The sequence below is a fragment of the Budorcas taxicolor genome, chromosome 5 (genome assembly GCF_023091745.1).
Source record: "Budorcas taxicolor isolate Tak-1 chromosome 5, Takin1.1, whole genome shotgun sequence".
NCBI lineage: Eukaryota > Metazoa > Chordata > Mammalia > Artiodactyla > Bovidae > Budorcas > Budorcas taxicolor.
Window position 1 is genome coordinate 41,854,897 of NC_068914.1, and position 576,716 is coordinate 42,431,612.

Sequence of the window (576,716 nt, forward strand, 5' to 3'; positions counted from 1 at the left end):
AATTCTTGGAAAAGGAGTAGGGGCAATACTTTTTCTTAGTTTAAAGAATTTCACAATATATTTCATGAAGAGCAGTGTTAGTTGCAAACCTGTTTTTGCAACTGGAGAGTTATTTCTATGGACTTAACTTATTTATTTTTCTAAAGCATACTGCATATCTTCAAAAGAATCACAGACATTATGGCTGATAGATTATACAAGGACATATGTATATTTCAGAAACTTTATATAAATTCTAGAATATCTATAGTAGTAACATTTATCCATACTGTATAATCTGAGAAGACTTATCACTCCTTTAACAATGCTTCCCATGTAATTCTATATGCCAAACAATACTGGCTAGATATTCCTTTCTGAGATGCCTCAGGAGTCTTCTAAAGCATCTCCAAATTAGCTGGAGGTCAAAAGAACTTTAATTAATATTCAGTGTTTGGGAAGTTTGTCAGAAAGTTTATAAACACTTGGTCAAACAACATCACAGGTCACTTTGAGACCTATTTCTTAGGCAAAGTGAGAAGAGATCTCAAAGCAAATATAGATCACTTAAAGGCAAGGAAGTTCATATAATCTGTTACCAAAAGCAGCATTTTAAGTAAACTTGTTCTGTTAACAAAGAGGAATCAAATCTAGCCTTGCGTCAGTCCACTTTTAATAACAAAATCCATTCACCCAAATTGAATTTAATCTCATCCAGACTCTGCATAAAACTCCTTTTTTTACTCAATATATATATATCCTACTTTCCTACTGTACTCTGAAATGCTTTTTAAAAATTATTTTTGTAGCTTTAATTAGCTTTGATTATTTATTAGACTCCTCAGCTCTTACACACCTTAATTTTTTCGTGAAAAGCAAGAGGCAAGTGATTGTGAACTGTTTGCCATACAAGCGCTTTCTGATTGAAAACTTATGCTTTAGTTAAAAATTTTCCACTTCTAAGAAAGCAAAGGTAGTAAACTTAGATCTGCCCAGCGGTCAGTGTTTTATCCTATTTGAAATGAACCAGGTAGTCAATGAGTTCTTGCCATTTAACTTAGTTCAATTTCAAGTTACCAAAATCTGGACAGGCTATTTTAGACAGGCAAAGTTTCATTATATCAAGTTATTTTCCTTGCTGACATATTTGCAACCGTCATAAGCTCTTATTTGACCTCTAATAAATGCAGTACAATGGAAGTGTTAAAGTTAACAAACCAGAAAGTTTAAACTATACCACACATCAGTTCAGTATTGACTATTTCTCAGATCATGAGGATCAGAAATTCATTTGGCTGATTTCCTAAATATTAGGAAGTATTTAATTCGTAAGCACTTACTTTTGAATCAGTTGAATAGAATTCATTTACAAGTCAACTCAGCAGTATTATAACTGAAAATGATCCAGTTCTGGAGAATGAAACTCAAGGAGCTGCATTCAAGAAACAAATTTGAGTTTCCCACAGCTGGCACACTTACACCCAAGATAAATGCCATCATACACACAAAGAACAACATCTAATTCCTGCAGGACAAAACCAAAAGGGTGAAATTCAACAATTTCTTCAAATGTTTCAAGCAAACACTCTTATTTTTAAGAACAAACAATATGCAAATAGAAAAATAAGTAATCATGACAGCATGTGTTGTGGAATTCACCTGGCAAACACAAAACTAAACAAAAAAAATGGAATCTGAAAAATGATACAAATGAACATATGTACAAAACAGAAATAGACTCACAGACATAGAAAATAAACTCATGGGGCTTCCCTGGTGGTCCAGTGGTTAAGAATCTGCCTTCTGATGCAGGGGACAGGGGTTCAATCCCTAGTCAGGGAACGAAAATCCCATATGCTGTGGGGTAACTGAGCCCATGAGCCACAATGAGGATGCATCACAGCCAAAATAAACAGCAACAACAATAAGAAAAACTTACGGTTACCAAAGGGGAACGGGGGATAGGGATAAAGTAGGAGTTTGGGATTAAAATATACACACTGCTATATATAAAATAGGTAATTAATATAATATGAATAATGAATATAATAGTTATATTCAATATCTTGTAATAATCTTGTAATAATATACATATCTGATATATATATGATACTTATAAATATATAATATCTACAAATACATAAATATATATAACTGAATCACTGTGCTGGTGGTCACCTGAAGCTAACACAATATTGTAAATTAACTACATTTATTACAATAAAAATTTTTTTAAAATAAATAAATAAAAATGAAAGTTGAACTCGAGATTCCAGAAATACAAGCCTCTCTGCTCTGAGAAGGGCCATGACAGTGACATGGATGCATGTGCTGTCCCTGCAGGCATTCAAACTGCAAACTGGGAAATTTGTTGGATTGCCAGTGCTGTCTTCATTCTACCACCTCAAGATTATTTATTCAGCTCTTTGAGTTCTTGCTGGATGTCAGCAAAGATTTGGCCCCCTCAGTAACCAAGGGCTATGTAATCAACTGAGGGAGCTATATAATCAACCCATTTCACAGATGAAGAAAGTAAGTCCAGAGAGGTAGTCACTTGGTCAGGGTTTCTGAGACAGAAAGAGTTTAGATACAGGATATATTAATCTACAACCTGTACTTTCAGAATCTTGCACCAACCACCATGCCCTCTGGCCTTGCGAATAACCAGAAAATAGTCTTATAATCATCTGAATGGATTTTCAAGTTGAGCATAGCTTATATACCAAAAAGACTGGAACTCACATGTGCATTGTGTCATGAACCAGCACACATAGGAAATAGAACATTACCAACAGTCTGGGCACTCCCTGATGCACTGATTTCAGCTTACGGTTCTCTCTTAGCCAAGGGAAGCCAATTTTCTAACTTTGGAATTAATTTTGCTTGTTGTTGAAATTGATTTAAGTGGGACAATACATAATGCTCTCCTTTAGGTCTGTCTTCTTTCTTTATGCTTATTAAAATCATACCTACTCTTCAAAGTGGCTGTAGCTCAGTTTAGTTATGAATAATATTCTATTTAAAAATGCACACCATAGAAAAAAATTAAGTCAAAATGGATTAAAGAGCTAAACGTGACACATAGAGGTATAAAACTCCTAGAAGGAAACACAGCAGGAAATTTTCATGACATTGCATTTGGCAAGGACTTCCTAGATATGAAAACATAAACACAAGAAACAGAAATAAAAATAGGCAACATGGACTGTTTCAAAGCTAAAACTTCTGAGCATCAGAGCACACAATAGACAGAGTGAAAAAGCAACAACATATGGAATCAGAGAAGATACTTGCCCATCATATATCTTGTTAAGAACTGAAAGACATGAAGAGCTGCTACCAGGGATCCTGCTCCTGAACATGCAGCCAGCTGACCTGGGACCCACAGGGCCCTGCTGTCAATTGTCCCAGACCTGTCCACCAGTGGTCAGCAGGCTGGAGGCTGGGTCCATGATGTCCCTGGAGGACTCGGCTGGGGAAGGAGGGGAAGAAGGTGTCAAACATTTTTAATTTTTTTGCAAAATGTGACTTGTACAGGCAGGTTGTGTGCAGATTTCGATAAAGAGCATCCTGCACGTGAGTTAATGTGGGGTGGGGCCTGCATCCCTTCCCAGTCCTGGAGGACTGAAAACATGTTTCATGCTCTCCTTCAGGAGGTGGTTGCCCGAAGTCTCCTCCCAGAAGCCTCTCTCATTGCCTCCCCCGGCCCCAGATCCTTTGTCCCCACCTTCCCCCTTCCGTCTGAGAACCTGGAGCCCACCAGCCCTGAGCAGGTGGCTCCCTACTGAGCTTTGTCAACATCCACCCAGGACCAGACACTGAGCTGGGTTTTGCAGATGCTTCCTGTGAAGTGACAGGTACTGACAGAAGCACATGTGAGGATATGGAGCTATTTTACCTACAAAACACATTCCACTCTCAACTGACTGGCACTGCCTGGCCAGGACGTGGGGCTGCTCTTATGGGTCACTAGGTGGATGGCTAGGGAGTTTCTTAAGGGCTTCTCCCCTTCAGCCAGCTGGGCAGAGGCCCCAGGAGAAGGATGAGGGTTTGGTTTTATTTTTATTTATTTTTAAATTCCACCAGATAAGAGTTTATGATAAAAAATCCAAAATCACATAAGGATATAAAATATCATAAGCAAGTCAACTGAAGTAACAAACAGCATAATCAGACCAACAAAGATTTTAGAGTAATTATCAGCATTAAAATATAAAATGATATGTAGTATGTTTTTACACAGAAGGAAATAATAGCAAAAGAGAGAAATATGATTCATAAAAAATGATCATGAAACAAAAGGGGGAAATAGAATTAATCAGAGTTTAGAACTTAATAAACATGTTAAGAGCAGTGTAGACATATAAAGCAGAAGACCTTGAAAGAGGCATGTATGCATCTTGCAGAATGAGTCTCTATACATGTTATTTGCATAACATGTGTCTAAATTATCAAAAATAGGGAAGAAACTGCATGGGAGGACAAGCAGGGATACCCTAGAAACAAAGACTTTTCAGAACTTATTTTAAGTTTGTGACAACACCCTTGAGTTTGAATTCTTTTTTTTTTTCTTTTATTAAATTTTTATTTTTACTTTATTTTACTTTACAATACTGTATTGGTTTTGCCATACATTGACATGAATTCTTGAAAGGTGATAGAGAAGGAAGTGGGAAACAGCCTGGGGTCGATAGGGGTTTGAGGCTGAGTCACAATTTATGGGACCTAAAGCATAGACTTATATAGTTTGGGGTGGTGCTTTTTAAGAAAAAGTACCCAGTTCTCTGTGGGATCTAAGAAGGGGCTGAACAAGTGAGGGTCTTGTGGTTTCAGCCTCTGTAGCTTCCCAAGAAACATGCCTTTAGTGAAAAAAACCTTTGCCTGAGTATCTCCTCTGTCCTGGTAGACTGTTTGTACCTCGACCTGGTCACCTCTCCCCTAAATGGTACACTGGCCCCAATGGCCTGTGTGACCTTCACCCAGTCACCTCTCCTCTCTGGATTACCATCCTCCCCACAATGGTGCATTTAAAAGCCCTGTTCATGTGCAATAAAAAGATGGTCACAGCACTGAGGACTTCCTTTCCAAGGCAAGATGAAAGGTGAGAGGTTGTTTGGAGGTTGTACCATATTTCCATGCTGTTGTGACTCATGCTCCCATTAAGCTTTATGCTTGTTACCTGACCAATGTGTCTCTTATTTTTGTTTCAAAGCTCACTCAGTATCATGCAAAGATGCCAGGACCATGAGAAAACCTCTCATTTGATGGGAGCATCCTCCTGCCTATTGGCTGCAGTCTCCCCCACCCCAACCTGATCCTCACTATTCTGGGCTTTACTGTGTGTGCCCGTGCACCCATAGGCACACATGGGGGAGCAAACAAACTCTTAGGGCTTCTCTTTCTGTGGACCTCTTCCCTCCTGAATTAGCACTGAGCACACAGACATACAAAAGTCTCAGTGCCCAAGTGCCCAGGAAAAGCAGTCACAGATGTCCACTACTTCATCCAGGGCAGTGGAGCATCCTGGGATCTAAAGTGCCTTGCTTTGGTGGCATGGTGCTAGCTCCATTGTGACCCACCCCCATCAAAATCAGGTCAGTTTCAGGTCCAGCTTGACCCAGGGCCTCAAATTGTGACATCAGGAGTTCCCTTAGCTCTGCTTCCCATGCTGGCCTTGCTCTTTGGTCAGTTAGCTGAGGTAGTGGCCCTGAAAGCCTCCCAGCGGGGAGAGAACATCTCATTCACAATAGCTCTGTTGCACAGCCACAAAAGCTCTCTGGCACAGCTTTCTTGGGACCAGGTCCCATGTCTACCCTCAAACAGGTTACTGAAATCAAAGGAGATAAAATCTGTTCATTGCCCAGATCTAGGTTATATGCTCAATTTTTGATCCTGATATTATAGAGTTAACTTTCCCCAAACTACATGAGTAGGAAAGGCTGATGGTGGTGGTTCTTCACAGAAAAAAAAGATGGAGAGACAGAGATCAGGCAAGAGAAGTAGCTGCAGATGACCACTACCTCACCCAGGGCAGTGGAGCATTCTAGAATCTAAAGGGATAAGTTCACCCCACACCAAGCGGCAAGCCCAATCAAAACCCTAAGTGCCACACATAAGTCAAGGGCCTTGGAGTCTGGAGTTGAGAGCCAAATGGAGACAAAGCCCGAGGCAAGAAGAGCAGAAACAAGCACAGGATGTGCTGCCAGGGCTGCTGGCCTGGGAGGCTGAGGTCTGGCCAGAGACATAGCTGCCCAGGGGCTGTGTTAGCATGGAGTCGAGACTCTCACATGAAAGAGCAGGGAGGATGAGGGCCTCTGGGGGAGTCTTCCATGGAGCTTGTTAGATAGAAATGAAGCATCTTAGGCCTCACTCCAGAATATCCTGCACTGGAGCCTGAATTTTCATCAGATTCCCAGATGATTCATATGCAATGCTCATCTTAAAGACATGTCTCTTGTTTCATGGCCTTCACGTTCAGGGGTTGTGGGACTTATGATGTCAGGTTTCTAGTCAAACTTTCTTGAGTGTAGTGTGTCCATTTTAATGGAGGAGCCTTAAGCATATTCATGCTCCATCATGGAGCCAATATTTCTACTTCTGAGATATCACTGAAAAAAATCACCAGAGTCGGGAACAAGGAATGTTATGCATGGAGATGCTCATCGCAGTATTTTATAATCAGAAACTATTGCCTATCCACAAATAGGAAAGAATGAAGTAAGTTATGGCACCATATATAAGACTAATATGCTACTGTTTGAAATATTGTTTTAGAAGAAATCTATAGTGAATACACAGGGAATGTAGCGATAAACAAGATAGACCCAGTGCCTGCACTCTTGAACCTGACATTCAGTAGGGGAAGGACAGACAGTAAGCTAGTGGACAAATGAGATATTTCAGATTGTGACAGGTGCATAGAAGGAAGGAGGGGGTAATGTGGTAGAGAAACATGAGTGGATTATGGAGGGTTACTTAGACAGGGAAACAGTGAAAGCCTGTTTCAGGAACTAGAATTTAAAATTAAGTCCAAAAGTTGAGAGGGAGTCAGCCAAATGAACCACCAGGCAAGATTTTCGAGGTAAAAGGAGCAAGAATTAGCAAGATGCTAGGATTAAGAAGCTTGGCTAGTAGAGGGAAATAATGGAAGGTGTGTGGCTGGAGTGGGATAAGCCAGAGGAAGCTTGAAGCTGAGGAGGGCGGAGCAGTGAGTGAGACCAGACCCCTCAGGCCCCTGGACTGTGAGTAAAGTTCGATTTTGTACTAAGGGCTGAGTGTTATAAGAGTACATGTAGAGGGGGAGAGATACCAATAAGATGGCAAAATAGGAGGTCCCAGCCCTTATTCTTCCACAGAAACACTGATTTGACAACCATCCAGAGACAAAAATATCTTTGTGAGAGCTCTGGAGTCCAGTGGAAAGGTTCCAGCACTCCATGAACCACAAAATGCAAGGCCAGCCACACTGAAAGGGTAGAAAGAGCAATGTCAATTTGCTTGTATTACCCCTCCCTGAGGCTGACAAAATTCGGAGCCCAAGAGATTCCCAAGCCCACAACTTCTCCCACAGGATAAAGACAGAAAAGATGAGTTTGACTCCCCCGGTTTTTTAGGGCAATGTCTAAAATCTCTACTTATCTTGATGCACCCAGAACACTGAAGAAGCCACCATTGCTGGATTATCTGGGAGCAACGAAGAACAAAGAAAAGGGTAGAGGTTCATAACAACCAACATATACACCCCAGAGCCACAAATCCCCAGTGATGGTGCCTGAAACATCCCCACTGATGGCATATGGACCTCAGCAGCCACTGAAGACCTCAACAACCAACTTGACTCTGCAGGACTTGGAGAAGGTGCACAACTCTGAGTCTGCTCTTCAGAAGGGTGGGGGTAGAGTGAGATTGAGCTCATTGTCCTTGCAACTCAGTGTACTGCCCTGTGAAGAAGGGGCATGTGACTCCTGGCAATCAACATGGTTCTGTGGGTAGGAAAAGGCACAAAATTCTAAAACATGTCTTCAGAAGGGAGGGATGAAAGTAGTGCTTGCACCCAGTGCCATGACTCAGCAGGGCATGGCCTAGAAAAAGGATTAGGCAGCTCTCAGCACCTTACACAGCTCTGTGTGTTCAGGAGAAGGCACACAATCCAAAGACTAGCCCCCTAAGGAGGGATAAGAAGAATCCAGTGGGCACATCCATACAAAAAGTTTGATAGATTCCCATGATCTCTATCCAGGTGAAAGCCTTTCCATTCCCAAGCCAGAATGTAAGGACTAAAAGAGGTGACTACTACTTCAAGTGTGCAGGCATCAGTATAGGATAAAATAACCACAAAGAATTAGGAAAACATATCATCAAAGGAACAAAACCAAGTTCCAGTTACTTACCCCAAAGAAATGGTGATCTATGAATTGTCTGACAACGAATTCAAAATAATCACCTTAAAGAAGCTCAGTGAGCTATAAAAGAATGCAGACAGACAACTAGTAAATCTGAAAAAGCAATACTGATCACAATAAGAAGTTCAACAAAGACATATAAACCATAAAAAAGAACCAAAGTATAAATTCTGGAGCAAAGAATACAATCATTGCTCTGAAAAATTCAATAGAGAACTTCAAGAGGAGACTTCAGCAGGTAGGCAGAAGAAAGAATAAATGAACCAAAGACAGGTTATATGAAATACTGTACTTGGAGATGCAAAGGTTAAAAGGAATGAAAAAGTGCATAAAGCCTACAGAACTCACAGGACCCGGTCAAGAACACAATATAACACAATGGGAGCTCTGGGAGGAGAATAAAAAGAAAAAAAGTTTATAAAGAAATAACAGCTAAGACTTCCTCAGTGGTTCAGTGGTTAAAATACACCTGCCAATGCAGTGAACATGGTTTGACCCTTGGTCCAGGGAGATTCCACGTGCCACAGGGCAACTAAGCCCATGTGCCACAGCTACTGAGCCTGCGCTCTAGAGCCTGAGAGCTGCAGTCACTGAAGCCTGCTCATCCTGGAGCCTGTGCTCCACAAGAAGAGAAGCCACCACAGTGAGAAACCTGCACACCACAACCAGAGGGTAGCCCCCCCTCTTCACAGCTAGAGAAAGCCCACATGCAGCAATGAAGATCCAGCACAGCAAAAAAAAGTTAAATAAAGAAATAACAGCTAATATTTTCCCTAATCTGGGGAAGAAGAATATCTAAATTCATAAAACCCAAAAGACCCCAAAAAAGTTGAACCTAAAAGAGGTCTATGCTGAGACACATTAAAAATAAATTATCAAAAGTTAAAGAGAGAATCTTGAAAATTCAGCAAAGAAAAAAAAAAAAGACTCCACATAAATGAAACTCCATTAAGATCACCCACAGAATTTTTAGCAGAAATCTTGAAGGCTAAGAGAGACTACAGTGATCTTTTCAAAACGCTGAAAGAAAAAGATATGCCAACCAAGAATACTATGCCTGGCAAAACTGCCCTTTAAAAAATGAAGGCAAGGTAGACCTTCCAAGAAAAACAAAAACTGAGAGGGAGTTTGTTACCACTATACCTGCCTCACAAGAAGTGCTAAAGGGAGTTTGCCATGTTGAAACCAGATGACACTAAACAACCACATAAAAGCATACTAAAGTATCAATTTTACTCACGCATAAACATAAATAAATAAAGAAAAATACAATACTGTCATGCTGGTGCACAAATCACTTTTAACCCTACTTGAAAAATTAAGACAAAAGTATTAGGAATAACTATACATACAATAATCAGTCCATAACTGCTTTAAATTTAAATGGATTGAACTCATTAATCAAAAGACACTGAGTGACTGAAAGAATATAACAACAAACTACCAATATAGCCTCTGTACAAAAGCTGTGCTATAGCTTTAAGAACACTCAAAGTTTGGAAGTTAAGGAATAGAAAAAATTATTCCGTACAAATGTTAACCAAAAGAAAGCAGGGGTGGCTATACCTATGAGACAAAATCGAGTTTGAATCAAAGACTGCTACACAAGAGAAAGAAGATCACTATGTGCATGCCAAGTCACTTCAGTTTTATCTGACTCTGTGACCCTATGAGCTGCAGCTCATCAGGCTCCTCTGTCCATGGAATTTTCCAGGCAAGAATACTGGAGTAGGTTGCCACACCCTCCTCCAGGAGATCTTCCCAAACCAGGGATCGAACCCCTGCTTCTTGCATCTCCTGCATTGGCAGGTGGGTTCTTTACCTCTAATGCCACCTGGGAAGCCCAAAGAAGATGATTATACAATGGTAAAAGGATTTATTCAACAGGATGATGAAACACTTATCTATGTACCCATTCCATTCTTGGGTGTGTATCTAAAAAATGCAAAAACATTACTTCAGAGAGATACATGCACTTCAATGTTCACAACAGCATTATTTTTTTTTTTGAAGTTTAATCTTTTTAAAAATTAATTCATTTTTTAAATGAAAGATAATTGCTTTACAGAATTTTGTTGTTTTCTGTCAAACCTCAACACGAGTCAGCCATAAGTATACGTATATCCCTTCCCTGTTGAACCTCCCTCCCAGCTCCCTCCCCATCCCACCCCTCTAGGTCGATACAGAGCCCCTGTTTGAGCTTCCTGAGCCATATAGCAAATTGCCATTGGCTATCTATTTTACATATGCTAGTGTAAGCTTCCATGTTACTCTTTCCATATATCTCACCCTCTCTTCCCCTCTCCCCTTGCCCGTAAGTCTATTCTCTATGTCTGTTTCTCTACTGCTGCCTTGTAAATAAATTCTTTAGTTCCATTTTTCTAGATTCCAAATATATGTGTTAAGTAATTGTGAAGTTGCTCAGTCGTGTCCGACTCTTTGCAACCCCATGGACTGTAGCCTACCAGGCTCCTCCATCCATGGGATTCTTTAGGCAAGAATACTGGAGCGGGCTTAAAGCTCAACATTCAGAAAACGAAGATCATGGCATCCGGTCCCATCACTTCATGGGAAATAGATGGGAAAACAGTGGAAACAGTGTCAGACTTTATTTTTTGGGGCTCCGAAATCACTGCAGATGGTGATTGCAGCCATGAAATTAAAAGACGCTTACTCCTTGGAAGGAAAGTTATGACCAACCTAGATAGTATATTCAAAAGCAGAGACATTACTTTGCCAACAAAGGTCCGTCTAGTCAAGGCTATGGTTTTTCCTGTGGTCATGTATGGATGCGAGAGTTGGACTGTGAAGAAGGTTGAGCACCAAAGAATTGATGCTTTTGAACTGTGGTGTTGGAGAAGACTGTTGAGAGTCTCTTGGACTGCAAGGAGATCCAACCAGTCCATTCTGAAGGAGATCAGCCCTGGGATTTCTTTTGGAGGAATGATGCTAAAGCTGAAACTCCAGTACTTTGGCCACCTCATGCGAAGAGTTGACTCATTGGAAAAGACTCTGATGCTGGGAGGGACTGGGGGCAGGAGGAGAAGGGGACGACCGAGGATGAGATGGCTGGATGGCATCACAGACTCAATGGACATGAGTCAGAGTGAACTCTGGGAGATGGTGATGGACAGGAGAGGCCTGGCGTCCTGCGATTCATGGGGTCGCAAAGAGTCGGACACAACTGAGCGACTGAAATGAACTGAACTGAACTGAACTGGAGTGGGCTGCCATTTCCTTCTCCAGGGGATCTTCCCTACCCAGGGAATCGAACCCAGGTCTCCTGCATTGAAGGCAGACATTTTACCCTCTGAGCCACCAGGGAAGCCCATTATGTGTTAGAATATGATATTTATCTTTCTCTTTCTGACTTACTTCACTCTGTATAATAGGTTCTAGGTTCATCCACCTCATTAGAACTGACCCAAATGTGTTCCTTTTTATGGCTGAGTAATATTCTATTGTGTGTATGTACCACAACTTCTTTATCCATTTATCTACCAGTGGACATCTAGGTTGCTTCCATGTTCTAGCTATTGTAAATAGTGCGGCAAACAACAATGGGATACATGCGTCTCTTTCAATTTTGGTTTTCCATGGGGTATATGCCTAGCAGTGGGATTGCTGGGTCATAGGATGGTTTTATTCCTAGTTTTTAAAGGAATCTCCATGCCGTCTTCCATAGTGGCTGTATCAATTTACATTCCCACCAACAGTGCAAGAGCACACCCTTTTCTCCACATCTTCTCCAGCATTTATTGTCTGTAGACTTTTTGCTGATGGCCACTTTGACCAGTGTGACGTGATATCTCACTGTAGTTTTGATCTGCATTTCTCCAATAATGAGCCTTGCTGAGCATCTTTTCATGTGTTTTATAGCCATTTGTATATCTTCTTTGGAGAAATGTTTGTTTAGGACTTTTCCCTATTTTTGATTGGGTTGTTTGTTTTTCTGGTATTGAGTTGTATGAGCTGCTTATATATTTTGGAAATTACTCCTTTGTCAGTTGTTTCAGTTGCTATTGTTCTCTCCCATTCTGAGAGTTGTCTTTTCACCTTGCTTATAGTTTCCTTTGCTGTGCAAAAGATTTTAAGTTTATTTATTTTTTTCTTTTTTAAAATATAAATTTATTTGTTTTAATTGGAAGCTAATTACTTTACAATATTGTATTGGTTTTGCCATACATTGACATGAATTCGCCATGGGTATACATGTGTTCCCCATCCTGAACCCCCCTACCACCTCCCTCCCCATACCATCCCTCTGGGTCATCCCAGTGCACCAGCTCTGAGAACCTTGTATCATGCATCAAACATGGACTGGCAGTTCATTTCACATATGATAATATACACGTGTCAATGCCATTTTCCCAATCATCCCACCCTAGCCCTCTCTGACAGGGTCCAAAAGAATTCTATACATCTGTGTCTCTTTTGCTGTCTCAGGTTATTGTTACTATCTTTCTAAATTCCATATATATGTGTTAGTACACTGTATTGGTGTTTTTCTTTCTGGCTTATTTCACTCTGTGTAATAGGCTCCAGTTTCATTCACCTTATTAGAACAGATTCAGATGTATTCCTTTTAATGGCTGAGTAATATTCCATTGTGTATATGTACCACAGCTTTCTTATCCATTCGTCTGCTGATGGACATCTAGGTTGATTCCATGTCCTGGCTATTATAAACAGTGCTGTGATGAACATTGGGGTACATGTGTCTCTTTCAATTCTGGTTTCCTTGGTGTGTATGCCCAGCAGTGGGATTGCTGGGTCATAAGGCAGTTCAATTTCCAGTTTTTTAAGGAATTGCCACACTATTCTCCATAGTAACTGTACTACTTTGCATTCCCACCAACAGTGTAAGAGGGTTCCCTTTTCTCCACACCTTCTCCAGCATTTATTGCTTGTAGACTTTTGGATAGCAGCCATTCTGACTGGCGTGAAAAGGTACCTCATTGTGGTTTTGATTTGCATTTCTCTTATCATGAGTGATGTTGAGCATCTTTTCATGTGTGTGTTAGCCATCTGTATGTCTTCTTTAGACAAATGTCTGTTTAGATCTTTGGCCCATTTTTTGATTGGGTCGTTTATTTTTCTGGAATTGAGCTGCATAGGTTGCCTGTATATTTTTGAGATTAATTCTTTGTCCGTTGCTTCATTTGCTAGTATTTTTCTCCCATTCCAAAGGCTATCTTTCCACCTTGCTTAGAGTTTCCTTTGTGTTGCAGATGCTTTTAATTTTAATTAAATTTAATTTTGTTTATTTTTAAATTTAATTTTGTTTATTTTTGCTTTTATTTCCAATATTCTGGGAGGTGGGTCATAGAGGATCCTGCTGTGATTTTTGTCGGAGAGTGTTTTGCCTATGTTCTCCTCTAGGAGTTTTATAGTTTCCGGTCTTATGTTTAGATCTTTAATCCATTTTGAGTTTGTTTTTGTGTATGGTGTTAGAAAGTGTTCTAGTTTCATTCTTTTACAAGCAGTTGACAAGTTTTCCCAGCACCACTTGTTAAAGAGATTGTCTTTAATCCATTGTGTACTCTTGCCTCCTTTGTTAAAGATAAGGTGTCCATAGGTGTGTGGATTTATTTCTGGGCTTTCTATTTTGTTCCATTGATCTATATTTCTGTCTTTGTGCCAGTACCATACTGTCTTGATGACTGTGGTTTGTAGTAGAGCCTGAAGTCAGGCAGGTTGATTCCTCCAGATCCATTCTTCTTTCTCAAGATTGCTTTGGCTATTCGAGGTTTTTTATATTTCCATACAAATTATGAAATTATTTGTTCTAGCTCTGTGAAAAATACCATTGGTAGCTTGATAGGAATTGCATTGAATCTATAGATTGCTTTGGGTAGTATACTCATTTTCACTATACTGATTCTTCCGATCCATGAACACGGTATTTTTCTCCATCTATTTGTGTCCTCTATGATTTCTTTCACCAGTGTTTTATAGTTTTCTATATATAAGTCTTTAGTTTCTTTAGGTAGATATATTCCTAAGTATTTTATTCTTTTCGTTGCAATGGTGAATGGAATTGTTTCCTTAATTTCTTTTTCTGTTTTCTCATTATTAGCATATAGGAAATGCAAGGGATTTCTGTGTAGGGATTTTATATCCTGCAACTTTACTATATTCATTGATTAGCTCTAGTAATTTTCTGGTGAAGTCTTTAGGGTTTTCTATGTAGAGGATCATGTCATCTGCAAACAGTGAGAGTTTTACTTCTGCTTTTCCAGTTTGGATTCCTTTTATTTCTTTTTCTGCTCTGATTGCTGCAGCCAAAGCTTCCAAAACTATGTTGAATAGTAGTGGTGAAAGTGGGCACACTTTTCTTGTTCCTGACTTTAGGGGAAATGCTTTCAATTTTTCACCATTGAGGATAATGTTTGCTGAGGGTTTGTCATATATAGCTTTTATTATGTTGAGGTATGTTCCCTCAATTCCTGCTTTCTGGAGAGTTTTTATCATAAATGGATGTTGAATTTTGTCAAAGGCTTTCTCTGCATCTATTGAGATAATCATGTGGCTTTTATTTTTCAATTTGTTAATGTAGTGAATTACATTGATTTATTTGCAGATATTGAAGAATTCTTGGATCCCTGGAATAAAGCCCACTTGGTCATGATGTCTGATCTTTTTAATGTGTTGTTGGATTCTGATTGCTAGAATTTTGTTAAGGATTTTTGCATGTGTGTTCATCAGTGATATTGGCCTGTAGTTTTCTTTTTTTGTGGCATCTTTGTCAGGTTTTGGTATTAGGGTGATGGTGGCCTCATAGAATGAGTTTGAAAGTTTACCTTCCTTTGCAATTTTCTAGAAGAGTTTGAGGAGGATAGGTGTTAGCTCTTCTCGAAATTTTTGGTAGAATTCAGCTGTGAAGCCATCTGGACCTGGTCTTTTGTTTGCTGGAAGATATCTGGTTACAGTTTCAATTTCCGTGCTTGTGATGGGTCTGTTAAGATTTTCTATTTCTTCCTGGTTTAGTTTTGGAAAGTTGTACTTTTCTAAGAATTTGTCCATTTCTTCCAAGTTGTCCATTTTGTTGGCATATAATTGCTGATAGTAGTCTCTTATGATCCTTTGTATTTCTGTGTTGTCTGTTATCTCTCCATTTTCATTTCTAATTTTGTTGATCTGATTTTTCTCTTTTTGTTTCTTGATGAATCTGGCTAATGGCTTGTTCATTTTATTTATCCTCTCAAAGAACCAGCTTTTGGCTTTGTTGATTTTTGCTATGGTCTCTTTTGTTTCTTTTGCATTCAGTTCAGTTCAGTTCAGTTCAGTCATTCAGTCGTGTCCGACTCTTTGTGACCCCAGGAATCGCAGGATGCCAGGCCTCCCTATCCACCACCAACTCCCGGAGTTCACTCAGACTCACGTGCATCAAGTCAGTGATGCCATCCAGCCATCTCATCCTCTGTTGTCCCCTTCTCCTCCTGCCCTCAATCCCTCCCAGCATCAGAGTCTTTTCCAATGAGTCAACTCTTTGCATGAGGTGGCCAAAGTACTGGAGTTTCAGCTTTAGCATCATTCCTTCCAAAGAAATCCCAGAGCTGATCTTCAGAATGGACTGGTTGGATCTCCTTGCAGTCCAAGGGACTCTCAAGAGTCTTCTCCAACACCACAGTTCAAAAGCATCAATTCTTTGGTGCTCAGCCTTCTTCACAGTCCATCTCTCACATCCATACATGCTACTGGGAAAACCATAGCTTTGACTAGACGGACCTTAGTCAGCAAAGTAATGCCTCTGCTTTTAAATATACTATCTAGGTTGGTCATAACTTTTCTTCCAAGGAGTAAGTGTCTTTTAATTTCATGGCTGCAATCACAATCTGCAGTGATTTTGGAGTCCCCAAAAATAAAGTCTGACACTGTTTCCACTGTTTTCCCATCTATTTCCCATGAAGTGATGGGACCGGATTCCATGATCTTCATTTCTTGAATGTTGAGCTGTAAGCCAACTTTTTCACTCTCCACTTTCACTTTCATCAAGAGGCGTTTTACTGCCCTAATTTTTAAGAGTTCTTTCCTTCTACCAACCCTGAGGTTCTTCATTTCTTCCTTTTCTAGTTGCTTTAGGTGTAGAATTAGGTTATTTATTTGACTTTTTTCTTGTTTCTTTAGGTATGCCTGTATTGCTATGAACCTTCCCCTTAGCATTGGTTTTACAGTGTCCCACAGGTTTTGGGTTGTTGTGTTTTCATTTTCATTCGTTTCTATGCATATTTTCTTTTTTGATTTCTTCTGTGATTTTTTGGTTATTCAGCAGCGTGTTGTTCAGCCTCCATATGTTTGTATTTTTAATAGATTTTCTCCTCTAATTGAGATCTAATCTTACTGCATTGTGGTCAGAAAAGATGCTTGGAATGATTTCAATTTGTTGTTGTTGTTTTTTAATTTACCAAAGCTAGATTTATGGCCCAGGATGTGATCTACCCTAGAGAAGGTTCCATGTGAGCTTGAGAAACAGGTGAAATTATTGTTTTGGGGTGAAATGTCCTACAGATATCAATTAGGTCTAACTGGTCTTTTGTATCATTTAAAGTTTGTGTTTCCTGGTTAATTTTCTGTTTAGTTGATCTATCCATAGGTGTGAGTGGGATATTAAAGTCTCTCACTATTATTGTGTTATTGTTAACTTCCCCTTTCATACTTGTTAGCACTTGTCTTACATATTGCAGTGTTCCTATGTTGGGTGCATATATATTTATAATTATTATATCTTCTTCTTGGATTAATTATTTGATCATTATGTAGTGTCCTTCTTTGTCTCTTTTCACAGCCTTTGTATTAAAGTCTATTTTATCTGATATGAGTATTGCTTCTCCTGCTTTCTTTTGGTCTTTGTTTGTGTGGAATATCTTTTTCCAGCCCTTTACTTTCAGTCTGTATGTGTCCCTTGCTTTGAGGTGGGTCTTTTGTAGAAAATATATATAGGGGTGTTGTTTTTGTAACCATTCAACCAGTCTTTGTCTTTTGGTTGGGGCGTTCAACCCATTTACATTTAAGGTAATTATTGATAAGTATGATCCCATTGCCATTTACTTTATTGTTTTGGGTTCGAGTTTATACACCCTTTTTGTGTTTCCTGTTTAGAGAAGATCCTTTCGCATTTGTTGGAGAGCTGGTTTGGTGGTGCTGAATTCTCTCAGCTTGTGCTTGTCTGGAAAGCTTTGATTTCTCCTTCATATTTGAATGAGATCCTTGCTGGGTACAGTAATCTGGGCTGTATTTATTTTCTTTCATCACTTTAAGTATGTTCTGCCATTCCCTCCTGGCCTGAAGAGTTTCTATTGAAAGATCAGCTGTTATCCTTATGGGAATCCCCCTGTGTGTTATTTGTTGTTTTTCCCTTGCTGCTTTTAATATTTATTCTTTCTGTTTGATCTTTGTTAATTTGATTAACATGTGTCATGGGGTGTTTCGCCTTGGGGTTATCTTATTTGGACCTCTCTGGCTTTCTTGGACTTGGGTGATTATTTCCTTCCCCATTTTAGGGAAGTTTTCAACTATTATCACCTCAAGTATTATCTCATGGTCTTTCTTTTTGTCTTCTTCTTCTGGGACTCCTATGATTTGAATGTTGGGGCATTTAACATTGTCCCAAATGTCTCTGGGATTGTCTTCATTTCTCTTAATTTGCTTTTCTATTTTCCTCTTTGATTCATTTATTTCTACCATTCTATCTTCAACCTCATAATCCTATCTTCTACCTCTGTTATTCTACTATTTGTTCCCTCCAGAGTGTTTTTGATCTCATTTATTGCCTTATTCATTATATACTGACTCTTTTTTATTTTTTCTAGGTCCTTGTTAAACCTTTCTTGCATCTTCTCAATCCTTGTCTCCAGGGTCTTTATCTGTGATTCCATTTGATTTCAAGATTTTGGATCATTTTCACTATCATTATTCAGAATTCTTTATCAGGTAGATTCCCTATCTCTTCCTCTTTTGTTTGGTTTCATGGGTATTTATCCTGTTCCTTTACTTGCTGGGTATTCCTCTGTCTCTTCATCTTGTTTATATTGCTGAGTTTGGGGTGTCCTTTCTGTATTCTGGCAGTTTGTGGAGTTCTCTTTATTGTGTGGTTTCCTCACTGATGGTGCAGTTGTACTGGTGGCTTGTGAAGGTTTCTTGGTTAGGGAAGCTTGTGTCAGTGTTCTGGTGGGTGGAGCTGGATTTCTTCTCTCTGGAGTGCAATGAAGTGTCCAGTAATGAGTTATGAGATGTCAATGGGTTTGGAGTGACTTTGGGCAGCCTGCATATTGAAGCTCAGAGCTGGGTTCCTGTGTTGCTGGAGAATTTGTATGGTATGTCTTTCTCTGGAACTTGTTGGCCCTTGGGTGGTGCTTGGTTTCAGTGTTAGTATGGAGGCGTTTGATGAGCTCCTGTCGATTAATGTTCCCTGGAGTCAGGAGTTGGCTGATGTTCTCAGGATTTGGACTTAAGCCTCCTGCTTCTGGTTTTCAGTCTTATTTTTACAGTAGCTTCAAGACTTCTCCATCTATACAGCACCAGTGATAAAACATCTAGGTTAAAGATGAAAATTTTCTCTACAGTGAGGGACACCCAGAGAGGTTCATAGAGTTACATGGAGAAGAGAAGAGGGAGGAGGGTGTTAGAGGTGACCCAAATGAGATGAGGTGGAATCGAAAGAGGAGAGCAAGCTAGCCAGTAATCACTTCCTTATGTGTGCTCCACAGTCTGGAACACTCAGAGATGTTCACAGAGTTATACAGAGAAAAGAGGAAGAAAGGAGACAGAGGTGGCCAGGAGAATAAAGGGGGGAATCAAAAGAAGAGAGACAGATCCAGCCAGTAATCAGTTCCCTAAGTGTTCTCCACTGTCCAGAACACACAGAGATTCACAGAGTTGGGTAGAGAAGAGAAGGGGGAGGGACCTGGTGTATGAAAAGGAGAGTCCAAAGGGGGAGGGAGCAATCAAGCCAGTAATCTCACTCCCAAGTAAAAATGGGTACTGAAGATTGGGTTCTTAAAGGTACAAAATTGATAACAAATACCAAAAAGCAAAGATTAAAAGTCTAGAGTAGAAGTTGGATTTTCAAAAATACAATATTAATGAAAAAAAAAAACCCAGAGTCACAAAAATTATAAAATATATATGAAGTTTGCTTTAAAAAATAGGATCTTTTTTTGCAAAGTAATTGTATGTTATAAAAATGAAAATTAAAGGAGTAATAGAGGACTTAAAAATTAAAAATAATTTTTTAAATTAAATGATAGTAAAAATAGTAAAAATATATCTAGCACTTTATCTGGTGTTCTTGTGGGCAGTGTGGGGTCAGTTCATTTTCAGATAGTTCCTTGATCCGGCTTATATTTCTCAAGATCTATAGGCCCCTTCCTAGGTAGTCGGTACTAACGACAGGTTTTTAATCTATTGCACCTGTCACTTCCAAAGAGGTTCCCTCTGTTTTAGCGTCTTCTGTTTGCTGGTCTCTTCAGTGTCTGATTTCCACCCTGACACAAGGGGGCAGTGGTGGACACTTTAGGCTCACTTGTTCATTTGTGCTGTGGGGAGGCAGGGACGCTGCAAACAAATAACACTGGTGTGTGTTCTCAGTGTCTCGGCCACACTGGGTTTGCCCCTGATCACGGCGTGTGTGCTTTCTCTGTCTACACTGCTTAGGCTCTAGGTTGCTCTACTGGGGTCTGAGGTCAGCCCTGGGTTGTATGCACTTCCCAGGTCTAACCGCTCAGGTTCAGGTACTCAGGTAGTCCTCAGAGGTGCAGACTCCACCGGGCCCGCGTTTTGTGCCCTTCTCAGATCCGAGCAGCTCAGGTGACCAGGTGTTTGGAGAGCGCGGTTGCTATGACTTATCACCTCCCCCATCCCTGCCGCTCAGTTTTCTGGGTGTACAACTGGTGCACCTTCTCAGGCAGCCAACAGTCCAGAAACCCAAGAAGTCTTGGTTAGCAGTGAAGCCTGTTTGCAGTTTGGTAGATAATGTCTCTCTGGGGCTGTGATTGCCCCCTTCTGGCTCTGGCTGCCCTCGCCTGCCTGTCTCCAGTGGGGATGGACCTGTCCGCAGCTGGTTAGCTCTGCTTAGTCCTTTGTTCTGTGAGCAGGCCTGACAGTGTCTTAGGTTAGGGCTTTTCGTGTGGTAGCTATCCCACAGTCTGGTTTACTAGCCCAAGTTAGTTCCCGCAGATTGCCCTCAGGGCATTCAGGCCCGGCCCTTATACTAAGCAATGCAGCCGGAGCCTCCCTGCCCAGCCCCTGCTTGCTAGTGGCGGATGCGGGCATCTGTGCTGCTTCTCCACTGGGGGAGTTACCGCTGGGCACGTCATCTATGGGTTTTAATTATTTATTTTTCCCCCCGATTATGTTGCCCTCTGTGATTCCAAGGCTCACCACAGACTCGGCAGTGAGAATGTTTCCTGGTGTTTGGAAACTTTTCTCTTTTTTAAGACTCTCTTCTTGGGACAGAGCTCCGTCCCTACCTCTTTTGTCTCTCTTTTTGTCTTTTATATTTTTTCCTACCTCCTTTTGAAGAATAGGGGCTGCTTTTCTGGGTGCCTGATGTCCTTGACCAGCATTCAGAAGTTGTTTTGTGGAATTTACTCAGCGTTCAAATGTTCTTTTGATGAATTTGTGGGGGGAGAAAGTGGTCTCCCCGTCCTATTCCTCCACCATCTTAGGACTGCCCTAGTTTGTTCTTTTTCTAGTTCCCTTAATTGCATGAAATTACTGAGATTTTTATGTGTTTAAAGCTATACATTTCCCCTTAGCACTGCTTTCCTGTTTCTCACGAGTTAGTGTTTCCCTTCCCTTCATCTCTAGGTATTTTCTGATTTCCCTTGTGCTTTCTTCTTTGCCACAATGGTTCTTTTAAATTTTTACAAATTTGTGAATTTTCCACTTTTCCTTCTGTTACTGATTTCTAACTTTATGCCACTATGGTTAGAGAAGATACTTTTTATGAGATTTACCTTGTGAAATCTACTGAGACTTAATTGTGGCCTATTCTATGGTCTGTCCTGGAGAAGGTCCCACATGCCCTTGAGAAGTGTTTGTTAGACCTAATTGGCTGATTGTGCTATTTACATTCTCTACCTACGCATTCATCTTGTCTGGTTGTTTATCCATCGCTGAGAGTAGGGTATTGGAGGTTCCAACTATTGTATAGAACTATGTCTCCCCTCAGTTCTATCCATTTCTAATTCACGTATTTTGATGGTGTCACTGGGTGTGTAAATGGTTGCTGAAGAAGATAAAATCCTTGTCTCTTGTAACTTTTCTGATTTAAAGACCATGTTGTCTGCTATTAGTACAGCACAGCTGCTCTCTTTTGGTTACTGTTTTCATGGACTATCCCTTCCCAGGTGGCGTTAGTACTAAAGAACCCACCTGCCAAAGCAGGAAACATAAGCGATGTAGGTTCAATCCCTGGGTCAGTAAGATCTCCTGGAGGCAGGCACGGCAAGCCTCTCCAGTAGTCTTGCCTGGAAAATCCCACGGACAGAGGAGCCTGGCAGTCTACACTCCATAGGATCGCAGAGTCATGACTGAAGTGACAGAGCAGAGCACACCTTTTTCTATCCTTTCATATTCAACTTTTTTACTGTCTTTGGATCTAAAGTTAGTCTCTTATGGATAGCAAATAGTTGCATCATATATTTTTACCCTTTCTGCCTATCTTTTAAGTGGAGAGTTTAATCTATTTACATATAATTACTGATACTGAAGGAGTAACTGTCTGAAGGAATAATCAGTAATTGTCATCCGGCTCTTTTTCTGTATGCCTTACGACTTTTTTGTCCCTCGTGTCCTTCAAGATCACCTTCTTTTGCATTGTTATTTTTTTGTAGTGAAGCAATTCCCTTCTCGTTTCCTTTTGTGGATATTCTGTAACTATTTTCTTTGTGATTACTGTGATTACAAATAACATCCTAAAATTACAACACTCTAATTCAATTTAAGCCAGTTTAATTTCAGTAACATAAAATACCTGTTCCTGTACAGCTCTGACTCCTGCCCCTTTCAGTTACTTATGTTACAAAATTAAATCTTTTTAGATCATGTCCAAAAGCAGACAAAATTTTAAGCTATTAATCTCATCAAAGAGAAAACAAAAAGTGGAGCTACAAACCAAAGTTAAAATAGGACTAGCTTTATTTGTTTTAGTTTGACAGCACTGGGTCTTAGTTGTGGCATGTGGGATCTAGTTCCCTGATCAGGGATTGGACCAGTTTAAACCTAGTCCTCCTGCATTAGCAGCAGAGATTCTTAATCACTGGATCACCAAGGAAGTCCCAAGGCTAGCTTTTCTAACTGCCTGCCTATCTACTTTTACCAAATATGAATTCATAACAGTTTGTCCAGGGTTTTTCATTACAACCTGGAGGACTCCCTGCTGCGGGAGTATAGTTAGCATAGTTAGTACAGTTAGCATTGCTAGTTAGTGCTGGCAGTCAGTGTAATCAGCAGATCACCATGATGCTGGGGCTCACAGCCATCTCAGGGGACAAGGCTTCTATTGAGAACTGCGATTCTTTACATTATTGGTAAAGGTTGATTTGCCGAAGTGGGCTCAGTACGTTCTGACTGGGACAGAGTTGGCCATAAAGGTCATTAGGAAGAGTCAGCAGAGCTCCTCCAGCCTCCAGGACTCTTCCAGGAAGTGAATAGTATGAAAGCTCTGAACCATGAAAATATTGTTAAGCTACTGGAAGTGATTGACACAGAGACCACCTGGTTCCTGGAGATGGAGGGCCTCAGTGAGGGGGACACGTGCAGCCATTTGGAGGACCATGAGACACGGACCAAATGACCAGAGGCTGACACCCGAGGCCCGCTCGGACAGCTGGTCTCTGCCCTGCAGCACTGCCACCAGAGGTGCGTCCTGCACTGGGACCTGAAACCAGGCAATATCCTCCTTGACTCCAAGTAGTATGTGAAAATTACAGGCTTTGGCCTCAGCAATGAGTGTAATGAGAATGGGAAGCTCAAGGGGGACACGGGCAGCCATTTCGAGGACCATGAGACATGGACCAAATGACCAGAGGCTGACACCTGAGGCCCGCTCGGACAGCTGGTCTCTGCCCTGCAGCACTGCCACCAGAGGCACGTCCTGCACTGGGACCTGAAACCAGGCAATATCCTCTTTGACTCCAAGTAGTATGTGAAAATTACAGGCTTTGGCCTCAGCAATGAGTGTGATGAGAGTGGGAAGCTCAACATTTTCTATGGCAGCTGCACTTACGCTGCCTGAGAATTCTTGCTGGGACAGGGCTCTGACTGCCCTGTGGTGGATGTGTGGAGTCTGGGAGTAGATCTCTACTCCATGGTGACTGGGACCCTGCCCTTTAGGGGGCAGGACTTCTCAGAGCTGTGGCTGTGAATCCTCATAGGGCAACACCCCATTCCCCTGTGTCGGTCATCAGAGAAGGAATTTGCTAAAAAATATGGTCCTCAACCCCAGTGACAAAAGCACCTTAAATGACTGATGAGGCATCCATGGGTGAACTTGGGCCAGGAGGAGCCACTCAGGCCATTCTGTGTGCCACCCTGTGACAAGGACTGAGGGGTGACAGTGGTAAGGACTCTGGTGTCGAGGTGGGACCTGATCCATGACTCAGGCAACAGGCAGCAGGCACTGCACTGTGAGCTCAGGGGAACACAAGGTGGAGGGCTGCTCCATCACTGCGAGGCTCTCCCCCCTTCCACTGACCTCAGCAGCCATAACTTGAGCCTTCTCCAAGGCCTGAGGTGTCCACACTCATACCACGTGGCTCAAGCAGGGAGAAAAGGTACAACTGCAGGAGGCCCAGGAGTCAGGGCAGAAGACCAGGGAGCCTGCCGGTCTCCACCCAGCCTGGAGCAGAAGCCTGCCATCCCCAGTCCAGTGCCCCGTGTGGCCCTGAGGCCTTCCCTCCATCAGCAGCACCAGCAGCAGGACTGAAGTCCCAGAGGGAAGCACCTGCCCCTAGGTGTGTCCAACACCAGGAGCTCCTCCAATGCTGGCCAGCCTGAGAGTCTGACCCCAGACACTTTCCTCTGGCCACAGCCAGAAAGAGCAGGGTTAGCCTGAAAATATGCAGATGTATAATAGTCTGCCCAGCAAGAGGCGGCGTAACAAACGGAGCCCAGGTAAAGTCCATGGATGACCCAAGATGAAACGTCAGGATGCACTTCCTGGCAGTGGTCGGGGGGTCGAATCCTCTGACAAGACTCGAATCAGGAGGGTATCCCACACCACCATGGCCTTCAGAAGCATCGTATCCAAAACCCTGGCCAGGTCAGAGGATGGTCTGCAGTGGCCTGCATGACCAGAAGAGGGCCCGCCGGGCTGCAGGCCCACCCCTCGGCTCTCACCTGAAACCGCAGAGACTGGACTGCCTCTCCTGGGCGTGTCTCCCTACCCGACTCTTCTGTCCTCCACGTGAGAGGGGGAGGGGGAGAGTTCTTGTCAACTCATTGGTTCTTCCAATTCCTGTTGATAAACTTGATGCTCCACTTTTGCATCCTCCCTGCACAGAATTCAGGCTGTGTATTTTCCAGTCTAAGAAGCGTGCAGTCATGTGGTACTAGAAGTAAATCAGAACAACTAAATGCAAAGACAATTGAGAGAATTTGGATGATGACTCCCAACAGCAATTGCTGCGCTGCCGGGCCGAGATGCAGAAAGTGTGTATAACCTCCCTGCACTAACATTACCCAGCATCTTCAGAAGCACTGAGGGGCCTGTGTTAATCATGACCGAGATGCCCATAAATAGGATAAAGTCCTGTGAAAGCCTGTGTGTAGTGTGATCAGGTCCCTGTGCCGCTGAGTTTCCTGACTCGCCCCTTCCACATGGTGGGGGAGTTGTCCTGATGTGGGGGTGTGACCACAGGGACTGGACAGCAGGCAATCTGGCAGGAAGAAGCGGGAGTGTCAGGCGCACACAGGACAGAGGTCAGGAGCCAGGCTGGGAAGAAGGGGCTGGGCTGGCCCCCTTGCTTCCAGGACCATCTACACTGGTGCTCTGTGCTCTGTGTCTCCAAACTGAAACATCCCCACCTCAGGGCTGGAAAGTAGTTGACTCTGATGACAGAACATTGTGCTCACAGACTGTCTCCTCTTCTGTGAGGTGTGGGCTGCGGCTGGCTGGGCCACAGCTGCCTCTGGTCGCTCTATTTGTCCATCACGGTCCCACAGGGAGGGTGTGGATTTTGTACTAAAGAGCAGGGCATCCATGAGCAGGATGGGACACAGTCTCCTTCCGCTGGACAAGATGTCACGGGCTGCCTCCCAGAGGGCTCTGCAGGAAGAGGGTGGGGAGAAAGCCTCAGTGTCAGTGATGGAACCCCGCCAGCGATTTGTCAGCAAAACTCAGGAAAAGCACCTCCTTGCCCATGATTTTCAACTGATTTCTGAATTATTTCCTTCATGCACTTTGTCTAATGGACAATCTCATAAAATGTGAGCTCAGGGTAGAGATGGGTCGGGTGGTGGGAGGAAGCCGTAGAGGCGGTGGGCTGAGGCATCCAAGGGCTCCCAGTACCTTGTCCACTCCCAGATCATCGGAAACCCTCCTTTATTTGGACACTGGCTGCCCAGGACTACAGAGTTACAGCCTCCTCTGCAGCAAGGGTGCTTGTGTGACCAGGCTCTCTTCCAGAGGGGATGGGAGTGATTTGCACGAACTCTAGAATGTGTCCTAGGAGAGTGAAGCAGGCCCTTTCTGCTTCTCCCTCTGTCCTGATCTGGAAACGTCAGCTCTGAGGTTGGAGCTCATTCTGCCCTGAGGACAAAGCAACTTCTCTGGATTGAAGGGCATCAGGGACAGGAGGCTCCGGACCAGCCCTGGACTGTCCGCCTCCTGACCCAGCGTGAGGGGGGGCAGCTTCCCTTTGCCCCTTAGCTGTGGGCCCTGAGTTACAGCTGCTGAGCCTTATCCTAAGCTGGACAGCAGGCTTGGAGGGGATCTTTCCTGTGGCTCCCAGGGTCAGGCTGCTCCCAGGACCAGAGCTGTCTGATGTTTCCCCCCTCACGTCTGTGGGGGACAGCCTAGCTCAGCTCCGGCCCACTCTCCCCTCTGGGGGCTTCTCTGGAAATCTAATGACTAAAGGATTCAGGAGCGATACATTCCAGGGGCACCACCCCCACTCTCTCCCAGAGACGCAGCTTGTTTTGAAACAGTGACATTTCCCTGCTACCATTTGTGGATTCTAACCAAATAACTTGGGGAACAGGCCATCTCATGTGTGATTGATTATCGCCAGAAACATGAGTTTGGAACTGAGAACTTTCCTGCTAAGCTGACAACTGTAAAAGCTTAATTTGAAAAACCAACCAACTTCCACTCAAAGGCAGAGACTGGTTTTCAGTCATGCCTGGGCCTGAGCCCTCAGTTTAGGGAGATGGGTAGTTAGGACCTTGTAGGAGTCTGGTCCTGACTATGTGATTTTTATATGGGAAAAGGAATTCAAATACATCTTAATATTTTGTACTTGATTTTGTAAAAAAAAAGGTGTACAGTTCATTTGTTCTTCATTTGTTTACTATGTCTGTAAAGTGTCTCATAGGCTGGTGTAAAATAGAATATTTAGTAGAAACTTTGAGGGTCAGTAAGGCTAACTGATCAGGAAACAACCACCATTGAAATGAAAGTTTCTCCTCACAGTCCTGGAAGAGGGGTTTCCCCATGCAGGGAGCGTGGGGAGAGCAGGAGGCAGAGGAGCTGGAGCTGTGGACGGAGGGAGCCTTCATCGTGTCGCTGAAGAGGGAATGGCAGGCAGGGTGAGCAAGCTGAAGGCTGGCTGGGCTGAGCAACTTCATTGGCTCTGGGGTTAGGGGACCCCAGGTATCCTACAACCTGACCCTGGGTCACAGGGTAGGTGGACAGTGGTTCAGAGTGTGAGCCCACTTAAAGAGGAGGTTGATTTGTATGTGAAAAGTGGGCCCTGGGGGAATTCCCTGGCATCCAGGGGTTAGGACTAGGCATTTTCTTTGTCAGGGGCCAGGGTTCAATCCCTGGTCCAGGAACTAAGATCCCACAAGCCCTGTGATGCTGTAACACACACACACACACACACACAATAGTGGGCCCTGGAAGGACCCCTGTGGGGGCAGGGGTGACAAGAGGTGCAGGAGGCTGAGTTGAGGTGATGCAGAACACGGAGCGCTTTTGCTTCCAAAAGCAAAGCATCAAGCTGACAGAAGGTAGAAATGGTCTGTAGAAGGTACAGCTATAATGTCATCTCCTCAGAGGAGCCTTCCCTGCCAGCACCCTCCACAGGGAGACCCTACACCAGCCGTGCCTCCCCCAGCCCAGTGGAAAGGTCCTCACAGGGACCACAGGGCCTGCTGGATTTGACCTCTCTCCCACCACTTCCGCCTTGGTCCTCTCTTCCACACCCTGCACTCCTGACTTCCCTGGCCTGCGTGTCTCCATAGCACTTGTCCTCCTAACAGGCTCTGTGCTCCCTGTGTGCCTCATTCAACACCAGGCCTGTCCCCAATGTCCTGGGTCAGTGCCGGGCACACAAGAGACTCAGCAAGTAGTGAGTCAACAACTCACCATCACCGCCTAGAACGTTCTTGTCCATGGCCTCAATGTCCACACATGCGGTGCAGGTTCACTGGGGCCCTACTGTATACTGGGTGGACTCCAGACCCAGCGCACAGATGGAGTGAAGCAGCGAGTCTCTATTCTCAGCAGCACACAGCCTGGAGGGAGTCTGAGGAAAATAATTAATGTATAGGCAAAGTCAGATGGTAAGATGCTCCAAGGAGCAAAAGGGAGTCAGGAAGGACATTTGAAGGCAAACTCTTGGAGGTGTTCAGAGAGCAAGTGACACAGGGGGAGAGAGTGCCAGGCTGAGAGAATGGCAGTGGAAAGGCCCCAGGGGCCACAGTGGGCTGCATGTCGAGAGTCTCTCTGCGGCTTCTTAACTTTCTCCCCAGTCTGTATGTTGCGTTTATTTATAATCTTAATCTGGGCCACCAATCTGTAGGGTTTAGCAGATTCTAGTCCAGTCATTTGAAGTGGAAATGCGTGAATTGGGCCATGTGTTTACTGAGTGGCCTCCCTGAGCCCAGCTGTGTTTGGCCCCAGCAGGCTGTGAAGTGAGGACCATCTCCACCCCGAGGGACCCCAGTTAGTGGACATCCAGACACCCTCAGGCCCCTTCTGTTGCACCCCTGGGCCCTGCCTCTGGGTCTCAAGCTCCCACCCTGACTTCAGGTGCACCTTTGTGCCCTACTTCCAGCTCCTCCTGGACATTTCTGTCCCAGTGGCCCCTGAACTTCCCTGGGTTAGCATGTCCCAGACAGAGCTCAGCCCAGGCCCCATGACAGCTGTTTCACCATGAAGCACCTCTTTTGGGGGAGCCACTCCCAACTGGATGCTTGAATCCCAAGGCACAGCCCCTTCCCCACTGTCACATGCCTCCCAGTCATGGTCCCACCTCTCGGGGTTCCCCATCATTCTCCCCCTCCTTCAGCTTTGCTTTGGACACCAATCCATCCCTCCTCTTCACAACTCCCGACGAGGCAGGAACAGGTACATACGGGCACAAGGAGGTGACAGGATATTCTGCTTGGAAGGAAGAATCGGATCCCAGAACAGGACAGACAAGGTCTCCACAGTCGGCCAGAGCACAGACCACAGTGGCAGCAAGATGCCCATAAAGGGTGAGGCAGCCTTCTACTGCAGCCCCTGCCATCTGTCCCCCAAGGCGTCTTGTGCTTCATGCCTTGGCCTGGGCTACTCCCTACCTCAGTCTGTTAGGGGGATGCATGTTTGTTTATTCATTCACTCATTGTTTTATTGTGTATCTGGTTCCTGTTCTGTGCCAGGCTCCAGGTGAATGAGGCCTCATCCTTGGAGACCCAGCTCAGACATCACCACCTCCATGAAGCCCTTCTTGATTCCCCACCCTGTCTACAGCTCCTCTGGCCTCATCTGGAGCCCCGAGGACTGTGATCACATTATGATTACCTCTCCAGCCTGTGAGCTCTGCGAGGGTCTGGGCCTGATGCAAAAAGGGGCTCAGAAAACTGATGAGGATAAAACACCAAATAGATGAAAGGACCAAACACAGGCCACATGTCCATCAAGTGCCCCTTCTCCATCCCTCTAGGACCAGGCTCCATCATCAATAGGAAGCAAAGGGACCCACTCTCACCTCATGCTCATTCAGACCACTAACAGTCTGGTTTTTCTTCCCCATTTTCATTTTTTTTTAAACTTGGGAGCCATGTCACGATGGTGCCCCTGAGTAGTGAGAGACGTAGTCGCCACTCCAGGAGTGGAATCTACCTGTCCTGTCTCAGCTGAGGCTGGACAGGAAGCAAGTGCAGGAGGAGATGGCTCAGGGTCTCCCCAGAAGGGTCTCTTCCGTCTCACTGGAAGAGGCGAGGTGGAGAGAGAGGAGGCGCAGCTGCCAGGGCTGGGTCACGGCAGGAGGAGTGGAGACCAGGGGCTCCCCGGTTCCCCTGCTGCTCCTGCCTCCACGTGGAGCCTGCTTCTCATGCTGCAGCCCACCTCCAGGCCCTCACAGGGCTGAGCCTCCACCAGGAACCCTCTCCTCTCCTCACCAGCACCAACGCCCTGGCCCTTTCAAGACTCTGCTCTTCTGGGGACTTGTCCCTGAGCCTGCTTGCCCCGTGCACCTGCCCCATTGTGACTCCCTCCTCCACTCTGTACTCAGCCCTCCTGTTGTAATGGCCTGAGGACAACACGTCTCCCTGGGACATAGTCTGTGCTCTGGGGCCAGCTGAGACCCAGCAGACTTTGGCCATAAGCTCTAAGTCTCTGTGACCCTGGGTGAGCCCCTTGTCCCCTTGGAGGCTCTGTTTTTCCTATAAACGGTCTGGCAGTGGCCAACTCACAGCAACGCTGAGCCATTGGAGCTGCTGGAGGTGGAGCTGGGCCAGAGACTGTGGTCCTCAAGGCTGGCCCAGGGACCAGGCCCCTCATGGCCAGTGTTTGTGGAAAGACCGGGAGCAGCGATGCACGCGTGGTGGGAGAAGGGCAGGGTTTAGGGGCAGCTTTGGAGCCTGAAGACACACCACCAGGGGACACTATGGAGCTCCTGGCCCTGGCTTCTCCCACCCCTCCCCTTCCTGCCTGCCTTCGGAGGATATGTGACGACGAACCCCTCCTTTGAGGGCTGCACTCAGCCCCTTTATCCCGCCCACCAGGGGGTCAGGACAAACTCCACACAGCTGTGGCCCTCATGTCAGCAAAGCTCCATGGACTAGGGGGAGGACTGCAAACCCAGACACCTCCAGGGGCAGGCAAGAACAGGGCAGGGAGAGCCTGGGCCTGGGGACTGCGCAGGGGGAGGTGGGAACTATGGCGAGCTGGGGACACAAGCCCCTTCCAGAGGGGCCCCCACTCAGCCTCAGAATAGCCTCATCCGTTCACCCCCTGGGAATGTCCCCCAGGAGGCCAGGACTTCTCATTTCATGTCAAAACTCACAAATCTGGGGCTTTGTCTGAAATCTCCTAGTTTTTAAATGCTGGAATTACTTTTAAAAATCCAGATTTGCTCCTGGGCCCTTGTTCAAGGCCCTTGGTTTAAGACCAAATGTGGGCTGAGCAGCTGCCCCAAGGCGGGGTCCAGACTGGATGCTCTGCCACTGCACAGCACGGCCCTCGTCCTCCAGTGCCTCCTTGTGGATGCTCACGGGACAGCTTCATCCCCAGAAGCCAGGCCCCAGGCAGGGTACAGTGAGGGGTCAGGGTCTCCCAGGGCTGCCCTTTCCTTCAGCAGATCCGCGGCAGTGGAGCCATTTATGCCCCACACCAGACTTGCCCTGTGTGTGGAGGAGCTGGAGTTGCCTCCACGAGAAGCGTCCTTGTGCAGGAGAGCAATGAGCCTTCCCCAAAGCCCTAAACCTGTATTGAGCACCTGCTGCATACACAGTTCTAGGATGGGAGCTTGGTGGGTGGAGGAGCCCGGGCATCTGACCACAGGGGACCAAATAAGCCAGATGAGAAGGCAATGGTGTTCAGGGCATCAAGGAGGAGGGAAGATACATCTGACGGGGTAGGGGGCATGTGACTGGGGTACCTTTGAAGCATCATTGCCAAGTGATCTGGGGGTACAGAGGACACGTGTACTTGGTTCTCAGAAGGTGTAGGGAGCAGAGGGAGGGACTGTGTCCCTGTAGAAGCCTCCCTCCCCTTCCTCCGTCCTGACGGGGCTGCTGCTGAGGCCACTCTCAGTCTGCCCTCCTGGCCCTGTTACTAGTTCTCCATATAGATGAGGACGCCATGGTGCAGAGAAGGCAGCGGCCACCTGCACTCACACAGCAGGGTCTCAGTGACCCCTCCTGGGGCCCTGTTATGAGTTCTCTATGGCAGATGTAGACCCTTTCTCTGCTTCAAACTTTAGGTTTCAGTTTGTTTGGGTTCACTGTGCACTGGGAACAAAACGTGTGTTCCATAACACGGACACAAACTACACTTCCACTGTCAGACAACGGCGAAGAAATGTGATATACACCATATGTACACGTATACAATGGATCTTACCCAGATATATACCATATGTACACATATAATGATCTTACTCAGATATATATCACATATACACATATATAATGGATCTTACTCAGCTATATATCACATATACACATATATAATGGATCATACTCAGCTATATATCACATATACACATATATAATGGATCATACTCAGTTATATATCACATATACACATATATAATGGATCGTACTCAGCTATCTATCACATATACACATCTACAATGGATCGTACTCAGCTATAAAAAAGCATTTGCAACAACATGGATGGACCCAGAGGGCATTATGCTCAGTGAAATATGTCAGACAGAGAAAGACAAGTACAGTCTCACTTGTATGTGGAACTGAAAAAAGAAATCAAACTCCAAAACAGAACAGGGTGTGGGAAACCAGAGGCGGGTGTTGAGGGGGCAGGTGAAGTGGGTGAAGATGGTCAACAGGCACACACTTCCAGCTGTAAGACACACAATCCCTGGGGTTGTGTCTACAGCAAGGTGACTGTGGTTAACAACACTGTGTTGTGTATGTGAAAGTTGCTAAGAGAGCAGTTCTTAAGAGATCTCATCACAAGAAAATAATGTGTAGCTGTGAGTGGTTGTGGATGGCAACTGAACTTGTGATCATTTCACAGCATGTACACATAGCACACCATGATACTGGGCGCCTAAAACTAACACTGGTCTGAACCAATTATATGTGACAACCTGCATCTCAGTGATCAGGGGTGAAAGCCTGGAAGATCTATTGCTGAAGCAGACCCCGGGTCCCTCAAAGCCTAAGAGGCCCCGTTATGGGAACAGCTTGCTGACCCTGCCCCAGAAGACAGCGGTCATTGCAGTCACAGCAGCAAGTCTGGGAGCACTCCCAGCCCACCCAGCCCCTGTGCTGTACTCGTCGCCTCATTTACTCCCCTACCCACCCCAAGAGGGACAATATTCCCATTTTACAGATGAGAAAATGGAGGCTTGTTTTGCTTTGAATAACTAACCAAGTGGTGGAAAGCAGCTTTGAACACCAGTGTTCTGAGTTCAAAGCCACATCTCAACCCTAATCTCTAGAAGGTGGGAGTCCAGGCATTGGAGACCCTCTGTCTTCCACACTTGCAGCCCTGCTCCAGGGCCCACCATCCAGAGGCAGAATCAACACATTTAACTCACTTATTCTCACCTGCTTGGCCCTTGGTTGCTGCTTGCCTGCCGCTGACACTTCAGCTGGCTGAGGTGCTACAGGCATCTCATCTCCACCTGCTGGCCCTCGCTACCCTGAGAGGCAGCCCCTCCTCACCTCCTTATTCTAAAACCTTAGCTTGATAAGGGGAGGGAGGGGGAGTTTGGGGTGGCCCCTGATACGGAAGGGATATGAAAAAGACAGTACTTATGTTCATAATGGGGCTCAGTTTGAAGCTAAGAACTTGGTCCCAAAGAGAAATAAAGGCTGAGGAGGGGCTGAAGGTTACAAGGATGCTGAGAAAAGGGCTTGACTATGGGATTGCAAGTGGGTAGTGCTAGTGGTAAAGAATCCGCCTGCCACTGCAGGAGACATGAGATGTGGGCTCCATCCCTGGGTCGGGAAGATGTAGGAGTAGGAAGTGGCAACCCACTCCAGTACTCTTGCCTGAGAAATTCTACAGACAGAGGAACCTGGCAGGCGATAGTCCATGGGGCCAAACACAACTGAGTGACTGAGAGCACAATTTAATAAAAAATAATCAGGCCCCTGGATGATAACAATTTGCACATTAAGGTTGGAATTGCCTACTTGACCTCAGTTCCCAGATGTGACTCTCTGGGAATTGGGGGCCCTTAACTAGGGGTGCTGTCCTCTCAACCATAGCCACACCTGTGCACGTGTGCACCTGGGGCCTGTGGTCCCATGGGTCAGGGCACTCCTGTCAGGCCCAGGAGGGCCAGGTCATAAGGAATGACACTTCTGTGGGGTCACCTGTGTGCCCCCTGCAAGGGTGAGCATCACGTGGAGAAGAGCCCTCCTTCCCCTCCATTCCCCAAACCCCAGGTCCAGTGCTGGGTGAGCATGCATCAGAGCCCGTCTGTTTAGCAAACATCCTGGCTGGTATCAGGAGGCTGCCCACTCTGACATCATAAAGGGGATGATGGATTGGGATCCAACCCCTCAACTCACCAGTGAGTCCCTCACCCACATCCAGCCCCTGTTCTCTCCTCTGTAAACTGGAACCCATTCTGGGCCCCCCGTGTAAATTACGACACAAAGTGCTGGGCTGTTTCAGGAACCCTGGGGTGTGCTGACCCTGAGGCCCGGAAGGTGGGAGAGGAGAGGTGTGGGTGTAGCAGGTGTGACAGCAGAGCAGTGTAAGAACCAGCTGAGTGTGTGCTTTCTAATATCCAGAAACAGAAAGCTGCCACTAGCAAATGCATTCGTTAGGGTCACGTTTACTGTCATCAGTTACAATCATCTGCTTGAAAAGAGCTCTCGGGAGGCTATCGGTGACATTTCTGACCATCACACAACAGTGATGCTTAGCTCCTCAGCACAGGGGTCCTTGTGCCCTGGGATTTGCGTCTGCTTCTGTCCTCACTGTCTTGCTCAGCTCCTCTCAGCAGCTCCCCGTGGCCCAAGGCCTGCCCATCTCCAGGCAGAAAACACCATATAAAGTCCTGCCACCTTCCCCACCCAGGCTGTGTTTCTGCAGCAATTAGCCACCAGTGATCCCAGCCCCCTGCTCATCCCGGCATCTCTGCATGTTCTGCTCTCCCGCTCTCTGCTCCCATGCCTTTGATCCCTCAGCTCCCGTGTTATTTCCCCTTTGGCTGCTCACCCAGAGGATTTGCCCAGTTCAATTCACTTTCTTCCAGTGGATGCTCAATGTGGATGAATAAAAGTTGGTCCAAATCTCTCATGACAGCTGCTTCCACCACTAGCGATTGGTTAGGACAAGGATTCATGACCCAGTTCTAGCCAGTGATATACTAGAGGAAGTCTAAAGGGGCTTCTATGAGAGATTTTCCTTCCTGAAAAGAGATATGAAGGGGAAAAGGTGACCCTTGCTTTCAATGGAGGGTTATATTTGCAGAAGTGATGGCTGGAGTGGAGGCAGCCACCTTGCATCCATGAGGCAATGCCACCCACATTCTGGTGATGGTGGAATAGAGAGGCGGGTGTATTCTGATGAAACCTTTGGGCCACCAGACCCGCTCTGACTCTCTCACCTCTCACAGTTCCTTGAAACATTAAATATTAGTTGCCTAGGTGGTTGAAGCCACTCTCAATATGGATTTCTATCCTTTCAGTCAAACACATAACTAAATGATACAGCCTTCAAATCCTAGTTGAAAATTCTCTGTCCTGAAGCAGTTCTCCAGCAGACTTGGGTCTCTGCCTCTGCCTCACACCCTTCACCTATGAAAGCAACTTAGGTGCTATGGCCTGACAGCCTGGTTGGCTTATCTGTATGTGGTCTGTGAACACCTCCGGGCAGGCCTCTGCCTTCTCTTCTCTGTGCATCTTGAGCCTACAAACAGTGGGCCTTCAGAACCTTAGGGACCTTGCCCCACCCCCACCATGGCCAGAATCCTCCAGCTATCAAAAGGCCCATGGATGTTCTTTGGCCCAAGTGCTTCTTCCAGACTGTGGGGTTTTCTAAAGCCTCTGCAGCATCAAGGTCAAGGGCCATTGTAAACAGAGCTTCCCAGCTGTTAGATCTCACCGCTCACCTGCCTTCCTGTGCTGAGCTGTCAATTCATTATCCACTGGGTCCCTCCTGTGGCACCACGGGAGGCTGCAATGTGGAGAAAGGAGTACTGGAGCTGAGTTTCAAGGGAGACATGGAAAAGGCAGTGTTGGATGCATCCTGTTCAAACTGAGTGAGGTTCCCTGTATATTTTGGAAAAGGCCTCTGGTGTGCAAGAGGGAAGCAGGGCCCCCCAAGGCCCAAAGGAAGAAGATGTCCACAGGTATGAGGGGGGAGCCTCCCCTGTAGCAGCTCCAGATGGGAGCCAGTGACCCAGGAACTGTCCATGTGGTCACATGAGCTTGACTACATAATTGACAAGCAAAGCAGGAGAAAGGTGGGCAGAACTTGGGGAAACCAGAGGGTTGGGTGTGGTCTGGTGAAGAAAGGTGCCCTTCCTTCAGTGTGAATTGCTTTTGTGACTGTCAAAACAGCCACTTGGCAGTTACCAATTCTCAGACCCCTGGGAAGCCAGTGTGGGGCTGGGTGCCTTAGCCTCTTCACATGGACAAGCCACACCATGTGGCTTCCCAGATTTCAAGCAGCAGGATCTGGGGCTTCTTTCTGACTGCACACCTCCTGGCTGTAGCCCACTTACCTTCTTTCTCTGAGCCTCCATCTTGTCCTCTAAAAAGGGACATGGGTTACTACCTTAACAGGACTAACCCTGTGAGGACTAATTTGGGGAATCCTAGAGTTAATAGCTGGCCCCAACAGATACCACTTGTATCCATTCAAATCTCCAAATTAAACTGGAGTCTTATAGTGTTATGTGGAATTTCTTCCCTGAGGCCAGATGAAACCCACACCATGGCAGTCCCAGGGTCTCCACTTAGCCAGCTGGACATCAAACCCCAAAGGGCTCAAACAAGCTAACAAACAAGCAGGAGAGAATGATCATAACTAAGTCTACGGGCACAGCTTCTGGCTGGACTGTACCTGGATCTCAGGGAAGTCAGTAGGAATTGTCTTTCCCCATCTCTCAGCTCTGCTTACTGATGTCATCCTCACCCAAGCAGCTCTGCCTTTATGGAACAAGGCCACCAACTGCCACAAGCTGATGTCACATCCCTCCAACTGCCGCAGGCTGACCTCACTTCCCTCCAACTGCTACAGGCTGACCTCACTTCCCTCCAACCGCCACAGGCTTACCTCACTTCCCTCCAACTGCCACAGGCTAACCTTAAGTATCCCCTGCTCCTAATGGAAATAAACCTCCATTCCCCAGGATTCCAGCATATGCCCTGAGTAGTCACTTGTCCAGCCCTGAGTCAATCACAGGTGTCCAGGGAGGATGGAACATGCTGATTGGTCAGGTGGAGGTTATGTGACCACCCCTCTGGGAAACCTGTGAGCTGTTCAGCATGTTTCAGGGAGGAGACAGTGTGATGCCCCAAGAGCAGGGGTGAGGGCACAACTGAAGGACTTGCTGTGATGTGTTTCTGGGCTGTACCTGCTTACATCCTCCTCACATACCCAGTTTCCCCTACTTACAAAATGCTTTGTGATGGGTCTCTTCCCTTCCCAAGCCCCATTTCACCCACCCACACCAAACATCCTCCTGTTTGGAGACAGGAATGGGGACCCCCTCCCAGCCTCAAGGCTTGTTTTCAGTGTGTGATTGCAGTCATTTATTCAGTCAACAAACATCCACTGAGAATCACCACCTGCTGCTGTGGGTTTACAGGACTGTTGGTTGCTTTGAGTAGTGGGAATTACTTAGGGGCCTCCCAAAGGGATTGAATTTTGTCTGAGGAAGCTGTTCAGATGAAGTCACTGAATTACTGAATTGCTTGCTGTATCCCTGAAACTAACACAGCCTTGTAAATCAACTATACTTCTATATATAAAAAAGATACTCCCTTCTTGAAAATTGTCCTTAAACTTGTAAAGTTTTCCCTTTCAAATGTAGGTTCTTAATGTGTCTCTAAGTGATTTGGTGGTGTTTCTCTGAGTTAGGGATCCAGTTTTGTTTTCCAGTTGCATGTCAAATTGCCCCAGCACCATTTACTCAATGGGCCTCCTTCCTCCATTTACATATTGAGAAGCCTTTTTTCAAACTCCTGAGTATCAAGAACCTCAGGTCTTCGGTAGTTTGTAGAGCAGCCCACGGTCATGCAGACTGCCTCTACAGTCTGTACCTTCACTCCTCTTGCTATCATTGCAGTTTCTAGTATGCACAAGTGCTCCAGAAAGCCCCGTGTAGTGACCGTGGATGTTTCTGTGAGGACAGGGGCCGTGAGCATGGAGGAGGGGCCGAGTCCTTAATGACCACGTGACCAAGCTGAGTGACCCCCAACAGGGGGTCTGGCTTCCTCAGACGGGGCTTGTATGTCCTGGTGTCTGGTTGTGCACAGTAGGGCTGGTAGATAGGGACCTGGGGCTCTGGGGCCAACAGAAGAGAGATTAGGCCTCTCAGCTTGCTTTTGCATTCATTTGCCTCCTATGGGTTCCACATAGCTGGTGTGGAGACATTTCTGACACCTTTTCCTAAAAGCCAGAGAGGTGCTCATTGCTTGTGCTTCTCGTCCCCTGTCTTATCCTTCCGTGTGTCACACTGACTGTAAAGTACCTGTGGTTTAATAGACCACGCCCCCACCCCCACCCCCATGCCCCTTACTCCTACCAGCTCCTTTCCTGGTAGGGAGATAAAGAACTCTGGGAGCAGTACTCCATCATGCTTGAGCCTGGCCAGAGAGACACATTCTGGCCAGGAAGGCTGCACCGTGGCTTCTGATCCTGCACCCCTGGGCCCTTGGCATAGGCCCCCCTGAGGCCTCCCCTCCCTGATCCACACCAGTAGACTGCTTGCTGCAGCCCCTTGGTTTTCCTGCCCTGGTCCTCATCCAGCCCCGTCTGCCTCCCAGGCTTCACCCTTGACACCCACCCACAGGATCAGGAGGGCCTAGTTCTGGACAGTTTCACACAAGGAGAGACTGTTGGAGACCCTCCAACCCCTGGTCTAAATAAACATTTCTTTAGAGCCTCATGATCCTGGGAGGAGATACTGGTTTTGTGCCCATTTTACAGTTGAGAAAGACAAGGCTCAGAGCCATTTGTGACTTACCCAGGGTCACCCAGCAGGTCAGTAAGTGAGTTAGGATTTGAACTCAGACTGTGGCCCCAGTCTCCACGTCTCAGACTCCATGACTTTATACAGGTTTTTCAGCTCCTCGGTTAAATTTATTTCAAGGTTTTTTCTTCTTTTTGGTGCAGTTGTAAATGGGACTGTCTTCTTCATTTCTCTTTCTAATAGTTTATTATTAGTGTGGAGAAATGCAACAGATTTTTGTCCTGCAACCTTGCTGAATTTGTTAGTTCTAATACCTATCATTTGGTGGAGTTTTTATGGTTTCATAAAATATTGTATCATATGCAAATAGTGACAGTTTTACTTCTTTTGTTCCAATTTAATTTGGATGGCTTTTATTTTCTTTTCTTGTTTCATTCTTGGGTAGAACTTCCAATACTTTGTTGGATAAAAATGTGAGTGGGCATCCTTGTATTTTTCCTAATCTTTCAGGACAAATTTTCACCTTTTCCCCACTGAGTATGATGTTATCTGTGGGCTCGTATTTTATGGCCTGTAATATATTCCATGTATAACCACTTTGTTGAGAGTTGATATAAATAGATCCTGTATTTTATTAAAAGCTTTTTCTGCATCTATTGAGATGATCATATGATTTTTATCTTTTGTTTTTTTGTGTGTGTGTGTGTGTATGTATTACATTGATTTGTACATATCAGCCTTGCATCCCTAGAATAAATTCCACTGGACATGGCATTTGATTCTTTTAATGTATTCTTGAATTTGATTTGCTAATATTCTGTTGAGGATTTTTGCATCTATGTACATCAGGGTCCTTCTTGACATTCTTGAATTCTGAATTTAAAATGTTATCTCAGACTTCCCTGGTGATCCAGGGTTAATAATCTGCCTATTAATGCAGGGAACACGGATTAAATTCCTGGTCTGGGAAGATCCCACATGCTGAGTGCAACTAAGCCTGTGAACCACAACTAGTGAAGCCTGAGAACCCTAGAGCCTCAAGCAACAAGAGAAGCCACTGCAATGAGAGGTCTGTAAAGCACAGCTAGAGAGTAGCCCCCACTCGCCACCACTGGAGAAAGCCTTTGCATAGCAATGAAGACCAGGCACAGCCAAAAATAAAACGTCATCTCCGTGAAAAAAATGCATTTACATGCAAAGATATCAAGAAAGTGAAAGAGTCCTTAGAAGTAACTGATATTAACAATAAGGCATACAGATGAAAGAAACAAGTTTTCCAAATACCTTACTTTTCATGATAATTTTAGCTCTTCAGAGGACTTCTCATTAAAATAAATTTAAGAGGCAAGTTCCAAGTTAAAATTTAAAAATTTTCTTGGCACTATATTTCTATGATAACCTGAAACTTAAGTGATTTGTGTATATGATATTAAGAATATTATTCAGATATTAAAATCATATTTTCAAAAACTTAATGACATAGAAAAGTATTAATATTAAGTGAAAATGTAACTAGGAATATAGGATGATCCCATCCCTGGAGAAGGAAATAACAACCCACTCCAGTATTCTTACCTGGGAAATCTCATGGGCAGAGGAGCCTGGTGGATTGTACTCCTTGGGTTCACAAGAGTTGGACAACACTTACGGACTACACCACCACCACCACCAAGTTTAGATGAAAGTACAGATATGTTGAGTGATAATTTTCAAGTTAAAAAAAAATAGTTTAGTGTTAATATAATCAGAAGGATTCCATAAATATGCTTTGGTTTGAAATTCTGTTTCTTTCAATTAGATACTCAGAGCTGTGATGCAGATCAGATATTACCAACACTTTCCCACGCCACCCCCTGCATGTTCTGGGAGGCACTGACTTACTGTCCTGGAGCTCAGTGCCTAACTCAGGGGCTCCATAAATATTTCCAGATATGCTGCACTTGGGAAGAAACCTACTTTTCCACAGTGTGAAATCACAAGGCAAAGATTATTTCCATTGGAAGATACCTCCTAAACACTGACTCCTACAAATTTGGTTTTATCTGCCTGCAATCCAGTGAAAATATGTGAGTTACAGATGCAGCTTCTTTTGCCACAGAGCCAGGGAGCCCTGAGCACTCCTGCCATTCCTTATGTGACCGCAAGAGGGCCGTGCATGACCGCTCATGACAATCGCACTGCCCACATCAAACGTTTCACCAGTTATTCTTCCTCAGAACTTGTTTCATTTCCTTGCAGAATTTCCTTCAGGACTATTATATTCTCTTTTATTCATCAATCTTTTGGAATCTAATGAAAACCTACAAACAACAACTAAAGGTAATGCATTGGATGGGAGATGCCCCTCCTTACATAGGCAGGCACATAAAATTATGTGTGTCTGAATTGAGAGGGTCCATATTCAACAGTATGTGAACCAAGAAATTCCAGATGCTCAAGCTGGATTTAGAAAAGGCAGAGGAATCAGAGATCAAATTGCAAACATCCGTTGTATCCTAGAAAAAGCAAAAGAGTTCCAGAAAAACATCTATTTCTGCTTTATTGACTACACCAAAGCCTTTGACCGTGTGGATCACAACAAACTGGAAAATTCTTAAAGAGACAAGAATATCAGGCCACCTCACCTGACTCCTGAGAAATGTATATGCAGGTCAAGAAACAACAGTTAGAACTGGACATGGAACAATGGACTGGTTTCAAACTGGGAAAGGAGTAGGACAAGGCTGTATATTGTCACCCTGCTTATTTAATTTCTAAGCAGACTATATCATGTAAAATGCTGAGCTGGATGAAGCACAAGCTGGAATCAAGGTTGCAGGGAGAAATACCAATAACCTCAGATTTGTAGATGATGTCACCCTTATAGCAGAAAGTGAAGAGTAACTAAAGAGCCTCTTGATGAAAGTGAAAGAGGAGAGTGAAAAAGCTGGCTTAAAAGTCAACATTCAACTTAAAATGATGAAAGAGAAAAACCTACAACCAAGATTACTATGCCCAGCAAGAATCTCATTCAGATAAGGAGAAATCAAAAGCTTTACAAACAAAAACTGGGAGAACTCAGCACCACCAAACCAGATCTTCAACAAATGGATATTCTCTAGACAGGAAACACAGAAAAGGTTTATAAAATAGAATGCAAAACAGCAAAGTAAATGGCAATGGGATCATGCTTATCAATAATTATGTTACATGTAAATGGGTTGAATGCCCCAACCAAAAGACAAGGACTGGCTGAATGGATATAAAAACAAGACCTCTATATATGCTGTCTGCAAGAGACCCACCTCAAACCAAGGGACATGTACAGACTGAAAGTGAAGAGCTGAAAAAAGATATTTCATGCAAGTGGAGACCAAAAGAGGGGAGGAGTAGCAGACTCATATCAGATAAAATAGACTTTGAAATAAAGACTGTGAAAAGAGACAAAGAGGACACTATGTAATGATCAAAGGATCAATCCAAGAAGAAGATATAATGATTATAAAGATATATGCACCCAACATAGGAGCACATCAATGCATAAGGCAAATGCTAACAAATATGAAGTGAAATTAACAGTAACAATATAACATTACAATAATAGTGGGAAACTTTAATACCCCACTCACACCTACAGATAGATCCACCAAACAGAAAATTAGCAAGGAAACACAAGCTTTAAATGATACAATGGACCAGTTAGACCTAATTGATATCTATAGGACATTTCATCCCAAAACAATGAATTTCACATTTTCCTCAAGTGCACATGGTACATTCTCCAAGACAGATCACATCCTGAGCCATAAATCTAGTCTTGGTAAATTCAAAATATAATTGAAATCATTTCAAGCATCTTTTCTGATCACAATGTGGTAAGATTAGATGTCAACTACAGGGAAAAAAAACTATCAAAAATTCAAACATATGGAGACTAAACACACTTCTGAATAACAAACAGATCACAGAAGAAATAAAAAAGGAAATCAAAATATGCATGCTTCTGCTGCTGCTAAGTTGCTTCAGTTGTGTCCGACTCTATGTGACCCCATAGATGGCAGCCCACCAGGCTCCCCTGTCTCTGGGATTCTCCAGGCAAGAACACTGGAGTGGGTTGCCATTTCCGTCTCCAATGCATGAAAGTGAAAAGTGAAAGTGAAGTTGCTCAGTCGTGTCAGACTCTTCCTGATCCCATGGACTGCCTACCAGTCTCCTCCATCCATGAGATTTTCCAGGAAGAGCACTGGAGTAGGTAGCCATACCTTCTCCAGGGGATCTTCCCAACCCAGGGATTGAATCCAGGTCTCCTGCATTGCAGGCAGATACTTTTTTACCATCTGAGCCACCAGAGAAGCCCCAAATATCCTGAATATTACCCCAACATCATCCTACAATCAGGGAAAGAGCTGTAACTTATCTAGATATATACATATGTCACTCAACCAAGCCGAAGCTTCTATTATTAAAAATTTAAAAATTAATAGATAGGCCTATTTAGATGTGATCAATCTCAGCTCCAAATGTGTCTTATTGAACTGATCATCACTACCCTAAATGGGATTTCTTGTCCCATAAAAGATGAATGAAAACAACAGTTATTCTTGAAGCTAAGAAAAAACAGAAACATGTATTATCATTTTGACTCACTTAACAAAGACCAGTGGCTGAGCCAGACATTAATTCAATATTATTTGCTTACTTAAATAATACAAAAGATCATAAGAGTCTACTATCAGCAACTATATGCCAATAAAATGAACAACTTGGAAGAAATGGACAAATTCTTAGAAAAGAATAACCTTCCAAAACTGAACCAGGAAGAAATAGAAAATCTTTACAGACCCATCACAAGCACAGAGATAGAAACTATAATAAAAAATCTTCCAACAAACAAAAGCCCAGGACCAGTTGAGTTCACAGGTGAATTCTACCAAAAATTTAGAGAAGAGCTAACCCTTATTCTACTCAAACTCTTCCAGAAAATTGCAGAGGAATGTAAACTGCCAAACTCATTCTATGAGGCCACAGGTAAACTTCCAAACTCATTCTATGAGGCCACCATCACCCTAATAACAAAACCTGACAAAGATGCCACAAAAAAAGAAAACTACTGGCCAATATCACTGATGAACATACATGCAAAAATACTCAACAAAATTCTAGCAAACAGAATCCAACAACATATTAAAAAGACATACATACATCATACATACATCATGACCAAGTGGGCTTTATCCTGGGGATGCAAGGATTCTTCAATATCCACAAATCAATCAATGTGATACACCACAGTAACAAATTGAAAAATAAAAACCATATGATTATCTCAATAGATGAAGACAAAATTCAACATCCATTTATGGTTAAAAAAAAAAAAAAACAACTCCAGAAAGCAGGAATAGAAGGAACATACCTAGCATAATAAAAGCTGCATTTGATAAACCCACAGCAAATATCCTCAATGATGAAAAATTGAAACCATTTCCCCTAAACTCAGGAACAAGACAAGGGTGCCCACTCTCACCACTACTATTAAACATAGTTTTGGAAGTTTTAGCCATAGCAATCAGAGAAGAGAAAGAAATAAGAAGGATCCAGATTGGAAAAGAAGAAGTAAAACTCTCACTGTTGGCAGATGACAAGATCCTCTACATAGAAAACCCTAAGGACACCACCAGAAAATTACTAGAGCCAATCAATGAATATAGTAAAGTTGCAGGATATAAAATTAACACAGAGTGATCCCTTGCATTCCTATACACTAACAATGAGAAAACAGAAAGAGAAATTAAAGAAACAATCCCATACACCAATGCAATGAAAAGAATAAAATACATAGGAATAAATCTACCTAAAGTACAAAATACACATATATAGAAAACTATAAAACACTGATGAAAGAAATCAAAGATGACGCAAATAGATGGAGAAATATAGGATGAATAGTGAAAATGAGTATACTACCCAAAGCAATCTATAGATTCAATGCAATCCCTATCAACCTACCAATGGTATTTTTCACAGAACTGGAACAAATAATTTCACAATTTGTATGGAAACATAAAAAACCTTGAATAGACAAGGCAATCTTGAGAAAGAAGAATGGAACTGCAGGAATCAATCTACCTGACTTCAGACTATACTACAAAGCTACAGTCATCAAGACAGTATGGTACTGGCACAAAGACAGAAATATAGATCAATGGAACAAAATAGAAAGCCCAGAGATAAATCCACACACCTATGGACACCTTATCTTTGACAAAGGAGACAAAAATATACAATGGAGAAAAGATAATCTCTTCAACAAGTGGTTTTGGGAAAACTGGTCAACTGCCTGTAAAAGAATGAAACTAGAACACTGTCTAACACCATACACAAAAATAAACGCAAAATGGATTAAAGATCTAAACGTAAGACCAGAAGCTATAAAACTCCTAGAGGAAAACATAGGCAGGACACTCTCTGACATAAATACAGCAAGATCCTCTATGACCTACCTCCCAGAATAATGGAAATAAAAGCAAAAATTAACAAATAGGACCTAATCAAACTTCAAAGCTTTTGCACAGCAAAGAAAACTCTAAGCAAGGTGAAAAGACAGTCTTCATAATGGGAGAAAATAATAGCAAATGAAGCAACTGACAAAAATTAATCTTAGAAATATACAAGCAGCTCAATATCAGAAAAGTAAACGACCCAATCAAAAATGGGCTAAAGAACTAAACAGACATTTTTCCAAAGAAAACATACAGCTGGTTAACAAGCACATGAAAAGATGCTCACCATCACTCATTATCAGAGAAATGCAAATCAAAACCACAATGAGGTACCATCTCACGCTGGTTAGAATGACTGCTATCAAAATGTCTACAAACAATAAACGCTGGAGAGGGTGTGGAGAAAAGAGGACCCTCTTAAACTGTTGATGGGAATACAAACTAGTAAGCCACTATGGAGAACAGTGTGGAGATTCCTTAAAAAACTGGAAATAGAACTGCCATATGACCCAGCAATCCCACTGCTGTACATACACACTGAGGAAACCAGAACTGAAAGAAACACATGTACCCCAATATTCACTGAAGCATTGTTTACAATAGCTAGGACATGGAAGCAACCTAGATGTCCATTGGCAGACGAATGGATAAGAAAGTTGTGATACCTATACACAATGGACTATTACTCAGCTATTAAAAAAGAATACATTTAAGTCAGTTCTAATGAGCTGGATGAAATTCGAGCCTATTATACAAAGTGAAATAAGTCAGAAAGAAAAACACCAATGCAGTATACTAACGCATATATATGGAATTTAGAAAGATGGTAATGATGACCCTATATGCAAGAAAGCAATAGAGACACAGACATGAAGAACAGCCTTTTGGACTCTGTGGGAGAAGGCAAGGGTGGTATGATTTGAAAGAATAGCACTGAAACATATATTATTGTATGTGAAATAGATCACCAATTCAAGTTTGATGCATGAAACAGGGCACTCAAAGCCAATGCATTGGGACAACCTAGGCAGATGGGGAAGGGAGATGGGAGGAGTTTTGGGATGGGAGGACACATGTACACCTGTGGCTGATTCATGTCAATGTATGCCAAAAACCACCACAATATTTAAAGTAATTCAGTTCAGTTCAGTTCAGTTCAGTCGCTCAGTCGCGTCCAACTCTTTGCAACCCCATGTATCACAGCACGCCAAGCCTCCCTGTCCATCACCAACTCCTGGAGTTCACTCAAACTTATGTCCATTGAGTTGGTGATGCCATCCAGCCATCTCATCCTCTGTCATCCCCTTCTCCTCCTGCCCCCAATCCCTCCCAGCATCAGGGTCTTTTCCAATGAGTCAACTCTTCACATGAGATGGCCAGAGTACTGGAGTTTCAGCTTCAGCATCATTCCTTACAAAGAAATCCCAGGGCTGATGTCCTTCAGAATGGACTGGTTGGATCTCCTTGCAGTCCACGGGACTCTCAAGAGTCTTCTCCAAGACCACAGTTCAAAAGCATCAATTCTTCAGCGCTCAGCCTTCTTCACAGTCCAACTCTCACATCCATACATGACCACTGGAAAAACCATAGCCTTGACTAGATGGACCTTTGTTGGCAAAGTAATGTCTCTGCTTTTGAATATGTTGTCTAGGTTGGTCATAACTTTCCTTCCAAGGAGCCTCCAATTAAAATAAATAAATTAATTAAAATTTTTAAAAGAAGATATTAAGGAAAACTTATAAAACAAATAACATATGAAAAGGAAAAGGAAATCACTCATAACATTCTTAAAAAAGAAAAACACCTCAACATTCAAAAACTGAAGATCATGGCATCCGGTCCTATCACTTCACTGCAAATAGATGGAGAAACAATGGAAACAGTGACAGACTTTATTTTTTTGGACTCCAAAATCACTGCAGATGGTGACTGTAACCATGAAATTAAAAAACACTTGCTCCTTGGAAGAAAAGCTATGACAAACCTAGACAGCATATTAAAGAGCAGAGACATTACTTTGCTGACAAAGGTCTGTCTAGTCTAAGCTATGGTTTTTCCAGTGGTCATGTATGGATGTGAGAGTTGGACCATAAAGAAAAATGAGCACTGAAGAATTGATGTTTTTGAGCTGAGGTGTTGGAGAAACCTATGGAAAGTCCCTTGGACAGCAAGTAGATCCAACCAGTTCATCCTAAAGGAAATCAGTCCTAAATATTCATTGGAAGAACTGATGCTGAAGCTGAAGCTCCAATACTTTGGCCACCCAATGCAAAGAACTGACTCACTGGAAAAGGCTTGGATGCTGGGAAAGACTGAAGGCAGGAGGAGAAGGGGCTGACAGAGGATGAGACGGTTGGATGGCATCACTGACTCAATGGACATGAGTTTGAGCAAGCTCTGGGAGCTGGTGATGGACAGGGAAGCCTGGTGTGCTGCAGCCCACGGGGTCACAAAGAGTCAGACATGACTGACAACCGAACTGAACTAACTTTGCCTAATGTGAAATTTTAAAACTCGTTCAAAGTGGACAAAAGACCTAAATTTAGGAGCTAAACCTATAAACTTATTGGAGACTACATAGGAGCAAATTTCTTGACTTTGGATTTGGCGTCAGTTTCTTAAAGGTGACACCAACTACACAAAAGTTACAATATATATTGGTTGAAGTGTCACCAACATGACTGCAAAAATTACACAGGGCGTTTCTCCAGTAATTCTCCCAAAACCCATTGTGTGTATGTGTGTTAATTGCTCAGTTGTGTCCAACTCTTGGTGACCCTGTGGACTGTAGCCTGCCAGGCTCCTCTGCCCATGAATTTCTCCAGATAAGAATACTGGAGTGTGTAGCCATTCCCTTCTGCAGGGGATCTTCTTGACCCAGAGATCGAACCTAGGTTTCCTGCATTGCAGGCAGATTCTCTACCATCTGAGCCACCAGGAAACCCCCCACCCCGCCTCTGCAAATCCATTAGGCAATGCCAATTATTATCTCCATTCTAGAGATGGGGCCACTTAGGCACACAGCCCTGCTGGGATCACCCAGCTAAGAAGAGGCTGAGTAGGCCTCAGACTACAGTTTCTCCATCTTTGAACTCTGTGCCCCTTCCATACTGCTTCTCCCTGGATTTCTCCAGAGATTGGATGCCTGGTCCTCAAGAACTCCCTGAGCTCTGGGGCAGGGTCACCACCTATGACTGCGGCTGGGCTCACTGGCCAGGAGTAGCCCACCCTGGCCACTGGGGTCCCTCCCAGTCCCAGGATAAGCTTCTACTTGGGCAGGAGGTTGTTTCTCTATAGACACTGGAAGTTAAAGCCTCCTGTATCCTCAGAGCTGAGAGACCCCCTACATCATCCGGTTGCAGCTTGCTTGTCAGGTGGGTCCTGCAGATGTCTACTAAACACTGGGTTCAAATCCCTCCTCTGCAGTCTCTAGGACAGAAATGGGGACAGTTTCTTTAAGCTCCATTTCTTCATCAGTCAAACAGGGACAGTGTTTCTACCTTCTGCCTGGAATTGTTAAGAGAGTCCATGAGCTGATTCATGTCTGGAAAAAAGACCCAGGTAAGGGGTGAATCTTTAGCTGCACCTGTTGATTCAATGAGGTCTTCCCTGATGGCTTAGTGGTGAAGAATCCACCTGCCAATGCAGGAGACCCAGATTCTATCCCTGGGTCAGGAAGATCCTCTGGAGGAGAAAATGGCAACCCATTCCAGTATTCTTGCCTGGGAAATCCCATGGACAGAGGAGCCTGGTGGGCTACAGTCAATGTCCTTGCAAGCCTGCTGCTGCCCTGGGCTCCCCAGCTCTGACCACTTAATTCCCTCTGCTGAGTGCTCAACTCCTTCAGACTCATATCATTCTCCAGAAAGCCTTTTTCACACTCCCACTGGGTGGGGTGTCCCTTGGCTGGATGTGGGGAACAGCATAGAGGCTCACGCCATCAGACCCAGGGCATCCCTGAAATGACACGACCCTGTGCCTGTGGATGATGAAATGCTAAGTGCTGAGAGCTGACCCTGGAGCTCCCTACATAATGCTGTCTCCTCTTTGGACCACATGTTGGGGTGACTGGGAAATGAGCTTCTTCCTTCCAAGGCAGCCAGAGTGAGCTGCCCTGATCTCCCTGGGGTGCCTCCCACCTCCTCTGTGTGCTCACCCTGAGACAGCATGTCAGGGTCCACAGCCACCGAAGGGCCAGTGTCTTTTTGGTGGTCTATCAGTTCAGTTCAGTTCAGTCATGTCTGACTCTTTGCAACCCCATGGACTGCAGCACGCTTTATACTGAAAGTCAGTTTCTGGAGAAGAGTTTAGGTTTAATGGAAACAACATTGGGAAGAAGATTTTGGGCCATTTCTTACAAACCAGCACTAGCCTGAGCCCCTAACGTGTGGCACTGCCTTCGGCTGGCATCCCTGGCCCGTGGTCCTCACTGTTCTCCCCACTGGCAGTGCCCTGTTCCATCAGGGGCATCTCTCTCTCTCACCCTGGAACCCGGAGTGCCCTCCCTGTTAAGATCTACATTCTGTGAGTTGGGATCCAGGTCCTGGAAGACAAAGGAGAGGTTGCTGACCCAAAGCTACAGGCAGAGTGCCACTCTTACTTTAATCTGAGGGTGCGAAGGGCTTTTCTCCTTTCCCCTCACTTGGGGTCTGGGGTGGGAAGCAGAGCCCCTCCCCCACGAAGAATCTGAATCAGGACTGGGGCAGGGGCTGAGCCAGGGGTCACTGCTGGAGGAGCCGGAGGGGTGCTTAGGGGCTGTGCTGCCTTCAGAGCCCCAAGCCTGAGGCTCTGACCTTCCTGCAGCCCCCAGTGGCCCCAGCGTGCTGTGTTGAGGCCTCTCCTGCTCACAGGAGCTATAGTGGTTCTTGTTGTCATAGCTCAGAACTTCCTCTGAACTGAGAACACAAAAAGTCATGTCTAAAACTCACAGATGTGCCCTTGCAGATGCTCTCTTGAGAAGAAAGAGTCCAGGCTTGGAGGAGGAGGGTGTGGCTAGGCCTGGGCACTCCACTAACTGGGAGGCAGGGCCTGGTCTCTCTGCTCAGAAGCTGAGTTATGAGATGGAGGGGCTGGAGTGTTTCTTGGGTGGGGCTGGGGGCAAGGCTGGATGTACCCCCAGGGAGGATGTGGGTGAGCTGTGCTCCAGGGAATGGAGCAGGGGGGCCGTGGCAGGAAACCTGGGGAAAGGAGACTGGGGTGGCCCCTCGCTGCTCCAAGGGTTGCTCTTAGATACCTCAATGGCCACCGCCCTGCCTCAGGTGTCAGCTGCCGGCTCCCAGGAGCCCCTGCTTTCCCAAAACACAACCTTGATAAACACATCACAGATATTGGAAACTGTGGCAAACACCTTAAAACAGTATGAACTGTGTTCACAAAAATTCCACCTGTAGGGACCAGTCCTAAAAAAATAGAGACTGATGAATGCAGATTGATGAATTCAGCGTTAGGAGAGTGAAAAACTGGAAATGGCCCAATTGTGTACAGCTGGAGCTGCTGAGTAAACTGTGATATGTGGCCACCGACATAGGACAGGGCACACAGGACCAACCTGTGTGTCCACCCATGGGGACATCAGGTTACATTCCTGGGGCCTCCCCACCCACCCCCTCATGTGTACATGCACACACACACACTACTGCAACTTCCAACAGGAAAGAGTGGGAAAAAAGAAATCACTTGTTGAAGACAAGTTTTTTTTTTTCTTTCAGGATTTTATTTTATTTCAGTTTTATTGAGATATAGACACACAATACTGTACAAATGTAAGGAGTACAGCATAATGATTTGATTTGACTTAGAATCATCATGGAGTGATTATAACAATCAGTTTAGTGACTATCCATCATCTTACATAGATACAAAAAAAAAAAAGTAAAAGGTGTTTTTCCTTGTGAGGAGAACTTGCAGGCTTTATTCTAACAACTTTCATATATAACATATAACAATGTTAATTACAGTTATCATGTTATATAGTACATCCCTGTACTATGGAAAATTCTTAAAGGGATGGGAATACCAGACCACTGTACCTGTTTCCTGAGATATCTGTATGCAGGTCAAGAAACAATAGTTAGACTGGGACACTGGGACACTGAATTGGGAAAGGAGTAGGAGAAGGCTGTATATTGTCACCCTGTTTCTTTTTAAAAATATTATTTATTTATTTATTTTAATTGGAGGCTAATTACTTTAAACATTGTGGTGATTTTTGCCATACGTTGACATGGATCAGCCATGGGTGTACATGTGTCCCCCATCCTGAAACCCCTCTCACCTCCCTCCCCATCCCATCCCTCTGGATTGTCCCAGCGCACCGGTTTTGAGTGCCCTGTTTCATGCATCGAATTTGGACTGGTCATCTATTTCACATATGGGAATATACATGTTTCAATGTTATTCTCTCAAATCACCCCACCCTCACCTTCTCCCACAGAGTCTAAAAGTCTGTTCTTTACATCTGTGTCTTTTTTTGCCATCTTGCACATAGGGTCACCGTTGCCATCTTTCTAAATTTCATATATATGCTTTAATATACTGGATTAGTGTCTTTCTTTCTGACTTACTTGACTTTGTATAATAGGCTCCAGTTTCATACAGCTCATTAGAACTGACTCAAATACATTCTTTTAATAGCTCAATAATATTCCATTGTGTATATGAACCACAACTTTCTTATTCATTTGTTTGCCAACGGACATCTAGGTTACTTCCACGTCCTAGCTATTGTAAACAGTGCTGCAATGAATGTCGGTCACCCTGTTTCTTTAACTTACATGCAGAGTTCAGTTCAGTTCAGTTCAGTTCAGTCACTCAGTTGTGTCCAACTCTTTGTGACCCCATGAATTGCAGCATGCCAGGCCTCCCTGTCCATCACCAACTCCCGGAGTTCACTCAAACTCGCGTTCATCGAGTCAGTGATGCCATCCAGCCATCTCATCCTCTGTCGTCCCCTTCTCCTCCTGCCCCCAATCCCTCCTAGCATCAGGGTCTTTTTCAATGAGTCAGCTCTTTGCATGAGGTGGCCAAAGTATTGGAGTTTCAGCTTTCTCATCAGTCCTTCCAAAGAACACCGAGTACATCATGCAAAATGCTGGGCTAGTAGAGTTATAAGCTGGAATCAAGATTGCTGGAGAAATATTAACAACCTTAGATATGCGGATGATATCACTCTAATGGCAGAAAGCGAAGAGGAACTAAAGGCTTCTTAAAGGGGAAACAGAAGAGTGAAAAGGCTGGTTTAACATTCAAAGTTCAAAAACTAAGATCATTGCATCTGGTCCCATCTCTTCATAGCAAATTAGGGGGGTGGAGTGGAAGCAGTGACAGATTTCCTCTTCTTAGGCTCCAAAATCACTACAGATGGTGACTGCAGCCATGAAATTAGATGTTTGCTTCTTGCAAGGAAGACTTGGCAAAACTAGACAGTGTATTAAAAAGCAAGACATCACTTTGCCGACGAAGGTACATATAGGCAAGGCTATTGTCTTTCCAGTGGTCACGTACGGTTGTGAGAATTGGACCATAAATATGGCTGAAATCCAAAGAGTTGATGCTTTTGAATTGTGGTGCTGGAGCAGACTCTTGAGAGTCCCTAGGACAGCAAGGAGATCAAACCAGTCAATCCTAAAGGAAATCAGCCCTGAATATTCATTGGAAGGACTGATGCTGAAGCTGAAGCTCCAATACTTTGGCTATCTGATGCTGGGAAAGATTGAGGGGAGAGGGCAGCAGAGGATAACACCAACGATTCAGTGGACTTGGGTGAACTCTGGAGATGGTGAGGGACAGAGAGGCCTGCTGTGCTGCAGTCCGTGGGGTTGCAAAGAGTTGGACATGCCTTAGCGACTGAACAACAGTGCATCCATAGTACTTATTTGTTTGTAGGTGGAAGTTTTTACTTTTTTGACCACCTTCATCAAATCCCCCCTCCTACCAACCCCTGCCTCTTGTAACCACAAATCTGGTTCTTTTTCTATGTATTTGCTTTTTAAAATTATATTTGACCTCTAATACTATTTTAGTCCTAGTACACAACATAATGATATATCTATGCATTTCAAAATGATCATCAGGCTAAGTCTATTTACCACTTGTTTCTGGACAGAGATATTGAATTATTATTGACCATATTCCCCACTCTGTACATTTCACTCTCATGATCCAGTTATTTGTAACTGGAAGTCTGTACCTCTTAATCTCCCTCATATATTTCTGGCACCCCCATATACCCTGCCTTCTGAAGACTGCCTGTTTGTTCTCTACATCTAGGAGTCTGTTGCTGTTTTGTTGCTAGTTCTTTCATTTGTTCTGTTTTATAGATTTCACACAAATAAAATATTTGTCTTTCTCCGTGTGACTTATTTCACTCAGGGTCGTGAAAGTTGGACATGACTGAGCGACTGAGCTGAACTGAACTGAACTGAAGGTACATTCATGTTGTTGCAAATGGCAAGGTTTCATTCTTTTTAAATAGCAGAGTAATAGTCCATTGTGTGTGTGTGTGTGTGTGTGTGTGTGTGTGTGTGTGTATGAATGACATCTTTTTAACCTACTCATCTGTCAGTGGGCTTTTACATTGCTTCCATATCTTGGCTATTGTAAATAAATAAAGCTGCTATGAACATTGGGGAGGAGGCAATGGCTAAGAGTTGGAAATGACTGAGTGACTTCACTTTCACTTTTCACTTTCATGCACTGGAGAAGGAAATGGCAACCCACTCCAGTATTCTTGCCTGGAGAATCCCAGGGACAGGGGAGCCTGGTGGGCTGCCATCTATGGGGTCACACAGAGTTGGACACGACTGAAGTGACTTAGCAGCAGCAGCAGCATGAACATTGGGGTGCAAACACCTTTTGGAGTTAGTGTTTTTGTTTTCTTTAGATAAATACACAAGAGTGGAACTGCAGGGTCACATGGTAGCTCTATTTTTAGTTTCTCTGAGGAAACTGAGTACTGTTTTCCACAGTGGCTGCACCAGTTTACATTCCCAACAACAGTATAAGGGTTCAAATTTTCTCCACATCCTTACATTTGTTTTCTTTTTTGTGATAGCCATTCTAACAAGTATGAGGTGATATCTCACTGTGGTTTTGATTTGAATTACTCTGATGATGAGTGGTGTTGAGCATCTTTTCATGTGTCTGTTGGCCATCGGTATGTCTTTGGGAAAATGTTGGGAAAGACTGAGGGCAGGAGGAGAAAGGGATTACAGGATGAGATGGTTGGATGACATCACCAACTCAATGGGCGTGAGTTTGAGCAAACTCTGGGAGATAGTGAAGGACAGGAAACCCTGGTGTACTGTAGCCCACGGGGTCACAAAGAGTTGGATATGACCCAGGGACTGAATAACAACATAGCCTCGCCTCCCCAAATATGGGGCCAAAACGTGCATATGCGGATATGCATAGGATAAGTAAAAAGCTGGCATTATTATGACTTGAAAAAGGATATAAAGAATTAAAGAACCTGCTCTAGACAGTGAACACTTAGCATTTTCCATTGTGTTGTAAAGGAGATTAAAACTACTAGAGGAGCAATTTAAGCTCTGAAGCTTGGGGCTGCAAGTGTAGCTATCCAGTGGCACTCACCCAGGGAAATTGTTGGAAAGTTTCTGGGAGGCAACTGAGAACCTTATGAAATATCTGCAGCAATAACATGTTCACTTTATACACCGAAGATAATATTATCTGTTGTTGTTGTAGAAACTCCTCACTGAAGTTAGATTACTATGCTGTTCATGCACAAAAACTATTAACAGGTTGAAACATTTATTTTCATCCAAGGAAAAATGTTTTTCTGACTTTTATTGAAGTGATATTTTTCCTGATACATCATACACCAAAAACTTCCAGTGTTCAGAGTTTGTTAACATGCCACAAACTAAGCACTTAATGGATCACATTTCTGTGATAATGATGTAAGATCACTGATTTAATCTAGGAATTGAGGATTAATTTAAGGATTATTTTTTTATCCTGGAAATCACATCAGTAAGGACCAAAAAAATCTATGGGGCAACAGTGTGTTCAATATTGCTCAAGACAGATGGTATTCATTCTACTCACTCAAATGACCACAGACCTGGGTGTAAACACTGAAGGGCAGAAATGTCACTATAGCAACAGAGTTCTGGAAAAGTCTCAGACCTTCTTTTGTAACATTCCAGGATTGACTGTCTGGTAAAGTGGGTTTTGAGACTGCAATCACATCATTAAAATTCAGTGAATGACTGTTTAAAAAAATCTCATATAAATACTTGGGAAAACCGCTTTCCTATATATAATTTATGTATTATATAATTCACCTATTTAAAGTGTACAATTCAATAAGTATATTTGCAGAACCGTGCAACTATCATCACAATCAATTTCAGAACATTTTATCACATCCCCACAAATCCATGCCCATTAGCTGTCACTCCTTACTCCCCCAGTCTCTTCCAGCCCCTGGCAACCACTCATCTGCTTTGTGACTCTATGGATTTGCCTGCTCTGTGCATTTTATATCAATGGGATCATACAGCATGTGGAAAATTTTTGTTTTGAGGGAAGGGGTAGGGAAAGCTCCATGGTCTGCTTTTATTGTAAATTTCTTGTCTTATTTATAATCCTTCTGTCCCTGAGTAGAATCTTCCTAGTTTCCATCACAGCTGGTAATGGAAGGGAGGACGGCTCCTGGTTGGTTACAGTATGATATCCTGCTGCACAAAGTGCTTGCTCCATGCGGACACTGTGGGGTTGGGGGAAAAGTGTGGCAAATGCTTTTGTTCTTGACAGGCAGCCCTGGATGGTTCCCCAGCTGCCTACATCACCTAACAAGGTGATAGGATAAGCCAGGTGTGTAAGGATAATCTGCAAGTCAGTGAAAGAGTCTTGAGAGTCAAATACCAGAGAAATCAGCTCAAACATCAAGGAGGAGACAACAACAAGATTGGAGACACGGTGTGGTGTCTAGTGTATAGATAGATCAGACTAAGAGCAGATAGGAAATGATCAGTCCATGTCCACGGGGTGAGCCCAGGGGCTCTGAGTCTTACTCTAGAACGTAGCTGTTCTTTGGGAGACACTGAGGGGCCAGTGATCCTTTGCCATTGACCCAAGACTTTGTGTTCTTATAGAATGCGTAGACATCAATGGTCTCCTTCAAAACAGTCACCACCTCTCCCACAGCCCACACCCCACCTCCCCCCTCCATTCTGGCTACATACAAGTCTGAAAATACCAGATACTATATTCCCATTTCTTCTACCAGCAACAGTTAAGCATGAGATCCATACAAGGTCAAGTGACCTGGTGGGAGACCACTGGGAGATTTCTTGGAATAGATGTCTTTCCTAATAAAAAAAGAGAGTCATGAAAAAAATTAAGTGTTTTGACAAGACACTGTCTTCACTTGCTCCCTAGAAGTGTAATGACCCCTTTGAAACCATGAAGGAGGAGTCAGAAGCTGGCCGCCTGGGAACACAGGACCCATGGAAGCCCTTGACCACAACACTGTGCTTCTCACATAACCAACCCCAGGATGCCCTTCTCAGCTTTTTGTTACATGAGTTTATCAACACTTAATTGTGCTTTCTCATAATTTTTAATAGGAAGTATCCCAGAATGATACACTGGAATGAATATACTACTTTCAGAGGATCATTGGTTATAAATCTTGGTTATAAGGCAAGTAGGCAGTTGTACTTCCTTTGTGATTTTAATTTCTCCTTGGAAAAATGCTCCCAGTAGACACTGTAGTTGGTCAGTATCCAAGAACTGGAGTGTTGTCATGGACTAAAAGATTCTAAGAACCAAGGGCAGCACTTGCAGTGTGCTGTGGCAATGAATGCTTCCTCAGAAATAGTGGGGTCATGCAAATGCCAAGTTCAGTGCCATAAATCAGCACTGTGTGCTCGAATCCACCCACCCCTTAAAGCTGGCGTGAGTGTGAGAGCAGCAGGGGAGGCCGATTTTCTTTGCGATGTGGGTCCTAAATACCAGGTTTCTTTGGGTTGAATGACAGCTGGGCATGCTGACCAGGGCCTTGTCAATACAAAATTACAATTTTCCATCATCCACCTCTGTAAAGATTTTAAGGCAAGCTTTAGCTGGAAACCAGGACATATCACATTTTTTCCTTCTTAAAATTAATTTGTATTAAAGTTGATTTACCATGTTGTTTGCTTCTGCTGTACAGCAAAGCAAACTAGTTATACAAATACATATACCCACCATTTTTCAGATTCTTTTCCCATATAGGTCATTACATGGTATTGAGTAGAGTTCCCTGTTCTACACAGTATATATACAATGGAATATTATTCAGTCATAAAAACAATACAATAATGCCACTTCTAGAACATGCCATTTTCATCAAGGTTTAAGATTTAGCAAAGATCAAAATCAGGGCCCCAGGCTTCCCTGGTGGCTCAGTGGTAAAGAATCCACCTCCCAATGCAGGAGATGCAGGTTCTATCCCTGGTTTGGGAAGATCCCACATGCTTCAGAGCAACTAAGCCTGTGCTCTAGATCCCAGGAGCCCCAACTACAGAGCCTATATGTAGCAACTACTAAAGCCCACACACGCGATAGCCTTTGCTCAATGACAAGAGAAGCCACTGCAAGGAGAAGACTGTACACCACGATGAAGACCCCCGTTCACTGCAACTAGAGAAAAACCCAGTGCATCAGCAAAGACCCATTACAGCTTTAAATAAATAAAGCCATTAAAAAAATCAGAGCCCCAAACTCCTCAACACCCTGTGACGCTGCCCAGAAGCAGTTCTGATAGCCCTGGAACCAGAAATTTATGATCCTCTTTAAGTTAAATTGATTCAGTTCTGCCTGGTGGTGGTACCCCTTTTGAAAAGTGACAGAGTCATGCCAGGAAACTCTGCTCTCCCTGCCTTAAGCCCCCCTCCCAACATTAGGGAAAAATCAAGAACCAGAAAGGCTGTGCTCACTCCCTTCAAACACCTACTTCATCTTCAAGCAAGAATTTGCTCTGCAAAAGCCTCTCTGGACCTGCCCAGCTCAACACAGAGCTCCCTTGTCTGTGCCCAGGACGAACTACTGTGCTGTCAATGGTCTGGATACAGCTCTGCCTTTCCAAAACTGTGACTCAACAGAAACATCATGCTTTTAGTGAAAGTGAGAGTGTTAGCCAATCAGTTGTGTCCAATTCTTTTTTCGACCCCATGGACTGTAGCTCATCAGGTGCCTTGGGTTCATGGAATTCTCCAGGCAAAAATACTGACGTGGGTAGCCATTCTCTTCTCCAGGGTTCTTCCCAATCCAGGGATCAAACCCAGGTCTCCTGCATCTCAGGCAGATTTTTTACCATCTGAGCCACCTGGGAAATTGCATGCTTCTAGGCTTCCACATAAATCATGGGCCCTGTGTGTTTATTTTTCAAAACAAATACAAATAAAACAAATCAAAAAAGCTAAACATGGGTGGTTTGTTGTATTTCATGTGAACTTTTGGTTTTGGGGAATAGGAATGAAATTGGGATCTTACAGCATCTATAAACAGCAGATCACACTGCACATGCTGGATTTCTGGGGTTAACCTACTGGAGCCTTAATCTTGGATATTTGAGGTTTTCAGACATGGAGAAGACTCTTGAGAGCCCCTTGGACAGCAAGGAGATCAAAGCAACAAATCAACCCTGAATATTCATTGGAAGGACTGATGCTGAAGCTGAAGCTCCAATACTTTGGCCACCTGATGCAAAGAGCTGACTCATTAGAAGAGACCTTGATGCTGGGAAAGATTGAAGGCAGGAGGAGAAGAGGAGGACAGAAGATGAGATAGTTAGATGGCATCACTGACAAAATGGACATGAGTTTGAGAAAACTCCGGAAGACAGTGAAGGACAGCTTGACATGCTGCAGCCTATAGGGTCACAGAGTGGGCACCACAACAGACATGGAAACTGCACTGTGGAGCCCCCCAGCCCAGCATAGCCCCCGCGGGGGGTGGGGGTGGAGAGGGGATCGGGTCTGCCTGACTCCCGTATCCACAAGCAGAGCTCTAGCATCAGCCAAAGTCAAGGACAGCAGACCCCTGGTTGTTTCTGATCTCATTTTTACTCTCAGATCTCTGTTTTTCCAAGGATCGAATCACTGTGAAGTCCTGATGTCACATACCCCAGCAAGTCTCTCAGCACAGAACTAACTCACCCCACGCAGGGATCCATCTCCCCAGGAAAATCCCACTTGCCCACGACACTCAGGGCCTTCAGGATGACTAGATTGCTGGCTGTTGATTTTCCCAATCAATATTATGGAGAAAAACTGTATTTATTGTCATCCCTTGGACTGCAAGGAGATCCAACTAGTCCATTCTATAGGAGATCAACCCTGGGTGTTCTTTGGAAAGAATGATGCTAAAGCTGAAACTCCAGTACTTTGGCCACCTCATGCGAGGAGTTGACTCATTGGAAAAGACTCTGATGTTGGGAGGGATTTTGGGGGCAGGAGGAAAAGGGGACGATAGAGGATGAGATGGCTGGATGGCATCACCGACTTGATGGATGTGAGTTTGAGTGAACTCCGGGAGATGGTGATGGACAGGGAGGCCTGGTGTGCTGCGATTCATGGGGTCACAAAGAGTCGGACACGACTGAGCAACTGAACTAAACTGAAGATTTGGATCTGTGGTATTTTTTTTTTCCTCAAGGGGACAAAAAATGGTTAAACTTGTGGCTCAAGTCACATATTAGGGTTTCACTTTTGTGGCTTAGACAGTAAAGAATCCTGCAGTGCTGGAGACCTGTGTTCGATCCCTGGGTCGGAAGATCCCCTGGAGGAGGGCATGGCAATCTACTCCAGTATTCTTGCTTGGAGAATCCCCATGGATAGTGAATCCTGGCAGGCTACAGTCCATGGGGTCACAAAGAGTCGGACACGACTGCGGGACTAAGCACCCCGCACACACTCCATCCTGCAGTTCCCCTCACCCTCAGCCCAAGCGAGTGACTGAGGAAGAAGGAACAGCAATGGGATTGGGGTGGCCATCCTGCACCCTGCTGAGGTCTCCAGAGCTGCGGGCTCTGACTAGAGTTGAGTGCTGTGACCAGGGCTGGCATCTCTCTGCAGAAGAACCAGTCCACACAGGTAAATGCAGAGTGAGGCTGTCCGGGTTCAAGTCAAAACTACACTTTACTTCACGGCCCTGCTGCCTCACAAGTGTGGGGGCGCAACCTTCTTCCTCCCAGACAAGAAGTGGAAGCCACCTTGTTCGGAGCAGCCTGCACCCCGAGCCCACTGTTCCAGGCAGGTCTCTGTCCAGCATGCCATCTTCTCCATACTCCATATTGCTCAGTTCTTCTGTGTAGTGCCCCACCAGAAACACTGAAGGCAGAGGACTGGAGCTTCTCTTTCATGGGACCCCTGTTCTCGAAAAAGACCTTGTTGGCTGGGCCATTAAGGTGCTTCCCTACTGCTGTCCCATGATCCTGTCACTGGAGGGGTTCTGGGAGCCCCACGCTGTCCTAGCCTTGTGGACTGGTGCTTCTGCACAAAGGAGCCACACACCAGCCCTTAGCAGATAGCTCAACCACCAGCAACTGGGTCAGACTCCAGCAGGGGTGTTGGACAGCCACCCCCACCCCATCGGCTGCTGTTTCTTCTCTCAGTCACTCTCTTGGGCTAAGGGTGGGTGGGTGGGACTGCAGGATGGAGCCCAAAGCCCAAGTCTGTATTTGACCTTGTTTACTGAGGAGCGCCTCTTCCCTCATCCTTCCTGAGACAGTCCCTGAACTCAGTGTACACCAAGGGGCACTTGAAGGATGAAGCTGCTGGGCCCCTGGCAACTCTTCTGAAAAGAAGAGTTGTCCTGCCACCTCAAGGACACTCCTGTGACAGGCACTGCAAAGGCCCAACTTCCAAAATGTACAATTAGGCTTGAGGAGCGCATCTTCATGGGAATTTCTATACAGATGTTAGAATGACCGATACAGTAACTCAAGTCTGCCGGTTTATGTAGTGAGAATTTGTCATTCACCAAACCCATCTGTAACTTTCCTTTTTAGTGTATAACAACATTTTTAATCACATCAAGAGCTGCCTCTGTGTGGTACTCAAGTGAAGCCAGTATTTAAGGCATTAAACTTCAACCTGAACTGTTACCCCCTAGAACCAGCCCACACACCTGTGTCTAAGGGCCTGGGCCCCCTCCCTCCACACCTGGGAGGTGCTGTGGACTTAAACATGCACCATGTGGCTTTCTGATCTCACTGTGTAGTCACTTGTCATGAATCTGTTTGCAGAAAGTAATGTGCTTGTGCTTTGAGTAAAATTTGGTTTGGAAACAATGAAGTCAATAAATGACAAGGCCTACTGTGCAGCCCAGGGAACTATATTTAATACCTTGTCGTAACCTACAATGGAAAAGAATATTAAAAAGAATATAGATGTTTGTGTATATATGACTTAAATATATAAAACCTGAAACACTTTGCTGCACACCTGAAACACTATAAATCAACTATGTTGTTGCCAGCAACTTAGTCACTAAGCCACATCCGACTCTTTGCAGCCCCATGGACTATAGCCATGGAATTTCTCAGGCAGAGCGCTAGAGTGGGTTTCCATTTCCTGCTCCAGGAGATCTTCCTGACCCTGGGATCAAACCCGCATCTTCTGCACCTTCTGCATTGGCAGGCAGATACTTTACCAGTGAGCCACCTGGGAAGCCCACTGTGTAAATTTAAGGTGGACAACGTGTCAGTTTGATACATCTTACACTGTTGTGTGACTGTCATTGTAGCGATAATTAGACCTCTATCTCCTTACATAACTATCATTTCCTCTTAGTGGTTGGAATAAAGTTCTAATCTCTTAGCAACTTTGATGATTATAATACAATGCCATTGCTTAATTGCTCAGTTATGTCTGACTCTTTGTGACCCCATGAACTGTAGCCCAACAGGTTCCTCTGTCCATGGGATTTCCCAGGCAGAAGACTGAAGTGGGTTGCCATTCCTTCTCCAGGGGCTCTTCCTGACCCAGAGATGGAACCCACATCTCCTGAATTGCAGGCAAATTCTTTACCATTGAGCCACTTGAGAACACCTTATAATAAAATACCGTTGTCTGTATTCATATACTATAAATTACATCAGATATTTAAAATTTTAAAAAGAAGCTGGAAAGCTAGCTACACAAAATTTTTCTAATTCTTCTAATTTTTCAATGCTGGCAACTAACTGAAAACCAAAGTTTTCAACAGTTTGTTGGCCAAAGTGTTTTTAAAGCTAGATTTGTCTGGATCCGATGCATCTCCCTTTTTACTCAGCACTAAACAATGCTCCCACTTGGAGAAGGAAATGGCAATCCACTCCAGTACTATTGCCTGGAAAATCCCACGGGCAGAGGAGCCTGCATGGCTACAGTCCATGGGATTGCAAGGAGTCAGACATGACTGAGCGACTTCATTTCACTTCACTTCACAAACAATGCTTCAAAGTATATAAATTCCATGTGCTACCTGTTTTCACAGTTTAATCACATTGAATTTTTAAACCAGATTTGAAAGTCAGAATATCTAATGAGTCTGTTAATGGCAACTTAGCTCAGGCAACAGGCTACACACAGGAATCTGAAGTTAGAAGTCCAGCCCCAAGGCTGAAACTGATTTATTCAGTGACTTTGAACAAGGTCATTCACCAGGAGTTTACCTGGGTCTGCATCTGGTCTGCTGTTAGAAGAGCTAACCAACGGGATTTAAAACATTTAGCTCCCTCCCAAAAGTCTTCAAGAATTCACGCTACTCTCTATTTGTAACTTTAAAGTTTGTCTCATTTGGAAACATTTCCAGTAAATTTTGCAGATAAAGGCCCATATAACAAAGTGATGGTTTTTCCAGTAGTCATGTGAGAGTTGGACCATAAAGAAAGCTCAGCACCAAATAACTGATGCTTGCAAACTGTGGTGTGGGAGAAGACTCTTAAAAGTCCCTTGGACAGCAAGGAGATCAAACCAGTCAATCCTAAGGGAAATCAACCCTGAATACTCATTGAAAGGACTGATGCTGAAGCTGAAACTGCAATACTTTGGCCACCTGATGCAAAGAAATGATTCATTTGAAAAGACCCTGATGCTGGGAAAGATTGAGAGCAGGAGGAAAACGGGTCAACAAAGGATAAGATGGTTGGATGGCATCACTGACTCAATGGACATGAGTTTGAGCAAACTCTGGGAGATAGTGAAGGACTGGGAAGCTTGGCATGGTGCAGTCCATGGGATTACAAAGAGTTGTCCTAGCAGCTGAACAACAACAGCGTGAAACCTAAAAATGACAGTTAAGTACTGTCAACTGAATACAAGCTTTTGCAACATTGTTAAAAAAAAAAAAAAATATATATATATATACACACATATATATATTCCTTTTATAAATTAAACGATTTTTCCAGGAAAGACTAGCTCTAAGTCAATTTTTTCAATACTTAAGGCTCTGAAACTAACCTCCTTAAAAAGCATGGTATAAAAATGAAAACATTAAATATTTTAAGCCTCAGAAACAAACAAATTGGTGGAAGAAGCTAATATTCATTTCTCTGCTAATCCTCTCATATCTGTGTATGACCCTTGAGTTGAGGCTGTGAAAACTGCTCCTTTACATGTTTTCTTATTAGGAAAATGCTTTCAGTTAAGTATAATGGGCTCTATTTGCACTTTGTTTCCAAGGTATATTTAATATTCTTAGGCTATATTTTATAAGCCTAGATATGTATTGCACAGATATTCACACTTTTCATCATTTTAACAAGATCAGTCCAATTAATAAATTTTACATACTCCCAAGTTATTGTTTGGTATACAAAACCACACTTCCCCTATACATCATTATGAAAATTCTCTTTCCCTTTGCTATGGCTTGATGTGGGTCTTTAGTAACACCCTCAGTTTCATTCAATCTATCAATGGTGTTCAAAACTCATCCTTGAGTTTCTCATTTGTGAATTTTGTGGTTTGCCTTCAGCATTAAAAATGAGTTGATTGCCCTTCTTGAATCCCTATAACTACTTCCCTAAAAAGAATACATAATTGATCTTACAAACTCAACGTGTACGCTTCATTTCTGTGCATCGTAAGTATCATGACAAGTTCTCTAGCTCATCCTCACTGTTTGCCTTTGCCCCCTCCTCTCCAGCCACAAATTACCTGCTCCAACACTTCTGCCCTGGTTTGTTACATTCTTATCGTCTCCCTTTTCTCAGCCTTCCTATCTTCACACAGGCCCAACTCACTTGGCATCTGTGTGCATTTCTGACCCCCCAGCCTCCTACATGCAGCTCATGCACTACTCTGCCCAAGCCTATCTTCTGACTGTAGGCTTTGTTTCCCTCGCCCACTTCACAAAATTCGCTGCTTGTTTTTTATTGCTCTTTATGTTCAGAACTGCCTCCCACGAACATTCATAAACCTTTCCACACTCCCTAAGATCATTTCTCCAGAAGGGCTTCCTAGTCTGCAAGCATCCTTGCTCCTGTGTTTGCATGTCACACAGTTGTTCCTGGCCTGTTCGTAGCAATTCACTTTTCTCCCTGAAAGATTTTCTTCGGAGCCTTAATTTTTTTTTATGGGTACTTTATAGAATTAACCAGGGAACCTTCAACAATATATGTTAAACATATGTAATATTTATTTGTAAGATATGCAAACACAAGGGCAGGAGTAATTCTATTCCCTGATGGTCAGATGGACCAGTCAAATCAGCACCAAAATTGCTTATCACACAGGTGGAACTTACATCTTTACTGCATGCTATTTTAATAACCATTACTATCAGAAAATTTGAATTTAATAAAAATGCCCACTCAACATTTAGAACATTTGTTAAAATGTTTATTGCTTGTTAAAATTTAATGTTTATTTAAAAGGATTTTTAAAATTGCCTTTATCATAGGATGTAGGATTCTTTGAATCTGAGTAGTTTCACTCTGTATAGTATATAAGACTTGAATTGAGTGAAAACCCATGCCTTTAAATATCTTGGAAAGAAAACACTATTATTATGTCTTTTTCAACCAGAGCAATTTACTAAACTAGCTTTAGTAATTATTTATCACCTCCTTGCTGCAATAAAACTGCAAAACTGGCAGTTGGTATCTGTCTACATTCCCTGGGATGAGATATGAACTGATGCCAAAATAAAAATAATCAACAGAAATTATACACTTTGAATTCACTGCAGTAAGTTCACAGGGCAAGTTGCCAAGCCTCTCTTCATATGGTAGCTGCCAGTCTTGGCAAAGATCGATTCTAAATAAATAGCTCACTGCCATGCTCAAAGGCTCACAAAATGCCCTTTGTCCTTAATTAGAAAAGTCATGAAGAGAAAATGTGGAGATTCAAGGTCTTCATTTGGTCTCCTCCAAACAATCCATCAAGCACAATCACCCTTCTCTCTAAACTTCCGTTGCACTTACTCTCACAGTTAACCAAACAATATTCTCTTTCCCTGTATGTTTGTCTTCCTGCCATAGTCTTCTCTGGAATTGCTAGAGGCAGAGACCATCAACTATATTCTCTCTGCTTGTCATTTCAGCATTGGTGCCACATGGATAGGAGGAACATGAATTCATTCAACAAACATCTTCCAGACACCTATGGTGCTCCAGGCATTGTAACTAGAGATACAATGGTAAACAAGGCAAGGTCCTGCCCTGAGAGAACTGAAATCTGGAGGGAGAGAGGTTAGCAAACAGGCAAGTAGCATCATATGTGATGGGCGACCCTTGAAGCCAGAGTGAGTCATGAGGGCACATTTGGTGGGGTTTGAGTTGTTTTTAAAGAGTTCAGGATGAGCCCTGGATGAAGCGATTTCTAACAAGTAATCTGGAGGTGAGTAGGACTCAGCACAGTGAAGAAGGGTTGGCGGAAGCAGAAGAGTTTAAGTTGCATATCCCAGAGGTGAGACAAAGCAGAGCACATTAAAGGAACAGGAAATACTTCAGAAGACTCGGAGTTTACAGTGGTGGTGAGGATTGGAGATGGGAGATGAAGCTCTAAAAACGAGCTAAGACCAAGAGACAAAGGAGGAAATTTGGTCTTGCACCTTCAGGGTAACGGAGCGTAGGGGGAGGTTCTGAGCAAGCGGGTGACTGTGGCCAGGAAGGTCCTTCTGGCTATGCCGCGGAGAGATGGTGGGAGGGATGCAGGTGGGGGCGGGGCTGTGCTGGGCTGGGCGGGGATGAGGAGGGGTGGTGGAGATCTCGGAGGCTGTGGGAGAAGGACGAGTCGGAGGATGTTCCCAGTTCCATCAATTGCATATAGGCTAGTAAGTATTCTAGAGCAGGACTGCAGTTCTCAGGGTGGGTCCAGCACAGTCCGCACCACCTGGGAACTGATGAAAGACGCAAATGTCCCACATCCAAGCTGCTCCAGACTGACTGGGTGAAGTGGAGGAGACCAGCAACGTGCGCGCGTTTTAACCACCTTCTAGGTGGTTCTGATGTGTGCTTAAGTTTGAAAATCAGTGTTTTAGCTCATGAGTCTTCAAACTGTTTTGCTCAGTTACCCTAAAACGTGTTTGAAAATATGTGTGTTATTCACACGTTTTAAATTTGACATCCAAATGTTTTCTTTTAAAGTATAAATAGCTACAAAGGATGTAATTTTTAGCATGTTAAAAATACACTGTATCTTTTAAATATAGTCAACAAAATCAAAATACCTTAACAATGTAATACTCGCCATAGCACAGTGAGAAGGTAAACAGGATGAAAAAAAAATGAACAATTTCTCTTTTTAATAGTTTAGCAGTTTCAAGAAGAAGGCAATGGCACTCCACTCCAGTACTCTTGCCTGGAAAATCCTATGGACGGAGGAGCCTGGTAGGCTGCAGTCCATGGGGTCGCTAAGAGTCCGATACGACTGAGCGACTTCACTTTCACTTTTCACTTTTCACTTTCTTGCATTGGAGATGGAAATGGCAACCCACTCCAGTGTTCTTGCCTGGAGAATCCCAGGGACCGGGGAGCCTGGTGGGCTGCCGTCTATGGGGTCGCACAGAGTCGGACACGACTGAAGTGACTAGCAGCAGCAGCAGCAGTTTCAAAATGTAAGCCCATTCCTTGAACACTCATATCCTTTTTATTTCCATGACTGAATGTTATACTCTATTCTATTAATCAACATACCATACTTAGCTGCAACAAAAATATGAATGTGATAAAATGTGTGCCTGCTAAGTTGCTTTATTTGTGTCTGACTCTGTGCGACCCTATGGACTGCAGCCCACCAGGCTCCTCTGTCTGTGGGATTCTCCAGGCAAGAATAATGGAGTGAGTTGCCATGCCCTCCTCCAGGGGATCTGCCCGACCTGGGGACTGAACCAGCTTCTCTTACCTCTCCTCATTGACAGGCAGGTTCTTTACCACCAGCACCACCTGGGGAGCCCTGTGATAAAATATTCCTCCTCAATTTAGGTATAATTATTTAGCACATAGTTGATAAAATAGCATAATGTTTTATAATTTTGATAATAACTATTAACATGAAAAGTAGCATATTGTTGAAATATATCTCCTAGTGTGATGAGTAGAGCTTCTAAAATTTAATTCATATATCTGTGGATAAATATTACATATTAATAAAATAAGAAGCTTTAGTGTCAATTCTACCCATATTTTATTTTTATAATGCAAAGTAAAAACAATTAACCAAACACCCTGTTCATATAATAAGGAAAAGGGATGAAAGAAGTTTTATTATAGCAATTCTACCTAATTCTCTGCACTCCTTGTAAGATATATACTAAATTATCATAGAATCATCTATTATCAAAAATGTCTGCTAGACTATCATTTCTCTGTGAAATAGGAGGCCAAGTCGTTTGTTCAGAGTAAAGATGGAGTGGTAGGTGGGCACATGGAAGAGAATGGAGTTTAGGGGGTAGGAGTGGAAGAGAGTGAGAACAAAGAACATACATGAATTTCTGGGCAGAGTTTAAGCCCTGAAATACTAAGAATACAAATGATTGGATTAACAAACTGAGGGCATGTTATTCAGTTGCCACTCTTTGAAATTGATTGCCGATTAAATGAGCAAAGCTTAATCACGTGGTATCTGTTACAGACAGAATAGGGGCCCCTCAGAGATGGCGATGTCCTAATCCCCCCCTGTGAATGTGTGAGTTTATATGACAAGAAGTGCTTTTGCATAAGTGATTAAAGTTTGAAGACAAGATGGGATGGGTGTCCTGGATTCTCCAGGTGGTCTACTGTCACCACAAATTGAAAGGCAGGGGAGTCAGGGTCAGAGAAGAAGACTGAAGCCAGAAGAAGTGGTCAGAGTGACGCAGGGAGAGGCCAGGAAGGAGCTAAGGATGCAGGTGCCTCCAGAAACTGAAAAGTCAAGGAGACAGACCTCCCCTGGAGCCTGAGAAGGAATCAGAGCTGACCGCACCTTGAGTCTAGGACTTCTGCCTCCAGGAGTGGAAGATTACACACTTTTGTTGTTTCAGGCACTCAATTAGTGGTGATTTATTACAGCAGCAATAAGAAATGAGCGCACGTGTCCCTTCAGTTCTGTGTGGACAATGTTGCTCACATTGTAACATGCAGTCATCTGGGACTTTATTTCCATGCAGCTTCTGATTCAGGAGGTCCTAGGGGGTGAGATTGCGATTCTGCTCAGCCAACAAGTTCCCAGGTACTGGGCCACAGACACACTTTGAGTAGGAAGGATCTGGAAAGCAATGTCTAGACAGAGAGAGAAGTGGTTTCTGTGACCATGTGTCATTTGTATAGTTGCCCCAAATGTATACCTTATGATGGCATTCTATAAGCACAGAATCTCTGTGAGGCAAATACCGATGGCGTTTTCTTTTACTGACAAGGAAAGTGATACTCAGAGAGGGTAAGCAACACCCCAGGCTGCACAGCTGCTCTGTTGTTTTTGGCCTGTGGCAGGATCAATACTTGAGCATGGGTTCCTTCGTTCCAAGTTCTTTTCACTATGGCAAAGTCAGTGTTTAGATTGAGATCCTGACATAGCCAACAAATTCTGAAGCCTCAGAGCTACTCAAGGATAAGAAGCAAAGTTAAAGAATCCACAGCAATTCCTGTGGAATTTAACTGACACAGGAATGGATGGGAAGAGAGATGAACTGTTACACAGTTTTTTTCACTCTGAGATTTGCCCAAAATGTTAATCATGTTCCAAGTCACCTGGGAGACACTTGTATTGCTTGGTACTAGTATCTTGGCAATTAATAAATGTACGTTGGAGATATTAAGTCATGCTCTGCAGTCTTCACCAGAACCTTTGCATTATGTTCAGTATTTATTGAGCACGTACTGTGTGCCAAAAACTTATGCCAGATATTACAGAACTGGATATAAATGAGACATTGTCCTTGTGTTCTGGAGTTTCACTGCATGATAGCAAAGAGAGAAATCCAGGGGAAAATGTATATTTTTATACAATTATAGAAGTTTCAAAGATTAAAGGAAGGGTTGATTTGCTCTGGAAAAGTTAGATATTAAAGGTTATTTTTGTTTTCCTCAGAGGAAACTGCATCTATTCCAAAAAAGTCTATTGAGATTTTTAAATAAGTCACAGATATAAAGCCCTAGTTTTTCCCAAAGTTTTAAAGCCCATATTTTTGAGCAATTATTAACTGTCACTTGCAGGGGGGCTCTTATTACTGCTAAGTCTGGACTGTTTACACATTTTATATCTTTAAACTGCATTGCAAATTTAATACATCCCAGTTCCTTTGTAAGTATAAATAAAACCTACCTAGAATCCCAGGGACTGGGGAGCCTGGTGGGCTGCTGTCTATGCGGTCACACAGAGTCGGACACGACTGAAGTGACTTAGCAGCAGCAGCAGCAAGTATTGTATAACTTATAAATGTAATAAATTGAATGTGTAAATACAGTAAAGTTTAATAAAAGTCACATAAATGTTCCAATTCAGGAAGATTTCAACTTTAAATCACAAATCTAAATCAACTGCTTGATCTGACATTTTAGTTATAAAGCTGAAGTTCCGATAGGCCAAATATTTTGTACATTAAAAATATATAAGAAGTTCATACATGTTCTTTAAACAATAGTATTATTGTTATGATTTCAGTTTTCCTCAACATTTAGAACCTTTCTGAAACTAGGAAGATGTTTACCCTCTAGGAAAGACAGCCATACCTTGCCGTGCAGGGCAGTGCCCTCCACTCTAATGGGGAGCAGGATGCCCACTGTAGGGGAAGAGGCCCGTATGCAGACAAGGAGTACATGAGGAAACTCTGTACTGCTGCCCAATTTTGCTGTGAATCTGAACAGCTCTAAATTGCATAATCTATTAATTCATTAGAAAAATAAATGAAAGTTAACCATCTTTGTTAATGGAGGATTTGCTGGGGATGCTACATTCTGGTCCACAGTCTTCACACCCACATCCCTGAATCCAAATCCACTCATCATCTAACTCCTGAGTCTCTCCCAGAAGTCTGTAGCCTATCGGTGTTGATCATTTAATTGCATTCTGCGTGGTTTTGACTTTAAAGATACACTAATGTTTCTTCTTTCTGTGTAAAGATATCTGAACCTTACTAAAAACTTGCATTGTTTTTATTTTATATGTTTTATGGGCCCACACAAAATAGTTATTAAAAGTATATTTCTTTGAACAGTGAGTGTTCAAGGTTTGCACCGACTGGTGGTTACAATTTATAAAGTCATTTAAATAACAATGCTCCCCACCTTTAAGAGCTTATAGAAGAGATGTAGTCCAATACTGGTCCATATGGTGAAGCATTCGAGTATAGAAGAAGCTCACATGAGACAGACAAGAGGATGAACTAACTCCAGGTGGGGAGAGGCACTGTGTATGTATTTTCAGAGCACTTCATAACTGGGGCGAGCTTAGAATGTTAAACAGGCAAATACTAGGCAACTAATGGAGAAAGAAATTCCAGTAAGGGATGCAATAAGTACAAATACACACAGAATATTTTGACCCAGAACATACTATATGTATTAAATCATGCTTGATAATCACTTCTTGAGGAAATGATGAACGAATTATGAATGAACACAGTATAAAGTGCTCATAGATGACACTAGTCCTAGAATATAAAGTACAGGTAGGTTATGGGTTTTGACTTATAGTGAGAAAAAACCCATTTGCCCCCTGAAACCCCCCTGTTCCCCTCCTATTTCTTTACTTCTCCCTTCCCAGAATGCCTGACAACCACTGATCATTTTATTGTTCATAGTTTTGTATTTTCCAGAAGGGCCTATATTTGGACTAAGCAATATAGCTTTTCCACACTGGCTTCTTTTGCCCAGTAATAAATAGTCACTTGCAAAAGAGACACAGATGTATAGAACAGTCTTTTAGACTCTGTGGGAGAGAGAGAGGGTGGGATGATTTGGGAGAATGGCATTGAAACATGTATAATAGCATATATGAAACGAATCGCCAGTCCAGGTTCGATGCATGATACTGGATGCTTGGGGCTGGTGCACTGAGATGACCCAGAGGGATGGTACAGGGAGGGAGGAGGGAGGGGGGTTCAGGATGGGGAACACATGTATACCTGTGGTGGATTCATGTTGATGTATGGCAAAACCAATACAATATTGTAAAGTAATTAGCCTCCAATTAAAATTAATAAATTAATATTAAAAAAAGAGTCCTTCATCCATGTCTTTTTAAATTTTATTTTATTTTTGGCTGTGCTGAGTCTTCATTGCTCCTCACGGGCCTGCTTCAGCTGCAGTGAGCAGAGGCTGCTCTTTAGTTTTGGTACAGTCTTCTCATCATAGTGGTCTCTCTCGTCAGGGCTCGCGGGCTCCAGAACCCTGGCTCAGTAGCTGTGGCACATGGGCTTGGTCATCCTGTGATATGTGGAATCTTCCCAGACCAAGGATCAAACCCATGTCCCTGCATTGGCAGGGAGATTCTTTACCACTGAGCCACCATGGAAGCTCCCACTGTATCTTCTTGCAGCTTCTTTTTTACGCTGAACGGCATTCTGGTGTCTGGATGCTTCCCAGTCTGTTTATCCCTGCACCTGTGGAAGGACTTCTTGGTTGCTTCCAGTTTCAGACAGTTATACATTGGTATAGACAGTTGTTTGCAGGATTTTTGTTTGTTTTTTCTTGTTTGCAGGGTTTTAAGTGAATATACGTTTTCAAATAAACTGGATAAATAAGATTGCTGCAGCTTATGGAGAGGTTTGCAAACTTATGGTTTCCCTCTCAAATCCACTGCAGCAGTTTCAAATGGTTGTGTGGATATTGGATGTTTAAACTTTACCAATTGGTTTATGTTGACACAGTTTTTTTCATTTTTTTGTGTTGATTCAGGAACTGTTTATTTAAGTAATAAAGCAAATCCAGACTTCATTCAGTGATGAAACTAGCAGTATGATAGGAAATTTTGCTGAGTGTGCTTTGAATGACTAATTGTTATATATTTTTTAGTATTTTATAGCTTTTGCATGACATGTCTATTCCTAATTGTGCATTCTTTGGTTTCCAAGTCTTAACCTAAGACACTCTATGTTAACCTGAGAAAGGGCTTTTTCTGCCTATTTTCCTACCCCCACCTTTTTTTTCTTTAATGACAGGAAAATCAATGCTTTTTCTCATTTCTCTGGATGTAGCACAGCTCTTTTGGAGAGCACATCCTAACTTTATACCTAGACAGAATAGCTATTAAGGATGTTTTTAAAATCCAAATTTATCAGATGATGAGAAATCATAAATGTAGTTCATTAATAATACATGCTTAATTTTGAATTTATTTTGGAACATTGTTCAAATTGGGTTTTTTAAAGCTTATTTTAATCAACTTAGAGGCAGGAAGCTACTTAGCTAATGAAAGCTGAGACATCCTTTTATAAACTCAGAATATTCTTGAGAGCATTTAAAAATGGGAGAATGTTATGTCAAGATTCATACTCTCAGATAATCTGTAAGAATAAAAATTTGAAATTCCTGACTTTTATAGAATTCCCACTTGTCTAGTTCTTGCTGACTTGTGAATGTATAAAAAACGATCTTTTGCTTAAATTTTGGTGGAAGAGTTTAACTTCTTTCAAAGGATATAAAAAATTTTGTTGGAAAGTGTAATATGTATACATTTCAAAGACTTTCAATTATCTGGACTGAAGGCTCTGTTCTCACTGTGACTAGATGAATGGAAGTGTCCTGTACATGAATCAAGCTGTATTTTAAATCAAGACATCACTTACGTATTAATGCTGTGTGTACAGATTTTTTGTTTTGGGGATTTTTTTTTTTTTTTTGCCTAAATAAATGTTACAGATTTAAAAAAGATAAGATTGCTGAATTGTATGGTATGGTAAGACTATGTTTAGCTTTGGGAGAGATAGCCAAGAGTTTTGCTAAAGAGCCTGTGCCATTTGCACCCCCAGCCAGCACGAGTGATGGTGCCTGTTGTGTTGCATGTTCACCAGCATTTGGTGTGCCAGTGTTCTGGATTCTAGCCATCCTGAGAGATGTGTGTGGTATCTCACTGTTGTGTCATGAACTTCCCCTATGACAAATGAAGATGAGCATCTTTGCAAATGCTTATTTGCCATCTTCCTTGGTGAGGCATCTGTTCAGATCTTTTGCCCTTTTTTTTTTTTTCTTTTCTGGTGGGTTGTCTGTTTTCTTATTGCCGAGTTTTCAGTGTTCTTTGTATTTTTAAATGAAAATCCTTTAACAAATTTGCAAATATTTTTCAGTTGTGGCATGTCTTTTGAGTCTTTTAACGGTCTTCACAGAGTAGAATTTTAGAAATGTTTTAATTCAATGTATTTAAACTCAGGGAAAAAACCATAAAAACAGCTTACTCATTTCTCCCATCCTCCACACCTCTGGCAACCACCAATCTATTCCCTCTATCTATGACCCTTTTCGTTTTTAGATTTCACATGTAAGTGAGGTCATATGGTATTTGTCTTTCTCTGACTTATTTTACTTAGTATAATGCCCCTGAGGTCCATTCATGTTTCATTACTTTTTATGAGTGAGTAATATTCCATTGTATATATACTGCAGTTTCTTTATCCATTTATCCACTTATGGATACTTAAGTTGTTTCCATATTTTGACTATCATAAATAATGCTGCAGTAAACACACACACACACACACACACACACACACACCCAATTTCTGGCACAGAATTCCTGAGACTTTTGTAATTTCAGGAATCGAACTGGAATTCTCCTGCATTGCAAGAGAATTCTTTACTGGCGGAGCTACCAGGAAGCCCTCTTGGATGGTAAGAACATCTTTTATTCTAATGAGAGAACTCTTGGTGGACTACTGGGTGGGGAGGCTGGTCACCAAAAAGAATAAGCTGAGATTAGAAGCTTGAACTTGCAGCCCCACTCCCCAGTTCTTGGAGACAAGAGGGGAGGGGTTAGAAATGAAGTGGATGTATCATGCCTACATGATAAGGTCTCCAAAGAATGAATCTTGAAGAGCTCCCAGGTCAGTGAATACATCCAGATGCCTGGAGGGTGGTGCAACCTGACTCCAGCGGGAAAAAAGCTCCTTTGCTCAAGACCCTTCTGGACCTTGCCCCACATATATCTTCCTCTGGCTATTCACCTGGGTCTTTTACTATGTAATAAACCTGTAAACCCATCACTTCATGGGAAATAGATGGGGAAACAGTGGAAACAGTGTCAGACTTTATTTTTTTGGGCTCCAAAATCACTGCAGATGGTGACTGTAGCCATGAAATTAAAAGACGCTTACTCCTTGGAAGAAAAGTTGTGACCAACCTAGATGGTATATTCAAAAGCAGAGACATTACTTTGCTGACTAAGGTCCGTCTAGTCAAGGCTATGGTTTTTCCTGTGGTCGTGTAAGGATGTGAGAGTTGGACTGTGAAGAAGGCTGAGCGCCGAAGAATTGATGCTTTTGAAGTGTGGTGTTGGAGAAGACTCTTGAGAGTCCCTTGGACTGCAAGGAGATCCAACCAGTCCATTCTGAAGGAGATAAGCCCCTGGGATTTCTTTGGAAGGAATGATGCTAAAGCTGAAACTCCAGTACTTTGGCCACCTCATGCGAAGCGTTGACTCATTGGAAAAGACTCTGATGCTGGGAGGGATTGGGGGCAGGAGGAGAAGGGGACGACAGATGGCTGGATGGCATCACTGACTCGATGGACCAGTCTGAGTGAACTCCAGGAGTTGGTGATGGACAGGGAGGTCTGGTGTGCTGCGATTCATGGGGTCGCAAAGAGTCGGACACGACTGAGTGACTGAACTGAACTGAACTGAAACCTGTAAACATAAGTGTTTCCTCTAGTTCTCTGAGCTGTTCTAGAAAATTATTATACCTCAGGAGTGGGTCATGGAAACTCAAATGATTGAAACCTTAGGAGGGGGTTTTGGAAACTCTGGTTTACAGCCAGTTGGTCAGAAGCACAGGTGACATCTTGGACTTGAAGCCAGCATCTGGAGTGGGTGCCAGCCACCTCATGTGCTGAATCTGGCTAATGTCAGTATTAATTGAATTGTGGGCCACCCAGCAGGTGTTGGAGAATTGCTTGGTGTGGGAAACCCATCTGCCTGATGAAGTGTTCTGAGTGTGAGTAGAGGAAAATTATTTTTCTTTACAATAATTTTACAAAATTTAATTTTTGTGACCAGTGTAACGTCTGTGTCTAGACTTTTTTTTTTTTTTTTTTGCATATGGAAGTTCAATTGTTCCAGCATGGTTTGTGGAAAAGATTATTTTTTTTCTCCTTGGAATTGATTTTTTTTCCCTTCATCTAAGGTAAGTTGTCTATATTGGGTAGACCTGTTTCTGGATTCTTCTGTTCCATTAATCTGTATATCTTTTTTTGTTCTTATCCTATACCACACTGTCTTGATTGTCATAGTTTATAAAAAGTCTTGCAATCTGGTGTGTCAGTCTTCCAGCTTCCTTCTTTTTCAGTATTTTGTTGATTATTTTTAGTTTTTGCCTTTTTTGCACAAACTTTGGAATTAGTTTGTTGATGTCCACAAAATAGCTTGCTGGGATTGGGAAGAATTGACATCTTAAGAATATTTAGTCTTCCAGTTCATGAACACAGGGTGTCTACCCATTTATATAAATCTCAATTTAAATACTTTAAATAATGAAAGAAATTTATTTACCCATAAAATGGAAACATTTTCAAGGTAACATAGCCCTCAGGCATAATATCATGCAGAAGCTCATGGTTTTATCCCAGGACAAATATGTGCCGCTGCTGCTGCTGCTGCAGAGGCCATATTTGCCCTCAGTGGGTTTCCTTCTTCATGACACTACACTGGCATCTAGCATCCCAGCCCTCTGGTGCATCTACCCTATTGTCCAGAGACTCTGTGCAAGAAATTCCGACTCCAGTCCTAGATCCACTCTGAATGGACCAGCAGAGGTCATGTGCACATTCTGAGATAGCATATCTGTATGAAGGCACATATTCCATTCCAGATACTAGATACCAGGAAGGGCAGAAGCCAGGTTCTCCAGAAGCCCATAGATTTCGAAGTGGAAACTGGGAACTATTCTAAGGTGTTGCAGGGGGTATCGGGGGGAAGCTCTCACATGTATAACTCTAGCAGGAAACTGAAGAGGTGGCCTTCAGTTAAAGCTGGTGAGGCAGAATAAGGATGGGTTTCACATAGCAGTGGTAAATGATTGGACTTTCCTGGCGGCTCAGATGGTAAAGAATTTCTGTGCAATGCAGGAAACCCAGGTTTGGATCAGTAAGATCCCTTGTAAAAGGAAATGGCTACCCACTCCAGTATTCTTGCCTGGAGAATCCCATGGACAGTGGAGCCTGGCGGGCTACAGTCCATAGGGGTCACAGAGAGTGATTAGATGTGTATGTTAGAATATTTTTTCTGTAGTCTGTTTGGAATGAATTGACCTTTACATACCTAGAGGTAGATGAACGAGGGAGCTGTGAGAGTGATCTTGGAGACAGAGGGTGAGGTCTTAGAGCTGGACCATGGTTGTAGCAGGGAGGAGAGGGCAGATGTAAGGAATATTTAGGAATTAAAAAAATTAACAAGCATATAAAATGGTATTCTGGTTTCCCTGACAGCCCCATAAATCAGGGAATAAAGGATGACAGAGCATGAGGTGGGAAGTGGGGTGGGGTAGAGCTGATTGATTATTTTGCCCATGTGGGATCTGGAACATCTGAGCCAACCTAGAGGAAATGTGAAGTAGGTGAGTGAATCTGCAGATGCATTATAGTCAGGCTGAGGGCAGAGAGAATGTTATCATCCTGTAGGGGGAAACTGAAACCAAAGACAGCAGGATTAAAGTATACTAGACTTCTAATAAAGAGTGGGGAGCTAACTGGAACAAAGCCGATATATTATTTGTAAGTTAATTTTTTTGTTATTTTTACTGGAATATAGTTTTTACAATGCCATGTTAGTTTCAGGTATACAGTACAATGAGTCAGACATACACATACATATATCCACTCTTCTTAGATTCTTCATTGCGGAGGATTGAGTAGCATTCCCTGTGCTCTACAGTGGGTCATCTATTTTACATATAGTAGTGTATATTTGTCAACCTCAATCTCCCCATTTATCCCTCCCCTCTTTAAGTTAATTGTGAAGTAAACTGATTGGGGTTCTGATTCTTTAGTGTAACTAAATCAGTCTTAATCCTTGTTATCATTTTAATGTCACAAATTGAAGGACCACTTTATGTAGGACTTTGTATAGTGTCTGAATCAGCTGTACTCCAAATTGACAACCACAGTCAAGATTCTGGCACCCAGCATGGGAAGACAATAGAAGCATCTTGTGTGCGTGCTACATCGCCTCAGTAATGTCCGACTCTTTGTGACCCTATGGACTGTAACCCACCTCTGTCCTCTGTGCATAGGATTCTCCAGGCAATAATACTGGAGTGGGTTGCTGTGCCCTCCTCCAGTGGATCTTCCTGACCTTGGGATTGAAACTGAGCCGGCTATGTCTTCTGCACTGGCAGGCAGGTTCTTTATCACTAGCACCACCTGGGAATCTCCAACAGAAGTGCCTTTTCCTAACAGTCTTTTTCCTTTTTAAAGATTTTTTAAAATGCGGACCATTTTTAAAGTCTTTATTGAATTGGTTACAACATTGCTTCTCATTTCTGTTTTGGTTTTTTGGCCGCAAGGTATGTGGGATCTTAGTTCTCTGACCAGGGATCAAACCTGCGCCTCCTGCCTTGCAAGGCTAAGTCTTAACTGCTGGACTTCCAGGGAAGTCTCCCTAACAGTTTTTAATAAGGCTTTTCTCTGTATTTATAGAAATAAAATTTGCTGATGAGTAAGGCCTAAAGGCTAAATTTTAAATCTTTCTGAAGATACTTCTTGCATTGTAAGAATTCATTTTTTAAACACTACATTAGTTTTCTAATGCTACCATAACAAATTACCACAAATTTAGTGGCTTAAAACAGCACCAATATATTATCTTACAGTTCTAGAGATCAGAAGTCCTAAAATCAATGTGTCAGCAAGGCTGTATTCCTCCTAGAGGCTCTTGGAGAGAATTCATTCCTTTGCCTCTCCCCACTTCAGGACTTCAGAACAGTCATCTCTGGAGCCCACTGTTCCTTTTTAGGCTAAGAGGTGAGACAAATTTGGGTAACCTGGCCAAGGCTGCAGAGCAACGGGACACAGGCCATTATTTTTCTGGAAATTACAGCCTCTAAGCTGAGGCCCAAAGTGAGAACTATTTATTTTTCAAATTAATTTTTTATTAATAACTTTGTAACAGTGTAATTTATATACCATAAAGTCAGCTATTTTAATCCAGCAAGTTCTTAGTTTATTCACAGAATTGTGTAACCATCCATAACTTCATTTTATTTTTTGTTTTGTTGTTTTTTAATTATTTATTTTAATTGGAGGCTAATTACTTTACAATATTGTGGTGGTTTTTGCCATACATTGACATGAATCAGCCATGGGTGTACATGTGTTTCCCATCCTCAACCCCCTTCCCACCTCCCTCCCCATCCCGTCCCTCAGGGTCATCCCAGTGCACCAGCCCTGAGCACTCTGTCTCATGCATCGAACCTGGACTGGCGATCTGTTTCACATATGATAATATATATGTTTCAATGCTATTCTCTCAAATCATCCCACCCTTGCCTTCTCCCACAGAGTCCAAAATACTGTTCTATATATCTGTCTCTTTTTTGCTGTCTCACATATAGGGTCATCGTTACCATCTTTCTAAGTTCCATATATATGTGTTAGCATACTGTATTGGTGCTTTTCTTTCTGACTAGTTTCACTCTATATAATAGGCTCCAGCATAACCTCATTTTAAAACATTTTCATCTCCCTCAAACTCATATCCGTTTAGACACTCCCCATTCCTACCCATAGCCCAAAGCAACCACTAATCTACTTTCTGTCTCTATAAATTTAACTTTTCTGGACATTTCATATAAATGTATTGTAAAAGATGTGGCCTTTCTGACTGGCTCTTTCACTTGGTATAATGTTTTTGTGGTTCCTTCTTATGCTAACATGTAACAATACTTCCTTACTTTTTTTAAATTTATTTTTTAACTGAAGATAATTGCTTAACAGAATTTTATTGTTTTCTGTCAAACCTCAACATGAATCATTCATAGGTATACATATATCCCCTCCCTTTTAAACCTCCCTCCCATCTTCCTCCCCATCCCACCCCTCTAGTTGATACAGAGCCCCTGTTTGAGATTCCTGAGCCATACAGCAAATTCCTGTTGCCTATCTATTTTGCATATGGTAATGTAAGTTTCCATTTTACTCTGTCCATACATCTCGCCCTCTTCTCCCCTTGCCCTGTGTCCATAAGTCAATTCTCCATGTCTGTTTCTCTACTGCTGCCCTGTAAATAAATTCTTCAGTACCACTTTTCTAGAGTCTGTATATATGTGTTAGAATATGATATTTATCTCTTTCTCTGACTTACTTCACTCCATATAATAGATTCTAGATTCATCCACCTCATTAGAATGGACTCAAATCCATTCCTTTTTATGGCTCAGTAATATTCCATGGTGTATATACAACTTCCTTATCCATTCATCTAGCAATGGACATCTAGGTTGCTTCCATGCTCTAGCTATTGTAAATAGTGCTGCAATGAACAATGGGATACATGTGACTTTTTCAATTTAGGTTTCCTCAGGGTATACTCCTTGGCATGGGATTGCTGGGTCATAGGGTGGTTTTATTCCTAGTTTTTTAAGGAATCTCCATACTGTCTCCCATAGTGGCTGGATCAATTTGCATTCCCACCAATAGTGCAAGAACATTCCCTTTTCTCCACACCCTCTCCAGCATTTATTGTTTGTCGACTTTTTGATGATGGCCATTCTGACTGGTGTGAGGTGATATCTCATTGTGCTTTTTGATTTGCATTTCTTTAATAATGAGCAATGTTGAGCATCTTTTTATGTGTTTGTTAGCCATCTGTTTGTCTTCTTTGGAGAAATGTCTGTTTAGGTTAGGTCTTTTCTCCACATTTTGATTGGGTTGTTGTTTTTTTTCTGGTATTAAGTTGTATGAACTGTTTATATATTTTGGAAATCAATCCTTTGTTAGTTTCATTTGCTATTATTTTTCCCATTCTGAGAGTTGTCTTTTCACCTTGCTTGTAGTTTCCTTTGCTGCACAAAATATTTTAAGTTTAATCAGGTCCCACTTCTTTACTTCTGTTTTTATGTCCATTACTCTAGGAGGTGGGTCATAGAGGATCTTGCTTTGATTTATGTCATTGAGTGTTCTGCCTATGTTTTCCTTTAAGAGTTTTATGGTTCCTAGTCTTAAATTTAGGTATTTAATTCATTTTGAGTTTATCTTTGTGTATAGTATTAGGAAGTGTTCTAATTTCATTCTTTTACATGTAGCTGTCCAGTTTTCCCAGCACGATTTATTGAAGAGGCTGTTCTTTCCCCATTGTATATTCTTCCCTCCTTTGTCAAAAATAAGGTTACTTTAGGTGCATGGATTTATTTCTGGGCTTTCTATCTTGTTCCATTGGTCTATATTTCTGTTTTTGTGCCAATACCATACTGTCTTGATGACTGTAGCTTTGTGGTATAATTTGAAGTCAAGAGGTTGATTCCTCCAGTCCCTTTCTTCTTTCTCAAGACTGCTTTGGTTATTTGGGGTCTTTGTATTTCCATATGAATTGTGAATTTTTTTTGTTCTAGTTCTATGAAAAATGCCATTGGTAATTTGATAGGGATTACATTGAATCTGTAGATTGTGTTTGGTAGTATAGTCATTTTCACAATATTGACTCTTCTTACCCAGGAACATGGAATATCTCTCCATCTGTTTATGTCATCTTTGATTTCTTTCATCAGTGTCTTATAATTTTCTATGTATAGTTCTTTTCTCTCCTTAGGTGAGTTTATTCCTAGATATTTAATTCTTTTTGTTGCAATGGTGAATGGGATCAATTCCTTAATTTCTTTTTTTGATTTGATTTCTCTGTATTGATTTTGTATCCTGCAGCTTTGCTAAATTCACTGATTAGCTCTAGTAATTTTCTGATACCATCTTTAGAGTTTTCTATGTACAGTATCATGCCACCTGCAAACAGTGAGAACTTTACTTCTTTTCTTATCTGGATTCCTTTTACTTCTTTTTCTTCTCTGATTGCTGTAGCTAGGACTTCCAGAATTATGTTGAATAATACTGGTGAAATTGGACACCCTTGTTTTGTTCCTGATCTTAGGGGGAATGCTTTCAGTTTTTCAACATTGAGAATAATGTTTGCTGTAAGCTTATCATATATGACCTTTGCTATGTTGAGGTAGGTTCCTTCTTCGCCCATTTTTTGAAGAGTTTTAATCATAAATGGGTGCTGAATTTTGTCAAAGGCTTTTTCTCCATCTATTGAGATAATCATATGGTTTTTATCTTTCAATTGGTTAATATGGTGTATCATACTGATTGATTTGCATATATTGAAGAATTCTTGCATCCCTGGAATAAACCCAACTTGATTGTGGTGTATGAACTTTTTGATGTGTTGCTGAATTCTGTCTGGTAAAATTTTGTTGAGGATTTTTGCATCTATGTTCATCTGTGATATTGGCCTGTAGTTTTCTTTTTGTGTGTTGTCTTTGTCTGGTTTCGGTATCAGGGTGATGGTGGCCTTGTAGAGTGAGTTTGGATGTGTTCCTTCCTCTGCAATTTTTTAAAAGAGTTTTAGAAGGATAGGCATTAGCTCTTCTCTAAATGTTTGATAGAATTCTCCTGTGAAGCCGTCTGGTCCTGGGCTTTTGTTTTTTGGGAGATTTTTGATTGCAGCTTCAATTTCAGTGCTTGTAATTGGGTTGTTCATAATTTCTATTTCTTCCTGGTTCAGTCTTGGAAGATTGAACTTTTCAAATCTGTCCATTTCTTCCAAGCTATCCATTTTATTGCCATATAGTTGTTCATAATAGTCTCTTATAATCCCTTATATTTCTGCATCATCCATTGTAACCTCTCCTTTTTCATTTCTAATTTTTTAAATTTGATTCTTCTCTCTTTTTTTCTTGAGAGTCTGGCTAAAGATTTGTCAATTTTGCTTATCTTCTCAAAAACCCAACTTTTAGTTTTATTCATCTTTACTTTTATTTCTTTCATTTCTTTTTCATTTATTTCTGCTTGGATCTTTATGATTTCTTTGCTAATACTAATTTTGGGTTCCCCCAACCCCTTTTCCAGTTGTTTTGGATGTAAAGTTAGGTTGTCTAGTCGATGCTTTTCTTGTTTCTTGGGGCACGATTGTATTGCTATAAACTTCTCTCTTAGAACTGCTTTTCCTGCATCCCATAGGTTTTGAGTTGTTGTGTTTTCATTGTCATTTGTTTATAGAAACTTTTTGATTTCCCTTTTGATTTCTTCAGTAACCTGTTGCTTATTTAGAAGTGTATAATTTAATCTCCATGTGTTTGTGTTTTTTACACTTTTTTCTTATAATTGGTATCTAGTCTCATAGTGTTATGGTTAGAAATGTTGCTTGATATAATTTCAATTTTTTTTAACTTCTTTTTTTTTTAATTTTAAAATCTTTAATTCTTACATCATGTGTTCCCAAACATGAACCCCCCTCCCACCTCCCTCCCCATAACATCTCTGTGGGTCATCCTCATGCACCAGCCCCAAGCATGCTGAGGTTTGATTCGTGATCCAAGATGTGGTCTATCCTGGAGAATGTATCATATGCACTTGAGAAGAAGGTATATTCTGCATTTGGATGGAATGTTCTACAGATATCAATGAGATCCATCTCATCTAATGTACCATTTAAGGCTTATGTTTCCCTATTAATTTTCTGTTTTGATGATCTGTCCATTGGTGTGAATGGGGTGTTAAAGTCTCCTACTATTATTGTGTTATTGTCAATTTCTCCTTTTATTGTCTGTTAGTGTTTGTCTTATGTACTGAGGTGCTCCTATGTTGGGTGCATAAATATTTACAATTGTCATTGTCTTCCTCTTGGATTGATCCTTTGGTCATTATGTAGTGTCCTTCCTTATCTCTTGTAATCTTCTTTATTTTAAGGTCTCTTTTATCTGATATGAGGATAGCTACTCCAGCTTTCTTTTTCTTCCCATTTGCATGGAATATATTTTTCCATCCTCTCACTTTCAGTCTATAGGTGTCTTGTGGTCTGAAATGGGCTTTTTGTAGACAGAATATATATGGGTCTTGGTTTTGTATCCATTCAGCCAGTCTGTGACTTTTGGTTGGAGCATTTAATCCATTTACATTTAAAGCAATTTTTTATATATATGTTCCTATTGCCATTTTCTTAATTGTTTGCAGTTGGTTTTGTAGATCTTTTTTCTTCTCTTGTGTTTCTTGACTATATAAGTCTGTTTAACATGTGTTGTAAAGCTGATTTGGTGGTACTGAATTCTCTTAACATTTGTTTGTCTGAAAAGCTTTTGATTTCTCTACCAATTTTGAATGAGATCCTTGCTGGGTACATTAATCTTGGTTGTAGATTTTTTCCCTTTCAGTACTTTAAATACATCCTGCCATTCCCTTCTGGCCAGCAGAGTTTCTGCTGAAAGACCAACTGTTATACGTATGGGTTTTCCCTTGTATGTTACTTGTTGCTTTTCCCTTGCCACTTTTAATATTCTTTCTTTGTGTTTAGCTTTGACTATTTCCTTTTCCATGTTGGGGAAATTTTCAACTATAATCTCTTCAAAAACTTTCTCATACCCTTTATTTTTTATTCTTTTTCTGGGACCCATATAATTTGAATGTTGGTGTGTTTGATGTTGTCCCAGAAGTCTCTAAGACTATCCTCAGTTCTTTTCACTTTTTTTACTTTATTCTGCTCTTCAAAAGTTGTTTCCGCTATTTTATCTTCCAGGTCACTTATTTGTTCTTCTGCTTCAGATATTCTGTTATTGATTCCTTCTAGAGTATTTTTAATTTCAGTAATTGTGTTGTTTTTTCTGTATGTTTATTCTTTAATTCTTTTACGTCTTTGTTAATTGATTCTTGCATTTCCTGCATTCTGTTTTAAAGGTTTTTGATCATCTCTACTATCATTATTCTGAATTCTTTTTCAGGTAGTTTGCCTATTTCCTCTTCATTTATTTGAACTTCTGTGTTTCTAGTTTGTTTCTTTATATGTGTAGTATTTCTCTGCCTTTTAATTATTGTTTTTAAAACTTATTGTGTTTGAGGTCCCCTTTTCCCAGGCTTCAAGGTTGAATTCTTTCTTCCTTTTGGTTTCTGCCCTCCTAAGGTTGATTGAGTGGTTTGTGTAAGCTTCCTATATGGTGAGATTTGTGCTGAGTTTTGTTTGTTTGTTTTTCCTCTGATAGGCAAGGATGAATGAGGTGCTAATCCTGTCTTCTGATGATTGGGTTTGTATTTTTGTTTTGTTTGTTGCTTGGATGAGGTGTCCTCCACAGGGTGCTACTGGTGGTTGGGTGATGCTGGGTCTTGGGTTCAAGTGGTTTCCTTTCTGTGGGTTCTCACTATTTGATACTCCCTAGGGTTAGTTCTCTGGTAGCTTAGGTTCTTTGAGTCAGGGCTCCCACTCCAAAGACTCAGGGCTTGATCTCGAGTTTTGCGTGGTTCTATATATTCTTCTCCAGTGATCAGGCACTCCTGCCCGCTCTCAGCTGGTGTTCTGCAAGATCTTTTGTGTCTGAAGGTATATTCCTGATGTATCCATGGAGAGAGACAGACTCCATGTCCACCTACTCCTCTGCCATCTTGTTCCCCAGTACTTCCATACTTTTTAATCACCGAATAGTATTCCATTGTACTTCAGGATATGTTGCAATACTTTTGTGTATCCATTGATTAAAACTATTAATTTCTACCGTTAGATCATGGAAATGTATTCTAGCTCAGAATATGTATCCTAAGGAGCCTCACATGTGCATTCAGCTGTAGAGCAGGGCTGATTCCTGTCTGACTGGGAACTCCTGGATAAGTACTCTGTCTCTGAGGTGGACTCAAAGATCGGCTCAGACTGAATCTTCTGATTGGGAGTCCTGGGTACCATGACTCCTTGCCTCTGAGGCTGTGGTAGATAAAATACAGCATTGGGTGCAGGAAAACACTGGGCCAATAAGGACACTCAGCTCTTGGCACTCATGTGAGGGTGGCAGAAGTAAAAGGTCTTTTTTTGGCAAAATGACGGCAGCTCGTAACACCTAGCAACAGAACTTGGAAATGTCCAGCTTCTCATGCCTGGCAGGCTTCCTCCATCTTGATGAATTAATATTTCTGGCTTTTTCATTTCTAGGATGATTGGAAGAGGTTGTAAGACATCTGGATGTATTTGGATTATATAACTGACTTATTTCCTTTGTTCAATATTTATTGAGCATCTAATATATGCTATATCATTTGTATGCATTATCTGATCCAATTACAGCAATGATCTTATACAGTAAGCTATAATACTTATTTTATAACTTTGGAACAGACTGGTTCCAAAAGGAAAAGGAGTATGTCAAGGCTGTATATTGTCACCATTCTTATTTAACTTATATGCAGAGTACATCATGAGAAATGCTGGGCTGGATGAAGCACAAGCTGGAATCAAGATTGCTGGGAGAAATATCAATAACTTCAGATTTGCAAATGACACCACCCTGATGGCAGAAAGTGAAGAGGAACTAAAGAGCCTCTTGATGAAAGTGAAAGAGGAGAGTGAAGAAGTTGGCTTAAAGCTCAACATTCAGAAAATGAAGATCATGGCATCTGGTCCCATCACTTCATGGCAAATAGATGGAGAAACTGTGGAAATAGTGACAGACTTTATTTTTTTGTGCTCCAAAATCACTGCAGATGGTGACTGCAGCCATGAAATAAAAAGACGCTTACTCCTTGGGAGAAAAGTTATGACCAACCTAGATAGCTTATTCAAAAGCAGAGACATTACTTTGCCAACAAAGGTCCATCTAGTTAAGGCTATGGTTTTTCCAGTAGTCATGTATGGATGTGAGTTGGACTATAAAGACAGCTGAGTGCTGAAGAATTAATGCTTTTGAACTGTGGTGTTGGAGAAGACTCTTGAGAGTCCCTTGGACTGCAAGGAGATCCAACCAGTCCATTCTAAAGGAGATCAGTCCTGAATGTTCATTGGAAGGACTGATGTTGAAGCTGAAACTCCAATACTTTGGCCACCTGATGGTAAGAGCTGACTCATTTGAAAAGACCCTGATGCTGGGAAAGATTGAAGGCAGGAGGAGAAGGGAACGACAGAGGATGAGATGATTTGATGGCATTACCGACTCAATGGACATGAGTTTGAGTAAACTCCAAGAGTTGGTGATGGACAGGGAGGCCTTGTGTGGTACAGTCCATGGGGTCCCAAAGAGTCTGACATGACTGAGCAACTGAACTGAACTGAACTGATAATACTTATTTTACAGATGGGAAAATTGAACCTCAGAGAGATTATCACTCAAGCTAAATGATAAAGTCAAGTTTCAAATCCATTTTATCCAATGCTCCCTAAAGTTTGAAAAAGTAATGTGCAAGAAAGATGAGGGGATAATTTAGCATGGTAGAATGATGACAGCAGAAATATGAGATGGTTAAAACTGGTCTTTTCCAGTGCTTTTAGGAACAGAAAAAGGACAGAGGCTGGATATTCATCAGAATTGGGAGTGGGGCATGAAAGGGTCAGTTTGAAGATGTCCCCAAGATAGGCCCACCCTAGTTATATAAATAATTGCAAGGATCAGATAGTGCTTAAAAGATATTCAATAATTAACACCTCATTCTGTTATATTGGAAATTGGTGGTATACGGAAATAAAAAATGATGAGATTTCCCAAGTACTCAGATGCCATGAAAGTGGGGTCATGGGTTCTAAAGCGAGGAACCGCCTCACCAGTTGCTTTTACCCATAAACTACATAGCCTGCTAACCCTGGTTGACACACTTCCCTCTGCCTGAATACTCTTCGCACACATGTTGCCTTCCTGAACCTTCTCCACCTCCATCTCTCATCTTGCATATCAGATCCTTCCCCCACTTTAAAAGCAGATTATTACCATTCTCAGACAAAGCACCTGTTACAAGTCTGCAGGCATCACAATTTGTAATTATGTAGTTTATTGGCTTGTTCAGTGGGCTTCTTGCCTCACTTTTCACACTGTAAGTTCCCTGAGAGTGGAGAGCAAGTTGAAAATCTGCAGTAAGACTTCAAGCAGTGCTTCCACACCTGCCCACAAGCTCCTTGAATGTGCCACTTTGTGAGAGTTAATACATTTTGGAGACCAGCAGGCTGGTGGGTACATAAGAGCCCAGCTGCACTCTGCTGGCTTCAACCTGCAGCTGAGAAAGGCTCAGGAGGATGGGCTCCAATCCAGCATCCTTGAGGCCAGTAGAGCTATCACCTTGATGGATACAAGCTGGCACACCTTCCTCCCCAGTCACTTCATATTCAACAATGCCAAAAAGTCCCAAGAAGGGACATTGTACATTGTAAAAGGAACCACTCAACTCTTCAACTGTTATTTTAATTTTTGTTGTCATTTTTAAATCCTATATAAGCATCCACTTTAAAACTCATCCCAGGGGCTTTCCTGGGGATAAGGAAGAAATACATAGAAAATGTTTCCCAGGCTAGGAAGAAGCTTCCTGAAGACAAGATGTGAGACAGTGCAGGGAAAAGCTCCAGCTGCTCTTTTCCATTTCCTTCACACTCTGTCTCTGTATTTCTGTTTGGCATTGGTGCACAGGGAGCCAAGATTTTGCCAACAATAGGAGGTTGTGGAAAGGAACCGTGAGGAAAAACAATGTTTTATGCATAGTCAATTCAGTTCAGTTCAGTCGCTCAGTCATGTCTGACTCTTTGCGACCCCATGAATTGCAGCACACCAAGCCTCCCTGTCCATCACCAACTCCCGGAGTTCACCCAAACTTATGTCCATCAATTCGGTGATGCCATCCAGCCATCTCATCCTCTGTCGTCCCCTTCTCCTCCTGCCCCCAATCCCTCCCAGCATCAGAAGCTTTTCCAATGAGTCAACTCTTCGCATGAGGTGGCCAAAGTATTGTAGTTTCAGCTTTAGCATCAATTCTTCCAATGAACACCCAGGACTGATCTCCTTTAGAATGGACTGGTTGGATCTCCTTGCAGTCCAAGGGACTCTCAAGAGTCTTCTCGAACACCACAGTTTAAAAGCATCAATTCTTCGGTGCTCAGCTTTCTTCACAGTCGAACTCTCACATCCATACATGACCACTGGAAAAACCATAGCCGTGACGAGACAGATCTTTGTTGGCAAAGTAATGTCTCTGCTTTTGAATATGCTGTCTAGGTTGGTCATAACTTTCCTTCCAAGGAGGAAGCATCTTTTAATTTCCTGGCTGCAATCACCATCTGCAGTGATTTGGGAGCCCCCCAAAATAAAATCTGACACTGTTTCCACTGTTTCCCCATCTAATTGCCATGAAGTGATGGGACCAGATGCCATGATCTCAGTTTTCTGAATGTTGAGCTTTAAGCCATCTTTTTCATTCTCCTCTTTCACTTTCATCAAGAGGCTTTTTAGTTCTTTTTCACTTTCTGCCATAAGGGAGGTGTCATCTGCATATCTGAGGTTATTGATATTTCTCCCAGCAGTCTTGATTCCAGCTTGTCCTTCTTCCAGCCCAGCATTTCTCATGATGTACTCTGCATATAAGTTAAATAAGCAGGGTGTCAATATACAGACTTGACACACTCCTTTTCCTATTTGGAACCAGTCTGTTGTTCCATGTCCAGTTCTAACTGTTGCTTCCTGACCTGCATATAGGTTTCTCAAGAGGCAGGTCAGGTGGTCTGGTATTCCCATCTCTTTCAGAATTTTCAACAGTTTGTTGTGATCCACACAGTCAAAGGCTTTGGCATAGTCAATAAAGCAGAAATAGATGTTTTCCTGGAACTCTCTTGCTTTTTCCATGATCCAGCAGATGTTGGCAATTTGATCTCTGGTTCCTCTGCCTTTTCTAAAACCAGCTTGAACATCTGGAAGTTCACAGTTCACGTATTGCTGAAGCCTGGCTTGGAGAATTTTGAGCATTACTTTACTAGTGTGTGAGATAAGTGCAATTGTGTGGTAGTTTGAGCATTCTTTGGCATTGCCTTTCTTTGGGATTGGAATGAAAACTGACCTTTTTCAGTCCTGTGGCCACTGCTGAGTTTTCCAAATTTGCTGGCATATTGAGTGCAGCACTTTCACAGCATCATCTTCCAGCATTTGAAATAGCTCAACTGGAATTCCATCACCTCCACTAGCTTTGTTCGACGTGATGCTTTCTAAGGCTCACTTGACTTCACATTCCAGGGTGTCTGGCTCTAGGTGAGTGATCACACCATCATGATTATCTGGGTCATGAAGATCTTTTTGTACAGTTCTCCTGTGTATTCTTGCCACCTCTTCTTAATATCTTCTGCTTCTGTTAGGTCCATACCATTTCTGTCCTTTATCGAGCCCATCTTTGCATGAAATATTCCCTTGGTATCTCTAATTTTCTTGAAGAGATCTCTAGTCTTTCTCATTTTGGTGTTTTCCTCTATTTCTTTGCACTGATCACTGAGGAAGGCTTTCTTATCTCTCCTTGCTATTCTTTGGAACTTTGCATACAGATGCTTATAGCTTTCCTTTTCTTCTTTGCTTTTTGTTTCTCTTCTTTTCTCAGCTATTTGTAAAGCCTCCTCAGACAGCCATTTTGCTTTTTTGCATTTCTTTTCCATGGGGATGGTGTTGATCCCTGTCTCCTGTACAATGTCATGAACCCCTGTCCATAGTTCATCAGGCACTCTGTCTATCAGATCTAGTCCCTTAAATCTATTTCTCACTTTCACTGTATAATCATAAGGGATTTGATTTAGGTCATACCTGAATGGTCTAGTGGTTTTCCCTACTTTCTTCAATTTAAGTCTGAATTTGGCAATAAGGAGTTCATGATCTGAGCCACAGTCAGCTCCCAGTCTTGTTTTCGCTGCCTATATAGAGCTTCTCTAAGGAAATGGCAACCCACTCCAGTATTCTTGCCTGGAGAATCCTATGGACTGAGGAGCCTCGTGGGCTGCAGTCCACGTGGTCACATAGTCAGACACGACTGAGTGATTTTACTTACTTACTTACTTATCTTTGGCTGCAAACAATATAATCAATCTGATTTTGGTATTGACCATCTGGTGATGTCCTTGTGTAGAGTCTTCTCTTGTGTTGTTGGAAAAGGGTGTTTGCTATGATCAGTGTGTTCTCTTGGCAAAACTCTATTAGCCTTTGCCCTGCTTCATTCCGTACTCCAAGGCCAAATTTGCCTGTTACCCCAGGTGTTTCTTGACTTCTTACTTTTGCATTCAAGTCACCTATAATGAAAAGGACATCTTTTCTGGGTGTTAGTTCTAAAAGGTCTTGTAGGTCTTCATAGAACCGTTCAACGTCAGCTTCTTCAGCATTACTGGTTGGGGCATAGACTTGGATTACTGCCTTGGAAACGAACAGAGATAATTGCATTTCAGACTCTTGTTGACCATGATGGCTACTCCATTTCTTCTAAGGGATTCCTGCCCACAGTAGTAGATATAATGGTCATCTGAGTTAAATTCACCCATTCCAGGCCATTTTAGTTCGCTGCATAGTCAGTATTGACTAAATTTAAATTCACGTTTAACTAAGTAAATAAATTTGTTAAGTAAGTTAGTGCAAGACTGGAATTTGATTTCTCTCTCTGTTAGAAGCTCTCCCTTTTGATAACGGAATGTGTGAGTTTCTGTGACCTTGAGTGATCCGAATTTGTTTCCCTTTCATTGTTTTTTGTCTTTGGTTAAATGAATAAGTATTGTTTCACAGTGACCTATATCCTGTTGTGTTTTAAAACCTTTTTGATGTTTTTAATAAACTTCCCAAATATTGTAATCTAACTAAAGCTCTTTTAGCTTCCAGCTGACTCTGGAATACTTTGAAGAAACATCTCTGAGGCAACTCAGAGAGGAATGTTAGTTTATTTGGTATATTAAATTACTTAAAAGATATTGTTAAGTGATTGTGTTAGGAGATGCACACTGATTGAAACTGCCCACCCTGGCCAGGTACCATAGTAACCATTTATGAGTTGTTTCATGACAGGAGATCCTGATAAGGAATACGGAACTGATAAGCCACCACCAACCAGAAGAGTTCGGGAAATGTCTAAAGGGGACACTGCGTGTCTGTCCACATCCCAGAATCCCATCCGTCCTAATCCCATCACCATAAAACCCGAGACTGTGAGCCACGCAGCAGAGCAGTTCTCCTGGGTTTCCTTACCCTACTGCTGTCCACCCGGGTGCCCTTTCCCAATAAAATCTCTTGCTTTGTCAGCACACGTGTCTCCTCGGACAATTCATTTCCGAGTGTCAGACAAGAGCCCAGTTCAGGCCCTGGAAGGGGTCTGCCTTCCTACAACAATTGGAGATGAATCTTAGGTTATAGTGTATGGATAAGTACCATTAATATAGGTTATTTCAAAGTTTATATGGAATCCTTAACATCTGATGTGTCCTGATATAATGTTATCAGTCGAAATTCTAGTTATTAACCCTAAAATGCTATATATCCCAGAAACATCCAAGTATCCTGCTAATTGCATGGTACTCAATCTTTAATCCTGCTATTTAAGTTTTTTCTTTATAGACAATATTTTATACTGATGCTTTTGTAAAATGAAATTTTCAAGAAGCCTCATAATCTGTTAACTGTAGATAATGGCACCAAATTAGGTAACAAATGAAAAAATTCTCATGAAAAACCTGATTACTTCATCCAGATCAATAGGAATCATTTACATGAGACTGAATGAACTGATAAATATGATTTATGACTTTTGGAAATGTACTAGCTTAAATCTTTGATTTTCAGTAAATCTTTTCTCTTATGCTATGACCTACAATAAGTTGATAAAGTATACCTTTGTAAACAAAGATGAAGCATTTATCTTTTTCTCTACCTGATCCTACCAGAGTTTGGCTTCTCCAGCTGACTCTCCTGTGGACTTGACGGCTTACTGCAACTGGATTACAACTAGTTATATTAATCATTGTTTTAATTTGTTCTTTGTTTCCAAATTGTTTATACATTTTGTCTCCCTGTTGCACGATGACTTTGTCAGTGTTACCAGCTGCATCATTTATACCCTATTTTGTAAGATTATTGTCTCTTATAGCTCCCAGTATATAACTCAACCTCCAACCAAATTGATGATGGCTAAACATCTGGTGAAAATAGATCACTTTTATGACTCTTATAAAATTATTGTAATAGTGTGATTCTAGGTATGGGAAGAAGCAACAGGGGAAAACATTTCCTGGATCATGATAGATTAGAAGACGGAGGATCCAGGGGATCTTTTATTACCTATCAATGGACCTAATCCCAAATTTAACATCTGGAGTGACATATCAACAGGATCTTTTACCTGATCTGAGATGAGCCTCCCAGGGCCAGGGGGCAAAAGTAGGTCACAAAATGTCTTCCAAATATTGGTGGAATTTCACACCAAAAGGAGGAACTGAGAAATGAAATGTAACAGTATATTAAGGATGTCACAGTTATCACCGATTGCAGCCACCAGGGAAGTTGGGTGAGCCCTGAGGGATCTCAAGAAGGAAAGAATACCTGTTATCTAACAGCCATCAAACTACAGTTGTTCCCTACTAAGAGCCTTGAGGAAGCTCAGATGTGAAAAACAGAGGATACTGGCCCCAGATAGCTGAGGTGCATATCAAAGGAATGATTTCAGTGAGCCCAGACTCTTGCATCTTCCCATACATAGAAAAGCACTAAATTCCTTAACTTGGGATATCCGGTTTTCTTTAATTAGCCATAATCTTTTGATATTCAGACTTTTGATATTCAATCTTTTGATATTCAACTTGCCTTTTTTTATTTTTACTTTATTTTGCTTTACAATACTGTATTGGTTTTGCCATACATTGACATGAATCCACCACGGGTGTACATGAGTTGCAAAGCTTCTATTAATATATAACCTGGCTCCTCCCCTCACCTCATCAGAGCAGTTCTCTTAGGGTTACTTGAGATGCTGCCTCCTGGCCTTAAGCCCTAAAGATTTCTGCTCAATAAAGTATAACTCTCAAGTTTTAGGTTCCATGTATTTTTTTTCAGTTGACAGTAGTTAAGGTAGAGAAAAGATTACTAAAACTGAAGTGCTCTCTAGAATATTATTTCCATTCTTCTATCTGTTGACTGAAAAAAAATGCACAACATAGAACAGTGGGTTTTGGTTTTTTGGGGGACCTTACTGAGGATTCTAACCTGGGAGACAGCCTCTCAGATACTCTGAGGAGTTGCTCTGAAGTGGTAGAGGAGGAGCCAGTTTATATGTGAATTTTGGGGGTCAAGGAAGTACAAGTAGTCAAGCATTGGTAAAAGATTGGCTCGACCAATCACAAATAATTCAAGTTAATGATTTTAGTGCTTTTCTCTGTGTGGAAAGATGCAAGAATCTGGGACCATTGAAATTCTTCCTTAGATATGGGTCTTCACTATCTAGGCGCACATCCTCTCAAAAGCACATGACACTTTCTGTTTTTCCAGCCTGAATCCCCCTCAGGGCACACTGTCTACAGTGGATTGTGACTTAACCCTTGTAAAAGGGACTGGTGAACCATACTCTGTGGTTTGTTTCCATGTCCATAGTTATACTGGAATCTGTTCCCACGGTCCTTCCTGTTCTGTGAATTCCTTATTTTCTTGATGGCAAGCTCTGTCCAGAGCAAAGACTTAACCCTATTAAACTGAATGATTAAAAAAAAAGATGGTAAATAGTTTTCCCAAAGTGTGTTAAGTAAGAAATACTATGCTTACATGTGAAAACATACAGAGCTTTACTACCTACATGTCATTTTAAGTCCATCCCAATACATAGTACTGTTTTGAACAACTGATTAACACAGTTTGGATCAGTCTCCCCAGGTTCTGAGCATTGCTCCAGAAGCTCTGAGAAATCAAAGATAAAGCCTTATTTTTTTAACACAGAAATTGTTTAATATGCTATAATAACTACATGTTATAGGTAATTTTTGTGGAGCAATGTGGAGCCCTATACCAAGGTCACAGATGTGGAGCCCTGTACCAAAGTCACAAGACAAAAGTCTCTGGAACTTACTGAGTCCCATAGCAACAATTGTCATGAGCCTTCGGATCCAAAGTGGCCAGTTCTTGACTCCATATTAGGTAAACTACACACTCTAGCATCTAACCAATCACCTAATGCCACCCTTCCAGTAGGAATTTTCTCTGTCTTGAGGCTATAAAAATTGACCACTAGCCTGTGAAAGGGGTCAGCTCTCCCTTGAGCCAGCCTGCTGTTCTAATAGTGTCTCCAACTCTAATAAACTCTATTCTCCTCTCATTTGCTTAATGTCTGTAAATTATTTTCCAACCTGCACACAGACCATGACAATTCTATCCTTCAAAAAATACATTTTGCAGAATATTTAATAGCATGGAAAGTGGTAACAATATAGTAATGAAGAATAAAGTGAGCTACAAAAGAGCAAGAACACAATAATTTCATTTAAAAATATGTATTTTGAAAGGTTTAGATTTACAGAAGAGTTGAAAAGTAGTTAAGAGCATTCTATATGCCTTTCCCACAGCTTATATTGCACTTTACATAACTAGGGCACAGTTATCAAAACTAAGAAATTATTATTTACATGTTCTAACAAGTTAAAAAATAAAGAAAATTTTGACTTCACTGGGTTTTCTAACTAATATTCAATATCCTCTATCCAGTTCAGGAGAGCATTTTGCATTTGGCCATCACCTTTCCTAAGTCTTCTTCTCCAATCCATTATAATTTTTCATATTTTCTTGTTTGTCAGAAGATAAGGCCTTAATGTCCAGAAAGAGAGCCATTCCCTCCACCTGGCTGCTGTGCAAGTGAGTGTGGCTGATCTAAACTGAGATGTACCTATTAGAAGGAAATGGCAACCCACTCCAGTGTTCTTTTGCCTGGAGAATCCCAGGGACGGGGGAGCCTGGTGGGCTGCCATCTATCGGGTCACACAGAGTCGGACACGACAGAAGCGACTTAGCAGCAGCAGCAGCAGCAGCAGGAGCTATTTGTGTAAAACTGATGCTGGGTGTTTTTTTTTAAGTCAGCAAAAGAAAAACAAACCAAACTTTAACAGGGTTGGAGGTTAATAGCACAGGGATTTGAAAAAACTTGAAGGCACCTGTGCCTGCAGAAGCACCTCTATTCTAAGAGATGGTCTTAAGCAAAAGCTAAAAGGGCAGAGGATCAATGAATCTTCAAGCAGAAGCCAACATAATTTTACTAAGAAGGGATCAGCGTAAATCCCCACAAACGTTTTAATTCACAACCTTGATTCTGAAAACTCACTTGGTGGAAAATGCCAACGTACTTTTTGCCTTTAAAGTGGCTTTCTTCACCAGTGTCACTAAGGGAAGTACTTTCCCCTTATATAAGAAAAAATGCTTCCCACTTGGAGGGTCATAGCATGAGGTCTTGCTGTTGACAGTCTTGGGCTCCAGGTTGGATCTTTCATTAGATTCTAGAACTTTGAACTTTCCACAAGATAAAGAATGTAGTCAAGCATTAATTGGCACCACTTGTCAGACACCAACATACTTAACGGTGAAAATTTTCAATTATGGAATAAATATAATACATGAAAAGGCAAATTTTGACCTCTCTTGGTTCACAGGATGAACAGTTTTTGGAAAGTTATTTTTAAAATGTCACTCTAGATTCCCATGATGAGATTACCCAAAGGGCAGTCCTGTTTATTTTTTGGCCCAGGAAGAAAACGCAGTGTTTACTAGACATGCACGGTTTGTGCCAGAGAGCCAGTTAGGCAGGGTTTCATGAGAACACAGATAGCAACAGAGGTAAGTGGTTCTTATTCTTAACGTCACTCAGTCATGTCCGACTCTTTGCAACTCCATGGACTATACTGTCCATGGAATTCTGCAGGCCAGAATACTGGAGTGGGTAGCCTTTTCCTTCTCCTTCTCAGCGGATCTTCCTGACCCAGGAATCAAACTGGGTTTTCCTGCATTGCAGGTGGATTCTTTACCAGATGAGCTACTAAGGAAGCCCAGGTAAGTGGTTACTTACCTAGCTGCAATAGATCATTTTCAGTCCAGGTGGGAGCTTTCAAAATAGAATCTAGGATATTAAAGGAAATGAATTCAAGTACACATGGAACATTCTCCAAGACAGACTATATGCTGAGCCAGAAAACTCATAAAAAGGATAGGAATACAAAAAGTATGTTCTTCAACCAAAATGCAATTAAATTAGATATAAGTACATTTTGCAAATTGAAATATCTGGACACACTCCTTAAATATCTTTCCTGTTGGGAATTCTTAGGCAGTTTGCTCATTGTGTCTTCATGGTGTTATAGGGGTAGTATAGGCTGTAAAAGAAAATGAGGCAGGGGGTAAGCAAAAAATAGCAACTAAACAACAACAACTTGTAGTAGAAGCACAGAGTCCTAATCACTGGACTGCCAGGGAATTCCCTGTTTTTTCCTTTTTAATGTGACTACTAGAAAATAAATTACTGATAAGGCTCACATTATATTTCTACTGAAGAATGCTACTCTAAGGCTAAGGACTGACTTCTTCAATCTTAATTTCTCATGGGCTCTGTCTTTAGAATGCTTTTTGTCACTTCTTGCCACTGAACTAGGTACCTTACGGGCTGAGACACTCACAGTGGACTTTCTATGGTTCATTCTGAATGGTTGTTGATAACTTAAGAGTCCTTGAATGATCCCTTTCAGGTTGAAAGACCAACTTCATTTACAGAACTCTTTAGCTTAGTAGGAGATTCCTTATGTAGAAGAACAAAATAAATATTTTCGTTTCTTCCACTTCCTGGAAAAGAGTAAATTATGTAGTGTTGCTTGTTATAAAAATTTGGGATCTAAACTTGAAGGTTCAAGTATTGTCTTTGCTGCTATGTGAACTTGGTCTTAGTCTGAACATGTTTATTAATTAAACTGGATTGAAAGTGTTAGGTAGGTAGAATAGGGAAAAGGAGTCCAAAATGGCGGTGGCTAAAAGACAAGGAAGGAAAAAGCCCACGAAAGTCAAAAAAAAAGAAGGTTCGAGGACCGGAGTGAGGACCTCAGGTAAAACAAACAACACTCCTGGCTGGCCCAATTTACATAGGACAGGACCAGGGAGAGACAAACATATAAATAGAGGAGCCAAAGCTAGTGCTCTCTCTCTCCTGCACGCTGGGGCGCTCTTCTCCTCGTGTCTTTGGATCGACGTGCCCTCATGACTCGAAGATGGATTTTCCTGCTATCTCCTAAATAAAATAGAGCTGTAACACCGAGCTGTAACACTGATTTGTCTAAGAGCTATAACATGGTCCATTCGACACCTAAGAGCTATAACACGGTCTATCCAAGACCTGAGAGCTGTGACACGCCGAGGGGGCTTTAATATCCACCACTCCAAATCTTTGTTGTGACGAGACTAAGAACCGAGGAACATACACTTGAGTGACAAAAGTAACTTCCTACCTAACAAGCACTTATGGGTTTCAAGTAAGCCTTTGAATGTAATAGAGCTTTGTCATCTTGACTTTCTACACAGCTGTCATCTGTTGTTTCACATTCAAAGGATGTGAGAAAACCAGCATCTTCTCCCAGTTTACCTCTGTTTTTCTTCCCTGTTTGCCTTCCCCTTTCCTTCTCTTCCTTTGTCTTTAGAATGTAGAATATATCGTGGAAAAAGTAGTAAGGAAACAAATAGTTCAGAATCAAATATGTCTGGGTAAAGAAAAAGCAAAATGAAGACTCACAGTCTTTATCAGTCCTCAGAGAAGCAGAGAATTCTTATAGCCTTAGGCAAACTGTGCCCTCTGATGAACCTAAATTCTGGGAGAGAGCAGTCTTGTGAAAGACCTGAAACAAAGGTTTTTCAAGCCCTCTGGAACTGAAAGAGACTGGGATAGTATCCTGGCAAAATTATTAGTTGATTTCTCAGAATTATTTGCTCAAAAGGGTCACTTGAGAATAACTGAAAGCTACTTGCCTTTAAGTATCATCTATTTTAAGAAAATAATTTGAAAAAAATTAGTAATTATTGCTGCATGATGCTTTTACATAAAAGCATTATAAGACCCTAAAAAGTTTTTTGATAAAATGGTTAAGGAGGGAGGTTTAAAATGTTGGTTCACAGTATGTGAAGGAATCTTTGCTTGTGGCATTTATAATGCATCATATAACATGTAGTGCTCTCTTCTCCTTTGAGCTTTAAAAATACTAACACGTTAGCTAGGTATCCATATTTTCAAAGTGATTAACAATTAGCTTCTAATTTAAATACATGTGACATTATTGATTAATGCCACTTTGCTCTTATTTTAATTTACTGCTTGGAGATTCTTTAGAGGCCAATAATGTTTAAAAGTGTCTTTTAAATATAGATAACTAAATTGCTTAAGTAATCAAAATAATAAGATTTACAGTGAGGAAAATTTTTATATTAGAATTAGAGTAAAATGGTAAGAAACTCTAACAGTTATCGGGGAGGAAGAAATTTTTCTCTACCCTTCTGCATTCTTCTGGTTGGTCTAAGAATTAAATTGACATGAGATCAATTAACCGGATAGAATCACACAAGAGTTTGATAACATATACATATGGGAGAGACGCTGGAAAACAGAATCATGGCTAAAATGGCCACAGCCCTCACCTTAAAGACTGTCTTCCGCTAAAGGCAACAGAGGATGTTGAGGGTAAAGGTTTGCCTTCCAAGGGGAGGAAGGCAGTTCACAGGGAGGTGGAAGAGTCGCTGTTTGGTGAGGCAGCGCTTTCTGGGCCAGCAGAGATGGGACAGAGTGAACTCTGACCTTCAGGTCCACTGAATCTCCCTATCACACCCAGTGTGGTGGATATCTCTGCTGATTACTCTATTCAGCTTTAATACATGCATTCTTTAGGCTGATGTGCTTAATTGCTCAGTGGTGTCCAACTCTTTGCGATCCTATAGACTGTAAGCTGTCAGGCTCCTCTGTCCATGGGATTCTTCAGGCAAGAATACTGGAGCGGGTTGCCACGCCATTCTCCAGGGGATCTTCCCGACCCAGGAATCCAACCTGTGTTTCCTGCAGCTGCTGCACTGAAGGTGGCTTCTTTACTGCTGAGCCACGGGGGGAAGCCCTTCCTTTTTTCATAAGTGGGAGTAAAAAGAAAGACTTAGTCTTCTGCTTAAGAATTAAAGATTTTAAAATTAAAAAAAAATATAAAAAATAAATAAATAAATAAATAAAAATAAAAATAAAAATAAAAATAATCAGCCTATGGACCTCCCTTGTGGTCCAGTGGCTAAGATTCTGAGCGTCCACTGCTGAGGGTTAGGGTTTGATCCCTGGTTTAGGAACCAAGATCCCATTTACTTTGCCCTCCCCCCAATAATCAGCCTAAATGAATTCTAATGCCAAGGAGACTCATTTGGGGTCAGCAAATTTTTCTCCCCGAGACAGTGAACTGTGACAAACTTTCACAGAAAAGGCCAAAACAAAAGATTGTCTTGAAGTGTTTGCTTGGGAGAGTGGTGGCTTTCCACATAACATGTGATTTCTTGGGCTTGTGCCAAGGGTGTTTCCTTTTTTTTTCTCTCCCTCTCTCTTTTTAGGTGGCAACAACAGAGGCATGTTTAATATTGATGAGTTTGATTTTTTGAATATAAATGCTGTTTGGTTTATATGGTGAATGCATAGAAATTTGGAGATTAGCATTTTAATCAAGTCTAATCTCTTAGTATTTCCCGAGCCTCCTCCATCCACCTCATTTTGTCAAAAATAAATTTGAAAAATGAACTTTTGAAATGACCACTTTAAATGACTTTGAAATGACCGCTTTGAAATGAAATGAAATGTTCTCTTAAGGAGATGCAAGATTTGCAATAACGTAAAAGCAGTATTACGTATTGTAACCTTTTCTAAACCATATGCCAAGCACATTAACAGGGTTTAAGATGATCAGTTACTGAAGAAAAGACCAACCTACTCAACCAATATTTATCAAAGAACCATGCTTCTTCAGGCAGGTTGGAAGTACAGTATGTTGCTTTGGTATTACTGCACCACTAAACTGGAATGTGGCTTCCTTTTTTCCTCTTTAAAATTTTTATTTTTATTTTCTCAGCGTGGATCTTTCAGCTGCCAAGCTGTTTGGCGGGGACCAGGAAATGGACTCTGGCGGCAGTTAGGTCCCCAGACTGAGGGGCGCTCTTGGCGTTTCAGCGGAGGAGGGGCAGGGCCGAGGGACCGGGCCTAGAGCCGATGGGGCGGGGTCATGGGGCGGGAGGGGTGGGGCCTTGTGCGTCCCGCCCGGTCATTGGCGGTGCCCCGTGCGCGCGTTCAGCCACGCGCGGGCGGGCGCAGCCTCGGCGCGTTGTGCGAAGCGCGGCAGGTGCGCGGACATCCTCCATCCGCCTAGCGGTGCGGCCGCCGCGCGACTCGCCGGGAGCCCGGCGCTGCCGGGCCCAGGGGTTGGCATGGCCTGACCGCCCGCAGCGGCGGCGGCGGCAGCATGGGGAACCAGGACGCGAAGCCGAAGAGAAGCGCGGGCGATGTCCCGCATGGAGGCGGCGGTGGTGAGGACGCCGCTGTGCCCCGCGAGGCCGAGGGCACAAAGAAGGCGGGCGGGGGCAAGAAGGCGCCAGGCCGGCACGGAAAAGGGGGCGGCGGCGCGGAGCCGGGCCGGAAGAAGAGCCGGTCGGACCCCAGGGCCTCGGTGTTCTCCAACCTGCGCATCCGGAAGACCCTGTCCAAGGGCCGAGGTACCGGCGGCTCTCGTGAGGATGTGCTGGACCCCCAGGCCCTGCAGGCCGGCGAGCTGGACAGCGCCCACTCTCTGGTTACCAAAACCCCAGACCTCAGCCTCTCAGCTGATGAGACGGGCCTGTCGGATACCGAATGTGCGGATCCTTTCGAGGTGACGCGTCCCGGGGGTCCCAGCTTGGCCAGGGTCGGCGGCCCGGCAGTGGCCGAGTATTCGGAGACCGCGGCGGGGGCGCAGGATGGACAAAGGACCAGCTCGGGCTCAGACACAGACCTCTACAGTTTTCACTCGGCCGCGGAGCAGGAGGACTTGCTCTCGGACATCCAGCAGGCGATCCGCCTCCAGCAACTGCAGCAGCAGTCCCCGGGCCCCGAGTCGCCCCCGGTGTCGCCCCCCTCCACCGCCCCTCTGCCTGGGGCCCTGCCGGGCCTGGACCGACCCCCACCGGGCCCCAGCGCCGAAGCGGCGCTGTCTGCGCCCCCCGACAGGCCCGCGGCCACAGAGCCGCCAGCAGCCACCGCCTTCGCGTCTCCTGAGTTGGTTCCGGGGGAACGAGGGGCAGCGGACACGGACGAGGAAGGCGAGGAGGACGCCTTCGAGGACGCGCCCCGAGACTCTCCGGGGGTGGAGTGTGGCCTGGCGGCGGGAGAGGCCCCACGCACGCCAGGGGCGACGCGCGAGGAGGGCGCGCCGAAGCCTGTCGTCCCCGTGACCGCCTCCCCGCCACGCAGTCCAGCTCACAGCCCGCGCCGCCCCCGGGCCCGCCCGCTCCTGGCGCCCTGTTATGTCAGGACCACCACCCGGCAGCTCAGCTCGCCAGGGCCCTCCCCGTCTCCGTCCCCCAGCCACAGCCCCCGGGTCCAGAGACGCCCGGAGTCCTCCGTGGGCCGCGATTCCGGAGCCACCGCGGCCCCCGCCGCTGCCCCGGCTAGGAAGCCCCGCGCGGGCCGCAGCCGCTCGGCCGACTGGACTGCGGAGCTGGGCCGTGCTCCCGGGGAGGGGGTCTCGGCGCACCTGGTGCAGCGCGGGGCAGGCGGCCTCCAGGGTGTGTTCGCAGGTGAGCCCTGGGCTCGGGGCCCTGGGCACCTGCCCCTCAGAAACGCTTCGATTTGCATACAGAGAATTAAAGGGAGCAACTTAGTCGTGTCTAAGTCATCTAGAAAAAGGGCCACTGTGTCCACTTCTCCAAAATATCCCGGGTCACGCCAGGCAGATCAACCCCTTTTTGGCACCGTTTGCAAAGCCATCCTTCTCTTTCCGTCCTCCTCCCACAGCATTAAAAATAAGGAGGTTGCTCACAGCCCTGTGACACATCATCTATTCTAGGGCTGCTCTGATGTACCCGCCTGTGTGCGCCGTGTGATGCGGAGTTTCTCTCGGTGATCAGAGTGGACGCCTTAGGGAACTTAGGTGGTCACGCCTGTTTGCTGACACGACCAAATCTCATACATGCTTTCAGAAAATTAATGCAGAGTGATCTAGAGTATTAGGGATCATTTACATTTGTTTTCATGGCCTGACTTAGACAGGGTGTGGCTTGGAGACTGATGGTGAGCAGACCAAGAGCACCCAGGATGCTGCTGGTACCTTCCCAGCGTCTGCTGTGGATGCTTCAGGGCCAGTCCAAGGGTCAGCTCACCGTGGTGAATGTCCAATAGTGCAGTGAATTCATCCTTGGTTAGATCCCAGGGCCTTTCTGCTGGTAAGAGTGTCAGCTTATTTCATGCTTACTAATTTTTCTTAATTATTAAATAGCTGAGTGTAAGAATTTAAGAAACAGGAGAAAATGAGAATTTATGCAAGTCTTGGTAGATTGTGATAAGTATTTGAAATATTAAAAACATCAAAGATAATTTGAAAAGCTTAAAATCTTATATTCTTTAATAAATCTTATATTACTTTAGTAAATAGGTTATCTGTAAAACAGTAGATTATGTTTCTTAATGAACACGGCTGCCTCACCCTTTAGGTAAATATTCACTTTTTGTACTAGCTTGTATTGACCACAGTTTAGTTTCATCTGTGGACTCTCTTAATTTTATATTTATAGATTTTTCTAGTTAAGAGTGGCCTCCTCCATGTTTTACTTGCTCTCCCTTTTTAACTTTTCCTTTTCTGTTATTTTGTAGGTTAAGTTAGGAATGTTTATAGTCTGATATTCACTAGATAAATTGTAAACAAAACAAAACACAAGCATAAAAACCCCCAAAAGACTGATTTTAAAGGAAGAGGATCGGAAAGTTCTTTAGTTAATTTTTGTGAATTTAATGTTGGTGAGAAATTATTTCCTCCTTATGTAGGTAACATTCATTTCATATATTGTTTTTCTAAAAATGAAAGTATCTCCATAGTTAAGATTACCATTCATTAATATTGTTCTTCCAAGAATCTTTAGAATTTGGAAATATTCATTTCCAAGTGAATATTAGATGAAAAATACATTTCCTTCATTTAGCATATATATGTATGTATATATATATATACACACACATATACACAGGGCAGCCATATTGTGCTAGACAATATGTTAAGTGTTGAGTGATACACAAAGATCATTAAATCCTAGTCCTGCCTTTCCATGGCTCACTGACTAAGAGCACAGGAACACACAGAGATATAGTACTTTGGGTGTATCAAGTGTGCAGTGACTTACTGTCTTGGCAAGGGATGAAGAGAAAGGAATTCATAGGAGGGTTGATCTGAGTCCTGAAGATCATAGGACCCTTCAACCCCAGGTTAAAGTTTTGTTTTCCTTAAGGAAAATAAAAGAGGTATTCTTGGAGCTAGCATTTCATTTAAATGTTCTAAGTATTTCCAGATTTGAAATTTGGGACTCTTAGCAGGATTCCTGTTCAGGAGGTAAGTGGGTTTTATTGACCTCCAAGCAGAATTTTTTTACTGTGTAGTTAGTTGCTTTAATATGGGCATCACCTTTATTTTATTTTTTAATTGAAATATAGTTGGTTTTTAATGTTGTATTAATTTCTGCCATACAGCAAAGTGACTCAGTTATACATATATATATATATGTTTTGTTGTCCAGTCACTATATACATTCTTTTGAATGTTCTTTTCTATATAGTTTATACCAGGATATTTAGTATGGTTCTCTGTGCTATGTAGTAGACCTTCTTATTTATCCATTCTGTATGTAATAGCTTACATCTGCCAACCCCAACCTCTCACTCCATCTCAACCCCTTCCTGCTTGGCGACCTCAAATCTGTTCTCTGTGAGTCTGTTCCGGTTTCACAGGTAAGTTCATCTGTGTCATATATTAGATTCCACAGAAGGTGATACATACGGGGCAGTGCTTTATATTTGATGCTTGGATGTAGGTGGTCAGTAGCCATTGGTTATTTGGATAGCAGTTTCTGTATATTTATCTCACCCATTCACTTTCTTAAAAAAAAAAAGAATTGGTAGGTTTAACCTAATCTTGTAGCTGGTGGTCACATGGAGGTAAACAAAGAGATGAAACTTTTTCAAGGTCACACTGTAATTCTTTCAGAGGCTGAGCCAAAAATAGCTGAGTCTACTGATTCTAGTCTGAATGTTCTTGCTTATTAGTCATTTTTGGATGTTCAGCACTGTAAGGCATCATATAGACAAAAAACTTAAAAAAATATTATGGTGTTTAAGGCCTTCACTTACAATATTTTCCAGTTTCTGTTATTAATATGGTGAACTCCTTTCATTGTTGAGCATCTGGCCTTCCTGGGCTAGATACAGGGTGATTGCTGGTCAGTGAAGCAGGCTTTCTCCAGACAGCTCTCCTGGAAGCTTCCCTGTGGTGAATCCAGGGAATCCAGAGTGACACAGGCCTCTGTTCCTCAGCTGTTGTCTGTTTTCTTGTCATCTGCCTTTTCTTTGATTCTTTACCATCCTCTAGTATTTTATGGGTGTCTTGGAAATTACTAGAGCTTTGGCGAGGACTAGCATTGTCCTCAGGGAAATTGTTTTCTGGCTTTAATTTGCATGTCTTTGGATCAAGTAATTGCCAGCTGCCTTTGAAGCAGGTGATAGATCTATAAGCCTCCATGAACATCTTTTATTTTTAAACCATAGAATGAGGGTTGTCAGCTCTGCAGAAAGGAACAGATGTTTTTCTTCTTACTGCCTTCCAAATGTGGGGAGAAAATTCAAGTGAAGAGAGATCTGCATGGCACATGTTTGTGTTTTGTTGCTGATAAAACAGCATTTAGCAATAAAGGGGACCAAGACTTTATCTTGTTTTAGGTATTCAGGAGCTGATGATGTCTTAAGCCATTGGACTGAAAATTCACAGTTAGTTTGAAAAAACATCTTTTTCAGTGTTTAGTAGAAAAATTGCTATGAAATTTAAGAGATTCCTTTGCACATGCTATATTTAAGCAGAAGCTTGTGAATAGAATTTTACAGTTAAAGTTTAGGCATATGAAATGTTAAGTTGGTGATGCTAAATCACTTTTTATAGAAATCTTTCCAAAGTCATTTAATTATGTGCTTATCTGTCTTTTTTTAAAACATGTGGACTTAATGGTTCATGTGTTTTAAATGGCTTAATGTCATCTTTAGGCCATCATGGTTTCATTCTGTGAAATCATTGGTGTTGCCGTCAGCTGCTATTGAAGTGTAATTGTCTGGTGACTCTAGTTGGCTGTTTCTGAAGTTTTGTGTCTACCTGGTTTTCTTAACTTTTTACTTCTGTCAGCTATTGATTCGTAGAGCTATCTTTGGTCCCTTGTCCCCCACCCCCCATTGCTTCTAATTTGATGTTTCTGGTCAGTTTGTTATTGGTTTATACATCCCATAATTATGATGTTTGCTATATTTGTTGCACTTCTAAATGCAAGGCTGTGTGTTGGTGCATTGCATAATTATCTTTAATCCTTATGACAGTGTTTTCTCAGTGAGCAAACCAGGGTCAGGCATGTGAAGTAACTTGCTTCAGGGGGCATTAAGCTGGTCAGTGACCGATTCAGGATCGGTACTTAGAAAATCAGATCTGTTATTAACATGAATAAAATAAAATGAAGTGTGTCAGTGAGCTTTTGGAGCACTAGCTAGTCAGTTAAGGGCCTGGGCTTTACAATTTAGATTGTGTAGCTTTTCTCACTGTAGCTTTTCTAAAGGCTATCTTGATTTTTATATCAAAGTAGGAGGACTCACTCTAGGAGTACAGACTTTCTCATGCAGCTTGTTAGGTTATTAGACTGTGAATGTTTAGGGCCGGGAGCAGTCTTATATTCAGCAGTAGTATCTGACAGAGTGTAGATGTCCAGTCATCGTCCAATAAATGTGTGATGGTCAGGAATCAACCCTTTTGTGTATAATGCATCAATGTTACTACAACAGGGAAGGGTTTTACAAGAATGTGGTCCTTTCCTCTGTATCTTGCCTTAGTGAAGTTGCTCAGTCGTGTCCGGCTCTTTGCAACCCCATGGACTGTAGCCTACCAAGCTCCTCTGTCCATGGGATTTTCCAGGCAATAGTACTGGAGTGGATTGCCTTACTGGGTCTCATATCTCTGAATATGATTCGGCAGTATAAGCTGGGACTGGGAACACTATTCTCAAGTCATTTTAGTTTGGCTTAAAACACACTTTCTCATTGTTCCTTTAAGGTCATGGTTTGGATTGAAGTAAAGCACCCCAATAGCTTCAGTGATGGGTTTTAATGACTGGCGTGGCTTTTCATGCATTTAGGCATTTGGATACAAGCCATGTGTATTTGACCTTGAGCGGGTGCATTTATAGCCATATTTCCTTCTGGTCCTATTAAAAAGGTGCTGAACACACACCTTGGGTGATGGCAACAGTAGTTACTAATTACTGCTACTCCAGGTAACTCTGTATTGTAGCTCAATGTACAGTTAGGTCACTCTTAAGTAACTTTTTCTGATATGTATGAAAGTGGAGGAATAATCCCAAATGAATAATATTAGGATTTAATGAAATAGTGTTTGTCAAGTCCCTACAACTCTGCCTGGCACATAGAAGCAGACAGTTGGTGCTATTTACTTTCCTGTCCTAGTTTATTGCCTTAATGGCTATATGGTTCAAAGTAGTCCAACCCATATTTGTGAAATAAAAACCACTCTGAAATCATATACAAACTCTGGTAAGGATATAATCAGTTGCTAGTTGAAAATTAATATTTCTAGTCAAGGGTTTGTTTTTTTTCAAATTGTTTATATATCAGGTTTCTTCCCCTCTCTTTTTCATTTTCTGTGATTGTAACCCTTTTTGTCACTTTATCAGAAATTTTGGTTTTCTTGGGGGTTTGGAGAAGGAAAGCACATGATGGGGGTATGACTGTGTGATTAGCAGGAGGTACTGATGTTTAAAGCGGGGAGTGGGTGGAGGAGACACAGTATTTACCTGCCTTGCTTTGCAGCCTTTACCTCCCATGGTTTCCTTCAGAAACTCTCTGCTTTAGTGGAGTTAATCAGCTTACTGTTCTATGAATGTGCATTTCATTTTCCTTACTTTGCGCCTTTGTCTAGCAGTGTTTACGCTCTTGTAACACACTATTGTCGCTCTTTACTTAGTATCTGGAAAAGCTGCTTGAGTTCCCATTTCCTCTTTTGTGTCTGCCCCAGCTGGTGTGACTGGCAGTCATCTCCATGTCTCTGTACTTCTGTCTGTATCATATCACATATGCTTCTTGGATATAGGGAATCTTTGGGGCTTCGTTTTCACTTCTTTCTGCTTTTCTTTTCTCCTTGTCTGCTTGCCTGATTCCATCCATTCATCATCCTCTTCTATCCGTCGAATACCTATGCCACATCCGCTCTCTGCCAGTAAGTAAGATGGGCACTGAGCATACTGAGGCCTTTATGAATACCAGTTGACCTTTTTTTTTTTTTTTTGGTGTCTAGGCCTCCTATTGGTAAATAAAGAGTTGGATTTAGCCTGGAAGACTACTAGCATTTTTGGGTGGTTGAAATTAAGTCATTTTCAATGAGGTATATGTAGGTTTCCTTGATGGCTCAATGGTAAAGAATCTGCCTGCAATGCAGGAGCCACAGGAGCCACAGATTCGATCCCTGAGTCAGGAAGATCCCTTGTAGGAGGAAATAGGAAATAGCAACCCACTCCAGTATTCTTGCCTGAAAAATCCCATGGACAGGGGAGCCTGGTGGGCTACAGTCCAGAGGCTTCCAAAGAGTTGCACATGACTGAGCACACATACATATGATTGAATCAGTAGTGAAGATAGAATGATACTTCTATAGAATTTGTGTAGAGAGAACATCTGTTCCTATTTTTGTGGGTTGATAGTTAAAATCAACCCACAAGCAACTATTGTTGCTATCAATGATAATGCAGTAACTCTAAGCTTCCAAATATAAATTTTATTGGTACTGAAAAAAGAGGAAAATTTTGTTCATTCTTGCTTTTTCATTTTAAGTAATAATCTGATGTTAATGAAATTTAGCGTTAAGGGACCATTAGGAAGAATCTAGTATGTACTACCTTGTTGCTTTGTAATTTCCTTCTTGATTTTCCTGTTGACCCATTGGTTTTTGAATAGCATGTTGTTTCAGTTCAGTTCAGTCGCTCAGTCATGTCTGACTCTTTGCGACCCCATGAACCGCAGCATGCCAGGCCTCCCTGTCCATCGCCAACTCCCGGAGTTTATTCCAACTCATGTCCATTGAGTTGGTGATGCCATCCAACCACCTCTTCCTCTGTCATCCCCTTCTCCTCCTACCTTCAATCTTTCCCAGCATCAGGGTCTTTTGTAGTGAGTCTATTCTTCGCATGAGGTGGCTAAATTATTGGAGTTTCAGCTTCAACATCAGTCCTTCCAATGAATATTCAGGACTGATTTCCTTTAGGATGGACTGGTTGGATCTCCTTGCAGTCCAAGGGACTCTCAAGAGTCTTCGCCAACACCACAATTCAAAAGCATCAATTCTTCAGCACTCAGCTTTCTTTATAGTTCAACTCTCACATCCATACATGACTACTGGAAAAACCATAGCTTTGACTAGATGTACCTTTGTTGGCAAAGTAATGTCTCTGCTCTTTACTATGCTGTCTAGGTTGGTCATAGCTTTTCTTCCAAGGAGCAAGCATCTTTTAATTTCATGGCTGCAGTCACTATCTACAGTGATTTTGGAGCCCCCAAAAAGAAAGTCTGTCACTGTTTCCACTGTTTCTCCCATCTATTTGCCATGAAGTGATGGGACCAGATGCCATGATCTTCATTTTCTGAATGTTGAGTTTTAAGCCAACTTTTTCACTCTCTTCCTTCACTTTCATCAAGAGGCTCTTTAGTTCTTTGCTTTCTGCCATCAGGGTGGTGTCATCTGCATACCTGAGGTTATTGATATTTCTCCTGGCAGTCTTGATCCCAGCTTGTGCTTCATCTAGCCAGTGTTTCTCATGATGTATTCTGCATATAAGTTAAAAAAGCAGGGTGACAGTACACAGCCTTGACATACTCTGCTCTCTATTTGGAACCAGTCTGTTGTCCGTGTTCAGTTCTAGCTGTTGCTTCCTGACCTGCATACATATTTCTCAAGAGGCTGGTCAAGTGGTCAGGTATTCCCATCTCTTTACGAATTTCCCAGAGTTTTTTGTGGTCTACATAGTCAAAGGCTTTGGCATAGTCAATAAAGCAGATGTTTTTCTGGAACTCTTCTGCTTTTTTGATGATCCAACAGATGCTGGCAGTTTGATTTCTGGTTCTTCTGCCTTTTCTAAATCCAGTTTGAACAACTAGAAGTTCATGGTTCACGTACTATTGGAGAATTTTGAGGATTATTTTGCTAGCATGTGAGATGAGTGCAAATGTGTGGTAGTTTGAGCATTCTTTGGCATTGCCTTTCTTTGGGATTGGAATGAAAACTGACCTTTTCCAGCCCCGTGGCCACTGCTGCGTTTTCAAAATTTGCTGACATACTGAATGCAGCACTTTTACAGCATCATCTTTTAAGATTTGAAATAGCTCAACTGGAATTCCATCACCTCCACTAACTTTGTTCGTAGTGATGCTTCGTAAGGCCCACCTGACTTCACATTCCAGGATGTCTAGCTCTAGGTGTGTGAATTCACTATCGTGATTATCTAGGTTGTGAAGATCTTACTTGTATAGTTCTTCTGTGTATTCTTGCCACGCCTTCATAATATCTTCTGCTTCTGTTAGGTCCATACCATTTCTGTCCTTAATTGTGCCCATCTTTGCATGAAATGTTCCTTTGGTATCTCTAATTTTCTTGAAGAGATCTCTAGTCTTTCCCATTCTATTGTTTTCTTCTATTTCTTTGCACTGATAACTGAGGAGGGCTTTCTATCTCTCCTTGCTATTCTTTGGAAGTCTGCATTCAAATGGGTATATCTTTCCTTTTCTCCTTTGCCTTTCATTTCTCTTCTAGTCACACCATGTTGTTTAGTCTCCATGTAGTCACTTTTTTCTTATTTCTTTTCCTGTGGTTGATTTCTAGTTTCATGCCATTGTGGTCAGAGAAGATGCATGAAATAATTTCTAAGTTTTTTGCCCTAGTATGAAGAGGAACTAAAAAGCCTCTTGATGAAAGTGAAGGAGGAGAGTGAAAAAGTTGGCTTAAAGCTCAACATTCAGAAAACGAAGATCATGGCATCTGGTCCCATCACTTCATGGCAAATAGAAGGGGAAACAGTGGAAACAGTGTCAGACTTTAATTTTTGGGGCTCCAAAATCACTGCAGATAGTGATTGAAGCCATGAAATTAAAAGATGCTTACTCCTTGGAAGGAAAGTTATGACCAAACTAGATAGCATATTGAAAAGCAGAGACATTACTTTGCCAACAAAGGTCCGTCTAGTCAAGCCTATGATTTTTCTAGTAGGCATGTATGGATGTGAGAGTTGGACTGTGAAGAAAGCTGAGTGCCAAAGAATTGATGCTTTTGAATTGTGGTGTTGGCGAAGACTCTTGAGAGTCCCTTGGACTGCAAGGAGATCCAACCAGTCCTTTCTAAAGGAGATCAGTCCTGAATATTCATTGGAAGGACTGATGTTGAAGCTGAAACTCCAATACTTTGGCCACCTCATGGGAAGAGTTGATTCATTGGAAGGGACCCTGATGCTGGAAAGGATTGGGGGCAGGAGGAGAAGGGGATAACAGAGGATTAGATGACTGGATGGCATCACTGACTCGATGGACATGGGTTTGGGTAGACTCCAGGAGTTAGCGATGGACAGGGAGGCCCGGCGTGCTGCGATTCATGGAGTCGCAAAGAGTCGGATACGACTGAGCGACTGAACTGAACTGAACTGATGTGCTCAATCCTAGAGAATGTTCCATGTACACCTTTAGGATCTCTGTTGCCCTGTTGATTCTCTGTGTGGAAGATGTGTCCATTGGTATGAGTTGCGGGTTACAGTCTACTATTAATGTATTCCCACTGATTTCTCCCTTTCTGTTTGTTAGTATTTGTTTTATGTATTTGGGTGCTCCCATATTAGGTGCATATAAGATGCTGACTGTATTATCCTCTTCACGTACTGATCCTTTTATCCGTATGTAGTGTCCTTTATCTTTCTTTGTAGTCTTTAAAGTCCATTTTGTCTGATATGAGTATTGAAACTCCCACTTTCTTATCATTTCCATTTGCCTGAAATGTCTTTTTCCACCCTCTTACTTTCAGTCTGTGTGTCCTTTGCCCTAAGTTGGTCCTCTTGTAGGCTGCATATTATACTCTCTTGTTTTTTTTTTTTTTTTTAATCCTGTCTGCCACTCTGTGTCTTTTGATTGGAGCATTCAGTCAATTAGCATTCAAGGTAATTAGTGACACATGTATTTGTTGCCATCTCAGACCTTGTTTTCCAGTTGATTGTTTCTTCTTCCTTTTTTTTTTCTTTTTCTTTTCCTTTTTGTGGTTTGATGATTTCCTTTTAACTTGTGTTCCCTTTTTGTTTTTTTTGAATCTATTGTATGTTTTTGATTTATGGTTGCTCTGTTCTTCAAGTATGTTAACCCCTTCCTATATCTGCTTGCTTTAGACTGATAGTCATAGAGGCTCAAACACATTCTAGGGAAAAGAATATGCATATTCTTATTCTCCTTAGTCACATTTTATGATTTTGATGTCCTTTTTTTACATCTTTGTGTTTATCCTTTTGCTGTTCCTTGTGTTATCATTGCTTTCACAAATAGTTTTTTCTTTTTCTTTTTGACCTTTATGTGTGTATGTGTGTGCTAAGTTGCTTCAATCATGTTCAACTATGTGACCCTATGGACTGCAGCGTGCCAGTCTCCTGTGTCCATGGGATTCTCCAGGCATGAATTCTCGTGTGGGTTGCCATGCACTCCAAGGGAACTTTCCAACCCAGGGATTGAACCCAGGTCTCTTATATCTCTTGCATTGGCAGGCAGGTTGTTTTAACCACTAGCACCACCTGGGAAGCCCTTTTGATCTGTATACTGGCTGATTTAAATGTATACTTGCTTCTTTTTTATGTAAAGATGACCTTTTGATATTTCTTTTAGAATAGTATTCTTTTAGTTTTTGCTTGTCTGAGAAATTCTTTATTTCTTTCTGTTCTACATGATAATCTGTGTAGAGTATTGTGGGTTGCAGACTTTTCTCTTTCAAGGCTTTGAATATATTTTGCTACGCCCTTTTCTCCAGAAAACTTTATCAGTGTTTCCATAGAGAAATCAGCTGATAGCCTTATGGAGGTTCCCTTGTAATTAGCTGTTCGCTTTTCTCTTGCTGGGTTTGGAATCCTCTCTTTAACTTTTGCCATTTTTATTATGTCTTGTGGTCTGTTTGGGACCCTCTGTGCTTCCTGTTCTGGATATCTGTTTCCTTCTTTAGGTTTGGGAAGCTTTCAGCCATTATTTCTTCAAATATGTTTTCAATCCCCTTTTCTCTTTCTTCTCCTTTTGGAATGCCTGTTATGTGTAGATTGCCCTTTTTTGTATTATCCCATGTGCTGTGCTGTACTTAGTCACTCAGTCATGCCCAATTCATTGTAACCCAATGGACTGTAGCCCACCAGGCTCCTCTGTCCATGGGGATTCTCCAGGCAAGAATACTGGAGTGTGTTGCCATGTCTTTCTCTAGGGGATTTTCCAATCCAGGGATCAAACCCAGGTCTTCTGCATTACAGGCGGATTCTTTACTGTCTGAGCCACCAGGGAAGGTGGGGGCAGCAGTTGACTCCCAGTTGGCAGTCCCTTTGTGCAGGTAGGTGGCTGCACCAGAAGAGGAGGACAATGATTGGGGCTGTGTCACCGGACCCTTGTTGGTGGGCTGCTCGTACTCCCAGGAATGTGGGAGGAGCAACCCACATCTGCTCTCAGGACCCCCTGTGGTGGCAGAGGGAAGCCCATATTATCCCATAGGTTTCTTATATTTCTTTCTTTCTTCTTCTTTTTTTTTTTTACATTTGACTTCCTGTCTGCTATTTTGATTGGGTAATTGTCTGCTATTTTGATTGGGTAATTTCCATTATTCTATCTTCCAGATCACTTATTCTTCTGTATTTGTCATCCTGCTATTCATTGTCATGAGCTCAGTTTTCATCTCAGCAAATGAGTTTTCTAATTTTTCTTGGCTCCTCCTTATAGTTTCTAGTTCCTTTTTACAGTTATCTGCATTTCTGTTGATAGCCTTTCTTAATTCTTTCAGTATTTCATTACTTCCATTATTAGACTGAAGAAGTCTGTTTCATTGATCTTTCAGGGGAATTCTCTTGATCTTTTAACTAAGAGTGGTTCCTCTGCTTCTTCATTTTTATATTTCTCTTACTCTGTGAGTTTAGGAGAAACCAATCTACTGTAGTCTTGGAGGACTATGTATATGTGGGAGCATCCCTTCATAGCATGTGTGGGTTTAATTTTTTGGAGGGGTGAGGGCTGTTTTTGGTATGGATGCTTGCTGTCTCTCTTTTCAGCATGTGCTGGCTGTTAGCCCCTTGATAAGGGGTGCGCAGGTGCACGGCCCATGGCATGCCCTGGGGAAGGTGGGGGCAGCAGCTGGCTCCCAATCGGCAGTCCCTGGGTACAGGCGGCTGGCTGCACTAGGGGGATGAGGACAGTGATCAGTGCTACATCATGGGACCTTTGTTGTTGGTGGGCTGCTCATGCTCCCAGAAATGGGGGGTAGCAACCTGTATCTGCTCTCAGGACCCTCTGTGGTGGCAGTGGTCCTTGCCTCTGGAACCCTACATGGCAGTGGTGGCTCACGCCGGCCCCTGCAGCTCATGTAGGTGGCGTCCTGATGCCTGAGAGCATGTCCAGAGATAGAGACTCCTATGGTGGGCCCGACCCTCTCTTCACATGCCCTGCAGCAAGTGGTTCCTTGCCTCTTTGGTGGTCCAAGACTTCTTCTTGAACTCCCTTGGTTGTAGTGCATCACACCCTAGTGCCCTTGGGCTGGCTTGCTGTCTTCGTGCAGCCAACTGTAGCCCTCTCCCCAAGCCTGACCCTAGGCTTGAGCCTCGGTACAAAGCCCCGTTAGTACGAGCGTTTGAGGCTAGGGTATGCCAGTTGGCACTGCCTGACCGTGCAGGACTCTCTCTGCTTGCCCTCTGCATACCTGCCACCATGCTGTCTTCCAAGGCTCCAAAGCTCCTCCTCTGTCCCAGCTGATCTCCCTGCCAGCAAGGAGACCTTTCCTCTTTCACAACTCCCTCCCAGGGCCACAGGTCCTGTCCTGATTCCTTTCTCTCTTCTTTTCTTTTGCCTTACCCAGTTGCATGGAGATTTTCTTGCCCTTGTGGAGGTCTGAGGTCCATTGCCAGCATTTAGTAGATGTTCTGTGAGAATCATTCCACATGTAGATACATTTTTGATGTATCTCTGGGGAGATGGTGAGCTCCATGTCTTGTTCCTCTGCCATCTTCATTCACTCCCAATTGACTCGTGGGATATAATTTATATCCAATATAAAGTTATTGGATATACTGAAAACTTTTTGAGATTTTTTTGAATGTTATATATATAAATACACAGAAAATAAAACTTCTAGTCAATTTGAAATGGTAGTAATGCAGGGTACTGTAACATCAGAAAGATAAGAACAAGAAATAACAGTTATTGGATGCTACCAGAGGATGCCAGGGATTGTTGTTCTTAGACACCTGCTCCACTGTGGGTGAGAGAGAGGGAAGCTTTTGTGTCTTCCCTTCAAGGATATCTCTCTAGGCATTGATTACATGGGAAAAGACTACCATTATTCTGTGATTGAGCCAGTGTCCGGCATATCCTGGACCTATTGGTAGCTTTATTATCTGTTACGCCAGAGCTGCAATGGGTCAAAAATAGTCCTTTTTAATTTTCACAGGGAATAGAGTACTTTCTTGAGAACATTAAGCTTTTGTTGTGTTTTAAAATTATGCTTTAAAATGTTTAACCTTACTCCTTTCGATCTCTTTTTATACTTCAGGCAGAATGGTCCTTGATGGTAGTTCTCTGGGATCTAGTGCACGTGTGGAGAATTCTGTGACACTTAAATTGTTTCTTTACACACAGTAGCAGCGCTGCAGCAGGAGTGCAGGCTGAGAAGTCTTTCCATTGTCCTCCCTTTGTAAGTGTCCCACCTATTTCCTGTAAGATGGGGCAAAGATTTCTTTTTTAATTTTAACTAGTTTATTTATTTACTTATTTAAGGCTGTGCTGGTTCTTCGTTGCTTTGTGTGGTCTTTCTCTAGTGGTGGTGAGTGGGGGCTGCTCTTCACTGCGATGCTCAGACTTCTCATTGTGGTGGCTTTCTGGTTGCAGGGCAGAGGCTTTAGGCGTGTGGGCTTCAGTAGTTGCAGCTCTCGGACTCTAGAATTGGGGCTCAGAAGTTGTGGCACACAGGCATGGTTGCTCCATGTCATGTGAAATCTTCCCAGATGAGGGACTGAACCCGTGTTCCCTCCCTTGGCAGGCAGATTCTTACCCACTGCACCACCAGAGCAGTCCCCAGTGATAATTTCCAACCTCTTAGGTTTCCCAGGTTGCAAAAGTGAATGTAATTCTGCTGGGAAGCGGCTGCTTCCAGGTCTTATCCAATCCTTCGATTCTTTGATTCATATACGAGTTGTAGTTTTAAGAGCTAACTTTTTTTTTCTAGTAATGATACTTTGTATATTTAGAACTTCACTACCTTTAGAGTGGAAGAAAATCCCTATGCTGGAGGATCGTTTATACCATGGAGTAAAGATGCTTTTGGCATTGGCTGGTGGTAAAACCTTGATGGTTTTGATCAAATGTTAAATGTTACTAAAGGGGATTTGAGTTGGAATGCTGCTATCTGATGTGCACTCAGGACCTTGTGCTTTGAACACCAAGGTAGTAAATGTGGGTGTGGTGGGTGGTGGACCTGTTTTATGGAAATCTCCAGAAGAGAAGGCTGTGCTGTACAATATTATGACCCAGGGATTTACAGTGTATGGAGTCTTTCTAATATTGGCACAAATACATTGTGTAAATCCTTTTAGATACATTGTCTACACTATGTCTTTGATTCTTGAATGCTGTATAGGCTTTGCAGTTTTCCTTTTAGTTTAAGCCTCTCAATAAAAGTACTACTACTAATTCTTTTATTTCAATATACTCTAGTATATTGGTTTTTGTTTTCAGTTTTCCCTAGTATTATATACGCTTATTCAAATAACTTTTATGAGTCCATGGTATTTTATTTAAAAGTTTACATTGACTTGAAAAATTTCTTAAGGACTTAAAAGATAAAACGTTTTGAGAGCTTCTCTGTATTTTACTGTTAAAAAAAGTTTTATTGGCCTTCAAGAAGTGCAGCTTGTTTAAGCTCATTAAGAAGAAAATGGACTAGAACTATTTCAGGATTCCAAATAAATGCATTTGAATACTCTGAGGACAGTTTTGTAAGCTATAAGTCTCTTCATTATTAACATGCAAGTGTTAACTTTGAAAAGAGTAATACAAGCAATGAGGTTACATTAGAGATAGACTTTTAGAAATATGTACTTGTACATATTTTCATATTTTTCCTTTTGTACAATATGTATATATTATACATATTATCCCCTACCCAATATCTTTCAAAGCTACAGACCAGTGCTTGCCTCCTGGGAGCAGTGAGAGGTGTGATCTCTCCATGGGAGGTGTTACCCTCTGCAGCTGTCCAGCATGGTCAGCAATTATATCTCACTGTGCTTGCAGTGCTCTTTTGGTTAAATGGCTTTCAGGGTGTAAAATGTTTGGATAGTATCCTGGCAGTTTCTTCAGGATATAGGGTTTGATGTGTCTTTATTTCATTTTTGGAAAAATTAAAAAATTTATTGACTCCATTGGATCTGATGTGTTATTGGCGGGCAAATAAGACTGAATAAAAACTGCAATGATTGAGGTGGAGAGATATTTGTCTCTGGGGTGAAAATGTGATGTAAGTGAAGAAGTGATACTGGAAGCGTTTTATCTCTGGCTTGGATGGTATCTTTAAGGAGCCTCATTTGATTCTAAATTCACAGATCATTTTCAGTACCATCTGCTTCAGGATAATAGCTGAGCCCACCACCTCTGGCTTCATCACCATCTAGATCCAGTGGACAGCTGTCTGCACCTCTGGCCCCTCTCTCTTGCATTAGGCACATCCTGCTGAACTGTCACAGGTCTTGGAGGGTCACCAAGTCTAAAACTATATTCACTCTCTTCCCCACCCTCTAAACACCTGCTTCCCAGGTTCACAACCAAGGCATGGCATCCAGCCTTACTGTACTCTTTGGTTCTCCCACCTCCCCATACTTGAGCTTGACATCAATCATGCCTTCCATTTTCTCTACTCTAAAATTTTCTCTTTGATAAGGCTTGTCATTTCTGTTCCCATTGCCTCTACTTTTGCTAGAACAGATCATCCAACAATGAGATCCTAAATATTCTCCCTGCCCTCAGTCTGGATATTTTCCAGTAATTCTCTACAAGGCAAGAGAGTAAACTATTAAAAAAAATTATTTATGGTTGTGCTGGGTCTTTGTTGCTGTGTGCAGGCTTTCTATAGTGCAGAGGGTGGGGGCTACTCTCTAGTTGCCGTGCACAGACCTCTCATTGTGGTGGCCTCTCCTGTTCCAGAGCACAGGCTCTAGGGCACACGGGCTTCAGGAGTTGTGGCACTTGTTCTTTAGTTGCCTAGGGTATGTGGAAACTTCCCGGATCAGGAATCGAACCAGTGTCCCCGCATTGCAAGGGAGATTCCTATCCACTGTACCATCAGGGAAGTCTGAGAGTAAACTAAAATAGAAAGATGAACTGGCTACTCCCAGACTAGAAACATTTCAGTGGCTCCCTGTTGCCCTGAGACTAAAGTTCATAAACTGACACATATATAAATACAACATATTATATATAAATAATTATATACTATATATGCTTGTTTGCTTGTTTAGTCACTAAGTCATGACCAACTCTTTTGTGATATCATGACCTGTAGCCTGCCAGACTCCTCTGTCCATGGGATTTTCAGGCAAGAATACTGGAGTGGGTACCCCCTTCTCCAGAGGATCTTTCCAACCCAGGGATTGAACCCACATTGTCTTGCATTGGCAGGGAGATTCTTTACCATTGAGCCATCTGGGAGTCCCATATACCATATATACTTAAAAAGCAATTTATTTAACCATTTTTAAATTGAAGTATAGTTGATTTACGATACTGTGTTAGTTTTAGGTGTGCAGCAAAGTGATTCAGATCAGAGAAGAGGCAGCCACTGCTTTTGTGGTCTGGTTTTCAGTCATGGCTTGGTGAATGGTCTTTACTTTGTCTTTAGCCCCTCTAAGACTCTGTAGGACAAAGAATGCCCTACAGGAGGGTTCTTGCTATTTAAACTATTTGGAGTGGATTCAATTAAAATCTTAAGGATAGAATCAATTTTAGATGTTATACATCTCTTTCCCTAGTGTTTTATCCCTTTTTTGAATTTGTTGTGCCCTTTGTTGAACAGAAGTACTTAATTTTGATATAATCAGATCTGTTTTCATATATGGTTTGTGATATTTTCTTCTCATTTAAGAAACCGTTTCTTAGGCCAAGGTCACCAGCATTCTCTCATCCACAGCCTTCCATAGTGTTATCGTTTCGTCATCTGCATCTCAACATCTGCTCTGTCCAGAGACCTCTTAGTGTGTGATACGACACACCTGGCAAGACAGTGTTCTCAACATCATCTACTAAAGAGTTTTTACTCATTGGTTTTTAATGCCAACTTTATATCGTTCCTGTATGTGGATAAGTCCATGTCTGAGGGTCTGTTCTTTTCCTTACATGTATATTTTTCCATCTTCATTGGGTACCAAACAGCGGTCATAAATGTACTTTGCAGTATGTCTTGTTACCCGGAGGAGAAGTGTTTCCTTTTTCACATTTTAAACATTATCAGGTCTTAGCCACTGATGGGCTTGTAGTTTTCTATATAAATTTAAATTAAGTGGTTGAGGTTCTGAAAAAGTCCTGATAGTGTTCAATTTATTAAATTTGTAGATTACTTTGAGGACTATTGTCATTTTAACCTCCAAGACAGTGGAAGACCTCTTTATTTATTCAGATCATCTTTTATGTCCTTTTAATGGAGTTTTAGACCTTTTTGTAGCTGGTTTGTGTTTTCTTTGCTGAGCTAGTTTCTGGGTGCTTCCTGTATTTCATTGCTTACAGGAATTTTACTTTTGTATTATTTCTAGTTATTGTTGGGGTAAAAAACATTTTCACTGTCTTTCTGTTGTAAGTTTTATGGGATCTCTCTTGTGAATATTTTTTTAAACCTAAAGGTTTAAAGTCAGTAATATCTATGGTTTATAGCTACGATTCTAACACTAACTCAGATGTGTGGGGGTCTTTTTCTTCCACACCACAAAGCAGTCCTGCAGTTAAACGGAATTCTGAAAACACTGTTTACCTGCAGATGGTGTTGGGTCCTGCAGATCAAAGACTCAGTCCTGCAAGGCTGCTCACTCTTCAGGTCCACTTGGGCTTCTGACTGAGCAGCTTATAGGTTCCACCAGCCCCCTTCTTGGGTTTAATTCACCTTTAGTGCAGCTCCTAGAACTCAGAGAAGCATTTCACTCAGCAAGTTACCAGTGTATTATAAGAGGATATAACTCAGGACCAGTTAGATGGGAGATGCACAGGGCAGGGTGTGGGGAAAGGGCAGGGAGCACCTGGGTACCACTCTCCCCAAATCTCCATGTGTTCACCGACCCAGAAGCTCTCTGAACCCTGTCCTTTTGGGCTCAACTGATTAAATCGTGGGCCACTGGTGGTTGAATCAGTCTCCAGTTCTGTTCCCCTTTCCTCCCTGAAGGTCAGGGGTGGGACTGAATGTCCCAACTCTAATGACACAGTGGGTTCTCCTGACAGCCAGCTGCCATCCTGAGGTTCTTACAAAAGTCACTGCATTAACATAAAGTCAGGTGTAGTTGAAAAAGCTTGCTGTGAATATCAAGACACCTTTTTTTCCCACTCAAATCACTTAGGAAGTTCCAAGGGTTTTATGAGCTCTGTACCAGAAATTGGACAAAGACCAAATGTATACCTTATTATAAATCACAATAACACTATAGTCATATGGGTTTTAAAGGTAGCCCTTTAACTTTTTTTTACAGCAAAATAATTGAAACAGTCATAGAATATAGTATACATTGTATAGATTCTTTTGAAATTGTTATGACTTTCTCTTTGACCTTACATATCCTCAGTTTTTATGAATCTATGCTCTTTGAGAGGAGCTATAATCCCAAACTCCAGAACCATTAATATTTTAATTTAGTATGTTGTGTTTTACAGCCAACATTAATGTCATCTCTGATTATTCAAAAATACTTCAAAAGCGTCATTTAAAGAACTGTGTATTTTATCCAAACAGAAAACGCTGCTTTCTGTGGTTTCTGCTGCATGCTTCTCCCTGGTTTACCTCCTACATTTTGGGCTGGCTTTTGCTCCCTTCTACTGGTCCTCTTCTTCCCCTGAACCCTTCTTACTAAACGTTGCTTCCCCCAGCCTCAAGCTTAGTCCACCCTAACACCCATCCTGGGCAGTCCTTTCCCTACATATGGATGACTCCATATTCCAATTTCTGGTTCAGATCTCTCTATGAATTCCAGATGCAAATTTCCTCTTGTCTTAAAAAAATCTCTATATGACTGTGGGAGGAGATCCAAGCTGAAGTTCTCTCTTCTCTAAATCCACTCTACTCCCTTGTTCATTGCCTGCCTGGTGGGTGGTAATAGCATGTGCAGAGCCCTTTACACATTTTCTGAAGCCAGAAGTCTGGGAGGTGTGCAAGTTAGCAAGTTCCTCACATCTTCTTCTCAGGCCCACCAGTCACTGTCTCCTGTTAAAACATCCCTCTAAAATTAAAGCAAACCTCACTGCCTCCTTTCCAGAACTCTTAATGCTCTTCTTAGAAGTATTCTGTGGCTCTCCATTGACAAGGACAGTTGGTATTGAAGGAGAAGATTGAATGTGTTCAGGATGGAGGAGCTGGATTTGCTAATATTTTGTGTGGCTCACTCAGGATCAGAGAGACATCCCTCACAGAGGGTCCAGCCTGGGAACCACCTGTCTTGGGAGGAGTGAGTTCACTGTTCAGAGACTGGTTGGAGATCTACTGATGCGACTGTGACCCTGGTAAGGCTGAACTTGACCACTGACTTGCCCTCCCGCCAGAAAAGTCAGTGATATTTGACTTCAGAATTTCAGAGTAGCAGCGGTGATCTGTGTGTCTCATTTCTTTTATTTGGGACTGCTTTAAATATGTAAAACCTCCTTAGCTAGAGCTATTTGAAAGCTTCCATTTATTATAGTCACTTATGAATTTATCTTAACAGATTGAAATTAAGTTTTTTAAACCATTTTTCCTTTTGATATTTTTGACTTTTTTTTTTCCTTTGAACTTTCATTTGTTTCACAATCTTTGAAGAAATTACCAGAGAAATCCACAATCTAACATAGGTCCTGAAAAGGAGTCAGTTGTCATTATCACATATGTTCTTTGATAATCCTTGGTGGATTTTATTAGATTCTTTAGGTTAGATTTCTCAGCTTGTTCTTGTCATATTTCAGCTTGATCAATTGAAGTTGCACAGTTTCTTCTTCCTTGAAAAAAGCCAAAATTATAAATTTCTACAAATTTTAGTAGACTGCAGTGACTGTAGTCAGAGTTCTCTACACCCAGTCACTTGAATGCTGTGTCTGAGTGATGGTTTACTGTAGTTGATGCTGAACATGTTTTCTTTTTTTTTTTTAACTGCTCTTCTCTGTATTCTCAGTGTCCTGTAACAAAGATGCATCATACATGAGTCCTGGGTCACCATGCAGTGCAGTCCACTTCTTCAGAATAGTTATGAAGACACATTACAGGCACTTACTATTAGGGCTCAGATAGACAACCAGCAAATCTATACTCAGTCTGTAGGGTTTTATAAAATTTAAAATATTTCCATTTCCCTTGCTTACCTGGTGTTTAGAGCATGCCAGTGGGCATCTTCCTGTGAGAATGTCTGGACCAGCCCTGGCAGTGGGCTCAGTGGGCTCTGAGTTCTGGGGAGCAAAGAGCTCCCCACCTTGTACCGAGCCCTTTGTGAGCTGCGTTGTCTCTGCAAGTGGGGCCCAGTTGGGTCCTTGAGCTTCCTGTGATAAGTCCAGACATTTGACCACATGTTGGCTTTATTTTCTCAAGAAAGTTCTAGATGTTTATGCTCTAAAGAGCTCCTTAGAGGGTTTATCTCCCTGTAAAACTTGCAGCATTGTGAATCTGACACTAGACATGTTAATATCCATTCGACAGTACTTGGCCTTATCTCTTTTTTCTTACTCCAGCAAAGGTCATCTGTATATGATGATTCGCAATATGTGATCTCTCTTTCTTCACATCATATTTGCTGGGCAACGACCTCATTTCCTCTTTTTTTTTTTAAAAAAAAGTATTTATTTATGGCTGAACTGGGTCTTCATTGCTGCAGGGGCTTTTCTCTAGTGGAGAGCAGGGGCTACTCTTCATTGCCCTGCACAGGCTTCTCACTGTGGTGGCTGCTTCTGTTGCAGAGCATGGGCTCTAGGGCACGTGTGCTCAGTAGTTGCAGTTCCTGGCTCTAGAGCACAAGCTAAATAGTTGTGGTGCATGGGCTTAGTTGCTCCACAGCATGTGGATCTTCCCGGACCAGGGATCAAACTCATGTCTCCTACATTGGCAGGAGGATTCTTTACCACTGAGCCACCAGGGAAGCCCCTCATTTCCTCTTACTATTTCAATTGATAGTTAATTTTGGATTTCAGGAGAAATTTATTAGATATGTCTGAGCTATAAAATCAGAAAAAATTAACATAATGAGATTCTTGTTTAAATTCAGTTTGCATCAGGTATGTGGCCTATAGAAACAAAAACATGTTTTATGCCTTTCAAAATATAGCAATTATATTGTTCATGCTTCAAGCATTAAAAAATACACATCAGGAAAAAATATCCATTGTGTTTCTACACTGTTAAAATGTAAATTAAAAACAGATGGTTATAGATTAATGAGAAACACTGGGCTAGAAGAAGCACAAGCTGGAATCAAGATTGCCAGGAGAAATATCAATAACCTCAGATATGCAGATGACACCACCCTGATGGCAGAAGGTGAAGAGGAACTAAAAAGCCTCTTGATGAAAGTGAAAGAGGAGAGTGAAAAAGTTGGCTTAAAGCTCAACATTTAGAAAATGAAGATCATGGCATCTGGTCCTATCATTTCATGGCAAATAGATGGGGAAACAATGGAAACAGTGTCAGACTTTGTGTTTTTTTGTGCTCCAAAATCACTGCAGATGGTGATTGCAGCCATGAAATTAAAAGATGCTTCCTCCTTGGAAGGAAAGTTATGACCAACCTAGATAGCATATTCAAAAGCAGAGACATTACATTTCCAACAAAGGTCCATCTAGTAAAGGCTATGGTTTTTCCAGGGGACGTGTATGGATGCGAGAGTTGGACTGTGAAGAAAGCTGAGCGCCGAAGAATTGATGCTTTTGAACTGTGGTGTTGGAGAAGACTCTTGAGAGTCCTTTGGACTTCAAGGAGATCCAACCAGTCCATTCTAAAGGAGATCAGCCCTGGGTGTTCATTGGAAGGACTGATGCTAAAGCTGAAACTCCAGTACTTTGGCCACCTCATGTGAAGAGTTGACTCATTGGAAAAGACTCTGATGCTGGGAGGGATTGGGGGCAGGAAGAGAAGGGGACAACAGAGGATGAGATGGCTGGATGGCATCACTGACTTGATGGACATGAGTTTGAGTAAACTCTGGGAGTTGGTGATGGACAGGGAGGCCTGGTGTGCTGCGATTCATGGGGTCACAAAGAGTCGGACACGACTGAGCGACTGAACTGAACTGATAGATTAATGATGTTATAGGACATAACACAAAGCTCTCACCTAGCCTTCCCCGAAGTATAATCTGGGATGTCACTCAAATATCTAGGCCTTGACTTCTTTACAGGCCAAATTGGAGGAGTCAAACCATCTCTGAGATATCTTCTAGTTCTAAACTGCTGAAAATTAAGGGGTAGATTGTCATTGAGTAATTTAATCCTAATAATGACAAAAAATACAGTAAAACCAGAAAAATTCCATGCATCATTCAGGCTAGTGGGGCAAAGGTCTCCTGTTGTCTCCAAGGGTAAGTTTCTGTATTGAAAGTTTCTCTTCCTGTCTGGACTCTGTACTGTGTCCAGTAGATGAAGAAGGAGCTGGACGTGTCCCTGCTGTGTGCTGTCACTGTTCCTCTGTGTCTCTTCTTCAAGAGTGTCCTGCCTGTGTTGTCCTGTTAAAGTGCTGGGAGTGAAGGACAGGGAGCATGTTTTCCTCCTGACAATATCCTTGCAGGACCTAGGACATTCTTTGATAAATGATAGGCTCTGAAATCCCACTCCAGTATTCTTCCCTGGAGAATCACATGGACAGAGGAGCCTGGCAGGCTACAGTCCATAGGGTCACAAAGAGCTGGACATGACTGAAGTGACTTAGCACACACTCAGGCACACAGACTCTTAAGTGCTTCGTTGTATCTTGTCTTTGCTGCATTCCCCCCCAATCCCATTTTCCACTCAGAATGTTTAATTAAGAGAGCATGTCCTATATAGAGTGCATTTAGAGTGTTCCTTCTGGAGCTTTGCTCATTGTGACAAGCTTGTGAGCCCCCACAGGGCACAGAACTCGTGGTCTCTGTCTTTTATATCTTAGTACAGAATGTTGGTCAGAAGCCTTTCTCAGAGTTGCTGGCCCACACAGAAGTGGAAGACGCCTGGAATAAGAATTAGGAAAGTGGAGTGTATCCAGTTTTGGCTCTGTTGCTTTCTGGTCTTGGGACATCAGACACATTCTGGAACCTGGATTTCTCAGTTGGTGTCTTTGAAATCATGGTGATAAATCCTTGCTGTGCTTTACAAAGCTGACAGTAGGTGTGGACATGCCCTTTACATCGTATACTTCTATCCAGACAAATGTTTTCTATGTTTTATGGTGTTACTGCTCACCTACCCAACAGAACTCCAGTGCAGAGACCCGTGATCTTACCTCATTGCCCCAGAAGATTTGTTATGATGGTAAGTAGTCCTTTATGGCTGTCCTCTGGCTGTTGTTTCCTGTTTATCTAGCCCTATGATATTTGCTTGGCAAAGCAAGAGGCCTATTAATATTTATAGATACAGTCAGCTATTTGTATCCATGTATTCTCTGCATCCACCAATTCAGCAACTGCACATGGAAAAAAAAAAAAAAAATATATATATATATATATATATATATATATATTTAAATTCCAGAAGGTTCTGTGAAGCAAAACTTGAATTTGCTGTGCACCAACAACTGTTTACATAGCATTTAGATTGTATTTACAACTGTTTACATAGCATTTACATCATGTTAGGTATTGTAATCAATCTAGAGATGAATTAAAGGGAGGATATGTGTGGGTTATAATCAAATACTAGGCCATGTAAAGAGAGTTGAGCATGTGTAGATTTTGATCCCAAGGGGGTTCTGGAACCACTGCCCCTCAACACCCTCCCCCCAACGGATACTGTAGTGGGTGACTGTGACTGCAAAGAGGCACAATATGCTGAAGTTACTAAGTGTATAAGTGCAAATAAGGAGAGGGAAGAGGGGGTTAGTGCAGAAATTATCGGAGAGCCCTAATGACTAGTAAGTTCCCTGACTGTCATCAGGTGAATGCTATTTCATTCAGCAAGTAGGTTTTTGGTAAACTAATTTAGAGCTGCTTTATCTATAGTAAGAGCTCAGTAAACAGTGTTGATTAAATAAAAAATGAAAATACGAAATAAAATGAAGCGTTAAATAGCTGAGCACTTAGAAGAGTTATGGTTATTCATATTCGAGGGCCAATTATTTACATTTATTGCTGTGGTCAACACGTCCAGTCTAGAAACAGACGCTCTCATCAAGGAGCAGAGTGAGGGGACCAGGACTTAGGGGGCACCCCAACTATGTGTCACGTGGGGTAGGTTGGGTAGGGAAGGGGATGTGGAGGGAACCTAGGTCCTGTGTTTCCTGGTCACAGTAGTTGGTCTGTACAGTGAAGAAGCAGCTTTGGATCAGCCTGTTCTACCCAGTTTAGGTGCAAGGCCTGCAGTGTCTGATGGGGCCGGTGTGTCCTCATTAAATCCCCAGCCATCAGTGCAAGAAGCAAAAGAGAAAATTGTGTCTCTGTCCATCCCCCCTGCTCTGGTCAAAGTTTATTCCTTGGTGGGAATGGGAGCTTAGTGCAGTCTAGGTAGTGTGCAAGTCCTGGAAACTTGTCATGTTCCCACCATAGCAATTGGACTCTTTAATAAGGAAAGTTATGTCTGCTATTTTTGCAGAATCAGGAACATATTTTGTTCAGCTATGTAATTTTGATTACTTCACATAATACTTGTGACATATTTTTCCATGTCATTAAACCTTTTTTTTTAGTAGCATGATTGAAGAGATTTATTGTGAAGATGTGATCATACGTAAAGCAGAAGTGTGATGAAGGCCCACAGGCCATCACCCAGCTCTCATGGTTATCAGCTTTTTTAATGCTGAAATAGCTTCATCACCACCCTCGCCATGCTTGCTTTATGGACCGACTTGAGATAAATTCCTGGCGTCATGCCGTTTGAATCTCAGGTACTTAAGTATGCATCTCAAAAATGTAATTTTTAATATGCTGCAGTGGCATTATTATATTGAATGTAAATAGAAATTGTTTAGGGTTAGGGTAACCCTAACCCGCAAAGACACTAGTCTGTTAAATAGGCATTCACAGAGCTCTCTGCCACCCTACATGAGAACAGGTCCAGGCTGACATGGTACGACCCTTGCTAAGTCCTCAGGTCTCTTTTCCCAGAGGGACAGCATGGGTGCCTGGTGGGTAAGCTGTGGATTGGACAGCTTTCCTCTGGGATGCCTCATTTGGACTCAAGGAAGCCCGAGACCCATAAGAAGGCATCAGCACTGCCTGGGATAGCTGGAGGGGGTGGTTTGGGCACATGCATCTGTCAAAATTCACCCCTTGACCCCAAAGTTTCAACTCTGGAAAATCTATCATAGATAAATATCCAAAATGAAGCATCACAAGTATCCCCCACCTCCCCATTGACTAAACTTACCATGCTTGCCAGCCTCTGTTATGTTGACTCTGAATGACATGTGGCTTTGGGGACGACAGCTTGATCTTTAATTGCAGATTTTTCAGTTGACCTTTTTCTAATGGGTTTCCCGTCTATTTACTAAGTAAACACTTAAGGATTGTGATTTTCAAATGTTGTCATTTCTTTGCATTTTTTGGGTGGAAGTTTCCTCTACTGAAGACTTTTCTTTAATCACTCATTGTTTAGTCTCTAAGTCACATCCAACTCTTTGTGACCCCATGGACTACAGCACACCAGGCTTCCCTGTTCTTCACCATCTCCCAGAATTTGCTCAGATTTATGTGTGTTGAGTTGGTGATACTATCTAAACATCTCATCCTCTGTTGCCCTCTTCTCCTTTTACTTTTAGTCTTTCCCAGCATCAGTTTTTGTTTTTTTTTTTTCCTCCAGTGAGTCAGCTCTTCACACCAGGTGGCCAAAGTATTTCAGCTTCAACTTCACCATCAGTCCTTCCAATGAATATTCAGGGTCGATTTCCTTTAGGATTGATTGGTTTGATCTCCTTGCTGTCCAAGAGACTCTCAAGAGTCTTCTCTAGCACCACAGTTTGAAGGCATCAATTCTTTGGTGTTCAGTCTTCTTTAATCACTAGGTATTTTTTATTGCCCCAAAATACAGTTCATACTGGAAGGGTAGTATTATTTATTTTCCATTAATTTTCTGTTATTTGTGGCAATTTGATGCACTTGCATTCTCCAGTGACATCTACTGAGTTTTACTTTTCTTTTTCCTTTTCATATACTGAATGTGTTTGAGTGATTATTCTATAATAACATGCCTTCTGATGACTGTATAGTAAGCTGTCATCTATATAAAACTATCCTTGTTTTTTTTAAAATCTATGTCTTTGTATTTGGACATTTCAGTTTTTTTTTTTTCACTAGTAACAAGCCATATTTTACTGTACCAGGAACTGTGCTGAGAAGTTTACATGCGTTACCTCATCTAATCTTCACAGTAATCTTGTGATGCTTCATTTTGGTCATTTATCTGTGATAGATTTTCCAGAGTTGAAACTTGGCAGTCAAGGGGAATTCTGACAGATTACTGATGCATGTGGCCAAATCTCCCCCTCCAGCTATCCCAGCCAGTGCTGATGCCGTCTTATGGGTCCTTGAGTCCAAATGAGGGATCCCAGAGGAAACAGAGCTCACTGCCAGTTTGGTGATTCTTGAAAATTCCACATTCTTCCCCAGGCTGCCTGTTTTAGGATACAGTTCTTAGGGTCTTCATGTAGATGCCTCAAGCATTCCAAGGAGTCCTTTTGCTGTCCTCTTAATGCCGTCAAGAAGGCCTTCCCAGTTTTAAGGGGCAGAAGTGTGTGCAGACAGGTTAGACTATAGGAGAGAAAAATGGGAAGAGTGGAGTGGAGGCCATGGAATGAGCCCTGAAGCATGTGTACTGAACACACTTAGCAGAGAAGCCAGTAAGGGCTTCGGAGACCGTGGCTGGCAAGGTGGAGGCAATGGAGCATCGGAGGATGAGAGGAAGGTGTTCTAAGGAGTCAGAGTGAGTCAACAGTGAGAACGTTCTGAAGGCATGGACATGGAGTGAGAATGCCTTTGGTGTCATGCTGGTTACTGGTCGCACTCAGGATGGTGGTCAGACTAGACTTGTCAGCGCAGAGTGGACTGAACCAGGAAGGGGGCCAGAGGTAGCAGGTGTCGGTAATTCTAGCTGGCAGACTTTTCTTTTTTTTCCCTCTAGTATTTATCTATTTAGCTGCACTGGGTCTTAGTTGCAGCGTGTCTGACGAAGGATCAAACCCTTCATCCCTGCATTGAGAGTGTAGAGTCTTACCCACTGGACAACCAGGCAAGTTTCTGGCAGGTTTTTTTAATTGAAGTATAGTTGATTTACAATATTGTATTAGTTTCAGGTATACCATACAGTAAAATCTGTATTTTTGTAGATTGTAGATTATTACAAGATATTGGGTATCCTGTGCTATACAGTAAACCCTTATTGCTTATCTATTTTATGTATGATAGTTTGTGTTCGTTAATCTCATGCCCCAAATTTGTCCTTCCCCACTCCTTCATAACTATGAGTTTGTTTTCTATGTCTGTGAGTCTGTTTCTGTTTTTTTATACATTCACTTGTATTATTTTTTAGATTCCACATATAAGTGATATATAGTATTTGTCCTTTCTTTCTGACTTATTTCATAAAACATAATACACTCTAGGTCCATCCATGTTGCTGCAAATGGCATTACTTCATTCTTTTTATGGCTGAGTAACATTCCATTGTATATACATGCCACATCTTCTTTATCCATCAATGGACCTTTAGGTTGCTTCTATGTCTTGGCTATTGTAAATAGTGCTGCTGTGAATGTAGGAGTGCATATATCATTTTGAATCATTTTTCTGGATATATGCTTAGCTGTGGAATTGCTGAGTCATATGGTAGTTCTTTTTTAGTTTTTGAGAAACCTCCAAACTGTTTTTCATTGTGGCTGCATCAATTTACATTCCCACTAACAGTGTATGAAGGTTCCCTTTTCTCCATATCTTCAACACTTTGATGTTTGTAGACTTTCTCATGATATAGCTAGTATTTCTGATGTGAAAGGAAACCAAGAAATAGGACAGTAGCTGGTAGTAGGGAATGATGTGGGGTCAGGGAGACTTTAAAAAAAATTAATGTATTTGAGATTCTGGAAATGTCTGGTCAAGAAGGGCATGTTCATGATTCAGAGAGAAGGAACAGTTAAAGAGCGAAGTTTCATGCATGCAGCAAGGAATTCGATTCAGGACACAAAGGGAAGAACTTGCTTTTGTCTGGAGCAGGGTGTCCACCGTGAAGAGGAGGCAGAAGGAGGTGCAGGGGTGGGTATTCCAAGTATACACAGTCCCAGATTCTTCCATGTTCTCAGTAAATAAAACTTTGTAAAAACTTTGAGAAGTTCATCATCTCACTGGCAGGAGTGGTTTGAGGGAGGCAACTGGAAGCTGAGTTGAGAATGCAGAGCAGGGTTGAAACTTACTGAGGTTTATAGTTAAGACGGTAAAGTGAGAACAGGTAGCACATGTGTCTTACATGGTGTTGAGGTGCTGAGGTATAGGCAGGGGACAGAGGGACAGCCAGGCTGATGTGACAGGGAGAGAGGGACTGGGGTGCTGGTATGTGAGGGCTTGGCTGTGGTAGTGGAGTCTAGACTGACCTGGTGAGCAGGGGCGTGACCTCGCATGTGACCGTGACTGACTCAGGGCCCATGTAGGGGATAGAGGTTTACAGGAGATTGCAGAACCAGAGCCAGAAGGTCGTGGTTGGGGATTAGATATCCATGTATTGATTCATTGGTGATCAATGAATTGGTGATTCTGTGCCAGGGCTTCCTTGAAGTTTTGGGGAAACGTGTTGAATAGACACAGGCATCTGTTGGAATGGAGCTGACATTCCACGAGGAGGAATGGTCTGAGACATGAGTTTAGGGCCCAAGTGTTCTCTGAAGGATGGAGAGGGTCTTGGGAAAGGGTGGTAGGTGCTGTTTTATTATTTTTAAAAATCTTATTATAGTTGATTTATAACATTGTGTTAATTTCTGATGTGTGTGCATGCGTGCTAAGTTGCTTCAGTTGTGTCCAACTCTTTGCGACCCTATGGACTGTAGCCCACCAGGCTCCTCTGTCCAAGGGATTCTCCAGGCAAGAATATTAGAGTGGGTTGCCATGCCCTCCTCCAGGGGATTTTCCTGACCCAGGAATCCAACTGGTGTCTCTTGCATCTTCTGCATTGGCAGGTGGGTTCTTTACCACTAGTACCGCCTGGGAAGCCCAGTTTCTGATGTACATCCAAGTGATTCAGTTATTTATATATACACACACACATCTTTTCAATATTCTGTTCCATTGTGATTTATCACAGAATGTTGAACACAGTTCCCTGTGCTCTATAGTAGGACTTTGTTGTTTATCCATTTGCTATATAATAGTTTGCAACTGCTCATCCTAAGATCCCAATCCTTCTCTCATCCACCTTGGATGAGCTGTTTTTGGAAGGGCGGTCAGGAAGGTCTCTGGGTGGAGGTGACAGTTGAGCAGAAACATGGATAAAGTGAGAGAGGGTGGCAGACATCCTGGGTAGAGTGCTCTGGTGCAGAAGCCCCAGGGAGGGCTCTTAGGTGCTGGAGGGGGAGGTGGTAGGTGAGCTGGGGGTGGGGTGGGAGAGACCGGAGGATGCAGAAGTGGGATGTTTTTCTGTCATGGCTTCAGCCCAAGGGTGACAGGGGGCCCTGAGGGCTGAGTGAGCTCATACCTGGGCCTGGTGCAAGCAGTCAAGCTCCCAGTGATGGACAAGACATTTCTGTGGGGGTGCAGGAGGCACGGGAGGCAGGGCTCAAGGTCACAGGTGAGTTATCTTCCTAAGTGCAGGTGACAGTGATAGTAGGAGTTGAGGTGGAGACCTGGGTGGCGAGGGATGAGGTGAAGGACTTAGTGGGGGAGAGAAGGACCAGGAGTGGATGCAGAAGGAAGAGCAAGGAGAGTTTCAAGGGAGCAGAGGGTTTTGAAGGAGTGAGGTCATTTCAGAATTGCTTGTGGGATCAAGACCCCCCCTCTCCCACTCCTTGTCCCTGAGGTGTGTGGGATTTGACATAAATGTCTCCATCTGAGAGGCTTGTGAGAGGAAGCCTCCAGGGCACCTGGGCTGTTGTGAACACAGGACTCCAACCCCAGGGAGAGTCTGACACAGAGAGAGCTGGAGAGCTGGAGGTGGGGTCCCAGGGTGCTGTGGCATGATAGCCTTCAGCGCAGGCTGCTGCCCAGGGCTGGAAGCTGCAGCTGAGATGCTCAGGTTAAAGGGTGTTTGCTCCTCAAGGCACGAAGCTCTGGTGCTGTGCTTCCCTCTTTCCCATACTGCTCCCCAACCACTTAAAAAATATATATATATTGTTTGGTTGTGCTGGGTCTTCATGGCTGCATAGAGGCTTTCTCTAGTTGCATGAGCAGGGGCCTACTCTTTGTTGAGTCTTCTCACTGGTGGCGTCTCTTATTGTGGAGACAGGCTTTAGGATGCACGAGCTTATGTAGTTTCAGCTGGTGGACTCGGTAGTTGCGATGCACGGGCTTAGTTGCTTTGCAGCATGTGGAATCCTCGTGGACCAGGGATTGAACCCATGTTTCCTGCATTGCCAGATGGATTCTTAACCATTGGACCACTAGGGAAGCCCTCTCCCCACTTTTGGTAATTTTCTGACTTGATGCACACACGCACATTTTTTTCACTCTTGGACATACACATACAAACACAAGACCTGGTCTCCCTTGTTTTCTTTCATATACAAGATTGAGTTATAGGAAAGAGTTAATTAGTCTTCTGACCATTTGCAGACCTACTGTAAGATGTATTTATAAAATGGGTTTATTGTAATAGTAATCAATCACTTCAGAACTGAGGAATATGGTTTCCTAAGTGTGGATCCAGTGAGGTGCAGACAAATTTAAGTTCTATAGGGAAAAAGCTTTCTATTTCACCTCAGAAAATGTCCTGGGAGACCCGCAGATGTTCTCTACTGACTTACAGGAATGGAGAAAACAGAGCCTCTTCTGCCCTGCTCTGTTATTCTGTGTATCAGAAGTAGATCTTGACTCTTTAGTTTTTGTTTTACAAACAGCAATAGGAAGAGACACAAAAATTGCGTGGCTACTGTCCTGCAGAGCTGAGTGTGTATACGTTTGAAATTTAGATGTGACTGATACGTAGAGTTGGGCCTGGCTTTCACAGACCCAAGCTGAAAATGCTTTTTACATTTTAAAAGTTTTTCAAAATAAAACCCAACCAAGGAAGAACATAAGCAAAGGCTTTCCATAGCCCTTAAAGCCTAAACTATTTACTCTTTGGTTATTTACAGAGAGTTTGCTAACCATGGTCTAGACTGATAATTCATTTCCAGTTCTGACCATGATGTGAATGAGTCTTTGTCAAAGTATCGTTGCATTGTATTCATTCATAAATCCTAAAAGTATTCACTGATGCTTCTTATGTGCAAGTGGCCAGGTTTGCAGGATGTCTGCCTGCTGTCAGAGAGGTTATGTTTTAGTAAGGGAGGCAGCAGAGAAGGTGATGGCATCTCACTCCAGTACTCTTGCCTGGAGAATCCCAGGGACAGGGGAGCCTGGTGGGCTGCCATCTATGGGGTCGCACAGAGATGGATACGACTGAAGTGACTTAGCAGCAGCAGCAAGGGAGGCAGACATTAAACAAATAACTGCACAAATAATTAACTAAAATAATTAATGACAGAGGAGCTTTGAAGGTTGCCAAAAGAGGGCAGATGGGGGTCTCTGGGAGCTTTTCTGGATAAGTGGCTTTAACCTAAATTTGAAGGTTGAACCTGCTCATAGAGGAGGGGCAGGAGCAGGGGAGGAACTGAGCAACAGCTGGTGGCCGGGAAGGAGACTTCCTGTTCCTTTCACCATAGTCAGTCAGCATGAAGCCAGCGGGATTCTTTCTGAAGGATAGTAAGTTAGAGAGTGAATTGTGTTGGGACAGATGAGGGACTGGGCCTGTGCGTCTTGGCTCTGGGTGACCAGTGACATGCAGACTCCTGGATCCCCCTCCCCAGAGTCCTGCTCTCCCCATGGCCAAGACCCAGAGCCCTGGGCCCAGTGGGCCCAGACACTGCTGGTGTCTCCTCTCTGTGTGCTTCTCTTCTCTAGTCTCTTCTAGGAAACTAACAAAGGCCTGACATGTGGACCTATCCTAGAGTAATGTTTCTGAGGCGCATGTGAGGAAATGTTGCATTTCTGTCACTTCAGGGTGATGTTTTCTGCTGGCCAGCCCTCTCCCCTTCCAGGGGCTGGTGCCTGTCTCCCTCTCACCCTCTTCCCTGGCCCCCGCCCACCGTCGCCATACAAGACTGTGAATATCAGCCACTGACATTTCTTAGCCCAAATGGGGGCTCCTGGCTGCCTCCTCAGAGAGCCTTTGGCAATGGCAGGAGGATTTCCAAGGAAACCCCAAAGCCTGCAGCTTCTTCACATGGCAGAAGATGGAGGGCCCATCGCGTGGCCTCTTTGTCTTGGGGGTTAGGAGGTGTTTGGGGATGGGAGAGAGACCCGGAAGCGACCTTCCCCGTGTGGTACTTGGGCCGCCCACAGAGTCCCCTCTGCGCATGGCGAAGCCTGGGCAATGGCGTCGCCCCAGCCGTGTTTCCGCCTCTCCTCAGGGAGTCTGAGCTGGGGACCTGCCAGTGCTCCTGCCTAACGACCGTGTCTCACCTGCAGGGAGAACTCTGCTGGAGAAGCTGTTCAGCCAGCAGGAGAACGGGCCTCCAGAAGAAGCAGAGAAGTTCTGCTCACGGATCATCGCCATGGGGCTCCTCCTTCCTTTCAGCGACTGCTTCCGGGAACCTTGCGGGCAGAACGCCCAGTCCAGCTCAGTTCCGTTTGATGTAAGTAGGAGAGTTCACAGGACTCGCTGGCTGAGAGGCAGCTGCAGTGGCAACCGCGGCTCTGATGTGTGTCTGCCCGTCGCCCCACGTTCATGCGATGCAGGCCTCCCTGCCCCTGCCCCACAACAGCTTAACACGTCTGTTTCCTTTCTGATGAGGTTCTTAAGTATATTTGCCAAACTTCCTTTTCTTAACACATGGCCACTCTCAGCAGTTTTCTAGCCTGTTTTAACCAGTGATAGGTTCTGAGTGGCTCTGAGTCAGTGTTTCTGACTTTACTGGTCATGGATGTACCTTCAGAAGCAGCTCCGAGGCTGGAAGCTTTGTTCCCAGAGGCGGCAGGTTTCTGAGGGCCTTGCAGCGCTATTCCCATGTGTTCATAGCTCATCTGTGTACTGGCTGTTGACACAAAGCAGTCCTGTCTGCTTTCTCCCCGGCTCCCACTCACCAAGAGGGTTAATTCTGCAGAATAATCATTCCCAGCTGTTTCATAATTCATAACAAATGACAGTATAGCTGGGTTATTGCTTTCAAGCCAGAGTATTGCTCATCTTCCTCAGGTATGTGGTACGTGTGTGACCTTGGGGGCTGTGTTGAGTGGGCATCTAAACTCAGATATGTGAGAACTCCCACACAGGATTCTCTCATGAGGAAAGTGGAGAATCTCGGCTCCCTGTGTGGAGCATGGAGTTTGTGCCATAGAGGAGTGGGTCTCATCCATGTGGGCTGCTTATGTCTGTGCCCTGCTTCTGATTGCATCCCTGTCTCCTCTGCATGTGTATACCACTGAACAAGGGTGCCTTAGTGAGGAGTGCAGAGAGATACTGGAAATGAGCCCTGGTTGAGATCAAGAAGAGAGAGTAAATCCCAATATGTCCATATGCATCTGCTTTTTTTTTTCCCCCTTGCTATCCGTTACCCATCACAACTGTGGTCTCCCTTCAGTTTTAGGAAAATGAACCACATAAAATATTATGAAATCTTCTTCATACTTCCCATGTGAAAGAAGATTCCCTGGGATGTACTGTGATTTGTGAGGCTTTCTTAAGATTGACTGGTCTATCCATCCATCCATCCATCCATCATCTATCATCTATCTCTGTATCTACCATGTCTATATCAATCTGTATCTATCACTTATTATCTCCATCTGTCCATTCATCCATCCACCCATCTGTCTGTCTGTATGTCCATTCATGACATGGCAGCTAACCATTGCTCAGTAGATCTTTTTCTTGTGTGAGAAGAATTGGATAACTAAAAACTTTTCCTCCGTTTCCCTTTTTGAGAGCTGTGTGTGTTATTACAGGGATAGAACCTGGAGACTGTTGTGGCCTAAAAGTTTTAGTGAGCTGTGTTCTAGGAGATATATCAGTTTGCAACTACAAATGAAAATAAATATGGACAAAGGCCAATACTAATCACTCCTCTAACACTTGCTTTTTGATTAAAACTATTCCCAAGTTGACTGCATTTACTTCCCTTAAAGCTCAGAAAGAAAGTCTGTTGTTTAGTTGCTCAGTCATGTCTGACTCTTTGCAACCCCATGAACAGTAGCCCACAGGCTCCTCTGTCCATGGGATTCTCTAGGCAAGAACACTGGAGTGGGTTGCCATTTCCTTCTCCAGGGGAAATAAAGTCTATCAGTCAATTAATGTGGAATTGAAATAAACTGAAAAGAGTAATCCTATTTCTCCTTTTTTAAAAAATCACTGAACTAGCAGTTTCTTGCTTCCCACCTCCCTCTATTCTTGTGTTAGAGAGCCTAGTAACCACTCCCAGCCTGGTCATTGGAGGGCGGCTGGGTATGGCATAGAGAGTGAAAAGCAAAATAAATGCAGCCCCTTACTATGGTATGAAGTAATTTCCTCAGAGTGGGGAATTTCTTTCCCCAACTTTGTGTGGTTGCATTTGCTGACTTCATTTGCTGGCTTTCTGCTACCTCTCCATCCCTGCCCTCCGTGCCCCCTCCCCCAAGTCAAACCTAACTCGAAACAAGAAACGTTATTTCATATATTTAAATGGCGTGTCAGCAACAGAAGTGTGCACTCACTGTATGCACAATCGTGGTTTTTCTTCAAAGCCTGGAAGAGGAATCAATATAAACAGGTCTTAGTAGAGGAAGGGGAAAGAATGCACTTTCTGTGGGGAGAGGAGTTTCTGATAATTAGCCTCTCTGCTGGCTTCCAGCTGGGAAGATTCTCTGCTGTTGGGAGGTTTTCTAACCAGCAGTTCTCTTAAGGACGGTTGCCCTTTGAGACAGACCAGCCTGTGGGTATAAGCTCGCGAGGGCCCTCTTCCCACCCCCACCTTTGCTTCCTTCCCTGAGACCACTCTCGCCCCCCATCTCCATCCATACAGATCCCAGCACAGGGCTTCCATCTGGATCTGGAGAGCATCCTCATGCAGTTTATGGACTGACCTACCTCAGTCAACCCTCTTGGTTTAGTCCCATGTTATTTTATACATTTTTAGGGCCTAATATTTTGCTTTAGAAGTGGTACAGAAAATATGAAAGGAAAGGATTTCACATTCTCCCTTACGTTTTCACTGGGTTAAAATTTCAAGAATACTGAAAGGCAGAGGTCTTTGAGTGATAATGTTCATTCATTCACAAATGTTTACTGAATGCATTCTACATGCCAAGCAGTGTTCTAGGCTCCAGAGAGAGATTAGTGAGCCAGGTCTTGTTCTCCTGAATTACACTCTTCACAGTGGGCTGAGACAATTAAGACACAAACACAAACACAGATGAAAGTGTAGATAATGAATTCATGTCAGACTCTGATAAGTGCGGTGAAGGAAGTCAACCAGGGGAATATGGTCAGTGATGGGGGTGCAGTGGGGAGAGTGTAGAGGGGGGCCTCACGTGTAATGTCTGGAATGCTGAGGAGAGGTTGGAAGGAAGGTCCTCCCAGGAACCCAGTAGCAAGTGCAAAGGCCCTGAGAGGAATGTGGGCATGGCGTGAGGGCCTGCATAGCCACTGTTTCTGGACACAAGGTCAGAAGGGACTGTTGAGCCAGGACTTTTGAGGTCTTGAAGTAATAGAAGGAAAATGTGTGTTTTTAAAAAATTTATTAATTAAATTTAATTGGAGACTAATTACTTTACAATATTGTGGTGGTTTTTGCCATACACTGACATGAATCAGCCACAGATGTACATGTGTCCCCCATCCCGAACCCCCCCTCCCACCTCCCTCCCCACCCCATCCCTCAGGGTTGTCCTAGTGCACCAGCTTTGAATGCCATGTTTCATGCATCGGGCTTGGATTGGTCATCTATTTCACATATGGTAATATATATGTTTCAATGCTATTCTCTCAAATCACCCCACCATCTCCTTCTCCCACATAGTCCAAAAGTCTGTTCTTTACATCTGTGGCTCTTTTGCTGTCTCACATATAGGGTCATCATTACCATCTTTCTAAATTCTGTATATATGTGTTAATATACTGTATTGGTGTTTTTCTTTCTGACTTACTTCACTCTGTATAATAGGCTCCAGTTTCATCCACCTCATTAGAACTGATTCAAATGTATTATTTTTAATGGCTGAGTAATATTCCACTGTGTATATGCTTTCTTATCCATTCACCTGCTGATGGACATCTAGGTTGCTTCCATGTCCTAGCTATTGTAAACAGTGCTGCAATGAACGTTGGGGTACACGTTTCTTTCAATTCTGGTTTCCTTGGTGTATATGCCCAGCAGTGGGACTGCTGGGTCATATGGCAGATCTATTTTCAGTTTGTTAAGGAATCGTCACACTGTTCTCCATAGTGGCTGTACTGGTTTGCATTCCCACCAAAAGTGTAAGAGGGTTCCCTTTTCTTTACACCCTCTCCAGCACTTATTATTTATAGACTATTTGATAGCAGCCATTCTGACTGGTGTGAGAGGGTAGCTCATTGTGGTTTTGATTTGCATTTTTCTGATAATAAGTGATGTTGAGCATCTTTTCATGTGTTTGTTAGCCATCTGTATGTCTTCTTTGGAAAAATGTCTGTTTAGTTCTTTGGCCCATTTTTTGATTGGGTCGTTTATGTTTCTGGTATTGAGGTGCATGAGCTGTTTGTATATTTTTGAGATTAATTCTCTATCAGTTGCTTTGTTTACTATTTTTTTCCCACTCTATGAGGCCACCATCACCCTAATACCAAAACCAAACAAAGATGCCACAAAAAAGAAAACTGGCCAATATCACTGATGAACATATATGCAAAAATCCTCAACAAAATTCTAGCAAACAGAATCTAACAACATATTAAAAAGATTATACATCATGAGAAAGTGAGCTTTATCCCAGGAATGCAAGGATTCCTCAATATTTGCAAATCAATTGATGTGATACACCACATTAACAAATTGAAGGATAAAAACCATATGATTATCTCAATAGATGGCAGAGAAAGCCTTTGACAAAATTCAACACCCATTTATGATAAAAAAAAAAAAACTCTCCAGAAAGCAGGCATAGAAGGAACATACCTTAGAAAATAAAAGCCATGTATGATAAACCCACAGCAAACATTATCCTCAGTGGCAAAAAATTGAAAGCATTTCCCCTAAAGTCAGAAGCAAGACAAGGGTGTTGAATAGTAGTGGTGAGAGTGGGCACCCTTGTCTTGTTCCTGACTTTAGGGGAAATGGTTTCAATTTTTCACCATTGAGGATAATGTTTGCTGTGGGTTTATCAAATATGGCTTTTATTATGTTGAGGTTGGATAAGACTCTTGAGAGTCCCTTGGGCTGCAAGGAGATCCAACCAGTCCATTCTGAAGGATATCAGCCCTGGGATTTCTTTGGAAGGAATGATGCTAAAGCTGAAACTCCAGTACTTTAGCCACCTCATGCGAAGAGTTGACTCATTGGAAAAGACTCTGATGCTGGGAGGGATTGGGGGCAGGAGGAGAAGGGGACGACAGAGGATGAGATGGCTGGATGGCATCACTGACTCGATGGACATGAGTTTGAGTGAACTCCAGGAGTTGGTGATGGACAGGGAGGCCTGGCATGCTGCGATTCATGGGGTTGCAAAGAGTCAGACACGACTGAGCAACTGAAGTGGACTGAACTGATGTTCCTTCTATGCGTGCTTTCTGGAGGGGTTTTTTTTTTTTTTCATAAATGGACATTGAATTTTGTCAAAGGCTTTCTCTGCATCTATTGAGGTAATCATGGTTTTTATCTTTCAATTTTTTAATGTGGTGTATCACATTGACTGATTTGTGGATACTGAAGAATCCTTGCATCCCTGGGATAAAGCCCACTTGGTCATGAGGCATGATCTTTTTATTTTTTTTATTTTTTTAATTTTTATTTTTACTTTGTTTTACAATACTGTATTGGTTTTGCCATACATTGACATGAATCCACCACGGGTGTACATGCATTCCCAAACATGAACCCCCCTCCCACCTCCCTCCCCGCAACATCCCTCTGGGTCATCCCCGTGCACCAGCACCAAGCATGCTGTATCCTGCATCAGACATAGACTGGTGATTCGATTCTTACATGATAGTATACATATTTCAATGCCATTCTCCCAAATCATCCCACCCTCTCCCTCTCCCTCTGAGTCCAAAAGTCCGCTATACACATCTGTGTCTTTTTTGCTGTCTTGCATACAGGGTCATCATTGCCATCTTTCTAAATTCCATATATATGTGTTAGTATACTGTATTGGTGTTTTTCTTTCTGGCTTACTTCACTCTGTATAATCGGCTCCAGTTTCATCCATCTCAACAGAACTGATTCAAATGTATTCTTTTTAACGGCTGAGTAATACTCCATTGTGTATATGTACCACAGCTTTCTTATCCATTCATCTGCTGATGGACATCTAGGTTGTTTCCATGTCCTGGCTATTATAAACAGTGCTGTGATGAACATTGGGGTACATGTGTCTCTTTCAATTCTTGGTGTGTATGCCCAGCAGTGGGATTGCTGGGTCAGATGGCATTTCTATTTGCAATTTTTTAAGGAATCTCCACACTGTTTTCCATTGTGGCTGTACTAGTTTGCATTCCCACCAACAGTGTAGGAGGGTTCCCTTTTCTCCACACCCTCTCCAGCATTTATTGCTTGCAGATTTTTGGATCGCAGCCATTCTGACTGGTGTGAAGTGGTACCTCATTGTGGTTTTGATTCTCATTTCTCTAATAATGAGTGATGTTGAGCATCTTCTCATGTGTTTGTTAGCCATCCGTATGTCTTCTTTGGAGAAATGTCTATTTAGTTCTTTGGCCCATTTTTTGATTGGGTCGTTTATTTTTCTGGAATTGAGCTGCATAAGTTGCTTGTATATTTTTGAGATTAGTTGTTTGTCAGTTGCTTCATTTGCTATTATTTTCTCCCATTCAGAAGGCTGTCTTTTCACCTTGCTTATATTTTCCTTTGTTGTGCAGAAGCTTTTAATTTTAATTAGATCCCATTTGTTTATTTTTGCTCTTATTTCCAGAATTCTGGGATGTGGATCATAGAGGATCCTGCTGTGATTTATGTCAGAGAGTGTTTTGCCTATGTTCTCCTCTAGGAGTTTTATAGTTTCTGGTCTTACATTTAGATCTTTAATCCATTTTGAGTTTATTTTTGTGTGCGGTGTTAGAAAGTGATCTAGTTTCATTCTTTTACAAGTGGTTGACCAGTTTTCCCAGCACCACATGTTAAAGAGATTGTCTTTACTCCATTGTATATTCTTGCCTCCTTTGTCAAAGATAAGGTGTCCATATGTGTGTGGATTTATCTCTGGGCTTTCTATTTTGTTCCATTGATCTATATTTCTGTCTTTGTGCCAGTACCATACTGTCTTGATGACTGTGGCTTTGTAGTAGAGCCTGAAGTCAGGCAAGTTGATTCCTCCAGTTCCATTCTTCTTTCTCAAGATTGCTTTGGCTATTCGAGGTTTTTTGTATTTCCATACAAATCTTGAAATTATTTGTTCTAGTTCTGTGAAAAATATGGCTGGTAGCTTGATAGGGATTGCATTGAATTTGTAAATTGCTTTGGGTAGTATACTCATTTTCACTATATTGATTCTTCCGATCCATGAACATGGTATATTTCTCCATCTCTTAGTGTCCTCTTTGATTTCTTTCATCAGTGTTTTTATAGTTTTCTATATATAGGTCTTTAGTTTCTTTAGGTAGATATATTCCTAAGTATTTTATTCTTTTCATTGCAATGGTGAATGGAATTGTTTCCTTAATTTCTTTTTCTACTTTCTCATTATTAGTGTATAGGAATGCAAGGGATTTCTGTGTGTTGATTTTATATCCTGCAACTTTACTATATTCATTGATTAGCTCTAGTAATTTTCTGGTGGAGTCTTTAGGATTTTCTATGTAGAGGATCATGTCATCTGCAAACAGTGAGAGTTTTCCTTCTTGTTTTCCAATTTGGATTCCTTTTATTTCTTTTTCTGCTCTGATTGCTGTGGCCAAAACTTCCAGAACTATATTGAATAGTAGCGGTGAAAGTGGGCACCCTTTTCTTGTTCCTGACTTTAGGGGAAATGCTTTCAATTTTTCACCGTTGAGGATAATGTTTGCTGTGGGTTTGTCATATATTACTTTTATTATGTTGAGGTATGTTCCTTCTATTCCTGCTTTCTGGAAAGTTTTTTTTATCATAAATGGATGTTGAATTTTGTCAAAGGCCTTCTCTGCATCTATTGAGATAATCATATTGCTTTTATTTTTCAATTTGTTAACGTGGTGAATTATATTGATTGATTTGCAGATATTGAAGAATCCTTGCATCCCTGGGATAAAGCCCACTTGGTCATGATGTATGATCTTTTTAATGTGTTGTTGGATTCTGTTTGCTAGAATTTTGTTGAGGATTTTTGCGTGTATGTTCATTAGTGATATTGGCCTGTAGTTTTCTTTTTTTGTGTGGCATCTTTGTCTAGTTTTGGTATTAGGGTCATGATGGCCTCATAGAATGAGTTTGGCAGTTTACCTTCCTCTGCAATTTTCTGGAGGAGTTTGAGTAGGATAGGTGTTAGGTCTTCTCGAAATTTTTGGTAGAATTCACCTGTGAAGCCATCTGGTCCTGGGCTTTTTTGTTGGAAGATTTTTGATTACAGTTTTGATTTCTAAACTTGTGAGGAGTCTGTAAAGATTTTCTGTTTCTTCCTGGTTCAGTTTTGAAAGGTTATTCTTTTCTAAGAATTTGTCCATTTCTTCCAAGTTGTGTAATTTTTTGGCATATAGTTGCTGATAGTCGTCTCTTATGCTTTGTATTTCTGTGTTGTCTGTTGTGATCTCTACATTTTCATTTCTAATTTTGTTTATTTGATTTTTCTCCTATTGTTTCTTGATGGGTCTGGCTAATGGTTTTTCTATTTTATTTATCTTCTCAAAGAACCAGCTGTTAGTTTTGTTGAGTTTTGCCATAGTCTCCATTGTTTCTTTTTCATTTATTTCTGCTCTAATTTTTATGATTTCTTTCCTTCTACTAACCCTGGGATTCTTAATTTCTTCTTTTTCTAGTTGCTTTAGATGTGAAGTTAGGTTATTTATTTGATTTTTCTCTTGTTTCCTGAGGTAAGTTTGTATTGCTATGAACCTTGCCCTTAGCACTGCTTTTACTGAACCCCATAGGTTTTAGGTTGTTGTGTTTTCATTTTCATTCATTTCTATGCATATTTTGATTTCTTCTGTGATTTGTTGGTTATTCAGAAGCATGTTGTTTAGCCTCCATATGTTTGCATTTTTAATGTTTTTTTTTCCAGTATTGACATCTAATCTTACTGCATTGTGATCAGAAAAGATGCTTGAAATGATTTCAATTTTTTTGAGTTTACCAAGGCTAGATTTATGGCCCAGGATGTGATCTGTCCTGGAGAATGTTCCGTGTGCACTTGAGAAAAAGGTGAAATTCATTGTTTTGGGGTGAAATGTCCTATAGATATCAATTAGGTCTAACCAGTCCATTGTATCATTTAAAGTTTGTGTTTCCTTGTTACTTTTCTGTTTAGTTGATCTATCTATAGGGGTATTAAAGTCTCCCACTATTATTGTGTTACTGTTAATTTCCCCTTTCATTCTTGTTAGCATTTGTCTTACATATTGCAGTGCTCCTATGTTGGGTGCATATATAATTGTTATATCTTCTTCTTGGATTGATCCTTTGATCATTATGTAGTGTCCTTCTTTGTCTCTTTTCATGGATTTTATTTCAAAGTCTATTTTATCTGATATGAGCATTGCTACTCCTCTCCTCTTTTGGTCTCCATTTGCATGAAATATCTTTTTCCAGCCCTTCACTTTCAGTCTGTATGTGTCCCTTGGCTTGAGGTGGGTGTCTTGTAGACAGCATATACAGGGATCTTGTTTTTATATCCATTCAGCCAGTCATTGTCTTTTTGGGGGGTATTCAACCCATTTACATTTAAGGTAATTATTGATAAGTATGATCCCATTGCCATTTACTTTGTTGTTTTGGGTTCCAGTTTATAAACCTTGTCTGTGTTTCCTGTCTAGAGAAGATCCTTTAGCATTTGCTGAGCTGGCTGGTGGTGCTGAATCCTCCCAGCTTTTGGTTGTCTGTGAAGCCTTTGATTTCTCCTCCACATTTGAATGAGCTCCTTGCTGGGTACAGTAATCTGGGTTGTAGGTTTTTCTCTTTCATCACTTTAAGTATGTCCTGCCATTCCCTTCTGGCCTGAGGAGTTTCTATTGAACAATCAGCTGTTATCCTTATGGGGATCCCCTTGTGTGTTATTTGTTGTTTTTCCCTTGCTGCTTTTAATATTTGTTCTTTGTGTTTGGTCTTCGTTAATTTGATTAATATGTGTCTTGTGTTTTGCCTTGGGTTTATCCTATTTGGGACTCTCTGGATTTCTTGGACTTGGGTGAATATTTCCTTCCCCATTTTAGGGAAGTTTTCAACTATTATATCCTCTTGTATTTTCTCATGGCCTTTCTTTTTTGTTCTTCTTCTGGGACTCCTATGATTCAAATATTGGGGCATTTAACATTGTCACAGAGGTCTCTGAGGTTGTCCTCATTTCTTTTAATTCTTTCTTTTTTCCTCTCTGCTTCATTTATTTCCACCATTCTATCCTCCATCTCACTTATCCTTTCTTCTGCCTCAGCTGTTCTACCGTTGTTTCCCTCCAGAGTTCTTTTAATCTCAGTTATTGCATTATTCACTATTGATTGACTCTTTATTTCTTCTGGGTCCTTGTTAAACATTTCTTGTGTCTTCTCAGTCCTTGTCTCTAGTCTATTTATCTGTAACTCCATTTTGTTTTCAAGATTTTGGATAATCTTTACTATCATTATTCTGAATTCTTTTTCAGGTAGACTCCCTATGTCCTCCTCTTTTGATTGGTTTGGTGGGAATTTATCATGTTCCTTTACCTGCTGAATATTTCTCTGCCTTTTCATTTTGTTTAGATTGCTGTGTTTGGGGTGACCTTTCTGTAGGCTGGAAATTTGTTGTTCCTTTTTATTGTGGAGGTTGCTCCCTGTGGGTGGGGTTGGACTAGTGGCTTGTCAAGGTTTCTTGATTAGGGAAGCTTGTATCTGTATTCTGGTTGGTGAAGCTGGATCTCTTCTCTCTGGAGTACAATGAAGTGTCCAATAGTGAGTTTTGGGGTGTCTATGGGTTTGGCATGACTTTGGGAAGCCTGTATTTTAATGTTCAGGGCTGTGTTTGTACGTTGCTGGAGAATTAGCATGGTATGTCTTGCTCTGGAACGTGTTGGCTCTTGAGTGGAGCTTGGTTTCAGTGTAGGTATGGAGGCTTTTTGGTGAGCTCTTGTCGATTAATGTTCATGGAATCAGGAGTTTCCTGGTGTTCTCAAGTTTTGGATTTAAGCCTCCTGCCTCTGGCTTTCAGTCTTATTCTTACAGTAGCCTCAACACTTTTCCATCCATACAGTACAAATGATAAAACATCTAGGTTAATGGTGAAAAGATTCTCTACAGTGAAGGACACCCAGAGAGGTCACAGAGTTACATGCAGAAGAGAAGAGGGAGGAGGGAGATAGAGGTGACCAGGAGGAGAACAGGGGGTGTCAAAAGAGGAGAGACCGATGTAGCCAGTAATCAGTTCCCTAAGTGTTCTCCACAGCCCAGAACACCTAGAGAGATTCACAGAGTGAAGTAGAGAAGAGAAGGAGGAGGGAGGAGATTGAGGTTACCAGGGGGAGAAGAGGGAGAGTCAAGAGAGAGCAATCAAGCCAGTAATCACATCCCTAAGAGAAAATGGATGCTGAAGATTAGATTCTTAAAGGTACAAAATTGATGACAAATACCAAAAAGCAAAGATTAAAAATCTAGAGTAGAGGTTACACTCTCAAAAATACAACATTAAAAATACAAAACAAAATCAATAATAAAAACTATAAAATATATATATGAAATTTGCTTTAAAATAGGGTCTTTTTTTGCAAGGTAGTAGGTTATAAAAATGAAAATTAAAGGACTAATAAAGAACTTAAAAATTAAAAAAAGTGATAAAAATATATCTAGGAATGTCTCTGGAGCTGTTGTGGGCAGTGTGGGGGTCAGTTCAGTTTCAGATAGTTCCTTGTTCCACCTTGAGAAGACTCAAGGTCTACAGGCGCCTTCCAAAGCTTAGTCAATAGTAACTACAGGATTTTAATCTGTTGCACCTGTCACTTCCAGAGTGGTTCCCTCTTCTTTGTTTATTTTGGCTTCCTCTCTTTCCAAGTCTCCTCAGCGTCTGCTTTCCGCCCTGACACAAGGGGGCGAATATGGTCACTTAGTTATGTTTACTAGTTCAGTTGTGTTGTGGGGAGGGAGGAACACAGTAAACAAATATTGCTGGCATGTGTGGGGAGTGCTCGTAGTGCATGGACCAGACTGGGTCTGCCTAGCTCATGGCGGCATGTGCTTTCTCGGTCTACACTGCTCAGGTTTCAGGTTGCTCAGCAGGGGCACTGTCCAAAGTGGACGCTGTGTTTTGTGCACTACCCAGGTCTGAGCTGCTCAGGTTCAGGTTCTCGGGTACTCCACAGGAGCACAGACTCGGTTGGGCGTGCGTTTTGTGCCCTTCCCTGGTCCGAGCGGCTCACCAGGTGCGTGGCGCGCACACTGTCCCAGGTGGGTCATGCATCTTAATCACCTCCCCAGTCCCAGCTGCTCGGGAGCACCGTCTCAGGTGTGCTGTGTGGCTCTGGATGTCAACCATCCAGGATCCCAGGAAGACTTGGTTAGCAACTGGGAGCCTGCTCACAGTTTGGTGGAGGATGCTGGTCTCTGGGGCTGAGATTGGAGTAGCCCCTTGCCTTCCGGCTCTGGCTGTCACCCGCCTGCCTCTCTGCCTTCTGCGGCAGGGGAGGGGCCTGTATGCAGCCGGCCAGCTCTCCTTTGGTATTCGCTCAATCCTTTGTTCTTTGAGAGGGCCAGGCTGTGCATTAGGTTAAAGCCTTTTGTGGGAGAGTTCTTTGTTTTTTCTATCCCTGGATACCCCACAATTTGGGTTGTTAGTTCCCTCAGATTGTCCTCAGGGAATTCAGGCCCGGTCCTTACCCTAATCATGCAACCTGCGCCTCCCTGTCCAGCCCCCGATCACTGGTGGCCAACACGAGCATCTGAGCTACTTCTCTGCTGGGAGTTGCAGTTAGGTGCATATTCTGTGGGTTTTTTTTTTTTTTTTTTTTTCTTTTTCTGCGGGTTATGTTGCCCTCTGAGATTCCAAATCTCCCCACAGACCTGCCAGTGAGAGGGTTTTCTGCTGTTTTGAAACTTCTCCTTCACAGCTCCCTCCCCAGAGCGGGTCTCCATCCCTAACTCTTTTGTCTCTCTTTTTGTCTTTTATATTTTGTTCTGCTGCTAAGTCACTTCAATCATGTCCGACTCTGTGCAACCCCATAGACAGCAGCCCACCAGGCTCCCCCGTCCCTGGGATTCTTCAGGCAAGAATACTGGAGTGGGTTGCCATTTCCTTCTCCAATGCATGAAAGTGAAAAGTGAAAGTGAAGTTGCTCACGGACTGCAGCCTACCAGGCTCCTCCATCCATGGGATTTTCCAGGCAAGAGTACTGGAGTGGGGTGCCACTGCCTTCTCCGATACCTCCTTTCAATGAGAATGGGCTGCCTTTCTGGGTGCCTGGTGTCCTCCACTAGCGTTCAGAAGTTGCTTTGTGGAAGTCGCTCAGCATTCAAATGATCTTTTGATGAATTTGTGGGGGAGAAAGCGGTCTCCCCGTCCTACTCCTCCGCCATTTTGGTTTTTAAACATTTGTATTTACCGCAGGATTGACTGTGGCTTATAACCTCCGTGTTTGTAGTCATGGTTCAGTATGAAGGAGAAGGGTTTTAATACATGTTTTGAAAATTATTTATCTCGACTCCATCATTTTAAAGAACGCTCTGTCACTTCTATTTTCATTCTTACAATTTATTGTAATTTGTCCCCTGTTACTTTAGTGAGTGGTTGAACTATGACTAGTCCTTGTAGGAATCAGTATCTTAACTTCTGTTTATCTGAACTGAAGCACATATGTTTCGAGGTTATTTTATTTTTTCGACCTGGTGTTTAGTAAATTTGTGCTACTTTTTGTGTGTTATATTTTAGAAGGCAAAACAGTCGATTCCCCCACCCGCTCAACCCTCCAACTATGCTTAATTCGAGAGTATTGTATAAGTAGCAATGGCACTGACGTTACTACCCCATCTCAGCATTCTGAGTTTAGAAGAGATGCTGCCAGGATGTTTATAGATTTCGCAATAATCCCCAGACATGAAGCTCATTGAGGTTTAGAAAAATCAACTTTTCAAAGCTCATTTGTGCCAGTCACACTTTTGAAGTCAGTGACATACTGGCTTCTCTGTAGCTTTTTTTTTTTTTTTTGCTCATTTAAGGATTTTGCTGTATCAGGGCCTGTTTTACTTTGACAACTGGTGCTTCTTCACACTCCTTGGGCAAACAGTGTGGGTGATGCAGAATTGGTTGCAAATGTTTGTTGATGGCCTTTAATTAAAACGGATGACTTAGCCCAGCCTTTTTGTCTTCTCTTTCTTGTGGATTTGCCCTGAGTAGTAATCAGTTCTGTGGACATGACTTGCATTTCTGTGGCCTCCTTTTTGAGTCTTGAGAGCCAGGAGGAGTGTAGAACCTGAGGACCCAGAGGACAGCAGCCAACCAGGGACTGAGAGGGATTTTCCCCCAGGTTTGTAGTGCACAAAGTTGTTTCTCTCTGACTCTTTGTGACCCCATGGACTTTAGCCCACCAGGCTCCTCTGTCCTTGGGATTCTCCAGGCAAGAATATTGGAGTGGGTTGCCATATCCTCCTCCAGGGGATCTTCCTGACCCAGGGATCAAACCAATGCCTTTTATGTCCACCAGCATTGGCAGGGGAGTTCTTTACCATTAGCACCTCCTGGGAAGCCCCCAGATTTGTACTAGCCTTTGGAAATCTGAAAGGTGATTTATTTCCTTTCTATTATCTTTATTGTCTAGCTGAGGGGTTGGCCAGATAGAAGGCCTTAGTAAGTGCTTTACAGCCTCTGTCACTGAACCCAGCTACACCGTTGTCATGTGGGCACCACAGACAATATGCAGGGAATGGGTTTGGCTGTTATTTCTTAACAAGACTTCATTTCCAAACACTGGCTGCAGTTAGCTGGCCCCAGATCTATACTTAGGTAATACATAAAAGGTAAATTTATTTTGAAAAGTCAGTTTGACTCTTCTTTCCTTCTCGAACCATATGTGGTCATCAGCCAGTCATAAAATACTGTTATATAATAAAAAACTGAATTACTTTCCTGAAAAATGCAGACCCTCTCCCTATGCTGTGTGCTCACTGTCCAAGGGGCTGCCAAGTGGGCATGTACAGTGGCGTGGTGTTTTATGGGGGACAGAGAATTGAGTGGTCAGTGTGACTGGAACGTAGTGTCCAGTGTAAGGGACAGGTGAAGAGCAGTTAGAGAAGTGGGGCAGAAAGACAGATAAAAGACAGTTGGAGGAGTAAGTGATACCAAACAATGCTAAGAGGTCAAGGAAGAGTGAGATTGAGAAGTAGTCATTGAATTTGCCAAAGTTATTGTCAGTAACCTTGCAGATGTAGAGAGCAGTCTGGGTTGGATGTATGTGTATTTTTTGATGGGGGACGCCGGCCAGGTCTCCACATGCTGAAGCTGGATGAAGGGTCAGGGCGAGCTGGGGAGGCAGGAAGGGGTCAGTGCAGGAGTGTGATGAGCACCAGAGGGTTATGACACCTCAGGGTTGTTATGACAGGGGAAGGAGAAATACCTTAAAAAAAAAAAAAGCTTGGACGTGTTTAGAGCATGTGCAGATGCTGACAGGAGGGACCCTATAGAGAAGGAGAATTGACGGATAGCGTGTGGTCCTCAGAGTGTCAGAGGGATAGGATGTGTAGCTCAGCTCAGGGTTGGCCTCGGAGACGAGTAGCAACACGTGTGTGTGAAGAGAGACCAGGAAAGGGGGATGCAGTGCAGGTGGGCTTTCTTTGTCGGTAGCTCACGGGAAGGTGAGGGAGTGCTGGCAGCGTCCGTGTTTGCTGTGTGTTAGGAGACTTTGACCTCTGCACTGAGTAAGTACGGGTGTTTAAGGCCAAATGTTTGAAAATAGTGTGGAAATGTTTCATGTGGATGCACAGCACCATCACTGAGGACTAGCGAGAGGAAAAGGGGTGCTTCTGGAGGCTGGTGGGGATACAGGGTGGAGATAATGTTGACCCCGCCCCAGCACTGGGTGCAGCAAAGGCGGAACAGTGCAACCTCTCTGGCTGGTGCTTTGCTGGATGGTGATACATCTGAAGGGCAGTGAGGATGGGAGTTGGGAATGGAATTGACAGGTGAGGTCACTCGAGCTCAGAAAGGAGGAGTGACTTACCTGCGGCTGCAGTACTTTGGACAGCCAGAAATCAGTCTCCCGACAGTCAGGTCAGTTGCTTTTCTCCACACCACCCTGCCTTCGTGAGAAGAAGAACTTCTGACTGAAACAGATTCTCAATTTCCCTGTGTTCTTGGTGGTTAATAGTCCCAGCACATTCATTAATGAGGTTGGGTATGAGTGTTTTCTTTAACAAAGTAATCCTGTGACTTCTGGGAATGTTCTGTGAAGAATCTTGGACATTTTTAAAGCTGTTTGAGAAAGATGCTGGGGATCCTTGTAGTAAATACTAGGGATTCAAAGATCGAAGACAGCCTAGGAAGAGTGGAGCAAGTATTAGTAGCCTGAGAAATCTGTGTGAGCAATGAGGACCCCAAGATGTATTTTAAATACTGCCCACAGAGGAGGACTTAAAAAATGAGAATTTTTCCATGATGTTTCATATAAAAATGTTGGTGTCAATGGTTCACTTGGAACAATCACCTGGAAGAAGGTCAGTTTTGATCAGAGACTGAAGGGATGGGCTAAGGGTGCTGCTCAGAAATGTGTTGGCATGTCCGGATACCTGTAAGGTTAGAGAGACCACAGTTGAGCCTGCAGGTAGGAGTAAGGGGCTTGGGTGTCATCACCATTGTTTTCAAAGGCCAAACTTCTTGAGGCACCAGATGGTCCATATTGAAGGTCTTACTGATCCTGTAAGGGGTATGAGAATAGGCTAGCCTTGAAAGCAAAGTCAAAATATAACTGAAATTAGGGATTTGTGTGAATGGGATCTGAAAATGGCCTCATTTTGTAGTAAATATTGGTTGCATGTTGTCTGTATATCTATTGAAGGTGGATGGGGAAGAGGACAGTTAGACACATGGAGTCCTCAGGTCACAGGACACAGTGGAGAAAACCTTTCTTTCTAGTTTCCTATTACAAATGCAGCCAATATTTACTAAAATGGGAGGGGAGCTTTAGATTCCAAATGGAAACCAGCAGAAGCCAAGGCAAGATCTGAGGAGAAATCCTGCATGACTTAACTTAGATGCTAGTCTTAACGCTTTGCAAAGAGGAGCTGTTCGGGAGACAAGCTCTGTGATTCCTGCACCTAGTGGCAGAGGGTCTTTGAGGGGCCCTGTTGGTGCATCCACCACCCTTCTGCCCAGGTGTCAGTTACAGAACTGAAATACAGTGGTCTTCGTATGCTGACTGATTTCACAGTATTTGGGAAAAGTGTGGGCTGAAGTTTGCTATCTAATAAAACAAAATCCTCACAGAGGATATATTGACTTGATTAAAAAATCTGCCAGTTTATTGGGTGCTCATTTGATAGTGTAATTTCAGTTGGGAACTGCAATGGGCACGTCCTTTAAAGCAGTATCATGGGAATTCCCTGGTGGTCCAGTGGCTAGGACTCTGTTCCACTGCAGGGGGCCTGGGTTTGATCCCTGGTTAGGGAACTAAGATCCCACAGGCAGTGCAGCATGGCCAAAAAAAGAATTGTATCCTGACAAAGCAGAAGTTTGAAACTCGCTGTGGGTACTAGCAGTGAGGGCCTACAGGTGGGTGATGCTTTCCTCAGTGTGAGCAGGAAAGCATGGGAGGGATGATTAGTCAGTCAGTTCAGTCACTCAGTAGTGTCGATTAGGTCCATGGCAAATGCAGGTTGAGTGAGTTCACATGGTCTGGTTGGTTGCCCCAGTCCAGGCATTAGGAATGAGGAGATTCAGGGAAGTGGGACTTATTTCTTGCTCTTGATGCCATGAGACACATCCTGCAGATGAGCTGGGGCTTTGAGGATCGTGGTAACAAAACTAAGTTGTTTCCATACTTCAGTACGTCTCTGTTTTGCAGAATAAATAAATAAGTACGCCAGCAGCAGTTAAGGGAGAAACGGAAAATGGTCTCAGGTCCCCTATCTTCGTCATCAGGGAGCTTTTTACCATTTAAAAAAAAAGTGTTTATTTTCACAGTGCCTCCCCCAAAGTAGACCTTGCCCAAAAAGGGAAAGTGGAAGTATTAGTCACTTAGTCGTGTCTGATTCTTTGTGACCCATGGACTGTAGCCCGCCAAGCTCCTCTGTCCATGGTATTCTCCAGGCAAAAATACTGGAGTGGGTTGTTAACTCCCTTCTCCAGGGGATCTTCCCTAGGGATCAAACCCGTGTTTCCTTGGTTGCAGGCAGATTCTTTACCATCTGAGCCACCAAGTAGGCCTCAATGAATTACATTTTTACAGCAACATCATTAACAGCAAAAACCTATGAAAAGCAGCCAGCATGTTGAAGGGCCAAGCACTCTGCTCAGTGTTTAACAGGGATCACTTAAATTGATTAATTTAAACCATTTGTTTATTTAATCCTACTTCCATTTTATGATGTGAAAACTGAAACTTAGCGTCACTTGGTAAGTCACATAGTTTTGTGAGCAGCAGGTGGAATCCAAACCCAGGAAAGCTGACTCCACATCTTGTGCCTCGTCTTCACCTCCCACAGCTGACCTGTTGCCAAAGCTGTTGATTCAGAGATGCTGATGCCCCTCAGACAGGCGGAGGGCAAAGCCTCCAACCCTTGCCCCTTCCACAGTAGAGCATCCTCCCGTAAGTTGTGGGTGGCCATCAGCCTGCAGCCATGGTTCTCTCTGTGGAGCACGTGGTTCTGAAGTGTTTACTACTGAACAGAATCCATGTGTAAGTGGACCCGCACCATTCCGACCCGAGTTGTTCAAGGGTCAGCTTTCTCTCTAGAAACTCGGGCCTTGTTTCTCTTCCTTGTCATCTCTCTGGTGCAGCTCACTTAAGCCTCTTACTTGGCTTCCATGGTCTCCCTCTGCCCCTCAGCTCCTTCCCCACAGATGAACGATCCTGTCACACCTGCAGAAGCTGCTCACTCTCACCTGAGGTGACACCAGAGCCCTCACTCACACCTGCAGGGTCCCTTCAGTGACCTCCTGGCTCGGCTGTCGCCTCATCTGCTATTCCTCGAGGCCACATTACTATGCTGCCCAGAGAGCTTCCTAAGATTCTAACCTGGCCCCTGCTCTTGGAAAGTTCGATTGGCTGGGCCTGAGGTTGACTTCTGGAGATAGGGGTTTTGATCAGCCAGCTTTGGGACGGCCTTGCTCTACGAAATGTGTTCTGTGAAAATTAGATGCTGCTTCTCTGTGGAAGCTGCTTTTTGCCTTTTTCTCTTTAACTCCAAGGAGGTCCTACCTTTGAATTCTCATGAGGTTGAGCTCAGCTGATGAGAGCTGCTGGGCTAACACAAACTTAATGACCCAGGCTCTTTCCCAGATGGCTCATTAAGGCTTTGGTTCACTTTCTGTGTATGATTGAGAAACTGCTCAGCTGAGAGAGATGAAGCTGGTCTCCAGGTGGTTGATGGAATCTTCAGTGTAGCTAATGCCACCTCTAATTCCTAACAGGAACTTTCTCTGTTCAATTCTTTCATTGTTCTTATTTGAAAAAAGTTGAGATGTAAAATGCAGATATTCAGACCTGGAAGTGTAGCTCTGAATAAATCCTTATCTTTAACAAAAAAGATGATTAAATTTAATCTTATTTAGTATTTACTATGGCCCAAGGCCTAATTCCAATTTTCCTTCCTTTATATATTTATGGCATGTTCTTCTGAATTTTACTTTTGAAACATAAGGGTTTGTGGAACATTGAAGTTACAGAATATGAAGATTGAGAATAAAATAATTATTTGTGAGTTTGTCAAAATTTCAAACAATCCTGGAGAGAAAAATTTTTAACCTTTTCAGTAATCTTGTCTACAGGGTATGTATTCTAGATTAAGAAGGCAAAACCAATACAGTATTATAAAGTAAAATAAAAAAAAATTAAGAAAAGTTATGTAATGCATGCACAGATATAAAGTTGTTTTTTACAGATTAATTTATATATATGTATTTATCTCTACTATTATCACATACTCAATATTTCTGGGGGCTTCCCAGGTGGCAAAGTGGTACAGAATTCACCTGCCAGTGCAGGAGATGGAAGAGACGTGGCTCTAATCCCTGGGTCAGAAAAATCCCCTAGAGTAGGAAATGGCAACCTGCTCCAGTACTCTTGCCTGGAAAATTCCATGGATGGAGGAGCCTTGTGGGCTGTAGTTCATGGGTTGCAAAGAGACACACTGAGTGACTGAGCATGCACACACACACAATATTTCTGATTTGATTTGTAAGCTATTTAATTGTTCCACATAAATGTGTATGCATAGAATTCAGCAAGGTATAAGGTATTATAAATGTTAGATTCTTCTACATCTTTGTTCTGTTAAGGCCAAGCATTTCTAATGCATTTATTCTATAGCATTTATTCTATTGTGGTGTTGATATTTATTCCCCTATTTGTGTGGAAGAGAAATTAGGTTGCAAGTCTTCTTGGCAAGTCTCTATGCTAGGTAAATATAGCAACTGAGTTGCTAAATTCCACTTGAAAATAGAATTCAGCTTCATTTTGAAAGCTCCTTCCCATTCATCCACAGCCATCTAAGTATCATATGTTTAGCTCTGCCCTCTTCTGGTGATTTTAAATTATGGAAGGAAATTGCCAGAACAGAATTGCAGGAAATGGCAGCCTGCTCCAGCATTCTTGCCTGGAAAATCCCATGGACGGAGGAGCCTGGTAGGCTACAGTCCACGGGATCGCAGACAGTTGGACACGACTTTCACTTTCACTTCAACAACACAAGGGTGAGGGCTACCCTGTGAGCAGTCGACAAGCTGCCTGTAGTTATAGTGAGCTCAGTGTCTGCAGTTACACCAGCTGGTCAAGCTGCAGTACTGACTGTTGAGAAAATTCCTGTGTAAGTGCACCCCTGCAGTTCAAACTCTTGTTGTTTCAACAGTCAGCAGTACTTTACAAATTTGCAGTGGCTGCAAATTTTAAAATTTCTGCACCACAAAATACATTGATTGGAAAATTAATTGTAATAGTTTTAATTTTTTAAATGTAAAATAAAAATCATTTAAATTAAAGAGAAAATCATTTAAATTAGAAACAGAAGCTGCTTTCTCCATTGCTCAAGAAAAGTGTCATTGTAGTTTTGTTTCTCCAAGTACTGATGATGAAAACAAATACAGAACAGTTCAGGGTGCAGTCATATTAGGGAAAATAATCCAGTAGTTTGAATGATGATGTTGATGAAATCAAAGGATTTTTTTGTACTCTTCTGACTGAGCGCTTTCTCAGTTCATGCTCAGGATAAGTCCCTTCAGTTGAATTTTCAGTTAAAATACACCTTCCTTTTTAGAGACAACAGTTTTTATTACATTGAATTTGCTAAGCAGTATATCTCCTTTAGCTAAAGGATTAACTTGTGTTGAAATATTCTTTCACTTTTAAGGATTTGTACAAAATTTTGTGAAGGAGCTTGTATTAAGACATAAAGATCATGGATGCTTCTGGATATGGTGGGCTACAAATCAGATGTAGTGAACACAGAGTGGTTAACCTCTTCTGTACCCAGCAGTAAGTGGCCAGTGATCAGACAAGACATTAGGCCATCCCATGGTCTCCTCAGATATGAGCAAAAAGTGGTGTCTGAGCATGAGGAGAGTTTCACAAGGTAAGACCAAACAAACACCATTAAAGCACCTGCTGCTCAGAATCTTGTTGGATCATAACTTTAACTGACATCACACTGACATTTAATTAATAATTTGAGATTGAAATCCAGCTAAAGAGCACTGACTAGGGGGTGAAAACTGATTTTGTTTCTAAACTCTGTTTCTAGTTGTGTTACCTCACTGGTACAATGAAGTCCTGCAAATCAGAGTAACATTTGTGGAATCCTTACTTTGCCAAGAATTTTGCACATCATTTGATCTTATAACACCTTCTAACTCCCTCGGAGCTATTATTGCCTATTTTAGAGAGAAGGAAGCCTGGGCATTGCAATTAGCAGAAGATGGTCCCCATCTAAGTCTGTTGCACTCTGAAGTGCCTCCTCTTGACTACTATGTCTGTTGTGCAGAGGCCATTGAGTGTTTTAGAGTCTTCACAGTCTATGGACACAAATATATTAGCATCTCACAAGTTTGAAGTTGAAGTGAAAGTTGCTCAGTTGTGTCCAATTCTTTGCGACCCCATGGACTATACAGTCCATGGGATTCTCCAGGCCAGGAGTGGGTAGCTTTTCCCTTCTCCAGGGGATCTTCCCAACCCAGGGATTGAACCCAGGTTTCCTGCATTGCAGGTGGATTCTTTACCAGCTGAGCCAGAAGGAAAGACCAAGAATACTGGAATGAGTAGCCTATCCCTTCTCCAGCAGATCTTTCTGACCCAGGAACCAGGGTTTCCTGCATTGCAGACAGATTCTTTACCAACTGAACTATGAGGGAAGCCCATACATCTCACAAGTATGGTCTAAGGCGAATGCGCAGGTTCTAACAGAACCCTTCCTATGTTAACAACTTGGTCTTTATTGTTATTATTTTAAAAATGTTATTCATTTATTTATTTTTGTTTGTGCCGGGTCTTTGCTTTGTGAGGGCTTTTTATTTCTAATTGTGGCAAGTGGGGGCTTCTCTCTAGTTGTGGTGTGTGAGCTTCTCATTGTAGTGGCTTCTTTTGTTGCAGAGCAAGAGCTTTTGAACTTGCAGGCTTCAGTAGAGCTTGGGCTCAGGAGTAGTGGCACATGGGCTTAGTTGCCCCACAGCATGTGGAATCTTCTCGGACCAGGGATTGAACCTGTGTCCCCTGCAGGCAGATTCTTAACCACTGGATCACCAGGGAAGTCCAAATTCGTGGTCTTTAGAAATGGCTGCTCAGGGCCTCTCTTTTGTGTAACTGTGTTTGCAGTCTGGAGAGTAGCTTGTCTCAGAAATCGTGACCATAGCTGTGGCCATAGTGGCAGCTCTGACCACTAATCAGCCCATCAGTCTCTCTGGAAGCACCATTCTGGCACCTTGTCTGTAAGAAGCAGAGCTTGTCATGGATTTTTACCTGGCTTCCCAATGACTGCAGGTGGTTGGTGACACATTTTAAGGCTGAGTCTCTAATTTAGCTTCTGTTTCTGTGAAAGAGACTCAACAAAACTCACCTTCTGCTAATAACTTTGAGAAAGCATAGGCTGCAATATGGGATGCCTGGATTTCGAGGGAGGGCGTCTTGTCCAGAAAACTCAGGAATGCAGTTTTCCGTAGTGCTTCCTTCTAGTGAAGAACGTTTCATTACAGGCATTTGGATATTCCCACCTTAGCTTGGCGTTGTGTGTGTTAGTCACTCAGTCGTGCCCGACTCTTCTTGACCCCAGGGACTGTAGCCCGCCAGGCTCCTCTGTCCATGGAATTCTCTAGGCAAGAATACTGGAGTGGGTTACCATTCCCTTCTCCAGGGGGTCTTCCCAACCCAGGGATCAAATCCAGGTCTCCTGCATTGCAGGCAGATTCTTTACTGTCTGAGCCACGAGGGAAGCCCCCAGCTTGGCGTTGGTCAGTATCTGATTATGAGACTGGATTGCTAATGAGCAGTGCTCTGCCCCTCCCTGAGCAGGACTCTGTGGTCCCAGCAGAGGGACCAAGGATGCTGTTCCCCGGCAGCCCTGGCTCTCAGCCATCTTTGCTTGTTCCTCCTCACTGGTGGCTACCTCCAAGGGCCCTGACGTTGATAGCATATACACCACACTCCCCTCCATATAATTCAGCCCTGATCTCTCCCCCAGGAGAGACCTAAACCAGTGTGACCTTCTCTGGGCCTTTTTGATACTCTGAGCTATTATTCTTGCCACTCCACTGATTTCTTTTACTTCTACCTTTAACTTAAAGTTGGTTTCTTTTTATCAGTTCATAGTTGTTTGAAATTCCACCAAACAAAGATACACCATGTCCATGGCAAAGGAGAAGCCCCAATAAGATGGTAGGAGGGGCGAAATCACATTTAGACTCAAACCCTATAACTGCCAGAGATGCTTGGAGGGCTCAAACAAAACCTTGTGTTCACCAGGATCCAGGGATCCCATAAGAGACTGGTGTCCTTGCATTTGAGTGTTTGATTGTCTCCTGCAAAAGCACGGGTTAGCAGTGGCCTGGCCTGGGGACAGGGGCTCTGCCTGCAGCAGACCTGGGAGGTGTGGCGTGTGAGCCCCGCCACAGAGCCACAGAGCAGACAACCCACAAACTGGAGAGCAATTATCCCAAAGAAGTTCTCGTACTGTTGTGTAAGTTCTAGGGTCTGCAACAGATTTCCCAACCTGGAGATCTGGAAAAGGTACTGAGAACCCCAGGGAATTTGACCTTGAAGGCCAGTGGGATTTGATTACAGAACTTACACAGGACTGGGGAAACAGACTCTTGGAGAGCACAAACAGAACCTTGTGTGCACTGGGACCCAGGAGAAAGGAGCAGTGACCCCACAAGAGACTGAGCCAGACTTGCCTGTGAGTGTCTAGGAGTCTCAGGCAGAGGCATGGGTCAACATTGACCTGCCATGGGGTCAGGGACATTGAATACAACAGTGCCTGCATAAGTCCTTTTGAAGGAGGTTGCTGCCATAGTATGACCTCAGGTCAAACTGCAGGGAGGGAACACAGCCCCACCCATCAGCAGAAAATTGGATTAAAGATTTATTGAACATGGCCCTGCTCATCAGGCCAAGACCCAGATTCCCCCACATCCAGTCCATCCCATCATGAAGCTTCTACAAGCCTCTTAACCTTATCCACCAGAGGGCAGGCAGAATGGAAACCACAGTTACAGAAAACTAATTGATCACTTGGATCACAGCCTTGTCTAACCCAGTGGAAACTATGAGCCGTGTCATATAGGGTCACCAAGATGGACAAGTCATGGTGGAGAGTTCTGACAAAACGTGGTCCACTGGAGAAGGGAATGGCAAACCACTTCAGTATTCTTGCCTTGAGAACCCCATGAACAGTATGAAAAGGCAAAATGATATGTCACTGAAAGATGAACATCTCAAGGCAGTAGGTGCCCAGTATGCTACTGGAGAAGAGTGGAGAAATAGCTCCAAAAAGAATGAAGAGGCTGAGCTAAAGCAGAAACAGTGCCCAGTTGTGGCTGTGACTGGTAATGGAAGTAAAGTCCAGGTGCTTTAAAGAACACTATTGCATAGGAACCTGGAATGTCAGTTCCACAAATCAAGCTAAATTGGGAGTGGTCAAATAGGAGATGGCAAGAATGGGCATCAGTATTTTAGGAATCAAACTAAAATGGACTGGGATGGACTAATTTAATTCAGATGACCATTATATCTACTACAGTGGGCAAGAATCACTTGGAAGAAATGGAGTAGCCCTCATAGTCAACAAAAAGTCCGAAATGTAGTACTTGGGTGCAGTCTCAAAAACGACAGAAAGATCTCTGTTCATTTCCAAGGCAAACCTTTCAGTATCACAGTAATCCAGGTCTGTGCCCCAACCGTTAATGCTGAAGCAGCTGAACAGTTCTCTGATAACCAGAAGACCTTCTAGAACTAACACACACACACACACACACAAGATGTCTTTTTCATCATAAGGGACTAGAATGCAAAAGTAGGAAGTCAAGAGATACCTGGAGTAACAGGCAACTTTGGCCTTGGAGTACAAAATGAAGAGGGCAAAGGCTAACAGTTTTGCCAAGAGAACACACTGGTCATAACAAACCCCTCTTTCAACAACACAAGAGATGAGTCTACGCGTGGACATTACTAGATGGTCAATACTTAGATCAGATTGATTATATTCTTTGCAGCTGAAGATGGAGAAGCTCTATACAGTCAGCAGAAAAAAAAAAAAAAAGACCGGGAGTTGACTGTGGCTCAGATCATGAACTTCATATTGCCAAATTCAGACTTAAATTGAAAAAAGTAGGGAAAACCACTGGACCATTCAGGTATGACCTAAATCAAATCCCTTACATTTATACAGTAGAAATGACAGATTCAAGGGATTAGATGTGATAGCGCTCCTGAAGAACTATAGACGGAGGTCCTTGACATTGTACAGGAGACAGTGATCAAGACCATCCCCAAGAAAAAGAAATGCAAAAAGGCAAAATGGTTGTCTGAGGAGGCCTTACAAGAAGCTGAGAAAAGAAGAGTAGTGAAAGGCAATAAAGAAAAAGAAAGATATACCCATCTGAATGCAGAGTTCCAAAGAATAGCAAGGAGAGATAAGAAAGCCTTCCTAGTGATCAATGCAAAGAAATAGAGGAAAACAATAGAATGAGAAAGATAAGAGATCTCCAAGAAAATTAGAGATACCAAGGGAACATTTCATGCAAGTCCAGTTCAGTCACTCAGTTGTATTGACTCTTTGCAACCACATGGACTGCAGCATGCCAGGCCTCCCTGTCCATCACCAACTCCCGGAGTTCACTCAAACTCATGTCCACTGAGTCGGTGATGCCATCCAACCATCTCATACTCTGTCATCCCCTTCTCCTCCCACCTTCAATCTTTCCCAGCATCAGGGTCTTTTCCGTTAAGTCAGTTCTTCACATCAGGTGGCCAAAGTATTGGAGTTTCAGCTTCAACATCAGTCCTTCCAATGAACACTTAGGACTGATTTCCTTTAGGATGGACTGGTTGGACCTCCTTACAGTCCAAGGGACTCTCAAGAGTCTTCTCCAACACCACAGTTCAAACGCATCAATTCTTCAGCAAACAGCTTTCTTTATAACTCTCACATCCATACATGACTACTAGAAAAACGATAGCTTTGACTAAACGGGCGTTTGTTGGCAAAGTAATGTCTCTGCTTTTTAATAGGTTGGTCATAGCTTTTCTTCCAAGGAGCAAGCATCTTTTAATTTCAAGGCTGGAGTCATCATCTGCAGTGAGTTTGGAGCCCCAAAAAATAAAGTCTGCCACTTTTTTCCCCTACTCTTTCGCCATGAAGTGATGAGACTGGATGCCATGATCTTAGTTTTATGAACGTTGAGTTTTAAGCCAACTTTTTCTCTTTCCTCTTTCACTTTCATCAAGAGGCTCTTTAGTTCCTCTTCACTTTCTGCCATCAGGGTGGTATCATCTGCATATCTGAGGTTATTGATATTTCTCCCAGCAATATTGATTCAGCTTGTGCTTCATTCAGCCCAGCGTTTCTCATGATGTACTCTGCATATAAGTTAAATAAGCATAGTGACAATATACATCCTTGAAAATCTCCTTTCCCAATTTGAAACCAGTTCATTGTTCCATGTCCAGTTCTAACTGTTGTTTCTTGACCTGCATACAGATTTCTCAGGAGGCAGGTCAGGTGGTCTGTTATTCCCATCTCTTTCAGAAGTTTCCACAGTTTGTTGTGATCCATACAGTAAAAGGCTTTGGCATAGTCAATAAAGCAGAAATAGATGTTTTTCTGGATCTCTCTTGCTTTCTCAATGATCCAAACTGGAAAATTCTTAGAGAGATGAGAATACCAAACCAGCTTACCTGCCTACTGAGAAATCTGTATGCAGTTCAAGAAGCAGCAGTTAGAACCAGACATGGAACTGTTTCCAGATTGGGAAAGGAGTACGTCAAGGTTGTATATTGTCACCCTGCTTATTTAACTTATGTGTAGAGTACATCATGTGAAATGCCAGGCCATATGAAGTACAAGCTGGAATCAAGATTGCAGGGAGAAATATTAATAACCTCAGATATGCAGGTGCTGCTGCTGCTGCTAAGTCGCTTCAGTCATGTCCAACTCTGTGCGACCCCATAGACGGCAGCCCACCAGGCTCTGCCGTCCCTGGGATTCTCCAGGCAAGAACACTGGAGTGGGTTGCCATTTCCTGCTCCAATGCATGAAAGTGAAAAGTGAAAGTGAAGTCACTCAGTCGTGTCCAACTCTTCACAATGCCATGGACTGCAGCCTACCAGGCTCCTCCATCCATGGGATTTTCCAGGCAAGAGTACTGAAGTGGGCATATGTAGGTGAGACCACCCTTATTGCAGAAAGTGAAGGGGAATTAAAGAGCCTCTTGATGAAAGTGAAAGAGGAGAGAGAAAAAGATGGCTTAAAACAATATTCAGAAAACAAAGTTAATTGCATATGGTTCCATCACTTTATGGCAAATAGATGGAGAAACAATGGAAACAGGGACGGGCTTTGTATTCTTGGCTCTAAAATCACTGCAGATAGTGACTGAATCCATGAAATTAAAAGATGCTTGCTTCTTGGAAGAAAAGCTATGACCAACCTATTAAAAAGCAGAGACATTACTTTGCCAACAAAGGTCCATCTAGTCAAAGCTATGGTTTTTCCAGTAGTCATGTATGGATGTGAGAGTTGGATCATAAAGTTGAGCACCAAAGAATTGATGCTTTTGAACTGTGGTGTTGGAGAAGACTCTTGAGAGTCCCTTGGACTGCAGGGAATTCAAACCAGTCAATCCTAAAGGAAATCAGCTCTGAATGTTCACTGAAAGGACTGATGTTGAAGCTGAAACTCCAGTATTTCGGCCAACTGATGTGAAAAACTGACTCACTAGAAAAGACTCTGATGCTGGGAAAGATTGAAGGCGGGAGCAGAAGGGGACGACAGAGGATGAGATGGTTGGATTGCATCACTGACTTGATGGACATGAGTCTGAGCAAGCTCTGGGGGTTGGTGATGGACAGGCAAGCCTGGCATGCTGCAGTCCATGGGGTCACATAGAGTTGGACATGACTGAGCAACTGAACTGAGCTGAAAATTGGTTTCTTTTTATCTGATGATAGTTATTTGAAATCTCTGTTTGTTGGTCTTCTCATTGGTTCCCTTAATTTCATAGTGAGTGAGTGAGTGAGTGAGTGAGTGTGTGTGTGTGTGTGTGTGTGTGTGTGTGTGTGTGCATGTGTGCGCACGCACACGCACATCAGTAGTGTCATACAGCACCTTCCTACCAGGCTATCCCTTCCCTCTACCTGCTCTCATATCACTGAGAACCTCAGCATGATGGCCCATTAGCCTGTCTCTTCCTCTGTGAGCTGGAGGCCCAGGCTCGGATCCTGTCCATAGAAACAAAGTCCTGCTACATACCAATTAGGAGATTCTGTTTCTGGAACCCTTACTGCTCTACTAAGCAGGTCTGTACAGAGATGAGCTTGCATTTCTCACTGTTTGACCTCCTGAATTTTCCACCTTACTGCTCGTCACTTCTGATTCTCCTCCTCAGAGCTGTCAGCAGTTTTTGCAGGAAGTCCACAGAACTTTCAGGAGGCCTTTTCTGAGCCACTTGCTTACTCTTGACCACTCAGCACACATTTAATCCCCTGCCACCTGCTGTTGGCCCTTCCCTGTTTCAAATGTCTTTCCTTCTCAGCAACCATCCAACCCACTCATTCTGTGCTGGGACTCCTCATTTTAGTGGAAAGTCTATAGTTTTATGTGATCTTTGATTTCATCTTATATGGACTGATTTTTTTCTTTTTACAAGATGTCCGGAAAACTTGCTTCTACTTTTCTACCAGTATTTTTCCCTTTATTATCCAGTTTCCAAGCCCATCAACATATTTCGGATATTTCTGAAATGATGACTATTCCCTTAATTTTGAGAAATCGTTTTCCTTACTTCTAGTTGGATCTCAGTCCATTTTAAACAATGCTTCCTGGAAACTCCCTTTCAGTTCACTTGCTATAAAACAGGATTTTTTTCTCCTTTCTTTTTCCCGATGCTAAAATGTATTGATAGAAAGTAGAGTCCTTAAAATTCTCCCCCCACCCCCTTGTGTTTACACACACGTGTGTGCATATGCACTGGCTTGCATGCAAGTGCCCACCTCCCGTCACATCTGCAGGCTCTGATTGTGCATGTCTGCCTGCTGAAAGCCTTGACCTCCATGTTCCACTGACATCTCAGATTCAGCTTATCTGAAATCAGACTCCTTTGCAAAATGTCAAGTGATCCTTCTTTCTTGAAGGCATGACTGTGGCTTCCTTCCACCTGCCTCTGCCCTGGGGCCCTGTGGCCCCTACCTGTGCCCCTCAGCTCTCAGGAAGCCTGCCTCTGAGCCAAGGACTGCCACCACCTGCTTTGGGCAAGAGCCTGGATCAGTCTTCTCACTTCCCACCTGCTTATTGTCATGGCTCATTTTCACCAGGACTGGGTCTGCTCTGTTTTGCTGAGGGCCCCTGTTGCTGCTCACATGGTGCACACCCCTCCCTGCCTTCTCTTCTCTCCATTGTGACTGTCCCTGGTTCCCCGAGTGTCCCACAATTCTCTGTCCCTGGTCTGCTGACTTCATCCTTGTCCTGAGTGCTCTCAAGCCGTTAGTTTTGGTTTCCAATAATAATTTTCATTTCTTTAGTGTCCAGTTTTGTTTTTAAATACTTTTAAAATCCTTCCAGGAAGTTTTCCTGATCATCTCAACCAGGGGGAACCTGGCTTTGTATTGAATCACCGCCACAGAGATACTTTTCCTGATATTCCTGTCAGTTTTCCATTTTACAGTATGTTTACACCTTTTATAAAATGCCCATGGGATTTTGACTGAAGTGTTTTGAGTTTAGACACGCTTGAGTTTGAGACCTTGCTTCTTTACCTTGTAATTATATGATTTGGGGCAAATTATTTATTTGAGGCTCAGTTTTTTCATCCACAAAGTGAGGAAAGTCAAAGGGATTTTGATAAGGATTAAATGACATATCAGGTACTTAGGCAAGTAAAGTGACGTTTGGAGTGTATAGTTAGATCCCCAGGGGGTTTGAGTCTTGGCACTTGCCCCGTGGCATTGGTCAGCTCCCATGGCCTCCATGGGCCTCTGTTAGCAATTGGTAATGATGGACAGTTGATGACCACATGCCCAGCACAGAGTGGGTGTCAGAGCCATCTTATCATTGTTCTTGTTGATACATGCATTCCTGGATGTCTCCAGTCAGTGTTCACATATCTCATTCTTCCTTAGTTCTCCCTCCTGCCTCCTCATAAGCTGGTTGTTTACAGGTGAGGAAACACAAGGTTCCACAGCTAAGCTTCTAGAAGATGATGGTGCCGGTATTTATGATTTAAACTGAGGAGTTGCCTGGCTTGAAGTTCATGCACTTTTTGTGAGATCATGATGAAGCTAATATGCAGTAGAGGATTCTGCCAGTGTTAGTATACATACCCACCTAGGAATAGCACAGCTTCATGTCTCAGGGGAGCTCCTGCTTAACTGGGGGTGGGGAGCACAGAGACCACATGTGAAAGAGGAATTGCAGACGCTAAATGTGCTGTGGGAACACAGACAATGCCTCACTTACCTTCCTGAGGTAGGACATGGGGAGAAGCCCCCCACCACACCCAGAGGCGGGGCATTCATAGTGGTGCTTGAAGGCTAAGTAGGAGTTTGCCAGGTGGAAAGCCAGGGGGTCTTTGAGAAAAATCATCTGCCCCAGAAGCATGGGGCTTTGATGGATCCTGGCACATCCAGAAAACAGGGAGTCATCTGGGGTGGCAGAAGCAAAGGGGTCCTTGAGGAGTATGGGAGCAGATGTGGTGGGCAGATGGCCATGGGTCAGGGCACACGCATGGGCCAGACCAGGACACAGAATTTCATCTCAGAATCATTGGAGATCTGTAAGATGTTTTCCTGGCAGGAGATGGGTGTGCTTGTCTTTGCTTTAGCTGAGGTCTCCCTGCACAGTGGGAGGTGGGTGCATGAGTGTGGCAACCAAGGAAGAGATTATTGAAATCTTTTAAACAAGTTTTGAGAGCTGGAGCAATTGAGGTAAATGACAGCCTCATTTTAGAGATGGGTCTGAATTGGAGATGGTTGGTTTCAGCTACTGACTAGACTTAGAATGTGCAGGGTTGTCAAAAGTCAACAGGTTTCTAGATTGGGAGATTGGATGGAAGATGTAATTTTTGAGTAATTTTAAATAACTGGCTGGTGCACTGAGACGACCCAGAGGGATGGTATGGGGAGGGAGGAGGGAGGCGGGTTCAGGATGGGGAACACGTGTATACCTGTGGCAGATTCATGTTGATATATGGCAAAATCAATACAATATTGTAAAGTAATTAACCTCCAATTAAAATAAAAAAATTTATATTAAAAAAATAACTCATACTCTCAAAAATTTTGAATGATTCTCAGTTCGTCAATGAAAGGACTCCTTAGTTACATCATTTAACAGCAAACAGCAAACCTAATTAGTTGGCTTTTTAAAATGGTGGCTAGGACTTGGGAAGGCCCTTGCAAAGAGAAGCTTTCAGCTTGGATTGAGGCAGATCAAAACCATTCGTTTAAATTCCATTCCAGTCTGTTTATGAAATTTTATTTTAGGATACTTCATATTTATTGATCACTTGCTGAAAAGACTGAAGTCTCTGCATGGGAGCTTCTATTTAATTCATCTGTGTTGCTTATGCTGTGGTTTCAAAGGCATGCTGGGGATGTCTTGCACCATCAGGAAGCTGGCTCCTTCAGTGTGTGGGAGGTGGTGCTGGCAGGCTTACATCTCTAAAACAGAGGCCATGAACTTGCCTCAAAGGAAGGGCTTAAAAAAAAAAGAACAAAGACACTTCTAACGTCTGAATTAGAGCAGGACAGGATCAGCAGGCACTTTGAGCCTGGGATGGGAAGAGAAATCAACTTTTGTGGTGGAAAGCCTTATGCAACATAGAAAAGGTGTGTTGGGCCCTGTCTCCCAAAAAGATAAAGCAATATGTTTTGACCAGGAAGATGGAATTTGAGTGTCTGCAGGTGAGTAAAGGTTGAACAGAAATAGCTGTTAATCATCTGAGCAATAATTTATGCTAAAGACAAGACAAAAGAAAAACTAAGGCTTAGAAACAAAAATATATTTTGCTACTTGAGAAGCCCTTTGAAATCTTTAGAAACTGAAAGAACAGAATTTATAATTTGGAGTTCATTTTCTCTTCTTTTCTAGTGACTTAATTTTTTTATTTAATTGGAGGGTAATTGCTTTACAACGTTATGTTGGTTTCTGCCATACAACAACATGAATTAGTTATAACTCTACATATCTCCTCCCTCTTGAGCCTCCCTTCCATGCCCCCTGCATCTTGCCCCTTAGGTCATCTAGTGTCTTCATTCCTTCCATACAGATAGGTTTATCAGTACCATTTTTCTAGATTCCATATATATTCATTAATACATATTTGTTTTTCCCTTTCTGACTTACTTCACTCTGTATAATAGGCTCTAGCTTCATCCACCTCACTACAACTGACACAAATTCATTCCTTTTTATGGCTAATATTCCATTGTATATATGTACCACAACTTCTTTATCCATTCATCTCTCAGTGGACACCTGCGTTGCTTCCATGTCCTTGCTGTTGTAAATAGTGCTGCAGTGAAAGTTGCGGTGCATGTGTATTTCAGAATTGTGATTTTCTCAGTTTATTTGTCTAGTAAGGGGGTTGCTGGATCATATGGTCATCTTATTCCTAGTTTTTAAGGAATCTCCATCGTGTTCTCCATAGTGGCTGTATCAAGTTATGTTCCCGCCAAGAGGGCAACAGGGTCCCTTTCTCCACATCTTCTCCAAGCATTTAATTTTTGATGGTGATCATTCTGACTTCTGTACTTGTGTTAGTCACTCGGTCATGTCCGACTCTTTGTGACCCCATGGACTGTAGCCACCAGCCTCCTCTCTCCATGGAATTCTCCAGGCAAGAATAGTAGAATGGGTTGCCATTCCCTTCTCCAGGGAAACATCCCAACCCAGAGATCAAACCCAGGTCTCCCGCATTGCAGGTGAATTCTTTACCATCTGAGTAGTACCTGGGAAGTAGTACCAGCTGGGAAGTACCAGCTGGTGTGAGGTGATACCTCATTGCAGTTTTGATCTGCATTTCTCTAGTAATGAGTGATGTTGAGTATCTTTTCATGTGTTTATTGGCCATCTGTATGTTATCTTTGGAGAAATGTCTGTTTAGGTTCTCTGCCTGTTTTGATTGGGTTGTTTTGCTGATTTTGAACTGCTTGTATCTTTCAAAGATTAATCCTTTGTCAGTTGCTTCATTTGCAATTGTTTTCTCCAATTCTGAGGGTTGTCTTTTCATCTTGTATACAGTTTCCTTTTTTATACAAAAACTTTTATGTTTACTTAGGTCCCATGTGTTGACTTGTTTTTATTTCTATTATTCTAGGAGCTGGGTCAGAGAGGATCTTACTGTGATTTTTGTCAAAGAGTGTTCTGCCTATGTTTTCCCTTAAGAATTTTGTAGTTTCTGGCCTTACAATTTAAGTCTTTAATCCATTTTGATTTGTGTATGGTGGTAGGAAGTGTTCCAGTTTCATTCTTTTATAATACATGTAGCTGTTTAGTTTTGCCATCACCACTTATTGAGAGTGAAGTCACTCAGTTGTGTCCTTCTCTTTGCGACCCCATGGACTGTAGTCTACCAGGTCCCTCCGTCCATGGGATTTTCCAGGCAAGAATCCTGGAGTGGGTTGCCATTTCCTTCTCCAGGAGATCCTCCTGACCCAGGGATTGAACCTGGGTCTCCTGCATTGTAGGCAGATGCTTTACCGTCTGAGCCACCAGGGAGCCACTTATTGAAGAGGCTGTCTTTTCTCCATTGTATATTCTTGCCTCCTTCATCAAAGATAAGGTGCCCAAAGATGTATGGGCTTATTTGTGGGCTTTGTATCTTATTCCACTGGTCTGTATTTCTGTTTTTATGCCAATACCATACTGTCTTGAGGATTGTAGCTTTATAGTATAGTCTGAAGTCAGGAAGGTGGATTCCTCCAGCTTCGTTTTTCTTTCTCAAGAATGCTTTGGCTATTCAGAATATTTTGTGTTTCCATACAAATTACAAATTTTTTGTTCTAGTTTTGTGAAAAATGTCATTTGTCATTTGATAGGGATTGCATTGAATCTGTAAATTGCTTTAGGTAGTATAGTCATTTTAATAATATTGCTTCTTCCAATCCAAGAACGTACTGTATCTGTCCATCTGTTTGTGTCATTTTTTATTTCTTTCATCAGTGTCTTGCAGTTTTCTGCATATAGTTCTTTTGTCACTTTAGGTAGTTTTATTCCTAGGTATTTTATTCTGTTTGTTTCAGTGATGAATGTCATTGTTTCCTAAATTTCTCTTTCTAATTATTCATCATTAGTGTATTGGAATGCAGGAGATTTCTGTGTATTCATTTTGTATCCTGTAACTTTGCTAAATTCATTGATTATATTCTGGTGGCATCTTTAGGGTTTTCCATGTATAGTATTACGTCATCTGCAAATAGTGAGAGTTTTACATCTTCTTTTCCAATCTGCTGCTGCAGCTGCTACTGCTGAGTCTCTTCAGTTGTGTCCAACTCTGTGCGACCCCATAGTTGACAGCCCACCAGGCTCTTCTGTCCCTGGGATTCTCCAGGCAAGAATACTGGAGTGGGTTGCCATTTCTTTCTCCAATGCATGCATGCATGCTAAGTCACTTCAGTCGTGTCCAACTCTGTGCTACCCTATGGACAGCAGCCCACCAGGCTCCTCTGTCCACAGGATTCTCTAGGCAAGAATACTACAGTGGGTTGCCATTTCCTTCTCCACTTTTCCAATCTAGATTCCTTTTATTTCTTTTCATGTTGATTGCCATGTCTAGGTCTTCTGAAACTGTATTGAATAACAGTGGTGAGAGTGGGTACCCTTGTTTTGTTCCTGATTTTAGAGGAAATGCTTTTGGTTTCTCAGCATTGAGAATAATGTTTGCTGTGGGCTTGTCATATATGACCTTTATCATGTTGAGGTAGGTGGCTCGGTGGTAAAGAATACGCCTACCAATGCAGGAGACATGAATTCCATACCTGGGTCAGGAAGATACCCTGGAGAAGGAAATGGCAACCCACTGCAGTATTCTTGTCTGGGAAATCCCATGGATAGAGGAGGCTGGCAGGCTACAGTCCACGTGGTCACAAGAGTTGGACAAAACTTAGTGACTAAACAACAACAAAAGTTTCCTTCTGTGCCGATTTTCTGGAGAGTTTTTAAAATCACAAATGGAAAATTTTGTGGAAAACTTTCTCTGCATCTACTTTGATGATCATATGTTTTTTGTTTTTAATTTGTTAATATTTTGTATCACATTGATTTACATATGTTGAAGAATCCTTACATTCCTGGGACAAACTCCACTTGATCATGTTTTTCTTATTTCTTGATGTAGAATTGTAGTGCTCTAAACATCCCTCATAGAACTGCTTTTGCTGTATTCCATGGGTTTTGAATTGTCATGTTTTCACTGTCACTTGTTTATAGGTATTTTTGACTTCCTCTTTGATTTCTTGGTGATCTCTTGGTTATTTAAAAGTATATTGGTTAGCCTCCATGTGTTTGTGGGGTGTTTTTATAGTTTTTTTTTTTCTGGTAATTTATATCTAATAGCATTTTGGTCAGAAATAATGACTCATAAAATTGTAATTTTCTTAAATTAACTAGGGGTTGACTTTGTGACCCATGCTGTGATCTTTCCTGGAGAACGTCCCATGTGCACCTCAGAAAAAAGTATATTTTACTGCTTTTGGATGGAATATCCTGTAGATATAAGTTAGGTCCATATGGTCTAATGTACCATTTAAGGCTTGTGTTTCATTATTAATTTTCTGTTTGGATGATCTATCTTTTGATCTGAGTGGTAGTGTTAAAGTCTCCTGCTGTTATTGTGTTACTGTTGATTTCCCCTTTTGTAGTTGATAGCATTTGCCTTATGTATTGTGGTGTTCCTGTGTTGAGTGAATATATATTTATAACTGTTATATCTTCTTCTTGGATTGATGTGTTGATTATTATGTAGTACCCTTTCTTGTCTGATGTAACATCCTTTATTTTAAAGTCTGTTTTATCTGATATGAGTATTGCTACTCCAGCTTTCTTTTTATTTACATTCATGTGAAATATCTTTTCCCAGCCCCTTACTTTTAGTCTGTACATGTCCCTTGGCCTGAAGTATGTCTATTGTAAACAGCATATATATGTATATTGTTTTTGTATCCATTCAGCCAGTGTGTAACTTTTGGTTGGAGAATTTAATCCATTTCCATTTAGGATAGTTTTTGATATATATGATTCTGTTATCATTTACTTTATTGTTTTGGGTTTGTTTTTGTAGGTCTTTTCTTTCCTTGGGTTTCTTGTCTAGAGAAACTCCTTTAAGCATTTGTTGTAAAGCTGGTTTGGTGTTGCTGAATTCTCTTAACTTTTGCTTATCTGTAAAGCTTTCAATTTCTCCATCCAGTCTGAATGAGATCTTTGCTGGGTAGGGTAATCTTGGTTGTAGTTTTTTCCCTCTCACCACTTTTGGTATATCTTGCCACTCCCTTCTGGTCTGCAGAGTTTCTGCTGAAAGATCAGCTGTTAACCTTATGGGGATTCCTTTGTATGTTATTTGTTGCTTTTCCCTTGCTGCTTTTAATACTTTTTCTTTGTGTTTAATTTTTATTAGTTTGATTAATATGTGTCTTGGTGTGTTTCTCTTTGGGCTTATCCTGTATGGGACTCTCTGGTCTTCCTGGATTTGGGTGGTTATTTCTTTTCCCATATTAAGGAAGTTTTCAGCTATAATCTCCTTAAATATTTTCTTTTCTTTTTTTTAAATTGCCTTTTTTTAAAATTTTTATTTTTACTTTATTTTACTTTTGGAATTTAGAAAGATGGTAATGATGACCCTGTATGCGAGACAGCAAAAGAGGCACAGATGTGTAGAGTGGACTTTTGGACTCTGAGGGAGAAGAAGAGGGTGGGATGATTTGGGAGAATGGCATTAAATATTTTCTAATACCCTTTCTTTTATCTTCTTCCTCTTGGACCAAATGTCTGTGTGCTTAATGTTGTCATGGAGGTCTCTGGGACTGTCCTTGTTTCTTTTCATTCTTTCTTTATTCTTCTCTGCTTCCATTATTCCACCATTCTATGTTCCAGCTCACTTATCCAGTCTTCCGCCTCACTCTGCTGTTTAACTCAAGTGTATTTTTTATTTCAGTTGCTGTGTTATCATTGCTGATTGTCTGATTTTTGTTTCTTCTTGGTCTTTATTAAACATTTTTTTATATATTCTCAACCTACACCTCAGTCCTATTTATCTATGCCTCCATTTTATTTCTGAGATTTTGGATCTCCTTTACTATCATTACTCTGAATTCTTTTTCAGGTAGACTGCCTATTTCCTCTTCATTTGTTTGGTTTTGTGGGTTTTTTACCATGCTCCTTCATCTGCTATATGTTTCTCTGTCTTCTCCTTTTGTTTAATTAATGTGTTTGAGGCCTCCTTTCCACAGCTTGCAAGGCTGCAGGTTCCTTTTACTTGTGAGGTTTGTTCCCCTGGGTGGGGTTGGACCAGTGTCTTGTGAAGGCTTCCTGGTAGAGGGGAGACTGGTGCCTGTGTTCTGGTGAGTGGATCTAGGTCTTGTCTTGCTGAAGGGCAGTGCCATATCCAGTGGGTGTTTGGAATGTCTGTGAGCTCGGTATGGTTTTGGGGAGCTCTGGCACTGGAGCTTGCTGGCCTTGGGTGGGTCTTGGTGTTAGTAATGAGATGAAGGCCTTTGAGAGAGCTCTCATCGATTGATATACGATGGGGTTGGGAGTTTTCTGGTTGTCCAGCATCCTGGACTCAGGTGTCCTACCTTGGAGATTTCAGGCCTGACTCCTGGGTGGAGCACCAAGACTCTACACAGCACAGAGAAGAAAGAGAAAGAAAGAAAAAAGAAAGAAAAAAAAAACCATACAAACAAAGAATGGACAGACAAAACCCTGAAACAAATGGTAAAACTAAACAGACAAAAACACAAATAAACTCACATACTCACACTCGCAAAAAGAAAAGACAAGAAAAAAAGGAAGAATGAAAAGAGGATCTAAGAAGAGAGTAATCAGACCAATAAACAAACCCCTAGGGGCTTCCCTGGTGGCTCAGACAGTAAAGCATCTGCCTGCAACGTGGGAGACCCTGGGTCTCCCTGGGTCAGGAAGATCCCCTGGAGAAGGAAATGGCGACCCATTCCAGTATTCTTGCCTGGAAAATTCCATGACAGAGGAGGCTGGTAGGCTACAGTCCATGGGGTTGCAAAGAGTCAGACACGACTGAGCAACTTCACTGAAAAGTAGTAAAATACAAAAACCAAAAACATGGAAAAAATACAGTATAGTGAAAAAGTACTGTAGACATAGGGAAAAATAAAATTTTAAAATAAAAGCATAGAAACGGTAATTAGAAAACAAAGATTAAAGGAATAATAAAAAAAGCAATAGAACATAGCAGAACAAAGACAAAAATATAGAGATAGTAAGAAAAATATTTTCCTCTGGACTCAGTTGTGAGTGTCCTCACCCTACAGTGAGGTTCAGCCAATCTGCCTACTGAGGAAGTCCTCCCATACTACTAGGAGGTTCTCTGGACCTGCCTTGGGCACTGTGGGGTCAGCTCAGACTCAGATCTGGCCTTACTCTAGCTTGTACTTGCTTCCAAAGTCCACCATTACCCCCAAAGTCCACAGTCTCAAGCAACTGGAAGAATTTCATCCTAACTGGGAAAATTTGCTGTGATTGCACAAGCAAATTTCCTTCCTCTTTAGCCACACAACCCCTGGTGTGCTCCATTTTGGTTTTGGTCCTGCCTGTGTTTGTAGGCGGCCCTCCGGCATCTGTTTCCCACCCAGACAAGGGGAGGGAGAAAGAAGTGGCTGTTAAGGGCTCACTTGCTTAGTGTGGCCAGGGAGGGGGAAGGATACAGGATCACAGTTGTGATGTGTGGGGACTGCCTGCTGCAGAGGCCTGTGGGAAGTTGCTATAGCCTGAGGTGGGTCATGCACTCTCCTAGGGGAATTAGCCCTGGGTCATGGGTCCCTCAATAGTGTTAGGGTGGACAGGCTCCCGGAAAGGTGTCTATAGTGACCTGCACCTGCTCACAGCTTGGTGGCAGTGCACACCTCACCTCTGGGGTCACAGACCACAGCCTTGTCTCCCCACTGCCTCCCATCCCCCACTAGCCTCTGGCACAGAAGCTGGCCTTGGCAGCAGCCGGCCAGCATTCCTGCCTCTGTGGTCACAGACCACAGCCGTGGCTCATCCCACCTGTGGCACTTGCAAAGGCTGCATCTTGCTGTCTGTGAGCTTGTGGAGTTAGAGCTTCCCTGTGATAATAATCTCTTGCCTCCCTGGGAGGCCCAGATTTTTCTGTGGACTCCCTCAGCTGTATCATACTAGCCCCTCAAGTTGTCTTCATGGCAGTCACCCCCAGTCCTCTCCCTGGGATCAGACCTCTGAAGCCTGAGCCTTAGCTCCCAGCTCCTACCTGCCCTGGAAGGCATGCAGACAAGTGTCTCAGGCTGAGAAGTTGTAATTAGCTTCCATCCCTGTGTAGAATTCTCTCAGCATTGCCTTCTACACACCTGTTGCTGTACTCTCCTCTGAGGTTCCAAGGTTACCCCTGTCCCCACCCGTGAGGGGTTTTCCAGGTGTGTGGAAACTTTTCCTCCTTCACAGCTCCCTCCCAGAGGTGTGGGTTCCAAGCCAAATCCTTTGTATCTCTTGTTTTCTTATTTCTTTTCCCTACCCGATTATGTAGAGATTAGCTTGCCTTTTTGGAAGGCTTTCTGCCACCATTCAATAGGTGTTCTGTAGGAGTTGTTACACGTGCAGATGTATTTTTGATGTTTGTGGGGAGGGAAGTGATCTCTACATCTTACTCCTCTGCCATCTTGAAGGCCTTCCTCATTTCCTCTTAATTGTATTTCTGAAATCCAGACAATGAAAATTCAAGCTTTTTTAAAGTCACAGAAAGTGTGTAGCTATTGACTTACTAAACAGTTTGCATTGTTTACTCTGACAGATGATTTTGTCCCCAGCAGTGCTGTGCTATTAGTAATACTTTATGGTGAGATCATCTTCTGTGGAAATGGAGGACACTTTATAGCATTTTCCAGTGCATCAGGAGTGAAGTCATTGGTTTCAGTTAATTATTCCTGAGAGTTGAAGTGTGTGTGTAGCAGTGTGAAATCTGTGGGCGTGTGTGCCTTCGCTGAAATGGTGTTTTTTAAGTCATTGTTCTACTAGTTCAGTGCTTTCCTGGAAATGTCAGTAATTGAGAGAAGTAATAGCTTTGTCATCTGGGTCATCTGAAGGTGAGTGTAGTAAATGATTAGGATATTAACCATTATTATTAACTGCATTTGATGCTATTTATTGAACATTTACTAGAGCTTGAAGCACTGTGATTGCAAAAATTATCTCAAGCTATAGGTAGCTCAATGGTAAAGAATCTGCCTGCCAGTGCAGGAGATGCAAGAGACATGGGTTCAGTCCCTGAGTCAGGAAGATACCCTGGAGTAGGAAATGGGAACCCACTCTAGTATTTTTTGCCTGGAAAATTCCATAGACAGAGGAGCCTGTCAGGCTATAGTCCATGGGGTCTCAAAAAGTCAGACATGACTGAGCATACACACATGCACACATGCATCCTCATTTTACCAAGGGAAGAGTGAGGTTCAGGGAAATAAAGTAACTGTTCAAAATTCAAAATAGGAACCAAGGTGCTAATTGCCACAACATCCTACCTCTTGCATTTAAAAAAAATTTCTTTCAGCTAGATAATACTAGAAGCAATGTTACATATTTAAACTAGACAGAACGTCAAGTTATATTCAGCCTGGAATTTTTAAAAAAGCCATCAGTTTTCAGGGTCTCAGAGAATAGGCTCTGTGTATTGCAGGAAATCTTGTATATTTAGTTGGAGTATACAATCCCTTGCTTCTTGGGAGGGGATTTACAATGACCTTGAGTAAGTCAGCTGCCCTCCCTGAATGATGTTCACAGCATTACTCCTGTTACATAATAAATATATTCTAATCCATGCCATGAGTAAGGTCTGTGACACGTTTCCTCCCTAGTAAAGAGACATTTACACTTGAGTGAAATTTTTGTTCCTTCATAGTCAACCAACAATTCAGATGTTAAGTTGAATAAAAATGAACTTCTAGGTTAAATACTTCTTAAAAATCATAGAAGTCCATCTACTCTCCTTTGCCTGACTTTGATCCACCCGATCGGCTCTTCTAAGGTTGTGCCTTCCCACCTTGTCCCTTTTGTCAGTACACCACTGACCAGCTCACCTGTCCAGTAACTGTGTCTGCTTAATTGCTAAGCAACTTCCTTCTGAACCCTGAATGCAGCCCCTGTTGTATTCAGATTCTCTTAAGGTATCTAGTTGAGAAAATGATGGGTTGAATGTTGGTGATTTAAGTGTTTGAATTCATATGTCTTGGAAGAATTGAGCTAATTAGTACCATGTTTGTATGTTCAATATCATATTTGTTATTCGTTCTTTGGAATCTTAATTCTTACTCTTGTCCTCGTGTGAATATCCTCTACTTTCCAACTATTCACTGTGCTAGTGGTGCCACCAGAGAAGGAAATGGCAGCCCACTCCAGTATTCTTGCCTAGAGAATCCCATGGACAGAGGAGCCTGGTGGGCTACTGTCCATAGGGTCACACAGAGTCAGACATGACTGAAGCGACTTAGCATGCGTGCATGCATTGGAGAAGGCAATGGCAACCCACTCCAGTGTTCTTGCCTGGAGAATCCCAGGGATGGAGGAGCCTGGTGGGCTGCTGTCTGTGGGGTAACACAGAGTCGGACACGACTAAAGTGACTTAGCAGCAGCAGCAGCAGCAGTGATGCCACCAAGGAGAACTCACATGATGTTTTCTCTCCAACTGATTTCTTAAATATTTGGACAAACAGAGCTTGACCAACTACATCCTATAAAATTAATCAGAAACAGGACTTACACTATTTCCAGTTCCCTATCTTTACTTGTGGGATTAATTCAAGTGCTACAAAATATTATATACACTATTTTATCTGGAGCCAAAAAAGGGTTTAAGGAAAATCATTGTAAAAGCTATTCCCCCAACCTGATAGCTTTGTTTCCTTTAATTCTGAGAATGTATGTTATTTGTAATATGTTACTATTGGTAGGATATTCTTGTGGTAAAATAAAGGCAGAGACTCACAAGAAATTTTGAGAAGTTGGGCTATTTGTTCAACTAGTACCAAATTATGAAGGTACATTTTCTTGTGGTTTTCTAAATATACCCTATGCAATGTCTCTTTATATCCATCTTCCATATAATAACTGGAGCTTACAGTGAGTTGGTATGGCCTCATTAGAAATATATTAATATCAGCATCTTCTAAATGACCTCTAGTCATTGGAAAGATATTCTCCATTGTCCCAGGCTCAACATGAATTCCCCCTGCCCTTATATCTAACTTCTTTGTCTTCTCTATTGAATAGGAGTAGCAGCTTTCCTTCTGACAAACCTGAACCATCACATCTCTTTTCCTGGTCATGAAGTTCAAAATGGTATTCCTCACCCTCCTGAAAGTCAGGTGTTTCTTTGCTCTGACTATGAGAAGTGGAAGACTAGTGAAACCAGATAATAGCAACTTCACAGTGAAACATGTTTTGCTCTAAACTTGTCACCAAGTCAGGAACCCCATCAACCCTACTGGCTCAGAACTAGGTGTGAGGAAATTCCCTTCCATGTATTGAAAACCCTGACTGTTATTTGTTGTTTTTGTTTTTTTTTGTTGTTGTTGCAAATAATATATGTTCACTGAGAGGAAATTTATAAAAGCCCAAGGTCATGGCAGTTTGGACATTTTTACTTTCTCTTGAGCTCTTACAAATTTTTCAAACCATCTCAGTGAATAAGAACTATTTTCATCCATGTATGTATCCACATGCACAGTTCTTTTAATGTTGTTTTAAGTTTTTACTCTCTGTTCCTTTTTAAAATTTTTTTGTCATTAATAAAACAAGCTTGTTAGCAAAACAAAGAAAATCCTGGGTTGAGGTGACTTTAGTGGTGAATTTCACTGGACTTTTAAAGAGGAAATAATACCAGTCCTACATAATCTTTCAGTATATTGTATTTCAGTTCAGTTCAGTCGCTCAGTCGTGTCCAACTCTTTGCAACCCCATGAATCACAGCACGCCAGGCCTCCCTGTCCATCACCAACTCCCAGAGTTCACTCAGACTCATGTCCATCGAGTCAGTGATACCATCCAGCCATCTCATCCTCTGTCGTCCCCTTCTCCTCCTGCTCCCAATCCCTCCCAGCATCAGAGTCTTTTCCAATGAGTCAACTCTTCACATGAGGTGGCCAAAGTACTGGAGTTTCAGCTTCAGCATCATTCTCTCCAAAGAAATCCCAGGGCTGATCTTCAGAATGGACTGGTTGGATCTTCTTGTAGTCCAGGGGACTCTCAAGAGTCTTCTCCAACACCACAGTTCAAAAGCATCAATTCTTTGGCACTCAGCTGTCTTCACAGTCCAACTTTCACATCCATACATGACCACTGGAAAAACCATAGCCTTGACTAGATGGACCTTAGTCAGCAAAGTAATGTCTCTGCTTTTGAATATGATATCTAGGTTGGTCATAACTTTTCTTCCAAGGAGTGAGCATCTTTTAATTTCATGGCTGCAGTCACCATCTGCAGTGATTTTGGAGCCCCCCAAAATAAAGTCTGACACTGTTTCCACTATTTCCCCATCTATTTGCCATGAAGTGATGGGACCGGATGCCATGATCTTTGTTTTCTGAATGTTGAACTTTAAGCCAACCTTTTTACTCCCCTCTTTCATTTTCATCAAGAGGCTTTTTAGTTCCTCTTCACTTTCTACCATAAGGATGGTTTCATCTGCATATCTGAGGTTATTGATATTTCTCCCGGCAATCTTGATTCCAGCTTGTGCTTCTTCCAGCCCAGTGTTTCTCATGATGTACTCTGCATAGAAGTTAAATAAGCAGGGTGACAATAGACAGCCTTGACGTACTCCTTTTCCTATTTGGACCCAGTCTGTTGTTCCATGTCCAGTTCTAACTGTTGCTTCCTGACCTGCACATAAGTTTCTCAGGACGCAGATCAGGTGCTCTGGTATTCCCATCTCGTTCAGAATTTTCCACAGTTTATTGTGATCCACATAGCATTTAGTGGAGTCTAAATTATCTGTTGCTTACTCCATAGTTTGTGTAATGGGTGCTCTGTTTCAAAGTCTTGGCCTACTCTTCAAGCAACCAGATATCTTCCTCTATTATCTTCAGAAAGTTCATTGTTTAGATTAAATCTATAATCATCCTCAAAAGTATGTTTATGAGGCACAGTTCATATTGTATTATCTATCTGTATAGGTGAGAGTCTGCTATGTGAATCTCTTTTCTACTCTGTGTGTGTATCTTTGTAAAAATGTTAGCATGGTTAATTATTATTGCATTGTAAAATGTCTTGATGTCTGGAATAGTCTCTCTGCTTTGATATAAAAAAATTAATTAATGTTTGGTTACACTCGGTCTTTGTTGATGCACATGGGCTTTCTCTAGTTGCAGTGAGCAGGGGTGACTCTCTGTTGTGGTGTGTGGCCTTCTCACTGTGTTGGCTTCGCTTCTTGTGGAGCACAGGCTGTAGGCATATGGGCTTCAGTAGTTGCAGCACTGAGGCTCATTACTTGTGGCTCACAGACCCTCGAACATGCGGGCTTCAGTAGTTGTGGCTTTAGTTGCCTACAGCTTGTGGCATCTTCCTGGACCAGGAATTGAACCATGTCTCCTTTGTTGGCGGATGGATTCTTTATCCACTGTACCACCAGGGAAGTCCCTTTGATTTTTTAAAAAATTATCTTGGTCATTTTAGGCTCTTTTGAATATACATTTTAGAATCAGTTTATCATATCCCACTAAAAGGCACTGGCACACTTGGGATGTCAATTAGAATTTCATCAGATTTAGCCATCAGTTTGGAGAAGAGTGAAGTAACTGAGATTTCAAATCCACAATCATGATAAATTTGTTTATATACACCTACATCATTTTTATTTTCTTATTGAAGTTTTTTAAAAAGTTGAGTTATAATTGGTATACATTATATTATTTTTTTGCCTTTTTAAAATAATCTTTTTATTTTTAAAAAAGACTGTTCTGCTGAAGTCTCTGACAGAAATGAGGAACACGTTATTAGAAACGAAATAAAAGGTGACTCTTATTATGAATTGGGAAAGAACTTGGCTAAATAGAGTTCATATTCTTTTTTTTTATGTTTTCCAATTCAAGGCTTTATTTAAGCATCTAAATTTTCAGTACATTTATTTTTGTTTTATTTTATTTTTTAAAATATAAATTTATTTGTTTTAATTGGAGGTTAATTACTTTACAATATTGTATTGGTTTTGTGGTACATCAACATGAATCTGCCACAGGTATACACGTGTTCCCTATCCTGAACCCCTCTCCTTCCTCCCTCCCCGTACCATCCCTCTGGGTCGTCTCAGTGCACCAGCTCCAAGCATCCAGTAGCATCGAACCTGGACTGGCGATTCATTTCATATATGATATCATACATGTTTCAATGCCATTCCCCCAAATCATCTCACCCTCTCCCTCTCTCACAGAGTCCAAAAGACTGTTCTATACATCTGTGTTTCTTACACAGGATTATCAATACCATCTTTCTAAATTACATATATATGCGTTAGTATACTGTATTGGTGTTTTTCTTTCTGGCTTACTTTACTCTGTATAATTGGCTCTACTTTCATCCACCTCATTAGAACTGATTCAAATGTATTCTTTTTAATGGCTGAGTAATACTCCATTGTGTTTATGTACCACAGCTTTCTTATCCATTCATCTGCTGTTGGACATCTAGGTTGCTTCCATGTCCTGGCTATTATAAACAGTGCTGTGATGAACATTGGGGTATGCGTGTCTCTTTCAATTTTGGTTTCTTCAGTGTCTATGCCCAGCAGTGGGATTGCTGGGTCCTAAGGCAGTTCTATTTCCAGTGTTTTAAGGAATCTCCACACTGTTCTCCATAGTGGCTTTACTAGCTTGCATTCCCACCAAGGAAAACTATAAAACACTGGTGAAAGAAATCAAAGAGGACACTAATAGATGGAGAAATATACCATGTTCATGGAGAGGAAGAATCAGTATAGTGAAAATGAGTGTACTACCCAAAGCAATTTATAGATTCAATGCAATCCCTATCAAGCTACCAGTGGTATTTTTCACAGAGTTTTTTTGCCTTTTATACTGTTAAAAAAAAAAGAAGATGGTTGGATGGCATCACTGATTCAATGGGCATGAACTTGGGAGAATCCTGGTAAGTGATGAGGGGCAGGAAGGCTTAGCATGCCGCAGTCTGTGGGATCACAAAGAGTCAGACACAACAACAACATATTAGTTTTAGGTGTATAACATAATGTGATATTTATATAAATTATTAAATGATCACAAGTCTAGCTAACATTCATTAACATACATAGTTAGCAAATTCCTTTTTTCTTGTGATGAGAACTTTTAAGATCTGTTAAGTACAGTTATTTATATTTTATAACTGTAAGTTTATAGCTTTTCACCATCTTCACCCATTTCACCTAGCCTTCACACCCCACCTCTCGTACATATCAATATATTCTCTGTGAGCGTTTTGAAAAAAAAATTCCACATATAAATGAGATGATATGGTATTTGTCTTTCTCTCTCTGACTTATTTCAGATAGCATAATGGTCCATCCATTTGTCTCAAATGCCAGAATTTTATTCTATTTTTCTTTGAAAGTTGAAAGGTTCATTGTATACATAGACCACATTTTCCTTATCCATTCATCTGTTAATGCACATTTAGGATGTTTCCGTATCTTCAGTTCAGTTCAGTCACTCAGTCATGTCCGACTCTTTGCAACCCCATGAATTGCAGCACTCCAGGACTCCCTGTCCATCACCAGCTCCCAGAGTTCACCCAAACTCATGTCCATCGAGTTGATGATCCCATGCAGCCATCTCATCCTCTGTCGTCACTCTCTCCTCCTGCTCCCAATCCGTCCCAGCATCAGAGTCTTTTCCAATGAATCAACTCTTCGCATGAGGTAGCCAAAGTATTGGAGTTTCAGGTTTAGCATCACTCCTTCCAAAGAACACCCAAGACTGATCTCTTAGAATGCACTGGTTGGATCTCTTTGTAGTCCAAGGGACTCTCAAGAGTCTTCTCCAACACTACAGTTCAAAAGCATCAATTCTTCAGCGCTCAGCTGTCTTCACAGTCCAACTTTCACATCTGTATATGACCACTGGAAAAACCATAGCCTTGACTAGACGGACTTTGTTGGCAAAGTAATGTCTCTGCTTTTGAATATGCTGTCTAGGTTGGTCATAACTTTCCTTCCAAGGAGTGTCTTCTATTTTATGACTACAGTCATCATCTGCAGTGATTTTGGAGCCCCCAAAAATAAAGTCTGACCCTGTTTCCACCGTTTCCCCATCTATTTGCCATGAAGTGATGGGACCAGATACCATAATCTTCTTTTTCTGAATGTTGAGCTTTAAGCCAACTTTTTCACTCTCCTCTTTCACTTTCATCAAGAGGCTTTTTAGTTCCTCTTCACTTTCTGCCATAAGGATGGTGTCATCTGCATATCTGAGGTTATTGATATTTCTCCTGGCAATCTTGAATCCAGCTGGTGCTTCTTCCAGGCCAACATTTCTCATGATGTACTCTGCATATAAGTTAAATAAGCAGGGTGACAATATACAGCCTTGATGTACTCCTTTTCCTATTTGGACCCAGTCTGTTGTTCCATGTCCAGTTCTAACTGTTGCTTACTGACCTGCATATAGGTTTCTCAAGAGGCCAGTCAGGTGGTCTGGTAATCGCATCTCTTTCAGAATGTTGCACAGTTTATTGTGATCCACACAGTCAAAGGCTTTGGCATAGTCAATAAAGCAGAACTAGATGTTTTTCTGGAACTCTCTCGCTTTTTCCATGATCCAGTGGATGTTGGCAATTTGATCTCTGGTTCCTCTGCCTTTTCTCAATCCAGCTTGAACATCAGGAAGTTCACGGTTCACGTATTGCTGAAGCCTCGCTTGGAGAATTTTGAGCATTACTTTACTAGCGTGTGAGATGAGTGCAATTGTGTGGTAGTTTGAGCATTCTTTTGCATTGCCTTTCTTTGGGATTGGGATGAAAACGGACCTTTTCCAGTCCTGTGGCCACTGCTTAGTTTTCCAAATTGGCTGGCATATTGAGTGCAGCACTTTCACAGCGTCATCTTTCAGGATTTGAAATAGCTCAGTTGGAAATCCATCACCTCCACTAGCTTTGTTCATACTGATGCTTTCTAAGGCCCACTTGACTTCACATTCTAGAATGTCTTGCTCTAGGTGAGTGTGAGTGATCACTAACCTAAGTCACTTCAGTCTTGTCTGACTCTGTGCAACCCCATAGATGGCAGCCCACCAGGCTCCCCCATCTCTGGGATTCTCCACACTATCATAATTATCTGGGTCAGGAAGGTCTTTTTTGTACAGTTCTGTGTATTCTTGCCACCTCTTCTTAATATCTTCTGCTTCTGTTAGGTCCATACCATTTCTGTCCTTTATTGAGCCCATCTTTGCATGAAATGTTACCTTGGTATCTCTAATTTTCTTGAAGAGATCTCTGGTCTTTCCCATCCTGTTTTTCTCCCTCTATTTCTTTGCACTGGTCAGTGAGGAAGGCTTTCTTATCTCTCCTTGCTATTCTTTGGACTGCATTCAGATGCTTATATCTTTCCTTTTCTCCTTTGCTTTTCACTTCTCTTCTTTTCACAGCTATTTGTAAGGTGTCCTCAGACAGCCATTTTGCTTTTTTGCATTTCTTTTCCATGGGGATGGTCTTGATCCCTGTCTGCTGTACAATGTCACGAACCCCAGTCCATAGTTCATCAGGCACTCTATCTATCAGATCTAGTCCTTTAAATCTATTTCTCATTTCCACTGTATAATCATAAGGAACTTGATTTAGGTCATACCTGAATGATCTAGTGGTTTTGCCTACTTTCTTCTACTTAATCTGAATTTGGCAATAAGGAGTTCATGATCTGAGCCACAGTCAGCTCCCGATCTTGTTTTTGCTGACTGTATAGAGCTTCTCCATCTTTGGCTGCAAAGAATTTAATCAATCTGACTTTGGTGTTGACCATCTGGTGATGTCCATGTATAGAGTCTTCTCTTGTGTTGTTGGATGAGGGTGTTTGCTATGACCAGTGCATTCTCTTGGCAAAACTCTATTAGCCTTTGCCCTGCTTCATTCTGTACTCCAAGGCCAAATTTGCCTGTTACCCCAGGTGTTTCTTGACTTCCTACTTTTGCATTCCAGTCCCCTCTAATGAAAAGGACATCTTTTTTGGGTGTTAGTTCTGAAAGGTCTTGTAGGTCTTCATAGAACCGTTCAGCTTCAGCTTCTTCAGCATTACTGGTTGGGGCATAGACTTGGATTGGCTGTTGTAAAAAATGCTGCTATGAATATGAGAGTACAGATATCCTTTTGAATCTTGCTGTTAAAGTGCTTCACTCGATATGTTAGCAAATTTGGGAGACTCAACAATTTGCCACAGGACTAGAAAATGTCAGTTTTCATTTCAGCCCCAAAGAAGGGCAATGCCAAAGAAATGTTCAAACTACCATACAGTTGTACTCATTTCACATACTAGCAAGGTTTTACTCAAAATCCTTCAAGCTAAACTTCAACAGTTTGTGAACCAAGAACTTCCAGGCATGTAATTTGGGTTTCAAAGAGGTAGAGGAACCATAGACCAAATTACTAACATTCGTTGGATCATGGAGAAAGCAAGGGAGTTACAGAAAAACATCTGCTTCCACTTCATTGACTATGTGAAAGCCTTAAACTCACTCTGTGGATCACAACAAACTGTGGAAAATTATGAAAGAGATCGGAATACACAGACTACCTTTCCTGTCTCCTGTGAAACCTGTGTAGGGGTCAAGAAGCCTCAGTTAGAACTGGACATGCAATACCTAACTGGTTCCAAGCTGGGAAAGGAGTAGGACAAGGCTGTATGTTGTCACCCTGCTTACTTAACTTACATGCAGGGTATATCATGTGGCATGCCAGGCTGGATGAATCACAACCTGAAATCAAGACTGCTGAGAGAAATATCAACAACTTTAAATATGCAGATGACTCCAGTCTAATGGCAGAAAGTGAAAGGGAACTAAAGAGCCCTTCATGAGGGTGAAAGAAGAAAGTAAAAATGCTGGTTTGAAACTCAAAAACATAAAGAAACTAAGATCATGGTATCTGGTCCCATCACTTCATGGCAAATAGATGGGAAAAAAGTGGAAACAGTGGCATATTTTCTTTTTTTGGGCTCCAAAATCACTGTGGATGGTGACTACAGCCACAAAATTTTAAAATGCCTGCTCCTTGGAAGAAAAGCTATGGTAAACCTGGACAGCATATTAAAAAGCAGAGATATAGCTTTGCCAACAAAGGTCCATATGGTCAAAGCTATGGTTTTTTCAGTAGTCACGTATGAATGTGAGAGTTGGACCATAAAGAAGGCTGAGCACCGAAGAACTGATGCTTTCAGATTCTGGTGTTGGAGAAGACTCTTTAGAGTCTTTCAGTTCAGTTCAGTTGCTCAGTCATATCCGACTTTTTGCGACTCCTGACACTCAGCACACCAGGCCTCCCTGTCCATCACCAACTCCTGGAGTTCACTCAAACTCATGTCCATCGAGTTGGTGATGCCATCCAGCCATCTCATCCTCTGTTGTCCCTTTTTCCTTCTGCTTCCAATCCCTCCCAGCATCAGAGTCTTTTCCAATGAATCAACTCTTCGCATGAGGTGGCCAAAGTACTGGAGTTTCAGCTTCAGCATCAGTCCTTCCAAAGAACACCCAGGGCTGATCTCCTTCAGAATGGACTGGTTGGATCTCCTTGCAGTCCAAGGGACTCTCAAGAGTCTTCTCCAACACCACAGTTCAAAAGCATCAATTCTTCGGCACTCAGCCTTCTTCACAGTCCAACTCTCACATCCATACATGACCACTGGAAAAACCATAGCCTTGACTAGATGGACCTTTGTTGGCAAAGTAATGTGTCTGCTTTTCAATATGCTATCTAGGTTGATCATAACTTTCCTTCCAAGGAGTAAGCGTCTTTTAATTTCATGGCTGCAGTCACCATCTGCAGTGATTTTGGAACCCCCCAACATAAAGTCTGACACTGTTTCCACTGTTTCCCCATCTATTTGCTGTGAAGTGATAGGACCAGATGCCATGATCTTCATTTTCTAAATGTTGAGCTTTAAGCCAACTTTTTCACTCTCCTCTTTCACTTTCATCAAGAGGCTTTTTAGTTCCTCTTCGCTTTAGAGTCTTTAGAGGAGATCAAACCAGTCAGTCCTAAGGAAATCAACCCCATATATCCATTGGAAGAAATGATGCTGAAGCTGACACTCCAATACTTTGGCCACCTGAGGCGAAGAGCCAACTCATTCGAAAAGACCCTGATGCTGAGAAAGATTGAGTGCAGGAGGAGAAGGGGTTGACAGAACAATAGATGGTTGGATGCCATCACCAACTCAGTGGACATGAGTTTAAGCAAACTGTGGGAGATGGCAAAGGACAGGGAAACCTGGCGTCCTGCAGTCCTTGGGGTTGCAAAGAGTCGGACATGACTTAGCAACTGAACAGCAACAACAATTCATTTTGTTCTAATATTCACAAGTGGAATTGCTGGATCATATGGTAGCTCTATTTTTATTTTCTTTGAAGAACCTCCATACTGTTCTCCATAGTGGCTGCACCAATTTACATTCCCACCAGCAGTGCAGGAGTTTCCCTTTTCTCCACAGCCTCTCCATCACTTATCTCTTGTAGGTCTTGATGATCACCATTTTTTAGAGGCTTTATGTGATATCCCACTGTGATTTTTATTTGAATTTCTCTGATGATTAGTGATGCTGAGCCCTGTCTCATATACCTTTGGCCACAGATGTCTTTTTTGGAGAAATGTGTATTTAGTACTTGTGCCCATTTTAAAAATTGGATCTTTTGTTATTAAGTTGTGTGAGTTCTTTATAAATTTTGGAAATGAACTCCTTATCTGATACATGGATTTCAAAATTTTTTTCCTGTAGGTTGCCTTTGTGATTTTTGCTGTGCAATAGCTTTTAAGTTTAATGTAGTCTCACTGGTTGATTTTGCTTGGCTCCCCCTTTTGTGTGTGTGTGTGCTTTTGGTTTCATGTCTATAAAATCATTGCCAAGGCAAGTGATGAGGAGCTTTTTCCCTATGTTTTCTTCTAGGAGTTCTCTGGTTTCAGGTCTTGTATTTAAGTCTTTGACACATTTTGAGTTAATGTTTCTGAGTGGCATATGATAGGGATCTGGTTTTATCTCCTGTATATGTTCATTCAGTTTTCCCAACACCATTTGTTGAGGACACTATTCTTTCCCCACTGCTTTTTCCTAGCCTCCTTATGAAAATGTTAATTAACTGTATATGTGGAAGTTTAATTCTGGATTCTCTATTTGGTTCTGTTGGTCTGTGTGTTTATTTCTATGCCAGTATCATGAAAGTATTTTTAAAATTGTCTTTAGAGGTTTATTCTGTGTTTGTGGTTGGAGAAAACAGTTGATTTTCTCCACACCCTCTCCAGCATTTATTGCTTGTAGACTTTTGGATCACAGCCATTCTGACTGGCATGAAATGGTACCTCACGGTGGTTTTGATTTGCAATTCTCTGATAATGAGTGGTGTTTAGCGTCTTTTCATGTGTTTGTTAGCCATCTGTATGTCTTCTTTGGAGAAATGTCTATTTAGTTCTTTGGCCCATTTTTTGATTGGGTCGTTTATTTTTCTGGAATTGAGCTGCAGGAGTTGCTTGTATATTTTTGAGATTAGTTGTTTGTCCATTGCTTCATTTGCTATTATTTTCTCCCAATCAGAAGGCTGTCTTTTCACCTTGCTTATAGTTTCTTTTGTTGTGCAGAAGCTTTTAATTTTAATTAGGTCCCATTTGTTTATTTTTGCTTTTATTTCCAGTATTCTGGGAGGTGGGTCATAGAGGATCCTGCTGTGATTTATGTCAGAGAGTGTTTTGCCTATGTTCTCCTCTAGGAGTTTTATAGTTCCTGATCTTTAATCCATTTTGAGTTTGTTTTTCGCCAGTCTAGGTTCGATGCAGGATACAGGATGGTTGGGGCTGGTGCCCTGGGATGACCCAGAGGGATGGTATGGGGAGGGATGTGGGAGGGGGCTTTAGGATTGGGAACACATGTACACCCATGGCAGATTCATGTTGACGTATGGCAAAACCTATACAATATTGTAAAGTAAAAATAATAATAATAATAATAAAATTAAATTTAAAAAAGAAACAAATATCTGAGTTCAAGAAGAAACACTTAAAAAAAAGTTGATTTTCATATGTTGATTCTGTATTCAGCAACCATACAGAATTTATTGTTTCTAATTGTTTATCTGCCCTATTTGAACTTTTTATGCATACAATCATGTTATCATGAATAACGGCAATTTTATTTCTTCTCCAATTTCTTGTTTGTCTTGTTTGTTCAATAACTTCTAGACTGAATAGGAATACTTGTTAAATGGGTGGATTGATGATAATGACATTGTTTCCTCATTTCCAAACTAACAAGGACAAACATTTCACCCATTTATCAGATTAAGCAAGTTCCCTTGTATAGTCAGCCCTCCGAATCCATGGGTTTTACATCCACAGTTAGTTGAATCTGTGGATCAAAAATACTTCAGAGACAGATGAATGGATAAAGAAGATTTTGTACATATACACAATAAAATATTGTTCAGCCATAAAAAGGAGCACATTTAAGTCAGTTCTAACGAGGTGGATGAACCTAGAGCCTATTATACAGAGTGAAGTAAGTCAGAAAGAGAAAAATACCACATTCTAACACATATATTCAGAATCTAGAAAAATGGTACTAAAGAATTTATTTACAGGGCAGCAGTGGAGAAACAGACATAGAGAATAGACCTATGGACATGGGGAGAGGGGAGGAGAGGGTGAAATGTATAGAATGAGTAACATGGAAGCTTACACTACCATATGTAAAATAGATAGGCAACAGGAATATGCTGTATGGCTCAGGAAACTCAAACAGGGGCTCTGTATCAACCTAGAGGGGTGGGATGGGGAGGGAGACGGGAGGGAGATTGAAAAGGGAGGGGATATATGTATACCTATGTCTGATTCAAGGGATGTGAGCATCCATGTATTTTGGTATCTCAGGGGGTCTTGGAACACAGGACAACTGTATTCCTAGTTTCCTGAGAGTTTCTGTCATAAATGGGTGATACCTTTTATCAAATGCTTTTCTTATTATCTCTACTGAGAAAACTTTTTTCTCTTTTATTTTATCAATATAAAATAATACATGGATTTAATTTTAAATGTTAAGCCTACCTTATCTTTCTTAGAATCAACTCAGATTGTGAAATATCATTCTTTTAATGTTTCACTGAGTTCAGTTTGCTATTATTACGTTGTAGGTTTTGTTCATCCATGTTCAGGAAGGTGCTTGGCCTGTAGTTTTCCTTTCTCATAATGTCCTTTTTAGATTTTGCTACCTGGGTTGTGTTGGTCTAAAAAATAATTGGTAAGTTGAGGAATGTTCTCTCTTCTTCCTGTTCTCCTTTGGAAGAATTTGTATAACATTAATGCTGTTTCTTCCTCTAATATTTAGGCAGAATTTGTCCATCTAGCCACTTAAGTCTGAAATGTTCTTTTATGAGACAGTTTAAAATTTTTAGTTTAATTTCAGTTATGGAACTATTCACGTTCTTCCGTTTTACTTTTCTATTTTAGTAAGTTTAATTTTTTAAAAAATAACTTTTTTCATCTAATATTTTTAAATGTTTGGTATAAAGTTCTTTTAACATTTACTTGCCAGTTTTTAATAGCCTTTTCATTTCTAATGTTCATACATTTCTAACATTTCATACATTAATTGTATTTTTCCTTGATAATTCTTGTCAGAGGTTTTTGATGCTATTAGCTTTCTTTTTTAGAACACTTCTTTTGAGGTCATTTTATTAGTACTTTTATCTATTTCCTTCCTTCTCTCTTTGAACCATCTTGCTGGGGAATTTTCCCCTCCAAATTCTTGAGAATTTTTTAACTTGGATGTTTAATTTGTTAATTTTTCAAACTTCTATCACTTTAATATATGCATTGAAACCTAAATTTTGTTAATTCAGTTAGCATTCTTATTAGTAATGCTTCATCAGGTTTTTTTATTATTTCATTTTCCCCCTGGTGGTTTAAAAATGATATACTCTTACCATTATTTTTGTGACGATTTTTTAAAAAATAAATCACACGCTTTAGCTTTATTTTTGTACTTTTACTTGATTACAGTGAAATTCAGCAAATAGAAATAGTTTACTAGATAAAATAGTCAAAGCATTGGCGATGAAAATTTGAACTGAATTAGGGGAAAGAATAGATGAACACAGTGAAACGTTTAACAAGGAGCTAGAAAATGTAGAGAAGACCTAATCAGAAATAAAGAATTCAACAAATGAAACTGAAAAGAAAAAAACCAGTAGAAGATATGAAACAGCAGACTAGATGATACAGAAAAATGCATAAATTATCTGGAAAGTCAAATAATGAAAATCAGTCAGAATAACAATCAGAAAAGGAAATTCTAAAAAATGAAAACTGTTTAAGAGATTTCCAGGACAACATTAAAAATACTAATATTCACATTATATGGGTTACAGAGGAGGAGAGAGAGAAAACGAGATCAAAATGTATTTGAGGAAATTATTCTGAAAACCTTCTGAATGCGAACAAGGAAACATATCCAGGTACAGGAAGAGCAGAGGGTTCCAGGCACAATGAATCCCAAACAGACCCACAATAAGACATATCATAATTAAAGTAGGAAAAGTTAAAGAGAGAATTCTAACAGCAACAAGAATAAAACAAGGAAGCACATATAAGGGAACCCCCGTAAGACTATCAGCTGATTTGTCTGCAGAAACATTGCAGGCCAGAAGGAAGTGGCATGATGTATTCAAAGTGCTAAAAGGGAAAAACCTAGATCCTAGGATACTCTACCCAGAAAGATTATCATGAAGCAGAGATAAAGAATACTCTGACAGGCAAAAACCAAATAATTCATTAATATTAAACCTACCTTAAAAAGAGTCTTCTCTAAGTGTAAAAGAAGTAAGAATTTATAGGAAAGGGGAAATCCAACTAGGAAAGGATGACATATAGTGAGAACTGAGGATCAAGTAAGAATCAAGTGCTTAAACCAAGTATGAAAATAAAAGACAAAAGAATGCTAAAATCAACTGTAACTACAATAAATAGTGATGAGATAAATGTGAAGATCACCCAGATGAAATCTAAAATACAAACAGTAGGGGAGGGGAACAAAAAATATAGATCTTTCAGAATGTGTTTGAACTTACATGACTATCAATTTAAAACAAATAGTTACAGTTACAGGAAAATACATATGAACCCATGAAAACCACAATCAAAAGCCTAGAACAGATACACTAAAAAAAAAAAAAGAAAGAAAGAAATATAAGCATGCTACTGAAGAAAACCATCAAACAACAGCCAGAGGTGAACTGTAAGTGTAAAGAAATGGATGTGTGCCATACTTTGTGACACTGTTTTACTTTTTTTGCCCTCAGTCAAACTTTTAATGTTTGGCAGGAGAATGCACTTGCTGGAATGTCTAGATACACTTAAATATAGACCTTTTGGCCTTGACAGACACTTGAGGCAGGGCAGTGCTGAGAGCGGAGGGGGAAGTGCCCACACTAAAATGATCCCACATACAAAGTAGCACATGTCCACTCACTGACGGTCCTCGGAGCATCAGTGGGAAGGCGACCATACCTCTCAGGGAGTAACTGAGACTCTGCTTTAACTACAGGCTGAAGGGGATGAGGTTTTCCTGTACAACAGTGCCGCCACAGAACCCAACTCTCCTCTTTAAGTAGAAAAATTTCAGCGGAGCACTCTTAGACTGCCTTGCTCCCATCACTATCATTTTGTAGTGTGTGCTCTAAACTGTCAGTTACAACTCTGAGTTATTTGGGGGTTATTATGGTTATATAGTTAGAACAGGGAAACAGGGTCCACGATGGTGGTCAGAAGAAGCAGTGACTAGAAGGAAAAAAAGAAAAGCCCATGAAAAGGGGAAGCCATGGACCTAAATGGGAACCTTTGGCGGAAAAGGCACCCAACAGGCTCCCTTCCCTGAAGACATACCGTCTCCCCTGATTGGTTTTGGGTGTGTGTCTGTACCTTCCCCTATTTGCATAGAGTGTAACCAGTCAGGCCCCAGGAACCTGCTCAGGGAGGGAACAAGGAAGGAGAGAAGCCAAAACAACAGGGCCACTCCTGCAGGGGCTGTTCTACTCTCAGGCCTACAGAGTGTACTGCTTGTTGCTTGCCCAATACATCCTGCCTGCTTGAGATATAACTGGTGTGTTGTTTCAACACTTTGCCACAGGAGAAAAGAACTGAGGAAGAACCAACCTGATATTATTTATAAGCCAATGAAAAGATAGGGAAATACTCATTTTCACTATATTGATTCTTCCTATCCACGAACATGGTATATTTCTCCATCTATTTGTGTTCTCTTTGATTTCTTTCACCAGTGTTTTATAGTTTTCTATATATAGGTCTTTAGTTTCTTAGGTAGATATATTCCTAAGTATTTTATTCTTTACATTGCAATGGTGAATGGAATTGTTTCCTTAATTTCTCTTTCTGTTTTCTCATTGTTAGTGTATAGGAATGCAAGGGATTTCTCTGTGTTAATTTTATATCCTGCAACTTTACTATATTCATTGATTAGCTCTAGTAATTTTCTGGTGGAGTCTTTAGGGTTTTCTCTGTAGAGGATCATGTCATCTGCAAGTGAGAATTTTACTTCTTCTTTTCCAGTTTGGATTCCTTTTATTTCTTTTTCTGCTCTGATTGCTGTGGGCAAAACTTCCAAAACTATATTGAATAGTAGCGGTGAAAGTGGGCACCCTTTTCTTGTTTCTGACTTTAGGGGAAACGCTTTCAATTTTTCACCATTGAGGATAATGTTTGCTGTGGGTTTATCATATATGGTTTTTATTATGTTGAGGTATGTTCCCTCTATTCCTGCTTTCTGGAGGGTTTTTATCATAAATGGATGTTGAATTTTGTCAAAGGCTTTCTCTGCATCTATTGAGGTAATCATGTGGGTTTTATTTTTCAGTTTGTTAATGTGGTGTATTATGTTGATTGATTTGTGGATATTGAAGAATCCTTGCATCCCTGGGATAAAGCCCACTTGGTCATGACGTATGTGTGATGTATGTCTTTTTAACATGTTGTTGGATTCTGTTTGCTAGAATTTTGTTAAGGATTTTTGTATGTGTGTTCATCAGTGATACTGGCCTGTAGTTTTCTTTTTTTGTGGCATGTTTGTCAGGTTTTGGCATTAGGGTGATGGTGGCCTCATAGAATGAGTTTGGAGAACTGCCATATGACCCAGCAATCCCACTGCTGGGCATACACACTGAAGAAACCAGAATCGAAAGAGACACGTGTACCCCAGTGTTCATCGCAGCACTGTTTATAATAGCCAGGACATGGAAGCAACCTAGATGTCCATCAGCAGATGAATGGATAAGAAAGCCATGGTACATATACACAATGGAGTATTACTCAGCCATTAAAAAGAACATTTGAATCAGTTCTAATGAGGTGGATGAAACTGGAGCCGATTATACAGAGTGAAGAAAGCCAGAAAGAAAAACACCAATACAGTATACTAAAGCATATATATGGAATTTAGAAAGAAGGTAATGATAACCTTGTATGCGAGACAGCAAAAGAGACACAGATGTATTGAACAGTCTTTTGGACTCTGTGGGAGAGCACGAGGGTGGGATGATATGGGAGAATGGCACTGAAACATGTAAAATATCATATGTGAAACGAATTGCCAGTCCAGGTTCGATGCATGATACAGGGTGCTTGGGGCTGGTGCACTGGGATGACCCAGAGGGATGGTATGGGGAGGGAGGTGGGAGGGGGGTTCAGGATGGGGAACACATGTATACTCATGGTGGATTCAAGTCAATGTATGGAAAAACCAATACAATATTATAAAGTAAAATTAATTAATTAATTTAAAAAATAGCATGTTTTCTTAAAAAAAGGAAAATCTGCTAAAAGAAACTTTCCTTTTGTGTGTTTTTTTTTTTTTTTTTGAGTAAAATGGGCTTGTGGCCCATTTATCCTACTTTTACATTGTGGTTTTTAATCTTCTGATCTTCCTAGGGTAGGAAGCTTCTGTTTGTTTTCTTTAATAGGAAGAAATGATCCAGTTCAACAAAAGCCGAAACAGACTTTAAGAATGTAAGAAGTGGAGTAGTGTAAGGGAAGCACGTTCCTATTTTTACTCAGATATAGAACTATGGTTTAAGTCATTAAAAGACAATTTTTATTCAGCTTGACCCTTTAAGTTCCTTAATACTCATTGCGTGTCTGTTATGTGTACAAATATCGGGGAAAACAAGGGGTGATAGGATATGGTTGGTGACTAGGGGCAAGGAGCTTACTTATCCTACTTGGGAGGATAGCACATACATTTCCGAAATGTTTAACAGAAACAAAATAGAGAAAATGACAAACATGACTGGTTGAGAAATCCCACAGGGCAGTTTTAATTGAATTTACAGTGTGGTGACAGTCGGCACAAATGCTCAGGGAACTTTCCCGACTACAGTTTGCTCAACTAGCTTCTTTTAGTAAAGTAAAAGATTTTGTGCTCATTCTGTGGTGGTGTTGTGTACATATATGACAATTTTTACTTTTAAAAATGATTTAAAAAGGATCCTTTTAAAAAGGATTTTAAAAATCCTTTTAAACACAGATTTAAAAGTTATGTGCTAAAAGCCAAAACTTTCCATTTTTTTAATCAAAGAACTATTCTAAATAAATCCTATTTTAGCACAATGAAATTGTTGAAAACTGTCACATCACAAAAGAAAAAAATAATATTTAGGGTTTTTTGCTTTAGTGGTTAGTATTGGGGGATGAAATTGTTGTTACTCTTATAGCTATTTTTTAAAAGTCTAATTTATATTATTCTTCTATGAAATTTGTACTGTTTCATAGAATTGAATATTATTTTTCAAATGATACTGTCAAGTTGTTTAAGGCAAGGACCAAATCCATTTATTCCTCACAGAACACTTTACAATTCTGAAACTGAAGAATGTTCTCGAAGATGTCTGGTTATTCATGTGTTTCCAGACAGCAGTGGCTGCCACCTGCCTAATCTTTTTAATTTTTTAAATTTTTTAATTGAAGGATAATTGCTCTATAGAATTCTGTGCTTTTCTGTCATACATCAATAAGAATTAGCCACAGGTACACCCATGTCCCCTCCCTCCTTGGCCTCCCTCCCGTCTCCCTCCTCATCTCACCCTTCAGCCTGTCACAGAGCCCCTGTTTCAGTTCCCTGAGTTGTACAGAAAATTCCCATTGGCTATTTTACATATGGTATTTTAAATTTCTACGTTACTCTCTCCATACATCTCCCCTTCTCCCTCATCTCCTCCCACCATATCCATAGCTCTGTTCTCTATGTCTGATTTTCCATTGCTGTCCTAAAAATAAATTCATCAGTGCCATCTCTTAATATTCCATATGTATGTGTCAGTATACAGTATTTATATTTCACTTTGTGACTTACTTCCCTCTGTATAATAGGCTCTAGGCTGTCCACCTCAGTAGAACAGATTCAAATGCATTCATCTTTATGGCTGAGTAGTATTCCATTGTATATATGTACTACAGCTTTTTTATCCAATCATCTGTCAATGGACATCTAGGTTGGTTCCATCTTTTAGCTTTTGTAAATAGTGCTGTAATGAACCTTGGGGTACATGTGTCTTTTTCAATTTTTGTTTTCTCAGGGTATATGCCTAGGAGTGGGATTGCTGGGTCATATGGTGGTTTTATTCCTAGCTTTTTAAGGAATCTCTATAGCATCTTCCATAGTGGCTGTACCAGTTTACATTCCCACCAGCAATGCAAGAGTGTTCCATTTTTTCCACACCCTCTCCAGCATTTATTGTTTGTAGACTTTTTGATGATGGGCATTCTGACTGGTATAAGGTGATATCTCATTGTAGTTTTGATTTTCATTTCTCCAATAACGAGTGATGTTGAGCATCTTTTCATGTGCTTGTTAGCCATCTGTATGTCTTCTTTGAAGAGATGTCCCTTCAGGTTCCTTTCCCACTTTTTGACTGGGTTGTTTGCTTTTCTGGTATTGAGTTGTATGAGCTGTTTATATATTTTGGAAATTAATTCTTTGTCAGTTGTTTCCTTTGCTGTTATTTTCTCTCTTTCTGAGGGTTGTCTTTTCAGCTTGTTTGTAGTTTCCTTTGATGTGCAAAAGATTTTAAGTTTAACTAAGTCCCACTTGTTTATTTTTGTTTTTATTTCCATTACTCTAGGAGGTGGGTCATAGAAGATCTTGCTTTGATTTATGTCATTGAGTATTCTGCTTATGCTTTCTTCTAACAGTTTAATAGTTTCTGGTCTTACATTTAGGTCTTTAACCCATATTGAGTTTATAGTCATTTTCACAATATTGATTCTCCCTACCCAGGAACATGGAATATCTCTCCATCTGTTTATGTCGTCTTTGATTTCTTTCATCAGTGTCTTATAGTTTTCCATATATAAGTGTTTTGTCTCCTTAGGTAGGTTTATTCCTAGATATTTTATTCTTTTTGTTGTAATGGTGTATGGTATTGATTCCTTAATTTTTCTTTCTGATTTTTCATTGTTAGTATATAGGAAAGCAAGTGATTTCTGTCTATTGACCTTGTATCCTAAGTCTTTGCAGAATTTACTGATTAGCTCTAGTGATTTTCTGATAGTTCCTTTTGGGTTTTCTATGTATAGTATCACATTATCTGCAAACAGAGTTTTACTTCTTTTCCGATCTGGATTCCTTTTATTTCCTTTTCTTCTCTAATCGCCATAGCTGCTGCTGCTAAGTCACTTCAGTCGTGTCCGACTCTGTGCGACCCCCTAGATGGAAGCCCACCAGGCTCCCCCGTCCCCGGGATCCTCCAGGCAAGAACACTGGAGTGGGTTGCCATTTCCTTCTCCAATGCACAAAAGTGAAAAGTCAAAGTGAAGTCGCTCAGTCGTGTCCGACCCTCAGCGACCCCATGGACTGCAGCCTACCAGGCTTCTCCATCCATGGGATTTTCCAGGCAAGAGTACTGGAGTAGGGTGCCATTGCCTTCTCCGAATCGCCATAGCTAGGACTTCCAAAACTATGTTGAATAATAGTGGTAAGAGTGAACACCCTTCTCTTGTTCCTGATCATAGAGGGAATGCTTTTGGTTTTTAACCATTGAGAATAATGTTTGCTGTGGACTTTTCATATATGGCCTTTACTGTGTTGAGGTAGGTTCCTTCTATGCCCATTTTTTGGAAGAGTTTTAATGATAAATGGGTGCTGAATTTTGTCAAAGGCTTTTTCTACAACTATTGAGACGATCATATGGTTTTTATCTTTCAGTTTATTAGTATGGTATATCGTGTTGATTGATTTGCATATATTGAAGAATCTTTGCATCCCTGAAATAAACCCAACTTGATCATGGTGTATGAGCTTTTTATGTGTTGTTGAATTCTGTTTCCTAGAATTTTTGTTGAGGATTTTTGCATCTATGTTCATCAGTGATGTTGGCCTGTAATTTTCTTTTTTTCATATTGTCTTTGCCTGGTTTTGGCATCAGGCCTGGTTTTGGCCTGATCTTGGCCTCACTGAATGAGTTTGGAAGTGTTCCTTCCTGTGCAATTTTTTGGAAGAGTTTCAGAAAAATAGACATTAACTGTTCTCTAAATGTTTGATAGAATTCTCCTGTGAAGCCATTTGGCCCTGGCCTTTTGTTCTTTGGGGAGATTTTTGATCACTGTTTTCATTTCAGTGTTTGTAATTCAGTTGTTCATAATTTCTATTTCTGGTTCAGTCTTGGGAGGTTGACCTTTTCTAAGAATCTGTTTCCTCTAGGTTGTCCATTTTATTAGCATATAGTTGCTTATATATTCTCTTATGATCCTTTGTATTTCTGTGTTGTGTATTATAACCTCTCCTTTTTCATTTCTAATTTTGTTGATTTTATTTTTCTCCCTTTTTTCTTGATGAGTCTGGCTAGTGGTTTGTCAATTTTGTTTATCTTCTCAAAGAACCAGCTTTTAGTTTTATCAATCTTTGCTATTGTTTCCTTCATTCTTTTTCATTTATTTCTGCTCTGATCTTTATCATTTACTTCCTTCTCCTGACTTTGGTTTTTTTTTGTTGTTGTTCTTTTTCCAGCTGCTCTAGTTCTAGAGTTAGCTTGTCTATCTGATGCTTTTCTTGTTTCTTGAAATATGATTGTATTGCTATAAACATCCCTGTCAGAACTGCTTTTGCTGAATCCCATAGGTTTTGGGTCATCATGTTTTCATTGTTATTTGTTTCTAGGAATGTTTTGACTTCCTTTCTTATTTCTTCAGTAGTTCAGTTCGGTCACTCAGTTGTGTCCAACTCTTTGCAATCCCATGGACTGCAGCATGCCAGGCCTCCTTGTCCATCACCAACTCCCAGAGTTTACTCAAACTCATGTCCATTGAGTCAGTGATGCCATCCAACCATCTTATCCTCTGTTGTCCCCTTCTGCCCAAAGTCTTTCCCAGCATCAGGGTCTTTTCAAATCAGTCAGTTCTTCAAATCAGGTGACCAAAGTATTGCAGTTTCAGCTTCGGCATCAGTCCCTCCAGTGAATATTCAGGACTGATTTCCTTAAGGATGGACTGGTTGGATCTCTTTACAGTCCAAGGGACTCTCAAGAGTCTTCTCCACCACTACAGTTCAAAAGCATCAATTCTTCAGTGCTCAGCTTTCTTTATGGTCCAACTCTCTCATCCATACGTGACTACTGGAAAATCCATAGCTTTGACTAGACAGATCTTTGTTGGCAAAGTAATGTCTCTGCTTCTTAATATACTGTCTAGGTTGGTCATAACTTCTCTTCCAAGGAGCAGCTGTCTTTTAATTTCATGGCTACAGTCCCCATCTGCAGTGATTTTGGAGCCCCCCAAAATAAAGTCTGTTACTGTTTTCACTGTTTCCCCATCTATTTACCATGAAGTGATGAGACTGGATGCTATGATCTTAGTTTTCTGAATGTTGAGTTTTAAGCCAGCTTTTTCACTCTCCTCTTTCACTTTCATCAAGAGGCTGTTTAGTTTTTCTTCACTTTCTTCCACAAGGGTGGTATCATCTGCATATCTGAGATTATTGATGTTTCTCCTGGCAATCTGGATTGCAGCTTGTGCTTCATCCAGCCCAGCGTTTCTCATGATATAATCTGCATATAAGTTAAGTAAGCAGGGTGATAATATACAGCCTTGACATACTCCTTTCCCAATTTGGAACCAGTCTGTCATTCCTTGTCCAATTCTAACTGTTGCTTCCTGACCTGCATACAGATATCTCAGAAGGCAGGTCAGGTGGTCTGGTATTCCCATCTGTTTAAGAATTTCTTCAGTAACCTCTTTGTTATTTAGTAACATATTCTTTAATCTCCATGAGTTTGTGTTTTGCAGTTTTTTTTTTCCTGTAGTTGATATCTAGTCTCATAGTGTTGTGGTCAGAGAAGACACTTGGTGGAATTTCAGTTTTCTTAAATTTACTGAGGCTTGATTTGTGGCCTAAGATATGGTCTATCCTGGAGAATATTTAATGTGCAATGAGAAGAAAGTGTATTCTTCTGCATTTGGATCGAAAGTCCTGAAGACATCCCTTTGGTCTAATGTTTCATTTAGGATTTGAGTTTCCTTATTGATTCTGTGTTTTGATAATCTGTGCTTTGGTGTAAGTGGGTGTTAAAGTCCCATACTATTATTATGTTGCTGTAGATTTTCCCTCTTACGCCTGTTAGTGTTTGCCTTATGTATTTAGATGCTCTTATGTTCAGTTCAGTTCAGTTGCTCAGTAGTGGCCGACTCTTTGCGACCCCATGAATTGCAGCATGCCAGGCCTCCCTGTCCATCTTCAGCTCCCGGAGTTCACTCAGACCCACGTCCATCGAGTCAGTGATGCCATCCAGCCATCTCATCCTCTGTCATCCCCTTCTCCTCCTGCCCTCAATCCCTCCCAGCATCAGAGTCTTTTCCAATGAGTCAACTCTTCACATGAGGTGGCCAAAGTACTGGAGTTTCAGCTTTAGAATCATTCCTTCCAAAGAAATCTCAGGGCTGATCTCCTTCAGAATGGACTGGTTGGATCTCCTTGCAGTCCAAGGGACTCTCCAGAGTCTTCACCAACACCACAGTTCAAAAGCATCAATTCTTTGACTCTCAGCCTTCTTCACAGTCCAACTCTCACATCCATAAATGACTACTGGAAAAACCATGGCCTTGACTAGGTGCATAAATATTTACAATTGTTATGTATTCTTGGGTTGATCCCTTGATCATTATGTAGTGTCCTTCTTTGTCTCTTATAATATTCTTTATTTTAAAATATATTTTTTCTGAAATAAGGATTGCACTCTGGCTTTCTTTTGGTTTCCATTCACATGGAATATCTTTTTCCATCCCTTTACTTTCAGTCTGTATGTGTCTCTAGGTCTGAAGTGGATCTCCTGGAGGCACCATATAAATAGGTCTTGTTTTTGTATCCATTCAGTCAGCATGTATCTTTTGGTTAGTGCATTTAATTCATTTACATTTAAGGTAATTATTGATACATATGTTCTTATTGACATTTTCTTGATTATCTGGGGTTTGTTTTTGTAGGTCTTTCCTTTCTGTTGTGTTTACTGGCTATGTAAAGTCCCTTTAGTATTTATTGCAAGGCTAGTTTGGTGGTGCTGAATTCTTGTAACTTCTGCTTGTCTGTAAAGCTTTTGACTTCATCAATTTTGATTGAGATCTTTGCCAGGTATAGTAATCTTGGTTGTATATTTTTCTCTTTTAGTACTTTAAGTATATCCTGCCTTTCCCTTCTGGTCTACAGAGCTTCTGCTGAAAGATCCACTGGTAATTGTCTGGGTTTTCTCTTGTATGTCACTTGTTGCTTTTCCCTTGCTGCATTTAATATTCTTTCTTTGTGCTTAATCTCTGTTAGCTTGATTAATATGTGTCTCAATGTGTTTCTCCTTGGGTTTACCCTGTATGGGACTCTCTGTGCTTCTTGGACTTCATTGACTATTGCCTTTCCTATGTGGGGGATTCAACTATAATTTCTTCAAAAATTTTTTCAGTGCCTTTTTTTTTCCTTCCTCTGGGACCCCTATAACTCAAATGTTGATTTGCTTAATATTGTCCCAAAGGTCTCTGAGGCTGTCCTCAGTCTTTTCATTCCTTTCCCTTTATTCTGCCCTTCAGCAGTTATTTCTACCATTCTGTTCACCAGCTCATTTATCTCTTCCTCTGTCAGTTGTTCTGTTATTAGTTCCTTCTAGAGTATTTTTAATTTCAGTAATTGTGTTGTTCATCTCTGTTTGCTTATTCTTTTTTTCTTCTTTGTCTTTGGTGATTGTATTAACTGTGGTAAATGCTTCTCGCATTTTCTCCATTTTATTTTCAAGTCTCAGAGCATCTTTACTCTCATTATTCTGAATTCTCTTTCAGGGAGATTGGTTGTTTTCTCTTCATTTATTTGGTCTTGTGAGTTTCTCCCTTGCTCTTTCATTTGAACTGTACTTCTCTGTCTTTTCATCATTTTTTTCTAACTTGCTCCACTTGAGGTCTCCTTGTCCCAGGCTTTAGGGTTGTATTACTTTTTCCTTTTGTTTTTTTGCCCTTGGAGGGAAATGTTGGTTGGGTTGTTTGTGTAGATTTCTTGTTAGGGGTAACTTGTGCCTGTGTCCTGAAAAGCAAAGCTTCAAGCTGGGCAGGCCTGGCTCTGACTTGGGATCCAGACATCAAATCTTGTTTTCCCCAAGTTTAATTTTTTCAGTTTTATCACAATGCCTGTCTTGGAGGGTCTCCTGGAGAGGCAGGGAGGTGACTGTAGCTCTCTCTGGAGTCATAAAAGCTGATGGCAGACATAGCAGGGGCCTGTGTGAACTCTGGCTGGAGTCAGAGGCAGATACTTTGGGCCCCTGATATAGAGACCTGGCTCCACTCGACAGCCTGCAAGTTTCAGTGCTGGAATGCCTCAGGCCAGACAACCAACTGGTCAGGAACACAGCCCTACCATCAGCAGACATGCTGCCTAAAATGACTTCCTAAGTCCATAGCCATCTCTGGACACACCCCTTAACTCAGCCTTGCCCACCCTCTTATAACTTATTTTGATAAATGTAAGAAGTTAGTGTTATTATACTAAATACAGCAAAAAATTAAAACAAACTTTAAGTATGGCATTCTAATTGAAGGAAATGATTTTAGACATTGTACAGCTGTGTTTTAGTCATCAGAAGTCTTAGAGAAATTTCCAGCTGTCTTTGAAAGTTCATGTGCTGAGTGCTATCTCCAATAAGGCCATTCTGAATTGAGAATGGTAAAACATAAACATGAGACACACAGAACACAAAGGATTTCGCTGCCTACCCATGAGACCTGTTCCCAAGTGAATCCCTTACTTGAACTTGGGAATATTTGCTAGCAGTGTTTTCTCTCTTATGAAGTTTATCTCCAGAAGCAACCACAGTCAGTGAGTCTAAAAGGCATTTGGCATTTCCTCAGAAGATTTCCTCATCAGCCAGAAACAGATCAGACTGACTTTTTCAACTACATAATCATTTTCATGAAATTGTGGGCTCAGTTTCCAAAGGCTGTGGCAACCAGGTAATTGTGGCGCCAGCCAATCTGCTCTGTGTAATTTGTCATATTTTAAAGCTTCTGCTCGCATTTTGTACCTCCAAGAATGGAGAAAGTGGCATGTAGAGACTGAAGTAGAATGCACCATGAGGACAAAACACTCATCTTTTTTTTTTTTTTTTAAGCAGAATGCTCAATTTTCTGCCTTATTTTCTAGTTTTTATATTATAATATTGAAAATTGGAAAGGATATAAATGTTAAAAACTTAATAATTACTAAAGAGCACTGAGAAAATGGGAGCTAGCACCTAGAATAATAAATACATACATATGATTGGGTATTTTAAAAAACCAGCATCATTTATAATCCCCCAAGATTACGTGAGTCTGCTTGTTAGTATGGCAGTTAGTAGGTTCAGTATTTTAATTCACTACTTAGAACTCTAGATCCTTTATCGAAGGAAGGTCACATAGTTAGTTTACACTGCACACTACAGGTGGAGGAGTGTAGTGGGTAGTGACTTTGCCTAATGTTATACAGCTGTAATGCACTCTTGTTTGAGCACAAACTGATGGAGGCTTGCATCTGTCCACTCATTCCATTGTTTCTAGTGAGCATGCTAAGTGGGAACTGGGTTGCACCCTCCTCACACCCCTGTCACTGTCACTCTTCCTGCCTCTGTGGTGGCTTATTTGATGCCTTGTTTGTTTTCCACACTGGTAATTGATGGCATTACATGTTGAAGAGTCTTAAACATTGTAAGGGAAACCGTGACCCTGCTTAGCTTGACCACCCGTCCCAGTGGATGGGCCTGTGGCACCTGAGTGGGTTGGCTGTCCTTTCCAAAGTGCAGATGACTCCCAGAAAGTGAGGCAAGTGACATCTACAGCCAAGGGTTCTGAAGATGCTCAATTACTTAAAAGTCCGAAAGTTCTGAATCAAACTGAGTATCTTTAATCAACATGTGCAAACTACATACTGTTCTGGCTGAGGCCAAAGGTCAGCGTTACTACACTGCTACTGGAGGGAGTGGCGCTCTGGCCAGTCCATCCCAGTGTTGTAAGTAACCCCTCATCTGTGCAAAGTTCTCAGATGCACAAAGACAGGCCCTGGTACTGAAGCTAAAGGCCTCATGTTCTCAAGAATCTTCACAGCTTCTTGGATGCATTTTCTTGTTAGGAATGAAGGAAAATTCTCCCATTTTTTGAGCCATTCTTTTATGTCAGTTCTACAAAGTTGCATGTAACTTCTGGAGCCTATTATACAGAGCGAAGTAAGTCAGAAAGAAAAACACCAATACAATACATTAACGCATATATATGGAATTTAGAAAGATGGTAATGATGACCCTATATGCGAGATGGCAAAAGAGACACAGATGTAAAGAACAGACTTTTGGACTCTGTGGGAGAAGGCGAGGGTGGGATGATTTGAGAGAATAGTATTGAAACATGTATGTTATCATATGTGAAATAGATCACCAGTCCAGGTTCGATGCATGAGACAGGGTGCTTAGGGCTGGTGTACTGTGATGACCCTGAGGGATGGGATGGGGAGGGAGGTGGGAGGGGTTTCAGGATGGGGAACACATGTACACCCATGGCTGATTCATGTCAGTGTATGGCAAAACCACTAGAATATTGTAATTAGCCTCCAATTAAAATTTTAAAAAATTTGTATGTAAAAAAATTTTTTTTTAAAAGATAGTGAAAGTTGCTCAGTTGTGTCCGACTCTTTAAGACCCCATGATCTATACAGTCCATGGAATTTTCCAGGCCAGAATACTGGAGTGGGTAGCCATTCTCTTCTCCAGGGGATCTTCCCAATCCAGGGATCAAACCCAGGTCTCCAACATTGCAGGCGAATTCTTCACTGTCTGAGCCACCAGAGAAGCCCTTTAAAAAATAAAGTTTTGTAAATGTTTAATGTTCTGCTAATTTGATTTTGAATTGCAAATGTCAAGTATTGTTTAGGGAGCTTTATTATACTTTGTTTAAAAGGCAAAATTGTACATTTTTAGAATTTTTTATGAGTAAATTTAATGTGCCAAAAATAAAAATTAAAAAAAGAAATCAAAGCAAGTAGCTGTTGTGGTAGTTATGTTTGAGTTACACCATGTGGTTTACACAGCTGTTTTCATGTAGCATTTACCCTGCTCACTCCAGTCCTGCAGAAAGACAAGAACAGGCATTGTTTCTGAGTTACTGATGAGGACATGAAGATATTATAAAGTTAGGAGATGTGTCTGGGGTGCAGTTCTGGTTCTATCCTAGGAATTTTGTCTGCCCCGTGTTTGTTTTTTTTTTTTTTTTAACATGGTACAGTTGTGAATAGGTTTAGATATAATGGATTGCTTGACACCTTTGTTTTCCATTTAATGCACACAAAGTACCCCTCTGGTACTTTTGTTAATAAGGAGATGAAAAAAATGAGATCACAGCTCCAGCTGCTCTCATGTTGATAAACCATCTCTCTTGCTTTTTCTTCTTACCTGACAAATGTGTTAATTCAGTAGACATTAAGTGGCTTTTATGGAGTGCTTGGGAATTTTATAGGACTTGTGTACACACTTTCTGTGCTGAAGTAGTTCAGGCGGTTAAGGGAAGGCAAAGTGTACTCAGAAACGTGTTCAGCCACTGATCTGGATTGCATGCTGTTAACTGTCAACAAGAGGTGGGGCTAACATGCTGTGATTTGGGCGTCTGGGGGAGACCCCAGTGGGACTTAATCTTTGGTTAGATGCTGTGCATGGGGAAGGCTAGGTTGGGACATTCCAGTGAAGTGAAGCTTGATTTGGGACATGTGGGGAGGTGAATTTGGGAGGATGAATAGGAGGGTTATAGAAAAGCTTAAAGGACAAGTGGAAGAGTTGACATTTGATTCTTGAAGAACTACAACAGAACTTGGTGCTTGCTTCTTCCCTGCTTGTGGAGCCATACGATGAAGGAGAGGTTTTATCACCTTACAGGTCTGTATGTGTTCCAGTCCTGGGGTGGGGCTGAAAGACTGCAGGACTGGCCAGGCTGTTTGTGGTTTACTTAGGCTTTTATGGAGCGCTTTTAGCAAACTTATATTTGCTGTATGATGAAATCCTGAGTGAAACCACTTGTTCCCATGGCTGCTGGCTCTGACTCTTCTCTGTGGAGCAAGTGAAGTCTGAGACTGAGTGCGTTTATTATTAGGATGATGAAGCTCTCTACGTCAGAGTCCCCCTTTTAGGAAACACACAGCTCGCTCCCCTGCCAGGTACTTGGCTGCTCTTTACACGAGAGGTTCACATTTTGTGGATGTGAAGGGGACATTGATATTGCTCCTTGCCCACATCTCACCTTGTTCTTGCCAGAATGAGGATATTCTCTGATGTCTAATCCCTGGACAGGGATTTGCTGGTCCACGTCCATTGAATTCCTTTACTTTTACCAACAAGAGCTCATTTCTAATATCATGTTAATTAAACCACTCATTTTTCCAATAAAAAGTTATTTCTGATATTCAGTAGAGCTGGTGTCGATCAAGATGTAGGTATGTGAAAGATGTGACTGGCTGAAGGGTCTACAGTGGGACCCTTCCTGATTCAGACCTGCCCCTAAAGGTGAAGCTTAAACTAACTGATATATACATTGTATTTTACTGTTGACACTGAAGAATATTTTATGAAATTCTTCAATTAATTTGTGAAGCAAATTTTTGGAAATAGCGATGCCTCTCCACTGGTTAACTCAAGTTCAGTCTCAGCATAGTTTTATATCATGTTTTTTGTTTTTGTTTCTACCACTCAAGTACTCTCTCTGCTTCATTTGCTGTGTTGATCAAAAGGTTTAGGGAAATATATCTGTGAGTAAGGAGGATGTCATGAAGAGAACCCAGGGCTTGTGTACATTGGTGCCTGCATCCTGAAGCACCTGTTACCCTGAAATCTTAGCGGGCAGTTTCCAAGGGTGTCTACAGCCTCAGAGTGGCCTCCTTTCTGTGTTCCCACTTGGCTTCCTGGCATGAGGTGTAGCTATGAGCCTGCTTCTCATTCTGTTCAGATTCTGTTGGTCTCCAGCTGGGAAGAGCTTTCTTTGCCAGATCCCTGTCCAGTTCTTTTTTTCTTGGCAAGTTCACTTACTTTTTTATAGTTCCTCTCCCAAACTGTTCCCGACCTGGGTTGAGGATAATTAGTTTCCTTGGCTTTCTGTTATTGAAGGCAAGGAAGCTGTTTATTGTCCTTGAGTGCCCAGCACTGCCTGTTCTCTGATTTTGCCAAGTGTTTACACAGATTTCAAAGGGACATCATATTCCAGTGCATTGAAGATGCTTAGTCAGGGGACTCTGTGATCAGGTGGGTTTTCTGACCTTGTAATTCCCTGCAGACCCACATGGCCTTTTGCCTCCAAAGAAAGAGACTTTAATTTTACCATAGAAGTTGAAACACGTATGGTTATGAAAACAAAATGTGTGAAAGAAAGTTTATGTGATGAATCTATGTTGAATAGTATAAAAAGCTGTTTCATGTTTTATGTGTGTTTGCATTTATATATATGCCTACCACACATATATTTATGATAGAAATGATGTTGCAAATATCAATCAAGAAGACTCCATTTTTCATGATTGAATTAAAATAGCTTAATTTTTTATTTTAATATAGCAAGATCAACTTTACACCTGGGCTGCAGTTAGTCAACCCACACACTCACTGGATTATATCGAAGGGCAGTTTCCCAGGAGAGTCCCAGCTGCTTGGCCACCATCTAAACCTCCTGATGAAGAACAAAGGCCTAAGGATGCTGACACAGGTAGGCCCATGGGAAGAGTGTATGTTCTGAAAGTAACATCAAATCTCTGTGAAGCAACTGCTGAGCAGTGAGTCTGGGTTTTCCTTCCAAGTATTTCCTTAGATTATAATCTTCATATAAATCAGGCTAAATCACTGGGAAGCTTGTTAAATTGAAAATTCTTACACTTTATCTTCATAGTTATGGGGACTGGGGAACTAGAGCTATCCAGTTAGTACTGTGTATACAGAATCTGAGAACCACTGCTTTGGGGTCCAGCTGAGGCCTCCATCTGGAAGGAAGCCACCCACCGTATGGGCTGAAAGCTCAGAAGGGAACTTTCTGTCTGTTGGCTTCAGAGGTGGCAGCCACCTCACCTCCTTCCCTGGCTCTTCTCATACTATTCTCTTTGAACTTTTGTTAGTTTTTTCTTTGCCTTCAGAGATAATTGATAGAGGCATGATGAAGCTATACATTCTACTAAATCTAAATTTTAAGTAATTTTAAAAATCATACCTTGTTCAGATGTAACATTTGATTGTTTTTTTTCTTTTTGTCCCTTGTGTTGTCCTAAAGTGTTTTGTGTTATTCTTGAAGTACTTTGAAGGTAGAATGACATTGATATCATCTTTTTATGGAGCCCAAAACTAGAAAAGCACTTCATTGTATTGAATTAAGAATCATATTTGTATAACAATGTTTTTATGGAATTTGATTGTCTTACTCCTTGCTTCCTTTTTCATTTTAGCTTAATAAAATCGCAGCGTCCTCTTGGCGGACTGATCAGGAATATTGACATCCGATCCATCAGGGAAGAGTACATAGAAGGGTATTATTACAATTCAGAAATCTCTCCCTCATCAAATTCTCCTAAATGGTATCATAGCATAGTGTTAGAGTTAAGAATTTGATATTTTATTCCCATTGGCTTATTGAGAGAAAGATGTTGGGTGGAAGCCTAGCTGGGACCTCTGTGAAGAGTGTGACCAGGGAGCTTGGGCTCTGCTGTGTATCAGCTTGTAACCTTGGGCAAGTTTCCTAATGTCCTTGGTTTTTGCACCTGTAAGATGGTAGTAAGGATAGCACCTACTGCATAGGGATACTTTGAGAATTATCTAAGTGTGAAAGTATAGATTGGCATCCAGAATGCAGTCACTATATTCCTCATGAGTCCCTTTAAAGCCAACAATGGCCCACACCATCAGTGACTTTATTTCAGACTACTATCCAAAGATCTGCAGAGGGGGCCTCCTGCTCACAGCCTCTGTTTTTCTCCTCATCCCGAAGTGATACATTTACTTCTTTCTTTTCACTGAGGCACTGAGTGGGGGCCCACACCCAACCTTGTGTACCCCCTTTTAAAGGCTCATGCTTTTGAAACTCTGCTTAGTGTTTACTTGATGGACTATATTCTCTGAAATGAACCACAAACAAGAGGTGTGACGTAAGAAACATGTTCTTTGTAGGACTTTGACTTTCTTGTGGTACAGAGAACAGTTGATCAAGGGTCAGGGTAGATCTTCAGAGATGAGAGGGTGCGTAAGTAACACCTGAGAAAAACGAGCATGTAAAACAATTTAGTTTTAAAGGGAAAATTATAAAACTTAAAGTATTTATCCTATTGAATACACTTTTATTTGTTTATGTTAAAAGTTACTTCAGTTCAGTTGCTCAGTCGTGTCCAACTCTTAGCGACCCCATGGACTGCAGCATGCCAGACTTCCCTGTCCATCACCAGCTCCCAGAGCTTGCTCAAACTCATGTCCATTGAGTCGGTGATGCCATCCAACCATCTCATCCTCTGTCATCCCTTTCTCCTCCTTCCCTCAATCCTTCCCAGCATCAGGGTCTTTTCCAGTGAGTCAGTTCTTTGCATCAGGTGGCCAAAGTATTGGAGTTTCAGCTTCAGCATCAGTCCTTCCAATGAACATTCAGGACTGATTTCCTTTAGGATGGACTGGTTGGATCTCCTTGCAGTCCAAGGGACTCTCAAGAGTGCTCACCAACACCACAGTTCAAAAGCATCAGTTCTTCAGCACTCAGCTTGCTTTCTAGTCCAACGCTCATATCCGTATATGACTACTGGAAAAACCATAACTCTGACTAGACAGACCTTTGTCAGCCAAGTAATGTCTCTGATTTTTAATATGCTCTCTAGGTTGGTCATATTTTCTTCTAGGAGAAAGTGTCTTTTAATTTCATGGCTGCAGTCCCCATCTGCAGTGATTTTGGAGCCCAAGATAATAAAGTGTGTCACTGTTTCCAGATGGCGTCATCTGCATATCTGAGATTACTGGTATTTTTCCCAGAAATCTTGATTCCAACTTGTGCTTCATCCAGCCCAATATTACACATGATGTACTCTATATATAAGTTAAGTAAGCAGAGTGATAATATACAGCCTTGACATACTCCTTTCCCAATTTGGAACCAGTCTGTTGTTCCATGTCTAGTTCTAACTGTTGCTACTTGACCTGCATACAGATTTCTCAGGAGGCAGGTAAGGTGGTCTGGCATTTCCATTTCTTTAAGAATTTTCCACAGTTTGTTATGATCCACACAGTCAAAGGCTTTGGAGTAGTCAATAAAGCAGAAGTAGATGTTTTTCTGGAAATTACAGTTTAGGAAATAGCTAGGTGTAGATACAGTAGAATCAATCAATTTCACTGAGAGGTATTTTAACAGTTGTTCATATCTTGTGTTTTACACCAGCGATTTGGGTGATATTTTCATTTTTTTCATCCCTAGGGTGAACTTCTCAACTTTAACTGAAACATTTATATTATCCTCTAAAATTTTAGGGCAATTTAAAAAAGTTATGAAGCATTTTATGTTACTGATTTTTTTTTTTTTTTTTTTTTGTAAACTGGAGGAATGCTAGACAGAAAGTTAGTGATAATATGAATTTTAGTTTGGTAAGAGATGATAGTTGGGATTGAGGCCAAGAAGTTTTCAAACTAATTTTTTCTTTGTTATTCGATATAACTTGTAAAATGCCAGAGTGGCAATTTTTAATATAACAACTTGTCTCCTTTTAAAATGTGTATTCTTAAAGAGGATGATGGAGATAAGTAGCAAATAGTATAATGTAGTAACTTATTTTTATCCAGCTGATCTGTTAATAAACCCAAGAGCCCAATAACTGTTTTGTCCAAAATGGCCTAATGGCCCTTCCTAAACTTTTCCTACTGTGATTCAGCAGGGCATTCTCGTTCTGGGACCACTCACCCTCCCTGTCATAAGCAGGCAAGTGAGGATGTCAGTAACAGTGAAAACCATGCATAGACCCTATGTTTTTTGAAAGATAGATATTAATTGCAAATATTGATAATGTGATTATTAATAGTGACAAACTATTTCCAGTGCACTTGACTGTGATCTGTGTAGTGACTTTACAGCTAAAATTGCTGTTGGCAGCATGTGGTCCCTTTCAGCTTTGTTTTAAAATAAAAGAACTCACCGATTATTTTTCTTTCTGAAGAAGAAAGACTTGTGATTCCATCTTAGGAAATTGACAACTTGGTTTTTCTTTGACTTTTTTTTGCCTTTTGGCTTTTCTTTGTGTGTGTGTGTGGATGCCTTGATATAAATTTATTTATTTTAATTGAAGGTTAATTACTTTACACTGGTTGCTAATCCCCATGTGTGCATGCTAAGTCACTTCAGTCGTGTCTGACTCTTTGTGAACTTACGGACCGTATCCCCCAGTCTCCTTGATTTTCCAGGCAGAAATACTGGAGTGAGTTTCCATCGCCCTCTTTCCAACCCAAGGATCAAACTGGGGTCCCCTTGTCTCCTGCTACCTGGGAAGCCCCACTAATCCGCATGGCAGGCTCATTCAGATTCGTGGTGCTGCCTTTTCTGCCTTTCTCAGGGACTGCACTTCTGTTTTTCCACAATCCATTTTGTGAAACTGGCTTTCTCCACCTTCACTTACTGGTGAAGAAATGGACCCTCCTCTATGGAAATCTAGGTGCAGAGGCTGCAGTGAGCCCTCAGGGGTTGTGGGTTCTTGGGGATCTTCGGTTCGTACAGCGTCTTTGTGTTGCCTCCACAGAGGGGCCTGAGGTGCTGAGGCTGAGCACCTGAAGTCCGTAGAGTGAAGTCTCCTAGAAGGACAGGCTGGAAAGGAAGTTAGAGAGCAATGTGCTTGCTCCAGGTGTTTGTAGCAGAAACGTTAATAAGAGATTCTTTTCAGTTATCTTTTCTCCTTATCTTCTCTCTCTTCATTTCCCTTTACTTTGATGCAACTCACCCCCACCACAGTGGTTTTTCTGGAGCCTCCTGGCACTTTATTCATATCTCTATCATGTGAATTATATAGGTTTAGATATGATCTGTATCTACTATCTGTCTTCTGTGTAGACTCCTAACATTTCAAGACCTTTGGATACAGTATATACTTAAATATTGAGTGAATAAATGAAGATCTTTTGTTGAAAAAGATATAAATATTAATAAGATATCTACTCAGCACATGAATGCAAGTATTATATTTGATGGAATTCTGTGTTGCTGAAAGAGCCCGAGGACCATTTTAAGGGCTCATCACCAAGCTTCAAAGGTTACTTGATAGATTTACACAAAGAGAGACTTGATTTTAGTTTTGAATTCGTGGAGAACAGGGTCAGGGTGTGAAGAGTGACTTGATCATTCTTGGTGCATCTTTAGAAAATCAAGGCCGTTATCTTCCATTTATATATATATATTTATTTGGCTCTTCCTGGTCTTAGTTGCAGCATATAGGATCTTCATTGCCACATGTGGGATCTTTAGTTCCCCAACCAGGGATCAAACTTGGGCCCCCTGCAGTAGGAACATGGAGTCTTAGCCACTGGACCACCAGGAAAGTCCCTTTCTTTCTTTGTTTCAATAAATTCTTTTAAAAAATTAATTTTATATATTTATTTCTGGCTGGGCTGGGTCTTTGTTGCTATGTGCAGACTCTCTAGTTGGGGCCCTGGGGCTTCTCCCTGCAGTGGCTTCTCTTGTTGTGGAGCATGGGCTCTAGGCACTCCGGCTTCAGTCGTTGCAGCTTGTGGACTTGTCCCTTGGAATGTGGAATCTTCCTGAACCAGGGATCGAACTCCTGTCCCCAGCATTAGCAAGTGGATTCTTAACCACTGAAACACCAGGGAAGTCCAGGTCCATTATCTTTCCTTAAAAATGTGAAGGGTCAAGAGATTGAACAGAGGACTGATTTTAGAAAAGCAATTTTGGCACAGAAAATCCTGGAGGAAAATATGGAAGGATAGCTGGTAGAAACATGACAAACTTTTTGTATAGGAATCCTAAAACCTGTGTTTACTTGCTGGCTAAAAGAATGGTAATCCACCTTGGCTCCAAAAAGATATCAGAGCAGCTTATGAATGTGTGAGGTGTACAAAAAGATGATAGAAGAAAATAGATTAGATTGAAAGGAATTGAGTATAGCACTGAGGTGAACCAGCATGCTGAAATGACTTTCAGAAGGACTTGCAGTTTTTAAAGATGGTTGACATTTATCCCGCAAGTTTAAGGTAGAAAGGGAAGTGGGAACACAGCTGGATAATGCCCTGTGTCTGTGAGAGGAAAAGCAATAATCTCAGAAGGACAACTCTTCTGTCCTTTAGTATCCAAAAGAAGTATTTCTACGGCTTCTAAATAAAGGAGCTTCTGTGGGATGAAATTTAGTGTGAAGTGCATTCTCAACTCATTTCCAGGTTTTTCCTGATGCTTTAATCCATGTTCACTTGAGGAAAAGCATAGATTCTGTAAGGGGCCCGGGGGAGTTTGATGATGTTTATCTCTCAACCTGCCACCTGACTCAGGAATAAAATGCTCTCAAGCAGATCAACCATGTCTCCTGGAGATGATTCTTCATGTTCAGTTTTATTTTGTTTGTTTGTTTTTTTTAATCAGCTCTCATTTTCCCCTCATATATGCAGGCTGATGCCTCTCTGTGGACATCCTTTGTTGGCAACGAGGGTCAGATCCAGACTATTAAATAATCAAATAAGCAGAATACATGGTTGACCCCTTTTAGGGAAATTACATTTTTAACCCCATCTTCATTTGTGTAAGGACATGGGATACCAGAGTAGAGACATCTACCGTTGGTTAGGCTGCTAATCATAAGTCATGGTATTTAAATGAAATTTAATGAATTTTCTTTCAATTAAATTAATTGATTTTGAGTCAAATTGATCACTAAAGAAGCTGTAATTTAGTAATTTTATATAAGCACGTTTTTCATTAAAATGTAATAGCTTTGAGAGACTGCTTATTCATTTTCAAAGGTGTATTTTCTGTATTTTGAAGGGTATCTGATTTATGCTCCATTCCTAGCAGAGTGGCATACCCTACCCTTTTCCTTCCTGTCCTCTTGACAAATGTAAACCTCATCCCGGTGTGTTTTGTTTTGTAAGTCACTGGCTTATTTGTGATGATAAAGAGATCATTTTTGAAGCATATTTGGAATTGCAGAGTGCCCAGAAATTTTGTGAAGTTTTTGTTTCTTTTTTTTTTTTTAGTGGAGCATTTAAATTTTTGTCAGGAATGTTCTTTCTCCCACTCTACTTCAGACAGTAATGTTTTCTTAAAACCAGTCTAGTTTCTTAGACTTCTAGTTGGATGGCTTCACTGACTCAAAGGATGTGAGTTTGAGTAAGCTCCGGGAGTTGGGGATGGACAGGGAAGCCTGGCATGCTGCAGTCCATGGGGTGGCAAAGAGTCAGACATGACTGAGTGGCTGAACTGAACTAAACTGAATTTCTTAATCCTTAGGAAGGGTGGGTGGAGGAGTTGGCAGTTTGAGATGTGCTCTTGAGAGCTCTCCCTGGGTCACTCTGAAAACACCTGTCCTGATGATGAAGAGGGACTGTCTGCGGGTGCAGGGCTGACAGAAGGCAGTTCTGAAAAGCTCCCCGGTTCTGGGAGGAGGGGTGGGAGGCCAGTGCCCTGGTAGTTCACACGAGGGGTCCACACTCTGAGGATACTGGAACCCGGTGGGTTTCTCCCCGACCTGCCCACAGGGTCCTGACCGGCCTGGTGCTCAGAGGCCTGTCACTGGGCACAGCCCAGCCTGTGTTGTCCCTCAGTGGGCAGCCCTTTGTGAGTTTTCATGCTTCTTTTTGCTCTTTTGCTTCCCCTTCCTTCTTTTTCCTTCTTATTCTCTCCTGTTTTCTCTCTCCTTGACATTTGTTTTTCTTCTCTTGATTATTCTCATTTGTTTCCCCCTTACTTTGTAGTTATTCTGTACATTTCTTTCACCTTAAAATCTTGACCCTCTAGAACTCCTGTGCTCCAGCTTATGATCTTGAAGAGAATATTTTGACGTGTAAATTTCTCCCAGGCGTCATAACACACTGATTCAAGGAGGTGGTGAAAGAGGTGAGGGGGAGAGAATGAACTCAGTTCAGATCAAAGTTCAAATGTAGGTGTTCAAAACAGTGGAATATTGATAACACTCTCTAGTTCTTTGTTTTGGTGAGGTGGTGACATTCTTTTTACCGTCAGAATCCAGAGGTTTGCTTTTTGGAGCAGGTCATGTGGCATAGGACTATTTTTTTTAAAAAAAACTGGGAAACACTGTATGTGTCTTTAAGGGAAAGGGCTGTTTGTGACCCCCCTGGAGACCCTGTGGGCTCTGCCTGCATCGCCTGCATAGACAGACAAGGAAGAGAAAACGTCCTCGTTTCTACAAAACCCCAGGGTCTTGTCTCAAGTCTCTTGTGTTTTGGAGGATTTGAAGGTGACTAAAACCCGCAGAAAACCAGTGTTCTAGATCCTGGATTTGCGTTAACACTAACTGTCCTTGCTGTGATGTTAAAGATCTTTCTTCAAAAATGGCCAGCTCTTGTGTTGAGTTCAAAATAGAGCTCTGTCAGTATGAGACAAATCTTTTGATGAACTTAGTGAAGTATTGTATTTGGGCAAACACTTGTGTGTTAAAGCTGCTTGTTCGTATCGTTGCCACAGTGATACCTGTTGGTGAGTGATCACGCCATGCTGTTCTCAGTGATTCTGTTCTGACAGACGTACCCTGAGCTTAGGGGCAGCCCTCACAACGGCATGGCGATCTGTGCCCTGCCCAGCGCCTGCTCTCCTGGGGCTCCCGCTTTGCTTCCATCGTTTCGTCATTCCTTGGTCTCACCCTTCACCCCTCCCACAACACTCAACAAATATTTTACACATCTACTGTGTGTCAGGCACTGTTCTAGGTGCTGGGGAGTCAGTAAGGAAAAGAATATACAAAGTGTCTGTCTTCATAGAGTTTGATTTAGTCAAGTAAGTTAGAGAAATAAGTCGGCAAACAAGTGAATTCTATAGCATTTTGTTTAAGGATCCACTTTGTGGAGAGAGCAACAGGGAATGGGGTGCTCCATGGAGCAAGGAGAGGGAGGGTGTGTGTGCAGAGATCCCCACGCACCCAGATCCCCTGGAGGGGGCAGGACTGTGTGCACAGGGCAGCAGGAAGGCTGGTGTGGCCAGTGTGTGCTTGGCAGGTGGGGACAGCACAGAGGTCGGGGCGGCGGGAGAGGAGAAGGTCGAAAGAGGCTCGTGGGGCCCAGGTGGAGACCATGCTTTAATCCAAGTGAAATGAACTTTCAATGAAGGTTAACAATATGTTGTATGATTTAAACCATGAATGCCTTTTACTTTTTCTGTGCATTGTCACACACGTGAACTAAAATGCTGTTAAATAAGTAAAGTCTGAGGTATCCCCCAGAGTGACTTCTGTGTGTTGTCAGGCATCTGGTCTGTTTGCCAGTCTAGGATGGGGAGCAGTGGGACAGTGGGGAGACAGACTCATCTTTGTCTCCCTACCAGCTGTGTCTGGGCCTCAGTTCCTCACTGCGATGCAAGGATGAACAGAAGTCGTTCTCAGACTCCAATCCACGATTGCTGGTAGTTCCTGGAGGCTCTCTTATGTCTTTATTTTTGTGAGCTTCACAGAAAGCATCCCTTAGCTTAAAAAACAGAAGGATATGTAGCCTTGGCTATCCCTTAGGTTTTCCAGCATGAAGAAGCTGCAGTCCCATAGATTCTGTCTCAGATGACCATCAGTCAGTGCCTCTTAGCGAGGGCACATTATCTCTTGTTAAAAGGGCAAGGTCAGCTGTCAACAGTCAGATAAGGTGCCCAAGACCCTGTCCTTCCAGGCTAGGGAGTTGGCTTCCATCACTGTACAGACTTAAGAGAATAATATGAGCAGTGACTGTCTTAGCAGATACTTCCTGGCACAAAACAGAAACTAGCTATCGAGATAAGTAATCATGACTGATGTGTAAAGAAGGGCATAGTGCTAATCTAATTTTAAAAATACCTAATGACATGAGTGTGTCATCTTGTGTGTTATATGTACTGAAAAGTGGTCATGTCCTCATAGCATGTAAGTATAGCTGGAAAGTAGCCTGGGTGTTTGGGTGCTTATTGTGGTTGAAGGTATATTGTAGTTAGTTTCATTTTCTGATCAAAGAAATGGGAAAATCTGCTCTTTAACATATTGCCTGTCTTCTTCCTTTTCAACCCAGACTCTCAATCTGCTGTTTTAGAAACTCCGAAAAAATGTTCAGATGCTGCTCAGCAGGTAAGAAGACTTAATTAGGCTGTGGGATCCTTTTCTCTCATGTTTGTCTGCCTTATCTTCCATTTGCCCAGCCATCCAGGCCACCCGTGTTTCACAGCCTGCAGGGGACTCCAGGCAGGTGGGTGGGTGTTTTCTTCCATTCAGACTTGGCCAAGGAAATCAGCCTTGAAGTGGCTCTGGGCACAAGCTCCTCAGAACCTGTATCATTCCACATCCGGCCAGAGAGCTGGGCTACAACTGCTGGCTCCACTAGGAAACAGTGGCCATTCAGGTGTCATGTGGAAATGTGCCTGGTTGAACTAATAGTCATATGGATATGATTTTTTTTTTAATGTCCAGAGCTTTTTGAAAATCAAATTATATTCTTAAGTTGATTCGGTGAATGAAACATTAGTTATTGTCTGTTTAATTTCCATGGAAACTTTCTTCTTCTGTTATTGAAGAAGTCAAATCTAATGTCTTCTTTTTCTTGCACCAAAATGCACTTCCTACAAAAATAAGAAACGTTTGTATGGAAGAGTAATTGGGGTTAGAAGTTGTTCTTTTGGATATAAAATCATTTTAAAAATTCGTTTATATATTTTCCAACTATAATTTGAAAATAACTTAGTATTAGAAATTATGAGCATGAAGCATATTCTCTGGAGGGGAGTCTAAGTAGAAAATTAGATGGCTCTTGCCCAGGTTCCAGGCCCAGGTCAATTTCTGGTTAGTGATGGCATACTATCTGGGATATGGTGTTCTTCTCTGTAAAAATCAAAGAATCTGATGATTTTTGAGAACTTTTCCAAATATAAATTGACTCCTCTTTTCAAAAAAAGCAGCCCTGCAGCATACATGGAAGTTTGCTCCTCCTGGAGGAGAAATGGAGATATAAATTGGTTGAGAATTTCATTTTATAAATCCTCTGGTGCTTTTCAGAAATATAGCTAGACAGGTCACTATGATAAGAGTAAATATACTCTTAAGAATAATGTCATAAAGCAGGTTTTCCCAGCTTCTTTTTTTTTTTTTTTTAAGAACAGAGACCTCTGTCAGGCTGGGGTACTTGGAGAGGTCTGGTGGACTCAGCTGGAAGTTCATTACCTTGTAGTTGTTCAGTCACTAAGTCGTGTCCAACTCTTTGTGACCCCATGGACTGCAGCATGCCAGGCTTCCCTGTCCTTCTCTATCTCCTGGAGTTTGCTCAGATTCATGTCCATTGAGTCAGTGATGCTATCTAAGTTTAGTGATTAGCCAAGAGTGAATACAGTGAAGAGAAGTAAAAAGAAATAATCAGAAAAATTTGTGCCCTCAAAATATCTCATTGTTCTTGCAGCAGTTTTTTGTCATGACTAAGTTGTAATTTGAGACAATATGTTAGATTTCTCTAGTTCTTATCTAGTTCAAGGTGCATAGTATTGAATTCTCTGTTACATTGATAATCCCAAAGAAAACCTGAACAAAAAGTATTCTACACTATCAACACATGCAACATTGCTCTGTGTATTAAGATTTCATATAGAATAATATAAGGTAGATATTCATGTGTGTGTATAAAATTATAGTGATTTTCCATTTTTCTTGAGCTTTGAACCAATAGTATGTGGAAAACCTGATGAACTGGGTAATTCTAAAACACCTGATGTTATAGCCTGGAAGCAAAACAGACTAATTTGAATTTCATACCTTCTCATTTCCTTGTTACCAATGAAGTATCTAGAAACTGGAAAATGCAATTAATTAATTGGGAGGCAGTTGAAGCCAAGCACTCAGTAATGACATCATTTACTCTTGGAGTCACTGGCTCTTTGCCATTAGTTTACTTGAGGACGGGTTCTTTTTTGAGATGATATGTGTCTGTTTCATAAAACCTGAAATAACACCCCTGAGAGGGATATGGGAAACTAGAAACCTGTGTATTGTGCACCTGTTATTTTACTGTATTATCTTAGGCAATTCTTATAATAACCCTTTAAAGGCATTTTCATTAATTCATATTTAACTGATAGGGAAATGACATTTATAGAAATTAACTTGCTTTAGGTCAAAAATTGATAAAGGGTAAGAGTCATGATTTGAACAAGAGGTTTGACTTTGTACCTCATGTTCTCTCCAGTAGGATAAAATCTAGACTTTTACACATGTAATTTTCCTATGGCTATTTAATACCGTCTCATGCCAGAATCATCCAATGATGAGGTGAGAAATTTACGTTATCCTATTTATACTTTACATAAGAGTCTGATGTCAAGATTTGTTTTAGAAGCTTAGATTGAAGCTGACTGGATCAAAGATGCATGTTTAACTTTCTGCTAAATTGTGTCCATTTCTCAAACTTTAGTGCCTCACTACTCTTGAAAAACGTGCAGCTCTGTCTTTTGTGTAACGCGCCTTGCTTCTAGTTACTAGACAGCAGTCTGTCTGTCTGTCAGCTGCCCTTGCAGAGGAAGTGGGAGGCTTCTGGCCGGTTTGCCCTGTGACTGATGGACGTGATGGATGCAGAGGGTTGGTCGCTCTGTGGAGGTGATGTGGCTGGTGCGTTCACTCTGTTCTCTTCAGGCACCTGTTCTCTCCATTCAAGTGCTCTGGAGTACACTGAATTAGTTTTGACTTTTTCTCTCCCTGTACTTAATAATTCTGAGAACTCCATATCCCTAGACAAGGCCCATGATTCCTAATGCCTCTTCTTGCTGGGAGGGGTGGAAGGTGCAGGAGTTGTCTGTGCACATGGAGAGACCCACTGCTACCCTCCAGTGCTGTCACCCAAGGCCCATGGGTTAGGAAGTTTTAAAACAAAGCTACTTTCTTTAGACTTCACTTATTGGTTGCTATTGCTAAGTCACTTCAGTCGTGTCCGACTCTGTGTGACCCCATAGACGGCAGCCCACCAGGCTCCCCCGTCCCTCGGATCCTCCAGGCAAGAACACTGGAGTGGGTTGCCATTTCTTTCTCCAATGCATGAAAGTGAAAAGTGAAAGTGAAGTCACTCAGTCATGTCCGACTTAGCGACTCCATGGACTGCAGCCTACCAGGCTCCTCCATCCATGGGATTTTCCAGGCAAGAGTACTGGAGTGAGTTGCCATTGCCTTCTCCGTCACTTATTGATTATTTGAATTCAAATAATACGATTTGAGGGGCTTCCCTTGTAGCTCAGTTGGTAAAGAATCTGCCTGCAATGCAGGAGACCTGGGTTTGACTCCTGGGTTGGGAAGATCCCCTGGAGGATGAAATGGCAACCCACTCCAGTATTCTTGCCTGGAGAATCCCATGGAGAGAGGAGCCTGGTGGGCTACAGTGCACAGGGTCTCAAGAGTCTAACATGATTTAGTGACTAAACCACCAATATGATTTGAAAGCTGCCCTAGCTAAAGAGTTATGTCATAAGACAGAAACAGGACTGTCTGTATTCTGTATGTCTTTTTATTCTTTGGCATTTGAAATGCTATTTAAACTGTAAATTCATTTACATGCTACAATATGTAAATAGCCAAATGTCAATTATAGTCTCTAAAAATGTTTACTCCTATGTTAAAGATTAATTTATGGTAGTTCAATTGGTTACTGCCCAGTTTTTAGCTTATTTTTTGCTTTTGAAGTTACATATAAAATATGTGCTTCAAAGCATTGTCCTAAGACTCTCAACATCTTTCTGATGTAAATGGACTAGCTGAAAGGTAAATAGAATAAAATTTGACCTTTGAAAATTCTAGCTTTGGATAGACATCAAGAAATTGAAAGTTGGGTCTTCCTACACAATACGGTATTTATTGAGAACAGTCACATCTGTTACAGAGTGTTAGATAATGAAAAAATTAAATAAAATTAGTACTCTGTTACCCTTTACATTGTACGCAAATAAATTCTCAAAGGTCAGGAAAATGTGTACGATTTGAACTCAGTCCAGTTTTAATTTCCTTTGAAATTGGCTTAAAACTTTTCCCCCAGGATCCTGCTTTGATCAGTCCTCTCAGTGCCCAATTGGATTGCAAACTTAATTGAGGAACTGAGTATTCTTTTCTATTGGTTCTCCTTTCAGAATATCCTTTATAGTGCTCTTTATACAATGACTGCTCGTACAGTTTATTGTTAGTTTCAGATACATGTTTGTTTAGAGGCACATCAAGGGAACACGTGTGATGAAGTAATGTAGCCTGGTTGATGGTGCTTGAGGGGTTACTCACCTGCGTTATGACATAGACAAGTTCAGAGAGTAATAGAAGACTTGGTCAGATCAAAGAAAGGGGTAAGGGATGTGATTTTGAAGGAATAGTGATGGAGACATGAAAACAAGCAACTTGAATTGCATAAGAGAGAGTGACTTAGGCATATTAAGGAGTTGGGGAAAAGTGCATTCCTTTTAAATTCTAAGGCAATAAGTGACGTGAAGTCACATGTTAATTACAGACCTACAAAACAACAATTTACAAGACAGGTAAACAACCACAGTGGAGACCAGAGTAAGAAAACAAGGGGTTCAAGGGGAGACAGAAAGAGGTGGTTGTGGTCTAGAAACATAGGTTGTTCTTCCTTGAAGTTTACCTCAGACTCTGAATGTTCTTAGGTGGATTATCAACACATTGGTGCAGTGACTCTGGGGGTGGTGGTGGGGGGTGGGTAGGGGTCGTTGGGAAGGGGGAGACACAGTCATCCCCCTGTGGAAGCATGGGAAATGGGTGCTGTTTTGGCAAGGTGTTCCCCATTATGTGTTAAGTGGAAGATAGAATTCTTCTGGAAAGTACGTTTTCATTTTATGGAAACTCCCTCTAGCTCAGAGGAAACAAATTAGACATTTTAGTTTTAGAGATAAAAAAAGGAGAAACTGTTCCCACAGTTTTAAGAGTGAAAAGCAGCAGGCATCTGGAAAACAGTTACAATTTGAGGTGTGAATGTGCAAAAAGCCGTGGAGCTCACATACTGTTTTTACTCTTCTCTTGGAAGCTTCCCATGTAGCTCAGTCAGTAAAGCATCTGCCTGCAATGCGGGAGGCCTGCGTTCAATTCCTGAGTTGGAAGTTTCCCTGGAGAAGAAATGGCAACCCACTCCAGTGTTCTTGCCTGGAGAGTCCCATGGACAAAGGAACCTGGTGGGCTACAGTTCATGAGATCACAAGTCAGACATGACTTAGCACTATCATTCTGGGGCAGTAGGACTTGGAGGTGAAATGAAGTTGTGTCCTTAACCTACTGAGCTTTTCCTCTGCTTGTTCAGTTGCTAAGTCATGTCTGATTCTTTACGACCCAGGGACTGCAGCACACCAGGCTTCCCTGTCCTTCACTACCTCCTGTAGTTTGATCAAGACTTAAGTCCATTGAGTCAATGATACCATCCAGCTATCTCATCCTCTGTGGTCCACCTCTCTTCCTGCCCTCAATCTTTCTCAGGATCAGAGTCTTTTCCAATGAGTTGGCTCTTGACATCAGGTGGCCAAAGTACTGGAGCTTCAGCTTCAGCATCAGTCCTTCTAAGAGTCAGTAAGGTTCAGTCACTCAGTCATTTCTGACTCTTTACGACCCCATGGACTGCAGCGCGCAAGGCTTTCCTGTCCATCACTAACTCCCAGACCTTGCTCAAACTCATGTCCATTGAGTCGGTGATGCCATCTAACCATCTCATCCTCTGTCATCCCCTTCTCCTCCCACCTTCAATCTTTCCCAGCATCAAGGTCTTTTCTAATGACTAGTTCTTCACATCAAGTGGTCAAAGTATTGGAGCTTCAGCATCAGTCCTTCCAGTGAATATTTAGGACTGATTTCCTTTAGGATGGACTGGTTGGATCTCCTTGAAACCCAAGGGACTCTTAAGAGTCTTCTCCAGCACCACAGTTCAAAAGCATCAGTTCTTCAGTGCTTAGCTTTCCTTATGGTCCAATGCTCACATCCATACATGACTACTGGAAAAAACATAGCTCTGACTAGATGGACCTTTGTTGGCAAAGTAATGTCTCTGCTTTTTAATATGCTATCTAGGTTGGTCATAGCTTTTCTTCCAAGGAGCAAGCATCTTTAATTTCCTGGCTGCAGTCACCATCTGCAGTGATTTTGGAGCCCAAGAAAATAAAGTCTGTCACTGTTTTCATTGTTTCCCCATCTATTTGCCATGATATGATGGGACCAGATGCCATGATCTTAGTCTTTTAAATGTTGAGTTTTAAGCCAGCTTTTTCATGCTTCTCTTTCACTTTCATCAAGAAACTCTTTAGTTTTTCTTCTCCTTCATAAGGGCGGTGTCATCTGCATATCTGAGGTTACTGATATTTTTCCAAGCAATCTTGATTCCAGCTTGTGCTTCATTCAGCCTGGCAATTCACATGATGTACTCTGCATATAAGCTAAATAAGTAGGGTGACAATATACATCCTTGACAATCTCCTTTCCCAATTTGAAACCAGTCCATTGTTCCATGTCCAGTTCTAACTGTTGCTTCTTGACCTGGCTACAGATTTCTCAGGAGGTAAGGTGGTCTGGTAAAATTTCTCTTTCAGAATTTTCCAGTTTATTGTGATCCACACAGTTAAAAGGCTTTGGCACAGTCAATAAAGTAGAAGTATGATTTTCTGGAACTCTCATGTTTTTTCTATGATCCAATGAATGTTGGCAATTTGATCTCTAGTTCCTCTGCCTTTTCTAAATCCAGCTTGAACATCTGGAATTTCCCGATTCATGTACTGTTGAAACCTAACTTGGAGAACTTTGAGCATTACTTTGCTAGCGTGTGAGATGAGTGCAATTGTGTGATAGTTTGAACATTCTTTGGCATTGCCTTTCTTTGGGATTGGAATAAAAACTGACCTTTTCCAGTCCTGTGGCCACTGCCGAGTTTTCCACATTTGCTGGCATATTGAGTGCAGCACTTTCACAGCATCATCTTTCAGGATTTGAAATAGCTCAACTGGAATTCCATCACCTCCACTAGCTTTGTTCATAGTAATGCTTTCTAAGGCCCATTTGACTTCACACTCCAGGATGCCTGGCTCAAGGTGAGAAATCATACCATCGTGGTTATCTGGGTCATTAAGATCTTTTTTGGTGTAGTTCTCCTATGTATTCTTGCCACCGCTTCTTAATATCTTCTGCTTCTGTTAGGTTCATACTGTTTCTGTCCTTTATTGTGCCCATCTTTGCATGAAATATTCCCTTGGTATCTCTAGTTTTGGAGAGATCTCCAATCTTTACCATTGATGACTCATGAGAGGGGCAAACAGATCAAGCAGCTGCTCTAAAGGGATAGCAGGTGATCAAAGTTAATGACTTACAAAGGATGTTTTTCCTTTACTGCACTATTGGTTGTCTGCTGATATACTATGTGTAAGGTGTTTGTGGTCTTTATTGAAGGAAATACAAGGAATTGTAAGGTCCTGGGCTCTTCTGTAGATATGAAGTGATTTGCAAGATGTCAAGTGATTCTGCTAAGGTATTTAGTCTATGTTGTATTATAGAATTAGAAAAAAAAAAGTTAACCTACCAAGCTGTGCTTCTGAAATCTGAACGTACTCATGTATGCTCTCTGCTCATGGTGTCAGAGACAAGACTCAGACTTGAGTGATACGCAGGGCTTTCCCTTGCCATCTTCTGCCTTGAGCCCCATCACCCACTGTTTCCTAGATGTTCAGTTTGTTCTGACCTTAAAAAGACATCCTGAAGGCATTTTCTGAAAACTTTAGCATCCTTCATGTCTGTCTTTGATATCTTTCCTTCTTATGCCTACTGCCCCTTTTTAATTCACTGAATACATATTTCTTAATCTAAACTCATGTTAGACTTCACTCCCTCTTCTCTGTGTTCCCCGAGAGGCCTCCCTCCTGACTCCTTTGATGGCTCTGCTCTGGGACTCTGTACTTAACCTTGCTCTCCCATAACTGTTGTATTATGTGCGTCTCATAGACAACTGTCCCCCTTAAAGCTAGACTCCTCCATTCTACCTGTCTCTCCAGTGTCTAACATAGTACCTGACATTTTGAGGCAGATCAGCACATGTTTGATAAACAAATAGGTATGTAGGGGTCCGCACTGTCAGGAGTAGAGGTGGTTGTTGGGGAGTGGTAGAAATTCTGTTTCTATTCACCCCAAGTGATGAGGATTGAGCTTTGAAACAGTTTTCCTATGCACAAATCCCAGTTTCCTCACTTTTACCTGGGAAACGTCTGCAATGTATTCTGTTCTCTGTGCCTTAATTTCCTCTTCTACAAATAGGGAATAATGAGTCTCATAAAATTTTGTGAGATTTAAATGCACAAATGCAGCCTAAAAGAGCCCCTGGCACATAGGAGGCTCTCAAGATGTTAGCTGTTAGCTCAGCAGGTGGCATAGTGGTAAAGAATCTGCCTGCCAGTGCAGGAGATGCAGAAGACGTGGGTTCGATCCCTGATCTGGGAAGACCTCTTAGAGTAGGAAATCGCAACCCACTCTTGAATTATTGACTGGAAAATTTCATGGACAGGGGAGCCTGGCGGGCTACAGCCCATGGCATTTCATAGGGTTGTACACGACTGAGCGACAGAGAGCTGAGCCGAGCAAACACCCCTAAGCCATTCCACCAGACTTGCTGTGAGTGCTGTTCTTTGCAAGCTTGATTACCTTACAGGCTGAATAGGTGTCCATCCAGACACCTATTCAGACTTTATTTTGGGGGGCTTTATTTAGGAGGTGAGCAGTTTATTGCAGTATCATCAATGAAGGGAAACTATGATGAGATTGTTTTTCTTCTTTGCAGTAATTGGGACAGCTCAGGAATATTTTGCTTTAGAGTTATTGCAGGACCTTGCCACAAATCAAGTAATGAGATAGAACATTCAGAAGATGTGAGAGAACCAAAGAGACTGTTTGTTTCCATTTTTTTCTGACCTGTTTCTCAAACATGCTGTTTAATACTTCCACTCTTGTTATTCACTAGTGACAGGTACTGTAACCTTCCCTCCAGTCAGATTATCAATTACTGCTCAGTTCAGTTCAGTTAAGTCGCTCAGTCATGTCCAATTCTTTGCGACCCCATGAATCCCAGCACTCCAGGCCTCCCTGTCCATCACCAACTCCTGGAGTTCACTCAAACTCATGTCCATCGAGTCGGTGATGCCATCCAGCCATCTCATCCTCTGTTGTCCCCTTCTCCTCCTGCCCCCAATCCCTCTCAGCATCAGAGGCTTTTCCAATGAGTCAACTCTTTGCATGAGGTGGCCAAAGTATTGGAGATTCAGCTTTAGCATCAGTTCTTCCAATGCACACCCAGGGCTGATCTCCTTCAGAATGGACTGGTTGGATCTCCTTGCAGTCCAAGGGACTCTCAAGAGTCTTCTCCAACACCACAGTTCAAAAGCATCAATTCTTCGGCACTCAGCTTTCTTCACAGACCAACTCTCACATCCATACATGACCACTGGAACAACCATAGCCTTTACTAGACAGATCTTGTTGCCAAAGTAATGTCTCTACTTTTCAATATGCTACCTAGGTTGGTCATAACTTTCCTTCCAAGGAGGAAGCATCTTTTAATTTCATGGCTGCAGTCACCATCTGCAGTGATTTTGGAGCCCCCCAAAATAAAGTCTGACACTGTTTCCATTGTTTCCCCATCTATTTGCCGTAAAGTGATGGGACCAGATGCCATGATCTTCATTTTCTGAATGTTGAGCTTTAAGCCAACTTTTTCACTCTCCTCTTTCACTTTCATCAAGAGGCTTTTTAGTTCCTCTTCACTTTCTGCCATCAGGGTAGTGTCATCTGCATATCTGAGGTTATTGATATTTCTCCCGGCAATCTTGATTCCAGCTTTTGCTTCTTCCAGGCCAACGTTTCTCATGACGTACTCTGAATAGAAGTTAAATAAGCAGGGTGACAACATACAGCCTTGACATACTCCTTTTCCTATTTGGACCCAGTCTGTTGTTCCATGTCCAGTTCTAACTGTTGGTTCCTGACCTGCATACAGATTTCTCAAGAGGCAGGTCAGGTGGTCTGGTATTCCTTTCTCTTTCAGAATTTTCCACAGTTTATTGTGATCCACACGGTCAAAGGCTTTGGCATAGTCAATAAAGCAGAAATAGATGTTTTTCTGGAACTCTCTTGCTTTTTCCATGATCCAGCGGATGTTGGCAATTTGATCTCTGGTTCCTCTGCCTTTTCTATAACCAGCTTGAACATCTGGAAGTTCACGGTTCACATATTGCTGAAGCCTGGCTTGGAGAATTTTGAGCATTACTTTACTAGCATGTGAAATGAGTGCAATTGTACGGTAGTTTGAGCATTCTTTGGCATTGCCTTTCTTTGGGATTAGAATGAAAACGGACCTCTTCCAGTCCTGTGGCCACTGCTGAGTTTTCCACATTTGCTAGCATAATGAGTGCAGCACTTTCACAGCATCATCTTTTAGGATTTGAAATAGCTCAACTGGAATTCCATCACCTCCACTAGCTTTGTTCGTAGTGATGCTTTCTAAGGCCCTCTTGACTTCACATTCCAGAATGTCTGGCTCTAGGTGAGTGATCACACCATCGTGATTATCTTGGTCATGAAGATCTTTTTTGTACAGTTCTTCTGTGTATTCTTGCCACGTCTTCTTAATATCTTCTGCTTCTGTTAGGTCCGTACCATTTCTGTCCTTCATCGAGCCCATCTTTGCATGAAATGTTCCCTTGGTATCTCTAATTTTCTTGAAGAGATCTCTAGGCTTTCCCATCCTGTTGTTTTCCTCTATTTCTTTGCATTGATTGCTGAGGAACACTTTCTTACCTCTCATTGCTAATCTTTGGAACTCTGCGTTAAGATGCTTATATGTTTCCTTATCTTCTTTGCTTAATTACTGCTGCAGACAATCAATTACTGTTGGAATCAATTATCAATCAATCTTCAGTCAATTATCAATTCTGTTGAAAGTAACACAGCTGATGATGAGATCTACCTGATCCCTTGCCCCATCCCCTCACATTTCTCATCTGTGCAGTGAAGGGCTTGGAAGAGATTAGTCATTTCCATTGCAGTTCAGAAATATTGCATATTCAGCAATTAATTATCTTTTTCATTGTGAGGATTCCAGAGGTGCTTCTTTAGCTCTCTGTATGACTCTCCTTTTCCATTATATGTTCTACTTTAAGGAGCTAGGGGTAAGTTATTTACCAGTTACCATATGTTCTGATATTTCCTTCTTTCTTGAAATTCTGTTTCAAACTTGAAGTTGATTGCTCTTTATTTCTGTGCATAATCTTATCTATTTAAAAATCTGGGTTTCTTTTCCTGTAGGAGTATGCACAGCATATGTTGCCTTATTGTAAATTTGGAATCGCATTGGCTTTCTCCAAAGCTGTAGAGTGTTTTCTAATTTAGAGCTTGACAAGTAAGAAAATTTATCTTCTATAAAGAGTAGAATTCAAATTTTACAGCTATCTAGAGGTATCCTAACTTGACAATAATGTGGCCTGAGAATTTCACAGAACTTGAAAATCTGAACATTGTAGAAAATCAATTACATATTTAATATTAACATTTACAGAATAAATTACCACAGTGTTAACTTACTAATAAGTGGTTTTATATTCTAGGCTCTGAAAGTATATCACCTACACAGTAAACATAATAAAGTTTCAAAGATGAGCAAATAAACCTTTCAGAAAAGCTTTCCTTGAATGTATCTTGACTTTCTTTGTGAGTTTTAGCCTTAAGACAGTAATGTTCCTTTTTCTGGGGAATAGATAATCTTGTACTTGAGAAATACTTTGGTGAACATATTATTGTTATTATTATTATTTTTAATGACAATTTTTGATGATATGCTAGTGTTTAAAATAACTTATAAGAACTAACCAATACCACCCACATATAATATATACAAAAATGGAAGAATTTTGGCCAACTTATTGTTTATAATTTTTCAGCTGGAGTGGATGGCAGATTCTACAACTTGTAATGATTTAGAGGGTCGAAGCAATATTTTAGAATAGAAACAATCTCAAAATTGGTGATATATAAAATATATTACTGTATTGAGTAAAATAAATTTGTTAACTAACTTCCATTTTTAAGGATTATTATATAGATTCTCTACAAAATTGCAAAGATTAATTTTTTCCTTTTCTCCTTTTATTTTTTTTTTTAAATATTTAGTTTTGGTTGTACCGTGCAGCCTAGGGGATCACAGTTCCAGGACTAGAGTTTGAACCTGGGCCCTTTGCAGTGGACCACTGGATCACCAGGGACGTCTCCCTTTAAATTTTTATTTATTTTAATTTTAAACTGAGAACCTGATTTAGAATCAGTCTCTCCTCCTCCTCCTCTTCTTCATGGCTTTTACTTTTTCTACTGCCTTTACTATACCTGAATTTATGATGAAAAATAGCTGGCTAAAGGAATAATGTTTAAGAATTAAGTTTCGGGGTGGGGGAGGAGAGGGTAGGACAAATGGAGAGAGTAGCATGGAAACATATACACTACCACATGAAAACAGACAGCCAATGGGAACTGGCTGCATGACTCAGGAAGCTCAAACTGGTGCTCTGTGACAATCTAGAAGGGTGGGATGAGGTGGGAACTAGGAGGGAGGTTTAAGAGGGAGGGGGCATATGTATACCTGTGGCTGATTCATGTTGATGTATGGCAGAAACCAACACAATATTGTAAAGCAATTATCCTTCAATTAAAAACATTAAAAAATAAATAAATAAAAATTTTTTAAAAAGAATTAAGTTTGGAAGACTCACAGACCTAGAGGATATATCTGGAGTTTCCAAGGAGGGGTCAAGGTGGGAGTGATGGAGTGGGAGTTTGGGGTTAGCAGATGTTAGCTATTAAAAATAGGATGGATAAACAAGAAGGTCCTACTGTATAGCACAGGGAAATATATTCAATATCCTGTGGAAAAAACATAAGGGAAAAGAACACAATAAACTCTGTGTGTGTGTGTGTGTGTGTGTGTGTGTGTGTGTGTGTGTGTGTGTATAACTGAATCACTATAGAGCAGAAATTAACACAGCATTGTAAATCAACTATACTTCAACTAAAAAAAGTTTAGGAGAGAATGTGCAAGATGGCAGAGTAGAAGGACCCTGAGTTCACTTTCTCTCACTGCAGCTTACCCTGGGGACATAGATGCTGGTGGAAGTTATTTGGGGAGTGTGTTCTACCATGTGGACACTGGTGCTGGCAAGGGCCATTTTGACACCAGTGTTGGGACACCTCTAGCCAAGCAGCTGATTAGGCATGAACGCAGCCCCACCCATCAGCAGGTAGGCTTCCTGAAGACCCCTTGAGCCCATTATCTGCCGCTGGACATCTCTGCCCACGAGCATGCACACACCAGCCATAAGAAAATGCCCGTCTGTGAACTGGCCCTCTCACTAGCAGGCCAGCCCTCCCAATAGCAGGCCAGCACAAGTTTCAAGAAAACTCAGGACCCACAGAAAAGTTTGTCAGGAACTGGCCTCACCCACCAGTGATCTGACACCTGCTTTAGGAGCCCTGGGGCCTGGCAACCTGACCTCAGGACCTGGTTCTGCCCATCAGCACCAGTAGGCTGGAACTTGCCCTAGGACCTGGTTTCACTTATCAGTGGGCAGGCAACATCCCTGGACCCTCAGTGCACCCACCAGCGAGCCAGCACACCCTGGAATCCCCTGTGATTCTGTAGTCAGCTGCCTGGTGACCCACTTTTGCCAACTACTGGCCAGCAGCCTCGGCCCAAGGCACACCAGGTAACCAAATAGACCAAGAGCCAACCAGGTTTGCTGGACCACTCACAACAGTCAGCCTGCCACAAGAGAAAGGCCCAGACAGACCTCTTAAGGAGAGCCCCTAGAGCATATGGCTCTGGTGACTACAGGGATGTATGCTGCTGGGACGATGTCTCCTGCAAAAGGGTCCTTCTCCAAGGACTCATAAAAATAAAAACAACAAGTTAGGCAAAATGAGGTGACAAGGCAAAATATTCCAGATGAAGGGACGAGGCAAAACCCCAGAAGAAGAACTGAGTGAAGTGGAGATAGGTAACCTACCCCAGAAGTGGTTCTGGGTAATGATTGTAAAGATAATCAAAGAAGTTGGGAGAAGAATGAATGCAGAGAGAGAGATGTTAGAAGATTTTAGCAAAGAGTTAGAAAATACAAAGAACAACCAAACAGATATGAAGAATACAATAACTGAAATGAAAAATAAACCAGAATAAATCAAAAGTAGAGCAAGTAATACAAAGGAATGGATCAGCAAGCTGAAAGATGGACTAGTAGAAATTGCTGGTCCTGAACAGAAAAAAAAGAATGATGTTGATGTATGGCAAAACCAATACAAAACTGTAAAATAATTAGCCTCCAATTAAATAAATTTATATTAAAAAAAAAGAATGAAAAGAAATGAGCACAGTTTGAGACTTCTGGGACAACATCAAGAATCCTAATATTCTCATTGTAGGGGTCCCAGAAGGAGGAAAAGAGCAAGGGGCCGAGAACATACTTGAAGTCATAATAGCAGGAAACATCCCCAACCTGGGAAAAGGAAACAGTTGCCAAGTCCAGGAAGTGCAGAATTCTATAGAGGACCAAGCCAAAGAGGAACACACCAGGAGGACATTGTAATGAGAATGGCAAAAATAAAATTTAAGGAGAGAATATTAAAAGCAGCAAAGGGGAAAGTGAATCCTGAGAGAGCACCCAAGTGGAGTAGTAGGAAGAGTTCACCTTTTCTCCCAAGCACACCAAAGTCACAAAAGTCTGTAGAACAACCATCACTGAAAAAGTCTGAAACCTACCAGAAAAGATCTCTACAACTTAAGACATAGAGAAGGAACCACAGCAAAGCTGGTAGGAGGAGTGGAGTCATGATATAATCAAATCTGATAACTTCTGGGTGGGTGACCCACAAGCTGGAGAATAATTATATTGCAGAGGTTCTCCCCAGGGTCTCCCTTACAGAGGACAGTCCCCACAGTGTCAGACCTGTGAGGGTCTGACACTGGAAATAGGAGCCCCCAGAGCATTTGGCTTTGAAGCCCAGTAAGACTTGCTTGCAGGAGCTACACAGAATTGGGGAAAATAAAGATTTCACTCTTAAAGGGTACACACAAAATCACACACATACTGGGGCCCAGGGAAAAAGCCACAATTTCGTAGGAGCCTGGAACCAACTAGTCTTAGAGAGTCTCCGTGGAGGTGGTGGTTGCTGTGACTCACTCTGGGGAGACAGACACTGTTGGTGGATATGTCAGGGAGCATTCATCTGTGTGAGCTCTTCTGGAGGTTGACATCTTGGTATCAATACCTGGCCCTATGCAACAGCCTGTAGTCGCCAGTGCTGGGACACTTCTGGCCAACTAACTGAGAAGGAGGGATACAGCCCCATCCATTGACAGACATGCTGTTTAAAGACTTCCTATGCCCACAGCCACCTCTAGACACATGCTTAGACATGACCCTGCCCACCAGAGGACCAAGGCCCAGCCCCACCAACCAATGGGCAGGCACTAGCCCCTCCCACCACAAAGCCTGCACTAGCCTCTAGCCCAGCCTCACCCACAAGGGAGCAGACACTGGAAGCAAGAAAACTGTACCCACAGCCTGTGGGTAGAATCTGCAAATGCAGGCCAGACACTACCCTGGGACAAGCTGGCCCTTGACCCTTGGGTGACAAGAGAAGAATGGACTCCTGGAATGCACAGGTCATCTCCTACAGAGGGCCACTTCTCCAAATCAAGAAATGTAACTGACCTATACATACATAAAATAGTAGTTTTGACACAATGAGGTGACACAGAAATATGTTTCAGAGGAAGGAACAAGATAAAAAACCAAGAAGAACTCGGTGATATGGAGATAGGCAATACCTGAGAAAGAGTTCAGGATAACTGTAAAGATCGTCAAAGAATTCAGGATGAGAATGAATGTAGAATGAAATTAGAGGCTTTAAAAGAACCTATGGATAGATCAACTAAACAGAAAATTAACAAGGAAACACAAACTTTAAATGATACAATAGACTCCAATCGATATCTATAGGACATTTCACCCCAAAACAATTTCACCTTTTTCTTAAGTGCACACGGAACCTTCTCCAGGATAGATCACAACCTGAGCCATAAATCTAGCCTTGGTAAATTCAAAAAAATTGAAATCCTTCCAAGCATCTTTTCTGACCACAATGCAGTAAGATTAGATGTCAATTACAGGAGAAAAACTATTAAAAATCCCAACATATGGAGGCTGAACAACACGCTGCTGAATAACCAACAAATCAGAGAAGAAATAAAAAAAAATCAAAATATGCATAGAAATGAATGAAAATGAAAACACAACAACCAAAACCTATGAGACACTGTAAAAGCAGTACTAAGGGGAAGGTTCATAGCAATACAGGCATACCTCAAGAAACAAGAAAAAACTCAAATAAATAACCTAACTCTACACCTAAAGCAACTAGAAAAGGAAGAAATCAAGAACCCCAGGGATAGTAGAAGGAAAGACTTCTTAAAAATTAGGGCAGAAATAAATGCAAAAGAAACAGACCAGAGCAAAAATCAACAAAACCAAAAGCTGGTTCTTTGAGAGAAAGTTGACACACCATTAGCCAGACTCATCAATAAACAAAGGGAGAAAAATCAAATCAACAAAATTGGAAATGAAAATGGAGAGATCACAACAGACAACACAGAAATACAAAGGATCATAAGAGACTATTATCAGCAACTATATGCAAATAAAATGGACAACGTGGAAGAAATGCACAAATTCTTAGAAAAGTACAACTTTCCAAAACTGAACCGGGAAGAAATAGAAAACCTTAACAGACCCATCACAAGCATGGGAATTGAAACTGTAATCAGCAATCTTCCAGCAAACAAAAGCCGAGGACCAGATGGCTTCACAGCTGAATTCTACTAAAAATTTAGAGAAGAGCTAACACCTATCCTCAAACTCTTCCAGAAAATTGCAGAGGAAGGTAAATATCCAAACTCATTCTATGAGGCCACCATCATAATACCAAAACCACCATTCTGTTAGGCCACCACCTAATACCAAAACCTGACAAAGATGCCACAAAAAAAGAAAACTACAGGCCAATATCACTGATGAACATAGATGCAAAAATTTTTAACAAAATTCTAGCAAGCAGAATCCAACAACATATTAAAAAGATCATACATCATGACCAAGTGGGCTTTATCCCAGGGATGCAAGGATTCTTCAATATCTGCAAATCAATCAATGTGATACACCACATTAACAAATTGAAAAATAAAAACCATATGATTACCTCAATAGATGCAGAGAAGGCCTTTGACAAAATTCAACATCCATTTATGATAAAAAAAAAAAACCTCCACAAAGCAGGAATAGAAGGAACATACCTCAACATAATAAAAGCTATATATGACAAACCCTCAGCAAACATTATCCTCAATGGTGAAAAATTGAAAGCATTTCCCTTAAAGTCAGGAAAAAGACAAGGGTGCCCACTCTCACCACTACTATTCAATATAGTTTTGGAAGTTTTGGCCACAGCAGTCAGAGCAGAAAAAGAAAAGGAATCCAGATTGGAAAAGAAGAAGGAAAACTTTCACTGTTTGCAGATGACATGATCCTCTACATAGAAAACCCTAAAGACTCCACCAGAAAATTACTAGAACTAATCAATGAATATAGTAAAGTTGCAGGATATAAAATCAACACAGAGAAATCCCTTGCATTCCTATACACTAATAATGAGAAAACAGAGGAATTAAGGAAACAATTCCATTCACCATTGCAACAAAAAGAATAAAATACTTAGGAATATATCTACTTAAAGAAACACCTACCTAAATAATTTCACAATTTGTATGGAAATACAAAAAATCTTGAATAGCCAAAGCAATCTTGAGAAAGAATGGAACTGGAGGAATCAGCCTGCCTGACTTCAGTCTCTACTACAAAGCCACAGTCATCAAGACAGTATGGTACTGGCACAAAGACAGAAATATAGATCAGTGGAACAAAAAGCCCAGAGATAAATCCACACACCTGTGGACACCTTATCTTCGACAAAGGAGGCAAGAATATACAATGGACTAAAGACAATCTCTTTAACAAGTGGTGCTGGGAAAACTGGTCAACCACTAGTAAAAGAATGAAACTAGAACACTTTCTAACACCATACACAGAAATAAACTCAAAATGGATTAAAGATCTAAATGTAAAACCAGAAACTATTAAACTCCTAGAGGAAAACATAGGCAAAACACTCTCTGACATAAATCACAGCAGGATCCTCTATGACCCACCTCCAAGAATAGTGGCAATAAAAGCAAAAATAAACAAATGGGACCTAATTAAACTTAAAAGCTTCTGCACAACAAAGGAAACTCTAAGCAAGGTGAAAAGACAGCCTTCAGAATGGGAGAAAATAATAGCAAATGAAGCAACGGACAAAGAATTAATCTCAAAAATATACAAGCAACTCCTGCAGCTCAATTCCAGAAAAATAAATGACCCAATCAAAAAAATGGGCCAAAGAACTAAACAGACATTTCTCCAAAGAAGATATACTGATGGCTAACAAACATGTGAAAAGATGCTCAACATCACTCATGATCAGAGAAATGCAAATCAAAACCACAATGAGGTACCCTCTCACACCGGTCAGAATGGCTGTGATCCAAAAGTCTACAAGCAATAAATGCTGGAGAGGGTGTGGAGAAAAGGGAACCCTCTTACACTGTTGGTGGGAATGCAAACTAGTACAGCCACTATGGAGAACAGTGTGGAGATTCCTTAAAAAACTGGAAATAGAACTGCCATACAACCCAGCAATCCCACTGCTGGGCATACATGCTAAGGAAACCAGAATCGAAAGAGACATGTATACCCCAATGTTCATCGCAGCACTGTTTATAATAGCCAGGACATGGAAGCAACCTAGATGTCCATCAGCAGATGAATGGATAAGAAAGCCGTGGTACATATACACAATGGAATATTTCTCAGCCATTAAAAAGAATACATCTGAATCAGTTCTAATGAGGTGGATGAAACTGGAGCCTGTTATACAGAGTGAAGTAAGCCAGAAAGAAAAACACCAATACAGTATGCTGCTGCTAAGTTGCTTCAGTCGTGTCCGACTCTGTGCGATCCCATAGACGTCAGCCCACCAGGCTCCCTGTCTCTGTGATTCTCCAGGCAAGAACACTGGAGTGCGTTGCCATTTCCTTCTCCAATATGCATATATATGGAATTTAGAAAGAAGGTAATGATAACCCTGTATGCGAGACAGCAAAAGAGACACAGATGTATTGAATAGTCTTTTGGACTCTGTCGGAGAGGGCAAGGGTGGGATGATATGGGAGAATGGCATTGAAACATGTAAAATATCATATGTGAAATGAATTGCCAGTCCCGATTTGATGCATGATACAGGGGGACTCTGTATCATGATGCTCAGGACTGGTGCCCTGGGATAACCCAGAGGGATGGTATGGGGAGGGAAGTGGGAGGGGTGTTCAGGATGGGGAACACATGTACACTCATGGCAGATTCAAGTCAATGTATGGCAAAACCCATACAATATTGTAAAGTAAAATAAACAAATTTTTAAAAAAGTATTAGAAAATATAAAAGCGAGGGAAAAGCAATAGGTAACAATTAGGGAATTCCCATAAAGGTGACTTTTCAACAAAAGCTGCAAGCCAGAAGGGAGGGGTATGATATAGTCAAAGTGATAAAGGGGAATAACCTCCAATCAAGAATACTCTACCTGGCAAGGTTCTCTTTCAGATATTTGATAGATTAAAAGCATCACAGAGTTCAGCACTACCAAAATAGCTTTACAACAAATGTTAAAGGAACTTATCTAAGTGAGAAAAGACTATGACTAGAAACATGAAAATTATGGAAAGGAAAAATTCATCAGTAAAGGCAAACATATAGTAAAGGTAGGAAATCATCCACTCAAAAAAAAAAAAAAAAAGAAAGAAACTAGTAGGATTATTAAAAGACAAAGCTAGTAAAATCATCCATAACTACAACGAGCAGCTATGTGATCCACAAAACAGATGTAAAACACATCCCAAACAGTGATCATGAGGGTCATAGAGTACAAGTGCAGGGTTTAAAGATGTGTTTGAAATTAAGACATCAGTAATTGTATAACCATCATATATATATATAATATACTATATATATATAATAAGTGTTATATAAAAACCTCATGGTAACTACAATCTAAAAATCTGTAATAGATATACACACACACAAAAAGAAAAAGGAATCCAAACCTAACAGTAAATATAGCCATCAAATATAAGAGAACAGAGCAAAAGAAGAAAGGAACAAAAAAAAAAACAACTACAAAACAACCTCACAAAGAATTTTTTAAAGGCAATAAAAACATATGTTAAAATTAAACATATGTTGAAATTAGTTTCAATGTAAATGAGCTAAATGCTACAATGAAAAGACATAAAGTAGCTGAATGTAAAAACAGGCCTGCCAACAAGAGATTTGCCTCAATCTAAGGAGACACAAACTGAAAGTGAGAGAATGGAAGAATGTATTCCATGCAGATAGGTTGAAAAGAAAGCCAAGATAGCAATAGTTGTATCAGAAAAAATAGACTTTACAATAAAGACTGGTAAAAGAGACAGGATATTACATTATTATCAAGGAATCAATCCAAGAAGAAGATATAAGAATTGTAAATATACCCCAACATAGGAGCATCTAAACACAAAAAACAAATACCAGCAGACATAAGGGAGAAGTCAACAGTAACACAGTAATAAAGACAGTTCTAAGAGGGAAGTTTATAGTGATACAAGTTTGCTTTGTCAAGCAACAAAAATCTTAAATAAACAACCTAACCCTACACATAAAGGGCCTAGAAAAAGAACAAACAAAACTCAAATTTAGTCAAAAGAAAGAAACATAAAGATATGAGCAGAAATAAATGAAACAGAGAGTAGAAAAAGAATAGAAAAAGTCAATGAAACTAATAGCTATTTCATTGAAAAGATAAAAAATTGATAAACATTTTGCCAGATTCATCAGGAAAAAAGAGAGACAGCCCAAATCAATAAAAAATAAAAGGAAAAGTTACAACTGACACCACAGCAATTCAAAGGACCATAAGACACTACTGAAAACAACTATACACCAATAAGATGAATGACCTATAAGGAATGGACAAGTTCTTAGCAAGGTAGAATCTCTCAAATTAGAACCAGGAAGAAAAAGAAAGTAGGAGCAGACCAATTACTAATAATGAAATTGTGTCAATAATTTTTAAAAAAACAAAAAACTTCCAGGAAACAAAAGTCAAGATCAGATGTCTTCACAGGAGGATTTTACCAAAGATTTAGAGAAGATTTAACAAGAAACTTTCTGAAAGTATTCCCCCAAAAAAATTGCAGGGGAAGGAATGCTTGTGAACCCATTTCATGAGGTTAGCATAACCCTGATACAAAGATATTTTTAAAAAATTATAACTGATGAACATGGGTGCAAAACTCCTCAAGAAAATATTAGGAACCTGAATCCAACAATACATGAAAAGGGTTATAAAACATGATCAAGTAGGATTTATTCCAGGGATTCAAGGATAGTTCAATACCCTCAAATCAATCACTATGATATACCACATTAACAAACTGAAGAATAAAACTATATGATTATTTCAATAGATGTAGAAAAAGGTTTTGACAAAGTTCAACATCCATGCATGATACAAACTCTCCAAAAGTGGCCATAAAGTGAACATACCTTAACATAATAAACACCTTATATGACAAACCTACAGCTAACATCATACTCAGTGATGAAAAACTGAAAGCATTTCCTGTAAGATCAGGAACAAGACAAGGATGCTCACTCCCACCGTTTCTATTTAATATACGATTGGAAGTCCTAGCAACAGCAGTCAGACAAGATAAATGAAATGAATCCAGATTGGAAAGGGAAAAGTAAAACTCTCACTGTTTGCAGATGACATGATACCATACAGAGAAAATTCTAAAGATGCCACTGGAAAAGTACTAGAACTCATTAATAAACTTGGTAAAACAGAAGGATGTAAAATTAATATACACAAATCTGTTGCATTTCTATACATCTTAATGAACTATCAGAAAGAGAAACTAAGGAGATAATCCCACTTATCAAATTACGAAGAAAAAAATGCCTAGGAATATACCTACTTAAGGCTTCCCTGTTGTTCCATGTCCAGTTCTAACTGTTGGTTCCTGACCTGCATACAGATTTCTCAAGAGGCAGGTTAGATGGTCTGGTATTCCCGTCTCTTTCAGAATTTTCCACAGTTTCTTGTGATCCACACAGTCAAAGGCTTTGGCATAGTCAATAAAGCAGAAATAGATGTTTTCCTGGAACTCTCTTGCTTTTTCCATGATCCAGCGGATGTTGGCAATTTGATCTCTGGTTCCTCTGCCTTTTCTAAAACCAGCTTGAACATCAGGGAGTTCACGGTTCACATATTGCTGAAGCCTGGCTTGGAGGATTTTGAGCATCACTTTACTAGCATGTGAGATGAGTGCAATTGTGCAGTAGTTTGAGCATTCTTTGGCATTGCCTTTCTTTGGATTTGGAATGAAAACTGACCTTTTCCAGTCTTGTGGCCACTGCTGAGTTTTCCAAATTTGCTGGCATATTGAGTGCAGACTTTCACAGCATCATCTTTCAGGATTTGAAATAGCTCCACTGGAATTCCATCACCTCCACTAGCTTTGTTTGTAGTGATGCTTTCTAAGGCCCTCTTGACTTCACTTTCCAAGATGTCTGGCTCTAGATTAGTGATCACATCATCATGATTATCTGGGTTGTGAAGATCTTTTTTGTACAGTTCTCCTGTGTATTCTTGCCACCTCTTCTTAATATCTTCTGCTTTTGTTAGGTCTATGCCATTTCTGTCCTTTATCGAGCCCATCTTTGCATGAAATGTTCCCTTGGTATCTGTAATTTTCTTGAAGAGATCTCTAGTATTTCCCATCATGTTTGTTTTTTTTTTTTCCCTCTATTTCTTTGCATTGATCGCTGAAGAAGGCTTTCTTATCTCTTCTTGCTATTCTTTGGAACTCTGCATTCAGATGCTTATATCTTTCCTTTTCTCCTTTACTTTTTGCCTCTCTTCTTTTCACAGCTATTTGTAAGGCCTCCTCAGACAGCCATTTTGCTTTTTTGCATTTCTTTTCCATGGGGATGGTCTTGATCCCTGTCTCCTGTACAATGTCACGAACCTTATTCCATAGTTCATCAGGCACTCTGTCTGTCAGATCTAGGCCCTTAAATCTATTTCTCACTTCCACTGTATAATCATAAGGAATTTGATTTAGGTCATACCTGAATGGTCTAGCAGTTTTCCCTACTTTCTTCAATTTGAGTCTGAATTTGGTAATAAGGAGTTCATAATCTGAGCCACAGTCAGCTCCTGGTCTTGTTTTTGTTGACTGTATGGAGCTTCTCCATCTTTGGCTGCAAAGAATATAATCAATCTGATTTCGGTGTTGACCATCTGGTGATGTCCATGTGTAGTCTTCTCTTGTGTTGTTGGAAGAGGGTGTTTTCTATGACCAGTGCATTTTCTTGGCAAACCTCTGTTAGTCTTTGCCTTGCTCCATTCCGCATTCCAAGGCCAAATTTGCCTGTTACTCCAGGTGTTTCTTGACTTCCTACTTTTGCATTCCAGTCCCCTATAATGAAAAGGACATCTTTTTTGGGTGTTAGTTCTAAAAGGTCTTGTAGCTCTTTGTAAAACCGTTCAACTTCAGTTTCTTCAGCGTTACTGGTTGGGGCATAGGCTTGGATTACTGTGATATTGAATGGTTTGCCTTGGCGATGAACAGAGATCATTCTGTCATTTTTGAGATTGCATCCAAGTACTACATTTCGAACTCTTTTGTTGAGCATGATGGCTACTCCATTTCTTCTAAGGGATTCCTGCCCACAGTACTAGATATAATGGTCATCTGATTTAAATTCACCCATTCCAGTCCATTTTAGTTCGCTGATTCCTAGAATGTCGTTGTTCACCCTTGCCATCTCGTTTGACCACTTCCAATTAGCCTTGATTCATGGACCTGACATTCCAGGTTCCTATGCAATATTGCTCTTAACAGTGTCGGATCTTGCTTCTATCACCAGTCACATCCACAGCTGGGTATTGTTTTTGCTTTGGCTCCATCCCTTCATTCTTTCTGGAGTTATTTCTCCAGTGATCTCCAGTAGCATATTGGGCACCTAATGACCTGGGGACTTCCTCTTTTGGTATCCTTTCCTTTTGCCTTTTCATCCTGTTCATGGGGTTCTCAAGGCAAGAATACTGAAGTGGCTTGCCATTCCCTTCTCCAGTGGACCACATTCTGTCAGACCTCTCCACCATGACCTGCCCGTATTGGGCTGCCCCGCAGGCATGGCTTGGTTTCATTGAGTTAGACAAGGCTGTGGTCCTAGTGTGATTAGATTGACTAGTTCTCTGTGATTATGGTTTCAGTGTGTCTGCCCTCTGATGCCCTCTTGCAACACCTACCATCTTACTTGGGTTTCTCTTACCTTGGGCGTGAGGTATCTCTTCACGGCTGCTCCAGCAAAGCACAGCCGCTGCTCCTTACCTTGGACGAGCCTTACCGCTGTGGTTCCTGACCTTCAAGGTGGGATAGCTCCTCTAGGCCCTCCTGTGCCTGCGCAGCCATGGCTCCTTGGGTTGCTCCTCCCGGCCGCCGGCCCTGGCCTCGGGCTTGGGGTGGCTCCTCAGCGTCACGGCCCCTGGACATGGACTGGTTCCAGTTAGAACAGTTAGAACTGGACATGGAACAACAGACTGGTTCCAAATAGGAAAAGGAGTACGTCAAGGCTGTATATTGTCACCCTGCTTATTTAACTTGCACATCATGAGAAATGCTGGACTGGAAGAAACACAAGCTGGAATCAAGACTGCTGGGAGAAATATCAATAACCTCAGATATGCAGATGACACCACCCTTATGGCAGAAAGTGAAAAGGAGCTAAAAAGCCTCTTGATGAAAGTGAAAGAGGAGAGCGAAAAAGTTGGCTTAAAGCTCAACATTCAGAAAACGAAGATCATGGCATCTGGTCCCATCGCTTCATGGGAAATAGATGGGGAAACAGTAGAAGCAGTGTCAGACTTTATTTTGGGGGGCTCCAAAATCACTGCAGATCATGACTGCAGCCATGAAATTAAAAGATGCTTCCTCCTTGGAAGGAAAGTTATGACCAACCTAGATAGCATATTCAAAAGCAGAGACATCACTTTGCCAACTAAGGTCCGTCTAGTCTAGGCTATGGTTTTTCCTGTGGTCATGTATGGATGTGAGAGTTGGACTGTGAAGAAGGCTGAGCACCGAAGAATTGATGCTTTTGAACTGTGGTGTTGGAGAAGACTCTTGAGAGTCCCTTGGACTCCAGGGAGATCCAACCAGTCCATTCTGAAGGAGATCAACCCTGGGATTTCTTTGGAAGGAATGATGCTAAAGCTGAAGCTCCCGTACTTTGGCCACCTCATGCGAAGTGTTGACTCGTTGGAAAAGACTCTGATGCTGGGAGGGATTGGGGGCAGGAGGAGAAGGGGATGACCGAGGGTGAGATGGCTGGATGGCATCACGGACTCGATGGACGTGAGTCTGAGTGAACACCAGGAGTTGGTGATGGACAGGGAGGCCTGGCATGCTGCGATTTATGGGGTCACAAAGAGTCGGACACGACTGAGCTACTGAACTGAACTGAAGGCTTCCCTGGTAGCTCAGTTGGTAAAAAACCTTCTTGCAATGCAAGAAGAATCTGGTTCAATTCCTGGGTTGGGAAGATGTGCTGGGGAAGGGATGGGCTACCCACTCCAGTATTCTTCGGCTTCTCTTGTGGCTCAGCTGGTAAAGAATCTCCCCGCAGTGCAGGAGACCTGGGTTTGATCCGTGGGTTTGGAAGATCCCCTGGAGAAGAGAAAGGCTACCTACTGCAGTATTGTGGCCTGGAGAATTCCACGGACTGTATAGTCCATGGGGTCACAAAGAGTCAGACATGACTTAGTGACTTGCACTTTCACTTTTTTTCAAGGAGATGAAAGTCCTGTACTTGGAAAACTATAAGACATTGCTGAACAAAACTGAAGATGACACAAACAGATGGAAAGGTATACTGTGTTTATGAACTGGAAGAATTAACATTTTTCAAATGACCACACTACTCAAGGAAATCCACAGTTCAATATAGTTCCTATCAAAGTGCTAAGGATGTTTTTCACAGAACTAGAACATATAAAAATCTGTACGAAAACACAAAAGAATAGCCAAAACAATCTTGAGAAAGAACAAAACTAGAGAAATCAGGCTCCCTGACTTCAGACTATACTACAGAGTTACAATAATCAAAACCAGTATGGTACTGGCACAAAAACAAACACAGAGATCGATGGAAGAGTATGGAGAGTCCAGAAATAAGTCTGAGGTTGTATTGTCAAATTCACCTACAACAAAGGGAAGAATATACAATAGATGGGAAAAAAAAAAAACAAAACAGTTTCTTAAGTAAGTGGTGCTGGGGAAACTGGACAGCTACATGGAAAGGAATGAAATTAGAACATTCTCTAGCATCTTACACAAAAACAAACTCAAAATGATTAAAGACCTAAATATAAGACCAGAAACCATAAAAATGCTGGAAGTAAAAATAGAATACTCTGACACAAATCATATCAATACATTTTTTGGATCTGTTCCTAAATCAAAAGAAATAAAATATAAACAGATGGAACCTAATTAATCTTAAAAGCTTTTGGATGGCAAAGGAAACTATCAACAAAACAAAAGACAATCTATTAAATGGGAGAAAATATTTGCAAATTATATGACTGATAAGGGGTTACTTTCCAAACTATATAAACAGCTCATACAACTCAACATCAAAAAAAAAAAAAATTTAAAAATAGTCAAATGACCTGAATTTTTTTCTAAAGAAAACCTACAGATGGCTGACAGGCACACGAAAATATACTTAACGTGATAAGTCCTCAGAGAAATGAAAATCAAAACCACAATGAGTTTCAGAATGGCTATCATGAAAAAGAACACAAATAACAGAATATATATATATATGTGGACAGGGAGGCCTGGCATGCTGCAGTTCATGGGGTCACAGAGTCGGACACGACTGAGCAACTGAACTGAACTGATGTGAGGTATGTATATCTGAGTCACTTTGCTGTACAGAAGACATTAATGCAACATTGTAAATCACCTATATTTCAGTAAAAGTTTAAAAATAATGAAAAAATAATAAAGTATTAAAAAAAGAACATAATAACAAGAGAATGGCAAAAATGTGGAGAAAACAGACCCCACGTACCCTTTTGGTGGGAATGTTTCCTATGGAAAACAGTATGGAGGTTTCTCAAAAAACCAGAACTACTGTATGACCCAGCAATTTCACTCCTGGATATTTACCTAAAAAACAAACAAACAAACAAAAAAATAAAGCAGTTATTTTTAAAGATACATGCATCCAGTGTTCATAGCAGTATTATTTACAATTGCCAAGATATGGAAGCAACCTAAGTTTCCATCAAGAGATGAGTGCATAAAGAAGATGTAGTGTATTTACTAAAAAGAAATAGATTCACATATACAGAGGACAGAGTAGTGGTTATCAGTGGGGAGAGGATTGTGGGGAGTCACAAAATAGTTGTAGGAGAATAAGAGGTACAAACTATTATGTATAAAATAAGCTTCAAGGATATATAGTCCAGCACAGGGAATATAGGCAATATTTTATAGTAATTGTAAATGGAATATAACTTTTTAGAAATTGTAAATCCCTGTGTTGTATACCTGAAACATATATCAACTATATCCCAGTACAAAATTTTTTTAATAATTGAGTTTTGGAAAACACTTCTAGAATATACTACTTGCATGCCTTTTATCAAGTAGCCTTTTTATATGTTCATTACAGAAATGAGAAAATCAGAGCGTTACTTCATACCAGGACAACTCAAAAAAGACTTATCTAAGCTTAATGGTCACTCCTAAGATTATACTGGAAAAATGAAAATAATCTATATATTTTACTAACCCATAAGGCAAAAATAGTGAATATTTATAATTTTATTAGGTTGGATTTTCTTGTGCTTACTAGCATCATAATTGGAGAGTGAAGTTAACTACAATGGCTAAATAGGATATTACAAATTATTTTATTATAGTTATTTCTTTTACCATGGACTATTTAGAGAATATATGACATGATTTCCCAACCTATGTATTGTAATTCTTTAGTCTTTTGTATAGACATTGGTGAAAAATAGTGACTTAGATTTCATATATATATATATATATATATATATATATATACACACACACATACATACACACATACACACATACCCATAAATAGAAGTGCCTGGCACAATTTTGCCTATAATAAGTGTTTATATTTCTTTATTACTTAAAAGGTAAATTAATTTCCTTTTCAGCTTTCTTTCACAGTAAGGGCTATTTGGTATTTTTTGATTATAGGGAAATAAGAACCTTGTGTAGGTGCTTGTCTTTGAAGTTACAAGTTCTGCTTTTAATAAGCATCATAATTGATGTTCAGCAAGTGAAATGTTATAGTAAAATATAGAATTTTTAGAGAAGAAATAGTGGGTTTAGGATTAAGACTGTTATCTTTATACCTTCCCTACCCCCATGCAAAAAGAAACTACCTGTGAAGATTTTAAATAAATATACGCATAACACCAAAAATGCTTCATTTATTGTAAATACCCATTTCTGTCTTGTCTGTCTGCAGCTTTTCCACTGTAAATGGGTTATATATTTGTTTTGAATTTTTAAAAAATAGCAAAGTAAGTTATTTTTTATTTTGTGGAGACTTTGTTTGGATTTAGTGTTTGGCAAGCAGGATAGGAGTTTAGTTTCATACTTTGCATCATCTTTGTATCACCTCTCAGTTGATAGGTTAAGAGCAGGCCTGGCTCCCATGTGGGGAAGGTAGTAACATGTCCATGCTGTGGATGGTGGCCTCTGTTGGGGTATTGTGTGAAAAGCCCTGGACGCTCTGGAGAAGCAGTTCTGGGCCCTCTCATCCCCACATCGATGTGGGACAGGTGAACCTGTGTGATCAGGTGTCTGACCTGCGCTTCACTCAGTTGGGGTCCATCGCCTCTTCTTCCTTCTCCTGTTCCTGCTTTCCTCATTTTTCTCTGCCCACTCCTCTGCCTCCTCTTTTCTTCTTACTCATCTGTTATTGGCAGTCAGTTTACTGAGAGGGTTTTCCCCTTTTCTCTACCCAAAGTCCTTTTCCTTGAAAGGTTGATGGCATGCTTTGGGAGAGGAAGGTACCGTCTGGGGGTGAGAGTGACCCATACATGGGCACAGTTGCTCTTGGCTATTGTGATAAATTGTGGCGACCAAAGGTATCCCTTTCAGAAATGCCTTGAATAAAATATTTGAATTGTAGTAAGTGTGATATAAGTTCTATACATGCACGTAAGACATGCCTATACATGCTTGTGTGGGTGTTGCAAATATTTCTCATGATTTTACTGGGGATTCCAGTAGAGATTACTCTTTAGAAGTTGCAATTAACTTTAAAACTTAGAATTTAAAATATCTTTAGGAAATGTCCTCATATAGCAGATGTTACTGGGCAAGAAGGAGAGTGGTCTATGGTGAAATTAAGTGGGTCTGTCACTCAGCCTTGGTTTCCCTCTTCACCGAGGTCTGCTGATCTTCCACGATTTCATTTGAAGATTAATTAGAGAAGGGCCTTAGGACCTCATGGTCATCTATGTAATCCACTTTGAAATCCAAGGGCAAAGAAGGGACACATAGTAGAACTAATAATGTGTTTCCATGGAGCGAGCTTTTAGAAGTAACAAATGAATACATTTTGCTGAGTTTGGTGGGTCTAGTTTTTGATGTTTGGAGTATCCCTGATTTTCTGTTCAACTGTGATGTCTGTGTTGCCCCCCAGGAAGTGTGCGACATGAAGTCTGAGGGTCAGGCCACTGTCATCCAGCGGCTGGAGCAGACCATCGAGGATCTGAAGACCAAGATAGCTGAGCTGGAGAAACAATATCCCGCCCTAGACACGGGTCTGGAAGCCCTCAAGTTGGGCGAAAAGGATGTCGGATATGAAAGGATTGTACAGGCCAAGTCCATCCAGACGTCCCCGATGGAAGATGGTGGTGTGCTGGCACTTCCTCCTGGGGGGGGCCCGCTGGTGGGCCCCCTACCGTTGACCGCACATGGAGAATCAGCAGGGCTGCCCTTGCCTTCGGGACCTCAGACCATGTTCTGCTCAGAAATCTCTTTGGTCGTGTCTCCAAGGCAAATATCAGTTCAGCTTGATGCACAGCCGTCCCTCCAGCCTCCACCGCCTGCATCCCTCCCCTGGTCTGACAGTCATGGACAGGCGGGGTCCCAGCCTTCCCATCCTCTTCACACTGGGTTTGAAACCAGCCAGGAGCACTCTGCTTTCCCCTCCTCTGGAAACGGCTGTGACATCCCCACTGCACCACCTCTGCCTCCAGAGACCTCCCCTCTGATGCCTGGCCTGAGCACCGAGGCTTCCCCAGCACCCCTGACCCCCGGTGCACCTGGGCCTGCACTGCCCAGTCCAGCAGGCCTCTCACCTCCTCCTTGTCTAGGTCCAGAGATGCTGCCAACCCCTCCTCTACCTTTGCCTGGAGTGGGAATTCCTCCCGCCCCGCCCCTTCCCGGGGTGGGGATCCCTCCCGCCCCGCCCCTTCCCGGGGTGGGGATCCCTCCCGCCCCGCCCCTTCCCGGGGTGGGGATCCCTCCCGCCCCCCCCCTTCCCGGGGTGGGGATCCCTCCCGCCCCCCCTCTTCCCGGGGTGGGGATCCCTCCCGCCCCGCCCCTTCCCGGGGTGGGGATCCCTCCCGCCCCGCCCCTTCCCGGGGTGGGGATCCCTCCCGCCCCGCCCCTTCCCGGGGTGGGGATCCCTCCCGCCCCCCCTCTTCCCGGGGTGGGGATCCCTCCCGCCCCCCCCCTTCCCGGGGTGGGGATCCCTCCCGCCCCGCCCCTTCCCGGGGTGGGGATCCCTCCCGCCCCGCCCCTTCCCGGGGTGGGGATCCCTCCCGCCCCGCCCCTTCCCGGGGTGGGGATCCCTCCCGCCCCGCCCCTTCCCGGGGTGGGGATCCCTCCCGCCCCGCCCCTTCCCGGGGTGGGGATCCCTCCCGCCCCGCCCCTTCCCGGGGTGGGGATCCCTCCTCCCCCTCCTCCACCTCCTCCCCCTCCTCTTCCAGGCATGGGAATACCCCCCACCCCCCCTCTTCCCGGAGTGGGAATTCCTCCTCCTGCACCTCTTTCCAGTGAAGGAATACCTCCTGCCCCACCTCCTCCTCCTCCTCCTCCGGGTGTGGGGATTCCACCTCCTCTAACCCCTCCGCCCCCACCCACTGCTGGATCAGGCCTTCCTCTCCCACGACAAGTTGGGAGTAGCACTTTACCGACACCTCAGGTGTGTGGCTTTCTTCCTCCTCCGTTGCCTCTTGGCTTGTTTGGATTTGGGATGAATCAGGAAAAAGGGAGTAGGAAGCAGCCAGTAGAGCCTTGTCGGCCAATGAAGCCTCTATATTGGACAAGAATTCAGCTGCACAGTAGAAGGTAACACCAGCGGCGTTCCTCTTTGCATAATTTGTCAACATGAGAGAAGTGGTTTCCTCTCTGTACCACTCCAAAGCTAGTCTGTAGATTTTTACATCAATATTTAGTGGAGCAATTTTAGACTTTTCTCCAGAAGTATCCAAGTGATAAATCATATGTATCAATGTACACATTTCTGTCTATATAGTTTTTTAATTAATTTCTTTTTTAATTGAAAGATAATTGCTTTACAGAATTTTGTTGTTTTCTGTCAAACCTCAACATGGTTAATTTTTAATCGACCTTTTAAGGATTGATGGATAGATCTTTCTTAGCTTATGTGAGCTGTTGCCTTTTTGCAAAGCCTCACTCTGACAAATAACTTATAAAAGTAAATCAAATCATTAAACAGACAAACCCTTGAGGATGTATTCTGCATCCTTTTGAAGGCATGGTCTTGTTTTAGTATTCAGAAAAGTGATACACAAAAATCCACATGTGTGGATTTCTCCCCATGTGTGAAATGATTTAGGTCTGACCATTTCATGGCACTTCTATAGATGATTTACAATGCTGTGAAGTCATAAAATCACAGACTTACATGACCTTTATGAAAGACATGATATTTATAAAAGAATGCCTCCCAGCAGGTTTGCTGCTGGTGTATTACTTACCCATGGATGGTCCATAACCTGGTTCCCTGAACCCTGGGGTGGTGCCAGAGAAAACATGCCCTTTAAATTTCTCCTGGACTTTCTTATCCCGAGTTCTCATGACTTTGAATTTGTGGCTGTCTGTGATGTGGCACAGATTTAGAAATAGGATGTTTAGTAGACTCATCGTCATTTCTTACATTAATTTTCTCTTCTCTGAATCATAGTGGAGAATCACTGCTTCTAACTTTGCTGTTCATTCTCTGAGTACTTTTCCGAGTCACTCCTAATTGCTGAGGCATCATTTCTAGCTGTGCTCCAAACTCATTTTTTCCATATGCACTATATGAAGTTCTTTTATTTTGTTGTTTTGCTTTTTAAAATGGACCTTCATTTTCAGGTGGTACTACCTACCTGTCTCTGTGATCACTGAGGAGTCAGATGACATGAGTGCTGGACAGTGGTAGGGAGACAGAAATGCCACTCTCTGTAGGCAGAAAGTGATTTATTTTTAACCCATGAAACTTATGGGTCAGGTTGGAATGTGAGATATCAGACATTTCTTGCCTGGAGATCCATACTAAAAAGGGTTCTTACATGTTTTATACAATGACTTGATGACTGAGAATTCCTGGCAATGCCTAGAAAGAATTCCTTTCTAGGCAAAGGTTCCATCCTGTGTTGATGCTGTTTCTCATCATGTTGGTTGATTAAACAAGTGCTGATCTTACAGAAAAGGGGATGGGGATGGATTTCCCCCATCCCCAACCTCCCTTCATCCTCTCCTGGCCCCTCTGGTGCCTGTGTCCTCCTGTCCCTGCAGTCCAGCTTGACGCCTCTCTCATGGGTTTTTGCTTAACTTTAGAGACTCCAGTGCTTCACTTATTTGGGAAAAAATTGAAGAACCATCCATAGATTGTCATGAATTTGAGGAATTGTTTTCTAAATCTACTGTCAAGGAAAGGAAGAAACCCATTTCTGACACCATCACAAAGACCAAGGCTAAGCAAGTGAGTATTCATGTGTTTTCTGAAATTGGACAGTATTTTGGGTATAAGTGTGAACTTTCATTGGAGAAAAACTTTGACACCATTTTCAGGGCTGTGTCCGTTCCACTGTCTGTAAGCAGATAGTAGGGGTTAGCGGTTTAGAACATGTGGTTAAGTAAGACTTTCCCAGATAGAATAGCAAATAATCATCTCCACCAAGTGATCAGGTTCTGACTATTTGATTTGTAGCCCCATGATCCATATTTCCAAGATTTTAGCAATTGCTTGTTGTTACAATTAGTTGTCTAGAAACAAACTGGAAATCAAGCAAGAAATCCAGTCCTTAGTAACTGATCATGTGTTTGGTATTTTGTTCCTATTCTAACAACTGAGTGCCGTGTAGAACCTAGCTAAATAATCACCTTGAACTTGACACAGAGAAGAGACTCTTGTATCCAGTTCCAGCATCTCCATTCTCTGTTAGATCCTTTGATGCATCCTGTGACACTTGAGTCCTAGAGAGAAAGAAAAGTGCATTTGAAAGAAAACATTTTCATACAATATTTTCCCACTGGTCCACACAGTGGCCTTGATCATGAACTAATTTTGTGTATCTCTCAAAGCAGCCATTCAGGAAAGTATAGTAAAGCCCAGAACAATGAGCTCAGAAGGAAGACACTGCTGTTGGTGTTCATCTTTCACCCTGAAGAGGGGTGGTAGCAGCTCTTTTTGGGTGAAAGAAAGATAATTGAGGTCTGAAGCCTCAGGACTCTCCTGATACAGCCTCCCCAGATGAGTGAAAACTGAGGGGTGATATGGTCCTGTGAACTTTTGCTCTGACCTGGAAGTTGTAGCTAGATGTCTGACCGAGAGTTGTTTTCATCCGTATTCATTTCAGACTCACGCCACACATCTCTATTGCTCTGACACTCAAATGTGACACAGTGAATTTTTCAGAACCATTTATTGTGATACAGCTGGTTGCTGGTGACTTTAGATCAGAAACAATGGTAAACCTGCACCTTGTGGGCACTGAATAAACATTTGTTCTGCAAATAAACCAGGCAACTGTAGGAGGACTTTATACATACCCATGACTATTCCTGATAATGATTAAAGCCAGAAAATCACTTATCTCACAATAATCAATTTGGTCAAGGTGGCTCTGTCATGGAATAAAGGTAAATGGGGAACCACATTTTTTTCTGGCAGAGATAAATAGTCTAAAAATCTTTCCCACAGCATCTTTGTATATAGGACGCATAGACTGAGTCATCATGTCTTCTCATGGATGGTACTGGTGATGGAAAAACTGTTTAGGTGAGGAATATGGGCAGGGCAGCATAGGCCATGGAGGGCTGGGCATCAGGGCCTTCACCTATCAAGCGGACAGGAATGACATGGGGCATCTGTTTTATGGGATGAAATTCTTGCCCTCCCTGCCTCCCATCACTGCCTTTTCTTTGTTAAGTGAACATAGATAAGGAAGCTGTCTCATAATGCCTGAAAGTGTAGGATTTTATGATTGCTTTGAGATTATGTCCAAATCATGAAGACAGCAACCTCAGCTAGTTGGCATGAGATGCCTCCTTTCATGCAAGCTGCACGTCTGAGTGGAGCATCATCTCAGCACAGTTGCCTCACCCTGTCATGAGCCTGTTCCGTAAACCATGGGGACAGACCTTTGCCAGGGTTATCATTTGTACCCATTGGTGGTGATGCAGCTGTTGACCTTCAGCTTAAAGACAGTTTGTGGACCCGTCTCCATCCTGACTCCCAGTGAGCTTGTCAGCATTTTCTTGGCCAGGGTCTAGTTCTCAGCCCTGCTTTTCAGATTTGTTTTTGGAAGGAAAAGTGTTTTTTTTTTTTTTTCCTGATGTGTTGGTGAAAGACCAATCTCCTACAAACAGTTATATGGCTGAAGAAAGTGAGTTTTATTTAACTGTGTTGTGTTTGGAAGAAAAATCTATCCATTCCATCTACTTTAAAATTTCCATCTAATTTAAAATTTTGCTTAAGGAAAACATATTTTCCAGATACAGGCAATATGGGGTCAAGAGTGCCAGCCCTCTGAGCAGCTGAAAATCTCCATTTAAATTAGAGTCAGTCCTTTGTACTTGGGGTCCCTCTGTATGGTTCCATGTCCATGGATGCAACCACCCTAAGCTCGTGCAGCACTGCAATATTTACTATTGAAAAAAATCTGGATGTATGTAGACATGCACAGTTCAAACTGTTAACAAGTGGTTCCCCTTATCATATGCAGACATTCATTTCCAGCGAAATTAATAGCCATTAATGCTGTGACCTGGTTTTATGAAGATGTTTCAAGCTATTCTTCTCATACATGATGGAAGCTAAGAATTCTGGTTTTCTTTAAATAGTTCAAAATAGCTAAAATATTTTTGTGATCTGTTGTCTCCTTGAAACTAAGAGTATGGCTGAATGTTCTGGCCTTTAACAACTCTCAGAAAACACGTCTTCGTTGTGGTAATGGAGGTTCCTCAGCTGGACACCTTGCTGTGTGGCATGATGAGAAAGAAGATACTCTGTGGGTGTCGAGTGGCAACAGTGAGGAGTGTCTGGTATTTCTCAATCCTTTCTCCCCCAAGTAACTTAAGACAGAGCCTTTTACTTTTTCTCATGGCACCTGTGCTTAAGTTCTGTGCTGATGTCTTAGCTCACCCATCTTCACTGTGCAAAACATAAGGAGATTTGCTGAGAAGGTACAGGGAGTTTATCAGACTGTTATTTCACCTAGTTCTCCTTTAACAAATGACTGTGATGCTGCCAGGTCAGAATTAAACATCAACCTGCTGATTTGACACAATAGTAGCCCCATCTCCCAAGGAATCAAGAGGAAGGTGGAAAAACCAGTGTCGCCTGAGGCCCCTGTTTGACACATTGCACATACACGCAAACCTGTCCATTTTTAAGGTTCTTAAGAAACCCTCTACAGCGAATACATGTGATCCTAGAGCGAGTACAAGTGACCCATGTTTTGCCACTCACAGGCGAGCTCAGTGACTGTTAATGTTGAGTGATCCTAAGTGCTCCTAAGCCACTTCAAGATCTTCATGTCCAATTAAAGATTAAGTTTAACTGAGCTTATGAGCAGGAAAGTGAGAGGATGTACATTGGAATAATTTTGACAGTAAGAATTCCCTCAAAAAGAAGTTTCTAGTTAATCCAATGTCAAATGAGTTCCTCAGAAAATATATTTTGGGAAACACAGTAGCAGCAGCAGCTTCAGTAGTAGTAATAGTAACAGTGGAAACATGACAGCTGGGGAGCCTGCAGGCGTGTGGGCTCGGCTTACCCTCTGCTGCCACTGTCTCTGCAGCCTCATATCAGCCTAGCCCATCCTTGTGCATGGGCTCCGTGGTTGTGGTGTACAGGCTTAGCAGCTCTGTGGAATGTGTGATCTTCCCAGACCAGGGAGTGAACCTGGATTGGCAGGCAAATTCTTATCCACTGGACCACCAGGGAAGTATCTGTGCCTTACTTTTACTAATTGCAAATCTTTATCTTTAGATTTTAAAATATGTGTTATCATATTTTTATGTATATCAGTGTCACTGGATATTTCAGTGTTCACAGGCTGATGGCCTGCATGATACTCTGACAGGCCTAGTTGTTTGTATTGGTGTTAAGTTTTCTTATTGTAGCATGGGAAGGCTATGTTTTGGTTGGATGGTTCTATTTGTCTCTTAGACCTAAAATAATATGTGAAATACCAATTATAATAAAATTTAGATCTGTTTGGAAGAATACATCATAAACATTTAGTACCCTCAAGAGTCTTCTCCAACACCACAGTTCAAAAGCATCAATTCTTCGGTGCTCAGCCTTCTTCACAGTCCAACTCTCACATCCATACATGACCACAGGAAAAACCATAGCCTTGACTAGACGGACCTTAGTCGGCAAAGTAATGTCTCTGCTTTTGAATATACTGTCTAGGTTGGTCATAACTTTCCTTCCAAGGAGTAAGCGTCTTTTAATTTCATGGCTGCAGTCACCATCTGCAGTGATTTTGGAGCACAAAAAAATAAAGTCTGACAGTTTCTACTGTTTCCCCATCTATTTCCCAGGAAGTGATGGGACCAGATGCCATGATCTTCATTTTCTGAATGTTGGGCTTTAAGCCACCTTTTTCACTCTCCTCTTTTCACTTTCATCAAGAGGCTTTTTAGCCCCTCTTCACTTTCTGCCATAAGGGTGGTGTCATCTGCATATCTGAAGTTATTGATATTTCTCCCAGCAGTCTTGATTCCAGCTTGTGTTTCTTCCAGTCCAGCATTTCTCATGATGTACTCTGCATATAAGTTAAATAAACAGGGTGACAATATATAGCCTTGATGTACTCCTTTTCCTATTTGGAACCAGTCTGTTGTTCCATGTCCAGTTCTATGTTGCTTACTGTCCTGCATACAGATTTCTCAAGAGGCAGGTCAGGTGGTCTGGTATTCCCATCTCTTTCAGAATTTTCCACAGTTTATTGTGATCCACACAGTGTAAGGCTTTGGCATAGTCAATAAAGCAGAAACAGATGTTTTTCTGGAACTCTCTTGCTTTTTCCATGATCCAGCAGATGTTGGCAATTTGATCTCTGGTTCCTCTGCCTGTTCAAAAACCAGCTTGAACATCAGGGAGTTCACGGTTCACGTATTGCTGAAGCCTGGCTTGGAGAATTTTGAGCATTACTTTACTAGCATGTGAGATGAGTGCAATTGTGCGGTAGTTTGAGCATTCTTTTGCATTGCCTTTCTTTGGGATTGGAATGAAAACTGACCTTTTCCAGTCCCGTGGCCACTGCTGAGTTTTCCAAACTTGCTGGCATATTTGTGCAGCACTTTCACAGCATCATCTTTCAGGATTGGAAATAGCTCAACTGGAATTCCATCACCTCTACTAGCTTTGTTTGTAGTGATGCTTTCTAAGGCCCACTTGAGTTCACTTTCCAAGATGTCTGGCTCTAGATTAGTGATCACATCATGATGATTATCTGGGTTGTGAGGTACTTATATTCCTAAGTATTTTATTCTTTTCATTGCAATGGTGAATGGAATTGTTTCCTTAATTTCTTTTTCTACTTTCTCATTATTAGTGTATAGGAATGCAAAGGATTTCTCTGTGTTGATTTTATATCCTGCAACTTTACTATATTCATTGATTAGCTCTAGTAATTTTCTGGTGGAGTCTTTAGGATTTTCTTTGTAGAGGATCATGTCATCTGCAAACAGTGAGAGTTTTACTTCTTCTTTTCCAATTTGGATTCCTTTTGTTTCTTTTTCTGCTCTGATTGCTGTGGCCAAAACTTCCAGAACTATGTTGAATAGTAGCGGTGAAAGTGGGCGCCCTTGTCTTGTTCCTGACTTTAGGGGAAATGCTTTCAATTTTTCACCATTGAGGATAATGTTTGCTGTGGGTTTGTCATATATAGGTTTTATTATGTTGGAGTATGTTCCTTCTATTCCTGCTTTCTGGATAGTTTTTTTCATAAACGGATGTTGAATTTTGTCAAAGGCTTTGTCTGCGTCTATTGAGATAATCATATGGCTTTTATTTTTCAATTTGTTAATGTGGTGAATTACACTGATTGATTTGCAGATATTGAAGAATCCTTGTATCCCTGGGATAAAGCCCACTTGGTCATGGTGTATGATCATTTTAATGTGTTGTCGGATTCTGATTGCTAGAATTTTGTTAAGGATTTTTGCATGTATGTTCATCAGTGATATTGGCCTGTAGTTTTCTTTTTTTGTGGCATCTTTGTCAGGTTTTGGTATTAGGGTGATAGTGGCCTCATAGAATGAGTTTGGAAGTTTACCTTCCTCTGCAATTTTCTGGAAGAGTTTGAGTAGGATAGGTATTAATTCTTCTCGAAATTTTTGGTAGAATTCAGTTGTGAAGCCGTCTGGACCTGGGCTTTTGTTTGCTGGAGGATTTCTGATTACAATTTCAATTTCCGTGCTTGTCATGTGTCTTTTAAGATTTTCTATTTCTTCCCGGTTCAGTTTTGGAAAGTTGTACTTTTCTAAGAATTTGTCCATTTCTTCCACATTGTCCATTTTATTGGCATATAATTGCTGATAGTAGACTCTTATGATCCTTTGTATTTCTGTGTTGTCTGTTGTGATCTCTCCATTTTCATTTCTAATTTTATTGATTTGATTTTTCTCTTTTTGTTTCTTGATGAGTCTGGCTAATGGTCTGTCAGTTTTATTTATCCTTTCAAAGAACCAGCTTTTGGCTTTGTTGATTTTTGCTATGGTCTCTTTTGTTTCTTTTGCATTTATTTCTGCCCTAATTTTTAAGATTTCTTTCCTTCTACTAACCCTGGGGTTCTTCATTTCTTCCTTTTCTAGTTGCTTTAGGTGTAGAGTTAAGTTATTTATTTGACTTTTTTCTTGTTTCTTGAGGTATGCCTGTAGTGCTATGAATTTTCCCCTTAGCACTGCTTTTATAGTGTCCCACAGGTTTTGGGTTGTTGTGTTTTCACCCGATTATGGGGTTGCAAAGAGTCAAACATGACTGAGCGACTTCACTTTCACTTTCACTATGATCCCATTGCCATTTACTTTATTGTTTTGGGTTTGGGTTTATACACCCTTTTTGTGTTTCCTGTCTAGAGAAGATCCTTTAGAATTTGTTGGAGAGCTGGTTTGGTGGTGCTGAATTCTCTCAGCTTTTGCTTGTCTGTAAATCTCTTGATTTCTCCTTCGTATTTGAATGAGATCCTTGCTGGGTATGGTAATCTGGGCTGTAGGTTATTTTCTTTCATCATTTTAAGTATGTCTTGCCATTCCTTTCTAGCCTGAAGAGTTTCTATTGAAAGATCAACTGTTATTCTTATGGGAATCCCCTTGTGTGTTATTTGTTGTTTTTCCCTTGCTGCTTTTAATATTTGTTCTTTGTGTTTGATCTTTGTTAATTTGATTAATATATGTCTTGGGGTGTTTCACCTTGGGTTTATCCTGTTTGGGACTTTCTGGGTTTCTTGGACTTGGGTTATTATTTCCTTCTCCATTTTAGGGAAGTTTTTAACTATTATCTCCTCAAGTATTTTCTCATGGTCTTTCTTTTTGTCTTCTTCTTTTGGAACTCCTATACTTCGAATGTTGGAGCATTTCATATTGTCCTGGAGGTCTCTGAGATTGTCCTCATTTCTTTTAATTCACTTTTCTTTTTTCCTCTCTGATTCATTTATTTCTACCATTCTGTCTTCTCCTTCACTAATCCTATCTTCTGCCTCCGATATTCTACTATTTGTTGCCTCCAGAGTGTTTCTGATCTCATTTATTGCATTATTCATTATATATTGACTCTTTTTTAGTTCTTCTAGGTCCTTGTTAAACCTTTCTTGCATCTTCTCAATCCTTGTCTCCAGGCTATTTATCTGTGATTCCATTTTGATTTCAAGATTTTGGATCATTTTCACTATCATTATTTGGAATTCTTTATCAGGTAGATTCCCTATCTCTTCCTCTTTTGTTTGGTTTGGTGGGCATTTATCCTGTTCCTTTACCTGTTGGGTATTTCTCTGTCTCTTCATCTTGGTTATATTGCTGCGTTTGGGGTGGCCTTTCTGTATTCTGGGAATTTGTGGAGCTCTCTTTATTATGGAGGTTCCTCTCTGTGAGTGGGGTTGTATTAGTGGCTTGTCAAGGTTTCTTGGTTAGGGAAGCTTGTGTCGGAGTTCTTGTGGGTGGAGCTGGATTTCTTCGCTCTGGAGTGCAATGAAGTGTCCAGTAATGAGTTATGAGATGTCAATGGTTTTGGAGTAACTTTGAGCTGCCTGTATATTGAAGCTCAGGGGTGTGTTCCTGTGTTACTAGGGAATTTGTGTGGTATGTCTTGCTCTGGAGCTTGTTGGCCTTTGGGTGGTGTTTGGTTTCAGTGTAGGTATGGAGGCATTTGATGAGCTGCTATCGATTAATGTTCCCTGGATTCAGGAGTTCTCTGATGTTCTCAGGATTTGGTTAAGCCTCCTGCTTCTGGTTTTCAGTTTTATTTTTACAGTAGCCTCAAGACTTCTCCATCTATACAGCACCGATGATAAAACATCTAGGTTAAAGATGAAAAGTTTCTCCACATTGGGGGACACCCAGAGAGGTTGACTGAGTTACGTGGAGAAGAGAAGAGGGAGGGGGCAGTTAGAGGTGACTGGAATGAGATGAGGTGGGATCAAAAGAGGAGAGAGCAAGCTAGCCAGTAATCACTTCCTTATGTGTGCTCCACAGTCTGGACTGCTCAGAGATGTTCACAGAATTATACAGAGAAGAGGAGAAGGAAGAAGGAGTCAGAGGTGGCCAGGAGGATAAAAGAGGGAAATGAAAAGGAGAGAGACAGATCCAGCCAGTAAACAGTTCCCTAAGTTGTCTCCACTGTCTGGAACACACAGAGATTCACAGAGTTGGGTAGAGAAGAGAAGGAGGAGGGAGGAGACAGAGGGAACCTGGTGGAGACAAAGGAGAGTCCAAAGGAGGAGAGAGCAGTCAAGCCAGTAATCTTGCTCTCAAGTAGAAATGGGTACTGAAGAATGGGTTTTTAAAGGTACAAAATTGATAACAAATACCAAAAAGCAAAGATTAAAATTTAGAGTGGAGGCTGGATTTTCAAAAATACAATATTAAGGAAAAGAAGAAGAAGAAAGAAAAAAAGAACAAAATCACAAGAATTATTAAGAAACAACAACAACCACCACAAAAAATATATATATATGGCGTTTGCTTTAAAAATAGGGTCTTTGTTGTGAAAAGTAATAGTAGGTTATAAAAATAAAAATTAATGGAGAAATAGAGGACTTAAAAATTTTAAAATGTTAAAAAAAAAAGAAGAAAAAACAAACAAACAAAAAAAGAATGATCCTAAAAATAGTAAAGATATATCTGGGACTTTCTCTGGTGTTGTTGTGGGCAGTGTGGGGTCAGTTCATTTTCGGATAGTTCCTTGGTCCGGCTTATGTTTCTCAAGATTTATAGGTCCCTTCCTATATAGTCGGTACTAACAACAGGGTTTTAATCTATTGCACCTGTCAGTTCCAAGGCGGTTCCCTCTGTTTTAGCTTCTTCTGTTTTCTGGTCTCTTAAGTGTCTGTTTTGCGCCCTGACACAAGGGGGGCAGTGGTGGACACTTTTTTTTTTTTTAGGCTCACTTGTTCAGTCGTGCTGTGGGGAGGGAGGGAGGCTGCAAACAAATAACACTGGCGTGTGCTCATAGTGTCTCAACCATGCTGGGCCTGCCCCCGCTCACAGCACACACCACTCAGGCTCTAGATTGCTCCACCGGGAACCGTCTGAGGCTGGCCCTGGGCTGCATGCATCTCCCTGGTCTAAGCCACTCAGGCTCAGGCACTCAGGTAGTCCTCAGAGGCACAGACTTGGTTGGGCCTGCGTTTTGTGCTGTTCCCAGGTCTGAGTAGCTCGGGTGTTTGGCGAGCACGATCGCTGCAACTTATCGCCTTTCCCGTCCCTGCTGCTCAGTTTTCTGGATGTATAACTGGCACCCCTTCTTAGGCGGATGGTGACTGTCCAGAACCCCAAGACATCTTAGTTAGCAGAGAAGCCTGTTTGCAGTTTGGTAGTTAATGTCTCTCTGGGGCTGCTCTTGCCACCTTCCGGCCCTTCCGGCTCTGGCTGCCTGTCACCGGAGGGGAATGGTCTGCAGCCAGCTAATTCTGTTCCGTCCTTTGTTCTGTGTGCAGTCCTGGTGGTATCTTATGTTAGAGCTTTTCGCATGGTAGCTATCCCACAGTCTGGTTTGCTAGCCCAAGTTAGTTCGCTCTGGTTACACTCGGGGCATTCCAGCCCGATTCTTAAAAAAGACTGCAGCCCGCGCCTCCCTGCCCAGCCCCCACTTGCTAGTGGTGGGTGCAGGAATCTGCACTGCTTTTCCGTTGGGGGAGTTACCGTTGGGCTCGTAATCTGTTGGTTTTAATTACTTGTTTATTTTTCCTCCCTGTTATGTTGCCCTTTGTGCTTCCAAGGCTCACCACAGACTCGGCAGCAAGAGTGTTTTCTGGTGTTTGGAAACTTCTCTCTTTTTAAGACTCCCTTCCCAGGACGGAGCTCCCTCCCTACCTCTTTTGTCTCTTTTTTTGTCCTTTGTATTTCTTCCTACCTGTTTTTGAAGACAATGATCTGCTTTTCTGGGTGCCTGATGTCCTCTGCCAGCATTCAGAAGTTGTTTTGTGAAATTTACTCAGCGTTGAAATGTTCTTCTCATAAATTTGTGAGAGAGAAAGTGGTCTCCCAGTCCTATTCCTCTGCCATCTTAGGATCGCCTCTAGTATCTGCTTTAATAATGCATTTCTGTTGCAAGCCTCACATCAAAATACAAAGCTATAGTTAGATGAACATACATATTGTGGATTCTAGATTTGCTTTAGATGTTGAAAGATTCATTATACTTTTGGAGATGCTTTTCCTAAAACTATTTGTAGAGCATACCCAGTCAATTCAAAGAATGCAACAATAATAACTTTTTAATTTTTTTCTTTTAGTCAAAATATTATTTTTGCATTTCTAAATAGATGGCTAAAAAAAACAGAATGCCAAATGACATAATAAAAAGGAAATATAATTAGGCTAATGATCCATGAACCTTGCTAGATGTACTAGGAAAATTATATTTGATCGTCCTTTGAATTGCGAAGATTTAATCATGATGTTGAAGTTTAATTCTTTGGGACTTTGTATTTATATACTATGATATTAAAATTTTGTTGGTCTAGGTATATTAGAAAAGGGTATTAAGTTTTAACTGCTGGGATGTTTATTACGATACATCAACATTGAAAAAAGGGTTTGGAAAATATACTTAAGACTCACATTATGTTTTATGATTATCTGTGGGAAACTAAAGCTCATCTATGCCTAAGGGAGGGGAGACTTTTTGATCAGATGATGGGAGTGTTTTATCAGGTGTGTAGAACCCAGGAACCTGAAGGGAAGCAGGGACACCAGTTATGTTTGGCATTGCAGCCTTTCTTGACCCAGTGGGAACAGAGTTTATCCATTGGAGCTGGGAGTACAGCAGAGACAAGCGGCAGCCATGCCAGGGAGAGCACAGAGGTCCTTGGGGGCTTCCCTCGAGAGCCAACACTGACCAGTTCTGTCACAGTGGGCACTGCCTGCAATCAGGACTCTTGAATAGTGTGAATTTCTGGACTTAGGTTGTGGCTGTGAGGAGATGAGACTGGACGTGGCCTTGTACAGAGGAATAAGTGTTGGATTTGGAAAATAGCACCATGAGCAAGGATTAACCTTGCATCTTGTTTAGAACCCTAGGAAATCAGGCAGTAGAGCAGCAGGCTCCTGTGTTCCAGAAGCTCCTGTGTGGCAGTTTCAGGGCTGTGGGTGTGGGCTGTCGACAGTCATTTCCCATCACTGAATGTGAGTCCTTCTCCTCCTCCAGCAAAAGTCTTTAGATTGTTCTCATTAGACATATGAGTGAGAACTGAGACAAGTTAGGCCTGAAGTTAATTTTGTTGTCTTGGTGCTACATAGTGGAATGTATGTTTATGTACCATGGACAGCAACAGGATTCTGGGCTACCCAAGAGAGCAGAAGTGATGCTGCTGACAGTAGACTGGTTGTTCCCAAGGTACTTCCTGTGACCTAAGCTGAAAAATGCTCCCCATTATTTCGGGACACAAATGTAAGACTTATAAGAAAAGTTAACGTTCTTGTTGGTATCTCTAGTTTTTTTTTTTTATTTAAAACTTAAAAGACCCTGATGCTGGGGAAGGTTGAATGCAAAAGGAGAAGAGGGCAGCAGAGGATGAAATGGTTAGATAGCATCACCAACTCCATGGCCATGAATTTGAGCAAACTATGGGAGATAGTGAAGGACAGGGAAGCCTGGCATGCTGTAGTCCATGAGGTCACAAAGAGTCGGACACGACTTAGTGACTGAACAACAGCAACAAATAAATAAGTGTATGTTTCTTTTTCAAAACTGTGTTCATAATGGAAAATATCTAACATATCTGCTTATTTTTGGTTATGTTAATAAGAGAATTTTTTAAATTACTAAACTTGTAACTTGAAACTTCATCTAAGATATCATGTTAAAAATTTCTTTGAAGTTGGACCTTCTGGACCAACAGACAAGCAGCTTGGCATGTCCTCTTCCAGTAAAACAACAATTTAACTGGTGAGAATTGAAACAAAAATACTTACCTAAAGTCTCTGGAAGCTGTCCTCAGGGCATAGAGGAGAGGGAGAAACACCCACTCAAGAAAATTTCCTGAAACTCAGACCCACGACGCCTGATCCCTGAGCAACTCTATTCCAACCGCAGGGTGTGTGCACCCGCAGCTCTGTCTGTGACTGTGGTTCTGCCCTGGGGGAGTCAGGAAGCCAGCATTTCTACTTTCTTCAGTCCTCTTGCAGAAGCTCTGTTTCAGGCAAGCATGGAGAACTAAGCAAGCATCTGAGAAGGGCTGTCTGTGGATCACAGTCAGCTCTAGAGGTCAGGAAGGCCATGCATGTTGCCTCTGCTCAGGAGCCATCAGGGCAAGGACACAGGGTACTTGAACAGTGTCCCCAAATCTCATACAGATTCATCAGAACCAAGTGGAATCTTTATTGCACGAGACTCTTAAACACACCTTTGTACAAACATTACCTGGGGAAGAATCCTAAGCCAGGCTTAAAAATAAAGTCAGTTATGCGTGGCAGTCAGAAAGCTGTGTGCATGCCCAGGCTGCACCTTCTCAGGAATGATCAGAGAAAATCAAATTTACTAGTTCCTGGCTCAGTGTAGGGAGAAATTCTGTAAATGCCTCTCACGCACAAAATGTTTAGGAGGAGAGCTTTAAGTGGTTAAGGGAGCAGAAGCACACTCTTTAGCTTTTCCTTTAGATAAAAACAAGAAGAGCGTGTGCAGTAAGGTCAGGCTGAACATTCCCTCAGGGACAGACTTCCCCAAGGCAGTACAGCCAAATCACTGAGCAAATGAACAAACACAGAGACAGTAAGTTCTGGGGCCGGGAAGAGACAGGTCTGTACCCAGAGCTCCTAATATGTTATCTGAAATGTCCAGTTTTCAACAACAGTAAATGAGACATGTTGTTTGTTATTTCAGTTGCTAGGTCATGTCCGACTCTTTGCAAACTCATGGAGTATAGCCTGTCAGGTCTATCTGTCCATGGGATTTCCCAGGCAACAATACTGGAGTGGGTTACCATTTCCTTCTCTAGGGGATTTTCCTGACCCAGGGATCGAACCCATGTTTCCTGCTTGGCAGGTTGATTCTTTACCAGTGAACCACCTGGGAAACCCAAATGAGACATACAGAGAAGCAGAAAAGTGTGATCCACATAAGAGATACAAACAAACAGGCAACAGGAACTTCTTTCACGGGGGCCCAGATGTTGTATCTAACAGAAATGGATTTCAAAGCACCATTTTAAATGTCTCCAGAAAACGGAAAAAAATGATTTCTAAAAAATAGAGGAACGTATGATGATATTGTCTCATTAAATTGAGAATGCCAGTAAAGAGAAATTATTTCAAAATTCTGGAGCTGAAAAGTACAGTAATCAAAATGACAAAAAAAGCACTAAGTGGTCAAACAGTTGGTTTCTGGCATATGGCAGAAAAAAACTGTCAGTCAACTTGAAGATAAATCAGTAGAGATTTTGTAGTCTGAAAAAAACAGAAAAAAAGGAAGTAAAAACCTCAGAAAAATGTGGGGTATCATTAAGTTATCAATGTACATGAAATGTATCAGAAGGAAAGGAGGAAGAAAAAGGTACAGGAAAAAATATATGAAATTATAATGGGTGAAAAATTCCTAAATTTGATTAAAAAAAACAACAACACTAATATATACATCTAAGTTTAGTGAACTTCAAGTAGGCAAATACAAAGAGATCTCAGTCATATCTTAGTCAAAATGTTGAAAGCCAAAGATAAAGGAAGAATCTTGAAAGCAGTGAGAGAGAAATAATGCCTCACATACAAGGAAACCCCAGTAATATCAGAAGCAAGCTTATCAAGAAGTAACGGAGGCCAAAAGGCAGTGCGACAACATTCAGATACTGAAATGAAAGCAACAAACTGAGACCTTACATACAGCAAAACAAGTGTTCATAAAGGAAAGTGGAATAGAGGCATCCTCAGAGAAACAAAACTGTGAGAATTAGTTGCTAACAGACCTGCCTTCTGACACTAAAAAGTGTTCTTCAATGTGAAGGTAAATTGCAGAAGACATGCGTGCACTCACACACAACACACTTTTCATCTATATAAAATATAATATAGCTGTGTGCTTTTTCTCCTTAGTTCTTCTAACTGACTTTAAAATAACTGCATAAAACAGTATGTATGTTGTTGAGCCTGTGACATCCGGAAATGAAATATATTTGAGAACAAAGGAAACTAGTAGAAACAAAAGTTGTATTGGAGTCAAAGAGAGACATCATGTGGGGTGTGCATCTACAGAAAAGAGTGAAAAGAACAATAAAGAGTAATGAGTAGCTTAATGTAACAATAGAAATGTATCTCTCTCCTCTCAACTTCTATGATTATAACAGTAATAATGTAAAAAGGTGGGGAGTGAATGGAGCTATAGAGGAGTAAACTTCCTGTATTTCTGGAATTAAATCAATATAAATATAAATTCTGATATTTAAGATAAATATTGTAAGCCCTTGAACAACCACTAAGACATAAATCCATCCATTACAAAAGAAAACAATAAGGGAAAAATAGAGGAACAGAAAATATTCAAGATATGTAGAAAACACAATGAAAAATAGCAGTTGTAAGTTGAGCCATATGGATAATAACATTAACTGTGAACGTATTAAACAATCCACTCAAAAGGCAGACATTATCAGGTTGGATAAAAAGAAATCTAAGTATATAAGAGACATACTTCAGATTCAAAGATATAAATATGTTGAAAGTAAAAAGAACAACTTAAACCAACCATAAAAGAGCTGGAGTAGCTGTACTGATATCAGGTAATATAGACTTTAAAAATGTTAGTAGAGATAAAGGGGACATGCCATAATAATAAAAGAGTCAATCTACCAGGAAGATTTCTAAACACAGGCATCTATCAACAGTGTCCCACAATACATGAAGAAAAAACTGACAGAATTTAAAGGAGAAATCAATAATATGTGAACAGTTTAATAGCCCACTTTCAGTAATGGATGGAAAGTTAAGCAGGGCTTCCTTGGTGATCCAGTGCTTAAGAATCTGCCTTGCAGTGTAGGGGACACTGGTTTGATTCCGGGTCTGGGAAGATCCCATGTGCTGTGGGGCAGCTAAGCCTTGTACAGCTACCACTGCACTTTCGCTCTGGAGCCTGCAAGCTGCAACTACTGAAGCCTGCACACTCTAGAGCCTGTGCTCTGCAACAAGAGAAGCCATTGAAATGAGAATCCTGTGTCCCACTAGAGAGTAGCCCCCACTTGCCGCAACTAGAGAAAGCCTGTGCACAGCAATGAAGACCCAACATGGCCAAAAATAGATAAATAAAAGTTTAAAAGATAAGCAGAAAGTTAACAAGGAACTAGAAGACTTGGACAACAGCATAGACAGACTAGATTTAAGAGAATGGAGTGTTGCACCCAATCAGCAGAACAAACATACTGCTCAGACATACACAGAATGTTTTCTAGGATGGACTGTGTGCTAGGACACACAAAATCAAGCCTTTATAAACTTGAGATCAATGCCTTAATAAATTTAAAACTATTGAAAGACAAAGTATGGTTTCTGGTCATAATGGAATTAAATTAGAAAGCAATAACAAATTTGGGGGAATTTTCAGATCTATAAATACTAAACTCAAGTTACAAATGATTCAAAAAAGAAATCACAAAAATAAATAGAAAATACTTCAAGATCAGTATAAATGAAATCATAATATATTAAATTTTTATACTATATATAAATATATATACTTATTACATATTTTATATGTAATGCATATTTATATTATGATAAATATATTTAGTACTATGCAACTAAATCAGTGCTTAGAAAAATTTATAGCTATAAATATCTTATTTTAAAAATCTGAAATCAATCTTACCTTCCACCTTAATAAACTAAAAATGAAAAGCCAAGTAAGCCCAAAGCAAATAGAAAGAAGGAAATAATAAACACTAGAGTGGAAATAAATGAAACAATAGGAAAATAATAGAGAAAGTAAATGTAACAAAAAGTTGATTCTCTGAGAAGATAACAATTGACAGACCTTCAGCTGGACCATGAAAAATACAAAGATTCAAATTACTAAAATCAGGAAAAAAGAAGATATCACTACAGACCTAATGAAATAAAAAAGGATAAGTACTATGAATAATCATATGACAATACAATAGTTAAATTTGATGAAATGGATAGATTCTTTAAAAAAAACCGACTTAGGAAGAAATAGAAAGTCTGAATAGGTTTACAGAAAGTAGAGACTTAATTAGTAAAAGACAAAATAACCCCCCAAAAACTACTCACAAAGGAAAGCTCAGTCGCATGTGGCTTCACTGGTGAATTATATCAGACATTTGAAGAATTACCGCTGATCACTCACAGACTTTTTTAAAAAATGAAATAGGAGGGAACACACCCTCTCTTATTCTGTGAGACCGTTTTGCTATCATAATCAGGCACACTCATCACAGAATAAAGTACAGACTGATATCCTTTACAAATGCAGACACATTGTCTCCAATGCTGCCAGATGGAATCCAGCAACATACATAAAAAATTATATGTTGTGGCCAATGGGATTCATCCTAAGAATGAGAGATTACATATAAAGAAATCAATTATTGTCATATACAACTTAAAGGATCAAAGCCCTATGAACATCTCAATAGATGCCAAAAGAACATTTGACAAAATCCTGCAGCCTTTCATGATAGAGACACTCAGCAAACTGGGCATAGAAAGGAACTTCCTCAGCCTGCTGGGGAGTGTCTGTGAAAAACCCACAGCTCACGTGGAAGACTGAATACTTTTGTCCTGATGTCTGGAAGGAGAGGAAGGTATCCATTTTCACCACTTCTGTTTAACAGTCTGTTAGAGGCTCTTGTCAGGGCAGTTGGGCAAGAAAAGGAAATATGTAAATGACATTTAGATTGGGATGGAAGAACTAAACTATCTTCTCTTTGTAGGTGACATGGTCTTTTATATGGGAAAAAAAAAACCCTAAAAAAACCCACTGGGTGGGGTTGGGCGGGGGGAGAAAAGTAATAAAGGAATTCAAGAAGACAGAACAAGATATAAAGTCAGTGTACAAAAATCAATTCTATTTCTAGACATTAGCAATTAACACTGTGAAATGTAATTATATAGATGGTTTCCTTTATAATAGCATCAAGAAAGTAAAATACTTGGGTATAAGTTTAACAAAAGAAGTGTAAGACTTATACACTGAAAATGAGAAGACCCCCAAAGAAAGCTAAGGTGGATCCAATGAACAGAATGACACACTGTATTTATAGAAGACACCACCAAATTGTTCCACAGATGATAGAACACAGTTCTACACAATGTCCCAACTACCTTTCTCTCTCCCAGAAACTGACAAGCTGATCTTGCAAAATCATGTGAAAATGCAAGGGGTCCAGAATATTCAGAACAATCTTGGAGAATAAAGTTGAAGGACTTATACTTCCTGGTTTCACAGTGATTTCACAGGCACCGTAATCAGACAGTGTGGCTTGGGTATTTGGATAGACCATTTGTCAGTGGAATAGAATTAAGAGCCCAGAAATAATGACATAGTTTATTGATTTTTGACAATGGTAGTGAGACATTTCAAGAGCAAAGGAAAAGATTTGTTTACAAGTGATGCTGAGACAACTGGACAACCACATGCAAAAAATTAATTTGTACCTCTTAACCTCTACCTGCATCATCAAGAAAGCAAGAGAGTTCCAGAAAAACATTTATTTCTGCTTTATTGACTATGCCAAAGCCTTTGACTGTGTGGATCACAATAAACTGTGGAAAATTCTGAAAGAGATGGGGATACCAGACCACCTGACCTGCCTCTTGAGAAATTTGTATGCAGGTCAGGAAGCAACAGTTAGAACTGGACATGGAACAACACACTGGTTCCAAATAGGAAAAGGAGTACGTCAAGGCTGTATATTGTCACCCTGTTTATTTAACTTATATGCAGAGTACATCATTAGAAATGCTGGGCTGGAAGAAGCACAAGCTGGAATCAAGATTGCCAGGAGAAATATCAATAACCTCAGATATGCAGATGACACCACCCTTATGGCAGAAAGTGAAGAGGAGCTAAAAAGCCTCTTGATGAAAGTGAAAGTGGAGAGTGAAAAAGTTGGCTTAAAGCTCAACATTCAGAAAACTAAGATCATGGCATCTGGTCCCATCACTTCCTGGGAAATAGATGGGGGAACAGTGGAAACAGTGTCAGACTTTATTTTTTTATGCTCCAAAATCACTGCAGATGGTGACTGCAGCCATGAAATTAAAAGACGCTTACTCCTTGGAAGGATATGACCAACCTAGATAGAATATTCAAAAGCAGAGACGTTACTTTGCCAAAAAAGGGTCTGTCTAGTCAAGGCTATGGTTTTTCCTGTGGTCATGTATGGATGTGAGAGTTGGACTGTGAAGAAGGCTGAGCGCTGAAGAATTGATGCTTTTGAACTGTGGTGTTGGAGAAGACTCTGGAGAGTCCCTTGGACTGCAAGGAGATCCAACCAGTCCATTCTGAAGGAGATCAGTCCTGGGATTTCTTTGGAAGGAATGATGCTAAAGCAGAAACTCCAGTACTTTGGCCACCTCATGCTAAGAGTTGACTCATTGGAAAAGACTCTGATGCTGGGAGGGATTGGGGGCAGGAGGAGAAGGGGATGACAGAGGATGAGATGGCTGGATGGCATCACTGACTCGATGGACTTGAGTCTGAGTGAACTCTGGGAGTTGGTGATGGACAAGGGGGCCTGGCGTGCTGCGATTCATGGGGTCGCAAAGAGTCAGACATGACTGAGTGACTGAACTGAAGCTCTACCGTGAGCAAAAATTAACTCAAAATGGATCATAAACATAAGAGCTAAAGCTATGAAATTCAGGAGAAAACATAGTCGATGTTCATGACCATGGGTTGGTTTCTTGCTGCTGCTGCTGCTAAGTCACTTCAGTCATGTCTGACTCTGTGCAACCCCGTAGACGACAGCCCACCACGCTCCCACGTCCCTGGGATTCTCCAGGCAAGAACACTGGAGTGGGTTGCCATTTCCTCCTCCAATGAATGAAAATGAAAAGTGAAAATGAAGTCGCTCAGTCATGTCTGACCTTTAGCAAACCCATGGACTGCAGCCTACCAGGCTTCTCTGCCCATGGAATTGTCCAGGCAAGAGTACTGGAGTGGGGTGCCACTGCCTTCTCTTAGATAGACTCCAAAAGCAGATGTGATGAGAAAAATATAAAAAGTTGGACAACATCAAGATGAACTTTATCTGTGCTGGAAACAATGAAAATAAACAAGAAAATTAAAAAACCCACAAAATGGGAGAAAGTATTTGCAAGTTGTATCTGATCAGAGGTTAATATCCTGAATATGTGATAAACTCTTACAGCTCAGTGAAATGAAAACAACACAACCTGATTGAAAGATCAGCAAGGATGTGAATAGAAATGAAATTCACAACCACTGTGTGGGTGCATGCACTAGGATGGCTGGAACCTAAAGGAAAGATAATAACTGCTGTTTCGAGGGTCTGGGGAAGCCGCAGCTCTAGATTTCAGTGAGTATTCCCACCATTGATATACCTATTTATGTAACTGCCAGTAAAAATCTAGTTTTATGGAAAAGTACTCCAGTATTCTCGCCTAGAGAATCTCATGGATAGAGGAGCCTGGAGGACTGTAGTCTGTGGGGTCACAAAGAGTCAGACATGACTGAAGCAACGTAACACACACAAGCACACATGAAAAAGCAAAATATTTTTCAGGTAGCTCCAGTTACCCATAGAATAATCATGTCAGGCTATAATTTTTTGGATAAATGATATTTTCTTTCTTTCTTTTTCAGATTTCAAATCTTTTTACTTTATTTTACTTTACAATACTGTATTGGTTTTGCCATACATTGACATGAATCCACCACGGGTGTACATGCGATCCCAAACATGAACCCCCCCTCCCACCTCCCTCCCCACAACATCCCTCTGGGTCATCCCCGTGCACCAGCCTCAAGCATGCTATATCCTGCATCGGACATAGACTGGTGATTCGATTCTTACATGGTAGTATACATGTTTCAATGCCATTCTCCCAAATCATCCCACCCTCTCCCTCTCCCTCTGAGTCCAAAAGTCCGCTATACACATCTGTGTCTTTTTTGCTGTCTTGCATACAGGGTCATCATTGCCATCTGTCTAAATTCCGTATATATGTGTTAGTATACTGTATTGGTGTTTTTCTTTCTGGCTTACTTCACTCTGTATAATCGGCTCCAGTTTCATCCATCTCATCAGAACTGATTCAAATGTATTCTTTTTAATGGCTGAGTAATACTCCATTGTGTATATGTACCACAGCTTTCTTATCCATTCATCTGCTGATGGACATCTAGGTTGCTTCCATGTCCTGGCTATTATAAACAGTGCTGTGATGAACATTGGGGTACATGTGTCTCTTTCAATTCTGGTTTCCTCGGTGTGTATGCCCAGCAGTAGGATTGCTGGGTAATATGGCAGTTCTATTTGCAATTTTTTAAGGAATCTCCACCTTGTTTTCCATAGTGGTTGTACTAGTTTGCATTCCCACCAACAGTGTAGGAGGGTTCCCTTTTCTCCACACCCTCTCCAGCATTTATTGCTTGCAGATTTTTGGATCGCAGCCATTCTGACTGGTGTGAAGTGGTACCTCATTGTGGTTTTGATTTGCATTTCTCTGATAATGAGTGATGTCGAGCATCTTTTCATGTGTTTGTTAGCCATCCGTATGTCTTCTTTGGAGAAATGTCTATTTAGTTCTTTGGCCCATTTTTGATTGAGTCGTTTATTTTTCTGGAATTGAGTTGCATAAGTTGCTTGTATATTTTTGAGATTAGTTGTTTGTCAGTTGTTTCATTTGCTATTATTTTCTCCCATTCAGAAGGCTGTCTTTTCACCTTGCTTATATTTTCCTTTGTTGTGCATAAGCTTTTAATTTTAATTAGATCCCATTTGTTTATTTTTGTTTTTATTTCCAGAATTCTGGGACGTGGATCATAGAGGATCCTGCTGTGATTTATGTCAGAGAGTGTTTTGCCTATGTTCTCCTCTAGGAGTTTTATAGTTTCTGGTCTTACGTTTAGATCTTTAATCCATTTTGAGTTTTTCATGTGCGGTGTTAGAAAGTGATCTAGTTTGATTCTTTTACAAGTGGTTGACCAGTTTTCCCAGCACCACTTGTTAAAGAGATTGTCTTTACTCCATTGTATATTCTTGCCTCCTTTGTCAAAGATAAGGTGTCCATAGGTGTGTGGATTTATCTCTGGGCTTTCTATTTTGTTCCATTGATCTATATGTCTGTCTTTGTGCCAGTACCATACTGTCTTGATGACTGTGGCTTTATAGTAGAGCCTGAAGTCAGGCAAGTTGATTCCTCCAGTTCCATTCTTCTTTCTCAAGATTGCTTAAAAACCTTTAAAGGTAAACCTCCCTGAAAGCGTATTGTCAAAAGTGTAAGCTTGTTTTTAACTTACAGAGCAAAACAATTTTATCTATCTCTGAAGCAGAAATTTATCTATTTCTTCCTTTGATGAAGCTACTAAAGATATGGACTGTGATTTTCCTCTTTAGGAACATGGGCCCTGGGAATATAATCCAAAGCCCTCTAGGAGACTCACTGACCTTCCCTTGAACACTTTGGGACAGTAACAGAGCCCCCAGAGGATGCATCTGCTGTGTTTATGAAGGTTATGCCCACTATTGGTTTGTTGTTCAGTCACTAAGTTGTGTCCAACTCTTTATGACCCTATGGACTGCAGCACGCCAGGCTTCCCTGTCCTTCACTATCTCTCAGAGTTTGCTCGAACTCTTGTCCGTTGAGTCGGTGATGCCATCCAACCATTTCATCGTCTGTCATCCCCTTCTCCTCCCGCCTTCAATCTTTCCCAGCATCAGGGTCTTTTCTAATGAGTCGGCTCTTCGCATCAGGTAGCCAAAGTATTCGAGCTTCAGTTGCAGCATGAGTTGATTTCCTTTAGGATTGACTGGTTTGATCTCCTTTCAGTCCAAGGGGCTCTCTCCAGTCCCAGAGTTTGAAAGCATCAATTCTTCAGCACTCAGCCTTCTTTATGGTCCACCTTAACTCTGACTGTAAATTGGATTACTGCCTGTACCAGTGGAAGCTTCAAAGGACTTTTTTCCCTCAAGTCCTTACATATGAAAGAGGATTGAGAGCAAAATCTAAGTCCCTGTGTGTTTTTAACTTGTATATTGAACAGATATGTGGCAGAGGAGATTTGCATCATTAAACCTAAACTTCAGTGCATAAACTAAGATTGGCTCTCCTGGCCCCTTCAGTAACAGCAACCCCTCCCCCCACCACCACCATGTGCAGTGGTACATGATGCATGAAGACTGATGTACTCCTGGAAACTGTCACCTCTTACCCTTTACACACATGAAGAGAGTGAAATCAGACCCCAAACTGCTGATTTCTTAATGATGCCTCCATAGAAGAAGTGGGACTTAATGTGCTGCTAATTATAGTACCATTGTACTGTTAATATATGTTTAGCCTCCAAATCAAAAAATGTAAGTTTGGCAGTTGTATTAAATTGTTTTCTATGACATTGTGCCAGGATTAAGTGAACAAAATGCCTATTCTTTCATAACTGATAAATTTTAACTAAGTAGGAAAAGTGACTTCAAAATGTCAAGTTGTAGGAAACATTTGAGGAAGCTCTAGCATAAACATGAGGCTCCCAGGTGGCACTAGTGGTGAAGAACCCGCCTATCAATGCTGGAGACATAAGAGATGTGGGTTTGATCCCTGGGTCAAGAGGATCCCCTGGAAAAGGGCATGACAACCCATTCCAGTTTTCTTCCTTGGAGAATCCCAGGGACAGAGGAGCCTGGCAGGCTATAGTCCATGAGGTCACAAAGACTCCTACATGACTGAAGTGACCTAGCTTGCGTTCACACCCAGGATAAACATTACCACCCAGAATTTGTTGGAAAAAGTACTGAGAGTGGTGTCTGCGATCTTGCATGAAAGCAGAAAGATGAGTGTGCGTGGACCACGGTCAGCCACAGCTTGGCAGAAGTCAGGCACGTTTTCTTATCACCATTTCCCGTACAGTCATAAAAACCACTCTGTTTTTAGGTGAATGTTGGTAGGAATGTAGACAAGGTTTTTCTTTGATCTTCAAGGTGATCATAATGGGTGGTTTTGTATATTTTTTCTCATGAATTTATTCTAATGTAATTAAAACTTCACAAAACATAGGCAGGTGATTCTTTATAATTTCTTAGCTCTGAGTACACACAAAGAATCTTTTTTTTTTTTGTACTTTTCTACATAATGTTTGTGGCTTTACTTGTGGCCCCTTTTACTAAGATTCTCTGTAGTTTTATCAATTACTGTTATAAATAAGATTTTAATTTTTCTTAATCAGGTTGGAATTTCTCCTGATTTCTTTCCAGTGCCAAAAAATAAAAGCAGCTTGCTTTTAAGCAACACTGGAAGCTAGAATTTGAGTCGAGACAAACTTCTTGAAGCCCACATCAGCATAGGGCTCCATAAAAATGGAGCAAGTCTCCATCTTTGAACTGGTGAGGGGAGGAAAAGTAACATTTTGTTGTTGTTTTGAAAGTTAAGTTTCAGTGTTACCCTGGCAATGCCAGATACCCTTGACTTATTTTGTTAAGTACAAACTTTTATATTATAGTAATGCCAGCTTGCTTTTGATTATTGCTGCATAAAAAGCAAGTAGATGGAGAGGACTCAATTCCAAAAACAAAATAGAAGCAATGTCTTTTTGGATTCCAGATTAAGTCTTCCCTAAAATGCAAAGCAGCCCAAATATAAGACCTAACCAAATTACCCCTTTTAAAAGGATAAAAAATATTTCCCCCATTTTCTACCAAGTATGGCTGAAGTTTGTTTTAAAATATTTATTTATCTGGCTATGCCTGGTTTTAGTTGTGGCACACAGGCTCTTAAGTTGTGGCTTGCAAACTCTTAATTGAAATGTGGGATCTAGTTCCCTGACCATGGATTGAACCTGGGGCCCCTGAATTGGGAGCATGGAGTCTTAACCTATGGATCACCAGCAAAGTCCCTAAAGCTTGTTTTTATTTCAAAGCCTGATCTTTTTAAAAAATTAATTTATTTATTTTAATTGGAGGCTAATTACAATATTGTGGTGGTTTTTGCCATACATTGACATGAATCAGCTGTGGGTGTACATGTGTTCCCCATCCTGAACCCTCCTTCCACCTCCCTCCCCAATTAGAGTCTGATCTTTATAAAATATCCACAAAGAAAATCAAATGACAGCATGGTTTCAGTTTATTCCACTTCCAAAATCTTTTTCATATATCTATAGACCTCTTTTTATCAGGGCCATGGGAACTGCTGATATGTCTAAGGGATGAGCATGACTATCTTAACTGTACTTAAAATTCACGTTGTTTTAGAATCTGCACCCTTTCCTGTATTCCATGTTGAGGTAAATGAGCATTTCAGGTATTGGACCCAAATGCAAAATTACAAGAAGGGTGTTTAACACACAACTCATACCAAACAGTGATTTGTTGTTTACTTTTAGTTTGCCCTCTGGTGTCCCAGGAATTCCCTGTAGCTCAGAGGGTAAAGAATCTGCCTGCAATGACTCAGGTTCCTGGCTTCCCAGGCAGTGCTAGTGGTAAAACCCACCCTCCAATGCAGAATACATAAGAGATGTGGGCTCAATTCCTGGATTGGGAAGATTCCCCTGGAGGAGGAAATGGCAACCCACTCCAGTATTCTTGCCTGGAGAATTCCATGGACAGAAGAGCCTGGCAGACTATAATCCATGGGGTCACAAAGAATCAGACATGACTGAAGTGACTCAGCACGCATGCACTGTTTATCTTGATCCAGCTTCATAAATCACATTTGCCATTGTTGAGGTCATGGATTCCACTGCCTTGTTTTAGTAACCAGACCATTCCCCTTTCTCACACAGCTGCCCTGAGCCACCCAGGACTACGGATCCAGATTCTATCCTTGTCATCACTGTCTTTGTTACTCAGCTTACTGCAGCCTTGTTGTTTTCCACATCTATTAATTTGGTCTTTTCTGTAGGTTTACTTACCCTGAAATTGCATCTTAAAAATATAATCTGAAAAAAAAAATGTAATCTGTTTTAAATTTTCAGAGGCTTATATATTGCTCACCTTTTATCATTGATTCAACTTTAATAGGCACTTAATAAGCTCATTACTAGAAAACTATTGAGTATAGGTCTATCTTCTTTGTAAATTTTCTTCCTAAAGTATTTGAAACCATCTCTCTTGCTAAGATTGTTATTTTTTAACTACACAAAAGTTATTTGAAGAGAATAATACATTATCTTTTTGAAGACTCGCCCTAAGATTCACAGAAAGGTTAACAGTTGAAAATATACTTTTTATTCTGAAAAGCCAGTAACATAATCTTGGAGGAAGTAAGACCCAGACTCCTTACTAATTAGGGGTAAAAGCAGAGCATTGTGCCTCTCTCTTTCTGTATTTTTGTACAAAGAACCGGAGGCAAAGAGCAGATCTGCTTAAACACAGCGCGCTGCTACCATCCGTAGCTCTGGAAATGGGTTCCTGACAGTGTTGTGATGCCTCCTGGTGATAATGTCTGTGTTTCATATTTTCCTTATTCAAGTTTGGGGTGTATGTAAGTCAGTCTTTCAAAGGGATGAGAGAAATGTCGGTGGGGATGGAATTGCTCCAGTATGTGAATTCATTTCTCCTCTGAATCCTTTTCACGAATAAGGTGGTTTTAAACTGATTGATAGCTGTGACAATACAGCTTTTCATTCTTTTTCATTTATCCCAGTCAGATTATCTTCTCATCCATAGTATCATCTGGATTTTTTGTGGGGACAAAACACAAAAAAGGGGGGGACAGAAAAAATTTGATACAAATTATTAAATCTTTTTTGCATTAACAACCTCCTCAGGTGGCACTGAACCCCCTCCCCTCACCACGATCTTTAACCTTCTTCCCGATGACCCTTGAAAAGAGGAGGAAAAGGTGAGGAGGGCCAAAGACATTTTACACACTGGGCAGAACTTCTGTTGGAGAAGATTCCAAGGGTGTAGAGAACTTCCAGAAAAAGGGAACCCATTGTAGAAGAAAGGGAAAGAGACCTTGGAAGGGTGAGTGCACGTGAGCCTTGTATGTGAAGATGCCAGTTTGTGTCTCTTTGAGCCCAAATCAGGTCTGAGTTTGCATGCCGTTTCTTTTCTACCACAAGGAAACATATGTCATGCATATTATTATTGTGATATTGGACTATAACCACATGACTGCAATTTTAGGTGTGTGAAAACATTCTGTCCTTACCAAAAAGAGTATCCATCTCCCTGTGGATGAGTTATAATTAGAAACGTGTTGAATCAGATGAAAACTGTATTCACTGTGGTCCTTCTGAGAAAACAGGGAGTCGTCACTCACTCCCTTACCAGCTTCCTGACCTTATCCCCCAGTCATGTTCTATCAAACCAGTTGTAAAGCTGGAATCATTCTCTTTCCTACCTGTACTTTAGTTACTAAGTTTTGGCTTCCAGTTCCAAAATCGGAAAGGGAGAAAAAGAGGACGCCTGAGCTCTTGCAGTGAGTCAAGGATGACACCTTACTGTCCTGGGATGTCTCTTTACAGGCCCTGAGGACCCAGGCTTGGCTGTCATCTTTGCCTGATGCAATAGAGGAGCTTCTAGGTCAGGTCAGCAATCTGAGAAGAAGTGAAAAAGTGTGTATTTGTAAAACAGCTCTTGTACTCATTTGCTCTTCTTTTAAAAGCATCTTTTCGTTTAGATGAGTGACTGGTTTGTTAGGTACATAATCTTCTCAGTGAGCCTTAAGGCTTTCCTGTCTTCAGGTGGCAGAAGTCAGCTGTTCTCTCTAAGAATAAGGACTCATCTCTGCTCTACTCCCTCCCCAGTGTCAGAAAACAGAATGGGATGGCAGAAAGGATCCTGCCCAGAAGGCCGGTGCCTTAATTGCTCCTGACTATTCACATTTTCTCTTTTTAATGTGTCTATATTCTTACTGCTTCAGGTTACTCATGTCTGTTATGCCATGTGTCAGATGCCTCCCTTTTCCCCCGTCAGGCTGTTTCTGGTGTAGGATCAGCCTGTGGTGTGCTAGTTGTGAAATGCTCATAAAGGATGTGGGACCATGATACAAGCCCACACAGATTTAGCCCACACATGAGCCACTGTGAAAGTCAGGTGTGAGGTCCTGTTGGGAGTTACGCCTTTTCTGCACGGCTTTAGTGCAAGTTCTTCAGAACCACTTGGTTCCAGTGATAGAAGAATGATTTCCGTTCAAGTGACTACACAAAAACAGGTTTTTTGCTTTCCTCACTGGCCCCACCCACCCTCTTTAGAGAGTCTTCAGGAGATCTAGCCAGGCCTTTACAGTTACTCCAGCCCCTGATACAGTAACACATGGTATAGACTCATTACCAGCTTTAAAGGTGGTGTGTTTCCTAATTGTTAGGTTTTTTGAGAAGGCAATATATACAGTAAAATGTTCTTTCAGGGGTTTCATTTTCTTCTTGTTTGGTACTTCGGGCTTAACTTCACAAAAGTGCCTTAGAAAGTTGAAAGTGACCCTTCTTTCCACGTCTCCAGCTCAGTGCCGTTTCTGTTAGGAGCAGCTGAGGTTGGAGGGATGCTGTCTTATAGACAAACGGGGCCAGTCTTGGGAGGCACTGGGGTTTGTATCTTGGGTCTTGGATTATAAAACCAAAAAATGATTTGAGAGCTGGGATAACAATTCTCTTTTCATAAGCTTTAATCCAGTTATGTGACTGTTGATGGTCTCTGCTGATGCGTGACTCTGGAGCAGGTAATTATCAGGTATAATCAGACAAATCACCATCAACTTAGCAAATGTTCAGGGGTTTTTACAAGAGTCACTCAAATCAGTCTTTGCTCAGCTGTGCACGTAAGCTGCGGGTGCCCCCCTGGCTCAGCCCTTTGTACAGACCATGGGCTTTCATGCCTCTGGAACCCCATTATCATTTTCTTGACCTGAGGTATTGTTGTCAAGCTTTGTTTACCACTCTGCATTTTCAGTATCTTTCCTGTCTCTGGATTTTTAGAAATAGACAAATGAAATACCCCAGCTGGCCGTCTTGGGGATAGAGTCCCTTACAGGGTATAACCCACGGCTTCCCGAGGTGAAATCATTGTTTGATGATGTAGAGGATTTCATAGGAGCAGGAGGATAACCAGATTCCACGTGGCATTAATTCAGTGCATGATTCTTTATTGAATTCTGTCTGTGAAGTGCTGAACTTCATACTTATCTCCATAGGGTAGGATAAGATTGGGGAATAAGCCTGGACTTTGTGAGAAAGAATTCCAAAGGATACCTGAGTGTCTGCCTTCTTCCTGCCCTAAAATCAAGAGAGTGATGCTGAGCTGGGAGAAAAAAACCTTCATAATCCCAAATAGCATCCGATGCTGAAATTGTATTTATTTGACTTCTAATGTATATATGCATGCTTACTTGTATCTGACTTGAGGTGACCCCATGGACTGTGGCCCACCAGGCTCCTCTGTCCATGAGATTTTCCCAGCAAGAATACTGGAATGGGTTGCCATTTTTCCTCCAGGGCATCTTCCTAAGCCAGGGGTTGAACCCACATCTCCTGTGTCTCCTGCCCTGCAGGCAGATTCTCTGAATCTAAAAAAAAAAAAAAAAAGACTTGTTTCTTTACTACTTTGATCTGATTTAGTTTATGTTCTCTGAACGTGTTACCCATAGCTTCTAGGAGAGACACAGAATGAACTGGCTGGAAAAACCTAATCCAGCAGTAATCACTTGCCAATAGTGGTTTCCAAGAACATTGTACTCTTACAGATCATTCAAAATTACTTTTAATCAATATCTTTATGCAGCTGACAGTAATGGTGATATAATTTAGCTATCCACTAGAAATGCATTCAGTAGTTTTGTGGACACTTGAAATATGTATAAAGCTGTATTTCTATATCCTCTGCTTCTAATGCTTTGCTAATCGTCATGGGTAAAGAAAAGAAAAGTTATTTGATGAATCTCTTAGTGTTGTGTGTCCTTCATGTGTGTGCTTCTGTGGATGCCAGTGACATGTGTAACACTTTCCAAAACACCTGACTGCTTTAGAGGTTACTGGGTGACTTATTTAACTCTTGTGGTTTTATTCTGAGATATTTATTTTTTGGTCACACCTGTCTTTGTAAAGCTTTATAAATATTATTGAAAAGTATGAAGTTTTCTTTGTTCATTTCATTAGTCTGCCGAAGTTCCAAACAAGGACAACTTCTATGGAAAACCAGTAGTAAATGCTATCTTAACATATATATAGTCTTATCCACTAGTATTGTGTTTATCCAAGAGAAATTGGTTCACATTTCCATGCAAATTACTGCTAGGCATGGAGTGTCCATGCCTTCTGTGACCTGAAGGGCCTTGGGAGTCTGCTCTGATGCCCTGGCGGCTGGGCAACCTGCCCTGAGGCTTGACAACCATTGGAGAAGGAGGTGGTATGAGTAGAAGGGGAGTTTTCTCTGCTCATGTGTGCAATAAGAAAACCTTTTAATCTCTCATTCTGCAAAATCCCATATAAGCATCTTTCACTTTTGAGTGTAGACTAGGTAAGATTTTGTGTCTGCTGTTTTTATGTAATAGTACAGGCAATACAGAGAAGACTCCTGGTTCCAGGTTCTCATCAAGTCAAACTCTAGAAATAGCCATATCTTTCCAAAGTTTAAAAAAAAAAAAATTGAATCCAAATCAAAGCTGTGGAATAACCAACAGTTTGTCTGGAGAGTCCTTAGAGAAACAGCATTTTATAAATTAGTCAATGTGTTGGGTTGTTCTTTCTTAACTGTGGCGTTTACCAAACTTCATTTGGTTTATTCCTTATTACTTTCTGTTATTGTCTGTTGTCGTCTTGTTGGAATAAGCTTAAGTGCTTTTGCATCACTGTGAAATATAATTGCTTGTTTTTAAATTAGTAAGTTAACAGTAACGCTGTGCATTTGCAAGACGTCTTATACTTTAAAAATAGTTCACATTACATATTTGATTGTCTCAAACAATGGGAGTATTGCATATAGGCCATATACTTTACAGGTAGGACAGTTGAGAACCATTGGCTGAAGAAATTTTGCAGTTACATGGCTGCTAATTTAGTCAGAGACATGGATTGAAGTACAGACCTCCTACCGACACGCAGGCCAGTGCGCTGGGAACCCTGAGTGTGGGGATTGTCCCTGCCCCACATCTCCCTCTAGCCTGCACCTCTGGCTTAGTTCAGCTTCACTGTTTCGTGTCTGCCTGTGTCCTCTCGCCACTTGCTCGTTTGCAGGTTTGGGGCCACTTTCTGCATCTTGGCTTCTCCAGCTCTTGGCATCCCTCTTGTGTCCTGACATGGGGTGGAACAGCAGTGTTTGTGTTCTGTGACTCTGCTCTGGAATTTCCCTCTATTCCATCTTCTCCCCTCCTCAGGGGAGGGTCTGCCTCATTGGCTCTGACCCTGCATCCATCTAAGCCAGTATTCAGTTTTCAGCAGGGCCATGCCAGCAACTGAGAGGAAAGCCCTGCACTCTCCATGACCAGGAATTAGGAAACAAAGCCCTGGTGCTGACTGCATTTAGATCACGAGCTAGTTAGGTAGTTTCTGTCTCTAGTGTGTTCCAGATTGTGAGGAAATACAGGCTGTCTGTGTATTGGATATTTAACGTGGAGCCTTTGAGACATCAGCTTTCTTATGTCACTTTTCACATGACATAGGTAAAATGCATACATCACTGCATAAACAGCAGACACCTTGGTTGACTGATGAGATAATTATGTGTTGTTTTGGCTACTTAAATAATAAGTGGAGTTCCCATCAGCTTTCAACTGTGTCTTGACATGACTCTGAGGCAAGTTGTATAAATTCTTTGCAGTGTTTGACTCGAGTTTAGTTGTAACATCATACCTCAATTGTTATTTGAATACAGTTGACACTTAAAGGAGAGGTTGGGGGTGCCAACTTCTAAGCAGTTGAAAATCGAGGTGTAACTTAGAATCAGCCATCTGTGCCCCTGGATTCAACCTACTGGGTCCTGCAGTGCTGTTGGGTTTACTATTGAAAAAACACCCATATTCCAACCCATGTTGTTCAGAGGCAACTGTACTTACTTTTCAGTGATTCCTATATGAGCATTGGCATTAGCTGTGGAGTTTTTTTGTTAAATGTACATTCCAGGGCTCTATCCTAGAGAAAAAAATTATTTTCAGAGTGCAAAGTAAGAACCTTTGCTTAGGAAGCTACTGAGGTGACTCTGGTGTCTACGAAGGGTGGAAGTTCTTTGTTGAGGTTAGGGGGCTTCCAAGACAGCATGGTGGTTTAGTTCAGTTCGGTCTCTCAGTCATGTCCTACTCTTTGCGACCCCATGGACTGCAGCATGCCAGGCTTCTCTGTCCATTACCAACTCCTGAAGCTTGCTCAAACTCATGTCCATTGAGTTGGTGATGACATCCAACCATCTCATTCTCTGTCAACCCCTTCTCCTCCTGCCTTCAATCTTTCCCAGCATCAGGGTCTTTTCCAATGAGTCAATTCTTTGCATCAGGTGGCCAAAGTATTGGAGTTTCAGCTTTAGCGTCAGTCCTTCCAATGAATATTCAGGACTGATTTCCTTAAGGATGGACTGGTTTGATCTCCTTGCAGTCCAAGGGACTCTCAAGAGTCTTCTCCAATACCAAAGTTTAAAAGCATCAACTGTTTGGTGCTCAGCTTTCTTTATGGTCTAACTCTCACATCCATACATGACTACTGGAAAAACCATAGCTTTGACTAGACGGACCTTTGTTGGCAAAGAAATGTCTCTGCTTTGTATTGTGTTGTCTAGGTTGGTCATAGCAAGGTTCATATTCGGTAGGAATTTGCTGAGGCTTTCGCATACCCGTCCTGTGCCGGTGGCTGGGGTACATGGCATGAGAGTCTTTATCCAGCTGTGCTCGTGTTTCAGTGAGGGTTACCCTGACAATTACTTCAAAGTTTCTATATGATGGGAGGAGACTCTGTGGTCTGATGACAGCAGAAAGAGGGCCTTACGTCAGTCTTGAGACTTGTGTGGGAGGTGGGGGGTGATGCTGGGACACTTGTCTAAAGAGCAGAGTCAGTGCTATTGACAGTGGGAGACAGAACAGAAGAGCAAGGAGCCATTCAGTGTTTGTGAAGGAGGAACAACAAAGGAGCATTTACAGGGCGTGAGTCCAGGAGCAGGAGTGGGGTCCTGGGGGCAGAAGCCTCTTGTACTGTTGGAAGAGATAAGAACCTGTCCTAGAGAACAGGGGAGAAAGAGAGGAAGGGAAACAGGAAATGCAGAAGCCTTAGTGTGTGATCAGATCCAGAACTGAGTCCAGGTCTCCACCAGGGACGGTGGTGGTCTCTGGCTGCAAAGGGGTTGCTTACTTTTTCTACCTTCTTGGTCATGAGGGTAAGCAATACCTCCATGCCTGCAGGACGCCTTTGCTTAGTGGGTGTAGGAGTTACAGTATTGGTCTGGCTACCTCCCCCATGACTTACAAAGGATGGCAAGTTAATTTTACTCTTTCAGAGAAGTGTCTAGGCACATGAGTGTCTAGGAGGTAGGTGGCTCCATTCCATCAGATTGTCATTCATTTTCTAGCTCTTGTTGTCTCAGTATCCCCAGGGTTTTTTATGGCCGAGTGGCTCAGTTCCTTAACTCTGCCTTTGAGCCCCAGAGAAGGGACGAGGAAGTGGAGACAAGATTTCCTTCTGCGGCTGTGCTTCACTGTGCTTTATCGCTCCCTGCACTCCATCACCTGTAAGGTGGTCTGATGGCCACACCTCAGCGTGAAGTAGGCTGTGAAAAATGCTGTGTCAGCAGCCAGCCATGGACCAGCTGAAACACAGAGCTTCTGTTTCCAAGCTGAAGAGGACTTTGCAGCATAAGGTCTTAAACATGGGACCTGCCACAGAGTCCTTAGTTTTGTTGAATGAATGGGTTGGAATTTGGTCCTGTGGAGTTGGAGGAGGAGGGACGCTCCCAAGTAGAGATGCCCAGGAGGCAGTGAAAGGCACAGGACTCAGAACCATGAGCTGCCCACATGGTCAACACGTGGGGCCCTTCCAAAGGCTGTGGACATTAGGTTAGAACACAGAGAAGAGCTGCAGAGAACAAAGCAGGAGACAGACCTCAGAGAGACTGTTTATAGGTCAGATGGCGTTTGGTGGCGAGAACCCAGACAATTGACAGAGTGCCATCTAAAGACACTGAGAAATGCTATTTCCTGAGTGACAGTGGAGAGAAATGAAATGATATTGGGGAAAGGCTAAAACTTTGAAGAGGACAAAAATAAAAGATGTAGGGGCCAAGCAGTGTGTCTGAGGGGAGAGAACTGACTGTTGTCAACATGAGGCTCCTTCCAAAGGTCCTGTCACATGGGCCATCGTGGGGGGTGGTGTTCCCTGTTTCAGAGGAAAATGCTCAGAGGACATCTCAGGGGCAGATTATAAGACTGTGTGGAAATGTATCCACTTTGCTGGAGGCCGTGTTTGTAGCTGAGACTTGACATTATCATGAATTACTTGCTTTCTACTATTTCAGTGCTGAAATTGACATTTTAAAAAAAGATCAAGTATATGATTTCTGTAAAGTTAAAAAAAAGACATTTAAATTTCTCTAAGATTCAGTAGCCTCATTTGGGTTAGATTTTGTAGTCAGCAGATGGTGTAAGCCACATTTGTTCAATCAGTTCACTTCAGTTCAGTCGCTCAGTCATGTCCGACTCTTTGTGACCCCATGAATTGCAGCACACCAGGCCTCCCTGTCCATCACTAACTCCCTGAGTTCACTCAAACTCACATCCATCGAGTCGGTGATGCCATCCAGCCATCTCATCCTCTGTCGTCCTCTTCTCCTCCTGCCCCCAATCCCTCCCAGGATCAAAGTCTTTTCCAATGAGTCAACTCTTCGCATGAGGTGGCCAAAGTACTGGAGTTTCAGCTTTAGCATTAGTCCTTCCAAAGAACACCCAGGGCTGATCTTTAGAATGGACTGGTTGGATCTCCTTGCAGTCCAAGGGACTCTCCAGAGTCTTCTCCAAACCACAGTTCAAAAGCATCAATTCTTCAGTGCTCAGCCTTCTTCACAGTCCAACTCTCACATCCATACATGACCACTGGAAAAGCCATAGCCTTGACTAGACGGACTTTTGTTGGCAAACTAATGTCTCTGCTTTTCAATATGCTATCTAGGTTGGTCATAACTTTCCTTCCAAGGAGAAAGCGTCTTTTAATTTCATGGCTGCAGTCACCATCTGCAGTGATTTTGGAGCCCCCCAAAATAAAGTCTGACACTGTTTCCCCATCATTTCCCATGAAGTGATGGGACCAGATGCCATGATCTTCGTTTTCTGAATGTTGAGCTTTAAGCCAACTTTTTCACTCTCCACTTTCACTTTCATCAAGAGGCTTTTTAGTTCCCCTTCACTTTCTGCCATAGGGTGGTGTCATCTGCATATCTGAGGCTATTGATATTTCTCCCAGCAATCTTGATTCCAGCTTGTGTTTCTTCCAGCCCAGCGTTTCTCATGATGTACTCTGTATGAGTTAACTAAGCAGGGTGACAACATACAGCATTGATGTACTCCTTTTCCTATTTGGAACCAGTCTGTTGTTCCATGTCTAGTTCTAACTGTTGCTTCCTGACCTGCATATAGCTTTCTCAAGAGGCAGGTCAGGTGGTCTGGTATACCCATTTCTTTCAGAATTGCTGGGGTCCAGCCCCCGTGGATCCAGGGAATTTGAAGGTGAGGATGGCGTCGGCGTTCTTGGAAAAATACATATTTAATTACAGAGATATAGAGAGATTAGAAACAGATAGTGTAGTAGGAACATTAGTGGAGAAAAAGAGGCTGAATCACTTGGTTTATGTGGAATAGCATCCATGCTCCAGATGGGAATTCAGCCAGAGAAACGGGGAGCAAGAAAGAAGCAACATGGGGGAATCAGTCTTTCTGGAAACTGATCCGATTTCTTTATTTTTGGGTTTGCTTACATACCTTTTGTTACACATAGGGATGAATACAGAGTCATGCAGGGGTCAGCAGTCCTGACCTTTATCAAAATCAGGTGCTTCACATAAATGTATAAAAAAAAGGTCTTAGGGATATTACATCATCTTCTGGCCATGAGTGAGACTTGCTGACATTTTATGATCCTTTCTTTCTGATAACCAAAAAACTTAGTTCTTCCAAGGGTGTTTTTTCTTAAACCAGGCACCACCCTCCAAATAAAGTTGCATTCCTCTAGGGTGAGGGTGTAGTGAGTTACAATTAAGAAAGGAATTTATTTAACCCATGGTTAACATGATTAATCTTAAAGGTTAATACTTATTTCTCCTATATGCTTAAAGGTTAATACTTATTTCTCCTATATGCTAGTTATATTCATTATAAGGGCAGGGAACATGGAGATTTAGCAGCAAAAATCAGCCCAACAAATGAAAATCCTTTCACCAATGCTCCCCTTAAGATCTATTTAGTCTTAAGATAGTGATAAATTTACATTTTTACATAGCAAGGACACAGTGATTTATAACAAAGTACAGTGATCTATTACAAAAGAGAAAATTCATTAACTCAAAAAGTCTAGTATTGCTAACCTTAAAAACTACTATATTTCCTTTTCTATATTCCAAATACATTGATTAATATATTCCCAGGTGCCTAAGGATATGGAGGCCTGGTGGCAATCATTGACTGAACAGTAAGAAAAGCCCTATGCTAATTAAGACTTTCAAAATACTCCAAAACTCTCTGTGCTGTATATGGTTGAGAGGTAGTAAACAATCATGTGCATAGTGGCAGGAGTATGGATAATCCTGTCACACAAGCTAGTCTGTCAGCAGAGAGGTTTGACCTAAGACACCGTTGTCACACCCAGGGCAGGGAATTAGCAGCAATTATTGACACAACAAATGAAAAACCCTTCATCAATATAATTCCTAACCAACCCACTATACTAATAATTTCCAACTCCCCAAAAGAATTTGCCTTTGGTAAGTCTAAAACATCTCGTGCCTCTCAGATTGGGAGGCTGTAAACAATCACATGTGGCCGGACGAACCTATACAGGTGGGCTAGATAACCTTCAGAGAAGTCTGTAAGCTGAAACACTCTTGTCACGCCCAGGAATGTTTATTGCCTTGGAGCTGCACGTTTACTCCTTCAAGAGAAACGGTTATGGGGGAGAGCATAAAACAGACTCTGGTTTTGGGGTTGATGCTCGGGAACAGGGGTTTCCTGAGGCTTGATCACGCCTTTGCGTATGCGAAGCCTCCTTCCTCATGACCTTTGCCATGGGCGGAGTTCCTCACGCTGGCCCCCAGCACAGAATTTCCCGCAGTTTATTGTGATCCACACAATCAAAGGCTTTGGCATAGTCAATAAAGCAGAAATAGATGTTTTTCTGGAACTCTTCCTTTTTCCATGATCCAGCAGATGTTGGCAGTTTGATCTCTGTTTCCTCTGCCTTTTCTAAAACCAGCTTGAACATCTGGAAGTTCATGGTTCACGTATTTCTGAAGCCTGGCTTGGAGAATTTTGAGCATTACTTTACTAGCATGTGAGATGAGTGCAACTGTGTGGTAGTTTGAGCATTCTTTGGCATTGCCTTTCTTTGGGATTGGAATGAAAACTGACCTTTTCCAGTCCTGTGGCCACTGCTGAGTTTTCCAGATTTGCTGCCATACTGAGTGCAGCACTTTCACAGCATCATCTTTCAGGATTTGAAACAGCTCAACTGGAATTCCATCACCTCCACTAGCATTGTTCGTACTGGTGCTTTCTAAGGCCGACTTGACTTCACATTCCAGGATGTCTGGCTCTAAGTGATTATCTTGGTCATGAATATCTTTTTTGTACAGTTCTTCTGTGTATTCTTGCCACCTCTTAATATCTTCTGCTTCTGTTAGGTCCATACCATTTCTGTTCTTTATCGAGCCCATCTTTGTATGAAATGTTCCCTTGGTATCTCTAATTTTCTGGAAGAGATCTCTAGTCTTTCCCATTCTGTTGTTTTCCTCTATTTCTTTGCATTGATCACTGAAGAAGGCTTTCTTATCTCTCCTTGCTATTCTTTGGAACTCTGCATTCAGATGCTTATATCTTTCCTTTTCTCCTTTGCTTTTTGCTTCTCTTCTTTTCACAGGTATTTGTAAGGCCTCCCCAGACAGCCATTTTGCTTTTTTGCATTTCTTTTCCATGGAAATGGTCTTGATCCCTGTCTCCTGTACAGTGTCGCAAACCTCCATCCATAGTTCATCAGGCACTCTGTCTATCAGATCTAGTCCCTTAAATCTAGGAAAGTTCAAATCCTGTCTAAAAGGCCTGGATGTTGTTGTCTTTCATTCTCTGGAGTTCTGTATACAGTGGAAAGTAGAATCTTCCCAAACTCACTCAGAGAGTCTGTATTCTGGCATCTGTTTTATGTGGTCCCTCTGTGTTTAATTCTGACGTGTTAGGCTTACACTGTCTAATAGAGAACGAATTGGTAGGAGGCTTTTTTTTTTTTTTTTTACTTTATTTTTATTTGGAGGATAATTGCTCTACAATGTTGGATTAGTTTCTGCCATGCAACAGTGTGAATCAGCTGTAAGTATACATATGTCCCCTTCCTCTTGAACCTCCCTCCCATCCCCCACTTCACACCCCCCTGCCCATCCTACCCCTCTAGGTCATTGCAGAACACCGAGTGGAGTTCCCTGTGCTATACAGCTGCTTCTGCTAGCTATCTGTTTTATATATGGTGGGCTTCCCTGATGGCTCCCACGGTAAAGCATCTGCCTGCAATGTGGGAGACCCGGGTTCGATTCTTGAGTTGGAAGGTCCCCTGGAGAAGGACATGGCAATCCACTCCAGCACTCTTGCCTGAAAAATCCCATGGATGGAGGAGCCTGATAGGCTACAGTCCATGGGGTCGCAAAGAGTCGAACACAACTGAGCGACTTCACTTTCAGTGTATATGTCAGTACATGCTTAGTTGCTTCAGTCGTGTCTGACTCTCTATGACCCTGTGGACCATGGCTGCCAGGCTCCTCTGTCCGTGGGATTCTCCAAGCAAGAATACTGGAGTGGGTTGCCATTTCCTTCTCCAGATATATATCAGTGCTACTCTTTTAGTTTATTCCACCCTCTTCTTTTCCTGCTGGGTCCACAAGTCTGTTCTCTATGTCTGTGTCTCTATTCTTGCCCTGCGAACAGGTTCATCAGTACCATTTTTCTAGATTCCATATATATACATTAATATGCAATATTTGTTTTTCTCTTTCTGACTTCACTCTGTACAATAGGCTCTAGGTTTGTCTACCTCTGTTCAACTAACTCAAAATTGTTCCTACTTATGGCTGAGAAATATACCATTGTATATGTACCACATATACATATTCCCTGGTGGTTCAGATGGTAAAGCGTCTGCCTACAATACAGGAGACCCAGGTTTGATCCCTGGGTGGGGAAGATCCTCTGGAGAAGGAAATAGCAACCCACTCCAGTACTCTTGCCTGGAAAATCCCATGGGAGGACGCTGGTAGGCTACAGCCCATGGGGTTGCAAAGAGTCGGACACAACTGAGCAACTTCACATCACCACAACTTCCTTATCTATTCATCTGTCAGTGGACTTCTAGGTTGCGTCCATGTCCTGGCTGTTATAAATAGTGCTGTAATTAACATTGGGGGTACAAATGTCTTTTTGAATTACGGTTTTCTCCGGTATATGCTCAGTAGTGGAATTGCTGAGTCATATGGTAGTTTTAGGGCTTCCCAAGTGGTGCTAGTGGTGAAGAACCTGCCTGCCAATGCAGGAGACACAAGAGACTGGGGTTTGACACCTGGGTCAGGAAGGTTCCACTCCAGTATTCTTGCCTGGAGAATCCCATGGACAGAGGAGCCTGGCAGACTACAGTCCATAGGGTCGCAAAGAGTTGGACATGACTGAAGCAACTTAGCATGCATACATGGTAGCTTTATTCCTAGTTTTTAAAGAAATCTCCATACTGTTCTCCATAGTGACTGTGTCAGTTTACATTCTCACCAACAGTGCAAGACGGTTCCCTTTTCTCCATATCCTCTCCAGCGTTGATTGTTTGTAGAATTTTTGATGATGGCCATTCTGACTGGTGTGAGGTAATATCTCATTGTAGTTTTAACTTGTACTTCTCTAATAATGAGCAAGGTTGAGCTTTTCATGTGTTTATTGGCCATCTGTATGTTGTTAATGGGAACTGTCTGTCTGAATCATCTGCCCAGTATTTGATTGGGTTGTTTGTTTTTCTGATGTTGAGCTATATGAGCTGCTTATATATTTTGGAGGTTAATCTTTTGTCAGTTGCTTTGTTTGCAATTATTTTCTCCCATTTTGAGGGTTGTCTTTTCACCTCATTTATAGTTTCCTTTGCTGTGGGAAAAGTTTTAAGTTTCAGTTCAGTTCAGTCGCTCAGTCATGTCCAACTCTTTGCAACCCCATGAATTGCAGCATGCCAGGCCTCATTGTCCATCACCAATTCCCAGAGTTCCCTCAAACTCATGCCCATCGAGTCAGTGATGCCTTGTTGATTTTTGTTTTTATTTCCGTTACTCCAGGAGATGGGTCAAAGAGGATATTTCTGCAATTTATATCAAAGAGTGTTCTATGTTTTCCTCTAAGAGTTTTATAGTTTCTGGCCTTACATTTAGGTATCTAACCCATTTTGAGTTTATTTTTGTGTATTCTGTTAGGAACTGTTCTAATCTCATTTTTTTAATTCCCCAGGGCAGAATTCTGGAGTGGGTAGCCATTCCCTTCTCTAGGGGATCTTCCCAACCCAGGAACTGAACCTAGGTCTCCCACATTGCAGGTGGATCCTTTACCATCTCAGCCACCAGGGAAGTCCCTTTTAAAAGTAGCTGTCCATTTTTCCCAGCACCACTTATTAAAGAGGCTGCTTTTTCTCTGTTGTATATTCTTACCTCCTTTGTCAAAGATAAATGCTCATAGGTGCATGATTTTTCTCTGGGCTTTCTATCTTGTTCCATTGATCTATATTTCTGTTTTTGTAACAATACCATACTGTCTTGATTACTATAGCTTTGTAGTATAATCTGAAGTCAGGAAGGTTGATTCCTCCAACTCCATTTTTCTTTCTTAAGATTTCTTTGACTATTTGGGGTCTTTTGTGTTTGCATACAGATTATAAAATTTTTTGTTCTGGTTCTGTGAAAAATGCATCAGTAATTTGATAGGGATAGCATTGAATCTGTAGATTGCTTTGGGTAGTATAGTCATTTTCACAATGTCAGTTCTATTGATATATCTCTCCACCTGTTTGTGTTGTCTTTGATTTCTAGCATTAGTGTCTTACAGTTTTCTGCCTACAGGTCTTTTGTTTCCTTAGATAGGTTTATTCCTAGGCATTTTATTTTTGTTGCTGTTGTTGCAGTGGTGAATGGGATTCTTTCCTTAATTTCTTTTTCTGATTTTCTGTTGTTAGTGTATAGGAATAAAAGGGATTTCTGTGTATTAATTTTGTATCCTGTGACATTACTAAATTCATTGTTTAGCTCTAGTAATTTTCTGGTGGTATCTTTAGGATTTTCTATCTATAGCATCATGTCAAGTGCAAACAGTGCCAGTTTTACTTCTTCCTTTCCAATCTTGATTCCTTTTGTTTCTTGTTCTGTTTCTGGGATTCTGTTTGCTATTATTTTGTTGAGGATTTTTGCATCTATATTTATCAATGATATTGGCCTGTAATTTTCCTTTTTTGCAATAAGTTTGTCTGGTATTGGTAGCAGGGTGATAGTGGCCTTGTAGAATGAGTTTGGGAGTGTTCCTACCTCTGCAGTTATTGGAAGAGTTTGTGAAGAATAGGCATTGGCTCTTTTCTAAATGATCGATAGAATTTGCCTATGAAGCCATCTGGCCCTAGGCTTTTGTTTGTCAGAAGACTTTTTATCACAGTTTCGATTTCAGTGCATTTTTAAAAGATTCCATGTGATTTATGTGCAAGTTGAAGTTTAAGAAATAACCCTTTATTTTACAGATTCCATGTTCATAATTCTTACACAGTCCTTCAAGAAAAGGATGTCTAAGATAAAAATTTCATTAAGAATATTAACTGAATCTGATGTGAATTTGAATTGATTTAAAATAATCCCCTTTCCTGGTATATGTTCTAATTTTGTGGATTTCAAATGTTTTTTCTCCTAGTTTTATTAAGATGTAATTGACATACAGCACTCTATAAGTTTCAATTGCACTGCAAAATAATTTGATTCACATACATCAAGAAATGATTACCACAGTAAGTTTATCAAGCACCCATTATTTCTTAGAGATAACATTAAAAAAAAAAAAGAAAAACGGTAAGACCAGACTTGGAATGGCTGAGATGTTGCAGTAAGAAGACCTGACCTCCTCTGAGGACCTCAAAATTAAAATTGTTTATAGATCAACTGTCTTTGAGGACAACCAGAGGACCAGCAGAAAAGATCATCTAAAACTAAAGACATAAGAAAGGAGCCACAGGAGGGGCAGGAAGGGCAAATATGAGGTTTAATCAAGACCAGCACCAGTGGGTAGGTGAACCACAAGCAGGAAAATAGCCACAATTGTGGAGATTCTCTCCCAGGAGAGAAGGGTCTGAGCTCCACATCAGGCTTCCCCACCCACAGGTCCTACACTGGGGCAGATGAGCCCCTAGAATGTTTGACTCTGAACACCAATGGGCCTTGCTTTAGAGAAAGCCCAAGGGCTGTGGGAAGCAGAGACTTTGCCGTTAAAGGGCAGAATCAGTAGTTTGAAAGGAACCGGGGGCTGACCCTCTGACTGGTTGTGGAGGCAGCTTGGACTTACCCTGGGGACAAAGGGCAGAATCAGTAGTTTGAAGGGAACCAGGGGCTGACCCTCTGACTAGTTGTGGAGAGTCTGGACCCTCTGACTAGTTGTGGAGGCAGCTTGGATTTACCCTGGGGACAAGGACAATGGCACAGCCTTTTGGAGCTCTTTCTCTACGTGGACACTGGAGCAGATAGATGCCATTTTTGGAATCTTCCCTCTAGCTTATTAGTGCCGTGACTTGGCCCCTCAACCAGTGGTCAGCACCACTCCTGGGATGCCCTAGGAAAGGCACCTAACTGGGCAGACACAGAGCCAACCACCAGCAGGCTGGCTTCCCTGGGCTCCCTAATCCCCTTGTTTCCCCAGGACCAGGCCCTGCCCAGTAGAGGGGCATGAGGCAGCCCACCCACCAGTGGATTCTGCAGCCAGCTATCAGGACCCAAACATTCCCATAAGTGAGCTGACTCAAGATCTGGAATGCCTGGGTCTGGAAGTCTAGACCTCAAGACCCAGCTCTACTCCTCAGTTGGCTGACAGCAGCTACAGGACCCCCAGGAACCTTCAGACAGAGATCTTGGAACACAGCTACATACATCAGTGGGCCAGCAATAGCCCTGGACACCGTGGGCCCCAGCCCTACAGAGCAGATGGCTTGATACCAGCTCCAGAACCATTGGGCCTCACAGCCAGAGAGCCTGATTTTTTACTCTGTCCACCAAAGGGTCTGCACCAGCCCCAAGATGCACTGGGCCTTGGTCCCACCCACCAGTGGGCTAATACCAGCTACAAGAAACTCTGGACCCTTCAGCCAGCTGCATCAGAAACCACCCTCACCCATCAGCAGGCCTGAGATGCTCTCTCCCCACTTGACTTCCCACCAACCCACCACAGGCTAATCCAAGCCCGCAGCCATCCACCCACCCTGGTACCTTTCCCTGTCCACTACTGAGCCAGCACCAGAACTCGATGGGCCATGCAGCCAGCTGTGCCAGGGCCTAGCCCTGCTCAACAACAGATGCAGCTCCATGTTATATGGGGTCTGGCAACCAAATGGGCCAGGGTACAACCTCACCTACCAGTGAACCCACCATAGTTAACCCTCCACAACAGAAGGACCCACAGAACCACAAAGGGGGCACCCCAGAGCCTTTACAGGAGAGTGCTGCTGGGCCCCTAGTGTATTTCCTGCATAAGGCCCCTTTTCCAACATCAGGAAATGTAACCAACCATAAATATATGTAAATGAAAAGAGAATTAGGAAAACTGAGATGAACGAGGAATGTGTTTCAAATAAAGGAAAAAGACACAACCCCAGAAGAAGAGCTAAGTCAGGTGAAGATAAGCAACCTCTCAAACAGTTCAAGATAATGAAGGCAAAGATCATCAAAGAAATCTGCAGAAGAATGCATGAACCCAGTAAAAAGTTAGACAATTCTAATAGATCTAAAGAGCTGAAGAATACCGTAAATGCAATTAAAACTATTCTTGGGACTTCCCTGGTGGCTCAGGAGCTAAGGTTCCTTGCTCCCGATGCAGAGGGCCCAGGCTTGGTCCCTGGTCAGGGCTTCCCCAGTGGCTCAGACAGTGAAGAATATGTCTGCTATGTAGGAGACCTGGGTTCAATCCCTGGGGCGGGAAGATCCTCTGGAGAAGGGAATGGCTACCCATTCCAATATTCTTGCCTGGAGAGTTCCATGGATAGAGGAACGTGGTGGACTATAGTCCATGGGGTCACCAAGAGTTAGACATGACTGAGTGACTAGCACTTTCACTTTTTTCAGGAGCTAGATCCCATATGCTACAGCTAAGAGTTCACATGCTGCAAGAAAAAAAAAAGAGAGAGAGAGAGATTCTACATGTTGCAACTAAAAGATTCCACATGCCATATCTGAGACCCAGCTCAGCCAAATAAATACACAAATATTTTAAAATACACTGGTAGTAATCCATGGTAGATTAAATGATACAGAGGAAGGGATAAGCAAACTGGAAGACAAAATGGTGGAAAACATTCAAAAGAGAAAAAATAAAAAGCTTTTAAAATGAGTGTTTAAGAGACTTCTGTAACAACATCAGGCATCCTGATAGTCACATTACAGGCACCCCTGGAGGAGGAGAGAGAAATAAATGGGCAGAGAACTTATTTGGAAACGTAATAGCTGAAAAGTTCCCTAACCTGGGGAAGGAAGCTGACATCCAGATCCAGGAAACACAGAGAGTCCCAAACAAGATCAACCCAAAGGTGTCTACATTTTGTGATTAAAATGTCAAAAATTGAAATAAAGAGAGAATATTAAAATATGCAAGGCAAAAGCAACTAGTTTATACTAGAGGACTCCCATAAGGCTGTCACCTGACTTTGAAGCAGAACTGCAGGCCAGAAGAGAGTAGCATGATATATTTAAAGTGTTGTAAAGAAAAAACCTACAATAAGAATACCTTACCAGGGGAAGGCTATCCTTCAGATTTGAAGGAGATATAAAGAGTTTTACAGATGAGCCAAAGCTCGAACAGTTTAGCACTGCCAAACTGGCTTTATAGGAAATGCTAAAAGGACTTTTCTATGCTAAAGCTGAAGCTCCAGTACTTTGGACACCTCATGCGAAGAGTTGACTCATTGGAAAAGACTCATGCTGGGAGGGATTGGGGGCAGGAGGAGAAGGGGATGACCCAGGATGAGACGGCTGGATGGCATCACGGACTCGGTGGACGTGAGTCTGAGTGAACTCCGGGAGATGGTGATGGTCAGGGAGGCCTGGTGTGCTGCGATTCATGGGGTCGCAAAGAGTCAGACACGACTGAGCGACTGAACTGAACTGAACTGAACCTGGAAAGAAAAGGCCACAACTAGAAATGTGAAATTCCAAAAGGAAATCTCTCACTGATAAAGGCAAATGTACATTAAAAATAATAGAGCAAGCACATAGAGAGCTAGTAGAAAGACTGAAAGACAAAAGTAGTAAAACCATCTATACCCATGATAAGTAGTTACAGAACATGTAAAATATGATGTCAAAAACAGTAAACTTGGGGGCAGGGAGTAAAAATGCAGGATTGATAAAAATGGTTTGAATTTAAGAGATCAGAAATTTAAAATAATCACTTACAACTATAAAGCTACAGTAATCAAAACAGTATGGTAACAACATATAAACAGACATGTAAATAAATTGAAGAGGATAGAAAACCCAGAGATATACCCATGCACCTATGGTCACCTAATCTGTGACAAAGGAGGCAAAAATATACAGTGGTGAAAAGATAGCCTCTACAATAAGTGGTGCTGGGAAAACTGGACAACTACATGTAAAAGAATAAAGTTAGAATATTCCCTAACACCATACACAGAAATAAACTCAAAATGGATTGAAGACCTACATATGAGACTGGATACTCGGAAGAATCAATATAGTGAAAATGAGTATACTACCCAAAGCAATCTATAGATTCAATGCAATCACTATCAAACTACCAACGGTATTTTTCACAGAGCTAGAACAAATAATTTCACAATTTGTATGAAAATACAAAAAAACCTCGAATAGCCAAAGCAATCTTGAGAAAGAAGAATGGATCTAGAGGAATCAACCTGCCTGACTTCAGGCTCTACTATAAAGCCACAGTCATCAAGACAGTATGGTACTGGCACAAAGACAGAAATATCGATCAGTGGAACAAAATAGAAAGCCCAGAGACAAATCCACGCACCTATGGACACCTTATCTTTGACAAAGGAGGCAAAAATATACAATGGAGAAAAGACAATCTCTTTAACAAGTGGTACTGGGAAAACTGGTCAACCACTCGTAAAAGAATGAAACTAGAACACTTTCTAACACCATACACAGAAATAAACTCAAAATGGATTAAAGATCTAAACGTAAGACCAGAAACTATAAAACTCCTAGAGGAGAACATAGGTAAAACACTCTCTGACATAAATCACAGCAGGATCCTCTATGACCCACCTCCAAGAATAGTGGAAATAAAAGCAAAAATAAACAAATGGGACCTAATTAAACTTAAAAGCTTCTGCACAACAAAGGAAACTCTAAGCAAGGTGAAAAGACAGCCTTCAGAATGGGAGAAAATAATAGCAAATGAAGCAACGGACAAAGAATTAATCTCAAAAATATACAAGCAACTCCTGCAGCTCAATTCCAGAAAAATAAACGACCCAATCAAAAAATGGGCCAAAGAACTAAACAGACATTTCTCCAAAGAAGACATACAGATGGCTAACAAATACATGAAAAGATGCTCAACATCACTCATTATCAGAGAACTGCAAATCAAAACCACAATGAGGTACCATTTCACACCAGTCAGAATGGCTGTGATCCAAAAGTCTATAAACAATAAATGCTGGAGAGGGTGTGGAGAAAAGGGAACCCTCTTACACTGTTGGTGGGAATGCAAACTAATACAGCCACTATGGAGAACAGTGTGGAGATTCCTTAAAAGCCTGGAAACAGAACTGCCTTATGAGTCAGCAATCCCACTGCTGGGCATACACACCAAGGAAACCAGAATTGAAAGAGACACGTGTACCCCAATGTTCATTGCAGCACTGTTTATAATAGCCAGGATACGGAAGCAACCTAGATGTCCATCAGCAGACGAATGGATAAGAAAGCTGTAGTATATATACACAATGGAGTATTACTCAGCCATTAAAAAGAATACATTTGAATCAGTTCTAATGTGGTGGATGAAACTGGAGCCTATTATACAGAGTGAAGTAAGCCAGAAAGAAAAACACCAATACAGTATACTAACACATATATATGGAATTTAGGAGAAGGTAACGATAACCCTCTATGCGAGACAGCAAAAGAGACACAGATGTATAGAACAGTCTTTTGGATTCTGTGGGAGAGGGAGAGGGTGGGATGATTTGGGAGAATGGCATTGAAACAGGTATAATGTCATATATGAAACAAATCGCCAGTCCAACTTTGATGCATGATACAGGATGCTTGGGGCTGGTGCACTGGGATGACCCAGAGGGATGGTATGGGGGGGGGGGGGGAGGGGGGAGGGGGGTTTAGGATGGGGAACATGTGTACCTGTGGCAGATTCATGTTGATGTATGGCAAAACCAATACAATATTGTAAAGTAAAATAATAATAATAATAAATAAAAAGATTGGATACTATTAAACTGGAGGAAAACATGGGTAGTACACTCTTTCAAAGTGTACTGGTGGATCTGTCTCCTATAGCAAAGGAAATGTAAGGAAACATAAATGGGACCTAATTAAACTTAAAACCTTTCACACAGCAAAAGAAACCATCAATAAAACAGAAAGATAACTTACTGAATGGGAGAAAATATTTAGAAATAATATAACCAATAAGGGATTGATAACCAACATCTATAAACAGCTCATAGAGCTCAACATCTAAAAAAGCAAAGAGGGCTTCCCTGATGGTCTAGTGGTTAAGAATCCATCTTACAGTGCAGGGGACACAGGTTTGATCCCTGGTCAGGAAAGATCCGACATGCCACAGTGCAACTAAGCCTATGTGCCCTAGAGTCCATGCTCCACAACAAGAGAGGCCACTGCAAAGAGAAGGCTGTGCACTGCAACTGGAGAGTAGCCCCTGCTCACTGCAACTAGAAAAAGCCTGCATGCAGCAATGAAGATCCAATGCAACCAAAAATAAATGTCTTTTTTTTTAAAGTGATTAAAAAACAGGCGGAAGATAGTAATAGATACTTTTCCAAATAAGATGTCAGGTGGCCAACAGGCATATTAAAAATGTTCAACATGGCTAATTATCAAAGAAATGGAAATCAAAAGCATAATGAGGTATCACCTCACACTGGTCAGAATGGCTGTCATCAAAAAGAGCACAAATAGCAAACGTTGATGATGATGTGGACCAAAGGGAACCCTGTACACTATTGGTGGGGATGTAAATTGGTGTAGCCATTGTGGAAAACAGTATGGAGGTTTCTCAAAAAACTACAAAAAGAAATATCATATAATTGAGCAATTACGCTCCTGTTACATATCTCCAAAAAACCAAATACATTAATTTAAAAACATTTATGCACTCCAGTGTTCATAGCAGCATTGTTTATCATAGTCAGGATCTGGAAGCAACCTACGTGTTCATCAACAGATAAATGGAAGGAAATGGCAACCCACTCCAGTATTCTTGCCTGGAGAATCCTATGGATGGAGGAGCTTGGTGGGCTACATTCTACGGGTCGCAAAGAGTCGGACACGACTGAGCGACTTCACTTTCACTTCACTACACACACACACACACACACACACACACACATGCATTCAGTTCAGTTCAGTTGCTCAGTCATGTCCGACTCTTTGTGACCCCTTGAATCACAGCACACCAGGCCTCCCTGTCCATCACCAACTCTGGGAGTTCACCCAAACTCATGTGCATTGAGTCAGTGATGCCATCCAGCCATCTCATCCTCTGTTGTCCCCCTCTCCTCCTGCCCCCAATCCATCACACACACATTTCTCAGCTATAAAAGAATGAACTTTTGCCATTTGCAGCAACATTATAGACTTAGAGGGCACTACGCTAAGTGAAGTAAGTCAGAGAAAGACAAATATGAAATCACTTATATGTGAAATCTAAAAATTACAGCAAGCTAGTGAATATAACAACAACAAAAAAAGATGGAGAGTCACAGATATAAAGAGCATATTAATGATTACCAGGAGGGAAGAGAGGGAGAGGATCAATAAAGGAGTAGGGGAGTAAGAGATATGAATTATAAGTATAAAATAAACTATAAGGATATACTGTATAGCATGGGGAATATAGCCAATATTTTACAATAACTGCAAATGGAACATCACCTTTAAAATTTGTAAATCACTATATTGTACACCTGTAGCTTATGTAATATTGTACATCAACTATAATTCAATAAAAATAGTAAATTAACAAATAAGCACACAGACACATATATACATGTATACAGAGAGAGAGAAAATTTTATTGTATATAAGCCTCATGGTTACTACAAACCAAAAATCTATAATAGATACACACAAAAATAGAGAAAAATATCTAACTGGTATCTAAAGGTACCTAATTCTAAAGATAGTCATCAACTCACAAGTGAACAAAAGAAAAGAACTATGAAAATAATTCAAAAAGTTAAAAAATGGCAATAAGTTCATATCAATAATTACTTTAAATGTACAAGGATTAAATGTTCCTATCAAAAGATGTAGATTGGCTGAATGGATACACAAACCAGACTCATATATGTGATACCTACAAGAGACCCACTTCAGATCTAAAGTCACACACAGACTGAAAGTGAAAGGAGTAAAAGGTATTCTGTATAAATGGAAATGAAAAGAAATCTGGGGTACCAGTGCTCATATTAGACAAAGTAGACTTTTAAAAAGATACTGTAACAATATACAAAAAACGACATTAAATAATGATCAAGGGATCAGTGCAAGAAGATATAACAATTGTAAGTGTATATGCACCCAATGTGCATGTAAATACATGGTCCATGTAAATACATGAAGAAAATATTAACAAACATATAGGGAGAAATTGATAATAACACCATAACTGTAGCAGACTTTATAGTCATTCTTACAGGTAATGAGATGTTATCTCATTCTGGTTTTGATTTGTATTTCCATAATGATTAGTGATGTTGAGCATCTTTTCATGTGTCTGTGGTCCATGTGTATGTCTTCTTTGGAAACTGTCTATTCTAGTTCTCTGCCAATGTTTTAATCAGGTTATTTGAGGTTTTTTGGTGTCGAGTTTTATGAGTTCTTTGGATAGTTTGAATATTAACTCCTTATCAGATACATCATTTGGAAATGTCTTCATCCATTCAGTTAGGCAGCCTTTTTTGTTGTTCTTAGTTTCCTTCTGGCTTCCCTGGTGGCTCAGCTGATACGGCCACCTGCAATACAGGAGACCTGGGTTCGATCCCTGGGTTGGGAAGATCCCCTGGAGAAGGGAATGGCAACCCATTGTATAGATTCCCTATACAGTCCATGGGGTCACAAAGAGTCGGACACAACTGAGCAACTTTCATTTTCACTTTAGTTTCCTTCACTGTGCGAGAATTTTTTAGCTTGATGTAGTCCCATTCATTTGCTTTTGTTTTCCTTACCTGAGGAGACATATCCAAAAAAATATCGCTAAGACTGATGTCAAAGAGCATAGTGTGTAAGTTGCTCAGTCGTGTCCAGCTCTGCGACCCCATGGACAGCTCACCAGGCTCCTCTGTCCATGGGATTCTCCAGGCAAGAATACTGGAGTGGGTTGCCACTTTCTTCTCCAGGAGATCTTCCTGACTTAGGGATTGAACCCAGTTCTCCTGCACTGAAGGAGATTCAAAGAGCATATTGCTTGTGTTTTCTTCTAGTAGTTTTATGGCTTCCAACGTTATGCTTAAGTCTTTATACATTTGGTGTGAGAAAGTAGTCTGCTTTGGTTATTTTGCATAAAACTGTCCAGTGTTTAAAGAGTCCCTTGGACTGCAAGGAGATCCAGCCAGTCCATTCTGAAGGATATCAGCCCTGGGATTTCTTTGGAAGGAATGATGCTAAAGCTGAAACTCCAGTACTTTGGCCACCTCATGCAAAGAGTTGACTCATTGGAAAAGACTCTGATGCTGGGAGGGATTGGGGGCAGGAGGAGAAGGGGACGACAGAGGATGAGATGGCTGGATGGCATCACTGACTCGATGGAGGTGAGTCTGAGTGAACTCCGGGAGTTGGTGATGGACAGGGAGGCCTGGCGTGCTGCGATTCATGGGGTCGCAAAGAGTAGGGCACGACTGAGCGACTGAACTGAACTGTCCAGTTTTTCCAACACCATTTATTTAAGAAATCGTCTTTTCTCATTATATATTTTTGCCTCCTTTGTTGTAGGTAAATTTGACCGTATAAGCTCAGGTTTATTCTTATAGTCTCTGTGCTGTTTCATGGATCTATGTGTCTGTTTTTTGTGCCAGCATCATCATGTTTTGATTAAGGTAGCTATAGCACAGTTTGAAATCAAGGAATGTGATACCTCCAGCTTTGTTCTTTCTAAAGTTTGTTTTGGCTACTTGGAGTCTTTTGTGTTTCCATGCAAATTTAGGTTTATTTGTTCTAGTTCTGTGAAAAATGCCAGTAGTATTTTGACATGGATTGCATTGAATCTGTAGATTTCATTCTAGAATATTCAAATTTGCTAAATCTGTATTTTCTGCATTTCATCTAAGAGTTCTGAGATCATTTTGTAGGAGTCAGGTCCTTCGTTTCCATTGTCTATGTAGTTACTGGATTCTAAAAATATTGTAGTTTGGTAGCTTCAAATTTTTGTTATTTAGTGTGTTAAAAGAGATGGGGAGAGAGAGAGATAAATGATGATGGTGCTTTTTTTAATATTAGGTCAAATAACTCTAGGGAATTGTGGAATTGATCCTTTTAGACATCTGTTCTCTCCCATATGCTTTTTGGAAGGTGATTGATAATTATTCTTCCTATCTATAATTTTTTGCATTTAAATGTAACATATAGCTTTTAATCTAGTTCATTTGAATTATACAAGGAGAAGCAAGTTCGAAGTATGAGCTGTGAAACAGTCTATGAAGAGGTTATGTAACCTTCCTTTATTGATGAGCCTCTTAGGTTTAAAAGACAAGAGTGTGGCATGGAAATATTGACACTTTTAGAGGTGGCAATTGGATATTAGTTTGGAGAATGAATAGGAAGAGATGAGACTCATTATTTATTTGAAAATCACCTGAAATGCTTTTTTTTTTTTTAATAGCTTTATTTTTTCTTACAAAATCAGAAGTCTGGAAGCTGAGAGTACAGATATGGTGCAGTAGCCATTTTTTAACAGGATGAAGAAAATAATTCATGTAATTCTTTAAACAATTTTTATCCTTTTTTAATGCTGATTGATTCTTTCTCTGCTCAGATCTCTGACAAGCAGGTTTTTTATAGAGATTTTGCATTTTTAATAAATTCTCATGTGATTATGATGCCTGCTGTTGCAGGAAATATACCTTGAGAACTACTGGACTAGATTTGGGCAGACCAATTAGGAATCTCTTGCCTCAATCTATGCAAGTTATAATATGGAAGTAAATGCTGATATTAGAGTTGAAAGAGGAAGGGATGGCTTTCAAAGCTGTATCAAAGTTAAAACTGACAGGACTTGTTAGACCAGAACATGCAGGGGTAGGAGGGGAGCTGGCTCTAGAATGATTTCTGGATTTCTGGCTTTGATGGTGGATTGAAAGCAGTGGTGCATGATCTCAACATATGGAATAAAAGAGGAGAAACTGAGTAGGTTTGGAGATTGGGATTGATGATAAGTTTTAGGGGTGGCATTGATAAGTTTCATATTAGACATGTCAAATGAAAATGTGTGTGGGTAATCAAAGTGGAGATGTTTGTTAGGAAAATATCAATAGGACACAGCTGAGGTGAAGATGGCTGTTAAAAGAATACAGTTATGTAAATGCAGGCATATATGTTGGAGGAGAAAATATACATCATATATTGAAGAGAATATGGAGCTGAGAATAGAACTCTGGGATACGCCAATATTCAATGTAAAATCAGAATAGTTCACTTTAAAAAGGCCTTAGGACTAGCAGGAACCCTGCAGTAGAGAGTGACAACTTTAAAAATAAAATAGCCAGTTGTCTCACTAGCAAAAGTTTATTTGGAAATTGTAGGAAGACTTGTAATTGGGGAAATAAATACAAGCTTTGGACTATAGGGAAATACTGAGGACAAAGGGGAGGAGCTTGTACAGAGAAAAAGAGGAGTGGGCAAGGCTGTTCTCTATGAAAATTCACTGGAGGAAAGTGAGAGTTCAGCTTTCTCATTGGCTGTGCTAGAGTTTTCCATTGGCTGAGCTTGTTACCCAGCAGGAAGAACATCTCCCTTCCTCCTACCAGGGAATTTTTAAAGCCCCCTCCCTTCGGAGATGGGCTTCCCTGGTGGCTCAGATGGTAAAGAATCTGCCTGCAATGTAGGAGACCAGGGTGTGGTCCTCAGGTCAGGAAGATCCCATAGAGAAGGGAATAAGAACCCACTCTAGTATTCTTGGTCAGAGAATCCCTTAGACAGAGGATCCTGGTGGCCTGATCCATGGGACTGCATTGAGTCAGACACGACTGAGTGAGTTAACACATACACACACACACCCTTTGAAGCTAGGGGGACCCTCCCTTCTTGTTCAGGGTAATTGGTAGGCATGAGAGCTCCCTTTGCTGGCCTTCCCAAGGCCAATTTTAGTTGAGGCTTAGAAATTGCTTTTAACCAAAGTTTTTGTAAGGGTGTAATCAACATGTCAGCTCTGCAGGAAGGTCAAATGACATATGGATGCAGCCATTTCTGTGCATTTAGGAATCAGGGATGATAGAAAATCGTAGGAAAAGCAGTTTTGTCAGAGTAGCACAGATGGGATCCAGATTATATTTATTTGAAGTTAGAAACATTTTTAGAACAGAATACATGCCTTCTGCTTTTCTGATATTAAGTTTCTATTTTTTCATCTCTTAACAGGATATGGTTATTGATTTAAAAATAGTTTAGGTGAATGGATTTAAATTCAAGTTCTAAGTTGAATAAAGTATTTAAAGAGCAAACTGAGAATCAATTTCTATGGCTTTTCTGTTATGAAGTGCTGCCTCTCGTGAGGTATTAATGTCCCTTTCCTCAGGAAGCTTGCAGAAATAACTGTGGAGTTTTTGTGGTTAAGAAGAGGTGGCAAGAATACACTGAAGTACTGTGCATAAAAGGCCTTAATGACCTGGATAACCATGATGGTGTGGTTACTTACCTAAAGCCAGACATCCCGAAGTGTGAAGCCGAGGGGGTCATAGGAGGCCTTACTATGAACAGAGCTAATGGAGGTGACAGAATTCCAGCTGAGCTATTTCAAATCTTAAAAGATGAAGCTACTATAGTGTTGCACTCAATGAGCCAGCAAACTTGGAAGACTGCAGTAGCCACAGGACTTGAAAAGGTCAGTTTTCGTTCCAATCTCAGAGAAGGGCAAGGCCAAAGACTGTTCAAACTACCATACAGTTGCACTCATCTCACATGCTAACAAGGGAATGCTCAAAATCCTTCAAGCTAGGCTAAAATAGTACATGAACTGAAAACTTCCAAATGTTCAAGCTTAATTTAGAAAAGGCAGAGGAACTAGAAGTCAACTTGCCAACATCTGTTGGATCACAGAAAAAAACAAGAGAATTCCAGAAAAACTTCTGCTTCATTGACTACACTAAAGCCTTTGACTGTGTGGATCACAACAAATTGTGGAAAATTCTTAAAGTGATGGGAATACCATACCACTTTACCTGCCTCCTGAGAAACTTGTATGCAGATCAAAAAGCAACAGTTTGAACTGGACATGAAACAACAGACTGGTTCAAAGTTGGAAAAGGAGTACGCCAAGGCTGTATATTGTAACCCTGTTTATTTAACTTCTATGCAGTGTATATCATGCAAAATACCTGGCTGGATGAAGCACAAGCTGGAATCAAGATTGCTGGGAGAGATATCAACAACCTCAAATATACAGATGATACTACCCTAATGTCAGAAAGCAAAAAGGAACTAAAGAACCTCTTGATGAAGGTGAAAGAGGAGAGTTATAAAGCTGGCTTAAAAGTCAACATTCAAAATGCTAAGAGCATGGCATCCAGTCCCATCACTTCATGGCAAAAAGAAGGGGAAACCATGGAAACAGTGGCAGATTTTATTTTCTTGGGCTCCATAATCACTGCAGATCGTGACTGCAGCTATGAAATTGAAAGTCACTTGCTGCTTGGAAGAAAAGCTATGACAAACCTTGACAGCATGTTAAAAAAGAGAGATATAACTTTGCTGACAAAGGTCTGTGTATAGTCAAAGCAATGGTTTTTCCAGTAGTCATGTATGGATGTGAGAGCTGGACCATAAAGAAGGCTGAGTGCTGAAGAATTTGATGCTTTTTAATTGTGGTGCTGGAGAAGACTCTTGAGAGTCCCTTGGACAGCAAGGAGATCAAACCAGTCGATCCTAAAGGAAATCAACCCTGAATATTCACTGAAAGAACTGATGCCTGCTGCTGAAGCTGGAGCTCCAATACTTTGGCCACCTGATGGGAAAACCTGAGTCATTAGAAATGACCCTGATTCTGGGAAAGATTGGAGGTATGAGGAGAAGGAAGCAACAGAGGATGAGATGGTTGGATGGCATCACTGATTCAATGGACATGAGCTTGAGCAAACTCCAGGAGATAATGAAGGACAGGGAACCCTGCTCTGCTGCAGTCCATGGGGTTGCAAAGAGCTGGACATGACTTAGCGAGTGAACAACTTCTGAAAGGGTTTGTTTTATTCTCTACCCATATCCGTGATAGGAACCAAGAATGCTATTATTCCTGTTAAGAGTATTATGCTGTAATTTATGTGACAGTTGGCCAGGATTATTTTACTAGTTTCCTAACTGATCAATTTAGGGCAGCTATCACTTCTGGAATTTGACCATAAACATTTTTCTTTTACTGTAGTGTTCTTCCGAGCAAATTTATCATGGAATCCTGAGAGTAAATAGAAGTCGCTGCCCTACACATGATTGGTATCTGGTGTAATAGTGTCATAAGTAGGAATTGTCAGTGGCGTATTATTGTCTGGAAAACATAATTTAAACATGCCCAATCTGTGTTAGGAAACTTATTGGGTTTCTGTGGGCTAATTCTTCTGGACTCTGGAAAGATCTGAGATTGAGCTAACACAACCCATTGGATTTGATGATTGTATCACTGTTAATTGGAAAGTTCCTCACAAAATGTGGGCCAAATGCAGAATGAGAGCAATGGCCAGTAAAATAGTGAGCTTTCTCAAAATAAATAAATAAATAACTACATTAAACTGCATAAAAAAACTGCACGTATTCTATTTTGTAGTCAAACTAACCTGATCTAATAGACTCTTTGAGTACTTTTATTTTTCCTTTTACTGTTAGCCAATGTTTCAAGGTTCTGCATTTAAAATCAAAGAACACTTTTAAAATCTCAGACTGCAAATGATCAGATGTATAAGTGTTATTTTACAGAGACCAATCTAATTTTCTAGGCGGTTAGAAATTTCAGTGTTGGTAAATCAGGCCCTTAAAAGGCTGATGAGAAAAACAGTGGTAGGGATAATGAAGAGCAGGGTGAAGACGGGAATTTTGAAGACAGTAAATGCAAAATTCAAGAGCTCTTTCACGTTAGTTCTGATACTTCAACAATTCTAAGTTATTTGTTTCTCATTTAGGATAAAAATCACACGATATTAAACATATCACTGAGTTCAAGTAACATTTCTTCCTTTTCCTTTCTTTCTTGAGCAGGTTGTCAAGCTACTAAGCAACAAAAGGTCTCAAGCAGTTGGAATATTGATGTCTAGCCTTCACTTAGATATGAAAGATATACAACATGGTAAGTGAAAAATGGGCTTCCCCTCTGGCTCAGCAGGTAAAGAATCCACCTGCAATGCAGGAGACAGTCTGCAGTGTCGGAAATGAGAGTTCTATCCCTTGGTTGGGAAGACCCCCTGGAGAAGAAAATGGCAACCCACTCCAGTATTCTTGCCTGGGAAATCCCATGGACAAAGGAGCCTGGTGAGCTACAGTCCAGGGGGTCACAAGAGTCAGATGCAACTTAGTGACTAAAACATCACCAAGTGAGAAATAAAATTTCAGCTTTTGAATATTCAAATTTGGGCTGATGTGGAAAATTATTTCATACTTAGATTTTCTGTATGTATTGAGATTAGTATGTTTCCTGTGAGTGCTACCACACTTTCTGCCATGATTGTTTTTGAAAGGGTTATGGGTAATTTGACTTTTCTGTTATTTCTCTATCTATAAAAAGAGCCTAATTCTCATGTGACATGTTTAGTCTGCATTAGTAAATACTTAACTTTTGATTCATAAGAAATGCTAGTCCCACCGTGCTCTGTACCTGATTGACTGCTCCATGCCACGTCCGAAAAAGGACTGGTGAACACTCCTGAGATCCAGGTGCGGGCTGTGTCTCAGTCCCTGATGTTATGCCCAAGTCGCGAAATCTCCCAATGACCACCAGGGAGCCGATATCCGATGCAAAAGCGAGAGAGTTTTATTACCAAGCTCGAGCTGGGGCTCCCACTGATACCGACGCAGCAGCTATAGGGAGGAGCCCTGAGCTCTGGGTTACATTGCTTATATAGGGTATTATCGCGTGAAAAATTCAAAAAACGGGAGTCTCCGGGTCTGATTGGTCACCTTCTGGTGAAGGGTTAGGTGTTGAGTTCTGATTGGTTCTCCTTTCCCGGGCTTGACTCGAATTTCCCAGGCTGGCCAAGGGTTCTGATTGATTCACAGGTGGTGGGGTGAGGTCAGGGGATTTCCAAAGGCTCTTTTCCCGGAACCTTACAAAATGGAGTAGCTTAGGTCCTTCACCTGACAGTACCTGGGGAGGATGGTCCACAGGAGAGGAAAATCTCTGAGGGTGAGTCTCAGATGTTTGCTGAGCTAACACAGAGAAGAGGAAGTAAACCCAAGACTTTCTAATCTATCAGCTAAAACCAGTGTAGGAGTTACAGGAAAGCTTCTTTAGATTGTTCTTTCTAAAATGATCTTATGATTGGAGATGTCAAAGAGTAGACTGGATTGCCATATGTAGTGATTAAACGAAAGCTCAGAGCTGTTCAAGAGACTACATGACCATTTGTCTCAGATGCGCGTAAGGCAAAGAGTGGGTGATGGGGTGTGTCCTCTTCCTCCTCTGGTTCTGATAGGCCATGAGATGCTGAAGGAATCACTAAAGCAGCTTTATTATGTATAACTTTTTAGTGTGGACAAGTGGTCCCTCTTTTTTCAATTCCTTGGATGACTAGAATGTAACCCCTAGGCTTCTCTACCCGTGTTATTTTTTCTAGTATCCATCAAAGATAGTTTCAAATTACTCTTGGCCACTTATATATTGTTGATTATCCAGACCCATGGAAACAGTGATATGGTGACCTTTTGTTATTTCTTTAATGGTGCTGTTTTAATTTACATCTTTAACCAGGCTTATAAAATATTCTCTATATTTGGAATTAGGATGGCTTTTACCATTTTTAAAATGTTTTTTGTGTCAGTGTTTTAATACTAGACTCTACTTTGCTCTAGACAAATATCCCTATCCATATTCCATCACATTGTGCTGAAAGATACTGCCCAAGGTGAATAAATGAGTTAAATCTATATTCAAATGTCCCTTGAGCTGTTCTGAGCCTGAGAGTAGATTTAAAGCAGATAAATTTTCCAATGGAATGCCAATTTACCTGTTAACAAAATACGGTTTATAAATTGTGAAAAGATTTACTTGGCTTTCCAGCTTACCACTTTATGTATATGGATTCTATTTGGTTGGCTTAAAATATGTGCGGAGTAACTCATAAATAGCACAAGCTTGGCATGCCCTGTCACTAGCTGAGTAGCTCAACCACAATTTAAATTTTTATTAAACTGCTTTGATGGTGAGGAGAGTTTCCCAAGCTGAAGCATTGGGGGCCATTGTTATGGAACAGGATGCAAAGGCAGATGCCAGGAAGTATTAGATTGGTGCAAATGTAGTTGTAGTTTGGGACCATGAATTTTAAATCGTTATAACTAGGCTCAAACACATCTTTGTTAATCAAAATAGGAACCTTTATAATCAACACATTTTTGCCAGCGAGAAATGTTTGCCTATTCCTGTAGTGTAAAACTCTGTGCTTCAGGATTCAGTGAACTGTTGGAAAGCATTTTCTGCTTCCTGCTCATTGTGGAAGTGTTTTCCCTGCAAAAAGTTGTTGAGATACTTGAAGTGGTAATCAGTTGGCAAGAGATCAGATGAATATGGCCGACGAGGCAAAACTTCTTAGCCCAATTTGTTCAACTTTTGAAGCGTTGGTTGTGTGATGTGCAGTCGGGCATTGCCATACAGAAGAATTGGGCCCTTTCTGTTGATTAATGCTGACTGCAGGCCTTGCAGTTTTCAGTGCAGCTCATCAATTTGCTGAGCATACTTCTCAGATGTAATGATTTTGCTGGGATTCAGAAAGCCATAGTGGATCAGACTGGTAGCAGACCACCAAACAGTGACCATGACCCTTTTTTGGTGCACGTTTGACTTTCGGAAGTGCTTTGAAAATTCTTCTTGGTCCAGCCACTCAGCTGGTATTTGCCAGTTGTCATATAAAATCCACTTTTCATCACATGTCACAATCTGATCAAGAAATAGTTCATTTTTGTTGTGTAGAATAAGAGAAAATGACACTTCAAAATGACAATTTTTTTTGTTTTTTTTTAATTTTTATTTTATTTATTTATTTATTTTTAAGTTTTTTTATTTTTTTAATTTTAAAATCTTTAATTCTTACATGTGTTCCCAAACATGAACCCCCCTCCCACCTCCCTCCCCATAACATCTCTGTGGGTCATCCCCATGCACCAGCCCCAAGCATGCTGTATCCTGCGTCAGACAGACTAGCGATTCAATTCTTACATGATAGTATACATGATAGAATGCCATTCTCCCATATCATCCCACCCTCTCCCTCTCCCTCTGAGTCCAAAAGTCCGTTATACACAGCTGCGTCTTTTTTCCTGTCTTGCATACAGGGTCGTCATTGCCATCTTTCTAAATTCCATATATATGTGTTAGTATACTGTATTGGTGTTTTTCTTTCTGGCTTACTTCACTCTGTATAATCGGCTCCAGTTTCATCCATCTTATCAGAACTGAATCAAATGAATTCTTTTTAACGGCTGAGTAATACTCCATTGTGTATATGTACCACAGCTTTCTTATCCATTCATCTGCTGATGGACATCTAGGTTGTTTCCATGTCCTGGCTATTATAAACAGTGCTGCGATGAACATTGGGGTACATGTGTCTCTTTCAGTTCTGGTTTCCTCGGTGTGTATGCCCAGCAGTGGGATTGCTGGGTCATAAGGGAGTTCTATTTGCAATTTTTTAAGGAATCTCCACACTGTTCTCCATAGTGGCTGTACTAGTTTGCATTCCCACCAACAGTGTAGGAGGGTTCCCTTTTCTCCACACCCTCTCCAGCATTTATTGCTTGCAGATTTTTGGATCGCAGCCATTCTGACTGGTGTGAAGTGGTACCTCATTGTGGTTTTGATTTGCATTTCTCTAATAATGAGTGATGTTGAGCATCTTTTCATGTGTTTGTTAGCCATCCATATGTCTTCTTTGGAGAAATGTCTATTTAGTTCTTTGGCCCATTTTTTGATTTATGGTCAGCTCATGAGGCACTCAATGACATCGCTGACTTGATGGACTTGAGTTTGAGCTCCAGGAGATGGTAAAGGTCAGAGAAGCCTGGCATGCTGCAAGTCCACGAGGTTGCAGAGAGTCGGACACAACTGAGCAACTGAATGACAACACGAGGCACCCACTTATCAAGCTTTTTCACCTTTCTGTTTTGCTTCAAATGCAGCACAATGGTAGAGTGGTTGACGTTCAGTTTTTCAGCAACTTCTTGTGTAGTTGGAAATCAGCTTTGATGATGCTCTCAAGTGGTCCTGGTCAACTTATAATGGCTGGCCACTATGCTTTTCATCTTCAAGGCTCTTATCTCCTTTGCAATGCTTCTTGAACCACCATTGAACTGTATTAGCAGTTCCTGGGCCAAATGAGTTGTTGATGTTATAAGTTGTCTGCACTGATTTATAGCCCATTATTTACTCAATAGGAAAATCACTCGAATTTGCTTTCTGTCTAACATCATTTCCCTAGTCTAAAATAAGTATAAAATAAGCAGCAAGTAATAAGTCATTAGCAAAAAATAAAGTGAAAAATGTACATTAATATGATGTATATATATATTCATAACCATAATTTATTTAAGAAAAATAAGATAAACATAACCACATTCATTTAAGAATGTATTCTAATACCAAATGGCAAATTTCAACAGTGCAAAACTTCAGTTACTTTTGTATGTGTGTGTAGCGGAGTTTTATTACAGTGAAGAGGGGCAGAGAAAGCTTTAACATAGACATCAGAAGGGGTTGGAGAGTGCCCCCTCGCTAGTCTTCAGCAAGGGAGCTATATACTTTTTAAATTAGTTATTACAATAAATCAAAAGAATGTCTCAAGGTTGTAAAAATTTTACCAGACCCATTCTCACAATTTACATTTTAAAATAACAAACAGGATTAGTCAGAAGGTTTTCAGGAAGGAGAAACTGTCCTCAAGCAGTTACATATATGTTGTTATATAATCTTTAGTACACAGTTTAAGCTGAGTTGTGTTGTTGCTTAACCATCAGTTCAGGGCTTAAAGGAAAAAAAGTTTTATGTGACTAAGACTAAGGGATGTAAAGAAAAAAAAAAAAAAGGACGTTTGTCCTTTCCTCTTCCTTGAGAATTCCAGACCCCTCTCCCCTCCTCAGGGACCCTGGATTTCATAGCAACCTGCCTAAAAATTGACTCTCTTATTCCCCCCTTTTCTGTTAGGAACATTAAGTTGCCAAGGGAAAGGGGTGTCATTTTCATTCCATAACTACTTCCTGCTGTGATGGGGTGCTATCCCTAAATTGTTGAGGCAATGTATTCTCTTAACCCTCATATTGAGGGTCTCCAATCCAGGGGCCCCAAATAATAGTTGAAGGAGGCTGTGGCACTCTAGTAGCCTGGACAACCATTTGTAACTTAAAAGCTTTCACACTGTTAGAAACAAATTCAGTTACATAGTTACAGATGCACAGAGCAAACAGTAAAAACAGAATAGTTAGAATTATTATGATTAAGATACTTTTCTACCATGGGGGGCTAGTTAACATTTCCCAAAGTGAGGTGACTGAGGCTTCAGGAGAATCCATAGCCTGAATCATCTTGTTCATGTATTTAGTAAAGTGAGTAACATTAGTACTCACAGTGCATCATGAGAAATGCTGGGCTGGAAGAAGCACAAGCTAGAATCAAGATTACCAGGAGAAATATCAATAACCTCATGTATGCAGATGATACCACCCTTATGGCAGAAAGTGAAGAAGAACTAAACAGCCTCTTGATGAAAGGGAAAGAAGAGAGTGAAAATGTTAGCCTAAAACTCAACATTCAGAGATACGTTCGTGAGGTTACTCCTTTCTGCCCGTGGACGCCGCCGAGAAAGCATCGTTGAAGTCTTCCTCGCCTCCACTGCCGTCATGTCTAAATCAGAGTCTCCCAAAGAGCCCGAACAGCTGCAGAAGCTCTTCATCGGAGGACTGAGCTTTGAAACAACCGATGAGAGTCTGAGGAGCCATTTTGAGCAATGGGGAATGCTCACAGACTGTGTGGTGATGAGGGATCCAAACACCAAGCGCTCCAGAGGCTTCGGGTTTGTCACATACACCACGGTGGAGGAGGTGGATGTGGCCATGAATGCAAGGCCACACAAGGTGGACGGAAGAGTTGTGGAACCAAAGAGGGCCGTCTCAAGAGAAGATTCTCAAAGACCTGGTGCCCACTTAACTGTGAAAAAGATTTTTGTTGGTGGCATTACAGAAGACACTGAAGAACATCACCTGAGAGATTATTTTGAACAGTATGGGAAAATTGAAGTAATTGAAATCATGACTGACTGAGGCAGTGGCAAAAAGAGAGGCTTTGCTTTTGTAACCTTTGATGACCATGACTCCGTAGACAACATTGTCATTCAGAAATACCACACTGTGAATGGCCACAACTGTGAAGTAAGAAAAGCCCTGTCTAAGCAAGAGATGGCTAGTGCTTCAGCCAGCCAGAGAGGTCGAAGTGGTTCTGGAAACTTTGGTGGTGGTCGTGGAGGTGGTTTTGGTGGGAATGACAACTTTGGTCGTGGAGGAAGCTTCATTGGTCGAGGTGGCTTTGGTGGCAGCCGTGGTGGTGGCAGATATGGTGGCAGTGGGGATGGATATAATGGATTTGGTAATGACGGAAGCAATTTTGGAGGTGGCGGAAGCTACAATGATTTTGGCAATTACAACAATCAGTCTTCAAATTTTGGACCCATGAAAGGAAGAAACTTTGGAGGAAGAAGTTCTGGCCTCTATGGTGGTGGAGGCCAATACTTTGCCAAACCACGAAACCAAGGTGGCTGTGGTGGCTCCAGAAGCAGCAGTAGCTATGGCAGTGGCAGAAAGTTTTAATTACTGCCAGGAAACAAAGCTTAGCAGGAGAGGAGAGCCAGAGAAGTGACAGGGAAGCTACAGGTTACAACAGATTTGTGAACTCAGCCAAGCACAGTGGTGGCAGGGCCTAGCTGCTACAAAGAAGACATGTTTTAGACAATACTTATGTGCATGGGCAAAAAACTCGAGGACTGTACTTGTGACTAATTGTATAACAGGTTATTTTAGTTTCTGTTCTGTGGAAAGTGTAAAGCATTCTAACAAAGGGTTTTAATGTAGATTTTTTTTTTTTTTTGCACCCATGCTGTTGATTGCTAAATGTAATAGTCTGATCATGACGCTGAATAAATGTCTTTTTCTTTTTTTAATGTGCTGTGTAAAGTTAGTCTACTCTGAAGCCATTTTGGTAAACTACCCCAACAGTGTGAAGTTAGAATTCCTTCAGGGTGATGCCAGGTTCATTTGAAATTTATTTACAGCCTGCTTGGTGGAGAAGCTGTTGTCTTCAGAACCTTGGTGTAGTTGAACTGACAGTTACTGTGTTGTGACCTGGAGTTCACCATTAAAAGGGTCACCCATGCAAAGTCATGGAGTTTTTTTTATTTTTATTTTTTGGTTATTAATGATTGTTGGCACATCCTATGCAATATATCTAAATTGAATTATGGTACCAGATAAAGTTATAGATGGGAATGAAGCTTGTGTATCATCCATTATCATGTGTAATCAATAAAAGATTTTATACCCCCCCCCCCCAAAAAAAAAACCTCAACATTCAGAAAACAGATCATGGCATCTGGTCCCATTACTTCATGGCAAATAGATGGGAAAACAATGGAAGCAATGAGAGACTTTATTTTGGGGGGCTCCAAAATCACTGCCAGAGAAGGCAATGGCACCCCACTCCAGTATTCTTGCCTGGAAAATCCCATGGACAGAGGAGCCTGGTAGGCTGCAGTCCATGGGGTCACTAAGAGTTGGACACGACTGAGCAACTTCACTTTCACTTTTCACTTTCATGCATTGGAGAAGGAAATGGCAACCCAATCCAGTGTTCTTGCCTGGAGAATCCCAGGGACGAGGGAGCCTGGTGGGCTGCCATCTATGGGGTCGCAGAGTTGGACACTACTGAAGCGACTTAGCGGTAGCAAAATCACTGCATGGTAACTGCAGCTGTGAAACTAAAAGATGCTTGCTCCTTGGAAGAAAAGTTATGACCAACCTAGACAACATATTAAAAAGCAGAGGCATTACTTTGTCAACAAAGGTCCATCTGATCAAGGCTACGGTTTTTCCAGTGGTCATGTATGGATGTGAGAGTTGGGCTATAAAGAAAGCTGAGCACTGAAGAATTGATGCTTTTGAACTGTGGCATTGGAGAAGACTCTTGAGAGTCCCTTGGACTGCAAGGAGATCCAACCAAGCCATCCCAAAGGAAATAAGTCCTGAGTGTTCATTGGAAGGACTGATGTTGAAGCTGAAACTCCAATACTTTGGCCACCTGATGTGAAGAGCTGACTCATTTGAAAAGACCCTGATGCTGGGAAAGATTGAGGACAGAAGGAGAAGGGGACAACTGAGGATGAGATGGTTGGATGGCGTCATCGACTCAATGGACATGAGTTTGGCTGAACTCCGGGAGTTGGTGATGGACAGGGAGGCCTGGCGTGCTGCAGTTCATGGAGTCACAGAGTCGGACATGACTGAGCAACTGAACTGAACTCGTATATATGTACAACGTTGGGTATGAATAATAGCACAAGTTCCTCCCTGTGAGGCTGTTAGAATATCTAAAGCCAATCTGTTTTGTAAAATCACCTTTCTCATTTGTATTTGTTCAGCATTAAGGGCTGAAATAGCTTTTTGAGAATCTCGTAAATCCTGTTGAGAGCATCAACTTGTAGCATAATATCTGTAGTTCCTAGAGAGGGAATGAATATTGCAGCCATATAATCATACCAGTGAAGTACAGACCTTGCCTAGCGAGTTTTACATGTGGCAGATTAGCAGGCTTCTCTGGAAGCTGTGAAGATATGAAGCCCTGAGTAAAAGGTAAACCTTGGGTGCATCTTCCTATCCAGCAAGGGGAAGCCATCCCCATAGGTAAGAGCCACATATCCAGTAAGTCCTGTTTGGGGCAAACCAGCATGTCTCAGATATCCAGTCCCAATAAGTCTGGCCAGGCAAAGGGAGGACCTGAACTGGGATTGGAGAACACAGGAATGATTACATTGCATATTTCTTGAGGCAAAAATACCAATTGTTTCCAATCATTATAATTATGTTGTTGGTTAACTTCTGGGGATGACTGTTTTTGTTCCCAGCATATGGGAATGTTAGATAGTAGGCATCTCTTTTCAGGAGTTAGCCATATGACCTCATCCCATATTTGATAAATATCAGGTAGGAAACCACCAGATATAGACCCATTTACCTTCTATGTGCAGAAAAATAGTCATTAAACCAAAATAAAAGTAAAAGTGAAAGTGAAGTTGCTCAGTTGTGTCCGACTCTTTGTGACCCTGTGGACTATAGCCCACTGGGCTCCTCTGTCCATGGGATTCTCCAGGCAAGAATACTGGAATGGGTTGCCATTTCCTTCTCCAGGGGATCTTCCCGACTCAGGGATCAAATCCAGGTCTCCTGCATTGCAGGCAGACGCTTTACCCTCCGAGCCACCAGGGAAGCCAAACCGAAATAATGTATAATCAAAGTTGAAAGTCACATTATGTGCATAGTCCCTGAGTGTGTAGTCGTTTGAGTCCCAATTTATTGTCAGAGGGTCTAGAATCTGTACTTTGGATGGGCTCTGAGCCCCAGAATCTATCAGTACAAAGTTCAGTTTGTTGGGTCAGGCAGGGACCTTTGTAAGCTTCCCAGGTGGCCCTAGTGGTAAAGAGCCTGCCGGGCAGTGCAGAAGAAGTAAGAGACCCAAATTCAGTCCCTGGGTCAGGAAGATCCCGTGGAGGAGGGCATGGCAACCCACTCCAGTATTCTTGCCTGGAGAATTCCATGGACAGAGGGGTCTGGTGGGCTACAGTCCATGGGGTTGCAAAGAGTCAGACATGACTGAAGCGACTGAGCACAAACGCAGATACTCTCAGGGCAGAGGCAGGCTCTGAGCTGGCTCATCTCTGAAGGTCGTCTCTTGCGTTTTGATTAAAATGCTGGTTCCTATCCTGTCAGCTCTTTGAAGCCGTTAAGATAGTTTTCAAATATATTTTGCTGAGCATTTTTAATTGTTCTCAATGGGAGGATTCCTTTAAATAATCCAGTATTGTTCTCAAAAATTGGTATTATGAGAGTAGCTATAGACTTGCAATTTAGTGAAAATAAACTGAATTTTCTGTACAACTTTTGATCCATAAGGTGTCAGTGCAGTATTCACAACTCTCAGGTCCATTTTCATAGATAACGTTAGCTGTAAAAGAATTCTGAATTTCATAAGGCTCAGCTTTATCCTCCCAGCCCCTAGTCTCACTGCTGGGTAGAGTATCCGTGTGGTTTATCATCCAGGGTGCGATACTTCTGAGAGTGGAAGGGGTGCCATTAATAATGCTGCTTGGAAGTGGACATTTTCCAGGCACACAGGTAGTAGGGTCAGACAAAGCAATTTCTGATCTAATTCTCTCTTGTTTAGATATTTATTAAACCAACGTTTATTGCCCAGCAGGAACACAAGAGTTTGAAAAGCCTGCTCTGTAACCCTGAGGTTTCCTGGCTGTCTGTACTTAGAGATCCTCGCACCAGTATCTTTTCTGAAAGATTTGCTCTGTGCCAACGCAGTCACACCACAGAGCAAGGGATCTGTTGCCCTCAGTCTGCACAAGACACTGGAAATCCAGCATAGCCAGGCCCGCACGCACCCAGGCTGTTAGGGACAGAGCCTCCTTAAGGACCCCAGCTGTGGGCTCCTGCATGGGGCTCTCATGCTCTTGTGCATCTCTAAGAAGGTTCATCTCATCCACAGGCCTGTGTGCCTTTCATGTCACCAGCAGACGCCCGTTTCAGATGTTAGTGTGGCGGGTATGTCTGAAGACCTTGCAGGAGCTGCCTCTGGAGCATGGCTTTTCTTACGGGAGTGCCACCAGTCACATGGGGGCCCAGGCACTGAAGTGTTAACTGCTCACCTACCCTCTTCCACTCCCTTGGTGCACACATGTCAGCAGTGATTACAGATAGAGTGGTGAGACACACTTAAGAAAGTGTGTAAAGATCCCTCACAGGGAAGTGTGTGTCACTGTCCCTCCAGGACACTGACCCCTGGTTCCTTCCCTCCTTGTCCTGCCTTTCCCGTATAAAGCCAGTTGGTATTGTTGGCACAAGGGCAATGAATACTAACGTATGTCATTGAAATTTCTATCGCATTTAAATATGATTTATGTAAAACTGCATAGTATTCCATCAGCAATATAGTTGATAAGGTAAATGAAACATGGTTATTTTTATTATTTGGTCTCTAAGCTTAATGATTGCTTTTCAAACACTTTTTTATTTTTTAAAAAATGTAGTTAAGGATACCTTATAAGGACAATAACATGCTTTTAGATTTAAATCAGAAATTCCTGTGACATCTGTCTATTTCTGACTCTTCATTGGATCCTGTGTTGTGGATGTTTTGATATTCGCTCGGTTGACCCATTTAAAGGGGCTCAGGGCTAAGGAGCCTCATCCTGACCATTGTATAGGAAGGAATTGCCTGAGGTTGTAGGTGCTTAAAAAGGTTGGTGGGAATGCAAACTAGTACAGCCACTATGGAGAACAGTGTGGAGATTCCTTAAAAAATTGCAAATAGAACTGCCTTATGACCTAGCAATCCCACCACTGGGCATACACACTGAGGAAACCAGAATTGAAAGAGACACGTGTCCCCCAGTGTTCATCGCAGCACTGTTTATAATAGCCAGGACATGGAAGCAACCTAGATGTCTATCAGTAGACGAATGGATAAGAAAGCTGTGGTACATATACACAATGGAGTATTACTCAGCCATTAAAAAGAATACATTTGAATCAGTTCTAATGAGGTGGATGAAACTGGAGCCGATTATACAGAGTGAAGTAAGCCAGAAAGAAAAACGCCAATACAGTATACTAACACATATATATGGAATTTAGAAGATGGTAACGATAACCCTGTATGCAAGACAGGAAAAGAGACACAGATGTATAGAACAGTCTTTTGGACTCTGTGGGAGAGGGAGAGGGTTGGATGATTTGGGAGAATGGCATTGAAACATGTATAATATCATATAAGAAACAAATTGCCAGTCCAGTTTCGATGCAGGATACAGGATGTTTGGGGCTGGTGTACTGGCATGACCCAGAGGGATGGTATGGGGAGGGAGGTGGGAGGGGGGTTCAGGATGGTGAACACGTGTACACCCGTGGCGGATTCATGTTGATGAATGCAAAACCAACACAATATTATAAAGTAATTAGCCTCCAATTAAAATAAATAAATTTAAATTAAAAAAAAAGAAACAGAATAGAAAACCTTAAAAAAAAAAAAGAAAAAAATGGTAATTGCTTCTGACAAACAGGAGATATATTCTAAAATCTTTCATAATCAAATCTTTTTGTTAGTATCCAAAGATATGGAATTCAGTATTGAATTTTACACTCCCACCCCATTGTTACTGATGGTTGTGTAAAATGGTCCAGTTAATTTCTCTTTTGCAGGGAAGAGAATTGCAGCTTATAGATCAAGCGTATCTGAGGCTTCCCCTTAATAAGGACACCCGTCCATCGGACTCCTTGTTCAGTGTTGTCTATAGTTGTTAGCTTGTCTCAGAGTGAGGACCTCTGTTATCTAATAAAATGCAAAACCAGAACTGGTAGGAGAACATAATACTTTTGGCCACCAATATGGAATTTTAAAACTTTGGAGAATATCAATTTAGTAAATTTGGTCTCTTGCTTTAAGGGTCATTTTATATATTGCCCTGTTTGCTTATTGATTCTATTTCTTAGAGAAAAGAAATTGTGGGTTTCTTTTTCACATCTGTGAGTTAAGTGAGGAAAATTTTTTTAAAATAAATGATTAATGGAGTTGCTCATTCTTGATGGAACCAAGCAAGGATAAAGAAAAAAAATTTTATATAAAAAGCAATCTAGGCTACGGCTATCAATGAACTGAAGCATATTGTGATTATTTATGAGTCTGGTGGTACCTCTAGATGGAATTTCCTGTGCCCCCCTTTTAGGAACCAGTTGCTCAGAGAGTATGTAGGGAAACACAGAGTATCTCCCTGGTGTGGTCCTTGGGGATGCCTGCTTTCCTTTTGACTAACCATCTAAACACATTTCTTCTTAGCATCTCTGCTTCCCTGGGTTTCCCTCCGCTTTCTGGTATAGTCTAGCACCATTGGGGACATGGGTTCTGGGACCAGGCAGGCCCCCTGTTTTCTATTATGGATGGCATGTTCACTCCCCTCCTCTCCATTCCTACATTGAAGTCCTAACTTTCAATGTGATGGTATCCAGAAGTGGGGCCTTTGGAATTAATCAGGTTGAGGTGAGGTCAAGAGGCTGGAGCCCCCATCATGGGATTAGCATCCTAATAAGAGGAGGGAAAACCAGGACTCTGCCAGCAAGCAAGAGAATCCACCCCAGTTCCAGTCTCTGGAACTCTGAAAACTGAATTCTTGTTGTTTAAACCATCCAGTCTAAGGCAGATTTGGAGCTCAGCTCTGCCACTGGTTAGGTGGGTAAATCTGGGCAAATGTCTTCCTCATCTCTGTTCCACAGTTTCCTCAGTAGTAAAAATGGCTGTAAAATGAGTTATTTCCTATAAATATGTGCATGTGCACTCACGTGCAAGCACTCACACAAGCACACATAGATATTCAGACGCATACTCACACATGCATGCTAACTGGCGCACACACACATACAATACCCTTCCTTCATTCCTTAGGGAATGAGCTTTGTTTTCCAGATGTGGGAGTATTTGAAACTCCAGCTGGCCACCCATGGAGGAGGGAGAGTGTAAAGGTTTTATTCCTCCTTCCTTGCTCTGAGTGGTTCCACTACAAACGTTGCCTGGGAGACAGCCTTGTGATGGAATTCTCAAGTGAGAAATGAGAGGGGAGAGATGGGAGTTCAAGTTCAGGGGGAATGTAAATGAGGCAAATTTGATTGTCCTTAGCTTGGGTTTTCCATCACTATTACTGAAACACTGAGTTAGTACTGGGTTGTGTCCATTTCTGTTTCCTGAATGGAGACAGATATGAGAGTTATGTGTATCAGCCACTCTTCAAAGTTGGCTCTGTGGTTTTTGGCTCAGATGGTAGATAATCCACCTACAGTGCAGAAGTGAATTGAAGTCGCTCAGTCGTGTCCAACTTTTTGTGACCCCATGGACTGTAGCCCACCAGGCTCCTCTGTCCATGGGATTCTCCAGGCAAGGATGCTGGAGTAGGTTGCCATTTCCTTCTCTAGGGGATCGTCCCGACCCGGGGATCGAACCCAGGTCTCCTGCATTGCAGGCAGACGCTTTAACCTGTGAGCCACCTGGGAAGCCCTGGTGCAGTTTGTTTGACTCTTGAAAGGCTGGGATGTCCTGTAACCATGTGCTTTCTCATCACCATATCTGTGCTATGTGTCACCACACCCCACACGCATTGCTGGTGGGTACTGGAGGCAGGGAAGATGGCAGTGGGGAGGGGTTAGGTTTTGGTGGTAGGGTGAACCTTGGTGATGGGTGTGAGCAGAATCTAAGTACATGGACAGATGATTCTGTTTCTTGCTTTGACATACTATTTTCCTGAAAGGTGAACTAGTTTCTAGCTTTGAGGGTAAAGTATGAGAACACTTAAAAATGAGGAAATGCCCTTTCTAAACTGCCAGAACTGTGTAGGATGTTTTGTGGTGACTCTATCCCTGAGTGTTCTGGTAGCTTCTGGTGGAGCAGTTCTTTTACCCCTCTGCCTGCCACTGAATAATAGTTTTCTTATGAAACTGTGTTACAGTTGCATTCTTAACCTTTCTTAAAGTAACAAAGTATGTCAAAAATGATGCTTTTCTTCTTCCATCTTTAATATTAAAATGGCTGCACAAAAATTCACCAATTTTGGTGTTTTTTTTTAAATGCACACTGATATGACAATATAGAATACAATCTAAGAAAATGATTTCAAATGAAGTTAAGGACAACTAAGTGCTACTGGAGCCATCTTATAGAAAAAAATCAAATGGACTTTTTGGCCAACCCAATATATTGGCACACAGGTTAAGGTAGGGGAAATTTAGTCACTGAAAATTAAAAATGCATCAAAAATAAATAAAACTTCAGTTCAGTTCAGTTGCTCAGTCGTGTCCAACTCTTTGTGACACCATGGACTGAAGCACACCAGGCCTCCCTGTCCATCACCAACTCCTAGAGCTTACTCAAACTCATGTCCATTGAGTCAGTGATACCATCCAACTATTTCATCCTCTGTCATCCCCTTCTCCTCCTGCCTTCAATCTTTCCCAGCATCAGGGTCTTTTCAAATGAGTCGATTCTTTGCATCAGGTGGCCAAAGTATTGGAGTTTCAGCTTCATCATCAGTACTTCCAATGAATATTCAGGACTGATTTCCTTTAGGATGGACTGGTTGGATCTCCTTGCAATCCAAGGGACTCCTAAGAGCCTTCTCCAACACCACAGTTCAAAAGCATCAATTCTTCAGCACTCAGCTTTCTGTATAGTCCAACTCTCACATCCATACATGACTACTGGAAAAACCATAGCTTTGACTAGATGGACCTTTGTTGGCAAAGTGATGTCTCTGCTTTTTAATATGCTGTCTAGGTTGGTCGTAGCTTTTCTTCCAAAGAGCAAGCGTCTTTTAATTTCCTGGCTGCAGTCACCATCTGCAGTGATTTTGGAGCCCAAGAAAATAAAGTCTGTCACTGTTTCCATTGTTTATCCATCTATTTGCCATGAAGTGATAGGACCAGATGCCATGATCTTAGTTTTTTTAATGTTGAGTTTTAAGCCAACTTTTTCACTCTCCTCTTTCACTTTCATCAAGAGGCTCTTTAGTTCTTTGCTTTCTGCCATAAGGGTGGTGTCATCTGCATACCTGAGGTTATTGATATTTCTCCCAGCAATCTTGATTCCAGCTTGTGCTTCATCTAGCTCAGCGTTTCTTGTGATGTACTCTGCGTATAAGTTAAATAAGCAGGGTGACAATATACAGCCTTGACATACTCCTTTCCCTATTTGGAACCAGTTTGTTGTTCCATGTCCAGTTCTAACTGTTGCTTCCTGACCTGCATACAGGTTTCTCAAGAGGCAGGTCAGGTGGTCAGGTATTCCCATCTCTTGAAGAATTTTCCAGTTTGTTGTTATCCACACATTCAAAGGCTTTGGCATAGGCAGTAAAGCAGAAGTAGATGCTTTTCTGGAACTCTCTTGCTTTTTCAGTGATCCAGCGGATGTTGGCAATTTGATCTTCTGTTCCTCTGTCTTTTCTAAATCCATCTTGAACATCTGGAATTTCATGGTTCATGTATTGTTGAAGCCTGGCTTAGAGAATTTTGAGCATTCCTTTGCTAGTGTGTGAGATGAGTGTAACTGTGCAGTAGTTTGAGCATTCTTTGGCAATGCCTTTCTTTGGGATCAGAATAAAACTGACCTTTTCCAGTCCTGTGGCCACTGCTGAGTTTTCCAAATTTTCTGGCATATTGAGTGCAGCACTTTCACAGCATCATCTTTTAGGATTTGAAATAGTTCAAATGGAACCCATCACCTGGCACTAGCTTTGTTTATAGCGATGCTTCTTAAGGCCCACTTGACTTCACATTCCAGGATGTCTGGCTCTAGGTGAGTGATCACACCATCATGATTATCTGGGTCGTGAAGATCTTTTTTTATAGTTCTTCTGTGTATTCTTGCCACCTCTTCTTAATATCTTCTGCTTCTAAATAAAACCTAGCTATAACAAAATATTTCAGAAAGGCTGAAGTATGAAGAGAAGTGAAATTAGGCCCAACACATGTGAATCAAAAAAGCAAGAGTTATGATCTTGATATGTGACAACTTAAAATTTGGGCCAGGAACATTATGTGAACAACAACAAAACAATGAAAACATATTCTTAATACTAACAGCTATAATTCACAATGAAATTATAATAGATTTGAATTTATGTCCCTCTAAATACAGATGCAACTACATAAGAAAGAAACTATGTAGTACTTACAAGGAGATACAAGCACATTAATAAGAGCAACTTTAAACCGCTTTCGTCAAAACAGATCAAGAGGAAAAATACAAATAAGGATTTAGAATATATAAACAGAAGAGATTATATCTTATATACTATATAGTTATATCCTGTCTTCTTAAGGTACATGAACTATTTATGACTATTGACTATTAAGTTGCAACAAAAATGTCAAACAATGTCATAACACAAACTTATTTCCTCATCTCATACCGTAAACTATTAATGGATTAAAAAAACCAGCTGTGAACTTATAACCTGTGATGGAGAAAATCGAAGTTTACACACTTAAACTTGGCACGTTCCTTTCATTGTATTACAGATGGTTTTGACTAAAAACCTGGGTCTCACAAAAACTTTTTCCAAAATATTTAAATGTACAGAAATCTAAAGAACACACATATTTATCATGATCCACTTGGAATAATTGTGTGATTTACTCAACATGTTAATATGTATAAAATGTGGTGGGCTGGTTATGTGTGTGTTAAGTCATGCTTGGTCATTTGTTCAGTTATGAAGGTTTTCTGTTTTCTCTGTTGATATATATATTTATATGTGAGGGTTAGTTTGATGGCTCATTGTCCAGAGGAATAAAATAACCGATAATCATGGAGGACATTAGGATTTCTCTTATGTGATTTCTTTTAACTAATTAATTTGACTGCCTCAGGTCTCAGGTGCAATGCATGGAACCTTTAGTGCATCATGCAGGATCTCTTATTGCAGCTCACAGACTCTAGTGGTGGCGCATGGCACCACTCAGTAGCTGCAGCTTAGTTGCAGTGCGTGGCATATGAGACTTTAGTTCCTGGATCAAGGATCAAACCCATGTCCCCTGCATTGGCAGGTGGATTCTTTACCACTGGACCAACAGGGAAGTCCCTTTAATGTGACTTTAATGCATAAAAAGTTGCTTCTAAAAAAGATACAAGCTTTTCAAATATAAGATGGCACTGCCTCTGTTCTAATCCATCCCTTGTTGTTTCTGAGCCTTAACTACTCATAGCCAGCTGTATGGGAGAGGGAAAGCCCTGCTGGAGTCTCATCCTCCTGGCCTGCAGGACCAAGCTCGCAGCTCGACTCTGGCGGAGGAGACTGTGGCCTCTGCTTCTCCCAGTCCCCTCCGCCTTTATTACTTTAAGTATCCAGTGCTTTCACCACTTCTGAAGCTGCAGCACTCCTCTAATTGAGTTAATCGATCAAGATGCACTCACCCTTCTCATGGCTTGTAAGATTTTTTTAATTAAAGAACTTTTTTTTTCTAATTTTACTTTATTTTACTTTACAATACTGTATTGGTTTTGCCATACATCAACATGAATCCACAGGTGTACACGTGTTCCCAATCCTGAAACCCCCTCCCACCTCCCTCCCCATACCATCTCTCTGGGTCATCCCAGTGCACCAGCCCCAAGCAGCTCTTAACATCCTTATCACTGGCAATCCATAAAAACTGTGAAACAGAAGACAGGCATCAGTGTGCAGAAAGCTTCAGGTAGAACAATCAGGTGGAGAAGAGGTTTAACCCTCCTTGGATACCATGAATTTTCGCTGCAGCTAGGTCCACTATCATGTAATATAATACAAGTTCTAAGTCTCATCTCTCCCCTTCCCCACACAGTTCCAGTTAAGGGTGCTCTATAAACAATACATGTTTCTTGAAGATCTCATCCAAAGAACTGAACTTTCTCCATTGTCCACACCTACTGCCTCACTGAACAGACACCTTTGCCAATTTCAAAACCATAATCAAAGAATTATCCTTTGATTATTATAATTTAAAGGGTTGTAACAGGAAATGCACCTGTTTCCATATGAAGTCTATCAATTTAGTGATTAGATATAACCTTTGCCAAGTGTCTTTAGATAAATTGGCAGACATGTGCATTTATTGGCATAAAACCAGGATGTGGCAGTAACATGAGTGAGTTGCCTATTTTTCTGGTATTAAGCAGATTTTTCAAATTTATTCAGGTGAGTCATGAAAGAGACAGACGGTGGGTTTCTTTCTGGCCGTGGGGGCCTATTCTTGGGATTTTGTGTTTGTGGAGAGTGTGAAAGCTGTGACACTTGACACCTGCCCCATTGAAATTCCCAGCTCAGCTCAGTCTTTGTCGGTGAGGGGAGCAGCTGCAGTGAGGGCAGAGCTTTGCCTGCTGCCTGCAGGACATGAAGTCTGCCCTGTGGACGGTCACTGTTGTTTGAGGTGGTCAGACACTTTTCACAGCTGGTTTATGGCCATTTATACTTTCTGTTTTGTCTTTTTCACACAGCTGTGGTGAACTTGGACAATTCTGTGGTTGACCTGGAGACCCTTCAAGCTCTCTATGAGAATGTGAGTAACAGGAGGCTTTCTGTGTGAGAATGTGACACACACAGTTCTTGTCAATGTCCACATCTGGGCTCATTGCCTCCGTGTCCTCTGAGGAAGTTTGATACGGGGGCACTGAATTTACATAAGTCTGGATTTGTCAAAATTTATACTTGGTAGAAATGCATTGAATAAATGCATGGTCTCATAGTTTTAAAAACTGTGATTCAAAGCATGTTGTATGTGCAGTCTTTCAGCTTCCTTCTTTTGAAATATAATCAGTGCTTAGGCAGAGGGTAATTTGAGAGGAACATTGTGTGATGTGCTGATGCATTTACTCTTGATGTGAAAACTCTCAGTAGCTGCTCTTACTGCCCTATTTTACAGATGAGTAAACTTGGCAGAAAGAGTACATACCACCTGCCCAAGTCACACATGCTGTGTTATGGTGAGGTGGGATGTGATTTCATTCTCTCTCTCTCTGTCTGCCAGTTTCCTTCACTGAGCGTCAGGACATGGTATCTTTCTCCTGGTACCACTTTCTCTTAGAAAGGTGGCAAGAAACCGGCATGAGGAGAATGGAGCAGGGCACGTGCTCTGGGGAAGTGCAGTCTTGGCGGGGAGGGGGTGGTGGAGGCTGTGTGAAATGACTTTTGCTGGGGGTTGGCATTAAATAACATTGATTCATGTAGTAAAGCGATTCTCTCTTCAGTGTGCTCGGTTGAATCTAGGAAAGTCTCAGTGTGGCCATGTTTTCTTCCTGGGTTTCTGTTCTGGCCTCTGGTCTGCATGGTGTTTAAGCCTCTGTGATTAAATGGGGCCTGATTTGGTTGCTGCTAAATCACTTCAGTTGTGTCTGACTCTGTGTGATCCCATAGACGGCAACCCACCAGGCTCCTCCGTCCCTGGGATTCTCCAGGCAAGAACACTGGAGTGGGTTGCCGTTTCCTTCTCCAATGCATGAAAGTGAAAAGTGAAAAGGAAGTTGCTCAGTCGTGTCTGACTCTTCGTGACCCCATGGACCGCAGCCTATCAGGCTCCCCTGTCCATGGGATTTTCCAGGCAAGAGTACTAGAGTGGGGTGCCATTGCCTTCTCCGCTGATTTGGTTGGTCCTGGGCTCTTCTGACCCTCTTCCTCAGCTGCTCCCTTGAGGACAGTGTGTTCCACCTATATGTCCTTAGATTCGGTACTTTTATTTTTTTTTTTTATTTTTTTTGATTCGGTGCTTTTAAAGCACATGTCCACATGCTGTCCCTATGAGGCCAGGACCTTCATGGGCAGATATTTCTCATGAAGTATCACCCAGTCCATGAGTGAAACACACAGCTGTGGTGAATGCAGTACTGGCAACTGGTGCCCATTGTGGGCACAGGTGTGTGACTCATTAATGAACTGGAGAGGAAGGCATGAGTGTTTTGTTTCCTGGTGGTCACTACACGATGGAAAACTTTGGAAAAAAAATGGAACTGTTTAGAGGTATACAAAGCTTTTATTTCCCTCATCCTTCCTGCCAACCCGCTATCAACCAAGAACCAGGTGGAAGAAACAAGGAAACACCAGGGAGAACAATGTCTTCAGCAGGTTGTAACCATGTCAGATTTCATTGGTATATGTGTAACTGTAGCTTCTGCACATATTCCATGTACTTATGTACATGTCTTTCGGCAGATACATAGTGTATATGTCTGTACATTATATGAAGGCATGAATGTTTTATTTTCAGCTGGTGTATCTATGTGCAGAAGCATACAGAAAAAAAACCAGAACATTGGGGACAATTGTATTTATAAGGAGAGTTTATTTTGCAGTGATTTAGAGTATTTTCTTTGGGAGGTTTTCGCCTTTAAAGTAAAGTAACTTCACAAAATAGAAGTTTCCGACTGTGGACAAACCAGATAGCTACCCAGAATTTCTTACCATCGTACTCCATGAAAGGAGGACCAGCATCAACTGGAAATGGTTACATTTGTGGTTTTTCTAATATTGTTGATGTCATTAAATCTGATGGTTCAGACTTTCGCTGTGTCAGGAAAACAGTCATTTTGTGATAGGAGTGGTTCACGGTGATGCTGGTTTAGGTGGGAATATTCTGGATTGTGTGATCACTGTCTTCAGTAGAGGAACTGGAAGCACCCCTTATGAATAAGTGATGCCTTGTGTAATAATATATGCCTTGTATACAAACAGAACTCATACTAATTCCTGAGTCATGTCCATTGATATACAAGGCCAAAGATGGCAGAACTATTTCTTTTATCTACAGCAACATCCCGAGCACTTAGATTCAGTTAGTACTGGGCACATAGGAAATATTAAATAAATATTAAATGGATCAGTCAGTTCAGTTCAGTTCATGTCTGACTCTTTGCAGCCCCATGGACTGCAGCACACTAGGCTTCCCTATCCATCACCAACTCCCAGAGCTTGCTCAAACTCATGTCCATTGAGTTGGTGATGCTATCCAACCATCTCATCCTTTGTCCTCCCTTTCTGCCTTCAATCTTTCCCAGCATTAAGGCCTTTTCCAATGAGTCAGTTCTTCACATCAGATGGCCAAAATATTGAAGCTTCAGCGTCAGTCCTTCCAATGAATATTCAGGACTGATTTCCCTTAGAATGGACTGGTTTGATCTCCTTGCAGTCCAAGGGACTCTCAAGAGTCTTCTCCAACACCACAGTTCAAAAGCCTCAATTCTTCAGTGCTCAACTTTCTTTATGATCCAACTTTCACATCCATACACAACTACTGCAAAATCTATAGCTTTGACTAGATGGACCTTTGTTGGCAAAATAATGTCTCTGCTTTTTAACATGCTGTCCATGTGGTCATAGCTTTTCTTCCAAGGAGCAAGAGTCTTTTAATTTCATGGCTGCAGTCACCATCCGCAGTGATTTTGGAGCCCGCCCAAAATAAAGTCTGTCACTGTTTCCATTGTTTCCCCATCTATTTCCCATGAAGTGATGGGACCAGAATGTTGAGGTTTAAGTCAGCTTTTTCACTCTCCTCTTTTACTTTCATCAAGAGGCTCTTTAGTTCCTCTTCTCTTTTTGCCATCTAGGGGATGTCATCTGCATATCTGAGGTTATTAATATTTTTCCTGACAATCTTGATTCCAGCTTGTGCTTTATCCAGCCTGGCATTTTCCTTGATATACTCTTCATATTAGATAAATGACAATATACTGCCTTGACAATCTCCTTTCCCTATTTGGAACCAGTTTGTTGCTCCATATCTGGTTCTAAATGTTGCTTCTTGACCTGTATACAGATTTCTCAGGAGGCAGGTCAGGTAGTCTCGTATTCCCATCTCTTAAAGAATTTTCCATGTTTGTTGTGATCCACATAGTCAAAAGCTTTGGCACAGTCAATAAAGTAGATCTTTTCTGGAACTCTCTTGCTTTTTTGATGATCCAGGGGATATTGGCAATTTGATCTCTAGTTCCTCTGCTTTTTCTAAATCTAGCATGAGCATTTGGAAGTTCTCAGTTCACATACTGTTGAAGCTCCCTTGAAGAATTTTGAGCATTACTTTGCTAGCGTGTGAGATAAGTGCAATTGTGTGGTAGTTTGAGAATTCTTTGGCATTGCCTTTCTTTGGGATTGGAATGAAAACTGACCTTTTCCAGTCCTGTGGCCACTGCTGAGTTCTCCATATTTGCTGGCATATTGAGTGCAGCACTTTCACAGCATCATCTTTTAGAACTTCAAATAGCTCAAACTGGAATTCTGTCACCTTCACTAGTTTTGTTCATAGTAATGCTTTCTAAGGCCCACTTGACTTCACATTCCAGGATGTCTGGCTGTAGGTGAGTGACCACACCACATGGTTATCTGGGTCATTGAGATCTTTTTTGTGTAGTTCGTCTGTGTATTCTTGCCACCTCTTCTTAATATCTTCTGCTTCTGTTATGGTCCATACCATTTCTGTCCTTTATTGTGCTTGTCTTTGCATGAAGTGTTCCCTTGGTATCTTTAATTTTCTTGAAGAGATCTCTAGTCTTCCCCATTCTATTGTTTTCCTCTATTTCTTTACATTGATCACTGAGAAAGGCTTTCTTATCTCTCCTTGCTATTCTTTGGAACTCTGCATTCAGATGCTTATATCTTTCCTTTTGTCCTTTTCCTTTAGCTTCTCTTCTTTTCTCAGCTATTTGTAAGGCCTCCTCAGACAACCATTTTGCCTTTTTGCATTTCTTTTTCTTGGGGGTGGTCTTGATCCCTGCCTCCTGTACGGTGTCGTGAACCTCTGTCCAGAGTTCTTCAGGCACTCTATCAGATCTAATCCCTTGAATCTATTTGTCACTTCCACTGTATAATCGTAAGGGATTTGATTTAGGTCATACCTGAATGGTCTAGTGGTTTTCCCTACTTTCTTCAGTTTTAGTGAATTTTGCAATAAGCAGTTCATGATCTGAGCCACAGTCAGCTCCAGGTCTTGCTTTTGCTGACTGTTTAGAGCTTCTTCATCTTTGGCTGCAAAGAATATAATCAGTCTGATTTCGGTATTGACCATTTGTGATGTCCATGTGTAGAGGTTTCTCTTATGTTGTTGGAAGAGGGTGTTTGCTATGACCAGTGCATTCTCTTGGCAAAACTCTGTTAGCCTTTGCCCTGCTTCATTTCATACTCCAAGGCCAAAGTCGCCTGTTACTCCAGGTTCTTTTGACTTCCTACTTTGGCATTCCAGTCCCCTGTGATGAAAAGGACATCTTTTTTGAATATATATGTGAATTCATGAGTGAACTCTGCTGGTAGGCTTGGTTTTATGACCTCTTGGATTTTCTGTTATATAGTTTTCAGATCCTTTTTGCCTCTTCACACTGATAGATACTCATCATGAGTAAGGATCCATGTTGAACATCGATTCGTGCCCTCTTCACTTTGTTGACAATGAGACTGCATGTGCATGATAATGAGAGGGAGGATGATTTCTGGGAGGGTGTGGACAGCTTACTGTACCCTGATCTGCACAACACGTGGTGAGGAACAGAATGGCTGAAACTTTGAAAAGGGTAAATGAGAAAGATAAATTTGTTACATATTTTTAGAATTCTGGGCCATTAAGGTCAGACTTCCGAGACCTGTTGGCATGTGATGGTCTTTGGTTTTCTAGGGATATGGGCTGAGGCAGTGTCTGGTTTTCTGGGTGTCAGACAACAGTCATGGATGAAGGCTGCCCCATTAGGTGATGAATGTACTTTCAGCAAAGCAAGAAACTCCCCGTAACTCAACAGAAAATTGAGTTACATATTCCCTAGTGGTGAAAAACACACTTGTTCAAAATGTTCATTTCAGTTGTTTAAGTTCCTAAGAGAGCTGTGATCATTTAAAAATCAGGCTATCTGAGTTTTAGAATAGTAGTAATTTAATGCGTATTATGCACCAGACACCACTCTAAGCATCTTACATGTGTTACTTAATTTAATCCTCCAAGTGGCTTATATCCAACTTAGAAGAAAGAAGCACTATTTGGTAGAAAAGAGGAAACTGACCCAGAGAGATAGTCAGCTCATTACTGGGTGTGACCCTGGTCCCTGACCACCATGCTCTGAAGCACAGAATTTCCTGACTCTTGAAGAGCACTGGACAGGACCCTCTGGGAGGAGGTAAGACACACTGTGTGGTGGCAGGAACTCGGGGTGAAAAGTGAGAGTGTGGCCCAGGTTTAAGCAGCAGACGTTCATGGTTGCCTCCAGTGATTTATTGATGCTCCTTCAGCTTCCATTTCCCCATTTCTAAATAGGGTGTCTAATAATTCATAAAAACGTCAATTTTTGTCACTGTCAAATGGACATAAAGAGAATTTTCTGGACTATTCAATACCATTATGCTTTTCTTTTAAATAAAAATAAGCATGAGCATAGAACTTAAAATAACTAAGACTGTCAAATGACAGTGACTATGTCTAAGACTGCTGGCATCGAAGATAGCAAAAGTCGTGCACCATGGATCTTAAAACTGGACCTTTCCTCGAGGGTCTGAAGATTTTGCTGAACGAAGGAGAATAAATATCTATGTATTTATAGGCAACATGAATTCATAGGGAATACTTTTTTAAAAAATTGTCACCACTTTATTTACAATCTTCATGTTAACATTTGTATTTTATTTTTTAAAACAGTTTCAGAGATACACTGAAGTTGCAGGTACACTATGAAGGGCTATTCTTTTTCTGTATCAGTTGCAAATAAATTATCAACATTATGCCTGATTGTCCCTGAATACTTTAGTGTGTATTTCCTACAATGTAGCAGACACTTAATCATAATACCACCAGCAATACCATGAAATTGACACTGATATATTGCTATCATCTAATCCTCAGATCCCGTTGTTTTGATGGTTGTTCCAATAACATCCCTTATGACGTCCTTTCTGTCTTTCTTTCCTTGGGCACATGCCTCTTTTTTATTTATATTATCATGTGTACATATGTCTTATCTTTCAATTTAACTATAAATTCCTTCAGTTCAGTTCAGTCGCTAAGTCATGTCCGACTGTTTGCAACCCCAGGGACCACAGCACGCCAGGTCTCCCTGTCCTTCACCAACTCCCAGAGTTTACCCAAACTCATGTCCTTTGAGTTGGTGATGCCATCCAAGCATCTTATCCTCTGTTGTCCCCTTCTTCTCCTGCCTTCAATCTTTCCCAGCATTACGGTCTTTTCCAATGAGTCAGTTCTTCGCATCAGGTGACCAAAGTATTGGAGTTTCAGCTTCAACATCAGTCCTTCCAATGAACACTCAGGACTGATCTCCTTTAGGATGTACTGGTTGGATATCCTTGCAGTCCAAGGGTCTCTCCAGAGTCTTCTCCAACACCACAGTTCAAAAGCATCAATTCTTCAGAGCTCAGCTTTCTGTATAGTCCAACTCTCACATCCATACCTGACTACTGGAAAAACCATAGCCTTGACTAGACGGACCTTTGTTGACAAAGTAAAGTCTCTGCTTTTTAATTATTTTAATAATCAAAATAACATATTTTAATATGTTCCAAGGAGCAAGCATCTTTTAATTTCATGTCACCATCTGCAGTGATTTTGGAGCCCCCCAAAATAAAGTCAGCCACTGTTTCCACTGTTTCCCCATAAATTCCTTACTAGTAGGATTTTCATATTCCATGCTTAGCACAATAGTTTATGTGTAATATAATAATTACTAGTTAATTAAAGAATGATCTGAGAATTGTACTATTTTTTTGCTCTTGGTGTGGTTTTGTCAATGAAAGAGATGAAAATGGTGAATGTCACTATTTCAAATACTGTACTTTTTTGAAAGAACAGTGTAAAAAGTAACGTTGCTTTCTTAAATATAATTTCAGAAATATGTATTCAAAGATTCAGAGCTGATAACTACCTGGATAGAAGTTAATCATTACTATCCCAGAAATGGTTCATCAGATTTTTGTGTAGTTTTTCCCAAACAGTATTTTAAATTTAGTGAGTGGCGTTTTGTCATAGCAGGCTCAGTGTGTTCTTCTCCTTCTTGTTAATGCCAAGTTGAGAGGCTTTTGCCTCAGACGCTGCTGGAGCAAGTTTTCCCTTTTCCCGGGTCACCTTGACCTTTGAATGCCTAGTGGATTGACTGGATGTGCGAACTTTCTCATCCCAGTTCATTGATCCCAAGGTGAACCCAAGACTTGGACCCAGTTGTAGTTTATGTATTTTGTGCACAATTCAGAACACAGTTCTCCATGTTTTTCAGTTGTTAAAGCCTCTGTGTTTACCTGTGACTCACAGAAATGAGGTGGCAGCCACATGACCATGTGTCTCTGTGGACCTCTGGGGCCCTTCCCATGTCCCTCTCCCCTCCAGCCTTTACAGCTGGAGCAGAGCTGCATTAAATAGGCTGAAGTTTTGTTTCTGCCTGAGATGAGGTGACTTTCCTGAACCAACCCTCTTCTCCTGCCCTTACACACAAGGCACAACAGAAGGTGTGGTTCCAGCCATGTGAAACCAGTATGTGTGCCAGTCCCCAGGGGAATGGGGTACCAGCTGCACTTCTCATTCATCGTGTATTATAAGGGGCAGCACCCCAACCCAGTGGAACTGCAGCGGACATTTCATGTCTCCTCTGCGCTATTGAAAGTGTGGGGAGAGCGAGTGGACAGGCTAGGCAAGGCCAGCTCAGTGACACGTCCTGGCCCTTTGCAGTGCGACCCCCCTGCCTTTCCTGGAGCCCATCGCAGCTGTACCAGCACCACTTCCTCTTTATCTAAAAATCCTGTACTCAGCCATAAAAAAAAGAACAGATAGTACACAAATTATATACTTTTGAAAATACTACTGTGTTGCAGTTGAAATAAACCCAGGCTTTCAGAAATTTATCTGTTATAAAATGTCAAGGCAAGTGTCTATTATATAATTATAAATTAATATTGTTAGTCTTTACCTGTTACAAACTAATTGAACATATAGCTTTTAAAGCGTCTTTTTCCAGTTACGTTTCTTTTTACCAAGAATTATTATGTGAAAATGTCATCTTAACGATGTCCAGCATCAGAGTGGAATGAAATGATCTCTGTTTCTTTCCCCTTTGATATATAATCAGTAAAACATCCAGAACTCAACAAAGATGCCTCTGCTCAGCGCATCGGTCTCTGGAGAGTTCCTTGGATCTGTGCATCTGAAGGCAGGTGCTTAGGACATGTACAGAAAGCGGAGCCTGAGACAGTGAAGGTGGTGCCTGTGATCCTGGACCGGCTGTGGGCTCACCTGCATCCCCAGGGAGCCTGGCCGCACTAGTCAGGCAGCTTGTATAGGACTCCAGCCTCCTGGCCACTGAAACGCCTGGGCCATGGGAGCTGGGCGTCAGGGACTCTAGCCACCTGCCTCCTCACCCCCCGGGATTGTGCCTGTGGACCCCACACCCTGGACATGCAGGAGGCCCCGGAACGTGGTGGAAGCTTCCCACGTCCCAGTAACACCAGCAGCAGTACCCAGGTCACCTGTAACAGCTGGAGAGGCCATGCAGGTGGAGACACACGAACGTATGCCACAGCGCCACCTACTGGAAATCGAGGAAAGCGCTCTAATTACTGACCTTTACAAATGTTAGCTCTTAGTAGCTCAGCTGGTAAAGAATCTGCCTGTGAAGCAGGAGACCCCGGTTCAATTCCTGGGTCAGGAAGATCCCCTGAAGAAGGGATAGGCGCCCACTCCAGTAGTCTTGGGCTTCCCTGGTGGCTCAGCTGGTAAAGAATCCACCCACAATGTGGCAGACCTGGGTTCAATCCCTGGGTTGGGACGATCCCCAGGAGAAGGGAAAGGCTACCCACTCCAGTATTCTGGCCTGGAGAATTCCATGGACTGTATAGTCCATGGGGTCACAAAGAGTTGGACACAACTAAGCAACTTTCCCTTCCCTTAAATGTTAGAATCAAGTTTGAAAAGCTTTACCTAAAGAAGAAAGGTGTTGTCTACTTCAAATGTGCCTGTGGAGGAACAGCTCATCCAGCACCATGAAACCAAGGTAACATTGTATTTCAAAAAGGAAACAACAGTCCTGCAGGAAAAAAAAACCTAAGGAGTATTATCCAAGTGAAAAATATTCAAAATGGCCATTGTGAAGAAGCACAGAAAGCTCAGAAAGGCATTACAGTGATATCAGGAATAATATTATTGCACAGAAGGAATTCTTTACCAAAGAGGCTGGAGCTCTAACATAACCAACAAACAGAAATTCTAGAGCTGAAAAACTCAATTAACAAGATGAAAAATTCATTAGAAAGTACTGGAAACAGAGCAGACCATGTGGAAGAAATAGTGACTTGAAGATATAAATCTAGAAATGATTCAGATAGAAGAGAACAGAGAATTAAGATCTTTAAAAAGTAAGGAAATCCTACAGGAACTATATGATTCTTTTATAAGGGGCAACAGAGTGATGGGTACCCAGAAGGAGAAGAGAGGGAGAGGGGACTAGAGCGATTATCTAAAGAAATAACTTCCCAGACAGGGGAAGGAAGTGGATATACAAGTCCATGAGGCTAAGAGAACTCCTGGTTCAGTTCAGTTCAGTCACTCAGTCATGTCCTGCTCTTTGCAACCCCATGAATCGCAGCACGCCAAGCCTCTCTGTCCATCACCAACTCCCAGAGTTTACTCGGACTCATGCCCATTGAGTCAGTGATGCCATCCAGCCATCTCATCCTCTGTCGTCCCCTTCTCCTCCTGCCCCCAATCCTTCCCAGCATCAGAGTCTTTTCCAATTAGTCAACTCTGGGCATCAGGTGACCAAAGTACTGGAGTTTCAGCTTCAATATCATTCCCTCCAAAGAAATCCCAGGGCTGATCTCCTTCAGAATGGACTGGTTGGATCTCCTTGCAGTCCAAGGGACTCTCAAGAGTCTTCTCCAACAACACAGTTCAAAAGCATCAATTTTTCGGCACTCAGCTTTCTTCACAGTCCAACTCCCACATCCATACATGACCACTGGAAAAACCATAGCCTTGACTAGACGGACCTTAGTCAGCAAAGTAATGTCTCTGCTTTTGAATATGCTGTCTAGGTTGGTCATAACTTTTCTTCCAAGGAGTAAGTGTCTTTTAATTTCATGGCTGCAGTCACCATCTGCAGTGATTTTGGAGCCCCCAAAAATAAAGTCTGACATTGTTTCCTTTGTTTCCCCATCTATTTTCACTTTCATCAAGGGGCTTTTTAGTTTCTCTTCACTTTCTGCCATAAGTTTGGTGTCATCTGCATATCTGAGGTTATTGAGGTTTCTCCCGGCAATCTTGATTCCAGCTTGTGGTTCTTCCAGCCCAGCGTTTCTCATGATGTCCTCTGCGTGTAAGTTAAATAAGCAGGGTGACATTATACAGCCTTGACATACTCCCTTTTCCTGTGTGGAACCAGTCTGTTGTTCCACGTCCAGTTCTAACTGTTGCTTCCTGACCTGCATATAAGTTTCTCAAGAGGCAGGTCAGGTGGTCTGGTATTCCCAACTCTTTCAGAATTTTCCACAGTTTATTGTAATCCACACAGTCAAAGGCTTTGGCATAGTCAATAAAGCAGAAATAGATGTTTTTCTGGAACTCTCTTCCTTTTTCCATGATCCAGCGGATGTTGGCAATTTGATCTCTGTTTCCTCTGCCTTTTCTAAAACCAGCTTGAACATCTGGAAGTTCATGGTTCACCTATTGCTGAAGCCTGGCCTGGAGAATTTTGAACATTACTTTGCTAGCGTGTGAGATGAATGCAATTGTGTGGTAATCTGAGCATTTTTTGGCATTGCCTTTCTTTGGGATTAGAATGAAAGCTGACCTTTTCCAGTCCTGTGGCCACTGCTGAGTTCTCCATATTTGCTGGCATATTGAGTGCAGCACTTTCACAGCATCATCTTTTAGGATTTGAAATAGCTCAACTGGAATTCCATCACCTCCACTAGCTTTGTTTGTCGTGATGCTTTCTAAGGCCCTCTTGACTTCACATTCCAGGATGTCTGGCTCTAGGTGAGTGATCACACCATCGTGATTGTCTGGATCGTGAAGATCTTTTTTGCACAGTTCTTCTGTGTATTCTTGCCACCTCTTCTTAATATCTTCTGCTTCTGTTAGGTCCATAGCATTTCTGTCCTTGATCGAGCCCATCTTTGCATGAAATGTTCCCTTGGTATCTCTAATTTTCTTGAAGGGATCTCTAGTCATTCCCATTCTGTTGTTTTCCTCTATTTCTTTGCATTGATCGCTGAAGAAGGCTTTCTTATCTCTTCTTGCTATTCTTTGGAACTCTGCATTCAGATGCTTATATCTTTCCTTTTCTCCTTGGCTTTTTGCTTCTCTTCTTTTCACAGGTATTTGTAAGGCCTCCCCAGACAGCCATTTTGCTTTTTTGCATTTCTTTTCCATGGGGATGGTCTTGATCCTGTCTCCTGTACAATGTCACGAACCTCATTCCATAATTCATCAGGCACTCTATCTATCAGATCTAGACCCTTAAATCTATTTCTCACTTCCACTGTATAATCATAAGGAATTTGATTTAGGTCATATCTGAATGGTCTAGTGGTTTTCCCTACTTTCTTCAATTTAAGTCTGAATTTGGCAATAAGGAATTCATGATCTGAGCCACAGTCAGCTCCTGGTCTTGTTTTTGTTGACTGTATGGAGCTTCTCCATCTTTGGCTGCAAAGAATATGATCAGTCTGATTTTGGTGTTGACCATCTGGTGATGTCCATGTGTAGAGTTTTCTCTTGTGTTGTTGGAAGAGGGTGTTTGCTATGACCAGTGCATTTTCTTGGCAAAACTCTTATTAGTCTTCGCCCTGCTCCATTCTGCATTCCAAGGCCAAATTTGCCTGTTACTCCAGGTGTTTCTTGACTTCCTACTTTTGCATTCCAGTCCCCTATATTGAAAAGGACATCTTTTTTGTGTGTTTGTTCTAAAAGGTCTTGTAGGTCTTCAAAGAACCATTCAACTTCAGCTTCTTCAGCGTTACTGGTTGGTACATAGACTTGGATTACCGTGATATTGAATGGTTTGCCTTGGAAACGAACAGAGATCATTCTGTCGTTTTTGAGATTGCATCCAAGTACTGCATTTTGGACTCTTTTGTTGACCATGATGGCTACTCCATTTCTTCTAAGGGATTCCTGCCTTCAGTAGTAGATGTAATGGTCATCTGAATTAAATTCACCCATTCCAGTCCATTTTAGTTCACTGATTCCTAGAATGTCGATGTTCACTCTTGCCATCTCTTGTTTGACCACTTCCAATTTGCCTTGATTCATGGACCTGACATTCCAGGTTCCTTTGCAATAATGCTCTTTACAGCATCGGACCTTGCTTCTATCACCAGTTCATCCACAACTGGGTATTGTTTTTGCTTTGGCTCCATCCCTTCATTCTTTCTGGAGTTATTTCTCCACTGATCTCCAGTAGCATATTGGGCACCTAATGACCTGGGGAGTTCCTCTTTCAGTATCCTATCATTTTGCCTTTTCATCCTGTTCATGGGGTTCTCAAGGCAAGAATACTGAAGTGGCTTGCCATTCCCTTCTCCAGTGGACCACATTCTGTCAGACCTCTCCACCATGTCCTGCCCGTCTTGGGTGGCCCCACGGGCATGGCTTAGTTTCATTGAGTTAGGCAAGGCTGTGGTCCTAGTGTGATTAGATTAACTAGTTTTCTGTGATTATGATTTAAGTGTGTCTGCCCTTGATGCCCTCTTGCAACACCTACCATCTTACTTGCGTTTCTCTTACCTTGGACGTGGGGTATCTCTTCACGGCTGCTCCAGCAAAGCGCAGCCGCTGCTCCTTACCTTGGATGAGGAGTATCTCCTCACCGCTTCCCCTCCTGACCTTGAACGTGGAATAGCTCCTCTAGGCCCTCCTGCACCCGTGCAGCCACCGCTCCTTGGATGTGGGGTTGCTCCTTCTGGTTGCCGCCCCTGGCCTCGGGCAGCCTGGCACTCTCGGCTCCTCCTGGTTACCTCAACACAAAAAGACGTTCTGCAGTACACATTATGTTAAAACTGTCAGAAGTCAAGGACAAAGAATTTTAAAGGCAGCAAGAAAAAAATGGAACCCTACAAAGGAGCTCCCATTGGGCCATCATCAGATTTCTCAGCAGAAACCCTGCAGGCCAGGCAAGAGCAGAATGACATTCTTAAAATACTGAATGATAAAAAAATGTCAGCCAGAAATACTCTCTCCAGCAAAGTCCTTCAGGAGAATGAAGATTGCCCAGGGTAATATGTACAATTGTAAATACCATATGAAAGATGGCATTTTAAGTAGGAATTTCAGGAAAGGGAGAAGAGAAGCCACGTGGATATTTCAAGGATGACTTCTGCCTGAGGTGTGAGCAAGCCTGATGTGTTCAAGGACCAGCAGGCAGGCCCAAAGGACAAGATGTGAGGGAGGGGGATATAGCTGGAGGTGGTCAGAGATGTGGTGAAGTGCCAGCTCCTCGAAGACGCTGAAACCCTGGGGGCCGTTGTCATGGAGCAGGACGCCAAGGCAGATGCCAGGGGGTGTTAGCTGAGCCCTGGCTGGCACAGGTGCCAAGTGCCTGATGTCCACATGGGGCTGAAGAGGTCACTGGGCCTCAGTCAGGCCTGCAAAGTTCGAAAGGGCTCTCTGTGTTCTGGTTTGTGGCTACAGCTGAGGCCGAAGGACCCCCATGTTCTCACACACCCACATTTTGGATCACCTGTGCAGATGGCTCCCCTGAGGGAATCACTTGAGCAGCGGTGAAAGAAGAGACCAACCCCTGCGCGCCAGGATCAGGAAGAGCACCTTTCAGCCGGCTGTGTTCCTCCAGCGCCCTCTACTGGCAGAGCTTAACATTGTGTTCACAGGGCGAAAGGCAAGATGCTGAAAGGCTTGTCTACTATGTGAAGAATGGGGTCAGTGGGGGTAAACTGAGGGCTGAGAGTCAATAACTGGCATGGACAGTAGGGAGCGTTGAGACTTGGGAGTTTTGTTATTTTGCGGGTAAGTCCCATGTCACTTGTGACTCTGTAAGACTCAAGTCTTGCTCATATGAAGGTGCTTCTGGAAGGAAAAATTTATCTGCACTTGGATCTGGCTTGGGGTCTCCTTGAAAGTCTTTCAAACTCTATCATGCGATATAACTGTAAATATTCATTTCAGGTGTGAAACAGTATTGGAAATATATCTGAATAGAGCCTTAAATTTGCCATAATGTTTAATAATGGTATTTTTAAATTTTATTTATTTTTTAACTGAAGGATGATTGCTTTACAGAATTTTGTGGTTTTCTGTCAGACCTCAACATGAATCAGTCATAGGTATACATATACCCCCCCTTTTGAACCTCCCTCCCATCTCCCTGCCCATCCCACCTCTCTAGGTTGATACAGAGCCCCTGTTTGAGTTTCCTGAAACATACAGCAATTTCCCCCTGGCTGTCCACTTTACATATGGTAATGTAGGTTATTCTCCCCATACATCTCACCCTCTCCTCCCCTCTCCCCCATCCATAAGTCTATTCTCTATGTCTGTTTCTCCATTGCTGCCCTGCAAATAAATTCTTCAGTAACACTTTTCTAGATTCTGTATATATGCATTAGTATGCGATATTTATCTTTCTCTTTCTGACTTACTTCACTCTGTATAATAGTCTCTAGGTTCATCCACTTCATTAGAACTGACTCAAATATGTTCCTTTTTATGGCCGAGTAATATTCCATTGTGTATATGTACCACAGTTCCTTTATCCATTCATCTGTTGATGGACATCTAGGTTCAACATAGCTTCTATGTTCTAGCTATTGTAAATAGTGCTGCAGTGAATGGGACACACATGTCTTTTTCAGTTTTGGTTTCCTCAGGGTGTATGCCTAGGAGTGGGATTGCTGGGTCATATGGGATTGCTGGTGGTTTTAATCCTAGTTTTTTAAGAAATCTCCATACCATCTCCTGTAGTGTCTGTATATATTGACATTCCCACCAACAGTGTAAGAATGTTCCCTTTTCTCCACACCCTCTCCAGCATTTATTGTTTATAGACCTTTTTGATGATGGCCATTCTGACTGGTGTGTGGTGATATCTCATTGTAGTTTCCATTTGCATTTCTCTAATAATGAGCGATGTTGAGCATCTTTTCATATGTTTGTTAACCATCTGTATGTCTTCTTTGGAGAAACATCTGTTTAGGTCTTTTCCTCACTTTTTGATTGGGTTGTTTGTTTTTATGGTATTGAGTTGTATAAGCTGCTTGTATATTTTGGAAATTAATTCTTTGTCAGTTGTTTCATTTGCTATTATTTTCTCCCATTCTGAGACTTGTCATTTCAACTTGCTTATAGTTTCCTTTGCTGTGCAAAAGCTTCTAAGTTTAATCAGGTCTCACTTGTTTACTTTTGTTTTGTATTTCCATCACTCTAAGAGGTGGGTCATAGAGGATCTTGCTTTGATTTATGTCATATAGTGTTCTGCCTCTGTTTTCCTCTGAGAGTTTTATAGTTTCTGGCCTTACATTTAGGTCTTTAATCCATTTTGAGTTTATCTTTATGGTGTTAGGAAGTGTTCTAATTTCATTCTTTTACATGTAGCTGTCCAGTTTTCCCAGCACCATTTATGGAAGAGGCTGTCTTTGCCCCTTTGTATATTCTTGCCTCCTTTGTATCTTGTTCCATTGGTCTATATTTCTGTTTTTGTACCACTACCATACTTTCTTGATGACTGTAGCTTTGTAGTGTAATCTGAAGTCAGGAAGGTTGATTCCTCCAGTTCCATTCTTCTTTCTCAAGACTGATTTGGGCATTTGGGGGTCTTTTGTGTTTCCACATGAATTGTGAAACTTTTGTTCTAGTTCTGTGAAAAGTGCCGTTGGTAATTTGATAGGGATCAGATTGAATCAGTAGATTGTGTTTGGTAGTATAGTCATTTTTACAATATTGATTCTTTCTACCCAGGAACATGGAATATCTATCTGTTTATGTCATCTATAATTTCTTTCATCAGTGTCTTATAATTTTCTATGTACAGTTCTTTTGTCTCCTTAGATACGTTTGTTCCTAGATATTTAACTCTTTTTGTTGCAATGGTGAATGGGATTGATTCCTTTATTTCTCTTTCTGATTCTTCATTGTTAGTATATAGAAATGTAAGTTATTTCTGTGTATTGATATTGTATCCTGTGAATTTGATAAATTCACTGATTAGTTCTAGTAATTTTCTGATAGTATCTTTAGGGTTTTCTATGTACAGTATCATGTCACCTGCGAACAGTGAGAGCTTAACTTCTCTTCTGGTCTGGATTGCTTTAATAACATTTCCTTCTCTGATTGCTCTAGCTAGGACTTCCAAAACTATGTTGAAAAATAGTGGTGAAGGTGGACACCCTCGTCTTGTTCCTGATCTTAGGAGGAATGCTTTCAATTTTTCACCATTGAGAATAATGCTTGCTGTAGGCTTATCATATATGACCTTTACTATGTTGAGGTATGTTCCTTCTATGCCAATTTTTGAAGAATTTAATCATAAATGGGTGCTGAATTTTGTCAAAGGCTTTTTCTGCATCTGTTGAGATGATCATATGGTTTTTATCTTTCAATTTGTTAACATGGTGTATCACATTGACTGGTTTGCATTTATTGAAGAATTCTTGCATCCCTGGTATAAACCCAACTGGATCATGGTGTATGAGCTTTTTAATGTATTGTTGAATTCTGTTTGCTAAAAGTTTGTTGAGGATTTTTACATCTGTATGTTCATCAGTGATATTGACCTGTAGTTTTCTTTTTTTGTGTTGCCTTTGCCTGGTTTTGATGTTAGGGTGATAGTGGCCTCATAGAATGAGTTTGGAAGTTTTCCTTCCTCTGAAATTTTTTGAAGGAGTTTTAGAAGGATAGGCATTAGCTCTTCTCTAAGTGTTTCATAGAATTCTCCTGTGAAGCCATCTGGTCCTGGGGTTTTGTTTTTTGGGGAGATTTTTTATCACAACTTCAATTTCAGTGCTTGTATTTGGGTGTTCATAATTTCTATTTCTTCCTGGTTCAGTCTTGGAAGATTGAACTTTTCTATGCATCTGTCCATTTCTTCCAGGTTAACAATTTTATTGCCATATAGTTGTTCATAATAGTCCTTTATAATCCTTTGTATTTCTGCATTGTCTGTAATAATCCCTCGCTTATCATTTCTAATTTTGTTGATTTGATTTTCACTCTTGTTTTATGGATGAGTCTGGCTAAAGATTTGTCAATTTTCTTTATCTTCTCAAAAAAACAGCTTTCAGTTTTATTAATCTTTACTAATTTTTCTTTCATTTCTTTTTCATTTATTTCTGCTGGGATCTTTATGATTTCTTTCCTGATGCTAATTTTTGGGATTTTTGTTCTTCTTTTCCAGTTGTTTCAGGTGTAAAGTTAAGTTGTCTGTTCGATGCTTTTCTTGTTTCTTGAGGTAGGATTGTATTGCTATAAACTTCCCTCTTAAAACTGCTTTTGCTGTATCCCATAGATTTTGAGTTGTCATGTTTTCATCATCATTTGTTTTGAGAAATTTTTTGATTTCCCTATTGATTTCTTCAGTAACCTGTTGGTTATATAGAAACGTTGTTTAATCTCCATGTGTTTTTGTTTTTTACAGTTTTTTTTCTTTGTAATTGATATCTAGTCTCATAGCATTGTGGTCAGAAAAGATGCTTTATACAATTTCAATATTCTTAAATTTGCTGAAGTGTGATTTGTTACCCAAGATGTGGTCTGTCCTGGAGAATGTATCATTTGCACTTGAGAAGAAAGTGTATTCTTCTGCATTTGGATGGAATGTCCTGAAGATATCAATGAGATCCAGCTCATCTAATGTATCATTTAAGACTTGTATTTCCTTATTCATTTTCTGTTTTGTTGATCTGTCCATTAGTGTGAGTGGGGTGTTGAAGTTTCCTACTATTATTGTTACTGTCAATTTTTCCTTTTATGTCTGTTAGTGTTTGTCTTACGTACTGAGGTGCTCCTATGTTGGGTGCATAGATATTTACAGTTGTCATGTCTTCCTCTTGGATTGATCCCTTGATCATTATGTAGTGCCCTTCCTTATCTCTTGTAATATTCTTTATTTTAAGGTTTATTTTGTCTGATATAAGGATTGTTGCTCCAGCTTTCTTTTGCTTTCCATTTGCAGGAATATATTTTTCCATCCTCTCACTTTCAGTGTATATGTGTCTTTAGGCCTGAAGTGGGTTTCTTCAGACAGAATATATATGGGTCTTGTTTTTGTATCCATTCAGCCAGTCTGTGTCTTTTGGTTGGAGCATTTAATCCATTTACATTTTAAGTAATTATTGATATGTACGTTCCTACTGCCATTTTCTTAATTGTTCGGGGTTTGATTTTGTATATCTGTTTCTTCTTTTCTATTTCTTGGTTATATAAATCCATTTAACATTTGTTGTAAAGCTGGTTTGGTGGTACTGAATTCTCTTAACTTTTGCTTGTCTGAAAAGCTTTTGATTTCTCCATCAATTTTGACTGAGATACTTTCTGGGTACAGTAATCTTGGTTGTAGATTTTTCCCTTTAAATATATCCTGCCATTCCCTTCTGGCCTACAGAGTTTCTGCTGAAAGATCAGCTGTTGAACATATGGGGTTTCCCTTGCTGCTTTTAATTTTCTTTCTTTGTGTTTAGTCTTTGTTAGTTTGATTAGTATGTGTCTTGGTGTGTTTCTCCTTGGGTTTATCCTGTATGGGACTCTTTGTGCCTTTTGGACTTGACTCACTATTTCCTTTTCCATGCTGGGGAAATTTTCAGCTATATTCTCTTCAAAAAATTTCTCATGCCCTTTCTTTTTCTCTTATTCTTCTGCGACCCCTATAATTCAAATGTTGGTGCATTTGATATTGTCCCAGTCTCTGAGACTGTCCTCAGCTCTTTTGTTCTTTTTACTTTATTCTGCTCTTCAGAAGTTATTTCTACCATTTTATCTCTCAGCCCACTGATTCGTTCTTCTGCTTCAGATATTCTGCTATTGATTCTTTCTAGAGTATTTTTAATTTCAGTAATTGTGTTGTTTGTCTCTGTAGGTTTATTCTTTAATTCTTCTAGGTCTCTGTTAACTGAGTCTTGCATTTTCTCCATTTTGTTTTCAAGGTTTCTGATCATCTTTACTATCATTATTATGAATTCTTTTTCAGGTAGTTTGCCTATTTCCTCTTCATTTATTTGCACTTGTGTTTCTAGTTTTTTCCTTCATTTGTGTAGTATTTCTCTGCCTTTTTGTTATTTTTTTTTTTAACTTATTGTGTTTGAGGTCTCCTTTTTCCAGGCTTCAAGGCTGAATTCTTTCATCCTTTGGTTTCTGCCCTCCTAAGGTTGATCCAGTGGTTTGTGTAAGCTTCGTATAGGGTGAGATTTGTGCTGAGTTATTTTTTTCCTCTGATAGGCAAGGCTGAGTGAGGTGGTAATCCTGTCTGCTGATGATTGGGTTTGTATTTTTGTTTTGTCTGTTGTTTGGATGAGGCATTCTGCACAGGGTTCTACTGGTGCTTGGGTGTTGGTGGGTCTTGTATTCAAGTAGTTTCCTTTGTGGAAGTTCTTGCTATTTGATTCTCCCTAGGGTTAGTTCTCCAGTTGTCCAGGGTCTTAGATTCAGTGTTCTCACTGCAGAGGCTCAGAGCTTGATCTTGAGTTTTGCATGGTTCTATATATTCTTTACCACTGGTCATGTATTCCTGTCCACTCTCAGCTGGTATTCTGCATACACTTCTGTGTCTGAAGGTGCATTCCTGATGTTGTTCCTCTTAGGCAATAATGGTATTTTGAACTGCTATTTAAGTTTTATTTAGTAGAAAATAGACTAATGTTTAAACTCAATTTTTCCTAGTAAATAAATGATAAATGATCTTTTAATTAGTGATTTATTTTTTCCTTTTCATTTTTATTGAGATATAATTGACATACATTGTTATATTTGTTTCAGGGGTACAAGGAACACTTGCCTTTCCACTCCTTGTCCTTGAGAGCAGTACCCATAGCCAGCCTGAATCCTTTGCTGTAAATCCATGTTTGCATTTTGCCAGATGCTTCCAGATCATTGGCTTGTTTTGCAGCATCTGTGTGTGACCTCTGTGGAACAGACGGATGCTCTTGTTATGCAGCCTTCTTAAGAATGCAATCTTTATTTTTCTCTGATGGCATATGTTTGGCAGGGGGCTTTCCCTTCTAGTTGTCCGTGAATTTTGGGCAGTCTCCAGATCTAAATACGACATAATTTCAAAAACCACAGCCTTGAGGGCCCGATACTTGTTTCCTGAGGAATTAAATCCTAGAAAATCCAGAGATTCTAAATACAGTATATCCTATTGATTTTTTTTAAAAGCAAAAATCTTTATAGTTAACTTTGGGTTATTGACTGCCATTGAGTTCTGAGAGTAAGATCTCTTCAGAAACTATGCAGTGTTTATGGATGCTTCAATATATCTATTGATTCTAATTCTTAGTACATACTTGATATGGCCCAGTGAGAAGTGGTGGACAGAGGTTGGGAGGATGGAAGAGAAGTTGAGGTAGAATGCTTTTTTTTTTTTCAGTGAATCAAATATTTAACATAAAGTCAGAAATGTGCCTGTAAAAACATCCTTGTATAATTTTTTTTCAGAGAATGTTTCTGTTTTCTGTATTTCATATTCAAGAAACAGAAATAATCTTAAATAGTAAGACAAAAGCAAACCTTGAAAGTAAGTCCTATTAGAAGTTTAGTCCAAGAAAAGATATTAAAAAGAAAAAGGACAAAAATTCCACATCTCTTTTTAATTAAACAACTAATCCAATTGGAAGGAGGGGGGAAATCAGGCAAAGTAGAAAGAATTAGAGGTTTAAATTTATACTTTTCAAGATTGGATTTCACAGGCAGGCTTCATAGTTGGAGTGATCTTTACTTAGTTCCCTGGTTGACAGGTTGTAAACCTCAGTATGGAAAAGGATCCAGCGCACAGCAGAGGACAGAGCATCCTCAAAGGTGTGCACTGTGGTACCTTAGTAAAAGTGAACTAGATTGACTGTCTGTTCCCATCACTTCCTAGAGGTCTTTACTGTTTTAGGAAACATTTAATCATTAGTTTCTTCAAATAAGTGTAATAGGATTACTGATGTTCTCCACAGTACAGTTCAGTTGCTCAGTCATGTCCGACTCTTCGCGACCCCATGAATTGCAGCACACCAGGCCTCCCTGTCCATCCCAACTCCTGGAGTTCACTCAAACTCATGTCCATCGAGTCAGTGATGCCATCCAGCCATCTCATCCTCTGTCGTCTCCTTCTCCTCCTGCCCCCAATCCTTCCCAGCATCAGAGTCTTTTCCAATGAGTCAACTATTCACATGAGGTGGCCAAAGTACTGGAGTTTCAGCTTTAGCATCATTCCTTCTAAAGAAATCCCAGGACTGATCTCCTTCAGAAGGGACTGGTTGGAACTCCTTGAAGTCCAAGGGACTCTCAAGAGTCTTCTCCAACACCACAGTTCAAAAGCGTCAATTCTTCAGTGCTCAGCTTTCTTCACAGTCTAACTCTCACATCCATACATGACCACTGGAGAAACCATAGCCTTGACTGGTCCCATCACTTAATGGCAAATTGATGGGGAAAAAGTGGAAACTGTGACAGATATTCTCTCTTGGGCTCCAAAATCACTATGGACAATGACTGTAGATACAGAATTAAAAGATGCTTGCTCCTTGGAAGAAAATCTGTGACAAACCTAGACAGCATATTAAAAAGCATAGACATCACTTTGCCAACAAAGGTCCATCTAGTCAAAGCAATGTTTTTCCCAGGAGCCGTGTATGAATGTGAGAGATGGACCATAAAGAAAACTGAGTGCTAAAGAATTGAAGCTTTTGAATTGTGGTGCTAGAGAAGACTCTTGAAAATCCCTTGAAATGCAAGGAGATCAAACCAGTCAATCATAAAGGAAGTCAACCCTGAATATTCATTGGAAGGACTGATGCTGAAGCTGAAGCTCCAGTGCTTTGACCCCTTGATGTGAAGAGCTGACTCTTTGGAAAAGACCCTGATGGTAGGAAAAACTGAGGGCAAGAGGAGAAGTGGGTGACATAGGATGAGATGGTTGGATGGTATCACTGACTCAATGGACATGAGTTTAAGCAAACTCAGGGTGATAGTGAAGGAAGCCTGGCACACTGCAGTCCATGGGTCTCAGAGAGGCGGGGATGGTTTAGCAACTGAACAACAGCCATATAGTCATCCCTGGATATCTGCAGGGAGGGGGACACGAGGAAGGATTGATACAAAAAAGGTGCTGAAGTCCCTTAAATAAAATGACACAGTTCTTGCATAGAACACCCCACCCTACACTCTTGTATACTTTTAATCACCTCAATTACTTATAATGCCTAATATGCTGGAAATGCTGTGTAAATGATTGCTGGAGTGCAATCATTTGAGAACTTTATGGAATTTTTCCCCCCAGTATTTTGGATCTGCATTTTGTTGAATCCATGAATTCGGAGCCCAGGATGCAGAGGGCTGACCACATCATGAATCATGCTGGTCACCAGGACCACAGAGATACACAGGACGTGGCCCTTCTTTTACAGAAGTTGGAAACATGTCTGCACATCACCAGTAAGACATGGTGGTATCCGTGGCACAATACAGAGCAAATATAAGGTTTTGTGTTGTTCTAGAGAGAGACTGGTTATAGTAGAGGTTGAGGTGGGCAAGGCAGGCTTTGCAGCAGATGTTGTATCTTTACTTGTCAGTATTCTTCTGTTGCATCATATTCCAAAAGCAAAATTTATCAAACCCTCAGAAGACTGACCAATCTGTCATCAAATCTTCTTTCCCTGCTAAAAGAAGTTTTCTTGGAGGAACTAGTCTTTGCTAATTAATCCCATCAACAGAAATACCTGCCTTTCAGAATAATCAGTGAGTTCAAAATAGAACCATCACTTCACTTGAAAGTTGATCAGGTTCTGTCATGTACAGCAGTTTTTGGCTGGGCTGCTTTTCTGTGTAAACAACAAATAATCTTGAAGGGATTTTACCTTCTGAGGACTAGACTCAAACCCAACATAGGGTGACCTACTCAAATTTCTTCATGCACTTAGAAAATGAAGTATTTAGGCTGGTTTGAAACATCTTTGTGAATGACAGAGACATTAAAATAAAAAATAACAGTCATCCAGATTCTCCATAAAGCATAAGTTTGTGTTTTGGTCAGCCTATAAAATTTTCTACCTTATGTTAAAATGTAGAAAATCCTCTCCCATAAAGAAACAAATTTAGAATTACAGATTTTTAGCTTGAGATTTTCAAGGGTAAAAGGAGACACTTGGGAAGATAAAGCCCGGAGCTATTTTTGTATCAAAAAGAAAATTCAGGAGAATCAAAATCTTTTATTTTTGTTCCATGACTTAATAATTCAACTGTACTTTTCTTTCTCCCAAAGCAGATAGGCATAGACAATGATTGCAATAGGTAAATAGGTACTTTTTCTTTTAAAAATCTTATAACAGCTTTAGGATCAAATTCCTTCCAAATTTAATTTGATTAACTTCTGAATAAGAAATACCATTTTTAAATAAAAGTATTGCATTCCAGAGAGTATTATAGTTTATTTGGCATGTGGGGTCTGAGTTCCCTGAGCAGGAATTGAACCTGTGCCCTGCTACAGTGGAAGCTCAGAATCCTAGCCACTGGACTGCCAGAGAAGTCCCTCCAGAGGGTATTATAAACAGCTAAAAAAACAAAAAAGGGAAATCATATTGATTTAAACCATGCTGGAATAAATATTTTGCACATCACCAATAGCTAATAATGGTTTTCCTGATAGCTCAGTTGGTAAAGAGTCTGCCTACAAGGCAGAAGACCCTGGTTTGATTCCTGGGTCAGGAAGATCCCCTGGAGAAGGGATAGGCTACCCACTCCAGTTTTCTTGGGCTTCCCTTGTGGCTCAGCTGGTAAATAACCCACCTGCAACCCAGGAGACCTGGGTTCGATCCCTGGGTTGGGAAGATCCCCTGGAGAAGGGAAAGGCTACCCACTCCAGTATTCTGACCTGGAGAATTCCACGGACTGTATAGGCCATGGGGTCACAAAGAGTCAGACATGACTGAGAGAGTTTCACTTTCACTTTTGATAGCCAATAATATTTGGAAGATTTGGAGATGATCTGGTTTGTATTACACACATACACTTTAAAATACCTCATGAATTAAGTCAAGATTTACCTCAGATCCTAAGAAATATGAAAATATGTAGAGTTTTGCTGTATTTAAGATCATTATCTAAAAACCGCTTGTTTTTTGTTCTTCCAGAGAGCACAGTCAGATGAACTGGAAAAAATTGAAAAGCATGGTCGGTCCTCCAAAGACAAGGAGAACGCCAAGTCTCTGGACAAGCCTGAGCAGTAAGCACACCATGGCCCCCAGGGGCAGCATGCAGGCCATGGGGGGCTCTTTCCATTGGGAAAATGGAGCGTCTTCTGTGCATCAGTGCCATGAATGACGTGGGGATGAACGTGTTTATGTGCCTCGTCTTGTCCTCTTAACTTGGCTTTGTCTCCTTAGGTTCCTTTATGAACTGTCACTAATCCCCAACTTTTCAGAGCGAGTCTTTTGCATCCTGTTTCAGTCCACATTTTCAGAAAGCATTTGCTCAATTCGGCGCAAACTGGAGCTGCTACAGAAGTTGTGTGAGGTGGGTGCTTGGGTTCTGATACCTAATTGTGCTCAGTCATGTTCATATTTCAAACAGATTGTCTTTTATTTACAGTAAATACTGCCAACTGAGTACCATTTGAATGCATTTTCTTTGTTTTCCTCCATTTTGCAGAGAGCCCCTCAACAAATTGTTAGTGATTCCAACCAAATGCTTCAGGAATAGCTATATGATTCGACAGAAGAGAAATATTCTTCTGAAAATAAAGAGCAAATGCTTGGCAGAAATGACCACTATTAACATCTAAAACAGCTTATCAAAATTAAATAGTACCGTTCATTCTGGTTGTGGTAAATTATTTTGAAAAGTAGAATTATGTCATTAAAGAGATTTTCAGAGGAAGTGATGCACAAATTCAAGTTAAACTGTGTGCTTTGGAAGAAGTGAGTGTGAACCTTTCAGGGATAAATCTAAATTTGGAAATTAAACTTTATAACTGTGTTTTGGCTTCCCACACCTTATGCTCAAAATGTTACACAGAGGCAGGTGCAGCTGGACTGATGGCAGTGACATTATACTGTGGTGGTTCTCATGTTACGGGTGTATTTGGTTTCCTTGCAATTACACCACAGGAGCATCCTAGGCTGGTACCTCTCAGCTGAAGAAGCACAATCTGCATGCTGTTAGTGGTGCAGCTTTTTCAAAGTGATCTTTGGAGATGCTGTTCTTAAATATACCTAAAATGAGCACTGATGAAGTTTGGATATGACCCATAATTATTAGCATGATCTGAATATCTGCCACTGACTTAAGAAAATTCAAACAGTAAGTGAGAAATTCTTCTTTATCCTGTTTTACAGACATTAAAACATGGCTCAGGGGTTATGCAGGTTTTGGGTTTGGTTCTTGCCTTTGGCAACTACATGAATGGTGGAAATAATACTCGGGGACAGGCAGACGGTTTTGGATTAGATATTCTCCCGAAGCTGAAAGATGTTAAAAGCAGTGTAAGTATTTTGAGTGAGTAAATGTAGCAAACTGAGGAGTGGATGTCTGTTTTGTAATAAGTTGAACTGTAAACCAGTGCGATAAATGTTTATGCTCCAAGGTCAGAAGTTCTATTATGTTCTGAGCCAGATAAAGGTAATGGCCACCATATTTTGTGATCAAGAGAAGCATAATTTTCCTAAAGTGAGTAATTTTGAATCCTGTAATAAATAACTGAATAGACAGTATTTTAAAGTAAAAATAACTAATTTTTACTTTCTTTACCATGTCTGCTAATATTTGTCTATTTGGATCTGAGGACTAGTTAATTTTTATGAATTAGACAGTATATCCATCACTTTCTTCTATGTTAAGCAAGTGACCCCCAACAGGCCCAGATTTTAAAAGCAAAACAAAGATGAGTGAAAGTCACTCAGTCATGTCTGACTCTTTGTGACCCTATGGGCTATACAGTCTGTGGAATTCTTCATGCCAGAATACTGGAGTGGGTAGCCTTTCTCTTCTCCAGGGGGTCTTCCCAACTCAGGGATCAAACTCAGGTCTCCCACATTACAGGCAGATTCTTCACCAGCTGAGCTACAAGGGAGGCCCAAGAATACTGGAGTGGGTAGCCTATCCCTTCTCCAGTGGATCTTCTCAACCTAGGAATTGAACTGGGATCTCCTGCATTGTAGGTGGATTATTTACCAACTGAGCTATCAGGAAAGCCCAAAATGTAAAAGATGACTCTCTTTTTCTCCATATAATCCTCTCTTTGATATTGGTATATATGGGAACATCTAAGCCCTCTTTGTGAAGCTTTAATCTCTATCCTTTAGAAATAAATTCTATTATTTTCAAAGTTTACAATGTCAGACTTTAACCACTCTGGTGGTTTCCTTGATCTTATATTTGTACCAAAACTCTCTTAATCTCTTAGACATTAATTTTAAGTAAACACAAGTAGAGAAGTAGAGTTTAAAAAAAAAAAATAAGGCTTCCTAAAGGATGTTCCCATGCCTACCAATATCAAAGAGAGCTATATGGAGAAAAAGAGAATCATCTTTTAAATATTTTTTCTCCTTATGATCTTCTTCCTGATATTGGTAGGCGTGGGAAAATCTAAGTCCTTTTGCAAGCATAATTATTTTTCTTAAAATTAACATCTAAGAAATTATGAGAGTGTCAGTAGAAATATAAGATCAGGGAAACCACCAGAGTGGTTAAAGTCTGACATTGTAAACTTCGAAAATAATAGCATTTATTTCTAAAGGATAGAGATTATAGAAGCTTCACAAAGATCTATATGATGAAGGAAATGTTTTTAAAATATTAAGTTCAAGTGAGGGAATTCCCAGGTGGCACGAGTGATAAAGAATGTGCCTGACAGTGAAGGAGACATAAGAGATCCTGGGTCAGGTTCGATTCCTAGGTTGGGAAGATACCCTGGAGGAGGGCATGGCAGCCCACTCCAGTATTCTTGCTAAAGAATCCCATGGATAGAGAAACCAGGCAGGCTACAGTCTACTGGGTCACAAAGAGTTGGACATGACGGAAACGACTTAGCATGCATGCCCGCAAGTTTAAGTGAACAATTGGCCTATAAAAATGAAAATATAGAGAATTGTCCTCCTAGATAAGAAAATAATAAGGAAATAATCTCCCTGACAGAAGGGAGATACTTATTTTGCTTTTTTCTGCCAGTCAACAACTCACTGGTTTATTTAGTCATACACTCATATGTTCATTTGACATTCTTTTATCCAGCTTCTATGAAATGCCAGACACTGTACTTTTCCAAAATTGGGAAAAGCATAGTCCTTTCTTGGAACACCAACAGCATATAACTTTTGTGATTTTTATGGTTCTATTTGTTCAAATGCCTTTTTATTTGTATGACACACATTTTCTCAGGAACCTTCAATATGTCAACCTGATAAATCACATTTATTCAAAATTTATTCTTCTAAATGCATGGTAGGTTTTGAATAGTTCTTTTTTTTAAGATTTATTGTTTTATTTTTGTGCTGGGTCTTTGCTGGGGCACGTGCAGTCTCTCTCTAATTTCAGTGAGTGGGGGCTACTCTCCAGTTGCAGTGCACAAGCATCTCATTGCAGTGGTCTCTCTTGTTCTGGAGCGCGGGCTCTAGGTGTGCAGGCTTCACTAGTTGCAGCTCTCAGGCTCTGGAACATGAGCTCAGTAGTTGTGGCACACTTGCTTAGCCCCACAGCATGTAGAATCTTCCCGAATCGGAAATCCAACTTGTGTCCCCTGCATTGGAAGGTGGATCCTTAACCACTGGACCACCAGGGAAATACTGAATAGTTCTTAACTGATTGTTGGATTGAAACAAGTAATTTTTGCAAATAACATTAAAATATAAGTATAATCAATAAATGTTACTTATAAAAAATGAATCTGAAATAGATTCTTATGGTCATAATTATATATGTATAAGCAGTTATTTGTTTTTTGTATTGGTTAATGTATCTTATTCAATCCTCCTATAAGTTAAATTTCATTAATTTAAATAAGGAATGATATGGATAAAAATAATCAAGAAGTAAGATATTTTAATAATTTAACTTGCATTCTCACAAGGGCTATGCAAAGTCTATTTGGTTCTTTCTCTAGAAAATAAAGATAACTATATCTGTATAGTTTCATAGACTTGCACACATGGAACTGTTACTCAGATCACTCAAAATTACTTAGGCACTTAATAAGTGTTTTGTTAATTGACTGATTATTTGCTGATCATTTCACTGATTTACAAGTCAGGAAAGACAAAGGAAGTTAGTTGCTTAAATCATTTTACAAGTAATCCTGCTTCTAGTAAATGTACTACTTTTGTTATTATAGCTATGTATTTCCATATATTCGATGTATATAGTAAAGTATGTTGTTGTTGCTGCTTAGTTGTTAAGTCATGTCCAGCTCTTTGCAACCCCATGAACAGTAGCCTACCAGGCTCCTCTGACCATGGGATTTCCCAGGCAAGAATCCTGGAGTGGGCTGCCATTTCCTTCTCCAGGGGATTTTCCCCACCCAGGGATTGAACCCATGTCTCCTGCATTGGCAGGTGGGTTCTCTTTTGCTGAGCCACCAGGGAAGCCCGTAATATGTTCAGGGAGTCTGTGTTGTGTTAGTCACTCACTCGTGTCCAACTCTTTGTGACCCCATGGACTGTAGCCCACCAGGCTCCTCTATCCAAGTGATTTTCTAGGCAAGAACACTGGATTGGGTTGCCATTTCATTCTCCAGGGGATCTTCCCGACCCAGGGATTGAACCTGCATCTCCTGCATTGGCAGGCGGGTTCTTTACCATCTGAGCCACCAGGGAAGCCCATCGGGGAGTCTAATAGATATCTTATCATATCCCATCAGACTTGTTTATAAAGGAATGTTGCTCTTTTTATCAATGAGGGGAAAGTCATGGTTAGATTGAATATTCCAGAAAGCAAAGTTTTTATTATAAGGTATGTTTTTAAAAATATGTATTTGGTTTCACACATCCCAATTATCTAGTTTATTTATTTTGAGAATTAAAAAAACATGTATTAATGCTTCTAAATGTGCCAGAAAAGAAGGTTAAAAGCTCTTTGAAGATTGTTAGATATGAAGCAGTTTTTCTTCTTTAGAACTACATACATTGCATTTTTATAGCTGCACAGATACTACTTCTTGAATCTCAGTTGCTGACATAATTTATATTTGCATTTTTAAAGCTCCAGCTTACTTGAGATAATACTTAACTTTTAAATTTTATTAATCTACTTAGTAATAAACCTCAGTCAAGCTTCCCGTTGGAGTGGTCCCTATTGGTTCAGCCATACAGAAATGCTGGTGTCATTTAGTCATTTCTGTTTAGATAGTATTAATACCTGTAGTTATACCTGTTAATAATAAGATATGAAATTAATGAATTAATTTTCTGGTTGAGGAAGGTGAAAGCAGGAAGGTGTGTGCCACTGAGACAACCCTCGAAACAGTTGTGCTTCCACTTGGGGCTCAGGTGGGAACAGAGGCGGGGAGGACAAGACCATCTGGGCCATTAAACTAAAGTAACATGAAACAGAGAACGTCTCCTTTCATCCTAAACATTCTCATCTACATGTGTGGGTTTAATGGGATGAATTTTATTTAATGCCATATATTTAGTCATTTTTAAAAATGTATTTCTACTCACTTTGGTCTCTCTGCCTAGGACAATAGCAGAAGCCTGTTGTCATATATCGTGTCATATTATCTTCGCAATTTTGATGAGGTGAGATGATGTTCGCAGAGTCACACTTTGTTACTCCCTGTTGTTGAGCGATGTGGTCGTGTTTCATGTTGTTTGTCATTGCTGCTGCTCTTCTGTCCTCATTTATTTAAATATTCTGTGCTTCATGCTGACCAGGACGCTGGGAAAGAACAGTGTATGTTTCCACTGCCTGAACCCCAGGACCTCTTTCAGGCCTCGCAGATGAAGTTTGAAGATTTTCAAAAAGACCTCAGAAAACTCAAGAAAGACCTGAGAGGTAACTTACAATGTTAAGAAAACTCAGTTGTTATTTATGCTTCTTTAATGAGAGAATAGATTTTTCAGTGTTTCTAAAGAAAGTAAACATCAATGTAAATAAACATTTTCATATGTGGCAAAATAAAAATTTTACAAATAATCTTATTTTTTGTTTTTAAAAAAGAAATGTGTATTAGAAATATATGTGTATTAAAAATACACATAGATTTCTATGTGTATTAGTGTATTAGATATCTAGTTATTTAATCACATCTTGGTTATTTGAATAGCAGCCTCTTTCATCAGGGACAAATTTTATTGTCTTACTTTCACTTTATGTTCAAGAATATTTGTACGTTTATCATATCTTGTTAAAAGACACATATTTCCTCCCCACCCGCCCTTGGCATACTTGCCTAAGATTTTGTGGCATGTGAACTTTCCTGGGAAGAAAACATTTTTTCACGTATTTGGTAAAAAAAAAAAAAAAAAGAAGAAGGTGCGTGTGTAATGCTTTACTGTTATTGGTCAGTTGCTAAGTCGTGTCTGACTCTTTGTGACTCCGTGGACTGCAGCACACCAGGCTTTCCTGTCCTTTACTGTCTCTCAGAGTTTGCCCACACTCATGTCCGCTGGGGCTTCCCAAGTGGCACTAGTGGTAAGAGCCCACCTGGCAACGCAGGAGACAGAGGAGATGCAGGCTCTATCCCTGGGCTGGGAAGACCACCTGGAGAAGAGCGTGGCAGTCCACTCCAGTATTCTTGCCTGGAGAACCCCCATGGACAGAGGAGACTGGCTGGATACAGTCCATAGGGTCTCAAAGAGTCAGACACCACTGAAGCAACTTAGCACACAGGCTCGCGTGTCCATTGAGGTGGCAATGCCATCCAGCCATCTCATCTCTGTCACCCCATCTCTTACTGCCCTCAGTCTTCCCAGCATAAGGGTCTTCTCCAATGAGTCGGCTCTTCGCATCAGGTGCCCAAATTATTGGAGCTTCAGCTTGAGCATTAGTCCTTCTGGTGAATATTCAGGATTGATTTCCTTAAACTGACTGGTTTAATCTCCTTAGTGTCCAACTGACTCTTAAAGAGTCTTCTCAATTGTTCGTTGAGAAGCATTAGATCATTTTGAAGAGACTTTGAAATTCTTCAGAATGGTAAATTTAATGCACAAAAGCAAATAGTTTACAATTTTTATTTTTTGTAAATAAAACTCCTTTCGTCTGTCCTACCTTTACAAATGAGGTACAGTTGGCTTATAATATTATTATTAGTTTCAGGCGTACAACTTAATAATGACAAAGGTCTGTATAGTCAAAGCTATGGTCTTTCCAGTGATCATGTATGGACGTGAGAGTGGGACCATAAAGAAAGCTGAGTGCTGAAGAATTGATGCTTTCAAATTGCAGTGGTGGAGAAGACTTTTAAGAGACTCTTAGGCAGCAAGGAAATCAAACCAGTCAAACCTAAAGGAAATCAACCCTGAATACTCATTGGAAGGACTGATACTGAAGCTCCAATACTTTGGCCACCTGATGTGAAGAGCCAGTTCATTGGAAGAGACCCTGAGGGTGGGAAAGATTGAGGGCAGGAGAAAGGAGTGACAGATGAGATGGTTGGATGGCATCACGGATTCAATGGACATGAACTTGGGCAAACTCTAGGAGATAGGGAGGGTTGGGGAAGCCTGGCATACTGCACTGAACAACAACATTTTCATACATTATGCACCAGCGTTATTACAGTGTTATATTCCCCATGCTGTACCTTGCATCCCTGTGGCTTATTTATTTTGTAACCAGCAGTTTGTGTTTCTTCAATCCCTTTCACCTATTTCACTCACCTGCTTTATCTCCTTTTCATGAAGTTTCTTCATTTAAGGAGTTCAGAATACAACAACTGCCAACTTAAGCCTCTTTCTCACTATTTAAGCACAGTCAGGGAGGACATTTATGTGAGATTTTCATTGCATGTTGTATCACTAGATGAGAAGAGCATTATTTACCCCAGAAGCCAAAAAGATGATACAACATTTTAAAGAGATTCTATCCTAGTGATCTATAATCAAATTTATAGAGTTGCTATATTCTGGTCATAGATGATTTTATATATATTTATATCACCATAGTAACATTATATAGTTTGCTTCAGTTCAGTTCAGTCGCTCAGTCGTGTCCCACTCTTTGTGACCCCAGGAATCACAGCACACCAGGCCTCCCTCTCCATCACCAACTCCCAAGAGTTCACTCAAACTCATGTCCATCGAGTCAGTGATACCATCCATCCATCACATCCTCTATCTTCGCCTTCTCCTTCTGCCCCCAATCCCTCCAAGCATCGGGGTCTTTTCCAATGAGTCAACTCTTTGCATGAGGTGGCCAAAGTATTGGAGTTTCAGCCTCATAATCTGTCCTTCCAATGAACACCCAGAACTGATCTCCTTTAGAATGGACTGGTTGGATCTCCTTGCAGTCCAAGGGACTCTCAGGAGTCTTCTCCAACACCGCAGTTCAAAGACATCAATTCTTCAGTGCTCAGCTTTCTTCACAGTCCAACTCTCACATCCATACATGACCACTGGAAAAACCATAGCCTTGACTAGACGTACCTTTGTTGGCAAGGTAATAGCTCTGCTTTTCAATATGCTATTTAGGTGGGTCATAACTTTCCTTCCAAGGAGTAAGTGTCTTTTAATTTCATGGCTGCTTTCACCATCTGCAATGATTTTGGAGCACAAAAAAAATAAAGTCTGACACTATTCCCACTGTTTCTCCATCTATTTCCCACGGAGTGATGGGACCAGATGCCATGATCTTAGTTTTCTGAATGTTGAGCTTTAAGCCAACTTTTTCACTCCCTCTTTCACTTTCATCAAGAGGCTTTTCATTTCCTCTTCACTTTCTGCCAGAAGGGTCATGTCATCTGCATATCTGAGGTTACTGAGATTTCTCCAGGCAATCTTGATTCCAGCTTGTGCTTCTTCCAGCCCAGCATTTCTCATGGTGTACTCTGCATGTACGTTAAATAAGCAGGGTGACAACCTACAGCCTTGCCGTACTCCTTTTCTTATTTGGAACCAGTCTGTTCCATGTCCAGTTCTAACTGTTGCTTTCTGACCTGCATATAGGTTTCTCAAGAGGCAGGTCAGGTGGTCTGGTAATCACATCTCTTTCAAAATCTTCCACAATTTATTGTGATCCACACAGTGTAAGGCTTTGGCATAGTCAATAAAGCAGAAATAGATGTTTTTCTGGAACTATCTTGCTTTTTCGATGATCCAGCAGATGTTGGCAATTTGATCTCTGGTTCCTCTGCCTTTTCTAAAATCAGCTTGAACATCTGAAAGTTCATGGTTCACATATTGCCGAAGCCTGGCTTGGAGAATTTTGAGCATTACTTTTCTAGCGTGTGAGATGAGTCCAATTGTGTGGTACTTTGAGCATTCTTTGGCATTGCCGTTCTTTGGGATTGGAATGAAAACTGACCTTTTCTAGTCCTGTGGCCACTGCTGAGTTTTCCAAACTTGCTGGCATATTGAGTGCAGCACTTTCACTTCAGGATTTGAAATAGCTCAAGTGGAATTCCATCACCTCCACTAGCTTTGTTTGTAGTGATGCTTTCTAAGGCCCACTTGACTTCACATTCCAGGATGTCTGGCTCTAGGTGAGTGACCACACCATTGTGATTATCTGGGTCTTGAATATCTTTTTTGTACGGTTCTTCTGTATTCTTGCCACCTCTTCTTAATATCTTCTGCTTCTGTTAGGTCCATACCATTTCTGTCCTTTATTGAGCCCGTCTTTGTATGAAATGTTCCCTTGGTATCTCTAATTTTCTTGAAGAGATCTCTAGTCTTTCCCATTCCGTTCTTTTCCTCTATTTCTTTGCATTGATCGCTGAAGAAGGCTTTTTTATTTCTCCTTGCTATTCTTTGAAACTCTGCATTTAGATGCTTATATCTTTCCTTTTTTCCTTTGCTTTTCCCTTCTCTTCTTTCCACAGCTCTTTGTAAGGCGTCCCCAGACAGCCATTTTGCTTTTTTGCATTTCTTTTCCATGGGGATGGTCTTGATCCCTGTCTCCTGTACGATGTCACGAACCTCCATCCATAGTTCATCAGGCACTCTATCTATCAGATCTAGGCCCTTAAATCTATTTCTCACTTCCACTATATAATAATAACAGATTTGATTTAGGTCCTACCTGAATGGTCTAGTGGTTTTCCTCACTTTCTTCAATTTAAGTCTGAATTTGGCAATAAGGAGTTCATGATCTGAGCCACAGTCCACTCCCGGTCTTCTTTTTGCTGACTGTATAGAGCTTCTCCGTCTTTGGCTGCAAAGAATATAATCAGTTGATTTCGGTGTTGACCATCTGATGATGTCCATGTGTAGAGTCTTCTCTTGTGTTGTTGGAAGAGGGTGTTTGCTATGACCAGTGCGTTCTCTTGGCAAAACTCAATTAGCCTTTGTCCTGCTTCATTCGGAACTTCAAGGCCAAATTTTCCTGTTACTCCAGGTGTTTCTTGACTTCCTACTTTTGCATTCCAGTCCCCTATAATGAAAAGGACATCTTTTTTGTGTGTTAGTTATAAAAGATCTTGTAGGTCTTCATAGAACCGTTCAACTTCAGCTTCTTCAGCGTTACTGGTTGGGGCATAGGCTTGGATTATTATGATATTGAATGTTTTGCCTTGGAAACAAGCAGAGACCATTCTGTCGTTTTTAAGATTGCATTCAAGTACTGCATTTCAGACTCTTTTGTTGACCATGATGGCCATTCTATTTCTTCTAAGGGATTCCTGCCCACAGCAGTAGATATAATGGTCGTCTGAGTGAAATTCACCCATTCCAGTCCATTTTAGTTCGCTGATTCCTAGAATGTTGATGTTCAGTCTTGCCATCTCCTGTTTGACCACTTCCAATTTGCCTTGATTCATGGACCTGACATTCCAAGTTCCTATGCAATATTGCTCTTTACAGCATTGAATCAATCTTGCTTCTATCACCAGTCCCTTCCACAACTGGGTGTTGTTTTTGCTTTCGTTCCATCCTTTCATTCTTTCTGGAGTTATTTCTCCACTTATCTCCTGTAGCATATTGGGCACTTACCGACCTGGGGAGTTCCTCTTTCAGTGTCCTACCTTTTGTCTTTTCATACTGTTCATGGGGTTCTCAAGGCAAGAATACTGAAGTGGTTTGCCATTCCCTTCTCCAGTGGACCACATTCTGTCAGACCTCTCCACCATGACCCTCCCATCTTGGGCGACCCGACACGGGATGGCTTAGTTTCATTGAGTTAGACTAGGCTGTGGTCCATGTGATCAGATTGGCTAGTTTTCTGTGATTATGGTTTCAGTGTGTCTGCCCTCTGATGCCCTCTCATGCTCTCTCGCAATATCTATCATCTTACTTGGGCTTCTCTTACCTTGGACATAGGGTATCTCTTCACGGCTGCTCCAGCAAAGCACAGCTGCTGCTCCTTACCTTGGATGAGGGGTATCTCCTCATGGCCACCCCTCCTTACCTTGAAAGTGGAGTAGCTCCTCTTAGCCCTTCTGCACCCACACAGCCACCTCTCCTTCGATGTGGGGTTGCTCCTCTCTGCTGCCTTCCCTGACCTTGGGCGTGTGGTAGCTCGTATAGTTTGCTTGCTGGTGCTAGTGCTGCTAAGTCGCTTCAGTCGTGTCCGACTCTGTGCAACCCCATAGACGGCAGCCATCAGGCTCCCCCATCCCTGGGATTCTCCAGGCAAGAACACTGGAGTGAGTTGCCATTTCCTTCTCCTATGCATGAAACTGAAAAGTGAAAGTGAAATTGCTCAGTCATGTCCAACTCTTAGCAACCCCATGGACTGTAGCCTACCAGGCTCCTCCGTCCATGGGATTTTCCAGGCAAGAGTACTGGAGTGGGGTGCCATTAATATTTATTGTATGCCTGAGGCATGATAGGCCTTTGCTAGGTGCCGTGAGTACCAAAGATACAAGCATCACTGTCAAGGATTAGTGAAATCCTGCCCCTTAGGTGCTCCCCTGAGAATATCAAATATGGGTACTCATGGTTTGATTATACTCTTTGCAGTTGAAGATGGTAAAGCTCTATACAAGCATCAAAAAAAAAAAAAAAAAGAAAAAAAAAGAGACCAGGAGCTGATAGTGGCTCAGATCATGACCAGCTTATTGAAAAATTCAGACTTAAATTCAAGAAAGTAGGGAAAACCTCTAGGCCATTCAGGTTTGACCTAAATCACATCCCTTATGATTATACAGTGGAAGTGACAAACAGATTCAAGGGATTTGACTTGACAGACAGAGTGCCTGAAGAACTATTGGACAGAGGTTTCCCCAGTGGTTCAGAGGGTAAAGCGCCTGCCCACAATGTGGGAAACCCAGGTTCAATCCCTGGGTCGGGAAGTTCCCCTGGAGAAGAAAATGGCAACCCACTCCAGTATTCTTGCCTGGAGAATCCCATGGATGGAAGAGCCTGGTGGGCTACAGTCATGGGGTCGCAAAGAGTCAGACATGACTGAGCAAGCTCACTTCACTTCATGACATTTTACCGGAGACAGTGATCAAGACCATTCCCAAGAAAAAGAAATGCAAAATGGCTTTCTGAGGAGGCCTTACAAATAGCCAAGAAAAAAAAAGAGAGGCTAAAGGCAAAGAAGAAAAGCAAAGATATACCCATCTGAATACAGTGTTCCAAGGAATAGCAATGAGAGATAAGAAAGCCTTCTTAGTCATCAATGCATAGAAATAGAGGAAAACAATAGAATGGGAAAGACTAGAGATCTCATCAAGAAAATTAGAGATACCAAGGTAATATTTCATGCAAAGATGGGCTCAATGAGGGACAGAAACTGTATGGACCTAACAGAAGTGGAAGATATTAAGAAGAGGTGGGTAGTATACACATAAGAACTATACCAAAAAGGTCTTAATGACCCAGATAACCACGATGGTGTGATCACTCATTTAGAGCCAGACATCATGGAATGCAAAGCCAAGGAGGCCTGAGGAAGTATCACTACTAACAAAGCTAGTGGAGGTGATGGAATTCCAGTTGAGCTATTTCAAATTGTAAAATATGATGCTGTGAAAGTGCTGCACTCAATATGCCAGCAAATATGGAAAACTTAGCAGTGACCACAGGACTAGAAAAGGCCAGTTTTCATTCCAGTCCCAAAGAAGTACAATGCTGAAGAATGTTCAAACAGTTGAACTATTGAACTCATTTCACATGTTAGTAAATTAATACTCAAAATTCTCCAAGCTAGGCTTCAACAGTATGTGGACCAAGAACTTCCAGATGTTCAACCTGGATTTAGAAAAGGCAGAGGAACCAGAGATCAAATTGCCAGCATCCATTGGATCATAGAAAAAGCAAGAGAATTTCAGGAAAACATCTACTTCTACTTTATTGACTATGCTAAAGCCTTTGACTGTGTGGATCACAACAAACTGGAAAATTCTTAAAACAGATGGGACTATCAGACCACTTACCTGCCTCCTGAGAAATCTGTATGCAGGTCAAGAAGCAACAGTTAGAACAGATATGGGACAACAGACTTGTTCCAAACTGGGAAAGGAGTATGTCAAGGCTGTATATTGTCACCCTGCTTATTTAACTTACATGCAGAGTACATCATGCGACATGCCAGGCTAGATGAAGCACAAGCTGGAATCAAGATTGCCTGAAGAAATATCAATAACCTCAGATATGCAGATGACACCCCTCTTATGGCAGAAAGAGAAGAGGAACTAAAGAACCTCTTGATAAAGGTGAAAGAGGAGAGTGAAAAAACTGGCTTAAAACTCAAGATTCAAAAAACTAAGATTATGGCATCTGGTCCCATCACTTCATGGCAAATAGATGAGGAAACAATGGAAGCAGTGACAGACTTTATTTTCTTTGGCTCCAGAATCACCTCAGATGGTGACTGCAGCCATGAAATTAAAAAACACTTACTCCTTGGAAGAAAAGCTATGACAAACCTAGACAGCATATTAAAAGCTGAGACTTTTCTTTGTTGACAGTCTGTCTAATACTTTTAAGTTAGCAAATCTGGAAATTTCAGCAGTGGCCATGGGACTGGAAAAAGTCAGTTTTCATTCCAATCCCAAAGAAGGGCAATACTAAGAATGTTCAAACTACCCTGCAGTTGCACTCATTTCACATGCTAGCAAGGTTATGCTCAAAATCCTTCAAGCTAGGCTTCAGCAGTACATAAACTGAGAACTTCCAGATGTACAAGCTGGGTTTTGAAGAGGCAGAGGAACCAGAGATCAAATGACCAACATTCGCTGCATCGTGGAGAAAGCAAGGGAGTTCCAGAAAAACATCTACTTCCACTTCATTGACTACACAAAAGCCTTTGTGTATTTCACAACAAACTGGGAAATTCTTAAAGAGATGGGAATACTAGACCACCTTACCTGTCTTCTGAGAAACCTGTATGTGCATCAAAGGAGTAACAGTTAGAACAGTACATGGAACAATTGACTGGCTCCACATTGGGAAAGGAGTAGGACAGGGTTGTATATTGTCACTCTACTTATTTAACTTATATGCAGAGTATATTATGCGAAATGCCAGGCTGGATGAAGCTCAAGCCTGGATGAAGCACAGGCTGGAATCAAGATTGCCAGGAGCAATATTAGCCACCTCAGATATGCAGATGATACCATTCTAATGGCAGAAAATGAAGAGGAACTATAGAGCTTCTTGATGAGGGTGAAAGAGGAAAGCTGGCTTAAGACTCAACATTCAAAAAACTAAGATCTTGGCTTCCAGTCCCATCACTTCATGGAAAACTGAAGGGGAAAAAGTGGAAACAGTGCCAGATTTTATTTTGGGGGGCTCCAAAACCACTGTGGAGGTGACTGCAGCCATGAAATTAAAATATAGTTGCTCCTTCACAGCAAACTTTGAGAAATGTATGAAAACTTTGAGAAACCAGATAGCATACTGAAAAGCAGAAACATCATTTTGCCAACAAAGGACCATATAGTCAAAGTAATGGTTTTTCCAGTAGTCATGTACAGATGTGAGAGATGGACCATAAAGAAGGCTGAGTGCTGGAGAGCTGATGCTTTCAAATTATGGTACTGGAGAAGACTCTTGACTGCTCGTGAAATGCAAATCAGAACCACAATGTGATATCACCTCACACTTTTCAGAATGGCTATCATCAAAAAACACAAATAACAAATGTTGGTAAGGATATGGAAAAAAGGGAATGCTTGTGCACTGTTGTTGGGAATGTAAATTGGTACAGTCTCTGTGGAAAACACTATGGAAGATTTACAAAAAACTAAAAATAGAACTACCATATGAACCAGCAATTCCACTCCTGGGTATATGTCTTAAAAAAAATACACAAAGAAAATTTTGAAAAGGTACATACATGCCTATATCTATAGCAACATTATTCACAGTTATCAAGATATGGAAGCAACCTAAATGTCCATCAGCAGATGAATGGATAAAAAAGATGTATACACACACACACACATATACAAACATGTACACAATGGAACACTACTCAGCCATAAAAAGGGATGAAATTTTGCCACTTAAAACAACATGGATAGAATTAGAAGGTACTGTGCAGAGTGAAAAAAGATAGATAAATACTGTGTGATATCACTTATACATGGAAACTATAAAATATTGCAAAGTAGTAGATTTAGTAAAAAAAAAAAAAAGACTCACAGTTATAGAGAACAAACTAGTAGTTAATAGTTGGGTGAGGGAAGGGAAAGGGATGATATGGGGAATGAGGAGTGGCTGGTACAAACTGTCATGTATAGAATAAACTACAAGGATGTATTTTACAATACAGAGAATACAGCCAATATTTTAATAACTATAAATGGAGTATAACTTTTAAAACTGTTTGTTGCTATATTGTATACCTGGAACTTACATAATTTGTACATCAATTATACTTCAATGAAGAAAAGGTAGGGGACTTCCTTTTGTGGTCCAGTGATTAAGAATCCACCTGCCAGTGCAGGGGACACAGGTTTGATCGCTGGTCCAGGGAAATCCCACCCGCTGAGGAGCAACTAAGGCCATGAGCCACAACTGCTGAAGGCTGTGTGCCTAGAGCCTGTGCTCTGGAACAAGAGAAGCCACCAAAATGTGAAATCTGTGCACTGCGACGAAGAGTAGCCCCTGCTTGCTGCAACTAGAGAAAGCCCAAGTGCAGCAGTGAATACCCAGTGAAGCCAAAATAAAATAGTAAATAAATAAAATTTTTAAAATGAACTTCTGTTTAATAAAAATGAAGAGAAAGAAAAGAAAAGGTAGGGACTTCCTTGGAGATCCAGTGGTTAAAATTCTGGGCTTCCAGTGCAGGGGGCTTAAGTTCTATTCCTGGTCTGGGAACTAAGATCCCACGTGTGCTGGTGTGGTCAAAAATAAATTAATTAAATTTAAAGGAAAAGAAAAGGTAACTTCCCTTGTTGAGTTAGGTTTTGATTCTTCAGAATCTTTTTGAAGAGAGAGTAGATGCTTTAGTTATCTCCTGTTATGTGATCAGAATTGGTGTTTGAAACAAAACTTACTATCCTAAGATTAGCCTCCCTTTTGTGCCAGATGACAGTAAGATGAGGGTGTGAACTGAGAGGCAAGCAGAGGTCAGTATTAAATGAAGGGCTGTCTCAAGATGAGAGATGAATCAGTAAAAAGGCTGGCCTCAGTAGTACTGAGCCCCATCACTGGAAATGTCCCAATGTGTGCCCTAAGCTTGGAACTGTGCATGCCTGCATGGCACTTAATCTTCATGACTTCATCATGTCTTTTTATTTTTTTGAGGCTAATTACTTTACAATATTGTAATGGTTTTGCCATACATTAACATGAATCTGTCACAGGTGTACATGTGTTCCCCATCCTGAACCCCCCTCACACCTCCCTCCCTTTCCCATCCCTCTGGGTCATCCCAGTGCACCAGCCCCAAGCACCCTGTCTCATGCGTTGAACCTGGACTGGTGATCCATTTCACATATGATAATACACATGTTTCAATGCCATTCTCCCAAATCATCCCACCCTCGCCCTCTCCCAGAGTCCAAAAGACTGTTCTATACATCTGTGTCTCTTTTGCTATCTTGCATATAGGGTTATCATTACCACCTTTCTAAATTCCATATATATGTGTTAGTATACTGTATTGATGTTTTCCTTTCTGGCTTACGTCACTCTGTATAATAGGCTCCAGTTTCATCCACCTCATTAGAACTAATTCAAATGTATTCTTTTTAATGGCTGAGTAATACTCCATTGTGTATATGTACCACAGATTTCTTATCCATTCGTCTGCTAATGGAGATCTAGGTTGCTTCCATGTCTTACACATGTTACAATGTTTTGGTGTCATTCAGTATATTCAAGGTTGAAGCTTAAAGAATCAATACCACTGTCTCTTCCTAAATTCTACAGGGTACAAACTTGTGGAGTTTTCTTATATAAAATTATGCTGTTTACATAGATACTACATATGTCAAATAAGTAATTTAGAATTATTTTAGTTTTGCTTTGGACTGCTGTCACTTAATAGAGTGAATGCATTTAGATGATCTAAGTGACCTCTATGATGTTGCTTATGATAATGAGTGAATGTTGACTTTTCGTGCTTCCTGAAGCCTCATGTGAGAAAAAAGCCCATTGCCAACAATGTGCACTCCCCATGTCATGTGTTTATGCTGAGACCACCTCCCCACCAGAAAACAACTTGGAGGCTTGCTCACACTGCACAGAGGTTCGTGCCTTTGCTGACTCTGAAGTTATGGCCCCTCCTCTCTGAGAACAGAGATACCTTGAGTGGTATCGCAGGTGGTGACAGAGAACTGGATGGTCATCTAGCCCTGGTGTGTCACCCACAACATCCACACACATCATGTGGCTGTTGATCATCAGTGTGAGGTAGAGCAGGGTTAGTGATGGCCAGCAAAGAATACAGTAATAGTATGGAAAACGACAACATGTCTGAGTTTGTCCCTATAAATGTCATTCCCACAATCTGAAGCATTGCCTCAGTGCAATGCTTAGGAGATGAGAGTTCTGTGTTCTTGTTGTGTGTTAGAAGCTGTCCCTCTGGTGGTGGTGGTAATTGCAGCAAAGCTGATAATCCTCTTATTGTGTAGCCTGTAGTCTTCTGCATATTTTACCTATGTAAAACCCTTTCATCTTCCCAGCAAAGTAGACACTATTATTAGCTGCATGTTACAGATGAAGAAACTGAGGCACACAGGGGGTTCATGCCTGGCAAAGACTCACAGCTTGTAAGTAAGCTATAAACCCAGTCTCCAGAAGCCATGCTGTCAGCCTCCAGGCCATCCTGCTCTGCTACTGTTGCTGATGAAACTAAAGATAATAGCAGTAATGGTGGTGAAAACTTACACGGGCCTTAACATGTACCAGGCTCTGTTCTAAGTGCTCTACACGCATTAACTGACATTCCTTGTGACAACCCCAAGAAGCAGGTTCTATCACTGTGTATTACAGATAAAAAGCCTCAGGCACAGAAAAGCTGACTGTCTTTTTGAAAGTTACAGCTGTTACGTTTTACCTTTTTGTTGCTTTTACCTCTTAAATTTTTGTAGCCTGCGCACTTGATTTGTCCATGGAAGTTCATCACTTGTGTATGGAGAGTGACCAAAAATACTGAGAATTCCTCTCGTTGGAACTCACTGGTCCCACTCACTCCTGGTTCTCCTTATAATATCTGACATTTCCTTCTAAATCTTCTGTCTTCATAGCCTTCTCTTCCTCTGCTTCTTCATTACAGTTGGCATTGCTCAGGTGTTCAACCTTGGCTTGCTCTTGTTCTCACTAGACATGCTTTCTCAAGCGGTCTTATTCAGAGTTTTCCTGTATTGCTCTGATCTGCAGACTTATACACCCAGCCACTTGCTGGCAGCTACACATGGATGTTCCACTGGCATCTTAAAACTCAGTGAGTTCAAAGCAAATTAATTTTCTTTTCTCTGAAAAATACTCTTCTTCCTGTGTGCTTCATCCCAAAGCCTCCAAAGCTATGAACCCAGTCAGCATCCTTCTTTCTCCTCCCTCCTTCACACAGTAATGCACATTAGAATCACTGTTTTAATCTTTTCTGTGTCTTGTACCTGGAGATTACTTTTCAAAATGACTAGGATGAAAGCCTTGGCACGTAGACTCTGAAAATCCTCCTCAGTTAACAAACTGAAGAATAACAATCATATGATCATTTTAATAGATGTAGGAAAAGCTTTTGACAGAATTCAACTTCTGTTTACAATAAGAACTCTTCACAGAGTGGGTAGAGAGGGAATATACCTCAACATAACAAAATCTCTGTAGGATAAGCCCACAGCAAACATCATACTCACTGGTAAAAAGCAAGAAGCATTTTCTCTAAGGTCAGGAGCAAGGCAAGGATGTCCATCTTGCCATTTTTATTCACCATAGTTTTGGAGGTCCTAGCCACAGCAATCAGACAAGGAAAAGAAAGAAAAGGAATCCAAATTGGAATGGGAGAAGTAAAACTGTCGCTGTTTACAGATGACATGATACTATATATAAAAATTTCTAAAGACACCGCCATCCCCATGCACCAGCCCCAAGCATGCTGTATCCTGCATCGAACATAGACTGGCGATTCTATTCTTACATGATAGTATATGGATGACCCAGAGAGATGTTATGGGGAGGGAGGTGGGAGGGGGGTTCATGTTTGGGAACGCATGTACACCCGTGGTGGATTCATGTCTATGTATGGCAAAATCAATACAGTATTGTAAGGTAAAATAAAGTAAAAATAAAAATTAAAAAAAAGAAAAAAGACACCACCAAAAAACTACTAGAACTAATAAATGAATTTAGTAAAGTTAAAGGGTACAAAATTTAATAGAGTAGTCCCCCACATATTAATATGAACCTTCAGGTTGCAAACCTTCAATGATGCCAACATTGTTCACATATCCAGTCACATCAGTTAGTTCGTGTGTCTGGCATACGTTGTCACTCATGTGCATTCTCTACAAGTGATTGTGCTTTTCTGTGCTTTACAGTGTCGTAAAGAGTACAATAGTAGAGTCTCTTTATTTCAAGCTCAGGATGTCTGAACACAAGTGTAAAACAGCAGTAAATAGCCGATTTTGTTAGTTGGGTACGTAGACCATCTTTGTTGGACTTACGACCAAATTGGACTTATGAACGTGCTCTCAGAATAGAGCTTGTTTGTATATAAGGGACTTAATGTACACAAAAATCTGCAGCATTTCCATACACTGATAATGATTATGTGAAAGAAAAATTAAGAAAATGATCCATTTACAATTGTATCAAGAAAAATATACCTGGGAATAAATTTAACCAAGGAAGGGAAAGACCTGACTGAAAACTCCAAGATGTTGATAAAGGAAGTTGAGGACAAGACAAGTAAATGGAAAGGCATACCATGCCTATGGATTGGAAGAATTAATGTTGCTAAAATGTCCATACTTCCCAAGGTAATCTACATAGTCGCTAACAAAATACCAGTGGAATTTTTCACAAAATTAGAATAAATTCTAAAATTTGTATGGAACCACAAATGACCCCAAGGCCAAAGCAATCTTGAGAAAGGAAAAAGCTGAAGATATCACATTCCCTGACTTCAGGCTACACTACAAAGATACAGTAATCAAAACATGATTGGTACTGGCAGGAAAAGAGACTCATGTATCACTGGAACAAAACAGAAAGTCTAGAAATAAATTCACACTTACATGGTAAATTAATATATGTCAGAGAAATCAATAATACGTGGTGAGGGAAAGACAGCCACTTCAATAAATGCTTTTGGGGAAACTGGACAGCCACATGCAAAACAATGATACTGGATTATTTTCTTACAACATATTCAGAGGCAAAATGGTAAAAGAGTCAAATGTAAGACCTGAAACCACAAAATACGTACAGGAAAATATAGGCAGTATATTCTTTTTCGTCTTGCATCCTAGGGACATTTTTTTAGATATGTTTCCTCAGGCAAGGGTAAGAAAAGCAAAAATAAATAGGACTATGTCAAACAAAACAACATTTGTACAGCCAAAGAAACCATCGAAATGAAAAGGCAGCCTGCTGTATGGGAGAAGATATTTTGTGAATAATATACTAGATAAAGGCTTAATATTCAAATTATATCAAGAAATCTTACAACCTAATATTAAAAAGAACAAACAATCCAATTTAAAACTACAGAGGACCTGAACAGTCATTTCTCCAAAGGACAAAAAGATAGCCAAGAAACACATGATAAAGGTTCTCAACATCACTAATTATCAGGAAAACAGAAATCAAAACCAATGTGCTATCACCTAACTTCCCTTAGAATGACCATTATCAAAAAGACAAGAAATAACTATTGGTGAGAAGAATGCGGAGAAAAGGGAACCCTCATTCACTGTTGCTGGGCATGTAAATTCAAGGAGCTACTATAGAGAACAGTATGATGATTCCTCAAGAAATTGAAAATAGAAAAATATCATCAGTCCAGTTCAGTTGCTGAGTCGTGTCTGACTCTTTGTGACCCCAAGGACTGCAGCACGCGAGGCCTCCCTGTCCATCACCAACTACTGGAGTTTACTCAAACTCATGTCCATTGAGTCGATGATGCCATCCAACCATCTCATCCTCTGTCCTCCCCTTCTCCTCTTGCCTTCAGTCTTTCCCAGCATCAGGGTCTTTCCTAATGAGTCGATTTTTGCATCAGGTGGCCAAAGTATTGGAGTTTCAGCTTCAGCATCAGTACTTCCAATGAATATTCAGGACTGATTTCCTTTAGAATTTAATGATTGGAACTCCTTGTAGTCCAAGGGACCCACAAGAGTCTTCTCCAACACCACAGTTCAAAAGCATCAATTCTTCGGCACTCAGCTTTCTTTATAGTCCAACTCTCACATCCATACACGACTAGTGGAAAAACCATAGCTTTGACTTAGATGGACCTTTGTTGGCAAAGTAATGTCTCCACTTTTTAATATGCTGTCCAGGTTGGTCATAACTTTTCTTCCAAGGAGCAAGCATCTTTTAATTTCATGGCTGTAGTCACCATCTGCAGTGATTTTGGAGCCCCCCCCCCCCAAAATAAAGTCTGTCACTGTTTCCAGTGTTTCCTCATCTATTTGCCATAAAGTGATGGGACCAGATGCCATGATCTTAGTTTTCTGAATGTTGAGTTTTAAAGCCAACTTTTCATTCTCTTCTTTTACTTTTATCAGGAGGCTCTTCAGTTGTTCTTCACTTTCTGGCATAAGGGTGGTGTCATCTGCATATCTGAGGTTATTGATGTTTCTTCCAGCAATCTTGATTCCAATTTGTGCTTCCTCCAGCCCAGGGTTTCTCATGATGTACTCTGCATATAAATTAAATAATCAGGGTGACAACATATAGCCTTGACGTACTCCTTTCCCTATTTGGAACCAGTTATGAATTCTAGTTCTGGGTATTTATACCAGTGAAAATGCTAGTTGAAAATGATGTATACACCCCTATGTTTGTTGAAGCCTAATTTATAAATAGCCAAGATTTGGAAGCAACCTAAGTATCCACCAATAGATGAATGGATTAAGAAGACATGTTTTACATATACATATGTGTGTATATCTGTTATATATATATATATATATATACATACATACATGCATACATACATACATACATACATATACACACACACACACACACATTTTCACCTACACGCACAGTGGAATGTTATTCAGCCATGGGAAAAGGAAAGATTCCTACTTGCAGCAGCACAAATGGACCTGGAGGGTATTATGCTAAGTGGAACATGTCAGACAAGAAAGACAGTGTTGTATGACTGTAAATTATGTGTGGAATCCAAAAAGCAAAACAAATGATGAAACAAAACAGAAAAGATACATTGATACAGAGAATAAGCTTGTGGTTGCTGGGGTAGGGGTGCAGGGGTGGCTGAAAAAGGCAATGTGGATAAGAGGTATAATCTTGTATTTAATATAAAATGGGGTTTAATGTTGAGGTTTAAGCCAACTTTTTCACTCTCCTCTTTCACTTTCATCAAGAGGCTTTTTAGTTCCTCTTCACTTTCTGCCGTAAGGGTGGTGCCATCTGCATATCTGAGGTTATCTTCATTCCAGCTTGTGCTTCTTCCAGCTCAGCATTTCTCTTGATGTACTCTGCATATAAGTTAAATAAGCAGAGTGACAATATACAACCTTGACATACTCCTTTTCCTATTTGGAACCAGTCTGTTGTTCATGGGAAATAGATGGGGAAACAGTGTCAGACGTTATTTTTGGGGGCTCCAAAACCACTGCAGATGGTGACTACAGCCATGAAATTAAAAGACACTTACTCATTGGAAGGAAAGTTATGACCAACCTAGATAGCATATTCAAAAGCAGAGACATTCGAGACAGCAAAATAGACACAGATGTATAGAACAGGCTTTTGGACCCTGTGGGAGAGGGAAAGGGTGGGATGATTTGGCATTGAAACATGTATAATATCATATATGAAACGAATCACTAGTTCAGGTTTGATGCATGATACTGGATGCTGGGGGTTGGTGCACTGGGACGACCCAGAGGGATGGTACGGGGAGGGAGGAGGGAGGGGGTTCAGGATGGGGAACATGCGTATACCTGTGGCGGATTCATGTTGATGTATGGCAAAACCAATACAATATTGTAAAGTAATTAACCTCCAATTAAAATAAATATGTTTATATTTTAAAAAAAGAACCCATTTAAAAAACAAAAAAGGCAGAGACATTACTTTGCCAACAAAGGTCCATCTAGTCAAGGCTATGGTTTTTCCATTGGTCATGTATGGATGTGAGAGTTGGACTGTGAAGAAAGCTGAGTGCCAAAGAATTGATGCTTTTGAACTGTGGTGCTGGAGAAGACTCTTGTGGGTCCCTTGGACTGCAAGGAGGTCCAACCAGTCCATCCTAAAGGAGATCAGTCCTGAGTGTTCATTGGAAGGACTGATGCTGAAGCTGAAACTTCAATTCTTTGGCCACCTCATGTGAAGAGTTAACTCATTAGAAAAGACCCTGATGCTTGGAGGGATTGGGGGCAGTAGGAGAAGGGGACGACAGAGGATGAGATGGATGGATGGCATCACCGACTCGATGGACATGAGTTTGAGTAGACCCCGGGAGTTGGTGATGGACAGGGAGACCTGGTGTGCTGTGATTCATGGGGTCACAAAGAGTTGGACACGACTGAATGACTGAACTGAACTGAATGGGGTTTAATATACAGCATGAGGAATATACTCAGTAATATTGTAATAGCTTTGTATGGTCACAGATAGTTACTAGACTCACCATTGCATTCATTCCATAATATATTTAAATGTTGAATCACTGTTGTATACCTGAAACTAACATAATGTTGTACATCAACTATAATATTTTTAATTTCTTTTTATAATCCCCTAAAGTGAAGCCTTGATGCTAGGCTTCTTTTGACAGCATTGGATGCTGACATTTGTCAGTTATCACGATTAACAGGATTTCCTAAAACAATTTGTAATTGTTTCAATGCACCATTAGCAGTGTGACATTCTGAACAGGGTTTCTCTTTAATTTCAGCCTGTGAAGTTGAAGCAGGGAAAGTTTACCAAGTGTCGTCAAAAGAGCACATCCAGCCTTTCAAAGAAAACATGGAACAATTTATTATTCAAGGTAAATTCTGAAAAGATGCTGCACTTCCCTCCCTGCTCAGCAGAAAGGTAGAAGGCATTTTGAAAAATAGGCATTGGTTTAAAAGGGATTATTTTAACATCACAGAAAAATAAATGATGTTTTATCATAAGTCACACAGTTGTGACATACAAGCAATTAGCTAAACATGCTGTTTTGTGGATAATATTCATTATTACTGTTTTTTAATGACAGTAAATGCAGTAGTTATTAGTTAAAATGGCATATGCTTACAAAGGCATTACAATTTTTGTGCTTTTTGTAATAGAAAGTTAGATATTCTTTAAAGTTTTATCTACACGTACAAGTTCAGTTCAACTTGGTATTTGCTTTATCAAAACATTGTGCTACAAAACCAAGTACATTGATGATTTTCTGATCTTTAAAACATTATATTCTATTTTTATAGGATGTATAAATACTCCTGGATATTTAACACGTTTTCCCCAAGGACCGTAAAAGCCTTATAAATATTATATTCTTGATTCTTCCTATATTCCTATGAAATAAGCAGCAGTAGGAAATTTCAAGCAATATTAAAAGAACAAACAGTGTTAATAGGAGAAATCTATTAATCTATTGCTGTTTGAAATCCTTGAAACATGATTATATCAAAAGACTCACTACTCCACACATTTCTGCTTTGGAATATGGCATTTCTTCTGAAGATCAGATCTGTATGAAGCTGGGCTCTGGGAGGCTCTCCTAGTTCAGGAATTCTCCAGAGACTGATGGGGCCTGAGACTGAAGCTGAGCAGTGCTCTGAAGACTGGCTTCATCTTCTGTCGTTTCACAGGTTGTTCAGGTGTCTGTAATGATGATAATCCAGAAAATGAGATATACTGGAATTTGATTAAACATTAAACACAGCTCTTTTTTAAATGAGACAGGACCATTTAATCATTTATATTAATTGTGATCTTAGAAACAGAAGTTTGGTCCATCATATATCAGAGTGGTTGTCATTTTCATATCCTCAGGGCCTCATAACTGAGAATAGAAAGTCTGCTCACTGCTTCCTAAATAGTCCTTGACTGAAATCCATGTTCTGTAGTCACATGGTGGAGGATTCTGTCAGCTCACTCCACTCTTAATGGTGAAGGAAAGTGAATCTTGATTTTTCATCCAGTGGGCCTTTAGGATCAAGAGACTGTAATTTTATGGAATATTCTTTTTTGCTTATGGGTAAAAAGGAGTCCTTAACTCTATAACTCATTAAAAAAGAAGTCAAACAATTTGCTAGATTTCACATCTAATACTTGAATGAGTATGTGATTCATATAGTTGTTCACATTATATGTGATTATATTATACAGTATTCTAAATCTGTATTTTTTAGACCAAGTGCTGAATTTTTCTTTTGACTCCATCTTTTTGAATGAAGAGCAAAAGTGTGTTTTAGCGACCCAGGTAGAATTTAGAAATTTTGCTTATAAATCATACATGATCAGCCATATCTAATCTTTCAAAATCATGATGATTCCAAGGTTGTGTGAGACCCTCAGAATTTGCCCAGTAGTTCACGTGGGTGGGAGACCATATCCCTTCAGACTAAATGGATAGGTATCTATTCATGTTTTACTGGTCTTCTGTATTGTATCCCCTTTATTATGAAATTCAGGTGTTAGTAATTCTTCTGCTTCTCCATGACTTCCTGGTCAAAGAAGCAATGACTCTTGTAAAGATAATACCTTTTTATCCTTATAGGTGTGAAATGCTTCACCGTATTACCATTAGGTTAATGCTCATTGAGTCCGACATGACTGAGCGACTTTCACTTTCACTTTGGGGCTTCCCTAGTGGCTCAGCTGGTAAAGAATCCACCTGCAATGTGGGAGACCTGGGTTCAGTCCCTGGGTTGGGAAGATCCTCTGGAGAACGGAACGGCTGCCCACTCCAGTATTCTGGCCTGGAGAATTCCACGGACTATACAGTCCCATGGGGTCACAGAGTCGGACGTGACTCAGTGACTTTCACTTTCAGTCCTAATTATGTGAATCTTTTCTTCATGTCTCTTCGTCAAGCACCTTTAATTAGCCTTTTATTTCTTCTCTGGTTCTCTTCACGTGTTCTATGATTTTTAAAAATTTTTGAACAGCTATTTGCCCAGACATTCTTTGGGGTACTGAGTCACAGCAGTGAATAAGAAAATGTTTGTGTCTTGGTGGGCATTACATTGTATGTTATCTGGAAGACAGATGATGACAACAGCAAATCCTTAGGAAAAACTTGTGTAGATCAAGTATGTCTAAAACATGGAAGAAACAAAAGTCTAGCTTTAAACACAATTGCTCATGAGCCTGTATTCAGTAACATATGGTGAAAAACTGAATTTCAAGGTACACTTCTCTGAGAATATGGCCAATTTTGGATTGCATATTTTTTCTAGTTATCAGGACAAAATTTTAAATTTAAATCTATATACTGAAAATGTGTTCCATTATATATGCCAAATCTTTGTTTATAATTAGGCCTTCTTCAGTAGTAAAACCATTTTCTTACATTAACCTGTGTGCTCAGGTTACTTTACATGGGTATATTCAGCAGCAAAGGCTTTTCAATGTGCTTCATTTTCTAAAGCTAAAGTCTGTCTCAGACAATCCGAGAGCCTATATCCAGTGCTAACCAAACATTTTAATTGCATTAGCTCTCACAGTATAATAGAGACCTCTCTTAACCGTACTCTAAGAGCCTCTGAGTCCATCTGGTCCAGTTTTCCATTGATCCACCCCGACTTGCACTCCCCATCTTTCCAGTTCTACTCAAGACAAAACTTCATGGCCTTTACTTAAACACCTCTTTGGGAATATCCCTTACCTCTGCTCTGAAATAGACAGATTTAGAGAGTTGAGTCCTGCTGCCATAAAGCAGATATTGATTGTAATGGTGCCAGCTAAGTGCCATCCCTTGGAGAACTGAGAATGTAGTGTGAATAAATAATATTCAATTATTTATTATACAAATACTGTTCTGAGCACACCCCCGCCAGTTTTATATTCCTTGTGACATTTAACCATTCTCTGAGATTGTGTCATTTACTTGTCCCCAAACAGTGTAAGGTCCATTAAGAGAGCACTTTACTCTGCTTCTTGCTGTGTCCCTACACCTAGAAAAATGCCTGGAGTATAGTATACACCATCCTGCTCACTAGACAGAAGCCCAACAACCCTCATTAAGCCTATATTCACACCAGGGTAGCTCAACGTTTGTTTCTTGACAGGGTGGCTGTCCTTGTACAACACTGACTGCTGTCACCTAAGTCATGCCAGAGAGCTGCTGCTGGAATTCACTTCTCAGCAGTACTATGATATTTCCCTTGCAAAGTTAGTTTTCCCAGCTTCTGAGATTTGTTTCTGTCTTCTCTTGAACCTCCACAATCTTCCTGTTCCGTTACCTATTGCTCTAATGATAATCTCACTTCATCAACATTCAAAAAACTAAGATCATGGCATTCATTTCCATCACTTCATGGCAAATAGATGGGGAAAAAATGGAAAGAGTGACAGCTTTTTTTTCCTGAGCTCCAAAATCACAGCAGATGTTGACTGCAGCCGCAAAATTAAAATACACTTGCTTCTTGGAAAAAAAAGTTTATGACAAACCTAGACATCCGCCAGACATGGAAAAATGGATTGGTTCCAGATTGGGAAAGGAGTATGTCAAGGCTGTTATGCTGTCACCCTGCTTATATAACTTATATGCAGAATACATCATGTGAAATACTGGGGTGGCTGAAGCAGAAGCTGGAATCAAGATTACTGGGAGAAATGTCAACATCCAATGTGCAGATGACACCACCCTTATGGCAGAAAGCAAAGAGGAACTGAAGAGCCTATTGATGAAAGTGAAAGAGGAGAGTGAAAAAGCTGGCTTAAAACTCAACATTCAAAAAATGAAGATCATGGCATCTGGTCCCATCACTTCATGGCAAATAGATGGGGAAACAATGGAAACAGTGACAGACTTCATTTTCTTGGGCTTCAAAATCACTGCTGATTTTGACTGCAGCCATGAAATTAAACGATGCTTGGCTATGACAAACGTAGACAACATATTAAAAAGCAGAGACATTACTTTGCCAACAAAGGTCTGTCTAGTCAAAGCTGTAGTTTTTGTAATAGTCATGTATGGATGTGAGAGTTAGACCATTAAAAAAAAAAAATACTGAGCACCAAAGAATTGATGCTTTTGGACTGTGGTGGTGGAGAAGACTCTTGAGAGTCCCTTGGACTGCAAGGAGATCCAACCAGTCAATCCTAAAGGAAATCAGTCCTGAGTATCCATTGGAAGGACTGATGCTTAAGCTGAAGCTCCAATACTTTAGCCACATGATGCAAAGAACTGACTCACTGGAAAAGACCCTGAAGCGGGGAAAGGTTGAAGGTGAGAGGAGAAGGGAAGGACAGAAGATGAGATGGTTGGATGGCATCACCAACTTGATGGACATGAGTTTGAGTAGGCTCCGGGAGTTGGTGATGGACAGGGAGGCCTGGCATACTGCAGTACATGGGGTTGCAAAGAGTCAGATATAACTGGCTGAACTGAACTGAGACATCGTATTAGAAAACTGAGAAATCACTTTGCCAACAAAGGTCCCTATAGTCTAAACTATGGTTTTTCCAGTAGTCATGTACAGATGTGAGAGTTGGACCATAATGAAGGCAGAGTAAAGACCATAAAGATCGAGGGCAGGAGGAGAAGGAGGCAACAGAAGATGAGATAGTTGGATGGCATCACCCACTCAATGGACATGAGTTTGAGCAAACTCCAGGAGATAGCAGTTCATGGGTTCACGAACAGTCAGACATGATTTAGCAACTGAACCACAACATACTCTGGTGAAAAAACAAACTCTGTTATAAAGCTTCTCCCACACCCACCCATCACTGCATCTGCAAACCTGGCTGAAGACCTTGGGCTTTGCCTTGAATTTGGGGGAGCAGAGACTTAAAGATTTAAGCGAGGGTACACTGACAGCCTAGGGACCATCTACGTGGAGCCTGCCTAGACTCGGAGTCAGGAGGCCACTTTGAAGATTGTTTGGTTACACTGTTAGAGAGGCAAGGAGGCCTGTAACACGTTGTGGGGGGATAGTCACAGTGCTGGAGACAGGATATATTTGAGGGATATTAATAACATAGAACAGAAATCACTTGGGGACCAAATGAACATAAAGGCAATGGATGGTGTCCAGATTTCAGGTTTCAATGGCTGGGTGAGTCACTGAGATAGAGAAAAGAAATCTTGGAAAAGTTTTGAATGGGTGGTATAATCAGGTGTCCTGTGTGCAGTAGATGTGGGAGAGGAGCTGAGATGCAGGATTGCACATCACAGGCCAAGTGATTATTTAGTGCATGTGATCACCTAGGAAGATAAGAAAATAGATTCTAGGGTAGAATTCTGGAGGCGAATACAGTTACAGGATGAACAGGAGAATCCCCAACAGGTGTTAGTAGTCAGACAGGTGGAAAGAACATGAGAGAAGCTATTGTAAGGGAAACCAGAGTGAGGGATAGTTCAGAAGAGGGGAATGATAATAGTGGTACATGCTCCTGAATGAAACATTTCTCTTGAATTGGTATAGGCAGAAACCAGTTCTCAGAGGTTTTTACATTGAAGGGAAGTGAGAAAATAGAGTGCAACTCTGCAGTGACTTTAAAAGTCATTGTTGAACAAGTATAAGTGATACATGAGCATGACTTACTGTTTAATCGAAATCACTGCAATTAGATTTCTCTGATGTATACCAACATATGTGATCATTTTATTTTTGTGCAGTGTTAGAAAACTAGTTGGTAATCTCCAGATGCTTATGCATCATTTATTTCCTAAGACTTTATTTATGCAGCTTTAAGTATAGTTGAGCTCTGATGTCATGCTAGTTTCTGCTGTACAGCTCAGTGGATCAGTTATACATGCATCTGCTCTTTTTTGGATTTCTTTCCCGATAGCCATTACAGAGTACTGAATTGAGTTCTCTGTGCTGTACAGAATGTCTTTTTGGTTACCTATTTGTTGGTTTCTGTTTGGTGGCTGTCTATCGTAGCATGCATATGTCAATCCCAGTCTCCCAGTTTATCCCTGCTCCCCATTCTTCTGGACTTTCCTGGTGGCTCAGATGGCAAAAAAATCTGCCTGCAGATTTTTCAACCCAGGGTTCAATCCCTGGGTCAGGAAGATCCCCTGGAGAAAGGAATGTCAACCCACTCCAATATTCTTGCCTGGAGAATTTCATAGACAGAGGAGCATGGTGGGGTTCACTCCATGGGGTCACAAAGAATCAGATCTGACTGAGCAGCTAACACTTCCCATTCATCCTGTTAGCCATGAATTTTTTTTTTCTATATCTGTGACTCTGTTTCTGTTTTTTAACTAGGTTCATTTGTACCATTTATTTTAGAGTCCACGTATAAGTGGTAATATATGATATTTGTCTTTGTCAGATTTGCTTCACCACAAATGGCATTATTTCATCCTTTTTATGGCTGAGTAGTATTCCATTGTGTATACATATATACACACACCACATCTCCTTAATCCATTTGTCTATTGATGGGCATTTAGGTTGCTTTCATGTCCTGGCTTTTGTAAATAGTGCTGTAATGAACATTGGGGTGCATGCATCTTTTTGAATATGTGTTTTTTTCAGATATATTTGCAACCATATGGTAGCCCTAGTTTTAGTTTTTAAAGGAACCTCCACACTGTTCTCCAAGTGGCTGTACCAAGTTACATTCCCACTAACAGTGTGGGAAGGTTTCCTTTTCTCCACACCTTCGCTAGCATTTATTGTTTGTAGACTTTTAGATAATGGCTGTTCTGACTGGTGTGAGGTGGTACCTTATTGTAGTTTAGATTTGCATTTTTTTAAAAAATAATGAGCACTGTTGAGCATCTTTTCATGTGCCTCTTGACCATCTGTGTGTCTTTTTTTTTTTTTTAAGAAATATCTATTTAGATACATTTTGGAGTTGGGTTGTTTTCTTTTACATTGAGCTGTGTGAGCTGCTTGTATATTTTGGAGATTAATCCATTGCCAGTCACTTCATTTGCAATATTTTCTCCCTTTCTGTGGATTGCCTTTTTGTTTTGTTTATGGTTGCCTTTGCTGTGCAAAAGCTCTGAAGTTTAATTAGCTTCCATTTGTTTATTTTTGTTTCTATTTTCATTGCTCTAGGAGGTGGATCAAAAAAGATCTTACTGTGATTTATGTCAGAGAGGTTCTGCCTGTGTTTACCTTTAAGAGTTTTATAGTGTCCAGTCTTACATCTAGGTCTTTGATCCATTTTGAGTTGATTTTTGTGTATGATATTAGGGAGTATTCTTTCATTACTTTACATGTAGCTGTCCAGTTTTCCTAGTGCCACCTATAGAAGAGACTGTCCTTTTTCCATTGTATGTTCTTGCCTATTTTGTCATAGATTAGGTGACCATAGTTGTGTGGGTTTATTTCCACTTTCTATCCTATTCCATTGATCTATATTTCTGTTTCTGTGCCAATACCAACCTGTTTTGATGACTGTAGCTTTGTAGTATAGTCTGATGTCAGGGAGCCTGATTCCTCCAGCTCCATTTTTCTTTCTCAAGATTGCTCTGGCTGTTTGGAGTATTTCATGTTTCCATACAAATCATAAATTCTTTTCTTCTAATTCTGTGAAAAATGCTATAGTTCCATAGGGATTGTATTGAATCTGTAGATTACTTTGTGTGGTACGGTCATCTTGACAACACTGATTCTTCCAATCCAGGAGCATGGTATATCTCTCCATCTGTTTGTGTCATCTTTGATTTCTTGCATCAGTATCTTACAGTTTTTGAAGTACAAGTCTTTTACATCCTTGGGTATGTGTTTCTAGATATTTTATTCTTTTTGATGTGATGGTAAATGAGATTGTTTCCTTAATTTCTCTGTCTGATCTTTCACTATTAGTGTATAGGAATGCAAGAGATTTCTGTGTTTTAATTTTGTAGCCTGCAACTTTACCAAATTCATTGATGAGCTCTGGTTTTCTGGCAACATCATTAGCATTTTCTAGTATAGTATCATGTCATCTGCAAACAGTGACATTTTACTTCTTTTCCTTTTTAATTTTTATTATGAAATTTAAAAATATTACTATATGTATTTTTAGATATCTTATATTACATATAACATATTTTATATATAATAGAAACATAGCATATTTATGTACATATGTATGCACACATACATATAATTTTTCAGATTTTATATTCATTTCACTTATAAAACAAGATAAATATATTCTCATTATTTGCCATAATTATGTTCTACAAGGTTGCTGCAGACACTGAATTAGTGAGTACTAGATCACTGTTCCTAGCAGTAAATATAGTTCTTCAAGCCTCTGGTCACATTTTGGTCTCGTTTCATCAACCAACCAAAGTACAATCTTTTTTTATGTGTGTTCATGTTTGAATACACCTTCTTTACTGTACTGCTAATTCATTAATATCAAACTCACAGCCAAGTCTGACAGCCCATGAGTGAAGCTTACCCAACACATGTATTTTCCCCATAAGGCACACCATAGCCTCCTCAGGTTTAGGGCACTAGATAGCTCTGCACCTCCATGCTTGTGGACTGTTTAAAAAGAGAGATTACCAGAAAAGAAGGAGGTAAAAAGATGCCAAACTGCATCCCAGTAGACTGAGAAAAGGACACTTGTATAGTATGAGACTTGGAATAAAGCAGAGGCACACTGTATTCAGCCTTAACCAGGAACATGTACCTGGTGACTCAGACTTTCCAATGTTCTGCATACATCTGCGAGTAACTACAAAAGCACTGCAGTTATTTATTTTGGATTAAAATAATTTTAATGAGTTGACAACTTCACAAATACAGAATCCATGAATAATGAGGATCACCTTTGAAAGGTTATGTATGTATAAATAAGGGCAAGTTTGTATACACGTGAAACACTGAGCTCGATGAATCACAAGCTGGAGTCAAAATTGCTGGGAGAAATATCAAGAGCCTCGGATATGCAGTACGATACCACTCAAATGGCAGAAAATGAAGAGGAACTAAAGAGCCTCTTGATGAAGGTGAAAGAGGAAAGTGAAAAAGCTGGCTTGAAACTCAACATTCAGAAAACCAGGATCATGACATCTGGTCCCATCACTTCATGGCAGATAGATGAGGAAAAAATGGAAACAGTGACAGATTTTATTTTCATGGGCTCCAAGACGTGATACTATACATAGAAAATCCTAATGATGCTTCCAGAAAACCAGAGCTCATCAATGAATTTGGTAAAGTTGCAAGTTACAAAATTAATACACAGAAATCTCTTGCATTCCTATATACTAATAATGAAAGATCACTGCTGACAGTGACTGCAGCCATGAAATTTAAAAGATGCTTGCTTCTTGGAAAGAAAGTTATGACAAACCTAGACAGCATATTAAAAAAGAAAGACATCACTTGCCGACAAAGGTCCGTATAGTCCAAGCTTATGGATTTTCCAGGAGTCATGTACCAATGTGATATTTGGACCATTAAGAAGGCTAAGTGTCAAAGAATTGATGCTTTTGGCTGGTTCTTTGAAAGGATAAATAAAATTGACAAACCATTAGCCAGACTCATCAAGAAGCAAAGAGAGAAAAATCAAATCAATAAAATTAGAAATGAAAATGGAGAGATCACAACAGACAACACAGAAATACAAAGGATCATAAGAGACTACTATCAGCAGTTGTATACCAATAAAATGGACAACGTGGAAGAAATGGACAAATTCTTAGAAAAGTACAATTTTCCAAAACTGAACCAGGAAGAAATAGAAAATCTTAACAGACCCATCACAAGCACGGAAATTGAAACTGTAATCAGAAATCTTCCAGGAAACAAAAGCCCAGGTCCAGACGGCTTCACAGCTGAATTCTACCAAAAATTTCGAGAAGAGCTAACACCTATCCTACTCAAACTCTTCCAGAAAATTGCAGAGGAAGGTAAACTTCCAAACTCATTCTATGAGGCCACCATCACTCTAATACCAAAACCTGACAAAGATGTCACAAAAAAAGAAAACTACAGGCCAATATCACTGATGAACATAGATGCAAAAATCCTCAACAAAATTCTAGCCATCAGAATCCAACAACACATTAAAAAGATCATACACCATGACCAAGTGGGCTTTATCCCAGGGATGCAAGGATTCTTCAATATCCGCAAATCAATCAATGTAATTCACCACATTAACAAACTGAAAAATAAAAACCATATGATTATCTCAATAGATGCAGAGAAGGCCTTTGACAAAATTCAACATCCATTTATGATAAAAACTCTCCAGAAAGCAGGAATAGAAGGAACATACCTCAACATAATAAAAGCTATATATGACAAACCCACAGCAAACATTATCCTCAATGGTGAAAAATTGAAAGCATTTCCCCTAAAGTCAGGAACAAGACAAGGGTGTCCACTTTCACCGCTACTATTCAACATAGTTCTGGAAGTTTTGGCCACAGCAATCAGAGCAGAAAAAGAAATAAAAGGAATCCAAATTGGAAAAGAAGAAGTAAAACTCTCACTGTTTGCAGATGACATGATCCTCTACATAGAAAACCCTAAAGACTCCACCAGAAAATTACTAGAGCTCATCAATGAATATAGTAAAGTTGCAGGATATAAAATCAACACACAGAAATCCCTTGCATTCCTATACACCAATAATGAGAAAGTAGAAAAAGCAATTAAGGAAACAATTCCATTCACCATTGCAACGAAAAGAATAAAATACTTAGGAATATATCTACCCAAAGAAACTAAAGACCTATATACAGAAAACTATAAAACACTGATGAAAGAAATCAAAGAGGACACTAATAGATGGAGAAATATACCATGTTCATGGATCGGAAGAATCAATATAGTGAAAATGAGTATACTACCCAAAGCAATTTACAAATTCAATGCAATCCCTATCAAGCTACCAGCCATATTTTTCACAGAACTAGAACAAATAATTTCAAGATTTGTATGGAAATACAAAAAACCTCGAATTGCCAAAGCAATCTTGAGAAAGAAGAATGGAACTGGAGGAATCAACTTGCCTGACTTCAGGCTCTACTACAAAGCCACAGTCATCAAAACAGTATGGTACTGGCACAAAGACAGACATATAGATCAATGGAACAAAATAGAAAGCCCAGAGATAAATCCACACACATATGGACACCTTATCTTTGACAAAGGAGGCAAGAATATACAATGGAGTAAAGACAATCTCTTTAACAAGTGGTGCTGGGAAAACTGGTCAACCACTTGTAAAAGAATGAAACTAGATCACTTTCTAACACCACACACAAAAATAAACTCAAAATGGATTAAAGATCTAAATGTAAGACCAGAAACTATAAAACTCCTAGAGGAGAACATAGGCAAAACACTCTCAGACATAAATCACAGCAGGATCCTCTATGATCCACCCCCCAGAATTCTGGAAATAAAAGCAAAAATAAACAAATGGGATCTAATTAAAATTAAAAGCTTCTGCACAACAAAGGAAAATATCAGCAAGGTGAAAAGACAGCCTTCTGAATGGGAGAAAATAATAGCAAATGAAGCAACTGACAAACAACTAATCTCAAAAATATACAAGCAACTTATGCAGCTCAATTCCAGAAAAATAAACGACCCAATCAAAAAATGGGCCAAAGAACTAAATAGACACATCTCCAAAGAAGACATACGGATGGCTAACAAACACATGAAAAGATGCTCAACATCACTCATTATCAGAGAAATGCAAATCAAAACCACAATGAGGTACCACTTCACACCAGTCAGAATGGCTGCGATCCAAAAATCTGCAAGCAATAAATGCTGGAGAGGGTGTGGAGAAAAGGGAACCCTCCTACACTGTTGGTGGGAATGCAAACTAGTACAGCCACTATGGAGAACAGTGTGGAGATTCCTTAAAAAATTGCAAATAGAACTCCCTTATGACCCAGCAATCCCACTGCTGGGCATACACACCAAGGAAACCAGAATTGAAAGAGACACATGTACCCCAATGTTCATCGCAGCACTGTTTATAATAGCCAGGACATGGAAACAACCTAGATGTCCATCAGCAGATGAATGGATAAGAAAGCTGTGGTACATATACACAATGGAGTATTACTCAGCCGTTAAAAAGAATTCATTTGAATCAGTTCTGATGAGATGGACGAAACTGGAGCCGATTATACAGAGTGAAGTAAGCCAGAAAGAAAAACACCAATACAGTATACTAACACATATATATGGAATTTAGAAAGATGGCAATGACGACCCTGTATGCAAGACAGGAAAAAGACGCAGCTGTCTATAACGGACTTTTGGACTCAGAGGGAGAGGGAGAGGGTGGGAAGATATGGGAGAATGGCATTCTATCATGTATACTATCATGTAAGAATTGAATCGCTAGTCTATGTCTGACGCAGGATACAGCATGCTTGGGGCTGGTGCATGGGGATGACCCACAGAGATGTTATGGGGAGGGAGGTGGGAGGGGGGTTCATGTTTGGGAACACATGTAAGAATTAAAGATTTTAAAATTAAAAAAAATAAAAAAAATAAAAAAAAAAAAAAAAAAAGAATTGATGCTTTTGAATTATGGTGCTGGAGAAGACTTTTGAGAGTCCCTTGGACTGCAAAGAGATCAAACCAGTCAGTCCTAAAGGAAATCAGTCCTGAATATTCATTGGAAGGACTGTTGCTGCAACTGAAGCTCCAATGCTTTGGCCACCTGATGTGAAGAGCCAACTCATTGGAGAAGACCCATATGCTAGGAGAGATTGAGGGCAGGAGGAGAAGGGGGTGGCAGAGGATAAATTTGTTAGCTAGCATCACCAACTCAATGAACATAAATGTGAGCAAACTCCAGGAGATAGTGAAAGACAGAAGAGCCTGGCATGCTGCAGTCCAAAGAGTCACAAAGAGATGGACATGACTCATTGGAAAAGACACTGATGCTTGGAAAGATTGAAGGCGAGAAGAGAAGGGGAAGACAGAGGATGAGGTGGTTGGATGGCATCACCGACTCAATGGACATGAGTTTGAGAAAACTCTGGGAGTTGGTGATGGACAGGGAGGCCTGGTATGCTGCAGTCCATGGGGTCACAAAGAGTTGGACACAACTGAGCGACTGAACTGAACTTACCAGTCTGATCCACTACAGCTTTTTGAATCCTGGCAAAACCATTACATCTGAGAAGTATGCTCAGCAGATCAATGAGATGCTCCTAAAACTGCATTGCCCACAGCGGGCACTGGTCCACAGAAAGGGCCTAATTCTTCTCCGTGACAATTCCTGACCACATGTTGTACAACCAGTGCTTCAAAATTTGAATAAATTGAACTATGAAGTTTTGTCTCACCTTCCATATTCACCTGACATCTCACCAACCGACTTTCACTTCTTCAAGCATCTTGACAACTTTTTGCAGGGAAAATGTTTCCACAACCAGCAGGATTCAGAAAATGCTTTCCAAGAGTTCATCAAATCCCAAAGTACAGATTTTTATGCTTCAGGAATAAACAAGCTTATTTCTCGTTGGCAAAAATGTGTTGACTGTAATGGTTCCTATTTTGATTAATAAATATATATTTGAGCCTAGTTAAAATAATTTAAAATTCATGGTCTGAAACTGCAATTATCCACTCCCGTATTCTTGCCTAGAGAATCCTGTGGACAGAAGAGCCTGGTGTGCTGCTGTCCATAGGGTCTCACAGAGTCAGACACAACTGAAGCGACTTAGCATGCATGCATGCACTGGAGAAGGCAATGGCCACCCACTCCAGTATTCCTGCCTGGAGAATCCCAGGGACAGAGGAGCCTGGTGGGCTGCCGTCTATGGGGGTCGCACAGAGTTGGACACAACTGAAGTGACCTAGCAGCAGCAGCAGCAACCTAATAAAACACACAGTTGGTCTAAGATTTTGGTCACTGCATATAATTAATTAGAGTGCTCCCTAAATGAATGGCAGAGTTATCTAAAAAATACCTTAATTTTTACTACCTTAGTAACATTTTATTTTAGTTTGATCGGTTTCATCCTCACAAACTAAAGAAACACATCCAGCATTTGTCACTAAGTTAACATCTTGTATGTGCATGCTAAGTCACTGCAGTCGTGTTAGACTCTCTGTGACCCTATGGACTATAGCCCACCAGACTCCTCTCTCCATGGGATTCTCCAGGCAAGAATACTGGACTGAGTTGCCATGCGCTCCTCTAGGGACTGAGCCCTCGTCTCTTACGTGTCCTGCATTGGCAAGCAGGTTCTTTACCACTCACATCACTTGGGAAGCCCATGTTAACATCATAAGTGTGCTTAAAAGATTGTGATAACAAAATGTTGGTGGTGTTTCTCTGCAAGCAGTGTGTTGAGAAATGGTAGCTCAGTGTCTCGAGAAATCCGAATTGCATCCCAAGTTTCTAGAAAATTTCTTTTTTTTTTTTTTTTTTTTTTTTGGTTGCATTGGGTCTTAGTTGTGGCCTGTGGGATCTTAGTTCCCTGACCAAGGGTTGAACCCATGTCCCTTCATTGCAGGGTGGATTCTTAACCACTGGACCAACAGGGAAGTCCCAAGTTTTTTATTTCTAAGATTGCCCTGCAAAAGAGAATCATCTCTCATAGGACTTTATCAAAGCTGATTACAGCAGAGAAAACAACTTTTAGCTTCAAAATCATGTTTAAAAAAATGGAAAACAGAGTAATTTAAAGTATTTCCTTCTATCCCAATTTGGTTTTATGGTTCTAATATGGCTATTAGGTTTGGACAGAGAGCCTATTTTTGTTTTATTACTTTAGTAAGAATCATTCTTCTGCCACATTGAACTGCAGTGTTTATTCAGTAAAACTTGTTCATACAGTGAAGCCAAAGCTGTTTTAGTATACATCACAAGGAATCATTATGAATAACTGAAACTCACTTCATTCCACTCACAACTAGTTAGGGGCTTATATTATGTAAAAAGCTGTTGAGTATCTGTTTTCTTTATCTGCGCATAATGTTGAAGCATGATACAATAGCAGTTGGTGTATTCAGTTAAACATTATTATGTATTGTATCACTTTAGGATTTCAAGAGCTTGAAATCCAACATTTTCAAAGAATATTTATGTAGCCCCTACTAATTATTGGGGGCACTATGCTAAACATTTTGTATATGTTAATGCTTTTGAACTGTGGTGTTGGAGAAGACTCTTAAGAGTCCCTTGGACTGCAAGGAGATCCAACCAGTCCATTCTGAAGGAGATCAACCCTGGGATTTCTTTGGAAGGAATGATGCTAAAGCTGAAGCTCCAGTACTTTGGCCACCTCATGCGAAGAGTTGACTCATTGGAAAAGACTCTGATGCTGGGAGGGACTGGGGGCAGGAGGAGAAGGGGACGACAGAGGATGAGATGGCTGGATGGCATCACTGACTCGATGGACGTGAGTCTGAGTGAACTCCGGGAGTTGGTGATGGACAGGGAGGCCTGGCGTGCTGCGATTCATGGGGTCGCAAAGAGTCGGACATGACTGAGCAACTGAACTGAACTGAACAGATTAATTTATATGCCTAAGATTCTGTGTGTGTTAGTCACTCAGTCGTGTCCGACTCTTTGCGACCCCTTGGACTGTAGCCTGCCAGGCCTCTCCATCCGTGGGGTTTTCCAAGCACGAATACTGGAATAGATTGCCATCTCCTTCTCCACGGGATCTTCCCCACCCAGGGATTGAACCCGGGGCTTCCCTGGGGGCTTAGCAGGTAAAGAATCCACCTGCAGTGTGAGAGATCTGGGTTCAAATCCTGGGTTGGGAAGATCCCCTAGCGAAGGGAACGGCTACTCACTCCAGTATTCTGACTGGAGAATCCCATAGACTGTGTAGTCCATGGGACCACCAAGAGTCAGACATGACTGAGCGACTTTCACTTTCCTTCTCCTGCTTTGCAAGGAGGCTCTTTACCATCTGAGCCACCAGGAAAGACTAAGATTACAAAGCTAATTTCAGAGGCAGAATCAGAATAGAATACACATCATTGGAATCTCATTCTAGGGTGTGTTAAATTTCATAAATCATTTACTCGGTGCATCTAGAATAGTCAAAAAAATTTCTTCCTTTCTCAGTCTTAAATTCTATATTTTACAAAAAAAAAAAAAAATGATGCAAGGGCAGTTGAAAGAACTTCCTTCCTGAAACTGTTATGCATTGTGTTGCTTTGTTGTTTTCTCTTAAACTTTTCTGTGGTTCTAGAATTACTTCTGGAAACAAACTGTTTTCATACAGCAGCCCAAAGATTTTGTAAGAAAATAGGTTAACATTGGAGACTTTTCAAAGTGAAGTCATGGAATATCTATCCTGTTTCTTAATATGGCTAATGATTGACCTGTAGCTTTATGTAAGCATTTTAAAAAACCAGAAGGGAAAGAGGAAACATACCTCTGCTACCATCTCCCAGGATTGCTGTTAAATTCAGGCAGTCCTGTAGAGGACCTGCATAACACTCCATGGCGGCTTTGCAGACGTGTCCAGACCTTCAAACAAACACTATCTTGAGGTTGTGAAACAGCAGGCGAAGCTGACAACTGTTTAAGTCGTGATGTAGTCACTGACATTTCCCAAGTCGCCACAGGTGTGATTTCACGCCCAGTTCCAATATTTATAATCATTTTGCCCTACTCCTTTCTGTCTTTTAATTTTTCCAAATGGCTGCAAGTGTGCCCCCAAAGGAAATGATTATGAAAGGAAAGTTCTTTCACTAGCTCCAGGGTGGTTTTGTTCTTTGATTTTTTTTGTCCAGTAGCTCAGTGATTTTCAAACTGTGTGTCACAGATAGTTAGTGAAGAATGAAATGAATTTAGTGGGTCACAACTACATTTTGAGATCTGGGGGAATAGACTAAAAATATTATTAAAAGCATTGTAAGAAGTGGGAGTATTTTTTAAATTTTTGTGCCAGATATGTGTGTATGTATATAAAGTAATACATAAATGCTAGAATGCTTACTGGCCAGTGAAAGTCATTGCCATACATACTTTATGTGATGGGAGTTTCTGTGTTATTTTAAGCAGTTTTAAAATAGTGACGTAATCCCTTTCCCAAATTCGATCTTTGGGTTTGTGTCCAGCTACCATTCTTTATTTCTAGCAAATCAGTGGGTGCACTGTCATGTCATCACTTGAAGTTAGGAGAAAGTGTTAGTATTTTATCCTATGTCTGCATAGAAGTCAGCTCTGGATCTGCTCAATTGTGATCTAAAGTGAAGAGCACTGGTAAAGATCATTACATACCATTTCTACTTAGGTTTTTACTTGGTTTTTGGACCTTTGCTTGAGAGAATTGTTTTCAACTAATTATTGGCATTTAAATCCTTGACAGACAAATTTGATGTGAATATCAAGTTATGTGGTATTTTATTTTCTCAGGTTAATGTGACTAATTTAAAGAAATTACTTAGAAAGTATTATTAACTTAAAGAAAATTAAATATAACCTATTCAATCATATCTATTCATAGATTTTAAATAAAATTCTATAATTATGTTCCAATAAAATTTTTAAAAAATAAACTTTTGGTGGAGTACATTAGCATTAATGTATTAAGATACATTTCATATTATTTGATCTATTTTGTTTGAGATGGTTATAACCATTTATCATAGCTCATCTATTTCTTTTCTTGTATTTTCAGCTAAAATTGACCAAGAAGCAGAGGAGAACTCACTGACAGAGACTCATAAGTGGTGAGAAATTACTTTCCCTTAATATTTGTTCTCAGAGTGGGCTTATAAAGCATTTAATGTGCTTCATCTCAAGGAGTCAGTCATTAGCTCAGTTTTTATTTTCAAGCATAAAAGAAACTAACTGTACTTGAATTATACATTGGATTTCTGACTTATTTTTATAATTCTGGATGACATATAAACCTGTTATATCAAATTATTGTGACTAGATAGCTTATTAGCACCTTCTCTTTAGAATAGGTTTTAGGGCTGTGGAAATACCAGAAAGAAAGACAGCAGGAAACTATTTCAAGAAAAAGTGTGAAGGGTTTAGTTATAGGACATGAGTTTCCATGTGCAAAAGCAGAGTTCAAGTGGCCCCCTGAGTTCCCCTTGCATGACCCTCACTTTCACAGTAGAGGTTTGCCATCAACAGTTCAGTTCAGTTGCTCAGTCATGTCTGACTCTTTGCGACCCCATGGACTGCAGCACACCAGGCTTCCCTGTCCATCACCAGCTCCTGGAGTTTACTCAAACTCATGTCCATCGAGTCAGTGATGCCATCCAACCATCTCATCCTCTGTCCTCCCCTTTTCCTCCCGCCTTCAATCTTTCCCAGAATCAGGTTCTTTTCCAAAGAGTCAGTTCTTAGCATCAGGTGGCCAAAGTATTGGAGTTTCAGCTTCAGTATCAGTCCTTCCAATGAATTCAGAACTGATTTCCTTTAGGATGCACTGGTTGGATCTCCTTGCCATCCAAGGGACTCTCAAGAGTCTTCTCCAACACCACAGTTAAGAAGCATCAATTCTTTGGCGCTCAGCTTTCTTTATAGTCCAACTCTCACATCCATACATGAGTACTGGAAAAACCATAGCTTTGACTAGGTGGGCCTTTGTTGGCAAATTAATGTCTCTGCTTTTTAATATACTGTTTACGTTGGTCATAGCTTTTCTTCCAAGGAACAAACATCTTTTAATTTCATGGCTGCAGTCACCATCTGCAGTGATTTTGGAGCCCCCAAAAAGAAAGTCTGTCACTGTTTCCACTGTTCCCCCATCTATTTGCCATGAAGTGATGGGACTGGATGCCATAATCTTCATTTTTTTAATGTTAAGTTTTAAGCCAGCTTTTTCACTCTCCTCTTTCACTTTCATCAAGAGGCTCTTCAATTCCTCTTTGCTTTCTGCCATAAGTGTGGTGTCATCTGCATATCTGAGGTTATTGATATTTCTCCTGGCAATCTTGATTCCAGTTTGTGTTTCATCCAGCCCAGCATTTTACATGATGTACTCTGCATAAAAGTCAAGTAAGCTGCGTGACAGTATACAACCTTGACATACTCCTTTCCCAATTTGGAACCAGTCTGTTGTTTCATGTCCAGTTCTAACTGTTGCTTCTTGACCCACATACAGATTTCTCAGGAGGCAGGTAAGATGTTCTGGTATTCCCATCTCTTTAAGAATTTTCCACAGTTCCCCAGAGAGAGAGAGAGATTGATTTTAAGGAATTTGCTTATAGCAGTGGCTGCCTGACTTCATTTTATAAATGGTTATCCCTCCATCGTGATTTTAGTCCATCATCACAGCAGAGCTGGCCTTCCTCATTATCCCCTGCAGTTGACCCTGTATCGGGGCAGTGGTGTTCTTCTAACAAGACATTTAGTTTTACTTTGCACCTCACCAGAGACCAAGTGACAAATTGGTGGGAGATGCATGTGGTATAATTTCTAGAACAAGTTGAGGGTCATTTACAGACTGTGATAGCTGAGTTGGGCTATAACGTCCTGGGCATCTTTTCTACAACAAATGAGAAGGTCCCCAAAGGTTTTGAGGCCATGTGTTGTTGCGTATTCCCACCAAGGTTGCTATGAAGGAAGGCGGCCAGTGAGGCGCCAGGGCCCTGACGGTTCTTCTTGAATGGCACCTGGGAAACCACACCATGTGCCTAGACCAGCTTCCTTAGCCTTCCTCCACCGCCCAGGGTTGTAGGGATGGAATGCCTTGGTTTTTGCAGTATGCATAATTTTTTCAAGTGTGAACAGTAAGAGATCTTACTAGAAAAGCATATTCACATGAAAATGTGTTGTAAACTGCACAAACTTGTTTTCAGCTTGCTTTGAAGGGAATTTTACTCATTTGTGTTTATATTTGACTACTTAGAAAATAAAAAGCCTTGACTCTTATTCATTTTAAAATGGATACCGAACTCTCCTCAACAAATTAGGATTCTTTTCTGCAGTGGAATATTATTTTTTCAGGTCATTTTATGATTCCCTAACTAAATAAAAGTAGTCAAATGGTTAGTATTTCTAACTAAGAAATGGTTAGTAAGTTTTAAAGCAAGTCAAATCATTTTTATATTCCATTTCTTACTGTAATTGTATTATGTGCTAATTTTGTCTTTTTATTCATAGAATTTTGCTATCAATCTGAGAAGTGGGACTTCAAGTTCCTATTTTGTATGTACAGAATTATGTAACTTTTAGATAAATTGCTTGACGGAACTCTTCAGTTTTCCCAGAAAGTAAGACAACTGAGCCGATGAATCTTGAACCACACACCCAAAATCCAAATACACGTTGGATAAGCATGTTGTCTTCTTCAGATGATTTCAGTGGAGAGCCAGGAGGTCACTTTGTCTTACAGGGCTTCACCAGAATTCTGTTCCATTAGGTGCAACCCAACTGAATGTGTTTATTTCAGCCTGTGTCTTATTTCTTCTTAATTACCATCCACAGCTTTCTTCGATTATGGCAAAATATCACCAGACCAAATATGATTACTCAGTGTCTATATCAACTCACAGGTAGAGAATGTAGCAGTTCTAGATTTGTCTAAGAAGTGGCCATTCCTTTACACCTATATTTAAAAATAATGAGAATGAGAGGTGTAAAACTGACTGCTCACATTCAGTGGTCCTTATTTATAAATTATGGCTAGCTTAAAAATTATCTTAGAATTTCTTTTTTTTTACTCCATGGGTAAAAACCATACTTTATGGTGACAATGATTTTGAAATACAAAAATAGAAGATTTTCTTTTATTTTTTTACTCTTTTTAAATTAAAGTATAGTTGATTTACAAATTTGTGTTTTAGGTGTACAGCAAAGTGATTCAGTTATATATCTTTTTTCAGATTATTTTCCTTTATGGGTTATTATAAAATGTAAGTATAGTTCCCTGTCCTATACAGTAGGTCCTTGTTGGTTATTTTTTTCTACACAATAGTGTGTATATGTTAATCCCAAACTCCTAATTTCTGACTCCCCACAGCTTTCTCCTTTGGTAACCATAAGCTGGTTTTCTCTATCTGTGAATCTATTTCTGTTTTGTATATAAGTCCATTTGTATCATTTTTATTAGATTTCATATATAAGCAATAGCATATATTTTTCTGTCTTATGCAACTTAGTATGATAGTTTCTAGGTATATCTATGTTGCTCCAAAAGGCATTACTATTCCATCATATATGTATATGTATACACACATCACATCTCCCTTATCCATTCAGACAATTAGGTTGCTTCCTTGTCTTGGCTATTGTAAACAGTGCTGCAGTGAACACTGGAGTACATATATATATATTTTCAAATAATGGTTTTCTCTGGATATATGCCCAGGAGTGAATTGCAGGATAATATAGTAGCTCTATTTTTAGTTTGTTAGGGAATGCCCATATTGTTTTCCATAGTGGCTGTACCGATTTACATTCCCACCAACATTGTAGAAGGGTTCCCTTTTCTCCACATTCTCTCCAGCATTTGTTATTTGTACACCATTCTGACTGGTGTTGAAGTGAGACCTCATTATAGTTTTGATTTTATTTCTCTAATAATTAACAATGTGGGGCATCTTTTCATGTGCCTTTTGGCCATCTGTATGGTGTCTTTGGAGAAACATTTATTTAGATCTACCCATTCGTTGACTGGGTGATTTGTTTTGTTTTTTGATATTCGGCTGCATAGCTCTTTGTATGTTTTGGAGATTAATCCTTTGTCAGTCACACCCCCTTTGCAAATATTTTCTTCAGTTCTGTAAGTTGCCTTTTCATCTTGTTTATGGTTTCCTTTGCTGTGAGTTTAAATTTAATTAGGTCCCATTTCTTTATTTTTGCTTTGTTTTCCGTTGCTTTAGGAGACTGATCCAAAAAGGCATTGCTACAATTTGTGTGAAAGTGAACTGCCTATGTTTCCCTCTAGAAGTGTTATGGTTTCTGGAATTACATTCAGGCCTTTAATTGATTTTGAGTTTATTTTTTATATGGTGTAGGAGAATGATGTGATTTCATTCTTTTACATATAGCTGTCCAGTTTTCCCAATATCACTTATTAAAGAGACCGTCTTTTCTCCATTGTGTATTCTTGCCTCCTTTGTTGTAGACTAATTGACTGTAATCATGTGGGTTTATTCCTGGGCTCCCTATTCGGTTTCATGGAGTTATGTGTCTGTTTTGTGCCAGTCCCATACCGTCTTGGTTACTATAACTTTGTAATATAGTCTGAACCCAGGGAGCCTGATTTCTCCAACTCTGTTCTTTTTTCTCAAGCTTCTTTGGCTAGTTGGAGTCTTTTGTGTTTCCTTAATTTTTGTTATAGTTTTGAGGAAAATGCCATTGGTAATTTGATAGGGATTACATTGAATCTGTAGACTCCCTTGGTAGTAAAGTCATTTTGACAATATTGATTCTTTCAATCCAAACACAGGGTATATCTTTTCATCTGTGTGTGTCATCTTTGATTTCTTTCAGCAGTGTCTTACACTTTTCAGAATATAGTTCTTTTGTCTCTTTAGGTAGGTTTATTCTGAGGTGTTTTATTCTTTTTGATGTGATGGTAAATGAGATTCTTTCCTTAATTTTTCTTTCTGATCTTTGGTTGTTACTGTATAGAAATGCAACAGATTTCTGTGTATTGATTTTGTACCCTGTGTGTGTGTGTGCTAGTCGCTCAGTCCTATCCAACCTTTGTGACCCCATGGACTGTAGCCCACCAGGATCCTCTGTCCATGGGATTTTCCAGGCAAGAATACTGGAGTGGGTTTCCCTTCTCTAGTGGCATTCCCTTCTCTAGGGGATCTTCCCAACCCAGGGATCAAATCCAGGTCTCCTGCATGGCAGGCAGATAGATTCTTTACTATCTGAGTTACCAGGGAAGCCCTGTGACTTTATCAAATTCACTGATGAGCTTTAGTAGTTTTCTGGTAGCATTTTTAGGATTTTCTATGTATAGTATCATGTCATCTGCAAACAATGACAATTTTACTTCTTTTCCAATTTGGATTTTTTTTCCTTTTCCAATTCCTGTGGTGAGGACTTCCAAAACTATGTTGAATAATAGTGGTGAGAGTGGACATCCTTGTCTTATTCCTGATCTGAGAGAAAATGCTTTCAGTTTTTTACCATTGAGAGTAATGTTTGCAGTGGGTTGGATGTATTTGGCCTTTACTATGTTAAGGTAGGTTTCCTCTGTGTCCACATTCTAGATAGTTTCCATCACAAATGGTTGTTGATTTTGTCAACAGCTTTTTTCTGTGTCTATTGAGATGATCATATGGTTTTCCTTCTTCAGTTTGTTGATGTGGTGTCCAGTCATTGTTTCATTTGTAAATATTGAAAAATCCTTGCATCCTTGGGATAAATCTCACTTGATCATGGTGCATGGTCCTTTCAATGTATTGCTGGATTTGATTGATGTGGTAGTATTTTGTTGAGGATTTTTGAATCTATGTTCCTCAGTTATGTGATTGCTTTTTAGTCTCTAAGTCATGTCCTCATGACTTGCGTGGCCCCGTAGACTGTAGCCCACCAGGATCCTCTGTCCCTGGGATTTCCCAGGCAAGAATACTGGAGTGGGTTGCCATTTCCTTCTCCAGGGGATCTTCCTGACCCAGGGATCAAACCCACATCTCCTGCACTGGCAGGCAGGTTCTTTTCCACTGGGCCACCAGGGAAGCCCCCATTCATCAGTTATATGGGCTTGTAATTTTCTTTTTCTGGTTTTGATATCAGGGTAATGGTGACCTCATAAAAGGAGTTTGAAAGTGTTCCTTCCTCTGCGATTTTGGGGAATATATTCAGAAGCAAAAGTGTTAACACTGCTCTAAATATTTTGCAGAATTCACTTGTGAAGTCATCTGGTCCTGGACTTCCATTTGATGGGAGTTGTTAAATTACTGATTCGATTTCAGTAGTTGTAATTGGTCTATTCATATTTTCTATTTCTTCCTGGTTCCGTCTTGGGAGACTCTGTCTAAGAATTTGTTCAATTTGTTCAACGGAATTTCTTCCAGACTGTCCCTTTTATTGTCATACAGTTGCTTGTAGTAGTATTCATGGTCCTTTATGTGGTGTCAGTTGTAACTTTTCCTTTTGCATTTCTGATTTTACTGATTTAGGCCCTCTCATTTCTTTTCCTGATGAGTCTGGCTAAAGGTCCTAACTTGGTTTACTTTACGAAGAACCAGCTTTTGGCTTCATTGCTCCTTTCTATTGTTTTCTTCGTCTCTATTTCATTTAATTTCTGCTCTGGTATTTATGGTTTCTTTCCTTCTCCTAACTTTGTGTTTTGTTTATTCTTCTTTCTCTGATTGCTTTAGGTGTAAGGTTAGTATGTATGGTTGAGATTTTTCTTGTTTCCTGGGGTGTGGTTGTATTGTTAATAAACTTCCCTCTAGAACTGCTTCTGCTGTGTCCCATGGGGTTTCGATCTGGTATTTTCATTTTCATTTGTCTCTAGGTATTTTTTTATTTCCTCTTTGATTTCTTGAGTGCTCCATTGGTTGTTTATTTTCATATTGTTTAGCCTCCACATGTTTGAGGTTTTTGCAGTTCTTTAGTTTATTTCTTTTTTTACTGTTTATTTGTTTGTGGCTGTTCTGGGTCTTCATAGCTACGTGGGCTTTTCTCTAGTCGGGTGAGTGGTGGCTACTCTCTAGTACATGGCTTCTCATTGTGGTGGTTCTCTTGTTGCAGAGCAGAGGCTCTAGGGTATGTGGGCTTCAGTAGTTGTGGCATGCAGGCTCAGTAGTTGTGGCATGCAGGCTCAGTAGTTGCTGCTTGTGGGCTCTGGAGTGCAAGCTCAGATAGTTGTGGCCCACAGTCTTGTTTACTACAGGGCATGTGGGATTTTCCTAGATGAGGGATCAAACCCATGTCTCTTGTACTGGCAGGTGGATTCTTTACTACTGAGCTACAGGGAAGCTCATGTAGCTTATTTCTAATCTCACAGGGTTGTGACTGAAAAAGATGCTTTATATGATTCTAATTGCCTTAAGGTTACTGAGATTCACCTCGTGGTCCAGAATGCGATCAATCCCAGCATGTGAGAATGTTTCATATACACTTGAGAAGAATGTGTATTCTGCTACTTTCAGATGAAATGACTATATATATATATATATATATATACACATATATGTGTATCAGTTAAGTCCATCTGGTCTAATGTGTCATTTAAGGCCTGTGTTTCCTTATTGATTTTCTGTCTGGAGGGTCTGTTGATTGATATAAGTGAGCTGTTAAAATCCTCCACTGTTGTGTTACTGTTGATTTCTCTTTTTCTGTCTTGTTAACATTTGTCTTATTGAGATGCTCCTCTTTTGGGTGCATATATAGTTACAATTGGTATATCTTCTTCTTGGACTGATCCCTTGATGATTACATAGTGCCTCCTTTGTCTCTTGTAACAGTCTTTATTTTAAAGTCCTTTGTCTGCTTTGAGTATTGCTACTCTAGCTTTCTTTTGATTTTGGTTTACATGGAATAATTTTCCATCCTCTCGCTTTCAGTCTCTATGGGTCCTTAGATCTGAAGTGGGTCTCTTGTGGACAGCATGCATACAGGTCTTATTTTTGTATCCATTCAACCAATCTGTGTCTTTTGGTTGGAGCATTTAATCCATTACATTTAAGGTAATTATCAATATGTGTATTCCTATTGTCATTTTCTTAATTGATTTGGATTTGTTTTTGTAGGTCTTTTTTCTTCCCTTTCTCTTTTGTTCTCTTCTCTAGTTTTCTTGATGACTATTTTTAGTATTATGTTTGGGTTCCTTTTTCTTTTTGTGTGTATTGAAATGTGTTTCAAATATCCTGCATTGGTACTCTCCTCCTCTCACAATCACTGGGTTAGATATCATGCATGTGTATAGATGATTTCCCATCTTTGCTATATGTTTGCCTTTACCAGTAAACTTCCCCATTTTGTTATTTTCTTGCTTCTTCTTGTGGCTTTTTCTTTTCCACTTAGAGAAGTTTCCTTAGCATTTGTTGCAAAGCTTGTCTCATGGTACTGACTTATCTTTTGCTTGTCTATAAATCAATTGATTTCTTCATCAAATCTGAATGAGAATGTTGTTGGGTAGGGTGTTCTTGCTTATAGGTTTTTCCCTTTAATCCCTTTATATCCTGGCACTCCTTTCTGGCCTGCAGTTTCTGATGAGAAATCACCTGATAGTCTGTGGGGATTCCCTTGTATTTTATTTGTTGCATTTCTCTTATTGGTTTTAGTTTTCTCTATCTTTAATTTTTGTCAGTTTGATTATTCTGTGTCTCATTGTGTTCCTTCTTCAGTTTATCCTGCGTGGGCCTCTGTGCTTCCTGGACTTGGGTGACTCTTTTGGTTTTCATTTTAGGAAAGTTTTCTGCTATTATCTCTCCATAACTCTTCTCAGGCCTTCTCTGCCTCTCTCTCTTTCTCTCTCCTCCTTCTGGGACCCCACAGTGCAAGTGTTGGTGTATCTGATGTTCCTCCACAGGTCTATTCAACTGTTTTCATTCTTTTCCTTTATTTTGTTCCATGGCAGTGATCTCCACTGCTCTCTTCCAGTTCACTGTAAGTTCTTCTGCCTCATTTATTCTGCTATTGATTCCTTCTAGTGTATTTTTCAATTCAGTTATTTTACTCTTCAGCTCCATTTGGTTGTTCTTTATATTTTATAACTCTTTGTTTTTAAAAATTCTTGTAACTTCTCACTCTGTGCATCCATTCTTTCCCCAAGTTCTTAGATCATCTTTATAATCATCTTTTATACTTTGAAGTCTTTCTCCTGTAAGTTGCCTAACTCCACTTCACATAGTTGTTCTTGGGTTTTATCTTGTTCCTTCTTCTGGAACATATTCCTCTGCTGTCTCATTTTATCTAAATTTCTGTTTTTATTTTTATGTATGTGGAAAGTTAGTTATATTTCTCAACCTGAGAGACATGGCCCTCTGTAGGGGATGTCCTACGTGTCCCAGCAATGCACTCCTCTCTTGTCATAAGGACCAGGGATCAGCTGGCTCCAGGGTAGGTTCTGATCTACATTTGGGGACTCAGTCTGCAGGCTGCTCAGTTCAGTTCAGTTCAGTCCCTCAGTCATTTCCAACTCTTTGTGACCCCATGGACTGCAGCATGCCAGGCTTCCCTGTTCATCACCAACTCCCAGAGCCTACTCAAACTCATGTGCAGGCTGCTTCTGTCTGCCCCCCGGTGGTTGAGGCTGGTTGAAAAGCTTTTTCAGGCTTTCTGGTAGGAAGGACTAGTGTCTGCCCACTGGTGGAGAGTGCAGGGTCTTGTCCCTCTGGTGGGTAGAGCCATGTGAAGGGGTGTACTTATAAGTGGCTGTGGGCTCAGGGTGACTTTAGATAGCCTACTTTCTGATGGATGGGTCTATATCCCCACCTGGTTGGTTGTTTAGCCTGAGGCATTCCAGCATTAAACACTGAAGATTGTTGAGTGGGGGCAGGTCTTAGTGCCAAAATGACAGCCTCCAGGAGAGCTCATGCTGGTGCATGTTTCCACTACCAGTGTCCTTGTCCCCACAGTGAGCCAGAGCCACCCCTACCCCCCAGGAGGCCCTCCAAGACCAGCAAGTAGGTCTGACCCAGGCTCCTATATAGTCAGTCCTTCTGTCATGGGTCCTGGTGCATTTGCGTCCTTGTGTGCACCCTCCCCAAGAGTAGAGTTTCTGTTTTACCGCACTCCTGTGCAGCTCCCGCACCCCAGCCCTGTTTGGCCATCAAACCAAATGGTCTGGGCACTCCTCTATTGAATGCCAGTTCCTCAGACTGAGGATGCTGACAGGGGGCTCACAGTTCTCACTCCTGCGGGAGAATATCTGCCATTTAATTATTCTCCAGTCTGTGGGCCACCACCCCTCCAACTATCTAATTGGGTTTCTTCTTTATGTCTTTGGATGCAGAATATTTTTGTTGATAGACTGCAGTCTTTTTTAATGATAGTTATTCAGTGATTCTGGTGTCCTCACAAGAGGAAGTGAGCTCCAGTCCTTCTACTCCATAATCTTGTCCTCTCATATGTAGTAAATTTATTGCTGCTATAAATGCAATAGGAAAAATTTCCAGGGCACTTTGAATCATTTCAATTCTATTCAGTTGCGCAGTCATGTCCGACTCTTTGCAACCCCATGGACTGCAGCACGCCAGGCTTCCGTGTTCATCACCAATTCCCAGAGCTTGCTCAAACTCACGTCCATTGAGTTGGTGATGCCATCAAACCATCTCATCCTCTGTTGTCCCCTTCTCCTCCCACCTTCAATCTTTCCCAGCATCAAGGTCTTTTCCAAAAAGTCCATTCTTAGCAACAGGTGGCCAAAGTATTGGAATTTCAGCTTCAGCATCAGTCCTTCCAATGAATGTGCAGGACTGATTTCCTTTAGGATTGATTGGTTGGTTCTCCTTGCAGTCCAGGGGACTCTCAAGAGTCTTCTCCAACACCACAGTTCAAAAGCATCGATTCTGTGGCACTCAACTTTCTTTATAGTCAGACTATCACATCCATACATGACTACTGGAAAAACCATAGCTTTGACTAGATGGACCTTTGTTGGCAAAGTAATGTCTCTGCTTTTTAATATGCTGTCTAGGTTGGTCATAGCTTTCCTTCCAAGGAGCAAGTGTCCTTTAATTTCATGGCTGCAGTCACCATCTGCAGTGATTTTGGAGGCCAAAAAAAGAAAGTCTGCCACTGTTTCCACTGTTTTCCCATCTATTTGCCATGAAGTGATGGGACCAGATGCCATGATCTTAGTTTCTGAATGAGTTTTAAGCCAGCTTTTTCACTCTCCTCTTTCACTTTTATCAGGAGGCCCTTTAGTTCTTCTTCTATTTCTGCCATAAGGGTGATGTCATCTGTGTATCTGAGGTTATTGGTATTTCTCCCTGCAGTCTTGATTCCACCTTGTGCTTCATCCAGCCTGGCATTTTGCATGATGTACTCTGCATATAAGCTAAATAAGCAGGGTAACAGTGTACAGCCTTGATGTATTCCTTTCCCAATTTTGAACCAGTCCATTGTTCCACGTCTGCTTCTAACTGTTGCTTCTTGGCCTGCATACAGATTTCTCAGAAGGCAGGTCAGGTGGTCTGGTATTCCCATCTCTTTCAGAATTTTCCACAGTTTGTTGTGATCCACACAGTCAAAGGCTTTGGCACAGTCAATACAGCAGAAGTAAATGTTTTTCTGGAACTCTTGCTTTTTCCATGATCCAGTGGATGTTGGCAGTTTGATCTCTGGTTCCTCTACCTTTTCTAAATCCAGCTTGAACATCTGGAAGTTCATGGTTCACATACTGTTGAAGCCTGGCTTGGAGAATTTTGAGCATTACTTTACTAGCATGTGAGACGATTGCAATTGTGCAGTAGTTTGAACATTCTTTGGCATTGCTTTTCTTTGGGATTGGAATGAAAACTGATCTTTTCCAGTCCTGTGGCCACTGCTGAGTTTTCCAAATTTGCTGGCATAGTGAGTGCAGCACTTTAACAACATCATCTTTAGTGTTTGAAATAGCTCAACAGGAATTCCATCACCTCCACTAGCTTTGTTCATAGTGGGCTTCCTAAGGCCCACTTGACTGTCTCAGTGCACTTTGAATGGCATCAAATGATAAGACTCGTTGCCAGATGTGGTGTCAAGAACCAGCATTGGGTTTAGTAGAAAAGAGTAGATCAAGTGTCTCCAGTAATTTGAGAGGCCCTTTAAGGGAACCCTGATGCCTAAGTGGACAGCCAGCCAGTAGCTGAGAAAGAGCAGATTTTAGAAACAGTTTGTTTTAGCTATGAGTTCCTTTAGTTTCACTAAATTTACTTCCGGCATCAATAAGTAGATAGAAATGACTAATGGTAAAATTTGAGCTATATTACAAAAATCACATTAGATAATTTACCTTATTCAGTTCATTTACATGTTGTACTTGGTAAAGGAAATTAGGCTGTCTCCTTTCTCTAGGAAGCTTGTGACTTTTCCTACAGATTAAAACATTTGTTTTAAAGATGTTTGTATTTTTCCAATGGGATATATATGCTACTGAAAATTTTACATAAAACTGTTTTTAAAATATATTTCAGAATGGAAGTTCTTTTTTTTTAAGCTCCCTCTCCACCAGGAATTAAAAACAACTACAAGATTTTAATGTAATTAATCTTTCATAAGTAAGACTAGTAAATCTGTTGAATGGAGAAGCAATTTTTGCAGCCATACTTACAGATTAAAAAATTAATATGCCTTATTTGAGCATTATTATGAGATAAAGGTTTGACTGTATAGTTTAAAAATATAGTTAGTGTACCTCATAGTACCAATTTTTTTTAGAATTTTGAATGCGCTATTTCTCTCCCCTCATTTATTTGATTAATAACAAAGGCAATTGGAAATAACCACTAATCAAAGGAAAAAAATAGTAGTGGGGGAAAACACATGTGTGAAAGAATTTTAAATCACACATCTTAAAAAATAAATATTATTTTTCTGCATGTAAGTTTCACTGAATGGTATTTTACCAAAGTCAAGATTGTATAACATATGAATTTAAATGGAAAATATTTCTCAAAAAGTAGACAAAATGGAGGAAGAAAAAGAACATTGGTTTTAATCATTGTATGTAATATGTAACTTTCACCATCATGATGGAAAAAATACTGAATCAGTCCTGAAATGACATATGCATACTCTGTCATGTGTGGTGACTTTTAAGGGATCAGCTTTTAAAGTGTTGTCCCGGGGAATGAACTTCTGGATATGGATGAAATGAGAAGTGAAATGTTCAGTTCATGATACTCCTGTTTTCCAGATCTTTCTGAGTAACTATGTAGAGATGAATAGTCTGTGTTTATCTGGCTTGGGCTGACAGACGAGGCAGGTTGCAACCTGGTATTAAAACTGAAGTGAGTTCAGAATAACTTGGGATACCTGAAGGATTGCCTTCTGCTATTGTTAATAAAAATGTATTCTGTCATGAGAGGAAATAAGTGATTTTTAAATTCTTTTAAATAAAATGTCAACAGTGAAACAAAAAAATAAATAAATAATTAATTTAAAAAAAAAAACTGAAGTGATATGGAATATCTCTGAAAATACCCCAAACAGTTAATATCATTCTCTTAACAATATTGATCAAGTAAAAACAAAGTTGGAGTTTGTATTTTCCAATTTGGATTTCTTAGTTAACTACCTTAAATCCTGCCAAAGAGTCACCATGTGGTGGCCTGCAGGAGGGACGCTTCCGGGGCAGTGGAAGAAAACTGCTTCACGCCTTCCAGTCTCAGGCTTTGGCACACATTTGGGGTGTAGCACTTTTCTTTGTACAAATGCATTTTCTTCAGTAGCTACATTATTGAAATTTTTACAAACCCCACTGACTTTCAGTAGTGTGGGGCCTGTGAAACCCACTGCAGATTTGCTGGCCTCTGTCAGTTATAAAAAAACATTCTGAGGAGGTTATCTCTCCTGGAATTTTTTTATGTTTTAGCTTGTATGTATTCTGAGTGGAACAGCTTCAGGACCTTCTGCTTTATAGAGTTTTATATGTTTCCTTAGAGTTTTGGTTTGTAGTTATAAAGGGGAAATATGCATCAAATAATTTCTGCTCTTCTGCAGAGTTTTGTTTTAAAAATGGAAACTTTCCTATTGTATCGGGTTGATAAAATCTTCCCCATTCCAATATTTTAAAAGATATTTGGGCCTAAAGTGTTTCAGGAAGCTAAGTTCTTCAACTTAGAATAGTTTAGAACTCCAAAATTTTTGTCCTCTATAACAAAGAAGAAAAGAAATGGCCACATTTTTATTAGAGATTCTGATACCCGTGTTCTTGCAGTATGTGGAGAAAAGAGACATGTAAGAAAGTATACACTATTTTGCCCACTGTTTTATGTTTTAGACAATAGAAAGTTATAGAAAAGCTTTGTTGTTATTGTTCAGTCACTCAGTCATATCAGATTCTTTGCACCCCCACGGACTGCAGCACACCAGGCTTCCCTGACCTTCACCATATTCTGGAATTTGTTCAAACTCATGTCCGTTGAACTGGTGATATCATTCAACCATCTCATCCTCTGTCACCCCTCCTTGTTCTCCTATCCTCAATCTTTCCCAGCATCAGAGTCCTTTCCCATGAATTGACTCTTTGCATCAGGTGGCCAAAGTATTGGAGCTTCAGCCTCAGTCTGTCCAATGAGTATTCAGGGTTGGTTTCCTTTAGGATGGACTGGTTTGATCTCCTTGCTGTCCAAGGGATTCTCAAAAGTCTTCTGCAGCACCACAATTCGAAAACATCAGTTCTTCAGACTCAGCCTCCTTTATGGTCTGACTCTCTCACATCCATACATGACTACTGGGAAAATCATAACTTTGACTATGTGGACCTTTGTTGGCAAAGTGATGTCTCTGCTTTTTAATACCATGTCTAGGTTTGTCACAGCTTTCCTTGCAAGGAGCATCTTTCAATTTCATGGCTGCAGTCACTGTCCACAGTGATTCTGAAGCCCAAGAAAATAAAGTCTGTCACTATTTCCATTGTTTCCCCATCTATTTGCCATGAAGTGATGGGACCGGATGCCATGATCTTCGTTGTTTGAACGCTGAGTTTTAAGCCAGCTTTTTCACTCTCCTCTTTGACTTTCATCAAGAACTCTTTTGTTCCTCTTTGCTTTCTGTGATTAAGGTGGTGTCATCTGCATATCTGATGTTATTGATATTTCTCCTGGCAATCTTGATTCCAGTTTAATCTTAATCCAGCCTGCCATTTCACATGATGTGCTCTGTATATAAGTTAGAAAAAACAGGGTGACTATATACAGCCTTGATGTACTCCTTTCCCAATTCTGAACCAGTTCATTGTTCCACATCCAGTTCTAACTGTTGCCTCTTGACCTGCATACTGGTTTCTCAGGAGACAGGTAAAGTGTTCTGGTATTCCCATCCTTTTAAGAATTTTCCACAGTTTGTTGTGATCCATACAGTCAAAGGCTTTAGCATAGTCAATGAAGCAGAAGTAGATGTTTTTCTGATCTCATGGGTGTTGGAAATGTAATCTCTGGTTCCTCTGCCCTTTCTAAATCTAGCTTGAACTTCTGGAAGTTCCCAATTCACATACTGTTAAAGCTGGTCTTGAAGGATTTTGAGCATAATCTTGCTATCATGTGAAATGAGTGCAATTGTGCAGTAATTTAAACATTCTTTGGCATTGCAGTTCTTTGGGATTGGAATGAAACCTGACTTTTTCCAGTCCTGTGGCCACAGCTGAGTTTTCCAAATTTGCTGGCATATTGAGTGCAACACTTTTAACAGTATCATCTTTTAGGATTCAAAATAGCTCACCTGGAATTCCATCACCTCCACTAGCTTTGTTCATAGTAATGATTCAAGGCCCACTTGACTTACACGCCAGGATGACTGGCTCTGGGTGAGTGACCACATCATCGTGGTTATCCAGACCATTAAGACCTTTATTGTAAAAGTTCATCTGTGTATTCTTGACCCCTCCTCTTAGTATGTTCGGCTTCTGTTTGGTCCATACTATTTCTGTCCTTTATTGTGCCCATCTTTGCATGAAATGTTCCCTTGGTATCTCTAATTTTCTTGAAGAGATCTCTAGTCTTAGTAATTTAAGATAACAGTTGTATTCAATCATATCATGATTCAAATCCATTAGAGCTGTATGTTTTAATAAACTATGCTACTAGCCCAGTAGATGTTCTAGAAAAAACAGTTGAATAAAAGTAGTTACTTTCATATTGAAAGAAAATATTTTTCAGGCTAGAATGAAACTAAAAGAAAAATGAAAGTTATCGGTGACTCTACCTATACACACATTTCATAAGGCAGATTAGAAATCTTCTTTAGAAGGTTGTTGTTAGAGGGGCATATTTGGTTACAAGCTACAGAGAACCACCTTCAATTAAGTAACACATGGGATTAAGTAACTCAGTTAAATTACATGGGATTAAGTAACTCATGGGATTTCTCAGAGGCCTCCAGGCTGCACAGTAAAGGGAAACAGCCTCCAGGTGTGGGAACCCAGTAGGGATGAGCACAGGGCCCAGTCACTGGCAAATTGTGGTTTCACTTTTTTTTCAAGTTGTCTGATTTGGAGATATTTATTGAAACCATACCTCCATTTCCTCATCTCTAAAATGAGGAGAATAATAGAACAGTGCCGGGCACAGTATCAGCACCATGTATTGGTATTCTTAGTGTTCTTGGTATTCTTCTCACTTCATGATGTTTACTGTGGGGACCTGCCACTAATGACCCAAGTCTGAATTTTCCCTGTGGCTATTATTGCAGATTCTGAAAAGGATGAGTCTGATTAACTTCCAGACAGGTGGCATGGGCTCCCGAAGTTCAGTTCAGGCTGTGGGCAGCAAGTCTTGCCAAGCTAAGAAGTAATGGCCCATTGACTTAGGGGGCATAGGTAGTGTAACAGTAAGGGTTAAAAAGAGATAATTTGGTGAATAGCCAGTGACCTTTTATAGGTTGAACTTGTTTCTTTGTGGGAATTTTACATCACAAAGTGCATCATTTCACTTTTTGGGACTATAGTTGCATACATCAGATGCTAATAAACTTACATGAAAAGTAGCATGAAGAATTGTTTTGCCTGGTTTGCTCACCATTTGTCCTGAGAGTTTTGGACTTAGACCAGTGGAAAGTGCAGCTGCGTTTACTTTGCAAACTTTGCATCAGAGCTGGTAGGAAGTCACCTCATAGACTCTTGTCCCACTGAAGTTGTACATCTGCAGAAAGTGTTCCAGAGGAAGACAGCAGTACACCTAGGCTGACTGCAGGCCATCCATCTTTCTGATCTGTTTCCTTCATTTGCATGGGAGCTCAACATGGTCAAGTAGACAGCTTTTAACACAGTAGCCAAACATGCAGTAGATCCACCATACACACAGTTTTTTCACTAGACAGTGTGCTTTTTTTCTTTTACTTTTCTTTTTTTATTAATATAAATTTATTTATTTTAATTGGAGGCTAATTACTTTACAACATTGTATTGGTTTGGCCATACATTGACATGAATCTGCCACGGGTGTACGTGTGTTCTCCATCCTGAACCCCACTTCCACCTCCCTCCCATACCATCCTGGCTCATCCCAGTGCACCAGCCCTGAGCATTCTGTCTCATGCATCGAACCTGGACTGGCGATTTGTTTCACATATGATAATATACATGTCTCAGTGCCATTCTCCCAAATCATCCCACCCTTGTCCTCGCCCACAGAGTGCAAAAGACTGTTCTATACATCTGTGTCTCTTTTGCTGTCTCGCATACAGGGTTATCATTACCATCTTTCTAAATTCCATATATATGCATTAGTATACTGTATTGGTGTTTTTCTTTCTGGCTTACTTCACGCTGTATAATAGGCTCCAGTTTCATCCACCACATTAGAACTGATTCAAATGTATTATTTTTAATGGTTGAGTAATACTCCATTGTGTATATGTACCACAGCTTTCTTATCCATTTGTCTGCTGATGGAGATCTAGGTTGCTTCCATGTCCTGGCTATTATAAACAGTGCTGCAATGAGCATTGGGGTACACGTGTCTCTTTCAATTCTGGTTTCCTCAGTGTGTATGCCCAGAAATGGGGTTGCTGGGAAAACAGTACTTTCTTTCTTTAAGGCTTTCCCAGGTCCTGTCCCGCTCCTTTCCAAACAATGTCAGCCCATCTGGGTGAGACCAAACACACCTGCTTCTGGCCACAGAGACTCCTAAGGGAAAATATCAGTATATTTGCAATGAAAATACATTTTAATCCCTCTGGTAGTACTGTGGTGTGGAATTTTGCATCTGTAACAAGTTTTGAAAAAGTAAGATCAGTCCCAGATTAGGATGAATATTAATAGATGCAGATTTTCTGGGGCTTCTCAAAAGTTGCCTAACCTTATTTTTTAACCCACTAAAATATTTCCCCAAGTGACTAGGGTTACTTTTGTAGTTATGAAAATACATCCTCATAAAATAATTGATAAAGTGTTTTTGGTTTTGTTTGTAGTCTTTACATTGTTTAGCAATAAAGTCATTAGTACTTCTAGGAGAAATCATGAATTGATCAAAATTATTTGATTTCACAGTATTGAAATCAAATCTTTTTTTAGCATTGGGCAATTATTTATTTATCTTTATTTTTAATATAGATTCATTTATTTAAATTGAAGACTAATTACTTTACAACATTGTATTGGTTTTGCCATACATCAACATGAATCCGCCATGGGTGTACACATGTTCCCCATCCTGAAGCCTCCTCCCACCTCCCTCCCCATACCATCCCTCTGGGTCATCCCAGTGCACCAGCCCCCAGCATCCTGTATCATGCATCGAACCTGCATTCGTTTTACATATGATATTATACATGTTTCAATGCCATTCTCCCAAATCATCCCACCCTTGGAACACTGGTTTTTAAAATTGGCCTTAAAAACAACTATGAAAATATAGGCAAGAATATTCTTGACTTTGAGTTACTCACTGTGAAGAATCCACTAGAAAGAAAGCAAAAAGTGATGAAAAGGGGAAACAAGAGATTGGGAAATGAGTTCAGTAAATAAATTTAAAAAAAAAAAGAGGGGGACTAGAAATAGGATGCGGAGAAGGCAATGGCAACCCACTCCAGTAGTCTTGCCTGCAAAATCCCATGGATGGAGGAGCCTGGTAGGCTGCAGTCCATGAGGTCGCTAGGAGTCAGACACAACTGAGCGACTTCACTTTCACTTTTCACTTTCATGCATTGGAGAAGGAAATGGCAACCCGCTCCAGTGTTCTTGCCTGGAGAATCCCAGGGACGGGGGAGCCTGGTGGGCTGCCATCTATGGGGTCGCTCAGAGTCGGACACGACTGAAGCAACTTGGCAGCAGCAGCAGCAGCAGAAATAGGATGTGATAAAGATACTTCACTAAACAGTATTTTTTATTTTATTCTAGAGTGTAGTGAATCAATACCTGGGGGAGAGTCTTATCCAATATTCTTTTTTTATGACCTAAAATTTAGACCTCACTCTTTTGAAGCTGATTTCATTTCAAGCCTTCAGTGACAGCTGAGAGCACGGTTGCATATTGGTGATACAGGTACTCTGTCATCATTTATTTAGAGAACTTGAAATATAGGCCCTGTAAAAAATAACAAGAAAATTATTGCTTGTGACATTTCAAGCTATGAATCAACGTGCTCATATAATCAGAAGAAAAATGATCAAAACCCCTTTGTACCTCCAAGTTTACACTTTAAAACTGAGCTACTCTTTCTTCACTTGAAGGCTCCACTGATGTCTTAGGAGAAGCAGTGCCTTATAGGTTGGCATACACATTTTTAAAATTTGTGTTAAGAACCTTTTAATTCCTGTCCTTAATGAACATAAAAATATAGGTCTCTTTTTTTTTTTCCAAAACTCATGCCACGTATCTTTCCTTTTTCCCTTTAGCGATGTCCCACATGTTCCTGGTTAGATACGGATAAAGATAATGTTTCAAATCTACTAACTTAATCTGAAATATGTGTTTATCAGCTGTGCTATTCAAGAGGCTAAGTCATGTTCTCAAATACAGGCTTTCAGAATTTGCACCTCGTGTTAAAAGCAGCCTCTATGGTTAGAGTTAGTATTTGCATAGGGCATTTTACAGTTTCATGCTATTGAATCTTCTTTCTGTACACAATGCCTATAGAAAAATGTGAGATTCTATTTTAATGGATTATGAGATCTAATTTCCTCATATAAATCCCTGGGGGAGGGGAGAATCTCTTCTCTATCCTCCCCAATAATTTGTACACACACAGTTATTCAGCATTATAATATTTGTGTAAACTCCATAAACTATCCAGCATTTTAATAGAAATGACCAGATAATAAGGAAAACAAGTAGCAAGAGGTTAAAATAGTCATAAATGTCCTTATTGCTTTGCTAAATCTACAGTTGTTAAATATTACTGTGTTGATTTAAGACAGTGGCATTTTTTCCATAGCCTATTGTATAGTTCAAGAACAAAATTTACCAGAAATATCAGGGGATGCATATCTAAGTAATTTTTAATGTTAAAATTTTTTTACAATCAATAACACAAATAACTACCCACTCAAATTATTTTGATAAAAAATAAATTTTAAAAGAAAACTAAATGTCAAAATCCAGCACTTGGTAGCTTGTTTCAATTATAATGGTTATTATTTGGTGCAGAATAAATTTAGTGATGTTAGTTCTAAGATTTATAGAACAATGAGTGAAGGATGGGATAGCCTATCTCCCGGATAATAGTTCATAAACAAGAAAAAAGTGAAGGTTTGCTGCTAGGTAATATAAAATGATACTGGCATCTTAAAAATCATTATTTCTTAATTCCATCCTAAAAAAGACATATTTCAGTGCCATCTCAGAAGTGAAACACTGTCTTTAAGGTTTTCTGTTTGCATTTTCTCACTAGCTAAATCAAGGAATCTGAAAAATTGAGAGTCAATGATAGGGCAGCAAAATGAAGGCTTTGAAATAGTGATCAAAGTGTTAGCATTCAGAAGGGGACAATGAGAAGAAGGCCTGTGTTAACAGGGGAAAATGAAAGAATTTATCTTTTCACCACTTTCACCACTTTTTTTGCATAGGATGGTTCTGAGACGAGCTCTGAAAGGAGTAAAACGAGGAGAAATAAAAATCAACTAGATTAATTATAAATGACAAACAGGAAAGAAGATAGGGAAGTATAGTTAAGTAACATTACTTCTGCTGTAAGTTTTGTAGATACTCCTTATCAAATTAAGAATCTCCTTCAGTTACCTAATTTGCTAAGTTTTAAAATTATGAATAGTCTTTTTTGGGGGCTAACACTTTGGATACAAGCTTTCCATGACTCATCCGCTGAAGATAAAGGACTTAGCACTCAGGCCTGTGAGGCAGGAGATACGAAGATTTCCAGAGAAGGACCAGTTCCTCGGATGTGCCCTCTCACAGAGAGATGAAGGGGCAGCAGAAAACAGCAGAAACCAAAGAGGGGACAGTGCAGATTCAGGAAGGTGCAGTGGCAACTGGGGAGGACCCCACCAGTGTGGCTATAGCTAGCATCCAGTCAGCTGCCACTTTCCCTGACCCCAACGTTAAGTACGTCTTCTGAACTGAAAATGGGGGTCAGGTGATGTACAGGGTGATCCAGGTGTCTGAAGGGCAGCTGGATGGCCAGACTGAGGGGACTGGTGCCATCAGTGGCTACCCTGCCACTCAATCCATGACCCAGGCCGTGATCCAGGGTGCGTTCACGAGTGATGCAGTTGACACAGAGGGGACAGCTGCTGAGACACACTATACTTACCTCCCCAGCACTGCAGTGGGAGATGGGGCAGGGGGTACCACATCAGGGAGTACAGCAGCTGTTGTTACTACCCAGGGCTCAGAGGCACTACTGGGGCAGGCGACCCCTCCTGGCACTGGTCAGTTCTTTGTGATGATGTCACCACAGGAAGTGTTGCAGGGAGGAAGCCAGCGCTCTGTTGCCCCCAGGACCCACCCTTATTCCCTGAAGCCAGAAGCTCCCCGGACAACTCAGGATGAGAAATGCAGGGCTCAGCATAATGAAGTGGAACGCCGCCACTGAGACAAGATTAACAGCTGGATCGTACAGCTGTCCAAGATCATTCCAGACTGCTCCATGGAGAGCACCAAGTCTGGCCAGAGTAAAGGTGGAATTCTAGCCAAAGCCTGTGATTATATCCAGGAACTTCGGCAGAGTAACCACCGGTTGTCTGAAGAACTGCAGGGGCTTGACCAACTACAGCTGGACAACAATGTGCTTCAACAGCAGGTAGAAGATCTTAAGAACAAGGATCTGCTGCTACGAGCTCAGCTGCAGCACCACGGAGTAGAGGTTGTCATCAAGAGTGACAGCAACTAACTGGGGACTCGGGCTCTAAGCTCTACAGCCCCTTTGCAAGAACTTCAGATAGCCCAGGAGCCACAGGCTAATAACCCTGTGCCCCTTTCCTTCACTGCCCACATTTGGCATGGGACTGGGGGGAGTTCAGAAGGCGTATCTTTGAATTAAGGCCCTGTGATCTAGCAGCCTGCAGTGGTGTGAAACACATACGTGGGTGTGCACCGACAGTCTTGCCCAACCAGCCCTACCATGCAGCCCCTGGGCCCTTGTGCTCCTCTTGCACAATGCATGTACTGTCTCCATGCTGGACACTGCACACACTAAACTGGGGGGCTTGCCCCGTGCTTGCTCAAAGTGCCAGCAGAGGGTCTGCTGACAAGCAGTGTTCTGCCTTGCCCCAGGACTGGCGCTTCCCACTGGTTCTTCCGTTCCCTGGAGCTCAAATATGCTCCTCAGGACTCTGGGGAACAGGCTTTAGCAGGAAGTGGGGATCGGAGGCTTGGCAGTGGCTGCTGCCCCAGGAAGAGGAGATTGGCCAGCAAGCAGTTGAGGCCTATGCAGGTTTCTGGCACCAGCGAGAACAGGAGGCAGGGCCCACTGGGGGCCTTACCCCATTGTGGGGACGGTATTTTTTTTTTCCTTTTCTTTTTTTTTTAAGATAAAATGTTCAGAGCCAAAAAAAATAAAATAAAATTATGAATAGGGATTAATTTTTTTCAAACTTTTTTAAAGCTATTGAATGGTCGTATTAATTTTCTCCTTTAACATGTTAATGTGTAATACATTGATTTTTTTTTTTTTTAATGTTGAGCCAACCTTGCAATCCTGAAATAAACTAACTTGGTTATGGGGGAAAAAAAAGAAGTAGGGGGAAATCAAACTTAGGATAATGGTTCTGCCAGAAGTAGATCTAGATTTCTAGATTTCTGCCTCAGGCCATTGACCAAATAAATTTCGAAAGAATTAAGGAAATAAACATTAAAATTGAAACTTAAACAAGAAGAAAATAATGGGAAATACTTGTAGATTTTAAAATTGGGGTAAGTTTTCCAAGCATTGTAGCCGCAGAGTGTCAATGTGTATCTCTATTTTTCTTACTGTTCCTGAGTTACCTGTTGTTGGTGTTCTTCTAAGTAGCAAATTGCAGACGATACAGTCAGATTCATTTAGGAAAGTTTTTTCAGCTTGTTATCCTCATGTTTTCCAGGCATACACTATTTCTCCAGTTCATTTTGCTTTTGATTAATTTTTATTTTTCTTAAGGTTTTAATTGTAGGCAGAATTGAGAAAGTCAATTAGTACCACCAGGCTTGTAAGAAAAGGCAGCCTCCCCCTGCTCCACCCTTCCCTACACCCGGTTACACTTCTCTGAGCAGTTTCCTCTCGTATTTCCGCCGTATTTCTCAATAATAACCTTGTACTACTAGTTCATTATTAATCTGCAATAAAGGAAGGTGAAGCTTTAACTCACTTTGTTACCAAATCAAGCTTGGGTCAGCTCACCAATGTGCAGGAAAGTCGATCTACTAACACTGGGTTGTGACGAAGGGAAATACAGCATTTATTGCAGGTGTCAAGCAAGGAGAACAGGCCAGTCATGCTCAAAGGACTAGAACTCCCTGATGGCTTTCACACATGGGTTTAAAGACCACATTAGGGGTAAGAGTCACAGGGTACACGATCATGTCTAGTTATTCTTCTGACTGATTGGTGATGACGTAACTGGGTGATGGTTTGAGAATCTCCGTCATCAATCTTCAGGCTTTAACCAGTCTTACTTTGTTTCTGCATTTTCTCACTTCTCTCATCATTAACTGCTTGAGTCTCCTCTTTGGAGCTCAGTTATTGTATTCTTCATCTCTGTTTGATTCTTCTTCATTTTTTTCTAATTCTTTGTTAAAAACTAGCCTCTCCCTCTGTTCATCCAGTCTTCTCCCAAATTGTTTGACTATTATGATCATTGCCTTGAACTCTATCGGATATATTGCCTATTTCCACATCATTTCTTCTGGGGTTTTATTTTTTTCTTCTTGGAATGTGTTCCTCTGTCATCTCATTTTTCCTAATTCGCTGTTCTTCTATGTATCTGGTGGCTTGGTTACATTTCCCGACCTGGAAGAAGTGGCATCCTGTAGGTTCCAGCAGCACATTCTCCTCTGGTTACCATAGCTGCATGCTCTAGAAGTACCCCTGTTGGGTTGCCTTGGTCCTTCTGTTGAGGCAGGCTGGCTATTGTGGATGGTCTCCTAGACATTGCTGGGCCTTGGTCCCTTTGATTGCCAAGTCCTGCCTTCTTGCTGATGAGTGGGGTGAGGCTCAGGGACTTCTGAGACTGGTGTCTGCATACTGGTGTATGGGACCCCCTCCAGTGCAGGTGACCACAATGAAGCTGTAGTGTCTGCTCAGACCCTGGGTCCCACACCTCTTGAAATGCCTGAATATTTCCCTTTGTCCCTGAGCAATGGAGAAGCACCAGGGGGATTAGTACAGCACATGCTCCCCACAGTGTTTCAGAGTCATCCCTCTGGTCAGTGAGTTCTGGATCTGAAATCAGCTCAACTCCAGGAACTGAGCAAGGCATCTTGATTTTTTATTAGAGCAACTGTTATCCTCCTGTTTCTCTGTCCTTGCCCTTTCCCTTGGTTGTAGATGTTAAACAGTGTCGTGTGTGTGTGTGTGTGTGTGCGCGCGCGCGCGCATGTGCGTGCATGTGCCCATGTACCTCTAAGGATACCATGATCTGTTAACTATCTCCACATTCCCTGTGGGGCAGACACGATGGTAACTGTGATCCCTGGCTTCACCACTGGGCTTCCCTGTTGGCTCAGAGGTTAAAGTGTCTGCCTCCAATGCAGGAAACCCGGGTTCAATCCCTGGGTCGGGAAGATCCCCTGGAGAAGGAAATGTTAATTCATCATCATCTCCATGGATGTTAACGGGCTCGGCTGTGACCTCCTCTCCTTTCCTGGCCCACAGCATGGACTGAAAACAGTATCCCTGTTACCAGCACAGTCTTGACTGCCTTGGTGCACAGTAGGGCTCTGGGACCTCCCATGGAGTGTTCCTTTGCTTAGTGTTCAGGATTCTTTTACTATATATGGGCATGCCCACACATCTCAGCCTCCTCACTCCCTCTTCTGTTTTCCAAAGCAGCTGAGTCATGTCTGCTTCTCTCTGCATTGGCCACCATTTACTCTAGACCTGTAAGAGTCACCCCTGGGTCCTGCTACCTCAGGAAAGTTAATTCTTGCAGCAACCTGTGTGTATAGTCTCTTTTCCTTCATCAGTTCTGGCACTTTCCTAGATGGGGAGCTCACCTTTACTAGAGAAGAGTAGGCCCTCTCTACAAACTACCGATAGTTTCAGGGATCTGTAAGGGTGACTCATATCTTTCTCACTTGTTTCAGGATCCCAGATTTTCCTAGCCAGGGATCTGATTTTAGCATAGCAGACCTGCTTGGCTGTGCTTCTAAATGTCTCTGGAGATCTTCGGTTCTGTTAGGTCTGCTTTTTGCTGTGTCGCTGTTCCTGTTTTCTCACTACAGGTGATAACGGCTTCTTTCCAATTATCGAGTTGCCCCCTAGTCTTTAGCTGTCTGTTACTGCTCAGGATCCCTCATTATCTCTCTGTGGGGTGTCAGTCCAACTCAGCTGTAGTCAGCCAGTTCCAGTGTCTCTGTGGCTTTTTCTCACCGTATCTTCAGCAACCTGAATCATCACACCTGTGAAGACATTTCCTAGGCCACTTTGCTGATATCTTTACCAGTTCATGGCCTCCTCCACTGTGCCAGGGTCCACCCTGTGTACCACCCAGGACAGTGGGGCGCTGGCTGACTGTGTCTCAAACCTCATCTTACTGCTTGTTTTCTGTGGCTCCACTTATACTATTTCAAGTTCTCCACAAACCTGGTGCCAAGACTGGATTTACTGGGAAAAACAGTAACGGAGGCAGAGGAAGCTGGGGCAGCTATTAGACCCAGATGCAGGTCGAGCTCTCATGGTGGAAAGGGAAGGAAGAAAGCCTAAATAGCAAAAGCCTTAGACTGCAGTGCAGTTACCAGAAAGTTTTGTTAAAGCCAATTGAAAGTCCTTGAGCCAAAGTCACCATTTAGAGGAGCCTGTGTGTCCTAGATGACACCTACACCAGCATCCCTGCTGAGTGCACTTGCTGGCCAGGAGCAACCTTGGGCCTCTGTGCAGATGCAGTGATGGACTTCAGAGCACAGCATTCAAGGACCTTGCTCATTTCCATTTTCCACAGTTGGAACCTGGGAGATCTGAAAGATGCATTTTGTAGCTGCCACAAACAGCTACAATAAATTTTATTTCTCCTATTTTTAATACCTTTACATTAACCAATGTTTATTTAATATATTTTCCCCTTCCCAAAATTATATAACGCCTTCAAATTGTTTAACTTTTCTCACCACAGGTTGTTGATCAGTATTTTAGGGGTGTGTGTGTGTGTGTGTGTGTGTGTGTGTGTGTGTGTGTAAGATGTGATGTCTGTTTATAGAGTCCTTTTGTTGATTTTTTGCATATAAAAATTCAGCTGTTCCAGCACATTTGTTGAAAAGACTATAATTTCTCCATTGAGTTACCTTCCTTTGTTCCTTTTTCAAAGATCAGTCAGCTATATTTCTGAGCCTCTTTTTGGACACTCTGTTCTGTTTCATTAATGTATATGTCTACTCTTTCACTAATATATCACACTGTCCCACTTTATAGTGGGTAGTGAATCAGTTTGTCAACATCTGCAAAATAACTTGTTAGGATTTTTATTGGAATTACATGGATAAAATTAAGTTGGGAAGAACTGGCATCTTTACAATATTGACTATTCCTACCCATGTTCATTGGAACAAAGGACTGGTTCAAAATTGGGAAAGGGGTACATCAAAGCTGTATATTGTTACCCTGCTTACTTAACTTATATGCAGAGTATATCATGTGAAATGCTGGGCTAGATGCATCACAGGCTTTGCTCAAGAATGGCAGGAGAAATATCAACGGCCTCAGATATGCAGATGACACCACCCTTATGGCAGAAAGCGAAGAGGAACTAAAGAGCCTCTTGCTCAAAGTGAAAGAGGAGAGTGAAAAAGCTGGCTTAAAACTCAAGATTCCAAAAGCTAAGATCATCGCACCCAGTCCTACCACTTCATGGCAAATAGATGGGGAAAATGTGAAAACAGTGTCAGATTTCATTTTCTTGGGGTCTAGAATCAATGCAGACACTAAGTGTAGCCACAAAATTAAAAGATATTTGCTCCTTGGAAGAATAGCTATGTCAAACCTAGACAGTGTATTAAAAAGCAGAGATATCACTTTGCTGACAAAGGTCTGTGTAGTCAAACCTATGGTTTTTCCAATAGTCATGTATGGACCTGAGAATTGGACCTTAAAGAAGGCTAAGCACCAGTGAATTGACACTTCTGAACTGTGGTGCTGGAGAATAATCTTGAGGGTCCCTTGAACAGCAAAGAGATCAAACCAGTCAATCCTAAAGGAAATCAACTCTGTATATTCAATAGAAGAACCAATGCTGAAGGTCCAATACTTTGGCCACCTGATGTGAAGAGCTAACTCATCAGAAAAGACTCTGATACTGGAAAAAATTGAGGGAAAGAGGAGAAGGGGGTGACAGAGGATGAGATGGTTAGGTGGCACCACTGACTCAATGGACATGAGTTTGAACAAACTTAGGGAGATAGTGATGGACAGAGAGGCCTGGTGTGTTGCAGTTCATGGGGTTACAAAGAGTCAGAGGCAACTTAGTGACTGAACAACAACCCATGTTCTTAGTATATCTCTCCATTTATTTAGATCTTATTTGATATTTTCATCATAGTTTTATAATTTTCCTCACAGACTTTATATCTGTAACTAGATTTATACCTTAGTATTCCATGTTTTTGTGCTATAGGAAATTATTTATGTTTTTAATTTCAAAATTTAATTGTTCAATGCTGGTATATCAGAAAACATTCGAGTTTTGTTTATTGACCTGTACCCTTCACTGTTCCTATATTTGGTTGTTAGTTCCAGGAGTTATTTTGCAGGTTCTTTGGCACTTCTGCATAGACATGCTGTGCTGTGTGCTTCGTTGTTCACTCATGTCTGACTGTTGGCAACCACAAGGACTGTAACCCTCGAGGCTCCTCTATCCATTGGGATTCTCAGGCAAGAATACTGGAGTGGGTTGCCATGCCCTCCTCCAGAGAATCTTCCAGACCCAGGGATTGAACCTAGGTCTTCTGCATTGCAGGCAGATTTTTGCTGTCTGAACCACCAGGAAAGCCAAAGAATACTGGAATGGGTAGCCTACTCCTTCTCCAGGGGATCCTCCTGACCCAGGAATTGAACTGGGTCAATTTGATTCCTGCATAGCAGGTGGATTCTTTACCAGCTGAGCTACCAGGGAAGCCCCTACATAGGCACATTCATCTGCAAATACAGTTTTACTTCTTCCCTCCCAATCTGTAAACCCTATTTACTTTTCTTGTCTTATTGCATTAGCTACAACTTCCCGTGTGATGTGAAACAGAAGTAAAAGAGAGGGCACTCTAGCCTTGTAACCATTCTTAGGAGGAAAAATTTCAGTATCTTAACATTTAGTGTGTTCGGAGAAGACAATGGCACCCCACTCCAGTACTCTTGCCTGGAAAATCCCATGGATGGAGGAGCCTGGAAGACTGCAGTCCATGATGTTGCTGAGCATTGGACACGACTGAGTGACTTCCCATTCACGTTTCACTTTCATGCATTGGAGAAGGAAATGGCAACCCACTCCAGTGTTCTTGCCTGGAGAATCTCAGGGACACAGGAGCCTGGTGGGCTGCCGTTTATGGGGTCGCACAGAGTCGGACATGACTGAAGCGACTTAGCAGCAGCAGCAGCAGTATGGTGTTAGCTCTAGGAATTCTTTTGTAGATGTTCTTCTTAAGTCAAAGAAATTCTCTATCCCTGGTTTGCTGAGAGTATTTTGTCAAATAACTTTCCTGCATAAATTAATATCATCATATGATTTTTTCTTTAGTTTATTGATGCAGTAGATTAAATTTTTAGATTTGAATATTGAACTCATTTGCATAACTAGAATAAACATCACTTGGTCATGGTGTATAGCTCTTTTTGTTCACGTTGGATTCTATTGGCTAATTTTGTTGTGAATTTTTAAATTGATTCTCAAGAGGCATATTGGCCTGCACTTTTTTTTTTCTTGTAATATCATTATCTTGTTTGGGTATGAGACAGTTGCTGGCTTCATAGAATGAGTTAGGAACTCTTTCTTCTGCTGCTACTTTCTGAGAGATTCGTTTTTTTTCTCCTATAAGGATGTGATAGAATTCCCTAGGGAAATCACCTAGGCCTTGTGGTTTGTTTTCTGGAAGGTTATAAATTATTGACTCAATTTCTTTAATAGATGTATGTTTTCAGATTATTTCCACTGTGAGATTGCTAGTAGTTAATGTCTTTCCAAGATTTGACTTATTTTATCTAAATTATCAAAATTTTTGTCAAAGAATTATTCACAGCATTTCTTTAAATGTCAATGGAATTAGTTGTGACAACCCTTGTTTCATTATTTACATTACTAATTTGTGTTTTTTAGAACACTCTCTCGCTCCAGATACAAACTCAAAACTGTTTAAAGACTGAAATACAAGACATGACATCATAAAACTCCTAGAAGAGAACATAGGTAAAACATTCTCAGACATAAATCACAGCAACATTTTCTTAGATCAGTCTTCCAAGGCAAAAGAAATAAAAGCAAAAATAAATAAGACCAGGACTTCCTAGTGGTCCAGTAGTTAAGACTCTGTCTTCCCAATGCAGAGGTCCCAGCTTTGATCTGTGGTCAGGGAACTAGATCCCACATGCTGCAACTAAGATCCTGTGTGCTACAGCTAAGACCCAGCACAGCCAAATAAAAATTTTTAAATAGTTTATTAAATAAAATTAAAATAAAATAAATAAAATGAAAATGATAATATAAAAAGTAATTAAATTTTAAAATTAAAAATTAAAAATAAAGTAACAAATAAAAGTAAAAATTTTAAAATAAATAAACTTTTAAATTAATTGACTAAATAAAAAATAAATGAGACCTGGACTTTGCTGGTGGACCAGTGGTTAAGAATTCACCTGCCAGTGCAGGGGACATGGATTTGATCCCTGGTCTGGGAAGATCCCATCTGCTGCAGATCAAGTAAGCTCATGCACCACAACTACTGAGCCCGTGTTCTAGAGTCCATTTTCCACAAAAGAGAATCCACCACAATGAAAAACCTATACACCCCAAATGGGAAGTAGTCCCCATTCGCCACCACTAGAGAAAGCCTGAGTACAGCAACAAAGAGGCAGCATAGCCAGAAATAAATAAATATTAAAAAAAAATAAATAAATGAGACCTAATCAAATTTAAAAGCTTCCACACAGCAAAGGAAACCATAAAAATTTTTAAAGAAAATGAAAAGGCTACCTGCAGAAGGAGAGAAACTATCTTCAAATAATGCAACCAACAGGGCGCTATCATGGAAAATATACAAGTAGCTCGTATTACTCAGTATTAAAGAAACAACCCAGCCAATAAGTAGGCAGAAAAGCTAAAGAGACATTTCTCCAAAGGAGACTTACAGGTGGCCAAAAGGCACATGAAAAATGCTCAGTGTGGCTAATTATTAGAGAGACATAAATCAAAACTACAGTGAAATATCCCCTCACACCTGTCAAAATGGCCATTTTCAAAAAGTCAGCAAATAATAAATGCTGGAGAAAGTACAGAGAAAAGAGAACCCTCCTACACTGTTGGTGGGAATGTAAACTGGTGCAGCTTCTATGGGAAACATTATGGTGGTTCCTTAGAAAACTAAAAATAGGGTTACTGTATGATTTCAAATCCTAAAAGATAATGCTGTACTGCACTCAATATGAAAGAAAAAACTCAGCAGTGGCCACAGGACTGGAAAAGGTCAGTTTTCATTCCAATCCCAAAAAAGGCCAATGTCAAAGAATGTTCAAACTACTGCACTCATTTCACATGCTACCAAGGTTATGCTCAAAATCCTTCAAGCTAAGCTTCAACAGTATGTGAACCGAAAACTTCCAGATGTTCAAGCTGGATTTAAAAAAGGGAGAGGAACCAGAAATCACATTGCCAACGTCCATTGGCTCATAGAAAAAAACAAGCAAATTCAAGAAAGTCATCTACTTCTGCTTCATTTACTATGCTAAAGTCTGACTCTGTGGATCACAACAAACTGAAAAATTCTTAAAAGGATGGGGTTACCAGAACAACTTACCTGTCTCCTGAGTAACCTGAATGCAAGTCAAGAAGCAATAGTTAGAACTAGACATGGAACAACAAACTGATTAAAAATTGGGAAAGGAGTATGTCAAAGCTATATTTGTCACTCTGCTTATTTAAGTTTTATGCAGAACACATCATGCAAAAGCCCAGACTGGATGAAGATCAAGCTGGAACTAAGATTGCCAGGAGAAATGTCAATAACCACAGATATGCGGATGATACCACCAAAGGCAGAAAGTGAAGAGGAACTCAAGAGCCTCTTGATGAGGGTAAAAGATGAGAATGAAAAAGCTGACTTAAAACTCAACATGCAGAAAACTAGAATCATGGCATCTGGTCCCATCACCTCATGGCAAATGTTGTTCAGTCCTGCAGGCATGTCCAACTCTTTGTGACCCCATGGACTGCAGCATACCAGGCTTCCCTGACCTTCACCATCTCCAAAAGCTTACTCAAACTCATGTCCATTGAGTCAGTGATGCTATCCAACTATCCCATCATTTGTCATCCCCTTCCACTCCTGCCTTCAATCTTTCCCAGCATCAGGGTCTTTTCTAATGAGTCATCTCTTCGCCTCAGGCAGCCAACCTATTGGAGCTTCAGTTTCAACATCAGTTCTTCCAATGAATATACAGGATTGGTTTTCTTTAGGATTGACTGGTTTGATTTCCTTGCAGTACAAGGGACTCTCAAGAGTCTCCTCCAACAGCACAGGTCAAAAGCATCAATTTTTTGGCACTCAGTCTTCTTTATGGTCCAACTGTCACATCCATACATGATTACTGGAAAAACCATAGCTTTGACTGTACAGACCTTTGTCAGCAAAGTAATATCTCAGCTTTTTAATACACTGTCTGTGTTTGTCACTGGTAAAGAATCTGCCTGCAATGCAGGAGACCCAGGTTCAATCCCTAGGTCAGGAAGATCCCCTGGAGAAGGGCATGACAACTCACTCCAGTATTCTTGCCCGGAGAATTCCATGGACAGAGAAGGCTGGTGGGCTACAGTCCATGGAGTTCGAAAGAGTTGGACATGACTGAGTGATTATCACATTAGGTTTGTCAAAGCTTTCCTTCCAAGGAGCAAGCATCTTTTAATTTCATGGCTGCAGTCACCATCTGCAGTGATTTTGGAGCCCAAGAAAATAAAGTCTGTCACTGTTCCATTGTTTCCCCATCTATTTGCAATGAAGTGATGGGACTGGATGCCATGATCTTAGTTTTTTGAATGCTGAATTTTAAGCCAGCTTTTTCATTCTCCTCTTTCACCTTTTTCAAGAGGCTCTTTAGTTCCTCTTTGCTTTCTGGCATAAGGGTGGTGTCATCTGCATATCTGAAGTTATTGATATTTCTCCTGGCAGTCTTGATTCCAGCTTGTGCTTTATCCAGCCCATTATTTCACCTGATAGATGGGGGAAAGGTGGAAACAGTAGCAAATAGATGGGAAAATAGTGGAAAGTGGAAACAGTGACAGACTGTCTTCTTGGGCTCCAAAATCTCTGCGGATGGTGACTGCAGCCATGAAATTAAAGGATGCTTACTCCTTGGAAGAAAAGATGTGAAAAACCTAGATACCATATTAAAAAGCAGAGACATCGCTTCGCTGACAAATGTCTGTATAGCCAAAGTTATGGTTTTTCCAGTAATCATCGGAAGTATGGATGTGAGAGTTGGACTATAAAGAAAGCTGAGTGCCACAGAATTGATGCTTTTGAACTGTGGTGTTGGAGAAGACTCTTGAGAGTCCCTTGGACTGCAAGGAGAACCAACCAGTCAATCCTAAAGGAAATCAGTCCTGCATATTCATTGGAAGGACTGATGCTGAAGCTGAAACTCCATTACTTCGGCTACTTGATTTTAAGAGCCAACTCATTGGAAAAGACGCTGATGCTGGGAAAGTCTGAAGGCAGGAGAAGGGGGTGACAGAGGATAAGATGGTTGGATGGCATCATTGATTCAATGGACATGAATTTGAGGAAACTCCAGGAGATGGTGAATAACAGGAGCCTGGCGTGCTGCAGTCCACGGGGTTGCAAAGAGCTAGACATGACTAGAGAATATTATACCCATTGAAACCAACAGGCAGAGTAAGGCAAATACTCTTATGATCTTACTTACATGTGATATAAGTAATTAGAAGTTTTGGATTAGCAGATACAACCACTGTGCATAAAATAGATTAGCAACAAGCACCTACTTTATAGTCAGTATTTTAGAAATTATAGTCAGTATTTTGTAATAAACTATAATGGAAAGGCATCTGAAAAAATAACTGGGTCACTATGATGTATACCTGAAATTACCACAATACTATACTTCAATTAAATATATATACCTTTGTGTGTCTGTCTGTCTGTGTCTCTTAGGGTCAGCAGGCCAGCACCACGTTGGGGTGACCACCCTTACCTGTCCTCCCCACTCATCTATACAGTTTCACTCACTTTACTCAGCAGATAGTTTTCAATGGCTCCTAACAAGAGAATCCTCTCATTTTCAATGTTATCTCTTAGTGGTTGTCTGAGATGTTAATATTAGGAGAAGCTGAATGGAGGCTGTATTGGAATTCTCTATATTATCTTCTCAACTTTTTTTTAAATCTAAAGTTAATGCAAACTTAGGCCATGAAATAGGTGACCGTTATGTCAGCTGTCTCCTGTAAACTCCTGAGACTTTTGTAAGGGGAAAATGGAATATATTTAATTCAGTTTGCATCAGTTTAACCTAAAGGAGCAAAAGAAAGCTGTTAATAATTTCTCACTTTCAAGCTTAAGTAAACAAGATAGTAATGGTTCCATTATTTTAGGTCATGAGAAGGAAAATTGCTAAAAATTATATGTTTAGATCAGAGACTCTTGAGAGAAAAGTAATGGAATGGTGGTCTATGAATAGCCAGATTTTAAAATGAGTGAGGATGTGGGAACATTTTTGTATATAAATAATGGTGTCTTTCAATGAGTCTGCATGGCTGAGAAAATATTACTTATAGATGCAGAAATCTGCATATGCTGTTAGGACCTCGAGGAAAATCCAATAATAAGACATCTGGGATGCCAGAAATAGAAGACAATGATTTGATACTTTGCTAAAGGAAGCAGGGGTAGGTGAATTAAACACCATGCAGGTGAAGAGCTTAACTGTGATTCAGAGGCAGTAAACAGAGTGAACAGCGATCATCATGCATTCATCACCCAGTCTCAGCAGCTCCTGAATTGGTTCAATCTATACCCCTGCCCGCGTGCCCCCTCCCACACTGTTTTGAAGCAAGTCTTCAACAGGTATAATGTCTTTTATGTAGATTTTAGTATGTATCTCTAAAAGATCCCCTTTAAAAAATAACCACCAGTAGTTTCATCCCCAACAATAATAATAATCTCTAATCTCATCAAATACCCAGTTTATTTTCAAAACTCCAATTAGTTCATATATGTAATAAATGATTTTATTTTCTTAGTTTGTTTGGAGCAAGATATAAAGAAATTCAAACCATTATAATTAGACAGTGTCTTTTAAGTGTTTATAATAGACTTTGCCCCCTGAAATTTATGTATTTAAAAATGTAGATCATTTGCCTTAGTTCTGAGTGTTATCACAAAATACCATACTGGATGGTGCACACGTCTGGAGTCTGGGAGGTCCATGTCAAGATGCAGCATAAATCAATGATTTACTAGTTGTGTGCCATCTGTCAACCCTTTGAAACTCTTCTGAGCATCGTGTATGTGTAATATGAAGCGGCCTTGACGGCACCTACTGGAGATGGGCACTGTTGCCACTGTCAGGATGCTGGCCGCCCTGCTCATACCCACTCAGCTGTGTTACCGTGATCTTCAGGGGAAGCCTCTGTCAGTATCTCCCAGGGCTGTTGATTTTTCCCCCATCAGGAATATAGGAAGTCCAATAGTATAGAAGCAGTACAATACACATATTATATAACATGTCCACGTATTAAACTAGCATGTACAATATAGGTACATGTTAGTTTAGGGGCAGAGGGCTGATATTTCATTTGTTTAGAGTCTAGAAAAAAGGTATAGACCCACAGCTTCCCTTATGTCCCAACTTGATTACAGGTTCATTTCTGAAATAGGTCAGACGCATAGTGATTAATATTGAAAATGGATGGACATGGGATAGTTACCTGGATAGTTACCAGATAGTATATGGAGGACTCTTATCCGCTGCTAACATCTGTGTCCAAAAACTCTAACATGAAACCTTAAGAGAACTCCTGAGGAGTTGAGTCCTCTTGGTAATAGTAACTGCCTGAATGACATCAGCCTTTGGATGAAGAAAGAATACCCCATATTGGAAAGTAATTATAGCTTTTACACTTGTATGTGTGTGTGCTTTCACAGCTTTTTGGAGACTACAGCCTATTTCTTCATGAGACCAAAACTTGGAGAGAAGGAAGTGTCCCCAAACGTTTTCTTCGGTATCTGGCATGAATTCAGCTCTGACTTTAAAGACTTTTGGAAGAAAGAGAACAAACTTATCCTACAAGAAAGGTAGGTGTTTTTCATTTACACAGTGGCATTTTAAAACTGGTGTTTTCTCAGGGGTAACCTGTTAGGGGTTGCCAACTTTCACAGCCTGAATGAAAAACCAGGTCCTCACCCTGGGGTTTCCAGTCTAAGAGGGTGCTGAGGTTGGGAAGTATTTGGAGTTCAAGTAAGAAGAGTCAGCACAGTGGCTGTGATGCTGCAAAGGGCAGCTGGGGTGATGGTTTGCCAGGACCACTGTCTGGTAGACCAGGTTATGTGGTGAGGAAGCCACACAGAAGCAGACAGGCAAGAAGAGGAGTGAAAGAACCCTGCTGGGATGACAGACCCACTCATTTCCAAAAGACCTTAATAAGGTAAGATGAATCAGTTTGGTTTAACTTTTACTCAATTCATGGGATATTGTTGCACATTTCACCATTCATATCAAAATTTCTCCCAGGTGTCACCAAGAAAAAGATGATCAATATTTTTAAGAGATATTTTCAAGATTTATCAGATCATATCACATTTCCTTAAGTATATCTTCAGAAATGAAGGGAAATTTCCCGTCTAAAGTACATGGAATAGAGTCCTGTCCCTTGATTATGAAGCTTACACAAGTGCATTGTTACCAGCTTGGGAAGCATGTCCCCAAATTGTGGGGTCTGAAGGGAGAATAAAAGGGAAACAAACCCTAATCCTGAGCCTATTAGTGCACTTCCCACATCCTGACCCTAACAAGGACTTTGCTTTAGAAAACGTACCTCTTAAGGGAATTTATTCATCTTAGCACAAAGTTCCACAATTTTTTTTTCATATCGTCTTCATTTTGGTCTTACTTATATACAAAACCATGCTGGCTCACCTAGTTTTCACTTGTAAGTAGATTTCAATCGGTCTTTAAATCAGGTGAGATTAATTGCTGACACTTGCTGAGCAAGTGGACTGTTCTCGCTAATAGAATTACCTACCTAGAGCCCGCGACTCCATCAGATCAGGAAGTCTGCCTCGGTGACAAGTGGATGGGAAAGAGAGCAGTCTGAATGGAAGGGAAACACTGTAAACATCTACTTGGAGACAGTGAACCTGTTCTACCTCAAGATGCCTCACCCAGGTTAATGTGAAGGACATGTGCCAGGAGTCCAGGCTGGTGAGGCAGGAGAGAACTGAGTGAGCACGGGCCTATCTGGACCACTGTTCAGACGTGGATGTTTCCAGCTTTTCACTGAGCAAGGCTTGCTCAGTTTGGAAAATGGCGAGGAGGAAACTGTTTTTAACTTTGGCATGTCACAGACAGCCTCCCTTCCTGGTGCTCCCTGCTTCCACTCATGCCTCCTTTCAGCTCTGACCTAAGCCTGGGAAGGGCCTGGGGCTCAGTCACACTGGGAAACAATATAGAAAGATCAGTGTTTCACTTTGCATGGGAGCTGGGATGATACTGATCTCAGAGGGAGAGATCCTAGTTCCCTGCCCAGGAATTAAACCTGGGGAACCTGGATGAAAACCAAGAGTCCTAGCCACTAGACAACCAGGGACTAGAGGTGAGAAGCAAAAGTGGCCCGGGCTCTTGCCCCTGTTTGTAAGCAAGACTGTTTCAAGGAGGCAAAAACTGTAAAAACAGGTCCAACATTTATGATTAGATACAAAGCACAACATATGGGAGAGCGCACAGGAAAACAGTTTGTTCATCCAGCTCAGAAGGAGGGCAGAGATATACACCTGGAGAGGAGTGCAGAGTGAGTGAGGAGGAACACAGCCTGGACGTGTTTAAATCACTTATATAGGACAGCCCTTCTAGGTCTTTGCTTACCTTTGGGCAATTATTTTGTTTCTTTCTTCACACCTAACTGGTCCACACACCTTCCCAAGGATGTGTGTGCAACTTTCTTCTCAGATGCATCCCTCCATAGAGGCCTATGGGTGCATGTCCACACTTATTATGGGGTGGGGTCCCTTCCCTGTTCAACCCCAAAGAAGACTTCGTGAACATGTGCAGACAGGGAAGTCTTCCTTGACCTCAGGAGTGGGCACCTTTCCTCTTTGCTTTAGCAGAACTCAGCTTTTACCACTAGCTTTGTCCTTGGAGTATCTGGGTGAGAACAAAGCTTGAATTTTACTCCACTTGACAAATACCAGGTGTCTGGCCCAGAGGCCTGCCGTCTCCTACCTCAATACTGACAGAGTGGAAATGGCGAGAGGTAGGCACGGACAGAGCAGGAGTGGAGAGGGCCTGAGGGCACACAAGTGAGCAAGGGGTTCTCAGCTAAGGTCCTGGCATGAGATCGCAGGGGTCTCTCATCCAAGCTCTCCTCACCACGTGGCCTGTCCAGAAGTGCTGAGCGGCTCCCATGGAGATGACGTTGGCCTGGAGCAAGTCATTCACTGTCAGAAATGGCGAAGGCCTTGTCCCTGAAATAGAGCTGGATCTCCAGGAAACACTGCTGAAACAGTCCACCGTTTATGAGATCTTAGGCATTGGACATGCTCGCTGAGTATCTCATACAATCAACCCGATCCTTTTTTTATACTTCCTCCTGTGCTTAAAAAAATCCAGTGGGCTTTTCGGCTCGCTGGAGGTGACTTCATTTCATCTCGTAGTGGTGTTAACGGGCAGGTGATGGGTGCTGTCCCCTGCACACTGCTCGCTTGCTCTTAACAGAGGACTGAGGAGGAGCACATGGCAGGTGAGAGAGCTCCTTAGCCCTCCAGAGGAAAGGGTGGAAGGTGTCTGTGGATGCCTCACTGCAGAAATCCTAACTGCAGCCTGGGGTTGGGTGGGGGCGTTGGTCACGTGTGTCTGTACCTGCCACCTTCCACCTGTCTTTTCAGTGTCCTCTCCTCCTCCTGTGCTCCCTCTTCTCTCTTTCTCTCTCTCATCTGGACTCTCACCTTCTCTCGCCTTTCAGCTCCCTCCCTCCAATCACTCTGTGCTTTAGCACAATTTCCAAGCCAGGCTGTTTCTTTAAGGGTGGACCCCTGGCCATCAGTCCAGCGGGCTCACATTCTCCCAACCCAGGAGGACGCATTCTCGAGCTTCTAGTAAAATCCCAGAGAGGAATTCCAGAGGAGTCATGTTCATCTGTGGATCAGCCACAGTAGCCAGAGGTTGGTTCTGTGGGGACTGTGATTGGTTCAGCAGTCCTGCAGCCAGAGAGGAGGATTGCTGTGAGTGACAACCCCCTTCTTGGCACTGTCACTGGAGTTAGGGAGGAGCAAGTAAATGATACTCTACTAGCCCTAATATATTAAGCCTTTAAAAATAACCTGTGTAATTACCAGAATGTCTTAGCATGTCTTGAACTCAAAAGATGCTTTAATGGCATGGTTGAAATTTTCGTTTCTGATCAAGTTTTCCTTGCTCTAATTTGTTATGTTTACATTGAATACTATTTTAAGGTTGTAAATACTCTATAAAAATCATTACTAATTGTTGTTTGAGTATGGAGTGGTAATAATGTATTTGGGGCTTTTTCTGATGACTTATATGATTTAATATATTTCTTGAAATGGTGAGTTTCTAGTCTGTGGGGAAAAGGTCTGCTGTCTTTCTAATCAATGGGGTATGGAAAACACAAGCATTTCCAGACCAGAGTTTTTATTGGCTTCCCAGGTAAGTGCTAGTGGTAAAGACTCCACCTCCAAGGCAGATGTAAGAGACTCAGGTTTGATCCCTGGGTTGGCTAGGTTCCATGGAAAAAGGCATGAAAACCCACTTCAGTATTCTTGCCTGGAGAATCCCTTGGACAGGAGCCTGGTGGGCTATAGTCCATGGGGTCTTAGAGAGTCGGACATGACTAAAGCGACTTAGCATGCACACACACTTGCTGGCTTGAGCCTTAGACAGGCATGGCTTCAGATTTAGCAAAGTGGAGACAGTAATAGCTGTCCTGCAGAGAGACTATAACTGAACAAGATGCTATATTAGAGTATGTAGGGTAGTGTCTCCATGCTCAATATTCAGTGGCTGTTGCCCATCATTTAATATAAATGACCTCTTGATTATGATGACCCACAAAGTCACGTGACATTCTGACAAGGCATGTTAGGAACATATCTGTAAATGCAAGGCATTATTGTGATGCAGTTGCCTTCTTGTTTGGTAAAATGTCTTGATTCTGAGTCCAAGGATGAACTTTTGTTTGAAGATGCTGAAGTGACCTGTCCTTTCTTGGTTTTAAATCATGCTCTACTCCTCTTGATGCTTTAGACAGCTGAGTCATTGGTTTTGTCTTGAGTCAGAAAAAATTTTTTTCATGTATGTGGAACTAAGCTTGTACACTTATTAATTAGAGGTCCATCTCCAAAGAAATCTGGACTCATTATTGAACAACACAAAATATGAAAAATAATTTTTTTTAAATGTCAGCTCGACTCTACCCAGAGGATGGGGACAAGCTGACATGAATGCTGCCCAAGCACACTGTCCGTGTGTGAGGACCCAGGGGACCCATCTCATCTCCAAGGGCTATCAGCAGCACCGACCACTTGGGAGGCCCAGGGAGCTCGGGGGATAGGAGCTAGGGGACTTAGTACAGAGTGACGGAGGCCCTGGTGCTTTTCTTTCTTTCTTTCTTTTTTTTGTATTTAAAAAAGTTGTATTGGAGTATAGTTACTGTGCAATGTTGTGTTAGTTTCTGCTATACAGCCAAGTGAATCAGCTATACGTGTGTGTGTGTACATATATATATGTATATATATGTACAATATATCCCCTCTGTTGACACATGCTTTTCCACAGTGATGGAGGGACCATGGTCCTGGGGGAGACAGTTGTGCCCAAGACAGCTTCATCGCCGGCAAATGCTCTGTTATAGCTGGACTCGGTTTTTAGGCAGAGTCCAGTTGTGTGACGTGTGGTCATCGTCTCATTCCATGTTGCGTTTCCAGGCCCAGGAGACCCTCAGTCGTTTGATGGCGACCCTGTCTCTCTGGAGCTGACAGCCTAGCCCTGGTACAGTGTGACGGGCGGGGGGAAGCAACAAGGGGGGATCAGTTCCTCCAGAATTCTGTTGACGCAGATCTGATTAGGAGCGTACCAGGTGGTCCTGGGGGTGAGAGTGTCCTAGACGAGGAGACCAACCTCCAGGAGCCAGGCCTCAAGCCCCATCATGTAGTGAGGCCTGTCACCATTTCATTTGTAGTCAGCTTGAGACATTTTAATTAATCAGTGGTGGCATTAGTAAGGGTTGTGCTTAAAGTGCTGTCTAACTTAATTTGCTGTTTACTTTACTCTGAGGAACCAGGAGAAAGGGCAGCTACTCCTCCCACTGCGCAGGCGAGGGGCAGTCGGATCTGGTCTCAACCCCACTGGTCTGCGGTTGGAGGAAAAGTGTCTGTGTTCCCTGCCTTAGGATGTTGCACATTAAACTGAAGGTGCCTCATACACTGCTAGCATTCCTTTTTCCATCATATGTATGCATATGAGCTGTGTGTTCAGATTGAAATGGGGTGTCATCAGAGTAGAAGGAAGCAACCATTTTCAGAGCAATGAAAAATAAACTGGAGCTAAAGAGACAGACTTACTGTTCTGTAATCATGTGTTCCTTGGACACCTAAGTGGAGCTGCCTCCTGGACCTCCACTCCGCACTGTCACATGCAGCAGCACGTGAAGCTGGCCAACCACTTACCCCTTTAATTCAGGCATCAGTTTCTAGAGAAACGACCCATAACGAAACCTTCCTCCTAGTTCTGATCCCTGTAGCAGATGCCTTGGCTGGAAATGACAAGACAGAACAGTGGCCAGTGGAGCCTGGGAATGTGTAAGGGATATGACGTATGCTCATTAAAGGAGTAATTCATATGCATTAAGATATAATAGGCAATTAAATTCATGCATTTATTAATTCAGCAAATATTTACATCCTACTGTGTGCTCGGCAAATTTCCAGGCCATGTGTATCTTACCCGCTAGTGAGAGAGGCAGACAATAAAGAAGTGAACACACACATTTTTAAATTATAGGTTGAAATTAGCACTATGAGGAGAGTAAAGAGTGAGCCAATTTTGCAGAATGAAAAGCAGAAGAGTTTCATTTAGAAAATGTGGTCAGAGGAGGCCTTTCTGAAGAGGCAACATTTATGTTGACACCTGAAGAACTTGAGTCTGGTGAGGGGCAGGATGGTGAGCCTGGCTGGCAGAGGTGTGAAAGAACTTGAGGCTGGTGAGGGCAGGATGGTGAGCCTGGCTGGCAGAGGTGTGGGAAGGTCACAGAGCCTGACAGAAACGACTGACTGCTCTCCAGGTCATGAGATGAGTCTGAGGGAACAGGCAGGGGCCTGACCATTCAGGCCCTTGCAATTATGCAAACAGACTGACTTGTATCATGGGTACAGTAAAAGTTCTCGCAGGGCTTTTGAAAGGGAATGACCTGATGCGATTCATGCACAGAAGAGACAGTTGGGCCAAGTGGGTAGGAGACGGGGGACCATGGCATTGAGAAACGAGTTGGGAGAAACTGAGATGGCCCAGGTGAAAGGCGTGATGCTCTGGACCAGCAGAGGCAGCAAGAGGTGACAGGAAGTGGACCCTCTGCACACACATTATCTTGAGTTCCTGACTGGAGCGACTTTGGAGGTCAGAAAATCTAAGTCTCAGCTGCGTCATGGCAAGCTTATGTTACCCAGATTTTAGAGATCAGGAAAGCAAACCTCCCCTTTCTTTCTCCTAAAATGATTTACAAAAAGCCATGGCTAAGAAAAGATCTGAGACTGTGGCTATCAGAAAATTTATTTTCTAAAACTTAGTTCTCAAAAAATGATGTAAAACTCTAAGGCGAAGGTTAGATGGAAAAAAGTCACTGCACTTGCTTCTTTATCTTATCATGTTTCAAGAGATGTTTTTAAATTTTGAGAAAATCCTTTCTCAAAGCCTCATGTTCAAAAATGGAAAAAAATTCACCTTGAAAGGTTCTGGTTTGAGCTTCTAACAGATAGTCGGGGTCAAGAGTCAAGAAATAACTTGTCCACAGACATTTTTTGCTTTGGAAAAGGATTTAAACAATTCTGGTGAGTTTGTAGAGACTTATGAAGGTATCTGAGCAATTATTAATTTCTCTTCAGCATTTGCTAAAAAGTTTTTTTGATGTATTAGCAAAGTTTGTAGTAAAACATATTTGAGTCAAAGTATGGTTCATGGAGTAAAGATATTTAAAAATTACTCATTAGAAATAACATCATGGAGTTTAGAAGAGCTGAAAATGGGCGTCCTTTGTGGCTCAGTGGTAAAGAACCCCCCTGTCAATGCAGGAGACACAGTTTCAGTCCCTGGGTTGGGAAGATACCCTGGAGGAGGACAGGGCAACCCAATCCAATATCAGTGTCTGGAAAATCACGTGGATAGAGGAGCCTGGCAGTATACAGTCCATGGGGTCGCAGAAGAATTGGACATGACTTAGTGACTAAACAACAGTGAACTGAAAATAATTCCTAAAGTAAGCTATTCGTTTACCAGCAAGCTATTATTTGGGGAGTCATTTTCAATTTCTTCAGGAGCCTCTCAATGTGATGGCTATAACCTGTGGGAAGAGGAGGCCAGATTTGTCTAAAACTAAATTCTTAGGTTTGTGTGGACTTCACTGGAGCCTGGATTTTTTAAATAGTGAAAAAGGTAAGAATTCAGGGGCCCCGCCAGTCACCCCCTTGTGACATCTTCCTGACTGGCTTTGAGCCCCCCAAGCAGAGGAGCCCATTGGCCAAACATCCTTCTTCCTGTCTGCTTGGCACTGCACACTCAGACATGGCAGACCAGGGGGGAGCTGAGAGAAATGGAAAGCGTTGAGAGTAGCATTGAAACATGTGTATGTAAATCACATGTAAAATAGCTAGCTAGTGGGAAGTTGCTGTATAACACAGGGAGCTCAACCAGTGCTCTGTGATGACCTAGAGAGGTGGATGGAGTAGGGGGTGGGAGAGAAGTTCAAGAGGGAGGGGACATGTGTATGCTTATAGCTGATTGACATTGTTTATGGCAGAAACCAACACAACATTGTAAAGCAATTATCCTCCAATTAAAAATAAATTTTTAGAAGTTTGAGATCATGGGGTCAGTAATGGGTATTCAGAAGCTAGTTGTGAGAGAAGGGGGTGGGCAGGATCATCTCCAAGACATAGGTGTTAGTCTCTACAACAGATTTGAAGCTGATGGCAGCATTAGACCCAGCCATGCTGGGTCATTTTGACAAAGAGCAGTTAACTCACTGGTTTTGCCTGCTGAACTCTGATTAACACTTAAGAAGCAAGTGTTATAAGACATCAAACTCAATTTTGAATGTCTGTGACTCTCACATGATGGAAGGACATGGCCAAAATATTTTTTAAAAGGTCAGCCTAGAGTTTCCATGAGGTCCACAGTTCCCTCCTGGAATCCGTGGAAGAGGACACACAGCAGTGTTATTCGTAACATCTGAACACTGGAAACAAACTCAAATGTCCATCAGCAGATGAGTGGATAGACAAAATACAGCACATCCTTACAATGGAATAGCATGCAATGATGAAAAGACATGAAGCACTGATATATGCTATAACATGGGTAAGCCTTCAAAATGCTGTGCTAAGCGAAAGAACATGGTCACAGAAGAAGACTATGAAACACCCAAAATTGGCAAGTATTTATATAGGATCAGGAAGTAGATTAGCCCTTGTTGAGGGCTGGGGGCAGAAAGGAATGGGAATTGACCTCTGACAAGTTTCCTTTGGTGGGTGGAATGTTCTAAGAATAGACAGCTGCACAGCATTGTGGGGTGTAGGGTATAGGTTTTTCTGTTGTTTGTTTTGTTTTGTTATTTGTTTTTTTGGCCACATCATGTGACTTGTGGGGTCTTAGTTCCCTCATCCTTCCCCATCCCTCAGTAGTGACACCGCTGAGTCCTAACCACTAGGATACCAGGGAATTCCCTGTTCAGTCCACTTTAAGTGGACATTTAATAATATGTTAATGATATCTTAATAAAGCTATTAAAAAAAAAACAAGTAAATAGAATTTCTCACATTAGCCACTAGGTCTAATCATGGACCACAATTGAACATTCCACCTGCCCTCAGCAATCTGTTCAGGTTGGTTACAGTTTTGAAATCATCCTGGCCATTTCCCCTGTGCTCAGGAGATACATTTAAGGAAACCAAGTCTTTCAACTACTAATATGACTAAATGAGCTAAATCAAAATTTCAGAGATAAATCCACGGGCACAAATTTGTAGGAAAACAGGTAGCAGAGTTCATTCCAAAATTTAAAAGATCTCCATCTATTTAAATAATGACTCTGTAGTGGTGAAATGACCAGTATTTCTCTGTATAAACTTCAGATTCAGGAAATCTTCAGTTCAGTCACTCAGTCTTGTCCTACTCTTTGCGACCCCATGAATTGCAGCACGCCAGGCCTCCCTGTCCATCACCAACTCCTGGAGTTCACTCAAACTCATGTCCATCGAGTCAGTGATGCCATCCAGCCATCTCATCCTCTGTTGTCCACTTTTCCTCCTGCCCCCAATCCCTCCTAGCATCAGAGTCTTTTTCCAATGAGTCAACTCTTTGCATGAGGTGGCCAAAGTATTGGAGTTTCAGCTTTAGCATCATTCCTTCCAAAGAACACCCAGGATAGATCGATCTCCTTTAGAATGGACTGGTTGGCTCTCCTTGCAGTCCCAGGGACTCTCAAGAGTCTTCTCCAGAGGAACTGTAAAGATGGCGGAGGAATAGGACAGGAAGACCACTTTCTCCCTCACAAATTCCTCAAAAGAACATTTCAACGCCGAGCAAACTCCACAAAACAACTTCTGTAGGCTGGCAGAGGACATCAGGCAACCAGAAAAGCAGACCATTGTCTTCAAAAACAGATTTTTAATCTTTGCTCTTAGGTTTTTGTTGTCAATTTTGTACATTTAAAAACCCAAACTTCACTACGCAAGTTTACCTGAGAGCGAGATTACAGGCTTGACCACTCTCTCCTCCTTTGGACTCTCCTTTTTCTCCACCAGGTGGCCTCTGTCTCTTTGCTCCCCCGTCTCTTCTCTATCCAACTCTGTGAATCTCTGTGTGTTCCAGACGGTGGAGAACACCTAAGAAACTGGTTACTGGCAGGATTTGTCTGTCTCCTTCTCATTCCTCTCTCTTATCCTCCTGGTCACCTCTGTCTACTTCCTCCCTCTCCTCTTCCCCGTATAACTCCGTAAATACCTCTGAGCGGTCCAGACTATAGAGCGCACATAAGGAAGTGACTACTGGCTAGCTTGCTCTCTCCTCTTTTGATCTCACCACATCTCATTCCAGTTACCTCTAACTACCCCCTCCATCTTCTCTTCTCCTTGTAACTCAGTGAACTTCTCTGAGTGTCCCTCAATGTGGAGAAACTTTTCATCTTTAACCTAGATGTTTTATCATCAGTGCTGTATAGATGGAGAAGTCTAGAGGCTACTGTAAAAATAAAACTGAAAACCAGAAGCAGGAGGCTTAAATCCAAAGCCTGAAAACATTAGAGAACTCTTGAATTCAGGGAACATTAAGCAATAGGAGCCCATCAAATGCCTTCATACCTACACCGAAACCAAGCTCCACCCAAGGGCCAACAAGTTCCAAAACACGACATACCACTCAAATTCTCCAGCAACACAGGAACACTCCCCTGAGCTTCAATATACAGGCAGCTCAAAATTATTCCAAAACCTTTGATGTCTCATAACCCATTACTGGTCACTCCACTGCACTCCAGAGAGAAGAAACCCAGCTCCACCCACCAGAACTCCAACACAAGCCTCCCTAACCAGGAAACCTTGACAAGCCACTGATAGAACCCCACCCGCAGTGAGGAAGCTCCATAATAAAGAGAACTCCACAAATTACCAGAATATAAAAAGGCCACCCCAAACGCAGCAATATAACCAAGATGAAGAGATAGAGGAATACTCAGCAGGTAAAGGAACAGGAGAGTTGCCCACCAAACCAAACAAAAGAGGAAGAAGTAGGGAATCTACCTGAGAAGGAATTCCGAATATTGATAGTGAAAATGATCCAAAATCTTGAAATCAAAATGGAATCACAGATAAATAGCCTAGAGACAAGGATTGAGAAGATGCAAGAAAGGTTTAACAAGGACCTAGAAGAAATAAAAAAGAGTCAAAATATAATGAATAATGCAATAAATGAGATCAGAAACACTCTGGAGGCAACAAATAGTAGAATAACGGAGGCAGAAGATAGGATTAGTGAAATAGAAGATAGAATGGTAGAAATAAATGAATCAGAGAGGAAACAAGAAAAACGAATTAAAAGAAACGAGGACAATCTCAGAGACCTCCAGGACAATATGAAACGCTCCAACATTCGAATTATAGGAGTCCCAGAAGAAGAAGACAGAAAGAAAGATCATGAGAAAATCCTTGAGGAGATAATAGTTGAAAACTTCCCTAAAATGGGGAAGAAAATAATCACCCAAGTCCAAGAAACACAGAGAGTTCCAAATAGGATAAATCCAAGGCGAAACACCCCAAGACACATATTAATCAAATTAACAAAGATCAAACACAAAGAACAAATATTCAAAGCAGCAAGGGAAAAACAACAAATAACACACAAGGGGATTCCCATAAGGATAACAGCTGATCTTTCAATAGAAACTCTTCAGGCCAGGAGGGAATGGCAAGACATACTTAAAGTGATGAAAGACAATAACCTACAGCCCAGATTACTGTACCCAGCAAGGATCTCATTCAAATACGAAGGAGAAATCAAAAGCTTTACAGACAAGCAAAAGCTGAGAGAATTCAGCACCACCAAACCAGCTCTCCAACAAATTCTAAAGGATATTCTCTAGACAGGAAACACGAAAAGGGTGTATAAACCCGAACCCAAAACAATAAAGTAAATGGTAATGGGATCATACTTATCAATAATTACCTTAAACATAAATGGGTTGAACGCCCCAACCAAAAGGCAAAGACTGGCCGAATGGATACAAAAACAAGACCCCTCTATATGCTGCTTACAAGAGACCCACCTCAAAACAAGGGACACATACAGACTGAAAGTAAAGGGCTGGAAAAAGATATACCACGCAAATAGAGACCAAAAGAAAGCAGGAGTGGCAATACTCATATCCGATAAAATAGACTTTAAAACAAAGGCTGTGAAAAGAGACAAAGAAGGCCACTACATAATGATCAAAGGATCAATCCAAGAAGAAGATATAACAATTATAAATATATATGCACCCAATATAGGAGCACTGCAATATGTAAGACAAATGCTAACAAGTATGAAAGGGGAAATCAACAATAACACAATAATAGTGGGAGACTTTAATACCCCACTCACACTTATGGACAGATCAACTAAACAGAAAATTAATAAAGAAACGCAAACTTTAAATGATACATTAGATCAGTTAGACCTAATTGATATCTATAGGACATTTCACCCCAAAACAATGAATTTCACCTATTTTTCAAGTGCTCTTGGAACCTTCTCCAGGATAGATCACATTCTGGGCCATAAATATAAACTTGATAAATTCAAAAAAATCAAAATCATTCCAAGCATCTTTTCTGACCATAATGCATTAAGATTAGATCTCAATTACAGGAGAAAAGCTATTAAAAATTCTAACATATGGAGTTTGAACAACACACTTCTGAATAACCAACAAATCACAGAAGAAATCAAAATATGCATAGAAACTAATGAAAATGAAAACACAACAACCCAAAACCTGTGGGACACTATAAAAGCAGTGCTAAGAGGAAAGTTCATAGCAATACAGGCATACCTCAAGAAACAAGAAAAAAGTCAAATAAATAACCTAACTCTACAACTAAAGCAACTAGAAAAGGAAGAATTGGAGAAACCCAGAGTTAGTAGAAGGAAAGAAATCTTAAAAATCAGGGCAGAAATAAATGCAAAAGAAACAAAAGAGACCATAGCAAAAATCAACAAAGCCAAAAGCTGGTTCTTTGAAAGGATAAATAAAATTGACAAACCATTAGCCAGACTCATCAAGAAGCAAAGAGAGAAAAATCAAATCAATAAAATTAGAAATGAAAATGGAGAGATCACAACAGACAACACAGAAATACAAAGGATCATAAGAGACTACTATCAGCGGTTGTATGCCAATAAAATGGACAACGTGGAAGAAATGGACAAATTCTTAGAAAAGTACAATTTTCCAAAACTGAACCAGGAAGAAATAGAAAATCTTAACAGACCCATCACAAGCACGGAAATTGAAACTGTAATCAGAAATCTTCCAGCAAACAAAAGCCCAGGTCCAGACGGCTTCACAGCTGAATTCTACCAAAAATTTTGAGAAGAGCTAACACCTATCCTACTCAAACTCTTCCAGAAAATTGCAGAGGAAGGTAAACTTCCAAACTCATTCTATGAGGCCACCATCACCCTAATACCAAAACCTGACAATGATACTACAAAAAAAGAAAACTACAGGCCAATATCACTGATGAACATAGATGCAAAAATACTCAACAAAATTCTAGCAATCAGAATCCAACAACACATTAAAAAGATCATACACCATGACCAAGTGGGCTTTATCCCAGGGATGTAAGGATTCTTTAATATCCACAAATCAATCAATGTAATTCACCACATTAACAAATTGAAAAATAAAAACCATATGATTATCTCAATAGATGCAGAGAAGGCCTTTCACAAAATTGAACATCCATTTATGATAAAAAAAAAAACTCTCCAGAAAGCAGGAATAGAAGGAACATACCTCAACATAATAAAAGCTATATATGACAAACCCACAGCAAACATTATCCTCAATGGTGAAAAATTGAAAGCATTTCCCCTAAAGTCAGGAACAAGACAAGGGTGTCCACTTTCACCGCTACTATTCAACATAGTTCTGGAAGTTTTGGCCACAGCAATCAGAGCAGAAAAAGAAATAAAAGAAATCCAAATTGGAAAACAAGAAGTAAAACTCTCACTGTTTGCAGATGACATGATCCTCTACCTGGAAAACCCTAAAGACTCCACCAGAAAATTACTAGAGCTCATCAATGAATATAGTAAAGTTGCAGGATATAAAATCAACACACAGAAATCCCTTGCATTCCTATACACTAATAATAGGAAAGTAGAAAAAGAAATTAAGGAAACAATTCCATTCACCATTGCAATGAAAAGAATAAAATACTTAGGAATATATCTACCTAAAGAAACTAAAGACCTATATATAGAAAACTATAAAACACTGATGAAAGAAATCAAAGAGGACACTAATAGATGGAGAAATATGCCATGTTCATGGATCGGAAGAATCAATATAGTGAAAATGAGTATACTACCCAAATCAATTTACAAATTCAATGCAATCCCTATCAAGCTACCAGCCATATTTTTCACAGAACTAGAACAAATAATTTCAAGATTTGTATGGAAATACAAAAAACCTCGAATTGCCAAAGCAATCTTGAGAAAGAAGAATGGAACTGGAGGAATCAACTTGCCTGACTTCAGGCTCTACTACAAAGCCACAGTCATCAAAACAGTATGGTACTGGCACAAAGACAGACATATAGATCAATGGAACAAAATAGAAAGCCCAGAGATAAATCCACACACCTATGGACACCTTATCTTTGACAAAGGAGGCAAGAATATACAATGGAGGAAAGACAATCTCTTTAACAAGTGGTGCTGGGAAAACTGGTCAACCACTTGTAAAAGAATGAAACTAGATCACTTTCTAACACTGCACACAAAAATAAACTCAAAATGGATTAAAGATCTAAATGTAAGACCAGAAACTATAAAACTCCTAGAGGAGAACATAGGCAAAACACTCTCAGACATAAATCACAGCAGGATCCTCTATGATCCATGTCCCAGAATTCTGGAAATAAAAGCAAAAATAAACAAATGGGATCTAATTAAAATTAAAAGCTTCTGTGCAACAAAGGAAACTATAAGCAAGGTGAAAAGACAGCCTTCTGAATGGGAGAAAATAATAGCAAATGAAGCAACTGACAAACAACTAATGTCAAAAATATACAAGCAACTTATGCAGCTCAATTCTAGAAAAATAAACGACCCAATCAAAAAATGGGCCAAAGAACTAAATAGACATTTCTCCAAAGAAGACATACGGATGGCTAACAAACACATGAAAAGATGCTCAACATCACTCATTATTAGAGAAATGCAAATCAAAACCACAATGAGGTACCACTTCACACCAGTCAGAATGTCTGCGATCCAAAAGTCTACAAGCAATAAATGCTGGAGAGGGTGTGGAGAAAAGGGAACCCTCCTACACTGTTGGTGGGAATGCAAACTAGTACAGCCACTATGGAGAACAGTGTGGAGATTCCTTAAAAAATTGCAAATAGAACTACCTTATGACCCAGCAATCCCACTGCTGGGCATACACACCGAGGAAACCAGAATTGAAAGAGATACATGTACCCCAGTGTTCATCGCAGCACTGTTTATAATAGCCAGGACATGGAAACAACCTAGATGTCCATCAGCAGATGAATGGATAAGAAAGCCATGGTACATATACACAATGGAGTATTACTCAGCCGTTAAAACGAATTCATTTGAATCAGTTCTGATGAGATGGATGAAACTGGAGCCGATTATACAGAGTGAAGTAAGCCAGAAAGAAAAACACCAATACAGTATACTAACACATATATATGGAATTTAGAAAGATGGCAATGACGACCCTGTGTGCAAGACAGGAAAAAAGACACAGATGTGTAGAGCGGACTTTTGGACTCAGAGGGAGAGGGAGAGGGTGGGATGATTTGGGAGAATGGCATTCTAACATGTATACTATCATGTAAGAATTGAATCGCCAGTCCATGTCTGACGCAGGACACAGCATGCTTGGGGCTGGTGCATGGGGATGACCCAGAGAGATGTTATGGGGAGGGAGGTGGGAGGGGGGTTCATGTTTGGGAACGCATGTAAGAGTTAAAGATTTTAAAATTAAAAAAATAAAAAACTAAAAAAAAAAAAAGAAAAAAGAAAGAAAGGCAATGCCAAAGAATGCTCAAACTACCGCACAATTGCACTCATCTCACGTGCTAGTAAAGTAATGCTCAAAATTCTCCAAGCCAGGCTTCAGCAATACATGAACTGTGAACTTCCAGATGTTCAAGCTGGTTTTAGAAAAGGCAGAGGAACCAGAGATCAAGTTGCCAACATCCGCTGGATAATGGAAAAAGCAAGAGAGTTCCAGAAATACACTATTTCTGCTTTATTGACTATGCCAAAGCCTTTGTCTGTGTGGATCACAATAAACTGTGTAAAATTCTGAAAGAGATGGGAATACCAGACCACCTAACCTGCTTCTTGAGAAATCTGTATGCAGGTCAGGAAGCAACAGTTAGTACTGGACATGGAACAACAGACTGGTTCCAAATAGGAAAAGGAGCACTTCAAGGCTGTATACTGTCACCCTGCTTATTTAACTTCTATGCAGAGTACATCATGAGAAACGCTGGACTGGAAGGAATCACAAGCTGGAATCAAGATTGCCGGGAGAAATCTCAATAACCTCAGATATGCAGATGACACCACCTTATGGCAGAAAGTGAAGAGGAACTAAAAAGCCTCTTGATGAAAGTGAAAGAGGAGAGTGAAAAAGTTGGCTTAAAGCTCAACATTCAGAAAACAAAGATCATGGCATCTGGTCCCATCACTTCATGGGAAATAGATGGGGAAACAGTGGAAACAGTGTCAGACTTTATTTTTTTGTGCTCCAAAATCACTGCAGATGGTGACTGCAGTCATGAAATTAAAAGATGCTTACCCCTTGGAAGGAAAGTTATGACCAACCTAGATACCACATTCAAAAGCAGAGACATTACTTTGCCGACTAAAGTCCATCTAGTCAAGTCTATGGTTTTTCCTGTGGTCATTTATGGATGTGAGAGTTGGAGTGTGAAGAAGGCTGAGCACCAAAGAATTGATGCTTTTGAACTGCGGTGTTGGAGAAGACTCTTGAGAGTCCCTTGGACTGCAAGGAGATCCAACCAGTCCATTCTGAAGAAGGTCAGTCCTGGGATTTCTTTGGAAGGAATGATGTTAAAGCTGAAGCTCCAGTACTTTGGCCACCTCATGCGAAGGGTTGACTCATTGGAAAGGACTCTGATGCTGGGAGGGATTAAGGGCAGGAGGAGAAGAGGACGACAGAGGATGAGATGCCTGGATGGCATCACGGACTCGATGGACATGAGTCTGAGTGAACTCTGGGAGTTGGTGATGAACAGGGAGGCCTGGCATGCTGCGATTCATGGGGTCGCAGAGTCGGATACGACTGAGTGACTGAACTGAACTGAACTGAACTGTATATACTTGAAAGAGTAAAACCCATTCTGGAGGGTGTGAGATACAAAAAAAAAAAAAGAGTCTTCTCCAACACCACAGTTCAAAAGCTTCAATTCTTCAGTGCTCAGCTTTCTTCACAGTCCAACTCTAACATCCATACATGACCACTGGAAAAACCATTGCCTTGACTAGACGGACCTTAGTCAGCAAAGTAATGTCTCTGCTTTTGAATATGTTGTCTAGGTTGGTCATAACTTTTCTTGCAAGGAGTAAGCCTCTTTTAATTTCATGGCTGCAATCACCATCTGCAGTGATTTTGGAGCCCAGAAAAATAAAGTCTGACACTGTTTCCACTGTTTCCCCATCTATTTCCCATGAAGTGATGGGACCAGATGCCATGATCTTTGTTTTCTGAATGTTGAGCTTTAAGCCAACTTTTTCACTCTCCACTTTCACTTCCATCAAGAGGCTTTTTAGTTCCTCTTCACTTTCTGCCATAAGGGTGGTGTCATCTGCATATCTGAGGTTATTGAGATTTCTCCCGGCAATCTTGATTCCAGCTTGTGTTTCTTCCAGTCCAGCATTTCTCATGATGTACTCTGCATGTAAGTTAAATAAGCAGGGTGACAATATACAGCCTTGACATAGTCCTTTTCCTATTTGAAACCAGTCTGTTGTTCCATGTCCAGTTCTAACTGTTGCTTCCTGACCTGCATATAGGTTTCTCAAGAGGCAGGTCAGGTGGTCTGGTATTCCCATCTCTTTCAGAATTTTCCACAGTTTATTGTGATCCACACAGTCACTATGCTTTGGCATAGTCAACAAAGCAGAAATAGATGTTTTTCTGGAACTCTCTTGCTTTTTTGATGATCCAGCAGTTGTTGGCAATTTGATCTCTGGTTCCTCTGCCTTTTCTAAAACCAGCTTGAACATCTGGAAGTTCACGGTTCACATATTGCTGAAGCCTGCTTGGAGAATTTTGAGCATTACTTTGCTAGCATGTGAGATGAGTGCAATTGTGTGGTAGTTTGAGCATTCTTTGGCATTGCCTTTCTTTGGGATTGGAATGAAAACTGACTTTTTCCAGTCCTGTGGCCACTGCTGAGTTTTCCAAATTTGCTGGCATATTGAGTGCAGCACTTTGACAGCATCATCTTTCAGGATTTGAAATAGCTCCACTGGAATTCCATCACCTCCACTAGCTTTGTTCGTAGTGATGCTTTCTAAGGCCCACTTGACTTCACATTCCAGGATGTCTGGCTCTAGGTGAGTGATCACACTATTGTGATTATCTGTGTCATGAAGATCTTTTTTGTACAGTTCTTCCATGTATTCTTGCCACCTCTTCTTAATATATTCTGCTTCTGTTAGGTCCATACCATTTCTGTCCTTTATCGAGCCCATCTTTGCATGAAATGTTCCCTTGGTATCTCTAATTTTCTTGAAAGATCTCTAGTCTTTCCCATTCTGTTGTTTTCCTCTATTTCTTTGCATTGATCTCTGAGGAAGGCTTTCTTATCTCTTCTTTCAGGAAATCTTAAGTCATGTTAAAACACACACAGACACAAAATAGGTAATATGTGTATATGTGATCTGAAATGACTCATGTATTCCAAATACACTTTTTTCAGATATAATCTCCATGAGAGGAGTCAGATTGTCCAAGTTTTCTCAATCTGTAGTTCTAATGGAGAAGAGATAAATCCTTAGGAAAAAAAGAGTGGCTATGATAATGGTTAAAATAAATAAAAGGGGGAAGAAATGTGTTTGCCTTTGCTCTGGGGTAAAGCCCCATCTCTCACTTCTGTTGTGTTGGGCCTCCACCCTCTCACCAGAATGTCCCATCTACCACCCACTGGGCCCTTGCCTGGATCTGAATCTTCACTTAGGACCCCTCCCCATGAGCCCCTGACCAAGCCGCTGCTCAAGATCTTTGCTTCTACTTATCATAAACAGGCTTAGAAATGTGAACCATGGGCAACTGCTAGATCAGGAGAGGACGTATGAGAAGAAAGCAGACATTTCTTGGGGCAAGGACAGACCTTTTACATGGTGCTTCCTAGCCAGTGGGCCCGCAGTGAGGACTGGCCATCCTGGTGCTGTGGAACTGGCCGTGGAAGCACAGCATGGCCTTGGACACAGGCATTGCTAGTCTATTCAGCTGTCCAGATGAACAGCCGTCATGGCAAATAAGTGTCCTCCAGTCCAGGCTCCTTAGTTTCTGTGGAAAGCTCTTGTTCATAATTTGTTCCTCCTTAAAAGGACCTTTAGATCCTTAGCACCATGGTTGTCATCATCATCAAAGTTATTACACGTGCATAATATTTCTCATCTGCATATTATAATTCCATATCAAACTCAAATTCGGGTGCTTTTGTCTGCTTCCTCTTTTTTAATTTTTAAGTTCTAAATTGAAGTATAGTTGATTTATAATGTATTAACTTCTGCTGTACAGCAAAGTAATTCAGTCATACATATATCCATTATGATTTATCTCAGGATATTGAATATATATCCTGAGATATATATTCTCAGTGCTATACAGTTCTCTGTGCTATACGGTAGGACCTTGTTGTATTTGCATTCTATATATAATAGTTTTCATCTGCTAGTCCCATCCTCCCACTCCATCCCTCCTCCAGCCCCCTCCTTCTTGGCAACCACAAGTCTGTCCTCTATGTAAATCTATTTCTGTTTCTTATATAAGTTCATTTGAGCCTTATTTTAGATTCCACATATAAGTGATGTCATACGATATTTGTCTTTCTCCATCTGACTGACTTCACTTAGTATGGATTCACCCATCCCTGGATCCATGTTCCTAGATGGACCTAGAGAATGGTGAACCTCCATTGTATTGAATATATATGTACTGCATCTTTGCCCATTCATCTGTCTGTGGGCATTTAGGTTGTTTCCGTGTCTTGACTATTGTAAGTAGTGCTGCTGTTGTGGTGCACATTGGGGTGCATGTATCTCTTTGAATTACAGTTTTCTCTGAATCTATGCCCAGGAGTGGGATTGCTGGATCTGCTGGTACCTCGGTTTTTCTGAGGAATCTCCATACTGTTCTCCATGGTGACTGCACCAATTCATGCTTGCTCTTTCTGAATGTTGCCTTATGTGAAGCCCATGAACATTTTATTTCATTCTATTTTGATTTATTTTGCTTTTGGGTGTTTTGTTTGTTTGTTTATTAAAATCAATAACAAAACACCCAGGATCCCCGATACTTTGAGTATCTTTCTAAGTTTGAAAACTTTAATCACTTTCATCTGCCATTTTATCTTACTGAGCAATGTTGACATTCTCTGGATAATCCACCAGCTTTCTCCCTCCTCCCCCACCAAGCCCTGGCCACTCTGCATTTACTCAAAGGGCAGATGGCACTCTCCCAGCATGAGCCATTGTGTTGTCCAGAGGTTACACTTGACAACATGAAACTAAGGCTCAGAGGGGAATGAAGGTGTCCTGTGTTAGTGCTCAGTGAGGAAAGAGGCCTGCCCTATCCTTTGGGGACTCAGGGCGAAGGGAAGAGAGAGTTGAAGGAAGTACAGCAGTATATGTGCACCTGTCAGACAAGTGTTCTGTGACAGGTAAGCAGGGACTTGAAGGAGGTGAAGGGATAATGCAGGGGCTACAGTGGAAACAGTGGCAGACTTTTTTTTTGAGGGGGGGCCTCCAAAATCACTGCAGATGGTGATTGCAGCCATGAAATTAAAAGACGCTTACTCCTTGGAAGGAAAGTTATGACCAACCTACATAGCATATTAAAAAGCAGAGACATTACTTTGCCAACAAAGGTCCATCTAGTCAAGGCTATGGTTTTTCCAGTGGTCATGTATGGATGTGAGAGTTGGACTGTGAAGAAAGCTGAGCACTGAAGAATTGAAGCTTTTGAACTGTGGTGTTGGAGAAGACTCCGAGAGTCCCTTGGACTGCAAGAAAAGCCAACCAGTCAATTCTAAAGGAGATCGTCCTGCGTGTTCATTGGAGGGACTAATGCTAAAGCTGAAACTCCAATACTTTGGCCACCTCATGCAAAGAGTTGACTCATTGGAAAAAGACTCTGATGCTAGGAGGGATTGGGGGCAAGAGGAGAAGAGGATGACAGAGGATGATATGGCTGGATGGCATCATTGACTCGATGGACATGAGTTTGAGTGAACTCCAGGAGTTGGTGATGGACAGGGAGGCCTGGCGTGCTGCAATTCATGGGGTCGCAAAGAGTCGGACACGACTGAGTGAGTGAACTGAACTGACCTGATGGAGATAGAACATTCCAGCCAGAAAGAGTGGCAAGTGCAAAGTCTGAGGGAGGCAGATGCAGTGAGCATCCTGAACAGAGTGAGCAGGAGGAAAGAGGTGGAAGATGACTGCACAGAGGGGTGCTGGGCCAGATCATGGAGCCTGGTGGACCATGTGGAACAGGCTTCAGAAGAAGGGCATAAACCAGAGCCATATAACATGCTGTGGTGCTTGCAGGAGCAAGAGGAATCGGTGTCTTCACAAGGGCAGGCACCATTAGGTAGTCAGTGACAGGCGCCTGGTTAGATGGACGCAGGAGAAGAGGATGATGGGTAGCTTTCTGGAGGAGCCAGTACACTCGGAGGTCAGCAGAGAAAGAAGGTCTTGCTGGAGGGGGAAGAGTGAGGGATTTTTTTTTTTTTTTTATGGAGGAATCAACAGCATATTTTTAGCCTGAAAGGAATAATCCAGTAGAGGAAAAAACTGTGGTTTTGTTCTCCCTTAATATGCATGTTTCCTAGAGGCTCTCCTGCCTTGTATCACCCACATCTTTCTCGCATGTGATTCCAAACCACTGTGGTGTAAATAGCTCTGCTGTACTCTCTTTTGAGTGTCACGGGAGGAAACGTGATAAACTCTCTGTGTCTATAGTCTAATAGTCTGTAGTCTGTGTCTATGTCTAATAGTCCTTGAGGCTTCCCTTGTGGCTCAGACAGTAAAGAATCTGCATGCAATGCAGGAGACCTGGGTTCCATCCCTGGGTCAGGAAGATCCCCTGGAGAAGGGAGTGGCTACTCACTCCAGTATTCTTGCCTCGAGAATTCCAATTTTCTTGGGCTCCAAAATCAAAGCAGATGGTGGCTGTAGCCATGAAATTAAAAGATGCTTGCTCACTGGAAGAAAAGCTATGACAAACCTAGGCAGTGTATTAAAAAGCAGAGACATCACTTTGCCAACAAAAGTCTGTATAGTCAAAGCTATGGTTCTTTCAGTAGTCGTGTATGGATGTGAGAGTTGGACCATAAAGAAGGCTGAGCATGGAAGAATTAATGCTTTCAAACTGTGGTGCTAGAGAAGACTCTTGAGAGTCCCTTGGATACAAGATAAAACCAGTCAATCCTGAAGGAAATCAACCCAGAATATTCATTGGAAGGACTGATGTTGAAGCTGAAGCTCCCATACTTTGGCCACCTGATACGAAGAGCCAGCTCATTGGAAGAGACCCTGATGGTAGGGCAGATTGAAGGCAGGAGGAGAAGGAGATGACAGAGGATGAGATGGCTGGATGGCATTGGTGACTCAATGGACATGAATTTGAGCAAACTCCGGGAGATGGTAAAGAACAGGGAAGCCTGGTGTGCTGTAGTCCATGGGGTCACAAAGAGTCACGCATGACTGAGCAACTAAACAGTGAGACTACAAAAGCCATAGAAAAGCAAGCCTTTTTTTTTTTTTTTAATGAGAGCTTTTTCGCTTTGCTTTGTTCTTTGCTGGCCTGGGTCCTGGTTCTGTGCTCAGTCTTTCTCTAGCTTTAGTGAGCGGGGCAGCTCTTCCATGGCACACGGGCTTCTCGTTGCAGAGCGCAGCCTGCAGGTGTGCCGGCTTCAGTAGCTGCAGCTCGCAGGCTCTGGAGCCTGTGGGCTCAGTAGCTGTGGTGCCTGGGCTGAGTTGCTCATTGGCCTGTGGTATCTTCCCAAACCAAGGATCCAACCCATGTCCCCTGCGTTAACAGGCAGATTCCTAACCACTGGATCACCAGGGAACTCCCGAGAGGTTTTAAAATAACCATGAAAACTGTTATCAGGGCTTTAGGGTCCCAACATGTTTATGAATACAAATATTCCCTTTTTTCAGTGAATGTTTAAAATGTATCATCCAAGCGTTTTTAAAGGTTCTAAATGGCATCTTCCAGATTTCTCAACTTTCTGATACCATAGTAAATTTCTTATGGAAGAACAGGGGAAGATGCTCTGGTGTGACAGAATGTAATTCAGGGTCTTATTTACACAATGGAGTGTGCGCCTTACTATTTAGTCATCTAGGCTCTAACATAGATGCATCTCCCATGTTCAGCAGCACAGAATGTCGGCATTTTCAACACTTGTCAGAGACTCTGAGCACCTACTGGCTGCCATTTGGGTAAGACCACTATGATCTGAGATAACAGGGGAAATGTGCTCCCTGCCCTTGTAGGTTTCTGAGTTGTAGCCCTCTGTCAGGTTATATCACCAAAAAGCAAGGGCACTACACACTCCAAGTATGTGCTGACTTGCCTCTCCTCACAAATGCCTTCACTGAGTTAAAGCTCAAAAGTTAGTCTGTTTATAGTGGAGATTTGTGTAAACAAACAAAAAGCCTAATGGAAAAGTTTCTGTCTTCTGTATTTTTGCCTTTTACTGCAGTTCACATCCCTTATGTAGACAGCCACACCAAGAATTCTTCCCATATATTAGAATCAAGAAAATGTGGTTGTAGTTTTGTTTTCTCTGGATGATCTTATATGCTTTCCTTTTTCAAAAATGAACACTGTAGCCCATTGTGTTTCCATTAATATGTTTCCTTGAATACGGTTCAGAATTTGTCCAGTTAGACTATTCCTCTCCAGGATCGGGCTTCCCTAGTGGCTCAGACAGTAAAGAATCTGCCTGCAATGTGGGAGACCCAGAGATTGAACCTGGAGTCTCTAGGATCTGGTAAAACACATGTACCCATTTTTCTAGGTACTTTCTTTTATCAAAAACTATTTTAACCTGCCACATTTTTTATATTCAGGGTTCTAGGAGATTCAGCCTTTCAGAATCAAATACTTCTAAATAAACAGAAATAAAAACAAATATAATAAATATAAATTACTATAATGAATATAAATATATGATAAATATAAATGCATAAGTGTAAATAACTATGTTCATGTTAATAACTAGAGGAAGATTTTGTTGGCCGTGTTTTTCATCGTCATCTGCGTTTGCCTTGTGAGGAGGCTATACAGAGGGAGGCTTACAGCTTGGGCTGAGGAGGTGTTGTCTGTCTGGCTGAATCTGCCACTCACTCTGACCCCGAGTGAGTAATTTGACCGTTTTAAGTTTCAGTTTCTTCATGGTTAAAGTTTGGTAACAATAATAGGTACCTCAGGAGATGTGTGTGCATCTCCTGAGATGTGTGTATGTGTGTGTATGTGTGTGTGGTATCTTTGTTTCCTTTGCCTTGAAGTAAGTGCACAGCCTTGTCCTGTGGACCCATCTTTCCTTACCTACAGCCTTTCCAAACCTAAGAAACAACTGTTTCTTCCTGCGGTAGCTCATGCATATAATGTCCTACATTTATAGGACATTAGACAGTTATCAAAGAGATCCTGAATCTAGGGGATTAACTTGATACTTGAATGTGTTTTCTTATGAAGAAATGATCCATCTCTTTGGACCCACCTCTTCTCCACAATAACAGTTTCAGGAAACGCTGATGTAAATCATTTCTGCTTATTGGCCTTATACTCGTGAAAGGAATATATTTGCAGCTTTTAGAGCATAAGGACAAAACATATATATCTAATTGTCACGGAATCTTGGACTCTGAACTATGAACAGTCCCCAAAGTTGAGCGGGTCTTGTTGACTAAGTGGCAGACTCCCCTCACGTGTCTGCGCGCTGAGTGGCGCATGTGGTGTGCGCTGCACAGAGGCGCCTTCCGCCAGCCCAGCATCCCGAGGTGGGTCCCACAGACTGGTCCCGCAGAGTTCTGAGGCTCCTGTGAAGTCTGGTCAGAAGAGTCGAAGTCGCTGTGAGCTGTTCTAACTACATCGTCACCCCTGGAGGCGCGGATATTGTTGCTTTTCTCGCTGAGTCAGACTGTCAGCGTTAAAGTTCAGAAATCCAACTCAAATTCAGAAATACGTCCCTGACAACACTTAAGTTCTTTCCACCTGTAGTCATAAGAAGTATTGTGGTTGATTGTTTCTACTGTATTTTCAGGATTTGTGTGGGTGTGTGGTTGTGTGATCATCGCGGTTATAAAGAAGGGTGGGTGAGCCGGGACTCAGTCCACTCGGCGTCTATACCTGCTTGTCTCCTGGAGCCGCACCCCTGCTTCCACCCAGCCTCCGTCCAGAGCCCCTCCCCGCTCTTTCGGATTAAAATATTTTCACTGAATTAAAAGGCTGCCGATAGAGAATTATAAAAGGAAGTAAAATTTTTTCAGATGACATCTTTGGTAGGCTAATTCTAAGAAGTGCAACTTCTAGTGAGCAACCTAAACAAAGAAAATGTGAACGAAAACAAACCATGTGATAATGAAAACTCTTCTCTCATCACTTCCAGTGGTTTTGAAAAAACAGCATTACAAAAAGCAGAGAGACTAGGAAGAAGGAAAGCTAGCATTATTTTTTAGATGGAACAGTCCAGGTGACTCTGCTAAGCTGGTGAGGGAGGGGAGCGCTGCTCTCAGCCCGTGGTTGGAAGACTCTTCTCTGCTCCAGACCTGATGCTCAAACCCGGCTCCTGGGGCACTTACTTAGACTGGATTATTACTGTTCGGTGTTAGAGGAGTGGCTCCCTTCTCTTTCAGTTGAATGACAACAGCAGTGTATCTATGGCTTTTATTTCTGTTGGGAAACTAACAAGGTAAAGTCTTGATTAAGGAATGCCCTTAATCAAGGGCACAGCCACATTAGAAAGAAATCATCTTCATGAATCTTGCAAGAGTTATATCTCTGCACACCATCCACAGACCGCACCGCACCCCCCCCCGCCCTCAAATCCTCACTGGAAGTTAAACTCAAGTGCCAAGACCTGGCTTCTTCCTTGCTTTCCAGGCTGCTTTCTCTCTTTGTGTAGTGAAGTGAAAGTGCTCAGTCGTGTCCAACTCCTTGTGACCCCATGGACTTGTCCATGGAATTCTCCAGGCCAGAATACTGGACTGGGTAGTCTTTCCCTTCTCCAAGGGATCTTCCCAATCCAGGATTGAACCCAGGTCTCCTGCATTGCAGGCGGATTCTTTACCAACTGAGCTATCAGGGAATCCCTTTGTGAAGGAGGTCCTATCCCCTTCTCCTTTCCAACTTGGACATGTAGGTCATTTTTGTTTGTTATTTGAAATGTTATCACCACTGTGCCTTTTCACTTAGTATCTAGTTATGTAATGAACTTCTCTTTCCTACTCAGTTTAAGAACCTTTAGGAATCATTGACTGAGGGCTGAGGCAGAAGGGAAGGCGGTTATCAGCAGGCTCGTGCTTGGAGCTCATGGACTATCCCCAGTGCCAGAGGAAGGCCTGAGCAGGAGGGGACTGGGGCCTCTCCATCCCTGCTTCCCTCAGTATTTTTCCTCTTCTGCCAGCTCACCTCCAGGGACGTGTTCTTTTTTCCTGCCTAAAGTGTGGGGGAAAAGTCTTGTCAGAGTTTTGTTGAAAGAGAACTGGCATTTGGGAGCAGCAGTTGCTAGGAGGCTTAGGATAGACGGGCCTGCTCACAGAGCTGCCCACAAGTGCCTGCATCTCCTGCTTCCAAGCAAGCACATCCTGGGGGACTGACCTGGAACAGAGCCACCTGGCCCGGGAGCTGCTTTTCCGAAATTCCTCTGCACCTGACTTTGGGAATCCTCTCGGCCGTCTGGTGCCCAGGGCCCGGCTCCTAGCTCAGCCGTGTGTGCAGCCTGTGTGGGGACACACGAACCACTTGCCCCATCGGTCATGTTCATATCCAGAGCCTGAATCAGTAGGGTGGAGGAAGCTCTGGCCTCAGTGGGGAGTCCTAGGGCAACAGGGTCCCCTGCAGCACTCCCAGGTTACTCTGTACAGAGTCCTTGCTTTCAGCCCCATTTCCCCTTCCAAGGAAAGTATGGAAAACTAAGAGTTCTCTTTGAAACCTCTCAGGGCACAACTGCCCTGAACCCTGAGCTGGGGCAACATCCTTGGCATCTGCGCACACCTGTGGCTCTTGCCTGAGTTTCAGGGCCCTCAGCCCTGCATCGACTCAGGCATCCTGACCACACTGTCTAGTTCTCCTGCTGTAGGAATGGCCACACTTGTTTTCTGTGTAAAACTGAAAATGTTTGTATTAGACTGGGCTTTCTGTGATACTTAGAAAATAAGATAGTAAGAAAATTAAGATGCTTTGGTGGTCTAAATACTTGTGAAGTCGATTTTTTTAAAAAAATATTACAAAATGCCTTAAAGAGTCCCAAGTAAATTTAAGAGAGGATCTACTGGATTTTCACTAACTGCTTAAAAAAAAGAGAGAGAATTACTTTGATCCATTGTGCCTTACTGTGAGCTGTAACAGTAACCTCACAGCTGCTGCACTCAACGATTTGTTTCATTCTATTGTTTTAAAACAGGTATTCATTCAGCTGCATAGGAGATGAATTCTGTCATTAGAAATTTTGCCATCAGGCTTAAGAAATATATTTATAACTCATTTCTTTCGGGAACCAGGTTTCAAGATCTCCATAAGAGGTCTTTTATTAAGATAAATCACAGCTTTGTCAGTTTCTCCAGAAGTACTCTATTTTTAATTCCCAAGGAGAATCACAGTAATAAAAATAAATTAACCTATTAGGTTATTTCCTTTCTAATGGCACCTGTTTTTATTAATAAAATTCCAGTCTACATATTTTTTGGGTGGCTCAGGCGGTAAAGAATCTGTCTGCAATGCAGGAGACCTGGGTTCAGTCCCTGGGTTGAGAAGATCCCCTGGAGAAGGGAATGGCAACCTATTTCAGTATTCTTGCTAGAGAATTCCATGGACAGAGGAACTTGGGAGGCTATAGTCCATGGAGTCACAAAGAGTCGGACACAACTGAGCAACTAACACACATATTTCTTACTATTTGCTTAGTAGACGCAATCATTCATAACATTTTATAGCATTTTATAAAGAACTTTTAGTGCCTTTTTTAAAAAGCTGCACTAGGTCTTAGTTGCCACACATGGGATCTTTAACTGTGGCATGCAAACTCTTACTTGCAGTGTATGGGATCTAGTTCACTGACCAGAGATTGAACCCCGGCCCCCGCATTGGGAGTAGCCACTGGATCACCAGGGAAGCCCTCTAAAGAACTCTTAAAGTGAAGCTTTTTGGATGTTTGCAGCAGCTCTGGGCAGTCCTAGTAGTGATACTGTTCTGCATTCTTGAGCCCCTGTCCTTCCTGCGGGACACAGGGGGCCAAGTGAGCAGATGCTGCCCCAGCATCAGACCGCAGGGCAGACTTGCTGTGCAACCTCCCTTCCAATGATGTTCTCTTTTAACTGTTCCTCTGGTAAATTCAGTACTGTTTACCTTGAAGCATGTGTTTAAAAGGAAATCCTAGATGTGTTCAAACATTACTGCTCAGTCTCTATTTTCTGTTTTCAAATGACTGGTTCCCATGCTTGATGAAGCTCAATTAAAAAAGAAAAATGGTCCCAAGTATTCATTGTATAGATTTCCATGCCTGGGGAAACATAATATGGAAACTGAATCTGAGATCATTTTAAATAAACATATGAGTTCTTAAATGATACTGCTTATTTCACTAATGCTTCTGATTTATATGGTAGTGCCATCCCCATTTATGTAATGGAGCCAATCTCAGCACCCTCACCTGAATATGATGGATATTTCTTGTGTGTGTAAGACTATTTTCCTGTGTGTAAGACTCCTTTAGTATGCCTAAAAATATAAACGTACTTGTGTCCTATTCCATTCAACCTTCTTTGATTCCAAGTTAAGAGCCACTGGATGAATTCACCTCTAGCTCTATTATGTTTTTAAATCAAGTATCAGGTAACATTCCTGTGTATGTGGTATTATTTTTCTCTAATAAATCAAATACATCATGATACTTGCTCACCTACTATAGATGGACTATAGTGATCTTTGTAAGTCTTTGTTTATATCATGTGTTTTCTCCCCACCTAGAGTAAAAGAAGCTGAAGAGGTGTGTAGGCAGAAAAAGGGAAAGTCACTCTATAAAATAAAACCAAGACATGACTCTGGAATTGTAAGTATTTATTCTGTTTTTTGATTTGTGGTTTTCTCTGGCTTTTAACCTCTTTTCTCAGAATATACAAATCCACCTAATAACATTTTAATCATCTTCCTCTCAAGTTTGAACAAATAGTGAGCTTCCAACTTAGAGAATCTGCTTTTCCTTCTGCCTGTAATCAGGTACCAGAGGCTACAAGAATCTCAGTGTTCAGCATTCAAAGCCTAACCATCCAGATGGGTCCACTGAGGGGGTGCATATATGTGGGGGGCTGCTGGTGGAGTTGGGGGCCATCTTTCACTCGCCTCATCATACATGGGTCACAGCACAGCTGTTGTAATCCCATGAGCACCCTTGGGGCCTAACACAGGGAGTGCCAGGTGCAGCATTGTTCTTTACTCAGACCAGGGGCTCAGGCTACACAGGGGGCTACCAGCAGCTGTCAGCCCACAGCCAAGTGTAACAAGCCAAGCTGGTCCCTCTTTGCTCGTTTCCCCTTTCAAAATAAAACACCAGGTTGTGCACCTTGAAGGGGAGGGTTTGGTGGACATGATGCATCCATGTGATGCTGTCTTACGTTCTGTTGAATGTTTGAGGGACTATCACTTGGCACTACAGAGTGAGTAAATGCTATTTTAAATGAAAAGTTGGGTTAGACCTTAAAATAGCATTTTGAATTGAGTTCATCTAATATAGTGTAAATCGAAGATACTGAATAACCCAAATTGGGCCACAATTAAACAGCTTTATTTAGAAAAAGTTAGAAATTATATCTGCATTTAAAAGATATTTTCCCTTCCATTTCTCTGTATCAAAATCTTATTGAACAAGTATTATATTATGGTTTGGTTTATGTTCTGTCTTTTTGATGAAAGTAAATCTTCAAGTACATGTATAGAATGAGAAGGAATAGTTATTTACTAACCACGATTATGCTGTTATAAGGATAGAAGAGAATTAAATCACATTAAGAATGAGATGAAAGTGTGTTAGTCACTCAATTGTGTCTAACTCTTTTCAACCCCATGGACTATAGCCTGCCAAGCTCCTCTGTCCATGGAATTCCCCAGGCAAGCATTCTGGAATGGGTCACCACTCCATTCTCCAGGGGATCTTCCTGACCCAGGGATCAAACCCGGTCTCCCATATTGTGGGCAGATTCTTTACCATCTGAGTCATAGAAGAGAATTAAATCACATTAACAATGAGATGAAGCCTCGGTTCAATTTTCATATTTATGTGTTTGTACATAAGACTGAAAATGAGAAAGGTGAGCTGATACTCTTTCACATCGATTAGAAGCTAAATTTTGAAACCTTTTTTTCCCCTCAAAAATATTAGTGAAAATTCTAAGAGATAAATAGATTTTACTTTTATCTTTTTTCGTTTATGAGCTGTGGATCTTTAACCTTTTCTCAAAGAATTTGATCCAAATGAAAATACTATTCTAAACTCCATACACTCTTTAAAGTTATTCCTTCTGACTATTTCTCTTATCTGATGCATTTATTTCAGAAAGCAAAAATAAGCATGAAAACCTGACCAATGAAAAGCAGAACAAAAATGAGTCACTGAAGCCACTTCCACAGAATTCAGCCGGCCTGAGGGCAGAAGGAAACTCATCATTTTGATCATGTTTCTTCTTGGCCTCTTGCATAATCTTTATGCTTTCCAGACAGTTTACTGGTTGTTGAATTCTACACTGTATTCATATAAAAATGCAAAATCAGTAGGCCAGTGGAGAATGTGACACCTTTTCTTTTTGTAAAAGTTTATGGTATTTTACCAATAGACCAAAACAGCATGTGTAAGAGGCAGTATCTGCATTAATTCTGAACATGCTAAACAGTAACCTCCAACTTACTGTTGTGAGACTATTCCCTGTCACAGCGAAACACTCTTTCTCCTGACGACCAGTACTCCACGTCACTGCATTTAGATTTATGGTTAACAGGTTATTTCTAGTGACTTGTTTGTATCAGTTTCACATCTACATATAAATTTTCTATTTTAAAATTGAGGTACCATTTATATGTGTCATAGATAAGGCTTTCCCAGCTCTTGGGTTGGCCTCTGTAACTATATATTTGTGAAAGAAGATTATCATTTTTTTTAATTCATCAGACAATGAATAGAAAAAAATATAGCAAAAGGAAAACCCTTTCTATACATCATCTAATATAGGCAGGAATCATAATTTTAAGTTAAATGGGGGCCTTTATCAACCATGTCCTTTAGGACCTACATAAAGCCAGTCTGCAGCAAAGGTCAATTAAACCAAAGTCGTGCCTCTCGGTAACTTTTACCATTGCCCTTCTCAAAGAAAATGACACAGTGCTTTTAAATGATCCTCATAAAATTGCCAAACATGATAACTGTTGGCAAAAAAAAAAAAAGTAACTTTTAGATGGATTGATATCTACCTAGGACTTGTTCATTAACCCCACCTGCCTGAGTATTGTGACTTGATTGGGGTTTTCTTTATGTGTTATGGCAGTTAATCAAAAGCTATGAAATGAGTATGCAAGAGTTTATGATCTAAAGGAGCCTAGGAAAATATTTTATTTTAGTTTGAGAGGGAAAAAGTATATCTCCGCTCTTTCTGAGAGTATTTTAAAGTCACTCCTGAAGCATTGTGATGGCTTTGTCTAACATTAATAGATTTTTAAAAATGATATGTCTTGGGGTATGGCTATGAATAAAGGGGAGAATATGTTGCTATTGCAAACCAATTATGGAAGCAACTTACAAGGAAAATCTGAATTGTAACTATGTTTCTATTTATGTAAAATACTGTCCTTACCTTTCAGTCTGTAGTTGATGTGCACAGACACAGTAGTGGCTCTCGGGTTGCTGTTCTGCCATCTTCCTGTCTCCTTCAGTCCCTCCATGTGTATATGAACTTTGATGATATAATGGGGCATTTAACAGAGATTGCTATGTGCAATACTGTATTTAGTGTTTCTATTTTAATTTTTCTAGGATGTTAATTTATATGAAAATAAAATACATAATAAAAGAGTTCTGTGCCTACTGTGTATATATAACCTAAAAGTACATGCAAAATATTTATCCCAGAGGGGAATTAAGTTAGAGCGTCTGTGTCCAAAGATTTTTGTAAGTTCTTATTTCAGGCTGAAAAGTTATTAGTGAATAGTGAAAGTCGCTCAGTCATGTCCAACTCTGCAAATGAATGGACTACACAGTCCATGGAATTCTCCAGGCCAAAATACTAGAGTGGGTAGCCATCCCCTTCTCCAGGGGATCTTTCCAATCCAGGGATCAAACCCAGGTCTTCTGCATTGCAGGTGGATTCTTTACCAGCTTAGCCGCCAGGGAAGCCTGAAGAGTTATTAGCAGTTAAGTATTTAACAAATGCTGGTTTGTAAAGATAAAATAATAATTCTGCTACACCAAAACATATTTTCTTAAGTTCAAATTTTCTTACTGCAGTTTTAGGGAAGAAGTATTTCCCCCTTTTGGAAGTACCAGTATGTTAATACCTAAGAAGTTTTTTTTCTATAAGTTACAAATTAGTTGCAAAAATTCATATGATGTAGATTAAATGGTGATAAAAATTGAGTTGATCTCAGTGAGGCAGCTCACTTCCCTGGTGGCTCAGACAGTAAAGCATCTGCCTATAATGCGGGAGATCAGGGTTCAGTCCCTGGGTTGGGAAGATCTCCTGGAGAAGGAAATGGCAACCCACTCCAGTATCCTTGCCTGGAAAATCCTATAGACGGAGGAGCCTGGTAGGCTACAGTCCATGGGGTTGCAAAGGGTCGGACACGACCGAGCAACTTCACTTCACTTCACTTCAGTGAGGCAGCAGTGAGTGGTGACATGAAGTGAGATCTAATTCCCTACCCAGGAACTGAACCTGGGTAGCCTGAATGAAAACCAGGAATCCTAGCCACCAGGCCAGCAAGGGCTAGAGGCTAGAAGCTAATTTTCCCTGGATCTTTGCCCCAGTGAAAAATGCATTTAGTATGGAGGCAGAAACTGTAAATGCAGGTACAAAGTTTATTATTAAAGACATAGCACAGCAACACGTGGGAAAGAACATAGAGAAACAGTTGATTTCGTTAAGTCAGAAGCAAGACAGAGATACACACCAGGAGAGCAAGGTTATGGGGGCCCCCCGCCCTAGTGAGAAGGAGTGCAATAAAGAGGTGGCTAAGTCATTTACATAGGCCAGTTCTTCTGGGTCTTTGTCTTCCTTTCTGCCAATTTTCTGGTTTCTTTTTTCACATCCGACCTATCCTAGGACTCTCCCCTGGTGTGCCCACACCCCTCAGCTAAGATGGATCTCGAAGTGGAGGCTTCTGGCAGAAGCAAGACTCATTATGGTCTGGCATTTCCACCTGACTTTTGACCCACAAGGAGCCTTTCTGCACATGTGTAGTGTTTCCCTTGTCCCAAAAGGGGGTGGGGGGAGGGGAGATATCTTAATCCTTTATTCAAGCAGGATTTTGTCCCTCTTTGTCCTTGCCATGACTATTACTTTAAAGTGTTTATAAGAGACAAACGCTGGCTATTTATCATCTTTCTGTTGTTACTACCATTTCAGAGGGCAAACAGGAGGCTGATTGTAAATGCCTCAACTGGAGCCCACCTATCTCTTGTCTCAGAAAATGTAAACAGAAGGCTAGTTGTAAATGTCTGACCTGGAGTCCATCTTTCTCCTACGTCAGCATTATGGGAAGACAATAAGGCAGAGAACATTATGATCCAAAGAGATGGAAATAGACAAGGGAATAGAAGGAAAAAAGGAAGCATTATGCTAATAGAAAAGCATTATTGAAGCTAATGGGGGAAAAAAGCTAATGGAAAAGACTTTCTTTTTTTTCTCCATAAATCATCTTTGAGTTTAGGTCTAATTTTTTTCACTATAAATTTTTCATCACCTATACGTTGGCTTGTCATCTACTTTGTGCCAAGGCCTGTACTCATCACTGACATTTAAAAATGAAAAGAAAGAGGGAGAAATAGGTAGAGGGCCCACTGTATGGTGAGGAACTGAAAATAAATTTTTGGCGGTGAGCACAGTGTTGTGTGTGTGAAGTCGACATACAAGGCACACACGAGAGTTATGTAATATCATGAATCACTGTTACCACAATTAAAATAACTTGAAAAATTAAAAAGGAAAACTGAATATCAAGTTGGAGTGGGGAAGAGTGTACAGCAGCAGTTAAATTCATCGTAACGCCCAGTTCAAAGAGTACAAAATGCTAAATCCAGAGGGATGAGGATGAGGTGAGAGCTGGGGAGAAGAGAGGTCTCTGGGGGCACAGGGAGCTTCACTTTTCTCAGTTCCTGCAACCAGGTGATCCTGATGGAGGGAAGACGGTGCAGAGGGGAAAGGATGATGAGAGATGTCGCCAGAGATGCAGAAAAGGACATTGTGGCAGGAACTAAGGTAAGTTTGTTATGGTTTGGGATGGGGAATGCCCAGAGGTCACGTGGAGGCAAGGGGGAGGGGGCAAGGGCACTGACGTGACACAGGAGCCCGTTTCAAGTGCCATCTTAAAAGTTCCAAGTGGGTATTTGGTGGAGATGATGAAACATTTCTAAGGAAGGTAACAAGCTGGAGAAAGAGCATGTCAACCAGAAGCTGAAGAGCCTGCCACCCCCCTTGGGAGAACTGGCCCCGTGGATGACAGGAGGTGGTGAGGGGCTGAGCAGGGCAAACCTAAAGGATGATGAGCATCCTGGAACATTACTCACAGCAGTGGCAGGACCTGTGTTCCAGGTGACCCAGCCCGCCCTGCTGCAGCATGGAGGATGGGGTCTGTAGCTTAAAGGGGCAATTGTGGCTCGAAGCAGGAATGGATGCAGGTGAGGCACTACCAGTACAGATGGAAACCTGGATGAAGAAAAGACATGGTAAGGAGGTAAAACACATGTGAGGGTTTCTTGAATTGTCAGATGTAAGAAACAAGAAAGCAGAATGAACTTACCATGACAGGCTGGTCTCTGGACTGTTATTTGGCAAAGCCTGGCTCCTGGCATCAGTGAGGCCATATAGGAAAGGGGTCCATTAAGTTCCTTCACAACCATTGGCGCCTGGAGAACCTTCTCTGCTGAGCCTACCAAAAAAGGCAGCTCTCTGAGTCTTCATCCCCTTAGTTAGTTAATGTTAGTTGCTCAGCTGTGTTCAACTCTTTGCGACCCCATGAACTGTGGCCTGCCACGCTCCTCTGTCCATGGAATTCTCCAGGCAACAATACTGGAATGGGTAGCCATTTCTTTTTTCCAGGGGGATCTTCTCGACCCAAGGATAAAACCCAAATCTCCTGCGTGGCAGGCAGATTGTTTACCATCTGAGCCACTAGGGAAGCCCGAAACCCTACAACACCCAGTATTCCCAGGTGGTCTCCTATCCAAGTACTAACCAGGCCCAACCCTAACTTAGCTTCCAAGACCAGAGGCGATGCAATGCCTTAGCCCTGGTGGATCCAGGGAATTCGAAGCGGGGATGGCGTTGGCGAGGAGAACTTATTTATTTATTAATATAAGATTAGATTAGGAAGAAATAGTGTAGTAGGAAAATTAAGTGGAGAAAGAGGGCTGAATAACTTGGATTTTGTGGAAGACCAATAAAATTCCAGACAAGGAATTTGCACCATCTATGTTGGGCCACTGGTGCTTGCTTGAATATCTAAGGGTGCCTCGCCTTAGGCTCCCTTTCTCGAGGGTCTTAACAGCCAGGGCAAGTAAGTAGACTTGGCGAGCCTCTGCGCCCCAGATGGGAATTCAGCCTGAAATTAAAGTAAAGAGGAGAGGGAGGGAGAGGGAGAAAAGGAGAGGGAGAGAGAGACACGGGGGAAACCAGCCCAGCAACTGGCTCTGTCCTCTGTTGTTCAGAAGGCCTTTTATACTTTTGATAAAACATGGAGATCAATGGGTAATACAAAGTTATGCAGCGTTAGCAGCCCAGACTCTTATCAAAACCAGGCTTTTCTCTCTGCATACCTAGTTGTATACACAAGTCTTAGGTAATTTACATTATCTTCCAGCCAAAAGGGCCAATTAACATTTTACAGCCTTTTTTCTGATAAGGGTTTGTCAACCAGAAGACTTATTTGTGTTGATCTTCCCAAAGTCTGGTGCCATTCTCAGAAAGCACTAAATAAAGTTACATTCTTACATAGCAAGGACACAAGAGGAGTGCAGTGATATATAACAAAGAGAAAAGTAATTAACTCAAAAGTCTAGTGTTGCTAACATCAAAACTACTATATATCTTTTTCCATATCCCGTTTACATTGATTAACATCCTCCCAGGTGCCTAAAAGATAAAGAATATGGAGGCCTGGCGGCAATCATTGAGTCAACAGTGAAAACCGGTCACCAATGTAATTTTTAACTCTTTAGAAAAGGCTCTGTATCTTTAAGATGCTTTAAGCTTTGTGCCTCTCACGGTTGGGGGGCTGTAAGCAATTTGCAAGCTGTAAGAGGTCTAGGGGAACCTGTTAGGCAAGCTAGAGAGCTATCAGAGAGGTTTTAAGTGAAACATCCCTTTCAAATGCAGAAGACTAAAGCCCTGAGTTGACTTTTTCCAGAGAATATTAGAAGAGTGGAAAAGCAGGCAGATTCTTATTTGGGGTGGGGGGGGGGGGGGGGATGCTCAGGAAATTCCAGGGGGAAAACCTGAGGTCTGATTAGCCTTGCCATCAGAGCTCTGCCACATGACCTTGTCACAGGTGGAATTCCTCACGCTGGCTCCTGACAGTAGCCATTCCTTTTTTCCAGGGGGATCTTCTCAACCCAAGGATCAAACCCAAATCTCCTGCGTGGCAGGCAGATTGTTTACCATCTGAGCCACTAGGGAAGCCTGAAACCCTACAACACCCAGTATTCCCAGGTGGTCTATCCAAGTACTAACCAGGCCCAACCCTAACCTAGCTTCCAAGACCAGAGGCGATGCAATGCATTCAGGGTATTATGGCTGTAGACCGGCTTCATTCTCTGCAGGGCACTTATCACTATCTGAAGTAATACAGTTGTAATAGGGCTGGGGCAGGTGGAGCTGCAGTGCCAAACAGCCACTGGTCAGCATTGCAGTGGGCACCAACCCCTCCCCTTGTGTATAAAAGGAACCCCAATTAGGTCTGATGGACTGAGTGGCTAGTCTGCCATCTTCTTGGTCTGCTAGCTTTCCAATTAAAATCATTATTCCTTGTTCCAACACTTTTTCTCCCAATTTATTGGCCTGTTGTGCAGTGAGCAGAATGAGCTTGGGCTCTGTAACACGTCCTGCTCTTCTCGTCTGTGCACTGATGAGCCCTACGCTGTTTTCGTGATTATAGCTTCATGACACTTCAAGTCAAAGTATAAGATGCCTCCAGCCAGTTCTCATTTCTGAAGATTCCTTTGACCATTTCCACATGAATATTAAGAGGATTTGCTCTATTTCTGTGAAAAATACCATTGAAAGTTAGGCAAAGAATGCATTCACAGTGGACATTGCTTTGCAAAGAATGGACATTTTAACAACACTAATTCTTCCATTCCATGAGCATGGGGTATCTTTCTATTTATTGGTTTCTTCTTCATTTTATTCATCAACATCTGAAAGTGCTCAGTGTGCAGGTCTTAGAAGCCCTTGGTTAAATTTATTACTTGGTATTTTGTTCTTTTTAATGCAGTTGTCAATTGGATTGTTTTCTTTCTCTTTCTGATGGTTTATTTTTTGTGTTTAGAAGTACAGTTGATTTGTATGTATTGATTTTGTACCATTACTGAATTCATGTGTTAGTTCCAATGGTGTTTTAATGGAATTATGTAAAAAGTTATAACTCAAAAATCCCACTGTTTCTATCACATCCAGGTCATTCACAACATGGAAGAAAAAGTGGCTTCTACTGGCATCTTCCCACAGTGCCTGTCAATTGCATGGGGCGATCAGGTTCATGAGTTTGTATGAAGTGGATCTAGGTAACAAGGCTTGCCCTCTATTAGGAAGTCTGATGTTTTCTCTGATTTTCTGGTGTGGTATTGATAAGGTGTTTTGGAAAGTTTTTGACTTTGCCATAATTCCAAACGTACAGAAACCGGCAGTAGCAGAACAAAGTCTTGTGTATCTACACACTCAGATTTCCCAGCCTTCCTTACTTGAGTGCACTCGCCACTTCACACAAGATTCTCCAGTGAGTTTTACCCAAGAAAGGAAAAGGGAAAGTGTTCTTCCAGGGAACCAGCATGTAGTGTCCAAACGAGGAAATTACATGGTTTCCATGTTACAATCCAACCCAAGGCCCATTTCAACTTTCACCAGCTGCCCCAACTTTAGGGAGACATCTTTCCCCATTCTGATCCAGGTTTCTTTTCCTGGAACCATGATTGATACTTTTCCTCATTTTCACAACCTTGGTGGATGCAAAGTGCACAAGGTAAATATGACCTGAGTCATAAGATAAATATGGCCTTTTCTGTATTATAACATGTATCGGGACTTTATGTATTTTGTGTGTTTGTGTAGGTGTGTGTGATTAATTGTACAGATTATTTACCATTTAAGACATTTTAAGTACACTGTTCTGTGGCATTAACCACACTCACACTGTTGTACAAATATCTTCTCCATCCATGTTCAGAACTTTTCTGTTTTCACCAGTAAAACTGTGCTCATTAAAGACAAATTTACCTCAGCCCCTGGCCATTGCACTCTACTTTCTGCCTTTGAACTTGACTTATATGAGGAACTTGTGTGTACGTCATATAAGTGGAATCATGTCGTTTTGTTCTGCTTGTGACAGTTACTTCATTTATAATGGCTTCCAGGTTTCCCTTCACAATAGCACATGCCAGAATCCCTTCTTTTTTTAGGCTGAATCCCATTCCTTTGCGTGTATGCCACCACATTTATTTGGTCCCCTCATCCATGGTGGACAGTTGGGTCACTGGCGCCTTTTGCTACTGTGATGCATACTGCTCTTGGGGGGGGGGGGGGGGGGGGGCGGTGTACTCATAGGTGCCCAGCCCCTGTTCCCAGTCTGTTGGGAGTATGCCCTGATATGGATGTGGCGGATCACAGGTAAACCCTGTGAGGGAGCTTCGAGGAACTGGCACACTGTTTTCCACATAGCCTGCACCATTCCACTTGATTTCTTTTATGGAAAAATAATAATGGTTTATGGATCCACTCCAATTGGTTTATCTATTTACCCACTGGTGAGCATTTGCACCATTTCTCCCTTTTGGGTCTTATAAAGAGTGTTGCTATCAATATATGTGAACACCTGTTTTCACTTCTTTGGGGTATATATCCAAGAGTAGAGTTGTTGAGCTGTATGGTAACTTTACATTCATATCATAGACATATGTTGAATCCTTTTCCATTTGCACAAGTAATGTTTAAAGGTTCCAACTTCTCTGCATTGTTGCCAACATTTGTTTTTTTTAATGTTTTTTAAAAAGATATTTATTTGTTTGGCTTCATCAGGTCTTAATTGGAGCAGGCAGGGTCTTCCTTGTGTCATGAGATATCTTTTCATTGTGCACTATTGTGCACAGAGTCTCTAGTTGTGTTATGCAGACTCTAGACCAAGCAGGCTCAGTAGTTGTGGGGGCATAGATTTAGTTGCTGTGAGGCACGTGAATATTCAGGAATTAAGAGGAGTTGGCAAGTCACTCCCAGGGCTGAAGAATGCATGCATTTCCTTCATTAGTTTTTCCATACGGTGACAAGTAACTATTTACAACCCTCTTCCTTTTTATGAACCTTATGCTAAAAGTGATTATTTACAACCCTCTCTCTTTGGTATGGATTACCTTATGTTTCCTTGATAATTTGTAAGTCTGGACTTTTGATTTTTATCTTTGCTGAAAATAGCTACCTTGTAAGACAGTATATATACCCACACTATCCATCAGAGCTTGGGTCCCCCGTGTCTTTCTTTCTCTCTCTCTCTCTCTCTCTCTCCCCCTCTCTCTCTCTCTCTCTCTCTCTCTCTCTCTCTCTCTCTCTCTCTCTCCCTCTCCCTCTCTCCCTCCAGCTAATTCTTTGGAGCACAGAAGGCCACTGAGCTCACTTTCTTGCCCGGGCTTCTAAGGCCCTCTCAAGAAGGCACACTGTGCCTTCACCCCCTCGAGAGGGCATCAGGTGCCTACATGAAGCAGCACGAGCTCTGTGCCAAGAGCTTTATTGGTTTTCTGCATAAACCAAGGAATATCAGCCTCTCTCTCTCTCTTTTACTTTCTTATCATCGACTCCAGACAACCAGATTCTGGTCCATTAAAGGACCTCAACAGAGTTTGAATCCATGGATGTGGAACCCATAGATACAAGGGGCTGACTTCACTTTTACTTTTTACATTTAAGCCTTTTATATATTTTGAGATACTTTTTAGTACGTGGCATGAGCTAAGGGTCCAGTTTCATTCTGCTGCATGTGGATAGCCAATTGCCTAGCAATGCCAATTGTTGAAAACACCATTTCCCCCCAATTTAGTTCTGTGGACTGTTGTGTAAAATGAGCTCATTATGAATGGAAGGTGTATTTCTGGAATCTCGAGTCAATACCATTCATGTATGTATATGTATAATATATTCATATGTGTGTGTGTGTGTGTGTGTGTGTGTGTGTGTGTGTGTGTATACACACACAAGGGCTTCCCTGGTGGCTCAGATGGTAAAGATGGCTCAGCTGGTAAAGAATCCACCTGCAATGCAGGAGACCTGGGTTTGATCCCTGGATTGGGAAGATCCCCTGGAGGAAGGCATAGCAACCCACTCCAGTATTCATCCTTGGAGAATCTCCATGGACAGAGGGGCCTGGCGGGCTATAGTCCATAGGGTCACAAAGAGTCAGACACAACTGAAGCAACTTAGCATGCATGCACACATACACACAGGAATTCATGTGTGTATACACACACATACACACACACACAATTTCATATATATATATATACACACACACGATTTCCCTGGTGGCTCACGATAAAGCGTCTGCTTACAATGCAGGAGACCCAGGTTCTATCCTTAGGTCAGGAAGATCCTCTGGAAAAGGAAATGGCAACCCACTCCAGTACTCTTGCCTGGAAAATACCATGGACAGAGGAGCCTGGTAGGCTACAGTCCATGGGGTCACAAAGAGTCAGACACGACTGAGCAACTTCACTTTCACTTTATACACACACATGAATTAATGTATATACACACACACATAGGAATTCTTGTGTGTGTGTATATATATATATAAACACATGTATGTATATACATATAAACACATATATGTATGTATGTATATGAATTCATGATATATACACACACAAATTCACATATATATATTTATACACACATGAATTCATGTATATGTGTGTGTATACACACACACTCCTGTGTGTATATATATATATATTTATACATACATGAATTCATGTATATGTGCATGTGTGTGTATATACACACACACAAATGGCATATGTGTGTGTGTCCTGTGTCTGTGGTGTGTTAAAAGTCAAAGCTCATGATCTAGGCAACCAAACCCATGATTATGTAGGTTTTCTTCTGTATTATTTATAGCTTATTTATTATTATTCTGTAATGTCTATAGTTTACTATTTTAAATTTTTTTGTGGTCAGTATTGAATGACTTTTGGTGTAAGTTGTCAAATTTGTGTCTAATTTCATTTCATTGTGTATGTTTTCTAATTGTTCTATAACTATTTTTCCTAGAGGTCCCATGATATTTGCCTCCATCCTTTTGAATTTCCAGCATGCAGTGGATTCAGTAGGACGACCAGCAGAAATCTAGGCCTCCCCTGAGCTAGGAATGGCTACGGCCTGCATTTCCCAGTTAGCCATCAGAGGGCGACAGTCCCACCTCTCTTACCAGTGCAGGGCCTCCGGATTCTGCCCCCAGACTTGGCCCTGCGCACAGCCTACAGGACATGGGCCTAGTCAGGACCTACCTGGGGTTTGGCTTCAGGACAACACAGCGCTGCGTCCACACTGAGAGGAGCTCAGTTCCCTCAGGAGCTCAGTTTCGACAAGAGGCCGTGGGAAGAAAAGGTGAAGAAACAGTGAGAAGCTTCCTGTGCCTGGCTGGCTGTCTGGAGGGGCACTGTCTTCAGAGAACCCAGCAGAGGAAGGGCTTGATGTAGAAAACTGTGGGTTTGGATTAGTTTTGTGTGCAGTGCAGACAGTGTCCAGTGTCCTTTGGCTTGTGATGTTCTGTTTTCCAGGCAATTTATTGAGGGGACCTTCCTTTCCCAGGTGTATGTCTTTGGCAGACTTGTCATCAGTTAACTGACCATATATTAGCAGGATTTTTCCCTTGATTCTCCCTGCTAATATTCTGGCTAGTTTCCTCTTTCTGTGCCATTTCTACATGGTTTGGTTACCATAGCCGCATAAGATGGTTTGAAGTCGGAGTGAGTTTCCTCCAGCTACTGTTCTCCTTTCTCAGGAGCCCCTTGGCTGTTCAGGGGCCTTTGTGGTTCCATGCAACTGTCAGGATTGTTTGTTCAGTTTTTGTGAAAAATACTATTGGAAGTATGGTTGGAATTGCATTGAATGTGTGTGCTGTTTGGGTTAGAATGGACATTTTAGCACTAAGCAGTCTTTCCATTCATGAGCACAGGATCTCTTTCCTCCATTTGAGTCTTCAAATTCTTCACCAATATCTTCATAATTTCAGTGCTCAAGTCTTTCATGTCTTTGGATACTTTTATTCCTAGGTGTTTTGTTCTTTTGATGTTATTTTAAATGGGACTGTTTTCTTAATTTCTGTCTCTGATGGTTCATTATTTGTGTACAGGAACACAGCTGAGATTTATGTATTCATTTTGGGTTCTGCAGCTCTACTGAATTCATACATTCTGAGAGATTTTTGGTGGATTGATCTCGAAAGCTAGAACTAGAAATCCCACTGTTTCTACCACATCCAGATCATCTATAACACCCAAGAGATGGTGACTCCTAATAGAATCTTCCCACAGTGTCCCTTACAATCATGTGAAACCCTACAAGGGTGAATTGTATCATCACTTGGGGTGAGTAGAATCTGGGTAGGACTTGACCTCTCTAGCCATGTTTGATATTGTCTTGACTTTTCTGTCCTATTGACATGGTTGTTTTGAGACGTAATTTATTTTTCAGTCATTTGAAACTTACAGAAAATGTTCAATAGCAAGACTCAAGGTATTCATATTTGCCCCTTCATACAAAATACTCCAGTGTGTTTTATCCTAAACTAGGATACTCTTCCAGGAACCCAGCACATATCCCCGAAATGAGGATTATGAAGCTATCTTCTAACCATCTGATCCATAGGTCCACTTCAACTTTCACCAGCTGTCCCAACTCTATGGTAGTATCTTTTTTCATTCTGATTTGGTTTTCTTTCTTTTATCTGGAACCTTGACTGAGACTTTCTCTCATTTCAAATCCTGGATGGATTTAAAGCATCAGATGTGCATGTGATCTGGGTGGCTTCTTTCACTTAGGATGTTGTCAGTGTTCATCCATGCTGTAGCTTGTATCAATCCTACATTTTTTCATTGTTATTAAAAACACATAACAACAGGTACCTTACAGTCAACATGACATAAGGAAGGATAAGACAGAGGATGAGAAGCACAAGCAGTGAGCACCTCTCAGGCTTTTAGGAGAAAGGTGTCAGAAATGTCTCCACACTGGCTAGGCAGAGCCCATAGGAGGCAAATGAATGGAAAAGCAAGCTGTGACGTCTAATCTCTCCACTGCCAGCCCCACAACCCCAGGTTCCAATCTACCAGCCCTACTGTGCACAACCAGACACCAAAAGGAAGATACATAGACTCTTGACTTAGGAAGCCAGACTCCATGTTGTGGTCACACAGCATGGTCACATGATCATTATGGACTCAATGCTCACGTCCCCTGTCCTCACAGAAACATCCACAGGTCACTACATGGGGCTTTCTGGGGTACTTGTGAATACGAGAAACTGCAGTGGTAAAAGGAGGGGAGAAGGCACAGATGGGAGCATGGATGTGGGGTGGTCTAGAAATTACCAAAGACCTGAGGTCCTTGATACTAGGAGTTTGAAAAAGGTTTCTTAATATGTAAATGGGGAAAGGAGGCCCATTTAATAAATGGTGCTCAGACAATTTGGCATCCAATTGGAAAACAAAACTGGATTCCCTACCTCAAAAAATGCCACAAAAGCAATTACAGGCATATTAGAACCTACATTTGAAAGGGAAAACTTTACAACTTTAAGGACAATTTTAATGAGGGTGTATTTTTTTAATTGAAGTAAAGTTGATTTACAAGGCTGTTTTAGTTTCAGGGGTATAGGAAAGCGATTCGGTTATTCAGTGATTTGTGTCTGAGATGCTCCTCAGACAAAATTCACTCCCTTTGGGAGGCCACTGGGCAATGCCCAGTATTCAGCCAACAGTCCTATAAACCCATAGCAGCAGGTGGTGATGCTCAGTGGATGTTTGTTGACTGAATGAATGACTGCAATCACACACTGAAAACAAGCCTTGAGGCTGGGAGGGGATCCCCAATCCTGTCTCCAAACAGGAGGGCTTGATCCTGTTTGGTGTGGGTGAGTGAAATGGGGCTTGGGAAGGGAAGAGACCCATCACAAAGCATTTTGTAAGTAGGGGAAACTGGGTATGTGAGGAGGATGTAAGCAGGTACAGCCCAGAAACACATCACGGCAGGTCCTTCAGTTGCACCCTCACCCCTACTCTTGGGGCATCACACTGTCTCCTCCCTGAAACATGCTGAACAGCTCACAGGTTTCCCAGAGGGGGTGGTCACATGACCCCCACCTGACCAATCAGCATATTCCATCCTCCCTGGACACCTGTGATTGACTCGGGGCTGGACAAGTGACTACTCAGGGCATATGCTGGAATCCTGGAGAATGGAGGTTTATTTCCGTCAGGAACAGGGGATACCTAAGGTCAGCCTGTGGCAGTTGGAGGGAAGTGAGGTCAGCCTGTGGCAATTGGAGGGATGTGACATCAGCTTGTTGCAGTTAGTGGCCTTGTTCCATAAAGGCAGAGCTGCTTGGGTGAGGATGACATCAGTAAGCAGAGCTGAGAGGTGGGGAAAGACAATTCCTGCTGATGTCCCTGAGACCCAGCTACAGTCCAGCCAGAAGCTGTGCTTGTGGACTTAGCTATGATCATTCTCTCCTGTTTGTTTGTTAGCTTGTTTGAGCCCCTTTGGGTTTGATGTCCAGCTGGCTAAGTGGAGACCCTGGAACTGCCAAGGTGTGGGTTTCATCTGGCTTCAGGGAAGAAATTCCACGTAACACTGCAAGACTTATTTTAATCTGGAGATCTGAATAGACTCAATCTGCTGGAGCCAGCTATTAACTCTAAGATTCCCCTCATTAGTCCTCACAGGGTTAGTCCTGTTAAGGTAGCAGCTCCTGTCCCCGATTAGAGGACAAGACAGAGGTTCAGAGAAAGGAGGTAGCCAGGCTACAGTGAGGAAGTGTGCAGCCAACAGAACCCCCAGATCCTGCTCCTTGAACTCTGGGAAGCCACATGGTGGGGCTTGTCCATGTGAAGGGGCTAAGGCACCCAACCCCACGCAGGCTACCCTGGGGTCCTAAGGATTGGAAACTGCCATGTGGCTGCTTTGAAACTCCAAAAGAGCAATTCATACAGAAGGAAGGAGGGGACCTTACTTCACCAGACCCCACCCTACCCTCTAACACCCTCTAAACCTGTACCCCTTTCTCCTTTGCTTGTCAATTACATAGTCATGCTCATGTGACCATATGCAGATGACGCAACAATTATGGAAGACAGCGAAGAAGAACTAAAGAGCCTCTTGATGAAAGTGAAAGAGGAGAGTGAAAAAGCTGGCTTAAAACTGGATGGTTCCTGGGTCACTGGCTCCCATCTGGAGCTGCTAAAGGGGATACTCCCCCCATCATACCCGGGGACTTCTTCTTTGGGGCCTTAGGGTCTGTATTCTCCTCTTGCACACGAGGCCTTTTCCAGAATATACAGGGAACCTCACTCAGTTTGAACAGGATGCATCTTTCTCTCTCCATATCTCTCTTGAAACTCAGTCCTGGTCCTCCTTTCTCTACATTTCAGCCTCCCGTGGTGCCACAAGAGAGACCCACTGACAAACAATAGCACAGGACGGCAGTTGGGAAGCTCTGCTTACAAGGGACCTTGCTCTTCATGCGATAGAGGTAGTGAAGCCCCCAGGGTCTGGAAGCAGTCCTTGGGCCAAACTGAATCCACAAGAGTTTTGACAGCTCAGGCTTCCAGCCATGGTAGGGATGGGGCAAGGTTACTGAGGTTCTGAAGGCCCATAGTGTGCAGGCTCAGGTGCACAGAGAAGAGGCAGAGACCTACCTGGGGTGTTCACAGACCACTTATAGACAAGCTAGCCAGACCAAAAAGACACCATAGTGCCTGAGCTGCTTTCATGGGTGAAGGGTGTGGGGGCAGAGGCAGAGACCCAAGTCTGCTGGGAACTCCTTAAGGACAGACAGTTTTCAACTAGGATTTGAGGCTGTATCATTTAGTTATGTCTTTGGCTGAAATGATAGAAATCCATACTTACAGTGGCTTCAGCTACATCAGTTCAGTGGCTCAGTTGTGTCTGACTCTTTGTGACCCCAGGCTTCCCTGTCCATCAGCAACTCCTGGAGTTCACCCAAACTCATGTCCATCTAGTCAATGATGCCATCCAACCATCTCATCCTCTGTTGTCCCCTTCTCCTCCTGCCTTCAATCTTTCCCAGCATCAGGAGTCTTTTCCAATGAGTCAGTTCTTTGCATCAGCTGGCCGAAGTAGTGGAGCTTCAGCATCAGTCCTTCCAATGAATATTCAGGACTGATTTCCTTTAGGATGGACTGGTTTGATCTCCTTGCAGTCCAAGGGACTCTCAAGAGTCTTCTCCAGCACCATAGTTCAAAAGCATCAATTCTTCAGCACTCAGCTTTCTTTATAGTTATAGTCCAACTCTCACAGCCATACACGACTATCAGAAAAACCATAGCTTTGACTTAGATGGACCTTTGTTGGCAAAGTAACGTCTCTGCTTTTTTTAATATAAATTTATTTATTTTAATTGAAGGCTAATTACAATATTGTATTGGTTTTGCCATACATCAACATGAATCTGCCACGGATGTACACATGTTCCCCATCCTGAACCCCCCTCCCACCTCCCTCCCCATACCATCCCTCTGGGTTTGCTTTTTAATACACTGTCTAGGTTGGTCATGGCTTTTCTTCCAAGGAGCAAGCATCTTTTAATTTCATGCTGCTGTCACCATTGGAAGTGATTTTGAAGCCCAAGAAAATAGTCACTGTTTCCATTGTTTCCCCATCTATTTGCCATGAAGTGATGGGACAAGATGCCATGATCTTAGTTTTCTGAATGTTGAATTTTAAGCCAGCTTTTTCACTCTCCTCTTTCACTTTCATCAAGAGGCTCTTTAGTTCTTCTTCGCTGTCTTCCATAATTGTTGTGTCATCTGCATATCTGAGGTTATTCATATTTCTTCCAACAATCTTGATTCCAGCTTGTGCTTCATCCAGCCCACCATATCACAGGATATACTCTGAATATAAGCTAAATAAGCAGGGTGACAATATACAGCCTTGATGTTCTCCTTTCCCAATTTGGAACAAGTGCATTGTTCCATGTCCCATTCTAACTGTTGCTTCTTGACCTGCATACAGATTTCTGAGGAGGCAGGTAAGATGGTCTGGTATTCCCACCAGCTGAAGAATTTTTCACAGCTTGCTGTGATCCATACAGTCAAAGGCTTTGGCTTAGCCAATAAAGCAGAAATAGATGTATTTTCTGGAGATCCCTTGCTTTTTCTATGATCCAACAGATTTTGTCAATTTGACCTCTGGTTCCTCTGCCTTTTCTAAAACCAGCTTGAATATCTGGAAGTTCATGGTTCACGTATTGCTGAAGCCTGGCTTGGAGAATTTTGAGCATTACTTTACTAGCATGTGAGATGAGTGCAATTGTGTGGTAGTTTGAGCATTCTTTGGCATTGCCTTTTTGGGGGATTGGAATGAAAACGGACCTTTTCCAGTCCTGTGGCCACTGCTGAGTTTTCCAAATTTGCTGGCATATTGCGTGCAGCACTTTCACAGCATCATCTTTTAGGAGTTAAAATAGCTCAACTGGAATTCTAACAGCTCCACTAGCTTTGTTCATAGTAATGCTTCCTAAGGCCCACTTGACTTCTCATTCCAGGATGTCTGGCTCTAGGTGAGTGATCACACCATCGTGATTATCTGGGTCATGAAGATCTTTTTTGTACAGTTCTTCTTTGTATTCTTGCCACCTCTTCTTAATATCTTCTGCTTCTGTTAGGTCCATACCATTTCTGTCCTTTATCGAGCCCATCTTTGCATGAAATGTTCCCTTGGTATCTCTGATTTTCTTGAAGAGATCTCTAGTCTTTCCCATTCTGTTGTTTTCCTCTATTTCTTTGCATTGGTCACTGAGGAAGGCTTTTTTATCTCTCCTTGCTGTTCTTTGGAACTCTGCATTCAGATGCTTATACTTTTCCATTTCTCCTTGGCTTTTTGCTTCTCTTCTTTTCACAGCTATTTGTAAGGCCTCCCCAGATAGCCATTTTGCTTTTTTGCATTTCTTTTCCATGGGGATGGTCTTGATCCCTGTCTCCTATACAGTGTCACAAACCTCCATCCATAGTTCGTCAGGCACTCTATCTATCAGATCTAGTCCCTTAAATCTATTTCTCACTTCCACTGTATAATTATAAGTGATTTGATTTAGGTCATACTGAATGGTCCAGTGTTTTTCCCTACTTTCTTCAATTTAAGTCTGAATTTGGCAATAAGGAGTTCATGATCTGAGCCACAGTCAGCTCCCAGTCTTGTTTTTGCTAACTGTATAGAGCGTCTCCATCTTTGACTGCAAAGAAAATAATCAGTCTGATTTTGGTGTCGACCATCTGGTGATGTCCATGTGTAGAGTCTTCTCTTGTGTTGTTGGAAGAGGGTGTTTGCTATGACCAGTGTGTTCTCTTGGAAAAACTCTATTAGTCTTTGCCCTGCTTCGTTCTGTATTCCAAGGCCAAATTTGCCTGTTACTCCAGGTGTTTCTTGACTTCCTACTTTTGCATTCCAGTCCCCTATAATGAAAAGGACGTCTTTTTTGTGTGTTAGTTCTAAAAGGTCTTATAGGTCTTCATAGGACCATTCAACTTCAGCTTCTTCAGCATTACTGGTTGGGGCATAGACTTGGATTATTATGATATTGAATGTTTTGCCTTGGAAACGAACAGAGATCATTCTGTTGTTTTTGAGATTGTATCCAAGTACTGCATTTCAGACTCTTTTGTTGACCATGATGGCTACTCCATTTCTTCTAAGGGATTCCTGCCCACAGTAGTAGATATAATGGTCATCTGAGTTAAATTCACCCATTCCAGTCCATTTTAGTTTCTCAATCTTTGGCTGCAAAGAATCTAATCAATATGCTTTTGGTATTAGCCATCTGATGTCCATGTGTCATCTCTTGTGTTGTTGGAAGAGGGTGTTTGCTATGACCAGTCCATTTTCATGGCAAAACTCTGTTAGACTTTGCCCTGCTTCATTTTATACTCCATGGCCAAACTTGCCTGTTACTCCAGGTATCTCTTGACTTCCTACTTTTGTATTCCAGTTCCCTATGATGAAAATAACATCTTTTGGGGGTGTTAGTTTTAAAAAAGCATTATAGAGTACTGTAAATAATTGTTCCCTAACAAAGGGGATAACTAGATAAAGTGGACAAATTCCTAGAACTACAAATCCTCCCAAGACTGAGTCACAAAGAAAAAGAGAATCTATTGACATAATTAGTAAGGTGAGACATAATTAGTAAGGTGATTGAATCACAAAACTCTCTACAGAAAAACTTCTGGGTCCAATTGATGGCTTCACTGGTGAATCCTACCAGACATTTAGAGAAGAAGGAACACCAAGCCTCCTCAAAATAACTCAAAAGATTCAGGAGACATAACACTTCCTAACTCCTTCTGTGAGACCAGTATTACCTTGGGACCCCAAAATCTCTGGTGCATCTTCTCAACGGTCATCAAAGGATTTTGAAAAATATCCAGCAGAGGGGTTGTTTGCCCAGTGACTTGATCTGGTTCCTATAAGGTCTTGGTACTTTCCTTCAGTCCCAGCCTTTGATTTCATTGGAGGGTAGGAGAGTTAAAGGTTGAATCGATCACCACCAACTGGTGATTTAATCATTTGGCTCATGTGCTGAAACTCCAGGAGGACAGGGTTTGGACAGCTTCCGTGTTGGTGAAGTTTGAAAATTTGGAAAGTGGAGCCCGTGCAGGGCACAGAAGCTCTGTACCATCTCCCCACATCCTGCCCCCAGAACCTCTTCCATCCCGTGCCCTTGAGTTATAACCTTTTATAGTAACTGTTGATACAGTTGAGCACACTGGTTCCCTGAGCTCTGTGAGCCGCTCTACCTAATTAACCAAGGGAGAGTCGTGGGAGCCTGGTTTATAGCCTGTTGGTCAGAAGTACAAGTAACAACATAGGCTTGCAGTTGGCATCTCAAACAGAGGCCAGCTCATGGGACAGAGGCCTTAACTATTTCCAGATAGACAGTGTCGGGGCTGAGTTGAATTGTGGGATGCCCAGCAGGTATGGAAGAGCTGCTGGGCATAGAGAACATCCCCTGTACCATACATACACAAACACACACACACACACACCAGAACTGGGTACTCAAACCATTACCATGTGAGTTCACAGGGTGAAACAGAGCGTGCTGCACACTTAGGACACAAGCACTCTTCAATATGTCTGCTGCTTCATAAAAAAAAAATTGAAAAAAAAAATGATGGCAGGGAAGGTGGAAGTGGGATAGATACTATGAGACCAGCCATGAGATGATAACTGTTGAAGGTGGGTTCATGGGAAGGGGGGTCATTATATTGCTTTGCCTACTTTTGTATATGTTAAAAGTTTTCCATAAGAAAAAGTGAAAAGGCAAAATGAAAAAAAAAACAACACAAGAGTGAGTGAAAGTGGTGCTGCATCACTGGACTCATGCTGAGTCAGGTGGTGGGTGGGGCATGGGATAAACCAGCTACTCCAAGACAGGCTCACAGGGCTGGACACACTGTCCACCCCTTCAGCCAGGACACAGAGATGGGTTCAAATCATACCCATCCTTGTGATCATGCACCCTCTCCTAGGCAAGAGACCACTCCCCCCTCACCCAGAGAATCTAATCAAAGCCATGAACCTCACTCATGGTCAACATGCACACGCTCAACTGCATCTCCAGTCATGGAGCCTGTGTGCACTGGACACACAGGAAGCAGACACAGTGGAGGCATCTGGGTCAGCTGGCTCTGACTTCACAGCCTTTGTGTGCCCAACCCACTGTCTTTTAACCCTCTGGGGCTGTGCTGGCTTGGGAAAAGAGCTGGCCAGTGTGCTCTTCAAGGTCAAGAATATAAATAACAGCAGAGATGTGCTGTGTTTTCTGAAGCGGTCTGCTGAGAGAAGACAAGGTTCAGTGTCACCAGGGAGGGATAGCAGAGGAACCAGAGATCAAATTGCAAACATCCACTGGATCATAGAAAAAGCAAGGGAATTAAAAAAAAACAAAAACAACAAAAAAAAAACACCTACTTCTGCTTCATTGACTATGCTAAAGCCTTTGACTGTGTGGATCACAACAAACTGTGAGAAATTTTGAAAGAGATGGGAATACCAGACCACTTTACCTGCCTCCTGAAAAACTTGTATGCAGGCCAAGAAACAACAGTTATAACCAGACATGGAACAAAGGACTGGTTCAAAATTGGAAAAGGAATACGTCAAGGCTGTACATTGTCACCCTGCTTATTTAACTTATATGCAGAGTACATCATGCAAAATGCCAGGCTGGATGGGTTACAAGCTGGAATCAAGATTGTTAGGAGAAATATCAACCACCTCAGATATGCAGATGATACCAACTTAATGGCAGAAAGCGAAGAGTAACTAAAGAGCCTCTTGATGAAGGTGAAAGAGAGTGAAAAATCTGACTTAAAACTCAATATTCAAAAAACTAAGATCATGGCATCTGGTCCTGTAACTTCATGGCAAATAGATGGGGGCAGGGGGAGTGGAAGCAGTGACAGATTTCATTTTCTTGGGCTCCAAAATCACTTTGCACAGTGACTGCAGCCATGAAATTGAAAGACACTCCTTGGACAGAAAGCTATGACAAATCTAAACAGCATATTAAAAAACAAAGACCTTTGCCAGCGAAGGTCCATATAGTCATAGCTATGGTTTTCCCAGTAGTCATGTAGGGATGCGAGTTGAACCATAAAGAAGGCTGAGCACCAAAGAACTGGTGCTTTTGAATTGTGGTGTTGGAGAAAATTCTCAAGGTCCCCTTGGACAGGAGGGAGATCAAACTGAGAGGGTAACAGGCAGGAAGGCCAGGGGTCTCCAAATGGAGGAAATAGGCTGCAAGTGTCAGACATTTTTTATCTCTCTCTTAAGCAGCAGGAGGAAACAAACTACTGGTGTTATATTTTCCCCTTCTCTATACAAATTTAAAAAGAGGTTTCTTACAAATTGTGAAATTATTTGTTCTAGCTCTGTGAAAAATACCGTTGGTAGCTTGATAGGGATTGCACTGAATCTATAAATTGCTTTGGGTAGTATACTCATTTTCACTATATTGATTCTTCCAATCCATGTACATGGTATATTTCTCCATCTATTAGTGTATACCTGTGGCAGATTCATGTTGATGTATGGCAAAACCAATACAATATTGTAAAGTAATTAACCTCTGATTAAAATAAATAAATTTATATTTTAAAAAATAAAATAAAATTAATGACCAAAAAAAGAGGTTTCTTTTAAAATTCTGTGTTGCCATGATGACACCTGGCTCCACCTGAACTTAACTATCCTCAAACCTTGAGCTAACCTAAGACTCAGAACCCACTTGACAAACCAGTATGTTTTACTCATACATTGTTCTCCTAATCTGTGTTAATGAAACTCTATGTTTACTTGGAAACCTGACTTTCTTCAAGATTCATGTCATTTTATGGCCCAGGACAACTCACCTTGAGCCAATGTTATCTCAAAATGAATGTTGTGGGTGAGGGGCCTGGTGCCAGTCTCTGAGTTTTGAGACATTCCCTTTCTCTAATTAGCAGACTACTAGTAGCTATATAATATCCGGCTAAAGACTAGCAGGGGACCACTCTTTCTGCCCTCTTCTGATGTCTATGTCAGAAGATTTTCTATCTATTTTATGCTTTAATAAAACTTTATTCCACAAAAGCTCTGAGCGATCAAGCCTCATCACTGGTCCCGGATTGAATTCTTCTCCTCTGGAGGCCAAGAATCCCAGCGTCTCTCATGATTTGGCAACAATCTTTCAAAACCAATCAAACCTAAAGGAAATCAAGCCTGAATATGCATTGGAAGGACTGATGCTGAAGTTCCAATACTCTGGCCACCTGATGCAAAGAGAAGACTCATTGGGAAAAACCCTGATGCTAGGAAAGGTAAGGGCAAGAGGAGAAGGGGGTGACAGAGGATGAGATGGTTGGATGGCATCACTGACTCAATGGACACGAGTAAACTCAGGGAGATAGTGAAGGACAGGGAAGCTTGGCATGCTACAGTCCATGGGGTCACAGAGTCAGACATGACTTAGCGACTGAACACCACCACCTGAAATTCACCCAGTTTTCATTAAAAAAAAAAAAGGAGATAAGATCTGTGACATGAGTGGCCAGCAGCTCACCTTAATGCTGTGACTTCAACGATGGCAGACATGACTGTCCTGCCAGGGTCAGGCCCAAGTTGCCATGGGACAGGTGGCTCTTGCTTCCTCACTCTTGGAAATTAGCCCCCAGCCTGTGAAGAAGCCCAACAGACATGGAAGAGGATGAGGCTCTGCCACTAGCCCAGATGAGCCCTGGACGGCAGCCACTATGAGTGAGGCCTCAACTGAGGTCCCCTGCAGCAGTGAGGGGCCATACCTCGGCCCTGCCCAAAGCATGTAGTCCGGCCTGAATACATGATGCTTGTTTAAAACCGCTGTGTTTATGGGTGGTTGACTTCACAAAAGCAGGTACAGAAATGTAGCCTCCCCCTCGCCCCACATCTGCTCCAGGCCCTCCAGCTCCCCTCACCCCATCACACATGGAATGTTCATGTCCCCCAGATTCACTGGGTCCCAACCCCCACTGTAGCGGTGTTCGGAAATGGGGGACCTGTGAAGAGAAGCAAAGGTTGAACAAGGTCCTAGGGGTAAGACTTAAACCAGTAGGGCCAGGGTCCTTACATAAGAGGAGGGGACTCCAGAGCTCCCTCCACCATGTGAGGACACAGTGAGGGCGCGGCCAGCTGCTGGTCAGTTCTGAGTGTATAACGTGACTGCGCCTCCTGTTGAGCACCTGATACTCTGTACACTTTAACCATCACCTTCCTGTCTCTCCCCATCCCCAGCCCCTGGCAATCATCTTGAACTCTCTTCTGAGGGTCTGGCTATTTCAGATTCCTCATATAAGTGATACTGTGTAGTGTTTGTCCTTCCATGTCTCGCTTACTTCACTTGGCATAATGTCCCCCAGGTTCATCCACGTTGCTGCAAATGGCAGTATTTCCTTCTGTTTTATAAATTCTGAATTATATCCCATTTGTGTATGTACTATATTTTCTTCAGCAATTCTTCAGGCAATGCACAGTTAGGTTACTTCCATGTCTTGGCTCTTTGAACAGTGCTGTAGTAAACAGGGGGGTCCTGGGTAGCGACACTGGTAAAGAATCTGCCTGCAATGCTGGAGACATAATGAGACACAGGTTTGATCCCTGGGTTCAGTAGTTCCCTTGGAAAAGGGCCTGGCAATCCACTCCAGCATTCTTGCCTGGAGAATCCTTGAGACAGAGGAGCCTGGAGGGCTACAGCCTACAGAGTCACAAAGAGTTGGACACGACTTAAAATGACTTAGCATGCACTCACACAGTGTACAGGGAATGCAGATGCAGTTTTGAGATCCTGATTTCAATTTCTTTGTGTATGTATTTATATACTTGCTACATCATATAGTAGCCCTGTTTCTAATATTTTGCCTGACTTTGGTGTCAGGGTAATATGGCTTCATAAAATGAGTTAGAAGTGTTCATTCTTCCACTTTTGGAAGAGTGTAATAAAAACTATTAACTATTCTTTAACAGTTTGATAGAATTGCCTGTGAAGACCAGGCCCTGAGCTTTTCTTTGTGGAGAACAGTTGGGTTACTGATTCAATCTCCCTATGTATTACTGGCCCGTTCAAGCATTCAGTCTCTTGTTTCCTCTTGGTAGGTGGTTGGTAGGAATTTATCAATTTCTTCTAGGTTTAACAATTTACTGGTATATAATTGTACATAATAGTTTCTCATATTTTTTTAATTTCTGTGCCATCCATTGTAATAACTCCTGTATCATATTTTGAGTCTTCTCTCTTTTTCTTTTAATCTTGCTAAAGGTTTGTCAGTTTTGTCTTTTCAAAAACCACCTCTTTCTTTCATCATATTTTTCTACTCTGTTTCTATTTTCTAACTTTATTTATGTGCTGATCTTTATTTTTCTTTCCTTCTTCTAACTTGAGGCTTAGTTTGTTCTTTTTCTATTTCCCTGAGGAATATATTTAGATTATTTGAAATTTTTTTTACAAGGTAGGGATTTATTGGTATCTCTAGGTATTTTTTCATTTGTCTTAAAATATTTTCTAATTTTCCTTTAAGTTTCTTCTTTGATTCAATGTTAGTCAAGAAGGTGTAGCTTAATTTCCATGATTTGTGTATTTCCCCATCTTCCTTGTATTATTGATTTGTAATATCATTCCACTGAGGCTAGAAAAGACATCTCGGATGAAACAATCTCCTTAAATTTGTTAAGACCTGTCTTGTGACGTATAATATAATTTATTCTCTAGAATTCATGTGTGTGTGAGAAGGTATATTGTGCTATTGCTGGATGTTTGATAAATGCATATATATAGAGAGAGATAGATATAGATATAGATATATTTGTTCTGTTGGTTTACAGTGATGTTCAACTCTGTTCCTTATTGATTTTTGTCCAGATGTTTTATCCAGTATTGAAAGTGAAATATTCCAGTGTCCAATTATTATTGCATGGTCATTTATTTCTCCCTTTTGATCAATGGATGTTTGTTTTATATAGTTAGGAACTCTGATGTTGGATGCATCAGTTCAGTCCGGTTCAGTCACTCAGTTGTGTCCGACTCTTTGCAACCCTATGAATCACAGCACGCCAGGACTCCCTGTCCATCACCAACTCCAGGAGTTCACTCAGACTCATGTCCATCAAGTCAGTGATGCCACCCAGCCATCTCATCCTCGGTTGTCCCCTTCTCCTCCTGCCCCCAATCCCTCCCAGCATCAGACTCTTTTTCAATGAGTCAACTCTCCGCATGAGGTGGCCAGAGTACTGGAGTTTCAGCTTTAACATCATTCCTATATATATATAAAGAATATATATTCATTTCCATTATAGGTTATTACAAAATATTGAATATAGTTTTGTTCTGTACAGTTGGACCTTATTGTTTATCCGTTTTACATATGGTACCACCCTTATGGCAGAAAGTGAAAAGGAGCTAAAAAGCCTCTTGATGAAAGTGAAAGAGGAGAGCGAAAAAGTTGGCTTAAAGCTCAACATTCAGAAAACGAAGATCATGGTATCTGGTCCCATCACTTCATGGGAAATAGATGGGGAGACAGTGGAAACAGTGTCAGACTTTATTTTGGGGGGCTCCAAAATCACTGCAGATGGTGATTGCAGCCATGAAATTAAAAGACGCTTACTCCTTGGAAGAAAAGTTATGACCAACCTAGATAGTATATTCAAAAGCAGAGACATTACTTTGCTGACTAAGGTCCATCTAGTCAAAGCTATGGTTTTTCCTGTGGTCATGTATGGATGTGAGAGTTGGACTGTAAAGAAGGCTGAGCGCCAAAGAATTGATGCTTTTGAACTGTGTTGTTGGAGAAGACTCTTGAGAGTCCCTTGGACTGCAAGGAGAGCCAACCAGTCCGTTCTGAAGGAGATCAACCCTGGTATTTCTTTGGAAGGAATGATGCTAAAGCTGAAACTCCAGTACTTTGGCCACCTCATGCGAAGAGTTGACTCATTGGAAAAGAGTCTGATGCTGGGAGGGATTGGGGGCAGGAGGAGAAGGGGACAACCGAGGATGAGATGGCTGGATGGCATCACAGACTCGATGGACGTGAGTCTGAGTGAACTCCGGGAGATGGTGATGGACAGGGAGGCCTGGCGTGCTGCGATTCATGGGGTCGCAAAGAGTCGGACATGACTGAGCAACTGAACTGAATTGAATTGTATATATGGTAATCCCAAATATAAGTATTTTCAATTAAAGGTATTTGACTCTTTCTAACTTTTTTCATTGGAAATAGGTGGAAAAAAGTGGAAACAGTGTCAGACTTTATTTGGGGGGGCTCCAAAATCACTGCAGATGGTGAGTGCAGCCATGAAATTAAAAGACGCTTACTCCTTGGAAGAAAAGTTATGACCAACCTACATAGCATATTCAAAAGCAGAGACATTACTTTGCCGACTAAGGTCCGTCTAGTCAAGGCTATGGTTTTTCCTGTGGTCATGTATGGATGTGAGAGTTGGATTGTGAAGAAGGCTGAGCGCCAAAGAATTGATGCTTTTTAGCTGTGGTGTTGGAGAAGACTCTTGAAAGTCCCTTGGACTGCAAGGATGTTGAACCAGTCCATTCTAAAGGAGATCAGCCCTGGGATTTCTTTGGAAGGAATGATGCTAAAGCTGAAACTCCAGTACTCTGGCCACCTCATATGAAGAGTTGACTCATTGGAAAAAACTCTGATGCTGGGGGCAGGAGGAGAAGGGGACAACAGAGGATGAGATGGCTGGATGGCATCACTGACTTGATGGACGTGAGTCTGAGTGAACTCCAGGAATTGGTGATAGACAGGTGCTGGGGTCCAGCCCCCACAGGATCCAGGGGAACCCTCAGGAGAAACAGCATTGGCTAATGAATGAATGAATGAATGAGAGAGGAAAGAATAGAAGCTGATATTCCTTGGTTTACACAGAAAGCTAATAAAGCCCCAAGACAAGGGACTTGCTCTGTTCACGGAGGCCACAGGCATCCTCCTGGTCTCCTGTGGGAGTGAAAACACAGAGCGCCTTCCTGTTCAGGTCTTAGAAGCCCAGGCAGATAAGTGAATGCAGAGAGCCTCTATGCTCCAAGGGATCAGCCTGGAAAAAAGAGTAAGAGAAAGAAAGAAAGAGAGAAAGAAAGAAAAACATGGGGAGACCAAGCTTCTTCAGTGAGCGAGGCCCATAACTTTATTTCCAAAAGGGACTTTTACACCTTGACTTGTACATAGAGGGAAATGAAAGATGCAAGGTCATACAAAGTCAGCCCAAACATTCCATCAGTTTTGCACTTATCGAAACCAGGATTTTTTTCTGCAAACCTTTCCCATAAACAATGTTGTGTACATTATCTTCTGGCCTTGGAGGCCTGTGGACATTTTATGACCCTCTTTTGATAAAGGCTGCTCAACCAGAAAACTTATTTTTCCCTCAAAGTGTTTTTTCTTTATATTTCTAATCTATGTCAGCCTCAGAAAATGCTAAATGGTGCCGGGGTCCAGCCCCGGTGGATCCAGGGAATTCGAGGGCAAGACGGCATCAGTGAGGAGAGACTTATTTATTTAGAGATATAAAGAGAGATTAGGAAAGAATAGTGTGGTAGGAAAATTAGTGAAGAAAAGAGGCTGAATAACTTGGTTTACACAGGAGACCAATAAAGCTCTGAGACAAGGGTCTTGCACCGTCTACGTAGGCCACTGGAGCCCGCTTGAATAGTGGAGGGTGCCCTGCCTTGGGCTCCCTCTCGCGTGGGTCTTAGAAGCCAGGGCAAATAAGTAGACCCAGAGAGCCTCTGTGCTCCAGATGGGAATTCGGCCTGAAAAGGGAGAAAAGAATGACATGGGGGAGCCAAGCATTGGTGCCAGACCCACAACTTTATTTTCAAAAGCAGCTTATATACCCCAAGTTGTACATAAAGAAATAATGGAATATGCAGAGTTATGCAGGGGCAGCAGTCCTGACCCTTATTGAGACCAGGCTTTCTTTTTGCATACCTTCCTGTATACAAAAGGTCTTAGGGGGTTTTACATCATCTTCTGGCCAGGGGGCCTGTTAACATTTTTATGGCTCTTTTCCTAGATAAATGTCTATCAACCAGAAAACTCATTTTCCCTTTAAGTGTTTTTTCTTTAATCTGCATCACCCTCAAAGTACTAAATAAGGTTGCATTCCTGTAGAACCAAGGTGCAGTGGGTTAAAACAAAGAAAGTACTTAACTCAAAGATCTAATGTTGCTAATACCAGGGCTACTACCTGTTTTTTCTACATACCAACTATATCAACAAGTAAAAGATATGAAAATTTGGCAGCAAGTACTGGCTCAACAAATGAAACCCTTAATCAGTCCTAGTCTAATGATTTTGACTCCTTGGAAGCCCCTACATTCCTAGGATGTTTTAAGCTTCCTGTGCCTCTCGCAGGTGGGAGGCCGCAAACAATCACATGCGCAGGTCTAAGAGTCTGGACAAACCTGTCAGGCAGGCTAGAAAGCCATCAGAGGGGTTTTTGGATTGAAACACTCTTATTATGCCCAGGAGACATATTTTCTAAAAGCTATAAATTAACTGTTTCCAGAAAAAGGTGGTGGGGGTACAGCCCCCTGTTAATGTTAGAAGAGTAGGTGAAAAGCCTAACACAGTAAAGCAGGTAGACTCTGGTTTTGGGGGTAGATGCTCAAGAAAATACAGGGGGACCCCTGAGGCTTGATCCTGCCTTTGCGTTTTGTCAGGCCCCTTTCCTCATGACCTTTGCCACGGGTGGGATTCCTCATGCTGGCTCCCGGCAAAACAGAGTTACATTTCTCACGAGCAAAGGCGCAGTGAGTTACAAGAAAGAACCAATTAGCTCAAAGGTCTGATGTGGTTAATTTCAAGGCTACACTTGTTTTTCTTACATTCCAACTATGTTAACTAATGCACTCCCAGGTGCACAGTGGATAAGGGATATGGGAACTTGACAGCAAGCATTGGCTTAACAGTGAAATCCTACACCAGCACTATTCTAATAGCTTTTAACTCTTTGAAAGGCTCTATGTTTTAGGCTTCTCGTGCCTCTCACAGTTGGGAGGCTGTGAACAATCATATGTGTAGCTGCAAGAGTCTGGATAAACTTGCCAAGCAAGCTAGAATGCTAACAGAGGGAGTTTGATTTGAAATATTCCTCTCATGTCCAGGAGACTTGTTAGCTAGAGCCCTAAATTGATTTTCTCCAGAGAAAGGTGGTCAGGGATAGCCCCCTGTTAATGTCAGGAGAGTTGGTGAAAGGCACAAAATAGTAAGACAGGCAGATTCTGGTTTTGGGGTAGATGCTCAGGCAGGTCCTGAAGCCTTGCTTATCTGATCTCTTCTGCATGACCTTGTCGTGGGTGGGTTGGCCCATGCTGGCTCCCGGCAGACAGGGAGGCCTGGCGTGCTGCAATTCATCGGGTCGCAAAGAGTCAGACATGACTGAGCGACTGGACTGAACTGAACTGAACTTTTTTCATTTAGCATAAGGCTCTCAAAATCCATCCATATTTAAGCAAATGGCAAGATTTCATTCTTTTTATGGCTGAATAGTATTCCATTACATACATACACCATACATTCTTTATCCATTCGTCTGCTAATGAGCACCTAGTTTGCTTCCACATCTTGACAATTGTAAATAATGCTACTATGAACCTTGTGGTGCATGTATGTTTTTGAAATGGCATTTTTGCTTTTTTTGGATACATACCCAGGAGTGGAATAGGTACATAGATAATTATTATAGCTCCCTGTGGAAGAAACCCTTTTATCATTATATAATGAACTTTATCTCATGTAGCGGGGTTTTTTAAAGCATATTTATTTATTTTGGCTGCGCTGGTCTTAGTTGCAGCTCACAGGACCTTAGCTGAGGCATGAGAACTTCTTGGCTGCAGCACATAGGATCTAGTTCCCTGACCAGTGACCAAACCTGGGCTCCATACACTGGGAGCCCGGAGACTTACCCACTTGACCACCAGGGAAGTCCCTTATGAAGCACTTGTTGATTCAAACTCTATTTTGTCTTGTATAAGTATAGCCATGCCTGCTTTGTTCGGTTATTATTTGTATGGAATATATTTTCCTAAAGCTTTGAGTGTTCTTAAAGCAATAGTCAGTCTCTTGTACAGTGGTGCAGGATGTGCTTTATAGGAGCCACATCTGCCTGTACAAGTCAGAGTTTGCCAAAAAAAAAAAAAAGTAAAAAATAAAGTTTGCCACTATCTTCCTTCCTTCCCCAGCCAAACCTCAAGGGACAGCAGGGCCTCAATTTCTAGCCTGCTGACCACTGGTTGGCAGGGCCAGGTCTGGGAAAACCGGCAGCAGGGCCCTGTGGATCCTGGTCAGCTGGCTGCATGTTGAGGAGCAGGATCCGTGGTCATAGGAGCTCTTTATGTCTTCCAGTTCTTAACTGGATATACGATGGGCAAGTATCTTCTCTGATTCCATAGGTTGTTGCTTTTTCATTCTGCCTATCAGTTGCTTTGATGCTCAGAAGTTTTAGCTTTGAATAGAGTCCATGCTGCCTATTTTTACTTCTGTTGCTTGTGCTTATGTTTTCATATCCAGGCAGTCCTCACCAAATGCCTTGTCATGAAGATTTTCTGCTGTGTTTTCTCCTAGGGTTTCTATAGTTCTGTGTCTCACAGTTAGGTCTTCGATCCATTTTGACTTAATTTTCTCCCATGATGTCTATTTTCATAATAGAATATTATACAGAAGTAAACTGAGCTATAGCCACTTTGAAGAATAGGGATGATTCTAACAAGCGTAATGAAACAAGCCAGATCTAAAGGAGAGTATTATATACAATTCCACTTAAATCGATTTCAACAACAAGCAAAATTAATTCCAAAATTAGAAAACTGGCTCCCCTTCGGGAAGAGAGGCCCATAACCTGGAATCGGTGGATCACGTGTGCCCAACATTGGTAATATTCTGTTTCATAAATATTTAGGTTGCCAGATGCATTTTCTCAGGATAACTGATGAAGCAATACACATTTCAGTCCCAGACTTTTGGGGTAGTAGACTATGCTTCAACTTGAAAACTCATTCAGATGATTATAAGACTATTTTCTGGTTATTCCCAAGGCCAGAGGGCATAGTGGTTGGTGCAAGAATCTGGAAATACAGGCTGTAGATGAATATCCAGTATCTAAACTCTATATTTTCCAGAAACCCAACAAGTGACTAACTCTCTGGACTTCAGTTTCTTCATCTGTGAAATGGGTCCATTATCGTACCTCCCTTTTAGTTACTGAGCAGGTCAAATCCTTGCTGACATACAGGAAGAACTCAAATAATTGAATAAATAATCCTGAAGTGGTAGACTTAAGACAGCACTGGCAATCCAAAAAGATTCTCAGTTTGTACTTTGAATGCCTTCAGTGACAGCACCTGCATTCATGACATGCATTTGCCATGGCATTTCTCAGAACAGAGCAATCTGCATTTCTGGAACTATTAACAAAACTCTCAGATTCAATTTTTATTTTAATTTATATTTTAAATTTTTATCGAAATTTAGTTCACTCACAATGTTGTTACTCTTAGGTGTCCAGCAAAATGATTCAGTTATATATATTTATAAATATTTATTTATAAATATGATATTTACCATATAATAGATTTTATTTTTCCATTTTAGGTTATTACAAGTTATTGAGTATAGTTCCCTATGCTATACAAGTAGATCCTTGTTGATTATCTATTTTATATATGGTGTGTGAGTATTTTAATCCCAAACTCCAAATTTACCCCTCTCTCCCTTCCTCCTTCGGTTACCATAAGTTTGTTTTCTATGTCTGTGAGTCTGTTTTGTAAATATGCTCATTTGTATCATTTTTCTACATTCCACATATAAGTGGTATGATATACAGTTTTCTTTCTCTGTCTAACATCACTTTATATAGTAATATCTAGGTCCATCTACGGAGAAGGCAATGGCACCCCACTCCAGTACTCTTGCCTGGAAAATCCCATGGATGGAGGAGCCTGGTGAACTGCAGTCCATGGGGTCACTAAGAGTCGGACATGACTGAGCGACTTTCCTTTCACTTTTCACTTTCATGCATTGGAGAAGGCAATGGCAACCCACTCCAGTGTTCTTGCCTGGAGAATCCCAGGGACGGGGGAGCCTGGTGGGCTGCCATCTATGGAGTCGCACAGAGTTAGACACGACTGAAGCAACTTAGCAGCAGGTCCATCTATGTTGCTTTAATGAAATAATTACTTCATTATTTTTATGGCTGAGTAGTATTCCACTGTGTATGTATACCACAGTGGTATCTATACCATTCAACTGTTGATGGACACTTAGGTTGCGTCCATGTCCTAGCTATTGTGTATAATGTTTCTGTGTACACTGGGGTGCACATATTTTTCAAATAATAGTTTTTCAGGATATATGCCCAGAAGTGGGGTTGCCACATCATATACATGGTAATGCAATTTTTTTTTTTTTTTTGCACAATCTCTATACTGTTTTTCCAAAGTGGCTGCATCAATTTACATTCCCACCAGCAGTGTAAAGAGGGTTCCCTCTTTTCCACATTGTCTCCATCATTTATGATTTAGAGAGTTTGTGATAATGGCCATTTTGACATATGCGGTGATATTTCACTGAAATTTTGATTTGCATTTCTCTAATAATTAGTGATGTGGGCAGCTTTTCATGTGCCTCTAGATCATCTGTTATGTCTTTGGAGAAATGTTTATTTACATGGGGGTTTCCCTGGTGGCTTAGCAGTAAATAATCCACCTGCAATGCAGGAGACTCAAGAGATGGGCATTTGATCCCTGTGTCAGGAAGATCCCTTGGAGAAGGGCATGGCAACCCTCCCCAGTATTCTTGCCTGGAGAATCCCAAGGACAGAGGAGCCTGGGGGGCTGCAGTCCATGGGGTAGCAAAGAGTCAGACACGTCTGAAGCAACTGACTATGCACATGCATATTTACATCAACCACCCATTTTTGGATGAGTTGTTTGTAGGGATTTTTTATATTGCACTGTTAGTATATTAAATATTTTGGATTGATCACAATATTTGCAATTATTTTTTCCCATTCTTTATACTGTCTTTTCTTTTGTGGTTTCCTTTGATGTACAAAATATTTTAAGGTTAATTAGGTTTTATTTGTTTCTTTGTTGCCTTTGTTTGCATTACTCTAGGACACAGTTTAAAAAATATTGTTGGGATTTATGTCAAAGATTTTTCTGTCTGTTTTCATTGAAGAGTTTTATACTATCCAGTCTTATATTTAGGTCTTTAGTTCAGCGTGAATTTATCTTAGCATAAAGCCTGAGAGAATGTTGTGACTTCATTCTTTTCCATGTAGCTGTCCAGTTTTCCCAGCACCACTTACTGAAGAGACTCTTTTCTCCATTGTTTATTCTTGCCTCCTTTGTCAAAGATTAATTGACCATAGGAACGTGGGATTATTTCTGCGCTTTCCATCGGATTCACTTTTTAAATGTCTCTCAAGGTTAGGAAGCCAAACTAGGGACTCATCACCATATTTCCCCTGCCATACCAAGATCTGGATGAATTTCTCTTTTCTCCATGTCCCCAGTAAAGCCTAATGTTCCTGGGTCTGTCAGGATGTTAACTTCCTTACTTACTAGTAAGCCTGGGTACCCTGTAAGCCAGGTAGCAGACCAATTACTTCCAAGGGACTTTGCAAGCACCATAAATCAACATAGTTCCTAAGAAATGTCTGGTCATATCTGGTTCTATATACATCTTCCCAAAAATGACATCTTAGGTAAAACTTTGTAATAAAACAATGTTTCTAATTGTGTCCTATTATAAGGAGAATAAATTGTTATAGAATTTATGCAAATAATTTGATTGCCATGAAAATAAGAATACAGTTGACTCTTGAACAATGTCAACTTAGGGGTACCAACCCTTTCTGTAGTTGAAAATCCCACATATAAATTAGAGTCAGCCCCCCATTTCCACACTTCTGTACCTTTGGATTCAACAAATCCAGATTGTGTGGTATTGTAATATTTATAGGGGAAAAAATCAGCGTGTAAGTTGACCCATAAAGTTCAAAACCATGTTGTTCAAGGATCAACTGTATTCAGCAAGAGTTTTTAAATTCTAGAGGGATCAGGCAGGGAGAAAAAGACAAATACTTTCTTCACATTTACAAAGGTTTAAAGGGTTAAACTGTTGCAAGTTAGAGATAGCTTATTTAAAAGGGGCAAAGCAGTTCCTTAATCTGGAAAATAAGTCATTAAAGAACAAGCATGTTTCAAACTAAAGGCTGTAAAAAGTATAATCATCTTCATTGCCTTTTATGTAATTAACTCATTTTGCTTGATTTGAGATCAGCACTTTCAGGAACCCATGAACACCTCCACTAAATGCTTCCTTTTTTCTTGATCATGAAGCACACTGGTTTGTAACTGACTGTAAGAGCTTTCAGAAAGCATAAGAGTAAGAGAATAACAATGAATGACAAAAGGCTTAAGATGGCCAGAATTGAGGAGCTGATGGGAGTTCACCTGAATGCAACTGATATGAAATTTGACTGTTTTGGGTGACATAACATTTTGAGATAATAACTGGAATTATGACTAATTACAATAGCACACATTATGGACAGCAAAGATGCTGACAAATTTCTAGGAATTTCATACAATTTTGGAAAAATAATAGATATGTATACATAAAAATAAAAACTAAAGAAGATTATACACTGCTCCTTTTTTCCCAAAAAACTAGAAATAAAATTTACTAGAGTCTCATGTAGCCAGACAGAGGCACTGTCCCATTTAGATGGGTGACTTTTACGTCAAAGTGATCTCTTTAGAACTTATAAGATTGTGAGTTTACAGAATCATCAATCTTTCTCCTAGACATGGTGCTGCTAATCTCCTTACTTGAAAGCTGAATCTTTAAGTTCCATAAAACAATAGCAAAATTGAACTCTGTGCTCTTTCTAGCTCCTGAGTAGACTTCTTTTTACTAGTTGGTTCTCTCAAGGTTGTATTCAACCAAATGTAGATCTGTAGATCACTGGATGGTACATTTCTGTAGGAGAACCAGTGCACTTCACAGTGGGAGACATTGCTCATATTGAAGGTACACAGCAGCACCAGGTATGTCTTCTCTCGATTGATCAGCTTCTCTTACTCCTCTATTTCCTCCTGGGTAATGTACAACTCCACCTCCATCTTCCTCCTTCATAAACATCCCTTCTTGTTTGACAGTGCTGTATATGAATTTCAGCATATCAAGTAAACCTAGTTTAACATCTCTTGTTTTACGAGGTGTGAGAACAAATCCTTTGAGAATTTTCCGGGAGCCCTCTGGACAATCTCAGTCACTTCAAAGTCAATAAAACTTTATTTAGAAATTAGTTCAGAAAATTGTCTGAAATGTCAAAATACTTGACCACTTGATTAAATAGAACTATAGGTCACCATGAAACAACTTTGTTATCTACTTAATCAAAGTTACAATAAAGGATTTTAAAAACAAAAAAAGAAGGCCATATGTTTATAAAAGACCAAAAAACATAACTCTTTCAATACAGAGAAGTCTTGATTTTCTTGAATAATCAAATACATAGTAAAGACAACAGGAAATTATTAAGATACAAGATAGTTGTTTCCTAGGCTGATTACTCAAAGGGTCAAGAAAAATCTCCTCCAATCTCTTATTAAAGCAGACTGATAATCCAAGAAACTTTGCCATTTTGACAGAGACAGACTAAATTCTAGTTTTGTATCAGTACACTGCTGGGCTTATTAAAAACAGAGAAGCAAGCAAGCTTGCAAACAAATCTTATAAATGGGTTTTTTCAATCTTAATCAGTTTGATTATACATGATTCTCTTTTTCCATAGACCTTTACAACTTTGTGCATTCAGGCTTTGTCCTCAATTCTCTCTTATGCATTCTGGAACAATGACCCAACCTCTACATTATTTAAGGGCAAAAATAACCCCTCACTTCACCTTGTCAAAACTACACCCTTAATATTTGTATATCTTTCCTAACCAAAACACAATTCATGTTCTTTGCATAGTTTAAACATGATTTTTTAAAGTGAAAGTTGCTCAGTCACGTCCGACTCTTTGTGACCGCATTGACTGTATAAGTCCATGGAATTCTCCAAGCTAGAATACTGCAGTGGATAGCTGTTCCCTTCTCCAGGAGATCTTCCCAACCCAAGAATCAAACCAGGGTCTCTTGCATTACAGGCAGATTCTTTACCAACTGAGCTACCAGGTGTTTCACCCTTATTATTCACAATATTTCATGTAAAAATAATCTATTGGATCCACCTAGAGGGCTGAGAAGGGCTTCGCCCTGGCTCTCCACCTCCCATGCAGCCAGCTTGGACCTGGGTTGTGGACGCATCCAGCCCACAAGGTTTCTGACCCCTTGCAGCCTGCTCTTGCTTGATGCAGATCCACCCCATGGGAACCCCTACCTCCACATGCACAGTGAGACATCATAGGGTTCCTCAGGACCTGAGTGGACTGCCCTGGGCCTTACTGTGTTGCCTTTCGGTCCCTCAGAGCAAAGAGTCAACGGCATCTGGGGTGAGACTTGACTCAACATCTACAGTGTTGGAAGACACTGTGACCTTTTCTGAGGCCAAGGACACAGGATGTTGGGACACAACACAACATGTCCATTCCTTTTTCTCAACCAGGTAAGTTGGATTGGGGCTCCTCTAGAAGTCATGCCTGGTGACCCAGGTTCCAGGTTCTGTTGGGCTTTCTTGCCAGGGAAGTGAGGTAATTTCCTGGAGTCCACTTACCCAGGCTTCCTCCTCACACGAAGCTCCCCAAAGGCACCTCTGCGTTGCTGAATGCTCATCCCCTACCCCAAGCTATGTCCATGCACAGTGACACTGAAAGCCCATCCCACCATCCTTGGAGGCCTGGGTGCAGCCAGGGCCCCAGCTCTGAGGACACAACTGGGTTCAGACCTGGCTCACCCTCCTTATCAGTGATGTGACCCTGGACACACCATGGGCCTGTCAAGGTCTCCCCAATTCCCCATCTGCACAGTGAGGGTCACTGTGGCATTGACTTCCTGGGGAAGCCATCAGTTACATGGACCAATAATCACCTGCACTGCCTATAAAACCCAAGTGAAAGTGAAGTTGCTCAGTCGTGTCCGACTCTTTGCGACCCCATGGACTGTAGCCTACCAGGCTCCTCTGTCCGTGGGATTTTCCAGGCAATAGTACTGGAGTGGATTGCCATTTCCTTCTCTGGGGGATCTTCCCAACCCAGGGATTGAACCCAGGTCTCCCACATTGTAGACAGACACTTAACTGTCTGAGCCACCAGGGAAGTCCCAAGGGCTGGTATCAAATGAAGCACACACACAGACAACAAAGGGTGGATTCCAAAAAGGGCTGGCATAGCACAGAATGCAACAGAGACAGACCTGCATCTGCTCTGAGGTCAAGCAGACCCCTTTCCTCCCTGTTTCCCATAACCCCAGGGGAGGAGTGAGAGTAAATAAAATTCAAACACTGGCCCCAACTTTCCAGATCCTCCTGTTCCTTTAGATTCATGTCCAGTTGTTTCATGTCAGGCCCAGAGGTGACTTGGCCCCACTCTCCAAATGGTGTCCAGCATTTTTGCCTCCTGGATAAATATCTTTCTGTCATCCCCACCCCTCTAGGGTGGATGGACATGGTGACTTGGATCTAACACGTATACTGGGTGATGGAAACTGTGATTTCTGCTCATTCCCTCTCCCCTGTGTTCATTCACTCTGTGACTCTCTTTCTCTTGTCACCGTGCGTCTCTCTGCCTCTGTCTCTTGACTTCTCTCTGCTTGTGTTTCTGTTTCTCTTCTTCTCCATCCCTTCCTCCTCTCTGTCTCTCATTCTCTTTTTCTCTTTCATGTATGTTTGCATGTGCGTATGTATGTGTTGTTAAGGCCCAAGGCAGATCACCTCAAAATAATGCTCTAATGATACATTCTTTTAATTATTGTTACTGAAGAAAAGACCCACGAGGAGAGACACTTTCCACTTTTTGTCTCTCTGTCTGAAAGCAAGAAAAATATCTCTCCTGTAAAAGGAGCACTACATGGAGGCTGAGGGCTGAGGGTGAAGGGATATAGACGTGCTAGCTCCTGCAAATTATCTCATTGTAGGGTCCTTCCGTTGTGACTACTGAGGTGCCAGTTAGCTTTGTGACGACCGAAGACAACCCCACTGTCGCTGTGAGAATGGTCTATATACACAAATCTTCTTTATCCATTTGTGCCTTCCATATCTCAGCCATAAAGCTGCTGTAAACTTAGGGGTGTGTATATCTTTTTGAATTCATGGCTTTGTTTCCTTCAGAATGATACTCTCAAGTGTAATTCCTGCATCATATGGTATTTCTATGTTTAACTTCCTGAGGACCCTCCATGCTGTTTCCCACAGTGACTGTACCAAGGAACATTCCTAACAAAATGCACAAGGATTTCCTTTCCTTTACACCCTAACCAATCATTGCTATTTGGTGTCTTTTGGATGACAGACATTCTTTCTGATTTCAGGTGGTCATCTCATTGTGGTTTAGATGTGCATTTCCCTGAAGATAAGTGATGCTGACCATCTTTCCATGTATCTTGTTGGCCTTCAGGATATATGCTTTGGGAAAATGTTTGGTCTTATGCCAAGTATTTACTTGGTTTTTGTCTTTTGGAGAGTGAGTAGTGTGGCTCTTGGTCCACTTTGGATATAAACCCCTTTTCAGATATATGGCTTGGAAATATTTTACCACAATATTTTGGAAATATTTTCTCACAGTCGATCAGAAAAATGGTTTAGAAGTATTTTCTCAGAAACTCTTCTTTCGTAGATGGTATCCTTTGCAGTGAAAAGTTTTTGGTTAGATGAAGTCTCATTGGTTTATTTTGTTTTTGTTTCCCTTGCTTGAGAGGATAGAGATAAAACATATTGCTAAGACTGATGTCTGAAAGCATAATGCCTATGTTTTCTTCTATGAGTTTGATGGCTTCAGGTGTTAGGTTGAAGTACTGAATTCATTTTGAAGTTATTTTTGGAAATGGTGTGAGAAAGTTTTCCAGTATGATTCTTGTGCATGTAGCTGTCCAGTGTTCCCAACACAATTTCCTGAAGAGGTTTTCCTTTCCCCATTGTTCTTCTCATCTCCTTTGTCTTGGATGAGTTGACCATAGAAGCACAGGTTTAGTTCTGGACTCTCAGTTCTGTTCCATGGATCTATGTGTATTTCTTTCATGCCAATATCATATTATTTTGATGATTCTAGATTTCTAGTATAGTTTGGAGTCAGGGAGCATGATATGTCCCAGGTTTTCCTTCTTTCCTTTAATCATATTCACTCTTTGGGCTTTTTTTTTTTTTCCCATATATGTTATATGCTTTGTCCTCCAAAGAATCCCATTGGTTTTTTAACAGGAATGGTCTCATATCTCTAGATTGCCTTGGGCTGTGAAATCATTTTCACAATGTGAATTGTTCGAATCAGTGAGCATGTCATATATATTTCCATTCACTCACACTATTTTTAATTTCATTCATCAGTGTCTTCTAGTTTGGGGAGTATACAATAATTACTTCCTGATTTTAAATATATCCCCAGATCTTCTGGGCTTCCTCGGTGGCTCAGACAGTAAAGATGCTGCATGCAATTCAGAGAGCTCAGGTTCGATCCCTGGTTCAGGAAGCTCCCTTGGAGAAGGGAATGGCACCTCACTCCAATTGCCTGGAGAATTCCATGGGCAGAGGAGCCTGGCAGGCTATAGTCTATGGGTCACAAAGAGTCAAAACTGAGTGACTAATACTTTCGCTTTTCACTAGATCTTTAATTTTTGGAAATGTCATTGTTGATAGGGTTATCTTCTGAAATCTCATCCTGATAATCTGTTTTGAGTATACAGAAATGCAGCCGATTTTGGTAGATTAATTTGTATCCTGAAATGTAACTGATTTTCTTTTTCTTTCTTTCTTTTTTTTTTTTTTGAGTAATAGTTTGATTTTATTTATTTTTTAATTTAAATTTATTTATTTTAACTGGAGGCTAATTACTTTAAAATATTGTATTAGTTTTGCCATACATCAACATGAATCCCCCACGGGTGTACACGTGTTCCCCTTCCTGAATCCCTGTCCCACCTCCCTCCCTGTACCGTCCCTCTGGGTCATCCCAGTGCACCAGCCCCAAGCATCCTGTATCCTGCATCGAACCTGGACTGGAGATTCATTTCTTATATGATATTATACATGTTTCAATGCCATTCTCCCAAATCATCCCACCCTCTCCCTCTCCCACAGAGTCAAAAGACTGCTCTGTACATCTGTGTCTCTTTTGCTGTCTCACATACAGGGTTATCGTTACCATCTTTCTAAATTCCATATATATGCGTAAGTATACTGTATTGGTGTTTTTCTTTCTGGCTTACTTCACCCTGTATAATAGGCTCCAGTTTCATCCACCTCATTAGAACTGATTCAAATGTATTCTTTTTAATGGCTGAGTAATACTCCATTGTGTATATGTACCACAGCTTTCTTATCCATTCATCTGCTGATAGACATCTAGGTTGCTTCCATGTCCTGGCTATTATAAACAGTACTGCAATGAACATTGGGGTACACGTGTCTCTTTCAATTCTGGTTTTCTCGGTGTGTATGCCCAGCAGTGGGATTGCTGGGTTGTATGGCAGTTCTGTTTCCAGATTTTTAAGGAATCTCCACTGTTCTCCGTAGTGGCTGTACTAGTTTGCATTCCCACCAACAGTGTAAGAGGCTTCCCTTTTCTCCACACCCTCTCCAGCATTTATTGCTTGTAGACTTTTGGATCGCAGCCATTCTGACTGGCATGAAATGTTACCTCATTGTGGGTTTGATTTGCATTTCTCTGATAATGAGTGATGTTGCGCATCTTTTCATGTGTTTGTTAGCCATCCGTTTATCTTCTTTGGAGAAATGACTGTGTAGTTCTTTGGCCCATTTTTTGATTGGGTCATTTATTTTTCTGGAATTGAGCTGCAGGAGTTGCTTGTATATTTTTTGAGATTAGTTGTTTGTCAGTTGCTTCATTTGGTATTATTTTCTCCCAATCAGAAGGCTGTCTTTTCACCTTGCTTATAGTTTCCTTTGTTGTGCAAAAGCTTTTAAGTTTAATTAGGCCCCATTTGTTTATTTTTGCTTTTATTTCCAATATTCTGGGAGGTGGGTCATAGAGGATCCTGCTGTGATTTATGTCGGACAGTGTTTTGCCTGTTTTCCTCTAGAAGTTTTATAGTTTCTGGTCTTACATTTAGATCTTTAATCCATTTTGAGTTTATTTTTGTGTATGGTGTTAGAAAGTGATCTAGTTTGATTCTTTTACAAGTGGTTGACCAGTTTTCCCAGCACCACTTGTTAAAGAGATTATCTTTTCTCCATTGTATATTCTTGCCTCCTTTGTAAAAGATAAGGTGTCCATAGGTGTGTGGATTTATCCCTGGGCTTTCTATTTTGTTCCATTGACCTATATTTCTGTCTTTATGCCAGTACCATACTGTCTTGATGACTGTGGCTTTGTGGTAGAGCCTGAAGTCAGGCAGGTTGATTCCTCCAGTTCTGTTCTTCTTTCTCAAAATTGCTTTGGCTATTCAAGGTTGTTTGTATTTTCATACAAATTGTGAAATTATTTGTCCTAGCTCTGTGAAAAATACCGTTGGTAGCTTGATAGGGATTGCATTGAATCTATAGTTTGCTTTGGGTAGTATACTCATTTTCACTGTATTGATTCTTCCAGTCCATGAACATGGTATATTTCTCCATCTGTTAGTGTCCTCTTTAATTTCTTTCACCAGTATTTTATAGTTTTCTATATATAGGTCTTTAGTTTCTTTAGGTAGATATATTCCTAAGTATTTTATTCTTTTTATTGCAATGGTGAATGGAATTGTTTCCTTAATTTCTCTTTCTATTTTCTCATTATTAGTGTATAGGAATGCAAGGGATTTCTGTGTGTTGATTTTATATCCTGCAACTTTACTATATTCATTGATGAGCTCTAGTAATTTTCTGGTGGAGTCTTTAGGGTTTTCTATGTAGAGGATCATGTCATCTGCAAACAGTGAGAATTTTACTTCTTCTTTTCCAATTTGGATTCCTTTTATTTCTTTTTCTGCTCTGATTGCTGTGGCCAAAACTTCCAGAACTATGTTGAACAGTAGCGGTGAAAGTGGGCACCCTTGTCTTGTTCCTGACTTTAGGGGAAATGCTTTCAATTTTTCACCATTGAGGATAACATTTGCTGTGGGTTTGTCATATATAGCTTTTATTATGTTGAGGTATGTTCCTTCTATGCCTGCTTTCTGAAGGGTTTTTTTTTTTTTTAATCATATATGAATGTTGAATTTTGCCAAAGGCTTTCTCTGCATCTACTGAGATAATCATACGGCTTTTATTTTTCAATTTGTTAATGTGGTGTATTGCATTGATTGATTTGCAGATATTGAAGAATCCTTGCATCCCTGGGATAAAGCCCACTTGGTCATGATGTATGATCTTTTTACTGTGCTGTTGGATTCTGATTGCTAGAATTTTGTTGAGTATTTTTGCATTTATGTTCATCAGTGATATTGGCCTGTAGTTTTCTTTTTTTGTGGCATCTTTGTCAGGTTTTGGTATTAGGGTGATGGTGGCCTCATAGAATGAGTTTGGAAGTTTACCTTTCTCTGCAATTTTCTGGAAGAGTTTGAGTAGGATAGGTGTTAGCTCTTCTCTAAATTTTTGGTAGAATTCAGCTGTGAAGCCGTCTAGACCTGGGCTTTTGTTTGCTGGAAGCTTTCTGATTACAGTTTCAATTTCCGTGCTTGTGATGGGTCTGTTAAGATTTTCTATTTCTTCCTGGTTCAGTTTTGGAAAGTTGTACTTTTCTAAGAATTTATCCATTTCTTCCAAGTTGTCCATTTTATTAGCATATAATTGCTGATAATAGTCTCTTATGATCCTTTGTATTTCTGTGTTGTCTGTTGTGATCTCTCCATTTTCATTTCTAATTTTATTGATTTGATTTTTCTCCCTTTGTTTCTTGATGAGTCTGGCTAATGGTTTGTCAATTTTATTTATCCTTTCAAAGAACCAGCTTTTGGCTTTGTTGATTTTTGCTATGGTCTCTTTTGTTTCTTTTGCATTTATTTCTGCCCTTATATTTAAGATTTCTTTCCTTCTACTAACTCTAGGGTTCTTCATTTCTTCCTTTTCTAGTTGCTTTAGGTGCAGAGTTAGGTTATTTATTTGATTTTTTTCTTGTTTCTTGAGGTATGCCTGTATTGCTATGAACTTTCCCCATAGCACTTCTTTTACAGTGTTCCACAGGTTTTGAGTTGTTGTGTTTTCATTTCCATTCATTTCTATGCATATTTTGATTTGTTTTTATTTCTTCTGTGATTTGTTGGTTATTCAGCAGCGTGTTGTTCAGCCTTCATATGTTGGAATTTTTAATAGTTGTTTTTTTCCTGTAATTGAGATCTAATCTTACTGCATTGTGGTCAGAAAAGATGCTTAGACTGATTTTAATTTTTTTGAATTTACCAAGGCTAGGTTTATGGCCCAGGATGTGATCTATCCTGGAGAATGTTCCGTGTGTACTTGAGAAAAAGGTGAAATTCATTGTCTTGGGGTGAAATGTCCTATAGATATCAACTAGGTCTAACTGGTGCATTGTATCATTTAAAGTTTCTGTTTCCTTGCTAATTGTCTGTTTAGTTGATCTATCCATAGGTGTGAGTGGGGTATTTAAGTCTCCCACTATTATTGTGTTATTGTTAATTTCCCCTTTCATACTTGTTAGCATTTTTCTTACATATTGCAGTGCTCCTATGTTGGGTGCATATATATTTATAATTGTTATATCTTCTTCTTGGATTGACCCTTTGATCATTATGTAGTGTCCTTCTTTGTCTCTTTTCACAGCCTTTGTTTTAAAGTCTATCTTATCAGATATGAGTATTGCTACTCCTGCTTTCTTTTGGTCTCTATTTGCATGGAATAACTTTTTCCAGCCCTTCACTTTCAGTCTGTATGTGTCCCCTGTTTTGAGGTGGGTCTCTTATAGACAACATATATAAGGGTCTTGTTTTTGTATCCATTCAGCCAGCCTTTGCCTTTTGGCTGGGGCATTCAACCCATTTACATTTAAGGTAATTATTGATAAGTATGATCCCATTGCCATTTACTTTATTTTTTTGGGTTCAAGTTTATACACCCTTTTTGTGTTTCCTGTCTAGAGAAGATCCTTTAGCATTTGTTGGAGAGCTGGTTTGTTGGTGCTGAATTCTCTCAGCTTTTGCTTGTCTGTAAAGCTTTTGATTTCTCCTTCATATTTGAATGAGATCCTTGCTGGGTACAGTAATCTGGTACTGTAGGATATTTCCTTTCATCACTTTAAGTATGTCTCACCATTCCCTCCTGGCCTGAAGAATTTCTATTGAAAGATCAGCTGTTATCCTTATGGGAATCCCCTTGTGTGTTATTTGTTGTTTTTCCCTTGCTGCTTTTAATATTTGTTCTTTGTGTTTGACCTTTGTTCATTTGATTAATATATGTCTTGGGGTGTTTCGCCTTGGGTTTATCCTGTTTGGGACTCTCTGGGTTTCTTGGACTTGGGTGATTATTTCCTTCCCCATTTTAGGGAAGTTTTCAACTATTATCTCCTCAAGTATTTTCTCATGGCCTTTCTTTTTGTCTTCTTCTGGGACTCCTATGATTCGAAAGTTGGGGCATTTAATATTGTCCTGGAGGTCTCTGAGATTGTCCTCATTTCTTTTAATTCATTTTTCTTTTTTCCTCTCTGACTCATTTATTTCTACCATTCTATCTTCTACTTCACTAATCCTATCTTCTGCCTCCATTATTCTACTATTTGTTGCCTCCAGAGTGGTTTTGATCTCATTTATTGCATTATTCATTATATATTGACTCTTTTTTATTTCTTCTAGGTCCTTGTTAGACCTTTCTTGCATCTTCTCAATCCTTGTCTCCAGGCTGTTTATCTGTGATTCCATTTTGATCATTTTCACTATCATTATTTGGAATTCTTTATCAGGTAGATTCCCTATCACTTCCTCTTTTGTTTGGTTTGGTGGGCATTTATCTTGTTCCTTTACCTGTTGGTTATTCCTCTGTCTCTTCATCTTGTTTATATTGCTGAATTTGGGGGTGTCCTTTCTGTATTCTGGCAGTTTGTGGAGTTCTCTTTATTGTGGAGTTTCCTTGCTGTCGGTTGGTTTGTACGGGTGGCTTGTCAAGGTTTCTTGGTTAGGGAAACTTGTGTCGGAGTTCTGGTGGGTGGAGCTGGATTTCTTCTCTCTGGAGTGCAATGAAGTGTCCAGTAATGTGTTATGAGATGTCACTGAATTTGGAGTAACTTTGGGCAGCCTGCTATTGAAGCTCAAGGCTGTGTTCCTGTATTGCTGGAGAATTTGCGTGGTATGTCTTGGTCTGGAACTTGCTGGCCCTTGGGTGGTGCTTGGTTTCAGTGTAGGTATGGAGGTGTTTGATGAGCTCCTGTCGATTAATGTTCCCTGGAGTCAGTTTTCTGGTGTTCTCCAGATTTGGGCTTAAGCCTCCTGCTTCTGGTTTTCAATCTTATTTTTACAGTAGTCTCCAGACTTCTTCTATACAGCACTCCTTTTGAAGACAATGGGCTGCTTTTCTGGGTGCCTGATGTCCTTTTCTGGCATTCAGAAGTTGTTTTGTGGAAGTTACTCAGCGTTTAAATGTTCTTTTGATGAATTTATGGGGGAGAAAGTGATCTCCCCGTCCTATTCCTCCACCATCTTAGGACCGCCCTCCCTTAACTGATTTTCTCGATGAGGTCTATTTGTCTTAGGGGGTTATCTTCAGTATGTTCTATATAGAGTATCATATCATGTACAGTCTGGTTTTGGTAGATCTACACCTGTGTTTAATGGAGTTATTTGTGTTAGAGTTCCTTTTATACTTTTAGGTAAATCCTTTAACAGGTTAAAATCCTTTACCACACAATTGTACTCATCTCACACTCTGGCAAAGTAATGCTCAAAATTATCCACACCAGGCTTCAACAATACATGAACCATGAACTTCCAGATGTTCAACCTGGATTTAGAAAAGATAGAGGAACCAGAGATCAAATTGTCAACATCCACTGTATCAAAAAAACAGCAACAGAATTCCAGAAAAAAACATTTACTTTGGCTTTATTGATTACACCAAAGCCTTTGACTGTGTAGATCACAACAGACTGTGGAAAATGTTTCAAAAGATGGGAATACCAGACCACCTTACCTGCCTCCTGAGAAATCTGTATGCAGGTCAAGAAGCACAACAGTTAGAACTGGACATGGAACAACAGAGTGGTTCCAAATTGGGAAAGGAGTACGTCAATATGTCACCCTGTTCATTTAACTTATATGCAGAATATATCATGTAAAATGCCGGAGTGGATGAAGCACAAGCTGGGGTCAAGAAATATCAATAACCTCAGATACACAGGTGACATCACTCTTAAGGCAGAAAGTGAAGAGGAACTAAACAGCCTCTTGATCAAAGTGAAAGAGGAGAGTGAAAAAGCTAGTTTAAAACTCAACATTCAGAAAACTAAGATCATGGCATCTGGTCCCATGGGGAAGCAATGGAAACAGTGACAGACTTTATTTTGGGGGGCCCCAAAATCACTGCAGATGGTGACTGCAGCCATGAAATTAAAAGATGCTTACTCCTTGGAAGAAAAGTTATAACCCACCTAGACAGCATATTAAAAAGCAGAGACATTACTTTACCAACAAAGGTCCATCTAGTCAAGGATATGGTTTTTCCAGTAGTTATGTATGGATGTGAGAGCTGGACTATAAAGAAAGCTGAGTGGCAAAAAATTAATGCTTTTGAACTGTGGTGTTGGAGAAGACTCTTGAGAGTCCCTTGGACTGCAAGGAGATCCAATCAGTCCATCCTAAAAGAAATCAATCCTGAATATTCATTGGAAGGACTGATATTAAAGCTGAAACTCCAATACTTTGGCCACATGATATGAAGAGCTGACTCATTTGAAAGATTGAAGGCGGGAGGAGAAGGGGATGACAGAGATGAGATGGTTGGAGGGCATCATCGATTCGATGGACGTGAGTTTGTGCAAATTCGGGAAGCTGGTGATGGACAGGGAGGCTAGGAGTACAGCAGTTCACAGGGTCACAAAGAGTTGGACATGACTGAGCAACTCAACTGAACTGAACTTACCAGGTTGTTTTTGCAACTGTTTTCCTCCCAGTTGGTGATTTGTCGTCTCACTTTCTGAAAAAGGTCTTTCACAGAGTTGAAATCTTCAACTTTATAATGAAGTCCACAGTATCCCTTGTTTTTCTATGTGGAGTGCCTTTTTTACATTGTGTCTTAAACATCAAAGTTCATGATCTATATGACCAAGCCATAGCTCACGTTGATTTGCTTCTATGTTTTCTCCTATAATTTTTAATCATTTTGCATTTAAAAATGTGTCTGTGAATAACTTTGAGTGAATTTGATGCAAGTTGTAATCTTTGCAACTGCATTGATTTCACACAAAATGGTTTCAAATTAATTGCTACTTAACTATTTTTAGAAGAGTTATGGGACATTGTCTCCATTTCAGGGCTTCCTACATGGTGAAATGGTCAAGACCCCCCGGGTCAATGAGAGAGTCATGGGTTTGATCCCTGGGTCAGGAAGATTCCCTGGAGGTGGAAATGGTGATCCATTACAGTATTCTTGCCTGTGAAAGCCCATGGACAGAGGAGCCTGGTGGGCTACAGGCCATGGGGTTGCAGAGTCGACACAACTTGCGAACTAAGCAGGCATGCAAACACATCTCCATTTCAGTGTGACTGTCCCAAGTTGAATGGATTGAGCAGTTCTGAGAGCAGGGAGCACTGTTTAGTGGGCTATGAAGTAGGCAGGGCCTGAAGTTCCCACACTGATCATGAGGGGCTCAGCCCACCTCTCTGACCCACTGGCACATGTGCATTCCACCCTTTGACTTGGCTCCTCAGGTGACTGAAACCAGCTGTGCCTCCTCAGGAACCACCCAGGCTTGGGCTGGGAAACTGTGGGTCAGCGTCGCTGTTGACAGGACTATTTCTCCTTAGGATTCACTGGAGTTTTGCTTCAGGACAACACGAGGCTGTGTCCACTCTAAAAGGACTCTAGTTCTTTAAGACCAAGTAGGGCTTTGGCTTCCAGACAAAGCGGGGCTGTATTCACATTGACAAGAGCTGCATTTCCTGAGGGCACAGGCGATGCCAGGGGAAAAAATTGAGGAAAATTAAGAAATGCAGAAAAGTGGTGGGTAGCTTTCTGTGAGCCACTGACTGCTGGGTGTGAGGGAGTACTGTCTTCAGAGGATGCAGGAAGGGCCTGATATGGAAAATTGTGTTTTTAGTCGGCTTTGTGTGCAGTGTACAAAGCATGGGGTATGTGGTGTCCAGGTTCCCCAGTCTTGTTTATTGTGAGACTGTCCTTCCTCCCATGCCCCCTTGGCTCCTCTGTCATAAATGAATGGACCACCTCCTTGTGGGCTGAGTTTTCGGGCCCCCATCCTGTTCCTCTGGTCTGTGCACCTGCCTCACTGCCAGTCCTACCCTGTTTTGGTGACTGTAGCTTCTGATATTGCTGAAGTCAGAACGTGAGATGCCTCCAGCCTGTTCACCTTTCTGAGGATTTCATTGACTATTTGGGGCCCTTTATGTTTCTACATGATTATTAGGAGCTTTGCTCTATTTCTGTGAAAAATACCGTTGTAAATTAGGCAGAGATTGCATTCACAGTGGACATTGCTTGAGGAAGAATGGACATTTTAACAATACAGATTCGTCCATTCTATGAGCATGGGATATTTTTCCATTTATTGGTGTCATCTTCATTTTCTTCATCAATGTCTGAAAGTGTTCAGTGTGCAGGTCTTTCAGTTCAGATCAGTTCGGTTGCTCAGTTGTGTCTGACTTTGCAACCCCATGGACTGCAGCACGTGAGGGTTCCCTGTCCATCACCAACTTCCTGAACTTGCTCAAACTCATGTCCCTCGAGTCAGTGATGCCATCCAACCATCTCATCCTCTGTCGTCCCCTTCTCCTCCCACCTTGAATCTTTGCCAGCATCAAGGTCTTTACCAATGAGTCAGTTCTTTGCATCAGGTGGCCAAAGTATTGGAGCTCCAGCTTTAGCCTCAGTCCCTCCAGTGAATATATCAGGTCTGACTTCCTTTAGGATTGACTGGTTTGATTGCTGTCCAAGGGATCCCCAAGAGATTCTCCAACACCTCAGTTCAAAAGCATCAGTTCTTCAGTGCTCAGCTTTCTTTGTGATCCAACTCTCATATCTATACATGACTACTGAAAAAACCATAGCTTTGACTAGACGGACCTTGGTAGGTAATGTTTCTGCTTTTTAATTTGCTTTCTAGTTTGGTCATAGCTTTTATTCCAAGAAGCAAGTGGCTTTTAATTTCATGGCTGCAATCACCATCTGCAGCAATTTTGGAGCCCAAGAAAACAAAGTCCATCACTGTTTCCATTGTTTCCCCAACTGTTTGTCATGAAGTGATGGGACCAGATGCCATGATCTTTATTTTATTGAATTTTAAATTTTGTTAAATTTTGAATTTTGGTTTTAAGCCAGCTTTTTCACACTCCTCATTCACTTTTATCAAGAGGCTCCTTAGTTCCTCTTCCCTGTCTGGCATAAAGGTGATATCATCTGCATAACTGAGGTTATTGATATTTCTCCCTGAAGTCTTGATTCCAGCGTGTGCATCATCCAGTCCAGCATTCTGCACGCATATAAGTTAAATAAGCAAGGGGACATATATAGCCTTAACGTACTCTTCCCCAATTTGGAACCAGTCTGTTGTTCCACGTCTAATTCTAAATGTTGTTGGAAGTGAGCACCTCCAACTTTTACTTCCTCTTCAAAAATTGTCTTAGCTTTTTTGTTTTGGCTGTGCTGGGTCTTTCTTGCTGATTGGGCTTTTCTCTAGTTGTGGGAAATGGGCTCTACTCTCTAGTTGTGGTGCATGGGCTTCTCACTGCACTGGCATCTCTTGTTGCACAGCACAGGTTCTAGAACCTGTGGGCTTTAGCAGTTGTGGCACATGGGCTAAGTAGTTGTGACAACCAGGCTTAATAGTTGTGATGTATGGGCTTAGTTGCTCCCCAACATGTGGGATCATCCCAAACTAGGAATCAAACCCATGTCTCCAGTTTGGGCAGGCAGATTCCTTACCAGTGAGCCACCAGGAAAACCCTGTCTTAGCTCTTTGATGTTTCCTGAAATTGCATGTTTTGCTGTGCTGTATCCTGCTCCCCTTCACATGGTTGTACCCCGAGTTGCATACGCATTCATCTGCCAAAGACACTCTGGTTCTTTTAAGGTTTAGACATTATGAGTAGAGGTTCAGTGCAGAATAGGGTCCTTGTTTCTGTTTGGATAGTTTTTCAATGCCATTATCTCAAAACTGGATGCATGATGGGTTGATCTTAAGGTGTGAGACTTGTTTGGCTCGAAAAATGTCCCAAACTGTATCTCAAGAGGCTGTTGAAGCATTCCATCAGCAGTGAAGGAGAGTTGCTATTGGCTATTGTTCCTTATTGTCCCATGATCAGTATTGTCATTTTGGGAGGAGATTAGCTTTTCTAATAGGTATGTAGTGCTCTCTTGTTGTTTCAATCTATAATCACCTAATGGGATATGATATTAATCATTTTTTTTTTCACTTTTTACTATCTGTACTTCTTCTCAGGTCAGTGTCTGTTACAATCTTTACCTACTTTTCATGCAGGCATTTGCCTTATACATGTGTGCTTTGTGTATGTATACAAACACACACATACATATCTTCTTTATGTAATGGGAATACAAATTCTTTATCAGAAGTGTTTGGTAAACATTTTTTCTCCAGTATTTGGCTGTCTGTTACCTTTTTTTCCTTTTGTGTGTATGCTGTGTCTGGAGTGTCAAAGCTGATGATCTATGCAATGAAACCTATGGTCATGTAGGTTTTCTTCTGTATCATTTATAGTTTACTATTTTAAATTTGTCTGTGGTCAAGGTGAATGGCTTTTTTAAAGTTGTCAATTTGTGTCTACTTGCATTTCATTGTGTATGTTTTATAATTATTTTATAACTGTTTTTCCGGAAGTCCTGGGATATCTGCCTGCATCCGTTTGAATTTCCAACATGCAGTGGATTCAGTAGGATCACCAGCAAGAAACTAGGCCTCCCCTGATTTGGGAGTGTCTGCGGCCTGCATTTCCCAGTTGACCAGCAGAGGGCGACAATCCCGCCTGTCTTACCAGCGCAGGGCCTCCCTATTTTGTCACCAGACTTGGCTCTAGGCCTCCTCAGGACCCAACCAGGGTTTGGCTTTGGGACAGGACTGGGCTGCATCCACACTGAGAGGAATTCAGTTCCCTCAGGAACTCAGTGTCATCAGGAGACCATGGGAAGAAGAGGTGAAGAAACAGTGGCGAGAGGCTTCCTGTGCCTAGCTGGCTGTCTGGAGGGGCACTGTCTTCAGAGGACCCAGCAGAGGAAGAGCTTGATGTGGAAACCTGTGGGCTTTGATTAGCCACTTGGGGTGAGCAGGATCTGGGTGGGGCCTGGCCTCTTTAGCCGTGTTTGATGTCGTCTTGACTTTTCTGTCCTTCTGTTCACATGGTTGTTTTGAGAAGTAATTTATTTTTCAGTCATTTCAAACTTACAAAAAATTTTCAACAGCAAGACTCAAAGTACTCACATTTGCCCCTTCATACAAAATACTCCAATGTGTTTTACCTCAAACAAGGACACTCTCCAAGCAACCCAGCATATATCCCCCAAATGAGCATCATGAGACGATCTTATAATAATCCAACCACAGGCCCACTTCAACTTTTACCAGCTGCCTCAACTCTATGGAATTGTCTTTTTTCATTCTGATTTAGTTTTCTTTCTTTCTTTTTTTTTTTTTTTCTGGAACCATGATTGAGACTTACCCTCATATTCAAATCCTTGATAGATTTAAAGCATAGGATGAGCATGTGATCTGGGTGGCCTTTCCTAGGTGGCTTCTTTCACTGAAGACATTGTCAGCTGTCACTGTCTATCCATGTGGTAGCATGTATCAATCCTACATTTTTTTAACTGTGATTAAAAACATAGAACATAACAACAGGTATCTTACTGTCAGCATGACACAAGGAAGGATAGGGCAGGGGATGAAAGCACAAAAAGCAAGCACTTCTCCATCCTTCAGGTGAAAGGTGTCAGAAGTGTCTCTACACCAGGTAGGCAGAGCCCATAAGAACACAGAAGGCAAGCACTTTGTGGTGCTATAGAAGACTCTTGAGAGTCCCTTGGAGAGCAAGGAGATCAAACCAGTCAATCCTAAAGGGAATCAACCCTGAATATTAATTGGAAGGGCTGATGCTGAAGCTGAAGCTCCAAAACTGTGGCCACCTGATGCAAAGACCTGACTCACTGGAAAGATTCAGGCTGGGAAAAATTGAGGGCGAGAGGAGAAGGGGGAGACAGAGGATGAGATGGTTGGATGGCTTCACTGACAAAAAGGACATGAGTCTGAGGACACTCAGGGAGATAGTGAAGGACACAGAAGGCTGGCATGATGCAGTTCATGAGGTGGCAAAGAGTCAGACATGACTTAGCAACTGAACAACAATAGGAGGCAAACGAATGGAAAAGCAGCCTGTGGAGTCTAGTCTCTTCACTCCCAGCCCCAGAGCCGCAGGTCCCAATCTATCAGCCCTAATGTGCATATCACAACACCAAGAAGACACACAGACCCTGCCTTAGGAAGCCAGATCCCCTGTTGGGATCACACAGCATGGTCACATGGTCATTAAGGACTCAGCCCCTCCTCCATGCTCACACCCCCTGTCCTCACAAAGACATCCACAGGTCACTACATGGGGCTTTCTGGGGCACTTGTGAATAGTAGAAATTGCAATGGTGAAAGGAGAGGAGAAGGCACAGACCAGAGCATGACCGTGGGGCTCTACAAATTACCAAAGACCTGAGGTCCTTAATACTTAGGATTTTGAAAAAGCTTTCTTAATATGTAAATGGAGAAAGAAGGCCCATTAAGTAAATAGTGTTGGGACAATTTGGCATCCAATTGGAAAACAAAGCTGGATACCTACGTCAGGAAACACCACCAAAAGCAATTAGACACATTAAGAACTTATATTTGAAAGGGAAAACTTACAACCCTAAGGACAATTTTTCATGAGGGAATATCTTTTTTTCTTAATAGTATAGTTGACTTGCCAAGTTGTGTTAGTTGCACAAGCATAGCAAACTGACTCAGTTTTTCAGTGATACAGTATCTGAGATGATTCCTCAAAAAAATTCACTCCCTTTGGGAGGCCCCTGGGCAATGACCACTACTCAGAACAACTGACATTCCTGAAACCCATAGCAGCACATTGTGGTGCTCAGTCGGTGTTTGTTGACTGAATAAATGGCTGTAATCAGACACTGAAAGCAAGCCTTGAGGCTGGGAGGAGATCCCCAATCCTGTCTTCAAACATGAGGGCTCTCCTTTTTGGTATGGGTGAGTGAAATAGGGTTTGGAAAGGGAAACGATGTGTTACAAATTATCTAGTAAACCAGGGACATGTGGGAAGAGGATGTGAGCAGGCACATCCCAGGAAACTGAGCACAGAGGGTGCAGCAGCTGCGCCCTAACTCCTGCTTGTGGGGCATCACACTGTCTCTCTCTGGAAGCAGAGTGAACAGGGCACAGGTTTCCAGGAAAAGGATGGTCATTTGACCTCAACCTGGCCTATTAGCATGTTTCAGCCCTCCCTGGCCATTGTGATTGGCTCTGAGCTGGGCGAATGACCAATCAGGACTCAGGGCAGACGTCCCGCTGGAATACCGGGGAAGAGGAGCTTTATTTCTCTTTGGAGCAGGGCAAAGGTCAGCCTGTGGCAGTTGGTGGGGCTATGAGGTCAGCCTGTGGCAGTTGGTGGGGACGTGAGTTCAGCCTGTGGTAGTTGGAGGGGATGGGAGGTAGCCTGCAGCAGTTGGTGGCCGTCTTGCTCCCATAAACTCAGAGACCCCTGCAGGAGAATGACAGCAGTAGGCAGAATTGAGAAGTTGGGGGGAGAGAATTTCTGCTGAGGTCCTTGAGATCCAGGTACAGTCCTGTCAGAAACTGTCTGCCTGTGGATCTCTTAGTTATTTAAGTCATTTTCTCCTGCTTGTTGACTTGCTTATTTAAGCCACTCTGGGTTTTCTATAACCGCTTTCAAAAAAATTGTGACTCTTCCTTTCAGCTGGCTAAGTGGAGTCCCGAGAACTGAAACAATGTGGGTTTTGTCTAGTTTCAGGGAAGAAATTCCAGATAACATTGCAAGACTTTAGTTTAATCTGGAGATCTGAATGAACTCAAGCAGTATTTGTTGAGGCCAGCTGTTAACTCTAGGATTCCCCTAATTAGCTCTCACAGGGTTAGTCCTGTTAAGGTAGCAACACCTGTCCCCAGTTAGAGGACAAGATGGCGGCTCAGAGAAGGGAGGTAGCCAGACCACAGCAAGGAGGTGTGCAGCCAACAGAACCCCCTGCTCCTTAAACTCTGGGAAGCCACATGGTTAGGGCTTGTCCACGTGAAGGCACTAAGGCACCCAGCCCTGCACTGGCTGCTGTGGGGGGCCTAAGGATTGGAAACTGCCATGTGGCTGCTTTGTCACTCACAAAAGCAATTCACGCTGAAGGTAGCGGGACCTTACTTCACCACAACCACCCCCCTTCCTGACTCCTTCAAGCTCTGTACCCCTTAGTCTTGCTTTGCATGACAACCACAGAATCATGTTCATGTGACCACACAGGCAGTCTCTGGTTCACTGGCTCTCATCTGGAGCTGTTACAGGGGAGGCCAAGAGCTTTTGCCACTCCCCCCACCTGGGGACTTCTGCTTTGGGGTCTTCAGGGCTGTATTCCCCTCTTGCACACCAAAGGACTTTTCCAGAATATACAGAGAACTTCACTCAGTTTGAACAGGATGCATCCATCACTGTCCTTTCCATGTCTCCCTTGAAACTCAGCTCCAGTCCTCCTCTCTCCACTATGTAGCCTCCCGTGGTGCCACAGGAGAGACCAAACTGACAATGAGTTGACAGCACAGGAAGGTAATTGAGAGATGAGATCTGACAGCTGGGAAGCTCAGCTTACAAGGGACCTCGCTCTTCACGCTATACAGGCTGTAGAAGCCCCCAGGGTCTGGAAGCAGTGCTTGGGCCAAACTGAATCCACAGGCCTTTTGACAGCTCAGGTTTCCAACCACGGGGTGGGGTGAGGTCCCTGAGGTTCTGAAGGCCCACTGTGTGCAGGCTCAGGGTGCACAAAGAAGAGAAGGCAGAGGCCTGCTGGAAAGTGCTCACAGACCACATATAGACAAGTCAGCCGTGCCACAAGTCATAGAGCCTGAGCTGCTTTCACGGGTGAAGGGTGTGGGGCAGAGGCAGAGACCCGAGTCTGCTAGGGGAACTGCTTAAGGACAGAGAAATTTCAACTGAGATTTGAAGGCTGTATCAGTTAGTTACATCTTTGGCTGAGGTGAGTGGGGACAGTGGTGGGGGAGAAATGGAGAGACCAGATCATGCAGGAACTGTAGTCCCTGTGAGGATATTTGCACTGGGTGCAATGAGGCACAGCTGGTGAGGATCAGGGGTTTGGGCCCCGATGCTAGGCAGAAATTAAGCTGGTGAGCCCTGAGGAGGTTCTCCCTGTAGACGGTACAGGCAGGGAAGGCTCCTCTGAGGAGGTGATATTTCAACTGAGCCTTGTATGGACCATTTCTACCTTCTGTCAACTTGATGCTTTGCTTTTGCAAGACGCCCCCTGTTCTGAGTCACTTCAACTTGGCCCCCCATCCCCACCTGTCAGTCCCTCTCCCCACACAGAGGAATCCTTCCAGGGCTCACTGTTTTGTGTGTTGGTTTTTTTTTTTTGGTGGGGGGCGGGGGGGGGGGGGGGGGCTTGCATCCTATGGCTTGTAGGATCTTAGTTACCAGACTAGAGATCGAACCCAGGCCCCTGGCAGAGAAAATGCCCAGTCCTAACCCCTGCACACCAAGGGATTCCCCCAGGACCCACTATTCAAATACAATCCAACCTCCTCTTTAACTGGGCTCATACTCCGCGCCACTATCTACCTGCCCTGCTCCCCAGCGTCAGGTTCCAGGACACTCAGGGTCCCCTCATCCCAGAGCCCATGAAGTTGCTCAGCCCAGATGAAGGCTCCCTCTGTCCACAGCTCCAGCTCCTCTGCCTCCTGCTTTCCCCATGCTCCCTGCGTGGGGAAGCCCCTCTTCCAGGACTGTGAGGGGAAACTTTCATTTCAATGGCAGTTGTTTCTCGATTGGTTAGCCTTACTGACCCTCAAAGTTTCCACTAAACACTCTATTTTAAACCAGCCTACAAGACACTTTGCAGACAGAGTAAACAAATGAAGAACAAGTGAACTATACACCTTCTTACAAAACCATCAAGTGGTGATACCTTAATATGTATTGGAATTCCTTTTCCCATAAAATCACAGGCTCCACCAAGGTGGAGGGCCTATAAAAATCATGTATTCAGGACCAGACTCCTGCAAGGTCCTATACCCATCTCCCCACACTGAGGGCTCGGGCCCAGGCTTGACTGAATCCCAGTCTCTGACTTAAAACTGAGTGGAATTTGGCTGGTTTTTCCAATTAAGCTTTTGCAGTTGTCAGCTTAGCAGGAAAGTTCTTGGTTTCAACTCATCTGTCCGGCAATAATCAAGCTGCACCACACGTGAGATGGCCTGTTCCCCGAGTTATTTGGTTAGAATCTGCAGATGGTAACAGGGAAAATGTCATTGTTTCAAAACAAGCTGTGTCTCTGGGAGAGAGTGGTGGGGGGCGGGGGTGCCCCTGGAATGTATCGCTCCTGAATCTTTTAGTCATTAGATTTCCAGAGAAGCCTCTAGAGGGGACAGTGGGCTGGAGCTGAGCTGGGCTATCCCCCATGGATGTGAGGGGGGAAACATCAGACAGCTGTGGTCCTGGGAGCAGCCTGACCCCGGGAGCCACAGGAAAGGTCCCCTCCAAGCCTGCTGTCCAGCTTAGGATAAGGCTCAGCAGCTGTAACTCAGGGCCCATGGCTGAGGGGCAAAAGGAAGCTGGCCCCCCTCACATTGGGTCAGGAAGCGGACAGTCCAGGGCTGGTCCGGAGCCTCCTGTCCCTGATGCCCTTCAATCCAGAGGAGTTGCTTTGTCCACAGAGCAGCAAGAGCTCCAAGCTCAGAGCTGACGTTTCCAGATCAGGACAGAGGGAGGAGCAGAAAGGGCCTGCTTCTCTCTCCCAGGACACATTCTAGAGTTTGTGCATATCACTCCCATCCCCCTGGAGGGAGAGGTTGGTCACACAAGCAGCCTTGATGCAGAGGAGGCAGGAACTCTGTGGTCCTGGGCAGCCAGTGTCCAGATAAAGGAGGGTTTCTGGTGACCTGGGAGTGGACAAGGTACTGCGAGCCCTTGGATGCCTCAGCCCACCACCTCTAAGGCTTCCTCCCACCACCGGACCCATCTCTACCTTGAGTTCACATTTTATGAGATTGTTCGTTAGGTAAACTGCATTAAGGAATTAATAATTCAGGAAACAGTTGAAGATCATGGGAAAGTGGGTGCTTCTCATGAGATTTGCTGGCAAATCACTGGTGGGGCTCCATCACTGACACTGAGGCTTTCTCCCCACCCTCTTCCTGCAGAGCCCACTGGGCGGCAGCCCAAGACATCTTGTCCAGAGGAAGGTGACTGTGTCCCGCGCTGCTCATGGGTGTCCTGCTCTTTAGTACAAAACCCACACCCTCCCTGTGGGACGGTGATGGACAAATAAAGGGATGGAGGCAGCCGTGCCCCAGCCAGCCCCAGCCCACACCTCACAGAAGAGGAGACAGCCTGTGAGCACAATGTTCCATCATCAGAGTCAACTACTTTCCAGCCCTGAGGTGGGGAAGTTTCAGTTTGGAGACACAGAGCACAGAGCACCGGTGTGGATGGTCCTGGAAGCAAGGGGGCCGGCCCAGCCCCTTCTCCCCAGCCTGGCTCCTGACCTCTGTCCTGTGTGCGCCTGACACTCCCGCTTCCTCCTGCCGGATAGCCTGCCGTCCAGTCCCTGTGGTCACACCCACACATCAGGACAACTCCCCCACCATGTGGAAGGGGAGATCCTGACTTCTCTATGAGAGTCAGGAAACTCAGCGGCACCAGTACCTGACTACACCACCCACAGGCTTTCATGGGACTTTATCCTATTTATGCTTCCCTGGTGGCTCAGATGGTAAAGCGTCCGCCTGCAATGTGGGAGACCCGTGTTCGATCCCTGGGTCGGGAAGATCCCCTGGAGAAGGAATGGCAATCCACTCCAGCACTCTTGCCTGGAAAATCCCATGGATGGAGGAGCCTGATAGGCTACAGTCCATGGGGTAGCAAAGAGTCGGACACAACTGAGCGACTTCACTTTCACTTTATCCTATTTATGGGCATCTCAGTCATGATTAACACAGGCCCCAGGGACCAAAAGTTCCCCTCAGCCCTTCTGAAGATGTTGGGTAATGTCAGTGCAGGGAGGTCATACACACTTTCTGCATTTCGGCCCGGCAGCGCAGCAATTGTTGCTGTTGGGAGTCATCATCCAAATTCTCTCAATTGTCTTTGCATTTAGTCATTCTGATTTACTTCTAGTACCACATGACTGCACGCTTCTTAGACTGGAAAATACACAGCCTGAATTCTGTGCAGGGAGGATGCAAAAGTGGAGCGTCAAGTTTATCAACAGGAATTGGAAGAACCAATGAGTTGACAAGAACTCTCCCCCTCCCCCTCTCACGTGGAGGACAGAAGAGTCGGGTAGGGAGACACGCCCAGGAGAGGCAGTCCAGTCTCTGCGGTTTCAGGTGAGAGCTGAGGGGTGGGCCTGCAGCCCGGCGGGCCCTCTTCTGGTCATGCAGGCCACTGCAGACCATCTTCTGACCTGGCCAGGGTTTTGGATACGATGCTTCTGAAGGGCATGGTGGTGTGGGATACCCTCCTGATTCGAGTCTTGTCAGAGGATTCGACCCCCCGACCACTGCCAGGAAGTGCATCCTGACGTTTCATCTTGGGTCATCCATGGACTTTACCTGGGCTCCGTTTGTTACGCCGCCTCTTGCTGGGCAGACTATTATACATCTGCATATTTTCAGGCTAACCCTGCTCTTTCTGGCTGTGGCCAGAGGAAAGTGTCTGGGGTCAGACTCTCAGGCTGGCCAGCATTGGAGGAGCTCCTGGTGTTGGACACACCCAGGGGCAGGTGCTTCCCTCTGGGACTTCAGTCCTGCTGCTGGTGCTGCTGATGGAGGGAAGGCCTCAGGGCCACACGGGGCGCTGGACTGGGGATGGCAGGCTTCTGCTCCAGGCTGGGTGGAGACCGGCAGGCTCCCTGGTCTTCTGCCCTGACTCCTGGGCCTCCTGCAGTTGTACCTTTTCTCCCTGCTTGAGCCACGTGGTATGAGTGTGGACACCTCAGGCCTTGGAGAAGGCTCAAGTTATGGCTGCTGAGGTCAGTGGAAGGGGAGAGCCTCGCAGTGATGGAGCAGCCCTCCACCTTGTGTTCCCCTGAGCTCACAGTGCAGTGCCTGCTGCCTGTTCCCTGAGTCATGGATCAGGTCCCACCTCGACACCAGAGTCCTTACCACTGTCACCCCTCAGTCCTTGTCACAGGGTGGCACACAGAATGGCCTGAGTAGCTCCTTCTGGCCCAGGTTCACCCATGGATGCCTCATCAGTCATTTAAGGTGCTTTTGTCACTGGGGTTGAGGACCGTAGTTTTTAGCAAATTCCTTCTCTGATGACCGACACAGGGGAATGGGGTATTGCCTTATAAGGATTCACAGCCGCAGCTCTGAGAAGTCCTATCCCCTAAAGGGCAGGGTCCCATTCACCATGGAGTAGAGAACTACTCCCAGACTCCACACATCCACCACAGGGCAGTCAGAGCCCTGTCCCAGCAAGAATTCTCAGGCAGCATAAGTGCAGCTGCCATAGAAAGTGTTGAGCTTCCCACTCTCATCACACTCATTGCTGAGGCCAAAGTCTGTAATTTTCTGTATTACTTGATGTCAAAGAAGAGGTTCCCTGGCTTCAGGTCCTGGTGCAGGACGTGCCTCTGGTGGCCATGCTGGAGGGCAGAGACCAGCTGCCGGAACAGCCCTTGGGCATCAGCCTCTGTTATGTCCCATGGTCCTTGAAATGGCTACACGTCCACCTCACTGAGGCCCTCCAGCTCCAGGAAAAAGGTGTTCTCTGTGTCAGTCACCTCCAGTAGTTTGACAATATTTCCATGGTTTAGATCCTTCATGCCAGGAGCCAGCGTGGAGAATCCTGCCCATGGCAAAGGTCATGAGGAAGAGGCCTGATGGGCAAAGGCGAGATTGGCCTCGAGGGGCCCTCCTTCTCGAGCATCTACCCCCAAACCAGAATCTGTCTGTTTTTTCATGACTTTCACTAACTCCTCTGACATTAACAGAGGGCTGTCCCCAACCACCTTTCTCTGGAAAGAGTTAACTTAGGGCTCTAGTTGATAAATCTCCTGGGCATGAAAGGAGTGTTTCAAACCCCCTGTTAGCATTCCAGCTTACTTGGCAGGTTTATCCAGACTCTTGCAACATTGTTGAGCCAATGCTTGCTGCCAAGTTCTCACATCCCTTACCCATTGTGTTCCTGGGAGTGCATATAGTCAGGATGTAGAAATAACAAGCAGCAGTTTTAGCATTAGCCACATTAGACTTTGAGTTAATAAGTTCTTTCTTTGCTGTAACCCACTGAATCTTTGCTCCATAAAAATGTAACTCTGTACTTTAAGGGTGATGCAGGCTAGGAATTTAAGAAGAAACACTTTAAGGGAAAACTATTGTTCTGGCTGACCAAACTTTATCAAAAAGAGGTCATAAAGTATCAACAGGCCTCCAGGCCAGAAGATAATGTACAAAAAATAAGACTCTTGCAAGAAGGAACCTGATATCAATAAAAGTTAATAATGATGGAATGTTGAGTTGACTCTGCATTTTTCACCTTGCTGTATGTACAACTCAGGGTATAAAAGCCCTCTCTGAAAATAAAGTAAACGGGCCTCACTCACTGAAGCTAGGTCACCCCATGTCTTTCTTTTTTTCTCTTTCTTACTCTCTTTCAGCCTCTTTCTCCCCTCTATTTTCTTATCTGCAACATTCTTTCCTTATCTCTTTCTCTATCTTTCTTCATTCGGGGATGTCGTCCATCCTGAGGATATCCCTGGACTCTGCTGAGGCTGGACCTTGGCACCTTCATACTATTCACTTCCTGGAAGAGTCCTGGAGGCTGGAGGAGTGCTGATGACTCTTCCTAATGACCTTTATGGCCAACTCTGTCCCAGTCAGAACATACCGGGCCCACTTTGGCAAACCAACCTTTACCAATCATGTAAAGAATTGCAGTTCTCAATAGAAGCCTTGTCCCCTGAAACAGCTGTGAGGCCCAGCATCATGATGATCTGCTGACTACACTGACTGGCAGCACTAACTAACAATGCTAACTGTGCTAACTGTGCTAACTATACTCCTGCAGCAGGGAGTCCTCCAGGTTGGAGTGAATGGCTCTGGATAACAGCTCAAAATGTTAAGAAGAAATAAAGATTTCCGGTAAAAGTAGATAGACAAGCAATTAGAAAAGCTACTATTGTAACTGTGGTTTGTAGCTCCACTATTTTATTTTCTCTCTGATAGATGAGATTAATAAAAAGAATTAAGCACCATTTTTAGTGTGGTTATGAATTACTACTGTTGTTCAGTCACTAAACCATGTCCAGTTCTCTGTGACCTCATGGACTGTGCACACCAGGCTTCTCTTGTCCTCCATTCTTCCCTGAATTTGCTCAAATTCATGTCCATTGAGTCGGTGATCCCATCTAACTATGTCATACTCTGATGCCACCTTCTCTGATGATTTCAATCTTCCAGTATTGAGGTCTTTTCTAATAAATCAGCTCTTCGCATCAGGTGGTCAAAATATTGGAGCTTCCATTTCAGCATCAGTCCTTCTAATGAAGAGTCAGAGTTGATATACTTTAGGATGGACTGGTTTGATCTCCCTGCAGTCCAAGGGACTCTCAAGAGTCTTCTCCAACAATACAAATGGAAAGCATCAATTCTTCACTCAGCCTTCTTTATGGTCCAACTCTCACATCTATACATGACTACTGGAAAAACCATAGCTTGACTATAGGGACCTGTGTCCACAAAGTGACATCTCTGCTTTCTAATACATTGTCTAGGTTTGTCATCACTTCCCTTCCAAGGAGCAAGTGTTGTTGTTGTTGTTGTTGTTTTAATTTCATGGCTGCAGTCACAATCCACAGTGATTTTGGAGCCCCAAGGTAATACAATTTGTCACTGCTTCCAGTTGTTGCCCTTCTATTTGCCACGAAGTGATGGGACTGGATGCCATGATCTTAGTTTTGTTAATGTTTAGTTTGAAGCCAGTTTCTTCACTCTCCTCTTTTACCCTCATCAAGAGGAATTTAGTTCCTCCTTTTTTTTTTTTTTTTCCTGCCTTTAGAGTGGTATCATCTGCATATCAGTGGTTGTTGATATTTCTCCTGGATTGATTCCAGCTTGTGATTTCTCCAGCCTGGCATTTCACATGATACACTCCCCATATAAGTTAAGTAAGCAGGGTGACGATATACAGCCTTTACATACTCATTTCCCAATTTTGAACCAGTCCATTGTTCCATGTATGGTTCTGTTCCTTCTTGAATTACATAAGGTTTCCCAGGAGTCAAGTAAGATGGTCTAGTATTTCCATCTGTTTTAGAATGTTCCACAATTTGTTGTGATCCACACAGTCAAAGGCTTTCGTCATTGAAGTAGATGCTTTTCTGGAATTCCTTTGCTTTCTCTATGATTCAATGAATGCTTCAAATTTGACCTCTGTTTCCACTGTCTCTCTGAAACAGCTTGTACACCTGCTGCTGCTGCTAAATCGCTTCAGTCATGTCTGATTCTGTGCGACCCCCTAGACGGCAGCCCACAAGGCTCCCCCATCCCTGGGATTCTCCAGGCAAGAACACTGGAGTGGGTTGCCATTTCCTTCTCCAATGCATGAAAGTGAAAAGTGAAAGTGAAGTCGCTCGATAGTGTCTGACTCTTAGCGACCCCATGGACTGCAGCCCACCAGGCTCCTCTGTCCATGGGATTTTCCAGGCAAGAAATTCTCAATTCACATACTGCTGATGATTAGCCAGAAGGATTTTGAGCATAATCTTGTTAGCATGTGAAATGAGCAAAAGCATACAGTAGTTTGAACATTCTTTAACCCTGTCTTTCTTTCAGATTGGAATGGAAACTGATCTTTTCCAGTCCTGTGGCCACTGCTGAGTTTTCCAAATTTGGTGACATATTGAGAACACTTAAACAGCATCATCTTTTAGGATTTGAAATAGCTGGAATTCTGTCACATCCACTAGCTTTTTTCATAATAATGCTTTTTCCTAAGGCCCACTTGACTTAACACTCCAGGATATCTGGCTCTAGGTGAGTGATCACAGTATCCTGATTATTTGGGCCCTTCAGATCTTGTTTGTGTAGCTCTTCTGTGTATTCTTGCCATCTCTTCTTAATATCTTCTACTTCTGATAGGTCCTTATCATTTCTGTCCTGTATCGTTCCCATCTTTGTGTGAAATGTTCCCTTGATAACTCCAGTTTCCTTGAAGAGATCTCTCATCTTTCCCATGCTGTTGTTTTCCTCTTTATTTGCATTGTTCATTGAAGAAGGCTTTCTTTTACTGCCTCACTATTTTCTGGAACTTTGCATTCAGTTGGGTGTATCTTTCCCTTTCTTCTTTTCCTTTCAGTTCTCTTCTTTCCTTAGCTATTTGTAAAGCCTCTCAGACAACCACTTTGCCTTCTTGCATGTCTTTTTTGGGGATGGTTTTGGTCACCACCTCCTGTATGTTGTTATGAACCTCTGTCCATAAGTCTTTAGGCACTCTGTCTACCAGATCTAACCCCTTGAATATATTTGTCACTCCACTGTATAGTCTTCAGGGATTTCACTTAGGTCATACCAAATGGCCTAGTGGTTTTCTCTACTTTCTTTAATTTAAGCCTGAATTTTGCCAATAAGGAGCTGATGATATGCGTCATAGTCGGCTCCAGATCTTGTTTCTGCTGACTGTATAGAGCTTCTCCATATTTGGCTACAAAGAACATATATTAATTTTGATATTGATTATCTGGTGATGTCCATGTATACATTTGTCTCTTGGGTTGTTGGAAAAGGGCGTTTGCTATGACCAGTGTGTTCTCTTAACAAAACGGTTAGCTTTTGCCCTGCTTTATTTTGTATTCCAAGGCCAATCTCGCCTATTATTCTGGGTATCTCCTGACTTCCTACTTTTGCTTTAGAGTCCCCTGTGATGAAAAGGACATCTTTTTTGGTGTTAGTTCTAGAAGGTGTTGTAGGTCTTCAAGAACCAGTCCACTTCAGCTTCTCTGGCACTAATGGTTGGGGCAAAGACTTGGATTACTGACATGGTGAATGGCTTGCCTTAGAAACAGACCGAGATCATTCTATCATTTTTGAGATTGCACCCAGGTACTGCAATTTGGACTCTTTTGTTGACTGTGGGGGCTACTACTTAATTTCTTCCAAGGGATTCTTGCCCACAGTAGTAAATATAATGGTTATTTGAATTAAATCCACCCATCCCTGTCCATTTTAGTTCAATGATTCCTAAGATGTTGATGTTTAATCTTGACATCTCCTGGTTTACCACATCCAATTTACCTTGATTCATGAACCTAACATTCCAGCTTCCTATGCAATATTGTTCTTTACAGCACTGGACTTTACTTTCATCACCAGACATATCCACAGCTAAGCATTGTTTCCACTTCGGCCCAGCTGCTTCATTCTTTCTGGAGCTATTAGTAATTGCCCTCCACTCTTCCCCAGTAGCATACTGGGCACCTTCTGACCTGGAAGGCTCATCTTCTGGTGTCATATCTTTTACCTTTTCATACTGTCCATGGGTTTCTCTAGGCAAGAATACTGGAGTGGCTTGTCGTTTCCTCCTACACAGGACCACATTTTTTCAGAATTGTTCATTATGCGCATCCATCTTGGGTGACCCTGCATGGCATGGCTCAGATCTTCATTGAGTTTTGCAAGCCCTTTGCCACAGCAAGGCTGTAATCCATGAAGGGGTTTTGGATACACAACACAAAAGGTATAATCAGTAACTAAAAGGAGTTCAAGTCAGAGCTGTTGGAGCAGAGGCTTTTTATGTTCTTGACATCAAACTGGCTTAAATTGGCATTAGAGTGTTATAACTTTAGGATGTTACTTATAATCTAATTATAACCACAAAGAAAATAGTTATAGAATATGCACAAAAGGAAATGAGAAGGGAATTAAAATGTTGCACTACCAAAAAATGAATGCAGAAGAAAGTGGTCATGCAGGAAATGAGAGACAAAAAAATCATTAAGCCATACAGAAAACAAAGAACAAAATGACAGAGGTAACTCCTTCTATATGAGTAATTACATTACATGTAAACAGATTAAACCCTCCAGTCAAAAGACTGGCAGAATGATGCATATGATGCAACTATTTGCTATCTATAAGAGATTAATTTTAGATCCCAAGACAGAAAAAAGTTGAACATGAAAGGACAGAAAATGATAGTCCATGCAAACAGTAACCAAAAGAGATCAATTGTGGCTGTACTAATATCAGACAAAATAGACTAAATGAGAAAAGGCTACAAGAGAAAAGAATATTATATGTTAATAGGAAATTCAACAATATAGCAATAAGACAAAATCACATTTACACACCTAATGATATCATCAAAACACATAAAACAAAAATGAACAGAACTGAGGGGAGAAATAGACCATTCACACAATACTTGGAACTTCCAATACCCCACTCTCATTTGATGATATCAGGCAAGATGAGTGCAAAGGTAGAAAATTTCAGCAACACAATCAGTTAGGTCTAACAGACAAACACACCAGCAGAACACATGTTCTCCTCCATTAGGGCCTCCTCCAGGACAGACAATTGGTTAGGCTACAATTTATCTCAGTGTATTTGACAAGATAGATCTCATACAAAGTATCTTCTCTAACTACAATGGGATAAAGTTAGAAATCAGTAAGAGAAGAAAAAGTGGGAAATTCACATATTTGCAAAAATTAAACACACTTTAGCCAATGTAGCAAAGAATAAAGCATAGAGGAAATAAAAAAATACTTAGAGATGAAGGAAAGTGAAACACTACCTTATGAGAAACAGAAAAGCAGTGCTCAGAGGAAATTTATAGCTTTAAAAACATAAAAATCTCAAACCAGCAACTTCATGCAATTTTGGTAACTAGAAAAAGAAGAGCAAACTACTAAACCCAGAGCTGGCAGAAGGAAGGTAATACTGAAGATTAGCACCAGAGACAAAATAGAAAAGCAAAGAAAGTCAAAAAAACACAAAGTTGACCCTTTGGATAAATCAACAATGTCGACAAGCTATTAGCTATACTGACTTAGAAAAGGGGGAAGACAAATTACTGAAATGAGAAATGAACATGGAGGAATAAAAAGGATTATAGAGAGTACTGTAAATGATTGTTCTCTAACAAATGGGGTAAATAGATAAAATGGACAAATTGCTACAAATCCTCACAAGACTGAGTCACAAAGAAATAGAAACTCTGAATAAACTCACAGCTAGTAAGGTGATTGGATCACTAATCAAAACCCCTCCACAGAAACACCTCTGGACCCAACTGATGGCTTCACTGGTGAATCCTACCAGACCTTTGACAAGAACGAACACCAATCCTCCTCAAAATCACCCCATAAAAACAAAACAAAACACTTTCTAACTCCTGTTAGGTATGAACAGGCAAAAAGATCAGACACTAAAAGATGAACTCCCCAGGGTGGTAGGTGCCCAATATGCTAGTGGAGATCAGTGGAGAAATAACTCCAGAAAGAATGGAGACACGGAGCCAAAGCAAAAATGACACCCAGTTGTGGATATGACTGGTGATGGAAGTAAAGTCCGATGCTGTAAAGAGCAATATTGCATCAGAACCTGGAATGTTAGGTCCATGAATTAAGGCAAATTGGAAGTAGTCAAACAGGAGATGGCAAGAGTGAACATCAACATTTTAGAAACCAGCAAAACTAAAATGATCTGGAATGGGTGAATTTAACTCAGATGACCATTATATCTACTACTGTGGGCAAGAATCCCTTAGAAGAAATGGAGTCAGCAAAAGAATCTGAAATGCAGTACTTGGATGCAGTCTCAAAACAGACAGAATGATCTCTGTTCGTTTTCAAGGCAAACCACTCAATATCACAGCAATCCAAGTCTATGCCCCAACCAGTAATGCTGAAGAAGCTGAGGTTGAACAGCTCTAAGAAGACCTACAAGACCTTCTAGAACTAATACCAAAAACAGATGTCCTTTTCATTATAGGACTGGAATGCAAAAGTAGGAAGTCAAGAAATACCTGGAGTATTTCTGGCTTTGCAGTACAGAATGAAGCAGGGCAAAGGCTAACAGAGTTTTGCCCAAGAGAACGCACTGGTCTTAGCAAACACCCTCCTCCAACAACACAAGAGAAGACTCTACACAAGGACATCAGCAGATGGTCAATACCAAAATCAGAGTGATTATATTGTTTGCAGCCAAAGATGGAGAAGCTCTATACAGTCAGCAAAAACAGACTGAGAGCTGACTGTGGCTCAGATCATGAACTCCTTATTGCTGAATTCAGACATAAATTGACGAAAGTAGGGAAAATCACTAGATCATTCAGGTATGACCTAAGTCAAATCTCTTACGATTATACAGTGGAAGTGAGAAATAGATTCAAGGGATTAGATCTGATAGAGTGCCTGAAGAACTATGGACAGTGTGGTTCATGAGATCATACAGGAGGCAGGGATCAAGACCATCCCCAAGAAAAGGAAATGCAAAAAGGCAAAATGGTTGTCTGACAAGACCTTACAAATAGCTGAGAAAAGAAGAGAAGCAAATGGCAAAGGAGAAAAGAAAGATATACCCATTTGAATGCAGAGTTCCAAAGAAATAGCAAGGACAGATAAGAAAACCTTTCTCAGTGATCAATGCAAAGAAATAGAGGAAAACAATAGAATGGAAAGACTAGAGATCCCTTCAAGAAAATTAGAGGGAGGATGGTCTAAGATGGCAGAGGAATAGGATGGGGAGCCCACTTTCTCCCCCACAAATTCATCAAAAGAACATTTGAACCCTGAGTAAATTCCACAAAACAACTTCTGAATGCCAGCAGAGGACATCAGGCACTCAGAAAACCAACCCATTGTCTTCGAAAGGAGGTAGAAAAATAAAAAAGATAAAGAGAAAAAGAGGTAAGGATGGAGATCTGTCCCGGGAAGGGAGTCTTTAAAAAGAGAAGTTTACAAACACCAGGAAACACTCTCACTGGCAAGTCTGTGGCAAGCCTTGGAACCTCAGAGGGCAACATAACCAGGAGGGAAAATAAATAAATAATTAAAACCCACAGATTACATGGCCAACAGTAACTCCCTGCGGAAAAGCAGCCCAAATACCCGCATCCACCACTAGTAAGTGGGGGCTGGGCAGGGAGGTGCCAGCAGCATTGCTTAGGGTAAGGACCAGGCCTGAATGCCCTGAGGGCAATCTTAGAGAACTAACTTGAGATAGCAAACCAGACTGTAGGATAGCTACCCTGCGAAAAGCCCTAACCAAAAACACTGCCAGGCCTGCTCACAGAACAATGGACTGAGCAGAGCTAGCTGGCTGCAGACAGGTCCATCCCCCACCGAAGACAAGCAGGCGAGGGCAGCCAGAGCCAGAAGGGGGCAGTCGTGACCCCAGAGGCATCATCTACCAAACTGCAAGCAGGCTTCATTGCTAACCAAAACTTCTTGGTATTCTGGATGGTCGACATCCGTCTGAGAAGGTATGTCAGTTGTACACCCAGAAAACCGAGCGGCAGGGACGGCGGAGGCGATAAGTCACAGTGACTGCGTTTGCCAAACACCTCAGCTGCTTGGACCTGGGAAGGGTACAAAACGCAGGCCCAACCGAGTGTGCACCTCTGAGGACTACCTGAGTGCCTGAACCTGAGCGGCTTAGACCTGGGAGATGCATGCAGCCCAGGGCCAACGTCAGACAGTTCCCGGCAGAGCAACCTAGAGCCTAAGCAATGTAGACAGGGAAAGCACAGGTGCTGTGAGCGGGGGCAAACCCAGTGTAGCCAAGACACTGGGAGCACTCCCCACAGACACCAGTGTTATTTGTTTGCAGTGTTTCTCCCTGCCCAGAGCGCAAGTGAACAAGGGAGCCTAAAAAAAGTGTCCACCACCGCCCCCTTATGTCAGGGCAGAAATTAGACACTGAAGGACCAGAAAACAGAAGAAGCTAAAACAGAGGGAACCGCCTTGGAAGTGACAGGTGCAATAGATTAAAACTCTGTAGTTAGCACCTACTACATAGGAAAGGGCCTATAGATCTTGAGAAGTATAAGCCGGACCAAGGAACTATCTGAAAATGAACTGACCCCACACTATCCACAACAACACCAGAGAAAGTCCTAGATATATTTTTACTACTATCATTCATTAAATTAAAAAAATTTTTGTTATTTTTAAGTCCTCTATTACTCCTTTAATTTTCATATTTGTAACCCACTCATTGGCAACCCACTCCAGTACTCTTACCTGGAAAATCCCATGGATGGAGGAGCCTGGTAGGCTATAGTCCATGGGGTCGCTAAGGGTCAGACACGACTGAGCTACTTCACTTCTACTTTTCACTTTCATGCTTTGTAGAAGGAAATGGCAACCCACTCCAGTGTTCCTGCCTGGAGAATCCCAGGGATGGGGGAGCCTGGTGGGCTGCCATCTAGGGGGTTGCAAAGAGCCAGACATGACTGTAGGGACTTAGCAGGAGCAGCAGCACCCTACTATTACTTTGCAAAAAAAATAAAAAGACCCTATTTTTTAAAGCAAACTTCATATATATATATTATAATTTTTGTGACTTTGTTGTTGTTTTTTTCTTTAATATTGTATTTTTGAGAATCCAACCTCTACTCTAGATTTTTAATCTTTGCTTCTTAGTATTTGTTCTCAATTTTGTACCTTTAAGAACCCAATCTTCAGTATCCATTTTTACGTGGGAATGAGATTACTGGCTTGACTGCTCTCTCCCCCTTCTGACTCTCCTTTTTCTCCACCAGGTCACCTCTATCTCCTCCCTCCCCCTTCTCTTCTCAACCCAACTCTGTGAATCTCTTTGTGTGTTCTGGACAGTGGAGAACACTTAGGAAACTGATTACTGGCTGGATCTGTCTCTCTCCTTTTGATTACCCCCTTTATCCTCCTGGCCACCTCTGTCTCCTTTCTTCCTCTTCTCCTCTCTGTATAACTCCGTGAACATCTCTGAGCAGTCTAGACTGTGGAGCACACATAAGGAAGTGATTACTGGCTAGCTTGCCCTCCCCTCTTTTGATTTCACCTTGTCTCATCCTGGTCACCTCTATCTCCCTCCTCCCTCTTCTCTTCTCCATGTAACTCTGTGAACCTCTCTAGGTGTCCCTCAGTGTGGAGGAACTTTTCATCTTAACCAAGATGTTTTATTAATGGTGCTGTATAAATGGAGAAGTCTTGAGGCTACTGTAAAAATAAGACTGAAAACCAGAAGCAGGAGGCTTAAGTCCAAATCCTCAGAAGACCAGAGAACTGACTCCAGGGAACATAAATCGATAGGAGCTCATCAAACGCCTCCATACCTACACTGAAACCAAGCACCAGCCAAGGACCAACAAGTTGCAGACCACGACATACCACGCAAATTCTCCAGCAACACAGGAACATAGCCCTGACCTTCAATATACAGGCTGCCCAAAGTCACTCCAAACCCATTGACATCTCATAACTCATTACTGGACACTTCATTGCACTCCAGAGAGAAGAAATCCAGCTCCACCCACCAGGACACTGACACAAGCTTCCCTAATCAGGAAACCTTCACAAGCCACCTGTCCAACCCCACCCACAGTGAGGAAACTCCACAATAAAGAGAACTCCACAAACTGCCAGAATACAGAAAGGACACCCCCAAACACAGCAATATAAACAAGATGAAGAAGCAGAGAAATACCCAGAAGGTAAAAGAACAGAATAAATGGCCACCAAACAAGACAAAAGAGGAAGAGATAGGGAATCTACCTGAAAATGCCAAATAATGATAGTGAAAATGATCCAAAATCTTGAAAACAAAATGGAATCACATATAAATGGCCTGGAGACAAGGATTGAGAAGATGCAAGAAAGGTTTAACAAAGACCCTAGAAGACATTAAAAAAGAGTCAATATATAATGAATAATGCAATAAATGAGATAAAAAAAACACTCTGGAGGGAACAAATAGTAGAATAAGGGAGGCAGAAGATAGGATTAATGAGGTAGAAGATGCAATGGTAGAAATAAATCAATCAGAGAGGAAAAAAGAAAAACTAATTAAAAGAAATGAGGACAATCTCAGAGACCTCTGGGACAATGTTGAATGCCCCAACATTTGAATCATAGGAGTCCCAGAAGAAGAAGACAAAAAGAAAGACCATGAAAAAATATTTGAGGAGATCATAGTTGAAAACTTCCCTAAAATGGGGAAGGAAATAATCACCCAAGTCCAAGAAACCCAGAGAGTCCCAAACAGGATAAACCCAAGGCAAAACACCCCAAGACACATGTTAATCAAATTAACAAAGATCAAACACAAAGAACAAATATTAAAAGCAGCAAGGGAAAAACAACAAATAACACACAGGGGATTCCCATAAGGATAATTGCAGATCTTTCAATAGAAACGCTCCAGACCAAGAGGGAATGGCGAGACATACTTAAAGTGATGAAAGACAATAACCTGCAGCCCAGATTACTGTACCCAGCAAGGATCTCATTCAAATATGAAGGAGAACTCAAAAGCTTTCCAGACAAGCAAAAACTAAGTGAATTCAGCACAACCAAACCAGCTCTCCAACAAATGCAAAAGGATCTTCTCTACACAGGAAACACAAAAAGGGTGTATAAACCCAACCCCAAAACAATAAAGTAAATGGCAATGGGATCATACTTATCAAGAATTACCTTAAATGTAAATGAGTTGAATGCCCTAACCAAAGGGCAAAGACTGGCTGAATGGATACAAAAACAAGACCCCTATATATGCTGCCTACAAGAGACCCACCTCAAAACAAGGGACACATACAGACTGAAAGTGAAGGGCTGGAAAAAGATATCCCACACAAATAGAGACCAAAAGAAAGCAGGAGTAGCAATACTCATATCTGATAAAATAGTCTTTAAAACAAAGGCTGTCTTGCACACAGGGTCATCATTGCCATCTTTCTAAATTCCATATATATGTGTTAGTATACTGTATTGATGTTTTTCTTTCCGGCTTACTTCACTCTGTATAATCGGCTCCAGTTTCATCCATCTCATTAGAACTGATTCAAATGTATTCTTTTTAATGGCTGAGTAATACTCCATTGTGTATATGTACCACCGCTTTCTTATCCATTCATCTGCTGATGGACATCTAGGTTGTTTCCATGTCCTGGCTATTATAAACAGTGCTGTGATGAACATTGGGGTACCTGTGTCTCTTTCAGTTCTGGTTTCCTCAGTGTGTATGCCCAGCAGTGGGATTCCTGGGTCATATGGCAGTTCTATTTGCAATTTTTTAAGGAATCTCCACACTGTTTTCCATAATGGTTGCACTAGTTTGCATTCCCACCAACAGTGTAGGAGGGTTCCCTTTTCTCCACACCCTCTCCAGGATTTATTGCTTGCAGATTTTTGGATCGCAGACATTCTGACTGGCGTGAAGTGGTACCTCATTGTGGTTTTGATTTGCATTTCTCTAATAATGAGTGATGTTGAGCATCTTTTCATGTGTTTGTTAGCCATCCGTATGTCAAAAAGACACAGATGTATATAGCGGACTTTGGGACTCAGAGGGAGAGGGAGAGGGTGGGATGATTTGGGAGAATGGCATTGAAACATGTATACTATCATGTAAGAATTGAATCACCAGTCTATGTCTGATGCAGGATACAGCATGCTTGGGGCTGGTGCATGGGGATGACCCAGAGGGATGTTGTGGGGAGGAAGGTGGGAGGGGGGTTCATGTTTGGGATTGCATGTACACCCGTGGTGGATTCATGTCAATGTATGGCGAAACCAATACAGTATTGTAAAGTAAAAATTTAAAAAAAAAAAAAAAGGCTGTGAAAAGAGACAAAGAAGGCCACTATATAATGACTAAAGGATCAATCCAAGAAGAAGATATAACAATTATAAATACATATGCACCCAACATAGGAACACCGCAATATGTAAGACAAATATTAACAAGTTTGAAAGGGGAAATTAACAATAACACAATAATAGTGGGAGACTTTAATACCCCACTCACATCTATGGACAGATCAACTAAACAGAAAATTAACAAAGAAACACAAACTTTAAATGATACAATGCACCAGTTAGACCTAATTGATATTTATAGGACATTTCACCCCAAAACAATGAATTTTACCTTTTTCTCAAGTGCTCACGGAACCTTCTCCAGGATAGATCACATCCTGGGCCATAAATCTAACCTTGATAAATTCAAAAAAAATGAAATCATTCCAAGCATCCTTTCTGACCATAATGCATTAAGATTAGATCTCAATTACAGGAGAAAAACTATTAAAAATTCCAACATATGAAGGCTGAACAACATGCTTCTGAATAACCAACAAATCACAGAAGAAATCAAAAAAGAAATCAAAATACGCATAGAAATGAATGCAAATGAAAACACAACAACCCAAAACCTGTGGGACACTATAAAAGCAGTGCTAGGAGAAAAGTTCATAGTAACACAGGCATATCTCAAGAAACAAGAAAAAGTCAAATAAATAACCTAACTCTACAACTAAAGCAACTAGAAAAGGAAGAAATGGAGAACCCCAGAGTTAGTAGAAGGAAAGAAATCTTAACAATTAGGGCAGAAATAAATGCAAAAGAAACAAAAGAGACCATAGCAAAAATCAACAAAGCCAAAAGCTGGTTCTTTGAAAGGGTAAATAAAATTGACAAACCATTAGCCAGACTCATCAAGAAACAAAGGGAGAAAAATCAAATCAATAAAATTAGAAATGAAATGGAGAGATCACAACAGACAACACAGAAATACAAAGGCTCATAAGAGACTACTATCAGCAATTATATGCTAATAAAATGGACAACGTGGAAGAAATGGACAAATTCTTAGAAAAGCACAACTTTCCAAAACTGAACCAGGAAGAAATAGAAAATCTTAACAGGCCCATCACAAGCACGGAAATTGAAACTGTAATCAGAAAGCTTCCAGCAAACAAAAGCCCAGGTCCAGACAGCTTCACAGTTGAATTCTACCAAAAATTTAGAGAAGAGCTAACACCTATCCTACTCAAACTCTTCCAGAAAATTGCAGAGGAAGGTAAACTTCCAAACTCATTCTATGAGGCCACCATCACCCTAATACCAAAACCTGACAAAGATGACACAAAAAAAGAAAACTACAGGCCACTATCACTGATGAACATAGATGCAAAAATCCTTAACAAAATTCTAGCAATCAGAATCCAACAACACATTAAAAAGATCATACACCATGACCAAGTGGGCTTTATCCCAGGGATGCAAGGATTCTTCAATATCCGCAAATCAATCAATGTAATTCACCACATTAACAAATTGAAAAATAAAAGCCATATGATTATCTCAATAGATGCAGAGAAGGCCTTTGACAAAATTCAACATCCATTTATGATAAAAAAAAAAAAACTCTCCTGAAAGCAGGCATAGAAGGAACATACCTCAACATAATAAAAGCTATATATGACAAACCCACAGCAAACGTTATCCTCAATGGTGAAAAATTGAACGCATTTCCCCTAAAGTAAGGAACAAGACAAGGGTGCCCACTTTCACCGCTACTGTTCAACACAGTTCTGGAAGTTTTGGCCACAGCAATCAGAGCAGAAAAAGAAATAAAAGGAATCCAAATTGGAAAAGAAGAAGTAAAACTCTCACAGTTTGCAGATGACATTTTCTACATAGAAAACCCTAAAGACTCCACCAGAAAATTACTAGAGCTAATCAATGAGTATAGTAAAGTTGCAGAATATAAAGTCAACACAGAGAAATCCCTTGCATTCCTATACACTAATAATGAGAAAATAGAAAAAGAAATTAAGGAAACAATTCCATTCACCATTGCAACGAAAAGAATAAAATACTTAGGAATATATCTACCTAAAGAAACTAAAGACCTATATATAGAAAATTATAAAACACTGATGAACGAAATCAAAGAGAACTCTAATAGATGGAGAAATATACCATGTTCATGGATCAGAAGAATCAATATAGTGAAAATGAGTATACTACCCAAAGCAATCTACAGATTCAATGCGATCCCTATCAAGCTACCAGCGGTATTTTTCACAGAGCTAGAACAAATAATTTCACAATTTGTATGGAAATACAAAAAACCTCGAATAGCCAAAGCAATCTTGAGAAAGAAGAATGGAACTGGAGGAATCAACTTGCCTGACTTCAGGCTCTACCACAAAGCCACAGTCATCAAGACAGTATGGCACAAAGACAGAAATATAGATCAATGGAACAAATAGAAAGCCCAGAGATAAATCCACACACCTATGGACACCTTATCTTTGAGAAAGGAGGCAAGAATATACAATGGATTAAAGACAATCTCTTTAACAAGTGGTGCTGGGAAAGCTGGTCAACCACTTGTAAAAGAATGAAACTAGCTCACTTTCTAATACCATACACAAAAATAAACTCAAAATGGATTAAAGATCTAAATGTAAGACCAGAAACTATAAAACTCCTAGAGGAGAACATAGGCAAAACACTCTCCTACATAAACCACAGCAGGATCCTCTATGATCCACCTCCCAGAATACTGGAAATAAAAGCAAAAATAAACAAATGGGATCTAATTAAAATTAAAAGCTTCTGCACAACAAAGGAAACTATAAGCAAGGTTAAAAGACAGCCTTCTGAATGGGAGAAAATAATAGCAAATGAAGCAACTGACAAACAACTAATCTCAAAAATATACAAGAAACTTATGCAGCTCAAGTCCAGGAAAATAAATGACCCAATCAAAAAATGGGCCAAATAACTAAATAGACATTTCTCCAAAGAAGACATACAGATGGCTAACAAACACATGAAAAGATGCTCAACATCACTCATTATCAGAGAAATGCAAATCAAAACCACAATTAGTGGTTTCACACCAGTCAGAATGGCAGCGATCCAAAAGCCTACAAGCAATAAATGCTGGAGAGGATGTAGAGAAAAGGGAACCCTCTTACACTGTTGGTGGGAATGCAAACTAGTACAGCCACTATGGAGAACAGTGTGGAGATTCCTTTAAAAATTGCAAATAGAACTGCCTTATGACCCAGCAATCCCACTGCTGGGCATACACACCGAGAAAACCAGAATTGAAAGAGACACGTGTACCCCAATGTTTATCGCAGCACTGTTTATAATAGACAGGACATGGAAACAACCTAGATGTCCATCAGCAGATGAATGGATAAGAAAGCTGTGGTACATATACACAATGGAGTATTACTCAGCCATTAAAAAGAATACATTTGAATCAGTTCTAATGAGATGGATGAAACTGGAGCCTATTATACAGAGTGAAGTAAGCCAGAAAGAAAAACACCAAAACAGTATACTAACACATATATATGGAATTTAGAAAGATGGTAATGATAACCCTCTATGCGAGACAGCAAAAGAGACACAGATGTATAGAACGGACTTTTAGACTTTGTGGGAGAGGGAGAGGGTGTGATGATTTGGGAGAATGGCATTGAAACATGTATACTATCAGGTAAGAAACGAATTGCCAGTCTATGTTTGATACAGGATACAGGATGCTTGGGACTGGTACTAGGGGATGATCCAGAGAGATGATATGGGGTCGGAGGTGGGAGGGGGATTCAGGATTGGGAACTCATGTACACCCGTGGCTGATTCATGTCAATGTATGGCAAAACCACTACAGTATTGTAAAGTAAAATAAAGTAAAAATTAAAATTAAAAAAAAAAATGACAGAATGATCTCTCTTCATTTCCAAGGCAAACCATTCAATATCACAGTAATCCAAGTCTATGCCCCAAACAGTAACACTGAAGAAGCTTAAGTTGAACGGTTCTATCAAGACCCACAAGACCTTTTAGAACTAACACCCAAAAAAGATGTCCTTTTCATTACAGGGGACTGGAATGCAAAAGTAGGAAGTCAAGAAACACCTGGAGTAACAGGCAAATTTGGCCTTGGAATACGGAATGAAGCAGGGCAAAGACTAATAGAGTTTTGCCAAGAAAATGCACTGGTCATAGCAAACACCCTCTTCCAACAACACAAGAGAAGACTCTACACATGGTCAACACCGAAATCAGATTGATTATATTCTATGCAGCCAAAGATGGAGAAGCTGTATACAGTCAACAAAAACAAGACCAGGAGCTGACTGTGGCTCAGATCATGAACTCCTTATTACCAAACTCAGACTTCAATTGAAGAAAGTAGGGAAAACCACTATACCATTGAGGTATGACTTAAATCAAATTCCTTATGATTATACAGTGGAAGTGAGAAATAGATTTAAGGGCCTAGATCTCATAGATAGAGTGCCTGATGAACTATGGACAGAGGTTCATGACATTGTACAGGAGACAGGGATCAAGACCATCCCCATGGAAAAGAAATGCAAAAAAGCAAAATGACTGTCTGAGGAGGCTTTACAAATAGCTGTGAAAAGAAGAGAGGCAAAAAACAAAGGAGAAAAGGAAAGATATAAGCATCTGAATGCAGAGTTCCAAAGAATAGCAAGAAGAGATAAGAAAGCCTTCCTCAGGGATCAATGCAAAGAAATAGAGGAAAACAACAGAATGGGAAAGACTAGAGATCTCTTCAAGAAAATTAGAGATACCAAGGGACCATTTCATGCAAAGATGGGCTCAATAAAGGACAGAAATGGTATGGACCTAACAGAAGCAGAATATATTAAGAAGAGGTGGCAAGAATACACAGAAGAACTGTACAAAAAAGATCTTCATGACACAGATAATCACGATGGTGTGATCACTCACTTAGAGCCATCCTGGAATGTGAAGTCAAAAGCATCACTACAAACAAAGCTAGTGGAGGTGATGGAATTCCAGTTGAGCTATTTCAAATCCTAAAAGATGATGCTGTGAAAGTGCTGCACTCAATATGCCAGCAAATTTGGAAAACTCACCAGTGGCCACAGGACTGGAAAAGGTCAGTTTTCATTCCAATCCCAAAGAAAGGCAATGCCAAGGAATGCTCAAACTACCGCACAACTGCACTCATCTCACATGCTAGTAAAGTAATGCTCCAAATTCTCCAAGCAAGGCTTCAGCAATACATGAACTGTGAACTTCCAGATGTTCAAGCTGGTTTTAGAAAAGGCAGAGGAACCAGAGATCAAATTGCCAACATCCGCTGGATCATGGAAAAAGAAAGAAAGTTCCAGAAAAACATCTATTTCTGCTTTATTGACTATGCCAAAGCCTTTGACTGTGTGGATCACAAGAAATCATGGAAGATTCTGAGAGAGATGGGAATACCAGACCACCTGACCTGCCTCTTGAGAAATCTGTATGCAGGTCAGGAAGCAACAGTTAGAACTGGACATGGAACAACAGACTGGTTCCAAATAGGAAAAGGAGTCCATCAAGGCTGCATATTGTCACCCTGCTTATTTAACTTATATGCAGAGTACATCATGAGAAACGCTGGACTGGAAGAAACACAAGCTGGAATCAAGATTGCCAGGAGAAATCTCAATAACCTCAGATATGCAGATGACACCACCCTTATGGCAGAAAGTGAAGAGGAACTAAAAAGCCTCTTGATGGAAGTGAAAGTGGAGAGTGAAAAAGTTGGCTTAAAGCTCAACATTCAGAAAACGAAGATCATGGCCTCCGGTCCCATCACTTCATGGGAAATAAATGGGGAAACAGTGGAAACAGTGTCAGACTTTATTTTGGGGGGCTCCAAAATCACTGCAGATGGTGATTGCAGCCATGTAATTAAAAGACACTTACTCCTTGGAAGAAAAGTTATGACCAACCTAGATAGCATATTCAAAAGCAGAGACATTACTTTGCCAACTAAGGTCCGTCTAGTCAAGGCTATGGTTTTTCCAGTGGTTATGTATGGATGTGAGAGTTGGACTGTGAATAAGGCTGAATGCCAAAGAATTGATGCTTTTGAACTGTGGTGTTGGAGAAGACTCTTGAGAGTCCCTTGGACTACAAGGAGATCCAACCAATCCATTCTGAAGATCAGCCCTGGGTGTTCTTTGGAAGGAATGATGCTAAAGCTGAAACTCCAGTACTTTGGCCACCTCATGTGAAGAGTTGACTCATTGGAAAAGACTCTGATGCCGGGAGGGATTGGGGGCAGGAGAAGAAGGGGACGACAGAGGAGGAGATGGCTGGATGGCATCACTGACTCGATGGACGCAAGTCTGAGTGAACTCCGGGAGATGGTGATGGACAGGGAGGCCTGGCGTGCTGCGATTCATGGGGTCACAAAGAGTCGGACACGACTGAGCAACTGAACTGAACTGAACTAAATAAAAGACTAAAATACTTGGGAAGAAATTTAACTTAAGTATAGAACTTTCACATTGAAAATGCAAAACATTTTGGAAGTAATTTAAAAGACAAGTAAGTGGAAATATAGCCCATATTAATGAAGCAAATTACTTAATATTATTATGATAACAGATCAGATTCAAGACAGTTTCTATCAAAATCCCAACATATTAAATTGCCAGTACAGATTGCCAGTGCATATTAAATTGCACAAATTTAAAAGCCAGTATGATGCTGAACGGGCTTCCCTTGTGGCTCAGCTGGTAGATCCCTGGATTGGGAAGATCTGCTGGAGCTGGGAATGACTACCCACTCCAATATTCTGGCCTGGAAAATTCCATGGACTTTATAGTCCATGGGGTCACAAAGAGTCGGACACAACTGAGTGGCTTTCACTTTCACTTCACTATGCTGTAAAGTTTTTTACCGATTCATTCTCTTTACCTGTTATCGGTCTGTTCAGATTTTCTATTTCTTTCCAAGGCCAGGAGTCTTCTCTGGCAAATTCAACCAATTTTTTTTTAATAGTAATTAATGCCAGTCGTTCTAAAATTATTCCAAAAAATTTAAGAGATGGGAATACTTTTCAATTCATTCTGTGAGGCCTGTATTATCCTGTTACCAAAGCCAGTTATGGACACTACAAGAAAACTATAGATCAACAATTTCAATGAATCGCAAAACTTTTCAACAATGTTAGCAAAGCAAATTCAAAAATATATTAAAGTAACTATACAATGTGACTATTTGAGATTTATCCCAGTCATGCTCTGATAGTTCAAAATCTTCAAATTAATAAATGTAACATGTCACGCTAATAGAATGAAAGAGAAAAACTACATGATTGGCTCAATTGATATAGAAAAAAAGGCTAAAAAAATACATTCTTTCATGATAAAATTCCTCAACAGATTGGATATAGAAGAAACATACTTCAACATAATAAAGGTCAAATATAGCAAACTCACTGCTATTATTATAGTAAATGGTAAAAACATTGAAAGCTTTTCCTCTAAGATTAGGAGCAAGATAAGGATGCCCACTTCCACTACTTTTATTCAGTATAATCCTGGAAGTCCAAGACAGACCGATTAAGCAAAACAAAGCAGTAAAATTCATCCAAATTGGAAAGGAAGAAGTACAATTGTCATTTTTGCAGATTATATGATTTTATTTAGAAAACCCAAATATATAACCAATATTGGAGCTAATCAATGATTTCAGTAAAGTTGCAAGATATAAAATCAATAATCAGAAATCAACTGCATTTCTATATAGTAATAATGAAACATCTAAGAAAGAAATTTTAAAACTATCCCATTCAGAATAGCATAAAAAACAAGATACATAAACATAAATTTAACCAAGGAAGTGAATGATGTATATGATGAAAACTGCAAGATTTTGTTGAAACTGGAGAAGACACAAATGGAAAAAGATTTCTTGTTCATGGGTGTAATAATTAATATTGTTAAAATGCCCATGCCTCCCAAAGCCACCTATAGATCCAACACAATCCTTAATAAAATTCCAATGGCATTCATTGTTCATAGAAACAAACAAACAGGAGAAGCGGCTGCAACGCCGAGCGGAGGAGGCAGGAACCCGAAGGCAAGCCGGAGCTGGGTGGGGACCATGGCCGGGATCACCACCATAGAGGCGGTGAAGTGCAGCAGCAGGTTCTGCAGCAGCAGGCCGATGATGCAGAGGAGAGGGCTGAGCACCTCCAGCGGGAAGTGGAGGGAGAAAGACGGGCCCGAGAACAGGCTGAGGCTGAGGTGGCCTCCTTGAACCGTAGGATCCAGCTGGTTGAAGAGGTGCTGGACCGAGCTCAAGAGCGCCTGGCCACTGCCCTGCAAAAGCTGGAGGAAGCTGAAAAAGCTGCTGATGAGAGCGAGAGAGGTATGAAGGTTATTGAAAACCGAGCCTTAAAAGATGAAGAAAAAATGGAACTCCAGGAAATCCAACTCAAAGAAGCTAAGCACATTGCAGAAGAGGCAGACAGGAAGTATGAAGAGGTGGCTCGCAAGTTGGTGATTATTGAGGGAGACTTGGCGCGCACAGAGGTGCGAGCCGAGCTGGCAGAGTCCCGTTGCCGAGAGATGGATGAGCAAATCAGACTGATGGACCAGAACCTGAAGTGTCTGAGTGCTGCTGAAGAAAAGTACTCTCAAAAAGAAGACAAATATGAGGAAGAGATAAAGATTCTTACCGATAAACTCAAGGAGGCAGAGACCCGTGCTGAGTTTGCTGAGAGATCGGTAGCCAAGCTGGAAAAGACAATTGATGATTTGGAAGATAAACTGAAATGCACCAAAGAGGAGCACCTCTGTACACAAAGGATGCTGGACCAGACTCTGCTTGACCTGAATGAGATGTGGAGCACCCCAGTCCCGCCCTGCCACTGCTCCTCCCTCTCACCCCGACTCCGCTGAGGCCAGCCTGCCCGAAGCTGACCTTTAAACTGAGGGCTGATCTTTAACTGGAAGGCTGCTTTCTCCTTTCGCCACCTCTCCCACCCCCCTATTCCTGTGTCCTTTTCACCAAACTGTCTCTGCCTCTTCCCAGAGATTCCAGTTGGGCTAGAGGCTGAACACCTTTGGGAACAACGATAAAGGGAATGTGAGCACAATGCAAAGTGTCTTTAAAAGCATGTTGTGATGTACACATTTTGTAATTACCTTTTTTGTTGTTGATGTAACAACCATTTGTAAAAAACATTCCAGATAATTCTGTAGTTCTGAAGCAGCAGTCTAATCCCTTTCTCACTTTTGGAAGGTAACATTTCAGCTTAATACATATTGCCTTCAACAGAGAGAAAGGGAAAAGGTTTGGGCCTGCCTTACTGAGAGCCTAGCAGCCCAGAGAAAGGCTCCATTTGGGGAAACCTCATTGCTCTGTAAAAAGTACCTGCCAAACCATAAAGATGATTCCAAGAGGAGTTAGCCCAAAAAAAAAAAAAGTGCTGTTCAGGTTTTCAGCTTTACGGTATCTTTGGACAACCTTTTTTTTTCTTTTTGCATCAGAAGTGACCAAACAATTAAGATGGTGAAACCTCTGAGACCAAATCCTTGTCCCAGCTCTACCCTGTTCCCAACTACTCACAGAATGGACCATGTGCCCCTTATGTTGAAGTGACCACTTATTTGCTCTTCTGCCTCCTTGAAAGAAAGCAAAGAAAATTATGTTTTGCCACTGATTTAGCCATATGAAACTCATCTCATTACCCTTTTCTGGGTCTGAAGCTGCTGTCTCTAAGAAGTGCCATCTCATTGTGCTTTGTATCGGTTAGTGCTGGAGAAATCTTGAAAAGCGTATGTACAAAACTTTAAAATTTTTCTATTATTTTGGAACTTTGCTTCTTTGGGGTTGAGGCACACTGGTCACCCCTCTGCCTATGAGAGTTCTGTACAGTCTGTGGGCTAGCAGTGTGCTGATCTTTTCAAGTTTCTTTCCCTACCCAGTCCCCCTTTTTTGATGAGGTTTCAGTGAGGTCTGTTAGGTGTGCATCCTGCTGCTTAATTGGCTTAAAATGTTCTCTCCTTCGGTGTGGTCTCTTTGGGGACCAACTGGGAGAAAAAAAACCAATAATGTAACTGTTTTGATACTGAAAATTGATAAATGTCTTTTTAAAATAAAGAACCAGTCCCTCCAAAAAAAAAAAGAAACAAACAAACAAAAAAAGTTTTCATTTATATGGAACCAAAAATGACCTCAAATAGCCAAAACAAATCTGAGGGGAAAAAACAAAGCCAGAAGCAGCACACTTCCTAATGTCAAACCATCATACAAAGTTATAGTAATCAAAACTACATCTTACTGGCATGAAGATAGGCATATAGACCAATGGAACAGAATTAAATCTCCACATATATAGGAGAAACTAGATAAATACCCAAGAAAATTGAAAGTGGGCCTCAATCTTACATCACTGTCAAAAATTAACTAGAAATGGATCAGACTTAAATATGAGAGCTGATAGCATAAAACCCCTTTTAAAAATGTAAGGAAGAAGTACCTTGACATTGATCTTGGCACAGATTTCTTAGATACGATAGAAAAAGCAAAAAAAAAAAAAAAATCAACAAGTAGGACTTAATCTCAACATTAATCTCAAAAGCTTCTGCACAGTGAAAGAAACTATTAAAATGAAAAGGCAGCCTACACAATAGGAGAAAACATTTGTGAGCAATATATCAGATTAGGGGTTAATATCTAAAGCATATAAAGAACTCCTACAACTCAACAACAAAAAACAAATGATTCAGCTAAAAACTGGGCACAGGAACTAAAAAGACATTTTTCCAAAGAAGACAACCAAATGGTCCAAGTACATTAAAATGTGCTCAACATCACTAATCATCAGGCAAATACAAGTCAAAACCACAATGAGAAAAACCTCATGCCTGTCAGAACGGCTATCATCCAAAAGACAAGCAACAAGTGTTGATGAGAATGTGTAGGAAAGGGAACTCTTGCACACCAAGGGAACCCTTGAGGGAAAGGTAAACCGTTTCTGCTACTATGTAGAATAATAGAGAAGTTCCTCAAAATTTAAAATAGAACTACCATAGACCCAGCAATTCCACCTGTGGGTATATACCTATAGGAAATGAAAACAGGATATCAAAGAGATGCATGCTGTCCCATGTTTACCACAGCAGCATTCATGAAAGAGAAGATATGGAAACAACTTTAGTGCCCATCCATGGATAAACGGCTAAAACTGATGTGGCATTTATACATGTTGTTCAGTTGCTAAGTCAAGTCTGACTCTTGAGACCCCATGGACTGCAGCATGCCACAGTTCCGTCCTTCACTATCTCCCGGAGTTTGTTCAGACTCGTGTCCATTGAGTCGGTGATGCTCTCCAGCTATCTCATCCTCTGTCGCCCCCTTCTCCTCCTGCCCTTAATCTTTCCCACCATCAGGGTCTTTTCCAATGAGTTGGCTCTTCGCATGAGGTAGCCAAAGTATTGGAGCTTCAGCATCAGTCCTTTTAATGAATATTCAAGATTGATTTCCTTTAGATTTGACTGGTTTGCTCTCCTAGCAATTCCAAGGGACTCTCAAGAGTCTTCTCCAACACCACAGTTCAGAAGCATCAATTCTTTGGCGCTCAGCTTTCTTTATGGTCCAACTGTCATATCCATACATCACAACTGGGAAAACTATAGCTTTGACTATATAGATCTTTGTTGGCAAAATGATGTCTCTGCTTTTTGATACACTGTCTAGGTTTATCATAGCTTTTATTCTAAGGAACAAATGTCTTAATTTCATGCTTCAGTCACCATCCACAGTGATTTTGGAGCCCAAGAAAATAAAGTCTGTCACTGTTTCCATCATTTCCCCATCTATTTGCCATGAAGTGATGGGCCCAGATGGCACAATCTTCATTTTTTGAATGTTGAGAGTTTCTTCAATGTATTGGAAATTTTATTTTATTCTTTTCTTAATTTATTTATTTATTTATTGAAGGATAATTGCTTTATAGAATTTTGCTGTTTTCTGTCAAACTTCAACATGAATCAGCCATAGGTATACATATATCTCCTCCCGTTTGAACTTCTCTCCCATCTCCCTCCCCATCCCACCCTTCTAGGTTGATACAAAGCCCCTGTTTGAGTTTCCTGAGCAAATTCCCATTGGCTATCTATTTTACATATAGTAATGTAAGTTTCCATGTTACTCTTTCCATACGTCTCATCCTCTCTTCCCCTATCCCCATGTCCAAAGGTCTATTCTCTATGTCTGTTTCTCCATTGCTGCCCTGTAAATAAATTATTCAGTACCATTTTTCTAGATTCTGTATATATGTGTTAAAATACAATATTTATCTTCCTCTTTCCTACTTCATTCTGTATAATAGGCTCTAGGTTCATACTGAGTTTTAAGTCAGCTTTCTTACTCTCCTCTTTCACCTTCATCAAAAGGCGCTATAGGTCCTCTTCGCTTTCTGCCATAAGGGTGGTGTCATCTGCATATCTGAGATTATCAATATTTCTCCCAGCAATCTTGATTGCAGCTTGCGCTTCATCCAGCCCAGCATTTTGCATGATATACTCTGCATAGAAGTTAAATAAGCAAGGTGACAATATACAGACTTGATGTAGTCTTTTCCCAATTTTGAACCAGTCCATTGTTCCATATTCAGTTCTAACTGTTGCTTCTTGTCCTTCTACAGGTTTCTCAGGAGGCAGGTAAGGTGGTCTCATATTTCCATCTCTTTTAAGAATTTTCCAGTTCGTTGTAATCCACACAGTCAAAGTCTTTAGCATAGTCATTGAAGCACGTGTTTTTCTGTAATTCCCTTGCTTTCTCTATGATCCAACAGGTGTTGGCAATTTGATCTCTGGTTCCTCTGCCTTTTCTAAATCCAACTTGTACATCTGGCAGTTCTCAGTTCATGTACTGCTGAAGCCTAGCTTGAAAGATTTTGAGCATTACTTTGCTAGCATGTGAAATGAGTGGAATTGTGGGGTAGTTTGAACATTCTTTGGCATTGCCCTTCTTTGGGATGGAATGACTGTGTTGACATATAAATAAATGTATTGACTTCTAGGCAGTGGCATGAGCTCACAGCAGGAAAGTAAATTCTCCCCCAGCCTTTTGTAAACAACTAATTAGATAGACTTACAGGAACTAAAGTACTTAGCACCCTAGGCCAAGGAACTCAGAGGGCTATCCAAATATAAATCCAAAAATAAATAAATGAGACCTTGGTAAGGGCTGTGGATTCAAGGAGTCAGAGAACCTTCCCCCAATAGGTCAGGAGAGTTCTGACCTGGGAAAGTACAGGCAAGAGATTTTGTGCAAGCCCAGCCTGTCTGGAGACAGAGTCCAGCAAGCCACTGCCATGGACAGACAGATGGAGAACTATACCAGAACTACCCCCCTTCCCTGGATACTGCCTGGGTAGGGAGACAGCAACTGCAACCTCTCCTGAGAGGAGGCGGAAAGTGGTAACCACCAGCTACCCAGTTTAGGGATTAGGGATGGAGAAACTTGTTTCTCTCCAACAGCACCCTGGTTTCTGGGGGGGAGGGATGGAAAGAAAGCAGATAGAAACATTAGAACATTATATGAGCAGGTTACTGCTGTCTGCTTCAGAAGTCAGCGTGGGATCTGCCCACTAGGCTTGGATTACCACACATAAGAATCTCCACCTGGCCTAAAGACATCCTCAAAGCCCCAGTGCTAACCCCACACCTGCCCCCAATTCTGCTGTCAGCTCCTGCGTGCACCCCCAGTGCAATGTGAGAGAGGCATCCAGGATACGGGGAGCTTGCTCAGAAAACAGACCGCAAACGGTGGGCAAAAGCAAAATCACAAACTTGACTTATAGCGCCACCTTCTGGAATACAAAATAAATGCTTCTAGTAGCCCTGGTCCGTTGTGGCTCAGGCAGTAAAGAACCTGCCTGCAATGCGGGAGTGGAGAAGGCAATGGCAACCCACTCCAGTACTCTTGCCGGGAAAATCCCGTGGACGAAGGAGCCTGGTGGGCTGCAGTCCATGGGGTTCGCTAAGAGTTGGACACGACTGAGCGACTTCACTTTTACTTTTCACTTTCACGCACTGAAGACGGAAATGGCAACCCACTCCAGTCTTCTTGCTTGGAGAATCCCAGGGACGAGGGAGCCTGGTGGGCTGCCGTCTATGGGGTCGCAAAGAGTTGGACACGACTGAAGCGACTTAGCAGCAGCAGCAGCAGCAATGCGGGATACCTGGGTTCAATCCTTTGGTTGAGACAATCCCTTGGAAAAGAAAATGGCAACCCACTCCAGTATTCTTGCCTGGAGAGTCCCCATGGACAGAGGAGCCTCAGGTCAGAAGAGTCAGACACGATTGAGCGACTAAGCACAGCACTACACAGTTTGTAAGAACCAAAGTAAACATAAATCCTTAACTAAGAAAGGTGTTTGCTACTTCAAATGTGAGTGCACAGTTGCATATATGCAAACACTATGAAAACTCAGGGAAATATGTTATCACAGACAGAAAATTCCCCAGCAACTGAACACAAACGCATGGAATATTATGATCTGACTGATAAAGCATTCAAAATAGCTATTATGAAGAAATTCAACAAGAAAACTCAAGAAGGCAACTTAATAAACCCAGAAATAAATAAAAACATAAGGATTTCCTTAGCAAAGACTTTGAAATTATTTTTAAAACTCTGGACTGAAGGACTCCGTGACTGAATGAGATGGAGAATGCAGTGGAGAGCATCTGCACCCAGGCAGACCAGGGGGAGCAATGGTCTCCTGGAGGACAGGCCTATAGAAAGAATACAGTCAGGAGAATGGGAGACTTAATAATAGTGAAGAAAGCCTAAGAGCGCCATTGGTTTCCATCAGAAAGGCGAATATCCAAATAATTGGGATTCCAAAGGAGAGGAGGAAAAAAGGGGACAGAGAGTTTGTTTAAAGAAACAGCAGCTGAGGGACTTCCCTGGTGGTCCAGTGGTTAGGACTCGGCACTTTCATCGCCATGGGCCTGGGCTTGTTGCCTAATGGGGGAACTAAGATCTCACAAGCCAAGTGGTCCAACCGAAAAAAGAGAGAAATACAGCTGAGAACTTTACAAACCTGGGGAAAACATAGACATGCAGGTCTATAAAACTACTAAAACATTCTACCATTCCAGTGCAAAAAGACACCATCCCTGTGTCTGGAAGAGTCTCTGGAGGAGGGTATGGCAACCCACTCCAGCATTCTTACCTGGAGAATCCCACGGACAGAGGAACCTGGCGGACTACAACCCATGGAGTTGCAAGGAGACACAACTGAAGTGACTAACACGCGCATGCGCGTGGGCTTTTCCAGTTGCAGCCAGCAGGTGGTACACAGGCTAAACTGAAATGTCAGGTTAGTTTCAGGTAAACAACAAAGTGATTCAGCGATGAACGTAGAAAGTTACCTACTTTTCCAGATTTTTTAGATTTGTATAGGTTATCATAAGATCTTGAATATAGTTCCTTGTGCTACACAGTGAATCCCTGTTTATCTATTTTAAATAAAGTGGCATCTATTAATCTCATATTCCTAATTTACCCTTTCCCCTTCCCCTTTGGTAACCATAAATTTGTTTTCTATGTCTGTGAGTCTATTTCTGTTGTAGATAAGTTCACTTGTATTAATTTTTAGATTCCACATACACATGTGTGATATTTGTCTTTCTGTCTGACTTCACTTGATACGATAATTTCTAGGTTTATTCATGTTGCTGCAAATGGTAATATTTCATATTTTTATGGCTGAATAATATTCCAGTGTGTTGAGGTCCTTTAATGGACTGGAACCTGGTGGTCCGGAGTCGACAATAAGACAGTAAAAGAGAGAGAGAAAGAGGCTGATATTCCTTGGTTTACACAGAAAGCCAATAAAGCCTTTGACACAAGGCTTGCACTGCTTCACGTACGCACCAGGCACCCTCTCGAGGGGGTGAAGGCACAGCGCACCTTCTCGGGAGAGTCTCAGAAGCCTGGGCAAGAAAGTAGCTCAGCGGGCTTCTGAACTCCAAAGAATTAGCCTGAGCGAGAGAGAGAGAGACAGAGAGAGAGAGAGAGACAGAGAGAGAGAGAGAAAGAAAGACATGAGGACCCAAGCTCTGATGGAGTAAATGTGTTTTATTCAACATAGTATGGGTATATATACTGTCTTACAAGGTAGCTATTTTCAGCAAACACAAAAATCAAAAGTCCACACTTACTAATTATCAAGAAAACACAAGGCAATCCATATCAAAGAGAGAGGGTTGTAAATAATCACTTTTACCGTATGGTTCAGAAAAAGGAAGAGGGTCGTAAATAGTTACTTATCACCATATGGAAAAACTAACGAAGGAAATGTATGCATTCCTCGGCCCCAGAGCAGTTTGCCACACCTCTTAATTCCTGAATATTCAGGAATTAATAAGGAACAGAGGATTCATGACAGATCCAAAACAGCACACGGGAAGCCTCCTGTTAAATGCTTCCTGACACATTGTATACAGGTACCACTTCGTCTTTATTCATTCATCTGCTGGTGGACATTTCAGTGCTGCTATGAACATTGGGGTGACTGTATCTTTTCAAATCAGAGCTTTCTCTGGATGTATACAGACTTTTTGATGATGGTTGTTCTAGCCAGTGTGAGGTGGTACTTCGCTGTAGTTTTGATTTGCATTTCTCTAATAATTAGCAATGGTGAGCATCTTTTCCTGTGCCAGATGGCCATCTGTGTGTCTTCTTTAGAGAAATATCTATTTAGGTCTTCTGTCCACCTTTTGATTGGGCTGTTTATTTTATCGACGTTGAGTTATATGTGCTGTGTGTATATTTTGAAAATTAACCCCTGTTGACCTCATTATTTGCAAATATTTTCTCCCAGGCCATATATTTCTTTTCATTTCCTTTGCTGTACAAAATCTTTTAAGTTTCATTAGATCTCATTTTTTCATTTTTGCTTTTATTTCTCTTGCCTTGGGAGACTGACCTAAGAAAACATGACTACAATTTATGTCAGAGAATGTTTTGCCTATGTTATCTTCTGAGTTTTATGATGTCACGTCTTATATTTAAGTCTTTCAGCCATTTTGAGTTTATTTTTGTATGTGGTATGAGGGTGTGTTCTAACTTCACTGATTTACATGCGCCTGTCCGACTTTTCCAACACCACTTGCTGAAGAGACTATCTTTTCTCCAGTGTATATTGTTGCCTCCTTTATAGAAGATTCATTGATTGTAGGTGTGTAGGTTTATGTGTATTCTCATCCATTGATCTGTATGTCTGTTTCTGTGCCAGTACCATGCTATTTTGATTACTACAGCTTTATAGTCAAATCCAAAGTCTGGGAAACTTATGCCTCCAGCTTTGTTTTTTTTCCTAATGATTGCTTTGGCAATTTGGGGTTTAAATGGACTATTTTATCTATTAGATATTTTATATAATTTACGAAGTAAACACAAAGCAAAAACCTAGAGTAGACCCACAAAGGGCAAAGGAAGGGGAAACAGAGCATACCACCATGGAAATTAAGCAATTTATGAATTAGGCTGAGAAAGACAGGAAAAGAAATAATGGAAATACAAAACATGAAAACAAATTGGCATTAGTAAATCCCTACATATCAATAATTACTCTAAATTTAAGTGGATTGATTTCACCATTAAAAGGCACTGAGTGGCTGAATGAATTTTTTTAAATGACACCAAACTGTAAGAGAGATCCATTTCAGATTTAAGGACAAATATACAGTCAAAGTGAAGGTATAGAAAATTATATTCCATATAATTGGAAACCAAAACAAGTGGGAATAACTATACTTACATCTGACAAAATACTTTAAGCCAAAAGTGTAACAAGGGACAAAAGAGGCTGATTATAAAATGACAAAGTGACCAATCCATCCAAAAGATATAATAATAACAAATAACACATCCATCACCTAAATATGTTAAGCACTTAAATATAGTAAATAAATACTAATAGATATGAAGGAAGACAATAGAATGGGAAAAGGTGAAAACTGTGACAGATTTATTTCTTGGGCTCCAAAATCACCACAGACAGTGACTGCAGCCATGAATTTAAAGATGCTTTCTCCTTGGAAGGAAAGCTATAGGAAACCTAGACAGCATATTAAAAAGCAGAGACATCACTTTGCTGACAAAGGTCCATATTGTCAAAGCTCTGGTTTTTCCAGTAGTCATGTATGGATGTGAGAGTTGGAACATAAAAAAGTCTGAGCACTGAGGAATTGATACTTTTGAATTGTGTTGCTGGAAAAGACTCTTGAGAGTCCCTTCAATAGCAAGGAGGTCAAACTAGTCAATCCTAAAGGAATTCAACCCTGAATATTCATTGGAAGGACTGATGCTGAAGAGCCAATACTTTGACCATCTGATGCAAAGAGCCAACTCATTGGAAAAGACCCCAATAGTGGGAACGATTAAGAGCAAGAGGAGAAGGGGGCGACAGAGGATGAAATAGCTGGAGAGCAACACCGACTCAACGGACATGAGTTTGAGCAAACTCCAGGAGAGAGTGACGCCCATGGGGTCACCAAGAATAGGACATGACCTAGTGACTAAACAACAACATGAAAGGAGACATAAAGAGCAATACACTCATGGAAGGGCATTTCAATATCCCACTTTCAACAATTCATAGAACACCCAGACGGCAAGTCAGCAAGAAATGATGGAAGTGAAACATACATTAGACCAAAGGAATGTAGCAGACATCTATAGAACACTCCATCCAACAGCAGCAGAACCCAACATTCTCCTCAAATGTACACGTCACATTTTTGAGGGTTGACCATCTAATAGGACAAAGAACAGCTCTTAGCAAATTTAGGGAGATTGAAATCATAATAGGTATCCTTTCCAACCACCATGACTTAAGCTAGAAGTCAACAACAGGAAGAAAGCTAGAAAATCCACAAACATTCATGAAAAACTAATGGGTCAAAGAAGAACTTTTAAAAGTCTCAGATGAAAATAGAAACATAACTTACCAAAATCCCTAGCAGTCCACAGAGGGAGGTTTACAGAGTTAAATGCATAGATTAACATTCAGTTCAGTTCAGTTCAGTCGCTCAGTCGTGTCCGACTCTTTGTGACCCCATGAATCGCAGGCCTCCCTGTCCATCACCATCTCCCGGAGTTCACTCAGACTTGCGTCCATCGAGTCAGTGATGCCATCCAGCCATCTCATCCTCTGTCATCCCCTTCTCCTCCTGCCCCCAATCCCTCCCGGCATCAGAGTCTTTTCCATAAGTCAGCTCTTTGCATGAGGTAGCCAAAGTACTGGAGTTTCAGCTTCAGCATCATTCCCTCCAAAGAACACCCAGGGTTGATCTCCTTCAGAATGGACTGGTTGGATCTCCTTGCAGTCCAAGGGACTCTCGAGAGTCTTCTCCAACACCACAGATCAAAAGCATCAATTCTTTTGTGCTCAGCTTTCTTCACAGCCCAACTCTCATATCCATACATGACTACTGGAAAAACCATAGCCTTGACTAGATGGACCTTTGTTTAAAAAAGTCTAAAATAAAATCTAACTTTAAAACTCAAGAGCAACAAAGAGCAGAGGAAATTAAACCTAAAGTTAGCAGAAGAAAAGAAATAATGAGAATAGAGAGCAGAAAACAATAGAATGGGTCAACAAAATTAGGAGATGGTATTTGTAAAAAATAAAATATGGGGGATTTCCATGGTGGTCCAGTGGTTAAGAATGCACCTTCTAATGCCAGAATGTGGGCCCCATCCCTAGTCAGGGACTAAAATCCCACATTTTGCTCACCAACTAAGCCTATGTACCCAACCACTGAACTGGCACACTCTGGAGCCTGCAAACCACAACTAGAGAGAAGATCGAACACCCCAGTGAAGATCCCACAGGCTGCAAAAAATACCCTGCATAGCCAAATAAATATTTTTTAAATAGATAAAAATGAGAAAATTTTTTCTAGATTAACTAGGAAAAAAGAGAAAAGAAAATTAGAAAAGAAAGAGGAGACATTAAACTGTTAACACAGAAATACATAAAATCATGAGAAACTACTATGAAAACCTTTATGCCAAAATGACCTAAAAGAAACAGATAATTATGTAGAATTATACAACCTACCAAGACTGAACCAGGGGGAAAAATAAGCAAATAACAGACAAATAATGAGGAAGGTGATTGAATCAGTAATCTAAAACTTCCCAGCACAGAAAACCTCAGGACCAGATGGCTTCACTGGTAAATTCTACCAAACATTTAAGGAAGACTTAACACTAATCCTTCTTAAAGTCTTCCAAAATTTGAAGAGGTAGAAATATGTCCAAACTTTTCATATGAGGCAAGCATTGCCCTGATATGGACAGATAAGCACACTACAAGAAAACAAAACTACAGACCAACATCCCTGATAAACATAGATACAAAAACTCTTCAACAAAATATTAGTAAATCAAGTTCAAGAACACCTTAAAAGGATTATACTACCATGACCAGGTGGGTTTTTCCCTGGGATGCAAGGAGGGTTCAACATATGCAAATAAAATGTGATACTCCACATTAATAGAATGAAAGATAAAAATAATGTGATCATTTCAATAGATGCAGTAAAAGCTTTAACAAAATACAACATTGCTTCATGATTTAAAAAAAAAAAAAACCTCAGTAGACTGAGGTTAGAAAGAACACACCTCAACATATTAAGGGCATATACAACAAACCCAGACCTAACATTACACTCAGTGGAGAAAACACAAAAGCTTCCCCCCTAATACCAGGAATAAGAAAAGAGTGCTAACTCTCATTACTCTTATTCAGTGGAATTCTGGAAGTGCCAACTACAGCAATTAGGCAAAACAAAGAAATAAAAGACATCTAAATTAGAAAACAAGAAGTTGTTCCATAACACAAGTAGCTCAGCCAGATGCTCTGTGACAAACCAGAGGGTTGGAATGGGGGGAGGAGAGGGAAGGAGCTTTCAAAGGGAGGGGATATACATATACTTACGGCTGATTCAGCACTGTTGTACAGCAGAAACCAATACAACATGGTAAAGAAATTATCCTTCGATTAAAAACAAAATTTTGAAAAAAAAATGTAAATGTTTTCTATTTACTGATGATTATGATGTTATATATTGAAAATTCCAAACTCAACTAGAAATCTGTTGGATATAATCAAAGAATTCAGAAAATTTGCAGGATATAAAAATAAATGCACAGAAAAAAAAATCAATGCACAGAAATCAGTTTTTTTCTATAAATGAACAATGAAACATGTGAAAAAGAATTAAAACTCACAGAAAGATTCACAATAGCATCAAACACAATAGAAAAGCTAAGAATAAATCTAACTACAAAAATGAAAGATCTGTACAACAAAAACTGCAAGACTCTCTGGAAAGAAATCAAAGAAGACACAAATAAATGGAAAGAAGACACCCTGTGTTCATTATTGGAAGAGTTAATTTTGTTAAATGTCAGATAACTCCTTATCAAAATCCCAATGGCATTTTTACAGAAATAGAAAAAACAATCCTAAAATTTGGATGAAATGACTAAAGATCCCAAATGGCCAAAGCAATCATAAGAAAGAAAAACAAAACTGTAAGCATCATAGTTTCTAATTTTAAACTATACTACAAAATATAGCAATTAAATCAGTATAATACTGGTGTAAAAATAGACCCATAGACTAATGGAAGCCCATAATTAAACCCCTGCATATACAGTCAGCTAAAATCTAACAATGGAGGCAGGAACATCCAATAGGAAAAGAAGACAATCTCTTCAACAGTGGTGTTAGAATAATTGAAGAACCACATGCAGAAAAGTGAAATTGCACTCCTATTTTGCAAAATTCAGAAAATTAATTCAAAATGGATAAACAGTTGAACATAAGATCTGAAACCATAAAACTCCTAGAAGGAAACAATGAGAAGACACTCCTCGATACTGGTCTTTCATTGATATTTTAGGTATGACATCAAAACCACAAACAACAACACAATCAAGAAATGCAGCTGCATCAGACAAAAGCTTCTGCACAGTAAATGAAACAATCAGTGAAATGAAAAGACAAACTACAGGATGGGAGGGAATTTTGTAATTCATGTTTCAGATTAGGGAGTAATATCTAAAACATAAAAAGAACTCATAAAACAACCTGATTAAAAAATGAGTAGAGGAACTGAACAGACATTTTTCCTAAGAAAGCATGTACATTGCCTAAGGGACGTGAAAAAGTGCTCAACCTCATCACTAATCTGGAGAAGGGAATGGCTACCCACCCCAGCATTCGTGCCTGGAGAATTCCATTGACAGGGGAACCTGGCAGACTACAGACCATGCGGTCACAGAGAGTCAGACATGACCCAGCAACTATCACTAATCAAGGGAAATGCAAACTGAAACCGTTATGAGGTCTCACCTCACACCTGATAGGATGTTGATCCTCAAGAAGATAAAAATAACAAACATTGGAGAGAATACAGAGAAAGGGGGACTTTTCTTTGTGAACTGCTTGTGGGATTGGAAGCTGGTGCAGCCACTATGGAGCACAGTATGGAAGCTCCTCGAAAATTAAAAGTAGAACCACATGATCCACCAGGCCTGCTTCCGGGTCTAAGCTCACAGAAGATGAAGACTAGTCACTGAAGAGACACCTGCATTCCCATGGTGACAGCAGCATTATTAACAACAGCCATGACATGGAAATAACATAAATGCCTCCCAACAAATAAATTGATAAAGAAAACGTGGGGGACTTCCCTGGGGGTGCAGTGGATAGGAATCCTCCTGCCAGTGCAGGGGATGTTAAAAGAGGAAAAAGTCAGTCCCACCCTGATCACCTTTTCCACAAGCCTCCCCTGACCTACAATAAGGAAAGTCACCCCACAGAAGCAAGGCATGAACTACTAAATGGGGCCCAGGGTTAGTTATATGTAAGAAAATAACTGTTTCCATAAAGCAGCGCATTTTCCTGAGAAAAGCTTTTCACTCATCACTAGAGGAAATAGCTCCTGTCAAATTCTAGTCAAACACAGCGTGTGTCCAATGGGCAATGCCTTCCCAAACGGGCACATGGGGACCCAGGGAGTGTGGGAGTGAAGGATGGGGAGAGGAGCCCCCAGACCAGCAGGTTCCCAGGGTCTTCTCAGCCCAGGGCCAGGCTTCCCGCCCACCAGACTCCATCATGTCCCACGTGTTCATCCAGCTCCTTTGGCTGTAATAGTTTGCATGGGAGTCAATAAGGCCTAATCTAGATTCTGAATGTTTCAGTGGCCCCTCTGGTCCCCAAAGCCAAACAGGTTATGCTGAAAAAACCTGAGCAGCCTTAACTCCCTCAAAGGGGAGCTTCCATGCAGCTTTTTCTGTGGGTTGCTGAGTTATTATCTCCCCTGCATTAAACTAAGAAAGCTTTCTCAGTAATTTTTAGGTCTTTTTCCCCCACAGAAAACTCTTAATACTCATTCCTTGAATATCTTACAAGCCCATTTCCCCAGTCATGTAAATTCCTCAAATCAGCCTTTTATATCAGATTTTAATTTGACCTGGAAAATTGTTTAAGATAGTTATTAACTGGCAGATATAATTCAAGAGAATTTACAGCAATAACTTCCAATTTCTAATATTTCTAACTTCATCTGATATCGCCTAAATTTAGTTCCCTATTACATCAGTTCCTCTCAGCTGGCATACATTTTTACAGAATATAAAAGAAACCTACTGAAACAAAAATGCCTCCTGCCGCCTGCTTCAGCTGGTGGTTCATAGCGGTCTCAGGGAGAAAGAATAGAGCACCTGGAAGTTTTCCAATCCCCAGTGGTGGGTCTTCCCAGGATGGTGATTCATCTTCAAGTTCCAAATCAGCTGCAAGATATGAGAGCAGAGTCCCTCTGCTAGGAACTTGAGGACAGTGGGCGATTGGTGATTCTGACCTGCCCTCGAGTATAAGTGGAAGAGGAGAATGCAGACAGGAGCAGAGAAGCTCTGAACCACAACACGCACGGTGTGCTGCTAGAGTGGTGCGCGCTCTGGGAGGTCAGGAAGCAGAGAGGTGGCCCCTGGACAAGGGAATCTTGCAGGAGATGACAGTCCACAAGGGGCCTGATGTGCTGGGGTTGAGGTGGGAAAGGCACAGACAGGAAGGCTAAGTCAACACCAGGAAATGCAAAGAGAACCCTTTGCTTGGAGTGGAAACTTGATGTCAGAGTACAGAGTGCCCATAGCATTGAAATAACAGTTGTCCAGACAGCAAGATCTGACTGTATAGCACAGGGAAATATAGCCAACATCCTGGGATAAAGGGTGACAGAAAAGAATATGAAAAAGAATATATGTATAACTGAGTCACTCTGCTGTACAGCAAGAAATTAACACAACATTGTAATTACACTATACTTCAGTTAAAAAAAAAAAAAAAAAAAGACTAGTGAAAACGAAATAGTCGGCCCACCTCAGTATCAATGAGCTCACCAATACCCAAATCTTGGTTTCTAATGCCATTCTCCAATCAAAGGAACCAAGGCTCCTGTTGGTTCCAGAACTGAGACATTTGTTAGGGAAATTAAATGAATAGTCTCGATTAGGCTTCAGAGACAAAGCAGAGCAGGCCTCTGACCTGGCGTCTAACCTGCCTGGACACTGCCCTAACTGGGAGTGACTGGGAGTGACTGCCTGCTGTGAGTGCAAAACTCACAGCACCTTAGATAAGATGGGGGAGAAATCTTGAGATTGTTGAGACCCTGGAGGAGGCCTGGCTGACCAAGACCCAGGCTTAACTATATTCCAAATTTTACAAGAAAAAACAAACAGCATTATCATGAAACCAGAGCTGCAATTTGGTCACAGATTGGTGATATCAGCTTGCTTCCATCCTGGGATTATAAACGAGAACCCAGAACTAAATCTTTGAAGTCTCACCCACGGAGAGGATGTGCTGCCTGGGACCCTTTCCCAACTGGGACTCCAGACGTGCTGTGACACGGGACTTCCCAGAGCTGTTTAAGTCTGGATGTTTGTCTAAACCCAATTTGGTGATGTATTCTCTGATCTTTCTATTTCTCTTTTCTTTTAATGTTAGTATGTTGAAAGTAAGCTAGATAATTCTCTAGTAGATATCTGTATTATGTATTTGTATATAATGAGTGGCTTATTTTGTTAACAAATCCTTTGAACCTAAGACAAAAGTGAAAACTTTCGGCAAAACAGCAGGAAATACGCAAGATGGACCCATTGCATCTCATCTTGTCAGAATGTAAAGAAGGCTGAAAACAAAACATGTACTTTTTAATTAAAAAATACTTCATTGCTAAAAGATGCTAACCATCATCTGACAAGAGTTGCCGCAAACCTTCAATATGTAAAAAAAAAAAAAGAAAAGAAAGAAAGGAAAAGAAAAAGAAAAAAAAAACTCAGTATCTGCAAAGCACAATAACTGAAAAACAATAAAATGAGACATACCCATATTTTATGTCTGGTTCCTTTCAGTACTCAAATGTGTAAGTAAATATGTACGGCTGAACATCCCTTGATTTGTTTCTCCTGGTGCTCTGCTGGAGCAAAAGAACTGTCCCTTGCAGCATAAGGAATTTAGAGACATCAGTTACCAACAGATTACCTGGAAGCAGAAGTGCTCCCAGATATTTCCATTTTCTAGACAGAAAACTTCGACAGATCAGAATGGAAAAGTTAAGGTACACACTGAGTGAACTCTGGGAGATGGTGATGAACATCTGGCGTGCTGCGATTCATGGGGTCGCTAAGAGTCGGACACGACTGAGCGACTGAAATGAACTGAACTGAACTGAAGGTACACACCCCTAACTGCTGTCTCTGATGAGCTTTCCACCCAAAGCAGAGATGTTACACTTGCTGTGATTCAAATGCTGCTAAGTGTGCTATACCTTGAAACTCGCTGTCTCAAAGTGGGAACATCAGCCTGCTCCTAAGCACCTGGGTCATCACCTGTGTCTCTGAGAAACTGGCCAGTCAGGCCTGACAGGATCAATTTAGAGCATTAAAAAATAAAGAGCAAAACAAACCATTAACATCTTTAGGTTGATTTTTTTTCTCTTTCTTTTTTTTGAGACCTGACCACTTAATTGGGTTGGTGACAACAGCCTACTAGATACTCGCTTGGGAACTGAGGAAACTCATCTCAGCAGACTAAATGCCTCAACATCCAAATTTCCGAAAAAGGCACTCCGTGTGTCTTTCGGGTCGTATTTCATGAAGCCCCAGTCCACATCCCCTCTCCCACTCTTCAGTTGTGCTTTCAGACAGGGCCACTATGATAACTTATCCCCAAACGGGTACACTTTGGGTGGAGGAAGAGGAGGTCAGTGAGCCAAATATAGTTTCTCAGATATCAAACCGGTTACCATAAACAGTTCAGAAAAGAAAAGCGTAGTTTTCTGGGCCTGGACTGGGCACACAGACAGGAGAATGAACAAAGCTGCAAAGACGGGCGGCAGCAGGAAGGGCAAGATCTGATCTGGGACAAAACTGAGATGCACAGGGCAGGCTGCAGGCTGCAAATTGCAGCTTTTACACCCCTCTAAGTCCCTTTCTAAAGGAGATCAGTCCTGGGTGTTCGCCACCTCATGAGAAAAGTTGACTCACTGGAAAAGACTCTGATGCTGGGAGGAATTGGGGGCAGGAGGAGAAGGGGACGACAGAGGATGAGATGGCTGGCTGGCATCACGGACTCGATGGACGTGAGTTTGAGTGAACCTCGGGAGTTGGTGATGGACAGGGGGACCTGACATGCTGCAATTCATGGGGTTGCAAAGAGTCGGACATGACTGAGCGACTGAACTGAACTGAACTGAAGCCCCTTCTTCTCCTCCCAGCGCCTCGTTTCACAGGGGAGGATGGGGAGTGATAGGTAGGACCAGAATCCACAGGCACCCCAGCCTCCAACTGCGATCTGGCGCTCACAGGCACACCTGTTGGTGTGTGCTGGAGGGTCAGGCACCGCTCCCAGCCTTGTACATTCTGGAAATGGCAGTCAAGCAGCCCCACAAGACTGGGAGCTGACTGTGGCTCAGATCATGAATTCCTTATTGCAAAATTCAGACTTAAATGGAGGAGAGTAGGGAAGACCACTAGGCCATTCAGGTGCGATTTAAATAAAATCTCTTGTGGTTATACAGTGGAAGTGACAAATAGATTCAAGGGATTAGATATGATAGAGTGCCTGAAGAACTATGGATGGAAGTTCATAACCTTTGTATAGGAGGCAGTGAGAAAAACCACCAGCAAGAAAAAGAAATGCAAAAAGAAAAAATGGCTGCCTGAGGAGGCCTTACAAATAGTTGAGAAAAGAAGAGAAGCAAAAGGCAAAGGAAAAAAGAAAAGAGATACCCATCTCAATGCAGAGTTGCAAAGAAGAACAAGGAGAGATAAGAAAGACTTCCTCAGTGATAAATGAAAAGAAATAGAGGAAAACAATAGAATGGGAAAGACTAGAGATCTCTTCAAGAAAATTAGAGACACAAAGGGAATTTTCATGCAAAGATGGGCACAACAAATGACAGAAATGCTATGTACATAACAGAAGCAGAAGATATTAACAAGAGGTGGCAATAATACACAGAAGAACTGTACAAAAAAAGTCTTAATGACCCAGATAACCACAATGGTGTGATCACTCATCTAGAGACAGACATCCTGGAGTGTGAAGTCAAGTGGGCCTTAGGATGCATTACTAGTGGAGGTGATGGAATTCTAGCCGAGCTATTTCAAATCCTAAAAGGTGATGCTGTGAAAGTGCTGCAGTCAATATGCCAGCAAATTTGGAAAACTCAGCAGTGGCCACAGAACTGGAAAAGGGCAGTTTTCATTCTAATCCCAAAGAGGAGCAATGTCAAAGAATGTTCAGTCTACTGCACAGTTGCACTCATTTCACATGCTAGCAAGGCAATGCTCAAAATCCTTCAAACTAGGGTTCAACAATATGTGAACTGAGAGCTTCCAGATGTACAAGCTGGATTTAGAAAAGGCAGAGAAATCAGAGATCAAATTGCCAACAACATCTGTTGGATCATAGAAAAAGAAAGGAAATTGAAAGGTTGTAGGCAAACAATGAAAGATGCTGGGATTCTTGGCCTCTGGAGGAGAAGGATTCAATCCCGGGCAAGTGATGAGGCTTGATCGCTCAGAGCTTTTGTGTAATAAAGTTTTATTAAAGTATAAAAGAGATAGAGAAAATTTCTTACTTAGATATCAGAATGGGGCAGAAAGAGTGCCCCCCTGCTAATCTTTAGCTGGATGTTATATAGCTACTAGCAAGCTGTTACTTATAGAAAGGAGATGTCTCAAAATTCAGAGTGGCACCAGGCCCCTCACCCACAACATGCATTTTGAGATAACATTGGCACCAGATGAGTCATCCCAGGCCATAAAATGGTTAACATGAATCTTGAAGAAAGGCAGGTTTCCAAGTAAATATAGAGTTTCATTAGATTAGGAAAATGATGTATGAGTAAAACATATTGGTTTGTCAAGTTGGTTCTGAGTCTTAGGCAGAACTGACTTGAAGACAGAGTCTAGAGTAAATACATATTTCATTCCCATAGCTTAAGACAAACATTTCCATAAGAAAAATGCATTGGTTACCACAAGGTTTGAGAAAAGTTAAGTTCAGGTGGAGCCAGGTATCACCATGGCAACACAGAATTTTAAAAGAAACCTCTTTTTAAACTTGTATCCAGAAGGGGAAAAAAATCGAATGCTTGTTTGTTTCTTCCTGCCGCTTAAGAGAGTGATAAAAAAAAATGTCTGACACTTGCAGCCTATTTCCTCCATTTGGAGATCCCTTTTCTTCCTGCCTGTTAGCATCTCATTACAGAAAAATATTTACTTCTGCTTCATGGACTATGATAAAACCTTTGACTGTGTGGACCACAACAAACTATGGCAAATTCTTAAAGAGATGGATATACCAGACCACCTTACCTGCCTCTTGAGAAACCTGTATGCAGGACAAGAAGGAACAGTTAAAACTGGATGTGGAACAATGGACTGGTTCAAAGTTTGAAAGGACTAAATCAAGGCTGTATATTGTCACCCTGCTTATTTAACTTATATGCAGAGTACATCATGTGAAATGCCAGGCTGGATGAAGCTCAAGCTGGAATCATGACTGCTAGGAGAAATATCAATAACCTCAGATATGCAGATGACGTCACCCTTATGGAAGAAAACGAAGAAGAACTAGAGAGCCTCTTGATGAAGGTGAAAGAGGAGAGTGGAAAAGCTGGCTTAAAACTCAACATTCAAAAAATGAAGATAATGGCATCCAGTCCCCTCACTTCATGGCAAATAGATAGGGAAACAGTGATAGACTTTATTTTCTTGGGTTCCAAAATCACTTCAGACGGTGACTGCAGCCATGAAATTAAAAGACACTTGCTCCTTGGAAGAAAAGCAATGACAAAGCTAGACAGCGTATTAAAAAACAGAGACATTACCAACAAAGGTCCATATAGTCAAACCTATGGTTTTTCCAGTAGTCATGTATGGATGTGAGAGTTGGGACCATAAAGAAGGCTGAGTGCCAAAGAACTGATGCTTTTGAAGTGTGGTGCTGGAGAAGACCCTCCAGAGTCCCTTGGACAGCAAGGAGATCAAACCAATCAATCCTAAAGGAAATCAATCCTGAATATTCATTGGAAGGACCGATGCTGAAGCTGAAGCTCCAATACTTTGACCATCTAATGGGAAGTACCGACTCATTGGAAAACATCTTGATGCACTGAAAGATTGAGGGCAGGAGAAGGGAACAGAGAATGAGACGGTTGGACGGCATCACTGATGCAATGGAGGTGAGTTTGAGCAAACTGCGGGAGATAGCGAAGGACAGGGAAGCCTGGCATGCCGCAGCCTATGGGTCACAAAGAGTCGGGCAGGACTGAGCTACTAAACAACCTCCCCAAGGCACCTGCGACAGCTGGGTGAGACACCACAGCACCTAGAATGCGCCGCAACAGCCCCGCCTCCTGCCCTGCCCCCTCCGTGAGCGCGGAAGGCTGGGCACCGCCCCCACGCCCTACCCTGTGCAACCGGGAACTGTAGTTCTACAGCCCTGCAAGCCGCCGGCTGCAGCAGCTGAGACTACCGCTCCCAGAATGCGCAGCGAGGGCCTCCCGCCTTCCCTCCGCGTGGGCGGAGGGAGGTCCTGCCACCCAAAGAAGAGTGCGTTTTCTTCCCCAGCATCTCCTGCCTGCGGAGACAAAGCGAGGCGGGGAGCCCAGTGTGGTTGGAGTCACCCTGCAGACAGGTACGTCTCCACGAGATGCTGGTGGTGAGACTGGGTTTCTCGCTGACCAGCAAGCGGCTTGCACTTCCGGCAGCCGGCGCAGCGCAGCCTGGGGTTCCTGGAGCTCGGCTGGGTCAGGAGCGCGCTCCTCTGGCCGCACCGTCTCCTTTGGTCCCCGCTCCGCCGCCAAGTGCAGTGAGGCTGGCGTGGGGAGCCTCCGTGGTTACTCAGATCTTTACAGACAACTCGTTGAATCCCCACGCTGGGTGTCTGAAACAGTAAGTCCAGTTTAAAACAGAAGTACAGTACCTGGTACCTAGGGACCTGGAATTGCCTTTTGAAGGCCTCCTTTTTATCTCTCCCTCTGGACTGCGGTAAATCTTCCCTCTGGACCCGGCATCTAGAGCTGAAAGTGAAAGTATTAGTGGCTCTCAGTCGTGTCCTTTGCGACCCCACGGACTGTAGCCCGCCGTGCTCCTCTGTCCATGGAACTCTCCAGGCGAGAATACTGGAGTGGGTAGCCAGTGCCTTCTCCAGGAGAACCTTCCAAACGCAGGGCTGGAACCCGGATCTACCGCATTGCAGGCAGGTTCTTTACCGTCTGAGCCACCAAGGAAGCCTGCCAAAGCAGTCTTAATAGACAAAAAAGGTATTAGATCACGGACTGTAGAGGAAAAGTCTAAGAGACAGTACGAAGGGCCAGAATGTTTTTTTTTTTAAAGCACTCAAAACTGGAAACATAACTGACCTGTATGTAGAAATCCAAAAGATTGTGGTAACAAAATGAATTTTTTAAAAACCTGAGCCAACAGTCTTGCTAATAAACAAATTCATATCCTGTAAACAAAAGGATGTACTTAGTAAAAAGGACACGAATTTTACACATTACATTTCCAAGTCATAATAAAGTTAGAAATAAGTAGGGAATTTAATGATCAACTCCTCAAAAAATTTTCAGTTTTTTTAAAAAATAAATTTCTGAGTCTGGGTGCAAGTCCAAAACACAGAGTACCCATAAATATCTGTGCTTGCAGATATAGGCAGTGAAGGTGAAAGGAGAAAGTTCTCTGACTGGGAAGCTCCCTGAATGCCCAGGTCCTGTTGGTTGAAGCTCGAGTGCCTCCTTATGAGTGGGAGCAGCACAGAAGGGGGGCAGTGCTTGGAAATGGAGCTGATGCAGCAGCTGGTAGCAGAGGCCTCCCTCCTCCTCAGCCTGAACTTGCCTTCACAGTCCTCTCCATCACAGAGCCATGCTGCCACCACAAGTGGGCTGGTGTTGGCTGACAAGATCACAACCACCCTGCAATAGCACGTGGGGTGGAAACTGGCAGCAGCAGCTGCAGTAGGGGAAGTTAACAGCCAGGAAGAATATATGATCTACCCTGTGCAAGGACTTGTGATCCCAGAAGTTCTGGTGAGGACTCGGAGCCAGACTGCTTTGTCTCTCCTTTTCTCCACCGTTCTTCCTGTGACTGGTATGGAAATCCACAAACACATTAACGGTGCCCCTCTGTGGACTGTGTCAATACATGGAAGTACATAGATGAAGAATTTTTTTTTTTAATTTATTGATTTAGTTGGGGCATGTGGGATCTAGTTTCCTGACCAGGGATTGAACTCAGGGCCCCAACATTGGGAACTAGTTGTCTTAGCCACTGGACCTGGCATCCAGCTTGGAATGGGTGTGCATATTAAGTGGTTGTGTGTGCTAATTGGCTACCGTTGGATGATAAACCACACCAAAACCTAGCTAGCTCATGGTTGAACTCATGGTCAGCACAGTGAGCTTAGCTCAGCTGAGCCATTCTTTCATTTCACCTGGACACCAAGGTGAGTGTATGGTCTGCTGCTGGTTAACTAGGGTGCTCTACTTCTAGGGTTGAGCTGGGTGCCACCTGGGCACCTGGCTGTCATCCAGCAAGCTCATATGGGCTTGTTTTCATGGAGAGCAGGGATCCAGAGAAAAAGCAAAACATTCAAGATCTTTCCAGCTTAGGCCCAAAGCTGGCAGGGTCATACCTATTGCATATTTCTGGCCAAAGCACATGAGACTGAGAGGGTAACAGGCAGGAAGGCCAGGGTCTCCAAAGAGAGGAAATAGCCTGCAAGTGTCAGACTTTTATCTCTCTTAAGTGGCAGGAGGAAACAAACTAGTGCTATTTTTTCCTTCTCTATACAAATTTAAAAGGAGGTTTCTTTTAAAATTCTGCGTTGCCATGACACCTGGTTTCACCTGAAGTTAACTATTCTCAAACCTAGAGATAACCAATGCCTTTTTCTTATGGAAATGTTTATCTTAAGCTATGCTAATATACTATGCATTTACCCCAAACTCTGTCTTCCAGTCTGTTCCGCTTGACAAACCAGTATGTTATACTCAGATATTGTTCCTCTAATCTATGTAAATGAAATTGTTTGCATGGTGATCTGCCCTTCTTCAAGATTCAAGTTAATCATTTTATGGCCCAAGATAAAGCATTTGGTGCCAAGATTATCCCAAAATACATCTTATGGTTAAGGGGCCTGGTGCCATTCTGAGTTTTAAGACATTCTTTTCTTTCATTAACAGACTGCTAGTGACTATATTACATCCAGCTGAAGACTAGCAGGGGGGTACTCTTTCTGCCCCCCCCTTCTCATGCCTATGTCAGAAGCTTTCTCTATCTCCTTTATACTTTAATAAAACTTTATTACACAAAAGCTCTGAGCGGTCAAGCCTCGTCTCTGGCCTCGGATTGAATTCTCCTCCAGGGGCCAAGAATCGAGGCATTGTGATTCAACAACAACCTTTCAAGACCAGCCTCACAAAGTTTAAAGGACAGATTTCTGTCTCTCCATCTTTTGTTTCACTTTTTACAGAACCAGCTGTAAAATCACATTGCAAAGGGCATGGATATATGTAGAAAACACACAATCACTGTTTTTACAATCAGTATCATCATGCCTAAACAAACAAGTTTTATATATAGGTGCCAAGAGAAGTATTAATAAATTGTTGAAAAGCCCACAGAGCTATTAAACAGCTGGGATACACTCCGTGTCACATCCACCTGATTCCACAGCAATTATTGCCAGTAGACCACTCTTCTGCAACAACCCCAGAGTCCTGAGAAGGTGGCTGCTGCAACTGAGTGCAGATTCCTCTGATTCTTCCCATCTAGTACTATTTAATATCAAAATAATGCCCTAAGTACAATGCAGAAGAAATTGAATAATTTAAGGAAAGCTCTGAATTTAGGAAATCAAGCCCAAAGGTATTTTTCCTTTCTAATCGTAGAAGACATTTTAAAATATTAATACCTAAAATGCACTCCACATATTTGAAAATTCTTTTCATCACATTTTGCTATTTCTAGACTATGTAAATCACAAATGGACTATGATCTACCTGTCAGTTAAAGAATATATTTTTCAAATTAAGAGATCTTCAGAAAACGCATTCCATCAGCTACATTTCATGAAATCAGCTGAGTAATGGTAAGGGTTTTCTCCTTTCCTTTTTGCAAACCAATTTTCCAGGACAAAAAAAAAAAAAAAGATATGATCCAGTGAAGATTCACAGCTGACTTGTGGCAGTAACTATGCCAAAGCTTAAGAGGAGCCTAGCAGCCGTGGCTATACAAAAGGCCTAATTACAGATAAGCCCCGCAACCCCCATTCCACCTCCAACAAGGCTGCCCAAAGGCTTCCCCAGTCCCCACAACCAGAGATATTACAGTACTACCAGACAGGAGGGGGGTGGATGCAAAAATCTCTGTGCTCTCCCACCTCCCTAGACCCATCCATGCCGGGGTCACGATATAGAACCCTGCTTTGGGGAAGCTGTCTCCTAAGGTGTCTGGTTACATGGGCCAGGGCCCTCAGTCTTATGTGCCCTCTAACAAACCAAGGCCCAGAATCATGACTGCCCATCATGCCCTGCAATAGCGGGAGCCAACAGAAGAGTCACTTGAGGTCATCTGCCTCACCCCTATGCCCTACCAAGGCACCGGGCCCCTAAGTCACCCAACAAGCAAAGGATCTGGCCCCCAAGTCGGCAGCAGGCCCTTTACTCAAGCACTGGAATGTTCACTAAGGAGAGCAGGCCAGCAACTTAAGGAGCGACTCCAGGAAGCCACAGCCAGTGCAAGGTGGCGAACATAGCACATGTGAGAGGCCAGGGCCAGAGGAAGTGTTGGAGGAGTGTCTAATTTCCTCAGTTCAGTCTTGTCACAACAAAAACTTGAAGTGACGGACCAGTGTTACAGCTCCATGCTACACCTCAGTTTTATTTAGAAAACAAAGGAAAATACATCCGTGAGGCACGAGGGCATGCTGACCCAAAAGACGCGAAGAGGAGAGAGAGAGACCCCTGGCCCTCTGACTCCTCTTTTTATATGTTTTTCTCCTCCCCCTGGGCCTGCCCTATGTGAGCTGGGCTAGCCTCGAATGCTGTTTGTTCTACCTGAGGTTCTCACTCTGGTCCTCCGCCCTTCCTTTGTTCTGTTTTCATGGGCTTTTCCCTTCCCTGTCTTTTAGCCACCGCCATTCTATACTCCTTTTTCCTATTCTAACTACCTAACATTGCCCGCCTCAAGAGATGGGAGGCCAAATTCTTTGGGAATAGGGGCGTCAAGGTCTTTCTGGCTACTTCCTGCTGAACTGGGATGGTGAGGGGCATTGGGCCTCCCCCTCTTGCCAGTCTCAGGCCTCCGAGTCCTTATAGCGGTACCCATCTAAGGGTGAGTGATATTTCTGTGGTCGTCTATAGTTTTATATATCCTTGTTGAACTGACAGTGCATGTTGTAGCTTGTTGACCTGGGCAGAGACAAAACGGGTTAGACAATTGATAATACATGGAGCAATCATAAGCAGAATCAATGTGGTGATAACAAGGACTAGCAGGGGCATCAGCCGACTCCAAATTCCCATCACCAGGAAGATCCCCCAAAGCGAGATTGTAGGCACCCAGAGAATTCTCCAGCTCGTTCTTTGAGATCTTGTAGGGTCTGAATGTTTTTCACGAGGACTGTGAGACTTTCTTTAACTTAGCTGGAGGTATTTACCCAGAAACAACACTTACCATTCAGATGGCTCAAGTCCCTGCTTGTTCAGGGCTCAGAAGATCTATCTCCTGTCTGTTCTGGAGTACAACCCCTGCCAAGCTGTGTTGGCTGTTTAGAGCTGTCCTGAGAAATCTTATCCCCAGAAACTTAATTTGGGGGGTATTTGTTATAATGGCACTCATTTGTAGTTCTGAATAGGTATCTGAGATCTCCCAGGGGCTCACAGGTATATTGAGTGTCCTCTTCTGTTTTCTTCCATGGCTTGACTCAGTTCAATTCAGTCACTCAGTCGTGTCCGACTCTTTGAGACCCCGTGAATCGTAGCATGCCAGGCCTCCTTGTCCATCACCAATTCACAGAGTTCACTCAAACTCACGTCCATCAAGTCGGTGATATCATCCAGATGCCAACTCAACCTCTGTCATCCCCTTTTCCTCCTGCCCCCAATCCCTCTCAGCATCAGGATCTTTTCCAATGAGTCAACTCTTCGCTTGAGGTGGCCAAAGTATTGGAGTTTCAGCTTTAGCATCAGTCCTCCCAATGAACACCCAGGACTGATCTTCTTTAGGATGGACTGGTTGGATCTCCTTGCAGTCCAAGGGACTCTCAAGAGTCTTCTCCAACACCACAGTTCAAAAGCATCAAAAGTGCTCAGGTTTCTTCACAGTCCAACTCTCACATCCATACATGACCACTGGAAAAACCATAGCCTTGACTAGTTGGATCTTTGTTGGCAAAGTAATGTCTCTGCTTTTCAATATGCTATGTAGGTTGGTCATAACTTTCCTTCCAAGGAGTAAGCATCTTTTAATATCATGGCTGCAATCACCATCTGCAGTGATTTTGGAGCCCAGAAAAATACAGTCTGACATGCTTCCACTGTTTCCCAATCTATTTCCCATGAAGTGATAGGACCAGATGCCATGATCTTCGTTTTCTGAATGTTGAGCTTTAAGCCAACATTTTCATTCTCCACTTTCACTTTCATCAAGAGGCTTTTTAGTTCCTCTTCACTTTCTGCCATAAGGGTGGTGTCATCTGCATATCTGAGGTTATTGATATTTCTTCCGGCAATCTTGATTCCAGCTTGTGCTTCTTCCAGCCCAGCGTTTCTCATGATGTACTCTGCATAAAAGTTAAATAAGCAGGGTGACAATATACAGCCTTGACGTACTCCTTTTCTTATTTGGAACCAGTCTGTTGTTCCATATCCAGTTCTAACTGTAGCTTCCTGACCTGCATACAGGTTTCTCAAGAGGCAGGTCAGGTGGTCTGGTATTCCCATCTCTTTCAGAAGTTTCCACAGTTTATTGTGATCCACACAGTCAAAGGCTTTGGCATAGTCAATAAAGCAGAAATAGATGTTTTTCTGGAACTCTCTTCCTTTTTTCCATGATCCAGCAGATGTTGGCAATTTGATCTCTGGTTCCTCTGCCTTTTCTAAAACCAGCTTGAACATCAGGAAGTTCACAGTTCACATATTGCTGAAGCCTGGCCTGGAGAATTTTGAGCATTACTTTACTAGCGTGTGAGATGAGTGCCATTGTGCGGTAGTTTGAGCATTCTTTAGCATTGCCTTTCTTTGGGATTGGAATGAAAACTGACCTTTTCCAGTCCTGTGGCCACTGCTGAGTTTTCCAAATTTGCTAGCGTATTGAGTGCAGCACTTTCACAGCATCATCTTTCAGGATTTGAAATAGCTCAACTGGAATTCCATCACCTCAACTAGCTTTGTTCATAGTGATGCTTTCTAAGGCCCACTTGACTTCACATTCCAGGATGTCTGGCTCTAGGTGAGTGATCACACTGTTGTGATTATCTGTGTCATGAAGATCTTCTCTGTACAGTTCTTCTGTGTATTCTTACCACTTCTTCTTAATATCTTCCGCTTCTGTTAGGTCCATACCATTTTTGTCCTTATCGAGCCCATCTTTGCATGAAATGTTCCCTTGGTATCCTTAATTTTCTTGAAGAGATCTCTAGTCTTTCCCATTCTCTTGTTTTCCTCTATTTCTTTGCACTGATCGCTGAGGAAGGCTTTCTTATCTCTCCTTGCTATTCTTTGGAACTCTGCAATCAGGTGTTTATATCTTTCCTTTTCTCCTTTGCTTTTCACTTCTCTTCTTTTCACAGCTATTTTTAAGGCCTCCCCAGATAGCCATTTTGCTTTTTTGCATTTCTTTTCCACAGGATGGTTTTGATCCCTGTCTCCTGTACAGTGTCACGAACCTCTGTCCATAGTTCATCAGGCACTCTGTCCATCAGATCTAGTCCCTTAAATCTATTTCTCACCTCCACTGTATAATCATAAGGGATTTGATTTAGGTCATACCTGATTGGTTTAGTGGTTTTCCCACGTCCAAGGTAAGAGAAACCCAAGTAAGATGGTAGGTGTTGCGAGAGGGCATCAGAGGGCAGACACACTGAAACCATAATCACAAAAAACTAGTCATGGTTGATATAATTCAGTCAGTGCAGAACACTTCTATCACAAGGATCCCTCAAGTTGCCTTTTACAGTCGTATCTCCTTTCTGCCCACCCCACCTCTCATTTAATACCAGGCAATTACTGATTTGTTCTACATGTCTATAATCTTTGCATTTCAAGAATATTACATACGGTTCCCAGAGAAGGTGATGGCACCCCACTCCAAAACTCTTGCCTGGAAAATCCGGTGGACAGAGGAGCCTGGTAGGCTGCAGTCCATGGGGTCTCAAAGAGTTGGACACAACTGAGCAACTTCCCTTTCACTTTTCACTTTCATGCATTGGAGAAGGAAATGGCAACCCACTCCAGTGTTCTTGCCTGGAGAATCCCAGGCGCGGGGGAGCCTGGTGGGCTGCCGTCTATGGGATCGCACAGAGTCGGACATGACTGAAGCGACTTAGCAGCAGCAGCACATACAGTTCCGGCAGGGAGCACGGTGAGAAGCGGATGGCTGCCTTCAACCCAGGGGCCCTCCAGGTCTCTGACCTCCGGTGGGCAGGTGAACTGGGGGGCCCTGGATGGCACCTCCTGTGGGTGGGCGAACTGGGGGCCCCTGGGCTGGACCGGGGCCCCCGGTTGGTAGGTGAACTGGGGGTGCACTCAGTCAGACAGCTTGGGCTGTGTCTTGCGGGGCCTCAGAGCTCTCACCACCATCACCCATTGGAAGCCACAGCAAACCTCACCCTCACCCTCACCTCTGCAGCCTAACGGCGGCGGCCACTCAGAGCCCAGATCTCACTGACCAACGACCAGTTTCTTGGCCCAAGGCTGCAGGGCTTAGGCCAAGCCTCCGCCAGGCCCTCGCGGGTGGGCATGGACGCCTTGGACCCGCGCGGATCCGGTACCTGAGGTGACCAGTCCTGTGTGGAGACTGACGAAGACCTTAATGGCACTGAAGGTGAGTGGAGCCACGGTGGGCAAAGGATAGAAATTAGCGGTTTGGCAGTTGGTGGTGGTCCTACCAAGACCTTGTCATCGAAAGATATTAACAGAAATAGTGGAATAACTTACCACATGCAGCCAATTGGGTAGACTGTCCAGTTATAGAAAGCCCATATCTATAATATGAAAAAGCTGCTCTCAACTTTTCACTCAACCTTGCAAAAGGAAACGCACTGTATCTAGGCCTTCTAGATATGAAGAGGTTGCTGAAGTATGATAAAGTCAAATTAGAAAATCATATATCTTATAAATGCCCATTTGTTTTTTTTTTTAAGCCACAGAAAAGACATATCTTCTGGAAATAATTTTTCTAAATGGAGTTGTTTGGCCATTGTAAAATAGTAAAGAAGTTATAGATTAAAAGTCACACAAACTTGATGCAACAAAGATTGTCCTGGATACATCAACCAAGGCAGAGACCCTAAAGGAAAAGAATGACAGATTTAATTACATTAAAATAGAAGCACACACAGCATTTTCTGTCTCACCTACAGATAAAGTGATAAGCATGTGAATATCCAGGCTTCCCAGGCGGCACTAGTGGTAAAGAATCTTCCTGCCAATGCAGGAGACATAAGAGAGGCGGGTTCTATCCCTGGCTCAGGAACATCCCCTAGAGAAGGAAGTGGCTACTCACTCCAATAGTCTTGCCTGGGCAATCCCATGGACAGAGCCTGGCAGGCTACAGTCCATGCGGTTGCAAAGAGTCAGACGTGACTTAGTGACTAAACAACACCAACAAATGTGAATATCCACACGAAAAGGCAGTAGTAAAATCACAAGCATATGGGCTGGAAAAAAACCCACCAAAGTGCCTCTAAGTGTGGAGGGAGCAGGACAAGGAGTGAAGGCTCTTAGGGAAACACACAGAAGGAATACCAACGGAACATTTTATTCTCCTCCCACCCCTCCCATAAAAAAATCTGACGCAAACATGACAAAACATTCAATTTGATGAAGTCAGGTGGTGATGAAGTCAGAATGGATGTTAGTTTTCTCTGAATTGCTATAGATTTTGAAATTTCTTTTTAAACACTTGGGGATAAAAGGCAATAATTAGAGAAGAATGTAAGCCTTACCACATTTAATACAGGTAAGTGTGTCCGTGCCTAGGAAGGGAATCAGAGGTTAATTAAGATGTTAGCAGCCGCTACCTCTAGGTGGAAGGATACTGAGCTATTTTACTTCTTTTGTATTTGTGTCTCTGCATTTTGTAAAGTTCTTTTGTAAAGCTAACACTTTAATATTTTAATCGAAAACAAGCAAGCAAACAAATAAAACCACATCCTGTTGACATACAGAGAAGCTCGAGTCAGACAGGACTTCATAGGTGAGTTCTACCTTAGAGGCCAGGAGAGTTTATGCAGGAAACCCTGACATCTAATAAACTGAAGCAAGGGATTCCACTAGATATTACACAAATTTCCTTAAGCCTTTAGGCCAAGTTACCTCATCCAACCAAAAAAAAAAAAAAAAAATTAAATTAAGAGTGGAATCTATAGAAAGGACCTTCAAATGTAAAATGAAGAAATAATGACTCCTAGCTAGGAGGAGGTTTTCCAATAATTTTTACCCATATCTCACCCATCAGTGGGTTTCTGGCTTCTTACCAAGTCATCTATTTATAGCACAGTAAGCAGCTCTACTGGGAGAAGGAAATGGCACCCACGCCAGCACTCTTGCCTGGAAAATCCCATGGATGGGGGAGCCTGGTAGGCTGCAGTCCATGGGGTCGCTAAGAGTCAGACTCGACTGAGCAACTCCACTTTCACTTTTCACTTTCATGCATTGGAGAAGGAAATGGCAACCCGCTCCAGTATTCTTGCCTGGATAATCCCAGGGATGGGGGAGCCTGGTGGGCTGCCATCTATGGGGTCGCACAGAGTCGGACACGACTGAAGCGACTTAGCAGCAGCAGCAAGCAACTCTACTAGAGGCAATATTTCAGCAAGAGTCAAGCGAAAAGAAAATATAGATATCTGGCAACTGACCAAGTCTGTCATCGGGAATAAGGGCTAATTAAACCCATATTATTTACTGTTCTAATTAGACCACTGTTCAGTTCCATTTTCTATGCCAAATATCACCAAACAGAACCGTTTCCTGTCTATAACATAAAATAAAGTTTTAATTCATAAAAAATACAATAAGCAGTTTAATATATTCATCTGGGCTTTTAGGTTGGTGAGTTCAAATCATTTTAGGTAAATGGTTAAAATTGACTTTTCATTTTGTCACGATATACTGATATGTTGAATGTGAAAAACATCATCATATATTTTTTTAAATGAAAGTTGAGAGTTCATTGCAATATTGTTTGAATTCCCACTCTTCCATCTATTCCACCTAGTTTATAGTTAGAGTCAGGTTCCTTTCCATAACTTCTCCACCTTTACTTACCAAAGATAAGTATTTTGATTCTAAAATAACTAAAATAGGCAACTTGTATAGGCAGGTTTTTTATTTCTCTGATTGAATCAGTAAGATTTTTTTCCCCCTAAGAAAACAGAGAGAAAATGACATCTCAAGAGGGGTCCTCAAGTTTTTCTCCTCTCCATGGCCATGAAGATGGTTAGATTTTGCTTTGAAATGGCACTGATGTTTCCCACCAGCCAATCTTCCTGCCATCTCATCAATCTTCTTTTTCCAAAGAGTAGCAATGATATTCCCAGTTTCCACCTGCTTTTCATCTCCTCCATGTGATGCCAACAGTATGATGATAATAACACAAACATTTAGAGAAACAGAACCTCTCTTGAACCTGAACAAACTGTCACAGAGTCTTTTCTGAACATTTATATTTGTGTGTTTTCTTCCTCATAATGACAGAGAACCTGCTTCCCTGCAA

The 576,716-nt window shown here is 41.5% G+C and overlaps 2 protein-coding genes, 1 long non-coding RNA gene and 2 pseudogenes across 3 annotated transcripts in view; all 5 read left to right on the plus strand.

Moving 5' to 3' along the window:
• The first annotated feature begins 101,123 nt into the window (after nt 1–101,123).
• On the plus strand, nt 101,124–461,096 carry FMN2 (formin 2). Its single transcript, XM_052639523.1, has 18 exons — nt 101,124–102,432; nt 135,211–135,377; nt 208,417–208,564; nt 218,059–218,114; nt 248,027–249,681; nt 251,179–251,323; nt 307,758–307,845; nt 327,034–327,095; nt 351,827–351,918; nt 352,079–352,208; nt 353,030–353,176; nt 357,365–357,424; nt 357,560–357,680; nt 376,278–376,370; nt 394,089–394,140; nt 429,924–430,073; nt 459,488–459,569; nt 461,070–461,096. Exons 1-18 carry the CDS (start codon nt 101,124–101,126, stop codon nt 461,094–461,096), a joined length of 4,584 nt encoding a protein of 1,527 aa, XP_052495483.1.
• LOC128047367 (heterogeneous nuclear ribonucleoprotein A1-like) lies at nt 313,581–314,558 on the plus strand (annotated as a pseudogene).
• On the plus strand, nt 415,301–416,271 carry LOC128047366 (upstream stimulatory factor 1-like; annotated as a pseudogene).
• Nucleotides 461,097–543,260: 82,164 nt separating the features above from the next.
• On the plus strand, nt 543,261–544,060 carry LOC128048068 (tropomyosin alpha-3 chain-like). Its single transcript, XM_052640528.1, is given in 2 exon segments — nt 543,261–543,291; nt 543,294–544,060. Coding segments are annotated over 2 exon segments (798 nt in total).
• Nucleotides 544,061–565,277: 21,217 nt separating this feature from the next.
• The window catches only part of LOC128048728 (uncharacterized), an 11,872-nt gene continuing 433 nt past the window's right edge, over nt 565,278–576,716 (plus strand). Inside the window, exons 1-2 of the long non-coding RNA XR_008199399.1 lie at nt 565,278–565,413; nt 573,630–573,824. This is a non-coding gene — a long non-coding RNA (uncharacterized LOC128048728). The remainder of the gene's footprint in view (nt 565,414–573,629; nt 573,825–576,716) is intronic.

Bases quoted from the DNA above. Each gene is read 5' to 3' on its own strand.
- FMN2 (XM_052639523.1), top strand. From the start codon at position 101,124: ATGGGGAACCAGGACGCGAAGCCGAAGAGAAGCGCGGGCGATGTCCCG. The intron at 102,433-135,210 runs GTGAGCCCTGGG...TCTCACCTGCAG, and splicing joins CCTCCAGGGTGTGTTCGCAG to GGAGAACTCTGCTGGAGAAG. The intron at 353,177-357,364 runs GTAAGTATTTTG...CTCTCTGCCTAG, and splicing joins TGAAAGATGTTAAAAGCAGT to GACAATAGCAGAAGCCTGTT.